This window comes from Podarcis vaucheri (genome assembly GCF_965113315.1).
Source record: "Podarcis vaucheri genome assembly, chromosome: 2".
Classification (NCBI taxonomy): Eukaryota; Metazoa; Chordata; class Lepidosauria; order Squamata; family Lacertidae; genus Podarcis; species Podarcis vaucheri.
In genome coordinates, this window is record NC_138760.1 from 80518384 (window position 1) to 81095099 (window position 576716).

At 42.1% G+C, this 576716-nt stretch overlaps 14 protein-coding genes and 3 long non-coding RNA genes across 42 annotated transcripts; 7 read left to right on the forward strand and 10 right to left on the reverse strand.

Moving 5' to 3' along the window:
- Positions 1 to 1627: 1627 nt before the first annotated feature.
- On the forward strand, positions 1628 to 102765 carry STAB1 (stabilin 1). Of its 3 annotated transcripts, none has more exons than XM_082214467.1 (69): positions 1628 to 1767; positions 4575 to 4711; positions 5034 to 5149; positions 5945 to 6030; positions 9311 to 9380; positions 9733 to 9828; positions 12373 to 12489; positions 13764 to 13960; positions 17235 to 17362; positions 18588 to 18715; positions 20462 to 20550; positions 22715 to 22831; positions 23902 to 24051; positions 24544 to 24606; positions 26772 to 26885; positions 28492 to 28545; positions 29718 to 29798; positions 30430 to 30588; positions 32111 to 32173; positions 32593 to 32694; positions 34777 to 34863; positions 35582 to 35693; positions 37497 to 37683; positions 38611 to 38704; positions 40453 to 40611; positions 42335 to 42430; positions 43709 to 43804; positions 44924 to 44971; positions 46066 to 46196; positions 47570 to 47681; positions 50181 to 50258; positions 50801 to 50902; positions 51748 to 51855; positions 52915 to 53046; positions 53499 to 53627; positions 55877 to 55933; positions 57287 to 57382; positions 58382 to 58577; positions 59362 to 59457; positions 60410 to 60455; positions 61394 to 61473; positions 64267 to 64392; positions 65151 to 65224; positions 66094 to 66168; positions 66688 to 66801; positions 67751 to 67798; positions 68406 to 68489; positions 69132 to 69278; positions 70689 to 70826; positions 71406 to 71465; positions 72088 to 72264; positions 72366 to 72452; positions 73931 to 74080; positions 82817 to 82876; positions 83020 to 83236; positions 85032 to 85181; positions 86064 to 86168; positions 88705 to 88812; positions 90576 to 90769; positions 91390 to 91534; positions 95992 to 96125; positions 96660 to 96825; positions 97049 to 97155; positions 97419 to 97538; positions 98832 to 98978; positions 99142 to 99261; positions 100056 to 100199; positions 100987 to 101097; positions 102053 to 102765. In XM_082214467.1, the coding sequence occupies exons 1-69, from the start codon at positions 1687 to 1689 to the stop codon at positions 102107 to 102109; spliced, it is 7755 nt and encodes a 2584-aa protein (XP_082070593.1). In that variant the 5' UTR covers positions 1628 to 1686; the 3' UTR covers positions 102110 to 102765. The 3 variants fall into 3 exon arrangements, with proteins under 3 accessions (XP_082070593.1, XP_082070594.1, XP_082070595.1); XM_082214468.1 differs by having other exon boundaries at positions 99145 to 99261; XM_082214469.1 differs by lacking the exons at positions 1628 to 1767; positions 4575 to 4711; positions 5034 to 5149 and having other exon boundaries at positions 5667 to 6030.
- A 1867-nt stretch (positions 102766 to 104632) lies between these two features.
- NT5DC2 (5'-nucleotidase domain containing 2) lies at positions 104633 to 138919 on the reverse strand. The gene is made up of 14 exons (XM_082214649.1): positions 138288 to 138919; positions 126523 to 126707; positions 124909 to 124983; positions 122328 to 122383; positions 120340 to 120433; positions 115542 to 115670; positions 114707 to 114767; positions 114421 to 114523; positions 111934 to 112035; positions 111046 to 111127; positions 109008 to 109094; positions 108163 to 108303; positions 107859 to 107923; positions 104633 to 106535 (listed from the first exon to the last, which is right to left on the reverse strand). The coding sequence occupies exons 1-14, from the start codon at positions 138613 to 138615 to the stop codon at positions 106274 to 106276; spliced, it is 1770 nt and encodes a 589-aa protein (XP_082070775.1). The 5' UTR covers positions 138616 to 138919; the 3' UTR covers positions 104633 to 106273.
- A 1797-nt stretch (positions 138920 to 140716) lies between these two features.
- On the forward strand, positions 140717 to 145489 carry UQCC5 (ubiquinol-cytochrome c reductase complex assembly factor 5). Its single transcript, XM_082214654.1, has 3 exons — positions 140717 to 140911; positions 143462 to 143654; positions 145106 to 145489. Exons 2-3 carry the CDS (start codon positions 143504 to 143506, stop codon positions 145165 to 145167), a joined length of 213 nt encoding a protein of 70 aa, XP_082070780.1. The 5' UTR covers positions 140717 to 140911; positions 143462 to 143503; the 3' UTR covers positions 145168 to 145489.
- Positions 145106 to 203920, reverse strand: PBRM1 (polybromo 1). Of its 18 annotated transcripts, none has more exons than XM_082214645.1 (32): positions 203827 to 203920; positions 200487 to 200608; positions 195562 to 195711; positions 194985 to 195082; positions 193499 to 193646; positions 193066 to 193209; positions 192218 to 192334; positions 190848 to 190916; positions 189937 to 190035; positions 187978 to 188063; positions 186016 to 186111; positions 183660 to 183751; positions 181870 to 182086; positions 180458 to 180599; positions 179765 to 179862; positions 177155 to 177431; positions 176156 to 176261; positions 173196 to 173838; positions 170827 to 171038; positions 169379 to 169564; positions 168324 to 168481; positions 167619 to 167885; positions 166967 to 167112; positions 166639 to 166796; positions 165431 to 165614; positions 164274 to 164484; positions 163127 to 163328; positions 158375 to 158539; positions 154285 to 154431; positions 152467 to 152534; positions 151442 to 151658; positions 145106 to 150161 (listed from the first exon to the last, which is right to left on the reverse strand). In XM_082214645.1, exons 2-32 carry the CDS (start codon positions 200523 to 200525, stop codon positions 149989 to 149991), a joined length of 5115 nt encoding a protein of 1704 aa, XP_082070771.1. In that variant the 5' UTR covers positions 200526 to 200608; positions 203827 to 203920; the 3' UTR covers positions 145106 to 149988. The 18 variants fall into 18 exon arrangements, with proteins under 18 accessions (XP_082070771.1, XP_082070767.1, XP_082070770.1 ...); XM_082214641.1 differs by having other exon boundaries at positions 173196 to 173859; XM_082214644.1 differs by having other exon boundaries at positions 195562 to 195714.
- Positions 203921 to 204035: 115 nt separating this feature from the next.
- GNL3 (G protein nucleolar 3) lies at positions 204036 to 216271 on the forward strand. Its single transcript, XM_082214650.1, has 15 exons — positions 204036 to 204163; positions 206517 to 206575; positions 206955 to 207092; positions 207818 to 207928; positions 208839 to 208922; positions 209260 to 209395; positions 210271 to 210374; positions 211177 to 211318; positions 212422 to 212509; positions 213001 to 213175; positions 213965 to 214107; positions 214515 to 214651; positions 215157 to 215347; positions 215838 to 215919; positions 216011 to 216271. The coding sequence occupies exons 1-15, from the start codon at positions 204151 to 204153 to the stop codon at positions 216079 to 216081; spliced, it is 1674 nt and encodes a 557-aa protein (XP_082070776.1). The 5' UTR covers positions 204036 to 204150; the 3' UTR covers positions 216082 to 216271.
- Positions 211344 to 212407, reverse strand: LOC309527761. Its single transcript, XR_014217339.1, has 2 exons — positions 212202 to 212407; positions 211344 to 211558 (listed from the first exon to the last, which is right to left on the reverse strand). It is a non-coding gene; the product is annotated as an uncharacterized lncRNA (long non-coding RNA).
- Positions 216272 to 216817: 546 nt separating the features above from the next.
- Positions 216818 to 230413, reverse strand: GLT8D1 (glycosyltransferase 8 domain containing 1). 2 transcript variants are annotated; one of them, XM_082214651.1, is made up of 10 exons: positions 230223 to 230413; positions 226657 to 226716; positions 226458 to 226556; positions 225062 to 225278; positions 223955 to 224072; positions 223502 to 223586; positions 221807 to 221919; positions 220449 to 220615; positions 219443 to 219555; positions 216818 to 218770 (listed from the first exon to the last, which is right to left on the reverse strand). In XM_082214651.1, the coding sequence occupies exons 2-10, from the start codon at positions 226670 to 226672 to the stop codon at positions 218580 to 218582; spliced, it is 1119 nt and encodes a 372-aa protein (XP_082070777.1). In that variant the 5' UTR covers positions 226673 to 226716; positions 230223 to 230413; the 3' UTR covers positions 216818 to 218579. The 2 variants fall into 2 exon arrangements, with proteins under 2 accessions (XP_082070777.1, XP_082070778.1); XM_082214652.1 differs by lacking the exon at positions 230223 to 230413 and adding an exon at positions 229998 to 230021.
- A 201-nt stretch (positions 230414 to 230614) lies between these two features.
- Positions 230615 to 233515, forward strand: SPCS1 (signal peptidase complex subunit 1). The gene is made up of 4 exons (XM_082214653.1): positions 230615 to 231120; positions 232041 to 232100; positions 232664 to 232750; positions 233338 to 233515. Exons 1-4 carry the CDS (start codon positions 230764 to 230766, stop codon positions 233458 to 233460), a joined length of 627 nt encoding a protein of 208 aa, XP_082070779.1. The 5' UTR covers positions 230615 to 230763; the 3' UTR covers positions 233461 to 233515.
- A 1520-nt stretch (positions 233516 to 235035) lies between these two features.
- NEK4 (NIMA related kinase 4) lies at positions 235036 to 253735 on the reverse strand. Of its 3 annotated transcripts, XM_082214646.1 has the most exons (18): positions 253400 to 253734; positions 251716 to 251982; positions 250008 to 250205; positions 249278 to 249385; positions 249040 to 249078; positions 246975 to 247129; positions 246276 to 246405; positions 245545 to 245970; positions 244216 to 244269; positions 243582 to 243722; positions 243042 to 243176; positions 242623 to 242689; positions 241672 to 241778; positions 241001 to 241089; positions 237874 to 238073; positions 237277 to 237410; positions 235458 to 236507; positions 235036 to 235117 (listed from the first exon to the last, which is right to left on the reverse strand). In XM_082214646.1, exons 1-17 carry the CDS (start codon positions 253490 to 253492, stop codon positions 236415 to 236417), a joined length of 2436 nt encoding a protein of 811 aa, XP_082070772.1. In that variant the 5' UTR covers positions 253493 to 253734; the 3' UTR covers positions 235036 to 235117; positions 235458 to 236414. The 3 variants fall into 3 exon arrangements, with proteins under 3 accessions (XP_082070772.1, XP_082070774.1, XP_082070773.1); XM_082214648.1 differs by lacking the exon at positions 244216 to 244269 and having other exon boundaries at positions 253400 to 253735; XM_082214647.1 differs by lacking the exon at positions 249040 to 249078 and having other exon boundaries at positions 253400 to 253733.
- A 1935-nt stretch (positions 253736 to 255670) lies between these two features.
- Positions 255671 to 318376, reverse strand: LOC309526165 (inter-alpha-trypsin inhibitor heavy chain H3-like). Its single transcript, XM_082212080.1, has 38 exons — positions 318287 to 318376; positions 317436 to 317596; positions 316953 to 317057; positions 315162 to 315324; positions 314950 to 315060; positions 314710 to 314838; positions 312147 to 312263; positions 310795 to 310963; positions 308191 to 308316; positions 307190 to 307371; positions 306278 to 306460; positions 305059 to 305198; positions 302957 to 303102; positions 301334 to 301372; positions 301175 to 301237; positions 300718 to 300795; positions 298263 to 298403; positions 297038 to 297090; positions 289303 to 289515; positions 288321 to 288341; positions 285519 to 285685; positions 282744 to 282848; positions 281947 to 282109; positions 281613 to 281723; positions 281224 to 281349; positions 281024 to 281140; positions 278242 to 278410; positions 275320 to 275445; positions 272583 to 272764; positions 269804 to 269989; positions 269047 to 269186; positions 267555 to 267752; positions 261153 to 261238; positions 259874 to 259987; positions 258449 to 258656; positions 257759 to 257931; positions 256321 to 256432; positions 255671 to 256224 (listed from the first exon to the last, which is right to left on the reverse strand). The coding sequence occupies exons 1-38, from the start codon at positions 318359 to 318361 to the stop codon at positions 256095 to 256097; spliced, it is 5028 nt and encodes a 1675-aa protein (XP_082068206.1). The 5' UTR covers positions 318362 to 318376; the 3' UTR covers positions 255671 to 256094.
- LOC309526065 (inter-alpha-trypsin inhibitor heavy chain H4-like) lies at positions 293020 to 299241 on the reverse strand. Its single transcript, XM_082212010.1, has 6 exons — positions 299080 to 299241; positions 298263 to 298403; positions 296919 to 297090; positions 295522 to 295676; positions 294602 to 294689; positions 293020 to 293419 (listed from the first exon to the last, which is right to left on the reverse strand). Exons 3-6 carry the CDS (start codon positions 296996 to 296998, stop codon positions 293341 to 293343), a joined length of 402 nt encoding a protein of 133 aa, XP_082068136.1. The 5' UTR covers positions 296999 to 297090; positions 298263 to 298403; positions 299080 to 299241; the 3' UTR covers positions 293020 to 293340.
- Positions 318377 to 323450: 5074 nt separating the features above from the next.
- On the forward strand, positions 323451 to 356511 carry LOC309526097. The gene is made up of 2 exons (XR_014216662.1): positions 323451 to 323503; positions 354825 to 356511. It is a non-coding gene; the product is annotated as an uncharacterized lncRNA (long non-coding RNA).
- LOC309527493 (inter-alpha-trypsin inhibitor heavy chain H4-like) lies at positions 325089 to 354766 on the forward strand. Its single transcript, XM_082214321.1, has 22 exons — positions 325089 to 325178; positions 325885 to 326045; positions 326424 to 326528; positions 328167 to 328329; positions 328431 to 328541; positions 328652 to 328780; positions 330926 to 331042; positions 332372 to 332540; positions 333552 to 333677; positions 334500 to 334681; positions 335416 to 335598; positions 336957 to 337096; positions 338688 to 338833; positions 340045 to 340083; positions 340189 to 340251; positions 340631 to 340734; positions 342028 to 342115; positions 342755 to 342895; positions 350916 to 351087; positions 352270 to 352424; positions 353259 to 353346; positions 354599 to 354766. Exons 1-22 carry the CDS (start codon positions 325104 to 325106, stop codon positions 354669 to 354671), a joined length of 2730 nt encoding a protein of 909 aa, XP_082070447.1. The 5' UTR covers positions 325089 to 325103; the 3' UTR covers positions 354672 to 354766.
- Positions 356297 to 362170, reverse strand: MUSTN1 (musculoskeletal, embryonic nuclear protein 1). Its single transcript, XM_082212012.1, has 3 exons — positions 361887 to 362170; positions 357762 to 357882; positions 356297 to 356776 (listed from the first exon to the last, which is right to left on the reverse strand). Exons 1-3 carry the CDS (start codon positions 361893 to 361895, stop codon positions 356670 to 356672), a joined length of 237 nt encoding a protein of 78 aa, XP_082068138.1. The 5' UTR covers positions 361896 to 362170; the 3' UTR covers positions 356297 to 356669.
- Positions 362171 to 363004: 834 nt separating this feature from the next.
- Positions 363005 to 397042, reverse strand: LOC309526055 (store-operated calcium entry regulator STIMATE-like). Of its 2 annotated transcripts, XM_082211990.1 has the most exons (8): positions 396726 to 397040; positions 382879 to 382927; positions 380834 to 380929; positions 379705 to 379826; positions 371139 to 371251; positions 369902 to 369979; positions 367708 to 367857; positions 363005 to 367394 (listed from the first exon to the last, which is right to left on the reverse strand). In XM_082211990.1, exons 1-8 carry the CDS (start codon positions 396943 to 396945, stop codon positions 367278 to 367280), a joined length of 945 nt encoding a protein of 314 aa, XP_082068116.1. In that variant the 5' UTR covers positions 396946 to 397040; the 3' UTR covers positions 363005 to 367277. The 2 variants fall into 2 exon arrangements, with proteins under 2 accessions (XP_082068116.1, XP_082068117.1); XM_082211991.1 differs by lacking the exon at positions 369902 to 369979 and having other exon boundaries at positions 396726 to 397042.
- Positions 397043 to 397106: 64 nt separating this feature from the next.
- On the forward strand, positions 397107 to 426193 carry LOC309526076. Its single transcript, XR_014216636.1, has 4 exons — positions 397107 to 397529; positions 412833 to 412984; positions 424923 to 425024; positions 425450 to 426193. It is a non-coding gene; the product is annotated as an uncharacterized lncRNA (long non-coding RNA).
- SFMBT1 (Scm like with four mbt domains 1) lies at positions 401789 to 479723 on the reverse strand. 3 transcript variants are annotated; one of them, XM_082211900.1, is made up of 21 exons: positions 479594 to 479723; positions 441512 to 441664; positions 437932 to 438026; positions 429306 to 429546; positions 428740 to 428828; positions 426760 to 427006; positions 425393 to 425490; positions 423905 to 424006; positions 421822 to 421972; positions 421232 to 421314; positions 420071 to 420197; positions 419576 to 419689; positions 418919 to 418961; positions 417430 to 417494; positions 414802 to 414941; positions 412334 to 412443; positions 411713 to 411888; positions 410668 to 410846; positions 410284 to 410529; positions 406939 to 407067; positions 401789 to 406708 (listed from the first exon to the last, which is right to left on the reverse strand). In XM_082211900.1, the coding sequence occupies exons 2-21, from the start codon at positions 441537 to 441539 to the stop codon at positions 406568 to 406570; spliced, it is 2604 nt and encodes an 867-aa protein (XP_082068026.1). In that variant the 5' UTR covers positions 441540 to 441664; positions 479594 to 479723; the 3' UTR covers positions 401789 to 406567. The 3 variants fall into 3 exon arrangements, with proteins under 3 accessions (XP_082068026.1, XP_082068025.1, XP_082068027.1); XM_082211899.1 differs by lacking the exon at positions 479594 to 479723 and adding an exon at positions 448215 to 448359; XM_082211901.1 differs by lacking the exon at positions 479594 to 479723 and adding an exon at positions 447596 to 447691.
- Positions 479724 to 576716: the final 96993 nt, after the last annotated feature.

Below are 576716 nucleotides of genomic sequence, written 5' to 3' on the forward strand. Positions count from 1 at the left end.
GCACTATACATTTTTGTGGATATACAGTAGGCAGTTTAGGTCTGTTAATTATTTAAATTCAGGGATCACACTAGAAGATTCACTACAACAAATATGGCTTTATCGGTTGACGTACTGCCCTATGCAAGTTTGTGTATATGTGAAGCTGGGGTGGGAATGTGTGATCCAGATGTTATCTCCTTCCTTCCATCAGCCCCATCCAGCATGGTCAGGGATGATGAAAGTTGTGGAGGGCCATAGGTTTCCATCCATGCTGTTGAATTGGATTAAGTATTAAATAGGCTGTTGAAGTGAATATACTAACATATAAAATGAAGGCTGAAATCTAAAGCAGTGGCAAGGAACTTGTGACCTCTCAGATGTTGGTTTTCCAACTCTGGTCATCTCTGACCATTGACCATGCTGGTTGGGGTTGGAGTTGGACTCCATTATCTGGAGGGCCACAGGTATACCACTAATGATCTAACACTAATGGTCCCAGAGCATGGTTGAAATGTACATGATGATGCTTGGAAACTAGTCTGGTCAGTGTCCAAATGGCAGATCTTCTGAGAACTCTAGGCATGTATCATACCTAGAGATCCATGCTGGAGAAAAGGTGGGGAACCAATTAAATACATTTTAAAAACCTATTTGCTTTTCTTTTGTAGACTCCCACAGTATTCCATAAACTGCTTCTAAAATTCATTCACAGAGGAGCTACTGTTCAATTAACACATCTGTAGCCCCCTTGGGTGTTCAGAACTAGCTGTGAGGCTTTTTAGACCCTGGTTCATGAGGTGTACATTCTAACTGTATAATTTAAAAACATAATTCAGCCATTTTGCTTTGCAATTGTTCTCTCCAATGTTATAATTGTGATGGGATAGGACTATTCTATGTAGAAATCAACTAAAAAGAGGTTCAGATATATTAGGTCAGTTGAATGTCGGGGAAGCCTGTATCTGTAGTGTCTTTGGCAGAAAGGTCAATTTCAAAACTGGCCCAAGACAACATATATTTTATTACTCCATATATTTGGGGAAAACACTATAGGGATTAATCTAGCTGTCACTAACATGTCTTAGAAATAGTTTCCCTTTAAAGTGCCTCAACTATCTTAATAAGATTTTTGTGAAGATGATCCCAGACATTTTTTAAATTACCCCCCCCCCCAATATTTCTCCAATAAGGCACGTAGTTTATTTTTTGAACAGTGGAAGCCTATTAAATGGCAGTAAAAACACAAAAACCCTAAAACAATTTGATCATACTATATTAATTTCCCATCTGATTCAACATCCAATCTAGTTCAGCCTTCAGCTTTACTTCACAAGAATATGATTAGCATACTCCTTTCCATACCGCTGAAAACGAAGGATTTCCTTCCTTCTGTTTTGAACTGATATGTGAGAGGAAATCCATAGACGTTTCTGTTTTGAGCAAACTTTCCCCCCCTCAGGATCATTTTTGTACCTCTGCTTTCTCCCCACTTTAAAATATCTGCTGACTGACAATTCATGCTCAGTCAAAGCAATGCTGCTTTTGTATACTTTGGAATAAGAGACTCGCAGCATGCGAAAGCCTTTTCTCTGTTTACGTTTAACTTCTGGTTTTCTTGGATCTGATTCTTAGTAGGCGGTGTTATCTTGAAGAAACAGCATCTTCCACATCTCCCTTTAAGCACTGGGGCTTTTCAATCAAGGCATGGCCATGAAAACTTCTGGCTTCTTCTTTTTATTCTATGCAGCATGCTTGATTTCTACAACTGAAGAGAAAAGTCAGCAGGTAAGTTTGCTGCTGCAGCAGCCTTGGGTATTAGAAGGTGCTATTATATAGGCACTTACTTGGAAGCAAGAGCCGTTGAACTCCCTGGGATCAGCCTGTAGTGAAATAGACAACAGCATGTCTAGTATATTGCTGTGAAGTTTTATATTTGAAACCATTAAATCACCTCTGTAATAAGGCTTTGTGGCTGATATGGCCGATTACTCAGTTTAAAAAGTGCCTGGCCCACTTTTAAGAGTTGGCTCTTAAAATAAGTTGGTTATTTTTAATTTGTATTAATCACAGCCACAGATAGAAAGAGTCTTCTCTGCGACAGTGCTTGCTTTCTCACACATGTGAGAATGCCTCTTCTAAGACGGTAAATGCTTTCCTTAAAAACTATATTAAATTTGCATGTACACTTCTGACTATGTAATTTATTACAACGTGATAGATGGTAGATTAAGATTTATTTAACTTGGTGTCAACTGCTTGAGTGTTTGTGTGTGTCTGCATTCTTGTGTATGAAAAAACAGTTTGATAAGTAGGGTTAGATCCAGACTAGCCATGAGCACGGTTAAGTTCATGGGATGCTCCCTGGGATGGAAGGGAGGAGAAGGCAATTTTTGCAGATTGCTCCCCATGTCTACCTGCAACCTCCTAAAAGCTGCTGTAGATGGTTGGGGAGCTCTCTGTAACCATATGGGAAATGGCATGAATGGGGATTTGCAAGGGGAATTGATGGAAACTGTCTACACAAATGCACCTCGTCTTCTAGCAGGACCCTGTTAGGTTGGAGTCCCTTCTACAAACACAAGGAGCCCATCGATTCATGGAAGGGACTTCTGGATGCAATTGAGGGGCACATAGATATGAATGAGAGACATATTCAGGAAGGCATTTGCCTCAGCACCGATAGTGGAGAGAAAAATAAATTGAGTACATAGAACAAGAAGAATCGGAATTGATAATGATTTGGTCTTTTCTGTAAGTAGGAAAAACTAATCAAGGACCTTTGCATGCTTATCTGTACGCAGAATAGACTTTAGCTTGTCCATTGTGAAGTGAAAACCTCACAAACTTCCATTTATTTTTTTCATATCACACACTTCTGGAAATTGATTTTATACATGCAACTCAAAATAAACCATAGCTCATTCAAAAAATAAAAAAGAATCACCACGAGGTGGCTGATAATTATAACAAATCAATAACTCCATCCTCTCTATATCCCTGAACAATAATCACCCCAAGAACTGAAGCTGCCGTGCTACGGATCAGCAAACGATGAGAGAAAGAGAAGGCTAGCCATTTCCAGTGAATCAAAAGAAGCGGCTTCCCTGTGTACACTAACATTTCAATCTGTGGGATTTTGTAAATATCCGTATTCAGTCCTGAGGCTTCTCTCGCAATCTGAATATTGGGTTTTAAGTTCATGAGGGGTAGATAGGCACGTCACTGACTTTTGGTGAATATTGTGAAGTATTGCAGTCGGTTTATATCAGCCAATGCTGAGGTATTACCTGAAGTTATGAATCAATGACACATTGTGTATTTCTGAAATAGGCTACTGCCAGAATCAGAAAACTTACTTAATAAGGTGAACAGTTTGGTCTCCCTGGCTGGTATGTGTATTTTGCTTAGGCGTACATACTTCCTTTGATTTCACTTGAATTATACACTTGCACATATCTGCAGTGTATTGTACAAAAAAAAAAAAAAGAATATGAAGGTTTGCCTGGACTTTGCACTTGTTGAAAAGTGAGGTATAATATTCTGGCTGGTCACTGTAGGAAACAGATGGCTGAGCTAGATAGAAAACTGAACTGCTTGGTCGTAACGAGTAAGATGGTTTGCATGTGCTAAAGGATTACGTTCCTTAGCACAGTTACATTTTGTCACGAAGGAGAGCCCCTGGGAATAAGCTATATGGGCAAACATGTATGAGAGACCCCTGGCATGTTTTTCTTGAAAGAAGTACAGCCATGGGAGTGGGTAATCTGGACAGGAAAAACTGCTGGCACAGGTGGGTGGGTGTCTGAAAGTTTTATGCAAGAGGTAACCTGAATTTTAAATGCCACTTTGGGTGGGGGGGGGTAATTGAAAGTGGAGAAACATCAGGCAGGGAAAAGGATAAATCTTCATCTTCAGCAGATTTCTCTACTCCAAATACCCCCACCCCAAAGTGCTTTAATTGCGCTGGAGCTCTGCTGCCTGCCCTTGGACAGCACGTAGTTAGCATCCCCAGCTGCAGTGTAACTATCTGTCAGTGCAAACCTGTACATGCCACTCCAAAGTAGGCCCCACTGAGCTCAATGGAACTACTGACACAAAAGTGATAACTGTATAGGATTGCAGGCTGAATGAAAGCACCTGCATGTGGATAATCGGGGGGGGGGGCTGCTATTGCCAGTGGACTTTTAGTGATCTCAGGACAGAGATATAATAGCTGCTGCCTGATCACATTGACAAGCAAGCACCATATAAAGTGTCACAGTGCAGGGACAAGCAGTCTGTGTGTTCCACCACATTTTTTTTTCGGTGAAATGTTGCAGAGATAGGTAAGTGTGCCTGCATCTGCCTAACTGCTTCTATTCACGTGTGCAAAAAAAGGGAGGAAATTGTGCCTCATAAATGGTTCATTTGCATAGCTTTTGTATGGCTCAATCAGCGTTGATCCCACAAGTCTATCAGGTGGCTCTTTTTCTAGACTGGGGATGAGAAATCTGAAAGACAAGTGCTTGAAAATCGGTTTCATTTAATGGCTACCATATTGCAGTGCTGTTACGCGCTTAAGAATAATGGTGAATGCTCTTCCCACTTTCCAGTTAAAGTCTAAGCGATGTGACCAGAAGTTTACATATACACGCGAAACACCTTGTACCTCTTGTACCGTGGCTTCCAGGCTGCCATGCCCAAAAAGGTGGTCAAAATTACTTGGAAAGGATGGGCAGAAGAACTGCAGGTGAGGCCTTTGCTGCTTCTTTCTTTCTTTCTTTTTTATTTTATTTTCAGGGTAACATGATGTCGAACCATTGCTTGCTGTTCTCCTGAAGCTTTGTGCTCACTGACACTGAAAGAGCCAATCCACAACATTTTTTTCAAGCTCTAGTTTGACAAAGAAGCATAATGCAGGGTTGGGCTACATGCAAATAGGAGGGGGAGATTTGATGCTGACTGTCTGGGTTCATCAGGGGCAGGGGACAAATTTAGATGCTGCTCCAGTGGTGTTTTTGAGTGCACCCCTTGTTTTCTTCTCTGCCAGACTGCTGTCGTTGCTCTTTCAGGTATACACTCAAGCTAGGCGAGACTACTCTTTTCCTCCCTGGTTGTGCTCAAATATGTAAGCAGGAATTTGAGGAGAAGCGCTGCTGTCCTGGTTTTTGGGGTCCTGCTTGCTACGGTAAGGCTTTAAATTAAGTGCATCAGATTCCAGTCAGGGATCCTGGAGCTTGAAACATGGTTAGGGCAGGCACCTGGCTCTGTATGCTCAAGCTTTGCAGCCCTCTTGAAACACAGAAGGGAACAGGAGTGTAAAATACTGGCCCCTGTGGGTAGACTGAAAACTCTGGATTGGTCCAACCTACTACAAAAACGGGGAGCCAGACAGACAGACCTTCTACCCTGGCAGGTTGGCAGAACAGAGCAGGGCAGGCTGCACTTCAGGCTCCACTGCGGCCTACTTTTCTGCTCCTATCCAGACACAGCTTTAAGAACAGTTGCTCACTGCCCAGAATGGTCCTGGGTAGACCCTTGTACTTGTAGGAGTGGAAGCTTCCCCTCCATTCCAGTTCACTATGAAGAGCTTGGCCTACATTGTTTGAATAAGCTTAAGAACTCAGTTGCTTTAATAGAAGTGGGGTGCGGGCCACAGTATACCATAAGTAATAGGCTCCATAATAATGTAAATAATAGGGCTGCCATACATCCGGATGTTTCTGGGATTTCAAAGGCAGAATTGACATCCAGGGGAAATTTCTGAACCGCCCCCCCCCCCCCGAATTGTCAACCGAAAAATCATGTTTTTTGGGCGTTTTTATAAAAGCTCAACAACTTTAGGGGTCTTTTTTGGGGGGGTGACCTGGTTTTCACTTTTTGAAGTATGACAACTCTAGATAATAAAGGGGTGGGTGTGAGGAGAAACCAACACTGATTTTAGTAACTGAAACTGGTCTGCAACTGTGTTTTTGTTTTCCAGAATGCCCTGTTGGATTTGGAAACGTATGCAGTGGTCGGGGGACTTGTATGGAAGGTTCAGCACAGAACGGAACTTGCATCTGTGAGGTAAAAGCGGGGCTGTTTGCAATTAGCAGTGGTTGTTGCGTATTTCCTGGGGCTACGGTTGTACATCCAGTCAGGATAAACCAGAGAACGATGGTCCTCTGGGAAAAGATGTTTGCAAGGTGAAAAACACTGCAAAGGAACAAAGCTAGGGCAACTACAAAGAAAGCAGCTTCATCTACAAAGGCTAATAAGCAAGGGCTTCAGATGGGGCAGGTAAGCGACATTTTGACAAAGAAGTAGCAATAGCACAGTCATATGGTTAGGGAACCAAGGGACTCCTTAAATTTGCCAGGCTTTCTGGGGTTTTTCAGTTTTGTGTTTATTCCACTTCAATATGGCTGGTTCTCTTGAAAATAATGTCTCAGTCAGATCCTCAGAATCCCTTTAGAGCTCAGTCGCTCCACAATGCCTCTTACTGAAAATCTTGCCCCAGCCCGCCGAGATTTCCTTCCTGTTATTCAGCTAAGAAAAACCCCATTGCTTTTGGCTGAGGCAATGCCTGTATATTAACGGTGGCTTTTTTCACTGGTAAGACATTCTTCACATTTTAAGCAGGCTTTGAAAAGGGTACTACAAAAGAGCTCAAAATGCACCTAACCAGATCTAATAGGTTGTTGTATGCTATTGAGAGAAAATTTCAAATACCGTATTTTTTGCACCATAACACTCACTTTTTTCCTCCTAAAAAGTAAGGGGAAATGTCTGTGCGTGTTATGGAGGGAATGCCTACGGGTGGCATGCCTACAGATTTTCCTCCTCTAAAAACTATGTGCGTGTTATGGTCAGGTGCGTGTTATAGAGCGAAAAATACGGTATATTGGAAGTTTCTTACACAGAGGAAATAATTTTTGTTGGGCAGAAGGGTTTTATTTTTTAAGATGAGGTTTCAAAGAATGGACTATCATACATTCACAATCTGTGTGTCTCTAGGTATTTATACTTCCCCCTTTAAAAAGACCACATTTATGTAACAGTAGCACAGTAGTTATTTCTCCATTTGGATTAAATACACCTGCAGTAGGAATGAAGAACATGTGGCCCTCCAGATGTTGGTGGACTTCTATTCCAGTCACCCCTTACTGTTTGGCCTGCTGGCTGGGGGCTGATTTGACATAGAGTTCAACAACATATGGAGGGTTATAGGTTCCCCCATCCCTGAGCTTCAGACCACATATCACATTTTCTTCAGACCACATATCACATATTATGAGCATTGAATTAGGGAAGGATCTGCTTCCTTTCATATGGTCTAGGCTATATTGGTGATGCAGAAAGCTCAGATCATGATTGTGTTCAGTTCATTCATGATAAGTCATTAGAATTGGAGCAGATGATCAGCGTAGTCTTGTTTCTAACCACTGAAGCATGGCAACATTCATTACAATGAAATAACCCCTGAAATATGCATAGTCTCTCTTAAAATTTCCTTTAAAAACAGTGATTCCATTCTACAACTTCTCAGGTTTCCTTACTGCATTGTATGTACATTCTTTAAGTAAGAAAATGTCACCCTAGCACAGATACTGCTAATGAAATGAATTGTCATTTGCTGCTTCCTCATCGGCAAAGGGGGATGGTTTGCCTCTTGTTTGTGACATAGCATTTTAACAATATTTGAAAAATACTGGCTCTTAATTTCAGGATAGCAATTTCCCTCAATTTATCATTTTCCCAGTCTTGAATTCTGTTCTCCACATTTCGGCACATTTCTGTGATTTTAAAAAAAATGCTTATGGTAATCCCTCAGCTTTTTAGTGTGAGTTTCTCCTCATGAATATATTTTTGTACGCAGCTTTGACTTATGTACACATTTGTGCAAGAAATTTTATCTAACACAATGCCTTTTTTGTTATTGTCACTAATAAATTCATTTATGTGAATGCTTTCTCCTAATATCTGCATTTTTGCATTGCGAAAATTAGGTAAGTGCAGATTTTGAACAATTCTCATATTGGTTCAGAAAGTGTGTCTCTGATAGATTTGCCTTTAAAGGTGAACTTAATTGAATTTCCCCTCTACCCTAATCTTTACACACTGGCACACACGTGTATTAATTTTAATGTTTGCAGCCCAAAGAGAAATGGCTATGAATCAACATCCACACCCTGTATATTTGGAATTCCCTTCCAAATATGGTTTTCATTTCTGTATGGCAAACTTATTCTCTGATCAGGCACACTGTCAATGGCTGCCAAATTCCACAGCAGCAATGCTTCTGAATCCCAGTTGCTGGAAACCACAGGAAGGGAGAGTGCTCTTGTGACTGGGTCCTGCTTGCATGTTTCCCACAGGCATCTGGGTGGCCACTGTGAGAAGAGGATGCTAGACTAGCTGGGCCATTGGCCTGATTCAACAAGGACTTATTATGTTCTTGTTGTTGTTTAGTCATTGAGTCGTGTCCGACTCTTCGTGACCCCATGGACCAGAGCACTCCAGGCACTCCTGTCTTCCACTGCCTCCCGCAGTTTGGGCAAACTCATGCTGGTAGCCTCGAGAACACGGTCCAACCATCTCGTCCTCTGTCGTCCCCTTCTCCTTGTGCCCTCCATCTTTCCCAACATCAGGGTCTTTTCCAGGGAGTCTTCTCTTCTCATGAGGTGGCCAAAGTATTATGTTCTTACTGTGAACAAAAATTTCCAGGTTGGCCTTGATAGATTTGTGCACTTCCAAAGAATGAGCTTCAATCTGAATACAAGCCTAAAATGGGTCATTTGAATCATTCCTTATTTGTATGGCAACAAAAAAATGCACTTCCTTTTATCTGTTTCTGCTTACTTCAGGAAAAATGTTACTTTCATAGATTTGCCCCCCCCTTTTTTGTCTCATGTGCATCCTGTATTTATTCTATTTATTTTCTTTAACAAAAACATTTTCATCCTGCCTTTCCATAATTGCTCGAGTCAGCCATCCATGTCATAAAAACAACACAAAGGATAAAAACTAAGAGAACCAAGCCAAACCAATGTGTAGGTCACTGGCTTCAAGTGGCATGGCAGCCCCTTGGGGCTAACTTCCCATTCATAAAATGTTTGTCAGACACAAGAAAATTATACTAATAACAGTGCCTTCTTCTCAAGAAAAACAAACTAATTGGGCCAATTTTGGAATCACTAAGTTTGCAAACAGGTGATTGACAACATGTATAGATAGAATCTCTCATTCCCTTTGTGTATGTGACAAGTCCAAGGTGACTTTTACATCTGGATGTCAAGCAAGGCTGTTGCAATGTAAGGATCATGGAAGTGCCAATGTAAAAAGTTGTTCTTTTTAATTCATTTAGGAGAAGTATAGTGGCTATGCATGCCAAGACTGCCTAGATGAAACACGTTTTGGCCCTGATTGTCAATCCGGTAAGCTGCTTGACTTAAAAGTGAAATTATTTAACTGTAATGAGTGACCCATTTTCAGCTGTAGGATAACTGCTGGGGTAGGCAGAGGAGATCCATGTGGACAGGAAATGACTGCAGTATTTTTGGGTAGGATCATCTTAGTTGATTTGGGAGACAGGAACCACAAACTCAGTGAGTGTGGAAATCCCTCCTTTCTCTTCTCTGTGTCCTGGTAATGCCCTGGATGGGACACAAATATACTTTTAGCTATTTTCCTATGTGCAAAAGCTACTATATATATGTAATAGCTTTGGGACCCCCTATCCCATATTCTCCATACAATCTTCCTTCATCATCATTTTCTCTCGCATAGTATGTGAGTGTCAACACGGGATCTGCAACCATGGACCTTCTGGAGATGGAAGCTGTACCTGCTACGCTGGCTATACTGGCCCAAAATGTGACCAAGGTGTGTACTTTCCGCATGTCCTTTCTCACAGGATTCCTTAAAGAAAAACTCCACGCAGAACAAATGTAGGGAAAATAAACACTTTATGCCATCTTTATGCTTTTGCAAATATTGTATTACATTTATTTGTTTGTTTGTTTGTTTGTTTGAAAAATATTGTTGAATAGCTTCCAGGATTGGACTACATATATTTACATTTAATAGTGTGGATCATAATGTTGGAGTCTCACAACTGTGGTCTTAACTGGGAATTCTACACAATTGGGGTGTGTACAAAAGAACCAATTTAAGCTAAATGCTTAGAATGGTAGTTCTTCTCAGTTGGGATTTTTCTTGTGTTTGTTTTCAAATAATATGTCCCGAGAATATATAATATAGTTGTTACACTTAGGGATGTTCAAGGATTTCATTTGGTCTGTGTTTTAAGTGAGGTGGCTTTGTTAGCATTTTGTGAACCAATACTGTCGTAAATTTTGTGATGCAAATTTTGTCACTGCAAAAAAGGTATCAAAATGCATACAAAAATATGCATTTTGGGATAAAACGTGTGCAAAAATAATGTGAATGTTTGTGACATATTTAAATCATAGATTGTTATGGAAATGGGTCAGTACAGACTTATGAATGAATGCATGTGAAACTGACATAGACCAGAACTAGACCTCTAGCTGTATCTGGGGTGAGGTCCATAAATTATGGATCTATGTCTGGTTCTCTCTCTCTCGATGATGATGAGTATCTCGTCGAAGATTGACTTTCTCTACAATAATTCTGGACAGGCTTTGTGAGGTATGTTCGCCTTTGCAAACTTGCTGAAATGGCAGGATGATGCAGGGGGCAGTTGTTTTGCCCCCTCTTTAATCAGATCTGCTTAACAAAGAATTTGCCAGAACTTGCCATTTGAAACTTAAAACGTTGGGGTGCCTGCTTGCAAGTAAACCTACTATCCACAATGAAGCACACCGTGCTGGAGTGCTTCTTGACCAGTAATTTCTGGGCTGTTCTTGTTAAGGTGTGAGGAGTTTGTGGATGCAGTGGAAAGGGACAAGAAAGGGTTACGTTAGGCTAATTTTTGGGTGTGTTTGTTCTGCACCTGCAACTAGTTAAGCATGTGAGAGGGACTCGGGACAATCTAAATACACTTCAGTTTGAAGCAAGCTTGCTCTTGGCCTCTGCCCTTGGCCAGAGCCTGGGTCGGAACACTGCAAGGAGACTGTATGTTGCCAGAAAGATTGTAGACCAGGCATAGGCAAACTCTGGCCCTCCAGATGTTTGGGACTACAATTCCCATCATCCCTAGCTAACAGGACCAGTGGTCAGGGATATTGGGAATTGTAGTCCCAAACATCTGGAGGGCCGGAGTTTGCCTATTCCTGCCGTAGACTGTATGTAGCTTCTAAGCTTTGGAGAACTTCATTATGCTGCCAGTAAAAGAACTCACACTACCTAGAACTGTCTGGTGTTTTTTTCTATTCCATTGGCACGCTCCTTTGCTTGTGAGAACTGCAGAAACACCCACCCACCCCAATAACTGGGTAAGAAAGGGCAACTAAGCAGGTCCTGACATAGTCGTCGCATGTATTCAGGGCAGGAACTTATTTATGCTTGGAAATGTCACAAATGTGGCTGATGCGTCCACATTTATTGCATGACCTGGCTTGACTGTCACGGACATTTCCTTAGTAATCAAGTACTGTACTAACTGCCATGTGAATTTATGCCTAGACAAACATCTTACAATGTCGTGTCCTGCCTATGCCATCATTTTATTTATTTATTTAGAAGAATATGTATATACCACTGTTCAGTAAAAAAATAATTATGTTATATTTACGATTTCTTATTAAAAAATACTGTACTGCTAATGTTGTACACTTAATCCCTCTCCCCCCCCGATACTTTATAATTTCCCTTTGGCCATGGGGCCCAAGCTCAGGTCCTTCACATCCCAGGCAAGAGCTGTGTATTTTTGTTTGTTGTTGTTTCATTTGACTTTCATTGAGTACTCTGCCTAATAGAACTGAACTGTCTCAGGGCCCATCCCTCCCTTTTCAGACCCAATAAAAATTGTGTCTGTTCTACTGATTGTGTAAATAGCTAGTGTTCTTTTTTTAAAAAAACACAGCTCAAGCATGAGAAATTAAGAATGAACAAGCTGGAAAAAAGATACTGAGGTGCAATCATAACATAGCATAGCATAGCATAGCATAGCATAGCATAGCATAGCATAGCATAACAACATAACATAACATAACATAACATAACATAACATAACATAACATAACATAACATAACATAACATAACATAACATAACATAACATAACAACATGACATGACATGACATGACATGACATGACGCTGTGGATCTTGGGCCTAGATGTGTCCTTAGATATGCTAGATACTCATGCAGACCAGAATCCTGTGAGCCCTTAGTTGTGAGTGAACACACTGAGGCTTACTTACACACGTGTACCCAAGGGGCTGAAAGCCACATATTTTCCTTGGATGCCCAGTTTAAAATATCTCTGTTTTAAACATTTCAGAACTTCTCAACTGCGGAGGTGTAATCTGCGAAGCCAATTCCATTTGTGTGGTGAAGGGTGGGCAGTCGAGGTGTGAATGTCTGCCAGGGTACAAGAAAAATGGAATTTACTGTCAAGGTGAGAGGCAATGTGTGGTATGTGAGTAGCACTTTACAGTGTTCAAAGCCCTTCACATGCATTTATAGCAAATGTATACTAATTAAACCTATGACAGCTTCAGTAAAATGATAATGCAATTGAATAATAATAATAAAAAAAACAAGCCAACCACCTGTTCTGTAGGCCTACTGAAATAACAATGTCTAAACAGCTTTCAGGAAGCTGAGTATCGAATTACCTCCCCAAATTTCCTTGAGGAAAGTTCTAAAGTGTGAATGCTACTGCTGAAAAAGTCCTTCCTCCTCATTCCCACCAATCTAACTTGAGGCAAGGAAGGACCTCAGGGCAGAAACTTATTCAAAAGATCCCGAAAGAAGGGGAGCTAGTAAGAGAGAAGTGTTGCTGTATGGAATCAAGGCTCAGGCCATTTAGGGCTGTAAACTTAACAAAATCACTACGAATTGTGCTTGGAAAAATACCTTTGAAACCAATGCAGTTGTTAAAACACGAGTGCTGATGTGTTTCCTTTGGCTCATCCATGAAAATTAACCCAGTCTCCACATCTTGAACTAACTGAAGTTGAACAATTTTCTCATTTAGAGGATATCATTGTAGTCCAGTCTGGCATGTATCAAGGAATGACCAGGATAAACAGTTGCCTCAAATACTACCTGTGGATCAGCAAGGCCTGGAACAGCACTCCAAAGCAATGCACCCAATCTTTATTTAGGCTTCTGTTAGGTAACCTCCCCTTTGGGATTGAGCTTTAGCTTATTCACCCTCATTCACTCCCTCATTGACTCCAGTCACTTATTCAGAACTTCCACTCACCCAGCCTCGTTAAAAGGAAGCAGAACTGGGTGTCATCCCAAAACAGCTAAACAGCTGCTCTCTACATTTATGTAGATGTTGAAAGGCATGGGGTCAAGTTCAAAGCTTTCTGAAGATCATTGTATAAATCCCTTGGGACCAAGGCATCAGTTCCCTAGCACTGCCGCTGAGGCCTGATAGAACCACCAGAAAGTGATGTCATTGGCCAAATCAGTGACTGCAGTGCCAAGATCTTGACCTGGTTGATATTAGCTTTGGTGAGGTACATGTTGCACAGATGAAGGGGATGCTTTCAAATTAGATCACGTCTACTGAATTTCATAAAAAAAAAATTATCCAAGTAGATGCTACCCCTTCCATTGGTTGACTGTGTACTGCACAGCCTTTAAGTTCTGGGGGCTAGGCATCTTTATCCAGTCTATCATTTACCCATAATATCCCTCATTTACCTTTTTTTCCAGACCAGGATCCTTGCAGCTCCTACCCATGCTCCTCGTTTGCAACTTGCAAGACTCTTGGGCCAAACAAGTATGAGTGTACTTGCAAAGCTGGGTACCTTGGAAATGGGAAGATTTGCCAACCCATAAATCCTTGTCTCACTGATAATGGAGGCTGCCCTAGAAATACTTCCTTGTGTAGCTATATAAGACCAGGAGAGGTAAGATGATTAATTGCAGTTAGGTTTGCTAATAATGTACAGTAATAACAATAACAATAACAACAACAACAACAACAATAATTTTTATTTATACCCCGCCCTCCCCAGCCAAGGCTGGGCTCAGGGCGGCTAACGAGCAATAATAAAAACAAGTTGAATGAATACAATTTAAAAACAAGATTAAAATACAACATTAAAATATTGAAACATTAAAATATTAAAATGCAGCCTCATCACAGGAGGAGAAAGGAAAAAGGAAAAAGAAAGAGGGGGAGGGAATCAAATTGGCTCCAAGCCAAAGGCCAGGCGGAACAACTCTGTCTTACAGGCCCTGTGGAAAGAAATCAGATCCTGCAGGGCCCTGGTCTCATGAGGCAGAGCGTTCCACCAGGCCGGAGCCAGAGTTGAAAAGGCCCTGGCTCTGGTTGAAGCCAATCTAACTTCCTTAGGGCCCGGGACCACTAGGTTGTTGCTGTTTATGGACCTTGAGGCTCTCCATGGGGCATACCGGGAGAGGCAGTTCCGTAGGTACGAGGGTCCTAGGCCGTGAAGGGCGTCAAAGGTCAAAACCAGCACCTTAAATTGGACCCTGTATTCCACCGGGAGCCAGTGCAGCTGGAAAAGCACTGGGTGAATATGCTCCCATGGCAGAGACCCCATACAGTCAGATATATTGGCTACCACAAGACCACACAGGTTCAGCTGTTACTGTTCTGCCCTAAAAGCAAATGACACTGTGTGCAGTTTTCTAGATAGTTTTCAAAATGCCTGTAGATGATACTTCCTAGAAATGGAAGGGATAAAACTTATAAAACCACTTGAAAGCTGAATAATTTATCAGCGGAGAATAAGTCATTGTGGATTACTTCAGTGGTCACACTCTACAGTACAGATTACTAGAGAGTCACACTCTGTGCAACAAAGAGTAGTCAGCTTGCAATAAGGATCTTTAAGTTTACATGTTCCAAAGTGCAGAAAGTTTCCAGAGAAAGGTGGGAGTGAAACTAGACCCAGCCAAGACCATCTCTTGGCGCCATTGTTGGGAAAGCTGCAGGTAGCCCACTCTACGTGTCTTTGGTGTAATTTCTTATGGTATGTTCTCAAGGATAGGTTTGTCTGCAAAAAATAAAAAAAGGGGGAAGCATCATAAGCACTTGTTTGAAACACTTGCATCGACATGGAGATAGCCTGGAGAAGAGGAGGTTAAGGGGTGATATGATAGCCATGTTCAAATATATAAAAGGATGTCACATAGAGGAGGGAGACAGGTTGTTTTCTGCTGCTCCAGAGAAGCGGACACGGAGCAATGGATCCAAACTACAAGAAAGAAGATTCCACCTAAACATTAGGAAGAACTTCCTGACAGTAAGAGCTGTTCGACAGTGGAATTTGCTGCCAAGGAGTGTGGTGGAGTCTCCTTCTTTGGAGGTCTTTAAGCAGAGGCTTGACAACCATATGTCAGGAGTGCTCTGATGGTGTTTCCTGCTTGGCAGGGGGTTGGACTTGATGGCCCTTGTGGTCTCTTCCAACTCTATGATTCTATGATTCTATGACATATATGTTTATTTCATACTGAAGTGCATGTTGGTTTGGAAGTTAGTCCCACTGTGTTTATTGGCGCTTCATCCCTAGTAAGTATGTTTTCAGATGGCAGTCAGAATGGTCTTTTGAGGTTCAAAATCGTTACTCAGGACCACTAGCTGCTGCCATGTGCCCCATTACACAATGGACTATTAGCTTGTACTTTTAATAATAGTATCCCAAAGTTGAAATACATTCATGGAGTATCAGTGATATTTTATGGATGCTTTTATTGATATTGGCCACTTACCATCTTGCTGGTGAGTGGCGGTTGTGGCTCGGACGTGCGACGCCATTTTAGGATGTTCTTTCTGTCCTCTCCAGCTGCCACGAAGGCTCACGGGTTCCCGCCAAACTCATCCTTCAAACGAGCCAATCTGCAGTGGGGTGGGGCACGGCCATTTACTTAGCCTGGCAGCTGGGAGCGTCACTCACCCTTCCCCTCCCTTCATTAATAGTTGATTACTGCTCTCACCATTTCTTTTCAGCTAGGAGCACTTTGCTGTGGTCTTTTGGCAGTTGCTGTATTTGGAGCCAGAAAGGAATTTCCCCTGCTCTGGAGGTTTCATCTTTCCCATAGTACTAGTCACAACTTTGACGGTTTAGGCCTTGGGCAGAATCCTAGAGTCTTCCATCCAATTGGGGTGTGGTGAAGTGGTGAATCACCCACCCCTTGTTCCCTGTGATGGTGATAACAGGCTACCCCGTTAGAAGGGTCCGAAGGGAAGTCTCTGTCCAAAGAGCCAACTGTGTAGGGCTAGTTCCTTGTGAACTGCAAGGAAGAGATGCTGAAGGAGCCTTGTGCAAATGCTCCCTCAAAGATATCATGTGTTGTTGTTTAGTCGTTTAGTCGTGTCCGACTCTTCGTGACCCCATGGACCAGAGCACGCCAGGCACTTCTGTCTTCCACTGCCTCCCGCAGTTTGGTCAAACTCATGCTGGTAGCTTCGAGAACACTGTCCAACCATCTCGTCCTCTGTCGTCCCCTTCTCCTTGTGCCCTCCATCTTTCCCAGCATCAGGGTCTTTTCCAGGGAGTCTTCTCTTCTCATGAGGTGGCCAAAGTATTGGAGCCTCAGTTTCAGGATCTGTCCTTCCAGTGGCTGGTTTCCTTCAGAATGGATAGGTTTGATCTTCTTGCAGTCCACGGGACTCTCAAGAGTCTCCTCCAGCACCATAATTCAAAAGCATCAGCCTTCTTTATGGTCAGCCTTCTTTATGGTCCAGCTTTCACTTCCATACATCACTACTGGGAAAACCATAGCTTTTACTATATGGACCTTTGTTGGCAAGGTGATGTCTCTACTTTTTAAGATGCTGTCTAGGTTTGTCATTGCTTTTCTCCCAAGAAGCAGGCGTCTTTTAATTTCGTGGCTGCTGTCACCATCTGCAGTGATCATGGAACCCAAGAAAGTAAAATCTCTTACTGCCTCCATTTCTTCCCCTTCTATTTGCCAGGAGGTGATGGGACCAGTGGCCATGATCTTCTTTTTTTGATGTTGAGCTTCAGACCATATTTTACGCTCTCCTCTTTCACCCTCAATAAAAGGTTCTTTAATTCCTCCTCACTTTCTGCCATCAAGGTTGTGTCATCTGCGTATCTGAGGTTGTTGATATTTCTTCCGGCAATCTTAATTCCGGCTAGGGATTCATCCAGCCCAACAGAATTGCTCCTCTGGTGTCTCTCTCCTTAGGCACGTTGTCTGTGTAAGCCAGGATTCATCAGGCATGGTGATAAAGATTGCTTCAGCACCCTTTCATGTCAGCCACATAACTGTGACAGATCTGCTACGTGTGAGATTGACCCAGATGCTTCAATAAGGTAAGCTTTTCAGGAACACATTATGAAGGTTGAGGTGGGGAAAACTGTTCTGTAGCTATAGTGTTCCTTTGCTCAATTTTAACTGCTGGAGAAAAGGCATGCATATAGGATAAAAGGAAGAATAGAGGTTAAAGGCTAATGATCAGGAGGGGAGGAAGGTGGGGGAAAGTTTTCCCAAAAGGTTCTGCAGGTTCAAAGCCATTCCCACCAATAACAATAATTCACAGAAATCAACAATACAAGGACAATGCAATAAGAACAACGAAAAGCAACCATTATCTAAAGAGTCTTGAAAAATTCCAGAATAAAATAAAGGGAAAAGGAACAAAGTAACTACAGTTTTGCTGATGTGCTGTGTGATTTATAAGCAAGCAAGAAGCAACAAAAGAACATTAATGTGAATTGAACCCTAGGATTATCTTGATTTTACTGCAGCTTTTAATTGACACTGGCTATATTTATTGCATCTGTTATCATATTATTGTTGCGTAGTAAGTTAAATGATGTCACAAGCTACTGTGAACATTTAAAGATTGATAAGCAATGTTTAATTTAATTATTTCTGTTAAGTGTTGAATGCTACCCCTATCTCTGAGCTATGTGAAATTCCAGGGGTTCCTGCTGCATACCCAGCATTCAGCTTTCTCAGAATGAGGGACAGTGGAGACGGTAGTGTCTTTAGGATATTTGGTTTATTTAAACGTTTATGCAATCTGAGCCTGAGATGGAGGAGTTCTCCAACATTCACACTCAAAGGGGGTCTTGCCTCTCCCATGGCCATGGTCTTGGATTCAAGTAGAAATCAAACATGGCTCTGACCTTCTGCCTTCCTAGCATGCTGTCTTGCTTCCAGCTTCTACGTAACATAAAACTCTACTCTGAACTCTGGCCTTTGTCCTTCTCACCCACAACCAGGTGAGGGGGGCACCCATTTGTAATCTGGCGCAGAACCACTTCCTTTGTTACCTTAGCGACCCAAACTTAGGCCTGGCTAGTCCAGCAATTTAAACCTTGCTGGATCCAGGAATTGGAAGGGACTCAGGCATACAGCTTAATCCCCCCCCAAAAACTCACAACACTATTAAAATGTCCATTGTCCGTCCCATGATGCATGTGGCTCCGGCATTGCTATAAATCTGTGTGACTTAGTTACAACCAGGCTTGGTAACTGAGCAGCTTACAGGGGTGGGGGGGACCATTCTCATTCTTCTCTTATATTGATCAGATGTACCTGCAAAGATGGAGAAATTGCAGATGGCAGGAAGTGTTACAAAACCTTCCTGGGGGAGATCTCTTCTCTGAATGTGGTAGGGAGAAACGCCAGGGCAATGAGCCATGCAATCAAAATGTTTGGTAAGTTTCTTCAGTGTTTGTTTGATTATGCATCTGGAAGTATTTTAATTATGTATTTCAGAACATAATTAAAATATTTTTTGGTGACCATTTCAGGTTCATTTCACCAAACAGGTCCTGTCAGCAGCAATGATGGGGAACCAAGACAGTTGTGTGGGTGACTCTTGGGTAGATGGGCCAAATTATGATCAACTGCTATTATCGGAGTTATTATTTATCTTATTTACAATATTATATTTTAATTATTTATAATAAGCATTATAGTATTATAATATTTGTTGATTATGATACCGCTTTACAGATTTATTTTTTTATTATGTATGCAGCTGTAGGTGCTTTAGACAGAGAAGTGGGGTAGAAATGTATAAAATAAGCTCAAATAAAGAAAACTGGGAAAATGGCACAGGTGAAAACATTCTCCATTGTTCTTCAGGGTAGTGATGGGGGTGGCTGCTTTTAAGAAAACAAAAAGGAATGTGAGGCAATCTATAATGGGATCTCTCTTTAGTACTAAAAAAAGTGAAAGTTGTTCACCTCTGCCTGAAGATACAGTTTAGCATAAATACCGTATTTTTCGCTCTATAACACGCAGATTTTTTCTCCTAAAAAGGAAGGGGAAATGTCTGTGCGTGTTATGGAGCGAATGTGTGGTCCCTGGAGCCGAAAAATGAGGCAAAAATCAAACCGTGCTTCAGGGAGAAGGGAAGCCTGAAGAGAGGAAGTGGCAGCTTTCCTGCATTCTGCCTCAGGGTCTTACTGCCCGCCCTCTCTGTTTCGTTGCTGTGTTTGCTCAAACGGAACAAAGAGCAGGGAAAGCCCCTCCCCTCCAGGCAAGTAGAGAGGAAAGCAGAGCGTCGCTCTATCCTCTCCCTGCTCCGGAGGAACAATGTTTGTGAAGGGAAGAGAGATTACAGGTTCGGCTTAAAATTCTGATTTGACTTCCTGCTTTTTGTTTTTGGAGACACACAGCATTCAAATATGCTTTCTTCCATTTAAAGAGGGAGAGAGAGAGAGAGAGAGCACACGCTGGCTGGCTTGTGTGGGTGGGCGGGGGGAAACTTTTGCCTTCCTTTCCTCACGTTATAGCCCTCTCCTGCATTCTTAGCCTTCTGTGTTTTTCCTTCCCTCCCCACTTAAAATGTGGTTACAAAGCATGGATCCACATGGATCCTCAGGATCTTTGCATTGGGTCAGCCAAAATTCACCATCAGAGCACATAGCATATCCATGGCTACAGCCTGTCCCCCCCCAAAAAAATCACGCACCCACTGTTGCCTGGGGCTGCAATGGTGCAAAAACGTGGTTAAAAAGTATGGGTCCACATGGATCCTCAGGATCTTTGCATTGGGTCAGCCAAAATTCACCATCAGAGCACATAGCATGTCCATGGCTACAGCCTGCCCCCCCCAAAAAATCACGCACCCACTGTTGCCTGGGGCTGCAATGGTGCAAAAACGTGGTTACAAAGCATGGATCCACAGGGATTCTCAGGATTTTTGCATTGGGTCACCCCAAATTCACCATCAGATCACATGTCTGTGGCCACAGCATGAAGCACAAAAATGATACGTCCACTGTTTCATTCAGAATATTTTTTCCCTTGTTTTCCTCCTCTAAAAACGATGTGCGTGTTATGGTCAGGTGCGTGTTATAGAGCGAAAAATACGGTATTCTGCCAAATCTAATCAGGTCTGTCACAATCTATTATACTAATTGTTTTTCATGGGGGGGGGTTGTCTTTTACAGAGATGGGTTGTTCGTTTCTCCTGGAAAACCATGGCCCTTTAACTGTGCTTGTGCCAGCCAATCTTTACTATGACAGAATGGAGTTAAATGTAAGCGCTGGTGTCTGTTGGTAAATATTGCTACTTCTGAAATTGGTCTTTATGGAAAAGGGAGACGGTCATCCACACTTTTTCCTTGCTTTGGTTCAGTCCAATATCATGCCTAACCCAGCAGTCTGTTCTCAGAGTGGCCAGCCAGAGGCCCATGGGAAGCCTGAAAGCTGCACCCATGGGCAAAGCACTCTCCCCGCTTGGGATGCCAGTAACTGGTGTCCAGAGGTGTTCTGCCCCTGACAGTGGAGGCAAAACATAGCCATCATGGCGAGTAGCCACTGAGAGCCTTATCCTCCATGAACTCATCTAATCCTATTTTAAAGCCATGAAAGTTGTTGGGCCATCTGAAGATGTACTTTATTTTTTCTGTCCTGGATTGTCCAACATTCAGCTTCTTTGGATGCCCCCAAGTTCCAATACTATGGGAGAGGTTTCTCCAAACCATGCATAATCTTCAACACTTTTATCAGGTCTCCTGTTACTCACCTTTCTTTTAAACTTAAAAGGGCCCTTTCCTCATAGGGGACTTGGTCAACTCCCTCGATCATTTTAGATGCCTTTTTTCTGAAGCTTTTCCAACCTTACAAATCCTTTTTGCCTTGTGAAGACTAGAACTCTACGCAGTATTCCAAGTGCGGTCACACCATAGATTTGTTTAAGCGCGTTATGGTATTGGCAGTTTTATTTTCAATCTTGTCCTTAAGGTCCTCCAGCCCTCAGTGACATCTTCATCAACCTACTAACCCCAAGTTTGTGTTCCTAGTTGGACACTGCCAGTTCAGACAGTTAATTGAATTTGCCATTTCACTTCTCATTTGCTTTGTTTGTAGAGATTCTTTTGGAGCTCCTCACAATCTCTTTTTGCTTCAACCACCCTGAACAATTTGGTATCATCAGCAAACTTGGCTACTTTACTATATATCATCAAGTTGAAAAGCACAGCCCTCAGTGCTAGTCCTTTGAGGACTCTGCTTTTTACCACCCTTCATCAGGAGCACTACCTATTTATTCCAACTCTGCTTCCAGTTTCTAAACCACTTAACTGATCCACAAGAGGACATCTCCTTTTACAGTCCATGACAATTTCACGCGAGGGTTCCATTTCTTGCCCAACCACCACCATGCCCTGGTGGAGCGCGTGTAAGTTTGCCCCGCCCTGTTATACCTGCCACCGTTATGCCCTGTTCATGATGTGTTGTTGAGTGACATTTTTGCTCACTTCTGGGTTCGGTGTGTGCACAAATGTTTGTCTTTTGTACGCACGTTTATTGGTCTTTACCTGTATTCCACGACTGCTAAGCTTACTCAAAAGACTTTGGTGAGGGACTTTACCTAAAGCTTTTTCAAATTCTAAATACAACCCATTCAACAAACATACCCAGTGATATTAAAAGTTCCTCCTTCTACATTTGGCTTGTTTGTTTGCTTTTTGCCATCCTGAAGAGGAATAAAATTATGGTGAATATAGCCTATTTTAGCTACTTAAAACATAAAAATTAATCATTCCTTCTTATTTGTTTTTTAACCCTCCAAGCCCAGAAATGTAAATGGATATTAGGGCAAATAAGAGAGGCTGTTCAAGAGGTGATAAAAATACCCCCTCCCTCATCAGACAGCAATAAAATGTGCTGAATCTGCAAAGAGGAAGATAGAACCCTTAAAATCCTCAGCACCTCAGTAGAACTCTGCCCACATTAGTAGTGATGCTGCAATTAGGAACATATGAAGAGTCTGCTAGATCAGACTCTAGTCCAGCAACCTGGGCTGCAACCCTAACCCCACTTATCTGGGAGTAAATTCCATTGAACTCAGTGGGACCTCTGAGTAGACGTTAGGATTGCACTGTGAATTAGTCAGTCAAATGTTTATTATTTGTAGCCAATAAGTATTACAATATAAATCTCAAGAAAACAGGACAAGCTAAGAGTAAGTTAAAACCTGTCATGTCAATTTTCAGAACTCCAAATTATCAGAACTTAAAACTGCAACATTCACCAAATCATTTTGATTGAAGAAAAGAAGTCAACGCTTGGCAGTCAACGCTGTTTTGGTCCAAACAAAACACTTTTTGTACTGTGGAATTGGAAAGGCTATTATAAAAAACAGCATGAGTAAACATAAACACTTCTGTTTTTTTATATCCTATTTTGTCTCCTCAAAGGAAACCCTTGCAAATAATTTATGCAAACTGCACATAATCCCTGGGCTGCATTTAATAGATCATACCGAAAAGGACCTGTGGACATTAGCTGGTCCGAAAGTGACATTCTCCAGTCAGGTAAAATAAGATAATGGGAAGGTTATTTCTAATCCTGGTTTGAAATTCTAAAAACTGGACTGTAGGTCTATCCTGACATTGCTTCATTCCACCCCCCTCCACCCAGTTATTTCTGTCATGCTTCAGGTCTTACACTCTGTTTTAAATGCCTTCAGATGCATTCCTCTGGAATTGTCCAAGTGTAGCTTCCTATTTTGCTCAGTATATTTGCCACTTCACATGTGTTTAGTGCAAAGTATTGTATTACCTTGGCTTTTGGATTGTTTTCAGATGCAGTATTTTCCCCTGTGTAAATCAACAATTCCTGGATGTTCTTTTTGCTTTTCTTCAGTCTTTCCATCTGTGGCTGGCACAAGGCATTGAGATGCCTGAGGCAGGCAGGCCTTCTTCCCCCCCTACTTCTTCTTGGGCTGCAAAAAGACTCATGGGAATAGGGATGGTTTGTGTGCAAAGGGAGAGTTGCGGAAAAGGAAGGAGGAAGAGGGAGGGGAAAGGGAGAAACTGGGGGCTGGAAATGAAACATTTCAAAAAAAGGAGGGAGTAGGATGCATGAGAATGAGGGTAAAGCGGAGAATGCAAAAGGGGCTGCAGAATAGGAGGGGATGGTGGCTTCATAATTGGGCAGAAGGTGGAAAAGGTGCATAGTAGTTGCAATGTGTGGGGAGAGGAAGATGCAGGAGGTTTCCAAGGGCTGGTCGCTATACAAGGGGAGTTGCACAAAAGGGAGCTGCATGGGCGTGTGGGTAACGGTGAAAATGGGTGGAAAGTTGTGTAGCAGAAACAAAGAGAGAAGTGGTTTCAGAAATGGGGTTGGGAAGGTGAAGCTCCAGTGTTGGGGGAATGGCGAGTAGAATGAGCAGGGTTGCAGCCGTGTGTGTGTGCGTGTGTGTGCCTATATAGTAATAAACTTTTCCCCCCCCCCTGAGCTTGCATTCAGTCTTGCACTGTCCTGGAATGTAAGGAACAAATCAGTCCTGCCTGCTAATAAAGTACAGATATCCGAATCTATTAGCTGAATTCATACTGTATTGAAATGTTCACCATAGAATGATCCTGTATTACTTTCCCAGGGGTCACCCACACAGAACTACAGGTACTCAGATGAACCAGCACAACAATATTTTATTAGAGAACGAAACTTGCCAGCTGCTAATGGGATCATACATATCGTCAGCATGTTAAGGAAAAAACCCCTCTTGGACAACCTTAGCAATTCTCAGGCATGTTAAATGCTTCTTTTCCTAATAGAAAGGGCAGGAGGGTAAGATATGAGAACTCTGAGTAAATATTCTTGGGATTGTGTTGATAGCAGTGGGCACTGGTGGAGGAAGAGGAGCGAGGTGGGAGCGCACCACACCCGGCAGCGTGATCCTAGTGGGGTGCCATTGTGGCTGTTCCCCCACCCATACTGGGTGCCACGCCCCCACAGGCATCATGCGACGCCCCCCGGACGTGTGTCACACCCCTGCGGGTGGCATGCCACGCCCCCGGAACATGCGCCAGGCCCACCCCACCTGCTCTCCGCCACTGGCAGTGGGTGAAGTTTGGAGTACTACTGTACAAAATAACATTTGTCCTAGCAATGAGTGAAAGGGGGAGGTAAATGCTATTATCTGTTAGCTTGTGCATATTTTCATAGCATGTTGTCTGTTTCTCTGTCTCATTCTGCCATCTCTCTCTCTCTCTCTCTCTCTCTCTCTCTCTTTTTGCAGAAAACAATTGGAGAAATTCTTGTTTCAATGGAGATTGCCAGCCGATTTGAAACCATATTGGAAGTAAGACACTTCCCACCCAGGACTTGAAGTTGACCTGGGCACATGTTTGTTTCGACAGTGCAGCTTTTGTTTTTCATATATTTTATATATGAGTGGCATTAGGGTGCTAGTGAAGTGTGAATGTGCCGGAAACTGTAGAACATATTATTTTCTACTATCCATTGTACAACCAGTTACGCAAATGTGTGCTATCCCCATTTTTGGGTAGTCTAGCATCAAGTCAGGGACATGGGTGGCGCTGTGGTCTGAACCACAGAGCCTAGGACTTGCCGATCAGAATGTTGGCGGTTCGAATCCCTGCGATGGGATGAGCTCCCGTTGCTCGGTCCCAGCTCCTGCCAACCTAGCAGTTTGAAAGCACGTCAAAGTGCAAGTAGATAAATAGGTACCACTCTGGTGGGATGGTAAACAGCATTTCCGTGTGCTGCTCTGGTTCGCCAGAAGCGGCTTAGTCATGCTGGCCACATGACCCAGAAGCTGTACGCTGGCTCCCTTGGCCAGTAAAGCGAGATGAGCACCGTAACCCCAGAGTCGTCTGCGACTGGACCTTTAACATCACGGCACAATGAAAATATCAGATTCTATCTGTTTGACATTAACCCAGAAGTAACTGCAAGGGTGGCTGAGTTTTTGTCAGTAGTATCTTGTAGAGTGGTGAATGGTACTATTTAGCGGTAAGAAACTCCAATGAAAATCCTCATTATTACATATTTTACATGACTTTTTGTTTATATTTTAGAATTTTAAATATGGATGTTTTATGATGGCCTATATTTCTAATGCCTAATAAAGGTTTGGGGAAGGAAGGAAGGAAGCTAGAGAAGTCAACTGAGAGGCTCAAGGCTGGAGTTTATTTTCCATTAAGAAAACAAAAATGCAGAGGGAGCTTTAGGGGGAAACGGAAGTCACAAGAAGAAAAAGGGCTAGTCGCAATTAGAATTATTAATGCAAAAGATAAACAAAACAAGCATTTTGATTAAATCTTTGTTGTGGAAAATGAGAGCCCTAGAATAATCCCACTCTCTTAAGTCAGGGGTAGCCATCACAGTGCTTTCTAGATGTTGGAATTCAACTGCTAGCATTGCTGGGTGGGGCTGCTGGGAGTTGGAGCACAACAGCTTCTGGAGGGCACCACATACAGCAACTATCCCTGATCTTAGGAGCTTTTCCTTCTAGGAAAAGGTTGTCTATTGAAAAATAAATAAAATACTGGAGCTCTTCTCTGCCTTCTTACAAGACATTGAATGCAAAACTTGAAAATCCAACCAACATTTAGATTGCATTCATGAAAAGGAAAATACTTTCATTTCCAAAATGATTTTTTCTTTTTTATCCTTTACGGCGGTTAATGTAGGGAAATTCTCCAAAATGACAAATCTGTGAATTTAAAATATATATTTTTTATCCCACAGATTATATGTTATGTATTTTTAATTATACTGTGAGGTTGATTTTAGATCTTGCTTTCTCTCAACTGGAGTTTTCCCACACACAGTTGTTTTTATGACTTTTAAATATATATATATTGCATTTTAACTTTGTGAGCCATCTAGATAATATGTCAATGTGTAGCCAACATAAATAAATAATATTGTTGTTGGTTTGCACCTGGTTTATGCCTAGCTATGATACAGGCGCATATAAAAAAATAAACAGGTATCAGATGATAATAATACCTCTTGAATTACTCATCCCCGTTCAGTGATTTTCATTGCAACCAGGAGAGAGATATCTTAATGCTATCCTATTCTTCCTTATGATCGCTCTTGAAATAGTTCCAGAAGAGTTTCTTCTCTTCAGAGGGCCAGTTGTTTATAAAACCTATTAACTGCTTTTCTTGACCCCCCCCCCATACATTGGGCCTGATCCTGCTATAGTTAACCACACCAAGTCATATTAAAATAAACAAGCCTTTAAGTTAGTTACAAACAATTCAGTGGGACTTAAGTGATACTTGAACTTTACTAGGATTAAGACCAATATATAAAATGTGAGCTGCGTGTGTATTTTAGCACCAAATGCAGAGGGGAAACCATCTTCACCAGTCGTTAGCCTCTATGATTCAGTGGTTCCTGGTAGGGTACATTCAATATAGTCTATATTTCTATGCCATGACTGTTTTAGACTAGACTGATATATTGTGGTGGTGCTTAATATTTCTGCAGAACTGTGGTCTGCCTTCATTTCTGGATGGCCCAGGACCTTTCACTGTGTTTGTACCAAGCAATGAAGCAGTGGACAAATTAAGAGATGGAAGGCTAATTTATCTCTTCACGGAGGTGAGGCCATCTCCACTAATTATGCGGGGGTGGGGAGGTGCTGCAGCTTTAGAACTATCCTAAGGATATTTCCATCACCTCATGGAGATCCATGTGGTTCTGCTTTAACCAGTATTAGATGCTTTAGAGGAAATGGGAGTGTCATCACATCAGGTATCTTGTGACTGGTTTTCGTGAGAGAGAGACTGGTTTCATCTCAAAAGAAGGCACTTCCTTATAGGAATCGGCAGGCAAATTCCACAAAGAAGATGTTCCGGTGAATCATGGTTTTGCAGAAAGGGGAAGATTCAACTAAACTGTTTTGCCAGTGGCAGCCGGTGCAAAAATTCCTGCTAGTGCAACAAGATTTCAACACCCCCACCCCCATTTCCCAGAGCATGCACCACACCATCTCCATATCTGCTCTGCAGAGTTGGGGGAACCCCCAAGAATAGATTTAGGGAGCACATGGTAGGAGCAGGGGACACAAGGTCCTGCTGAGAATACAAAAGTCGTTCCACTCATGCAGAGTGTTGCTTAGCACTGTGGTAACTCATTGCCACATCTGCATCCTGCCTTGCTGCTATAGGGCAGACCCACACAGTCTCTTTAAATAGCATTCAATGCACATTTAAAGCACATGGGGAGGAATTCAGCATAGAACTAAAAGAGATTGCTTGGTCAGCGTAAGCATCTCTGCTTGCCTAGTGGAAAAATTCCCCTCTCCTCTTCCCCCGTGTGCTGTTTTAAGGGTTCTCTCAATTCCCTGGGCCAACTTGGGGCAGGGGGTGCAGGAAGAGGGGATGGGAAAAGCCTCTTTGCTCTAGGGGAAGTCCTTGCGTAGCTTCCACTAGCAGAGCCGGTTAGTTGAATCTGGTCCATAAGGTCTCCCAAAGGACCCTGGGAACTGTAGTTTCCCACTCAGACCTACAATTCCCAGTACTCATAAACAAACTACAGTTTCCATGATTTTGTGGGCAAGTTATGTGTTGGGTGTGCTTTAAAATGTATGGTGTGATTCTGCCCTTCATCTCAAGTGCAGCTGTTCTTAAGTCGTTCAACCCAGAATCTGAAGTCTGTTTCAAAATATAACCTTCTGGCTTTAAAAAATGTGGAAGGTGGGGAAAGCCAGATTCTGTTTTGCATTGTTGCGGAGGAATGCTTGATAGTACACAGACCAGAGATCAAGGAGTAAACTTTTTGTGTCCAACAGACTTCCTTCCTATCATCCTTTAGTCCTTGTTAGTCAGCATCTTCCGTCCTTGCTATTTGGCCCCTTAGTCTTGCTTGAATGTTCTGAATTTGCAAAAAGTGCAAGCATGCTATTAAAAGGAAGTCTGCTTGAAGCATCCGTAGAAAACTGTCTACTGTGCAAAATGTCAGCCTCCTAGTCTGTGAAATTTTAACTTTTTAGGGTACAAAGTTCCCCTTGACATATTTGTAGTGAAAACTCTGTTGTCCATCCTTTTGTAATGCAGTAAGAAACTGATTTTTTTCAAAGACGCACAGCATTAAGTATAATCTGCAGGCACAAGCATTTGGCATTTACATTAGCAATCAGGTGCCCATTATTGTAGTTCTGCAAAATGTCTAGGGAAAGTGTGTAATTGCTTTCTTCCTGCTTTAGGGAATAAACAAGCTCCAGGAACTTGTGAAGCATCATATCTACACAAAAGCAGCGGTAAGGCAAATTGGTTTCCAGCTTGTGTGTGTGTTTTCCTCACTACATCTGTGAGGTAGAATGATATTAAGGCAGCCTTCTATATTACTAGCTCTTAAAACAAAATGCTTAGTTATTTGGCTTTCATTTCTGCATTGTCAAACTAGGGAGAAGTGAAACTCAATTCTGTTAAAACTTTTGCTATTTAGCAACATGGATGCTTTTGCTAATGCTTGACTTCTTCCTTCAATGACACAAACTATTTTTTATTAAATACGCTGGGGCTGGTGATAGTTCCAGCAACATCTGGATGACCACAGGTTCCCCATCCCTGTTGTAAAGAGATCCTGTAGGCCTAGTTCACACACAAACGGCATGCGAGAGGATTAAGCTGGTAAATCTTAAGATTTATCTGGACTGTACCATGTCCTACTGGAGGAGGCAAGGAAAAGGCTGCATAGGTGAATTTACTTCTCTTGAATTTTCTTGCATGCCAAAAACTTAATGTCATGGACAGGCCCGTGCAGAGCTTATTTGAGGCCTGGGGAGGGTGTCCTCTGTCAGCTAGGTGGCACAAGGTGTTCTTGGCCTGAGAGCATTAAGTCTTGCAGGTCCTTGGCACGGACCCCATCCAGAGTAGCCCTCCAAGGCCTAGGGCAAGGGTACCCGGCTGCCCCCACCCCCCTGCATGAGCCTGGTCAATGAGATATGAGTGGGAACATTCAGCCATGCAATTGCATTCTTGCTATCTTAAGTGGTACAGTCCAGGAACAGTTTTACCATCACAAGTGCCGCAGGTGTGAACTAGGCATTAGTTTACCATAGCTGAACATTAGCTTGGCTTTTCATGCTGCTTTTTACATGAAGCTCTTTTAAGTACTGATGTCATTTTAATAACAGGAAGTCCTGTATATTGATTTTGAAATATTCAAAATATGCTCCCTCACTCTGTCTCCTGCAAGGTTAAAATGCAGCAAGGTTATTCCCGCCCCCCCTGCATTCCAAGTCGCATTTGCATGCTGTTGTACATGCTAAAATGGGAGTGGGGGTGTCTTCAGCCAACATGCACTGCATTACCTGTTTGGTTTTTGTGCCCCTGTGTTTTGGTTGCACATGGAAGTAGTTAATGAGCAGAAAGTTTTGGTTCAGAAAGCTCCTGATGGTGTAAATAAAATATACACAATATTTTCCAGGTAGATGTGGAAACGCTGATTACCTTGCCACAAATTTTGACCATGGCAAATCAGGTTCTGACAATCCATTTCAGTGAGGAGGTAAGTGTTTCACAACAGTTGGAATTAACTGCTTAGGAACTGCAGGGAACTGCTTAGATAAATGCATAGGATTTTGACTTGGTTTTAGCTTCAGTCCAGAGACATTAAAACAGGTTTGTGTAAAACGGTTAATTTTCAAAATCCTTCCTCTATCAAACTAGTTTATTAAGAGTGCTATGAATTGTAGCTCTTTAAGGGGTGTACTAGGGGACGCGGGTGGCGCTGTGGGTTAAACCACAGAGCCTAGGACTTGCTGATCGGAAGGTCGGCGGTTTGAATCCCCGTGATGGGGTGAGTGCAAGTAGATAAATAGGTACCGCTCCAGCGGGAAGGTAAATGGCGTTTCCGTGCGCTGCTCTGGTTCGCCAGAAGCGGCTTAGTCATGCTGGCCACATGACCCAGAAGCTGTACCCCGGCTCCCTTGGCCAATAAAGCGAGATGAGCGCCGCAACCCCAGAGTCAGTCAGGACTGGACCTAATGGTCCCTTTACCTTTAAGGGGTGTACTGCAGTTCCTGGGATCCTTTGGAGGTTAAATGTGTGGAGTGTAAGCAGAGGCCAGTTTACTGACCTGTCTGCTTTGCACAGCTCTGTTTTGGCCATTAACTTCCAAATTGTTTCTTTTTACACAGGGAAGAATTCTATTAGGTGACTCTGAGGTTGCCTTAAACACAAGGAATATTTTGGCATCAAATGGTATCATTCATACCTTAGATGGCATCTTCATTCCTCCATCAATCATCCCTATTCTGCCGCATAGATGCAACGAAAAGGATTATAAAGTTGTAGCGGTAAGTAGTCAAGTCTATCTAGACTTTGTCTTTATTCTGGGCTGATGGGGAAAGACTTCGCATTTTTGCAATGTGAATTTCATTTTCCATCATGGCCCCCCCAGTGCAAGATGCTTACTTGTGGCCAGTACAACCCCTACAATCATCTCAGCACAGCTTTCCTGCAAAGTTCAGCGGTTTTCCTTAGCGTGTTCCTCATTTTAACTTGAGAGTCAAATTTTTGGTTGTGTCTGTGGTTTTAATCTTCCACATTATAACCCACAATATTTCTGACTCAGAAAGCAGTTTGGCTTTTCAGAGGCCATCCCCTTGCGATTCCTTTGAGAGCTGGCCCTTCCTGTTGACACAGCCTCTGCCAACGGGTCTGATGATGATGTTTCATCATGCGCTCGGAACATCTGCTTCCTGTTGCCTAGATGGAGAAGCAGACAGGGCTTCCAGGCACGGACTTTACATTGCTCCTTACTGTAGTTGCGGCAGCTGCAGAAGCAGATACTTTAAGAGGGGCTTCAAGCTGCATTTTATTTGTTTGTTTTAAAATTAAGTCCATTGGAAAAGCTCTCCCCTGGCTTTGTAAATGACTTCCACAGGGAGAGGAGACTTTTTGAGATGTTTGCTACCAAGCAGCACAGAGAAAATGTGTATCACACATGGGGTATATGCTTAGTAGGTGACTGGTCTGCCTTTGTTGCTGCTGTTGTTACTGCACAATCAATATACTGGGTACAATCTGTTAGTAAATACATCTTTTGCTTAAAACATATTGGTATTAGCAGTGTGCGCACACACCAGGCAAAAGCATACTTCTCCTCCCAGACCTTTGGCTAATTAAACAATGTATGCCCTTTTAAACTGTTTATGTGGTTTTCTTTTTTATCATTTTTGTTTGTTACTATGTCACACATGTGTGTATTTTCAAATTGTAAACCTCCAAATTGTAAACCAAATTGTAAACAATAGTAATAATAATATTATATCTCCTCCTTCCTCTATCTGTGGTGACATTTATTTATATTAAATTTGTATACCGCCCTTCATCCAAAAATCCAAGGGCAGTTCACACAGGTTTATTCAAGATAAAAATGCAAAGTACATAATAAAAACAAGAACAATACCACCCCCATCCCACAAAGCAATAACCATCACCCCCACCACCCCCACCCCGACCCCACAAACATTTAAAAGGATATGGGATGCTAATCAGCCGAAAGCCTGGTTGAAGAGGAACGTTTTGGCCTGGCACTTAAAGGTGTATAATGAAGGTGTTGGGGAACCACCCTGGGGAGAGCGTTCCACAAACAGGGACACACTGCAGAAAAGGCCCGTCCTCGTGTTGCCACCCTCTGGACCTCTCGTGAAGGAGACACATGAAGAAGGGCTTCCAATTATAATTGCAGGGTCCGGGTAGGTCCATATGGGGAGAGGCTATCCTTGAAATATTGTCCTGAGGCGTTTATGAACTCAGGTGTGTGTTTGACTTTTTTCATGCAGTAAAGATTCCTCCTCTTGATTTCTGTTTCAGGGATCTTGTGTGGACTGTAGTGCCCTTAATACCAGTGTCTGCCCACCTGAAAGCACAGTTATGGTAAACAATTCTTAGTTTTGTTTATGGTTATGGTAGGTATTGGTCCTCACGAAACAAAACTTATTAAAAGCTGCTTACAGAATTGTGTTTTACTTCCTTTCTCTTTCTAAAGTAGGAAAATACCATGTGATGTTCTGGCTTTTAACCAAAGAAACTTGTTTGTGACACGGTTTCTGCTGTATCTTCATTGTTCTTCCTTATCATGAGGTGAACCAGAGAGCTATCTCGGAGGGCATGATCTGTATTGACTGTCAAGAGAGGAAGTGGTTTTCCTGCCTTTTCCTGACAGACATGCTGACGGTCCAGTTCACCTTGACTTCCCCCCAGTGAACTTCCTCTGGCTAGCACGACATGATGGATATACATCAAACATGTGCGAAAAGTGCTCTTTGTACTCACAATCTGTTTCATTTCCAAAGGCCGAGGGGATCTTTCCAGGGGAGTGTGTGTACATTCATGACCCATTAGGCTTGAACATTATGAAGAAGGGTTGCAAAAGAAACTGCAACCAAACTGTGGTGGTAAGTATAAGGCACAGAACTAATTGTTTCAGTGTGATTTGCTCCTGTTCATGATTTTGTGAGCCAGCCATGCTCTCATCTAGGATATTCCCAGTTTTCCTTTTCCCACAGCAACAGTCAACCAGCATTCTGTGTTTGCTGGGTATGCTCGTCCTCACTGGATTGTTTTGGGTTTTCCTGCCTCTGGGGTTGTTTCCCCTGCTAAATATTTCTTTTGTGGTTCTGCGAAACCTGGGCGCACCCCAAGCCACTTCCTTGTGCATGGCTGGTTCCATTTTGGAGAATGGGTTTGTTGTTAGAAGGTAAGCTGCTGTTGTGCAGCACATTTCTAGCAGGCCTATTGGAGAGTGCTGAGTTCATAGCAGAAAAGCCGTAGGAAAAGAGAGTTGTCTGAGGAAGGCCTCCTCTTTTCTATGAAATATTTTCAAAAAGTTGCCAGGGATGTTGTTATGCCTGTCAGCCCACAGAGTTCCAGAGGCTGGTTTTGTGGGCATTGGAGGCAAAGTTTTCTTGCTTGCTTGTGCTCCCAGTGGCAAACGGCATCAGTTCCCTGGTGAGGCCTGGACAAAGAATCCCCTTCATCATTTATACGGCCATTTGGCAGGGAACACAGGCCTCTTTATTAAGACAATAAATAAACAAATGAACAAAGACCAATCTCTCTCTGTCTTTCTCATGAGGAGAGTCAGTTCTTTTATGGAATATATGGCGAAGATCTTCCTTAGGAAGGGGTGAAGAATAGGGGGAAGGGCACTGGACAGTCCAAGCTTGTGCACGTCCCTTTTCACAATTGCTGGGTGATTCCAAATGGTTGCTATTTTTGAGTGGGATTCACTGGCAAATTCATGTTGTGCAGTTACAGTTGGCTGGGAAGTGTTACACAGGAAGCCCTCTTCACCAAAAGCTTGCAATAAGGAAAGTAATGGGGAAGTTGACTGGAAAGTCTGGGGTATTATTAAGTATTATGATTTATGAAATTTCTATACCACCCTTTGTCCAAAGATCACAGGGCAGTTTACAAAATAAAAACACAAAAATACATACCATAATAACAAACAATAACCCCCACACAACAGTTTAAAAGGCCACATAGATTGTTCATTTAGCCAAAGGCCTGGGAGAAGAGGAATGTTTTTTGCCCAGCACCTAAAGATACATAACAAAGGTGCCAAGCGAACCTCCCTGGGGAAGGGATTCCACATCACACTTGCTTTAATGCCATTTTTTAAAATCTTTATTTTTAGATGTGCAAATTGTTCAAATTTGGTTGTGTTTTTGATATGTTTTATTTATTGTTTAGGATTACTTTTGTTACATTTGTAATTATGTAAATCAGGCTTCCTCAAACTCGGCCTTCCAGATGTTTTGAGACTACAATTCCCATCATCCCTGACCACTGGTCCTGCTAGCTAGGGATCATGGGAGTTGTAGGCCAAAAACATCTGGAGGGCCGAGGTTGAGGAAGCCTGGTATAATTCTTTTCATGCTGTAAGGTGCCTTGAGCATGGTTTTAACTATGGGAAGGTGGCATACAAATAAAATGGTGGTGGTGGTGGTGATCAACATCAACTAACTTTCCCACAAACAAATCGGAATGAATGTTCATTAAATTGCCAACTCCGTCCAACCTCCCTGCAAATAAATCAAGATAAGTACTCGCTGAACTAATTGTCTGGAAGCAGCCAGCAAAGCAGCGCCCTGTAGTTCCCTGGAATTAAAATAAATCAAGGGGTTAGAACAGGGGTCAGCAACCTTTTTCAGCTGTGGGCTGGTCCACCGTCCCTCAGACCATGTGGTGGGCCGGACTATATTTTGAAAAAAAATATGAACGAATTCCTATGCCCCACAAATAACCCAGAGATGCATTTTAAATAAAAGGACACATTCTACTCATGTAAAAACACGCTGATTCCCAGACTGTCAGTGGGCTGGATTGAGAAGGCGATTGGGCCACCTTCAGCCCATGGACCTTAGGTTGCCTACCCCTGGGTTGGAAGTTGAAACTGCTATCAAATGTGGGCAGTCTGTTTAATCATCAGGGCTGATGAAGTCGTTCAAGTGATGTAATTAATGTCTTGCTAGATACCTGGATGCTGCAAAGGGTTCTTTGGTTCTTCCTGCACCCCATGTCCTAGTGGATTTACCAATCCGTGCTATGGCAAAGGAACTGTAAGTAGCAAAGAATCTCCTGGGTTGTTGGGAAGATTGGTTATTAACTTGTCATCTCTTACTACTGTATAGTCTTCAGCTAATTTATCTGAAGGGACATGTGTTTGAGCCATGCCCCTTTGTAATCCATTTTGATCCAGGTGTTCACCTAGTAGCATCAGGAAATTCCAAAAGAAACCAAAGCTATAAATATAGTGTGAACAAGAATGTTTTCAAATGCTTCCTGAAAGTTAGTGACAGAAACAGGCCCATCTCACTCAGGAGGACATTCCACCAACATTGAAAAGACTTCAACTAAACAATCAGAGCCTCCTGCAAAGAGTCCTGGGAGCTGTAGTTTGTTAAGTGTGCTGTTAGGAGACCCCTATTCCCCTCATAGAGCTATGATTCTCAGAGCTCCCTGGGAAGAGGTATTGATTATTAAATGACTTTGGTTTGTTTTTTTTCTGTATTAGGGGATTAGGGATCTCCCAACAACTCACAGTACCCTTATCAGATCACAGTTCCTAGGATCCTTTGGGGAAAGCTGCAACTGCTTAAAGTGTTATGACACAGCTGCAAATGTATTGTGCAGATGAGGCTGACGTGCCTATAGTTTCCAAGAGGATTTCCCAGCTCCTAAACCATTGCATAGTACCTTACAGTTACAATGTTCTGTGTTTTGTCTTGCGACATCATATCCCATTTAGCACACTGAAATCCATTTTTTTCTCTCCAGTGCAACGATGGGATTCGTGGGAATGGCCAGTGCCACTGCCATGAGAATTTCAGAGGAATTGCCTGCCACATTTGTTCAAACCCAAACAAGCACGGAGAGAACTGTGATGAAGGTCTGTGACTCTGAATCTGCAGGAAAGCAACCCTGATGGGTGTCAGGAAACCTCAGGCAGGGTAAATCAAGGCTGGGAATATTTGAGACCGTGATCAGGACTTTTCCCCTTGAGAACAGCACTAGGATAGTGGCAAAAGGACAGTTTTTAGATACGCTGATCTTAGAGTTCTGTAATAAATGTTTACATAGGGATGCAAAGGGGTGGGGTGTTTTCTTTTTTTTGGGGGGGGTTTGCAACATTCTGAGAGCAGCCAGATATCTTCAGGGCTCTCTTGGACATGGAGATCTGAAGGTGCCAGTGACAGGAGGAATCCTGTTTCTTGCTGGCATGTTCTGATACAGCCAGTGCTAAACTGAGAGTTATGAGGCCTCTCTCGCCTACCTAGAAGCCATAACCTTTAACTTGGGAGTCTTTAACTTTCTTGCAATGAGTGACCTCATGAAACTTGAGAGCGGATAGCAGAGAGTGTGGACCAATGGTGTGACTCTGCATAAGGCAATTTCCGGTATTCTGTACTTGGGTGCCCAGCTGCAGAGTCCCCCCACCTAACGCGCCTGACTACTGCGTGGTAAATGAATGTACACAGCTGTCCAGGATTTAAAAACGGCCACCATTTTATTGATTTCAGATGTAGGAAGCCTTGTCATAGGCATTGGGTGTGTATCAGCTTCCCTGCTGGGGACTGAGGCATCACAGGGTCTATTTGGGGGTGGATCCGTTGCAAAACAGATGGCTCCCAAATGCTGAGGGAAGCTCTGTGACCCTGCTAGTGGTACGCAACTGGCTCTTTGGACACAGACTTCCCTCCAGACCCCTCTAACGGGGTACCCTGTTATTGATGCTGCAGCAAATGGGGTGGGTGAGTCACCACTTCGCCACGCCCTGATGGGATGAAAGACTATAGGATTCCACCCAAGGCCTAAAACGCCAAACTTGTGACTACTGCTATGGGGAAGGCGAAACCTGTATTCGGCCTTGAATACAGCTACCATCAAAAGACGACAGCAAAGCCCTCCTAGCTGAAAAGAAAATGGTTAGAGCAGTAATAGACTATTAATGCAGGGAGGGAAAGGGTGGGTGATGCTCCTGGCCGATTTGTCAGCTGGGCTAAGTAGATGGTGGGCGGACCTAAGGGAAGCCTGCCTCCCTCAGGTCCGCTCACCACACCACACCCCCTGGGGCCGCCATGGATTGGCCCGTTTGAATAAACGAGTTTTGGTAGGAACCCCGTGACTCTCTGTGGTGGCTGGGGTGGGGGAGGCAACCAAAGATGGTTTGGCACACTTGGAAGGAGAGGAGGCACTGTGTCAGGCAGCAACCGCCGCTCACTGTGAAGGGTGGTAAGCGGCCATTGTAGACATTCTACATTTTGGAAAGTTCTAATATAGAACTGGTTAGCTTCTGTTCTGTGTGTACCAACACTGTGTGGTAAGCTGCCAGAACTTCACTTGCAACACCTTCCTGTCAGTCAAGTATTTTCAGACTCCCAACTGGCCATAGAATCATAGAATTGTGCCCACTTGGACTGTGCCAGTAAGCCATTCTGGATAGGGAAAGCTATAAAAGACTTCCTGTTCGGGATAGATTTGCACCTGAGCAGCAAACTCTTCCTTGGTGTGTTCCCATATGTTCCTTGACTCCAGTGGCTCAGCCTTGATACTGTGGTATCTAGGCATCTCCTTGTGACCAAAGTGTCTTAACAGAATTTACAGTTATTTAAGAAAGTATGTGGTGGAAATACAAAAGTAAAAGTTGTCGTAGTGGTTTAGCAGCTGAGCTTATTCTCTCTCTGTCTGGCAGATTGTGGCTGTGTCCATGGAATTTGTGATAACAGACCTGGAAGCAAGGGCGTTTGCCAGCCTGGCTCATGTAAAGCTGGCTACAGCGGGGAATTTTGTGACAGGAGCTCTGAGAAGTGTGCTTCTTCCGATGATGCCCCTCTGAATTGCCATTTGAATGCAGTCTGCATCCGGAACGATACTGTAAGGTATGCCTCTTCACTGATGTAGCCTGTTTCTTTGGGCATTATTATTATTATTACCATTTATTAATTTTATAATAACAAAAACCCAATAACACACACATCACAATCAAAATCATACATCTTAATTGACTTTCCTCCAACTCCCCCTCCTGGATCCATTATTTTATACTTACTTATACATGTCCACAAAATCTTATACTCTTAACTATCCAATTTTAAAACCTTATGCATGTTATTACAAGTCACCTTTAAAAGTCCAACTAATGTAAAAGCCAATACACAAAGCTTGCTAATTATGCCTTGAACATTTCCTCTTTTTAAAAAAGAAAAGAAAGAAAAACAATGTCCTTTTTCTTTCTAGGTTTTCAAATTGTCTAATATGTCCAGCACAGTTCATTAGTTTGTTTTGCCAATCTCCTTCATCTTCTTTGGCGGTGGCTTCTTCCTTCTATAGGGATGGGCAGCAAGACTAGGGATCAGAACCCTTCCCCAATTTGAATTGTGGGAGATGTGTATCCCTTTTCTTCCACCACCACCCCTTCCTTGCCAGCCATGTGCTCTCTCCTGAACACTTATTGAGCAAGTCTAGATAAAATATCATCAGTTATATTTTCTTTTGCCCTTTGAAAAGCAATTTTCCAAAGAGAGAAGAGAGTTTCAAAGTGATGCAAACTGATATATTATTTGCCCTCGCCCTCCCCATGCCTGAGAAAAGCACCCAAGTTTTTTAATGACTTTAAGGATAGGGGAAAAGGAGAATAGAGGTATTTTTAAACAATCAGGATTTAGAGTTTGTTTCCTAAGTACGGTACACAGGAATGTAAATGTTTGCAACCATTCCTCTGAACAGGATTTGCTTAAACTGAATGGCAAGATGTCAATAGACATTCCTGCTTTGTGATTTAACAGTTGCCTTTGCTTATTTCCAAGGTGTGTCTGCCTTGATGGCTATGAAGGGGATGGGTTTTCATGTGAGCCTATTGATGTCTGCAGCAAGCCAGAACAGGGAGGATGTTCAAAAAACGTATGTTGGTAAAGCTTTTGGTACTGATTGACTAATTTTTGTTCATCTTTAGCCTGCTTCTTCCGAAGAGTGTGCCCTGAGAAAGATAATTTAGAATAAACCACTACCGCCTAGAGCCAAGGATCAGGGTTTTTCCTGGCTTTCACTCAAACTGGCTATCAATGAAGTCGTAGGATTGAAATGATGCTATCCTTAGAGTCATGGCATGAACATTAATGATTTGTTCATAATTTTTTGAAAACCTTATGTGCGTTGAATAGCTTCGTCTTATTTTTAAATGTACAAGTGATCGGAAACGGAGTAAAAAACATATGTTTCAATGTTTTTTAGTGTGGGCCAAAGGGGCAAACAATATTTCATACCCATTTGCTTTGACTTATTATTTTAACAGAAAACCTGAACAAAATACTGGTAGTGGTTGGTTGGGTAGGTGAGGAGAGAAGCCTAACCATTTCTCATTCGGTTATTTTCCTGTTTGAAATTGCACCCCCATCATATTTTTGCCCTGCAATTGAAAATATCCAAGGAGCAATTTTGGGAAGAAAAACAGCCCAAGAAAGGGTTAAGCAGCAGCCTGTTCTAACAGCCTCCTGTGGCTGCTTTTTGTAGAAATAAAAATGGAAGGAAAAAGTTAAATATAACTGATCTTTATGGGTAGTTTGGTCCTATATCTGTTACTTCTAGAGCATTTTTGCATACTACAGTGGTACCTCGGGTTACATACGCTTCAGGTTACAGACTCCGCTAACCCAAAAATATTACTTCAGGTTAAGAACTTTGCTTCAGGATGAGAACAGAAATCGCGCAGCAGTGGTGCAGCGGCAGTGGGAGGCCCCATTAGCTAAAGTGGTGCTTCAGGTTAAGAACAGTTTCAGGTTAAGAACAGACCTCCAGAACTAATTAAATTCTTAACCCGAGGTACCACTGTACTGCCAAAGGATGCATACAGAAGGACGCTATGTTGTTTTTAATAATCTCTAGTGTGGGTGAGGTCTGCAAGAAGAGACTAGATGTGAATTTAGTGTGACAGCTTTGAAGTGAAACAAAAGCAGTTACCACAAACCTTGGACAAGCTGAAGACAATATTTTCAAGAAAGTTCTGTGCTGTCCTATTTCAGTTTTTGGCTATACCCCCCCCCCAAAAAAAACCCTTCAATTTTGATAGTCAAAGGAAAATTGAAATTTCTCTGAAAGCATAAACAGGGATTGCATATCTCATGATGCAGAGTTTTCTTTTTCCACATCTTAAAGTTGATGAGTTTCTTGACAACGGCGAAGAATGGAGACAGAATAGGGCACTCTCATATTTTGCCTGTATATTTTCTGCTCCACAGCTAATAGCAGCTTTAGGAAGTCAATTTGGATCAAGGCTTGTCACACAGGGGGGAATGTCGGAACCTCTTCCCCCAGCACCACAGCACAGTTCAATCCAAATCTAACCCCCAGCCTTTCTTGCTGCTCTGTTAGCAGCAAAAGGGGGTTGAAGAAATGTCCAACACCTCATGTAGTTTGGAGCTAAGTTGGGCAGCTAATTGCTAACATGATGGCATTTTCTCAACACTTCAAAGCCATTTCTCTCTGTAAGCTGAAGCAGTAGTTTGCAACAAAGCAATTCTATTTCTATCAAGACTTTCTAAGCAATTTGGAAAATTAAAAAAATTATTCGGGGAAATGTCCTTCCTTTGTTCTGTTTTGCTAGGCATGGTTGTAATCCCTTCTTTATTTGCTCTTTTCCTATTTCTGATCAGGCCATGTGTACCAGTACAGGCCCTGGAACAGCAACCTGCCAGTGTAACAAGGGCTGGACTGGGGATGGAAAGGACTGTATTGCTATAGACAACTGTGCAATGGAAACCAGAGGAGGCTGCCACGTCAATGCTGACTGCATCTATATTGGGCCTGGACAGGTATAGTTGGCATCCTTTGCTGTCTTGCTGAAAAATATTGGTGGATACCTGGTACATTTTACTGTGAAGATGACATAAGTGCCCTTCATACCCAGCTCAGACTCCTGCCCAGTGCCGAATACAGTACTGCATTGCATTCAGAAGACTTGCAGGACAAGGCATCGGACTTCCCATACCCCAACCCATATAAATAAGAGACCAATAAGACTGGGTTTGGGGTAAAAACAGGCCACAACTTTATTGAATACAGATGAAAGAGGTTTGGGCATGGGGCAGTTGAAATACTTCCGGCCCGCCCACTGGAACTGATGTGTGGTCAATCCAGGTGGGGGTTTCTAAGACTTACATCCAATAGGGTGACCCCCGCAGGGACCGTGGTCTGGGGGAGTGCCTTCGGCCTTGGCCCCCCTGGGTACACGGATATGGCCACTCCCCCCGGATCCGTTTAACGAGATACCCCAGTGTTTGGAGGGGTAGGTGGGGACTACAACCTCCCCTCTGTCCAAAACAAGGGATTGTCCCAATGCCCAACTGCCAGGGGCGGATCTGAGAGAGGCCCACCATCGGCTCCACCCCCCTAGCATAGCCCACATCCCAGCCTGCATCCCCACTCGCCAATGCAAAGTGCTGGCTAAGATCTGGCTCCTGATAGGCAGCGGGGGCTTATGCCTCCTCCGCCTATCAGGAAGGGCACTGCCATATGAATTCCACCTTTGGGGCCCCAGTGAAGCCTCTTCCGTCCAGCAATGCTGCCGCACCAAGAGAGGTGAGCGGACTTGTGTTCCATTGATTTATGTGTAGTCACATTGCACGTTTAACCTTTTAAAATCTCAAAGAGAAAAATACACAGGAAGCAAGACCTGACTTAGAACAAATTGATTTCGCTGCTACCGTTATCCTTTATTTCCCTTTTGGTATCCAATATGCTGCAGCCTACTCACAGCTATGCTAAAATCCTTTTTCTGTGGGCGGTTATCACTTTTGCCCTAGGACAACCATTATATGGTGTCCAGTCAACCTGGAAGCTGGGCATTTTGTGTGATTCTAGATAACATAGGTTTGATTGTATGTAAACTAGTCTACAAACTTTGCAGCTGTGGACCCAGCCTCTGACAGTTATCTGCTGTAACTGTTTTTAATTTCTCAAATTTATATTATTGTAACCTGCCCTGGCACCTGATGGTGAAGGGAGGGTAATAAAAGTTATGATAACAGTAATAACAATAATAACCAAAGCCTGCAATATTTGGGTCCCATCTCTCACTTTGTATCTTGTAGTCTGTTTAAATATTTTCTTTCCTCTCTGTCTTTCCCATTGTCTTTGTTGCTCTCTTTCTCCAAAAGATGGTTGTTTGATACTAGTGCAATCCAGTCCTTGTGCAAGGCTTTCACTGGCAGGATTCAGTCATCCTGAAATTCCAGGATGTTTCTGGTTCTGTGTATCTAGCAGTATTTGTACTACAATCACCCAATGAAGAACAATTGTACGCAAGTGCACTGGACTTAACAACCTCAGTGTACCTTTGTTATGTTCAACATTGTTTTGTTCAGTGTAGTGCTAGCCAAATATTCACATAGAAGCATTCAATTTTTGTTTCTATATTTCAAGGAGCTGTTGAGGAGACTTTTAAAAAGGGACATTTTTTAATAAAAAAAATAGTGTTCTGGAGAAGAAATTTTAGTAACAATTGATAACCATAGTTCTTGTTGTTTCTACTTTCAGAGCAGTTGTATATGCAAGAGAAACTACAATGGCGATGGTTACAGCTGTGACCCTGTTGCTCCTTGCTCTGTGGACAATGGTGGCTGCCATGAACTGGTAAGAAACTAGAAATGTCCAAGAAATGCTGCTTTGTGAAAACTGCTTTTTGAGGATGGGTACTAGATGGGAGCAAACAGTAGCTTTTGAGAGGTGATGGTAGTTTGAGAACGGCTTCTGATTTTTATGCACACACTTCTACTTTGTCCCAGAGCTGCTTCTGGCCAAATCAGGTTTTAAAGTTTTTAAAATCAATTATTATTATTATTATTATTATTATTATTATTATTATTATTATTATTTATTACCTCTGGGCAGCTTCCAACAGAACATTAAAAACAAAATAAAACACCAAATATTAAAAACTTCCCTAAACAGAGTTGCCTTCAGATGTCTTCTAAAAGTCAGATAGTTGTTAATTTCTTTGACATCTGATGGGAGGGCATTCTACAGGGTGGGCACCACTACCGAGAAGGCCCTCTGCCTGGTTCCCTGTAACCTCTCATCTCGCAGTGAGGGAACCGCCAGAAGGCCCTCGGTGCTGGACCTTAGTGTCCGGGCTGAACAATGGGGATAGAGATGCTCCTTCGGGTATAATAATTTTTTATTATTATTATTATTATTATTATTATTATTATTATTATTATTATTATTTATTAATTAACTGGGGGGAGTGAACTGTGGGCAATTACAAAACTGTCACTATTTTCCAGTGGGATTCAGCCACATACTGGCAAATTAAGGTTGCATAACTAAAATTGATTTGGTGCTTTCAAACAGCAGACAGTTTCCACCTCCCCCAAATGTGACTTTTTGCAATAACAAAAGTAATGGAGAAAAGCACTGAGGTTGTACTCCCATATGTAAGGTGAATGCCTGTTTGTGCGGAGTGGAATCCAGATTCTGAAGCAACTTAACACTTTCATGATATTTTGGTCCTTCATCTAAATGAATGGCCTGCCCTTAGTTTTTAATTGATGGAACTACGAGAGCTGCTCATAAAACTGTTTCAGGTGTATCATCATCACGTGAATATGTGGGGGTTCATGGATTGTGCTAAGTATGCAATATCTGCTGGGAATAGGTGCTTTGCACGTCGTATATATTTTTATTGTCAGGCTTGTGTACAGAGAAAATAAGCTTCTCCAACACATGATCACTGAAGATGGAAAATGTTTATTGTAGCAAAAGCCCTAGCCTGTGTCACAGGAGACCAGGGTTTATGTCATTGCTTAACCACAAGCTTCCTGTGTGGACAACACTGAACCATGTTTCTTTTATTAGAGAATTATCCTGCTGAGAGTTGTTTTGCTTTGTTGCTTTTTAAAAATCCAATAGGCTACATGCCAGTCTCTTAGTACTGGAGAGAAGGCTTGCCGTTGCTCTGATGGATACATGGGAGATGGAGTTCTGTGTTATGGAAATATAATGCAGGTAAAAACACACATTCTATTCTATCCTAAGAGGTGAGAAAGCAAAGTGAATTCATACATGGTAAGGGCCATCTAGCTCAGTGACAGTGGACGTGCTTTGCAAACAGAAGGTCCCAGATTCAATTCCTATCCTCTCCAGGTTGGGTTGGGAATAACCCTCTCTGAAATCCTGGAGTACTGCTTCATAGAGACATGAACAGCTGAGTACTTCTGTTCTTAAATCTTCTGTTCTGGTTTTGTTGTAATACCCACAAGTAAAAGATGAAAAGTAGACAATATATCAAGTGTTGCTGTGCGGAAGAATAACATTCTTGTCAAAGACAATCTACTAACTGCTCTCGCCACATTTCCCACTGTAATCCAGGAACTGTAGCAAATATGTTTTTGTGAGGGAGCTTAAAATGGCCTTCGTGGGCATGATAGAGTTGAAACAGGGGAGAAGGAGGACATTGAGAGGAGGGAAGAAGAGGAGGAGGAGGGCAATTCCCAAACTCATCATTTTTATTTCTGCAGCTTTTAAATTCTGGATGGCTTTAATTCTTGTTGGACTTTACCTCCAGAATTAATCTTTCCTCTTTGCTTCTACTTACAGCCAGTTTAGTTTTCTTCCTACATTCCTTGCCTTGTTTTCTAGCCTCTTCCAGAGTCTGTTCCCTTCCATTCATAAATTTCTGCGCACCCTTCCTCCAATGCTCCTACACCTTGCCTTTTATGTAACCACTCTGGGCATCTGATTATTAATGCTCTACTCCTGCTTCTGTTCCTCTCCCAGCTCACCTGTGCTTACATTCAAGGGAGACAGGAGAAGAAAGTGATAGGAGGAAACTTGAACTGCGGCTCCTGTGTCCTCCTCACGTCTAGCTTGTAAGCTTTTCAGAGGCACCTGGCTGGTTCCTATTTACATCAGGCTATTGGACCCTTGACTTGAGGGACTAGTATTCTAAATTCAAAAGGCAAAATTCATCTGTATTCATTTTTGACCTATCACTTAATCAAGGTTCACGCCTGAATTTAACATCCACCTTTTATCTGTATACCTTTTCATGTGCCTACTCGGTGCTGCACTTGTTTATTTATTTGTTTCCCCCCAAAAAAAACCTGTTGTCTTCTCTTTTTGAAGGAGTTAGTAAGGAATTACCACTTTTCTGACTTCTATGGGTGGATTAAGGTAAGACATTTACTGTTCAAAGTAATTAAGTTTGTTTGCTGGTGGGAGAGAAATTGTATAACAACCTAAAACTACTGAGGGGTTAAGCATACTGTCCAACTGGTAGAAGTATTCTATTTGCATTTTACAACAAGGTGCAAAACAAATAAACTGGGTGTTTATTTCTGGCTAAGACTCAGTCAGTGCATGTGCCATATAATTAGGAAAGATGCTTGGGGCATCCAAACATTTTGATACTTGAAAACGATCTGGGCATCATCTGTGTTTCATTTAACATACTTTTCTGATGAGTAGTCAATCAGCCAACATACATTAATGAGGATGGGATAGCCTTATGGATAGGCACTGCCCTGGACTCCTGTGTTCATACTTTTCTGTCCATACTGTTACAAAACTGATTTCCGTAAAGAAGAGGATAGAGCTTCATAGTTTTGCCCTCCTCTGCTGATGAATATAAGGATCATGTTGTCAGTCAGACAAGATACTACTACCGCTTTGAGACCTGCTTATTGGAATATGCGGGACGCGGGTGGCGCTGTGGTCTAAACCACAGAGCCTAGGGCTTGCCGATCAGAAGGTCGGTGGTTCGAATCCCCGTGATGGGGTCAGCTCCCGTTGCTTGGTCTCTGCTCCTGTCAACCTAGCAGTTCGAAAGCACGTCAAAGTGCAAGTAGATAAATAGGTACCACTCTGGCAGGAAGGTAAACAGCATTTCTGTTTGTTGCTCTGGTTCACCAGAAGCTGCTTAGTCATACTGGCCACATGACCCAGAAGCTGTACACCAGCTCCCTCGGCCAATAAAGCAAGATGAGTGCCGCAACCCCAGAGTTATCCACGACTGGACCTAACGATCAGAGGTCCCTTTACCTTTACCTTTTATTGGAATATGCACAGTTTCATTAAAATAGCTAAAGATGTTGCATTAAATATAGCTTTAGTGGCTCTGGGAAGTGTCCACCCTTGGTTAAGTTGAATCAATTTGTTGGGAGATGGCAATATGGATAATAAATAATCTCTTCCCTATCTTTTCATTCAAATTGGCAAAGGAGGCTAATAATACATGTTTCTGTTTTGTTTTTTGCTTTGGACAAAAGAAATCCCTCTTCAGCATCCCTGAAGGAACCAACTTGACTGTTTTGGTACCAGTGAAAGAAGCCATCCAAAACCTGAGCAAAGATGAAAAAGATTTCTGGCTACAGCCAGACATGCTATTATTACTTGTCAGGTACCATTGACCCTTTGGGCTTACTTACTTACCTAAATTGGTTTGGTGTGACTATATATGAGTATTCTCTTGATCTAAGATGGTCAGAAAATACCGCAGGCAAGGGCACAGAGTTGCAATATAGTTACGATTGCTCCAAGAGCTACAGAACCGGAGCCTCCAACAGGCAGGTAGAAAGGGTTGGATTTGGGGTGGGGGATCAAAGTCAGACTTTTAGTTTCTTTTTTTTTAAAGTGAGTTTCTGTGTGCTCTACATCAAAAGATATAAGTCAAAATGTGAACTCTGCACCTCACCAACAATTTTTGTGAAATGAGCTAGCCTGGTTGGTAGTCCCCAACCTGCAGGGGTTTAGGTAATGGAGAAAATCAGAGCTGTGATTCACAAGTGATCTTTTTGGACATCACCAGGCAGAGCTAAAAAATGTATTGAGCTGCCTTTTCCTGCTTTCTGTCTCATTGCTGCCCAGGCACTGCATATAATGGTGTGTGCGTGTGCACATTTCATAAGTGAGTTGAGTGAGTGTATGGCATTCAGCAGCAGCAGTGTGTGTGCCTGCCCACCCACTGTTCTATCTCTGTGCACATCCAGCATGAGGTCCAGAAAATCAAAGAAGCAAAGACAGGCAGCACAGCTGTAGCCGGTCCTTGGTAGGCATACACGTTGAACAATTTCTGTGATGGTGATAATAAAAGTGTACATGCAGCTTTAAACAAAACAAAACACACCCCATATTTGCAAAGAATAGCATATCCAACCTTGGTGGGACAAATTTGACGGGCAAGTGTGGTTTAGGGGAAATAGCCTTGTGGAACAAATTGGGATCCCTGATGGATCAGGTTTGGCCCATTGTTCAAAGGATCTTGACCCCTGCATATAGCAAACAATTACTGTATAGTGTACAGTGCTCTTCATACAAGAATAGCCAGAGCCTCACTTACCATTAAGGACGCTCTCAGTGCTCAGCTGAGAAGCTGTTTGTTCACTTGTTTGTTTATAAGCTTTCTTAATGCACCCTTGGCATCGTCCCATAAGGATGGGTTACAACACTACAGTATACAGTTATAAAAACAGATAAAACCATTACCATTATAAAGCAAGTAAAACTGTTCCAAATTGGACAATAGATTATAGAATCAGGAAAGGAGATATGAGTCACTGGGGACAGTTTGGCCTTTCATGTCCTGGATTAAGATGGAAAGAAAAGACCTCAAACATAACTCTTGAAATATTTAGAGGAGGCGAAGCTTGTTTGCTGGTAGAAAATAACTGGGAAATATAGGGAAATGCAACCTAGTTGAACTGAAAGGTTTCTTCTGGCCATTAACTCCCTAGGAAATAATATTCTGAATGCTCTTTCCTTACTCAATTGCAGGGGCCACTTCCTTCTGGGTTCTTTCACAACTGAGCAAATCAAGAAATACGTGGGCCAGGAGCTGCCCACCCTTAGCCCACGGATCAGGTGGAAAATTAACAACAGCAGTGGGGTAAGAGATTCCTAAAAATAATTTTAATATTTTTAACGTATTTATATAACACACCTTACGGATTGGCCCTCAGATAATTTTACATGAGGCTTAGATGAGGAAGAGACTGAGCAAGAGTAAGGAGTAAAAGTGCCACACTCCTCCTATTATCTCTCTCTTTCTCAGTAAAGGCCATCAGTCAGAGACACCTAGGCCACTTCATTGCCAAAGTCCAGTTGGAATTAAGACTGGAATGGTTGTACTGAATTTAGACCTGCGGTCTAAATCATGGTTAGTCATGTGGGTGACCATCAAAAGTTAAAACTGTAGGTTTAGTTCTATGAAGTGTGGAAATTGCAGTCAAATATAATTAGCAAGCGTAGGGCTAGTTAATGCATGAAGGGGTTAAGACCACAGAACTGTACAGTATTCCTTGACTCAGTTAGGTCACCCCCATCACCTCCAGTGAAGAAGGAAATGAAGCTTCCTTTGTTCACTCTCTCCCACCATGTGAAACTGACCAGGCAACACGTTTGGGCTTGACTGTTTCAAGCCCAGACTGCATGCTCAAAAGTACTTTTCTGTATTTTGTAACCCAATAATTTTCTACCTGTGTTCTTCTTGCTGCTGCATGGAGTAATGCATGAATCTGACCTTTGGCGTTTGTAAGTAAAGCATTTAAGCTCACTAAACGCTGTGGCTTGTTCATTGTGAGGGGATAGAAATGGAGAAGTACTGTAAGTGGACTAAACTCATTATTAAAAAAGGTCTGACAGCCTATATTCCTAACACTTTACCGAGGTTACACATTTTGTGACTTTTAACTCTGCTGGGACTCCCTAACTGGATAGTGTATTTGGATCTAGGTAGTGCTATTTTTCTAGTGTTAACGGAAAAATCCGAGGGCTCCCTTGGACAAAAACAAAGACACCAACCAGGATTACTTGGAGCAAAACAGCAGCCTGTAGGTTTGGCCTTTATTGAACTGTTGCAACAGGGTGCTCCCCTCACTTGCAGGAGAGAGGAAGGACCCAGAAAAATGGTGTGCAAGGCCTTATAAAGACTTTTGAAATTGCCACCCTGTAGATCAAGACCACCCCTAGAAACATCATGCATACATCACAGAAAGGAGGGGTTGAGGGAGGAGTTGTGGTGGTAACCTGAGTGTCCTGTCACCTGGCTGGTCCCTCCTTTCCCCCTCCCCATGAGTACTTTCCAGGTGTCAGAGGGGAGTTTGCAGTTTCCTGCCCCCAGAGGGAAGAGCTATTATTGTCCTTTGTTCCAGCCTGTGCTGAATCCACTCCCATATGCAAGTTCTTTGTGATCTTGATGGTCTTCTGTCTAGGACCATCAGGGTTGGCATAGCAACTGGGCAGGGCTCCTGTGTATGTGTTGATATGCTCAAGGGATTATGGCTACCCTATATCAAACCTTCCCCAATTTGTAGTCCATCCTTCATGGAGTAAAATAAAAGTGGAACAGTACAAATCTGATGTATGGTTGATTTTCTATGAATTTATAACAGAAGCGTAGCATATGTAGTGTGTGAGTGTGAGTGTGTGTGAAGTTTGTACAAACTGAATGATGGGGGGGGGGTTTCCTGTGACACTAGAAAAAGGTATCAGAACTCATGATGAATGCCTCCCTTGTTAGCTTATAATGGTGCCCACCTGAGAGGTGCCGGAACTGAGTTCTGGCGAGTTCTAGCTGAAAAAAAGCCCTGGATCTGGGATCCATCCAAGTCTATTATTAATTACCCCACATGGGTGAAATATCTATATCTATTTTCTACCCCACATGAAGTTCATTTTAAGTTGAGACCCACTTCCAATGGCACAGCTCCATCGAATCCCACACTGTAGTGGTTGTGAGGCCATCCTTTGTTCATGCTTTTGAGCAGATAAAATATCTGATGACAGGGTTTGATGAAGTCATCAAGGTATGGCTAATCCACTCACTGAGGTCTCGAGGAGGACTGGCTAAACTGTAGCCAACCGTGGGCTTGAGACCGCTGGTAAAGTTCTACATATGGACATATTTCATGACTCTGGCTGGAGACACACCATGCACTGAAAGCACATTACTTTCTTGGAATTGTAGTGTGTTTAGGCTGGTGGGACATGTTGTTCAGTTCCCAGGATTACACGGATTATAATGTGCTTTCAGTGTACTTTAAATGTATAGTGTGTATGCAGCTGGGTTATTGATAAGCAGAATAAGTGAGCCTCTGCTACTGGGAGAGTGACTGTGATGTGTGTGTGTGGAGGGGGCGAGTTCTCTGTGTATTTTTAAAAAGGCGATAGGAGGTCCCACAGAAACTAAGAATAAAATCCCATGGTTAGAGAACATCAGTACTGCTAGTGAGTAGATTTTGTGGAACAGAACTAGAGTGTTCCAAGACAAATAGTACGCAATTTAAGGTGTATTTCTGATGCAGCACTTTTGTGTAAATATGCATTATCTATTAATTCTTGGCAGCCTAATGCAAATTTATGAAGTTTGATTCTGTTTGCTTTCCAGGCCATAACGATTCAGAATGCAAGTATTGTTTTGGGTGACATCCCTGCTATTAACAGCACTATTTATATCATCAACAAGGTACATTGACAGATTGCATTGGACATGTTTCTTTCTGTTTCTGGTTAAGAGGATTTATAAGGTCTGAACAGGAATGTATCAGCCCCAAAGCCATAGTGATACTGAGATTATCTAGAGCTGTTTTACCAGGTAGAGAGCAACCAAGCTGTAGAGTTTATTTATTGACTTCTAAAGGTTGATCTTTCTCCTTAGATTGATCCACATACTTAGCAAACATTTCCAACCAGCATGTAATACCTATTAAAGAGGTGGCAGAAGACTGCTGTGGCAATTAACACATTTGATTTTGACTGGGGACAGCTGATCTCACATCGCTGATCAGCCATGAAGTTAACTGGGTGACCTGGAGCTAGTAATCTCTTAGCCTAGCCTACCCAACAATGGGATCGTGTCCCAGGGAAACCCCCCCCCCACACACACACAAAAGAGAGGTATACTACAGTTTTTGCTGTGGAAAAATTTCCAGAGCTGCACTCTTCCTATGCTTTGTGCTGCACTACACCACTGAGTCTCATTTTGTTTTCACGTCTTCCTCTGCTCAGGTTTTGTTGCCCACCTTGGATGACATCCCTCCAAGAGCCCCAGGTCTGCAGCAGCAACTTAATGCGACACCCTCCTTCAGTAGGTTCAAGGAGCTGCTAGAGGTGAGTATGTCAGCTGTGTTGCATTTAAACGCATCATTTGAACCCATTAATTGTTGTACTAGTCTGCCTAGATACAGGAAGTGTCTTCTGTTGGTGTATGGAGGAAGACCAATTCTAAAACAATTCCGCGTTGTCTTGGTGTGGGGAAATGAAAGGAAACGAAGGGAGTACATTTTGATAAACCCAGAAAGTGATGACTAATATTGTTGTAATCCTGTCACTGCCAAGGGCATCTGATGAAACACTAGAAAAATGTTTCCTTTTCCCCCTGCTCATCATCAAAACACAAATGTTTATAATGGGGGAGCTGACATGGGGACCTACAGATGTTATGGTCTACAACTCCCAGCAGCCCCAATCAGCATGGCCAGTGGTCAGGGATGATGGGAATTGTAGTCCACAACTTTAGGAGAGCATCAGTTTAACTACTGATATATAATCTATGTAAGGGAACAGTGGAAAACTGTTGTGAAATGCAGAGCTCATTGTACCAATGGGATTTTTTCCCTAACTCATAGCCATGCAGCAGCCCCAAAATTTATCCAGAGACTGATGGGGAAAGGGATAAACCTCCTCTCATTGTTTGCCACAGTACTAAGACTGACACCCCATGCCTGGAGTTAATTAAAGAAAATCTAGGATTTACTTGTACGTTTGGCCCTATTAAAAACAGAGAGCACGCCTTTCTTTCTCTAAATCATCTTACCTTGAAACTCTGTATCTAAATGTATCTGAACATATAATTGGCAGAGTTGTTTGGTTTTCCCCCTAAGTTTTCTTTTGCTTACTCTATAATCTTTGCTGACCACATTTGCTTGTTAATTGTATTCTTCTGAAACTTTCAGCAATACCATCTGATTGCAAAGATTGAGTCATCTGAAAAATACACTATTTTTGTCCCAGGAAATAGTTCAATTGAGAAGTATTGCCAAGATGCTAATATTACACAGCTGGTAAGAACTATGTATGTATGTCTGCATGTATGTACGTACGTATGCATGCATGCATGCATGCATTTACTTATTTTTACAAGCCTCTGTACTTATTCTTTGGGGGTAATGCCACATCATCACTGAATCATATTTTGTATACTACCTTGTGAAGCCATGCTTTGAATGAATGAGTAAAGGCTGATTCATGCATTGCAAAATTTCTAAATGGAAGGCATATTGTATCTCATGTTCTTTACACATGAACTTCCTACTGCATGCATGGTAAATGGCTCCACTTCAATAACACTTTCCAGAGCAGGTGAAAAATTCACATGTAAAGCCATTCATACACAGGTTAGCATAACTCTTGTCTTCCATTTAGAAATTCCATACCCTTCTACCTCATTCAAACATCTAAGGCAAGATATATTTATATTATTATTATTATTATTATTATTATTATTATTATTATTATTATTATTAATTATATAGCAAGATAGAAGTAATGATGCAATTCATCAAGCAGAAGGTTGAAATTCTTCAGAGTTATTTTAATAATCATCTAAATATCACACTAATAACCAGTCACTTGTAAAATATTGCCCATTCATTTATTGGTTGAGAATAGCTTTAGCATTCTCCTTCAGTATACAAGTATTGTATGAACCTCGATATGCTCCATTGTTGGTAAGGAATCTGGCTTTAAATCCCGCCAAATTCACAGAATGGATTTGGCAAAGGGCTGTGTTTCTGCCAGTGTTATTACCTATGTAATAAGAATAATAACTACTTACTTCTCAGGTTGTGAAGAGGGTGACTGAGCTGAGGAATGTAGATTCCTCTACATTAACATTTTAATTAAATAATGGTAATAAAGGTGCCTAGGTAAAATATTTGATGGAGCAAAGCAACAGTGAAAGATTCATTACTAGATACAGGCCTGGTTATCAAACAGAATCACTGATTACCACAATGGCATGTGCTTCTTATCTTTACCTATCTCCAGCTGTTATCTCTCTGCTTTTGATCGTTTATTTAAAAAGACCAAATATTTTGTTTCCTGTACACCTTGGTTTCTAGGACATGGACACTGTACAATACCATGTTGTTCTTGGAGTTAAACTGTTGGCCACTGACCTGAAAAGTGGAGTTCACAAAACATCAATGCTAGGATTCTCGTACTGGCTGATGTTTTACAAAAACACTACTCAGGTGAGAATGAGAGGTGAATTATGCTTCCATTCTACAATGTATGGTTTTATAGGAAGCCACTAATTCAGTCACATGTTTCAAATGATGGGGTTGCTCGTGGACTGTGGCTGCATCCCTAAAACCACTTGGTCACAAGCAGCACAGTTTACCTGCTAAAGTTTTCTCAGTGACATTTGTGAAAGAATTGCAGACCAGTGATTAATACATTGGTCTCTGCTCATCAGTGCATCTGACTGACTGCTTTGTTAGCTGTGTACCTGCAGTGAGATCACATGGGCTACTGAATTGTACTTTTGCCTCTGGAATGATGTTTTCTTCTAAGACTTAATAATGCTGGCAGGACAACATGATAAACTATTCATTCTATGCTCTCTTAGAAATTAATATTGGAGCCATTGTGCTTTTCTGGAGCATACCTAGATTTCATTACTTGCCATCCTTTCTTACTGCAGGCATATGTAAACAAAGTCCTCCTGAATGGTCAGTTTGTTGAAACAACAAATGGGATGTTGATTGGGGTTTCTGAAGTCCTGCGAGTTCAAAAGAACCGTTGTAGTATCAACAGCACAACAGTGCAAAAGGTAAAGCGTTAGAGACCTGTAATTTCTTGTTTTGTACGAAATTTACATGTTTGGTGATGGTTACTTTAGAACTAATTAATTGGGCATGATAGGTTTCTTGGTCAATTGGTTTGAGTCATTCATTGAGAACATCTGCTCACTTGGGGCTCTGGGAGGGGGGTGGGCATTTGCTGCACAGCTGCGCACTGCCTCTGCAGGCCGTCCTCTTTTACTGAGAATTGGCTGTTCCTTTTGAGCTCTGATATATTGCACCTTTCAAGACTGAATGTGTTTAATGCTTGCCTGATAAGGTATCCTCCAGGGAATTCTCATAGCCATGCCACCATGAATATGCCTAAAGTCACTCCTTGTGTTTAGCCAGTGTGGTGTAGTGGTTATGAGTGGTGGTCTCGTAATCTGGGGAACCGGGTTCGCGTCTCCACTCCTCCACATGCAGCTGCTGGGTGACCTTGGGCCAGTCACACTTCTCTGAAGTCTCTCGGCCCCACTAACCTCACAGAGTGTTTGTTGTGGGGGAGGAAGGGAAAGGAGAACGTTAGCCGCTTTGAGACTCCTGAAGGGGAGTGAAAGGCGGGATATCAAATCCAAACTCTTCTTCTTATGGAAAACTAAATTTGATACAGGTGACAAGGCTAAAATGATTGATTTGGTTTTATACCTATAAGAACAGTCTGCTGGGCCAGTCCAATGGCCCACCTAGTCTAGCATGCGGGTCTCACAGTGGCCAACCAAATGCCTCTGGGAAACCAATAAGCAGGACCTGAGCACAAGAGCATTCTCTCCTCCTGTCGTTTCTAGCAGCTGGTATTCAGAAACATTTCTGCCTCTAAAACCCCAGCTGCATCCACTTCTTCACTTGTAATAATGATTGCCTGACAATATTTTACATAAGCTCCAGCGTCTTGGAATTCAGGCAGCAATGCTATACTCACTTACCCTAGGAGTAAGCCTTCTGAATAGACATGTATGACCCAAGCTTTTTACATCAGGAGACACAAATTCTTTTCTGACACATCTTATTGGACATCTGTTTACTGAGTGGCTCACATTCCTTTCAGTTGGTACTCTCGACTTTCTGTACTGATGAGCAATGTTTGCAGTCCCTGGAAGTGCTCACCATTTTTTAAAAAACTTTTGTTGCCACAAGACACTCAAAAGAGCCCATGGACATTATCAGACATGCTCGGCGTCTCCTGTATGGTCCCTAGTGCCCCTTTCACTTTCCATAAAATCACTGCTTAGTGGACTAGGACCAGAAGCCAGCGGCCCTACAGCTCACTTCCTGTTACCTTTAAATTAGAAGTTGTGTGTCAAATATCAATGAGAGTAAAGTGCAGCATGGTGCACTGAGGTGCTGGTGGGACTGAATTCAGTTGGAGCAGGTTGTCGAAGTACACTGCCTCCAACTGTGGACCTGAGGAGGTATTTGACCTTCTAACCCATTTGAGATGGGGGGACACCACTAACCGTAAAGTCCCTTCCCCAAGAATCTTAAACGCATGCTGCTACATTGCTTTGCCTGGTCTTGAGCTGCAGGAACCCACACTGAGAAGCAACTTAATTTGCCAAAGAAAATGAATGAATGAATGAATGAATGAGGGTATATCTGCCTAAAGCCAATTCTTTCTGCCATATGAATTCATATAAAAGGAGAACAGCAAAAACACAGATCCTAATGTCTGGGAACTAAATATCTGATGGCTGCTGGTCAATAATCTTCATGAAATGAGGTGTTATATTTTGGCATTGCTGCTCAATGAGCAGACCCAAGAGTGCCAAAACCATTGCTTTTATTTATTTTAGAGGTATTGTTTTGCCACATTGCCAAAAGTCTATGGGTTAGGTTCCAGAGAATCATGTAGTTATAATATAAATTGAAGAGTTAGATTTCAGTTACCAAAGGTCTCATAGTCTAGGGAGCCATAGGTTGTTAAAACAAATTAGAAAGTCACACAAAAAAGTTGCTATTTGAAGGGATTGACATTTCACAATGGAAGAGTCCTGTGACCACAACACTGGATATTAGGAGGAATAATGGGGCTTCACATAATTTTTTACAATTTCACCAAAGCCATTAAGAACGTACTCTGCCATCTTAGCTTTTGGGAAATGGCAGTTAATTGACTGTGTACTTCATCTTCTACCTTGTATGCTCTGCATTCCTGTAGCCGAGACTGATAATTGTTAATGTGCTGTGAACATGAAACTGACTTCTCTCCTTTTTTTAAAAAAAATCCTCTGTACCCTAGACAAGATGTGCGAAGTGTGACAAAAAAATCAGGTGCCCAAACGGATCAGTGCTTGCTGTAAGTCATGATTTTTATTTTGAATATTTTTCCTCACAGAATTTATGTATTTTCTTACTTACCCTGCTGCTAGGGATGGAAAGATATGTTAGTATCAGTCCTCTCCGTTTCTAATTTAGCCAAACGTAAATTCATTCCTCCACATTTCTTTAGCAATTTTTTGTAAAACAATCCTTGTGAAAATTATTCAACATTTTAGTGCAAATTTCTCCCAATAAGCATATTTTTATATTCATTTTTACAAGCAGTTTCACTTTATACAGTGTATTTTTGTATACTGCTTTCATAAATGTTATACACACATTAGTTGGTTAGAGAACTGTGTGACAAACTTTGCGTGTCAACTATGAAGGATAGCTGTGTGGCAGTTCTTGACTTGTTTCAGAAAGTTCAAGTTTGAAAGGTTTGTCTTTAAATGCAAACTGAATTGAAATTCTCCCAGTTCCTATTTGCATCATTTTTCACCTAAACTTCATTGATAGGGTTGTATCTAACTAAGTCCTACTCAGAGTAGACCCATTGAAATGAATATGACTAACATGGCCCATTAATTTTAATGGGTGTACTCTGACTAGCACTTAGTTGGATATTTTATTGTATTTTTGGTTTTTATGGAAGCCGCCCAGAGTGGCTGGGGAGGCCCAGCCAGATGGGCGGGGTATAAATAATAAATTATTATTATTATTATTATTATTATTATTATTATTATTATTATTATTATTATTACACACACACACACAGAGAGAGAGAGAGAGAGAGAGAGAATTGGAACAAGTTGCTTTGTCATCCAGTATTTGTTTTTGTCTTTTTAAAATGCCTTAAGAGTCAAAATAATCCCTCCTCCTTACCCTCAATATTTGATCTGGGCACCAGTCATCTGCCTAACGGATTTCTCTAAGCCAGGGGTCAGCAACCTAAGGCCCATGGGCCAAAGCGGCCCACGGGGGTGGTTTAACCGGCCCACATGCCGCCCCTGAACTGAGCCGCCCGCTCAGTGAGTCCCCGTGCACTGCGCTAAACCGACGCAGCACGGCACGGGGACTCGCTTCTGTGGCACTGGAAATCACGTCTGCGCAGACGCAGATGTCGGAAATCACGAGCACGCGTGATCCATCCCACAGAAACATCTCCGCGGCCCAGGTGTGGGAAACATTGCCAACCCCTGCTCTAAGCTTTCTACATAACTTAACCCTTGATTCTCTGCATGAGCAAAGCCCTTTGGCCAATAATACTTTTATATTGAGGCAGCTGAATGAGAGTTAAATACATTTGTTGGTTAAAGCTGAGTGTTGTCTGCTTGGAATAAATATCTGTTTATGATGTGATTGGTAATGACTTTTTTATAATTGACAGGGAGCATCAGCAAATGGGAGTTTTCCTCACTGTGTATTAAGGTCTCAAGGCCGCAGATCAGTTGGCTGTCATTTCACCTGCATCAAAGTTTCCTTAGTAAGCAAGCTTTACTGTATACAAATGCATGAGGACCACATAGAAAATTGTTTATTTTCCCCACACATGGAATTCATACTCATTTCATTATGGCTGGCACAAAAGTGTTTGCATGAGAGCTGCAAAAGCCAGCTTCTATAGATCTACTTCCCATTCAATACATGCAGTTGGCTAATGATGATTTAGAGCCCTTGGATGAAATAACATCACTTCCATCATAAAATGGAAAGATGCTTCAGAGACCTTTGTGCCATCACTCAGAAAGTTGTGTTGCCCAGAAGGATGTAAGAGCTCATCTAGCCCAGAATTCTGTTCTTCTGCTAGTTGATTATATGCCTTGGGAAAGCCCACAAGCTGGCCTTGGGTTCTATAGCACCCTCCCCACAGATGACTAATTTCTCTGTAAGCATCAAATTTTTATTTCCTGACCTGTCAACCCCCAATACCATCCAAAATATTTGAAGGGGAGGTCTCTGTCCCATGATATGACTGTAATGCTGCTGTCCATGCTGAACACAATCTCCATCCTCTTATCTACATAAAAACATGTCACAATGTCAGCACCACTTAAGAAATGTTAAGCGGCGTATTGTATTTACAAGAATTTATTAGTTACATTATTATTTAGGAAATTATAAAACGATGTACAAGAATTTAAAACATCAGTATACAATAAAACAATATTTTTTAAAGTTATACAGTTCACACATAAATTAATAGTATGATTGGCTGGGATCAATCCTTCAGCCAGGTTCCTGTTTGGAATTAACGTGGTGTGGACATCGGGAACAAGAGGCAGCGCTAGTAAAGCCTTGCTTGATGACCACGGAATAATGCTATTATGGCACCATCTCAAGCACTAAATAAATATATAAGCCACCCAAAAAAACCAACAACTAACAACCGAAAAGCAGTTTTAAAAATAATATTTGGACTACATGATGTTTCACATTTTGTCCAGTATAATGGGTCTGACTGTTATTTGTTTTGTTTCCTGAGGTCTCTGTCTGCTGTTCAGGTTACTATGGCCATATGTGTGAGATGTGCCCGGGAAAACCAGACCGTTGGTGTTCTGGAAACGGAGTGTGCCAAGATGGCATTGATGGCAATGGCGAGTGCCAATGCCATGAAGGTTACCATGGAACGGCCTGTGAAATGTGTCAGCCAGGAAGATATGGAGCCAACTGTAAATCAGGTGATTCATGGCTAGAGTGATGTGCGGAACTTCTGTGATATTGACAGGGAGGGAATATTATTCTACAATGTTATTCGACATACTCTTTGTGAATTACTCATATGTTTTGTTCCACATTTGGTTCCTAGGGTCCAATGCGGTCATTAGCTATAACAAATTCATAGGTGCGGTCCCATTTAACTTTTGTCTATTGTCTGAGAGAGCATCCAGTGGGTATATCAAAAGATTAAACCTTTGCTACTAAAATTGTGGTGTTAGAACTTTTCCATGTGTATATTAAAAAACCTCAACCAATGATCTTCCAAGTGAATCATAGCAAAGTGCAGGGGAGATGCAAAAATAATAAAATCGAGGGAGTGGATGAAAAAGTTTTGCTAATTAATACAATTATTTAAGAATAAAAGTAAGATTAATAGATGAATTAGTAAGATCAATAGATTGTAGACAGCAGAATCCCAAATTTGCTGTGGGCTGGAGTCCCTTGATCGGCTATTGGCATAAAAAAAATTGGTGTTGAACTTTAATACACACTCAGTTTTACAACTTCAAAATCTACCATTTGATAATGTATGTACTTTGTATATTTTTTTAAAAAAATGGTTTATGAAGGATTTGTATTTATATTCTATATAACTTGCTTTGTACTCATATTTCATGATGATTCATAATTTATTTTAAAATGCTACAGTCACATACATCTGATTATGAATTTGTGGAAAACTCAGCATGCCTTAATGTGGGCTTCTGTATGTATCCTTGATAGAAGTTTAATATTTATCCTCAGAATGCAACTGCGCTCATGGGATATGCAACGATGGACTGCTGGGGGATGGAAGCTGCACCTGTGCGGCAGGCTTTAAAGGGGTTAGCTGCGACATAGGTAAGTGCATGAAAGCCACTGTCTTTGTGGATATGCAGTCATGATGTTGCTGAACTCAGTGAATTAAAAAATGAAATCTTAAAAGTGAGACCGATTTAAGAAAAAGCAGTTATGTAAGGATGAGTAACAGCAAAAATTAATGTCGTACTGGCAGTGATAGAAATGGAATGATAGACAGTCATAGGATTATGCACACATAGAGATACTCTGGGGGATAAACTTAATAAACAGGATAAACATAAAAGTATATCTGGAGTGCCACAGGTGCCGAACATGAATACAATACATAAATTAAGTATTTGCTGAAGCATCAAGTATGAACGCTGCACAGTTGTTGAAACATGGTGAAGCACTTCTTCTTGGGTCAATAATTAATCTTGGGTCCCCAAAACTATGGACTGCCCAAGATTTGGGATAGCCCAGTTTAGACCTAACAGGAACCTTGGTATTACTGCTGTGATAACTTAGATTATTTTCCTTTTCTTTTACCCCTGCAATGGGATCTGCTTGTATCTCAGCATTCCACCACAGGAGGATTTGGGGAAAAGTCAGAACTCTGATTTAGTGAGGCCATTATTAATATCTGTGTGCAGGCAGCCGTGTGCGTGCGTGCATGCAGGCAGGCAGCCGTGTGCGTGCGTGCATGCATGCATGCAGTAATGCTTTTTAACATTGTTTCCACAGCAGCAACTCTGCTTCTTCTGTCACATTGCAGAAGCAGCTTCTGATGCAGTACAGAGAAGCTGCTGACTTGAGATCACAACAGAAAAAGTATCGCTGAAAAGACTGATCTGGTTCGAGGTCCTGCTGTCATTGTTCTTAGACAGATTTCAGTTACTTGATGAGTTATAGAATCATAGAATTGTAGAGTTGGAAGGGGTCCCATGAGTCATCTAATCCAACCCCCTGCAATGCAGGAATAATGTAAAAACTTTTTCTTTCTTTCTCTCAGAAGTTAAAAAGGATTTCTGTAATGGCACTTGCGATGAACATGCGAAGTGAGTACAATTGGAGGGCACAGTTTAAAACATGTGATGCTATGCATGTATTTGGACATGAGTATTTGAAATATGGAACCATGACAGTACATTTTGTAGTGGATTGGGGTTGAGCTGGATTTGCTCTTTTATGCATATTATTGTATTTTAGGTTGTTTTTTCTCTTTATATCTGCTTTCAATGTTTATAAGTCACTGTGAGTTCATTTTTTTAAAGTGACTAATGAATATAATTATTATTAATAATAATGGAAGCTGATGCTTTAATTCAACATTTTGCATTTTCAATTGTTCCATCCTTTAATGTCACCCTGCGCAGTGGGGAATTAGTTTGTGCATGAGAGAAAGCCCTTCATACGCAAAGATTGTAAAAGGATGGCTTCTGCTCATCAATATATTGTTTTAATTTAAACAATATATTGTTTAATTTAAAATGCAAATTCAAAATGCATATTCCTCTTCTGAAAATGAAGTGTGAATAGGTAAGGCATTTACCCATTCTGTTGCTATGTATTGGGTATTATCAACAGCTGTAGAGCTAAAGATGTACCTATCAAGGAGAAGTAATTTTGATATAGATGGAAATTGGTCTGCTAATTTCGAGACCACCTAAATCTTTTGTCAGCAATAGCCTTTTGGCAGTGGCTTTCACTTATGATCAACTGGGGTCCTGTGATGCACATGTCACTGAGATGCAAAACTTCCATTTATTTTGCACAAGGAAAAGCAAAAATGCATTGCTTGAGCTTTTTTGAACCCTAATGTCACTCTCATAGTTCTTAATTGCATTCACCTGGGCAAAGGAAACCAGGATCAACTGTTTATAGAGATCCAAGAATGCTGGAGTTTTAGACTGGTCATTACCACAGAATAGCATCCTTGAACATGGTGAATTTGGGTACATACATACCTTCTCAGTGCTTCCTTCTTCCATTTCAGTTGCGTCAATGACTCTACCACTTCCCAGCCCACTTGCTTGTGTTCTGCTGGATACAATGGGAACGGAACCTCTTGCACAGGTACTTCTGGCAAATGTCTGCAATCATGTTGCGTACATGGTAAAATCATAACCCATCCTGCACAGAAAAGTCTGGATAATGAACTGAGTAATCAACAGAATATGGATATTTGATTTAAACAATAGTTATCATTTATCAAGTGATGAACATGCATATATGAGTGATGAACATGCATACCTTTTCAAAAATGAAAATTCTGTGGGTAGAAGAGAACATATGACCTTTTCTGAACATTGCTGTCCAGCTCTGTGAACTGCAGCTTCAGAAAGATATTGACAAACTGGAATGTGTCCAGAAGAGGGTGGCAAAGTTGGTGAGAAGCCTGCATACAAAGTCCTGTAAGGAAAAGTTGAATGAGTTGGGTGTGTTTTGCCAGGAAAAAAATATGAGTGAGTTGCGATGGAGTGTTGTTGTTGTTGTTTAGTCATTTAGTCGTATCCGACTCTTCGTGACCCCATGGACCAGAGCACGCCAGGCACTCCTGTCTTCCACTGCCTCCCGCAGTTTGGGCAAACTCATGTTGGTAGCTTCAAGAGCACTGTCCAACCATCTCTGTTGTCCCCTTCTCCTTGTGCCCTCAATCTTTCCCAACATCAGGGTCTTTTCCAGGGAGTCTTCTCTTCTCATGAGGTGGCCAAAGTATTGGAGCCTCAGCTTCAGGATCTGTCCTTCCAGTGAGCACTCAGGGCTGATTTCCTTCAGAATGGATAGGTTTGATCTTCTTGCAGTCCATGGGACTCTCAAGAGTCTCCTCCAGCACCATAATTCAAAAGCATCAATTCTTCGGCGATGAGCCTTCTTTATGGCTTCTTTAGGGAGTAGCCATCTTCAAATACTTGAAATGCTGTCACCTAGATAATGGAGCAGATCTGTTTTTATTCCTCTGGAGTGCCTACATTAAAAGAAAAAGGGTTTAAACTTCTCCTGTGGTAGAAGTTGTCTGACAGTGGAAAGGACTGCTGCAGAAGCTGGTGTATGCACCACCAGCAGTGGTTTTTAAGCAGAGGTTGGATGGCCATCAGTTGAGGGGCAATTGACTGCATTGGACTATATGACCTTTGAGATTCCCTCCATCTCTGTGATTCTGCTTTTTGTTTCTTGAGAATCCTATGGGACAGGTTTTCAAAGGGTCATTTCCTATGGCCCTTTAAGATACCTTTTGGCCAGTCATTTAATATTGACTCTTCATTTAGGCACATTTGGTTGCAATTTAACTAGAAACAGAAATGTTCACGTTATTGCAGAGGATAAGGCAAATCTATAAGAACTAAAGTACAAAAATTAAAAGTAAAGCTACAGCAAAATAACTTTGCTCTCCTAACCCCTCCCTGTTTTGTCCCCCATTCTGTCACGATTATGAAAACAGCTAGCACTTCAAGTGCTTAGTACCAGGCTAATCAAATTATTATGCCACCTTGATGTATAACAGCTTAAATAGCTCCTCTACAGTAATCTCTACAGTAATCATTTTGAAATCTGCAATCAGGAACAAAACCACTTTCATTTAATCAAGCATCCTTATTTTTATGGATTAACATGGAACTTCTTACAAGACAGGTATTTCAAAGCAATCAGCCAGAAACTGATCAGATGCAGGCTATGAATCCTGCATTTTACCTCAACAAGAATTTTGTTAAGCATCAGCATGCCCCCCCCCCCATGTATATAGTGATTTAATCAAAATTGGCAATGCAATTGATCATATTGGTCATATTAATCAAACCATGAAGCCAGAACCAGATGAAACCATGATGATATCCATTTTATAGCAGCAGCTTAGAGCAGACTGGCTCTGGCCCCACTCACCTCATGTTACCAGCGAGAGTCCAGTTCCATGGCATGCACCACACTAGGTTCTTACATGCTGGTCAAGTCCCAAAGTGTTCCCTGTGCTTGGATGGTGTATTGGGCTTCAGACTGGCAGTCTTGTGAGATAATGGATCTTGACCCCATGCCATGCCAACCCCACTTACCTCAACAAGCCAGTTGTGGCTTGTTATCAGCTGTGCCTGTATCCTGATAGTTATTCCCTCCCTGACTTGCTGGGTTATGTGTGTGTGTGTGCGCACGCGCCTGCCACAAAATCAGAGAGGCAGAAAAGAAGCAGGCATGTTCTCCCTTCTTTGAAGGAGGAGGCAAAGCCTTACATCCCCTGCAGTTAAACTCTATAAATGATCCCCAATGTCTTAACTGCCACCGGAGCCGGAACTGGGGTATCCCATTAAAGGGATCCCGGGGTAGTGCTTTGTCCATAAGCCCAGATGGGGCTAAGGACCATAGCACTCCCCAAGGCAGCAATTCTGATGGGCTGTTCCTATTTGTTGTAAGTCACAGGGCAATCCTTTCTCAGATTCAACCCTTTGGGAAGCAGTCAGCAGGTGGGCTGACTGAGCGAGAAATCACCCGATGCCTGAGCCAGATTGCATACATCTGTAATCAATAAAGTTGTGGCCTGCTTTGATCCAATAACTGCACAATGAATCTGTCTGCGGGGGGAGGCAGCAGGCTTGATGTGCCTGATCACGCAAATAGTACACCTCTCTGAGTGATTCTGATGTTCCTTTGGCAGTTTGGCTAAGAAGCATGAGCAAAATAGACTTGCAATTCTGCCTTGATCATCTGTTCACATAAGGGGAAAATTTCTGTTAACTCCCCTCCCCATCTGACCTCCGCCCCCCCACAATATATTCCATACTGATCACAAGGGTCACTCTTGCAGGTTTTCAGGAGGCTGCAGAGGGAAGTGAGAGAAAGGACAACCCTGTTCCTAATTTCTTTTCTTTTGTAACACAGAAATTGATCCCTGTGCGGTGGGCAATGGTGGCTGCTCCCCACATGCCAGCTGTACAAAAGTTGGGCCTGGTCAAAGAACTTGCTCTTGTAACGAAGGCTATGCTGGAGATGGGACTCTATGCCGGGGTGAGCACCCATGCTGTTTGAAGCACATGAACTGCTGAGCAATTCTGCTTTTGAAAATAGATGCTAACTGCAAAGGCCAGTATATATGTAGATGCCTGAGTAAGCATACTGGTGACATTTAAAGCTCAAGTAAATATTTATGGTATCATTAAAATGAGTTTGAGAACTTACAGTAACCCTGTCTCCCTTGCAGACCTGGCGTCTCACACCGCCTTAATTATTTCATGCATGGTTCAACCACCACTTCTCTACAGCAGATATCCTACTGTTCCGTGCCTAGACAGAGTAATAAAGTTGTGGTTGTTAGGAAATGGGGACTGTGCCCATCTACCTGCTACTAGGACAATAGGGCTTCTTGCAATTTGAACAAATCCCAATTTTTGCCCAAGACATGGTTGGGGCCTATTTAAATATTGTGTAACAGGTATGTGTATTGCCTACTGTGGCCATGGTCTTTCCTATGGGGTTCTGTCTTTCCTTCACAGAGCTGTGTTTAATTTTTAGCATGGAAAGGGCTTTATTTGGGGGTTGAGAGTGCGTGGGTCAAAAATGTTGTCCTTAAGACCAAAAATGTAACCTTTTTTTCTACTGGTTCACTCTTGCTCACTTCTCCTCTTGGCAGACAGCTTCATATATAACAGCGCTGTTCATGCCTCCTAGCATGCTAGGAACTTGTTTTGTTAGGCAGGTGCAGTTTTACAGTGGAAACAAAATTTTGGTGCATACAATCCTCTCTCCTACATCTCTCCTACATACAGAAATTGATCTATGCTTAGACAAGAATGGAGGATGTCACAAGTTTGCCGAGTGTGTTAAAACAGGACCACGCCTCGTAAGCAACTCCTTTTCACTTTATTTTTGGGGCTCTCTAACAGTACATTTCTCCCTGGGGGGGGGGGGAAGAGTACCACTCTAAGGGTAGTATCCAATGAAATCATTGAGCTTGTGTAGCAACATCCACGCGTGCAACAGATTTCTCCTCCCCATGACCCCCACCCAGATCCACCCTGAGGGTTCCACAAAACCCACCTTCTGGAGCAGATTTTGTGGGAGCTCCATTGCACAAGTCACTCCATGAGCACATATCTATATTATCTAAGACTGAAATCTCATCACAATGAGGGAACAGTGCTAATGCGCTGCAATGCATCTCCAGCTGCTGAGTTTGGTGGCCGTAAGGGATTGGGTCTCACTAGCTCAGAAGACTATTTAAAATTCTTGCAGCTGATTGCACTGTTTCTCACTGGGAAAACACAGTGGCACACTCTGGTGGCTATGCATGTGCTCTCTCTTTCTGTTATGTTCTCCTCTGTTAGATCATCATTTGAATCCTGCAAGGTTATGGTGTGTAGGGAACACTTTCCACTTGTTCAATGGGACTTCCCCCTTTTTATCCTCCAGCCCCCCTATAATTAGCAGGGTTGGGGGAGAAGCCCAAAGCAGATACAGGGTGCACATAGAAGGAGAAGACAGAGGAGAAGTTCCATTGCTCAGGTAGAAGTGATTTGTTGCATGCTTACACACAACAGCAGAAATAAGATGATAAAGACAGCTGCAGGTTTCTAGACTGAGGAAGGTCCTGTGATTTTAATTTTCATTGTAGAAAATCAATCTATTGCTACTGTTGTCTGCAGTTTTGTTTGTAGGTCCGAATTATATAATGTTGACTATACATTGTTGCTTTTGTTTTATTTTACATAGGTTGCCTGTAACTGTCTTCCTGGGTTCACTGGTGATGGTGTTAACAAGTGTGAGCGCACTGATCCTTGCAAGGAGGTTTGTTGGCACTCATCTGATTCTCTCGTCAAAAGATTAACAAATGATTTACATTGATCTCCTTTCTGTCCATTATCAGACAAATTATGGGTAGAATCTTGAAATGTTTTTTTAAAAAGTGTGTGTTTGGGGAAACCAATCGTGAATATCCTGTGTAGTGTGTAATTTGGCATAAAATGGTCCATTCAGATAAGAAGCATTCAAAATCTAGAGCCCACTTTGATTATAGAGGTTTGTTCAAGAAGTTAGGTGAGTTTTATAACATGCAGAAAATAGTATGTGCAGAGAAATCCGAGAGAGGAGCTGAGGGAAGTCCTAGGGGGGAAGGGAGGGAGGAAAGGGGGGAATTATGTCTGTGATTATATGGTTTGACAATTTGTTATGTTGAAATTGCTTAATAAAAACATTTTTAAAAAGAAGAATTTATGTGAGTTCCAAGCACTGTGTGTTTTACGCATTTCCAAGTAGGCAGTATTTCAGCTTTCTTACTGACTAATATGTTTCAACTTTTCTTCCCAGGATAATGGAGGCTGCAGTCCACGTGCTCTCTGTCTCTCTACAAGTGGGGATCGAATCTGCATTTGTTTATCTGGTACCGGCGATGGATTTATATGCACAGGCACTGTGTGGCAGGTACAAGACATTCTGTTGGAAAGGGGCTGCCACGATTTCTTTTATCTCAGCCTGCTCTTAATTTCCCACCTGGCAGCATTATACCAGCAATAATATATTATTACATCAGGCTGTATACAGAACTGTTCCTTACACCATCACTCCTCTTTCTGAAGAAGAAGCAAGCTAAGATTTTTTTTAAATGCCAAGTGGATATTTCAGAGGAGGTGAGAAAGTTACAAAAGGTCCCATAAATTAAATATAGCAGTACAGTAACAGTTCTGGCCATAGATTAGTTGGGGATTAATTTAAAAGAAAGTGAAGAAAAAGATTGCTGGTTGAGGAGCTTGCAGTTAAAATACAGATATTACCTAGAATTGTTCAAATGCTACTATTAGAAATACTATCCTGAAATATACTCGGAGTCATGCTCTTTATTGCAGCTTGTAAAACAGTGATTTAATTGTCCCCCAAACCTCAGGCTTCTATATACATTATTTACACAATGTGTCCCGTCTGATTGGCTGATTCTGACTCCGTCCTGGAGCCTGATTGGTCTTCTTCTGCAAGCCAATCAGTTCCAAATACCTCTTTGGACTAGTAGAGCCTTTGGAGGACTTGGAGTTGAGAGTAAGTTCACTCTGAAGGCAGAGGACACTGCAGTTCATTTTTGCTTGTCAGATGTCAGTGGGACCGGTTCCTTAATCAATTCTCTGGCCAAACAATTCAAGGCAACTGGAAAATTCAAGCCCAGAATGTATGTCACAAGTCTTATAATGGGATTATTTTCACAAACCATTCCCATTTCATTATTCATTATTGTACTCCCGTTATTGTGTGAAGTAGGGTATAAACGTTCTTTCTTCATTTGGATATGAAGGATAAGGTTGGTTTTTTTTTAAAAAAAAGAAAAAAAGCAGAGCCTTGTCGTTAATATTAGATGGTTTTTAATTTCTTTCATTTTTTTTAGGAGCTCAGCACAAGACAAGCTGCATCTAAATTCGTTAATCATTTCAAAGTAAGCATCAACATCCTCTAAAAGAGAGTTAGCCTTGAATTTAGAGAGTCCCTTGTGTCACTTCCACTCATGCAGGTTTAGGTTGTGTGTGTGTGTGTGTGTGTGTGTGTGTGTATTGCTTCCCACTAAAAAAAAAAAGTCTCAAAGCAACTTACAGCCAAATTAACAAAATATAATGATGAACATAATCACATAATGACATAAATGTGATTAAAAACAGATTCATCAGTGTAATAACATGTCGCTGGTGGCGTCCAAATGCTTAGGTAGACCAAAATGTGTTTGCTGGCACCAAACGAATGACAAGATTGCAGGTGGGCAGGACTCCCTGGGGAGAGCAATCCATATACAGGGGGCTATTCGAAGTTACCTTAGATTTCTGCCAATTCTCACTCCCACCCTACTCCATTCTAGAGAGTCTCCTTCACTTCAGGAGTGGACTTTGGGGTGGGTAGTGGTAAAAGGAGCTGCATCAGGATGAAGAACATTGGAAATGTCCAGTGACATGAGCAGAGCCCTGCTTCATCTTTTCTGAGCAGTGTTTTCTTGCATAAATCATGTTGTGCTGCTGTGTGTGTTAATCTCTGGACCTGTTTTTGTGCCATAGCGCTTTAGCACTGTTGAATTGACGGGATCTGGACCGTTCACTGTTTTTGTCCCACATGCTGATTACATAAAGAACAGCACCACGGTAAGAAACACTTTTCTGGTTGCATTTGAAAGCCTATAGTTCTGTTTATCAGTCTGTGCAAGTCTTCTCTGGGTTTCTTTAGAGCTAGTTTCATACAGGGATAGGCACGGTGGCCCTCAGGCACTGCATGCCAACAGTGCTCAAAGCCCAACCACCTTCCTTCCTTCCTTCCTTCCTTCCTTCCTTCCTTCCTTCCTTCCTCCCTCCCTCCCTCCCTCCCTCCCTCCCTCCCCCCCCCCGACATTAAAATCACCCCTTCTAACTAGAAAAGGTTAAATCCTTAGAAAGGGCCCCGCTTCAGTTAAACCTGAGTGTTTGCTATCTAATCTAAGCAACTTTCAACTCATTTGTATGAATCTGAATTTCTGCTGCATCTGTAGGTTTGATTCAGTTCTCTTCAATGTATTAGAGATTATATTGTGATTGGCTGTCTTCCCTAATTTTTTAATTAACTATAATATATAATGGGGAATAGTTCCATAATTCTTCATTCTTCTGTTCTTGAATGAGAACAAGTTTTCTCAGTAGGTGAAGTGTCAAGTTAATATTTGACTCTGGGGCATCCCATTTTCCTCAGCTAGTTTCAGTGCTTTGGAAAGGTGCTGAGCCCGTGCCTGACTTGTATGACCCCAGTTTCTTCAGTTTTCAGAATGGGAAGAGAAGGGTTTCATCAAGGATTTGCTTAACTATCACGTAGTCATCTGCCACAAGTTACAGTCAGAAGACTTGCAGTTGAAAAATTCCATCACAGCTCTATCTGGACTCAAAATAAAGGTTTCCATGAAAGAGGTATGTGCCATGTTATTCAGTACGTGGGCAGAGCAATGGGTGTGCCTCTTACGCTTTGTACAACGGGCTACCTTCCCGCCATGTAAGTGCTTCCTATACACGTTCTCACATCCAGCCAGGCAAGAGGCATTCGTGTAGATCAAGGACACATCCCAGGCAGGCAAGACACAACGTGAGTGTGGAGCAGGGTTTAAGTAGAATCCCAAGGGTTGGATAGAAAGGTCTGAAGGGTCGGTCTCATTTGATGCCCCTGGTCCCTATTCTTTTCATAAAGGTGCCTCTTGGTAAGAAACCTAACAAACTTCAGAAAGATGGGTGCAGGGTTATTTTGTTTTGGGGCACTGTTGAAGTTGATCCTTGTGTGTTTTGTTTTGTTTACAATTATATTAGTATGAAAATGGCATGCATTGAAGAAGGGTCCCTAGGGAAGTAACATGTAACATTTCAGAAGGATGGAGGCCAGGGACTAGGGAGTTATGGACATTTTCCAACCAGGCAAAAACACTTTAGGGTGCAAAGTGGGACCAGTATGGCCTGGGAAGAGTCCTGGGAGCCTGATAAGAGAGGCCTGGAAGGTCATATTTGGCCCCTAGACCTGCAATTGTAAGAACATACGAAGAACCTGCTAGATCAGGCCAATGGTCCATGTAGTCCATCATCCTATTGTGGCCAAGCAGATGCCTTGGGGAAACCTATAGCCTTCTCCTCCATGAATTCGATCCTCTTTTAAAACCCTCCATCCCATGGGAGGACTACTGCTTCGCAATGTTGCCCATAAATTTCTGAAAAGGTTTTAGCTATACAGTGGTACCTCGGATTACAGACGCTTCAGGCTACATACGCTTCAGGTTACAGACTCCGCTAACCCAGAAATAGTACCTCGGGTTAAGAACTTTGCTTCAGGATGAGAGCAGAAATCGTGCTCCAGCAGCGCAGCGGCAGCAGGAGGCCCCATTAGCTAAAGTGCTGCTTCAGGTTAAGAACAGATTCAGGTTAAGAACGGACCTCCAGAACAAATTAAGTTCTTAACCCAAGGTACCACTGTACCCAGCTTGAGTAGTCGAAGGAGGGGACTGTGAGAACACGGTTGCATATATTCAATGGAAGGTCCATAGCCCAGTGGTTAGAGCATCTGCTTTGCATGCTGAAGGTCCCTGGTGTGTCCAGGTAGGGTTGGGAAAGACTCCGTCTGAAACCCTGAAGAGCTGCTGCCAGTCAGTGTAGACAATGCTGGGTTAAATGGACCAATAGTCATGATAAGGCATCAAGCCAAGACAAACCTACAATAACTTACTCCATCTTGCTACTGTAGCCCATCCCTCACTGATGATCATCACTCAAGAACAAAAAGGCTTTGTACATGAGAAGGTGTTTCTTACTGGGAATGTGTATTATGTCCCCTTTTCTCAGAACAGCGTGTATTTAAATGATGAAGCAAAGATAATTGAGAGTGACATTATGGCAAACAATGGTGTCCTACATTTCATTGACAAGATCTTAATCCCATATGACCTGCAGAATATAAACATTTCATCCAATGTAGCACAGGTATGTCTAAAATTATAAAGGGTTGAAATGACTCATTAATTTTTATACCCAACTTTGTACTTTTTTAAAAAGCAAACAAACACAACACTATGGTTTTTATGGTTAAACATAAAACCTTGCACTTGCTTTAATATAAAAAAATAAAATAAATACCAGCAGTGACGTAAATCTGCCAAAGGCACACCCAAGGTAATTTGTATGCATTGGCAATGTATGTGAGCCCATCTTGCCCCTTGGTTTGGTTTGCATTCCTATGTAGTACAGAAGCATTTCTAGCTTTGCATATGAAATCTCTTACCTGGTGGAAGAAAGTTTTATAAATCCTGGAATGAGGCATTTCACAACTAGTATGTCTGGCCAGAATAGTAGTATATTGATTAACTGCATTGATGATTGGCAGAAATCATGACTTGCTGCTGTATTAAGGAGTATGAATGTCTGTGTATTGGGTGATTTCTCTTCAGTCTTCATTATAATGGACACAAAGCGATCCCCTGGGAGTGGCAATGCATTTGGGTTTCCTCTTCCATGATACAGAGACTTGGTTTCTAATAACTGCATCTTTTTGTTGCTTTCCAGGAAACCATCACAGAGGTTGCAGATGCTTATGGATACAAAATCTACAGCAAGCTTCTAGTGGTAATTTTTTAAAAAATCTGTAGTCCTTAAAATGAAACATTAATCTCTAATAAAAATACCCCCCCCCAAAAAAAAAACCCAACACCTTTCTGATTCAGTTCAGAATTCATTTCAGAGTATACTCCCTCCAATCAAGGCTTGGTGTTACATTCAAAGGATTGTGCAGTAAATTTCTTACTTTTAAATATGGAACATGCTATGTATTCAGTGGTCTGTGTTTGCCTGAGTTTGAGTCCGGACTAAGGATTCTGAGCCCCTGTGTTCTGATTTGATATATGATATCCAATCACAGAACATTTCAGGAATTGGGCCTCTGCCATTGGCCCTTAAAATCTGAGTCGTGATTCGCAGTTTGGAAGTTTAGACAGCCAATCACGTTGGAAGTGGGCATGGCCCAGGTCTTCAGAAATGCATATAAGCAGTTGCTTTGCCCCGCTTTCCCAGTTACGTAGTTCAGTAAAGGTTCTTGCTGTTATCACTGTGTCTTGCCTTGTGGGAACCCGCCTACGCTTCAAAACATTCTTTTGTTTCTGATGGCTAGTTGCATACAAGTAATTTATGATTGATACTGCGTGTTCGGCATTTTGATGTGCATACACTTTGCTGTATTGTCTCTGTGTAGGAGGCGGGACTTCTTAATCTGGTGAACAGTACCTTGCACCAGCCCTTCACAATGTTGTGGCCTACAGATGCAGCATTTAATTCTCTCCCTGAGGATATGCAAAAATGGTTGTATCATAGAGAACACCGGAACAAGTTGGCTGCTTATCTCAAAGGACACATGATCAGGGACACGCTGGTAAGTTGATAGTGTTGTTGTTGTTGTTTTTTTTAAAAAAAACACCCTTCTGAATTTATTTTTGAAGTTGTCTCAGAATAATTACTTTTGTGTATGTCTAGTTATCGGGTTCCAGCCTGATGAATAATCATGGTTTAAGAACGATGCATGGATCACTCATCTCATTTGGCTGCAGCAAGACAAGTGCCGTAAGTCAATGTTTATCTGAACTAAATGTTGTGTATGTAGGGGTGGAGTGATTATTGTACTGCTTGAGTGGGTCAGCTAGGGATTGAATTGGTGACTATTTAATAATAATAATAATATAATAATAGTAATAATAATTTTTTATTTATATCCCTCCCTCACCGGCCAGAGCAGGGCTCAAGGCCGCTAACACCAGTAAAATTACAATAAAAACATAATGGGGGGGGGCAATTTAAAATACAGGTTAAAAATACAATTTAAAATGCAGCCTCATTTTAATAGTAGTCCATAGATCAAAACCATAAGGGGAGGGAAACATGAGGGTCAGACTGAGTCCAAACCAAAGGCCAGGCAGAACAGCTCTGTCTTGCAGGCCCTGTGGAAAGATGTCAAGTTCCGCAAGGCCATAGTCTCTTGTGACAGAGCATTCCACCAAGTCGGGGCCAGTACTGAAAAGGCCCTGGCCCTAGTTGAGACCAATCTAACCACCTTGTGACTTGGGACCTCCAAAGTGTTGTCATTTGTGGACCTTAAGGTCATCCGCGGGGCATACCAGGAGAGGAGGTCCTGTAGGTACATGGGTCCTAGGCCGTATAGGGCTTTAAAGGTCAAAACCAGCCCCTTAAACCTGACCCTGTACTCCACCGGGAGCCAGTGCAGTTGGTAAAGCACTGGATGAATGTGATCCCGCGGCAAGGACCCCGTAAGGAGCCTCGCACCCGCTGGAGTTTCTGGGTCAGCTTCAAGGGCAGTCCCGCATAGAGCAAGTTACAATAATCAAGTCTGCAGGTGACCATCACATGGATCACTGTGGCCAGATCAGGGCAAGAAAGGTAATACGGCGGAAATGGAAAAATGCCACCTTTGCTGTGGCTGCAACCTGCGCCTCCATGGAAAGGCAGGCATCGAAGGTTACACCCAAGCTCTTGACAGAAGGCGCTGGTACTACTTGAGCCCCCGCAAGAGATTTAGTCTTTCAGGTCTCCCCACTAAGTGCTTTCCTGTCAACAAGCAGTGTGTGTGTGTGTGTGTGTGTGTGTGTGTGTGTGTGTGTGGCAATTCTGAGTAGGTAAAACATCAGGAAGAGAATGAGTTGGAGAGGTCCTCTTCTCCTGTCTCCCCTCTTCTACTCCCATTGGCAGCTTTCAAGCTGTTGTTACACTCCAACTGTCATCAGTGCCAGACCAGCATAGCCGATAGTCAGGGGTGATGGGAATTGCAGTCCTCAAATATCTGGAGGGCCAAAGGTTAGCTGCCCCGGTCTAGATCTTGATATGGCTACTGTACCTTTTTTTTTTTTTTTTTTTTTTGCTTAGAAGGGGAATTTTTCAGTTAATTTTTTTGCCCTGGCATGTGATCAGGCAAGCAAGCCTAAGGTGCCAGTAAGATTCAAGAAGTGGATGGAGGCAGGGATGGCTTTCACGTACAGTGGTTTGAACCGAGCACCTCCTGATATGCTTCTTGTTTTCCTTCCTTACAGGGGGAAATTCTGGTGAACAATGGCAATGCAAGGATTGTACAGCAGTTAATGAAATTTAATGGTGGGATTGCTTATGGTATTGACCAGGTGCTGGAACCTCCAGACTTGGGATCCCGCTGTGATGAGTTTCGCGATGTTGAGCGGCCATCGGTGAGTGTCTTAATATGCACATGCTTGTTGATTTCTATAACCTTCCTCCTTTACAAATCCCCAAAGAAGTTAAGAGTCTCTCCTGGGAAAGTACCAACTCTTAAAAAAAATTTACAGTGGAACCTCAGTTGTCGAATGTAATCCATTCTTGAAGACCGTTCAACTCCCAAAACATTTGACCTCTGAGGCACAATTGCCGGTCGGCCAAATCCATTGAAAAATTGGAGAAATGTGTCTCAGAAGCCTTTCGAAAACAAAAGCACTCACTTCCGGGTTGTTGGCGTTCAGGTTCTGAATTGTTCAGCTTTCGAAGCGTTCGACAACTGAGGTTCCACTGTTTTTTAATATTTTATTTGGTTTTAAGATTCAAAATTACATTTTAACACTCAGTAATTATAATCCTACTCTTATGATCAGCTAAATGTACCACGAAATAGCAAAAGAGATAATTAATCTGTGGAGACCCCAATGAGCAGAACAGAACAGAACAGAACAATACAAGTAGGATCCTATATTCCTCCTCCCCCACCCCACTGTTTTAGCACAAATGAAAATAAAATGAAAACAATATTGCATAAATGCTAACTATAACATCTCCCTGTAAAGTATGCTCTTTGCACAAAGGTTCGTGACCAAAATACTTTAGAACAGACTCAAACACATGATAAAAGCCCACCAGAAATCAGCTGCCTATGGCCTGGTCCCTAGAGCTGCTGAGCTTTGGGTAAAACCTGGAATGGAACAGCTCCAGACGATGAACTGGAACACAAAAACACAGATTGGATTCCCTAACATTACACACCCAATCCTCAGGGAGGAGCTACAAGGCAAAGAAGGACTGCGTTCACATGGCAGTTTATTCCATCTTTATGATAACTGTTAATTTCCACATTATATTTAGAGTTGCCATGTTTTGAAGAGCAAAAAAGAGGACATACTTCCCGACTTCTACTTTTAACTATGGATCGCCATGATGACTCTCATTTTTAAAGGAGGACATGTCCTAGAAAAATAGGATATATGGCAAGTTTCACGCAATGTAAAAGCCACTTCCAGAACTATTGTGACATACAGTGCATGTTTAGCAGCCTTTTCCATATTGTTTGGAAATGGATTTTTTCTGGAAGCAAATAACATGGAAATCTGCCCTATATTCCACAGCAATTCTATTTTTTTTTTTATAATGATTTTTATTGCATTTTTTTCCAAATTACAGATAGAACAGAAAAAAGAAATAGCATTAAGAATAGAAAGAAAGAAAAAAAACAGAAAATCACAACCATTTCAACAACTTATTTCAGATTTCCATCGGACTTCCCCACATCTCCCACATAGTACATTCTTGACAATAAAGTTATCAGCAAATTATAACCTTATTTCGTGTGTTTCTTTGTATTTTCAATTGCAGTTTAAGTTTAAATCTCATTATTTTCCATTTACTCTAAAAATATAACATATTATCATTTTTACCCATTTAAACTTTGATTCTTTCATAAATATTATCCAATTTCATAAGTAATTAAACTTTCGTTGCTGGGGCTAACATTCCAAGTCATACGGCATCTTAAGATTCATATAACTTATAATACTTTTGCAAATAGTCTTTGAATTTTTTCCAGTCCTCCTCCATTGCCTCTTCTCCCAAATCTCGGATCCTTGCAGTCATCTCGGCTAGTTCCATGTAGTTCATCAATTGCGTCTGCCAGTCCTCCAGTGTGGGCAAATCTTGGGTCTTCCAATGCTTAGCGATAAGGATTCTTGCTGCTGTTGTAGCGTACATAAAAAAGATTCTATCCTTTTTTAACACCTTCTGGCCGACAATGCCCAGAAGGAAGGCCTCCGGTTTCTTGGGGAAGGTGTACTTAAACACCTTTTTTAACTCGTTATAGATCATTTCCCAGAAGGCCTTCAATCTTGGACAAGTCCACCAAAGGTGAAAAAATGTCCCCTCAGCTTCCTTACATTTCCAACATTTATTATCGGACAAATGGTATATCTTAGCCAGCTTGACCGGGGTCATGTACCACCTGTATACCATTTTCATAATATTTTCTTTCAGAGCATTACATGCAGTAAACTTCATACCGGTGGTCCATACCCTCTCCCAATCCTCAGACATAATATTATAACCAATGTCCTGAGCCCATTTTATCATCGCTGATTTAACTGTCTCATCCTGAGTGTTCCATTTAAGCAGCAAGTTATACATTCTCGATAATAACTTGGTCTTTGGTTCTAACAACTCTGTCTCAAGTTTCGATTTTTCCACCTGGAATCCTGTTTTTTTGTCTAGCTTAAAGACCTCATTAATTTGGGCATAGTGTAACCAATTTTGCACCTTATCCTTTAATTTTTCAAAGCTCTGCAACCTCCAATTACCTCCAATGTTTTCTATTATTTCCCAATATTTCGGCCAGTAGGCCTCCATATTGGGTTTTTTCCGAGCCTTGGCCTCTATTGGTGATATCCACCTCGGAGTTTTGCTTTCCAATAAGTCTTTGTATTTTTTCCAGACCATATATATTGCTTTTCTGACAATATGATTTTTAAACATTCCATGTGTTTTTCCCTTGTCATACCACAGATACGCATGCCAACCTAACGAATTATTAAAGCCCTCCAGATCTAGGACATCAGTGTTTTCTAATAGAATCCAATCTTTCATCCAGCAGAAGGCCGCAGCTTCATAATATAACCTTAAGTCTGGCAGGGCAAACCCCCCTCTCTCCTTTGCATCAGTTAGTATTTTAAATTTTATTCGGGGCTTTTTGCCCTGCCAGACAAACTTAGAAATGTCCTTCTGCCACTTTCCAAAACATTCCACTCTGTCCACAATCTGCAGGGCTTGAAACCAAAACAACATTTTTGGCAAAACGTTCATTTTTATAGCTGCAATTCGGCCTAACAAGGATAGTTTCAATCTTGACCAGATTTCTAGGTCTTTTTTAACTTCTGACCAACATTTCTCATAATTATCTTTAAATAAGTTCAAGTTCTTAGAAGACAGATTGACCCCCAGGTACTTCACTTTTTTGACAATGTTTAGTTCTGTTTCCTTCTGAAACCCCTCTGTTTCAGTAACTGTCAAATTTTTCCCTAACACCTTAGTTTTTTGTTTGTTCAACTTAAAACCCGCCACCCGACCAAATTTCTGAATCAATTCCAAAACTCTTTTTGTACTAGATTCTGGCTCCTGTAATGTTAGAACCAAGTCATCTGCGAATGCTTTCAGTTTATATTGTTTCGCTCCGACCCATATTCCTTGTACCTGCCGATCCTTCCTTATCATGTTCAGCAAAACCTCCAGGACTGAAATAAACAATAAAGGGGAAAGGGGGCACCCCTGACGTGTTCCTTTTTCAATATGAAGTTCTTCTGTCACCACATTATTCACTATCAACTTAGCTTTTTGTTCTGAATAGATTGCTTCTATTCCATTCTCAAACCCCCTTCCCACTCCCATCCCTTCCAAATTTTTCTTCATAAATTTCCAAGAAATGTTGTCAAAGGCCTTCTCCGCATCAATAAAAATTAACACTGCTTTAGTGTTAATATTTGTTTGTAAGAGTTCCAGAATATCGATAATATTCCTAGTGTTATCAAACAAATGTCTACCTGGGAGAAAGCCAGCTTGGTCCTTATGGATTACTTCATTTAATACTTTTTTAAATCTATTTGCCAAAATGTCTGCAAATATTTTGTAATCCACGTTTAGGAGTGAGATGGGACGGTAGTTCTTAAGTTGAGTCTTTTCAGTTTCCACTTTAGGTATCAGTGTGATGAATGCTTCTTTCCACGTATCTGGTGCCCTCCCTCCCCCCATAATCTGGTTGCAAACCTCCATTAATGGTTGTGTCAAGTAGTCTTTTAACATCCTGTAGTACTTGGAGGTAAGTCCATCAGGGCCTGGAGATTTGCCTAGTTGCATGTTCTGAATGGCATCCTCGATTTCCTGTTGTGTTATTTTACAGTCCAAGATTGATCTCTTCTCTTGAGATAGTTCTGGTAGGCCATTGTCTTTCAGAAATTGTTCTATCTCAGTTGCTTCCTCGGACCCTTGTGTATACAATCTTTGGAAGTATTTCTGGAAACACTTTCTAATTTCTCCCGGTTTCTGAATATTTTTCCCTTCAACTTCTAGATTGGTAACATAGTTTAATTTTTGTCTCTTTTTCAACTGCCAAGCTAGCAGTTTCCCACATTTGTTCGCAGATTCAAAAGATCTTTGTTTCATTTGTTTAATTTTCCATTCCACTTCTTGGTTAATCAATTTCGAATATTGTGATTGATGAAATTTGATTTCTCTTAAAGTCTCTTTTGATTTTGTATTCAATCTTAATTTTTTCTCTCCTTCTCTTATCTTCTCCAATATCTTATCCTTTTTCCCATTCCAGAATTTTTTCTTGATCGTATTCTGTTGTATCAGAAACCCTCTCATAACAGCTTTGCTTGCGTCCCAGATTATTCTTTTTTCCACCGAGGTATTCAAGTTAATTTCAAAATAGTCCTTTAAAGCTTTTTGGGCCTTCTTTACAATCTCTTGATCTCTTAACAGGTTGTCATTCATTTTCCATCTGAAGGAATCGGCAGTAGTAAATCTCATTTCCATTTTCAGAGCGTTATGGTCGGAGCAAGTCTTTGGGCAGATTTCTATTTTTGTAGTCTTAGGTGCCAGCCCTCTAGTTGTCCAAATTTGGTCGATTCTTGTCCATGACAGGTGGGCCTCAGAAAAGAAAGTTCCTTCTTTACCTAGGGGGTTTCTCGTCCTCCATAAATCAATTAAATCCATATTGTCAGTTAGTTCAAAGAAAGTTTTTGGTAGTCTTCCATCTTTAGTCAAATTCTGGTTCTGTGACTTATCCATAAGGGTAGAGACAACCCCATTCATGTCTCCCATCATAATGATGTTAGAATAGTCCAGATAGTCCAGTAGTGTCTCATGTAGCTTCTTGTAGAATTCTGATTTCCCCTCATTTGGTGCATAAATTCCTAATATCAAAACTTTCTCTCCTTGAGTCTGTATTTCAATAGCCAGGCTTCTTCCTTGTTCATCTTTGAACAAAAATTTTGGTGATAAATTCTCCTTAGCGTAGATCACCACGCCTCTCTTTTTAACTCTATCTGATGAAATAAATTCTTGACCTAGTCTTTTGTTTATTAAGACCTTCCTGTGAAGCCTGGTCACGTGGGTTTCTTGCAAACAAATTATGTCCAAATTTTCTTTCTTTAAAATATGAAAGATCCTTTTGCGTTTTTCCGGGGAATTTGCGCCATTAATGTTCCAACTGTACAGCTGCAGAGACATCCTGTATCAATCTGTTGTTGCTCTTTATGGGGCGTCTTCTTTTTTGTCCAAATCCGAAGGTGGTAGCTCTTTTCCAGACTCTGGTGGTGGCCAAATGGCTGCCGCTCCTTTCTGCAAGTCTTCTCCGTGGTCGTGTAGAAACTTCTGGCTGTCCTCTTTCGTTTTGATTTTAATCTTCTTTCCTTTGTATTTGAATGAAAGGCCTTGTGGAAACTCCCACCTATATGGTAATCCGTTACCTCTCAAAAGTCCGGCTAGGTCAGTATAGTTAGATCTGAGATCCAATAGTTGTTTAGGAATATCCTTGTAAATTTGTGCTCTTCTGTCCTGGATCTCGAGTGCTTTGTTAAAATGTAGGTCAAGTAGCTTGTCTCTCTCCTGCTTAGTCCTTAAAATAATCAAACAGTCTCTAGGCCTGTCCTTCCCGGTAACTCTTCCCAGTCTAAATGCAGTTGTTATTTTAAAATCTGTATCTTCTTCTATACCCCAGAATTTAGAAAATTCTGCTGTCAAGAAGCCAGTCAAGTCCTCTTTCTCAATCTCTGGGATAAAGCGTAATCTTAAATTATTTTCCCTATTTCTCAATTCCACCAAAGACAGGTAGGCCTGCTGGTCAGTGATATGTTTATGGAGCGGCCTTACCTCTCCTTTCAATTCGTCCACTTTCTGAATTGCTTCACCTGCTTTTTCGTTCGCAGCCTCGGCCAATTTCCGATTTTCAGATGTGGCGTCCTTTAGATTTCCAATATCTTGTGCGTGCTTAGCCACCTGTTCAGAAAGTTTGGTAATTGAAGATGTGGCTAAGTCAATTTTTGCAGTTTGATCATCCACTTTTTTATTCAAAATTGCAAATTGTTGTAACATTTCCTGTAAAAGAGTGCTAGAACCCCCAGCTGCCATATCCTCAGTTGTTGACTGTTCAGCTTCCTTAGATGGGGGTGTTGGTGATGGTACAGCCTGTAGGACAGCAGGGACTGAAGATCTACGAGCCTGGGAAATCAGGGTTGTTTGTACCAATTGGCCTTTCCCTGCTTTCGACGCAGCTCTTGTTTTTACTCGGTCACTCATTCCACACCTGTCTTTGGATTCAAGGTCAAGCTGTCAAAAATTCCATGGGAAAGACAGGCCTCAGAGTAAATAACCAAACCACAGAGAGTCAAAACAAAGTTAGTTCTCAGGAAATTGTAAGTCCCAAACTCCACTAGAGGGAGTATTGTTACAGTTCAGGAAAGAAGAAACAAAGTTTCAGTCGCCATTAAAGTTCCTGCAGTTAAATAAATTAACAATAGTCTTTAGAGAAAACCTTTTCCCTCTGGCAGAGCCCTCTCAATGTTGCCACAGTAGTTTCTCTGGAGGTGCAAGATACAGTTATTTAATTGTATCCACCAGTAATGCCTCTAAGTATCCATTTCAACTTTGTATGTGTGTCCGCAAAACAGCTTTTTGCTCCGCTGCAAGCCCGAGACTGGGGTTTTTAAAGTTTTAAGAGTCCAGCAGAGGAGAAGGTCCCCAAGTAAAATAAACACAATAGCGAAGAAGATAAAGATAACTTGCCTTTCCCTTCAGTTTCTAACTTCTCCAGACGTATGATGTTTCCCGTTTTAAAACTCTTATGTACTGCGTCCAGCTTGTCAGTTCCTTTGCCTTTGATCACTAAGCACCACCGGGAGACGGACTTCCTTTTTCTCGTCTCCCGTTTTCAGCCAAATTCATGAATTTGTAATCCAATTTTAAATAACTCTTACTCACGAGTAGTTGATTTGTAATTCAATATTAAGGAAGAAAGGTCGGCGCTCATCCGTAACAGCCGCGCGGCTTCACTCCCGCAGAAAGAGCGATGAATCCACAGCACCGCTTCCCCTCCGCGCTTCCGGAGCCCCTTACGGGGTTCCTTCTTCGTTTCGGGGGTCGCTCTAGGTGCCCGCCGGATCCCACGGCCACGAGCTCGCTCTGCTCGTGGTTTATCTTAGTGGGTCGTCGCTTTGCCGCAGCGAACGACCCTTTTCTGCGGAGCCCCTCTTCGCAGCGCAAAGAGGACCGCCATTACTCGTTTCGCGCCGCCTCCGGAAGTTCCTATTCCACAGCAATTCTAGAAATGGCATTTTATGTTATGTGAAAGCTCAGTTATAATGCAGAACGAAACAGGGGGAAGTCATGAAAATGGAATAAACTGCCATATGAATGGCAGTATTCATTCATAGGCCAAAGTGTTCTCAGCCCAACAAGTGTGTGTGTGTGTGTGTGTGGCAGGGAGGAAGAGAAATTTGCAGCTGAGAATTTATTAGAAAGTGCTTAACTCACCCCCTGTTTGCAAAGGCCGCCCTGCTAGCCATTTTAAGCTTGGTCCCCACCCCCTCAGCTGAGCTTGGAAGCCAGAAGCCTATAAGACTGGGGGGAAAGGTCTCTGAGGAGAGAATTGCCAGATGTGTGGTGGATTAAACACATCAGGTGAAATTCACCTAACCAGCTCTCTCAGTGGAAGTACTGCATACGGACTTCTGCTTGCTCAACAGCCCCCCCCCATGGTTCCAGAGGAGTCAGGAGAATCCCCAGAACAGTGCCCAGGGGGAGGAGAGGAGGTTCCATCTGGGAAGCTGCAATGTTTGTGCAGATGGAATGACTGGAAGGGCATAATGTTGAATTCCACCTCCGTTCTGCCCACTGATTACTTCATCAGACCTATTCAATTGAAAACAAGCTATTTTGAGCCTTCTGCTTTCCTTCCTTTGAGGATTTTGGGCATCCCTCCATGGGAAGAACCTGGCATAGATTTATGCAACAAAGGAATGTATAGCTGCACTTTTACCCCAATTTTGAATTGGATATTTTTATCCAAATTAGGGTAAATTGCACCAGAAAATTTCCAGATGCCCTAGAGCAGGCACGTCCAACTCCAAAGAGGCTGGGATCTACCCATTGTCATTGCCAGGAGTTGTTGAGCTTTTTTTAGGGGAGGGTTCACCAGAGTTATTGAGCTTATTTTGGGGACTGATAATGACCACCCGGGTTATCACTTTATTTTATACTGCGATCGACCATAGACACCAAGGCGATCAACCTGTTGTACATGTCTTCCCTAGAGTGATATAATTTGGCATGTTTGTTTTACTTGTATTAAGTAAACACAACTCAAAGCTTCCGGTCTTGTCTAATATTGTGTTTGCAATTGGCCTTCATTTCTTAATATATATATTTATTATCATTATATTTCTTACCTGCCCTTCACCATGAGGCCCCATAATGACCTGATGAAATGGAAAGATTTTCTATGAAAAAATAAACCACTGGTGAACTTGAAAAAGGGCCATACTGGCTGTTACGCCTGCGGTCATTGCTGGTGAGACGAGCTCTGCTTAATAGAATCGGACTGGCGACTTTTAATTACAGCCTTTGTGGACCTTTTCTCCTCTTCCTGCTTCTCTTCTTCTCAGGCTGCAGCTTGCGGTTCCTGTGGTAATCCGCCTCGTTGTTCCGGTGTCGCAAAAGACGGGGTAAGTTGAACATGAAGGTTCCATCTAAATAAAAATGTACTAAGCCTGTGATACATATTACAGTAAATATTTGGCATGCATTTCTACCCTAAGGAATAGATTCCAATCAAGGGCAAATAAAAGTTTGTTGTTTTTCCTTACAGGGGGAGACCCAATCCTGTTACTATTATGAAGATGGATTGTCCACCCGTCCATGGTACTCCCTTTCTGAAAGAAGGTCTCCCTGGTTATATCGTTCACATGGGCTGAACAGATGGCGTCCACTTTCAAGGTCCTTGATGAAGGGGTGCAGGAGAACATGCTTTGTCGTTGAGTGGGTGCCTCAGTGCTGTCCAAACCACTATGGGAAAGATTGTCAGGGTAAGAGATCTTCGTTGTGTGTCCGCAGGGGAACTGTATACTTGTGTGTGTTTTTCTCTTTCCTGGTGATCATAGTGATTATTTCAGCCAATAAAAACAACACCAGACTGTTCATCATAGTTTTCCTTTTTATGTGGGGAAGATTCCCCATAGTGTCCTGTTGAGCTCTTTTTAGATTTATATGTCTTAGGAAGTAGCCCTCATAACTGCAAGCAGGAGCCACTTCAGATACTCCTTTGCAACCTGTTTGTGTAGTATGATAGATTCACTTGCTTTGTCCCGCTTACAAAGGTTGAAAAAATTCCTTTATTCCAACAACCCTTCCAACATACTTCTTTGCCTTGAATGGTCTGTGTCCCCCACCATCCCTTTCAAAATGATAGACTTCCTTTTTAAGTGACTTAGTGTACGTTCCACTTGGCTATAACACGTATACCTGAAGGAGAGTCTCCACCCCCATTGTTCAGCCCGGACACTGAGGTCTAGCACCAGGGGCCTTCTGGCAGATCCCTCACTGCGAGAAGTGAGGTTACAGGGAACCAGGCAGAGGGCCTTCTTGGTAGTGGCGTCTGCCCTCCCGTCAGATGTCAAAGAAATAAACAACTATGTGACTTTTAGAAGACATCTGAAGGCAGCCCTGTTTAAGGAAGTTTTTAATGACTGGTGTTTTAATGTATTTTTAACCTTCTGTTGGAAGCCGCCCAGAGTGGCTGGGGAAACCCAGCCAGATGGGCGGGGTAGAAATAAATTATCATCATCATCATCATCATTATTCAGGAATTTCTTCTAATCAGCCACCTGGCAATGAATAAATGTTGGAGCGCCACGGGCCATGTTTGATTTAAATGAGTGAATGAGTGACTCTTACTTGCAGCAAAATCTTAAGCCTGTATATTCAGAAGCAAGTCCCAATGAGTTAAATGGGACTTATTCCCTAATTAGTGTGCTTCAGATATGATAGCCCCGAACATACCTTTAGCTTATTAAACATTTTTTTCTGATGACAGAAAGTTGACCCAGCTGGAGAAGACTTGAAAACCTAAGATCGCTGCTTGTTCCACTATATGTAGAAAAAAAGGCATAGTTAGATTTCTTTCATTTCTTTTCTAGCTTCATCATGTAACAGTATGATACAAATTATTTTGAGGAACATAAAGCTGTGTACACACTCCTGTTTATTCCACTGCTGGTTTGGGAAGCAGTGTACAGATGTCATTAGTTACAATTTGTATCTATCCTGTCATTTATTATGAAATACTGCATTTTGATGTGTTTCCTCCCCCATTCCAACTTTGAGCAGAATTGAGAAAAAGAACAACCTAGCTGCATTTTAAGCCAATGATGTGTATGCATCCATAGTAATCCATAGTGATCATATTATACAGTACATTCACTGGCAAATGATAGGCTGATTAGATCTTGATCATTATTATTTAATTGCCCAAAATAATTGTTTAGCACTGCACAAAATGTTAAAACCATACAGATCATGCCTTTAGACTTACAGTCCAAAGGTAAAGACCAAGAAATGCTAAGGAGGAAAAGAAAGGGGAGTAAAATGCAAGGAAGGTGAGTCCCACTACTTTCACCTTGCAGTTTGATTGCATATGGATGTGCTTCTACTGTTCTAAGACATTAGAGAAAAGTTAATGATTTGCTAATTAGGCTGGTGTCTTTTTAAGGAGGCTGCTAACAAGCAATAAGGCTTCGGTTCAAGAGTGATTGCCAAAATAGTTATGGCTGCTTAATAAAAACGCCTTCTGTTGGATAACATTCAATGCGTCCTGCCTTTCAGTGTGTCCTGGAGGGCTTAAGGAACCATGCAGCAATCATGGTACCTGTAACGATGGGCAGCAAGGCTCGGGATGGTGCTCCTGCGACAAGGCCTTCATTGGGACAGCTTGCGAGAACTGTGCCCCAGGCCACTATGGACCAGAGTGCAAAGGTACATCTTTGTTTTCAAAGACAGCAAGAGCCAGTAGCTTGAGTCTCCCTGCTCTAGTTTGATCTTAGCAAGTTCACTGGTAATATGCTATGAGTCGGGTTGCCATATCTGGTACCTGAGGACTGCTTTATAGATGTTTTCCTACACCAGGCGGGCATGGAGAGCGCTAAAACAATGCATGGCCAGCTTTGTTCAGTACCACATTTGAAGATAGGTGGCTGTCTCCACCCCCACCCTGCTCCATCTTGTGTAGATGTCAGAAAGGCGCTGCCTGGGTGCAGCCTTACAATGCTTTTAGCTGGAAAGGAGTGTTTTCTTTCCTTACAGTACTGTTTGTGACGTGTGTTAGTACTTGAGTAATAAGTACTTTAAAAGCAAGGAAGTGAGATACCTACTCAAAATCAGCTGGCACATAACCTAAGCCTGTGCACATACCACTGTGTACAAAAATAGCCTGGATCCACATGTCCTTCCACAGTGGGGACATAGGTTTCCGGGCGGGAGTTGATCAGGGTGAGGGTTTGCCAAGCGTGCCTTCCTCTTGGCATATTTCTCCCTTTTGTCCTGAGTTCGAGTGTCTTCAAAGCCCATGACACCTTTGGTAAAGGCTGTCCTCCCATTGGAGCACTCACAGGCCAGTGCTTCCCAGTTGTTGGTGTTTATATTGCATTTTTTTTAAGATCTGCCTTGAGAGAGTCTTTAAACCTCTTTTGTTGACCACCAGCATTACGCTTTCCATTTTTAAGTTCGGAATAGAGTAGTTGCTTTGGAAGACAATAATCAGGCATTTGCACCACATGACCAGTCCAACAAAGTTGATGTGGAACAATCATTGCTTGGCACTAGCCCAAGACAGTGACTATTACTTTTTTCCCTTTGCAGAGTGCAATTGTACCAGTAATGGGATCTGTGATGAGGGGCTGCACGGAGATGGCTTCTGCTTTTGCAGTGCAGGGTGGACAGGAGAGCGCTGCGAGACTGAACTCGGTAAAGTAGATCCCAGCTAAATCCCTAAGCAGCATTCCTCCCACTGTCTTGATAGACATTCTAGGGAAAGGATCTTGTTACACAGTTCCTGGGTGCTTCCCTGATTTTTGTCTTGTTCTTATCCCATTATTGTGCAAAAACTTTTGGAAGTTTTTGGAGTGCTTCAAAAGCTTTAAAAGTCTGTAGCAGCAAGGTGGAGATGAAAAATCACCAAGTGCAGACGCCATAGGCATGTATAGGGATGGCACGCCTTCCAAATCCATAGCTTGCCCTTCCCCCACTCTGTGGATCATGTGCCCCCAGCCCAGCCCAGGAAATCTAAATAAAAAAATTCCTTCCTATAGCACCTTAAAGACCAACTAAGTTAGTTCTTGGTATAAGCTTTCGTGTGCATGCAGGAAATCTAGTTAGCAAAGTGTTTTTGGCAAGTATAGGGAGCGTTAGAGGGATAAACAAATACAGAGATTCTCAAATAATTGGATCAGTTCAGGAATGTGAGACTTGAATGACAAGATAATGAAATGCTAAATACTGGTATGACCTGTAATAAACAAATCCAGAGAACTGGAGACAATGGCAGTGTCATCAAGTAACCTCTTCCTTCCCTCTGTCTGCTCAACTTATGTCACAGGCAATTCTGCTCTCCTGCTTCTTTTTTCACAAGCACAAGGGATTTATATTGCTCTCTGAATCGGTTTTCTCAGCATAATGGAAAATTGCTAAAGAAAGTGAGCCTGGAAGGCAAATGACCCATTATGCTGTGATTACATCTTTTTGCACATTCATAAGAATAATGATCATATACACTGTGGGGGGCAGGGATAAACAACAACATGTAGAGGGGGTTTCTTTCCATGCTGCAGCCCTGACCACAACCTCCCTCACCGCTATTTGTCCTGGGAAGGACGTTGCTCTTGGTGAGATTTTTTTGTCAGGATTTAGAGGTGGAGGTTACATTTGCGTGGACAGGCGGAGCCCCCCCCCAACCCCAGGCGACCCCCGAGTGGAATAATGACTCAAGACAATGTGCTGTGGGATTAAAATTGGAAACAACTTTATTAAGTTTCAGATGTAGGGAGACCTTGGCCCAGGCATTGGGCTTTTATCCTTCCCAGTCCCCAGCCGGAGATCTGGGAGACAGCAGGGTTATCCAGAATGTGTGTGGAGACTGGGCTGGCTCTGGAGAACATATGTTCTCCAGAGAGGGCCCCCCCCCCCTGTTTCGCCATGAGAGAGCAATGACAGCCTCTTGGAGTATGGCCAATGTCTCCCCTCAAGCTCCCTTTAATGGGGAACCCTGGCATCACCGCCACAGGGGAGGCGTGGGTCACCGCTTCAAACCCCTCCCCCCCCCATTTAGGAAGCTAGACTAAAGGATTCTGCCCAAGGCCTGAAACCGCCAAAGTTGTGATGTTTTGTTATGGAGGAGGCAAAACCTGCCAATGCAGGAAAATTCCTTTCCGGCCCTTTAACAGCGACTATGACGTAGCAGCGCCTGCGTAGCTGTGGAGAAGAAGTTAACTTGCAAAAGAAGGTTTAACTGAGGGAGGGCAGGGTGGGAGAAGTTCTGGAGCCAACTGATGCTTGGCAAGTAAGATTCACCTGTTGTGCGGGCAGGGCGGTCCCTCCCCCTACCTGGCCGATCCCCTGGCAACACCTCCCCAGGCGGGATTGGGCGATTGGCTGAGGTAGGTGGAGACCTCCAGGTATCCAGCCTGGGGAGGGCGAAGCCAGCCTGTACTACCAGGAGCCGCACTGGGATCGGCGGGGGGGGGGGGCTGCACGCAACCACACAAAAGTGCCCCCCAGTGGCGTAGCGTGGGGGTTGCAGGGGGGGTCGGCCGCACCGGGCACAACATCTGGGGGTTAGGGTTAGGGGGCGCAAATCCACGGGTTAGGGGGTGCAAATTACTTGCCTTGCCCCGGGTGCTGACAACCCACGCTACGCCACTGGTGCCCCCCATTTGATGTGGGAAGCTGTCATTGCCTTTCTGCATGCCATGGTTCTGATACTGAAGAGCACCCTAGTCATTTACATTTAATGTAATGTTTACTTTCTCCCTGAGAAGCAAATGACCTGCCCAAGGAAGCTTTGACGCTGAATGAGAAATTGCAGCTACCCCTGTGCAAGCTCAACACACACAGTCCACTGTACACTAGCCCAGAGTGCCTTTGATGTCTATAAACTGACCAAAAGAAGATTAGGTTTGACCAGCCTCACTGTACACAATAATGGCATGGTTTTTTTTTGGGGGGGGGTTGTGGGAGAAGAGAGGTGCAATCTCTTGAAATAAACTGATTTGAGATGTGTTATATGTGTTTTGGTCACTTGCATTTTTGTTCCTATGAGAAATTTTGGCAGATGAAATGGTTTTTCAAATAAAACTTTCCCCCTGGACATGAGGAAATTTTCCATTGTTTGTGGACTTCCCACATCATCTCTAGCTGGAAGAGCAGTGTGCTGTGAAATAAGCCCTGAAATGTGTCTGAAAATGGAATGGAATTAACTAATGAGCCTGACTTCTTTTATATCTAGCTGTGGTGCCTGTGTGTTCCCCAGCCTGCCATCGTAATGCTGTGTGCCGGTCCAATAATACATGCGAATGTAGCCTACATTATGAGGGAGACGGGTGGACATGCAAAGGTATTGAATGAATCTAGCATTTAAGAACCATGTTTAAGGAGTCACTAAGACTCTTGTCATGTTGGGGTAGTATCAGAAAAGCTTTCAGTAATACAATGGTATTGCAAATAGCAACAAATTTAGTTTGTGAACCATCCTAACACCACTTATGCTGCATCCTTGAATGTAAGGTTGCATTCTCCAAATGACTATATCGAGTCTGCATGGGTTTTGGTTTTTCCCCAGTAATGTTGCAAGATACTGTGACCATGGTCTTACAGAGGGCTTATCCATGCTTACCTTTTGCCCTGCTGTTTCCAGGCACAGGTCGGCACTTAAAAGCTCCATGTCCAAGTGTTTTTGTTGGGTTTTTTTGCCCCAGGGATTTCCTCCTGAAAACCCTGCTCTTTAGTGCTCGATCGGAACAAACATCAATTTGGGTTTCCCACGGATTATCATTTGCTCTGATTGAGCTTTAAAAAGCAGGTTTTGGAAAGGAAGGATTTGGACCAAAAAAGAAGAAGAAGGGGTGTTTAGACATGGAGTTATAAAGTGCAGACCGTGCCTGGAAAGAGAGGAGAAAGGTTAGTGTGGATAAATTTAGAGACTGGTTTATTTGTCACTGCTTCCCTCCCAGAGATGCTGGGAGGGAACTGAGGATCACCACCATAGAACTCTTAAGAATCCTCTCAGATATTCCTTTGGGGAAGGTTTGTAATGAGGTGTGGATTTTGGAAAGCTCAAAGGCCATATCTCATTACAAACAAACCCTTCCCAAAGGAATATTTGGGAGGATTCTTAGCCTCTGAAGATAATTGTTACTCTAGATTTACAGATGGAGAACTGCTAAGGAGAATTGTTTCTGAGAGGGTTACTTTAAAGCATGCTTCCCTGAATTGAAATCCGTCCCAAACTACTCTAGTTATTGAAACATAGAGACAGAACGCTGGTCATGATTCTAAAAAGTTTATAACAATCAAATGCTTGGATTCTCAAGTTATTTTTTATTATTTGTTTTCAAACATTGCAGAACCCTGACAATGCAGTATACTTGCAGTATACATAAAATAAAATGTAATTTACCTGCTGGGTCAATTCAGAAGGTCCTTGGACATTAGGGTGATCTGGAACTGCTCTTCTAAAGTACTTTCTGAATAGAGATGTTTATATAATCACTTCTGTCAGATTCCAAGCTGGATGATTGGTTTCCTCTATACTAGAATGCATTGTTGAGGAGGTACCGGTACATTTTTTGAATTTTCCAAGCTGCCTCCTTTTTTGCACTCTTTGTATTAGAAACTCGTCAAAGGTAAATCTTAAAAATAAGTTCTCTTTCCATCATAATACGGGCAGTTGCATAGTAGTGTAAAAGTACAATTGTACAAGTATGTTTTTAAAAACTAAAAAGAATGAATGATGAGTTGATGTTGCTTTTAATTTCCCCCACCAATTCTGAGTACATGTACAAAACTTGTTTCCACATTCCAAAACCAGGCAATCCTGCTAGAATTCAATGTCAGTGGGATGGTGGCATCTCTCAGAACAGTTGTGGAACTGAAGGACTCTGCTCATCCCTACTTCCCTGTGTTTTTATATTTTGTTGGAAGCCACCTATAGTGACCGGGGCAACCCAATCAGATGGGCAGTGTACAAGTAATAAATTAATAGTCTTAGTCTTATTAAATGGCAAAAGAAGTACCAGGTGAGTCTTGTTCCCCAATTGGTAGCAGGAGGATTAGAGAGCCAGAAGTGAGGCTTTACTGAAAATTCTCTTTTTCATACAGTGATTGACCGGTGTGCGAAAGACAACGGTGACTGCAGTGACTATGCCAACTGCACACAGATTGGGATTGATGTTTCCTGTAGCTGTTTCCCAGACTACGAAGGTGATGGCTACATCTGCAGCCCTATTGACAGGTGTGCAGATGGCATGAATGGAGATTGCAGTGAGCATGCCACTTGCATCACCACAGGTCCTGTAAGTATGACCCTCTGTAGAGCACAGCAGTCCTAGGAAAATTTTGGGATGAAAATGGACAGTGGCTATAGAAACTCTGAGGTTCTTCACATTACCACTTGCATTCTTGTTGTCCGCTTGCAAACCCAAGCTTCAGTAAAGGAATGTGGAATTTTCTGTGCTATACAACTTTAGCTAAGAGCTGGGGAAGGAGATCTCATATTTAGTTTGCTTGTCAGAGTGCTGCATTTCACTTTTAGCAAAATCAAGGCAAAGCACTGCCTAGCTGGATGACTTGAAACCACATTTGTGAGAGCAGGGAAACTCACACATTTCTTCAGCCTCCTGAAAAAAATCACCACCATTTTCAGCTCATGAGAATGCATGCAAAATACAAAGCACAGTGATGCAGGCGAAAGGTTTCTGTTTGGATTTGGAAATGCAATTCAGTGAAAAGTGTCACCTAAGAATTAACCCCTCTTTGACCCTTCCAACATGTAAAGTTATCAGGAGACTTAGCATGACATTTCCCCTTTGGCTTGGTGTTCAATTGTCTTTCCCCCCAGTGGTCCTTGCCTTCTGCATCGTCCTGTGTTTTGCCATAAGATTGCTGTGATAATGTGGGTTCCTTTGCCCTGCAGAATTCCCGGCGGTGTGAGTGCCATGCCGGTTACGTTGGAAATGGAATCCAGTGCTTGGAGGAAGCTATCCCACCCATAGACCGTTGCTTGGAAAATAATGGGCAGTGCCACTCTGAGGCTCTCTGTAGTGACCTGCATTTCGAAGGTATAGGTCCCTGTTACCATCCTATAATTTCCATGGAACAATCCTTGTTTTATAAGATGTATGCTTTGTACCTGTAAGATTTTAAATAGTTTTTAGTGTTGTATTATACACAGTTGTAACCTGCCCCAGGACCTTAGAGTGAAGGGCGGGAAATAAACCCTCCTCCGCCTCATTGTCTCCCTTGTAATGTGTGTGTGCAACAGAGGGGAAACCCCAGACCCCATCTTGGCAAAACTAGATACATACCCATTCAGGTCCATCTTCCTCTTTCCCATTAACACTCATCCAGTTTGATGAGCTTTCCTCTATTGCCTCTCTTGAAATTTATTGGTGGCCTCTTTTGCCAGCAGACATCTACCACCTCTTTCCTTGACTATTTTGATACATTATCTATTAGGTCAGAGGATATCAGCCCCCAGGGGTACACTTGTTTCCTTGGCACTACCATGGAAAGCCTACCCAAAAGCTATCACTCAGCTTTCTTTTCCATGACCTCCCCTGTCTCTGAGACAACACTTTCCTGTTGAGGTTGGAACTTAACGGGTTAAGTTCTTCCCATGATGCCACACCATTCTGACGTCAATTTTGGAAGCTTGGGAGGAGCTTGGGAAGAGTATGCCAGTCCCACTCGGTACTTTGTGGGGAAAGGATGCAGTTTTGTCATGGCTGCAAATAGTCCTGGAAATTCCTGAGAAATGTTGGAATAAAAGCTGTAAATAGACAAACCTGGACTGTGTGTGTTTGTCTGGAAGCCAAGCTACATGACAGTTTTACACCGCTGTGTAATCTCTGCTACGGCGTGACTGAGAGATCGGAGCAGAGCGTGCGGCAGGAGAAGTGTGCCGGGCAGTAAAGAGCTAATTGAGGATCGTAAATCAATTAGCGGGGGTCGCGCCAGATCAAACAAATTGCACAGGTTATGGATACCCTAAATCACCTATCGTAAAACTGTCACGGAAGAGCTGCCGGGAGCTGAGAAATCTGCGGTGTCTAGCAGAGGAGCTCGGGAGCAAGCAAGCAAGCAAGCTGAAAGACGCTGTTGCTGAATGCTGTGGAGCTGTGAGCTGAGAGCAGCAAGGAAACGTTTCTCCACGCCAGAAGAGCTGGTGCTTTTGTAAGTACAGCTTGGGGCCCCTGGGGAGAACAGGAGAACATGGCAGATGGCCAGGAGGTGATTCAAGCTCCGTTTGAACAGCTTGAGGAACTCACCGCCCAAGCGTGGAATACCTGGGCAAGATGGGTGAGAGCGTGGTTTATAGCCACGGAGGTTTGGGACATTTCCCAGAGGGAACCAGTGCAACTGGTGGACAGAGATGCAGGAAAGCTGGAGTCTGTTTCTCTGGAGGAGAAAATGCAGAGGGAGAAAGCTATGAGAGCTGAGGTCTGCATGTTGAGAGCAGGTGTTCATGCAAATTTGCAACATCACCTGGATGGCGTTGAATCTGCGTGTGAGGCCTGGAGTGTGCTGAAACGTCTGTGTGAAGGCTCAGCAGGAGGCCTAGGGCAGATGGAAGCTGAAAGCCTAGAGATGGCTGGAGCCCCTGTTCCTGATGATTTAGCCTCAAGGAGTGCTAGTGAGCAAGTCGGGGGGGCGGAAAGTTCCAAAGGCAAGTTTGAAAAGTTTTCCACTGAATCTGCTGGAATGGAGCGGCAGTTCAGGGGGGGCGGATCTGGCAAGGAGTGCTTTTCCGGAAGAAGGAGAAGGAGGGCCAGGCCAGCTGGGAGGCGCACCAAGCAGTGTTTTTCCACTGGGTTTCGTCGATGCTACGTGTGTGGATCTCACAGTCATTTCAAAAGAGGCTGCCCACAGAAAGAGAGAGCAGCTGCACAGGAAGGCTTCAAGGACACCTTCCATGGAAATCAGTCGGGTTTCCATGGGAACCAGTCTGGAAGGGGAGGTCAGCGTGGGAACGCAAGAGAAGGACGAGGAAAACAACGTCAGGAGACTTATCAAATCACGGCTAGTCTGGCGTTGGCTGGAGACAGCCGTGGGACAAGCCAAGAGCTAAGTTTTGTTATTGACTCTGCAGCTAATCGCAATTTGATTCCAGAGACACCTGCTGTCGAGAGGTGGAACTGCACGGCAATTCCTGCCGGGAAAACTGTACTGTTTGCAAATGGACAGAAAAGAAATATGACTAATGCTGTAAATTTGCATTTTTGTATTTTACAGGAAACGTTGGAGTGTTGTACTGTTCCTGGGATGCAACACTGTCTTTTATCTGTGCCTTATTTACTGAAAAAGGGATTTACGGTTTGTTTTCAGGGTGATGTGTGCACAATCTCCAAAGGAGGGAGGATGCTTGCCAAGGTTAAAAAGGGGCAGAATGATCTCTTCATTCTTAAAACGTCTCTGGAGGGTGGTGGGAAGGTTGAGAAAGCACAAGCACTGCGTGCTACAATTCCCAATCATGATTCATGCGTACATGCTTGGCATACACGAACAGCTCATAGTTCTCTTGAAGAACTACAGGTGCTGCCAGAAGTTTCCAATGGTTGTAAGATCTCAGAATGTGGACATGCTGTAAATTGTGAAACTTGCAAACTGGCAAAGGTAAAAGGATGCAGTTATCCAAAGGTTGAAAGGATAACAACAAGGCCTTTTGAACTGATTCACATAGATTTGTGGGGTCCTGTAAAGGAACCAAGTCTGGGAGGGTCAAGGTTTCTGCTCTCGATGCAGGAGGATTTTACTCAGAATTCCTGGATACATGGCCTCAAATCCAAGGATGATGCAGCACAGCTGATCAAAGGGTGGATTGAGGGGGTGGAACAAAGGTTTTCCACCAAAGTGCACGCTGTCACAAGTGACAGAGGAGCTGAGTTTACAGGTTCTGCTTTGCAGAAGTACTTTCACAAGAAAGGGATACGTCACACAGTGACTTCACCCAATCAGTGGGGGGCGGCAGAGCAGAAGTGTCAGGCTCTGGTTAAAACTGCACAGGTGTTGCTGGAAGATTCTGGGTTACCTCCAAGGTTTTGGCTGGAGGCAATCAAGTATGTAAGCTTCACCTGGAATCGCACCTACAATTCCATGGTAGGGGACACACCGTTTGGGTTGTTGCATGGCAGGAAACCCCAGATTCATTTTTTGCGTATGTTCGGGTCACGTGCGTCTGTGCCGGTACCTGCTGCTTTGCAGGGGCCAGACGGATCCAAGTTCCGAAAAATGATCTTCTGTGGGTATGAGCCAACAGCGAGTGCATGGAGATTTGCATTTCCATCAGGTGATCAGAGTAAGTTACTGATCAGTAAACACGCTGAGTTCTATGAGCAGGATAAAAAGACACAAGCTGCTGTCAAGCGTGATGTTCTTTCAGAGTGTCTCTCTGATTCAGAACAGGAAGATTATGAGGGGGAGGAAGAAGAAGCTGAGTCTGATGATGACGATCAGGTAACTGACCAAAGTCAGGAACAGGAGGAGGTATCGGTAGTTTCTCCACAAGATGTAAGGAGAACACCCAAAAGCGAGCCTAGTTCCCCTGTGAGTGTAATGGAGAGGATTCGAAAACGTTTTAAGTCAGAGGGGGAATCCCGTGATGCTGAGGACACATTTCCTGGTGGCAGTGAGTCAGAGGTAACATCTGAGTTTATGCCCAGAAGGTCTAGTCGCACAACAAAGGGCATTCCACCTGAAAGATACCAGGCAACATGTGCGTGGGCGAGATTCGCACAGTGTGATTCTGGGAGTGTTGAAAGGGTTCAACAGGTGCCTGGGAAAGATGCTGGGAAGGAGCACAAGGCAAAGGGTAAGGTGTTGAGCTCAAAAAGGTCTTGTCAGAAGGTGCAGCAAGGGGGGGTGTTGAGGTTGGAACTTAACGGGTTAAGTTCTTCCCATGATGCCACACCATTCTGACGTCAATTTTGGAAGCTTGGGAGGAGCTTGGGAAGAGTATGCCAGTCCCACTCGGTACTTTGTGGGGAAAGGATGCAGTTTTGTCATGGCTGCAAATAGTCCTGGAAATTCCTGAGAAATGTTGGAATAAAAGCTGTAAATAGACAAACCTGGACTGTGTGTGTTTGTCTGGAAGCCAAGCTACATGACAGTTTTACACCGCTGTGTAATCTCTGCTACGGCGTGACTGAGAGATCGGAGCAGAGCGTGCGGCAGGAGAAGTGTGCCGGGCAGTAAAGAGCTAATTGAGGATCGTAAATCAATTAGCGGGGGTCGCGCCAGATCAAACAAATTGCACAAACAATTGAAAATGAAAAAGGCCTCACAATCAGAAAATACAATTGCAGCTCAATCTTTTGCAGGTCACCTATTGCGTTTGGGTTGCAGGCTGCGAGTCTGCAGAAGAAAATGGGGGATGGGAAGCGTTAGCCCTGAGTTGCAAACCGTTTCCCTCAGAGATGGGCCCACAGTCATTTGTGCTGGGCACACCAAAGGGCACTTTTTCCAGATCTGACCCACAGCAATGTCTAAAGGGGCGCAATATTGTATGCTTGTTTTCCAGAAAAAACAGTCGGGGTCTTCCACCTGCAGTCTCCCCAGGGAAAGTACAGATTTACTTATCAAGAGGCTGAAGCGGCTTGTGCTGCTGAGGGAGCGACGGTGGCCACTCTTAAGCAGCTGTCTGCCGCACAACAGGTAACAGTGCAGCCATTGCCTCGCTCATTTCCCTTGACAGTTGGTCTGAGGAGTTCAGCTCTTCTCCCACCAAGTTCCTAAGAATGTGCGTGCGCACGCATGTTTGTGCACGCATGTGCCTCAAGAAGCCCTTGACATTCCTATTGGCTGTTGTTTCCCTGCCACAGCGGTTGCCTAACACACTCAAACTATTTCAGAAGGTGGGTGTTGACCTGCTCTTTCTGTGATGAAATAGGCTGTGAATGAACAAGCATGGAAGGTAAATGCTCCCAGGTGGGTTCCTCCCCTCCCCCCCCCCCACACTCCCGCACTCCACCCAATAACCATGGTTTGGTAAATGAGCATCTTGCCTATGACACGTGAATGAAATGAAATACTGCCCCCTGCAGCCCAGGCATGGCTTCGCAGTCTGAGTGAGACAAGTACATGGTGAATAAGAGCAAGTTGGCTCTGGGTGAGAGAACCTGTTCAAGGTCATGGTCTGACTGAAATACAGGATGTTAAGAGAAGTCTGTGTTTCTTTTCTTTCTCCAGATGGGTTTCCACCTGTGCACAGTAGGTTGGCTTTATAATAGGTCAGCAGGCTACCCAACTGTGTACCCGAGTTTGAAGTGTGGCAGTCACCATGTTGGAATTGTGGACTACGGCTTTCGAAGTAACGCCAGTGAGAAGTGGGATGCTTACTGCTACAGAGTTCAGGGTGAGAAAATACGGCTTGATCAGTAGGAGTTCAAACTAGGGATACCTCAAGTTTGGCTAGATGGGGATATTGAAGCTAGCGAGTGCCCCAAGCTGAATCGGGGATGGAATAGAGAAGTGAAGCTAAGTGGGATGGAAGCTCTATTGCCTGAAACTGATTTGCATGCCAAATCATGGCATACGAAAGTTTACACCATCTCTTCCTCCTTTCCCCCCTCTTTCAGATGTGCAGTGTGTCTGTAGGGATGGGTTTGTGGGAGATGGCTACACATGCACAGGGAGTCTTGTGGCAGTGCTGGCCCAGAAGGCAAATTTCTCAGTCTACTATTCTGTAAGTACATTCATGCTTCTTTTGGCTGGTATGGAGCAGGGAGGCCTCGGGAGGTGACTTTCTCTATGTATTCTTGCTGCTCTGTGTACCTGAGAGCAGGGGCTCCCAGTTTAGGGGGCCATGGACTTATCCCAAAAGGTTCATGAAGAAGGTATTCTACCCATCTGCTCACTCAGTGTTTAAAGGAGAAGGGGGGTGGCTGCTGCTTCCAAGAGCAGAGCTATTCTTTTAGGCTGACCACCACATTCCTTTCTATGTTTCAGATGGTACTGGATTATGCCAATGCCACCCAAGAAGGATGGGAATTTTTTAATTTCCTCTCCACAGACATGACTTACAAAACTCTTTTTGTACCCCTGAACTCCGGCTTTCAGAAAAATGCAGTAAGAAATGCAAAACAGGATTTTGCGATATTATTATTTTGTACTTGCACCGCAGCCTTAAAGTGGTTTAGTTTTGGTTGAATGAACGCATGAATAATTGTATGGCTTAATTAACCAATGGTCATCACTGTCTACAAGAACTGGTCAAATATAAGATCACTGAAGTAAACCGTTGTATCAAAATACATTCAAATCAGATTCCCTTAAAGCAAATGACCTCCAAAAGAAAAGACTAGATTAAATGTTTATTCCCTTTTCCCATGGAGTCCTGGGAATTTCTGCGGTCTCAGGGAATAGAAGTTTGTAGCACCTTGGCCAAATTATGTTAGAATTATTTTGGGAAAGCCATGGCAGCTAAACCATAAATCTAATTTGTTGTATTGATAATGGCCTCAAAGTAGTTCTGAAACAAGGTTTCTATTTTAGAGGAGACCTGCATTCCATACCCAAATAAAGCCAGTGACATCAACTAGCCACAGAGTCCCTGTTCTTGTGTCATTTAAATGTAAATGAAAGCTTTGCAGCAGAATAGCTTTGAAGAATGTCCTCAGAGCTGAGCTCCAAATTTATTTACTGAAGTTTAAAAATAAACTCTTGGATCTGATGGCGGAAGGTATTTTCAAGGAGGCGTTGAAAAAAGAATGAGTTTCTTTTCATGTTTTAAGTTTCAGAATGTGAAACATCCTCACAGCAGAGGAGACTGGCAACCCAGTCCGTGAAGCGTGGTAGGACAAAGAGACCCTAACTTTACACTGGGGCTGTCCAAACAATGAAGATAACATAGCTAGTTTTATATCACTAAACTGACTTCACTTGAACAGAAAGCAACATATTCAGCTTGTGAAGGAATGCAGAATTTGCTGTAACTGCATGGCCAAGCACCAGGAGTTATATAACGGATGGCTCTTTGCTCCAGTGAAGGCTTCCATGAATAGAAGGACACCATTTTAAAAAATCCTTCTCAATCCTAGGAAACAAACTGGAGGGGGGCAGGCTCAGGGGCAGCAAAAGGGGGAATTAGTGAAAATTGCTTTCCCCCTTCATTCTGCTCACAGAGGCTTCCAAATAATAGATAAACCTTCTATAAGAGGAGAGATACAATTCAATATCTCTGTTCAATCCTTTCCATTGGCTCTGCCCCAGCTGTGCTTGTGTTGTGTGTATATATTGTGTTGTCACACAGAGAGGTTGAACTGAAGGTTGCAATGAAGCTGACTATGGTTTTGTCTCTCCTCTTTTTCTCACCAATATCATAACTTTGAATGGAACTGAAACTCTTCTTTGTCTTACCAGTCTCTAACACTGAATGATCTGAAGCTTCATTCATCTGCGAGAGACGTGGCCCTGATGAGCTTCAATCTCACGTCTGGTGCCGTTATACCTTCGCAAGCCGGATTCAACCTTTCCATTGCAGATTCCACGAATAACACCCGCTTTCCTGTAAGTATCTCATATGGATAACGACAGAATCAGCTTTACCTTTATGGATTTGACTGTGTAAAATGCTTTGCACCTCATGTAGCAAATTTTATTTGCAATCCTTAAAGTCTTTAAATTGTAATTCACTGGTTTAGTAATTTGGTTTTCTTCACTTTTATTGCACCAGGGTTGTAAGATGATTAATAATTCAGTGATAGTTGAATGGGATATTCTGGCCTCCAATGGGATCATTCATGCTATTGAAGCACCTCTGATGGTACCTCAACTTGGGCAACTTGACCAGGTTGGTTATTAGTTGGTTTGTATTAATCTTTCAGAATTATCCTGCTGCAGAATAATCCAGTTGGCATCCCATTCATCTCTGCTTTACTACATAAGTAGGATTTAAATTCAGTCTTTTAAGAAGTGATGTGCTTTGCAAATAATGATCAGCGGATTTGACTCTGTGTGTTCCCAAGTTTATATATGGAGGCCATGTTGTTTAACTAACATAGATCTGATTGTAATTCATTTTTTCCATAAAATTTCAACTTTTTAAGATTGTGCAGTTACTCATTTTACAGACAAAGATCCTGAACAACAAAATAAACCATATCCAATTTCACAGAACCTTTTAAAAAAAATTCACCCCAAAACTAAGCCATAAAAATTACCCAGTTTCTTATGTTCAAGGCCAAAATGATACTATAAATGATACTATAACTATCCGATTAGCTACCCAGCAGTAACAAGATAACCAAAATTATGACCAAGATGCAACATTGTATTGATTGGAAGAGAAGGAAAGCTGCAGGGCTACTTGGGGGTTGGTCAGAAGTACTTCTCCTTTATTGGTTGCTGCTTCCTGTCCAACTTCTCCGGCAGTTTTCTACAGCTTCACAGCAGGAAGCATGCCAAATCACCTCTTGCTCTGGTGGCTGTTTTCGGGGGCAGAGATCCACCAAACATAATCATAATGATAGAGTTTTCGGATTTGCTGTAGAACAGCGTGGCACTTTCAGAAAACACTAGCTGCCTTTAACTAAGGCAGGACTCTAATCCAACATTTTGAAATACGAACAAAACTGCTTTTCACAGGTTGTTGGTGCTGTGAAATCACCTGCTGCTGTGACCATCGGTGTATCCATTGCAGTCTCCCTAGTATTGTGTGCAATGGTGGCTGGCGTGTCCTACATCTACCTCAAAAGGAAGAACCAAGGATTCCAGTTTCGCTATTTCAAGGTATCTTCGTCATGCATTTTGTTTATTTAAACCATTAATATACCACCTATCATAGTCTCTAAACGGTTTACAAGTCCTGCAAAGTGTCAGCTCTTCATTCATTACTCCCACAGACTTTCCACCATCAATTATATGGATTAAGTGGGGAAATAACTTTTAATTTCTTGCATTCTCATTTCTGGTCACAGGCACCTGTAACATTGTATCCATGCCAAGTATTGGGAGGAATTCAAGAGTGTACTAATTGTGCTAGTGGAATGGCTTGCACAGGAAGCCAGTACAGTTGGATGCACAACAGATTTTATCTAGCCCTGATACTTCCTGTTGCTCAACCAGTTGCACAACCAGCTTTTGTTTTTTATTTTTACGAGATTTATATCCCGCCCTTCATCATAAGATCTCAGGGCAGTTTACAGAATAAAATACAGGATAAAAACAAGTAAATAATTTATTATTTTTTATAGCAACTACTCATTTTTCTGAGGAAAATAGTTAGTTTGCTTAAAAGTTTCATAATTCCTCACGTCCCCCTCACATTGTAGCTTCAGTTATGCATCACAATAGGCAGGACAACTCTAGCTATCGGCTCATTTGGCCAGCCATGCTGCAGGTGTATACGGGATGAGAGAATCCCTTTGAGCACTAATGAAAGAGCACTATATCAATACTAATTATTAAAGTTATAGACCAAATTGATGCCAGTGTTTTGTGCCTTTTTAAATTAATTAATCAGCTTTGCAGTTAGCAGGGCAGAGACATGCTTAGCCTATTTCTACTTTGCCTGTAGGCTGAGCTGGAAGATGACGAGCCTTCTTCCTGGGAGGAAAGGAGCCCACACTTGGTGTCCATTCCAAATCCCATTTATGGAGCAGACATCTCAATCTATGAGCCATTTGAGGTAAGACAACTGATCTTTATATTTTGTTGATACATTTATACAAAGTGTAGTGAAGTTTTTCCTAATTTCAACCCTTTCTACATTTACTGTCCATATATAATCAAAATTAATTAAGAAAGCATTTCTCATTAGTCTCTTAATTGAATCATTTAGAAGCCGCCTTGATTTTCAGGCAATCTGAAGAGGCATTGCTCCCCCAGTCTAGTGGCTGTAACTGAGTATCACAATAAACCAACATTTATAATGATAGGAAAATTTTACCCTCCTTCTGGACTTGACCACTCCCTTGCAGCACAGCTGCAACTTTGGAAGCTTTCCATTCCCTTTTCAATAAACTGCAGTTAAACTTTTTGCAAGAGCCCCCCAAAACTGTGGCAAACCTTAACAACGCTGTGTTTGAAGGAAACCAACTTAACTATGGTTTGTAGAACTAAGCCAGCTTCTTCAAGATTAGCTATAGTTTAGGGTTCAGATTAATGTTAAAATATGATTAATTCAAACCGGAAACAAACACTTCCACTCTCCTTGCAGTCTCAGCAGAAGAGAGAGGGGAGCATGCAAGTTTGTGGGAAAGCTAGGTTGATTCCTGTGATCACAAACCATAGCCTATCATGGCATCTGAATACAAGCAAAGTTTTGCTTTTCCATTCATCTTTCAGAAGGCGATCACCAAACTGGGATTGGCAGTACTTAGTATCTTGGCATAGTGCCGTTGAATAATCTTCAATAAAAGATCTAAAATGGTGAATTTAAGGCTGCCCAAAATGATTGCTTCCTTTGCTCTTGCAATGTGCACCAAGCCACAGATGGTCCACATGGCATACTTGTAGTGGACAATTGATATTGTAGTGACCGGTTTGCTTGTACTACAGTAAGTTTGCAAAAGTCAAGCTTGTTCTCTATAGAACTCTTGTCAGATTAACTGACCTAATATGTATTTGAATGTTTGTTTCAGGATTCTCTAACTGGAGAAGATTTTTCAGATGCCTTTGGAATTCGAGGCGACCAGTAAGCTGGAAACAACACTTTTCCAGAAGCTATGTAATTCAGAATGAACAGAATATGGCTGTTATGGACTGCTAAGAAGCCTTGCCTGCCCTTTCAATGGTGAAAAATTAACAAGCGGCTTGAATTGTAAATGTTTAACATACCTCAGTTCCATTCCTCTTCTCACATGGGCAAGAAATTGGGGCCCATAGAGCTGCTTGCCCTTGCATGCACACAGGGACTTTGGCAATTTTCTGTTTGAATGTAGCCCCCTTGTGCTGTTTTGGGTGTCAGGAATGAGTTTCTGGATGTCATAAGGAGTGGCAGTAGGAAGGTGAGGGATGGAAAGTCATGTTGCGTTCTTTGGCTTCTGCTCCTAAATCTTCAGGCTGAAACTTAGGGAATATGATGACTCTTGAATGTGTTTGGATCGGTGGATGCTGTGGAGAATCTTCAGTGGGCCAATAAAATCTGAGTTCAGTTAGATAACTTTACTCTGAAACTGCACTATGGAGCCTTCTGCCGATCCCTTTTTTTAAACGTTACTTAAAAGGCAGTTTGAAATAATACTGCCTGAAAATTGTAGGCCCATCTTCGTTTATAATCCTGCTGAATTTATGTACTGTTCTGAGAATGACAGATGTTTGTAAATGAATGGGAACAAGCAAATGTCAACCTTCATTAAGCGTTTGGTTATTTTGAACCTGAAGATAGTTATTCAACACTTAGTAAGGATACATAATGGTGAGAAGGTATGTTCTGCCTTATGATTGAGAGCCATTATTTAGTAATCCCCACACTGCCATAAGAAAAGACAATGTCAAGAGAAAGTCATTATCCCATGATGCAATACTTTATTTTTGTAAAAATAGTAAATAACCAACAAAAGAAACATTCTACACTTGCAAGGTCACTTAGAACAAACCACAAATTCTGTGTAGTGTGGGAAGGAAGAATGAATGTTTGTGCAGATTGTTGTGAAGTAGGCACGCAGCTGACAACAGGATGTTTTGTGAGCAGACCTGTGAGCCAAAACTATTTTACCTAGCGCAGACAAAATTTGACCAAATCATTATTTCAGTTCTTCAAGTTCTGAGCCATTTGGCATTATACAAAGTAGCCTACTTGTAGTAGAATGAGGATAATGCTAACTTGAGCACCTTATGACACAGAACCTTAGGTTGGGTTTCAAAAATGCTTACAGCTTTTTATTCAAATGCTCATTTCCTTCACCTAAACGTCTAGCCAAACTGATATTATATCACTTAGGAAAACTAGCTGTTTAATATATTTCATGTTCAAAAGCTAGGTCACAGATGGCTTTATGATGCAGGAATCGTTATGTTAGTTATTCATGTTATCTCTTCTGTGCAGTATAAAGTTAATTGGCACATTTAAAGCAGGCAACATTAATAAGGAAATGAAGTGACATCAAGTTTTATACCTTCACTTTGAATGGGAATGCCCAGCCTTTCCAGAAATTCTATGTTGGGCAGGGCTCCCCCCCCCCCCCAATTTTATTCTGGTTGACACCCCTGTAGGCATTCCACAGTGTTATGTGTTTGCCTACACAGTCCTTATCTGTTTTTAAAAGTCATTGTGTTTGAAGAGACTTGACATAGTTGAGAACGTGTCAAAAGAGAAGAAATAACAATAAATAAATAACAGCCCTACATAATATATTAGCTTGCAGGACACATGCAGACTATATAACTGTAGTTCTCATTAAATACAGTGGTACCTCGGGTTAAGTACTTAAGAACAGACCTCTAGAACAAATTAACCTGAGACTGTTCTTAACCTGAAGCACCACTTTAGCTAGTGAGGCCTCCCACTGCCGCTGGGCCGCCGCTGGGCGATTTCTGTTCTCACCCTGAAACAAAGTTCTTAACCCGAGGTACTATTTCTGGGTTAGCGGAGTCTGTAACCTGAAGCGTATGTAACCTGAAGCGTATGTAACCCGAGGCACCACTGTAGTAGAAAACTTCAGAGAAGCCATTTTAAGGTATGTTTGTTTCCTTACTTAAGATGTGAATGATAAAGTGATTTATTTTTTTTGCACAACTAAACTTAAGCCTATTATAGCTACAGAATAATTTATCAAACCACATTTTATAAACCAGCTCAGTGTGTTTGACTAATACGTAGAATTCTAATATAATTCCCTAAAAGAGTAAAATATAAGATACAGTACACAAAGGCCAGTATCCTAGTCTTAAACGACATCACTTTGGTACCATATACATGAGAAACAGCAACAAAACATCTCCTAAAGCATCAACTACAGTGACAACAATTTCTATAGCTTGACAGTAAGGTTGCTTTGGCATCGTTAGAATGCAATTTACCATGTCAATGCACAGTTCAGCTTAATTCCAGTTTTGAACTGCCATTTGTAAGACAAAATAGTTCTTGATAGATTTTTTTTTAAACTGTGCTGGAATCATTTGGAGCAGCTTTATTTATTTATAGCCATACCTAAATTAGCCAGCACAAAACCCATTATAGAATTCAATCAGATTGCAATATTTTAAAAAATATTGAGCCAGCCCAAATGGACTTTGGTGAGTCTTCCAGGGAAAGATGTTCTATTAAATGGCATGTTTCTGATCTGCAGTAGCTGGGTACAAAAACAGGTATTAAGTTGAGGGTCAGGGGGCTCCATTATGATGAAATATAGAAAAGATGTGTCGCCAAACTAGCTTCGGCCCAAAATGTTTGCCTTTACCAATATATAGGAAACGGCCTTCTATCAAGTCAGACCAGTTGCAGGATTTTAGATGGGACATTCCTAAACATACAGAGAGCTTGAACATGAGGCTTTTTATATGCAGAACAAGTGCAAACACTGTAACACTTCAGTTAACATGGTCTTGATAACTCACCCCTTGTCTTAGCTGATGCTTCTTCTGAGTAGTCTTTCAATGGCAGCTCCACCTATTGCACAGTGAAAGAGACCCAGGTTTACATCTCACACAAAGGAGAAAGCACCCATGGCTTCAGCCATTGAACCCTAGGCTCACCTTTTGCAGCACGCTGGTGATAGATTGCGTCCTTCATTTGTGTCAGGCTAAAAAGTAGCAGACGCTTAAATAAAACACCATTTGTTTCCATATTTTGATCTCAAGTTAAGAAATAGGTTTGAAATTCAAGCTACACTTATACAATGGTGAAAAGTAGTTTTTAGAAATATATGGGATTGTATATTTAATAGGGCTGATTGAAACATGCATGCACATCATGTTACGAGTGCAGCAACGACATTCATTGTTGAGCCATTACAAAGCTACCACATCAGCTGATGTTACCACAAACACAGTGCTTTCCAATGGTCAGGTCACACATTGTGCTACAAGTCAGTGTAATCAAGTGGTACATGTGGACCAGTCCACGCTCTAGCAGAAATGCACACTACCTATTGTGAAATCTCACTGTGCTCTCAGCAGCAGTCATTGATCTACCAGGTGAGATACTTTGCTTGTTTAGCCCTTCTGGGCCATGCTCACAAGCTCTGTTGATCACTACATTTGTACATAAAACTGAATTGGCTATATGTTGTTTATTATACTGTGCTCAGTTGTGCAAAGATACACAAGCTAGCACCTTTGAATTTATAACCTAATCAAGTCTTAATCTAGCACATTCTGAGCTGCTGGCAGTTATTAAAGTTTAAAATTCTTTTGCCAAGGATTTAGAGTGCTAGTGAACCAAAAGTAATTCTGGCTTAGGTCTTAAGAATATAAATGTGTCCACATTTTAGTAGGAATACATCCAGAGCTATTTGCCAATATAATCACAGCTAAGTCACATCTAAAGTCTGGGTAGAGACATGGACAAATAGGGCTTTATAGTATCAACAAGTTCTGAGAATATCATCGGATCATGGCTACACAGTGCACAAACTCTGGATCTACACAAACGTTTTTGGTAGAATCTATGTAGAAGGAACTACTTTATGGAGACAGTGCACAGGAACCTAATTCACCTTTGGACTTCTTATCAGTGAAGCATTTCTAAGACATAATTTGCACAGCCTTTTCACTCGTTCATCTTGAGTATCTATTAGGAAGTGCTGGGAGGCAAAGGACAGCAATAGGCACACACTGTAACCAGGTTGCAATCTAAGGCTAAGCTGCTGGGCCCTTCCTATACAACAGCTGTATTGCAGCAGTGGGACATACACATCCTTTCACCGGATGTGCACCATTTCCTCCAAGAATGGAGTCTTCATGCAACCAGTGCAGAGCTGGTCCATCCAGAGGGGAGCTTCATGCTGCAGCGGAGTGCGCCGGGGGTAGAAGGTGAAGTTGACATCATAGTTCAGCAGGCAACTGATGGATGCCATGTAGATGTCAGAGAAACGGATCAGTCTTCGAGAAAAGTAGGTCGGGTTGTGGAAGGTTCGAAAGATGCTTCCAAATTGGGGGTTAAAAAGATTCTTCGAAAGTGACCTGGAAGGAAATAATTTGCTATTAAGCCATGAGAACAAACCCTTGAAAACGTCTGGGGTTGTGCACGGACAGGCGGAGAACCCCCACAGCCCTGGGTGACAGCCGAGTGGAATAATGACTCAAGACAACGTGTTATGGGAGTAAAATTTTGGCCACAACTTTATTAAAGCTCCAGATGTAGGGAGACCTTGGCTTAGGCATTGGGCGTTTATCCCTCCCAGTCCCCAGCCGGGGATCTGGGGAACAGCAGGGTTATCCAGAATGTGTGGGGATTGGGCTGGCTCTGGAGAATGTCTGTTCAAGCAGAGAGCCCGTCCCCCATTTCACCGCCGTCGCAGGGGAGAGCAATGACAACCTATTGGCGTATGGCCAATGCCTCCCATCAAAACAACCCCTTTAACGGGGAACCCTGGGATCGCCGCCGCAGGAGGGGCGTGGGTCACCGCTTCACGCCCCCCCCCCCCATTTAGGGAAGATAGACTAAAGGATTCTGCCCAATGCCTGAAACCGCCAAAGTTGTGATGTTTTGTTACGGGGGAGGCAAAACCTGCCAATGCAAGAAAATTCCTTTCTGGCCCTTCAACAGCGACCATAATGTAGCAGCGCCAGTGTAAAGAAGAGGCTAACCTGCAAAAGAAGGCTTAACTGAGGGAGGGCACGGTGGGAGCTCTGAAGCCGACTGAGAACTCCCAGGTAAGTTCTGCCCACTATTGTGTGGGCAGGGCGATCCCTCCCCTTACCTGCCAACTCTCTCCTGGCAACGCCTCCCCAGCTGGGATTGGGTAACTGGCAGAGGTAGGCGGCTACCTCCAGGTGTCCAGCCTGGGGGGGGGCGAATTCAGGCTGTACTGCCGGGAGCCACATGGGATTGGGGCGGGCGGGCTGCGCACGACCACGCAAAAGGGCCCCCCCCCTTTGATGTGGAGAGCGGTCACTGGGTTACCATAGCTACTCAGAATTCCTCTGCTGTGTATGACTGGTAGATTAGTCTGTTTAAGGGAGCACCCAGCATCCTCTTTAGAGCTTGCTAAAAGCTTTTCCTGCACCTCTTAAGTTCTGAGAGACAGATGAGGAGTGCCTGACATGTTTGTCTTGCTACTTCACCTGCCCTTAAGTAGGCCACCTGCACCCCTGAACTGTGTTCAGTATTGAAGCAAAGCAATATTGGGGAATAGCATACTATGAAAATGCCTTTTTAGTCACAACCAGTTCCTAATTAAGTGTGAGATTTGTGTTTGGAATTTATGTAATAATGCAATGACACTTTTCTCTTTTTTTGAGGCGGGGAGGAACAGACAACAATAAAAAAATATCAAGACCCACCTAATTTCCTGTCGTTCTTTCATCCATTCCAGTAGCACCTGCCTAGATTCTGCATCTTGATACATCTAAAAGTAAAAAAAAAACCCAAGATGTTTGAATATTGAACATATCTGAATATCATGATAAATACATGATTTAATACTTATGAAGGTTGCAGTTTTACATCTCCTTTCTTCAGAGAAAAGAAATACAAACAAGGAAATATAGCCAGGAGGTTGGCTTAGCTACGGTTAGGGTGATGGCAAGCCTAACCATAATCATGCTAGGCAACTACCTAATAAAATCACCATTTGGTCTATTTTACCTGCATTCTCTCCAAAAGTCCTGTAAGAGCTTGCTGCCAAGTCAAAGAGTGCATATATTGTTCTGTATTAATGATTCGGATTTCCGTCTCAAGTTCTGGAACAATGGCACCTGTCCTCCAACCATGCCGCAGCATGAGATCCTAAGAAAGAGGGAGGGAGGGAAGGGCATAGCATACGATACTGCGATGCAGCCTTGTAAATAAGCCCACAATACACATTTTAATAGCCCTGCCATACTGATAAATCAGTTCATAGCCTGAAGGAAAGAGTTTTTCATCCAGTTCTTACTCGCCAACAACAAGCAGGAAAGCCACTATTCGTTGTTAGCTTTTCGCTTTATCCTATAGTCTACTCTTTTCTTTCTTACGCCATTTAATTTTTAAATAAACTTTAATCTTCTTTTAGCTTTATTAGTCCTTGAGGATTGGCAGTCCGTAGGAGTGGAGAAGAGGGGGTGGCGATCTCTGGGTTGAACAGAGTGTGGGGGGAGAGGGGGGAGATCCAACAGTTACTTTTTAAACTGTTATTCTTAAAAATGGTTATATATGGACTGTGGTTTGGAAATGTGCCTTAAAATGGCAGACTAGAAGAAGAAAGTATTTGACCTTTTGCAATAAACTTGATGCTGGTATGGGTTTCAAATCAGGACTGGCTAAAAAGGAACCACCTATGCAATGGGAGTTGATCATGCTGAACAAGAATCAAAGCCAGAGTGTGGGTGTCTTCCACAAATATATCCCAGAGCAACAATACTGAAGAACGAAGCTGTCCTTGGATTTTGGTAGCAAGCAGAGGCCACTAAGTAGCACTGAGATAAAATTCCAAGTGGGACTGGAGTACTTACTGCAAGGTCGCTGTACAAATGGTCACCAAAATAAAGGACCTTGGACCCACGCCAGCCTGTTAGCCGCAGAAAATCAAACAGATTGCCCTTGAAACATAAGATGAACAAAAGAATGTGAGAATAAACTTAAATATCTGGTTTCTTCTTGCAAAGAAAAACAGTGTGTGCCAGTCTTGAAAAGGTCAAAAAAATAAGTCTCTCACTACTTTGATTTTTCTACAGAGCCAAGGAAACAAAGAGAAAATATTTGTTCAGAATAAGCCGCTTATTAAAAAAAACATCCATGGGTAACAGCTTAAGGAGTTCTCACGGGAACTTTGTCAAATTAGGGGAAATGGGGACTTTGGAACGCTAGATTTATAATCCCATCATTCCTACAAATTCATATCTTGCACGTTGTTTGTATTCAAGGAACCATTCCTAAATTTATAGACTAACTGATCCCTAAGTGTGCGGTGAGTTAAGTTCTTATCTGATTCAGCCTCACTGTAGCTTTGTACGACAATCCACTGCTACTCCAATACTACAGTTGAAAAACTACAAACAAAAAGGGGTTGTATCCCGAAAGCAATGGGACTGATGTTAGTAATGATTAATTTCGGTCCCATTACTTTAAATGGGTCTGCTTTAAAGCATAGCTAAGTCATGATTCGTGTTAGTGATTTGCTACATGCTGAACATTAATTTCAAGATAGTCTAGGCACAATTTCAATATGCTACTCCCAGGGCCCTCAAAGTGGGGCACAGGCTATCTTATAAAGGTACACTTACTTTTTTGCAGTGACCATTATCTGTTCCTAAGCTTCTCCCCATTGACCCAACTTCTGCATGTTTTGACTGGGCTGTAAGGCAGATCTGTCCTCAGATATCCTAGCAGCAAAACACAGGCTGCTGGGTTCCCTCCACTATTACTCATGCTTCCTAATGAATCCTGGCATGACCAGAACTAGACTTCCATCATCACCGACGTCAATCCCAACCCATCACATTCAAATTCACGCAGGATGAATGAATGACATTTTTTGCTGTTTAACAGATCAATCCAATTCCAACTTTAGGAAACTTTCCCAACATTGGCATGCCTAGTAAGAATGGAGAAATGTGTTAATTTCAGTGGGAATTTGTTGTCAACTACATACGCACACACCAATAATCATCTCCCTAACTATGACAACCATTCAAATGTTTGTGCTGGGAAGGTTTTAACATATTGGATTCTAAGACAAGAGTCTGGTAATAAAGACATCTGGGAAAAACACAACTAGGAAACTGCGGGTCAAAATGATTTCCCTGCTGGGACACTTTTACCCATGTACTAGGTCACATATGGTATGAATATACAGAGCCTTCCTCATCTTCCTAGTCTCATCCAGACAGCATTCTATTAACAAATCCTGAAGATATTTAGCCATATTATGTTTTTTTGGATGATGCTACAGCCATTGTCCAATTGGCACCATATTGTTATGTCTGAAATACTTTGACATTATAATTCTGAAGGCCTGATTTGATCACAGCACTGCCTCAGAACCATTTCTGAATTTTAGAGAGCTCAACTGCGAATCACATAAAGTGGGTTACTAACAATTTTTCGTGGTATCTTCTACTGCTCAATAATCTTCTAGCCTTCCTCAAAAGATTTTTCAAAGCCCTGCTAACTCCTAGTCTACCTGCGAACAAGACTACCTTGCCTACATATTAAAATAGGAAAACAAAATCTTGCTCAACTGTTTTCCTTCAGAAACAATGGGATGAAATCATTTCAAAAGAACAGGACAAATATGTTTATGACTTCAGAAGGGTAATTATCCACCTCAGCTTTTATCTTATGACATATTTGCACCACAGTTCTAAGAATGGGAGATTCTAAGAAAATGGAAATAGAGACGCTATGAAAAAAAGTATAAAATTACAGCTTTTGAAGAAGAGTAGCAAATACCTTTTTCATGCTTGCTCACATACTTCAAAGTGACTCAAAAAAATTCTAGTATCCTTAAGCTAAGCCATGAAGTGATAAGATACTGTTAAGTAGTCTTACCTGTTTGTAAATTTTCCCCTTTTCCAGTTTGCTTATTTTATCCCAGTGAAGTGAACCTTTTTCATCCATTTTCCTGAAGGGTCTACAAAAGTCAAATAACTGCTGTTACAGGCCTGCAAACGAGTGAGTCTTGCTATGGAAACTTGAAGTAACATGACAAATGAGAAGTGATTCCTTAAGTCACTTTGTGTTAAATCATCATTAGTTTTATTATGTGAACTGTTCAAAAGTTTGTTAATGAAAGCAGCAGGAGGAAAGAAATTGGCCAATTTATTCACAACAGTTTGCATAATGAAAGTGTATGGTCTATTTTAAGAGAAAAAACAGCCACTGCATGCTTTCTAGGATGTTAGGGACTCAATATATATAACCACTTCAACACACATGGCAGCTGGGGCAGAGGAAAAGGTGTCCTAAAAATAGTTATTTGACTTATTGTACATGGATGCTTGACGTCAATGGCTTGCATTACACATAGTATTAAAGACTTCAAATACTCTGCAAAAGGCAGGAAATTAACATAATACATTTCTGTACAATTTGACAAACAAGCAGTTTTAGAAGGAGGAGCTTGGGTTGATCTTGCCAGAATTTGAAAATGCAAAAAAGTAATTTGGCATCTTGAAAGGAAACCCACTACTGCTAATGAACAGCTGCTGTCAAAACATGGCAACTGCATACTTAATTCCTCTCTTCCCTCACCCCACCAGTCAGGATTCCTGCCCATAGCCTGACTCCAGGATGTTCCACATTCCTGGCTCTGCCCCCCTTTATCATCAACTAATGATGTGGGGCAGAGAAGCACCGAATCTGCAGTTGCCATTTTGTGTAACAGCTGCAAAGTTAAATGTAACATATAGTTCTGGTATACTCCAACCCAAAACATACTTGCGTCTATCAGTGAAGAAATTTGGCTTATCTGCTTGCACAATGACCATGTCGAAAAGGTCTCGCCAGTTCTTGCCAACCATGTGCTTCATTCCTTTATCACTGCAGACAAAAACAGGGAAAGGTTATTTCATTTAATTCAGTGTATGGTACTCTAGAGAAAGATTTCATTTTGATCTGATGAAAGACATGGATTATCTGCCAAGATTTTTTCTTTTTAAAAAAATTCTAACATGCCTTCCTAACAGCACAGCAGGAGCCGAGTTTTGTTAGGGCTTACTGTTCATCTACACAAAGATGTGGTCTACAAAATGATTTTTCCTCCCTTTACTCTGAATTCCAGAAGCAGTCAAGGCAATAACATAAAATTAATGTCATTAGTGCAAGGATTTTTTTGTGTGCAATGAAACTCTGCTCGGCTGTCCTTCTCTGTGCCCTCTAAAATTGTTCTGGTGGTTCTTCCCAACGGTCTAGAACGTTTTTGGGAGGGCATAATTCCATTGTGCAAGTGCAAATCCTTGAATTAATGGAACAAATGTACTGGATACTGCCCCAAGCCTTCTTACTTCTACTCTGGGTACCTCCAAAATGCAAACCAATTCCAGAAGGGAGCCTTTCTCCATGCTCAGGAAAGGGTTGGGGTTTTGTCCTCAGTACTGTGCTAGGCTTCAGAAGCAGTCAAAAAGTAAGAAAGCTTCAGTCCGTTTACATGTGTTCATTAGGCTATCTTCAATACATACACTGTTCTTCATGTTCTGCAACTTTATTTATTTATTTAAGTAATTTATGTAGCAGTGTACAATGAGGTTACAAAAGAGAAAAATATTAACTATGAAAATCAGTAAAGTTTTCTTTAAATGTTTTTAAAACTGTTCACCAAGCACCTCAAGTTTGACAGGGTAGACCCCTGTCAGATCTCAAAGGCATTCCAGAGAACTGGGCCCACAAAACTGAACACACAACTTCTGGCGCATGCAAGCCAAGAGCAGAATTCAACTAAGTTGTCGTGTGCCCAGAACAAGGTCTGCTAGCACAATGGGTCGTATTCTCCCTCTTCCCTGCCCTGCATCCCCCAAATATGTCCTGGAGGAAAACCCAGAACAGACTTAGGGAGTGTGGGAGGGCCCCACAGGAGAAAAGTCTTGTTGTCCCTATGTTGAATTCCACTCCATGTGTCAGAGCCACAAGGGTCAACTAACAGCAGCTCCCCTGAAGACCTGGGTGATCAGACAGGCTAGTTAAGGAATCAGGTGGTCCCCAAGTTGTTTAAGGCCCTGTGAATTAAATTATTCTCCAAACCTTCCCTGCCTGAAGTTCCCCATGGCTTCTGAGTTCAGCTTGACAAGACCTCAACCATGCCTTTAGGCTAAAAGGTTCATACTGGCTAGTCCATTTGTGAACAAGGCTAGGAAGCCAGGATGGGTGTCACTTGCTGCATAACACATGCAGCGGCAAACATGCATTTGCCACCATATTACATGTGAAGAAGGCTTCAGCATTTTGAGGGCTCCTGCGGAGGTTTCTTAGAGAGGCACTTGGTAGTTAATTTGTGAGATAAATGGCTCCAAGTCATTTCCAGCCTAGATCAACAACAACAGAATAGCACCTTCAGTTCTGCGAAGGCATGGATGAAGAACATGTTCCATTACCAAAGTCTACAAAAAACACCTATTATGGGAGAGTTGATTTTCTTAAAAAGGAGTTTACTATAGAGTCTGAAGGCTTTGGCCCATTACCATCTATTCGTTAGGTTTCCTATAATGCATACAATGTTCTATTTTATTGCACAATCCTGCATGAAGATGGGGTGCATCCAGAGATCTAATCAGAGCCAAGTTACTTTTCACTTTGGCACGTGTGGAAGCACCACACACCACCAGAACATTACAGAAAACAGGATGCTTGTTCTCTATCCCCTTCTCTATCCCCAGCCAGCCCTTTCCTTTGGGCTGTTCCAGTAATTCAGATCCATAGCATGAGTCACTCATAGCAGGCAAACAGGGAGGGTGAGTTGGAAATATCAGAGGCACACAGACCATAGAGTTGAGTCCACATGCACCTATGCATACCAAGGTGGGACAACGTAACAGACCTGTGCATGTACCAGGACAGAACTGTGCCCTTAGGAATGATTACAATCACTTCTCAAATTTAACTTTGCAACCACAGAACTAGCAATGCAGTTTCTCCAGTTTCACAGTCGTGTACAATTCTTTGCTAAAACTTGCTGTACTTGTTAGTAATGGTATGATTATGTTGTTAACTGAACGCCACCATCACCTGATGGTGAAAGCAGGGTAACAAATCAAATACACAAATAGATCCTCATGTTATTATAACAATAATAAAATCTTATCTTCCCACAATTAAAAATGTTTACATAAGAAAGCTGCTATCCAGATGGTCTACACTGAACAATTACTACTGTCATTTAACATTTGCACATAAGCAACCATTTCATCAAGATGCATAAGAGATGATACTCACACAAAGCTAAAAGGACTGTTTGTGATAAGAAATAGTTTTTTGTTATGGTTAACCAGTCGATTTAGGACAGCATAAGTTTCATCTCCATGAAGAATATATTTTTCTGCAAGAAACAGATTAAGCTAAGCATAATGTAGAAGTACACAACACTATGACAAAAAAGAAGAAAACATTTAGGCAAATTTCAGTTTGGTGGTTCAAAACCATTAATCTAAAGCCATTAGATGCCAGACAGTGTTCATTACTATTCAAAAAAACCTTAATCAAAGTTTAGAACTTAACTGACCCATGTCCTTCTCAATCCATTTGTACATCATTCCTTTCACATGGACATCTTTAATGGCATCCTAAAACAGCAATGAGTAGTTATGCATAAGTCTTAAACCTTGTATTGTATTATACAGCACCATCAATGTAAATGCCGCTTTATAAAGTAATCATCAAAAGAGAAAACTGTCAGGAACTTGACATATGATGTAGGAAATCTGCACCCAAAGCACTAACACAGTCTGTGTATCAGTGGACTTTGAAGGCGCTGTGTGTGTGTGTGTGTGTGTGTGTGTGTGTGTGTGTGTGTAACACAGAGAAACCAAATGATAAGTAATTTCCATGAATCCACTGAAGTCATTGATACATGGGTATATTTAAATTTATAGTCCAAAGCAACTGTGATGCTAAAGATGTATAAGCAGAATACTGCTTGTGTGGTCAGGTTCCTATAGGTGTTGAAAAAAAGCAGCTTAGGAGTATTACTGAAGATGACAAATGACAGAAGCAATGTACAAAGCAGAGTCATGACACCTTAAAGATGAAGTGGAATCTAGTCCACCAAAGCATATGCCGCAATAAAACATGTTAAGTCTTTAAGGTACCACAAGACTGGTGCTTTCGCTGCAACAGAATAACATGGCTGCCCCTCTGGAAAATGCAATATAGATATTCTCTATACTTCATGCTAATTAAAATAATAATTAATGGTTGCTTGATTTTTTTTGGTCTCCTTTATTTATTTATTACTATTTGACAATGATACATTATGCTTGTGCAACACAACCCTCATATAAGACACGGGACTGCCAAAGGCAGAGTTTTCACCTATACCCTAAAACAGCTGTACTCACACTTATATCCTTGTAAAGATGAACTTGGTCATACTCAATATTGTGAGTCATGAAATAGTCAGTCACGGATGAAAGCAGAGTCATTTCAGGAAGGGAGAAGATGTCCATAAACTGCTTAATTGATGGACCCTGTCCAAAAGAGGAAACGCAATATAAAAACTGCTGTTTAACATAATGTACTTCTATAGGAAGTGGGAGTGTCTCACATTTCAGCTGAACACAGCGTACCCTCTGCAAATGCAATAATAGAGAGTTACTGAAGTTTTTGAATCAGCAGCTGTGGTTTTCCTCTCCAAAGCAATGAATCAAACGTGGCATGCATGTACAGGAGTCAGAGACTTATTGTAACTAGGCAAGTATGAGATGATTTTAGAGACTCTGGTAAACAACACTGGGAACATGGATACTTAACTGGCATGCATCTAATTCTCTCAGGATTTGTGAAAGATTAGCAAGCCCCCTCTTTTTCCATCAGCTTTGGGACTGACGTAAAGAAACACCTATCTGCTGATGTCTGCTTTTTTAAGCTACTATTAGGTTGTTGAGGTTGTTTTACTGCTGTCTTGAGCTGCCTTTCGCTCACCTAATGGTCTCAAAAGATGGGATATAACACACACACACACACACACGAAAAAACTGCTTCAGCGGCAACTTCATATGGCCAAGGAATACAAAAACAAATAACATTACCAAATTTACCAAAGTAAATTAATTAAAAATCCCACTCAGGAAACAAAATCATTCACGTTATTAAAAACTGTAATGTTGTAAATAATTATGTATTCATTCCTTGGTATTAATATACCTCTTTAAAGGAACTTCGCTGATCCATTAATCTTTGTTCTACAAATTATATTCAAAATTGGATTGGGTTTGGATTGCTATATATTTTTAACTGTATAATCAGTTTATATAGTCACTTCTGTATAGAAAGGTGACTGCACTCACGTGTTCACCATTTCACTATAGCAACTGAACAGAGGCTTGGTTTACAGAGAGATTGCACACACATAGGTACAGCAAATCTTTGTCATGATGCAAGGGGATAAACCTATTGCATAGTATTCACATGCTATCAGGCATGGAAAAAACATAGTAGATAGAGGGATAAATCATTGATTAGCTTTTGATTTGCATGGGACCATTGTGGGGACAGATTAGTAATGGTCAGGAATGTATATGTATTATTGTATAGAACAAAAAAAAGTCTTTCCCCCAATCTTTTGAGGCAATACAGCCCAAGTCTATTTGAAGCATTTGGATTTAGCTGTATTAAAACAAGCTAAATGAAATAAAAAGAAAATAAAGATAAGTACCCTAGATTGAACTGCACTGACATGCAGGATATGAGAAAGTATCAGTGATCTCAATTGAACTGCACTGACATGCAGGATATGAGAAAGTATCAGTGATCTCAAACTCTGTGCTATCATGAACCTCCAGTGCCTAGTCTGGTCACTAAATTTTCTGGTCACTAAAAGGGTATAGTAAATAGTAGGATACTACTGTACTCGGTGATTTGTTTATTTCAAGAAGTAGTTCCCAATTTCTCAGGTCTTTAAAGAAATGGGAGTCTCTAGAAGTGGCAACAATGACAGAGACAAAAATCTGTTCTCTTTTAGCAGCTGAACAGTACAAAACAAAAAAACAACAACACAAAAAGCCAAGACTGAACTACAAACTAAAGCCATATGTGGCAGTCTGTTAACAACTGAAAATTATTGAAATATGACCTTTCCTTTCATCTGACTAAAGGAATAATCTGCTTTATAATACAGATTATGCTAAGAAACACTTTTATTAAACAGAAATCAGATACTAACTGCCATATGGCCAGGGGGCTGGTATTGTTGCTGATTGAGCAAAACAGCTACACCATAATGACCTTAACTAGACAAGACCTAATTCAACAGAATTCACCTTCCAACTATAATGACATCAACAAATTATTTCTGGTTTGTCAGTTGGAAGGGACTTATGTACACTGTCAATGCACACACTAGAGCAATAAACTAATCAATACCACGTTATCAGACCATTCAAGCCCTACCTTCCTTCTTTTTAGGCTTCTGACTTGCTAAGCTAACATTATTCTACCAATATCTTGTGTTTTTTTAATGCATGTATCATCTCCAATGCTTCCCATATTTTAATCAGATACTTTTGATTTCTTGATGAAACCCTTAAAACAATGTAATAAGCAGCCTTAAATGTGTTCGAAGGACCCCAGGAGGGGAGATAATTATTTTAAATAAGAAAGGCCAATGTATAGTTTGCACTAGTGGGAGCCAGAACTGCAGACCTAGAGGTTACTTTAAAGTATAGCAGAACATGGAATATCTGCTATAAGGTAACTGCATATTATCTTAATGGAGGAAGAGGTCAGGGAAAGAAAAAAGTATTGGGAGAAGCCAAGGAAGCTAGAATGACCTCATGGGTCAGAATTTCCCTTTTTTGTCATCACATCATATATCCATGGTGTATGAGACAACTGTGTTTGCTTTAGATATGGTTAATCTACCATTGAGCAAACAATTTTCTCTCAAAACTTTCCTAACTCACAGAGCTGTCATGAAGGACAAATAAGTCATGTTTAACCATGGTATGTAATGGGTTTTGGTTTTTTTTGTTTTGCAAAAAGCTATTTAAAGCACCAAAAATCTGTCTACTGCAACTATGCTCTCTATCTTTTAAGATTTCACTGAACATCACTCCCATTAAAGCATATCTCCACAGCTATTTTTTTATGACATTACAATTTACAGGATGGTGAATATCGTACATCTTTTGATTGTACAGTATGATCATGTAAAACACATATTAGGCCCTGCTCCCACGAAGATAGAAATAAAACTGAATTATTCCTAGTATGCAGGAATAATTTGTACCAACCTTTAGGAAATTGTTAATGGATGAATACACACACCATTTACTGGCCTTTCCCACAGACCTGTACTCAATGAGGGCAAGGAAACATGAAGACATGACTGCACTGTTGAAGGAACCTCACAGAAACAGAAAAACTTCTCTAGAAAAGGCAGCTGTTCTGCAGATCAATTGGCAGCAAACAACAGCTTACACATCTCTACCGACGGGTAGGCTATGAATGTAATGCCCTTTAGGCACACATCCCCCCTCCCAAAATCCATGAGAGATTACATACTCTCATGAAGTGAGGAACAGAGTACTAGTCCAGCTCAGGTCAGGAAAAGGGATTTTTGATCCTCTAATATATAGACCGACCCACTCTGAAATGTATCAGGGCTTTCTTGCCAGTCATCTCTCTCAGTTGTCAGATCTCCCTCATCCTTTCAGAATCCTAGTATTTGAGAGGGTGGGAGTCTGGTTAGACTGGAAGAACAAGGAGGGCATGTTCTTTCCCATTCAATGCATCCTCAGCATACTGCCTTGCACCAGGGAAGTGATCAGAATAGCAGAAGTCAGTTGCTTAAAGACAGGTTTCTGGCATTTCACAATCTTCTACAAATGAGAAGGAATCCAGCTGAGGAGCGTACACAAATGTTTTACTGTCACAAAACTACTTCTGGACTCCACTGAAATGTAACATATTGTATCCAACCAAGTCACCCCATTAATGGAAAAACTTCTGCCTACGCAAAGGAACTTCCTCTACACCCCTTGAGCCCCTTTACCCAAAATCTTGTTCTGGGGTCCTTCCAACCTTCTGGATCAACTGTGGAGAGGGGGACATGGGAAGACAGGAGGAGTCCTTCTTGGATGAATTTGCTGAGTACAACCCAATGTGTTACATACAAGTATTACTTCTGTTCTAAAGGTGTGTATTGCACGTCTCCCTGCCCAGTGGGAGAAGGACAATGTATTTCAAAAATTGGAACTAGGGAATTGTTCAAATGTTACTTTATCTGTGAACCTTAATGCATAAAAAATGACGAGAAGGAGAGTAAGGCAACACTTGCACCAGAAAAGCCTATGTTTATCTGAATGCACTATCTCATTGACCTTGAGGAATGAGTACACAAGTCTGAGATTTGCTCATGATTTAGCTGTGCACAGAGATTCAGAGAGTGACGTAGTGTCTGAACTGTCTCCGAGAGTAACACTATTTCTGAATAAATGCAGAGCGTCAAATTACAAGTCTAGAGAAAAATATTTTCTTTTAATAAGTTGCTGTTAAGTCCTTTGAAAAGGAACACTATACAGTGAGTTGGGGTGGCTATCTGGTAGCTTACAGATCCTATCTGGCCATTGAACAACTTCATCTAGTCCTCTGCAGTGCTACTAAATTGCAATAGTGTCGAAAAACAACAACAAACTTAGATTTGAAGGGTTGAAATGGTTGTAAAAACATGCAAGAGATCTAATCTCCATATTAACACCATGGCTGTTGGGGCTTTGTATAAATATGCTGACAGATACCCAGACTTCTGGAATACTCATTGGAACAGCAGAGCCCCAGAGATGACCACTCCCAAGAAAGATGAACAGATGCATAAGTACTATGCAAAAATATGAATAATTATTCAGCATTGCTAGTAATAATACTTAAAGTGCTCCCTAGGTGGTCATATCTGGAGTTATCCAGTCAGCCAACAAATTTAAGATTATTTTACAAAAGTCAACCAGACTCACTGTCTCCCTGACAAATTGTTCATATGCTCCTGAAGAAACAGTATGTTTAAACTGGCAAGCGCTGCCTTTTCACACTTGGAAGAAATCACTGGCATTTTCACTTAATTCCTGCATATTGGATTTCTCAGTTATTAAGAAGAGCCAAAGCCCCATTTTATTAAATGGTCAATAACGAAGCTTATGGTACCTTGCCGTAAAAGTCACTCATCTGGTATAATGGAATATGCTGGGTCCCGCCATACATTTCAATGACCTCTTCATCAGGCACTGGTTTCAGCCCTCTATAAGCAAGTTAAAAGACTGAATGTCAACCTCAAGTGAGATAAATGCCAGAAAGGAGAAAAAGGACAGACTGGAATGAAAGTCTATTTCTATCACAGCATGGGCCTTTCAGCTACCCCAGAATCAAAGAAAGCAGAGATTAAACTTTTCACAGGTCATTTATAAATTGGTAGCCAGCTGTGTTCACTTCACTGAGAATCATTTCTGATTGGTTATTCTGTGCAACATTTTTTAAAAACTTATATAATAGGTATGTGCTTTGGAAGTGCAAATCAACCAACATAGCTCCTCTTGGTTTTATCACCATGTTAATAAAGGTTCACTGTATTCTTTTATGAGGAGTGTTAAATTTCAGGTGCTTCAGCACTGACCCAAGATCCTTCAATGATTCAACTCACTGCATAAAACAGTAGTGTCTGAATATTATCAAGCATCTTTTGAAGTAGCTTCTGAATCATGCAGGACAGCTTCATATAATGTATAGACAACAAACTAAATAATATTTCTCTGAAGGAAATTAAGGAAACAAAATATAATAATATGATACTGTGTAAAAAATAACAAATGAGGCTTAGTTTTTTTGAGAACAATCAGAAGTTTATTTTATCCTTCTTACTGTCATTTTTTTATTTCCTTTTCCTTTTTATTTATTTTTTGTTGTATTTTTCTTTTTCTTGTGTAGTGTTCATGCATAAACCGTAATATGGCAAATTGTTTTCTAAATATGTGTTGAATGTTTAATAAAGATTTATAAAAATTTTAAAACAAAAAACAAAAAAGTAGCTTCAGAATCATGCAAGACAGCTTCATGTTTCATTGTTTTTCAGCTGGAATGCTTTTATTACAATTGTATCAAAAGTGACATTGAAAAGGACAAGGTATATGAAGCTAATAGAAGGAACCAGAGAATCTACACACACCAAAGTTATTAACAAAACGAAAGTTGGCTAAACGAAGAATTGAATCCAAACCCATGTGAGTCTATAGGATAAAAAAGGAATTTAAGCTCTCCTCGGCTAAGCCAGTGTTCTTGGTATTGTATCTTAAGAAGTTATTCAGCTGGATTGGACGGTTATGTGGTTGAGACAGCTGGGCAAAGTAATGGGATACCACGACAGTTGCAAGAGAAAGGAGAATAAGTGTCAGTGGAGCCCGGGCACAATGGCAATAATTGCTTCTCCAGGGGAGAATTTCCACTAGACTCTGGTTCAAAGATGGCATAGCTCGTACCTGCTGCCTGCCCCCTCTCCCTGCATTACTCACAAAATTAAAACCTATTCAATCTAACTGGCAGATATGCATGCACAACAGGACATCATTTTTGTGCATTTTGCAAGGCAATAACTACAATCAGTTACTTTTGATAAATAAATAAATGATTAAACATTCACTTCGAACATCATGTTCTGAACTTTTGACTCAGCTCTTAATTGACTGCTACTGGGTTTTGTTTTTTTATGCTCAGAAAGGATCTTTCCACACAACTTCACTAATGAATGTGGCAGTTAAGCATATTTATCAAGGCGGGATGCCAGCTTCCTTTTTTAAACCGTTGATGCAACTTGTGCACGTTTCAATTTCTTAGTGAGGGACAGTGAGATAAGGAGAACATCCGACTTCAGTAAGTCTTGCCAGCGTGTTCCGCCTGCACTGACTTAAGTCACAGACCTGGAATTCAATTGTGTAAACAAGAGTTTAATCTCTGCCAATAAAATATAATTAGGCTTTCACTCCTACTACATGTGGCCATTAAAATGCTGCATCAAAGCAACAAGCTTTAATAAGAGCAAACAAAAGGCAACAGATCCAGAAAGAGAATGTACATGTACAGAGTTTGCATTTTAATTTGCCTTATATTCACATATATTTTAAAAGAGATGGTATTCAACTCACTGATATGCAGTACCCAACTGAACATAGTGGAAAGCATCAATCTTCATCAGAAGGCTCTGAAAGATAAGCAGACCTTTACTGAGAAGATCCTCTGTATATTTTACTCATTCTGCAGAACCTAACATTAAAAGAAGTCAGTCCTACCTAAACTGATCCTCCTATTGTAACGCATTCTTAAATTCCACTCACAGATTGCTAGTCATGCGTTAAGGTGCTACTAAACCCCTCTGTCCCTGCAGAACAAAACCACCACTACACCAAGCACATATAGCAAAATATAAAGCAAGAGCCTTCTACTGGTTACCATTGGGCATGGAGGGAAATTTGGAGGTATTGTAGAAGTTATTCAGAAGAATCCTATGGTTGTTTGGTGACAACCCTGGTCCTGATGGTAAAATGTAACATTTGCAAAAGAGACTGCGCAAGTAAACACACTTTCAACAGAGTGTCTTGAATGGCAGCCTAGCTGTGCTCCGCCTCCAAAGTCACAACAGCCAATAGGATTCCAACTAATTCAAGGACCAATCTGAGCCCCAGCCAGGGAACAGACAGCTCACATAAGACATGCAGCATGAAGCCACACTGTCTGGACTCATGGCTAGAGAGCAAAGAGCACACATATGGGAATTTGGTTATGGAGAACTCGGCATACACTCCTACCCAGCAGCTTAAGGGCAGGGAGGAGACAGGTAGGTGAGGATCACTTGTCTTCTCATCCCCCTTAAGGTGGAACTTTGCTTCAGAATTACACACAGCTACTGGGAACTTTAATTCCACTTCTGCAGTTATGAGTGAAAGGGCAAGGCACTCCACACATGTAAGCAAGGGAAGGGGAAACCGAGGAGGAAACCATGTCTCAAAGCATAACTCTAAAGGCACCATCCATTCCTCCCCACTGAACACAACATAGAAATAAATGGGCATGCAGAACATTCAAAACACTTATGTGCTTCAGGTTCCCCCTGTTTGAACAGTGTACTTGCTAAATAAACTTTTCGTACTCAGCAGATTGGCACATAACTGCACGTTTGCCAAGAGGGCTCCTGTTGGCAACAACTCCCTCAATACTCAAACATATACTATGCAATTATCAGTGAAGGACACTGGGAGCACAGGGATCTCTGTTGGTGAACTCTGGGCACTTTATTCTGTCTTTTCTCACTGAGGACCAGACATGCATGACTTATTTTTCCTTGCTGGATGGAGGGGTAGGAGGAGGAGGGAATGTGATATAAGCAGAAAAGTGTTCTATGGCAATTCCTTACAATACTGAACTTCAAGTTTTTAAAAAAGAAGTATGTTCAGTGTTAAATCTCTCACCTTGGTAGTTTGGAAGCTATAAAATACTTTCCAAATCCTTTTTAAAAAGTCATCTTCTCTAGCCCCAAGACTCCTCAGCTGAGGGTGATTGATAGTTCTGTGCAAATATCATATCGGTTTCATATATTATTGTGTTCTATGTATTTGACAAGCTAGCTGTCTGGCCCCAGTCCAATGCTTGTTAAGTTGAAACTAATGCCTTGTATGCAGAAGCCAAAAGGATGAAGGAAGGAAATTACACCTGAATAATCCTGGCCCCATAGGAACACCATACTGTTATATTAACCAGGCTTTATGATATGTTTATTTTTTAATCTTGCTGTCCCATTAAGAACACAGTTGAGCACAACACACATATATCACTTTTTTAGGGTGCATATGAGGAACTTCCATGGGAAACTAGAACAGCACTGTAGAATTGTAGGAGCAATTGTAAATTTGCATGCTATATAATGGGGCTGCCCTGTTTATCTTGTTTTCATCTATGCAGACACTCATGCTTCACATACCACTGGATTAAAGACTAAAACTCCCAACCTCATAAAATTGCCCAAGTTTCTCTTCTGTTATGTATGTGTGGAAAGACACCCTCCCCCTTTAAAACACACACACACATATTTATATATGCCAAGTGCATGAAGCAATAATGTGCGCAAGTTAAATGCACACAAGTTGCAAATTACCTGTAGCTACAAGACAAAGTCTGAGGAGCCTTGATAGCTCAGTTGGTTAGAGTGTGGTGCTAACACACCAAGGTTGCAGGATTGATCCCCTTATGGGACAGCTGCATATCCCTGCATGTCAGGGGGTTTGGACTAGATGATCCTCAGGGTCCCTCCCATCTTTACAATTATATGATTTCTAGCATCACTACAACATAACAGTGTATTACATACTATTAACAGTGTTGCCCAGCAAACAAAACAAATCCCTTAATCTTCCCTAGGTATTTTGCTGACAAAGATGTGAAAGAGCCTGTACCAACACCCAGCTTCACCTCTTTGACAATGCAGTGCACTCTGGCAATGCTCCCAAGTCAATGTGTGATTGGTCAAGTCACCCAAAGGGCTGCCTGCCCAAACACTCAAAGTCATTGATAATTACACTTCTTATTCTAAGGGTAGCCATGATTTTTCAGCAGTCATTAGCTCACCATGCACACAGATATTTCCAGTGGGCATACAACTCACAAGCTCCCTTGTTCGTCTCTATGAATACAGCAAGCTAACACATGAACAAAGACTGAAGTTGTATATCTTACCTTGTGGACATCATAGTGAAGCCCTCTTATGGCAAATCCAGGAATGTATTCATATTTTCTGAGTCCTTCTGGGTACTACAAAACATTCCACTAGAAAGCATCAGTATGTTTTGTCTCACAGGGGTGTGTACTACATTATATTCAGGTTGTTTTGTTTATCCAAAGACCAGTAGAAACCCAGAAGACCCAGAATGTTGGACTACAACCTGGGAGACTAAGGTTCAAATTCAAGCTCAGTTACAAAATTCAAAGAATGATCTTGAAACAGTTATTGCCTCTCATTTTCCATCACTCACAGCATTGTTGTGATGATCACATGAAAATTGGGGAACTATGTACATCATTTTTAGCACCTTGCAGAAAGGGAGGATGCAAATAACACAATATAAAATTAAAATAAAACAGGAGACAATGGCTTGGTTTGAATAAAATACTAACATATGGTTAAATTAGCATTACAAAAATTATTCTCAGTGAGCCTGGACTTGTGCCCTCTGCCCTCTAGTGTGACTGTGTGGATGACTTTGGAAGTTTCTGCTTTAGATTACCCACAGTTTAATGTGCCAACCATACACTATACTGTAATTTAACCTAACTACAGTTAGCTGAAATAAGAGAGATTATTATTTATTATACCGTCCTTCATCTGAGGATCACAGGGAGGTTTACGATATGAAAACACAAAAATACATAACAAAAACAAAACCCCTTACAGTTTAAAAGTCCACAGATTGCTCACTTAGCCAAAGACAAACATAACACAGGTGCCAGGCAAGCCTCCCTGGGGAGAGCACTCCACAAACTATGGTTTGGAGTTGGCTTTAACTAACCGTAGTAAGATTAACCACAGTGTGTCTGGATTCAGACAACATGGCAAGTGGCAATTAATTTAAAATGGAAGTGAAAGCTTTTAAACACCTAGTTGTGACTGTAGGGTGGGGGAGCTTAGTATGTATACACCTTTGACACCTGAGCTTTTTTTGACTGCATGTTCTGTAATTGTTAAGCTTTAAAACTGTTTTTAATGTAATACTTTTTAATTATTGTAACATGATTTGGGCCAAAGTGTGGGCAATAAATTAAAATCATAATCCATTTTTGGAAATGGCTACAAGGGGAAGAGTGGAAGCATTTATTTACCTGTTCAGCTAACTACATTTGCTCTTATGAATTAATCTGGATAAACTGTGGTTAGGGTTAACAAACAATCTTCAAACCATGGTTAATGATCCTTAATCATAGTCAACACTAGCTACAGTTTGTCCAGGTGTGGTCTAAACAAATACCAGTTAGTTTAAAAAAACAGTAAATGTATCCAGTCTCCTTGTGGCTGTATCAGAGGACATGGGGGGAGTGCAGGGACTCAAGGCTTGTGAATCTAATACTAAACACTTGTTTATTATTATTTGTGAACTAAGCTATTATCATACAAAAGGTGTGGAAGGATCTGTTCTTGCTATTTATTTTATAAGCCCCAAACAATCAGTAGAGAATTATGTACACGCTGGTCTAAGGATCGTTTCCATACTGTCCCGTCATGCTCTGCTACAAATCAAGTGGATAACATCAGCATTTGGTAACTAGGCAATAAACAGCAAGAATAAGGTACATTACCTTAAACTGTTCAATTAAGATGTCTCTGGCAGTGTTGAATATCATAGAATGTAACAAATTTGAATATTGCGCTAATGTGTAATCATAATCAAAGCCATAGATCTCCACATCTCCCAGACTGATCTCATTATTTGCATAAATAGCCGCTGGGTTAAGAAGACTGCAGACCCCTGGTGGGAGGAGATCTGGAATAAAATAAAGGGGGGGGGGTTAAGAAAAAATAGCCTTTAAGCTTTTGATCTGATACCATGTAGAGTGAGGGTGCTGCCCTGAACTATGAAGTTCCTGTTACTACAGTTTTTAGAGATGCTCCTGTATTTTAATATTCAGCAGACTATATAACTAGAGAATTGTGTTCTTCTCTTTCTTGAGATAGCGCTAGCACCTATTTGGCATCACAGTGGAGCGTAACCTGGAAAAATAAGAGTACTCTACAATAATTGTTTCAGGACAGATATGACACATGGCCGCATTGTTCCCAGGGACAATAGGAGGCTCCACAGACAAATGTTTGAACCAGCCCCAAGTTAGAGAAACTCACAACACTTAGGAGTTGGAAATGTAATGCATAGTCGAAAGATGTTTAACACATTTGGTGGAGATGCCTTTTGATAGAAACGAATGGTTGATGACAAGAATTAACATTGATTTTGAACTCTTAAAGACTATGGGCATATGAAGATTCTCTAAGCAGCACCAAGTCTAGAAATTCATGTCATTGTTTATGGTATGAAATGGCTTTACTGGTTTTTGCTGAAGAACAGTAAGGTTGCTTGCTGAATTATCTTGAGAAATTGCTTATTTCACCTCATATTTGAATACATATTACAATGCTCTAAGATAGAATGAATAGAATTCACATAACAACTGTAGTAGGCTTCATAAAACTTTTTTTAAAAAAACAAAACAAAACTGTAGTAGACTGCTTGATGAATTTCCAAATTGTTTTAAGCTTGTGGAAGAAATCACATTCACATTTTTTATGTTTAATGTTTCCGTGGTGAAATGTGGAATATCTCTCTGAATTTGAAGGGAAAATCTGGATTTCCAAGAGCCCTAAAGTTGTGTGTAGTACTTATAAAATCATCCAATTAGGATCACTAATTTCAGTGTGAAAAATTAAATATTGTTTGGAATAACAAATTATTAGAAACAATAAAAAAGAATTCTATAAGAAATTCAAAGAACCCTTGATGCCCTACATGACCCGCCTATTCAACGACATCATAAAAGGGGGCCCCATCCCCAAAACCTGGACCCACTCCAAAATAGTCTCCATCCCAAAACCACTAAAAGACAGCCTCAAAGTAGAATCATACCGCCCAATCTCATTAATAAACCAAGACTACAAGATATTCACATCAATCTTGGCCAACCGCCTAAAAATCTTCCTACACAAGTTAATAGCCCCAGACCAGACTGGCTTTGTCCCTGGCCGCAATATAACAGACCCCATCAGGAAACTACTGAACCTGATCGAACACAGCAAGGCAACCAAACTCCCATTGACAATTATGTCCCTAGACATCCTCAAAGCCTTTGATTGCTTGGAGTGGAAATACATACTAGCAGTACTAACTAACATGAAATTTGGCCCCAACTTCCTACAAATCCTCAAACAAATATACTCCCAAGCCTCAGCAAAATGCAGAACTAACAATATGGATTCTAACACTATAGCTATCCAAAGAGGCACGAAACAAGGATGCCCACTGTCTCCCTTCTTATTTATCCTGGCTCTGGAACCCCTAGCAATCCGCATCCGAGCAGCCACAGACATCAAGGGAGTGGAAATAAAAGGCAGGACCTATAAATTAGGGCTCTTTGCAGATGACCTAATGGTCACAACACCAGACCCCGTAAGCACAGCAACCTCCCTAATCAGAGAACTCAACGCATTTGCAATGGTGTCGGGCCTACAGGTAAATTTCACAAAGTCAGAAGCTATGTGCTTCAATACCCCTCCTCACACCCAAAAAGAACTCACGAAGGTCACCAAAATAAAACTTTGCCACACCAAGTTCAGATACCTAGGGGTACAAATAACCAGAAACCTCAATAAATTGTACCTCCACAACTACAAGCCCCTGTGGCGACAAATTAACAAAGACCTAAAGAGATGGAATAACATGAACCTCACTCTCTCAGACAAAATAGCCATGATCAAAATGATCACACTCCCAAAACTAACCTACCTATTCCAAACCCTCCCAATCTGGATCCCCTCAACCCAACTTCACAGTTGGCAGAGAAAACTACACTCTTTCATCTTCTCACATAAAAAACCAAGAATAAGCCCCAAATACCTGCACCTCCCCACCTCAGAAGGAGGATGGGGAATCCCCAACATAGAAGCATATTACAATGCCAACCAAATACGCCATATAATCCCATATATACTAGAAGATGAGACAAAACAATGGGTACACCTAGAGAAGGACACAATTGAAAACACCTGCACCACAACATACCCACTCCTCCCAAACAAACTAAAGAAAATTCCCACAACACTTAACAGGTACACACAGACCATGCTCAAAGCATGGAAAACACAAATAGGCAAACTACCCCCAACCCCATCCCCACTAATCCCCCTGGCATACCACCCATTATTCCACCATGCAGCACAAAACCTCAAGATAAAAACCTGGCGAACCAAAGGCTTGTATCGCCTAATAGACTTTTATAAAAATAACAAACCCTTGTCAACACAAGAAATACAAGACAAACTAGAAGACACCCAAATGCCCTGGTTAACACAACACCAACTACATGCCCTCTTAAACAACCCAACAGTAAAATCAGCAGCAACTAGGCCCCTGACAACCTTCGAAAACCTCCTTCTAACAACAAAGGGAAACGGTAAAGGGATGGTATCCGCAATATACAAAATACTACTCCAAAATCTCGCAAATCCCCTAGACGCAATCAAAAATCAATGGGAGAATGACATAGGCTATGAGATAAACCCCACTCAATGGACCAGAATGTGGTCTAAACCCCCCTTTAAATCCATATCAACGAAAAGAAAAGAACTCACACTGAAACTCACCTACAGGTGGTACCTAACACCAAGGAAACTAGCACTAATACACCCAGGAACCTCACCAAAATGCTGGAGAGGGTGCACCTCCACAGGCACATACTTCCACATGTGGTGGGAGTGTCCCAAAATCCAACTGTTCTGGACAACAGCCATACAAGAAATTTGTAAAATAACTAAGCAAGTAATAGACACCACCCCAGAATTGGCCCTACTAAACATCTTCCAAGACAACAATGCCCATTTACACCACAAAGAACTCATAACCCACCTGCTCTCAGCAGCCAGAAACACCATAACCAGACACTGGAGAGACCTGTCAGGAGTAAGCATGGACCAATGGTATCAAATAGTATGGGAAACAGCCCTACTAGAAAAATTAACTAATAAACTGAAACTGACACGGGGACAAACGGAAGAAGATGCCTTCACCCCGGTATGGCTCCCCTTTATCACACACACAGCCCAACAGGACAATGACAATAATCCACCAACAGCATACAAATCAATATGGCTAACCTGATCCAAAACACCCACCCACCTCACTCACACACGAAAACAAAGATCACCACAGCCAATCACAAGCAAACAATCACACCCTAGGCCAACCCCAACCTCTCTCACCACCAAAGGAACACAAGTGAACAACAAAAGCACGCTGACACCAAACTCTACATACATTAAACATAATAGAAACACCGCCACCCAATCCCACCCTTATCCATCTTCCCTCTCTCCACCCCCCTTTCTTTTTTTCTCTCCTTTTTTATTTTTATTTTTATTTTCTTCTCCCCGTAATGCCTCAGCAAATGAAACGGATTTGTAAAAATGTTACATGGGGAAAAAATATATATGAGGCACTACACTTCTGTAAAACAAGAAAATCCTTAATAAAATATTAAAAAAAAAAGAAACAATAAAAATTATCTTCTCTCAATCACATATTATTCTGAAAATTTTGACCATCACCAGCCCAAAGCCATTTAATATGTGCTTTCCTACAGAGCCTTAGCTAGGTGATCTTGCGCCCCTGGCAGAACCGTTCAGATTGCGCCCCCTAGCCATGGACAAATTAGCTCTTCTTTCCACCTCTCCTCCATCCCCCCCTCCACCCATTCAATTCACCCTCTATTTAAAACCATTTCTTATGAGGCAATAATTTATATTTATGAACATATTTTTAGCCAATTTTGCGGGGGGGGGGGATCGCCTGTGCCCCTGCGGGGGCCCACCTCACCCCCCTCTAGCTATGGCCCTGCTTTCCTATTCTATATACCTCTCTCATGGATTGATACAATGCTCTATTGATTTGGATAGAATTATGCAAGTTTTTGAATACTAACAGAACCACTTCAATTACTACTGAAGCTAAAAGTATGCCAATGTCCAAATAAATATAGGTTGCCTGATACAAATAAGCTACTTCCTCAAAACACCATGCAGCATTTAGCTTCCCAAAGTAGGGAAAACAAAATGCTGTGAAAGCAGCTAAGCTTAAGCAACACTGAGGACTGAAGGCAGCTGACCAGGGAGAAGAGTCGGTGGAAGAAGATTGGAAGAAATTGAAAGACTATTTACAGAAATATTGCAAAATTAATGAATGTTAGAATGATGCCAGAATGAAGTTAAGTGGTTTAAGCAGCAATGTTATAAAGGTGTATGTAAAAATGGATTGTTAACAGGTGAGAATCCAAAGTTATAATATATTATGTTAAAGGACTAAGATAAAAACAAAGAGGGAAAGAAATTGCTGAATTAACTAACTGAATTGGAATACAAAAAAGGGAGGTGTGAGGAGGTCAGGGAAACAAGGAAATGAATGTAAGGTATGGAAAGACTGATGTATTTTTAAAGTGTTTTTTATCTTTTTTGTATTTTGTATTTTTTCTTTTATCTTTCTTTTTTTCTTTCTTTTTTAATTCATGTAACTCTTTTCTTTGAAACCTTAATAAATATCATTAAAAAAAAAGGACTGAAGGAAGCAAACACTTCATCACACAAGATTTAACACAACACATCAGCTTCACATTCCTAGTGCCCTAAAAAAATATTTGCTCTCCAGCAATTTATTCTAAGTGGCCCTGCTTGATTCCTCAGGACTACTGCTATCTAATGAGAAAACACTGCTACCATTAATATGCAAATGGAAACACCACAAGACAACTAACTTCCCAAACTCATCACTACAGATTTGCAGTTGATCCTTAAGTCACACAGCACCCAGGTTAAAAAGGATTAAGACCAAGCTTGTTTTGTTAACTGATGTTTTAGCATACTGTTTTAGCATACTGTCTTACGTTTTTAATATAAGAAGCCAAGTCCATTGTGGGAAAAACAAAGGTTCCAGCAAATCAGACTTATCATAAGCCACGGAAGGCTCAGCAGGAGCACTGGGAGCTTTTCGTTTTCTTCTCCCCTTAGTCACGTTTATGCCTTTCACTACCCTCCTTCCCATAGCTCATGCTTGGTACCATGTCCATTTCCTCCCTTTCTTTCTCTTTTCCTCCCTCCAGTTTGAACCTTAAAGGCTCCTTCCCACCTACCTCGCTCTCTAACCAACTCCCACAGGTGCCTCTGAACTATGCATGTGGAGAACTGTTAGCGTCTATTCAACTAAAATGCTGTTGGGGGGCAGAGCAAGCTGAAGTGCTGAGGGCCACTGGTGGCCTTTGGCCCACTACCTTAAAATGCTGCCTAGTCTGCTTAGAGCAAGAAAGGTAAATGCTTTTAACAGCTCTCAGAAACCACCCAGGAACCAGGGGAGCTGTTTCAAAATAGATGCTATCTGCTCCCTGAAACTGATACTTGTCAATAATCTGGCTGTCACATTCTGAATTCCCTCAGCTGAAGTTTGCAAAAGCACTTCAGGAGCAGCCTGAAGCAGAAACCTAATCTAGAAGTTACAAGCATGCATAACAATCAGGGACGCGGACTTATAAAAAATATTGGGGGGGCCCGGGAAAGCTCGTGAAATGTAAATAAGCTCATGAATATGCAAATAAGCTCATGAATATGCAAATAAAGTGGCGCCGCCCCCTCGTGAGCGTATAGGGGAGAGCGTGCTGCTGCCTATCAATCAGCTCCGGAACAGCTGATATGCGGGAAACCTGGGGCTAGAGGCAGGAGCCCCCGCCCCCGGGGATTCCCTAATCTCGCGGGGGACGGCCGGGGCTCTCCGGCTAGGGCGCTTGGCTGGCTGGCTGGCTGGCGAGGGAGCAGGTGGGGAGGAGGCGGGGGACGGCGGCGGCGCTCTGCTGAAGGGCGCCCGAGATTATTGGGGGGGCTGAGCCCCCCCAAAATTTTTTTTGAGGGGGCTCGAGCCCCCTCAAGCCCCATGGAGTCGGCGCCTATGATAACAATGGTCAGGGAACTATTCCCCATGAGGTCCCAAAGTTTGGAAATCAGCCAAAGCTGGTTTAAAAAAAAAGTCTCCACTGCTCCCAATCCACCATACCAACACCTTCAGTCAGACTTCAGGCTTAGGGAACTAGCTTGTTCTTACTAGCTCTACTAACTGGAGCCAGATGTAAAGAATTCTCAGTTCAGCAGTTTGTTTTGGATACCAGAATTGAATGGAACTCAGTTCTTCTACAGTTTGGGGATAGTCTACCCGCATCATTTGAGGAGCATAATTTAGGGTCATTCTTAGTTAAACAACTATGAGTGAGAAATCCTTGATAACCTACTTCAGATCACCCAGAGAGTTATCCTTGATAACCTACTTCAGATCACCCAGAGAGTTGTCCAACTCTGTCTTAAGGAGGTATGTAACCCCATTTACAAAGTCTCTCCAAAAGGGATCAGAACATCTGACCCAAGTTTCAGCTTGTTTTGCGCTTATCCAGCTCACCACCAAACTGAATGAAACTATTATCTTGAACCTTTTCATTCCAGGTTCTGGTCTGGTTTCAGTACAGAATTGGCTTTGGTCACCCTGACAGGCAGGGCCAACCCACTACATGATTTTGACACCTTTGGTGACTCACAAAAAGGTGCCCTCTCCTCACCAGGGAAAAAAGGGGTGAAGATTTCCACCAGGAACAAGGGAGGAAATAAATATATACATTGGGATTTGCTGCTCCTGTGGATCCTGCCACCTGAGGTAGTTGGCTCACCTTGCTTTATGGGTGGGCCAGCCCTCCTGATAGTTGACCTTTATTGGAAGAGGGAGAGGGGGAATTGCAGCTCTGTTACTTTTGCTTGATCCCTCAACTTTCAGCTGATGAACATGGGGTGGTAGTTGAAGGCACTGTACTGTATTCGTTCTCTTCCAACCTGTGGGGTAGGTTTCTGAGAACGGTACTCGGTTATTGCCAGGTGACAGAGATACAATTATGCTGCAGGGTGCAACAAGTATCAAACATACAAATAAACTCAACAGCTTACTTGGATTTTTAAGATTAGAACTTTTGTAAATATTTTAATTCATGACAACTCAACAACATAGACTTCCGTTGTTTAAATTTTATGGGGGGAAATGAAGGTATTGAAAATATCTTAACATACCGCACCACTTTTAGCAATCTGAAGAGCTGCATGCCCATTATTTAATAGATGGTGATAGTCTATTAATTACAAATTTGAAACTGCCCAACATGACTGATATTGTATCAGCTCATCACGTTGTTATTTATTTTTATGAATGTGCATTTTTAGACTGCAGATTTTCTATGGAAAGATATTGTTGTTGTTTCGTCGTTTAGTCGTGTCCGACTCTTCGTGACCCCATGGACCAGAGCACGCCAGGCACTTCTGTCCTCCACTGCCTCCCGCAGTTTGATCAAACTCATGCTATTAGCTTCAAGAACACCATCCAACCATCTCATTCTCTGTCGTCCCCTTCTCCTTGTGCCCTCCATCTTTCCCAACATCAGGGTCTTTTCCAGGGAGTCCTCTCTTCTCATGAGGTGGCCAAAGTATTGGAGCCTCAGCTTCACGATCTGTCCTTCCAGTGAGCACTCAGGGCTGATTTCCTTCAGAATGGAGAGGTTTGATCTTCTTGCAGTCCATGGGACTCTCAAGAGTCTCCTCCAGCACCATAATTCAAAAGCATCAATTCTTCGGCGATCAGCCTTCTTTATGGTCCAGCTCTCACTTCCATACATCACTACTGGGAAAACCATGGCTTTTACTATACGGACCTTTGTTGGCAAGGTGATGTCTCTGCTTTTTAAGATGTTGTCTAGGTTTGCCATCGCCTTTCTCCCAAGGAGCAGGCGTCTTTTAATTTCGTGACTGCTGTCACCATCTGCACTGATCATGGAGCCCAAGAAAGTAAAATCTCTCACTGCCTCCATTTCTTCCCCATCTATTTGCCAGGAGGTGATGGGCCCAGTGGCCATGATCTTCGTTTTTTTGATGTTGAGCTTCAGACCATATTTTGCGCTCTCCTCTTTCACCCTCATTAAAAGGTTCTTTAATTCCTCTTCACTTTCTGCCATCAAGGTTGTGTCATCTGCATATCTGAGGTTGTTGATATTTCTTCCGGCAATCTTAATTCCGGCTTGGGATTCATCCAGCCCAGCCTTTCGCATGATGAATTCTGCATATAAGTTAAATAAGCAGGGAGACAATATACAGCCTTGCCGTACTCCTTTCCCAATTTGGAACCAATCAGTTGTTCCATATCCAGTTCTAACTGTAGCTTCTTGTCCCACATAGAGATTTCGCAGGAGACAGATGAGGTGATCAGGCACTCCCATTTCTTTAAGAACTTGCCATAGTTTGCTGTGGTCAACACAGTCAAAGGCTTTTGCATAGTCAATGAAGCAGAAGTAGATGTCTTTCTGGAACTCTCTGGCTTTCTCCATAATCCAGCGCATGTTTGCAATTTGGTCTCTGGTTCCTCTGCCTCTTCTAAATCCAGCTTGCACTTCTGGGAGTTCTCGGTCCACATACTGCTTGAGCCTTCCTTGTAGAATTTTAAGCATAACCTTGCTAGCATGTGAAATGAGTGAAATTGTGCGGTAGTTGGAGCATTCTTTGGCACTGCCTTTCTTTGGGATTGGAATGTAGACTGATCTTCTCCAATCCTCTGGCCACTGCTGAGTTTTCCAAACTTGCTGGCATATTGAGTGTAGCACCTTAACAGCATCATCTTTTAAAATTTTAAACAGTTCAGCTGGAATACCATCACTTCCACTGGCCTTGTTATTTGCAGTGCTTTCTAAGGCCCATTTGACTTCACTCTCCAGGATGTCTGGCTCAAGGTCAGCAACCACACTACCTGGGGTGTATGAGACATCCACATCTTTCTGGTATAATTCCTCTGTGTATTCTTGCCACCTCTTCTTGATGTCTTCTGCTTCAGTTAGATCTTTACCACTTTTGTCCTTTATTATGGTAATCTTTGTACGAAATGTTCCTTTCATATTTCCAATTTTCTTGAACAGATCTCTGGTTCTTCCCATTCTGTTGCTTTCCTCTATTTCTTTGCATTGCTCGTTTAAGAAGGCCTTCTTGTCTCTCCTTGCTGTTCTTTGGAAATCTGCATTCAATTTCCTGTATCTTTCACTATCTCCCTCGCATTTTGCTTGCCTTCTCTCCTCCGCTATTTGTAAGGCCTCGTTGGACAGCCACTTTGCTTTCTTGCATTTCTTTTTCATTGGGATGGTTTTAGTTGCTGCCTCCTGTATAATGTTGCGAGCCTCCATCCATAGTTCTTCAGGCACTCTGTCCAGCAAATCTAAATCCTTAAACCTGTTCCTCACTTCCACTGTGTATTCATAAGGGATTTGGTTTAGATTGTATCTTACCTGTCCAGTGGTTTTTCCTACTTTCTTCAGTTTAAGCTTGAATTTTGCTATAAGGAGCTGATGATCTGAGCCACAGTCAGCTCCAGGTCTTGTTTTTGCTGACTGTATAGAGCTTCTCCATCTTTGGCTGCAGAGAATATAATCAATCTGATTTCGATGTTGCCCATCTGGGGATGTCCATGTGTAGAGTCGTCTCTTGTGTTGTTGGAAAAGCGTGTTTGTGATGACCAGCTTGTTCTCTTGACAGAACTCTATTAGCCTTTGCCCTGCTTCGTTTTGATCTCCAAGGCCAAACTTGCCAGTTGTTCCTTTTATCTCTTGATTCCCTACTTTAGCATTCCAATCCCCTATAATGAGCAGAACATCCTTCTTTGGTGTCACTTCGATAAGGTTTTGTAAGTCTTCATAGAACTGGTCAATTTCAGTTTCTTCAGCACCAGTAGTTGGTGCATAAACTTGGATTACTGTGATGTTAAAAGGTCTGCCTTGGATTCGTATCGAGATCATTCTATCATTTTTGAGACTGCATCCCAGTACAGCTTTCGCCACTCTTTTGTTGACTATGAGGGCCACTCCATTTCTCTTACGGGTTTCTTGCCCACAGTAGTAGATATGGTAGTCATCCGAACTGAATTCGCCCATTCCCGTCCATTTTAGCTCACTGATGCCCAGGATGTCAATATTTATTCTTGCCATCTCATTTTTGACCACATCCAACTTACCCAGGTTCATGGTTCTTACATTCCAGGTTCCTATGCAATATTTTTCTTTACAGCATTGGACTTTCCTTTCGCTTCCATGCATATCCACAACTGAGCGTCCTTTCGGCTTTGGCCCAGCCGCTTCATCAGCTCTGGATCTACTTGTACTTGTCCTCCGCTCTTCCCCAGTAGCATGTTGGACACCTTCCGACCTGAGGGGCTCATCTTCCAGTGTCATAACTTTTATATGCCTGTTGTCTTTGTCCATGGAGTTTTCTTGGCAGGGATACTGGAGTGGCTTGCCGATTCCTACTCCAGGTGGATCACGTTTGGTCAAAACTCTCCACTATGACCTGTTCATCTTGTGTGCCCTGCTCGGCGTAGTTCATAGCTTCCCTGAGTTCTTCAAGCCCCTTCGCCACGGCAAGGCAGTGATCCATGAAGGGGATGGAAAGATATAGCACTGTAAAATTTTCCACCTCATATCACTGGGTTTTAGAGTAAATGAATCCGGTATTTTTTTACATCTGTTATCTTGAAATTGTTGTCCCAGCTAGTTTCTTCCACTAGCATTTAACATACTTGGCAATGGTAAACTACTGATTATGACTTTGCCAAGGGGACACTGAGCACATACCAGAAATACAAAATGGTTTCAGATGTAGATGTTAACAATGCATCATATAGGATATGAAAGGCCCTAAAGTGGGCAGATGAGAACTTAATAATAATCTAATCTATCTATCTATCTATTACAAGAATACAGTAGACTAGATGCTGATATCTAAGTGATTGAAGGAACTCAGCTGTATACTAACATGTGTCCCATATGATCCAACTTGCTTTATGCCCTTCTCATCTGAGCAGACATCTATTCTCAAAAGAGTATTTGAAGCCATTCTAACTTTGGAAGGCTGCGGGTCTAGAAAGTCCTGCTTGCTCTCTACAGTGACAAATGAGTATCTGATGAAACATGTTGGACAAACCAACAAAAGCAATCAGATGGGATTCTGGCCACACAGCTCCCTGGCGAAATTAGAACACAGCTACGGTACTGCACTCCTTTTCATATAAAACCAGGCTGCGAACAGCTTAATCTGAGGGCTTCCAACGGGGCTAACGATTTGCAGTGGGGCAGCTGGGGGAGGAAGCATTGCAATTCATCACCATCAGGTTCCACTTCCACAAATGCATCAGGCACACAGTCAAATCTCCCACCCCGCGTGGGAAGGCTAATAATAATAATAATAATAATAATTTGGTTACCGTAAACCAGCTTTTTCATCTCGTGGTACCTGGCCCAGAGATAGGACTTGGTGTCGACCCCTTCGACGGGGCTGCCCAAAGGGGCAGTGGCTGCATGGCTGGAGTCCCCGGCTCTCTTGACTTTGCCGTTCAAGGAGGGCGGCGGCGGCGGCGAGTGTCCCGCCGACTGGTGCTGGTGGGCCCTCGGCTGGCTGCAGCCAGCGCGCCTGTCTCCGCTGCCTTTGGAGGCGCAGCTGTGAGTGGAAGCGGCAGCGGCCACCAGCTGGAGACCGACTCCGCCGCTCTTCCACACGCTGCCGCCTGCAGCCTTGAGTCCCGCGGCAGCCATGGAGCCTCTCCGGGGCGGCAGGACGCCTCTTCCGTGAGGGGTTAAAAGGGCATAACCTCAGAGAAGCACGAAAAGGCCACCTCAGCCCCTCACAGTCCCCTGCTCTCTGCTCCGGCCACTGGCCGCGCGACGCGACTTCTACCGCCGCCGCCGCGCAACAGCCAGCCAGCCAATGGAAGCGCAGCCAAGCTGGCCAATCCCTGGCGCCCCATCAGGAGAGACCCCTTGCGAGGAGGAGCAGGCGGCGGGGTCTCCGAACCCAGGCGCTGCGCGGCGACTTGGGATTTGTAGGCTGAGCGAATCTTTTCCTCGCGGCCTCTCTCCGAGTATTCGAGGAGCCAAGGACTACCACACCCGTGAGCCCTTTCGCCCGCCCCGCTGGAAGGCATTTAAATCATTCAGTGCGGCGATGTTTTCCAAAAGACTGCGCGCTTGACGATTGTGTTGCGCTGCGCTTCTTGCCGTGGGGAAGAGGGAGGTTTGGGCTACGGTTTCTATTCTGCTTTTCCTCGCTTAGTTGTTTCTGCCTGTCTGGAGAAAGAGGGGACGTCTATTCGTTAGAGGAGCTCTTAGTGAAATAAATGGATGGCGGGGGGGGGGGGGAGAGAAGAGAGAAGGGAATTACTCCTCCACGCTAAGCCTATTTATTCAGAAATAAGTTCCATTGCTTTCAGCGGGGCTTACTCCTTTATATTCTTACCAAGGAATAAGCGCCACAGGGCTTCTATGAGCCCAGTGAGATTTGGCGTGAGGGGTCAGTATGCTGATGACACTCGGTTCTCTTTGTCTCTGTCTAGTGTAAGGGTGGTCCTGCAGGTATGAGACCGGTGTTTGCATTCTGTAATGGGCTGGACAAGGCCAAGAAACTGAACTGGTATTCTGAGGTGCTTTGCGTAAGTGGTGCGCGGTCTGTTCTTTGGGAAGGTTGCACTCCCTTTGAAAGAGCAGGCGTGTAGTGGTGGAGCGTGGAGGCAGGTATTCTTGGATCCAGCATTGTCACCTCAGGCCCAGGTGCTTCCAGTGGCACGGAAGGCCTTTTCCCAGCTTTGACTGGTTGGCAAACTACAACTGTCACTGAACGGATTACTGTAATGGGCTGTTCGTGGTGCTGACTTTGAAGACAAGCTGAAAGCTTTAATGAGTGCTGATGCAACTGCTAGAATTTTAACCGGTAGAGCTGGATGAAATCGTATCAAACCGATTCTGAAAAAGTTACATTGGCTGCCTATTTACTCTCGAGGTGCTGGTCTTTAAAGCCCCTAAACAGCTTGGGATGCTGTTTTACAATACCACCCCATACGTGTTTTGTGCATGCATCTCATAAAATGGAATCTGGTCCACGAACGCTTATGCTGTGAGCCGCCCTGTGATCTTCGGCGGTTAATAAATTATTATTAATAATATATATGCCATAATAAATGTTGGCCTTTAAGATGCCACATGGCAGTTCTTTCCCCCGCCACGCAGACTAATAGTTCCACTGTCAGGAAATGACGCATTGGAATTATTTTGAAGGGAAGTAACAACCAGTCGAATATGGATCCAAGTTGCACAACGCAGCGCTAATATAGCCAACATCTACAACACGGCTTTTTTCTGGATCCTGTATCTTCAGCACGAGTCTTGTCCCCGCCCCTACGAGCATTCCCTGCAACACTAGACCTTCCTGTTTTGTAGTTTAGAGAAAAGTAACACGGGGACACCTGGAAGCTTATGGCGGAGAACTGCAATACTGTGCCCCTTACTCGGGAGTACTCCCACTGAAGCGTGCCTTTAATATCGCTAGGAGCTGGCTGCCCCCTTGCTCCCTTGTGCTCTCGGGCCCGCCATTAGCGCTCGAGTTCCTCAGCTAGAGCAAAAAAACCATCTCCTCCCGCCTATTCCTCATCTGTTCCACAAGCCACGCCCTCTAGCACAGCGAGCCAATGGGATCCGGCTATTTCCCTTAGCGCGTCAGGAGGAGGCGGAGCGAATTTTCCTCTTCCGTCGTCTCTTGCCCACAAGGGGTAAGTCTGCCGCCTCGCACAGGTCTGCTCTTTAAGCTCCAAGGTGAGGGTCTGCTGCGCCTGTCCGCGCGCGCGGCAGAGAGACTTCAGGGCGGCTCAAATGATTGGGTGAATTCGAAAACGCAGAGTGGGGGTATTTGTCGTTATGACCGTTGAACCTGCGAGGGGTGGGGTGGAGGAGCTGCTGCTGCAGTAAGCGCTCCAAACTCGGGCCCACAAGAGACTGGAAGGTGTCAATGGAGTGGCGAATAAAAGACGCGGGTGATGGTGGTGGAACATAGGGCTAAGAGGTGAATAAAATGATGCACCTTGCGGAGAAAGTCGCCCGCCCATTCTCATAGTGCGGAAACTAAGGGTCACCTAAGGAAGCTTAATAGTTAAGCTGTGGAGTTTTGTACTGCAATATGAAACAGTGGGCGGCTTCAAAAGGGGCTTGGACAGGGTCCGCTCAAGACATTTTGCTGCCTGAGGCAAACCACTGAATGGCGGCCCCCTTCCTCCCCGCCAGGGAAGGAGGAGTGGGTGAAGAGCTACATCAGGAAAGGGGGTGGGCATAAAGATAACAAGGAGTCTGCTGCCCCTATGGATCTTTCCACCTGAGGCAGTCACCTCGCCTTGTCTCATGCATGGGCTGGTCCTGATTTAGACAAAATTCATGGAGGGTAAGGCTGCTAGTCACAATGGTTATTGGAAATTGATAGCTTCTGAATACTAGTTACTGGGAATTACAAAAGGAGGAAATGCTGCTGTGCTTCTGCCCAGCTTCCATCCTGTCCTGAAAACAAGACTAAAACGAGTCATGACTAAGGTATTAATTTAGCCCCTTTTTCCTCCAGGAACAGGGCCACCTGATAAACAAGCATCTAGTTGCATGTTTGTTGAGAATAGGTAGCTATTTGTCTTAAATACAAAGAGAAAGCAGCTGTAAATAGTAGGCTGAAGTAGTGATCAAGTTTTGTGAAGGGTCTACTGGGCCTATTGACTGATACACACTGTAAAATTCTGCAGGTACCTCAAATATACAATCTGTATTATAAAACAGGGATGGGTAGCCTGTTCCAACAGCCAATAGGGCAGTGATTTACAACAGAAGCATAATTATGTTCTACTGTTGGAAAAGTGGTTTCCAGGGTTTTTTGGTGAGTAATTCAGGAGAACCCTCATATTAGTGCATGGGGGAGGAGAGGGGGATCATTTCATCTGGAAGCTGAAAAGCTTGTGTGGATTAAAATACTGTCATAGCGCTATTTATGAGTCATTCTATAAATGAATGTGAAAATGATAGAATGCATATACCGTATTTTTCGTCCTATAAGGCGCACCGGCCCATAAGACGCACCTCATTTTTTTTGGGGGGGGGGAAATGAATTTAAAAAAATTATTCCCCCCCCCCAGCCCTGGCTGCCGCCCCAAGCCTTGCGCTCACCTGCCCGAAGCAGGGGAAGCCCTCCGGAGGGCTCCCCGTGCTTCGGGGTGACAGGCTGCCGCCCCAAGCCTCGCGCACCCGGTGGGACCTCCTGCCGGGTGCGCGAGGCTTGCAGACTTTCGCCCAAAGCAAGGGGAGCTCTCCGAAGGGCTTCCCGTGCTTCGGGCGACAGGCTGCTGCCCCAAGCCTCGCGCACCCGGTGGGACCTCCTGCCGGGTGCGCGAGGCTTGCAGACACTCGCCCGAAGCAAGGGGAGCTCTCTGAAGGGCTCCCCGTGCTTCAGGTGACAGGCTGCCACCCCAGGCCTCGCGCACCCGGTGGGACCTCCTGCCGGGCGCGCGAGGCTTGCAGACACTCGCCTGAAGCAGGGGGAGCCCTCCGAAGGGCTCCCCGTGCTTCGGGCGACAGGCTGCCGCCCCAAGCCTTGTGCACCCGGTGGGACCTCCTGCCGGGCGCGCGAGGCTTGCAGACACTCGCCGGAAGCAGGGGGAGCTCTCCGGAGGGCTCACCGTGCTTCGGGCGACAGGCTGCCGCCCCAAGCCTCGCGCACCCGGTGCTTGAGGAGAGATCCGCGAAGCCTGGACGCGCTGAGATCAGCGCGCGCAGGCTTCGGGATGCAGGCAACTCTCCCCAAGCAGCGGAAGCGTTCCCGCTGCTTGCCGAGAGGTCCGCGAAGCCTGGAGAGCGAGAGGGGTCGGTGCGCACCTACCGCTCTCGCTCTCCAGGCTTCAGCGAAAGCCTGCATTCGCCCCATAAGACGCACCCACATTTCCCCTTCATTTTTGGAGGGGAAAAAGTGCGTCTTATAGGGCGAAAAATACGGTAATTTCAAGAATACATTCATACGCGCACTGTCCTAGGAATAATTGCCAATTAAGTGGAATTTACTAATGAGAAGTGTGGGTTAAACCACAGAGCCTAGGACTTGCCGATCAGAAGGTCGGTGGTTCGAATCCCCGTGACGGGGTGAGCTCCCATTGCTCAGTGCTGGCTCCTGCCAACCTAGCAGTTCAAAAGCATGTCAAAGTGCAAGTAGATAAATAGGTACCACTTTGGTGGGAAGGTAAACGGTGTTTCCGTACGCTGCTCTGGCTCGCCAGAAGCGGCTTAGTCATGCTGGCCACATGACCCGGAAGCTGTATGCCGGCTCCCTCGGCCAATAAAGCGAGATGAGTGCCGCAACCCCAGAGTCGGTCACGATTGGACTTAAATGGTCAGGGGTCCCTTTACCTTTACCTTACTAATGAGAAAGCGTGCATAGATCGGTCTGCATAGCTCTTTATCATTTGAGTTTTGAATGTTTATTGCACAGGGTCAAGTTGTGTACAAGAAAGATATGAAACCCAGTTGGTTTCATTAGCTACTCTCCATATAGGTTGATTAATCAATCTTATCAATTTTTTACATTTTCTAGGATCAACCACTCCTTTGCAAGGATTATAGGTTCCTATGTAAAATGCTTGTCAAACATAAAATAAAACTACTCTTGAACATGGTGCCTGGAAAGCAACGCTTTGGAGTATATCGATTTCTCCCTTTCTTTTTTATCCTTGGAGGTGCTATGGAATGGTTTATGATCAGAGTCCGAATTGGGCAAGAGACTTTTTGTAAGTATTTTCATAAAGTTTTCTGGTATTTATCTCTTAGCAGATATATCTACAGTCATTGTTAAAAGCCTAGACTTAACAGATATTTCCTAGTTTGTGTAACCCATTACCTCTAAAATAAGCTCATAATTGCTTAATCATACCTGAAGATTTGCTTTGCTTTATGTTCAGCTTTTATTAAATGGAGAAATAGCCCAATAAGATCTCAAACAGGTAACCACAATATGGATAACTTAAGACTTTATGGCTAATGGTATTAAAGGTCTCAGAACTCTTTAATGGGATGCAGTTGCCCTTGTTGCTCTTCTAAGAGACAAGTGACATATTTCACAAAGTGCATTTTCAGTGCTATGCCCAATTCAATACCTAGACTGGTCATTTAAGAAGTTGATGGTTTAGTCAGCTACTGTATATGCTCAGTGATCTTCCCCCTCCCTTGAAAAAGTTAGAATGAATGATTCTCAGCCACAGCCACCAAGGAAGCCTGTTTTTCTCAAAATGGTTTTACCTGCTGTCAACCATTGGCTGTCATCTTACATGCATGAAAAGCAACCCTTCACGGGTAAGTACCAGCAGTATCATCTCATGAAATAGGTAGCAGACTTAAGTCAGCAATAACCTGGCTAGTTTCTCCCATGAGGCTATTTTGGTTAAACCATATTCACCTGTTTTATGATGCCTGGTTATATAATTCCTGGTATTCTGAATTGGAACATGGCTGGATCTGTTATCTTTGATCTAACCTTGGAGATGAGGGATCTCTTCTCTCTAGTCTTTGAAGGTTAGTGCTAAGATCAGATAAGCCTCTGCCTGCTCTTTGACAGTAAACTGCCAGAGCAGACAGCCGTTCTCTGATCATAGTGCTGTGGAATTACAGCACAAGATCAGAGATAAATAAGACTCTACTGTTTTCTACCATAAGAGAACAAGTAGAGGCTTGTCTCTTCTCTTGGTTCTCGTCCTACTGCACTAGGAGATGTGCCTCTACTTGCTGCTTGATAGTGAAAGGCAGTGGGAGAGGCTTATCTCCAATTTTAGTGCTGTGGGACAAAAAGTATTAAGATCGGAGATAAGCCTAACACTTCTGCCACAGCTTAAACTTTGATTCACCATATATGCATCAGGTGATTGATAAGTGGATCGTCCCACTCGCCTATTAAAAAGGGTCTACTCGTGGGTCAGTTCTAGATCCAGTGCTTTGGTCAGATCACATTCCCCATCCTTGCTCTAACAAGCTTTGCTTCTATAAATCATTCACTCATTGCCATGGTATATTCTTCAAAATATGGTATTTGGTGCTGTGATCTGGTTTGGCATGAATCAGCCCATTCAGCTGATTGTTTACATTGCGGGAGGCGGGGGATAGCTGTCTAACGAAGTGACATAATAAATGTAAGATGCATTTAAAGGATGTTTCCACCACAGTATTTTGAGAAATAAATATTTTACAGATGACGTTTACCGTAGAAAAAGGTCTGAGAGACAGCATGAGCAAAATTTGGAAGGAAGATGACTTTGACGCTGAATAATTTAGATGAAGTGAAATCTGAACTTCTAAATCCTACTTGCCTTTCACATCTAAATTAAGAAAATTACAAGTGTTCAGACTGAACGATGACTGTTTTGAGTCCCATGAAGTTTTTGCTACCCAGGTTGCTGGAAGAAGATGCTGTAGTTGTCTTATTGTAGTCACAGCTACCCGGGAACTGAACAGTAAAGACCGGTTACAATACTTATATTTATTTCAGAAGCTGTAATTAATTGTACACCTAAAACATTTCATCATTGGTTTATTGATTAATCACCTGTTTTTATAAACCCTTCCACAAATACAACTTGTAGTACTGCTTCTCTTTTCATTTTTGGGAACCTGTTTGGCATGACACTGGGCTGGTTCAGATGTAGCAAGCAATCATGAGCCTTGTCCATGCATGGCCGCAGAGAATTCTGGAAGCTTTGCTCTGGAAAACTTTAGTACATTTCCCCTTGTTCCAGTCGCTCTAAACAGCTGCTGAATCAAGGGAAGCAGTGAGTGGTTCATCTCTTATTAGCCTTTGCAGGGTTGGCTAATGTTTCTTGAGCCAACGACCACATTGATCCAGGGTCAGTCTTCAGAGGGCCGCATGTCATGGCCAAGTATAGAAGTGGCTTTATTATTTAAATAATAAAATGTGTGTGTGTGTGTCATTGTCATGCACCCCCCCCCCCATATCTTGGAACTGGACGCAGCCTGCACATTAGCCACACCTGCTTTAATGGCTTGAAATTGTACTGTATAGTCTTTGGTATTTAGTACAAATTACTTTTGGGGGTAATTTAACCTAAGTTAACCACAATATGCCCCAAGAAATAGACCTCAAGCCTGTATAAACTTACGCGTTACTCACATCAGAGTCCTAATGCATGAACACACAGGTGCATATAATTCAGCTTCAGAGGAGTTACACTCCTCAAAATGGGGAGAAAACTGAAAAACGTTCCTGTTGCTTATATAGCTGTATGATGCCAGGTGTGCTCTATCCTATAATTTGTAAAAATAATGTTTTGAGATGTAGAGTGCACTTTGCTGGTATTGATTATGGTACAGGTAGATCTAATGAAATTAAGGACGTTTAACATTCCTTCTATAGGTCACATACTATATAAGCCATACATGTATGTAGGAATTAAGTGTTAAGTGAATTCAACAGTGATTTTCCAGACAGGCAAAATGTGTGACCACCATCATACACCTAAGATTCAGTGGATCTGTGTATTGATTTGATACAGCTCTATATTAGGACAGTTCAGATTGTTTCATATTATCCTAGGATTGCTTTTGGGGGGAACTGTGACAGTATGTATAGCTTGCTTATCCCTGTGGTTTTTTATAGGAAACGTCTAGATTTCCAGGAAAACTAAGAATAAGACATCAAACCTGGCTAATCCAAACTGCAAGCTATTTTTATTCAAATTAAAAAGCCTCAGACAAACTGATAGTACATGCACATTGACTAGTTATCACTTTACTCAATGGAGTATACAACCAGGAGTAAAAAATGAGGCATGGATTAACCAGGTCCAAAAAGCATATATGCTGAAAAGTATATTATAAAACATCAACTTGAATTATTACATAAACACATTTGCTCTAAGGGAAGAGTGGGGAATATGGAATAGGAGATGAACTGCTGATCACTTCCAAACTGGTTCACTGAAACATGTTTTCCACTCAAGCCAACCATTTCCCAGACTCTTATTTGAATAGTCAATGTCCTTTTATTCTAATACAGTGCATGGCTGTAGAAAAAAAACAAATAATGGGTCCAAATGGTCAAAAAAAGACATGGTTTGCTCTTCTTCTCAACAATTTATAGTTAGAAAAGTTTAGTTAGCTGGTTGTGCAATACTGGATTGTAGCCATCAAACTTTAATCCTACATGTTACTGAAATGCCCCCAGTAAACAGAGACATGATTTTGGAATAAATTAAATTTAGAATAATTAGGGCCAGCCTAATGGTCTAGGAGGAGTGCTCTGCACTGCCATAGAAAAGGCAAAGGTCTCATTTACAGTTCTAATTGTTTACTCCTGGATTATTAGAAATAGTGAAGCTGCCCTCTTCTTAAATGTATGGGAAAAACAATGCTGCGTATTATTCAACACTGATCCTCCTGAATTATACAGCATTCAAAGGGTGTCTCATCCTGTTTATTTTTTAAATAAATAAAAATAAATAAATTCCAGGTTCTTTGGTGTAGTTTTTGCAATACCTAAAACAAAAAGTGATTGTATTAGTAAAAGTCTATGGTGTTTCCAAGTACTAAAGATCTAGGACTTGCTGCCTCCTTTTGACATTGAAACTGAAATGTGAGAGGTAATTTCAAACACACTGGCCACGATCCAGAAGAGCACCCATGCACTCGCCTCAGTAGCTCCCAGTGCTGAGCTGATTTGGCATTGGCAGCTTCTGCTAGGTCACCCAAGGAAAACTCCTGGGTGCATGCAGAGATCTGTGAGGTTTTTAAAAATTGCAAAGGCCATATACTAAGATGTGTGCCACATATGATATAATGATAAGGATACAAAAATCTCTGTAATATTAATATTGTATTTTGCATTAGTACCTCATCTGAAGAACCAAAACTTTAATAGTAAATTTTTCATAGGCTACTTGCTGTCATCTTCATAATGCATTGTATCACTGAAACAGATCCAGAAACATCAACTAAATATACATTTTTCTGGATGTGTGTTAAAATAGGTAATGGAATGTAATTTTCATTGGGTGAACTAAAGTTGGTCCAATAAGACAGTTACTTATCCTGATGAACCACTCATTCTCTGAAGCCCGCATGGCAACAATTCTTTGTTAAAATCAACCTCGTAATTAAACATGACTTCTAACGTGCCTCCTAACTGATATTTGTGCAAGCTTTGTCAGGTCGTGGCCTCCTGAATTATTTCTTTGAATCCATGCTTGATAAGCATTCCCTTACTTGTCAACATTCAAAGCTGTTTTTTCTAAACTTATAAATCTAACTTTAAAGATGAAGAGGGAGATCTAATTGTGGCAGCCCATCTTTGCAACAGGGCTCCATCCTTCCCCTCCAGTCCCCCAACCCTCTGGAGCATATTTTGGGGGTGCACATGAAGGAGGTGCTCCTCTTTCTACAAGTGGATGCCCCCTTGTGCTATGATGGATGTCACCCAAAGAAGGAAGGCTGCTGAACTAGAAAATCCTAGTATCAGGGCTATACTATTACACATGATGTTTATCAGAGTTTATGTGCAAACCTCTCTGAAAAATGACTAGTATCGGGGACAGGGTTCTACCCTTGATTTGAGGGGCCCATGCCTACAATTTGCACTGGAGAAAAAGCTCTTGAATTTGCTACCCCTGCCCCCCCCCCCCTGTTTTATGGAAGAAAAAGTGTGCAGTGAAAAGCAGGCTATGCAATTAATGCCATTGGTAGTCTGGCCCTCAGGCAACAAAACAGAACTACACAACAACTCCAACTGGTTTCACCTAGGACTTTTTACATGCCTTAAGGAACTCTGCTTTGTGACTACTGTTACTAGTAAAGACGAATGCTGTATTGTCCTATAACTGTGGGAACAAAAATTAGATTAACTTTCTAAATAAATTTATGTAGGTTCAGGACACCAATTCCTACATATGATGATCTGCTGTGTTAGGCTTATAAGCAGTGCTGTACAGCTAGGACTATGCGTATAAAAATTATCAACAGTAGGACTGCAGTGCTTTCATCAGAGCAACCTTTTAAAGAAAAAGTGTCAAAATACCAAGTCCTGAATACAGCACTTATTTTAAGCTGTTAAAATACATATGCTCCTTTTGCATGCTCTGTTACTTACCTTCCAATATCAGTTATAAACTGCATCAAATTTACAGTGGGAACCTTAAACTACAAGAAACAAAACATCCAATTCTGATTTCGAAGTGAAGGTCTTGGAAACTAAAGCTTTGCACCTTTAAAAATACACATGTATAAATGTTCTGATCTGAGAATTCAAAGATATTATGCATCCTTCATATTAGGACAGCAAAGTAGAAATCCCTCCCCCTTTATACTTAAGCTTACTCAAGTATTTCCCAAGGAGGTGGTGCTGGTGGTGATGAGCACAGGTCTCATCCTGGAGAAATAAATTAGGTAGCACACTATCATCAGGCCAATGTCTACTGGCATCACATGCAAGCCTTCATGTCTGCAGATCTCTTAAAGCAGACTCATCAATACAAGCCCCACTTTGAACTTATATGTGCCAACAAAAGGTGGTCAAATCAAAAGATACAGTCTTGCTTATTTCCTTTTATCAAGTTCTGGGAACAAATAAAAAAGGCCTTACATTTACCAAGTTGATTCCATCTTCTCCCTACCCTAGTAGCTTTATTTAAAGGAAGGCTTTAAGTTCTTGTGATGTATCTGCCAAAAGTCACTACCACACAAGCACATGGATGCTCATGCTGCTAAGATGCAAACTGGGATTAACTTCACATTTCTCTTCGCTACACACTCTTGCTGCTTTAAAAAAAAAAAGAAGGCATGAGAACCTCTGTGTAAGGCCAAATGATGTAACCTTATTTTGCATTTATAACAAAAGTGTGAGATCATCTTCCAAGTTAAAGAACCATATGCACAAGTCTGTATATTTTTTAAAAAAGTCAACATAATATAACAAAAAGTGAAATATGCTTATTAAAAGTGTCCTTATATAAAAAAACAATCTTGCAATGTACAGTAAGATGCAATAAAACCAGTTTGCCCTCCCCCACCAATAACTAAAACAGCTATTGTTCCACAAAAATTTTATATGTTGGTATCGAAAGAGGATTAAACATTTTCTATGTTGTATGCTTGACGGATATTAAGAGTATCTCTCAGCATCAAGTCTCGAAGGCGCCATAAGGCATCTGCCATTGTGGTGTGGGCCCCTTTGCTTTTCAACCAGTGTGTAGGAAGACGGCTCTCTTGTTCTTTTGAGAGATGGACATCACGTCTTCGTGCTGAAGAAGGAAAAGGGCATTCAGTTACATTTCTGTACAGCTTGACAATATGAATGGAATAAAATCCACACCATGGACTTCAGCGGGAGAACGCACTCAATTATGAACACGAAATCACAGAAATCAAAAGGATTTGACAGAGCTAGCTGATAGAAACTTTTAAAAACTTTCTGCTGAAAAAAACATGCATACTTCTGATCAGTTTTTTAAATAATCACTTAACAGCCCAACTACATGAAATTTCAGATAAATCCATAAACTGAAATAAAAACTAATACAGTGGACCCTCTAGTTATGTCCCGCTCTGGATATGTATCTTTCGGGTTACGAACATGGCAGACCTGGAAGTGTATACTTCTGGGTTTCGCCACACAGGCGTGCACAGAAGCGCTCAATCGCACTGCATGCATGTGCAGAAGCAGCGCCTTTGCCTACGGACTTTTCGGCTTGCGGACGGACCCCTGGAATGAATTTAATTCGTATCTGGAGGGTCCACTGTATTCAAATATTCATACAAAGGGTTAAAAGCAATGGGTGGAATTCAACACTGCACTGAATTCAACACTGCCCCCCTTGCAATATTCTGGGATTCTCCTGCCCCACTGTAAGTTAATTTCAGGGAGCGTGTGGTAAGAGGAGAGTGGGGAGAAGCTCCATTTTATAAGCTGAAGCCCTTGTGCAGGGTAATAGTGAACCGCTCCTTAGTGATTTCAACAGATTGCTAAAAGGCACTGTGAATAACTTATCTGCATTAGTGACTACCAACAGGGGTGAAGGAGCTGTCTTCCCGCTCCCTGTGGACTTACTATACAGCATTTGCTGAAACAGGCTTACAATAGACGCTCCACAATTATAGAACTCCCATCTCATGGAGGAGTGCAGATTTCTGAATGCATAAAACATTCTCATTTCAGCTGTTTTAAAAGCTGGAGAAAGGAGAGTTGGCGATATCAGTCAACATGACCAATGGTTGGGAATGATGGATGAAGAGCTTTATACACAGATATGCTACTTCCACTTTAAGGGATGGGGAGGCACAAGCACAGGTTGGGGCTGCACAGCACACCAGCAAAGACAATCCAGCACCCCCACTTGTGTAACCCAATCTTATAGCTACTTTGCCCCTCCTCCCAGTAAATGGCAGCTACAGCTCTGCCACACTGGGCAAACTACTCATACAGTATAGTACTGTACTGTACAGTAAGGGTAGAATTAAAAGGCCAGCCTCAATTTTTTTTAAAAAAATTCTAGGTCTCTGTGTTTACTGCAAGTAGACTTACCTGAAAGGGTCTGGTCCCACTTGCTAATACTACTCGAATCAGCACTTAGACCCTCAATGTATTTCAGATAAGCCTCAGAATGAAGAAGCCTTTGCGTCTTTGGTGGAGGGGAGACAAACATAGGAGTTGTTGGCTGCTGCATAACTTGCTGGGCTGCTGGATTTTGTCCAGGATAGGGAGGTGGGGCCTGCTGACCTGGGGGACCAAGGATACCCATCTGGAATAGTAAAGAACAATACCTTAAAAGGTCAAACATAGCCTGACGATTGTAGTATCTCACTGAACCAAAGATAAGTGGCGAACACTGTGTTTCTATAGATGGTTCCGTGAAGAATAGGAAAGGGTATAACAGCAAAAGCATCTGAAACATCCTTAAGGGAATAACGGTTACCCTCAGGTGTGGTGAGAAATGTGCCCGTGCCAAAAAAATAAATCTAAACAAAACCTGTTTCACGTTGTTATATCAAGACAGTCTGAAATCTCCACAAAACAAATGGCTTTCACTTCCATGCACAACACATTCATACATATCACATTTTTAACTGTTTGGCTATCTGGAATCTTACTTATTGATTTCTGGCGAAGATTACAGGGAATGGTATTGAGAGCAAAAGGAAGAAAGCAGGGCAAGAAATCAATAGTCATGAAAAAAAGAACAAGGGATTGTTTGGAGCAGCTTTCCCCAATGTGGTGTCTTCCATATGCTTTGAACCAAAACTCCTATAATCCCTTAACATTGGTTGTAGTGCAAAGTATTTGGAGGGCTGGAGAAGGATGCGGTCTTCCCACCTGTTCTCCCTCACCAGCACCTGTTGCCTTACTTAGCTTTTCTTATAGCTGAGGGGATAGTTTATATCCTCTAACTCCTACATCATTAAATCACATGCCAGATGTAGTAAGGAAGCAATATCAGAATATAAGAGGAACAATAAACTCACTAGGTTGTGGGAGGTCAATTTATTAAAAAACAAAGCCTTTGAGAGTATGATTTATAGGATTTTCCTATCCCTATCTAAGTCACTTACCTGCTGTCCAAAAGGACTTCCTGCTGAGGGGGCTCCCACCATGGAGGAAACGCTTTGACCTATAACACCTGTATTTCAAAATGTAAAAGAAAAAGAAAAAAAGGAGTATTACAGGTATTAAAATATGATCCCCTAAGTATTCTTATTAGAAGTAGTAAATTGTGTTGACTGACAGTTAGCTGTGTTTGGGGGGCTTACATCCGAAATTATTTCATCTAGTAATAATCTCTTCTATAGTCTCTGAGAATAACCTCACAAAGACTGCTGCTACATCACAAATGAACTCGTGAAGTTGTACAGGCCTGCTAGCTTATTGTGATGGTGGCTGTTTCTTCATGTTTACAATTTATTCAGCGCTAGCCTTCCTGGGGATTATAAGGATACAGTTTGGAATTTTGATCAGATATGCAGTCATTTCTATCCAACAATGACAGGCTTTCCTTGTTGAATAAATGGGTCTACTTTGTTGGGGTTTTAGTATTGCTTTTAAATGGATCTCGTTTTGTGCTTTTAACTATTTTTAAAATCTTTTACATGCAAATAGCCTTGAGATGGTTGCTTAGAAGGCGATTAATACATCCATGATAATCATAGTAACACTGTTTCTGCAGCTAAGGAGACAAGGTGTTTTTAAAATAGAGAAACCTGGCAATGATAGTGAACATCCACAAGCACTTTATGGCTGTTCAAAATTCAACAGCACAACAAGCCATAAAGAAACTATAGTTCATTTCTCACTGCAAATCCTCAAATTCTTGATTGCTGGATGTTAACTGTATACCCTAGCAGGCTTGAAGAAAAAAAGGGATCTTAAAGGCAATTATTCATGTTCACAGATTTTAGGGGAACACTACTGTGAAATACATACTTAGAAATAAAGAAGGCAAATCACATTAGTTTTTGCCCACAGATTAACAGCTGAGCTTATCCACTGCATGCAGAAAAGGAGTATGATATACCATGTAAAAGTGAAAGAAAAATTAGCAGGAGCAAAAAGGAGAAGGGGGCAATGAACAAGGGTTCCATAACAGCCCCTGTCTCCCTATAAATAGAAGTTTAATAATTGGAAAGAAAATATCTGCTTCTCTTAGTTAATGTTTCATTCATGGTTTTGGATAAATATTGATCCACATCACAAGGGAGCATTTACTTTTAAGTATTTATCAAACCGGGATGAACTGTATGTTAAAGAACAAGCCTGTACCCACATTTCAACCTCTCCAGACACTAATATTCCCCTTGGCCGAAGCTTCAGTTTGGTTTGTTTAAAAATCAGGCTGTAGGGTTTCATTTTTTTAAATGTTAAATGAAGTTGTTTGAAATCAGAATGTGTATATTTGAACTAATGGTGCACAAAGAAATAAAAAACTAACAGTGTACTGGTTTAAGATCCATGCCTGGTAGTGAAATTGTCCAGTTCAACAAACAACATCACCTTCAACAGTTTCAGAAGGACTAGGAATTATGTGTCTTCAATACTTCAATATGTAACCGTTCAAGCCAGATCTATTTGACACTTTTAAAAAAACTCATGCTAAAAATACAAGGGTATTTCCATGGTCAACTCCTTTGCTGCTGGATCAGTCACATTTGTTGCTCTGCCAACATGTATCATACATGCCAAGATGTTTGGCAAATATACTTTGTATATTTCTCAATGCACCTTGCACATCTAGAGAGCTAGACATACCTGGAGCATTCGACAGAAGTCAAGCAGTTAAGCTACAAATGCACAAGCTGCAAACATTTCCCACGGCAATTGGTTGAATGGGGTGAGAACAGAGAGGCAAGATAATGAGTGAATGAGGTCATTCTTACCCGGTGGTGGGATGCCTGGCATGCCTGGTGGAAGTTGGTGGGGTGGAGGCACCCCAGGGTGAAGTGGCGGCATGCTGCCCATGCTAATAATGCCATCAACTGGGCCCTGTAAAGTTGGCAGCCCTGGTGGATAGCCACCTAGCATGCCTTGAAGGACACAACAAATTTCAAACATGCATCAATGACATGCAAAATGACCAAAATAATAATTACATGCACTACCCACATATATGCACCTTCGGTACTGCCATACAACACTACAATTAGTACCTTGCAAAAATGAACATTGTTACAATGCCAGATACCGTATTCGGAACAGATTAGTATTTAGCCTTTTGGCATATTCTTCAGGAGGAAACCAGCTGAGCATTTAGAATCATTAAGTGGTTATTATTACAAGCAAATGCAAAACGTTTTGTCAGTCATACAAAAGTATATCACATTGCGACATGCACATTCAAAAATTCATGGGACAGCAATGTAGCTTAACAGAAGATGTATGTATACCAGGCATTCAGGTTGTTTATGGATTTTTCACTTACACAGGATGTTAACCACTTACACATATGGGAAATTAATTTAACAATACTGCATAGATTGAGCTGCTTCCCATCTCTCACCTTCATTAAGGCCAAAAGACTACTAAAACAGAAGGTATATTAAAGAGAGAGAGACCTTATCTTTCATGTGCCATGACAGAAAAAACTTCATGGACATTTTCATCAGAGAATATTCACTGCACAATCATCTTAAGTGCTCACATAGTTTATATATTGCTGCAAGTTACACTACTGGTAACTATAAAAAGCAATGTATTGCACAGTACAATTCTTCACCTTCAAGGCATGTTAATTTTAGCATACTATAGCAATGTAAACAAGAAATCATGTATTGTACTGAACAGAAGGCAAAATGGACAAGTCTCTTGACAGAAGAGAATCAAGGGCACCGGAAAAGAAAGTAAGGATTGCTGTGTTTGGGTGTCTTGAGAATAATCATGGAGAGTTAAGCGCGCGCGGGGGGGGGTATATATGTAGGGTCTTCAACATAGAAAATTGGGAAAGGGAAGAGATAGGAGGTAATCTTAGAGGTAGAATAAGAGGCAATATGAGAGATAAATGTTGGTGGGTGGTTAATGAGGGAAATGTGGGGGTTGTCTTTGACTGGAAAAAATGGGGATTGTCTTTGACTGGAAAAAATGGGGATTGTTGGGCGAGGGGGACAATGAAGGTGACTGAGAGAAGTATTCTGAGATATTATGGAGAGAGAAGAAAATAAGGATTGGTGGAGAGGAGTTCCGAGAGATATAGGTCAGTGCCCTGTGTGGGTGGGTTGGTGGGTTTTGGGGGAGAATAATGGAAAATCACTGAAAGTATTCTGAGAAAAATATGGCAGTTATGTCTGTGAGTTGCTTTGGGGGCTCTATATGAGCTCAAAGGTGGTGAAGAAATACTTTTTCAAGCATCACTTAATTATTTGCAAGGCTGGAACCAATATTGTGGATAATTTCAGGTAATGATTTATACATATTCAGACCTACCTACTGGAGGAAAGTTAAGTTTGGAAGTAATAGCTCTAATTTTATGCCTGTGTAACCTCATTTAAGAAAATTTAAAATAAAACTAGTAAAATGAACAAGAATAATATCAACCCAAGTGGAGGTATGTCACAAATACAGGTTTATGCTGTAAAAGCTCCAGATCTAGGAATGCTGCTGCCCTGTTATAGGAAAGAATGGGCATCTCCTTGAACCAACACCAGAGAGACAGATTTTCTTCTACAATGGTGCTGGCAATCCACCTGACAGCAAAGCGGAGGTCTGGCTTCTAAGGGAACCATTAAAAAATACAGATTGCTTTCTGAAAACTTTGAAATGGCTTAATATTCAATCTCTACACAACATATGCAACAAAAACTGAACTGAAAAGGATTTTTTTTTTTTTTTTTTTTTTTTTACAAATGGAGCTGAGATAAAATGCAACATTTTTGGGCTAGATTTTCAGCAGCCCTGACGAATCCAATTCACAGCAACAAATTAAAAACTAAGAACCAAGCTGTGTAAAATTTATTTATCTGGAAACATTCTACTGTAAATTGAGATTTCGTGTTGAACGATCAGGTGAAAACAACACTGGCTGCCATTCAATCACAATGATACTAGTGACTATATTAGCATTTATATCACTTCAAGCGTTCAAAGCATGTTGCAAACATTGTGCCAGTAATGTTTATAGCAGCCAAGTAAGTAGGATAGTATATGCAGAATGGGGCTGTGAGCAGAGGATGAGAGGGAGTGGTTTCCTTCTCCCATCCTTCCATGGTTGACGGGAGATTTGAAATGGGGACTTTGGCTCACAGCCAAAAGCTCACTAGACAAAATGCTGCTCCAGCTCTTTAACTGATATACTTCACTCAAGAAAACAAGAGGTGCAGTGAAACATGTTTAGCAAACTATTCATCATATCATGTAAATCAGTGGGACAACTTTCTATTAAAGACGAATAGTTCCCTGCCACTTATTCTCCTTTCCTTTGCAGTCTCCTTACCACTTCTCAGTCTGTTTCAGGGGGTCCTTCAATCATCTGGAACAGGTTTTTGGGGAGTGCAAGGGAAAGTGGAACCAAAATCTTATAGATCCCTGTTTCATGAGCAGAATGAACCTCTGAGTGCGTCCCAAAGCTGCCCCCCCCCTTTTTGCTGTGCTTACATTACATTGCCCTGCAGAAATGTTGCAACTAATTACATTAGTTGCTGATATCTGAAGATCTTCTTCAGACAAAATAAGTGTTTCAAGAAAAGCTGTTTATAAACAGATCTGGATCAAAGTGAGGTGTAAGTTAAGATCTCGTGATGAGAAAAACTGGATATAAAACGGCATATTGGGTTTTTTAATGAGATGGGGATACTAAAAGAAAAATAAATTATATGCTAGGTCCTATTAACAGACAATTCTGCCACATTAAATATCATCAGAATAAAATGCCTTGCAATTTGTTTGCTTAGAATGAAATACAGGGTGCCTCAGAAAACACCTATTTAGATCCTGGTAAAGTTAATGTATTTATTTTCAAATACAGATTCAGAACATAAGGAGACCTAAACTAAACCAAATCTACATACACCCTAACGCAAAATATTTATTCCTGTTCTTGTATCTGTTTTGCTCAGTTACAGAACTAGATAAGCCTGGATGCTTAATACAGGTAGAGCCTTGACAAATTTGAATACCCAAAACCAGGTTACATGGTTTGATAATCAAGTCCTATATGTAAAATTATCTACAGCTAGAGTTTAAGATGGAAATGAAAGCTTCCCAGCTCCTCCTCAAAGCTACGCCTTAGGAAGAGGAGGGGAGACAGCATAAGCTTGACACTTGTGCACAAAATACTAAACTGTGTGGTTCAGCATTATGCCTGAACAATATAATTGCTTTTGAAACATCACAGTTATGAAACTGGATTGCAGTGTGGCATGGGAGGGCTTGCTGCTCAATTCACACAAACCCAAAATCCTGCAAAAGAAAAGAAAACCGCTTTGAGGTTTTCTACAATCAAGCGGTATATGCATTTTATGAAATAAATAAATGTTTTCCGATTCTCACTAAACGCTGCTGCCAAGAACCCTAGCCAGTTCAACTGAGGGATGAAATCAGTCCTCAGGTTTACCCTCACGTTAAGGCATCATATTACATTTTCTCACAGTCGGAACGTGTCTAATGTTACTGATGAGGTGCCACCTGAGAAAACCATCCACTCTTTCCCAAGGGTCCAGATTCTGCAGCGTTCAGAGGAAACAAAATAGAATTAACAGTACAAACCAGGAGCAAGTTTGCTGACCAGGGAATGAGCTGGCAGAGACTTCATCGGGATAAGACGGCATGCTTAGGATTAAGGGGTGCTATTTCTACCAGTGAGGGAAACATCTGTGTTTGTTTTGAACTTAAGGTTTTATGAGGTAAAGTTTAAGAGTTATTTTTTCTTTCTTTTTCACTACAAATAAAGTGACCCAAGAATAGCGTTCAGAGTTATGAAGGAGTTTGGTAAAGTGGATGAAGGGAAAAAAATGGTCAGAGCCCCTATTTGTTTTTTACCTGCAACAGGTGTCAACTGCGGATTGAGCATCCCCATTGGTGTTGGTGGCGGCACCACCCCCATTAGAGCCCCGACAGGAGTGCCTGCCCGGGGGGAGGAATTCTGCTGCTGTTGCTGTGCTGCGCGTTCTCTCTCCTGCTGCTCAGCAACCTTAGCTGCCCGCTCTGCAAAAGTTTTAGATTTTAGACTTTCAGTTCTGTTTCGTAACCCAGAATTTCAAAAAAAAATATTCTCTAATCACTGAAAAAGGACTAGTCAACATTGGCAACAAGTTTAGGCTTCAGTTGTGGATGGGTGGGTGGGGGGAAATACAGGCTATTTTTGAAAATGCAATACATAATTTTGTCTTAGTTTGGCTGCCAACAAAAAGACAGTTAAAGAATCTATGATGAAAGGGCCTCAGAAGAGTCAACAAAATGTGGGCCTGGATCCCGAGAACCAAGGCTTCCTCCAGCCTGCAGTCCTCTGTGCCCCCTAAAAGCTTCTGCTGAGGGTCGGGGGACCCTCTGATCGGAACAGAATGTGATGCAGGGAGCTACAGGAGGAAGTTGCCCCCAAAGAGGTGAAGGTTTTCGAGGAGGACGCAAAGGAGGGGAGGGTGGAATGGGAAAGTCTCCTTCCATTGGTGGTTCTCAGAATCCAAGCTATGTGGTTTTAGAGCTGATGACCTTTTTAAAGTCCCACCATCAATGGTACCATCAGATAGTAGCAGCTCAGAAGTAAGAAATACGCATGCCAGGACAGCTTGGCATAAGATACTACGCACCACATTTGCAATTCACAGCCTGTTAGGTCTAGATTCATTCTGTACATGCCAGTGGGCCTGTTCCAGAGTAGGTGAGCTACAGAGTACAGTACATGTCAACGGATTTGCTCTGATCCAAAACAAGTATCTAGTTAGACTTTACTAGGGCCAGTGTTGTCCCAATTTTTACCTCCGTATTTAACATAAAGCCCAGTGATTAGGAGGAGGGAAATTCTATTTTCCACCCATCTGGGTTCTTCCAAACAAGTGTCTTCAGCTACCATGAGAACAATACATTTGCTAAACATAAGAAAATCTGTTTGAAAGGCATTTTTTCCATCTATAAAGGAATTGTTCTAAATGTACACTCAAGGGGCTTGGCAAGCATAATGGTTTATCCTGAACTCCTGGGGGAAACTATCGAACAAATACAGCATCCCTTTCCAAGTTATTTCCCAGATCAAAAATGTAAATTTTGTTAGAAAACATGAAGAATGAGACAATTGCACAATTTGTCCCATCAAAAAACTAGTTTCCTAGCACAGCATTTCATATATCCCAGTTGCCCAACAGACTGTTAATATTTTATGTAGACAAACAAGAAAAGCATGATTCTTTTTGCACCTTCTTTGATTTAGGAACAGAAATAATGCATCCAAACTTATATTTGAGGGACATGAAATTACAGGCATGATCAAAGAGCACAAGAGAAAATACACACAGATATGCAACTGCAGTAGACACAAATTATGTCTACTGTAGTATGTCTACTAGTAAGGAACAATCTAGATTACAAATGAAGGGTATGTGACAGATTCCTGTGTGTGTGCATATGTATAAAGTTTTAAGCATACAATATATGATTAATTTCATAACACAAATTCCTTAAAAGAGATCAAAAGGCAAGGAGTTACTATATCATCTTCTGTTTTAACTATGAAAAAGACATTTTGATTATCAAAATGAATTTTGATTATTCATAGTAAATTCAAAAAGAAAACTTCACACTGAACTGGTTCTTAATATATACTCATTGGATTAATGTTTCTTTTATCACGTAAATTCTAGAGACTTGAATTAGGACTACGTTCAGCAAAACAGCAGCCAATCTTTCAGCAATGGTTTTATTCTAAATGTTTTGTGTCAGATGCTAGCAGACAAGAGAACAAAAACTTGTGATATTGACAGAGCAATTCAACAGTACCAAGCAGACACAGGAGCTGAGCTTTGGAATTTCACTGTCAAATCTAGCAAACCCAGCCCCCAAACCTTCAAACCTCACCTTGCAATCACTGGGTACAGTGAAATGTTAAGACACGAACCTTAATTTCTCATGTCAAAAAATTCTTGATTGTGCATATTTATTAATTACTTTGCTTATCAGGGAAGTTTGTCATGCACAGCTTTTGACTGTTTAGTGCTTAAACATTCTGTTTTGAATTTGTGGTGGTTTAAAGCTCAAAGTTCCATTAAAATCCATTTTCATTGCTTACTGAATGGCACTTATTCAGTACATAAACCCTGTATGAGTCTATTCTAAGATGCTCATTAAAAGCACTTAAGGAAAGAAAATTCCTTCTAATTTTTAATGCAGCTTCATACCAGATACTTTCCCTTATGTCCATAAATCTATTTAAACAAAACATACAAAACAAAATAAACAACTTTGCTTTGCCTGCTATCTCCATCCATGCCCTCATCAACAAAGAAAGAAAAATCTGCCTTTTGACAAAAATGGCTGATAACATGTCAGTCTGAGAACAGAAATTTGTAATCAAATTATAAAGAACCAAAGTAGAAATACTTAAGAAAACTTTAGCACGGATGTCAATACCAAGGTGTAGTCCCAAGCAAAATAAAAAGGGATATAATCATAATGGATAGGAGTGAACTTCAAAACGGCATGGTTTAAAGGGAAACTCAACATTATTGCTTTGAAAAATGTCAGAGACATTGCATTGGCTCAAAAAAATTGTATCTCAGCTTAATAAACTGAGGTATGAACAAGCTCATGGGTGCATAATCAGCTCCTTTGCAGTTTGAATGAACAAAGAATTATTCCCTTCACTGTAGGTTACATGGGAAACAATGGTTAATAGCTTCAAAATGAACCATGGCTTTATCTTCTAGCTTGTTCTGAACCCATTAAACATAGTTTTCCAATACAAGCATGCTGTGAAACTTCAGTCAAGGAGACTTTCTGGCTTGCACATTCGTGGAAAGGGACTGCAGGAACAGCCAAGCAACTTGTTCATATCTTGGCTTATTAAACTAACATATGATTGCCTGAACGTGTCCACATTTCTATGTGTCAGTACATGTAGGAAGGAATGAGAGTTTGAAAAAAAGGAAATGAAATGGAACCATCTATCATTCTAGCTCTGCAAAGAAATGATAAAGCAAGTCCAAAGTAAAGGAAAGTGAGATCCAATGACCAACAGCATTTAGTCTGAATATCAAACTTGCTTAAAAATGACTTCGTATCATCTTCAGAGCTTAATAATTATTCCTAAATTTTCTTTTCTAATGCTGCAATAAATACCTGAAAAACATTCTAGCCTACGAGTTTAGGATGATAAACATTTGGAAACATGCATCCTACAAAAGACATGCAGGCTTTAATGAAAACCTACCTGTGAGTACATGAAAGAGCTTGATTATTATACGCTGACTATATTATTATGCTGCTCAGGGAGCAGAATAACAATTTGAGGTAGGGAAACAAAAGCACATCTGTTTGGGTTAAGTAGCTGAAGACATTCTAATAAATGTATTTTAGTTGATTTATTAAGGACAAAGTACACGTTTCTCTGCTCTGCTTTAAACTTCTTTAATTGCTTTGAACTCTCTGTGGTCCTTCCATTTCGCTTCTATGTATCTTCACTATGCAGCATGTACTAGTGCCCTGATGTTAAAAACCAGTATTTGAACTTCACTCTTGCAGCTCCTGGCTACAGGAATCATAGAACTGGAAGGGCCCTTGGCGGTCATCTAGTGCAACTCCTTGGCTCAATCCAGGATGAAACTACAACTTTCCTGGCAGATGCCTGTCCAGCCTCTGCTTAAATACCTCCAGAAAAGGGGAGAGCTGGTCACCCCTCCAGCAATCTGTTCCACTGTTGAGCAGCTTGCACTGGTAATATTAGTCAAAACCTGCTTCTCTACAATTCCCATCCACTGCTCAACTTTTCACTCTGCTACTTCTCCTTTCCAGTTTTTCTCCTTCTCCCTATTCCTCTCTCCTCTTTAAGCCCACTTGCTTCCTTTAGATCACTGGTCTTCAACTGGTGGGTTGGGACCCACTGGTGGGTCGCAGTCTGGTCCAAGTTAGGTTGCAAACAGGAGCACTACTATCATTGAAACATATGGTAAAGATTAAGAAGTGGGTCTCCAAATACATGTTTGGGTTAGATGTGGGTCCTGGGTCTGAACAGGTTGAAGATACCTACCTTAGATGACTTTCTTCTTGGGCCCCTGGCTCCTCTCTAGCAGGCAGCTCAGCCGGTCTGTTTCAGAGGCATCATCACCACTACCAATGCCCTCAAGTACAGTGGTTCTCAAACCCCAACCCCCCAATAACCACTTGAAAATTGTTGATGGCCCACTTAATGATTTTACTGCCTCTTGCGGTAATTTCAATGTGGTGTGCTAAATGCCACAATGTAGCGCATCTTTATGCTGTATTTTACTGCCTTATAATTTGCATTCCATAGAACTTCAATGCAATGAAATAAAAGAAAAGAAAAAGAAAAGAAGCAATAAAATACCATTAAAAATCAGTAGGAATATTTAGCGTCAACATGCCATGGGCCACCTGTATGGAACTTGCAGCCCACAGTTTGGGAACCCCTGTCTTATTGTATTATAAGTTTCTATGGGGTGAGCGCTTATATATTTAAAGACAGAAATATATAAAGACAGAAATATAAGTTGCCTGCCCTCAAAAGGACACGGAGTCTTTTCTGAAAGGGCAAAAAGGTTTCACATCATTACACCTTTAATTTACCTTCATATTCTGCTTTCTTGGTTGCTTCCAAGTTTCTCCACTCTGTTCCAACAAGTCTACTGAGCTCTCCAAATGAATAATCTGGGTGCTGAGCTTTAATAACTGCTCTCATCTCACTACTAAATAGAATGTAACCACTCATGTTGATCTTCCTCTTCGATCCTTCCTTCTTTACACTGCCCTTGGCAGACTTGGGAGTGGACTATGGAGAAAAAAACACACCTATGGTCATAAATGCGTAACAGAAAATTCTCAAGTTAGAAAGTGAAGGCTAGAGAATCTAATCCTCAATTTCTGACCTTTTTGTCTTCATGATCATATTTTTAAGCTGATAATGGTACAGTCGTACCTTGGTTTTCGAACAGAATGCGTTCCGGAAGTCCATTCGACTTCCGAAACGTTCGGAAACCAAGGCGCAGCTTCCTATTGGCTGCAAGAGAATCCTGCAGCCAATCGGAAGCCACAGAAGCTGTGCCGGATGTTTGGCTTCTGAGGCAAAGTTTGCAAACTGGAACACCTACTTCCGGGTATGCGACGTTCGAGTTCTAAGTTGTTCGTGAACTAAGCTGTTCGAAAACCAAGGTATGACTGTATTGGATCACTGTCAATGAGGCAAGAGTATCTGGGTGGGCAAATCTGGGAAGATGGCTGCCATACCTAGGAATTGGTGGTTGCCTCTAGGGTTTACAAAACCTGGGCAGCACTGCAGTATATCTGCCATTAATTAATATTCTTTCAAATTACTTTTAGAACTTTCTAGAAACTGCAAACAATCCAAAAGTGACTTATTTCTTATTTGGTTACCCAAAAATTTTCATTTATATGAGTTGCTGCACCACAAATCACAATTTCCCCAGCATTAAATGGCATTAAATGAAAGACATAACTTGAAATCACATGAGTCACAAAATTATTTATTCTCAGTATATTTTAATTCATTTTACAAAAGTATATAATAAAATGCATTTGATAGAAGATCTCCAAGCATTTTGTTTTAAAAAGAAAATAAATTGTATATTGGCAAAGTAACACTGAAAATTGCATTTCTGGTATATAGCTCACTACAGCCAAAGCACACATCTTTTCAGCAGAGGAGGAAGAGGAGGAGGGAAAGGTCTCAACTATGTGATTTTGTAAAAGACGTTACCTGTGGAGGAGTGTATGGCATTATATCCAACTCATTAGAAAGAGGACTCTGAAGTTGAGGCATCGTTGGCGCTTCTGTAACTTCACCTTCCTCTTCTGCAATCTCTTCAATCTCTTCATCACCTCCTTCCAGCTCAGCAAATTTGGCTTCTAGCTGCTGAATCTTCTTTTCCAGAAGGGGAGATGGCTCCTTCTGAGGAATTATGGGTTTCCTAAGAAAGTATTCCATATGAATAAAACCCCTCTCTGTACAACATAGGATAGAATTCAACGCCACACTAAGGGGGATCCATTTGTATGCCAAGCAAAAACACTTATGCTGTTGGAACAAGCTCTCCTCTCCCCCCACTGTACCCTGTTCTGGGAGGGGGGGGTCTCCTGACCCTGCTAAGATTTGGGGAGAGTGGTGGAGAGGAGAGGAAAGAATATCCTGTTGCACTAGTGGGACTCATGCTGGTTTCCGTTAGGGTGACAGCTTAGTTGAATCTGGCCCATAATTCCTAAATTCTGCTTTACAGTAAGTGTTGCATCAGGAAGAAGTAGGAACATATTAAAAAAATAAGTGGCATGTTTGAAAAAGGTAAGCAACTGTTGTTTGAACCCAATTTTGAAACTGCACAGAATAATTATTTAGAAATCTTCCATGCAGTAGGTGCACACCACAAAGAACAGAATGGCTTTGGTAGCCAACTCTAAAATGTTTGCTAATGTTAAACTTTTCGAGCAATGAAATCAATTTTTCTAATTGCAAATCCTTCAATGAAAAGGATGTCGTTCTCTACAGCCCTTATCTAAAATGATAATATGCCTATTTTTGTGCAGTGATATTTTAAGTAAGAAATACATATTGGCAGAAAATAAATGACTATATTCAAGTTCACCATTGCCTATTTAAAATACTGTTGTGAGCTGTTGCTTTGGCCGGAGGGAGGGGGATGGCAGGATGTACACCTGAAACCCTTCTAATTCCTGGACCCAATACAAATTGGATTTCTGGAATAGCCAAGCTAGCTTCCTGGTAAGGTAATGGCCCTCTATGTTCAATGGATCTGAAGATGCTTCAGTTTTTATAAAGGACATTTTTTCCTACAGTCAAATCAACTTAAAGATCTCTACCCCATTATCTCTGATAATACTTTAAAAGCAAAAACATCGTACCTAAAGTAGTAAATTTCATCATCTACTACTTTTGCTGAAAGAGAAAACCTTTTCAATCCCTTAAATTTCTTCATCTGTTTGTCACTTTCATTATAGCGGCTTTCACAGAGGAGAACATCATTTTCAGAAATCTCAGTTGGCCTACAGGAGAGGAAGTCCTTGAAAGACAACACAGCACACTTTCCTGAAAGAGAGAAAAATAAAGTAGCAGCGTTTTCCACACTAACAGTTTGAAAGCGAATTTTTGTTAACAGGCCTGCATATTTTAAACCACCAAAAAGTTCATGATAATATACTGACTCATCACACATAGCCTACAGTGGAACACCTAAGCCTCATTCCAGTTCACATGTTGCATGTGACTCCTGCAGGGAATGCATCTCCTATGGCACATTGACACATCCATGAAGTTAAATGGATGTGATGACAGCATTCATACATGGATCTCCTTTGCTGGACTGGGACAGTGCTTCCTTGCTGGATCTCTTCATGACAAATACAACCGTACCTTGGTTTTCGAACAGCCTAGTTCTCCCGAATGATCGAAACCCAGAAGTGACTGTTCCAGTTTTCGAACGTTCTTTTGGAAGCCGAATGTCCCACAGCTTCCAATTGGCTGCAGGAGCTTCCTGCAGCCAATAAGAAGCCGTGATTTGATTTTCAAACGTTTTGGAAGTCGAACGGATTCTCCTCCACTTAACAGAGCCAATTTAATTTCACATGAACAAGAAAACCATTCACTTAAGAAAATTTAAAATAACTGTATGCATCATTCAAGACTAGTTAATTATTTTGTTCAAAGCCTTTATACTTCTAGTAAAGTAGGCAATAATGTGATACAGGTAGATTGAGTCAGTAGCAGCAGCTGCTGTTTAGGATGACCATAGTACTGCCAAGGGCCATACACAACACAATGAGAATGCCCTTATCCAGTAAACAACCTACTGGATTTCAAAGCACATTTATTTTCCTCTGTTACTAGTTCTAGAAGAATGAAAAGGGCTTAAAAAACCCCAAATAAATTTATCACACAGAATTTATTATGTACTAGATACTCAGGTTTTATACCATAGCCCAACATGAAACATAGCGAAAACATGAAAAAGAAATGGAAATGATAGAATTGGAGTGATTCCCCCAGCCCCCAACTGTACTGTTCATTCAAAACACAAAAGTTATAGCAAAAAACATCAATACTATTTGGTTACCTAGAATGCATGTCATGGGGCAGGTCTCTTCTAAGTTACTCAAAAACACTTCCTTCTTGTAGAACATTTTAGTTGGCTCATGTTCAGTTTCCTCTGGGTGTATAAAGATCGGACCAAAGAAATAGGCAGCTCCATCTCTTACCCACATTTTTTCTATTCTGAAAAACAGAAAAAGATTTGCTTCGGAGTATCCCAAGATAATCGCCAAGTCAAAAAGTGAGCCATTTCCCCCAATTACTTTACGGTTTTATTCATCTTTTGCTTTTGTACATGAAAGACCTGAATCAGTTTTCAATGATGCAACTATATTTATAGAGAAAAAGGGTACCTGCCAACTCGCGGTCGGACTAGACCGTGTGATTTTATGAAGACACAATCCCCAACCTTCAGCCACATGTCATTGTAACAAAGCTGTTCATAGTAGTGACACCCAGGTTCTCCATTTGCCATTTCTACTGGAACATCTTCTTTGTCCTGTAAAATAAAGGCAGGCTTAAGAAATGGGGAAAGTTGTGCAACTCTTCTTAAATAAAATGGTACGTTAGGTACTCAGCCTCATCCAGAAGCTACTTGCATAAGCAGGGACTGTGACATCCAGACCCCCGGATCTCCTTTAATATGCCATTCAGCATAGCAATATGGCCACTGTTTGATCAGTGGGTGCAAACTTTTCAGCTTGCCAGACAGAACAATCCTGACTCCTTTCCCTCCCTCACAGTTCTGGGGATTCTCCTGAATGTGAGAGGTAGAGCTGAGTGTCATCCACATACCGGTGATGCTTTCGTCCAAACCTCCAAATGACCTCCTCATGTAATTTCATGTGGCTGTTAGATGTGTATATGGGAGACCCATGTACAAATCAGAACTGAAGCAGGTAAAAGCATCAGCTATTCATTCCTAAACTGATAAACCATTTAAAATACCTACAGACAAGCACAAAAATCAAAGCATTTAATGGCCAGCTCTTCAAACATGCATACCTTTTCAAGGCTAAGGGTGTGGTCTCCCACTTTGATATCCTCAGACATTTCAGTGTGCTTTTCCTCATCAATTTTGTCTGTATTCGCAAATACCGAGGCAACACGAACCACAGGCAAGGGCACGTCTCGAGGAACAAATCGTACAGAGCTAATTGGCATGGTCCATAATTTAATCTTCTTAAAGGACTTGGTCTTTGCAGAATAACGTGATTCGCAAACGTAAACGTCTTCATCTCTAAAGTTTTCTGGGCATAGCTTAAAATACTCCTAGTCAATGGGGAAAAATAATCATTCAGAAAAAAATAGCTCATCTTGCAGAAACACGTAAGTTCAAAAGCCATTGTTTGTGGTGTTTTCTGGAGCAGTGTCCAGGCTCAAATGGCCACCAATGTCCTGTAAATCTGGAAGCCCACAAGTTCCTACCAGGTTGCTCTGAGGTTCTTAAACAAATGCCTTTCCTCTCTACTTTACATGCTCTATAGACCTGCAGACCTAGGTAGTCACCCAAGGGTACAGAAATCATTCCCTTATCTTTCAGTGGCCTCATTTTATTTCCCAACTGATAAGCATTTGACTACTTGAAGAGGGCATGATGGGGAGAAATTTAACAAAACAGAAAAACGATCTCTACCACAACAAAACGCTAATATTTGATCAGCATAGTGTTCATCCAGATACATAACAGAACATCTAGCCTATTCTCACCTTAACAAACATGACCACACATTTGCCAAGAATTTTGTTCACGGGGACTTTGTTGTAATAATCACTTTTAAATACTTCTTTCTCCAAAAACTTTCGGGTTGCAAGATGGAATGTTTCATTTGGTCGATAAAACCAGCAGCCATACAACCATTTTTCTCCTAAAAACAAGAAAGTTTTGTGATACAAAACAACTATAACAAGTTATAAACTGATCCGCGGATCTTCTGTGGCGATAAAATGGCTGAGATAGTACTAGTTTGTGTCTGAATCTTTGTTCAGGGAAAGTGCATTTCAAAGTCTAGACCTGCAAAACTGTGGGACAGTTTCTCTTTGCATATTGTGACTGCGCAAATCAAAGACAGACCGCAACCCTTAATTTTTTGAAAACTGAAGTTCACAAAATAAGACATTTGAGAAAGGATGAGATGCTGGTTGTCATTCATGCTGCACAGAACAGAATGGTGACTGTGCCACCAGTTAACATGGCAATCACAACAGCAGTGCTGTGGGGGGAGAGAAACGTGACTCTTTGTTCTTAGTGAGAGGTGTCGCACTATGCTTGAGGTGCAGATGTGGCCTTGAGGCATTTGGGCATAGCATGGCTCTGCGCTTGTAGCTCAGCCACAACCACCACCTGTGTTCCTCCCTCAGGTTTCCACTAGTTGTCCTGGGGGCGAAGCTAGTCAGAATGAAGCAGAGCTGTCTCCTCTCTAGTCCACTCGTACTGCTGTATCAGGCAGGGAAAAAACCTCAGGGAAATGGACCCGCTTCCTAAAAGTTTTACTCCCACCTGTGTCAGCTGACGACACGTGACCCATGTCATTGGCTACAGTGTCCCACGAAATGAATTGTTAGGGATCACCCTACAATCAGCCAGTGCTGTCCTTGCATTGAATTATTTCAATAATCTATCAGTTTGTTAGGGAAATCTCACGGTAGTGGTTCTATTACCAGTTATTGAAATATGTACTGTGTTTACAGGAGCTGGTATCTGGATATAAGACAGGGCATAGGGCAGCTGCAACCACCGGCATTAAGAAGACAGTCTTTCTTACCAGCCGAATCCTCCCACAGTCGTTCAATGCAGACTATGTGAGGTTGCAAATTGGCTTCTGCAGGTTCAACATACACATAATCCCCAACATGATACATGCTGTTCTTAAAGCTGCAATCCTGGCTGTATGTCCTGTGTAAACTAGACAGTCCTGTTCCTCCAGAAGAATCTTCACTCTTTTCAGCTTCTTATTCAACATAAAAGAAAACAGTGGGAATGACTTACAGTCAGTTTAAAAACACAGGACTGCTCGCCTTGTAACACTTTACACACCAAGAATCTTTCCTGTAAAGAGTGACCATTTCCTTTTAGAAAGAATTCCTGGCACCAGCCATATCAAGCAATATCCCCGATCATCATGCAATGCAAGGGAAAGGTGCTATTCTTGCCACACAAGGAGTAAGACAGATTCCACCCCCCCCCTAATAATAATAATAATAATAATAAATTTGTATTCTGTCCATCTGTAGCTCTCAGGGAAGTTCACATCACAAAAATACAAGATAGAAAACATAATAAAACAAAACAAAAACAAAAACCAACCAATAAACAACTCTCCCACAATGCATTTTAAAGGGTATTGGGTGTTAATTAGCCAAAGGCCTGGTTAAAGAGGAATGTTTTTGCAAGACACATGCCCTGATCACTGAAATGGGCCTCCAAAGAGGGGTGAGGAGGGGAGAATGAGCAGGAAGAAAGCATTTCAAACTTGGCAGTGTATTCAAAATGGTGTGGCAAGGTGGGAAGGGGGCCTGTGGCCAGTTGTACCATCAGGACTTTGGGCAGAAGTCTAGGGCCCCACATAGCAACATGAGCGTAAAGGTCCCCAAGTGCAGCAGGTCTGGCTTACCACATTTTGAAATGAAGTAATGCATATTACTGTTTAAAAAGCTCCCAGCTCACATGCATATAATATCAAGAGTATATAAGTTACTAGTGCTTGTGACACTCCCCTATTACAGTGATCACTGTTGCCGGTGATACTAATACAATCACTACACTGACAATATATTTACCATGTGCAAGACTTGCAATTTACCAGCTGAGTTGGCAGCTTTGAGCTCTGCTGAACAGTACTTCCCTCATGAATGAATTACACGTAGGGGCAAGCACATCTGAATAGTTCTGTGTAGGAAATACACATGCTGGCAACCATCTGACCAATTACTTTTCTACATTTGATGGTATCTTACTGGGGAAGATGACCTAGAAGGGTAGATTGTAAATTTGGTATTTTCCTTGTCTTCCATCAGAGAGTGTCAAGGCGAACAAGAGAGCTGAATGACACAAATGTACAAATCAGCTCATTCACGAATTCATCCTTATACTGCCCATCCTCTCTCAAGCAATGCTGATAATGCTGGAGAAGAGTCACCTATGTCTCCTTTCAGTGAGTATCTGCTAAATGAAGAGTGACAATGTGCAGCCATTTAAATTAAGTACAATTACCTCTCTTCTCTTCTTCTCTTTTGAGTTTGTCTTCTTCCATTTCCTTAGGAAGCTTTTCCTTCTTCTCTTTTTCGACATCATTATGAAGATGCTTGGTAGTGTAGCTGAGGGCTGGTGACAACAGGATCTCGCCATTTTTGCAGAGTTCGTCACGGATTTTGATAAAGAACTGTTGAAGTTCCACTGCATCCTCATAAATCTCCGAATCCGTCCTTTAAAGAAAAGAGAAACTGCATGAAATGACAACATACACAACTTAACTGTAGAAGAAGCATGAATGTGTCAGAAAAAAAAGAAATTTCATTGTTTGCAACTGATTCCCCCCCCCCCCCGACCCTGGTTTGGATGTCATGGAAAAGTGTGATTTAGTAAGCCAGGGTAGAAGTGCAGAAGGGGAGGAGGTAAAGGCAAGCTGAAAGTGCAGGGGCACACGGCTCATTCTTAGGACAATAAACAATGGTTTAATTGGCTAGAGATTGTGACAATTCCACTTGCTATATCACAGGCAAACTCGGCCCTCCAGATGTTTTGGGACTACAACTCCCATCATCCCTAGCTAACAGGACAAGTCAGGGATGATGGGAGTTGTAGTCCCAAAAACATCTGGAGGGCCGAGTTTGCCTATGCCTGCCATATCATCTCAAAACTGCAGTTCTCATATCATGCAGTAATATAAGTTACTTTTTTACACTTCTCTACAACTTGTAGTGCTATTTAGTATATATATGTTACATAATCATCTGGCTTTTAACTAACTAAAAACATACTTACATATTGCAAAATCAATGAAGGTACCTTTCTGAAGAAATATCTTTCTGAGACATTAAAGGTATTAAACATTGAAGGTAGCAAACAAAAGTTATTTATGAGGCTGTTAATGGAAAGTGGTTTCATGCCCCTAGAATAAGAGTCCAATCCCACACTAGTAACTCACAGACTCTTGTATTAGTATCACTGGCAACAGTGATCACTGTAATAGGGGTGTGTCACAAGCACTAGTAATAATAATAATAATAATAATAATAATAATAATAATAATAAGAATAAGAATAATAAGTCCAGTAGCACCTTAGAGACCAACTAAGTTTGCTCTGGTACAAACTTTCGTGTGCATGGACACTTATCAGTTGGTCTCTAAGGTGCTACTGGACAATTTAAAAAATAAAATAAAAAATTCCCCCAACTGCGTGAGACCAGCACGGCTACCTACCTGAATCCAGCACTAGTAACTTAAGTTACTAGTATATGGAACAGAGGAAATGGAAGAAGGAAATGGAAGAAGACAAACTCAAAAGAGAAGAAGAGAAGAGAGGTAATTGTACTTAATTTAAATGGCTGCACATTGTCACTCTTCATTTAGCAGATACTTAAGTTACTGGATATGGAACAACTGATTGGTTCCAAATTGGGAAAGGAGTACGGCAAGGCTGTATATTGTCTCCCTGCTTATTTAACTTATATGCAGAATTCATCATGCGAAAGGCTGGGCTGGATGAATCCCAAGCCGGAATTAAGATTGCCGGAAGAAATATCAACAACCTCAGATATGCAGATGACACAACCTTGATGGCAGAAAGTGAAGAGGAATTAAAGAACCTTTTAATGAGGGTGAAAGAGGACAGTGCAAAATATGGTCTGAAGCTCAACATCAAAAAAACGAAGATCATGGCCACTGGGCCCATCACCTCCTGGCAAATAGAAGGGGAAGAAATGGAGGCAGTGAGAGATTTTACTTTCTTGGGCTCCATGATCAGTGCAGATGGTGACAGCAGTCACGAAATTAAAAGACGCCTGCTCCTTGGGAGAAAGGCGATGGCAAACCTGGACAACATCTTAAAAAGCAGAGACATCACCTTGCCAACAAAGGTCCGTATAGTAAAAGCCATGGTTTTCCCAGTAGTGATGTATGGAAGTGAGAGCTGGACCATAAAGAAGGCTGATCGCCGAAGAATTGATGCTTTTGAATTATGGTGCTGGAGGAGACTCTTGAGAGTCCCATGGACTGCAAAAAGATCAAACCTCTCCGTTCTGAAGGAAATCAGCCCTGAGCGCTCACTGGAAGGACAGATCGTGAAGCTGAGGCTCCAATACTTTGGCCACCTCATGAGAAGAGAAGACTCCCTGGAAAAGACCCTGATGTTGGGAAAGATGGAGGGCACAAGGAGAAGGGGATGACAGAGAATGAGATGGTTGGATGGTGTTCTTGAAGCTACCAGCATGAGTTTGATCAAACTGCGGGAGGCAGTGGAAGACAGAAGTGCCTGGTGTGCTCTGGTCCATGGGGTCACAAAGAGTCGGGCACGACTAAACGACTAAACAACAACAACTTAAGTTACTAGAGAGGTTGATAAAGGTAAAGTTTTACTCACCGGTTCATTCTCCTTGCCCGCTCCAGCACTTCAAACATATGCTCTTGGAACAAATCCAATCTCCGGTAGCGGTTATTTTCCACATTCTTTCGTATGATATCAAAAGTCAGGGGTGGCTTGTTTGGGAAATTAGGATCAACACCAGGAATTTCAGCTAAGGAGTCACTGTAGCACCTGCCTTCATCATCCTGATGACTCATTACAGAGACAAAAAGGTTATGTATAAGTTCCTGGATCAGCAGTGTTACATTTGGGACATGAGAATCTTCATCTCCTTCTATGTCTCTTCTAGTTTCTAGCAAAACTTTGTGCAGCACCAGAGCATCTTTGTAAATCAAGGATTCTGGCTCGTTATAAGTGCAGGCATTATTGAACATCATTACAAAATCTTCAACCATGGCATCAATGTCCTGATACTTGTTGGCCATCATGTGACTTCTGATCTTCTCCATATCAACCGGCTTTTTAATTGTCAGGTAGTAGTCAGGAAGCTCCGATCGCGATGGAAGCCGCAGGAAAATTGCACTAAGCCTTCTCCCTCGCTTATCTGTATAGTTCTTCACCGCTTCGTATACTTCATTAAGTTTCTGTTGCATTGGAGTCATATATTTTGATTTTTTAGGGGAGATGCCAGTCTTTCTACCTAGAGGAACAACATTTAAAGCTAGACAAAAAAAGCCAACATTCTTGTGACTTCAGTTACTCAAATACTAATCCGAGTATCTCATGTAACATTAGACACATGCAATTTGGTGTCTATCACATCATAGCTCCTTCTCAAGACTTTTGTGCTTTTTATTTTCTCTCGTAACAATATGAGAGCATCAGAATTTCTCTGTCTGCTCCTCTCTCTCTCTCTCTCTCTCTCTCTCTCACGCGCACACACACCATGGAGAAGTGTTCTGCAGAAGGAATCTGGAGAGCAACAGTGGACTCAGAGCATTTGGAGCAGCCTTTCTCAACCTGTGGGTCCCCAGATGTTGTTGGACTACAACTCCCATCACCCCTAGCTAGCAAGGCCAGAGCTCAGGGATGATGGGAGTTGTAATCCAACAACATCTGGGGACCCACAGGTTGAGAACTACTGATGGAGAGTCACGTGAAATAAGGCTAGGCTACAGGTTCTCCCAAGCAGCACGTAACATATTCATATTGCTTATGTCAAAATCAAAAGGCACACTCTCAAAACTTTGTTAGAACAGGGCTTTAATGAAGAGAACTGTTGTGTGTGCACCTGGAGATTCCGTATAACAACCTTACACAGAGCACCACACAGAAAATGGATCCAAACTACAAGAAAGAAGATTCCACCTAAACATTAGGAAGAACTTCCTGACAGTAAGAGCTGTTCGACAGTGGAATTTGCTGCCAAGGAGTGTGGTGGAGTCTCCTTCTTTGGAGGTCTTTAAGCAGAGGCTTGACAACCATATGTCAGGAGTGCTCTGATGGTGTTTCCTGCTTGGCAGGGGGTTGGACTCGATGGCCCTTGTGGTCTCTTCCAACTCTATGATTCTATGAAAAGAATGCTGAGGTCTCTTTTCCTCACTGCCCTGTAGATACACTGGAAACCCTGGATCATGGCCAGGAACTGCTAGTCCCAGCACAAAAAACTTCCCTGCATATAAAACATTCTTCATTTATTCAAAGTAGTTTTCAAATCCCAGGATAAACATCTTGCACAGCAAAACCATTAAAGTTTTTAGCAAAACAGCCCCAGAAGCTAACAGGGCTACCAATTGCAAGAGGTTACGGTAATAGTGGTTTACAGTACACGTGCAGTGTTCGAAACTCCCATTGTTTTAGGTGCATTTTGTGACAGGGAATTTCATTAGCGCAAGCAGTTTCTGAGCTCTGAGTGCAGTACTGCGCTTAAGATTTCATATTAAAACTGCAGAGTGGAAGGAAAGGAAGGCCTTTTTCTGCCTCCCCACTTTCAGGTACTCTGAAGACTGGTGAAGAAACCCTCTTAAGAATTTTAGGGGGTGGGCAAGGGAAGAATATGTGGAAAATGAACATAATATTTAAGCTGCAGTTCATTCATTTTCAGCTTTGCGTTCTTGTTATTAAAAAAGCGTGCCTAGACATTACGTTTTTGCACCCATAACCTAGGTTTAAGGTACCATTCAGCTCCTAGCTTTCATATCTCAGTTTCAAACACTGTATATGTGCTGGTCTTAGATGCTTCTATACTTCTTACTATTCTTACAACCCATAGTCAACAATACATAGTATGCCAAGCATTCTCGGTTCTTTTTTCTTTGATATACAGTTTGTCTCTTAAAACAAGCACACAAAAAATCTGCAAAAAATAACCCCACCGACCATATGATCTCCAGCAGTGGAGTAATAAAACAGAATGATTTGGGCCTTGCACTGTGCAAAAATACAAAATGAAAACCTTCCTGTATAAAATCAGTGCTCCTTTAGTGGTAATGGTAAGGGCCATTGATCTATTGCTAGTTCTGTGTTGTTGTTGTTTTTAGAAAACAACATGATATTTCTGCAGCAACTTTTGCTGAGGATCACAAAGTACTTTACATCTATTAATATCACATGGCTCAGTACCAATCTAGAAACGGGGGAGAAAAAGAAGAAAGGTATGTTGCAAGAGGCATATGTGGGAAATATATATTAACTTCTCATGCTGTTCCCCAAATCTAACAACATTTCAGCTTTTAGTGTTTCTCATGTTACAAAAGCTTAGAACAGTGCTTTAACACTTCTACCCTATTCAGGGCAGACTGTCTCTTTCTTGGCATAAATGCTCTGAGACAGTTCAGTTTAGGACACCTTTGCTCAGGACTCAATTATATTTAAAAATCAAAAAACTTTTTTGGCAAATTCAGTCTGTATTTCAGAAGCAGATGAAATGTTGCAAACTACTCAGCTTAATAAGACTGCAATCTGTTAACATTTTATATTTCATTTATCAGGCTTGGGAATTTACAACAGTTCCTTACTTAATTTCAATTTAGGGGAAGCAACCTCATCATCTTCAAGCAGAGGTCCCAGCTCTTTCCTCTTTTCTTTAAGAATCTTCTCCAAGATATGAGCATCATTGTAAACCTATTCATCATGAAAATATTTATAAATAACAAACAGCAAATGGCTATTAGGATTTTACTTTTTGTTCTAATTAAGAATGAGGAAGTGCATTTGGTAATCTTGTTAACATGACCCAAAACGCCTACCTAGAATGAGCTACAGCATTCACATAGCAGCAGGGAAAGCTCTATCCCTGCACAAACAAGATGTAGGAACAGGGCCATCTTTGCCATTAGGCAGAAGGTCATCCATAAATGCACTGGATTCCGGAATATGTAATGAGCCACCTAAGTGGGGCACAACCCTCTCTTCCACACGCCTCTCTTCAAGGCAGGGGAAGCTCCATGGATTAACTATAAGGTTATATATGCAAAGGCAGGGAAGAGTTTATCTCTGGCATGCAGATCCCAGTATTGCTGGTTCATCAGTATAAGAAGTTATTTTATTAGCTCCTGGTGCTCCACTTTCTCAATATTGTTTAGCATCCTGGCAAAACTACACACAAAATATCTCCAACCCACAATATGGAAACCACTAACTGATAGTTCGCAAATTATGCAAAGGCATTTCTCTGGACTCATAATCCACTCCATCTCAAGGTCTCATGTTGATCATGATATGTTTTCTACGATTTCCTTTGCCACCCAAAGGTGAGTCTGAATAATATTTGGAGGCTGCTTCACCCAAAGGCTAAGGACAGATATTCATTTTTGCTCTTTTGTATGTGGAGATGGACATATTCTACAAGGTAAGCAAGGAGCATGCATATAAACTGCTATAAAGAAATTGCACAGCTCATACTTTTAGAAAACCAAAACATACTGTGAAATTCATTTAATGAAATATCAGCATAAGCAGAGGAACGCATGAGTGACAGCTATACAAATCTGGTTTGAACTTTCTTGAGAACGTACCTGTGAGCCTTCTTCATTATAATGCCTTGCGTTTCGAAACATTAACCTCATATCTTCTATCATAGACTCTTCCCCAACATACTTGTCACTGCGGATATTGTGCTCTATTGTTTTTAAATCCATTGGCTCCAAGATGATTTTGTAATAATCTGGATAGTCTTTTTTGGAAGGTTTCACCATGAACAGCTCACAAAGTCTTCGGCCAGTGCCAGGCTCTCGTGCCTCAAGAACAACATTGTACAAAATTTTCATTCGCTGCTTCTTTATGTTCTTTTTGCTGTTAGATTTGAAAGGGGGGGGGGGAGGGAATACTTATTTATTAATTTTACCACCAATGTTCTCTAGGGGTTCACAGCCTCTTAAATTCAAAACTGAATGAAGTTTACTACTACTACTACTACTACTACTACTACTACTAATAAAATAAATAAATCCAATAATACCAACAACAATCCATTACAAAACATTTAAAACTGTATAGAACAGGCACATCCAACTCCCAAGAGACTGCGATCTACTCCCAGTATAAAAAAAAACTGGCAGTGATCTACCCTTTGTCATTGGAGGGAGGAGGAGCATGCATGAGGTGGGTGGATTGCCCAGAGTTGTTGAGCTTTTTTGAGATAGGATTGCACAGAGCTCTTCAGCTTTTATTTGGTAGCTTTTGGTAAACTTTATTTAATCCCACGATCGATAAGGGTCCCATGATCTACCAGGATCAGCTGAGGATCTACTGATAGAATGTGATCTACTGGTTGGACATGCCTGGTATAGAACAACAGCTTAAACTTTACACCAGCACAAAGCCCGAAGGGGCAACTTGACTGAGAGAGCTAAATTACCACCAAAACTACCATTAAAAGGCTATTATAAAGGTATTGGTGGGAGGAACGGACAGGAAGCTTTTCACCTGGTGCACAGCCACCAGGCAAGTGTCTTTGGGGAGGGCATGTAATATATGAAGTGCCACCACTGAAAAGGCCCTCTCCCCGGCAGACACCTGCATTACCACATTAAGCAGGGGAACCTGGAGAAAGGTATCGGATGAAGATCTTAAAAGCCTTGGTGGGAATACCTGGGGAAAGGTGTTCCTTCAAGCAGCCTGGCTCCAAGCCATTACGCAGAGGCAGCTGGTGGCACTCACATGACCTCCTATTCACTGGGAGGTAGAGGGGAAAGTGCAAGGTCAGCGCAGCGCAAACAGGAGCACGGGATTGGTTGCACAGGAGCACTTGCACAACGTCAACATCACCCTTCCACCTCGCAGTAAGCAGCAGTGACACAGGCGACAGGAGGTCAGATGAGTGCCACTGCCTTCTCGTTGATCACTGCTGCTGTGAAACAGACCACTGCTCTGTTAAATAGAGTGGCAGCAAGATGTAACATGGGGGAGAGGCACTTCACGGAGAGGTTTCCTAAATCACTCTGTGAAGTGCCTGCCTCCCCCCTGGTTATAGATGACTGCAGTGAGGTTTCGCAGAGCAATCTCTGAAGCTCTCCTCTCCTTTAAAAGGGGTTATGGCAAGCGGGGAGGGCACAAGTGATGAGGTGGGTGAGTTACAATTTCTCTGCTTCATGACCACCCAGGTACCAGGCTGGTTGGTGCTACAAATAGAAAAACTGTTAATACTGCAAAGATTAATATTGAAGACTTTTAAAAATCATGCTCTGAAAGATTTAATACAGGCTTCCTCAGCCCTCCAGATGTTTTGAGACTACAGTTCCCCTCATCCCTGACCACTGGTCCTGCTAGCTAGGGATCATGGAAGTTGTAGGCCAAAAACAGCTGGAGAGCAGAGGTTGAGCAAGCCTGATTTAATATAATGAATTTCCTCTCCCTTCCTCAAGCACAATGATCTGGTATAAGCAGTGCTTTTTTTCTAAAGAAAATGTTCAGGGGCACTCTCATTTTCCTACTCATATTGAAATACTGCCCTTCAATGTGGCCAAACTTAGATTCACAAAATGTTTAGGGTTATGCGTCCCCCCAGAAAAAAAAGCACTGGGTATAAGGAACTGCTAAGCTAACGAAGTCAAAGCAATGGTGGTGAAACTAATCTCAAAAGTGAACTGTGATGTTGCATTCACAGTCATATTATTTAGAGAACCTTTCCCAGTATTATCTGAAAAGAGAGTAAAATGGAAATATGAAGCCTCCCGTCCCACCTCCTGGGGTCTTCAAAGGATCCCAACATTTAGAGGTTTCCTGAACAATCAAGTAAAGCATTTTCCAACCACACCTTAACCCCTTAATAGGTACACCTTTCTTTCTGATTTAACAGTTTACTTGAAGGTAAGAACTGTGTTCAATGGGGCATATTCCCAGCTAAGTGCATATGATTGATTGCAGCCTTATCCATCTATATGGTATTGTACCTTTTAACAGAAAATAGGAATATTTAGATAAAATACCTATGTCAAATATCACATTTAAAATTTCTTATCACCTCAGCATATGGACCAGGGTATAATATTATTATTTTTTGGCAAACTGTATATTTACATATTTGATAGATCACCTTGTCAATAAAGACACAGCTCATAACTGGCTTTAAATAACTGAAGATTAAATCAAATAATTACTAATTATTATTAACAGCAAATGCATACCTTTTTCTTTTTGAACTTCCAGCATCAGATGTTGCAGAAGAGATCATACTGTCTCCATCCTCGATATCATCTCTTCTGGCTAGCTCCTTCTTCTTTGCCTGGAAGAAAACAAATCCCTAGAGTTAAATTCAATCCACTGAATGTCCCCTGAATGCATGAATATTTAACAGCTCCAGAGATAATGTTCATTCTGAAATGCAGTAATATAGTAGTAGCATCAATAGAAAGCAATAAGATTTTTTCCAGCCATTCAAGTTACATGTATAAAGCAAAATATTAAATACTGTACACAGAATATCTAAATAATCAAGCTTATTCCAGAACAGCAAGCCTTCCATCTAAGCTTCTACTGCAAAATGTCTTACTAGCTATCAGTTACTCTTAATACATATATCTTGAAAGCTGTATACAATGTCTTCTTCAAAAACCTGATTTCAGATTACCAGTGCAGAAAATTAGTTTAGCATGATTCATTTCTCATCCAGAATATTCATTTGTATTTCCAGCCATATGGCTATCAGTTAAAAACTCTCATTCGGAAACACATAGAATAATGCTTAGAGTTTAAACACAGAAATAGCACCAAGAAGAATTACTATCACAGCGGTGTGCCAATGCAGATATAAATGCACCAAATGCTAGCTCCTACAAAAATAACCCCAGAGACGTAGCTATTTGAGTGTGAAGTTTTACCTGCATAACCTGCTGCATTTTCAGTACTCTCTTGTAAATGGCAGAATTGGGGACATTATAACGTTTGGCATTTTCAAACATCAAGTTTAAATCGCATTCCAAATGGTCCAGAGTTTCATATTCATGGTTCTTTAGTTTTGTTCTGTAGAAGAGATAATCAGTCCCATTTCACTGGTGCAACAATTCCTGTTACTTTTTTAATAAAACATAATCTACTAACTTAAAAGTGCTGAATTAATATCCTCCCCAGTCCCCCCCCCCCATCCCTCCTCAGCTAGTGCCGGAGGAGTTAGAAAAGAAAAAGAAATAATTCTAATGTTTCCCAAGCACATGACAAAATCAAGATACAGGAACATCTCTCATGACACTAGAAGGCTTCAAATGTGATTTTAAATGCCCTGCATGGGGGTGAGGAAACAACCTGTCATGAGGATGTACACACTGCCCTGCCTCTCATGCTCCCATCCTGGATGTTTAGCCCCAGTCTTCCCAAGTATATTTTGGAGGCGTATGCTTAGAAAACTTAGGGTGATCAGGAACCGGACAGTGCAGGGTTTCAGATCACACTGAGACTTCTAGCTGAGATCACTTGACCATGGTTCACAACTAGGCCTGGGCAATCTATCAATACATCACCCTGGACTGGTTTGAGGTCGAAAGCATGATGGCGCCTTCCCCCAATGGTATATCATGGGTGAAACCACCGCTGCCCCTGAGTGAGCGGCGCTGGTTTCACCCCGGCACCTCATGGGACAGGGCCTGATGCAGCTTGTTCCTCCCTCCACTTTTCAACATTGCAATGTTTCACTCTATCCCAATGTTTGGTTGGTGATACACTGCGATGTTGAAAAGCTGGTATCGTCCAGCCCTATTCACAACCCCACTGCCCTCTTCACATGCTTGCTCTGAACGTCTCATGAAAGCTAAAGAATGGGCATGTTAACCATATGTGAACACTAGAGCTTTACTTGAAAATAAACAGTCAGATCATTACTGTGATCAAACATGAACAAATGTATTAGAAAAAGAATCAGGTGAATTGTACTTCTAGAGATATTTCAGTTTATCAAATCTCAATCGTTCATATGTAGATTAAAGCATAATTAAGGCTAAAGTGAAAGAAGGGTAATGTGATTACTTATGAATTAATCATCTACCTTTATTTGGATCACCTTAAAGCTTATATATGATATTATGCTGGCATTCCAAGGGTTTAATATGTAAAGAGACTCTTCACTCTCAACTGCTAAAACAAGGAGCTTAAAATCTTGTACATACACACATATAGGATTTAGGTAAAATCATACAATCTATCAAATACAGTACAGTCATTAGAAGAGCTGGCTCATGGTTTAAGATTGGTAAATAAGCTGTATTTGAAACCATCAAACATTATGCCGCACCAGTTTTACCTGATTTGCTGCAATGAAATAGGCATTTTGATTTGTTGGTAATAGTCAGGATACTTTTTCTTCGAAGGCAAATGAAAAAAGGGTTCTGATATGAGCTGACCCTGGTTGTTCCTGCAGTTCCTAACTATATCATAAAGCTGATAGAGAGGGTTGGAAGTATCCATAAATGAAGTTATGCTCTCGGCTTCAGACTCCCCTTCTTCATAACGGGCAGCAGCTAGAAACGGGGAGAAACAATTACACAATTTCAGCATCATTTTATCTGTTTTAAATAGTAAATGAGGTAATACTGGATCGTTCAAAGAAGAATGCAACTACTTTCTGCTACCTGGCGGGTTTCATAGTTCTAATAAGAGACTGAGACCTTACAAGTTTTCTATGATATCTGCTGCTGATTCTCCAGCTTCAAAACAGTTTTATCTGCAGTTGGCTGGAAGGATCAGGTAGTTACTTATTCATTCACTATCTACAGGTAGGATTGGACATTAAAGGACCAATACAGGCAAATCCAGGAAATGTGGAAACAACCTTAAATCTACGAATGTGGCAGCTTCAAGAAACCAGGCAGGAAACCATGATGAAAGAAAAGCAAAAAGCACCTGCCACATTACCCACATTTGTCCTTGCTGGCCCTAATCAAAATTAAAAAACATAAACTCATGTGGAAGAAAAGGCTATGGCCATAAGAGAAGCAAAATAGAAATAGCCACTGACCATCGATACGGGAATATCAATAATATAAGCAAATTAGGGAGGAGTTATTTTTGTGCTACGTTCTGTGAAAATTATATACCTCAGCTCCATAAAGCTGAAATACAGGAACCAAAATTATGAAACTGACAAAGAAGAATGAAAAGAGTCAGTACAGAGCAGTGCTGGATTTACGTATAAGCTAAACAAGCTATAGTTTAGGGCCCCACTCTCTTGAGGGGACCAAAAATATGTAAAGAAAAAAACCTGGATGTACATTTCCAATATATAAGATAAAAAACAAATAAAATAAAATCCACATACAGCAACAGTGTATTGTGTTGTGTAAGCTCCTATGATGTAAGTAATGGGCCCTGCCTGCTAGCCTGCTCCCTAAACTATCACTGGTTTGCTCATTTCTATATACAGGGTGTCTACATTCTGCATGGACTTTTCAACAATTACTTTGATAAAATACATACTTTGTTATGTGCAAATGGCTTTAGATACCTATTAGGTCCATAAATTACCGTATATTCAACACATCTATTCAACACAAAAGACAGCGACAATTTGTTGTTGACAAAGGACAGCTGGACCTATAAAGGGCCCCATTACCTTCAGTAGCTTAGGGCCTCATCAAACCTAAATCCGGCCCTGGCACAGAGACACTAGCAGAACAATTGGGTGAGAGGGGATAGTTTAGCATATTTACTCTAAAGAGAACAAGAGGCATGGTTAAATAAGTGCTCTCTCATTCCTGAGATGAGAAAGTCTAAATGTAGGTATTTCCTGCAAAGCAATGTAAGATTTAAATTTAATATGCACTAGATTGTTCAAAATAGACCTGGGATTAATGTAGTTTAGGGACAGCCAATGTAGTGTCCTCCACGTGTTACTGAACTACATCTCCCATCAGCCCCAGTCAGCATGACTAATGGTCAGGGATTATGGGAGTTCTAGCTCAACAACATGTGGAGGGCTGTCCAACATGCACTTTTATTAGATACTAACCTAAAAGGTTGTCACTCATTTTAATCTGAAAGGACAGGAGGGCTAGGAACTCCACAAATGACCTTTTCCTAAAGATATTGACCTACCAGCCAAAACAGCATCTTCATCGCTTTCAGATCCATATTGCAGTGCCATGGTTATTGCTGATAAACGATCTCCTTGGACAGCTCTTTTGTTACTGTGAATTTAAAACAAAACGGCTATTGAATGAAAAATTCCCTAGGGAGAGGAAGAATAAATCTACATTTAAAACAGGAGCTTTTATCTAAGTGATACAATAAAAATAAGCATATAGAAGAAGGTGTGTGTGTGTGTGTGTGTGTGTGTGTGTGTTTTACATTATATGAATTTGGTGACAGAATTTAAATTTATGAACCAGCTTTCTTCCAGCTAATGTTTCAGATTTATCGCCCATGAGTTCTTCTGATAATAAACTCAAGCTAATTTTAATTGTGATTAAAAGTGCAGTTGATAATTAAACTAGTAAAGCAGTTTTAATTATCATGCATTCGTGCTCAGCAGTAGGCAGATTACAAGACTGCAGCTTTGTAAGATGTCAACTTAATGAAACGCTTTATATGGGAAGAACTGTCTTGCTGATACACTGTTTTCTCAAAGCAGTGATATTTTAAGCTTATTATACATTCCATACGCTGTGACTTATGAATTATTTAATGTAAGAAAATATTCTGAAACTCAAATGTTTGAGATGTGCAATGCTGCTGTCTTACAACAATACTACAGTGGTACCTCGGGTTACATACGCTTCAGGTTACAGACTCTGCTAACGCAGAAATAGTACCTCAGGTTAAGTACTTTGCTTCAGGATGAGAACAGAAATCGTGCTCTGGCGGCGCGGCAGCAGCAGGAGGCCCCATTAGCTAAAGTGGTGCTTCAGGTTAAGAACAATTTCAGGTTAAGAATGGACCTCCAGAACAAATTAAGTACTTAACCCGAGGTACCACTGTATTGGCATTAAATGCCCAGGACAGCAGTACCTCAAGGAGTGCCTCTCCCCATATAAGCCAACCTGGACTGAGGCCCTTCTTCATATGCCTCCTCCCAGAGAGGTCTGGAGGGGGGCAGCAGGAGAACAGGCCTTTTCTGCAGCTGCTCCCCGTTTGTGGAATGCTCTCCCCGGGGAGGCTCACCTGGCACCTTCATTATATATTTTTAGGCACCAGGCGAAAACATTCGTCTCCAACCAGGCCTTTGGCCAATTCATGTTCTACAGGCTTTGAAATGCGTTTGGGGGTGTTCTTGTTTTGTTGCTTCTGTTTTGACTATTTATTTGTGCCTTTATCTTGTGAACCATCCCCACATCTTTTGACAAAGGGTGGTATATAAATCTAATAAAATAAATAAAATGAAATTATGTAAAGGAAACCCCCTCTCCCCCCGCTCAAAATCATTCGAAAACACACACACACACACACAGAGAGAGAGAGAGAGAGAGAGAGAGAGAGAGAGAGAAATTGAAACTATTAGGCTCTGCTGAGTTGCCAAGGTTCTCTACTAGGAGTTTTACCCAAATAATGAAATCTTGTTTAATTGAAGAAAGAAATTTGCTTAACGTTGCATACAAATAAAACAATAATTCCTTAAGAATAAATCAGGAAAGGGCTCTTTGCCCCAAGTCCTGCTTATGGGTTAGTCATTGTGGGAGACAGAATGCTGGAATAGAAAGGTCTCTGGTCTGATAAAACAAAGCTCTTATGCACTTGGGTAATCAAATATTACTGCCTGTTGAGAAGGGTCATTGTACTTATTTTACAAACATTTTGCTTCTAATTCAGGGATGGGGAACCTTTGGCTCTCTGGGTGTTGTTGGCCTCTAACTCCCATCAGCTTCAGTCAGCATGGTCTATGGTCAGGCATGATGGGAGTTGTAGTTCAGAAACATCTGGAGAGAAACAGGTTCCCCATCCTTGCTTTAAATGAATTTGTCACTGAGAGTTCTTTTTGCATTTCACTGTTCTCTCCTTCGCTGCTTACAACCACTACCACCAGTGTGTGTGTGTGTGTGTGTGCGCACGCACACACACACACACACACACACACACACACACACACCTGAGGATTACACTATATATATTTGATGAATTGGGTGCTAGTCCATGAAAATTTATGGCACAGTATATTTTGCTACTCTTTTAAGGAGTCACAAAACTCTTTCTTGTTTTGACTTGTGGAAGTATATTTTGGCAACTGAGTATTTTCATCTACAGAACTATTCTACGTAATTCCATTTTAGGAAAACAAAGAGGCTGCTGTAATGTTTCCAGGAACCAAACAAGCTCATTACTTATTTTTAATTTTTTAAATTTTCTTCCCCATATAAGTGAAATGGACCGTTCTGATTTAGAGATTGGAGGAAAACAACCAACATAATCTGTTATAAAAAGTGGATGAACTGAATAACATCCAAAGATAATTACTCACCGATAATATTTATTAGCAGCATTTCTGTCATCGACAACACTGCCTTTACCCTGTGAGGAAGGACCTGTCAGCTTGGAAGCAGCCAAATTTGCAGTCCTTTATGAAGCATGAACAAGCCAGAGAAAGTGAAAAAAAGAAATCCACCAGACAGCCAAGATGATATACAGTTAGGATGAAGTTTTTTTACAGAATAAGTATTGAAATATAAGTTAAAAAGGGTTGTGCCATTACATTTTAGTGAAAAGGGTTATGCTAAATGTTACTGAGCTTCATATCAAGGTGAGAGTAATGCATTTTAGGAGCCACTGTCTAATGCTAAAAGTGTTTCTTCATCTGTACTATGAGGTTATTCCCATTAATTTCGCACAAAGCAGATACAATGAAAACTGCAGCCTCCATTTTTAGTCCAACATACAGTAGAAGCAAAGTCGTCTAAAACTGTGCTATTTTCAAACTGGAAGGAATAACACATCCAAGTGCAATGTATTACCAAATAAAAGCACCTGTGTTAGAGGCAAAAGGCCATGTCAAGGTCAATTCTCAAGCAAACCGTGTTGCAGAAAAGCAACAAGAGAAGGTTTCTAGGTTCATAAACACAATAAGTAGTTAAAAAGTACAGTATTTTAAGCTCTGAAATATATGCAGGAGACACAAAGAAGAAAAATATACAAGAAAAACTGAAGAAAATTCCTGTCATTACCATATAATCAAAAACCAAGCAACTGCACAGCATTAATAAAGAGGGATGTTAAAGAATTTGAATGACAAGTTCTACTCTTGAGGTACATGAGCTTTGGGGCCTTCCTTCATGCTCTCACTTCAAAATTTTGCAACAAAAAGAAATTCATATTAAAAATTTCAAATGGACAGTTTTGAAGCAGAAGGGAATTACAAAAGTGAGCTATGTCAGAAATTTCTGCACCAGCAGCTTTGTAGCCCAATATTCTGTATGTTTTCTTGGAAGTCTTACCACTATCAATTGGATTTTCTACCAAGTGTTTACAGGACATCACACTGTATTTGTGGAAACATGGGAATAAGTCCTCTACTGTAATGCACCATGAAGATTTTGTCATGGTGGTCACCAAACTTCTGACTGAGATTAACTGAACTGACTTATCGTCACAAAGATGGGGGTCAGGCTAAACTGGCTCTAGATAGCACAGGCTGAATTTCTATGGTTGTGGAAAGTCTAGGCCTAGGCGAAAATATAATCCTTTGGAAAGAAGAGGCACAGCTGTTCCCCAGTAGCATCAACTGCAAACAAGGTTGAGATAAGATTCAGGTGGGTAGCTCTGTTGGTCTGACACAGTCTAAATAAATAAATAAACTGTCCAGTAGCACCTTAGAGACCAGCTTGTTTGTTCTGGGTATAAGCTTTTGTGTGCAGTATGAGCTCTTTCTCAGAAGGGTAGTAGGAGATGGGTGATTGACTCAATGGGTATGGTAAACCTGTTGAGGACTGTTAACGACTACAATTAGTCCTACAGGAAAAAGAATGAGATAGTATGCAGATGACCAAAACACCACCCCACCCTCCCACTATATATAAGGGTCTGGTGACTTCTGTTTCAGTGTATCTGAAGAAGTGTGTATGCACACGAAAGCTTGTACCCAGAACAAACTTAGCTGGTCTATAAGGTGCTACTGGACAATTTTTTTTATTTATAAGGTCAAGATAAGTTGATTATGGGGCATTTGGTGTCTGGCCTGTTCAGCAGAGTCCCAATGCAAACCTTTCCAATGGCTCAGACTGTTGTGAAAATCTATGTTCATTAACAAATGAAGAAACTGGCTGTATGATTTCCAGATCCAGCTGTTTCTCCACAAGTTAGGGTCAGAGATATTTGAAACCAAATAGAATAATATATAACATGAGTTAATTTGAGCTAATATTTCTCTGTAGATTGTTTTTCTAAAGTAAAGAGAAAACTTGAGTAACTTTCATTCTGCCCACGGTACCTGATTCGGAGACTTGATTTGGTCAGTTCAGAATGCTCAATTTCTGCTTTCTTCATATTAAATATTTTCTTTATTGCATTTGCATCCTGTTAATAAATTGAAAATGTATTTTATTTATTTTTAAAGGCTAAAGATGACATCATCAGTATTTACGGACGAATGCTCCTTGAAACTGTATTTAAACAATATGTAAGATAAATTCATTTAGCTAAAAACTTTTCATAAAGAAAGGAAAGGAAAAATATCAATATTTATGTTGTATTAAACAGAGTACAAGACATAATGCAGTTGCACCTTGGAAGTCAAACGGAATCCGTTCCAGAAGTCCGTTCAACTTCCAAAATGTTCAAAAACCAAAGCACGGCTTCTGATTGGCTGCAAGAAGCTCCTGCAGCCAATCAGAAGCCACAGAAGCCCTGTCAGACATTCGGCTTCCAAAAATAGTTTGCAAACCGGAACAGTTTGTGACGTTCAGGAGCCAAAACGTTCGGGAACTAAGCTGTTTTACTTCCAAGGTACGATTGTATACAAAACAATCTAAGCCCTAGGTGCATGAAGGCGCTTCTCTGTTGTGGGAAAGGCCACACCTACAGTACAGGCTCCTTTTTTTTTTAACGATATTTATAGAAAAAAGAATTATTTTTTTAAATTACAAGAAAAAAAGAGAAAAAGAGAGAAAAAAAGAAAAAATAAAACCATCATTTTCAAATTCTCCACTTTCATTACCTTCTTTCCATGACCTCCTCCCATCTCTTGTATCTTAATTAATAATTATCACAGCAAATCCTTTCCATAATTCATAATATTCTGTCATTACATTACCTTACTCTATTTTCATCTTATCTTATAAAAAACCTTAAAATTTAAGACTTAAATCTTATTTTTGCCAACTTCTCATAACCATTACCTTTTTACCTAATTCTTTAAACATTTTTACAAGAGCCAAGTAATTTCATTTCAACATTTTTCCAATGTTCATCAATTTTATAAAAAAAATTCCTAATGATAGAAAAAGGAAATAAAAACAATCCAATCTTCTTCCAGCGTCCCTCCCCCCGGTCCCGGAATTGTCAGTCCTTTTTATCCTATTAGTCTGGCACATTAACCTGGTGATCTTATATCCGAGGCCTTCAAATCTCTTCCATGTCCCTTCCGCGGCTCTTCTTCATATTTTCCTTTCACTCATGGGAACTCCAGCTTGGTAGTGTTTTTGACCCTTTTCAACAAATCAGCCCCTTTCCCATAGTCCAGACTAGACTCCATGTGGTATTTTTTCAAATTCCCTCCAAAATTGGAAGCCCCAACAACTCCAAATCTCTGACAGCCCATTGCCAGACTCGGAAAGTCCAAACATCCCTGCATAGGGGGGTCAGTCCAACCCCCCATTTCCAAATCAATCCAAACTTTGTCTTTCCAAATCTGGTTTTTTCCAAGTTCATTTGTCAAATCCAAAAGCTCATTTTCCTGCTGGGCCATACAGTACAGGCTCCTGTTAGGTCAACAGAAAATTCCACAGCATGATTCTTCCACGGCATGAATCTTCCACTGGCAGTATCCTTGCCAGCTATAGGTGACATTAACCCCCCTAAAATGGGGCAAGCCTTGGATCTGTCGGGCGCAACCCCTTCAATCTCCAGAGAACCCCCAGAAATGTCTCCCACATCCCTACAGACTTGAAATTGGCATTCAAAAATTTTCCCCTTTGGAACTAAGTTTTGGAGAGTGGAATGAGATAAAAAATTAAGTGGGGGCAAAAACAGAGGTAAAAATCCACCCCCTGCATTTCAGCCTGGCTGATGCATGGCACCATGATTTTGGAAATGGCAGCGAATCCACCATTTCGTATCCTCCCCTGTCCCTAACTCAGAACTGCACTGATCATTACAGATCTTACTGTTCCAAAACCTGATAAATGCATTTGAATAAAACACTTCATATTAAAATGCTAAGTTACTTTACCTTGAATACTTGAGACCCAGGTTCGTTGTAAGTTTTGGCATTCTTAACTAACAGGTCTATGTCCTTGGCCATTGCATGAATGCTTTTATAACTTCCATTCTAAGAACAAAAAATGGAACATATTATGTATGCATTAATTTTATTTATTATAGTAAAAGGTTGCAGTTCAACCTCTTCGTAGTTCTGTCAAGTTTGTCATCATTTTCACGTGGGAGCAACTACTGTGTGGGAAATCATGGTACAGAAAGCAGCGCATAGATTAGGTCCAATAAATCACATGAAATGACTACTGTCTGAAGCAGCCATAAATGAACTGTTGTACCAAAACCAGTTCAGATGTAATGACCTTGGCTTAATAAGTAATGGTTAATTTAATGAGAAAATGAGTGTCATGCTCGCAAACCTCATTCCGCTTGTGTACAATTTTCAGGGTGTCTACTGCAGCTTGTTTAAACCATAGTTTCCTACTCTGTGCGATGCCAAATACTGGGAAACTGTGGTTTAACACCAGCTATCCTGGTTAGTAAATAAAGATTAAATGAGTTAAAAAGGAATGCAAAACAGTGGTGTAAAAAAAAAAAAGCTATGATAGAAGCACCAACTGCATAAGATGAGTAAAGGACAATGATCACGTTGACAAAACATTCCTTCTCAGCTTAAATAAACAACGGTCTATTAAACCTATACTGCTTAGTCTAAACCAGTCTACTTGTTCAGTGATTGTCACTACTGTAGTGACATAAATGAATAATTTCAGTTAAGTCCCAAAATGCACAAGTAATATCATTAACCTAAACATACTTTTGCCCCCAGAAAACCAAAATATTGCTTTAACATTCATTTCCATATATATTTACTTTTAAATTTGCTAAATCGCTTTTATAAAAGTGACTCCAAAAGTTGTACGGCACCTGTATTCGCTGGGCAATAGTCTTCAGATCTATGGGCTCTTTAATTATTGCATAATAGTCAGGATATTGCTGAAAAACAAAATTAATTCCATCTGAAATAAGCATAAACAGTGATCTATCAACCATCCTATCACTAGTTTCAACAGAACCTTCCCAACTAGGGCTACTGTCAGGGAGTTGCTATCGGAACAGGGGAGTGAGGCATGGGAAAACAGAGAGCCGCCCACGCTTCTGAGAAGCATGGGGAAAGCCACACCTCCAGTGGAGCAGAGGCAGAATGGGAAAGCCAAGCAAGGGGAGGGCTCAAAGATGCTACTGAGAGCCCAAGCGCCTCACCTAGCCCAGCCGGCCACTGTTATGCCGAGGGGTGAAACACAAGGAGGGAAGGCGGAGATTTAGGGTGTCTAAGTTCTTATGCTGGAGGGGAAACTGGAAGGGGCCACTCCCGGAATCTGCAAGTGATTGAGACGGACATGAACTTTCTGGTCCTGCACTGTAAATAGTTTGTACCAATAAAAACTTGCCAGAGACAGGTCGGAGTCCTGCCTGGTTACTCGTCAGCAACCACTACACCGCCTGACAGCTACAATCCTAATGACATTTACTAGAAAGTAAATCACACTTAAACAGATTTTTAAAAAGCAAAATACTTAGCATTATATTGTAAGAAAGGGGTTTCCTAAAAACAGTGTAGGCACACAATCTGAACTACTATATGCGTGGGTAATAGTTCTTGTACAGCATAGTGTATCATTTAAACAGTTTGTGTGTGCGATATGATTAGCCATCTTCACATATCCCATGGAAGAGGGAGCAAGCTTGTTTTCTCCTGCCCTTGAGGGTAGGACTTGAATCAAGGGCTTCAAGTTACAAGAAAGGAGATTCCGACTAAACATTTGAAAAAACTTTATGACTGTAAGAGCTGTCCGGCAGTGGAATAGTCTCCTACGAGAGGTGGTGGACTCTCCTGGATTCCTCCATTGCAGGGGATTGGACAAGATTACCTTTGGGTCCCTTCCAACTCTAAGATTCTATGAATCTAAGATTATATATGTGTGTATGCACATATACACAGTTTCTCATCTCTGATCCCAACACTTTTACTCGGCAGTCCCAGTGAAACCTCCTTGCAAGATCCTGTACCTGGGATACACAGCCTCTGTACAGTAATGATTTCTTGAACTGGTATTATGAGTTGACAGTGTGTTATTCTGGTTTTGCTGGCATAGACTGCTTTACGACTAGTCTGTATCATTAAGTATATAAGACTCATGAGCTTGATGGTGCAGCCCAAACAGAACTACTGTCCATCTTTAATTTGAATGGGGAAAGCCTTCGGTTTACATTAAAAGTTCAGCATTATTACTCACCACTTTAGAGGGAAGCTTCTGAAAAAGCTCACTGATGAGATGGCCTGATGGGTTTGTGGCTACAACTACGGCTCCAAGAAGCTGTTCCAGAATTTCTTTTAAATAACCTGGAGAAGACTGGCACAAAAATGATATTGTAAAATGATTTAAAATGCTTAGGACCGGGTATTTGCTGCTGGCTTCTACTGGTACTGGTTGAAGAAATACAGGTTTTTTCTTTTACAAATTAAGGAAAAGCAGTAAAGACATAAACAGTTACTAATCTGCTGTTAGCTAGTCTGGCAGGGGCATACATTTTAGAATAAATAAAACAAGATCGCAATGTGTTTTCAACCAGGTTTAATAATGTATTAATACTTAAATGTTTACAAAAAAGTACCTTAATGTTTTAACTTATACTGTGCGTGTAAAAGGAAACTATCTGGCAGCATGCTTTAATGTATGATTACATTTACAGCTGGTCACTGAAGAGCAGAATATAAACGGAAGAGATTAATAAAAATAAATATATAAACATATACTGTATAACATAATCCTTTTGGTAGACAATTTAGTAACTAAGGAAAAAACAATATGCTACTTATAGCATGGCTCTCTTATTACTGATGCAGTGCCACCAGTGTTCATAACAGATTACTGAATACCCAGTCAGGGAGTTTACAAACTAAAATACTGGCAGATACAGGGGAATGGCAGGGGCAAACAGGGAAATAAGGGAAGCAATTTGTTACCATTTCAGTTATGCTACATTTAGGTATTGTTACAGGTTTAATTGCAATAGGGCAGGTGCACTTTGTACCCTTTTGCATTTGAAATGCTTATACGTAGCTGGTAAAGCTCACACTTACTATTTCAGAAATTGTCCCTTGATTGTCATGGCCCTCGTCGTCGTCATCGTCATCGTCAGGATCTCCCTTCTGAACAAACTCGTTTTTTGTGCGTATATATAAATCCCACAATTTACAGGCAGCCTTATATTCAGGGGAGTCTGGCTGTGTTAAAAAAACCCAAAAGAACCTGTTTGTTAATCAATAATTTTTATGTCACTTTTAACATTTATCAAATGAAATAACAATTCCATCAGTTAAAACTATGCTACAAATGAGAACAAAGGCAGAACTTAAAAATAATTTCCGTAAAGTATATATGGTATACACTATGAGGAAACTTCACAGAATCAGCAGTACAGTAGAGAAGGTAAATGAGTTTTGGACTCCATTAAAACACAACTGAGCGACACAATGGGCAAATGATGACTTTCAAAACAAAAGATTTTGTCACCTTATAATATGATTTTGCATTATTAAATAACAGCTGGAAGTCAGCAGTTAGCACGTTCACATCATCATATTCCTCCATTTTTAGCTTCTGTTGGATTTTCATTAAATCAATAGGCTGAGAAACCACTTCATAGTAATCTGGCTGGTTTCTATTGTAAGAACAGAGTTATTGAAAATGCAGTTAATTTAAGCAAATGTGCAGCATCTAGCAATACCCAAACTTTCATACACGCTACTGCAAATGGATAGTTAAATACACTATGAACACAATTTGAAAAACATTAAAATACAGTGGTGCCTCGCAAGACGAAAAGAATCCGTTCTGTGATTCTCTTCGTCTAGCGGTTTTTTCGTCTTGTGAAGCAAGCCCATTGACGGATTAGCGCTATTAGCGGCTTATCGGATCAGCTGATAAGCGGCTTAGCGGCTTAGAAAAAGGGGGGAGGGGAAAAAACCCGAAGGAACTCGCAAGACATTTTCATCTTGCGAAGCAAGCCCATAGGAGATTCGTTTTGCAAAGCACCTCCAAAACGGAAAACTCTTTCGTCTTGCGAGTTTTCCGTCTTGCGAGGCATTCGTCTTGCGGGGCACCACAGTACAGTTAAACAAACAACACTTCACTCCAAGGTGGCTAACTTGTGGCTCTCCGGATGTTGTTGGTCTATAAACCCTGACCACTGGCCATGCATCCTGGGGCTGATAAGAGCTTTATTCTAAGCATATCTGGCCATTACCCTATATTTTTCACAGCAATGCAACTCTGTCATAATACACCTTAAGGTTTTATGCAAAAATTCAAAGTTAACACAGTCACAAAAGCCAACTTTTTCTCCAATGCAAGTATGGCTAATCTGAAGCCCTCCGCACATTGTTGGACCACAACTCCTATCACCTCCAACCACTGACTATGCAGGCTGGGGAGTCCAACAGCATCTGGAGAGCCAGAGGTTAGCTGCCCATCATCCAATGAATTCTTGCGGGTAACAGCTATGTCGTTAATTTTTTGCTCCCCTAAAAAAAATTGCACTGTCAAAAAAGCTGAAACCACAAAAGAAACAAAATCTAAATTCAGCTGTACATCAGAAGCTTTGAAGCACATAGTACAAAGAGTTAAACGTATTACTATACAGTATGCTAGAGGATGACACAACACATAAAACTTTCCAATCTTTAAAGTGAGTAGTAAACTGAAAAGGAAAGGATATTTGCAAAAGGAAGTCCTCTGCTCTTTTCCGCATTGCAGACCCTGATACAGTACAACAAAACATGTTCCGGGAGCTAAGTTACACTCAGAAATGGCCTGGGATGTGGAGTGGAGGCAGCTAGTGTAAAAGGTCTTCTGGGGAGCAGGGGGCGCACTGGGGAGGATGGGGTAGGCATTTCCACACTTCTAAGCATGTTATTGTACTTGCACAGATTGAAACTCAATAGCTCTTGCAATGGCAGCCTTACCTTAGTTTTCTTATCTACAAATCTTACACGCTTACCTTCGTTTGGGGGCCCTAATGAAAAGCTCACATAGAAGCCTCCCTTGTTCATCTTTGTAATCTCTGATTGTGTTGTATAATTCATGGCATACAGCGATCTAAAACACAAAGCCAAGGAATAATAATAGTAATAGTAATAAATTTATATGCTGCCCAATTGACTGGGTTGCCACAGCCACTCTGGGCAGCTCTCAACAAGTAAGACCCAAATTGCGGTAAAACTAAATATTGATACAATGCTTTTTCCGAAGTGGTAAAAATGTTTAATACGCATTCTTGGTCTCCTTACAAGAACCCTATACAGACTGCATTAGAGTCTCCATATTATAGATGAGAGGCTGAGGATGAAGGGCAACAACTTGGATTAAACTACCTGGTGAATTCAAAACTGAGCTAAGATTTTAAGTGGTAACACTAGTCTTACAGCACATGTTCTTAGCCACTCTACTTGCTTTGGGCTATGGAAGCATTGAGAAAAATCTAGGAGATAAGTTATATTTCAACTTCTTTGTTAAAAGAATAGCAGTCGTGTATTCAGTCTATTTCCATGGTAGCATGACATTTAAAAAATACTTACAGGATCGACGGTAGGGAGGTTGGAGAGTCTTCTCCTCTTCCTGCTTGGGCCTGGTGTAGTTGTGGAGTGGTGGCCATCATCAAAATCTCCACTGGCACTGCTGGAAGGAGAGGTAGCCCTTCGCCTCTTGGAACCCATGGAATCCAACTTCTTCTATAATTAAAAAAAGCGCTCTTAAACATGAGGCTTTCTATCCCGTCACTCACAGGGTGACAAGAAGTGGAACCTAAAGTTCCTCTGAATTCTACATAATTGAGATAGTGACACTTTTTGATGCTACACAGCTAAACTCTTGACCAACATTTTGCAAGCTTGCCCAACAAAGCAATCCATTTAGTGTGGTTTTACTTAAGCCAAGTCATCACTGTAATATCAAGGTGTATGGATGACAAAAACATAATGAAGTAATGAGCATTAACGTCAAGACATATGTGAGAGTACCAATGCTGATACAGCGTTCCTATATGTAATACAGATTTTATTGCATGTATCGCTGATACTCTACGCAGAAGCAGAGATAACCATGAAAATCTATTTTTGTTTGCTTTTTTGCTTAACAGTTCAGACAAGGCTGCAAAGTAAATTACAAATTTTACTGTGGCCTGCAGCCTTTGAGAATGCTAGAGAAGATGTGAAGGCCCAGAAAAAGTACAGAACACAGAGGGAAATCCAGCTCCCCTATTTCCCCCTGCCCCAACCGCTGGGCTTTCATATCTCTATACTAGAGAATGGTCCCAAGCAGCAGCAGGCAGTGTGCTGGGGCAAAGGCAGAGGCACTTACCTAACCTCCTGGCAAGTGAGTCACTACTGCTTATCTGGAGGGAGAGGGGCAAGGCAGCAAAATGATTGATTCACTTTGAATCATGCCATCTACTACTGGTCCCAAGACCAAATAGCTCATAGGGTAGCCACAACAAAACCTCTCTCTTCTTGGTTACTGATCCAATGACAGCATCAATTCTGAATGAAAAATGTCACACACACACCCAACTTAAAAAGAATGTAAGAAAAAGGTGTAAAACCTATACAGTCGTACCTTGGTTCCTGAACGCCTTGATACGCATATGTTTTGGCTCCCGAACGCCGAAAACCCAGAAGTGTTCTGGTTTTCGAACGTTCTTTGGAACCCAAACGTCCAATGCAGCTTCTGATTGAGTGCAGGAAGCTCCTGCAGTCAATTGGAAGCCGCTCCTTGGTTTTTTAACGTTTCCGGAATCGAACAGACTTCCAAAATGGATTATGTTCGAGAACCAAAGTACAACGATACTACCACAATTTTTAGTTCAAACATTTTTTTTCTAAACAACTACATTATGGCCCAATTCTGTTTAGACATTTTTTAATATTAATAATAATAATAATAATAGTAAAGTGAATATACACAGTTTGTGGGTCACTAGACATCATCTCAATCTGGAAAGAGCAATTAATCTATTTTTGCAGGTCCAGGCGGGTGTCTCTGACCACAGTACATGATGGTGACTTCAAGGACCACAACTTTTACAGCTAAAAGTGTTAAAAAATCAGAAAATTTACAATGAATTTAAAAAATACTGAGTGGCATCCAACAATGTCGCCCTCCTCTCCACCCTCCTGCACACACACCCCGGCCTAAATCTGTTCTGGAGGGTTGGACAGAATAATCCATTATCTAAACCTGGAATGTCCAACAGGTCAATCATGATGTGCTGTTCAATTGGGGGGGGGGATGTTCTAGGTCAATCACGGGATCCATTGATGCGGTTTCTGTGGTTCTCCTGATTCCCCCCAAAATCTCAACAACTCTGACCTCCCTCCGCAAAAAAGTTCAACAGCTCTTGGCAATGACAACGGGTAGATCACTGCCAGTTTTTTTATAGTGGGAGTAGATCGCAGTCTCTTTGGAGTTGGATGTGCCTGATCTAAACTAATCTAGTACTTACAAAAAGCTCTCTCAAGGTCTTGAAAAGAAAATATTATTCAAAATCACCAGTATTGTTACCTTAGTTAGTGATAGTGGAATAACGCAGAATAAGATGACATACTACACCCAAACTGCATCCCCATGGCCTTTCCCATCCTTTCAGTAATATCTAAAGCGCTTACCACACGAAACCACATCAAACGGCACGTTTACCTCACCCACCAGATATAGTCAGCTATATGGACTTGGGGTAGAGAAACGTGAGAATGTGTCACATAGTAAGAACTTCTAAATGTTACTGCAGGAAGAAGGAGGTCTTACCAAGGTAAGCCCAAACAACATGTAACCCATCCCTCAGGACTATTTCTCACATAAGTCCTGATCTAGAAAAAGCACTTAAGATCCTATAAAATCAACAGAGGACAAGTGAGTCATAATTATCTCACACTATTGATTTCAACAAGATTTAGACTGCAATTCTAATCCTGTTTACCTGGGATTAAGACCAGTGTTAGAAACTCAGATATATCAGCTAATTCCTAAATGGCACCTTAAACCTGGGTTACAGCCACTACAACAGAATAGCTAGGCACCTTTTTTGCGGTGGGATTTGTTGTTGTCATTGTTGCTGCTGCTGTTGTTATTAATTTCATTTCTATACTACTTTCTATTTTAAAGAAAGAATCTCAAAGTGTTTTACAACACCTCAAAACATCCAATAAAACAATCCAGGGAAAAACCCAATCCAGAATAAAACAAATTCAAGCTTCAAAGAAAATATTTCAGATCCTTCTCTAAGTGACATTTTGCTTTCCCTATACAGTGGTGCCTCGCAAGACGAAATTAATTCGTTCCGCGAGTCTCTTCCTCTTGCGGTTTTTCGTCTTGTGAAGCACGGCTATTAACAGCTTAGCAGCTATTAACGGCTTAACGGCTTCAAGAAAAAGGAAACAAACTCGCAAGAACTCGCAAGACTTGCAAAGCAAGCCCATAGGGAAATTCGTCTTGCGGAATGACTCAAAAAATGGAAAACTCTTTCGTCTTGCGCGTTTTTCGTCTTGCGAGGCATTCGTCTTGCGAGGTACCGCTGTACTTATTTACCTACTTAATTTATATAGCTGTCCCTTAGCAAAAGTAGAAGCCAGTGTGGTGTAGTGGTTAGTGTGTTGGACCTGGGAGATCAGGGTTCAAATCCCCACTCAGTCATGAAGCTCACTGGATAACCTTGGGCCATTCACAGCCTCTTAACCTACCTCACAGGGTCACTGTAGAGATTAACTGAGGAGGGAGGTGAACCATGTACTCCTTGGAGAAAAGGGTGGGATATAAATGCCGTAAATAATCTCTTATGCTTACCTGCTTAAGAAAGCTGGAGAAGCTAGCCAGATGGAGATGTCAGTCACCAACCTGGTATCCAGAGATCTCCATGTGGTTGGAACTGGACCCAGGCCTAGGGGATTTCGAACACTGATGAAGACCCACTGCATTCAACAGAACATACAGTACTTCTAACAAGACATGGTTATGATTGTGCTGACAAGTATTACTAACTTTCTCTGGATTGGAATAATTATGTCAGACATGCCACAGACAGCCACGTCAAATGGAAGTTTCCTGGAGAGTGCACCAGTCAGGAGAACCCTGCCTATTTAGTGCAGGATTTTGTTCTCACAGTGGCCAACCAGACAAAGCGGGACATGAGCACAGTAACACTATCCCACTTCTGATCACCAGCAACAGAAATTCAAAGGCCTATTTACTGCCTCCAATACTTAAAATAATATGCCTTCAAGACTTGTGGGCATGGCTAGCCTTATCCTCCACAAATTTGCCTAACAGACAAGGTTTTTAAAAATAGAAGCACTGTGGCTTTATGTTGAAAACAATGTTGGAAGGGTCTGTCTATACATATTTCCTTCTTAACTTCCTCCAAATGCTAAAACAACTAATTTTTCAAAGAGTATTAATGGTTAACATGAAGAATGCACAGTTGAAACAGAAGGAACAACCTCCACGTTTAAAGAAAGCAAAATCTATTCAACTATTCTTTTGTAGTCTTTTGATCAAACTGCGGACACAATACATATAGAACTAATTTCCCTGAACTGTTCAAAGAGTCTGAAGAACAGATAACATGAAAATCATTCAGACTACAATGAACTTAACCCAATGTTTTTACTTCTGCAACGTATAAATGCTATTTTGATGCTCCATAAAATACCAAATCCAGCCTTAAACAAGCAATCAACAAAGGAGCCAGAAGCATTATTCCATATCCATTCGTTAAAAAACAAATAGCAGCACTCTCAATGCACAGTGCTATTCTAACTCTAATCACTAATTTTGGAAATGAAAAATAAAATAAAATAAAATAAAATCTAATTGGTTTCCAAAGTGGTAACTAACACAAAATAAACTGCACATTCAGACCTACAACATCCCCCTAACTACATTATCCATTCCTTTTAAAAAAGAAAAGAAAAAAAAGATTGGGCTCTAGTCACGGTTAGTCCTACTCATAGTAGATCCATTGAAATTGATAGGCATGACTAACTTGTGTCCACTAGTTTCAATGGACATGATTCAACTAACAAGTGCCACTAGCAAAAGCCCACACCAGGACTTCCATTAGCACACTGGGCCTCTGTCTCTTCTGCCAGAAATTTGTTTTGTGGTAGTTGGGAGAACCCCCAGAAAAGTGTGCAGGGAAAGGGCGACTGTTCTATCTGACAACTAGAAAGACTTGCATTGAGAGAACTATTGCTGCAGCACAATGCTGAATTTCTCCCAATGAGTCTACTCTAATTAGAACTTAGTTGGATACCGCTCATGATCACTACTCTAGAGTAATTTTGTAAAACATTTGCATTCCCCCCCCCCCCGAGAGCAAGGTTAATTAAAAACTCATGAACAAGGTAAATGAACAAGTATGATCTGTCATGCCAAATATGAAACAAAAATGCCTGAGATGTGTGAAAGAGACAAAATGGCACACACATTAGCAGTAAATTACCAGATTTACCAGAGTACAACCAGCACCACGAAAAGCCAGTCTCCTCATTATGTCTGATAGGCAAGTAAAGAAACTGAGAAAAGGCAAATCCTTAAAGCACCAATTCAGCAGTTGTATTAGTACAGGCAAAACTGAAAGAGAAGACAACAAAAGGAAAGAAAAACAAAGGGAAAACAAAGGGAAGAATAGGTAAATTAAGGAATCAAGAAGAATGGTTAAGGAAAGATATACCACAAAACAGAGAAAATGCAGTAGCTATATTAGGCCACTGCCATTTCACAAGGACCCCATTTACATAACATACCAGGGCTGGGGAAACTGTGACCCTCTAGATATTGTTGCACTACAAATCCCACCATACCTACAAATTCAAGTTCAACATGGGTTCCTGAGCCCTATTTTAAGCTCAGAACTAAAAGTGCATTCTTTTAACAAGTAAACAAAGGGTGCGGTCCTATTCCGACGAAAACTGGAAGGGTCATATTCAATGCCACTGTTCCAATATCGCAACAGACTTCCACTAGCACCATGGAACTTCCCCCTCCTCTCCCCTGCAGCCCACCCTTCAAAATTTGAGCAAGAGGGTTGGGAGGTCCTCCAGAGAAAATTTGGATGGCACTCAAATGAGAGGAGAAAGGAGAACTCCTGTTGAGCAAGTGAAACTCCCCATGCGCAGTACAGTATTAGATTACGATCTTAAAACTCCTATTGTTTTTCATAGGGCAGAACTGCAATAATCAATTCACATAATTCCAAGAATGAGGCTATAATTGTATGGGATTCACTGCCTATATAGCATTAGCAGTTCACAAATCATAATATTTTAAATATTTTTAAATACTTCATTATAAAGAATATGTTGATTGGTATCCACAGCACAGTGTGATCAAAAATAGCAAAGTCTAGTACTGTCCGCAGCATCAGAAACATGCACCTGTGTTTTATTACAAGGTCAATAATTGTATTTATTTTGAAAATGCAAAAACTATACAAACACGCCTACATATCAACCACTTAGCATCTATATGGAGTACTGAGACATATCACTCATAGTTTTGAATCATTACTATATTGGCAACACCCAACTTTGTTTTTATTGCACATCCAAGACAGGTGTGGATTCCATGAGCCAATGCTCAGATGAAGTTATAAGCTGATACTGAAAAATGAAATGAACCCAGAGGAACTGATGCTTGAAGATTCAAATGATCTGGGATTTACCTGTTGTATCACACCTCCTGAGAGAGCAGGTATGCAGTATAGAGGTACTCCAGGACCTGTTTTGTTCCTGGTTTTCTGAAGGGCAGCAGTAGTCAGGAATGCTATTTACCATCACGCAGCATAATCCTATCTATGTTTTTTCAGAAGTTCATCACACAAACTTAATGGGACTTTCAGTTTAATCCTATACCTGCTTATTCAGAAGTAGCTATCAATGAGTAGAGAGAACTGAAACCTGATTCTCTAAGTAGAGTTCAAGATTGGAAATTTAGGGCAGTATTAATTGGGGTTTCACCCACTCCACTTCTCCATCTATCCCACTCCAAATTATGTTCTAGAGTGTTGGTGAAACCTCCAGAACAGATTTAAAGGGCCTCTGGGGAGAAGAGCAAGACAATGTTCTGTCACACAAGGAGAAATCCAAGCACTGATGAAACGTTTCCCTTAGTGTTGCTTTGAATGCTACCTTTAATTCTGTAAATCATCTACAATGTTTTCCCGGTATTACATATCTTCCTATTGTCAGTCATGAATTGGTAAACTGAATATAGAATTATTATAAGACAGTATATGTGCAACTTGCTCTGTATCCCTTCAGGTTAACTAGATGTTACCTTTATATCAATGAACCCCTTTTTTAGAATTCCCCACATTTTTTTAACCCAAAGCACATGTGCCCACTTCCCTAACCCAAATCAGAATGACCCGACCCAGATCAGGCTGGGAGAAATTCTTTCCTTTGTGTCATTTTCTTGCTTAACTTTCACACCTACCTGTGGATAGTTAAGGGATGAAAATTTTCAGCAGAAAAAAAAGTGTTAGGGAAACAAAACAAAAACAAAAAAACCCTCATAGTGATTTTAAAAAAGCTAAAATAATAAAATTATACAACAATAGTTTAAACCATATCAAAAGTTAAAATACTAAAACAGATTAAAATTTATATCAGCTTTCTAATCATCTGGGTAGGCTTGTCCAATTAAGAATGTTTTCAGCAGCCTGCCAGCCCAGCCTGTCAACAAGAGATGCAGCCCATTTCAGATTTTGTCAATAAGTTAGATATGGAAATGCCACCTGATAGTAGCATCTCAAGGCTTTTACAGTTTGTTTCAAACAAATGCACCAAAGAATGCTTCCCTAGCAATGAGAAACACAGCACTTCTCGTGTAGGAAACACTGTATTGGATATCTTTCTAAAATACTGTATATGTTCCACCTAAATGTAAGCCTTTCTGAAATTTAAACACAGAAAACCAGCCCTTAGAAATGCAATAGCCTTTACATCAGATAGTAGCACTATCTATATTTGCTGAAGTACCATGTGCACAATTCCTACATTTTTCATTCATCCTGTTTGTCACTTTCTCAACAGTGTAACTCTTTGGAAAGGAGAACTCCACTTTACGCTTTAAGTCATGGTCTTAAAGGACATGCAGTGACCACCCTAAGTACTAACTTTATTTTTCTAGATGGTATTAATATGGGAAATGGGGGGCCAGCCACCTCCATATGCTTAAAATTCAAGGCGGGGTAGATCTCTCAGAGAAGAGACCGTGTCGCTTTTGACAAGTGCAGTGCGTCCTGCTCCCGTACCACTGTGAAAACTTCAGATCATTTTCTCACATGCGGAAGTTCATGCTTGCAATTTCGAGAGGGAAAAGTTAAAAAGTTTTCCAAAATCGCAGTTGAAAGAAAATAAAACAAATCAAGCCAATATATAAATGGGGGGGGGGGGGTTAAGGTTTAAGAGGAGAAGGAAAACCAGCTGCGAACAAGAAACAAGCAAAGTGATGTCGCGTGTGAGAGAGGCGTGTGAATTCAGAGTGGGGGGAAAGGGGGTTAGGAAGCCAAGAGGAGTTCATTCAGGGTCTCCCGAGGGCCAAGCTCTTGTTCCATTTGGGGGGCGAATGGGGATGCGCGTGGGGAGCGGGTGGGTGGGTGGGTGGGCGAAGGGGGATATGGGGAGGCGGTGAGGCAGGGCGGGCAGGGGGTCAGGGGCGAAAGCGACCCGCCGGCAGCTCCGCAGCCACACAAAGGGAAACCCGCCGCGGCCTCCTGCCTGCCCTGCCCTCCCCGCGAGCGCCCTGCTCAGCCCCGCCTCGCTCGCCCGCCCGCCGCCTCGCCTTACCCAGCCGCCGCTGCCGCTGCTCCCCCGCCTCCTGCAGCCGCGGCCGCGCTCAGCCCCCGTCGCCGCCACGGCCCCCCGCGCTGTCGGCGTCGCCGCCACTGTTGCCGCTCAGCCTCGCTCGCTCGCTCAAAGGGGAGCCCGCCGCTGTCGCAAAAGCAGCCAGCCTCGGCCGCCAAGCGCAGGCCGGGAGCGCGACAGGGAGGGGGGGAGAGAGCGGGCGGCGCTTTACGGCCGAGCCTCGGGTTTTCCTCCTTTCCACGTGGAGCGCCGGGCAGACGAGGCGGAGGAAGGAGACGAGCGAGGAGTAGCTCCTGCGAGGCAGCCATGAGGCGACCCAGTAAGCGCTGCTGGGGAGAGGGCGGGGGGAGAGGGTCGGCTGCTGCTTCTGCCGCTGCTCAAGGGCTTCGGGCTGGAGGCAGAAAGGTCGCCTCGCAGCCTCTCCCGTGGGCGGCCAGGCCAACGTGCGCCTTGGCGGGCCACTTCTTTGCGAATCGCGGCCTCCATGGAGGCGGGAAAGTGGCCTGGGCTCTTCGGCCGCGGCTTCGGGGGTCTCATGCCTCGAGGTGCTTCCTGCATTGGAGAGGCGCTTCTGGGTCTAACTCAGGAACTTAGGTTTCCTAACTCAGAAAAGGCCTGCCTGGATCAGGCCAAAGGTCCATCCAGCCCCCCGCGATCTCCGCCTACAGTGACAGGCCCCGTGCCCGCGCGGCGAAACTCGCCAGCGGGATTTGAGAACTGCGCCCAGTGGGGGACGCAGACCCCTGAACATTTTGTGAATCTAAGTTTGGCCTCATTGAGGGGCAGTATTTCAATATGAGTAGGAGAATAAGAGTGCCCCTAAACATTTATTTTTAAAGCACTGATGCGCCCATCCTCTTGCTCGGGGCTCTGAAAACCCCAAACCCGCTTTTGGCCTTACATCAAAAGGTCAAGCAACGTGAAGAGGAGCCCCTTTGCTGTTCTCTTGCTTCTCCTTCGTGTGCTTCCCACCTCGCTCCTCGGGCCGTTTTTCCACCTTTCTCCAGTCCACGGGCCCGTTTCTCTTGTAATGTTTTGGTCTCCCGGTGTTTTCTCCTTTTGCTCCCAATCTTTCCGTGTCCTTTTCGCCGTCTGAAACCTCACTCACTGCTAAGTTTTGCCCTCTCAAAACGGACTGTTGATGCTCCCCTATATAGAGCACCGAAACCCTCCCAGGTGTTTGGGAAAGACTGGGCAGAACTGATATCTCAGATAATTTTTGGCCTACTTACACTGGCTGGAGCCAATGGGAGTTGAAGGCCGCAACATTTGGAGGCTATGGGGCTCCCTTCTAACAACCCTAACGACATGGCAAATTGTGGCTGCTACTGAAGATGAACTTGTCTGTCTGTCTTTGCTCTTAATCTGTAAGAGAGGGAGGGGTTAGCTGTCTTTCCACTTTTGGCGAAGACTTCCGGCTGTTTAAAATGTATGCTTGTAAACCCGGAAAGGTTCTCAACAGCAAGAAGCTGAACAGTGAAGGACAAAACCTTCCCATGCAAGGATTTCAAAATCTTGGGCATGTGCCATCCAAACACCTTTCCTGCTTTTACTTCAGCGTATGTTTAGCCTGCAGTCCTTTGCACACTTTAACTCCCAATGAAATCAACCAAACTTAGCATCTGAGTAAACATGCGCAGCAAAGGCTGTAGCCATAAATACAGCTTCCAGGAGGTAAGTTCTAGAGATGGAGGACCCTTTCATTGGCCTGCAGGTGGTTTAATTCTACCTAGGTATATCAGCCTTTCCCAGGCTGGGGTCTACAGATGTTGTTAGATTATAATCTCCCTCATCTCTAGCCAGCATGGCAGTCGGTCAGGGATGTTGGCATTTGTAGTCCAACAATATCTAGGGACCCAAGGTTGAGGAAGGCTGACGCTATTAGGCAGATGTCTCTGCTCTTCTGCATATGTACTGACTCATTTCATTGTATGATTATATTATATTCTTTTTCCATTAGTAGAAGGCCCCCGGGCCTCCCCCCCCCCCCGGCCTGGCACACCTGATTGTACACTATTTCTTTGGAAGCTTCCTATGCCCTTAGAACATGCACAGACAAACTCCGGCCCTCCAGATGTTTGGGACTGCAATTTCCATGATCCCTGACCACTGGTCCTGTTAGGTAGGGATGGTGGGAATTGTAGTCCCAAACATCTGGAGGGCCGGAGTTTGCCTATGCCTGCCTTAGAAAGCATGTCTCATTGAACACTATAGAGATTGGCATAGGGTTGAATCATGACAAAGCAGTTTCTGAGGATGCGATGGATATGGCAATGGAGGTTGAAGTCTTTAATTTCTGCTCCTGTAGTGCAATCTAAGGCTGTGCTACACATGCAGCACAGAACACTGAGTATATACTTAAGGCTGCAGGTGGAGATGCCACTTCTGAATGCACTTCCACCTTAAAAACAAAACTTGTGGATAGAATTGCATACCGGGAAGGAACAGCCCTTTGCCTCGTATGCTGGTTTCATATTCGGAATGATTTTTTGGAGGGTGGTGTTAGAAATGTAATGATGTCTATATGTGGTATGATTTTATACTGTATTATGTATGTTGTATAGTGTTTCGGATTATATTTGTGGATGAGAAGGTTGCGGCATGCATTTAACCCGTTATTGTTGGCTTGGATCTGCAGACATTTATTTACCTTTGGACTTTTTATATTTCAGAGTTGAAGAAAGCTAGTAAGCGTATGACCTGCCACAAACGGTTTAAAATACAGAAAAAGGTGAGTTACTCAGCAGTGTGCAATCTACTACAGTCGTACCTTGTATCTCGAACGCCTTGCGAGTCGAACGTTTTGGTTCCTGAACGCCACAGCCCCGGAAGTGAGTGTTCCGGTTTGCGAAGGTTCTTTGGAACCTGAATGTCCGACGCAGCTTCTGGTTGGCTGTAGGAGTCTTTTTCCTGAACGCCTTCCCTTATTATTATTATTATTATTATTATTATTATTAACCAAGCGTATAAAGCTAAATGCATGCAAGTTGTGAATTACCTGTATACAAAACACAGATCACAGTGTAATGAAGCATCTATATGGGTGAACAGCTACAATGAACAAATGTTAGCATCTTTTAATAGCAAAATCTGCCCATTGTTGGTTACAGGTGCGAGAACACAACAGAAAAGTCCGGAAGGAAGCCAAGAAACGTGGGCACAAAAAGCCAAAGAAAGATCTCGGAGTTCCCAATGCAGCACCTTTCAAGGAGCAGGTTCTTCGGGAAGCAGAACAAAGGAAACAAAGGGTAAAACAACTTGCATATTCATGGCATATTGTCATGGAACTCTGTGGTGAATCACTGTCTACTTTCAGCAGTCAGTGGTTTGCCTGTAACAGGATGAAGAGCCTTGGGCCCAGGGAACAAATACTGGCCTCCAGGCCTCTCTGTCCAGTTCTTGGAAAACTTCCCATGCCACTTCCCTGACAAGCCCTGTTTCATACCCCTAGTGTTTTTGCCTGGCTGGGATGTGTCCTCTCTTTTCTGGGCAGAGGATAAAGAGAGGTATCCGTATGAACTATCCTACTGTACAAAGACACCGTGCAGAGGTTGAGCTAAAATAGGTTCCCCACTTCTGACCTACCTAGTACTTGCTAGCTTTGATTTCTTACTGTGTTTAATTAGTCCAGCAACATTTGTGGTTAATATTCTAATTTGAGTAATTAACCTGGGCTGCAGCACTGGCATTTCTGCTGCACTTTCAGCACAAAGTGTTGAAACGCTTCGGCATTTGCTTCTGTGTGACTTCACAAGCTCTCAAACAGAGGGGAAAGTGGAACTTAGCAACTGGTTCAGCACTGACATGGCGTTCTCCCGCTGTCCTTTATTAATATGCTTCATTTGCAAGATTGTAAGGTGGTGTTTGCAACACAAAACACAGTCGAATTCTGGGTAGCTGTGGTGCTTTTCTGAATACAGTAGGAGATCCTGCATATAACTTGGTGCCTTTGTGTGTTTGTGCATGTGAGCAGCGTGAAGAACTAAAGAAACAACAGAAGCTTGATCGGCAAAAGGGGCTAGAAAAGAAACGCAAACAAGAAGCTAATAAAAAGGATGCTGCTAAAGTAAAGCTTTCTGAAAAGGTATGCATTTCACTTAAATCAGAAATACTCCACAAAACATGAAAAAAATCATTTGTGACATTTGGAATAATGGCATCCCAATACTGTGCCAAACATCTGTGCCAGTTGAGGCTTTTGCAGTTCCCTTGCTTTCCAGTTTGGCAACATTCCCCTCCATTTGCCTAAAATGGCCAGACGCCAAATACATCCAGAGCCTTCCAATTGTGGGCCACCCCCCACCACAAGCACACCCTACATGGTATGCTTTGATACAGAGTAGATGGGGGAGGCCTCAGGAGGAGGGAAGGAAAGAGAAGTCCCACTGCATGAGCAGAAGTTTGTTTTATTCAGACAGATCCAACTGAACGTTTCCCCAAAATGTAGGCTAATACTTGGGAATTTATTTATTTATATATAAATTTTAATTTTTTCCCATTCCAATTGTGACGTTTTGTAGGGCTGAAAGGAGTCTCTTCCAAATACTTGCACAGAGCACTTACCATATTGGCCTGAATAAAAGCCGCACCTCCCCCCCCCCCAAGAAAAAAATATGACTGTGAAAAGTAAAGTGTGGCTTATATTCGTGACCTTACACTGCCAGCAAACGGTGGGCTCCGCCCCCACCAGGAAACAGCCTGGGAGTGCAGGGCAATGGCGTGCTGCCCACCCGCTGCCAGCAAAGTGGTGTGGCTCCTCCCCCCCCCCAGAGCAGCCCAGGTATTGTCTTTTTTTCTCTCCCCCCCCCTTTAAATTTTAAAGGTGTGGCTTATTTGCGGGTGCGGCTTATATTTGGGCCAGTGCGGTAATTGTCATGTCATTTTGTGTTCTTTTTGCTTTAAAAGATTGAAGTCCTGATGATCAGTTTTTCGGTTCTAAGTGATGTTAGGTTCCTGTATACTAAATTTTCATATCTGTATCTACTTTATCTTAGAAATCAGCAGCTAAACAAAAAGCAAAGGAAAGCCGGCAGGCAGAGAAAAAGTCACCGAAATTCTTTTGCAAGGAGCTTAGAAAGGTAATTTTTTTACAGTCATGTGAAAAACTCTTTCACTGTGGCCATTTACCATCCAGGGAACCTAATGCCTTCATTTCAGCTGTGTGACATCTCTTTTACTGGGGACTCCAGCACTGCCCTGTTTTCCAAGTGATCCCAACTGGTTTTGAAAATGGTTGTCATTGGTTTTGTACGGTTCTAAAAATAATGAGATGGTTGCTTTCAAACAGATGTTAAGATTCAGTTATATTAGAGAAAGTGCCCTTATCTTAACTACTCCTTACAAATGCACATGGTGACAACATTTCTGTGCAGATTTTGACTCTGGAATGTGCACCTTTCCCCTGTTGCTGTTTAGGTGATTGAAGCTTCTGACGTAGTGCTGGAAGTCTTAGATGCTAGAGACCCTCTAGGCAGCAGGTGCCCACAGGTGGAGCGACTTGTTAGTCAGATGGAAGGAGATAAAAAAATACTGCTGGTTTTAAATAAAATTGGTAAGTGGAAATAATATTTTTTTAAATTCTACAAATACATATTAGTTTAGTTAAGCCCAAATGATTAGTGGTTTCATTATAACGTGTGATGCCTAGGAATGGAAGTAGATGTTTGTGTTTACTTAGAAGTATGTCCTCCTGTGTTTAATAATAAGCTATATTACAAGTAATGGCTTTTGTTTGGTATCAAGATACTTTTCATCTGGCATCAGTAGGGTGAAATTGACTTAAATCCAAGCATCCAAGTTTCACTACCTAGCGGACTTGTACAGTCAGCCAGTTAAATAACATTCCAGTGGGATGTGAGCTATGAGGAAGATACAAAATGATACTGATGTACCTCTGATGACTGTCAGATCCAACTCTGAGCTCACTGTTCCGGTTGCAATAGGGTAGTTTTAGCAACAGCCACAGCAGCCACTTTCCCACATGTCAGCTGTTCGCCGGGAGCCTCAGCAAAGCTCCGCTGCGGTTTTCAAAGAAACCTTCCTTGCAGCCCAAAGAGGGCCTTTGCTGAGGCTCTTCAGGACTATCCCCCAACTTCTAGGTTTCACAGTCGCATGTGAATTAAACGTGCGTAAATGGGGGGTGACTGTATTGGGGTTTTTTTAGCATTTGGATTTTCCTCTAAACCAAGGAAAATAAAGCAGTTCCTCACATCTAAAGGGGATGGGATACAGTCATCTTTGAATTTGCCAAGTAACTTGTGGCATGTTTTCATGGGTTGGAATATGCTTCATCCATTGCATCAGTACCTAACAAATCCACTGAACAGACTTAATGCAGCTGCCTTTCCTTGAAACCATTTTATCACCAGCAATATGATCACTGCCTAATTTTTGCACATTGGCGTTTGTGGTGATGTTATCTTTCAGACCTAATACCGAAAGAGAACTTGGAGAAATGGCTGGATTATTTAAACCAGGAACTGCCAACCATTGCTTTTAAGTCTGCGATGCAGCAAAAAGACAAAACTGTGGTAAGAACAGCCCACCCTCTTTTCAACAGTGCTGAACTATGTGTTGCTTGCATGGAATGTTATGGGAGAGAGAGAGAGAAAATCCTAATACAAAACTGCATTCCCTCCATTCTAACAGGTTGCAACAGTATATTTACCTGTATATGTATGCTTGGCCGAGACCCTTTAGCCAATCGGTGTTCTTGACGTGAGTGGGGGAATTCTGTGTGGGTGCAGATTTACATGCGCTGGGGCTATTCTTTTCCCGCAACAAACATGCTCCCATTAATACATCAGTGTGGGAACGGTGCTCCCACTGCCCTGTTTTTTTATTAGTTGTGGATAGCTTAACTCCATTGTTTTTGGTGGGTCTTTTGTCTTTTGTTTTATTATTATTATTGTTATTTTAAAAATTTGTGTTTTCCCCTCAATGAGAAGTCTGGTGGGCAGCAACTCGAGAAAGCGACTTTTCTGCAGTGGCTCCCTGATTGTGGAATGCTGTCTTCAAAGGAGGCTCGCCTGGCGCCTTCATTACATATCTTTAGGTGCCAGCCAAAAACATTCCTCTTCTTCCAGGCCTTTACAAAATTCTGTGGCCTTTTAAACTTAGAGGGGTATTGCTCTTGTTTGTTACTGCGGTATGTGCTAATGTGTTTTTATATTGTAAAGTGATCCTCGGATGAAGGGTGGTATGAAAAATGTGTTTTCCCCCATTTGGTGCACAGGATCTGTGTTTTTTAAATGTGTTCCTGTTTTAAACACATTGCCTTATGAAATCATTTCCTCTGATGCTGACGTACCCGGTCTTAATTTAAATCTACAGCAACAGAAGAAGCACACAAAAAGACGTAGTGCATATATTGATTTATCGAGATCCAGCTTATGTTTTGGGAGTGAGTGCCTGCTAAAACTCCTTCGGGAGCACAGTGTAACTAAAGAGAGAGTTATTCAGGTTGGTGTGGTGGGTAAGTGCCCCATTTTTTGTCTACATGGAGTTCCTTGGGTTGCAATAATAATAATCTGTTTGAGCACTGCAGCAGTTTTAGTGGCTATGTGGTATCACATGGTGGCAATTCAAAAAAGGCCCCCTACCTTTAGCTGTAGCCTTTCAGGGACGTGCTGTGGGAATGATGTGCTTGAAAAGCCCCAGTATGAGCTCGAAATACCATGTGCATGCCCAGGAGATTATACTGTTGTTGTTGTCACTGGAGTGAGAAATGAGGATATATGCTTTTGTCTTACATTATTGTGAAGACTTCAGATCCAACTCTGATCTCGCTCCGCAGGCAGCTTTAAAATGGGTGTATCTCACACGCCTATAGGTGAAATATTTTTAGAGAACAAATCAAGGCCAAAAATCAGAAGGTGGCTGTGCCACCTACAGACATTTCTCTTGCGGTCTGCATGCCACAGCCCTCGTGGCTCCCTCAGCAATATTGCAAGGGATGGGCAAAGAAAATGAAGTGGAGATTAAATATATACCACAATATTCCTCCCAAGTAAGCAGTCTTCCTGGAGGATAATTTAACTTGAAGATGACGTTTCTACTCCTGGGTGTGTTTTGAACTTGGGATAGAATCCCACCTAAATAAACATCTCATTTGGGGGTGGGGGTGGGGGTGGGAGAGATCTATTGACACTCACTCTACCAAGAAGGGGAAGGAGCCCATCTTTACATGTAGTCTTCCCAACTGCACTTTTTTGTGGGGGTGGAGATTGTCTGTGAAATGTTCTGGCTCATACTTGCTCTGGCCATTTCTTCTGGGGTCGATGAATGGAAAGGAAGGTTGCTCTTAGAATTATTTGTACTAACAGCATGAACAATCAATCTCTTCCCAAGATACTTACAATCCAAAATTGGGTGGAGAGAGAACTGATAGAGGAGAGGGCAAGGGATTCATGCGAGGAACTGCAGCTGAACCCACTTAGACTTCACTGGGAACAAAGAGCTTAAGAAATGTCTTCAGCAGATTTCTTTCCCAAGAAAATGAAAACTTTCCTCTTCAGATAGTACCTAGCATGCCAAATTTGGTTACTAATGCACCTTTGTTTTTATTTTGGCCTTCAGGTTTTCCTAACACAGGGAAAAGCAGCATAATCAATAGTCTGAAAGAGGTGCGTGCCTGCGACGTGGGACCAGTCAGAGGCCTCACTAAGTTAGTTTGCTTTCGTGGTACAATGTTTTGCAAGCATTGCCAACCAACTTCACTAAGATCCGTCCTGTGGTTTGACTTCTTCTCTCTATTTACACAAAAGAGATCCCATTAGGGAGATGTATTGCAGGACAGAGTGGGGAACCATTCTAACAATGACATATTTCATTTTCAGCTTTCCCATTGCATAGCCATTTTCAAATTGGCGATCAGATGGATATAATCTTCCATATTGCTAAGCAGAGTGCTATAAAATGTTTAATTAAATTGTGTCAGAATTGCTAGTTGTGAAACTAGACCAGGTGTTTTGACTTCATTGGACCAGGGCTGTCAGAAGAGATGGGAATTGAATCAAGAGTAAAAGGGCACATAGTGGAGAATGATAGGAGTTTGGGAGTGCCACACCTTTTCCACTCCTGCTTTATGATTTGCTTATTTGTCAAATATTTTCCAAACAAAACCCTAATGCTCATTATGTGTGTGTTCTTTTAAAGGTGTCTACAAATAGTTCACATCAACAAACAGATCAAGATGTTAGATAGTCCATGTATCATTGCAGCGCCTTCCAACTCTGCTCTTGCTTTGGCACTGAGAAGTACTGCAGACATTGATGCTGAAAACTTAGTAGGTTCAGTAGGTGCTATTCTGAAGCATTGCAGCAAGCAGCAGGTAAAGCTATTGTATAGTTTCCCAGTAATTTATTGGCCTCGGGTGTGTTTAGCTTGCACACTTGTTGCACTTATGGGGAACCAGTGGCCCTCCTGGTGTAGTTGGACTAAAACTACCACCATCCCTGTTCACTGGCCATGCTAGCTGGAACTAATGGGAGTTGACATTCACTAGCACCCAAAGTGCCACAGGTTCTCCATCTGTTGTGTTGATAAAATAGCTGTTGGTTTGCTTTCTGGCAAGGTTCAGTAGCAGTTGTGTAGCATCAAGTTCACACAGATAGAATCATCTATGTTTGCCCATCACGTCAGACTCTTTAGATTAAATCAGATAAGATTCAACAAGTTAATGCTCTTGTTTACTTTATTCCTTACCTGCTCTTCACTATGAGGTCCCAGCACATACTGTAATTATTGAAAAGTGCAATCTTTAAAAAGTTTAAACAGATCACAACTGAGAATTTGGTTGGGTTATAAAATATGAATTTCAAGTTTTATATGCCCCATCATTGAACAGATTCATGCTTATTACTGTATTAGCCAAGTGAGAAATGAGGATATTTGTTATGTCTTACTGTTACAGTGAAGACATCAGATCCAACTCTGATCTTGCTTTGTGCTTAACGGTGCTTCCTAAGGAGTTCTGACCCACTTCTGCTTTCTGCCATGGTCTAGATATGTAAACTGGAGCAAGAAAATGCTGCTCTTGCCATTAAAAGGCTTGGGCTTACGAGTGATGTTGGAGAATCTGGTGTACACATATGAGGCTCTCTTTTTTTTATTATTTCAGATTATGCTGCACTACAACGTCCCAGACTACAGAACCTCTCTGGAGTTCTTAACTCTGCTTGCTCAGAAGAGAGGAATGCTGAAGAAAGGAGGTCTTGCTGATACAGAAAGTGCGGCCAAACTATTTCTGTACGATTGGACAGGGTAAATATGTTCTCATTTGTCTGCATGAAAGATTTGCTGCTGAGAAATAGGTGCTGTGCTTAAAAGAACATGGTGTGGTGAAGGAGAACCTCTCTCTCACCCCTCCTTGTCAAACTTCTGCACTTCCTTGAAATGCTGCTACTTGAGTTTTTCTCTCTGCTAGTTGCACCCCCCCCCCTTTTTGGGGGTCAGCTACAGCCCCAGAAACAAGGTGGAAAATTGGGGGTGTACAATTAAATGCTAACTCCTGGGAGGCAGGACCAGAGTGCCTTGTCTGCTAGCCAGCCCCTTGCAATTTACACAGTGTAAAGCCAGCTGTACAGCCCTCTGCTTCTCCTGAATAAATAGGGCAAATTCCTGGTTTTTAGATCCTTTGTAAACAATTTTCTTCCCCACCCCCCTCTTAGGGCCAAAGTGAGTTACTATTCACGGCCTCCTCCAGCATGGACTCTGTCGCCACACCTTTCCCGTGAAATTGTAGCAGCAGCACAACAGGCTTTTAATCTTCAGGATCTGGAAGAAGATAACAAAAGTACCATAAAAGGTGATGCTGGTGTACCAAATTATCTTGGGTCTTTAGGATGGGTTTCAGAGCAGTTGGGTAATTGTTGTTTTGCTAGGTTATACCACTTAGTTTGTTAGTGGGCAGCATTACTTTATACATCTAAGAGCCATCTCCTGAAGCTTATTAAGCTTCTAGCATGAGTGGCCAGACAGAGCTATGCAGTTGGGAGGTGGTTCAGTTTTCAGGGGCTGCTACTGAGTTCTGTGGGTCCAAACAAGCAGTGGCATCACTGTGTTAGGTGCCATGGAATCTTGATTATAGCGAGAGATGTAAACTTAACGCTCCCGAGTGTGCTGTGCTGACAAATACATACAACTAAAACTAGAAAATGAATTGAGCATCTTGCACCTTTGATGTTTTCTGCTGCACAGTTCACTTAAAATGTAAAACCGTTTTGGTAGAAATCGGACCAGAGTATTTGTCCTTTGGGAAAGCACTTTCAAGAGTTCTGCCCATATAGCATTAATGGACATTTCTTTTACAGGTAGCAAATATCCTAATGAGGCAAGCAGCATTGCCTTTCAATCTCTTGGCTTCACCGAGGGCATAATAGAAGAGAGTGAACTGCCAGAGGAAGTAGTGGACTTGGAGAAGACAGAAGCGAGTGAAGATGAGGAGGAATTAACCGAAGGAGAAGATGAAGAGGAGGATGAAATAGAAAGTGATATTGAAGAGGTACATCTGTGAGCACCAAGATTAATATATTGAGAGTCATCAGCAGAGCGGAGAGGGTGGAGTTCTTGGCCTCAGTCCTTATCCATGAATAAAAGGGTACACTGTCGAGACAGTACAACCTACACTTGTAGGTTATTTTTGAATTTGCATGTGTTGCCTAAACAGGCAAATAGCTTCCTGTTTGAAATACAGTGGTACCTCTGCTTATGAACTTAATTTGTTCCAGCGGTCCGTTCTTAAGCTGAAACTGTTCTTATCCTGAGGCGCACTTTCGCTAATGGGGCCTCCTGCTGCTGCCGCGCCGCCGGAGCATGATTTCTGTTCTCATCCTGGGGCAAAGTTTGCAACCAGGAGCAGCAACTTCTGGGTTAGCAGCGTTCGAAACCAGAGGTACCGCTGTAATATGCAGTGCCTTTGGCTTTTAGAAAAATGTTTAATTACCATCAGTGCTGTCGTGTTGACATTTTGCATTCCTGTCACCTTGTTTCAGGAAAGCAACAGAACAGCAAGCGGCAAAACAACCTCTGAAGAGCTAAAAGCAAATAATGCAGACTTGGGGAAGTTACCTACAGGTACATTTATTATGATTAATGAATTTCAAAAGACTAATGTCACCTTGAGCAAGCAGATGATTTCAGACTGACATTTCCCCCCCTTCTGCAGGTAAGCAACTCAACACAGAGAAGACTGGTGACCTGGATGATGCATATGACTTCAATACAGATTATATGTGAAGAGAATATCAAAAGGACTTGAGTGCTTCTTTGATTTCTGGGACCAATACCAGGACTTTTGGAGCCCCTCAAGTTCAGGCCATGTGAATACTGTACAGGACTATTAAATAATTTAGTAAAAATAGTAAAGAAAAGAATTTGTTTTCAACTGAGTAAATCACATTGAATAATGATGATAATTTATTACTTATACCCTGTCCATTTTTCTTACTTACTTGGTCCCACTTGTCAGCTGAAAAGGCCCTTCCTTGCCTCTGTTATATATAAATGAACTAAAGCAGAGCACTGCAAGTGGCATGCTGAGGATAAAGGGTTATTTGCTGATTTACAATAATAGAATAATATGTTCCTTTTTTGATGGAGCAGCAGTGGGCTACGTAGGAAGGGTGGTATTGAGAAAGATGTGCTGCTCTCACTTCAGTGCAGTGACCGCTAGGCTCACACAAAGCACCCCTTTAAGGAGAGATGCGATACATGAATATGTCTCCTGCTTAAGATTATGAATACCACCATTTCTCCAACCCTGATGTTAGGGGGGAAAGCATACACATCATATAATTTTTACTGGTATTTGGACAACTGGGTAAAAGAGAGCACAGGCAGGCTCAAAACACAGCTTATTAAATCTCCCCTTCTTCTGAGTTTCCGGAGAATACCTTCCCTGGCCAGCAAAATAGTCCAGAAGAAGGTGGAAGGGCATACAGAGAAAGGATTAGTATCAAGAAAACTACAGACACACAGAAAACTTCACGTTTTAATATGCTTTTAACTGAAATGTGTGTTTCTTCAATTAGATACAAAAGCAGCAAGGGTTTTTTATTCAACTTGTCCGCCAGGAAGGCATTATACAATTAGCAATGCTGTTCATAAACCTCCATGTTCTTTTTCATTCAGCGAAGCAAGCAGTATCTTGCCATAACTTGTAATTGCACATACAACTGAACCAATGACAGAGGAACGATGATCATTTAGTCTCAGGCTCATGACCACCAAGCTCATGGGCTTCCAAGCTTAGAATGTGCACATACAGACCATAGGTTCGAAAAATAAGAAAATTTAAAAGGTCCAAGGACAAAGAAGGGATGCAGGTCCCGTAATACTTGCAGCCTTTTACTCCAATGGGCCCTCGCTCAGTTTTCAAGAAGTTGAAACACTATGTTTGGGCTGTTCTCACCTGCTAAAGTTAGCAGCAAAATGACACAAGTTCCTATTGTTTAGTACAGTGGTACCTCGGGTTAAGTACTTAATTTGTTAGGGAGGTCTGTTCTTAACCTGAAGCACCACTTTAGCTAATGGGGCCTCCTGCGCTGCCGGAGCACAATTTCTGTTCTCATCCTGAAGCAAAGTTCTTAACCTGAGGTACTATTTCTGGGTTAGCAGAGTCTGTAACCTGAGGTACCATTGTATTTAATATGAATGTGTTAAGATTTTTTTGTATCTGTTGGCTCACTATCAACCTCAAGTCCTGGAAACTCACAGATCCTTAGCTTGGTGGCAGTGGGCATTTCCCCCCCTTTTAGATGTACAATGTTTATGGATCAGCATATGCGAGGAACTCATTGAACACATAAAAACCACTAACTTTTGCAGGGTGGGATTTTGCTTCCAAATTGATAGGAACTCAAGCACAATTAATTTATTAAAAGGTAAAGGGGCCCCTGACCATTAGGTCCAGTCGTGACCGACTCTGGGGTTGTGGCGCTCATCTCGCTTTATTGGCCGAGGGAGCTGGCATACAGCTTCCGGGTCATGTGGCCAACATGACTAAGCCACTTCTGGCGAACCAGAGCAGCGCACGGAAACGCCGTTTACCTTCCCGCCGGAAGGGTACCTATTTATCTACTTGCACTTTGACATGCTTTCGAACTGCTAGGTGGGCACCGAGGGAGTGATATATTGTGAAGCACAAGTTACCATTCACATTTCAGTTGCCTGCACACAATCCATAAATCTGAATATAAATCAAATCATAAATTTCATTTTTTAAGAAATAAGGGCTGCTTTACTGTTGATGGGTAGTTTTATTAAAAGAAACTTTACTATAAAAATAGTGTTTGGAACGCAGATATTTTTTTTTAAATCCACAAACTTCAAATTAGCTGTAAGAATCTGAATGGATCTTCAAGCAATAGGAGGGATCCACCAAAAAGCTTATATTCACAGGTTAAGTAACAGTAAAAAGTGGTAGCAGCTTTTTAGTACATCAAGTTGCTGTGCAACACGAGACACTCCCCCAGCACGAGCTGTGATAAAGTTTGGGTGCAGTGTCTACTGAAACATTTTATCCCTAGAAGGTCATTCTTTAATATCCCATCTGGTTGAAAATGCTAGTTTCGTGGAGGTTCCTCTGCTTAAAGAGGCTTCCTCTCTTAAGCATGCATTTCAAGTACTTAAGTGTGTCTCCATTTTAAAACAATCTGAATGGACGTAGCATTACCAACTTCACTCTATGGTCTTGTCTGGTTCCTGAGAAGAATATGGGGTGTATCACTTCCATCTTATTTTGCCTCGTAAGTGTCAGTGTGCCTCCGAATCAAGTTGAATTTGCCACTAGGGTCAGGAATGTACCATTTTTCCCAAACATCTGCGTATGATGCGGTCCTTCCCCAGGGTTTGAAGTGTCCATTCCAATGGAGTAGTTTGGCAGCTTTCACAAACTGTGGAGAGTATCTTTTGCCAGCACTCGAACCTTTGAATTGAATAAAGAAACGTGAGTGGATTTAGATTCCTATTCTGTCTTCTCTCAAAAGACTCTAGCTGGGTTCTATTAAAGGCTAGCAAGTCACATAATCAAAGTTCGCAGCTGACTCTTAATTTTCAACCATTGTTAAAACACTGATTTATCTTTCAAATATCCTTTCTTACCCCCATTGCAACTGGGATGGGTGGGAGAATGCAGCAAGGATACCTGAATAGCCACCACCAAAGTATACAGTCATACCTTGTGTTGCGTTAGGTTCATGTTGCGTCTTTTCAGTTTGCGAACGCGGGAAACCTGGAAGTGTATACTTGCGGGTTTCACCGTGTGCGCAGAAGCACCGCTCGGAACAGGTTGTGTCCACAACTAGAGGTACCACTCTATCTAGAAATCTTCCTGTGTCCACATTTAACTGACCACTGAATTCATATTCAAACACCATGTTTCCAGAGCCATTTCACATCATGGTCAAACTTTTCAAAATGTAGTAAAGAGTTCAGAGACAGGAAAAGGAAGAAATTAAAGAATTTTGGGCAGACAAATCCACATCTTCATTACCACACTTCAAAGGTCCTGTGAAGAAGAAAATGAGGCCTACAGAAGCAACCACTTCAACCAGCTTAAGTCTGGCAAAGGTATCACATCCTCTTCCATTATACTTACCAAGATGGCGCACATTCCACATAGGATCAAGGTTTGAATGTCTCTTGTAAAATGCAATGAGCAGAGGGGGTGTAGTGATACTGCCTGCAAGAGTCCGACTGTATATTTCCTCTCTAGTCAGGGATAAGAAAGAAAATTTAACCAGCTAAAGGCAGAAGTGCAATTCTTAAATAGGGTAAATATTCATTAATCCAATTGAGTGTTTCTCTTTTCAAATCGTTAATCATCCTATTAAAGAACAGAACGCTTCTGTTTTTGTGCAATGTCTTATAAAACATTTTGTTTACAACCTTCTGTTAGGCACTATACAGCAACTGACATACTTTGCAATGAGCCAGAAAAATAAATGGAGAAATCATCTGAGTGCAGGTGTAGCCCAGCTAAGAAACACAGCTGCAAATGAGTATGTACCTTCTCTCAGTCATTGTCCACCACTTGCAATATGAGGAAAACATTTGCAAGGCAATAGGAACAAGGATTTCAGAAAGCGTGTGACATGCTTTGGCTATTCAAAAAGCTCAGTAGCGAGAGTACTGAATAGTATTTCCTACGCAAAAGCCTCAAAAAGTAACAGGCAGAATAGGAGCAGAAGGAAGAGCCTGAGAAAGAAATGTGGGTGGACCACCTAATAGCAGATGGTTACGGTGATTGTTCAGGACAACCTTTGTAACAGTGTTGGTAGAAAGAAATAAAGGTGGTTTCATGGTCTGAAATTGGGGCAGCGGCGTGTTAAAGAACAAGGCAGCTGAAGGGATTTTAATTGAAAGATGACAGACCTGAAAACAATATATATTCAGGGCTAGTAGGCTGAAGTAGATGCAGAAAGTAACCTGGTGTCAGTGCAAAGATGATCCATGCATAGAGAAAGATTATCATCAACATGGTAGAAAGACCCGAGAAATACTTCTGGCAGTTCATCACTCTCCATCCCCACCGGCACACACAATGCTGTATGAGGCTCAGTCCCCCAGGGGGCAGTGTTAAGCAGAAATATGGGCACACTCACACCACATTAAGCGCCATCCATTTCTCCAGTTGCTGAGTGATGTTTTGTCGTTTCCATTCAGTTAGATTTGCAACAAAGACGCCCGGATTGAAAGAGCAGGTACTTGCTTTCATGGACAGCTTCCGAATTGCTTCTTTTTTATAATCGAGAAATCCAATGTAATTGTACTGAAAATTAATAGAAACCGGGTCTCTGTTTCAGTTACAAGAATCCCCGGAAATCTTTACTGGTTACACACATCTCTCTCTACAGAAAGTTTCACTGCCCAACCCCTCTATTTGCAGAGGAAAAGATACCCCATATGGAGATGCTAGCTTCACCAAAATGTGATGATATTTAGCAGTTTTATTCGTTTTTGTTTACTAGCTATTACATTTCAAATACCTTAAAATAACTATACTGAGGCAAGTTGAGTTAAATACAAAAAGCCATCTGCGCCTTTCTGAATCAGCCACATTTTGCTTATGGCCATTATGTTCCATTGCCCATTGGGGGCGGGGCGGGGAATGGAGGCTCCCTACGCAGCATACAGATTCTGAGAAGTAAGGAACCATCTACATTTACTCAAAGATAGCCTCCTCTCCCTGGCTGTTCAGCATACAGTGGTGCCCCGCAAGACAAATGCCTCGCAAGACGGAAAACTCGCTAGACGAAAGAGTTTTCCGTTTTGGAGGTGCTTCGCAAAACGAATTTCCTATGGGCTTGCTTCACAAGACGAAAATGTCTTGCGATTTCCTGCGGGGATTTTTTCCTCCCCCCCCCTTTTTCTAAGCCGCTAAGCCGCTTATCAGCTGATCCGATCAGCAGATAAGCCGCTAATAGCGCTAATCCGCTAATCCGTCAATGGGCTTGCTTCGCAAGATGAAAAAACCGCTAGACGAAGAGAATCACAGAACGGATTCTTTTCGTCTTGAAAGGCACCACTGTACCAGAGAGGACAACCTGCTCCTCCTCGGTGCTTAGAACAGGAAGTTGAAAGCATTGCTTTGGATTACGATAAGGGAGAAGCAGGGCTCCTCAGGACATGAGGAAGAAGACCACAGTCCCTGGTATCCTTAGACCACTCCACCACATTCTGTAGCCTTCCCATGCAGACAGGTACAGGCATTTACCATTCCCTGAAAATTATACAGGCTACTGACTGATATGGGCCAGGAATATATAGCATGCCCAGGAAGAAGCTAAGGTTCCCAGTCCTATAATACAGGTAAAAAGGGGGCACCTGGCTTCATTCAATGCTTTGGAAAACCCAAAGGCATAAAGCACTCCTGCAAAACAAACACAACCACAAGGGTAGAGGCCACCTCTAAGAACTGGGGCCTGTAACATTCGCTTTCTTCTTTTAGAATTATTTGCACCTGGTTTCCTGCTCCACGAACTCCAAACTTATTTGATGTAGAGTCGCAGTCATCTGAGAATGCAGCTGCGTGACCCTGTTGCAGTGGAGTGTTGTAAAGTTCAAAGATATCATCTGAAAAAGCAATCCAAGCAAAAAAGAAATAGCGGTTCAAAACAAATTTTAAAACCCCGCCTGCCATCCCGCCCCTGCCCCCCACAATCATTTTCAATAGCTGCAAATACTGGAAACAAGTGTTATCTTTCTGTTTATGATGGTTATATGGACATACGCCACACAAAATAATCTCATTTGATAAGAAAACCCCGAAACCTGCCTAAAGCAGCTCTTTAGATCCCAGACACAGTCTTGCCTCTGAGAACTTCATTTCATTAAAAACAGGGCTTTATTCTCATGTATGCACAGAAGTGAAGAGCAGTGTGGAGCTTAAATACATATTTTGCAAATATAAACCATTTCATCTACAAATAAGTTACTACTTAAAATGCCAAATTCATTCCAACATGCTCTAGAGAAGCCTTACTTCAGTCTCTAAAGCTGGGAAGAGTACAGATGTAATTTTTAATTTTTAAATGATATTTATTAAAATTTCAGAAACAAAAAAATTACATAGTTAAAAGTAAAAAAGACAAGAAAAAATATTAAAAAGGAGAAAAAACATACAAAATACAAAGTAGAAAAAGAAAAAGGGAAAAAATTGAAAAAACACTTAAAAACAAATTATTCCTTCCGTATCTTACATTTCATTTCCATGCTTTCCTGACCTCCTCACACCTCCCTTTTTTGTATTCCAATTCAGCTAGTTAATTCAGCAATTTCTTTCCCTCTTTGTTTTTATCTTAATCCTTTAACTTAATATATTATAACTTTGAATTCTCACCTGTTAACAATCCATTTTTACATACACCTTTAAAACATTGCTGCTTAAACCATTTAACTTCATTCTGACGTCATTCTAACATTCATTAATTTTGCAATATTTCTGTAAATAATCTTTACATTTCTTCCAATCTTCTTCCACCGAGGAAGAGTACAGATTTCATGGAAAGCTCAAATCAGGGTGCAGAGTTCATAAGTCAATTTCATATTTCAAGTTAAAACAGCAGTTTTAATTGCACTAAGGAGATACTGCACTAATTAATTTTGCGATACTGTATCCCGCCTCCCCTAAAACCAGTATAACTTCCTTGGAATTCTAACGTACAGTGGTGCCTCGCAAGACGAAAAGAATCCGTTCTGTGATTCTCTTCGTCTAGTGGTTTTTTTGTCTTACGAAGCAAGCCCATTGACAGATTAGCGCTATTAGCGGCTTATCGGATCAGCTGATAAGCGGCTTAGCGGCTTAGGAAAAGGGGGGGAGGGGGAAAAACCCGCAGGAACTCACAAGACATTGTCGTCTTGCGAAGCAAGCCCATAGGAGATTTGTTTTGCGAAGCACCTCCAAAATGGAAAACTCTTTCGTCTAGCGAGTTTTCCGTCTTGCGAGGCATTCGTCTTGTGGGGCACCACTGTAATGTGTTTCCTGCATTACAGGGAGGTTGGACTAGATGGTCCTTGGAGGTGCCTTCCAACTCTAGAATTCTATGACTTCATCCCATTTCTTTAGGTGGGCTAAAATCTGTCCCTCGCCCTGAGACAGGATAGGTCTACAGAAAGACGCTTCCATCTCTGAAAGTATTTGCAGGAAGAAAAGTACCTTGAACAACCACATCATCATCCAAGTAAATGACCTTTTCTGCATTAGGGACCCAAGTAGGCAGATAGAATCTTGCAAAGGTTAGCTAGGTAGAAACAAAAGGGAAGAAGAAGATGAATGAATGAATGAATGAATGAACAAAAGAAAGAAAATCTGACATGCCAGACACTGGTTTCAAATAACCATAATCTCTCTTAACAATATATTTTGGTTGCTAACAAAGCTTATAGTAAATAAACAATTTATTGAAACTTAAGATGCTGGTAGAATTTTCAACCGTCCCAACTTAATTTGATGAATACAATCAAGTTCTTCTCAAGTTCTTCTATTTGAGTTCTTCTCTAATAGCATCAGTAGCTACAAGTCAGATTTTTCAAGACTGCCATATCTAAGTATATATTATCAGCAACCTAAAAGGAAGTTAAAATAATATAAATCAGTGCAAGTACTCACAGGTTTAATCGAGTCTGGCATTTCAGACTTAACCTGCACTTTTCCATCCAGCATACGAGGGTCAAAATCCAGTATTTGGTATTTCACATTTTTCAGACTAGTTTTACTAAGCCATGATCTGTACAGGGAAGAGAGCAGTAAAAATGTCACAGGTGGCTGCAGTGCCTATTTCCAGCTCAGGTTGGTTTGCCAGCTACAGACTGGGATAGCCTTTCCAGTGATTGTAATCTCACATCTAGACTGCTGTAATTTGTTTCACGCGAGGCCACCGTTGAAGACAGTACAGAAGCTTTAACTGGTACAAAATGCTACTGCCAGATTACAGTGGTACCTCGGGTTACATACGCTTCAGGTTACACACTCCGCTAACCCAGAAATAGTGCTTCAGGTTAAGAACTTTGCTTCAGGATAAGAACAGAAATCGTGCTCCGGCGGCGTGGCAGCAGCGGGAGGCCCCATTAGCTAAAGTGGTGCTTCAGGTTAAGAACAGTTTCAGGTTAAGAACGGACCTCCGGAGTGAATTAAGTACTTAACCTGAGGTACCACTGTACTGTGTGGCATATCAAGTTGGAGTCACATTACACCTATGGTCCATTATCTCCACAGGCTGCCCGTAAGCTTACAGCTCAGTTCAAACCATTGATGTTAAATTACAATTCCAAAAATGATTTGGGGCCCAAATACTTGAAGGCAGTGCTTTTTTCTGGGGGTACGCAGGGGTATGCATACCCCTAAACATTTAAGAAAAAAGCACTGTTTGAACGACCACTTCTATTTTTCAGAGGAGCTAGATGAGGATCGTGAAAGAGGAATATTTAGTTTTCAATACCCTGCAAATCAGTTCTGAAACTGGTAATAGTGAGCAGCATCTGCAAGAGTAATTCTCTGAGATATCTCTTCTTGGTCAATTCTATTTCAGTTTGGCTATATGAACGTTCTGCTTGGCTATACATAAGCAGTACTTTATTATCTATAGCTTCTTGCAGAGAATACAGGATTACAAAACAGAGGACGGAGTATGTTTGCTTCTTCAAAGTAATCATTACTAAGCCTAGAAACCTTTTGCAAACGAAAACCAAGGAAGAAAATTTCTCAAACATACTTTACCTCAGATGGTCCACTGTGTCATTCAAGGTGACAATATGGAAGGCCACATTGGACTTGGTGTTCTGCTGAATACTGTTCACAGCTGCAATTACCCCACCAAGCCTATCATCAGATGCTGTAATCACCACAGGAATCTCCTTGTCATTCCAGTCCTCTGTTAACCTTTGAGGTGCCTCAGGTATAAAATCTATCGGTTGGAGGCCTAATGGACTTGAATCTGCAGAATAAGGGCATGGTGTGCACAGGTTTATTATATAAACATCATTCTGGGCATGCTCAATCTAATGTCACTCACTCTTAAGTCCTGTTAAATATCAAGGACAAAGTCAATTGCACTCTTTGAAGAATTTAATTTTGGCTAGATACGCCTTATATAATTTTTACACATTTCTTTAATTCCTCCAGTTACTTCCATTAGCAGGGTATTTTATCAGACTTTAAATTGGGTGGCTAATCTGTGGCACTCCAGATGCAGCTGAATGTCAACTGTCATTAGCCCTAGTTACCATGGCTAAAGGTCAGGGATAATGTGAGCTGTAGTCTAATATCTCCAGGTGATCACTGGCGAGCTATCCCTTCAAATCAAACTTTTTATCTCTTCCTAATGATTGACCATGATATTGCAATGAGATTAAAGTTACTTTCAAGTAAGATGACCCTTAAATTCTATGGCTCGATTAGTTTATTTGGGATATGCAGCTATGTTTTGATTTTAATCTACCTACAGGTATATTTTGAGTTATCGAATGTTGTTCTATTTATTGTTTTTATGTAAATCACTTAGAGGTTTTTTTATTATATTAAGCAGTAAAGGTAAAGGTACCCCTGCCCATACGGGCCAGTCTTGACAGACTCTGGGGTTGTGCACTCATCTCACTCTAGAGGCCGGGAGCCAGCGCTGTCAGCAGACACTTCCGGGTCACGTGGCCAGCGTGACGAAGCTGCTCTGGCGAACCGGCACCAGAGCAGCACACAGAAACGCCGTTTACCTTCCAGCTATAAAGCGGTACCTATTTATCTATTTGCACTTAAAGGTGCTTTTGAACTGCTAGGTGGGCAGGAGCTGGGACCGAACGACGGGAGCTCACCCCGCCACGGGGATTCAAACTGCTGACCATGCGATCGGCAAGTCCAAGGCGCTGAGGTTTTACCCACAGCGCCACCCGCGTCCCCTATATTAAGCAGTATACCTTTATAAAGAAATAAAATTACTCTTGACATGATAGCCGCACTTCAAATGGTTTGATATTTCTGTGAAATAACTGAGATGCAAGTGTATATTACAAAAACAACCTATGTGAAGGACATAATTTCACCAACGCAATGATTTGTTACCTCCCAAATAAACATTATTACTGAAGCCCAGACTCATAGAAATAAGAGAAAGACACCATACCTGATAATTCCCTTTTCAAGAGATCGCTGAGACCCAATATGTTGTGATGCAACACTAGCAAAAATATAACAACAGCAAGTACCAAAATGAAAATGTTTACTGAAAGGGAACAAAGAAAAACATGATTAGAATAGTAATAATGGCCAAGTATGACTCAAGTATACTGATTTTTAAAATGTGCCATTTGGGGAAATAATACCTTTTCTGAACGTCATTTCTTCCTTTCACTCTGGATGAAGTGTTGAGCCTCTTCAAATGTCTACAAGAAAAACACACAACAGAGAATCATTCTGCAAACTTACAAAAAGGCATAACTGAGAGTACCACATTCAAATATAAAAAGTATTGTTCTGAGTCGTGAATAAAGATTTCAAGTAAATATCCACCTAGGATTCCACCATGCACACAAGAAGGAGCATATTCAGATATAATTTCCCATACATCTTTGTCATGGCATTTTGCCACCTCATACCTTTTACCCAATATGCTGAAAGCTATTTATGGGGAGAGTAAAAGAGTAGACTTGCATGTGTTTTCCTTAGAAGAGTACCACACAATAAGCTAACATCTATACACAAGCTAACAGAATGCGGCAGCTAGACTGGTGACTGGAAGTGGCCGCTGAGACCATATAACACCAGTCCTGAAAGACCTACATTGGCTCCCAGTACGTTTCCGAGCACAATTCAAAGTGTTGGTGTTGACCTTTAAAGCCCTAAACGGCCTCGGTCCAGTATATCTGAAGGAGCGTCCACCCCCATCGTTCTACCTGGAAACTAAGGTCCAACACCGAGGGCCTTCTAGCGGTTCCCTCACTGCGAGAAGCGAAGTTACAGGGAACCAGGCAGAGAGCCTTCTCAGTGGTGGCGTCCGCCCTGTTGAATGCCCTCCTGTCAGATGTCAAGGAAATAAACAACTATTTGACTTTTAGAAGACATCTGAAGGCAGTCCTCTTTAGGGAAGTTTTTAATAACCTATATTTTAATGTATTTTTAATCTTTTGTTGGAAGCCACCCAGAGTGGCTGGGGAAACCCAGCCAGATGGGCAGGGTAGAAATAAATTATTATTATTATTATTATTATTATTATTATTATTATTATTAGAATTTTAGCAATTCAAAAACTGAAGTGACAGGGATAGGTTTGCTCACAGGGGCAAAACCAATGGCAGTGCTGAAAGCCACATCTCTCCCAGGTCTTAGACCCTCACTAAACCACCCATTTGCAAAGTGAGACAAATACAAAGCATTTTTGTCTACAAAGCAGGCTGCAATCCAGTTAAGGACAGATGACTTGGCATTCAGACAGTCCAGGTTTACTAAACCCATTCACCTCCTAGAATATTTTCACTGTGTGGTTTGTTCCACAGTCAGAAATTTTCATTGCTTGTCGCTACACTGTCTTCTTTAAAACATAAGCAACAATCTGTCAGTTTTCATGTGAGCTGAGCTCCACCTGCCTTCTAGTCATCTATACTCCTGCTTCTCCTACTCTTGGAAAAAGCAAAGAGATGCAAGCTGCTTAAGGTGTCAAAGAAGATTCCCGTAAACAGACTTCTTGATAATCAGAATCAATCTGTTGTTCCACAGTAAAACTAGTAATTTAAAATCTAGTAATAATAAAAAAAAGTTTTTAGCTATTCCTATTCTATCTGTTGTCTTTGTCCATGGAGTTTGACAACAGATAGAAGCTACCAGCATGAGTTTGACCAAACTGCGGTAGGAAGTGGAAGACAGGATTGCCTGGCATGCTCTGGTCCATGGGGTCACGAAGAGTCGAACACGACTAAAAGACTAAACAACAAAATTCTATCTGTAATCCATCTTAAGTCCCTGTCAGGGAAAAAGGTGGGGTTCAAATAAATAAATAAATTCATTTCATACTTCATCAATTATTGATATGTGTCCAGCAGACTTGAACATTTTTATACAACTTAACCATCCCTCAAATAATTGGTCCCCTTTTTGGATTTATCATCCAAGGATATCAAGACCAGGGCTGGGGAACTGCCAGTCCATGAGGCTTCCTCTCCCTTGTTCCTCATCCCTTCAATTCACAGCAACTAGGCTTGAAAAAACTTCACAATGGAGTCAACAGGAGGATGTTTTCAAGCATAAAAAATCCACACAGAGAGTGCAATCATTCTTGAAACCCCATACAGGGTTGTTTGCAAGCCTAACTGCCGGGGAGATGGGTTGCCAGGGTCCAGGCGTCCACATTTTCCCCAGGTGATGAAGCAGAGGTCTCTGAAACAAAAAGGGGAAGTCACACAGGGCTTGCCCCACAAGCCTTGCCACCCAATAAGCCTTCAAGGGCTATGAAGTGGAGCTACCATATTTGGACTCCGTGGAAGGCTCAGCACGGCCAGAGCTTTCCATCACAGGAAGATGAAAGAGGAGCTGGGTCCCTGTAAGAAAAACCCTGTACTCGGGTTGCGGACGTAATCCATGACGGAGGCATGTCCGCAACCTGCAGCGTTCGCATCCTGAAGCGCCGCATCTGCGCAGCCGCTGGTGCAATTTAGCACTTCTGTGCATGTGGCGAAGTAACCTGTTCCGGTACTTCTGGATTTCCCGTGGTCCACAACCCGAAAACACGTAACCTGAAGCATCCGTGACATGAGGTATGACTGTAATAGAGAATGCTGGGTCCCTGTAAGAAAAGCAGCACCTTCCAGTACAGCTCACAAGTAGGAGACAGCAGTGTAGACTTTGCGTTCACAGAGCACTGCCTGAGTGCTTGTATTCAGGGTAGACCCTTCTCTACCTACCTCCACTCTGCCCAGTTTGTAGCCAGAACTTCATAATACACATATGGAGGATCACAGCTGGCGAAGGAAGGGTTAACTCTCCCCTCCCTGTGTACTGCAACCACCACCACCCTGCAGCAATTAGCCTTGAAACCACCTTCTATTGGTGCCAATCTTTGTTAGCCCTTTCCCTACACAGCTGCAAGTTCACCCCCTCCTCCATACGTCAAGTGAATGGGTGTGCATTAGGCAGCAAAACAGACAAGTACAAATGCGTAGGGTGTGCAAATGAGAATGAGTTTGCATGGGCTAGCAGTAGCCACATCCACCTCTAACATATGCCCTCAACATATGCTCCATGTAATGCACGGCTCTGTCAATAACGCAGGAGACCCTGAATCTCAGGGTTGTGGATTCGAGCCCCACGTTGGGCAAAAGACCTCTGCATTGCAGGGGGTTGGACTAGATGACCCCCGTGGTCCCTTGCAACTCTGTAATTCTATGGACCCTGGAAGATCAGCCATGAGGAGAGAATGTAGCCCTTGGCTTGAAAAGAGATTTTATTCTGAAGAATTAAAGGCAGGCAACTTCTTTTGCAGCGCTCCGTTGGCTGTTCGCTGTTCTCTGTCACCTACGTGCGTGGCCTGCAGCCTTTCCAGACCTTTTAAAGAAACTGACATTTAATTCGTTTTGTCTCGCTCGTTATTTCTAACCTTCGATCTGCTTGGTTCTGCCCATTGGCAATAATAATAATAATAATAATAATAATAATAATAATAATAATATTCTGCCCATTCGCTTTCTCACGGTGCAGTCCAGTGATGCCCCCCCCGGCTCACACACCAGTTATTTTGCACCCTCCCAAACGGGAGCAGCCTGAATCCTCAGACACCAGCGGAAAAGCGGCGCATCCGAGAGGATCTGCACCTCCATGAAAGTGGACGGCCAGAAAGGATGGCGCGTGCGGGATTGCGCGGACGGGTTGATCGACGCAGCCGAGACTGTTGTTACCGTACCTCTTTCCCTGCTTCTTCTCCAGAAAGCGAGCGACCCTCCCGCTCCTGCTTCCCTCCGCGCAGTCTGGCACCCGCGAGAGAAATGCCAACTCAACAGCGCAAAGTTGTCAGCGGCTCAAGTAGCTGCCCCACGCGGTGCCTGATCGGAAAACAAACAAATGCGCAAAATAGGCGCAGCCGCGCAGGGCAGCCTTATTCACCCGATGCGCTGAAACGACAAGTTCTGCCCTCGGTCGGGGGGAAAAAAAGCGCGGCAGGCAGTCGGTTAAGACCCTTCGGAGCGCTCGAGGTCCCCTCCTCCGCGCGCGGGTGGGGAATGTTGGGGTCCTCGCGCGTCTGTTGCCATGGAGACGCGGCGTCGGCGGAGCGCTCTGTAGGCCGCGGAAAGCCTGCCGCTGTCATAAAGAGGTTGTCGCCGGACCAAGAGGCGGGTGGTTCGGGGCGCGGGGCGCGTTTATGTTGTGGTTGTTGGGTTTTTTAAGCGCGTTTGAGGGACCGGTCAACTGCGCGACGCGGTTCCCGCCCCGGAAGTCCGAGCAGGATGAGGCGGGGCAAGAAAGCGGCAATTCCGGTGAGCTCTGTGGCCCCCGCCTTACGGCGCAGAGCCTCCTCGTCTGAGGATCCGGAAGCGCCTTTTGCCGCCGCCCCCTGCTCGCTGGGCTCTTCCGCTTCGCAGGGCGACCCTCTTCTGCTGCCCGAGAGCAAGGGGACCCCCGGCTTGGCGAAGGAACCCCGCCTGCCCGGCGCGGACTCGGCCTCCTCGCCTGTGGTGCAGCCCGAAACCAGCGAGCCTCCTTTGCCCCGGGAGAGAGTCTGCGACGGCTGCGGAGCGCAAGACGTGGCCTTGCAGGCAGACGACATCATGTTCGGCGTATTCCGATCCATCCCGACACAGATGGTGGGTCAGGCGGGGAGGGAGGGGGCTTTGGGGGAGACTCTCCTGCGGACACCCCCCCCCGCCCCATTAGTGAGAGCTTTCCTCTCCGCTTCCAAGCCGGGCAGGAAGTGGGGATGGGGGAGCTGCTTGGCCGCCTGCCACAATAAAGCAGACGTGTCCTAAGCGGAGCGCGGGTGACTTTGATGCCCAGCGATAGGATGTGGGGGGGGGCCGGCACTCTTTTCTTCTTCGTCCCTGGGGGCTTGGAGAAAAAGAGAAGAGCCAGAACGCCTGAAAACACTTGGGGCTATTGAACCGAGATCTCGTGTTTACTTAAAAGCCTAGCCCCTTAGATTTCCGTGCGCCTTGACTTCCAAGTAAGCTAAAGCGTGCTGAGAATTGTAGTCTTGAGGTTGAAGTCGGAGCTTAATACAGTGGTACCTCGGGTTAAGTACTTAATTCGTTCCGGAGGTCCGTGTATTAGGCATGTTTAGTCAAAGCATATATTGAGTTTAGGGGATCAGTAGGGCCTCATATTTGACATAAGTATAATAAAACGCTAACAGCAGCCATGTGGAAGCTGCCCCATGAATGATTTTGCCTTGATTGCTGTGACGTGGATAATTGCTTCCCGCACGACTCTTCTGCACCTATTTAATGCAGAATCTCAGTGCCAGCACAACACGTTCACCCAACTGTGTGGAAACATTTTCTGATGCTTCCACGTTGTTAGGACATTTTTTCTAGAATATTCACAAAAGTGAAGCCATGGAAATATGACAGCAAACAAGACAATGAATATTCCTACAAAGCTGCTATGGCAGTGATGGCACAGGAAACTAAATCAGGATCTTCTTATATCTATATGCCATCATTACAGAAACTGTAAGCAGCATGGGGGGAAATACTGGTGCTCACAAATCTTTTTTCCATCCCCACAGGACTATAAAGGTCAAAAACTAGCAGAGCAGATTTTTCAGGGAATCATTCTTTTCTCTGCTGTAAGTATAAGTAAACAAAAATGCCATATATTTTAGTCTTATTTTTTAAAGTATTTGTTTTTTGTGCTTTTAACAGTTAGAAGGTGATAAATACATGATACCTGAAATTAAAGCATACATATAGCAATAGTGCAACAATTGTGTTCATTTGGATTGCAGCCTGTATGTAGCACACTGAGGCTAAGTTAATGATTGTTCCTACAGAACTAAGTTCTACTGCGGTTAGTTGCCTTAGTATGTTTAGGGCTGCAGCCTTTTGTCTTAAGTACTGTAAAAAATAGCTCTTGAGTAACTAGGTCAGTATGTCACAGTAACATTAATCTTGTTAAGTTATTGATTTATCTTGTATATGTTTATAGTATGTAAGTTGAATTAATAATAATATTGCAGTGGGCCAAGTCCAAATGAATGACAGCTAAGTGCCCAATGTTCTGCTGCTATCAATTCCCTATATTAACCCCCTAAATGAGTTAAAATGTTTGCTAAAATGCTCATTTAAAATTCTCTCCATTCTGGGTTTGGAGAGTGACGTGGATTTCTCATTGACCTATTGTTTCTTGCAGGTAATTGGCTTTATTTATGGGTACATCACTGAACAGTTTGGCTGGACAGTTTACATTGTAATGGCTGGATTTGCTTTATCATGCTTGGTAAGAATATTACTTATTTTTGTGTGTGTAGCAAAACAGTGAATTCTGCAAAGCTTGTGATAGAATGGAGCTGTAAGGAAAGCTCATACCATGCAAAATAAGTAAAATATGTGTTTCTTTAGGACAATGTGTTAACATGATTCAAATCTTCAACAGTACCATTAGCTTGATACTCTTGTTTTATTTTGTGCTCTTTATGCTGCTCTCCCCCCCCCCCCTTATGTTTGAAATAACTGCACTAGAATAGGACTGCTATATGCCCTGATTTTCTAGGACATGTCCTGGAATGTGCCTTCGAAAATGGCGCCCTGGATTATTTTTTGGAAATTGTGCAGATGTCCTGGAAAACTGGAAACTGGGGTTAAATCATACCAAAAATGCCTTAAAAAGCTCCAAAACCCAAAACTTCTTGTAGTTTTTGGGGTCTTCCTAAAAAAACACCCTGGTTTTTACTTTTTGAAATATGGCGCCCCTACTAGAAACAGAAACACTGCTCTTTTGCTTTGTATATACTCTAAAAGTTAATATAGGCAAAGCTCAAACTTTTACAAAAACATTGTCAAGGAAGTTTGTATTTTTCGTTTCAGCTCACACTTCCTCCATGGCCCATTTACCGTCGCAATCCTCTGAAGTGGCTACCTGTCCAGGAATCAGCAATAGATGATAAGAAGCCAGCAGACAGAAAAGTTAAAAGGCACACTAAAAATTGAAAAAATACATATCTTGTATCATTTTCTGTCATTAAATTTGATTTAAAATCTCTTATTCCTCTTCCTTTACTTGGTTTGCTGTTTGAGAATACCTTGACAGTATTCTAAAATTGGCCTTGCACAGTTTGAGTTTTAACAATGTGATAGTGATTCACAGCAGCCTGGAAAAAAGATGTTTAAAACGGAGTTATTACTATTAAAATGCTAGAGTGGCCTATCTTTGATAGAGATGTTGATTAGATCATAAGATTCTAATCCAGCATTTTATTTTATCCATTGCCAGCCTGATGCTTTAGGAAGATCACAGCAGGGTGTGGCATAATTGTTTTTGCTTCCGGACCTAGTAATTTACAGACACTGCTTTTAAACATGGAAAACTTCAGGTTTTTATCTATTTTCACTGTGGCCCAAGATAAGTAGATTTAGAGACAATGTAACATCCTGTAGTGTAATTCTGAGCCTGAAGTGGTGGTGGTATTGGAAATGTTAAACATTGAAACATGTCTTTATTTTTTTTCTTTCTATTTAACCCTTTAGCCATTGTACATACCTACAGCTCCCGAGGGTTAAAAGTACCATGGTTTCCAAATAGGTCTGAGGTACCTTATTGTTTAAAATATCCAAAAGCAAAGGTTTTTTGTCTTTGAATGACTCTTTAACTGCTTGAGAAAACTCTTCCATCCTTTTTCCACATGGAGACTTTTTATTGTCGTTTCCTAACCCCAATTTATTCCAGGTTTTGCAAACTCTATATTGAGTATACAAGTCAGTCATGTGAAAGGTTATTAAAAACTTTAGAAATGAAAATTAAAAAGTAGACTATAGCACAAGCATGTACTGTGAATAGTGTGTGTATACTTAACTCCAGGGAAGAGGAGAAAAATGGAGCCAAAAGAAAAGCAAGCAACTGATTCGACTGTGTACAAAACAGCTATGTAATGTACTCAAGGTACATCTATCTTCCATGTCATACTAAGGTACTAAACTTGTAGCCGAATTATTAGCCCATGGCTTTATCTAGCCAGGAGTCCTTCAAGACACATTTGCTGTGTAATTATAGCTGAAGGAAAGTACCATATGAACCATTCTTTTTTTAATTGATAGCAGGATGAAAACCAGCTGGGTTTTTCCTAAGCAAGGAAAATATTTTGATAAAAGTACTTTATTTTACCAAAAGTTAGCCTCACTTTTTTAAAGTTAAACATTCACACATAAAGCAACAATACAGTAGCAGGAAAGGGTTATTTTCTGTCTTGTTGGTCCCAAGGGAGATTATCATTTTGTAAGACCCAATTTATGCTGTTGCAGCAAAAAGCAAGCGGGGCAGTGGATCAACCAGAGATAGCTTCCTAGACTTCATCAGAATTCCTGGGTTTCATCAGTTGTAGGACATTTTATGGCAATTCATTCTACTTGAGTTCTCTGCAACTTAGATGCTTGCTTATACCAGTCTAAATGGGGTTGTATCCAGAAATCTGCCCACATAAAATGAAGGGCAGGGCCGGTCCCTAAAGAAAGTTTGAATGGGGTGGGGAAGGGGCAGATCACAGAAAATTGGGCAAAGTCATCTTTTGTCAGGAAATTCTTTTGTGACCTACCAGGGAAAGGAGGTGGTGGAGAAGTCTTCTTATGCCTATCCCCCTTGGTGGGCAAATCTCTTGAGTATAGCCCAGGGGTCTGCAACCTTTAAGACAAAAAGAGCCACTTTGACCCGTTTCCGAAGAAAAAAACACCTGGGAGCCGCAAAACCATTGCGACATTTAAAACAAATATATCTCCGGAGCCGCGATCTAACAGCGGGCGGGAAGGTGACGTCAGGACGGTGTGTGACTAATGCACGCACCGCCCCCATGCGACGTCACAGCCAGTACAGCGCCCGCCACAGTGGGGAGTGTCAGGGCGCACAATGTGCCTCCTCCCCTCGCTAGTATCCGCCCCGGAGCCGCAGCAAAGGTGTAAAAGAGCCACATGCAGCTCCGGAGCCGCGGGTTGCAGACCCCTGGTATAGCCCATCATACAACATCCTTGAGGAAGGCCTGGAGCTCAGTGGTAGCACTTGTCTTTCAAGCAGAAGGTCCTAGGTTCATTCCCTAGCATCTCCAGATAGGGCTGGGTGAGACTTCCTGCCTGAAATGCTGGAGAGCCACTGCCAGCCAGTGTAGCCAATACTGAGCTAGATGGACCAATGGTCCGACTCTGTATAAAGCAGCTTCCTATGTTCCTCTCATAGATAAAAATGTGAAAAGCAGCAAGAGTCTTCTCTTTCTTGGCCCTATTCTTTCAAATGAAAATCCTAACTCACTGCAGTTGAGCACTAAAAACGAGCAAAGAGGCCATTTTTAAGGACATTTTGCTTAAGAGTGCATAGAAAATATTGTAGCTACAAAAGCTGGGTGTTTGTTTTTAATCTGAATTTTAATCATTACGGTTGCAACAATAGTAAATGCTTCCAGTATCTACATATAAAGAACCTGTTCCTTAGATGGCTTATTCAAAGTATGGGATACAACAGGCTTACTCTGGTGTTGACTAAACATTTTTGGCATTTTCCTAATCTTACTACACTAGCATCGAAAGCCGGGATTAGCGACATGCAAGACCTGGTCAAATCAGTGGGGATGGCTATTTGTGATTCGGCAGGATTGCAACCTTAAAAAACATCATTGATGATGTTTGATATTTATAGTAATAATTTAATATGTAAAAAACTGAAAATATTAAGATGTACTACCTGTATAAAAAAATCCCTAAACGCTGTTACTCACTTACCTGGAAGAAACATGTTGCTATTTGTAAAGCTAAGCAAGCTCTACAGCAGGTAACAAATCAGTAAAGTAAAAATTGTACCCCACAAATGAGTTGTGTACAGGAAAATAAAAATCCACTGGGGTAAAAATTGTTGAATAAAGTCTTGCTCTTTTCTTCATAAAGAAATAGCTGAATTGAGGTTTCTGTCAAAGCTTCACATTTTCTTCCAAGAATTTTAAATGGCGGGCCTTTATGCTGTAAGAAGTATACTTTTCTCCCATGAGCTTCCGCAAATGCAGCTGTTCAGGGTAGGAAAAAAAAAAAGGCTTTTCTGTGTTGTAATTCAAAACACAAATGATTCTAGTGTGAAATATTCAGGCTACAGTCTTATGTAAAGTTAAATAACTTCCTAAACATTGATATCCATAGGTTCAGGAATTCCTAACACTGAAACAGGATCAGATAGTTAGGCAGAACATCCCAAAGTGAACTTTTGGAAATTGCACAAATTTAGAGTAACAGTCAATTCATGTTTGACATTCAGTTAGCTATGGGTACTTTAGTCCATCAGTTACAGTGAAGTTAAACATGTTTAATTACATTGGTTTATGTATAGCATCTAATTTCAAGTAGTGGCACTTCTCTGAAGTGCACGTAGATGGAAAGTATTCAAACTTTAAAATGGTGGCAGAGAGTGAAGCCTGTTCCAGAGGTTATCTGCAAAAGCCCCTTTGCAATAAATAGCACTCTGTCGCTATTAATTTGCAGTTTATTCAGAAGGAAGCTCCATTGAGTTACCGTAAATGGTAAGAGGAAATAAGATTACACTGTGTCCATTAATTTCAATCACTGGAATTTAATAATGACTAATGTTATCTGGATTAGGAGTTGATCTGCATAAGAATTGTAGGACAAACAGGCTTGTTTTCAAAATAGTACATTATTTGGAGTTGTGCAAGGAAATATATGGTGGTTATTGGGAAATACCTGGACTAGCTGTTTTAAATGCTAGACGAGAAAAAAACAGTGTTGAAGAGAGTTGCCAAGTGTGCAATATGAAAGACATACTTCTCTTTTCTGTTCATCTTCCTCATCCATGACATCATACACCTTCTCTAGAAGCTTCACTCCAAGTCCTTGAACCACATCTGCTCTTAAGATCTCTACCAATCTCCTAACCTTTTCATGACCAGAGAGAACATCTAAAATAATAAGCAGAAACATATTAGATATCCTTAATTCTCTGTTTATTATTTTGTTTTAGTTGCCAGAAATCTAAATTGTAATTGTAGGAGTCCTGGTGAAACACTTTTCCTTTTATTCTGGTGCAAACAAATATCCATCTGAAGGACTTCCCAGACTTCAAATCTCAAATTTCCTGCTTCACTATACAAACAACTTTTCCCAGTCCAGCATCAGTACCCTATTCTCACATGAGGCTTGGAGTTTATAGTCTTGCTAAAGAGGGCATAGCTTTTTGCCATTTAAAATAAGGGGATGGATTAGAGGGCTCAATTGTGCACTTCTAGACAGAAGAGGTGGAGCAAACAGCCCTATTTCCCCTCTTTATAAGCAAACATTTTTAATTGAAATAATGTTCCTGCAATTCAATGGTACAGCAGAATACCTAATCTGGGAATGATTCCTTTCAAACATGATACAGACCTGAAGGAAACTCCTGCAACTGGAATTCATCTGGTTCTTCTGATGCTTTTCCATGTAATTTAAGGGTGTCTTTGTATTTCCTATTAAGCCGGAACTGCGATTCGGGAGCTAGTATTGCAGATTGTGAACAATTTTCTTTATTATCCATTTTTAGCGTTTGGGTCATTAGCTGCACCAAGTCATGCATCTCATTTGTTTTTCTGCAAAAGGTATACAAATCTTAAGTTTTTAATGCACAATTTATGGGAACTTACAGTGGGTTTAAGGCTACACAAAGAACTCTTTAATACTGATGGGGTATTAGGTTATTGTAATGGACAATTCTTATAGGTTGCTTGTTTCCTTGATCTGTTTCTATTCTGGTCGTCCTCCTTTTTCCTTAATTTGTCCTTATTTCTTCTTCTCCCCACCTTAGAAAGCCCCTCCTTTAAGAAGCCCACATCAAACTTTGAGGATACCAGTCCCTCACCCCACCCCCAGTGAGCAGGAACAACACACCCTGATCATTGGCTTAGCATTACATCTGAAGTGGAATCTGTCATTGAAATTCTACTCAGTATTGATCCAGAGCAGAACTCCAACGTATAGATAGCAGAGTAAAAACTTAAACATGTTGCAGAATTTCCAGAAAACAGACCAAAGGCAATTACATTTCATCCAGCAGAGCTTTACTGCTACTGAAAGGAAATGAGCATAATGATCACTAATCCAATACATTCTGGATTGGCACTGTCCATAAGAAATCCAGTTGCAGCAGACTTAACTTAAACTTACAATAACTTATAAGTCTAAACCTTAACACTAAACATACTATGTACAGAACACCACACAAGAAGAAAATGAGATAGAGAGAGAAAGTGAGATAGAGAAAGGCTCCTTCTGGCCTCTTATTATAGTCAGCATGACCTTAAAGAAGAGATAACAGAACCAGTTTAAGCCAGCTGTACTCAGCTGCTCTGAAGGAATAACCCAAACATCATGAAGTTTCTTTCACACAGGGCAGCTGTTAATTAGAATAGGAAAGATCTCTACACATCAGAGCAAAACTTTCTGCACTAAGAAATGCAAACGGGCAGAATCATGGGTTATTTAACTCAACCAAACAACAGTTGGGAAGCCATGTGCAAGCCTTGGCTCCAGTTTAGACATAACGCTAAGTCATACTTTGTTGCTCATATAAGGAGGAGCGAAATGGGAGCTATCTTCCCTCTGGCTTGCTACACACTTGCTGCTCTGCACACTTTTCCCTCAGGTCCCAGCCACCAATGGCATATGGCCCTCAAGCCGCAAAGTGTTCCCACCCCTGGTTTTACTGTGGCATGTAAATGGGGCCAGTATCTTAAAGAGAGGATATCTGCGGAAATGCAGAGTGTGTCAAACCCATGGGAAATTATTTGCTCAGTAAGCCTAGATGCAGAGAGAGTGTAACAGTTAAGTAGGACATGGAAAGAAAAAGGATACTGAATAAATGGAATGTACCAGAACATTATTTCTGTGAAAATAGATTTGGCTTGCATGAACTATGATAGCCTTTGTGAAAGGCTGTTTTTTTCTGACTGAGGAAGTACTACTTAACATTTCTCTAATGCTTTTTTAAAGTTCAAAGCACTTCACATACACTGCTAGTAATGCTTGCAACCTTATTTAAAGGTCAAACAATATAGCAGATGTAGGGAAAAGCAGATAAGGGGATAGGGAGTGTGAGCAGCAAAGAGGAAAGAATGACTTGCTTAAGGCTGCCTAATGACTTTATAGGGAAGATGAGATTTAAATCAGGAAATTCACAACTGCTTTAATAACACCAGTTTGAGCTGTCTAATCCTTAGATCCCAGCGATGCGTTTGATGGAGTGTCATACTGGGGAAAGGGTTTTCCCAGGATTAAGAGGGTTGTGTTTAAGGCAAATATTACCAAGGCAGATTGAGTTAATAAAAATAATAATCTCAAAAACATTTTAATACCAATTTTTTAAAATTAATCAGCAGAAGAAAGTACATTGGCAAGAAGGGTCTTAATTCGACTAGCAATATGCAAAATTAAGCTATTAAATCAGGGCATGTATTTTCTTAAATGTATGTATCTCACTTATATTGTACAACTTTTTTGTCTTTTTGTTTAAAAAAACAACACTTGAAATGTGTTCAAAAGCATTTTTTGAGAAGTAGGTGAATGGCTTCAAGAAGTGGGTCAGTCCTTGTAAAACACTGACGTGCATGATCAGGAGCTGTGTGATAAGCATTGGAATTCTTATTTAAAGAACAGCAAAAAGAATGATCTAAAAATCTTTTTTAAAAACCATTTTATATCGAAGAATCTTTAATGCTTTCTGAAGCTAATTCAGAGAAACATTTCCCTGAGTCTTGAAGGGCAGGATGATCTGCCATCTGTGTGGCTGTGGTACGCAGATGCACAAATTGCCGTGAAATTCTACTCAATATTGATCCAGAGTAGCTTCCAATGTATAGTTAGCAGAGCAACAACTTTACAAGATTCCCAAAAAATAGACCAGAGGCAATTGTATTTCATCCAGCAGAGCTTTACTGCTATTGAAGGCAAATGTGCATAATCCAATACATTCAGTATTTGCACTGTCCATAAGAAATCTAGTTTCAGCAGACTTAATTTAAACTTACAATAACTTATAATAAGTCTAAACCAGGCTTCCTCAACTTCGGCCCTCCAGATGTTTTGAGACCACAGTTCCCATCATCCCTGACCACTTGTCCTGCTAGCTAGGGATCATGGGAGTTGTAGGCCAAAAACATCTGGAGGGCCGAGGATGAGGATGCCTGGTCTAAACCTTAACACTAAGCATACTATGGCCACATCAGAAGGAAAAGAGATAGAGAAAGTGAAAATCCAGGCTCTTTCTGGCCTATTATGATAGTCAGCATGACCCTGACAGAAAGAGATAACAACTAGTTTAAGCCAGCTGTACTCAGTTTCTCGGAAGGTATAACCCAAACATGAACCTTCTGCTTGTTTCTTTCACACAGAAGTTTTCAGAACCCTCTTGAATTAATTAGAATAGGAAAGATCTCTACACATCAGATCAATATTTTCGGCACTGAGAAATACAAACTGGCACAAATACACTGAATGCCTACAGTTAAGGGAGAAGCCTTACCCTTCTTTACTGTCTCCATCTGATCTCTCTGTGGAGCTGGTGGAAGAGCTTAGTTCATCTTCAGTAGAGCAACCAATTAAGCTCTTTGTCTGTTGAAAGCAAAACATGTATTTCAAGCACAAGAAACTATAGACAAAACAGTAGCACAGTCCCCCAATATCTCTTCTTGCAAAAGGGCATTGATTTCAGGGGGTGTGTATACAATTCTTGCCATATTCCGTAAAGTAACACTGGCTTGGAACCTATTTAGATGCTAATAACAATATACATTTGTTGAAAGCTTTTCAAAGCAGGTGCACAAAATCATTGTGATAATGGAAAAGGCTTCTCATTTTTGTAGATGCTACTGCTACAAGAGCAAGGTTTCTTCTTTGAGTTGCATTGACTTTTCCAAAACCGATTGGGCCCAAACTGTGTCACAAGTCGCATGTGCCAAATCATCTAGTGTATTTTTCAGGATAAGGTTGTTTTGCACAGGTTTTTAAAAGTGAGTTTGACAGCAGTCAATGGCAATAGAATTCAACATTCCTAGCATGAAATGCTTTCTAATGCAATCCAGTCTGTTTGGAAATACCTCCGTGTGGAAGGACATTATAGTGCTGTGAAGCATGTGAGTGACAACTTTGAAAGCCAGCAACTTTGAATGTTGCAAATGCATGATTTCTGCTTACCTCACAGATTGCAAGATCTGATGAAAAGTGAGCAATTTGGACATGATCATCTTCTGGAACTTTTGTTTCTGTGGCTGCGCTGTGAGAAGCTCTTCTTGCAGCAGGCCCTGAAAAGGGGTAAATTAAAAGCATTTAGAATCTCCTCTTATTTTGATTGTTCACATTCATTCACATGCTATCTCTGCCAACACACTCAAAGTGGTTTATAACAAAAATGGAAAATAAAAAGTTAAAATAAGACAGCAGCATACTTGGAAAGCAAAATACACAGCACAAAGATGTTAACTTATGAAAACTGGGAGGCTTTAAAGCAAATCAGCCCATTTCTTTAAAAAGAGGCAAGCAAGGTAGACCGCTGGACTTCAAAAGGTAGGGAATTCCATACCTGAGTAGTTATGGCCAGTTATGTTAAATTCTGAGCTTGAACCTGCTTAATTATTACAGTCCCAGATCTTCACAGACATGTGCCTGGATTTCATATTGATGATATGCAACAGAGCCTAGTTCAGAGTCTTTCAAAATCACCACCATTCACTGATTTAAGAAGCTAAACTCTTGGATACACTTCCTGTATCTGACAAAGTGGTTCTAGTCCACCATGCCACAACAAATTTGCTAGTCTTTAAAAAATGCCACCAGACTCTTTTCTTCCTTCCTTTTCTGCTGCAAACAGACTAACATGGCTGCACCTCTGTCATTTATCCTTTGACCAAGTGCAAATTTGGATGTTTGATCCCCATCCCTGCCAGTTATGACCTGACCTCTCTACCTTTAAAAACATACCGTACTTATAACTTTGAGCAGCCATGAAAATTTGGTGGGTGAGTGTTCTGTCTCAGTTACAGCCATTTGTTATTTGTGAAGATACATTTTGGGCAGTGATTGCAATGAAAATGTGTTATAGCTAAGAAATTGCACCATATGCTTAAAAGGGGCAAAGAAGTTAGTTACCAAAAGGAAGCATGTCTTCCTGAGATTGCTTTAGTCTCCTCCTCTCTCGTGCCGACAATGGTCGATCCTTTAAAATAAGTAACAGTGATATCAGAACCAGGATATGTGGCTTTGTAGTCTGTCATAATTGACCCGTCGATATGTAAAGCATAACTGAAAACTGAAGTTTCCAAGACAGTCAATAGTTCACTACCTTTTCTCCACTGACTTATTCTACAAAGTTGATAAAGCCTTTCAGGAAAAGAATCCCCCACCTTCTTTACTATAAAAGAAGTTTGCCAACCCTGTACTAAGCAGGTTTATAGATCTATGATGGCAAAGTAAGTACACTTTAGTCTATGCATTGAAACAATGCTGAATCTGAGGCTTCAAAGAAAAACAGATAGCATTAATATGCTAGAAATGTGTCTGCAGCAAACCTTAGAAACAGCCACTTCGGTGCTTCCAGATCTGTTTATAGCCCTTGTAACTGCAGCATCCTGCTTGTCTGTGTTGTCTCTTCCTGTCTTTGCATTCATGTCAGGAGCAGCAGGCAATGGTCGAGGACCTGTATCCTTAAAGGGAGAAAAAGCAGCTATGTAAAAACATTTTTTCTGCTAAGAGGTTAGCTATAAAAGCACTCATCCTTCAATACTACCTCAATACAATCCTTGTATACTACAAACACCAAGTCAGTACAAATAATCAGGCAGGTAGTTCAGCTCCACTTTTTGTACACCAAAAATCTAATTCTGTACATTGCAGAAAGCATAATATTATTTACTGTATATTATCAGCATGGGTATTCTGTTACCCAGTTGTCCATAGCAACACTTCTAAAAAAGTTGAGACACCTCTTTGCCCTTTGAAAAAGCATACTCTTTTAAAACATAATGAATCTAGAGGTGCCAATAGAAAATAAAAAGATGCTGCATTTTAATTAAGGAGTGTTTTCTCTTTTTCACCCTCTCTGAACATACCTCAAATTGCTCTCTTTTCTTCTGCCGTTGCTGTCGTGACAGGGAAGGCTCGTGAACAGATCCCTGGGGCTGAAAACGGGGGGCGCTTTCGTTTTGAACTGCACTGTTAGCTCCTCCCAAACTTCTGAAGGAGGCTTCAGCCTAAGAATAAACCCAAAATTCTTTGTATATGCTTTCCAGATTCAAAGTGAGGACACAGCTATCAAGGACTACTAACTATGACAAGTATACTCTGGCTCCACTGCCAAATACAGCATGTATCTCTGAATACCAGTTGCTAGGAATTGCAAGAAGGGAGAGCACTGTTGCACTCCTGTCCTGCTTGCAGGCTTCCCAGAGGCATTCAGTTGCCTACTGTGAGAACAGGATGCTCGACCAGATGGGCAACTGACCTGACCCGGAAGGGTTCTTCTTACAATCCAAAGTATACACACGTTTGAAAAGTGCTATCAGGGACCCATAACTATCACCTTTTTCTCATCCTCATCACCAAACCTACACAATTCATTTATGTAGTCAACAGCATTTATGTAGCCACCCAGACATTTTACATTCATTTGTAGAACAATTTTCCAAAAGAAGCCACCAGTTTAACTCCACATGCCTTGCAGAACCAAAAAAATTGACTACTTACCAGAACTTCTACAGGCACAAATGGTGCTAGAAGTTTGTCAGTAGAATCCAGACTCTGGAAAGAGAATTTACTGCATTTTCATTGACTTTTACCAATCATGATACTAGCTAAAAGTGTGGTGTAAACATTAGCAAAACAAATGAGCAAATTATTTGAAATGTCCCATTACTGTAAAATAGAAAGAGGAGGAGGAGTGGCTGGCTACATGGTATCCAAGTGTCACTTCTGTGAGCCCAGGAAAAACACTGATATCACTCCTCTGTCTTCTTCCCCACCTGGGCTAGATAGGGACCTGGCTTGTTCTGTTCTAACACTGCTTCCAATTAGCGCCAGTGAGTCTCATGAGACAGGGACACCCTGTATACAGACAGGGAAATAGGTGCGCAAAAACATCCTCAAACAACATAAACCATTTCACTTCATTGTTTTCCAATGGCCCAAGACAAGTCACTCTGGATCTCCAGTTCCAGGGGAAGTGTCTCCTCCCTCCTCCCTCCATACATGCTTGAACCCCAGAAAGTGGGGATGAGCTGATGTTCAAGGGAGGAGGACAAAGAGTAAAAAAAAAGACCATATGAGGTATGTCCAAGCCCTTATGGTCACCTAATAGAGCTGTTTATAGCTTGGGTCATGTTGATTAGTTGTATCTGATGCTGTTTCATCACAACGTGGGACTTCCTCCTCTCCCCATGCACCTTCAAAATCTGCCCTGGAGAGTTCCCCAACACTCTGGAGCACATTTTGGAATAGTGGCACTGGATACATCCCTACATGACTAAAAGAATAACAAACTAAACATAGCAACCTCTTTTCTGCTAGTTCTGTATGTAAGGCTTTGGATAGGCCCAATATAAAGGTCATTCAGCCCTTGGATCTGAACCCTCAAGTCTGATGACACAGCCGGTTTGTATATCTGACGGCTTCAATCATTTTCAAAATAATGCCTAAGTATGTGTGTAACAATGGCAATGAAATGTCAATAAACAGAACAGTGCACTGTATTGTGGGGGGGCTGTCTTGAAAAAAGCAATCGCCTTTTCAAAAGGGGGCGGGCATCAGATTAGTGAGAAAGAGTATATAAAATGATGATAATAAATGGTAGCAGAAATGTAAAGTCATTCATGGTCACTAAAACATTTTGTCCTCAGTTCCACCCTTCCTCCAACCACCCTTGTGCTGTGCAAGAGCTCTGCAGCTGCTTTATCTGAAACAAAGAGCTAGTGTAGATCAATTACCAACAAAAACCCAGTGCCATTAGTTGTTGGTCCTATTTCCAAAAACTTTGCAGCTTCTATTACATTCTTCTGTATTATAAGATAAAATAATTACTTTATCACTCGTGTCTGGAATCTCTGAAACAGGTTGCAGAAGTTTCATGGTATCATCACCATCAGTTGTGGTATCAATAACACCCTTTTTAATAGCTACAGTTTCCAGACATGGGTTTGTAATGCTCTGCAACCTTTCTTCCTTACACTGTGGTGCGTTTATTCCTATTTCAGACTCTGCTTCACTGGGAATACTTGAGCTACAGGGCTTTTTATCCCCTGTGAGCGTTCCTGCAAGCGTCTGTTTGCTTTCAGAGTTCCTCTTTTCCAACGGAACAATAACTATGTCCACTTTGCTCATTGTTGCCACTGACATGTCCGCGCTGTTCAACCCATTTGTGTTTGTGCTTTTTTCAGGCTCAGGTGCCAGTTTGTTCGAGGAAGAAACCTGAAAGGTTTTATTATGGATTAAACATTTCTCTTCATTCTGTAATTAAAATGAAGGGGGGGGGGGAATAGAATTAATATACCAATCCCATTAAACATTTTACTCAAATGGAATTTCAAGAGCCCATTTTTTTTTATCCCATGCAAAATGGCTGGATTCAGAAATGCCTGAAGACGACAGGAGAGCCTGCTCCAGCTGCTGAAAGATGCCTTTGTCCAATTTTCAAGCTGCAGCCCCCCCCCATATTCAGCCCCCTGCACCATAACTCATCCCATCCAGCAGTGTCTCCATTTAACTCTGGATCCAGCCCTCCAAGTCGAGTTAAGAACTAAAACCTAACTCACCCTTTTAGATTTCCTGGAATGTTCATTAGGAAGCTTCTGGGGTGTTACATTTCCATTTTTCAATTCAGCATCTCCTGAGGAGCTCTGGGGTTTGACTTCAGACATTTTCTTATGATTTTTGGCTGTTTTCCTTCAAGGCAAAGGTAGGAAATGCAAACATTAAGGAAACTACAGAATTAAAAGATTTGAGGAAGTATTGTCTTGCAACAAATCAAGGTTGCCTCTGGTCCCTATGTATGCTTTTAGAGTACTTTCTGAAAGAACGACACATGCAACAAACGCCTATACTTCTTGCTGTATATCCATATCAATATATGGGTGTAGATAAGCTTTAGGTAGCCCACTGATAAGAATGAAAGAATTGCCTTGCTGGATCAAGACTGCAACCAGCCTAACACCCCAACAGTGGCCAACTAGATGCCATGCATCAAAGGACATGGCTTGTTTGTTCCTGACATCCAGGTATCAGAAGCAATCAGAACCAGTCACAAATACATTTGGCCTGTCATTTCTAATATCCTTTGACGCATCTATCACCTGTGAATATTTCTGTTCATTTCAGCCACATTGCTACATATTACAGATTACACATTACCCTGTGCTACACATTACAGAAACCCAGTAATCAACAAAACAGCTATTCCAACAACTGCACTGAACTCCTTGCACAACGTAATTTGTCATTTAAACATTTCTTACGCCTTTGTAGCTTCCAAAAACAGAGAGATTTGGTGCTTGATGTAAGGTTGCCTTAGGATGCTTCTCACACTGGGCCTCTCCTCTGGCTTTTTACTAAGCATCGTTCTTATTAGCTCTTTCAAGTGCATGCTGTAATCTTTTGGCATGGGTGGCAGCTGTTAAGAGAAGCAAAACTAACTTTATGGGACTTCTTTGGCTGGTTATAAAGTCATGATGGGAAAACCCTCATGATGAACGTCCATTCATGCCATTACATCAGTCATTCAGCTATAACTCAAGCCTTGGATATGCTTTTCTAAAAGGCAGCGTTTCTTCAGAAAATGCACGTCACATGCATCAGGCAGCCTGCAAAGCAGGGCTGGAACGCTCCAGCTGGCTGTAGCAACCATTCAACTTGTTTCTTAGGGTAGGAAACTTCAAAGTTCACTCTCACATGCACGTGGATTACTGCTGCTTCTGTCACTGCCTGTAGGCTGCTCTTTCGTACTTTTCTGTCTCCTGGGGCACAATGTGTACTGTATTATTGTGCTCATGTGGCACTTATCCTTTGCATGGTGTGGGCCACACCTTTTAGTGTGTCACATTACAAAAATATTGGAGCAGGGAGGAGCACATGCATTTGAAATATGCACTGCCAAGATGCAAGATCTGGGGAGCTGCATGGCAAAAGACCAGAGTAGCTCAAGGCAGCCGTTCAGCCTTCCAAAGCAGATCTGGCTGGCTATTCTCCATTATTCCTCAATGATATTTGATGGCCAGAGTATGTATGAGAGAGAAAACAGCCTGTCTAGGAGAAAACTGTGTTGTTGGTCTCCTACCACAAAACTACAGGTAAGCAAGCTTCTGGGTGGTTGTGCCTAGTGGAGATCAAGTTTTGAACACTTAGGATAGTATGCAGAGCATGAAGGAGAGGTCTAGAGTGTAAATGGGAGTTTTTACAATGGTTCCAGTGAATATTCACCATGAAAACCAGAGTTGCTACACTCCTCTCTTGGTGCTGCTATGCTACCCAGGCTAAGCCATGATTTGCATCATGTGCAAACCCATGCTCTTGGCTTGTCACATTTGATGCTTGTAGTTTGTTTGAGGGAGACAAACCAGGAACCTGGGTATGCACCTAATGATAAGCCAAATCATGGCTTAGCTCAGAGTAGCACAGCAGGACCAGGACCAGGAGACAAGTGAAGCAGCTACAATTTTTGTTCTGGGGACCTATGCACTTGCTTCTTCTCACTAAGCCACAATTTGACATGACACACATTTTAATGCACAGACTATTGCTTCTATTACTATTTCTCATTAAAATCTTAAAAATTATGTTCTTATGCTTATCACTTTCACGCTAGCAAGGTAACTTTGGTATATGTGGGTTGCCTCAGGTGACTGGCATCACTTAAGAAAACCATCTGTGTTCTAAAAGGTTCAATCTTTCCTGCTTATTCACATGATCTGTGTCACACATGAATAGTTAGGCGAGTCACTGAAAAAGAATTATTACTGAATGTGGCTTAATAACAAGAGCTAGACTCCTTGTACAGATTCCCTGAGAAGATTCCTGCTCTTAGCAGACATTCTCATGGTACCACAGGCAGTGAGGGTGAGCAGAATCATTACTGTGCTGGCTGGACTCCTCAGTTACAGTCAAAGGCAGCTGGTATTGCAACAGAAGCAATAGTGCCTTTGCTCCTCTTTCTCTGCACTGCAGCCTGATAGAATGACTACCACTAAATTAATGTTTTAAAGCAGGGATGGGGAACCTGTGGCCCTCTAGATGCTCAACCCCAGCCAGCATGGCCAACAGTCAAGCATGATGGGAGCTGCAGGCTAACAATATCTAGAGAGCCACAGCTTCCACCCGCAGCATGTCTTAGAATAAGTTTAATAGACCCGTTAACATAACACTACTGGTGTATTTAAAAAGACGTTAATTTTCAGGTTTCCCTAACAACAGCATGCATTCATATCACACACCAAACAACAAGAAAACACAGACACTCTATCCTTACACTTAAGACTGGGTTTTTAAATCAAAAGGGGTTTTTTGTTAAACATGCTGAGAACTTACTGCACATGTGGTGCTTGAGGATATCCCAGGGATTCTACACTGAAAAGGAAATCATTTTCCTTTCTTCAGCAGTACAGTTTATATCCATTATGTCCTTAGATAATAGCCTATTACCTAGTCTACACGCAGTTTTTTGCAACATACAAGGCGACAGGGAAATTCTTGCACATATGGATACTTCAGCAAGTATGAATAATGGCCCACAATTAGCGTAACAAAAATGATAAAGGAATGTTACCTTTCCTTCAATAATTCGATATACTAAGGAATTCATATCTTTAGCATTGAAGGCATGCTTCAGTGTGGCCATTTCATAGGCACAACAGCCCAAAGCCCAAACATCAGACTGAAAGCAAAAGCAGAGAAAACATGTGTTCTAAAGGTCCTTTAAAACAGAATCAGACAACACATTAGCAGGCCATTTCACAACTTGGAAAGGGAGCCACAAGCACATGTAGGCTTCTGGATTGTGGTCAATTTGTTTCACTCAGCTATCTTCTAACAGAGAGGTACAGCTTATGGAGAAATCGAATCTTTGTTTTATCAAAGAAAATAGATAGTGGAGGAAGGAATTGCTTTTGCTTAGCTGGGAAAGGACACTGGATTCTTGTGAACACATGACGCATACATCAGCAATTTTTTAAATGGCATGTAAAAGTTTTAGACAGCTAAACGCTTTGCCTGAACTGTACAGTATTTCTCATACAAATATAAATGGCAATTAGTGTACTACCTTGAACATTAATTCAAGCTCACATTCATCAATTTAGATATGAGGACTTAGAATTCCTGTGGTTTTAATAGCCACTCAATAAAAGAACTAAGTTGGTTTTCAATTACATCTCTTAGCTTGCTGTCAATTCCAAAAGTAGAAGCAAGCATCATTGAATTCATTGGTCTACTTCTGAGCAAACTTAAAATCATGTTGCAGCTTGGAAAAGGAGTTCACAACACATAATATACTTTACCTTATAATTGTAAGGCTTGTTAGAGAACAGCTCAGGGCTCATGTAGTAAGGTGTGCCAATGAGAGTACTAGCCATGTCATACTGATTTTCCAACACTCTAGCTATTCCCAGATCTCCCACTTTGATGATATTTGAACGTGTCAGGAATACATTCTGAGTTTTGAGATCTCTGTGCAGAATGTGCCTTTCATGCAAATACTGAAAAATAACATAACAGTATTTACAAATCTCTAACTCACAACCTAGGTTACCTCACAGAGTTACTGCATGCATAAAAAGAAATTCTCTTGTGCGCACCACTCTTGAGTTCTTCAGGGGGGAAGAGCAGCCTTCCCCAACTGGATGCCTCCAGATGCTTTAAACCACAACTCTTTCTTCAGCTGACCCCTGCAGGTCTGATAAGGAAGGAGTTATTGCCCCATTCTTTCTCATCCCCATCAGTGAGTGTGGCTCTCACCCCCTTCAGTAATGTGTCTACTAAAAAAAAGAGAAAAGGGGATGGTCTAGATCAGTGTTCCCCAACCTTGGGCCTCCAGCTGTTTTTGGACTACAATTCCCATCATCCTTGACCACTGGTCTTGCTAGCGAGGGATGATGTGACTTGTAGTCCAAAAACAGCTGGAGGCCCAAGGTTGGGGAACACTGGTCTAGATGACTGACCATGCTGGCTGAGGTTAATGGGAGTCCAACATCTGAAAAATAATTTAAAGTAGACGCAGCACTGAAGTGGGTGGAGAGGTTTCAACACCTTTGCACAACTCAGCTCCCTAATGTAGAGGCAAAATGCTTCCCCACTGGTCATCAGGCCCATCATTTGATGAGTGGGGAGGGAACAATAAGCTCCTTCCTCAGCTAATCTGCATGGATCAACTGAGAAGAGACTATGTGCATGTGACTGGGGGTGGCTCAACCTAATGATGGCTTGTGGCCCTCAGATGGTTGACAAAGGCTGAATGTGGACCTCAAGTAAAAAAAAAAGAGTTAGCTACATCTGGTCTAACAGGATCAAGACTATCCAAGAATATTTGAAAGACTCCACACTTTTCTGTTCTACACACATACTACTAAAACAGCCCAGATGTTAGAATAGATAGATTCTAGATTGATTAGAAGCATGCATAGGTGGCAATAATACATTTACCTACTACGTTGCTATAGCTTATTAAAGGATTACAGTCTAAAAGAGGTTCAAGTCATGCCAAAATTCTAGGAAAGGTTTATTTAAATTTAAGAGAGAAAGTAAGAATCAACTGTTTCATTGCAAAGTTACGTTACCTCTGAGGGTCTTCTGCTGGTTCCCTCACTGTGAGAAGCAAAGTTACAGGGAACCAGGCAGAGGGCCTTCTCGGTAGTGACACCCTTCTTCAGATGCCAAGGAGATGAAGAATTACACAACTTTTTGAAGACATCTGAAGCATAGCTGTCAACTTTCAGATTTGAAAATAAGGGATCAGCAGCCTCACTTGTCTATGGGATATCTAACAATCCAGGATAGCAGCGGGAAGCAGCGGGAAATGGCGCTGGAATAAGGGAATTTCCCGCAAAAAAGGGAAGGTTGACAGCTATGATCTGAAGGCAGTCCTGTATCGAGAGACTTTTAACGCTTGATGTTTTTATTAAGTTTTTAGATATGCTGTAAGCCACCCACAGTGCCTGGGGAAACCCAGCCAGAAGGGCGAGGTATAAATAATAAAATTATTATTATTACCTGCAAAGCCATAGCAATCTGAACAAACCATTCCACCACCTGACTTTCAGGCAAAAGCTTTCCTTTCTGTTCTTTCAGCTTATGATATAGGTCCCCTCCTTCACAGAAGCCCATGACAATGTATAGGAGGCCATCTTCCCCTTCCCAGGACTCCCTATAGGTGACTATATTAGGATGCTTTAGCTGAGACAGCAGCTGGGCCTCTTGTTCTGCTGATTTTCTCTCACGACTTGAGGCATGTTTAAGGTTCAGCCTTTTGATAACATACTGCAGAAATGAAAAAAAAGTTTCGAAGTTAAAAACAATCACAAGTATATTTAGTAGGTTTAAAAATCCAGCATGTAAGCCTACTCTGTAGAAGTCCAACTAATTTTAATTGAACCTTTATCCTCATACTGGCCTCAGTCCAGAAAATCTAATTACTTTTACTATTACAATCAATGGAGTTTAAGCTAACTGCAACTAAGTTGTCCAACTAACGTCAACATAACTTGAAGCACTGTTAACATTTTCTGGATTGAGGCCAAAGTGTTTTGGATCAGAATGTTTAAAAATATGTTTGTACCCTTTGATCCCAAAGTTATACTTGAAGGCAGTGGTCCCAATCCAGTTGCACTGACTCTAACATAGGCTGAAATCTCATACCCTTGTGATGAAGCCCCACTGAATACAGTCAGACTTGCCTCTGAATAGACATGCATAGGATCGCACTGTTAGAATCCGTGCAATTATTCCATAGGCTAGGCATTTCAGGAAAAAAATATATTTTTGTAACTGACTTAGAATATGTTTCCTGCTTGGCAGGGGGTTGGACTCGATGGCCCTTGTGGTCTATTCCAATTCTATGATTCTATGATTCTGTGATTCTATAAATGAATGCTACATTCATTTAATAAAGCCCTGTGGTATCATCAGATCCAAGAAGGTCCCCAAAAGCAGCTTATGCTGAGGAGACGTTTTTGCAACTTAACCAACAAGGTGCAAGATGGAAATGAAAGTATAAAAGAATGTCAACGCAGCACCCTCAAAATGCAACTGTCAGATTTTCAGCTGCTTAACTCCTGCGAAATAATGAATCGCAAACGCTCAATATCACCCTAACACAACAACCCTCTTCACTGGGGTTTCCCCTCCCTTACTGCCCCTCTTGTTCACCAACTATCTATTGCCTGATTGAGGAGTGAGGTTATTACCCCTCTACCAGGTCGCTCAACCATTGCTACCGTGTTCTTTCTTTTAGCAGATCAAGATGACAGCAAAAACTGCAAGGTGTTTTTGTTTGTTTTTTAGCAGGGGCAATTAGAATAAGATCTAATGTATTTTCTGTAGTTAAGCTTTTACCACTATCTTCACTGTACGTTTTGTTTAATTTAATTTAATTTAATTTAATTTAATTTTATCTTATCTTATTGCTATGGCTAGTGGCTGATGCAAATAAAGACTCTTTTTCCATCAGTGCCTGACGGGTGGGAAACCTGCGGCCCTTCAGGTGTGTTGGGCTCCCAACTCCCCTCAGTCCAGCCAGCATGGAGAGCGGGCACGGAGGGCAAGAGAGTGGCAGCCCGACACGTCCTGTTTGTTCACCTGCGCTGCTTTCGCAAAGTCATAGCAAAGGCTCGTCAATGCTGCCCTGCTGCCCGACCCCATTTCAGACCCCCTCCTCCCGCGCCGCTGCCCTCCGTACCTGTTTGCTGTCCTGCCGGTGCCTCACCAGGCTCACTTCCCCGTAGCTGCCCTTCCCCACGGCCCTCACGAAAGCGTACTCGCCGACGGGCATCCTCGCAGGGCCCCGCGGCCGACACGGGGGGGGGGGCGCCTACGGAAGCCGCCCCCCGCCCGCCAACCGCAAGGACGCGGCAGCCGATGCCATAGAGATAGAGCTACAAAACCTCCGGAGACCATAGAGAGCACCCTCGTTCGGTGGGGAAGGGTAAGGAAAAGACACAAAAGAGCGCCTTGCTGTCTATGGTAGTGATCCTGGTCGCTGCAGCGGCCATCTTGGACCCGGGCAATCTTCCTTGACTGGCGCATGTGCCCATGCTATGTACGGGTCTCTCGCTGCTCTTTTCAATTCGTTGGCGCCTGTCTCGCGCGGGTGGGTTGAACCCGCTTTCGTCCCGCCGAAAGTCTGACGTGCCGCTGCTGTCTCTGATTCGGGCAGATCAGGGGTTCCCAAGCTTTTGTTTCTCACGGATCACTTGAAAGTAGCCGAGAGTCTTGGCTTGAGTTCTACTGAACTAATTTGTTTGACGTTGCTTTTTGTAGCGATGGAGTGTAACGATTTCTTCGATTGCAACGATTCTCAATTGTTTTCATTGCTGCTTTTGCTGCTTATGTTATTTTATTGCATTACAACTTTAATTCCATAGATTTCAAATTGTAATGCAGTAAAAAGAAGCAATAAAAGTGTAGCTTTAAAAATCAATATGGATATATAACGTGGACGTGTCACAGACCACCACAATGAAATTTGAATATTAGTGCAGACCAGTTTGGGAACCACTGCCTTAACCTGAACCTTGGTAAGGGGGATGGGATTAATTTGGAGCATGGTTTTTTTTTAAAGTTCAGGGCACATGTCTCCTTTGCTTTGAAAGGGTTGCTCCCTTGTTCTTTGACATCCTGTGTGCCTTTAGATTCTTGTGTCCATTGGATTACACTCCAATCCTGCATAATGTTTACTTCAAAGTAAATTTTGCTGCATTCAGTAGGACGTGCGTCCAAATACTTAGTAAATTTATTTGGGATTAACCCACAATTACATCAAAATTCTATGTCTTTACTAGGTGGGACTTGTAAGCAATAGTGTAAATTGGATTTATGACAAAATCCAGATGAGTTCACTGTTAGTATATCACAAGTACAAACCCAAGTGCTCTTGTTTGGAATGCTAGCTAGCCATTGGTGCCATTTTCTAGAATACTCCACTGTACAGGCACGTTCGGTTTTAACTTACTGTTCCATGAGGAAGGGAATGTGATGCAGACATTGAGTCACTACTTTAATATGGATTTCTTTTAAATGATTTTTTAAAAGTATACCCAGGAACTTTGCTCCCCATGTGTTCTTGGGGAGTCACCTAGTTTACCTCAGCATAAACCTTAGGTTCATAAATACTTTGAAAAAGGAATCATAATTCTCTGAGAGGAGATACAGAGGTCCAAACCAGTCAGAGCTAGAACTGTACTAAAATATTAAATAATTTCTTTAGTTTAATTCTGTGTACAGTGACACTTATCCCTGGCTGTATTCTCAGGTACTTCCTTAACTCATCAATGCCTCCAATAGGTTCCCTATAATGTGAATATCCAAATGGGGTATATTATACAAAAAACAGTATGACTCATGTTCGGTAAGTATGCCTGAAAATGAGAGCTTCTTAACATGCTTTTGCACATACCTGTGAGAGTACTATATGATGTAGTATATGTATGTAGTATATGATGCCAAAGGCACCATTGGGCATGCAAAAAAACAGCACTGAGGGTTGGTTAGGCCACTACAAGCTGAAAATCCAGCATCTTTTGACCTGGTGTCTGCTGAAAGAGATAAATGTGGAATCTGCTTCAGCTATTTGGTACATATATATTTTTACATGACGTACCAATCGCCTGACCAATAAACATACAACATGTTCAGCAGATAGAACATGCAGGAGTGCAACCTTCCATTTGTACCAAAGAAAACAAAAGTTTATGGGTTGTATCCAACACTGCCATCCCACTTGTGCAACAGATTTCCGTTTGTACAACAGATCTTTCCCCCTTCTCTCCAGCACCCTGTGCGCCTTCAGAGTCTGTTCCAGAGGGTTGGGGAACCCCCTGGAGCAATTTTTGGCAGAGGGGATTGCAAGCATGCTGTTATACTAGCTAGAGGCTAGAGAAAACACACATTCATTCATTCATAGCTTTAATGGTTTGCCACTTTTCCACAAAAAGAATCATGGCCTTGAAACTGAAATTTTAATCACAGTTTTAATCACAGTTGGAATGATTATACAAAATGAAGTGCTTTGATACCTTTGCTTTGAACTTCTTCCTATCAACACTACATTTAAATGATGAAAATCATGGATGCATTTAATATGAAGAGAAGAAATCAGAATGAGTGCTCATAAAAGAAATGATTGTACTACCCACCAAAGCAGTCTCTGCTAATAAGAGAAAACAGCAGCCCCTAGCTTTGTAGAGTACACATCCTACTTCTGATAATATTTTGTAGAAATTTAGGGTGCCTGTGTTGTATGCAAGCAGGAATCACAAAAAACCTTGATCTGTGGTGACATTTTTGGGGTGTGGTTGGGGGTGGTAATTAGTGGTATAATATTGAAATATTCTGTCACTTCAAAGTGCTGCAGCCAAAGATGAATATATCTTGTTCTAAAACAAGCTAGGAACAATGTAGTCTGTGTATATGCCATCAAGTAGACCTTCTCCATTGTTGTGAATAAACCAACAAGGGACATTTGTACCATGCTTTACATCTTCTGTGTAATCTTTCTGCCATCCCCTAAAAATAAAATAAAAAATACATAGTATTAAAATTAAAAGCCAGAGCTTCATGCAGGCAAAATACTATTTCTCAGATACCCGAATTGCTGTTTACCTGGTTACTGTCAGCTGGTTATTTTTCACAATCATTGTAGCATCTGGTTTCTGAGGATCAGACCCAGGGTGGACTTCAAGTATATTAAAGTCAATTGGGTGGAAAAACTGCCCTAAAGGGTAAAAAAAGCAATAGCAATTATCACTATGGGTTTGAGTTGCTTCCACACTAAGATCTTTCAGCGGTGCTGAGGCAATTGTTCTTTCACAATCATCTAGAACTGGAATTAAAATAGTAGTTCCTCATGGCACTTAATGTAATACTAGATTCTGCACCAAAAATGTATTTAAATATGTGTTTTTAAATGCATTTTCTCTCAAAATATGCATTGTATATCTAGTGCATAGACAGATCTATCTATAGTGCAGTCCTATAAATCTATTCAGACATCCCACTGAGTACAGTGCAGCTTGATTCATCCAAAATATGTGTGAATAGCATTGCTGCCTAAATACATTTTCTCTTAAAACATGGACTTTTAAACTCATTTTGTTAAAATAAAAATGCAGAATTGAGAACCATGTCAGGGACATTCAGAAAGCAGGAAAGCTGATGCATAACTAAATTCCAGTCTCCATTAGAGCTGGAGCTACAGATCAGGTCAATTTATATCAGAATCTACAAATAACAAATTTCTCAAACATCCCTAGTTAGGAACACGGTCTCTTTCTTAGTTTTATTTAGTTTGTAGACTGGTCAAATACAATTGCTCTAGTGGTAGCTGTAACATTATGGACTGTTAAGAGATATAGGTATCCACTGGGATATTTTTCATGGAATGAGGCCAAATATATGGATGTCCAGTGGTGCTGTTAGGGCAGGACCGGGAAGCAGAAGGCCAGGGTCCCGCTCTTTAGAATGAGTAGGAAGCCCCTAGCCATGGCGGAACTGAGTTACTACATTACATCTTAAAGAGTTTCTTCCAGACCATTATGTCCAACATCTAAAATTGTGTAAATATCACTATGAATGGCATAATGATAGGAAAACCTGGTCATTATGCACATTTAAGCTCTTGTTTCCTAGCCTGCAAAATGATGGCAAGGCAAAAAAATCCAATCCTTATAAGACACTTGAGAGGGGGGAAATTAAGGAAAAACACTGCACTGTTTACATTTTTAACGTTCAGAAGCTGCATCCACATAAGAGGCCACAAACTTAAAAACAAACAAATATACAGCCTAATCTTATTAGGTTTACTGAAAAGGGTGCTTTATTTTGCTCAGCAGAACTTACTAAGAAGCAAATATCTTATTTCCCCCATCCTTCTCCCCCTCCCATCTATCAAACTTGTTACTTTCCTCCTTTGTTTAAATATTTGCACATTGTGGTTTACTCCTTGCCCCAAAGGTTTTCAACTCAAATAAGGTTTCCATACTTCTGGAAAACAAATATTGCTTTTCATGTTCAGCATATCAGTCATTTCACAAATTCATACCTAATAAACCATGGGTATTCCCAGACAACCTGTGACTATCCAACGTGTAAAATCCTAGAAAATTCGGATGTACTGCATGTTTGCTCCATGACTGATGCAAAACCACTATAAATGTCGCTCCTTCTCCCATTGAAAATTCCAGGCTCTTTTTGCGAATGATTTTCAAAGTCAAACTAGTTTGGATAAAGAAATAGAGTATGAACAGGTGCATTCAATGGTTAACACCACAAATCGCTACAGCAACTCGAATAAAAGACTTTGGGGAAGTGTATTTAAGAATAGGAAGCTGCCTTGTGTTGAGTCAGGCCTGTGGTCCATATAGCTCAGTATTGTCTACATCAGCCTTTCTTAACATTGGGTCCCCAGATGTTGTTGGACTACAACTCCCATCATCCTTCACCACTGGTCTTGCTAGCAAGGAATGGTGGGAGTTGTAGTCCAACAACATCTTGGGACCTGAGGTTGAAAAAGGCTGGTCAACACTGACTGGCAGCATTTCTCCAGGATTTTAGGCAAGGATATTCTCTGCCCTACCCATACATACTGGGGCTTGAACCTGAGACTGCATGCCAAGCAGATGCTTTGCCACTGAGCTACAGTCCTTCCTTATATTTTACATCTTCTGTTATCTGTGTTTCTTTGCTTAATATATATATATATATTAAAACATGCTTGGTGTGTGAATTTTACCTAGGATGTAGTAAGGTGACTTCATCAAGCCATGTGAACATCATTTGCTTTGTGCCATTGTGAAGAGTGATACTCTCAGGAGTTATTTCAAGCTTTACATTCAACTGTGTATTTCGAATCCCAAGTCTTCCAATATAGGTATTGTGTATTGACCCTACATCATTACTGCTCTTCTTTTCACCAATAAGTTGCCCATTGACAGTAATACCTAAAAAGAGAAGGAGGGGCATAAGTTAATAAAAATTCTTCAGAAAAATAAGCCTTGGTAGCTAAAAGAGCAGTTTTCTATGGACAACTAAATATACAATATAAAAAATTGCCAGAGGACTACCTCTCTAAGGAACTCCACCAGAAGGGGATAGGATAAAAGGCCTTAGCTGAACCCCAGATTGCTGTTGGAGAAAACTCTCAGTTTGAAACTATCGAAGATCCTTTTATTCTAGCCTGGCCTTACTGACTTCCCACCCAAGCCACCTTTAGGCATTTGTCAGATCCTGCAGGTTCCCTCTTGTAGTGAAAACAGAGATAACAGGCTCCAAGTGCATCTAGCTATTGGAAAGTAGAAGAAGAAGAGTCTGGATTTGATATCCCGCTTTATCACTACCCTTTATCAGAAGGCTGATCGCCGAAGAATTGATGCTTTTGAATTATGGTGCTGGAGGAGACTCTTGAGAGTCCCATGGACTGCAAGAAGATCAAACCTCTCCATTCTGAAGGAAATCAGCCCTGAGTGCTCACTGGAAGGACAGATCGTGAAGCTGAGGCTCCAATACTTTGGCCACCTCATGAGAAGAGAGGACTCCCTGGAAAAGACCCTGATGTTGGGAAAGATGGAGGGCACAAGGAGAAGGGGACGACAGAGAATGAGATGGTTGGATGGTGTTCTTGAAGCTACTAGCATGAGTTTGATCAAACTGCGGGAGGCAGTGGAGGACAGAAGTGCCTGGCGTGCTCTGGTCCATGGGGTCACGAAGAGTCGGACACGACTAAACGACTAAACAACAACAATTATCACTACCCTAAGGAGTCTCTTTTCCCTTCCTCTCCCACAACAAACACTCTGTGAGGTGAGTGAGGCCGAGAGACTTCAAGAAGTGTGACTGGCCCAAGGTCCCCCAGCAGCTGCATGTGGAGGAGCGGAGATGTGAACCCGGTTCACCAGATTACGAGTCCACCGCTCTTAACCACTACACCACACTGGCTGAAAACAATGCTGGTGCATGTGTGTGTGTATGTGAGGGTGGGTGGGTAGCTGTAGGTACCAGCTGGATGGGACTGCACAGCAACCAAGAGGTGAGGAGGAGCAGCCCATGTCCTTATGCAAGGGTGTTACTGAGGACTTTCATAGCTACATGGGGCTCAAGGCTGCAGGCTGTGCACTCAGAGAGTGGCGAGTGGTGCTCAGCATGTGTGATAAAAGCTTACCTGTAGTTGGGTCTCTGATTAGGTTTAACACAACACCTGGCTCTTCATTAATGTTAAAGCAAAGTGCATCTTCTTTTTGGGGCACATCAATAATGAAGTGTGGATCTGCATCGACTGCAAATGGATATTTACAATTAGATCACTGATCATTTTCTGAAAGCACGAGTTCATTTCACATTTAAAGAATACAGAAGGAGTCCAGAAATGCGGAAAGAAATTATCTCTGCCTGTAATGCCCTTACTGTGCTCCAGAAAAAGTTCACAATCCATTACAAAGTTTGGATGGAACTACATGTTACTGCAGCAAATGTGGGTCCTCAACATGAACACTGGTGGGGCTGGGGTAGAATCTTTGTCGGGCAGAAATGAACTGATATTCAGGTGCCTAACCTGAATAAATTCTCCTCCTAGGCTGTTTTCCTCTCAACTAGTCTTACTTCCAACCTTAGAACCTTGCAGAAGGGAAATAGTAGGAGTATGGAGTGGATTGTTGAGATTTGCAGGGATAAAGTAGTTCTGAAAGGGTTAGGTGCCACCCTCTCCCGCCTGCCAATTCTCCCTGACAAATGCTCCTCCCCAATTAGAGTTAGGAGGCAAACAGAGAGTAAGGAACCACTTGCTTGTTTCATAGTACAGTATGTAATTCTGCCTTAAGCATGCTAGAACCACCTATGCTCACAAAAAATAGCTTTACTAATTGGGATCAAACACATTCACCCCCCCAACATAGTCATAGCTTAAGAAAGAGAGTTGCATTTGACAATGATTTTAATGTGATGTAATAATGATGTAAGCGTTATTGATTTAATTATTACATGAATTATGAACTATTGTGTATGACACCTGAGTGTACAGGGTATGCAGGGATGATATCGGATGCCTATAACGACCCAAGCGTTAATGCCTATGGGGGTCTAACAGGGCTGATTATTTATTTATTTATTAAATTTCTATCCTGCCCTTTATCCAAACTATGGCTTTATGGCAATGCTGTCCAATTTGAATGTCATGGCATACCAAGGTTAGAGAAAACCATAAAGTAAAGAAGGAAACTTGAAGACGAGAGGAGAAGAGGGAGAGCAGGAGCCTTCCAGCACATTCCTAACTCTTCAAACCCTGGCTCATCATGAAATCTGAACTGGGAACTACTGATATGTCTCTGTGTTATGATGGAAATTGGTCGCAATATGGAATGCTGTCGCGGAGACTGTAGAACTTAAGTGTTTTAGACCACAGATCTCACTATCCATTATCTGTAACAATTCAAAACAAAACTCACCGCTGGTATATCTGTGATAGTGTTGTGGTGCACTATATGCTGGAATAACAGGACGTGATGCTATGTAGAAATAAGAAAATGTTACACTAGAGGCAAAACAGAATGCATATATATAGAGAGAGAGAGTCAGAGAGAGAGATGAATTTTCATACCAATTTTAAATTAACGTAACTTGATTATATACTGTTCCTGATCAGAACAGACAAAAGTAAAGGTTCAATGAATCTTATGCTACTTCACAGTTTCATTGAAAAAATGTTGCTGTTATTACGGAATAAACAAAAGAGGTGAAATAACCATGAAACAGGCAATAAAATAAACACAGATTATTATGGATTGTATTTTAGCACAATGGTAAATATTCCATTTCATCCAGTGAGGGGTCATCCCCCTCTCAGCACCCATGTGTTGTGGGAGTTTCTCCAATCCTCCAGAGCAAATCTGGGTGGTACTCTACTAAGCTTTACTCAGAGTAGACCTATTGAAATCAATGGACCTAGCTTAATAGTGTTCATTAATTTCAGCAGGTTTACTCTCAGTAAAACTTAGTGGCATACCACCCAGGAGAGCTGGTGCCAGCAAATGTTGTTGACAAGACTGAATTAGAAGGCCTGATGTTGTATAAAGCCAAATCTATGTTCCTATGTACCACAGATGTCAGTCTTTGTAATGTGCAGTTGGTTAGATACAGGTCTTACTAGATTTCTGAATGGTAGCTGGAGTTCTTGGGGTCTATGGGGTCTATTAGGGGAAGGGTAGCACCTCTGGTGGGAGACATTTCCTACTCCTTCTGGGGTAGCTTGCCAACCTTTGGTCCCCACCCTGCACACTGCTCTCTTGCTGGGCTCATGTTCTGGGGCTCTGAAACATTGCACCCTATTTTCCCTATGGTATCTTCTCTAATTGTCTTCTAAATGGTTATCAGAACATAGGGATGTTTACGTGACTTCCTATACTGAAATGACATTTTGGATCAATGTGCAGATCAAAAGATAGCTACCCTTGTTTTGCAATTCTTTAAATGTTGTGACACAGTTTTTGCAGTTTAAACTTGTCGATTGTGCAATAGAATATGTATCCTGAATGAAAATAAATGCTTAAATGTGTGTTGTGAGAGAAAACATGCATTTAGATACATATTTTGAGCAAAATAAGTATTTTATATGTGTTTTTAGAGAAATGCACATTTAAAAATGTATTTCAACAAGCATTTAAATATGTATTTAAGAAGAATTCTTTCAAAAATTCTCATGGAAATGAAACATAAATATGGGGGAAATTGTGTCAGAGTGGCATGGACCATAATAGATATGTACTGCTGTCCAGTTAAAGCTATACCTATGAAAAAATGTTATTAGATTCATTCTGTTCTTAGGGTGGACAGATACAAAGGAGTGCATAGCTCCTGTACCTTTAACAGTTTTGTAGCAGCGTGATTTAAGCAAGTACACCTTATATTCGTCTGTTCAGCGCCTATATAGTAGCCCAGTTATCATTTTATCATTTGGCTATTGTATTTGCACATTATTATTATTATTATTATTATTATTATTATTATTATTATTATTATTTCTGAGTTCTAGATCTGACATCACAAACATAACTAACATATAAAATTGCAGTAGCAATATTAACCATATGTGTGCTCAGTTTAGACTACTAATTCCAAAAACTTTCCTTAAAATCCTTACAGAGAAATCGGGGCACTTTTCTTTCCATCACCAAAGCATCCAAAGCAACGAACAGCATGATACACAAATGACTTGGTACACTGTGTGAAATCTGTCCCTGCCAGGGACAAAGGTCCCCACATGATATCTATTTAGTATACACTTGCTCAATAATTAAAGTAAAATAATAATTAACAGTAAAACGATCAATGCAATAAAACTTACCATCAGCTGTTTTCAACATGAAAAGAAAAAAAAAGAAGAAGAAAAGGGAGAGTTAAACATTTAGAAACATTCATTCTGACATAGATTACTTCAGCCTAGGACATTTTGCCACTTGAGGCAAAACGGAAAATACCACATGCACTCTCCTCACCTGCCTCTTCCTCCTTCTTTTGCTCAGTGCCCCCTACCACTGCTGCCGCCACCACCTCTTCTGCAGCCGCTGTCCAAGGTGATTGGAGGCAGCCTGAGGAAGCCCTGGCACAGCAAGGGAGTAAAAGGAGGCCATAGAGGAGCAGGAGCTGAGCAGGCAGCGGAGAAGAAGGTGGCGGCAGAGGCTGCCAAGCGCATGAGGCACCGAGTAGCGCACAAAGAGGCCAGATCTGCCACCTGAGGCAACTGCCTCACTCCACCTCATGGGTGGGCTCGCCGTGAAGTACTTTGAAAGCTAACGAACAGTAGAACATTCTCAACAGAATCTGGATACATCCAAAATATCAGATATATAAAGGATTGTCCCAGGCGTTGTGCTCCCTAGCCCCCAATCCCAAGAAATCAAAGACTGATATTGGATCAAAACAGGCCACAATATATTGAATACAGATGAAAGAGGATTGGCTTGGGCATGGGGCAATTAAATACTTCCAGCCCGCCTGCTGGAAGTCACACTATGGTCAATCCAAGCAGGGGTTCCTAACAGGGTCATAGCTAAGGGGTGATGAGGAAGGCCCGTGCCAGGGGCACAGGCGAGGGGGGGCGGCAAAACCAGCTAAAAATGTTTCCATAAATGTGTTCATAAATAAAAATATTGATTATTGCCTCATAAGAAAAGGTTTTAAATAAAGGGTCTTTGTATGATATGTGGGGGAATTGAATGGGTGGAGGGGGTGGGTTGGAAGAGAGCTCTGTCCCCCGCCCCAGCCCACATTCGAGCTTGCACCCCCATTCGCCAATCCTGGGTGCAGGCTAGGATCCGTCTCCCAATAGGTGGTGTGGGCTTAGACCCACACCACCCATCGGAACAGGAGGCCGATCCTGGGATTCCTTGCTGGGGCCTGGAAAGAGTCTCTGCCATCCACCAACGCCGCCACACCACAAGGGTGAGCAGACTTCTACTGCTACAGACTGAATCAAGCATGGTAATGACACCTGAGGTGTACATATGTATCAGCCGCCATATTCTTTTAACACTGTGTTGTTTTCACTGATTTTAATATTGCATTTTGCTAATGTCATGTAACTCACCCTGGAGCTTTATGCTGAAGGGTGGGTAAGAAATCTAATAAATCAAGAGGAGAGCGCAAAATATGGTCTGAAGCTCAACATAAAAAAAAAAATAAGATCATGGCCACTGGTCCCATCGCCTCCTAGCAAATAAAAGGGGAAGAAATGGAGGCAGTGAGAGATTTTACTTTCTTGGGCTTCATGATCACTGCAGATGGTGACAGCAGTCACGGAATTAAAAGACACCTGTTTGGGAGAAAAGCGATGACAAACCTAGACAGCATCTTAAAAAGCAGAGACATCACCTTGCCAACAAAGGTCCGTATAGTTAAAGCTATGGTTTTCCCAGTAGTGATGTATGGAAGTGAGAGCTGGACCATGAAGAAGGCTGATCCCCAAAGAATGGATGTTTTTGAATTATGGTGCTGGAGGAGACTCTTGGTCCGAGAGACTGCAAGAAGATCAAACCTATCCATTCTTAAGGAAATCAGCCCTGAGTGCTCCCTGGAAGGACAGATCGTGAAGCTGAGGCTCCAATACAGTGGTGCCCCGCAAGACGAATGCCTCGCAAGACGAAATACTCGCTAGACGAAAGGGTTTTGCGTTTTTTGAGCTGCTTCGCAAGACGAATTTCCCTATGGGTTTGCTTCGCAAGACGAAAACGTCTTGCAAGTTTGTTTCCTTTTTCTTAAAACCGTTAATACTGAGGGTGCATTGCTTGAAGAGGTGCAGTTGCGACTTGACTTCGAGGAGCAACTCATAGCACGCGGTGTGGTAGCCTTTTTTGAGGTTTTTAAAGACTTTGGTGATTTTTGAAGCTTTTCCAAAACTTCTTTTGCAGCCATTTGGTAAGTTAAACTTTTAAAACTTTTTGGGGGGTTTTTGGATTTTGGGTTGGGGTGTTTGGAATTCAAGGACTTGGTGTTGGGGAGGGGTTTGCAAGAATCTGGAAGCTTGTGTGTTTTTTCCCTGCATTTTTATGATTTTCTGTGACCATTGGGCCACTCTGCTGTTTTGTTTTTTTAAAAAAAATCTGGGTTTGAATTTCTGTGTGGTGGGTGGCTGGTGCTTTTGAATTTTTTGGATGTGAAGCACTGGTTTTTTTTGGGGGGGGGGTTGCGAAGGTAGGAGCTGTGCTGCCATGGGACCCAAGAAGACTGCTGCTGCAGAGGCCGGTGAGGGGAAGAAGGCGAAGGTTACGCTGGAAATGAAGAAGGAGATCATCCGGAAGCACGACGGTGGAATGCGTGTGACAGACCTCGCCAGGGAGTACGGGAGGAATCCATCGACGATCGGGACCATCCTGAAGATGAGGGAGAAGATCCTTGCGACTGATGCAGCCAAGGGAGTCACCAGGATCGTGAAGAACCGCCCAGCTGTTCTGGAGGAGGTGGAGAAGTTGCTGCTCATCTGGTTAGAAGAGAAGCAGCGTGCAGGGGACACAGTGACTGAGGCCGTCATTTGTGAGAAGGCCAAGGCCTTGCACGCAGACCTCGTCCGGGAACAGCCAGGAACCTCAGGCGAGCCAGAAGTCTTCAAGGCAAGCAGAGGCTGATTTGACTGGTTCAAGACAAGATCTGGAATCCACAGCGTGGTCAGGCATGGAGAGGCTGTCAGTTCTGATGTTCCTGTGGCTGAAGATTTTGCAGCGGAGTTCCTGGAGGTTGTGACAACGGAGGGCTACGTTCCACAGCAGGTCTCCAAAGAACTGAGGCACATTTGCCAGAAGTGGAAAGATGTGCAGGCTTTTGCACAGCGGCACCACCCTGACAAGGACCTGACACGTGATCTTGCGAACACTTTTGATACGAGGGTCATGTCGTCTTTCAGGGAGGTGCTGAAAAGGCGGATGAAGCAGCAGACCATGGACAGGTTCTTCAGCAAGAAGCAAAGAGTGGAAGAGGAACCTTCTTCGAGTTGTCCCCCAGAGTCTTAGAAAATGTACTGTACACTTTGTTGATTTTTAAATGTTTTTCTGTCATGTTTAGAAACTTAATTTATTGTTCCTTCAGTTTTTGAAATGCTCTTTACAGCATGTGTGACTTTAAAGAGCACTTAATAAACTCTTGTTGTACCAAATTTGGCTTTGTTTGGACTTTTTTTGACCATAGGAACGCATTAATTGAATTTCAATGCATTCCTATGGGATTACGTGCTTCGCAAGACGAAAAATTCACTAGACGAAAAAACACGCGGAACGAATTAATTTCATCTTGCGAGGCACCACTGTACTTTGGCCACCTCATGAGAAGAGAAGACTCCCTGGAAAAGACCCTGATGTTGGAAAAGACCCTGATGTTGGGAAAGATGGAGGGCACAATGAGAAGGGGACGACAGAGGACAAGATGGTAGCTTCTTGAAGCTACCAACTTGAGTTTGACCAGACTGTGGGAGGCAGTGGAAGACAGGAGTGCCTGGCATGCTCTGGTCCATGGGGTCACGAAGAGTCGGACGCGACTAAACGACAATAACAATAAATCATTATCCTAATCTAATGGCCTTTGCTCTGAGGTATATTTATTTCTTATTCAATGCTCTCTCCTTATTCCACTTAAGATACCCAATTGTGTTCTTCTGCAGATGGAGGCTACTTTGATCCAGCAGAAGATTCTGTAAGTAGAAAGTGGAGGTGCAATTTTTGCTGACCCCCCCCCCATCTGCATCTCTTCTGCACACACACAGAACCTGTGGTAGGGAATAGGGAGTGTAAAAGCACTTCCTTCCCCTCTGCACTTATGGAAATCTCTGCTCTGGATCAAAGAGCCTTCTGCCAGCAGGAGTGGATTCAACTCTGCTCTGGATCAAAGAGCCTTCTGCCAGCAGGATGGATGCAACCCAATATTTTATAGTTATTCACCTAGGATGGATATGTTCTATACAAACAGCTGTTCTGAATATGAGGAGTCATGTCACCCAATCACCAGCTACTTAATGCAACCAGATGTAATCTCAGATTGTTGCCACAGGTTCTTTGTCACTCCTACTACTCTGCTTTCAAACAAGGTGTGAAGACAGACCTTCCACATCAGAACCTAGTCAAATACCAACACCAGTCTTAACTTTCCTTTTCTGGGTATCAGCAGAAATACTGCTGATATTCTTTCCACTGCCAGTTATTGGCCAGGAAACTTTAATTTGTGTGTGTGTGGACTTACAAATCTCTTTCCTTTGGAAAAACAAGTCAATTTGCTGTTTTTGTAGTGAATAAAATCTACACTGCAGTGCCATGTACTTTTCAAACTTGATCTTTACCTTCAACAATGAAATTGGGAGTCAGGATCACAACCCCCCGGGTAAAATAAAATGAATATGGTATAATATATCTCTACCTTCCAGAGGCTTGTCAGCAATTGCAGTCTCATTCACGGTGTCTTCTGGCTTTGTAACTACCATCGATGTTAAAGGAGTCACAAACTTGTATTTCAGAGACATGTCCAAGATTTCAGCAGTCAGATTAGTCTTTTCGTCTCCCGTTACTACATTGCTGGATGAAAGGACAGCATCAAGTAAATTGGTTGCCCCCATATGTTGTATTACATCAGAAGTGGCTCGCCTGCGGCCCTCCAGATGTCACTGGGACTCCAACTCCCATCAGCCCCGTCTAGCACAGCCAGGGATTTTGGGAGCTGTGGTCCAAAACATTAGGAGGGCCACACTTGAGCCACCTCAGTGTTGCAGTCAATGGCACAGATGGTTAAAAAAGAATTAGACTACTCCATGTAGGATAGGTCTGTCTATGGCTATTGACCATCATAATAGCTAAAAACAGAACCTCTGTGTTTTAAATGCAACATAACTGCATAGAAGTATTTGTTCCTTGATGGGAAATAAGATATAATTCTAGAAATGATGTCGGCATTCACACTGCTTCTGCAATAAATCTCTGCTAGAGACAGAGGGCCTTTCTTATGCGCAGCAGCTGAAAGTGCAAATCCTGCACCCAAGTCTGGCAACAATTTTGAAAAATTTGGTGGGCCAAAAAAGGGGAATATATTTGACAACATCAGCTGAGGTTGGAGAACAGAGAAGGCAGAATTGTTTGTTTGTTTGTTTGTTTGTTTGTTTGTTTGTATTTTAGGGAACTGCCATGTAAGATGATTACATGGCATTAATTAGGGCAAACCATTCTGAAACATGCACAGTAGTGCGGCTGAAAGAGAACACAATTCCAATGGCTTCAAGAGAACATTGGATATATAGGGTAGATTACAATCTTTACTCAGATGCCTCTTTGGTAGCTTGTTGGTCAAGACACTATTTCCTCCCACCTCGGAAAAGGAAGACTTTTAATCAAGTGAGGAGACCTCTCTGTGTCACAAGCATTTAAGTTTTCGGCTACAGGAAATGGCTGAAACTGAAGAGCTAGATTTAGGGTTTAAGGTTCATTGTACTTGAAATGCCTTCACAAAGCAGAAGACCAGTGCTATTTTTATAGAAAAAATAGGTGTCGGAACTCACCCTTGTTTGCTTATAATGGCAATGGTGCCCACCTGAGAGGTGCCAGAACTGAGGTCTGGCTGAAAAAAAGCCCTGCATAAGATTGATCCATTAGAAGGGTACTTTTATTGCACTTAAGACAAATGCCCTTCTTGAAAAATTGCCCCTTCTAAAAAAATGGGGGCAATTCCAGAACAATCCTATGTATGTACAGTCCTACTATGTTCAGTTGTCCATACTCTAGGAATTTTGCATTGGATTTCAGCCTTATTCAGTTAGATGTGGGTTATTTCTCCAAATTTTTGATCTTACTCGTGACATCAGAAAGCACCGCCCAATACCGTTTTTCCAGAAGCTGTTGAATGGTGAGATAAGCCCAAAGTCTCTCAATAAAATCCCCAAATATGTATTTCTGTTCTTCAGTAGCTTTAGCTGTTTCTTCAACATCTGCTTGTTCAGCGTAAGTCACGTCTTGTTCTGCCTGTTAGGCATTTTAAAGAAATACTTCATTTTATTCATTAGCTCGCTTGCAACATCTATATACTACCTTTTCCCAAAGCAACCAAGGTAAATTACAGTTTAAAATAATAGCTTGCAAATAAAAGGCAAAAGACAAAAGTCAGCAAGAAGGGAAGCAAAAAATAAGCAAGGTTGGGTTCAAAATATTTCATACCTCTGCATAATATCTATGGGAAATGGCTGTTCATGAAGGCAGCTATGGGAGCTGGTTAGCCAAGTGGCCTTTGGCTCTCGTTTTGGTAAGTTTTCAGACAGAAAGCTGAAGAATATGGATCTAAACGGCAGTGACTCACAGAGTGAAAATTCTGGACAAGTTCCATGTTGGTCAGGAATGAGTTAGGGGCAGGCATAATGGGAATCATAGGCAGCTACATGATCAGAAGCAATCATCTTTCTCACACACCCAAGGAAGCATGAACTCACACACAACAAGAAGCTCCTAACTTTATCTCCAGAGCTATAGTCCTACCTCTTAAAAATGGCAAGCGCTGGCAGGAAAGAAAGTTTAACCACACACACACACACACACACACACACACACACACACACTATAATTGCCAGACCTAACAAGGCACTTACCCCATGAGCTTTAACCTCTGCAGTAATACTGTTTAGGTCATTGTCTGTAATACGTCCAGCCACAACAATTTCAGAACCAGCATAATAGTGCTTAAAATTATTTTGAGTCAAGTCAGAGATGGCATTTTCAGGGTACTTAAACTCTACTTCTGTAAGTAAGGGATTGGCCACCTCATTATAAAAGTCCTAGAAAATAAAAATAAATAAGCCAACACTTAAACACAGCCTAGTTTCAGTGCATATTTTTGTAAAGAAAAAGAATGCATATATACATATACAAACATGTAGATAATAAAATTATCTCCTGGTGATCTTGGTCCATCAAATGTTTTGTGCCTGCTTCAGAATAGTATCTGCTTTGTTTATTGTGCCCCACTTTGAGATTACTTATTGATGAAGGAAATGTTTAAAATGCACTTATATAAAAATAAACAAATTAACTGTAGGCTTAATCTGACTCATAGACTTGTGAGGGTTTTGATATAAGGCCAAAATGCTGCTTTAATTTCCTTGGAGGAAAAGCAAAATGATAAAGAAATCCAAACACAGAACAAGGCAAGCTCTCCAGTACAATATTGCTACTGATCAATCTCTGCACATTAGAAGTAGGAGAATTTCACCTCTGCATGCTGAACAAAGGCCATAAAACCATAAAATGTGGAGTCAGCTGGAATCTCAATGGTCATCTAGCTCAATCCACTATAGAAGGTCTGAGTAGCCTTTGGCCCTCCAGATGTTACTGGCCTACAATTCCCATCAGCCTCAACCAGCATAGCCAAAGACCAGGGATGAAGGAAACTGTAGTTCAGCAACATCTGGAGGGCCAAAGGTTCTTCATACAGGCACTAGAGCATCCCTCTTAGGCAACCACCCTCTCTCTGCTTAAAAATCTCTACTGAATCGAAGGAAATGCACAACATTATATTCTTGGTATTCCAAAGCACATGTTGTTCCTAACATTCTAGCTGAATTTTGCTTTTGTCCTTATGAACAGGAAGAGTTGAGGAGAGGTGGCCTTGCCAGGGCAGATTAGGGACAGTTATTCTCCTGTTTGGCCCCTTTCTATAAGGCTGAGCAAAGCAGAGCAGGGTTGTTGTTGTTTTAGCAATACTGTTATGAATTTGCCGGTGGGCGGTGCAGACTCCTCATAATTTCTGGATTTAGTAAAAGTTTGAATTAATCAAGGTTTGATTAAATTTTGCCAAACACAGAACCCCCCTGGTAATGAGTAATGAGCCTAGCCAGCTGGGAATAATAATAATAAATAATAATAATAATAATAATAATAATAATAATAATAATAATAATATCTTATTTATACCCCACCCGTCTGGCTGGGTTTCCCCAACCACTCTGGGCTGCTTCCAACAGAATATTAAACAGAATAAAACTTCAAACATTAAAAACTTCCCTAAACAGGGCTGCCTTCAGATGTATTCTAAAAGTCAGATAGTTGTTTATTTCCTTGACATCTGGTGGGAGGGCGCTCCACAGGGTGGGCGCCAACACCAAGAAGGCCCTCTGCCTGGTTCCCTGCAACCTCACTTCTTGCAGTGAGGGAACCGCCAGAAGGCCCTCGGCGCTGGACCTCAGTGTCCGGGCTGAATGATGGGGATGGAGACGCTTCTTCAGGTATACTGAGCCGAGGCCATTTAGGGCTTTAAAGGTCAGCACCAACACTTTGAATTGTGCCCGGAAACGTACTGGGAGCCAATGTAGATCTTTCAGGACCAGTGTTATGTGGTCTCAGTGGCCACTCCCAATCATCATCTAGCTGGATGGTCCAGTAGCAGTCGACAAAGGCCAGGGATCACCCATCAAGGAAACCATCAGAGGGCAAGACTGCCAGGTAAAGAGAAGTGGGGGCCCTTATTTGCTGGGGTGCTAGTGGGCAGAGGCAAAGACCAGGTTTAGGGTTTCAACTTTGAATGACGTAGGCTGTGGGGTGGTCCTGGGAGTCAGTTAGCTGTGAGAGGGAGGAGGAAGGGCAGAACTCCATGTGAGATGGGGATGGCAGGATGGAACTAAGGGACACAGTGAGTGGTTTTTTTGCTGTCCTTTAAATCTAGGGGAAGCTAGACCCTCATAGGTTGCTCTGAATGCTCTGCCATCTTTCATTCTAAATGCAGGAATCCAGCCTCCAGCTCGACAACACAGGAAGCATACTTAAGTAGAGAGAATGATTTATTGATCAAGTACACAGATAATGCCGGACGGCATTAACCCAGCTGCCGCCCTCATGAATTACGATGACTCTTCTGCCGAGTCCCTCCCCTTCCTCCAGCTTAAATGTGATTTCTGCCCCTTACGTTTCTGCTTCCGCCTCCTATCACACACCTTCCCCCAGCGGCGACTCTGTGGGCTCATTGGATCCCCTCCAACTTCTTCCTGAGAAGACAGACTTGGCAACCTGCATTCCTGAGGGCGGGGAAGTTGGCCCTTGACTAGGCACCTCTCTACTGTTAGTTAATCCTATTTCTCCCTGCCTACTTCCTCCACTGAAAGCTGGCTGGGCTGGCTCAGTCGTGACACAGGTTGTACACATGTCTAAATCAGTATCTGCTGTGCCTCATTGTCCCAAAAGGAAACACAGACCCTGGTTAAATATTCCTGCAACCCCTGGAATCTTGTACCATTTGTGGAGATTGGGATGGTGTGTAACAATACCATGCTGAGGTACTAAAGTGGATGAGTCTTCATTCTGAAAATAACAGTAGCTTATCTGTTTTAACCTTTTTTTAAAAAAAATCAATTGTCACCTAATGTTATCATATTTTACCTGTAACTGTAGGGCTGAATCGGAATCTTCATAGATACGACGAGCCACTCCATTGTTCTCCGTGGCCAACTTTTCTAAAAAGCCATAGTCAAGGTCGTAACCAAACCCAAGATTATATATGGGGAATTTCCCTTGAGTTGCACTTTTGGTTCTGAGTAAAATTTCATCGATGCTACTCACTCCTGTATGAAAACACAGACAATAATTAATGTTGAATAGGTTTCTCATGGTTACACACATTTATAGAAAAAAGCAACAAAAATCCTGTTATACTTGTTTCTGTGATACCAGTATTAATGTTTTTCTCTTCCCAAATAGGAAAAATGTTTAGAACACATTCAGCAGGATCATTCATCTTGTAGATAGGAATTCAAGGTGACCACTTATAGAAACCATGTGACTATGTTTAATAAACGCACTTCTTGCCAACTCACATGATCTATACACTGAATTACTATTTTTATAATACATCACAGAACTTGTATAGATAACAACGAGCAACTAAATGTGCCCATACACCAGGGATACCCTGAAGCAGTGGTTCCCAATTAGGGGTCTGAAGACCCCTGGGGGTCCGCGGCCCCATCCCTTGCCTAATTTTTTTGTCATTTTTGCATGCTAATATCACAGATATATGGACTGTTTCAGCACTGTGAGGTTTTTCGATATATTGGCCAAGATCAGTTTTGAAATCACACTGCAATAACGATTTTGACCCAGCAATACGCAGCAATATATTGCTCCTCACATAAGGGAGAGCAGGGCAACCAATTTCAAGGTACTGCTGATATCGCACGATGACTTCAGCCAATAACACTGCTGATCTGAGCTGCCTTCCCCTCATGCTGATGCGGAACAGGGCAGTCAATTGCCCTCACTTCAAGGCACCGTGGCATTACCTTGCCTGGGCACTGAGGCAGAGCAGCTTTTCCCAGTCAGCAAGAAAGCAGCACCAGCCACAGTGGACGTGGATCTTCACTGGTTGCTCTGCTGATGCACCCCCCCACCCCCATCCCCTCCCACTCAAACCATGCAGAGGAGGTGACTCCACTTCCTCCCCCCCCACCCAATCTCTGTGACTGCTCTTTCCCTCATCCCCACGCCTGATCTCCAATTTAAGACATTGTGATATATCAGAATATTGCAATGTTTAGCTGCTGATATATCACAATGTTGAAAACCAGATATCGCTCAGCCCTAGTCTGGTTTTTTTTTAGTATACTTAAAATCTTTTGCTTATTATGGGCTACCCCACATTTAGTTCAAAAAATTGCTTTCCAGAGGTAACTAGTGCAGAGTTGTCAAAATGTTCAAAAGTAGGGGGTCCATGGCTTTGCCTTTTTTATATAAATGCTTTTTATTAACTTATTATTACAGCAGATACACATACAACACTTAAAAAATAAACTACAAAAGAAAACACAAAATAAATTATAAACTGGATCAAAATAAATGATCCATAAATCCGCAAGTTTGTGCACACGGACTTATGTTATCCAAGCTTTAGTTCTTATTCTATTCTAATCCTTCCTTCCTCCGGGTCTGATTTTAAACTTGATAAACTGTTTCTTTCTCATTTCATTTTTTCTTCCCTTCTCCATATGTTGTATTTGTGAACCATACTTTGTTTTGAAAAAATTATTTGAAGCAAGGCCAGGTTTTAATTTGAGGGCACTGGGTTTTTTTAGCCGTCATTTTTGCCAATTCAAGGTAACCAAATAATCTCTCTTGCCACTCTTTTTTTGTCGGTACTGTTTCACTTCTCCAGTTTTTGCGTGTCAGTCACTTCTTCCTGCCCGCCTCAGAGATGTCTCCAACAGATTCCAATTTTCTGTACTTCAATATCCTTGATTCGCAAATTAGGAATTAAGTCCTTAAGTTCTTCTTTTCGCGATATTTTAGAGCACAATGTCTTTCTAAACCATGTTTGAGGGTGACCTCCTTCCTCCCCCTCGTAACATTAGACTCCTTTTTTGCTATCAAATTGCCTGCCGATCATTGTACGTACCTTTTCTTTGTTTGCCAGCCAGCAGTCTTATTATTTTAGTCTCAGATTATGGAGAGATCTGTCGCTGAATCACTCAGGCTTTCGAGGCATCTCATAGAAAGGGAAGGCACTGTATTTAGTGCTGGAGTTCTCCCTCTCTCCCTGCCACTTTACTAAGTGCAGGAGCTGTTGGGAAACCCCTTTTTGTGCAGCTTGGCTGGGTCAGAGCTCAGAACCCTTTTCTGAGCCTTTTTATGGGTATTGCATTGCCTTCGCTCCCCTTTTACCCTTTTCTATGATTGAGTCGTCCCAACAAGCTCGCTGGATGAACCCATGACCTGAACGTGATTGCGACCGATCCCATGGCTTTGCTTTTGAAAAATAGGGGGTCCTCAGTAATTAGCTAATTGGGAACCACTGCCCTAGAGAAAATCCCTTCAATGAAGAAAGGCTTACTTTTGGACTCACACTAATAATATTGACATAGTTTCAACAAAGTATCAGACAGAAAATAACCATTAAAAATCATTTTGAAATACACAGGTTTTCACAATGCAGTATTGAATGTATCAAAGAGCAGGCCTTTGAATGTTGTGAATCTTGACCTTTCTACTGAAAATTCCTTACTTCTCTGATCCGCAGCAATTGAAATTTGAAATAACACCTCTGCTATAAATTTCTGTGAAGATTTATCATTTTCCATAGCAATCTTATCACATGTCAAAGTTATTTGCTTGTCAGGAAACATACCTTGATTGGGTTGGCCATCGGATAATATCATAATTAAAGAAGCACTTCTTTTGGGCAAAGTTCCAGCTTCCTGAGCTTTCTTCAGCATTTCAATTCCGGTTATTAATCCACCAAAAAGATTTGTCACTGGAACATAGAGGAGCAAATTGTAAAAACAGAGTGTGACTAGAAAGCTCTTTTGATCACTAACTCTGGATTTTCTTCTGTAGGATGAAAGAGAAGCCACAGTAATATGCCAGAGCCAAATAGACTTTTAGAATGAATATTACATTAGCTGAAGGATTGCATTTCCTCTACCTGTCTACCTCTTCAGATAATCTGAATAGTGTAACATCTGAAATACACTTCTTTGGGAATATGGAGAGGACTTTTTCTGTGGCAGGCTGTGAAGCTCCACCCCAATGAGGCACAGCTCACTTCTTCTTGCCTTCCAGACATTATGCAAAACCTCACGTTTGGGTTGCAGGCAACTGTTTTATTAAATGGATTTCAAACTGCAGAATGGTTCTTTTTAATGTATTTTTTATTAAAGATTTCTTGTGCAACGTCTCTTTTTTCTTGTTACATTTTCTACAGGTCAGTTTCATTTGTTGAGACATTACATTGAGATTTGTTGAGTATTACATTAGAAAGAAAAGGGGGGAAGAGGTGGAGAGGGCCATGGGAGTGTGGTGGGGTCAGGGAGCGATGTTTCTATTTTACTTAATGTATGTGTGGGGTTTTGTGTCAATGTCGCTTGTGCAGGTTCTCTTTGCTATTCGCTTGTGTTCCTTGTGCTTGTTTGTGATTGGCTGTGGTGAACTTTGTTTTCATGTTTGAGTGGGGTGGGTGAGTGTTTTTGAATCAGGTTAGCCATATTGATTCGTATGCTGTTGTTGGGTTCTTGTCGTTGTCTTGTTGAGCTGTGTATGTGATAAAGGGGAGCCATAGCGGGGTGAAGGCATCTTCTATTTGTCCCTGTGTCAATGTCAGTTTATTGGTTAATTTTTCTAGTGAGGCTGTTTCCCATACTATTTGATACCGCTGGTCCATGCTTACTCCTGACAGGTCTCTCCAGTGTCTGGTTATGATGTTTCTGGCTGCTGAGAGTAGGTAATGGTAATAATAATAATAATAATAATAATAATAATAATAATAATAATAATAATTTATTATTTATACCCCGCCCATCTGGCTGGGTTTCCCCAGCCACTCTGGGCGGCTTCCAACAAGACACTAAAATAGAATGACCTATTAAACATTAAAAGCTTCCCTAAACAGGGCTGCCTTCAGATGTCTTCTAAAAGCTTGGTAGTTATTTATCTCTTTGACATCTGGTGGGAGGGCGTTCCACAGGGCGGCTGCTACTACCAAGAAGGCCCTCTGCCTGGCTCCCTGTAACTTGGCTTCTTGCATCGAGGGAACCACCAGAAGGCCCTCAGTGCTGGACCTCAGTGTCCGGGCAGAACGATGGAGGTGGAGACACTCCTTCAGGTATACTGGACAAAGGCCGGTTAGGGCTTTAAAGGTCAGCACCAACACTTTGAATTGTGCTCGGAAACGTACTGGGAGTTCTTTGTGGGGTAAGTGGGCATTGTTGTCTTGGAAGATGCTTATGGGGCCAGTATTTTATTTAGCCATTTGTTCCTTGCCTTTCTACAGTGAAAATCAAACTCAGTACTCCAATAACTGCCTGAAATGTGGCATGTGTGTCACGTGCCAAGACCCCGTTACCCAGTTGCTCCCTATGTAATGAAATAACCAGACGCTATAGAGTTTTGGGGTTCAAATAGGCCACAACTTTATTGGTTACAGTTATGAAAGGTTTGGCATAGGCACTTGGTGAAGCCATTTATTTATGGCTCTAGCCCCTGTCTGGGGGTTGGGCAGAAGCAACATGGATACCATTAACCAAGGAGGGGCAGGCAGAAGCTACAACCTTCCCTCCAATCAAGACTAAGGCTTACTCAGTGCCCAACCTCAGAAAGTTGTGGTGATTGTTATGAGGTAGGTGAAAATCAAGTGGCCAGTGCCAATTTGCCAAGTGGAAAAATTCCTGCCTGACCCCCAAATATGGAGGCCAACAATGTTCATAGCAAGGTCTCAGCATAAAAGAAGCAGCATTTGAAAAAAAAGGGTGGGAGACCCAATGGAGAAACAGAGGAGTGTTGGGCAGCCTCAATTTATTTTCCCCAGGGAAGGACCCAATGCCCATTGGCCGGTTGGGCCCACCCTGTGGGGAATCCCCAGACCTAGGCCTGCCTGCTGTTGGCAAATCTGCAGGCAGGCCTACAGTCCTCCCCAGCTGGCTGCCAAATCTCTCTGATGTGGGGCTAAGGCCAGGCCACAAAGCTGCCTGACTGTTTAATGTAAGCAGACATCTCACAGGGATGGGTAGCAGAATACCTGAAAACGTTATGTAAATTGCAAGGAAAATGCATACATTACAGGCAGGGGAAGAGCAGCAGGGCCATTCACTGAAACAAATGGGAATAAAAACTTAAGAAAAGCCTACCCATCACTATTGTGTCAGTGACCTGCTTTTCAGCAGAGGGTGTGTTTTTTTAAGCAGTTCAGAACCTCCATAACCCTTCTCTGTGCTGGCATAGATTAGGCAACTATAGAATTTTTGTTGTGGCAACCTATCTCTGGAATATTGTCAGCATGGAGGTTGATCTTACACCAAATATTACAACCTTTTAAACCATGTAATGATATTTTCATTTACTTAGGCTTTTTAAAAATGTTATATTTTTTATTATAATACAGCTAATAGAACTGCTGATAGAAATATTGTCCTGCTGTAGAATAATTATTTTAGTGTTTTATTTCCGAATGTTGTTTTTTTTTTATTAACTACAAGCTGCTCTGAAGTTCTTCAAAGGGAAGGGCGGAATATTACATTTGTTAAATAAATAAAACCCCATTCCTCCTGCAACTTACTTCCACGAGTATCAATACTCTGAACATAGCGTCTTGCTTCAGCCAGGTTTTCAGGAGTAGCTTGTATTAAGGTATCCTTCCATTTCTCTACATCACTCCCAAACAACACAATATTGAAGTGGTCTACTTCCTTTATGTCTTCTAATATTTTTAACAATGCCTCCTTTGTCTAAAGTACAAATAATGAAGGGCAAACAATTAAAGCCAGAGCACTGATGAAGAAACAGAACCTAAAGGGGCTCAGAGTCAAAAGCCCTTGTAGGAATGTAACTGGGACATACAGATGGATGACGAGCAGAAGAAAGGTCTGTAGGCCAAGTCTCCATTCAGCTCAAACTTGAGAGCTTTCTCAAAAGTTAGTACATGACAGGTACCCTACTTTGTGACTGCTCTGTTTTCTCTAGCCTGATACATCTTCACTGTGTTGGAGGGACTGTCATGTAGTTGGTACATATAAGCACATATGAAGGGACTGTTCAAAGGTGGCTGGATTTTGGAGTAAGCTGGTTGCTGAGATCTCTTTGGTATCTAAACAAACTATTACTCCCTCGTCCCACCTGGCACTTTTGAACCTGTGTACAGATATAGAATGGGACTCCCTCAACTGGAGGACTCAGGCTTGCCTCCCTCCTCTGAATCAGAAGAGGAGTCTCTCATGTTTCCCCAGCCCCCAAAGGCTGCATAACAAGCTAAGATCAGTTAGCTCTTTTGGAGAGGTGGCACTTATGGAACTCCAGGTCTAGAAAACATATAAGGCTTCATTTGGAGCTCAGTGCTTGCAGAGACAACAGCTTGCAAGGCATGACCCTGGGAGCTCTCAAGGGTTCTGTGGGAGCTCTGGATACCCTGGACTCTTATATAGAGTCCTTGATGGGAAACTGCTGGGCATCTTCTGTGAGCATTGAGCTCTTGTAGAATAGGAGGATATCATCAATCAACTGTTTCATGGGCAAGGGAGAGTTGCAGTGGGGAACTCCCTTCTTTCCACCTCTACTGGGCAATCAGTGATTTTTAAAAAATAAAAAAAATGCTTATCACATCTTTAACAATAAGAACAACAAATATTTTTCCACAATAAGAGTTATAAAACACCAAGATTGGAATTTCCATAAGAGTAGCATGCTCAATAACTGATTTGGTGTTACACCAGTATAACATACAAAAAAGAAGAAGAATGCAACAAACTAATCAAACTACAACTAATATATAGTAAATCATGATTCATCAAACTACAACTAATATATAGTAAATCATGATTCACATAAAATGAAAAAAATCAACCCAAAATATAGTGCAAAATCTTAAAATAAATAATACTTTGAGATTAATGGAAGTAATAGAAATGATTAAACCTTAATTCAAAATAGTAATACAGCTAGAGCACCAGTAGTATAAGTGATGTTATGATAAAGAGGTTTTATAAAAGAAATTTTTCCCTTTCCCCCAGTTCACCAAAGGAAGGGGAGGTTATACAATATGAAAAGCTGCTGCCATAAAATTACCAATTGTGGCTGTGCTCATAAAATCTATAAAGTCAACTCAAGTTGCAGTAAAATTGTCTTTTTAAATTTGTCCCCGTGGAAGTCTCAATCTATTTGTCAATTTTTTCTAATAGTGCAGTCTGCCATACCTTTCTATACCAATTTATAACATTTACTCCTTCTAGGTTCTTCCAGTGTCTTACTATAATAGTACTCGCTGCTTGCATAAGCAATCATATCAGGTCATTATTAATGTGGACAAAGTGTTAAAGTAATTTTGCCAATTTCCACAAAGATGAAGAACCAAAATTGCTGTATTAAGGGGTAGTCTCCCTCCTAAAATGATAATAGGTACCAGTTAACTGACACCCTCTCCAACTTATTAGTGAGGGGTGTTAGGATTCATTCACTGTGTTGCAGTCATGGGATTGTTTATATCACATGATGGTGTAGGTTTTCATTCCACATTGTGGGAAGTGACAGAGACAGGATGTTTTTATTACTGTGTTTCCATGATGTAGGATTTTTGTCCTCTGTTCTTTCTCTTTGCTGTCTGATGCTGAAGAGGAAGGAGCTGAGTTATAATGCTCTGAGTGTATATATGTAAATAAACGTAGATTAGCCAAATTGCTGCGCTACTGAGTCTGAACACTGACTGCCTATACTCTGCTGATCCTGAAGTGTGCGGATGCCTCTTGGTATTAGTCGCTGTGATGTTCGGACTGGAGAAAGCTTTTGAATCTCCCGGAAGACCAACCAGGAAGGAGAGAACATGCCAGTTGCCTCTGCCGGACTCCTACTCATGTGTAGGACCTCCTGACAATTAGGTGCATCATCAGCAGTCTTCTGGGCGTTAAATAAAATCTATGTAATTTTTAAAGAATATCTCCCAATTCCTTGCCAAAGTTGAATGGAAAGGAGGTTTTGTCCAAAGACTGTTCATCTTTCATAATGTTGTCCCACTGCTATTTCACAGTGTCTATAGGGGACAGTTAAAAGGGGACAGTAATAGTTTACAAATTAGTAATAGAATACCTTGTCTACAGTTTCTCCAGAAAACAATGGTTTCTCAAATAAGGTGAGTTGTCTGCTAGCAATTTCCCTAATTGCCCTAATCACAAAACCTTAAATAATCGTGCAGCCAGGCTCTAAATGACTTAAGTATATACTCAGCAAAAGCACCCACAAAACTCTGCAGGCATTCTGTCTAAACTGCTTGGAATAAATGATTATGAGACACCCTCTCTCCATTAACTTAAGTGTTGGTTACATTTCAAGTTGATTTTAGAGTATTTGGTTACCTGATCTAGTTTCCGTCCGGACATTGAGCCACTGATATCTATAATGAAAACAACATTCTTGGGCAAATGTGAAACATTTTGTGGTGCAAAGAAATGTACAAAGTACCCATTGACCATCTGCAAAACAAAAACAAAAACAAGTGTTGGATGACATTACAATCACACCCACTGGCACATCAGTTCACATCAGTTCTGTTTACCTGTAAATTGCCTGGGGTTTCTCTGTTCACATCGTATTTTATGACAAAATCTCCACTCAACAGTGTTGTTTGACAATCTACACAAGTTCGCTGTTGGTCCATAGTAGGCTTGAAAGAAACATGGCCCTGAAAGCACAAGCATCCATCCATGTGAAATTTTAACAAACAGTTATGAAAGGTTTTTTGTTCTTCACCTGGCGTTACTGTTGAAAACATGAACAATAACATTGCAAGAGAGCAAGTACCTTGAAGATTAAATACTCTGAAATAAACATCTAGCCCACAAATAAACATCTAGCCCAGACCTCCCAATTAATTATTGCTGTCTCAAGTTTAGTGAACATTTTTAGTGCTGTGGAACTGTCCTTATGTATCATTGTAAAACATACCTTTTTCCCTGAGAAAGACTTATGTATGACTGGTAGCAAGTCATTGGTGATGAAAGATCCTTCTGCGTCCAGAAAGCTGATGCCCTGGGGCTCAAATATGTTTGCCTCAATCTGAAATGTTAATTTGAATAATGCTGTAAGTCACAGATACTACAGTTCGGATGGAGTTAAGCATCTTAACTCCAAACACCCTTGCAGCAAAGAGAAGTAACTCAGAACCAATCACCTATCTTCTTTAACAAGACGCATCCAGTTCTTTGAGCTTTCGTCACTCATTTAATACAATTTTGGCAAACCTTTACAGCAGTTCCATTTGATATAATAGGTACATTACCTCAAATTTATTGACAAGCTGCTTCGGGTTTACTTTTAGAAACAATTCATATTTTCCAAAGCTTCTCTTCAATAGCTCCTCATATTGCAGCTGAAAAGTGACTTTGCTGGCTGCTGCAATGTTGACTGAAACACTGAATTTTTCAGTTTTTCTTCCAGAAGCCCTTCACAGGTTAAAAAGAAGTTTGTTACAAGATTAACAGCATTAATGTTACAAAAGTAACAATCCCATTGAAACCCTTAGATCTGTAAACTTTTTTAAAAAAATCCAAATCTCCAGGGCCTGATGAGCTTCACTGAAGGAGCTTGTGGGTGTTAACACAGAGGCTCTGTCTATAATCTTCTTGGATAATTCTTGGAGCACAGGTGAGATCCCTGCAGACTGGAGATGGACAAATGTACCTATCTTCAGAAAGTTGCGGGGCGAGGGAGAAGGGAAAAGACCCAGGTAACTATCAATCAGTCAGTTTGACATTAATATCAGGAAAGGTCCTGATAATTAAACAGTCAGTCTGTGATCACTTAGAAAAGGATGCAGTGATCGCTAAAGCCCAGCATGGGTTTCTCAAAAACAACTTGTGCCAGACAAATCCAATTTCTTTTTTTGAGTCGAGTTACAAGCTTGGTGGATTAGGAGAATGCTGTGGACATAGACCTCAAGGAGGTTCACAAAATAAGAATGAAAAATATAAACACAAAAACCACATAGATGACCCTCAGGGTCCTTCCCCACTCTATAATACTATGATTCTATGAGTGTAAATAAACTATCAGGATATGGAAGGGTCTCACTCTCACTTTACAAGACCTGCAGTCTGTCCTCTTGAAACTGCCTTTTGATACTGTTGCTGGGCAGCCTCTTTTTCCTTTATTGTTCCAGGGTAGGTGACACCATCAATAGTCCTAGAGAAGAAACAGCAGGTAAATATCTGACCTTCTATGCAGATATCTGAAAATAATTTCATTGGCCTTCTTCATGACTTATCAAGTAAATCACATTGCCTCCCTCCACATTACAGTTTACAGGACTTCGTCTTTTTCTGGGTACATTGTACATTTGTTTAAACGATGAATGTTTTCAACTGTCTTAAGCCAGGGGCGTCCAGTGTGGTGACTTTTCAATGTTGTTGGATGCCAGCTGTCATCATCCCTGACCTTTGGTCATGTTGTTGAAGTCTGATTGGAAGCTGAGACCAACAACAATGCTGTTAATACACCCAACACCCCTGGGTTAGGTGTATTAAATACCATGTAGTAGAATATCAATTGTTTTGCAGTCAAAGAGGAAGGGTCTGAGCTCAGAGTACTTGCTTTCCATGCTTAAACCCCAGGCTCAATCCCTGCACTGAGACAGAGTTCTGTCTGAAACCCTAGAAAGCTCCTACCAGTTAGTAGACAACAGTGGGCTAGATGGAAAGAAGCTTCCTGGGTTCCTCTGAGAAGGAAGGGACGGCTATTACCCCAAAGAAGACTTTTGATAAACTCATGTGCCAATGCAGCTGAGCAGTAGCAGCTGGTGTGATGGGACAAACCCACAGATCCACCCTCCTAACACTGGCACTGGCACAGCTCTCCTGAACAGTGCAAGGCAGTACAGTGGCAGAGTTTTGCAGCTGAAACAATAAAATGTGTTGTTCTGTTATTGTGCATAAGTGTCTTTGTTCACAGGAAGCTTGAGGTAGAGCAGCCTTCCCTTCAGGGGTTTTTTTGACTACAACTTCCATCATATTGGATCATTGTCCGTGCTGGCTGGAGCTCATGAGAATTGCAGCCCAAAACCTCTGGAAGGCACCGGGCTGGTAAATGTTAGGCTAAGTATTGTATGAGGAAACTCTAGTTTTTACAAAATATGCAGTCCTGAGGAAAACTCACTCCACAAAGAGGGCTCGTTGTTAAAACAGTGTTGGGTCAAGTATTGTTTTTTTTATTTTATTAAAATGATATTTATTGAAAAAAGAATTTTTAAAATCACAAAGAAAAGAAAAAGACAAAATTACAGAAAAAAAGACAAAAACAAGAATAAAAAAAATAAAACCATCATTTTCAAATTCTCCACTTTCTTTACCTTCTTTCCATGACCTCCTCCTCCTCCCATCTCCTGTATCTTAATTAATAATTGTCACAGCAAATCCTTTCCATAATTCATAATATTCTGTCATTACATTACCTTGCTCTATTTTCATCTTATCTTATAAAAAACCTTAAAACTTAAAACTTATTTTTACCAGCATCTCATAACCATTACCTTTTTACCTAATTCTTTAAACATTCGTACAAGAGCCAAGTAATTTCATTTCAACATTTTTGCAACTTTCATAAAAACATTTCTGACGATAAAAAAAAGAGAATAAAATCAGTCCAATCTTCTTCCAGCGTCCCCTCCCCCCGGTCCCGGGATTATCAGTCCTTTTTGTCCCATTAGTCTGGCCCATTTAACCTGGTGATCTTATATCCGAGGCCATCAAATCTCTTCCATGTCCCTTCCGCAGTTCTTCTTCATATCTTCCTTTCACTTGTGGGAACTCCAGCTTAGTAGTGTTTTTGACCCTTTTCGACAAATCAGCCCCTTTCTCATAGTCCAGACTAAACTCCGTGCGATCTTTTAAAACATGTTTCAAGCAGTAAACACATTTCAAATTCCCTCCAAGCCCAACAGCTCCAAACCTCTGACGGCCCATTTCCAGATTCTGAAGGTCCACACATCCCTGCATAGGGGGGTCAGTCCAACCCCCCATTTCCAGCCAAACTTTGTCTTTCCAAATCTGGTTTTTTCCAAGTTCATTTATCAAATCCAAAGACTCATTTTCTTGCTGGGCCAAAAGTCCCTCCATCCCTGGCACCCAAGATTCAGCAAGGTCCTCTTCTTTCAGTTGTTCTGTCATGGCACGCTCCTGTTTTGGTTCCTGGGTGGGCTCCATATAATTTCCCACTACCTGTTCAAAGGTTCTGGCCGCCTTAGTCATAAAATCCATCTTCTGACTTAACTGATCCAATAGGGCACTTATTTTACAGAAAGCACCCAACAGTGCTTCTGAAGGCATTGTCCTACAAGGTCACAAATCCTTTCCCACAGTTGTAATCAGTAACAGCTGCAAGTTCCCAGGATTTAGTTACAATCTCACAGTTCCCCTCTAGGGGGAAGACTTCTGGTAGTTCTTTTCCTTAGAAACAATAACAACAAAGTTTCTTTTTAAATATATTTTGTCCATATTGGGTCAAGTGTTGGGTCAAGTATTGGACAAGTTGAAAGAAAAGTGCAGAGGAGGAAAATTTAACCCACCAGCTGAGCAACTGCAGACATTCACTCAACACATTTACTGCAACAATTTTCCTATCACATGTGAAATCCAAGTTGCAACGTGCCTTGACCAGTCATTGTGAGGGGAGAAACATCACAGATATATTTTCAGGGTCACGGAGCCTATTTGTAAACTAACCATCACCCTTTAACTAAAGAAATCAGATGGAAAGCAAAGAAAATAATGAAACACCAAGTATTTTAAGTCTCCGAAGACTGAGTTGTATTGTGCTCAATTCCTCAAGACAGTTGTTTAGAAAGTAAGTTGTACTCACATGGTGAAGTTGGTGATGAAAGACGTCTTTGGAAGCTCCACATCAAATAAGGCTTCCTTGGACACATTGGCACGATTGACAGCTCGACTAGTGATGACATTGTGGGAAAATCGGGAGGTAACGAAGCACTCAATTTTCAGGCTGTAAATATCTATTCCATCAGTGATCTGGAGAGACAGAGAAACTAAAAATCACCACCATTTGTTTGATGCAATAGTGAAACAATAACCAATCGGAATTTGAATGAGCAAGATATGTATAAATCAAATATTTATTTCAGTACACCGTTTTAATCCCTCAACGTGGAACAGAAATGAAACAGTAGATAGAATTACCACTCATTTTCTTGATATTTTTGCTACAAAAGATGGAATAACATTATCCTCACTACTATATTGGCAAAGTGCTACTGTTATATTTTATTTATTTATTTATTAAATTTGTATACCACTCTATACCCCTAGATCTCAGGGAGTCTTTAAACCTCCTTTGTTGACCACTAGCATTATGCCTTCTATTTTTATGTTCAGAATAGAGTAGTTGCTTTGGAAGATGATAACCAGGCAACCAAACAACATGACCAGTCCAACAAAGTTGATGCTGAAGAATCCTTGCTTCAAAACTAGTGATCTTTGCTTCTTCCAGTACACTGGCATTAGTTCATCTGTCTTCCCAAGCCAGTCTAGCCCCTCCCCCTTTTCAGGGTGAACAGAGTGGATCCTGCTGAGGTACTCAACTGCCTCATGCCTTGAATCAGAACAACTGAATCTGTATCCACTGACCATGTGCTGGTTCATGACTAGGGGCTTCCAGATCTCATGGATTGGGGTTTAGGATGGGTTTTTGGAAGACACCTGTGCATGAATTTGTTTTATGTGTGTAGATCAGTTGACCAACACACAGTCTTTGCAGTGTCACAATGACTGGTAGATTCTTATCTGCTGCAGCCTTTATCCACCTTCACAGCCATTGTAACATACCACCTGCTATCTTTCGCCTTTCTGCCATTGAGGACTTCTTGGATCATTCTTTGTCTAGCTCTTTCCCTTTGACTTTACTGCCTTGGGTGACCCTGCTGGGAGTCCAAGACTCTTGACAGCTTCACTCACAAGGGTCGTAGGAATGGGCAATCCCACTCACCACAACAAGTTGATGATCCAGTGAGTGAGTCATTATTGGTGCCTGTTATTGGACCCACCCAGAAACATTACAGTGTGAAGTAGCTCTGAGAAGGAGAGGTATTTATTGATTGTCAATATTGCTAACTATTACTTCAGAGAGGAATTGTAGAGGCTACCAGGAGTCAAGTGACAAGCTTAACCTTGCTCTTGAGTGCTTATTCTATCTAAGGAGAAAAACTCTCCTAGTATAGCAGATCCTTCATTTGATTCCCCCCACTCCACTCCATTTTATTTTAATTTTTGTTACTTCAAAACCATTGTAGTGGCTCAGATTTTGATAAGAAAGGGGGTTGTTGTTGACCTTTCATCACTTCCCAGTTGCCCAATAGGCATAATACACATGTCTACTTTGGATCCTGTACATGCAGCAAACCCCCAACCTATCCCCAAAAGAAAAAGGAACTTAGTGCTGATTTTTTGTTTGTTATTCCTGCTTGTTTATTTAACCCCTTATTTCTACATACCCTTTCCCCTGTCCTTGATTTATTAAGCAACTTAGGCAAATATGCTGAACAAAGTTTGATTGCAGCATTACATTTCAAAAACATGCATTCTTTCTACAATTCAGGGAAACCCAAATTGACTGAAGGCATTGATTCCCAATCTTTAGATACTGTTGGACTACAGCTGTCATCATCCTTGACCACTGACCACGAAACTTTCCTATCTTGCATTGCAAATTCCATATCTTGAAATAATTTGCAGGGCTAAGAGCATTAATATTTTAAACAGAACCAATGTAATAATAAAAGGTTTCGTCATTAATGGGATGTACCTATAACTAAGGGGTTAACTAGCCTTTCTTTGTTCAAGGGCCGCAATGCCAGCAGTGGGAGTATCTCCACATACATGCACGACACATGCCACATACATGCAGACCACAGACACTCAGCACACATACAACACACAAACTCAAGAGGCATGCAGGCATAGAGCACTCCACTCTCTCACAAGACACACTTATACATATACTTTGCACACAAACATACATGCACATACAAACAACCAGCATTTTCTGCCGTCCCTACTGGGGTGGAGATGGCTGAAAAATGCTGCCAAGGGCAAGCAGAGGGCTTGTCTCCAATATGAGTGCTGTGCTGCTTAGCACTGAGATCAGGAGACAAAATCCCACTGCTTGCTCTTTAAGAGTAAAAGGCAGCACCTCCCCCACTCTCAATAGGGTGGTGGTAAAGATCAAGCAGAGGGCTTCTCTCTGATCTAAGCGCTGTGGTGCTTAGTGCTGAGCTGGGAACCCTTTTGCTTGCTCTTTACAGAGGATTTCTAAGGAGTGTGCAGATGAATATTTTTATTTTTATTTTTAAAAAAACCTTTTATTGATTTTCAGACTTGCATCCTAGGACATATCATTATTGACAAGCAGTACAAAATACAAGAAAAGGGGACATCATATTAAACATATTATCTTCACACCAGATACTGAAGGTGGTGGGGTCACAACCAAATGGTCTGTGGAAAGGCAGAGATATTTTGTGTCCTGATTTCAGTGCTGAGATTGGGAAATTAAACACTAAAAACCAGGCAGAGCACGTTATCTCCCCTCAGGCTATCCTCCCCTATACGCCAAGAAAAACCTAAGTTTAAAAATAAGATGAGTACTTACAGTATTTGCAACATTTCTTTTCTGTAAAGAAAAAACAAAACAATAGCTTTCATTATTACCATATTCATTTGGAAATGCTCACGCTAATAGGCGCATTTCAGTTTATTAGCCCATCACTGACTCCAAGCATTTGTCCACTTTATTCTGAGGATTCGTTCTGGTCATTCTGGAGACTAGGTGCAGAAGAGATGGGGAAAATAGGAAGCTGTCTTATACCAAGCCAGACCATTGGTCCATTTAACTCAGTATCGTCTAACCTTACTGGGAACAGGTCTGCAGGGGTTCAGACAGCAGTGTCTCCCAACCTTTCACCACTCAACATGGAACATGGGCATTACAAGACAAGCAGCGGGGCCTCTACTGATCTGACTTACCCATTATCTGAATTGTAACCTACAGTGCAACCCTATCTTCTCAGAGGTAAGTCCCATTGAATTCAATGGGCTTTACTCGCACAGAAGTGTGTACAGTGGTACCTCGGGTTACATACGCTTCAGGTTACAGACTCTGCTAACCCAGAAATAGTTCCTCGGGTTAAGAACTTTGCTTCAGGATGAGAAAAGAAATCGTGCAGCGATGGTGCAGCAGCAGTGGGAGGCCCCATTAGCAAAAGTGGTGCTTCAGGTTAAGAACAGTTTCAGGTTAAGAACGGACCTCCAGAACGAATTAAGTACTTAACCCGAGGTACCACTGTATAGCATTTCAGTCCTAGATGCTTATAATGCCAATGGACACACCTGGCATCTAGGGATCCTTTGAGTACAAGAGATAATATCTAGGATATCTAGGAGTCTACTTTGATACAAGGAGAAATAATCCATACATCACTCTGTTTTTGTCCTAGGGATATTCATGCACTGGAAGAAATACATTTACACTTGCAGAGCCCTGCCCCTGAAGCTTTTTGATAGCATTTCAATGCCAACACTGGATTGTTTGTATCAATCCTATGATTTCAATCGCTGCTTCTTTGTATTCTTACCTTGATGTTTCTGATATTAGAGATTAAAAAATCGGATGTTCCAAGTGCAGGAATCAGTGCCAGCAGAGTTAAAAACAGGAGCTGGTTCCCCATGGTCAAAGAATGAATAAGAAAGCAGTAAGGATGAGCAGCCTTATAATCCATTTTGCAACAAGTTAATAGGTAACCAAAGCCGCAAATATTTATATATGGTTTTGTCAAGGATTGCTGGGTCTCCAGCATCGCAAGGTCAGAGGTTCATGTCCTGAAGGCAAAAATTTGAGTTGGTGTTGAGACAAAATTTAAGTGTAGAATCTTGAGGTGTCTTTTCAGTGCAAATTTTTGGGCTGTGCCCACACGTCTCAAAATTTGGCTGTCTTTCCAGCTCAACCCCACAGCCTCCTCATCTTCAAAAATGAAGCAGGGAAAATGAAGAAAGGCCAAAGGGGAGGCAAGTGCCTGTACCTTTGGTATTCTTGTTTGCTCCCAGGCTGAGGGAGGTAGTTGAACCTAGCTGCAGAGTGAGCTGTGGAGAGGACAGTGGGGCTCACTGGTTGATGACTTGGGCTGCATACACGATGCGCTCTTTGCCACAGCCCCACTGGACAAGGCTGTTTGACACATTTTCAACAGCTACCCTGGGATCTCACCTAGAAGTTCCCTTCCATAAGCAGCTACCTTACCACAGGGAGCTGAGGGCCACGTGGCTGTGTTTTTGGGTGTCCCTGGTTTACATTATTTACAACTCTGGAAGCAGGAGAGAAAGAAAGAGAAAAAAAGAGAAAGAGAGAGACTTACAGCAGCTCTGCAACCACTTTGAATATGACAGGTCAGAGGGGTGGCTGAGACTAGCTTAGATTTCCCACCCTCACTAGTATCAGAAGGTCTCATACGCCACTGATTTGCATTCAAATAGGTTCTGCTTTTCAGAATCTCCCCCCACATTGCCCCCATGTTTTGTTCATTAAGTAGACCAGTGGAACCTAGGAAGAGCAGAGGTCCCTCTCTCTGCTGCCATTGTGGGGTGTGTGTGTTTTTAGGGGGGGAATCTGTTGCCAAATCACAAAGTAAGAGAAATTTTAGATTTGTCCCTTGATTTCTATGGACAGCTTTTAAAAGGTCTATGGACAATGGACATTAAAGTGTGTGTGTGTGTGTGTGTGTGTGTGTGTGTGTGTGTGTGTGTTCTCTGGAAAAGAAAGGGGACAATGGGGAAGAAAGTTTGTGTGATAAAGAACACAAGATTGCTAGAGAGAAGAAAAAGAAAAGCCAGGAGGGGAAACCGTAGAGGCAGAACATAACCATTTTGGCTAGGTAAAGGTAAAGGGACCCTGACCATTAGGTCCAATCGTGGCTGACTCTGGGGTTGTGGCGCTCATCTCGCTTTATTGGCCGAGGGAGCCGGCGTACAGCTTCTGGGTCATGTGGCCAGCATGACTAAGCCGCTTCTGGCGAACCAGAGCAGCGCACGGAAACACGGTTTACCTTCCCGCCAGAAGGTATCTACTTGCACTTTGACATGCTTTTGAACTGCTAGGTTGGTAGGAGCAGGGACCGAGAAATGGGAGCTCACCCCGTCGCGGGGATTCGAACTGCCGACCTTCTGATCGGCTAGTCCTAGGCTCTGTGGTTTAACCCACAGTGCCACCTGTGTCCCTACCATTTTGGCTAGTAGCCATTTATTGCTTTATCCTCCATGGGAGGATTGAATTATTATTATTATTTGCCTGCAACAATGGGTTGACTTTATTTCATGGGGGGGGGGGGTAAAGTTGTTGAGCTTTTGCAGAGCCAACTAGCCAACCTTTCTTCGCGCGGGGGGGGGGGGACACATTACGTGCCTTGTGGCGAGGAGCCTGCCGGCTGCCATACACCTAAGGGAGAGCCGCTGGGCAGACCGTTTTGGCAGCGGGAAGCCTGCGCGCTCCAAAGCAACAGCGTCTCTCACAACTGTTGACTGCCGCACAGCATTTTGTCACCCCCTCAGAGGTGGCACCCGGGGCACACCGCGCCCACCTTGCGATGACTCTGCTCCTGCAACCTAGCAGTTTGAAAGCACGCCAGTGCAAGTAGATAAATAGTTACTGCTGCAGCGGAAAGTAAACTGCATTTCTGTGCGGTCTGGCTTCTGTCACGGTGTTCCGTTGCACCAGAAGCAGTTTAGTCATGATGGCCGCATGACCCGGAAAGCTGTCTGTGTCCATCCATGTTTATAGCCATCACTGCTTCCTGTGGAAGTGAGTCCATATGACTTTCAGCTGCATGAAGAAGTACTTTAAAAAATATCTGTCCTGAAGCTTTAAACATTCTGCTTCATTGGATATCCACAAGATTTAGTGTTATGAGGGAGAAAAACTTTTCTCTAGCCGCTTTCTCCAGGCCATGCATAATTATATAAAGGTCTACCATGTCACCTCTTACCTTTTCTATAGTCAAGTAAGTCCCAAATGTTGCAGACTTTCCTCATAGGGGACTCACTCCATCCCCACAATCTTTTTGGTTGCCCTTTTCTGAACCTTTTCCAACTGCTTTGAGGTGAAATAACCAGAAGTGCACACAACATTTGGCAGGCAAACATCTTGCAAATGTACTATCTATTGGCTTTAGATAAACAGACATTTGACCTCCTCAATGTTCCTTTAAGAGAAGCACAAAGGTCTTCACGTGTAGCTTTTCAGAAATACCATTCATCAGAAGTGTGCTTCGGAAGAGGAGGTGTGTGGGGATTGTTTGGAACTCTATGTGAGTACAGTCTGGGATGAGGACGACTCTTTTGTATATGTAGTTTTGCAAGCCTAATTCTTTGAAGCTGTTCCAATGGGTTAGGGCAAAATCTTTCTTAAATGTTGATTTAATGGCTCCTTTGGCACCCATGAATGACTGTAGCTTGGTGGCAGTGCCTGCTTTGTAGAATGTCCCAAGTCCAATCTCTGATACCTGCAACTAAAGGGATCAGACCTTCTTCCAGAGACCCTTGAAAGACATTGCTAGCTGGAGTAGCCATTACAGAACTAGATGGATGATTATTATTATGACCTAATCTAAAAAACAGATTTCCATATTTCTACGTCTATACTTTTGGAAATGAATGGACAATACTGGTAATGTGAATTTGAAGGCCCTTTGGGGTGACATGGTATGGTAAAAATGAAGTTTAAGTCAACTGTTTCTTATCCTCTTTAAATACAGGGTGCATGAAACTGGAACTTAGAAAGACTGTTGGGGCATTTTTGAGAGGAATGTTGCAATACTGTTATTGAAGTGAGCTAGGCACCCTAATCACAAATTGGACTGTGAGTGTATTTGAGTTAATGGAGCAATGTTAACCCCTCATAATGGAATAGGAATACAGGATTTCCTGGGACTGTCTCTAGTCCCCTTTTCATGTTACACTGGTGGTATGGGAGCTGATAGGACATGGCATCATCAGGATAGCATGGCCCATGCTAGTGAAAAGGCCCATTTCCCCCAGTGGTAGCAGGGTGACCCTCCTGCTGGAAACCTAAGGATTCTTGAAATGTTGTTTAAAAATAGCATTAATCATATATACTTGGCAGGTGTTTACACTGTGATTTGTTTGTTCCAAAATCCATCTAGAATCTCTGTACCACCATAACTGTATTTAATACATGATATAATAGCACATTAAGGTGAAGGGGACTTTCTACAGCACTTTCTTCCTTAGGAGATAGTGTTTTTTGTGTGAAATAAAGGTGAAAACAAGAGCCTGAACAGCAGTAGATTTCAGAATATTTTTAGTAAGTGTATTATAGATCGTGTACAACCCCACCCCACACAGTGTCTTTGTCAAACTGGTTCCCTCCCTTTTAGTAACCATAAATGATAATTTTTTTGTTCCTTGTCTGTGTTGCCAAATTAGCAAAAAACAAAACAAAAGCCTGCCCTGAAATTTGTCCAATTAGATGATTAGATTTAATGGCTCCACATTTAAAATCCTGCATTAAACATTTACAATTTTAACAGTTATCACTGAAATGAAATGTAATAGTTACACTTAATACAAAAGATGGACACTTTTACTGCTTTAAATGCTGTTCTTCAAAGAGTTATATCCAGTGACCAGCAGGTAAAATTGACATTGGCTCCCTGTTCAATCCTGTAATCTTTCTTGTTTTGCCTTAAAAATGAAAGAGAAAAGAACAATAAGTGCCGATTGAAAGTAAAAGCCCCATTGAAAGTCACATGGACTTCTCAGTTATCCCCCTGCAAAAAGATTTTTGTTTTAACATGACTGCATTTATAGCCATTCCCCTGATTTTTGCTAGCAAACCCCTGCCAATTTCACTTATCTCCATTTCTCATTTTTCCCATCTTAAATTCAGCCTTCCACATTTATGTAGCAATTCACAGTATAAAAACGAAAAATCCTCATGAAGATTCATCAACATTCAATGCAAATTTCTCCTAATAAACACATTTTGGGATGTGTTTTTTTACTAATGAACGCATTTTTGAAAGCAATTTCCTCTAATATAATGCATTCTGTATGTCATTTTCACTAACATTTGTATGCACATTTCCCCCTAATATATGTATTTTTGTAAACATTGGTTGGTTGGAGAACTGTATAGCAAAATTCATTTGCCCAGGCAGGCGCCTTATGTGACCCATGAGAGCAGCAAAACAACAAGACTGTACAATGGTGATGGGATAAAACCAGGCCAAATCTTTCTTGACAGCAGCAGGCAGGGTAAGGGTTGGCATGACATTGGGTCCAAGGACCCAATAAGCCCTCCCCACTGATGTTAACCCCCCGCTCCTTCGCAAAGGGTAATTCTTTTTCGTTGGCAAAGACTGGGGGAACTGGCCGAGGAAAGGTAGTATCAAGGGAGAGGTTAATGAATATGCTGAAGACATGAAAGGCATGGGGATGACTCAAAATTTTTGAGTGGGGGGAAAGTTGCATTTCAAGCATAAAATACCCTATATATTTTTATGTGCATAGAAAAGGTGTGGGTTGTTCCTTGAGGTTCCTAAAGGGCCACAAATACTTTGCTGATATGAACATTCATGACAACACTGTTTTGAGCTGCATTTGCAGAACAACACTTCCATTTTTCTGTATTTTATTATCACTTTCAACATTCTTCTTCATGTAAAATACCGCCCCCTCCCAAATTGCAGAGCAGTGTAAGGTATGTGGTGAAAGAGAAGCTCAGGGTACCTGGGCATTTTTAGCTAGAGAAAAGAAGACAAAGTACGGATATCTTAACAAGTCTCTCTCTCTCTCTCTCTCTCACACACACACACACACACACATTCATATAGTCTACAACAAGTGTTTTTCTGTGGCTTTTACCTTGTGAAACTATACGATTGTCCTCGTACAGTCAACATCTTCTTTCTATTGCTGTGTCTTTGAAGACGTTTATTAGAGTAAAACTGACCTGGGGAGCACAAAGAAAAACACAGGAAAATAACTGCAGTTCTCAAAGCTATGCTGGAGCAGCTGCAACACATGTCCCCCCCACTGCCGAAAAAGGCTAATTCCTGCTTCATTTTAGGATACATTTGACTACTGTCTAGTCTAGTATTTATCTTGATGGAAGTATTGGGGGGGGGCAGCTCACCATGGCCTTTGACAGGCCTATAGCAAACAAAATGGATAGACTGCAGTACACTTGCACCTACTATGAATAATAATCAATAATTAAACATGAGAAGGCAGTTTTACTCATAAAACAACAAGCTCAGTGTTTATCCGAGTTTTCTCTAGACATTTATTCAACACGTGTCCATTTTTCTGAGGTGGAGCTGCCTTGTACGTGAGGAACGGTGAGCCCCAGGGAGGAGGCAGCCATGGCCAAGAGCCTGACATGGGCTCCCTCTCCAAATATAGGAGTAAGAACATCAGGTTGGGCCTGGAAACTGAGGAAGATCTTTGGTGGCTCTCCTGACAATCATGTCAGCCGCACCACCCCAATTCTCACAAGTATTGGTGTAGTGATGGAGAGATTGGGCTGTGAACCAGACAGTTGCCAGTTAAACATAACTTAAGGTGTCATGAACTGACTAGGTGACTTAGGGAAGCCACTAAATCAGGGCTCCCCTTCTCATCCCCACCCCATCTGAAATGTAGAGACAATCATGCTCATTTCTTTTTAGTGTTGTTCCAAGGATATAAGGTATACAGTGTTAAGTTATAGTGCTATATCAAAACCAAGCTTACTGGTAAATAGCATGAGGATTGCTACTTCATTGCAAAATCTGAATACATACCAAAAAGTCCAGCAATGTTGTTAGAAAAAAGTTCACTATTCTTGAAGTGCAATCCAAGGAAATTAAGAGGGTTCTTCCTATAGTAAACTTGTATTGTGATACCGTCTGGTCCTGATAGTGAAAGACTCCTTTCCTTTTCAATAAGAAAGCTCAACCTAGGAAGGAAGTGATGCTGTTATTTCTAAATATATACATGTTGAAATAAATCAATAAATATTAATATATAGAAATATATACATTATTACTATAGTATGTCAAATGTTTGTAGAGTTGTGGCACTATATGTATTGTAACAATTCAATATTCCCTGAATTACCTCTTGATCTGCAATCCCAATTTCAAGGTGGCATGATTTAATAGGTATTTCTGCATTTGGTTCTTGTTGCATTTCTTATTTTTTTAAAATATTTACACTCCTCTTATGACACAATAGTTACCAGCAACAGGTAAAAATTATTACAATCAGAATAGAAAATGAACACCAAGGAAAAAGCAATAGAAGCCTGTATTAGAGTGAGAGGCTAAAACATTGAAATACAAAGTCATCATTAGGGAAAGCTTAGAAAACTAAAAGAAAATTAAGAGACCATGTAAAAACAACCAAAAAAGGTGTCTTACAAAGATCTTTGAGGAGGAAATTCCATTGATGTGGGGCCACTACTGAAAAGATTCTGTCTCAGGTGGCTACCATCATGCTTTAGCAGGTTTATAGGGTTCCTGCAAATAACTTGACCCTAAACTATTTAGGGCTTTACATTTAAAGGTAAAATCAGCTCCTGAAATTGAAATCATTTGATTTTGATTAGGACACTCTCCAGACACCAATTCAGGGTTCCACTGTCTTCCTAAGATTAGCTTCAGTTGTTTTGCATTGGTGTTAAAAAGTATGGGGGGCAAGATATAATCTCATGATCGGTGTCACTGTGACTCTATGCCCCCAACACCCCCTCCAGTAAGGCTGTCCAAAATGGCACCACTGCCATTTGTATCAAAAGCTGCTGTGACATCCAAGCCACAAAATAAATCAGAACAAAGCTCAGTGGGCACAATTCACTGAAACATTTCAGCTTGAGCTACTGAGTCAATTTCATTATTTTCCAGCCAATTAACTGCTAATCGCCAGTCTAAGCTAACATATATTATGAAGCACCTACCTCAGTTCATAGGAAATTAAAATGCTTTGTTCAAAGAGAAAACCAATATTTTTTAAAGTCCCAAAATGAGGGATTCCACTGAATTTCACATGAAAGCTGTTGTTTGGATGCATGAACAACAAAGGCTTGTGCTTTGAAAAATTATGTAAGTTTAGGAGTTCAAGAATGTAAAAGTAGCATTAAGTATAGCCTTAAAGTCAGACCAACCAACACTGAAAAGAAACTGAAAATATCAAATTTTACCCTCTAGTTGTTAAAGATGCATTCTTTGTCCATGGGAAAGAGTTCACATTGCCCTGATCATTCAGTATAATTTCTCCCATTGACACGTTGATTTGCACATTGGGTGTCTGATAGATTACATTGAACTCCACAAACTTTCTGTTTTCTCCAAGCTTACCAGTCACTTGGATCCCTGAAAATATAATAGTCAAAATAAATATGAGGATCATACGCAAGTGTCAGGGAACTGCCATCAGAGGGAAGAGGAGAGGAAAGTCACTCCAGTGATACAGGGGAGGGAACTAGCAAGGAGAGAGAGAGGGTTCCCACAGGGGAAAGAAATCCAGGGGATACCAGGGAGAAAGCGGAAACCGGGAGCAAGGCGGAGGGGAGGCTCAGAGACTCTTCCAGTGAAATCAGCGGAGAGAGCACAGGACCTCCGCTTGGCACGCCCACGCTGCGCAGAAGGCTTCCACGCAGGGAATCGAGGCGGAGACTTGGAGTCAAACAACTCCTATGTTGGCGCAAATTTAGGTCCCGCCCACTGACGGATTCTGCCAGTGACTAAGACAGTCGCGTTTCAAAGGCTGTCAACCGGGGAAAGTTTTAGCTACACGGCTAGCTTGGAGCAGTTTGCAGTTTACGCACAAGCAACCCCAATTCCCATTACAGCAAGAAACATATTGCTGTTTACTAAGCAACAATTTAATATAAATAAAACTGTGATATAAGCTCAAAAGCAACAAATTCCATGTGTTGCTACCACTTCTTGTCACCTTTTTTGAATGCCTCCTGGAATCACACAATTGGCCAGAACTGCAAGGGCTACAGCGAGAACCAGATGACGCAACTAGCTTGTATTTGTTGGTTAGTATTGACAAATGTACATAACTTACCAAAGTAAGCCATGTGATGACAGATAGAGAGAATATACAGGCAGGTATAAAAGAAGTAAACTCTGAAATTGGACCCTCAACCTTTAAAACAAATAGTACTGATTAAGTACTATGTTGGCCTATGGACCATGAAATAATAACAATAAATAACAATATTAAAAAGTGAGACATGTGATTCAATGTTGCAGGAAGGATTTCTACAATAAATATGTGAAACACTTTGAACACCTGGAATGAGACATATAAAACCACGTATTCTGACAAATGCATGATATTAGCAACAGAAAACCATGTCACAACATTTTTTAGTGTAAGCTCTACAAGACCAATAGTGTTGAGATTTTCCGGGTCAGCGGTTTTAATATATTTCATTGTCAAATAAAATGCACTCACACAGATTTCTGGAAACAACCAAAATGCTTGACATGAAAGTTGGGAAGTTGACAGCAGCTTACATTAGAAGGCTTACCTTTGGCTGTATCAGTTAGCAGGATTATGGGTGTTTGCAGCTGTCCATTGATATTTAAACAAATGGGATTTTTTTCATGAGTCAGTTGAAGAATGAAACTTGGATACTCATTAACAGTGTCTGGGAGAGACTGAACGTTGCCTAGGAATCAGTAGAAACCAAAAAATATTGTCATTTTTAATAGTGCAATTTGTGAGTTTGGACCTGCCTTGCCAAACCTGCAGTGAAGTCATGTCAAAGCTATATTTGGGTCTTCCATATTGATTCCAAATGGTGGCTGGTGGCCCAAAGTCATCCTGCTCACATATGACAAAGCCCTCATAGAGTGGACTTAAAATTAAGCGATAGAGACAGGACAAGCACTAAGGAAGGTGACACCTTGAGTTTTCTCAATTCCCAAATCACACATGCTGCATATTACACACACACTCTTAACAAACCTGAAAAGGTTGTGTGTGGGGTTTTTTTTATATAAAAAAGAACAGCAACTTCAGAAGGCTGCGAATTTAGGAAGAGAGGAGCTGCTTTATACTGAGTCAGGCCATTGATCTATCTGTCTCAGGACTGTCTACACTGACTGCAGGGTTCCAGCCAGAAGTCCTTCCAAGTCCCACCTGGGGATGTTGGGGGATTGAATTTGTTCTGAGGAGTGGCCTGGGTGCTGCTTAACCTGTTCCTCACCAAACATTTCCCCACTTAGTCTTGAATGTTGCTCCCCTTCACCTTACCAATGGGATTCCAAATACATGTACCCATATCTGAAACACCTCATGGAGGGGAAAATATATTAATAGAGAATAAAGTGTGAATTACTCACCAGGGTGACTCCCCAGCAACGTGTATGAATAATCCGCATCATCTAAATAACCCAAAAATATATAAATTGTTAATTTTCTGCTGTTATACTACATAGGTATATACATAGGTAGATCAACCTTCCATAACCTGGTGTCCTCCAGAGATTTTGGACTATGATTCCCATCATGTCTCATCGCTGGTCATATGGACTGGGGTTCTGTTTTTTTTCTTATTTTTTATTTAACAGGAGTCATATTTTTTTATTTAGCAGGATTCTTATTTTTTATTTAACATGTCCCATCTAAGGTATAGGGACACATTGCTACCCCAAAAAATTTGTCCTAATATATTTTCTAAATCACAATCACTATGCAGCAAACAATATTGCCAAGTGTCTTTTAAATACTGTGTATCAATTGCCAACTACATTTGGCTGAAAGATTCATCTAGGAGAAATGCCACTTGATGTCCCTGAAACAGGGCAAAATCTGCTAGGCAAAAACACTCAGAAAGTGAACACTGGCAGCTTCATGCATATTTATTCTCAAGGGAAAAAAATAAGCATTCCTCCTTTCCCAAGAACACTGAACTTAACATTTTGTGGGTGTCATGCAATTTCACACTGACAAATTCAGGTTGCACAACTAAAGCATATTTGATGCTCTTGCACACAGAGAGAGACTTTTTGCAGTAAAGAATGTGGCATGAAAAAGCACTGGAAATTGTGAGATAACAAATGTTTGATGCAGCACTGTACAACCTCCCTGCAAACAAATCAGAGTAAATCTTCAATAAACCAGAGCCATTATATAACCTCCCTGAAAACATTCTGCAAAAAAATGAGGATGAACGCTCAATAACTTATCACCTGGAAGCAACGCTAAGCCAATTATAAAGCAGCTAATCCCAATCCCTTACCCATGAAGGGAAAGCAAAAACCTGGAAGCTCTAGTTGGGAGCAAGGACCTCAGGACCCCATATAGAGACCCTCCCCACTTGCAATCCTTCCCAAGGCTATTTCTACCTCAAGTTGCAACTAAGAAAATTACACAAAAACCAAAGTCTCACAAAACTGATTAATCATAGAATCATAGAGTTGGAAGGGACCCCAAGGGTCATCTAGTCCAACTCTCTGCAAAGCAGGAATCTTTTGCCCAACACAGGGCTCAAACCCATGACCATGAGATTAAGAAAGAGAAAAGGGATTATTGAATTAGTGGTAGTTTTCCTCTGCCTCGCATACCCACCTGTGGGGAGCAGGGAGAGGAAAATGGTGAGTGTAGCACTCCTCCAAGAAAACAAAAAAAACAAATAATCTTTAATTCTTAAATATTGTGCATTGAGTGTGCTAAGAGTGTTTACTCCATTGGTTTGAGAGGAAAGGTCCAATTCTTTGCAATCACCAAATTACAAGAACACTAATGTTGTCCTGTCTGCATACTTGGGGCCAAACCCATAGCACTGGCACAGAGAGTGCTGTACTTAAAAGTAGGAGGCAGGCCCAACCATCTCTGGAAACAGAAAGCTGTGATTTTTACGTCCATTATAATATGCCACCAATGGCTCCCAGGGACCAACTGTTTTACAATGGCTGCAGAAGAAGGAACACATAGTGCAAGATAAGCCTAAACCATACAAGAATGTGATGGAGCATTACCGGTATCTTGAAAATCGGTTAGAAATCGTGGATGGAAATCGAAACTGGTATCTATTGGTGCTGACCAAGATGTTCTTACTGAAAAAGAAGGAAGTGTTTCAAGATGCGTAAGTATGGAAGCAAAGCACATTGTACCCTAATACAATTTGTGTCTATACTATCCCTGACATAAATATAATCCTTCTAGTTCCCTCCCCTCCTTTTTCCACCTGCACACATTGTGTTTCCAACTTCACATGGCTGTGTCCAATGGCACACGAAGAGAAACCCTCCTTCTGGCTCCGCATCTCCAGAGAGAAACAGAGCCACTCTAACCCCATATGACTTCAGCATTGCTGTTGGTGGATTATTAGTGACTCTGCAACTTCTGTACAGGAGAGAGATAAGTGCCTCAATTCTCAACACTCCAGAAAACAGACTGTGGAGCTGTAGCAGTAAATTCATGAAGATTTCATACCATAACTCCCGGAGTTGTCAAGAGGATCGCTACCTCCTACGATTCTAGAAGCTTTCTTCATGCCTATGAGAGAATCTCGTGGTTAGATCATTTTTCTCACAGTATAGAAATTCTTAGGAATAAGTTACTGGTATTTAATTGTTGAATCAGATTACATACCAAACGTTCGATCTGCAGCAGTGTTTACATTCTCATTATCTGGTCAAAGAAACAAAGACAGCTTCAATGGACTGTAAGCTCCATCTCAATTTTTATTTCTCCTGTGTTTGCCCCTACTGAATTATGCCATAGCCTTTTGGTGCTATTGGGAAGTAATGTGTGCTAATCTGTCACCTTTCTCGATTGACCTTTTTGAGAAAACTATTTCACAACAATAGTACGATTTCACAGTTTTGGCGTACCTAAATTGCTCAGTGGAAACCAGAAAAGATATGTCACCAACATTCTTCATACTCATTGTAGATCCATAAAAATCAATAGACTTAAGTTACTTATTACTGAAGTTATTGGATTTTAATGGGTCTCAGTATGACTTAACAGACAATCACTCACCAAATTCTATTGCTGAAAACCACAAACCAGATCAGGAATAATGCCAAAGAGTCTGCCTATTATATCATTCTAAGCATTTCACACTATTTTCTATTGTCAGACCAAGGGAAGTAATAAAGGTAAAGGGACCCCTGACCATTAGGTCCAGTTGTGACCTACTTTGGGGTTGCAGCGCTCATCTCGCTTTATTGGCCAAGGGAGCTGGCGTACAGCTTCAGGGTCATGTGGCCAGCATGACTAAGCTGCTTCTGGCGAACCAGAGCAGTGCACAGAAAAGCCCTTCACCTTCCCACCGGAGCGGTACCTATTTATCTACTTGCACTTTCACGTGCTTTTTGATCTGCTAGGTTGGCAAGAGCAGGGACTGAGTAACTAGAGCTCACCCTGTCGTGGGGATTCGAACCGCCGACTTTCTGATCGGCAAGTCCTAGGCTCTGTGGTTTAACCTACAGCACCACCCATGTCCCCAAGGGGAAGTAATAGTCTTACTCTATTCTGCCTTGGTCAGACCACACCTGGAGTCCTGTGTCCAGTTCTGGGCATCACAGTTTAAGAAGGATATTGGCAAGCTGGAACATGTGCAGAGGAGGGTAACCAAGATGATCAAGGGTCTGGCCACCAAGCCTTATGAGAAATGATTGAGGGTATTGGGTGTTAAGACGGGAGAAGAGAAGACTAAGAGGTGATTTGACAGCCATTTTCAACTATCTGAAGGGCTGTCACGTGGAAGATGGAGCAAGCTTGTTTTCTGCAGCTCCAGAAACCAATGAACCAGTGGATTCAAATGACAGTAAAGGAGATTCCAAATAAACATCAGCAAGAACTTCCGACAGCACTGGAATGGACTCTCTTGGAAAGTGGTTGACTTTCCTTCATTGGAAGTTTTTAAACATAGGTTAGATGTTTTGCTTTCTTTGTGCTTTCTGGCATCCCTTCCAACTCTACAGTTCTATGATGCTATGAAAGGTATATTCAGCACCAGTAACATACCAGTGCTATCACATCAGTGACTTCACCTTTCTTCACATAATTATAAGCCACATTTATCATTATCCTTGTCTCAATAGTTATCCTTCTATCTGACTGTTTTATCACTCTCCCAACACACCCGCATAGCCAGAGCTCTCAACTCATTCCTCTAGCACTGAACTCAAGATTCAAAAGATAAATGCATGTGCAAACTGTTTTAATCACTTCAGTTTGACATGGGAGCAATTTGTTCTGATTTACCTGCCTCTGTAGGCTTGTTTGCCACCTCTTGAGCATCAGGTTTGGTGACCACCATGGAAGTGAGGGGTGTAACAAATCCAAACTTCAAGGAGATGTTCAAAACTTGAGCTTCCAGGTTTTCCTGCTGTTTTCCATCAGCTGAAGCACTAGGATACAGAGGCAAAATCTGCACTGTCTGATTGCTACACATGATGCAGTGAAACAAAATACAGAGACTTACGTATACGCATTGGGTTTTATGTTAGGAATGCTGGCTTGTATCCAACTAGATAACTGCACACACAGAACAACACCCACATTTATACAGTCATGGCTTCTCCCAAAGAATTCTGTGAATGTAATTTTCCTCACAATTCCCAGAAGCTATAACAAACTATATTCCTGGGATTCTGTTGAGGAACTTATGTGCTTTAAATATATATTTACATTAGTATCAGGATAACAATATCAAATATTTAAAAAAATGTATGGGTTAGAGTATTTTTGTAAATATTTGTATAATTTCCCCCCTCCTTTACACAGTTGTGTGTTCTTTGTTCTTTTTTCCCTTTTTGCACCACTTTATTGTTTTGTGGTTGAAAAAATTTCAATAAAATATCAATTTTTAATATATGGTGTGGATGTGACTACAATAATGAAAGCCAAGGGATTATCAGCATGAGCCTAGATCTTGCAGAAGGAAGTGTTTCTCAAGTCACTAAGCAACTATTACTCACTTTGTGTTATGAGTTGCGATGGAGTAGGCTGTATGCCGAGCCCCTTCTAATCCCTAGATCCAGCAAGTGTTAAAAACAAATCAAGGATTCAAATTCCTGGAATAGCCAGGCTAGCTTCCTGGTGAGGTCATGAACTGTTAAGGTAACAAAAGAAGTGGATACGTGCCAGATAGCAAATGGGTGCCCCCCCCCAACTTGCTGGTAGTTAGAAAGATAAAGGCCAGGGTTGGGAGTTATGGGAGCTAGAATCTGGAAGCAAAGCTGTGGGCTGGGAAGGCAGAGAGAGAGAGAGTCATGCCTGATTTCTGTTGGGATCCAAGGTTGTGGCTATAGGAGAAGAATAATCCTCTTGAGGAGTTAATGCTGTGAACCTCTCCAAAAGAGGCTGTGTTTGTAGGTACGTGTAAATAAACCATATACAGTCATTCCTTGGATCCTGAAAGCTTCTGTAGCCGAATGTTTTGGCTTCTGAATGCTGCAAACCTGGAAGTGAGTGTTCCAGTTTGTGAACGTTCTTTGGACACCGAACATCTGACGCGGCTTTTGATTGAGTGCAGGACGCTCCTGCAGCCAACTGGAAGCTGAACTTTGGTTGTTGAACGTTTTCAGAAGTCGAACAGATTTCTGGAACTGATTCCATTTGACAACTAAGGTATGACTGTATCATAAAGACACCACAGCCTCATTCCAAGGGAAGCATGAACCCTAGATAGGCACATAGAACCCCTGTAATCTCACACTGCTTAGATATTGGGGTAGCTTGCCACCAGGGGCGCCGACTTATAAAAAATATTGGGGGAGCCCGCGAAAGCTCATGAATAATAAATAAGCTCATGAATATGCAGATAAAGTGGCGCCGCCTCCTCGTGAGCGAATAGGGGAGAGCGTGCTGCGCCTATTAATCAGCTCCGAAGGAAATTGGGTGGAGCTTTTGAAGAAGAAGAAGAAGAAGAGTTTGGATTTGATATCCCGCCTTTCACTCCCCTTCAGGAGTCTCAAAGCGGCTAACATTCTCCTTTCCCTTCCTCCCCCACAACAAACACTCTGTGAGGTGAGTGGGGCTGAGAGACTTCACAGAAGTGTGACTGGCCCAAGGTCACCCAGCAGCTGCATGTGGAGGAGCAGAGACGCGAACCCGGTTTCCCAGATTACGTTACTACCGCTCTTAACCACTACACCACACTGGCTCTCGGGAGGGAGGGCAGGAGGCATGCAGCCCGACCCTGTGCATTTTGGGCTGGGGGAGGGGCGGCGGTGGCGCTCTGCTGGAGGGGCGCCTGAGATTATTGGGGGGCAGAGCCCCCCAAACGAATTTTTGAGGGGGCTTGGGCCCCCTTAGGCCCCATGGAGTCGGCGCCTATGCTTGCCACACTATTATTAGCTTACGATTTTTCTAGTAGCTGTTGAATTGTCAAGTAGGCCCATAATCTCTCAATGAAATTTCCGAAGATGTATTTCTGATGCTGAAATACTTGCTCCTTTTCTCTTATATTTGCCTCTTCTTTAAGAGTAATTTCACTGGCATGCTGGAAAGCAAGCGGGGAGTGCAAGTTATTCAAAGTAACACTCAATCTGAATACAGTGGTACCTCGGGTTACATACACTTCAGGTTACATATGCTTCGGGTTACAGACTCTGCTAACCCAGAAATGGTACCTTGGGTTAAGAACTTTGCTTCAGGATGAGAACAGAAATCGTGCTCCGGCGGCGCAGCAGCAGCAGGAGGCCCCATTAGCTAAAGTGGTGCTTTAGGTTAAGAACAGTTTCAGGTTAAGAACGGACCTCTGGAACAAATTAGGTACTTAACCCGAGGTACCACTGTATAAGCAACACATACTGTTTTCTACACAAACTGATGTTAGAGGGGGAAACCGATGTACGGTAAGCAAACTTTTAAAATTGGAGGGGAGAGAGAAGAGTAGGCATCCATTGCATTCATAAAATGAACAAATGATGAATAAAACAATAGAAACAAGACAATTGTGAGCTCATGTTTTTGTGGAGAGGCTGGGATTCAAGGGTGCATGACTGCAGTGTCCCCCTCATGCTGCCCTCCCTGAGGGGTCTTGCAAAGCAGTTCAGGGCTGGATCAGGGAAGGGAGCTGGAGCAGCCCCCCCCCAATGTGCCTGGAGTGATTGCCATATCAGCCCCCTCCCTGCTACGCTCCTGGTTGCATATCTTTAGGCGCCAGGCAAAAACGTTTCTTTTCAACAGGCATTCGGCTGATTAACCTTCTATGGCTTCTTAAATGTGTTTGTGGGACGGAGCGTCAATGGTTTGTTTTTATATCTGTTTTATTATGTATTTTGTATTCTCATTTCGTATTTTTCTATTGTGAGCTTCCCTGGGATATTTGGATGAAGGATTTTTTCCCTTTAAAGAATTTCAAATACTTTAAAAAAACATAAAAGGAAAAGAATAGAGCAGGGGTAGCCAACTCCTAAGACACTCAGGTTCAGGTCAAAGTTGTTGAGCTTTTTTTTATGGTAGCCAAAATTTCAAAGTTTCAAAGCAGGATATACCACAGAATGTTGGTGACCCAGCATTGTATGCAGCCCAAAGTTGTTCATTCAAAAAAAGCCATTCTCCCCCCTCAGTACTTACTCCTTTAGCCTTAATTTCCACAGGAAGATCGTCAACGTCATTGCTAAGCTTTCCAGCTACAACAATTTCAGAGCCATCAAAGAGCAACTTGAAATTATTCTGAGTTATTTCCAGTACGGCATTGTCTGGGTACTTCATTTCAATCTCTTTCAGGATAGGCATAGCTACCTCATGATAAAAGCCCTTGAATGAGAGAGACAGAAAATGTAACCATAGGAACAAATCCCATTGTCAGAAGCCTGCACATATACTTCTGTTAATGCAATGAGACTCTCCCCCACTCTCCTTCCTCCGTGTGCCCCCACACCCTCCAAAATTGGCTCTGGGGTGCTCAGGAGAACCCCCAGAACATCATGGAAGCAGAGAAGGGAAGGCTCCGTGTTGATGGAACGTTTTCCATAGCACAACAAGGGACACAGGTGGTGCCATGGTCTAAACCACTGAGCCTCTTGGGCTTGCCAATTAGAAGGTTGGCAGTTTGTATCCCTGCAACAGGGTGAGCTCCTGTTGCTCTGTTCGAGCTCCTGCCAACCTAGCAGTTCAAAAGCACGCCAGTGCAAGTAGATAAATAGGTACCGCTGCAGTGGGGAGGTAAACAGTGTTTTCGTGTGCTCTGGTTTCCGTCAGGGTGCTCTGTTGTGCCAGAAGCGGTTTAGTCATGCTGGCCACATGACCTGGAAATCTGTCTGTGGACAAACGCCAGCTCCCTTGGCCTGAAAGTGAGATGAGCGCTGTTCCCCATAGTCGCCTCTGACTGGACTTAACTATCCAGGGGTCCTTTAACTACCTTTTAACTTATAGTACAACACTGAATTCCTTTCCATAGAGAAATATTTTGGCCTACCTGAAGACAATTTTGAGATTCTTCATTTAAAACATATGTATATGTTTTGATTGTTGTTTCTCCCCTACCTGGAGCTGCAAGGCTGCATCTGAGTCCTCGTATATACGTCGAGCCACTCCCCCATTTTCTAAAGCCATCTTCTCCAAAAATGTGTAGCTGACGTCAAATCCAAAGCCAAGGCAGTAGAGGAAGTACTTCCCCTTATTAGCTTCCCGTATGTTTCTTTGAATCCTATCAATGCTTGTTTCACCTGTCATATATGGGTATAAAATGTGAACACACCGCAGCCACTGATAAAATAATTAAATATGCTGCATTTTGAAAGAAACAAGCAGATGTTGGGAGTATAAAAAATATTAATGAGTTTACAAACACCCACTGACTTTTCAATTAAAGAAAAAACTTAGAAGCAAATATTGGATATTTGTGTTCAACTATAATACATATTTCTTCTGTACCAAGAAAAATGTTTTGTATTTAGGATTTCCCGTTTCTTACTGAGAAACTGCAAGAATACTATATTGTAGCCAGATAAAGGCTATATTTTCCCCCATCTCACACTCAGGAGTAGAACTTCAAACAATCTAGTGAGTCCGAAGTAAATAAAGTTATGAAAGAGAGTTATAAAACATGAGGAAAATTTGTAGACGTATACGGCAAGCTGATGTCTGGAGGATATTCTGTGTTTCCACTTAGGCTGTAACTGCTTAAAAAAAGTTCTGCTGAGGATCAGTCTGTGTGTGATTCTTCAGCTCTTCTCTGTTTAGCATCCTCCTCCCTCTGTTTAGCCTTTTTTGTTTATTTGATTATCTCTTTGTCAGTTGTATGGATATGTTGGATGTTTAAGAGGCTCGTAAAAACCAAATCCAAAGATACTGGGAGAATCTTTACTGCAAGGTTTGAAATGGCCAATTGTTGAAGAGAAAGGGAAGTAGGAGCTTGAAAAGGGGGTCACACACACACACAGAAAATGTCTGATTAAAGTAATTGTTGATAACTATGCATTAAAAATAAAAATAAATAAATGAAAATAATAGCAGAATGTGTGGCTTTGCTGTTTCTGACTCACCAGTAGTAGGTTGACCGTCTGTCAGCAAAATTATCATGGAAATGCTTTGGTCTGGTAATAGCTCAGCTGTGGTGTCTTTGTCCAGTGAATGTATTGCCTTCTGAAGAGCACCATTAATATTTGTTGCTGTAACGGGAAAGAAAACAGGTCAGTGGATTTGACCAGAGATTTATATTGTTCTTCAGAGATCTAGTGAGGAGGCTTCAAAGGTATGGAGGGAGAGAGACAGCCATGGCCATCACAACAGTTAGACAGTCTTGAAAAGGCAGCCAGTTACTAGTTATTTCATTTCTTATTTGCAATATTGTGAAATCCAGTCCATGAGTTTTGAACATACAAAGAAGACAAACACAAAAGAAATAAATGCAAAGTTACTGAAATCACTGGGTACAGTCAATAGTTTCACAACTGAATTAAGAGAAATAGGCAAATTAATTTCATTCAATCTTAATGTTGCTGTTATATTGTGTGTGTGTGTGTGTGTGTGTGTGTGTGTGTGTATATATATATGTTAATCGCCAATGGATACCAGAAAAACAGGGTTACGAAGCTAATCCAAAAAGAAACACCCCCCAAAAACCAAGACACAGAAGAAAACAATGGCATGGCCCTCCTTCCTTATATCAAGGGCACTACAGACAAAATCAGCAAAATCCTCCATAAACACAATATCAAAACAGCCTTCTGCACCAACCAAAAAATAGCCAATATCCTCAGAAACCCAAAAGACAAAATCCAGCTGGAAAACCAAGGGGTCTATGAAATACCCTGCAAAGTCTGCCCAGCCACGTACATTGGACAAACAAACAGACGAATAAATGCACGTATCGCAGAACACAAGAATGCCGTCAAAAAAGAAGAAAAAACTTCCTCTCTTTTCCAACACATGAAAGAAACAGGACACGAAATTAATTTTGCAGATTCCAAATTGCTCTTTAACATGGAACATCACCACAAGAGAATAATCATGGAAGCCATCGAGATAGAGAAACACCCTCACAACATGAACAAGCGTGACGACACGTCCCGCCTGCCAGACATCTGGAAATTAGCCCTCCCCACAAAAACCGACACCAGAACCAGAGGCACACAGAACGCCGTCACCAATCAACCACACCAGACCCAAACCCAGACCCTCTCCACAGATAAATTACAAACTCCATCCAGTAGCCAAACTATAGTGGCACCTCCGGATGCTGCACCCCCCTGCAATCCCTACACAGATCTGGCTGGCACAGGGCACAAAACCACAGCTCGCCCCTATACACGAAGCCAAGCCAGAGCACAACTAAATGCAGCACAGCCATCTTCGAAAAACTCTTCACAAGCTCAAGAGGTCAAGACACGAAAGCTTTAGCAACTAATCCACACTTAATGACCCACCTAAGTGGTATTCAGAATATCACTCATGAAATCACTCAAGATATCCCTCAAGTAATTAAGGAACAAAAGAAGAAAAGACACACTAATCTAGGAACTTCCTCTCTGCCCAGAACGTTGGAGGCTATACACCACACCCCCTCAACAGTATTTATAGGAACTCAAACACTAAGACCCTGCTCTGTTCCAGTAACAAGAAGCCGAAAGCACCAGCCTGAAGATGACGAGTGAGACCTCGTCGAAACGTCGCCCAGACACCCCAACTCTTACACGGGAAGACACCCGAAGACACCAAAACCTGCATTCCTGTACCCGTGAAAATCTACGAAAGCAAATATATATATATATATATATATATATTTGCTTTCGTAGATTTTCACGGGTACAGGAATGCAGGTTTTGGTGTCTTCGGGTGTCTTCCCGTGTAAGAGTCGGGGTGTCTGGGCGACGAGTGAGACCTCGTCGAAACGTCGCCCAGACACCCCGACTCTTACACGGGAAGACACCCGAAGACACCAAAACCTGCATATATATATATATATATATATATATATATATATATATATATATATATAGGCTTTATTTTCACCCAGCCCATGTTTTATGTGTGTTCCAGTTTGCCAAGGTCTGGCAGAGTTTTAACCCAGGCCTTAGAAAAATACTCTAGAAACTAGGCACTAGGGTGGATAATGCTATAGATTTCTAATGGGCCTTTTCTCATGCCTAAGGGTTGTTTGAGTTCTTAATAAAGTGCTTTGGCATGCCTTGCATTATTACTGCAATGTTTAATTGCTGGGGTGGAAGGAGAGGCCCTTGTGGGATAGTCTATTTCTTGTGCCAAAATATCTTGACTTGGCACCTTGGTGGGCATTTGCTCCTGCATCGAAGGCAAGATGTTGCCCTGGGGATATGGGGAAAGAAAGCAAAAAGACCTAGACTAGTAGAAATCTATGGCTTAAAGAAAATAAAATAGCACTAAGTCCACAAAGAAAAATCAAGAGACAAGCAAGTTTAGACATACAGTATGCAAATGGGAGTTAATACACTGAACAATTATAGAGGAGGAATATGGCCATATTTCTGAGCATAAAAAATAAGAAGCTGTTGAATGAAAAACCGAACACCTGAGAATTAGGTATGGACTTTAAAAATATACCGCAGTGAGCATTTCTGATTAAAACTCTGCTGAAAAACTTGACAAGTCTGTTCAGCTGACAAACTTACTTCCTCCAGCAGAAATGGTCTCAACATGTCGTTTAGCCCGTTCCACGTTGTCCTCTGTAGCTTGCAACAAAGATGAAGTCCATAACCTCACAGTTCCACTAAAGAGAACTAAACTAAAGTAATCTTCAGGATTAAGGTCTTCCAAAATCTTTTTCATTGCCTCTTTTGTCTATAAAAAGTAATAAAGCAATGTAATTTCCAGTCACAGAATCAGAAACTTAACATTAGACTTATATTTAAATAAATATTTCTGCAGAGTATGGGTCTAGCAGCCTAATCCTTGGCATGTCTGCTCATATAGAAGTCCCCCTGTATTTAATGGAACTTATTCCCCAGTAAGTGGACACAGAACTGCAGCCAAACAACTATGTATTTTTCTCCCCCCCCCAATATGGAGGTGGTTTTGTGCAGAAAAAAATTTAGCCCATGAAGCCGGTTGAAGGACCCTGCATGTAGAAGTTGCTGTGGGCAAGGTGTGTCCCAGAACAACTGCTTTGGTCTGTGTTATAACTGATTTGGTTCCCATTTTAAATTTCATTCTAGGCCATTAACATCCCTCTTTAATATCATTTGCAAAGGTCTAGAAAAAAAAAGACAAGACAAGGGACTATGTCCTCTTTAAACAGCATGCTTGTAGCCTTCTCTTAAGTAAACTGACATGACAGAAAGCAATTTATCTGGGAAATTTACTTGATGAGGTGGTACTGTGCGGCTGGTTTCAGACTGTAGTAGAATTTACATGCTCTGCTGCTGGTCTTCTAAAGTAAATTCAGTCAAGAGAAGGTGTGGCAATGTGTCGTTACACATCATGCACCTCTCTTGCCCCTTGAGATTCCTCCCAGAAAGGCAATTCTAGGGTTGTAGCAATAGGGGTGATGCATCTCCAGTGCTTTATGCACACACAGACCCAACTGATTTCCAGAATGTGGCCTAGCTTTTCCTGGGAGTTGCTTGAGGTGCTACAAAAGCCAGCAAAACCTATTGTACCAGTGAGAGAACAACGGAATGTGTGGACCCTGGGAATTGGCAGTCCTACAATACTGCTTTCCTTACTTTAAAGGCTATCTTGCAATAAACAGCCAAGGAGGCAGTGGGCTTGAAAAATAGGACAGGGACTAAGTCCAAACTACTGTAAATGAGCAAGGCTCTAAGGAGCTAAAACACTTGTTCTTATGTGTCTCAGTTCTCAAATCTCAAAGAGAGGAGGAGTTTGGTCCTGCTGTGGGATAGCAGACTCCATAAAGATTCATTGTGACTGTCAAAGAGATACTGCTATTGTCACTGGGAATTAACATACCGTTGGCGTAGCATGGCACAAACACTAGAACGTTTTCTATTTGGAAAAACATTACCTGCTGTATTTTCTTCCCCCCCATAGATCCACTTGTGTCTATGACAAAGACCACATTTTTGGGAAATGCTGGCATTTGACTGGGTGCAAAATAATGCACAAAATATCCATTAACAATCTGAAAACAAAACAAGTGGTATTAAGGTATTACACATTCATATCACAACACAGCAGTGTATAAAATAACTCAAACTATGGAACTTGCTGACACCGGTAGCCGTGATGGCCACCACCTTGGATGCTTTTAAAAGAGGATTTAAATTCATAGACAAACTCATAGAGGATAAGGCTATTGATGGCCACAATGGCTATTTTTTGCCTCCACAGCTTCTGAATGCCAGAAACCACAGGAGGGAAGTGTGTTCTTCTGCTCGAATCCTGCCTCCTGGTTTCCCACAGGCAACTGTTCAGCCACTGTGAGAAGAGAAAGCGAGGCTACATGGGCCATTGGCTTGCTCCACCAGGTTTTTCTTATGCTCTTGCTTTCTTATGACCACGTGTCAATTCAACTATATCATGCGCACAAAAACCCACTGTATGAGCAGTACAACCAACCCTTTAAATGTAGGCTTATCCAGCCTCATATAACCAGCATGCTTGAATCTAATTACCGTATTTTTCGCCCTATAGGACACAATTTTTCCCCTCCAAAAATGAAGGGGAAATGTGTGTGCGTCCTATGGGGCGAATGCAGGCTTTCGCTGAAGTCTGGAGAGGGAGGGGGGTCGGTGCGCACCAACCCCTCTCGCTCTCCAGGCTTCAGGAAGCTATCCGTGGGATTGCCGGCACCCAGAGGCTTGGGGCGCCCTGAGCTCAGCACGCCCCAGGCTTCAGGCTTCACGCAGCTCTTCACTAGCCATGGGAGAGCTGCGTGACTTCGTGACTGCGCAAAGTTGCGCAGCTCTCCCACGCTTGCGGATAGCAGCCTGTTCTGGGGTCTGGGGTTGGGGGAAGCTCGGGCTTCCCCGCCCCAGCCCCGCACCTGGGGGGGGGAAAATAATTTTTTTTCTTTATTTCCCCCCCAAAAACCTAGGTGCACCCTATGGGGTGAAAAATACAGTAATGCATGAAGGGGTTAAGGTCATACAGTAACCTGTCTCAGCAGGTTTAGCCTATGTAACTTCCCCTCACCCTGGTAGGAAATAGGTAACCAAGCTTTCATTCCTTCAGTCTACATGTGAACATGGGTGTGTGAGGAGGTTTGAGCTGCAGCCTCTTTTGTTTGAGACAAGTTTGGAGTCTGAAACAAACGTTTTCCTATACCAATAGTTTAGGACAGGCATAGGCAAACTCGGCCCTCCAGATGTTTTTGGCCTACAACTCCCATGATCCCCAGCTAACAGGACCAGTGGTCAGGGATGATGGGAAATGTAGTCCCAAAACATTTGGAGGGCCAAGTATGCCTATGCCTGGTTTAGGAGCTTTTAGCATTTTGTAAACAAGCTACATTTTGCTGCCCTGCAACTTTTCTGAATGCTTTATAGTAGGCACATTATTTGACCCAAGGAGAGTTTGTAAGTACAGTGGTACCTTGGGTTAAGAACTTAATTCGTTCTGGAGGTTCGTTCTTAACCTGAAACTGTTCATAACCTGAGGTACCACTAGCTAATGGGGCCTCCCGTTGCCGCCGTGCCGCCACCGCACGATTTTTGTTCTCATTCTGAAGCAAAGTTCTTAACCCGCGGTACTATTTCTGGGTTCGCGGAGTCTGTAACTTGAAGCATCTGTAACCTGAAGCGTATGTAACCTGAAGCATCTGTAACCCGAGGTACCACTGTAAACCATTTTTATAATTTACCAGATGTGGTCTTTTTCTATGCCAGGGGAAGTGGAAAAATTTGGAAGGACATTTTAAAGGGAGACATTTCGGAATTCGCGGAAAAGGGCACATTTTAAGGATTTACATCCTATATTTTTACACTTTGCTTTGCTGCATGTTTTGCCATGTTAAATCTCTGCTGGAGTTCTCCCTTGCCCCAAACTTGGATCTTGACTTCTAGAAATTTTTGAGCAGATGAACTGAAGACAAAGCATAGGTCTACTGAAACCTACATAGGTCTACTGAAAAGTAAGTCCCATTGAGTTCAACAGGACTTTCTCCCAGGTAAGTGAGCATAGGATTGCAGCTTAAACCAGCCTTTTAGATAAACACATCCACTTTACTGGTATGTCAACAGGGTTTGTGTTCCTAGAGATACAATATTTGTCTTTTAAACTGAGATTAGAGACCCTTTGCCTTTGCAGTTAGCTTTCTGTGGTGAAATTACTGTAGGGATGTCCTTAGACTACATGAAGACTAGGAAAATGAGAAGCCAACAACTGTTCATCTAAAGGAAGGTGCTGTTCTCTTTCTTACTGAAGAACCTGGAAAACTGACTGGAATACCTAAATCTCAGGAAGAAGATTATGCTACAATTCGGTTCTGGTTCTTTTTCAAACAAAAGTTTAGGGGTTGCTGCCTGAAACTAAGATTATACAATTTCTAAATAGGCCTTTTCCTATGCCCTCCCCCTTGAATTTAGCTAAGTGATGCCTATTACTCTGAATTCTCAGTAATTTTTTACCTGTATATCACCTGCAGTCTCACTCCTTTTAACATCATAACGTATGAGAAAATCTCCATCGAGCAGTGTGTCATCCACTCCAGGGGTTTTTCTTTGTTGATCTATGGTTGGTTTAAATGAAATGTGGGCCTAAATACAAGCCACAAAAACAAACAATCAGTCAAGCTAGAATAGGAGGGCCAGTGATTTTTCTTTTTTTAAAAAAAGCATGCTAAGTCTTGTAGTCCCTATAATGCATACCTTTGTCTCATTCTGCACCTTTGTTAGAGCATTGTTCAGTTCATTGGTGATGAAAGTGCTCTCAGTTTCCAATGCACTTATACCTTGTGGTTCAAATATGTGGGTGTCAATCTGAAGAAAATAAAAAGATGCTTCAGAGTCATAACCTTCAGCTACAACATGGGGCCAGCAATTGGTGTCATTTATAGAAAGAGCCTCTTCCAAGAATTTACCTGAAAGTGTTTAACAAGTTGTTTGGGCTTGACCTTGATCAGCAGTTCGTACTTTCCCAGCTTTCGCTTTAGAAGTTCCTCGTATGTGAGTTCAAAGTTAACTTTGGCAGCTGCTGCAACATTGACTGAAACACGAAACTGTTCTAGTTTTCTTCCAGTTGATCTGAAGGGAAATGAGGAATTTAGGCTTTATGCAAGAATTTGGCAGCTCATCCTCAGGTTTGTCTGGGAAATGAACTCTTGAGTGATATTAAGTTGTGCCCGTCCACTAGCAGAATGGACCTCTGTGTGCCATGAGATGTTTCCTTTATCTCCTTCCCCTGCAGATGCTGTTTGTGTCCCACAAATCTTTTCCAGAGGATATGGGGACACTCAAGAACAGATTTGGAAGGCAAAGGGGCCTGCAAGGGGAGAAGAAGAATGAGATGTCCCACTACATGAGTAGAAGTCAACTCATGTGATACTGGATTTCGAAGTAGTGTAGTATACTTGCACTGATACTGGAGTGGAGATGTTGAAGGCAGGCCTCTTATACTTTTTAATAGTTGTGTGCAAGAGGGAATTCTGACAGGTGTGGTTTGTCGTGTAGAGGAAAATGGCATCAATGGTGTCCTTCATTCATCCATGGAGTGCTGAAATAGCAGCAGCCAAAGCACCACGGTTTCATGGAAATTCAACTGTTCTAGAGCACCTAAATAGGGATGTTAAGAGCTCTGCAAGCTACCTGTCCCTGGTCTTCTTGTGGATAGGATGCTGCTGGACTTCCAAAAACTTGGGACATGACATTTCTAGAACATCTGATGTCTTTTCTGAATGCTAAGAGCCTCTCAGAAGTGACAGTCTCCAAGAATACTTGCTGGGGGGAAACGTCTCAGGGAAACAACAGTCAATTCACGATGCAGCTGAACATTATCCTTTGTAAAGTTCATATTTGAAATACTTGAACTTCAGTAACATCACTATGCAATACCAGTGAGTGTTTGATATGGTGTCTATAACCCTTAGCGGGTTTACTTTATGAAAGCCACCAATAGCTCTTTTAGATCGATTATAATCTAGTCAAATCTACACTCTTTAGAATGTTATAATTTGGGCATATTGCTAGGACTGTAAAATGGAGATAGAGTGAATTGAGACTTAGGTTCTTAGAATATTGGGTTGGATCTGCAACTGTGTGAGCAAAATGCCACTTGCAGGATGGAATCTTTCACCTCCTTTGCTCTGCAGCCCCTGAAAGCCCTTTCTGGGATGTGAGGAGACAGTTGTAAACAGTACAGCTGTTACACAGTAAACTGCAGTGGGAAATGGAGCCCTGTGCTCGCAAGGTCCCTTCACTTCATTTCCATTGCTGCATTCTCAAGCCACAGCTTACACTGAGGGCACCTGACATTTAGGAGAGGCTTCTGAGCAGGTGCAAGGCAAGAGAGACAGAGGCAGAAGAGACCTAGTAAATCAGCAGAACTTTGGCTCCAACCCATCTTGTCCTTAATGTTTTGCTTAATGGCCTGCATTTAGGGGCAATTTTTGCTCACAACATCAGGTTTGGTGACTATTTCTTTTCGCCTTTCCCTTTGGTATTGTTGTGTGATTTTTTGATCAACCCATTTGGTCTAGTGTGCATTTTCTTGACCTGCTTCAGCCTTGGGGAATGATGTCAGTGGTGCTAAGAAGTAGGGGCAATGTCTAGTAAAGTACTTGGTGTAAACCACTTTCCAAATATTCCTATACACTTCTATCCTCTCTATGGCTTTACCCATGACTGCAATGGCAGCAGCGGGGGGAGTTGCTTACTTGACCAGTCCAGCACTCTGTCCTTGTGAAACCGCAGCGTCATACTGATCTTGTGCAGATTTCTTCTCCTTGATTATTCCGGGATATGTTTTTCCATCTATTGTCCTTATAAAACAGTGTTTTGAACAGTTAAAGTCATTAGAAAAAAGTAATGTCCTCTTATGCCCCTGCCCTCTTCAGTAGCCCACCTATTCCTCAAAAAAAAATTGCTCTGGAGTTGGGGGGACCCTTCAGAACCATGTGGGAGGTGATGTTGGGGGAAGGTGAATTCAGTTTCAGTAAGATTCTGCTTTTATAAATTAAAAAGTGAAAATTGCCTCCTCCCCCAACTCATTGGGACGTTCGGTTGATGGCACTGGAACAGCTTACTGGTTGCAACTCACTTCCTCAGCTGGAAGAAGCCCTTCCATTCACAGAATAGCTGGGCTGGAGTAAGTCCTCTATCTTTTAAGAGGCCCCAGACATGAGCTTACAAAGCCTTACATGCTAAAGTTTGTGATGAAAGCTGACTTGGGTAACTCCACTTCAAAAAGAGCTTCCTTGGATTCATTCGCTCTGTTGACAACTCTGCTGGTGATTACTGTGTGGGCATATCGTGAGGTAACTTTGCAGTCCACATGCAGGCTGTAGATTTCGATGGCATTCTGGAGAAGAAGTGGAAAAGATTCTCTGAATTCAGACAGAATGTATTATTATAAAGCAAGATTTCATCAGCTCATTTAGTTGTCAGAGCAAGGAGTGAGTGCATTCATTAGGCTTCCACTCTGGCAGATGATGTTCATGCTTCTGCCCCCAAAATTTGCCCCCTCCACTACGCCACTGGTCAGATCATAAGTCCACCTAGCTCACTGTTGTCCTACACTGACTGGCAGGCTCTAGAAAACCTGGAACCCCTGGCATGCAAAGCAGATACTCTTATCACAGAGTTATGCATCCTCCCAGATTATAAATTAAATTAGTGGTTTATATACTCCCATCAGTATTTAAGACAACCAGTTCAATTGTACTATTAACTAAATTAAGGTTAAAATCATACATGAATTAGATTCCCTCCCCCTCTTTTTTCATGTTTCTGAACTGCATTCAGTAACGTGATAAAAAGAGGGGGATGGGAATCTAATTCATGAGTAGTCTACTGATGTGAATAGTGTAAGGTCAGGGAAAGCAGTCATGAAAATCTGCTGCCCAAGAATAAGGACTTCCCATTACATGCCATCACCCTAAACCCCACATGAAAATAAGTTTTTAAAAATTGGATATTGCAAATTCATGTACATTTCCCCGATATTCTAAAGACAAATGAGACATGTCTATTTCAAAAAAGGGACAATTACCTCAGGTGCCGCAGGTTCCACAAATACTTGTAGTGAAGAAAAAAACAGCCAAGCGACAAAAAAATGCCTGTCCATTTTGGATGTGACAAATCCACAGAAGTGAAGTCTTTTATACGAAAGAGTTAATGAACAACTAACGTCTGAGGGACTTTGTGGACTGATGAAGCCTAATATTTACCCACTGAATCAGAACAATATTCTTGAAACAGAACATCCCCCATCTTGCCGATGACACCAATCTTGTCAAGCAAGTGAATGGAAAATCTGTGTTCTACCCAATATTTACCCACTGAATCAGAACAATATTCTTGCAACAGAACATCCCCCATCCTGCCAATGTCACCAATCTTGTCAAGCAAGTGAATGGTAAATCTGTGTTCTACCCAATATGTTTGCAATACCAAAAATATATGAGTGGCTTCCCCCTTTCCTGTGGTTTTAAGAAAGTCCTGTACTATAAAAAATTGCAAAAGGTAAGTGACAGTATATAATAATGTTTTTTTTTTTTAAAAAAAAACAATTCCATAAAGAAAATTTGATAACACATGTACACTATACAGTCAAAGCTCGGTTCTCAAATGGCTCCATTTTTGAATATTTTAGCTCCCGAACGTCAAAAACCCAGAAGTAAATGCTCCGGTTTTTAAATGTTTTTTGGAACACAAACATCCAACGCGGCTTCCGCTTGAATGTAAGAAGCTCTTGCAACCAATTGGAAGCTGCGCCTTGCTTGTCGAATGTTTTGGAAGTCAAACGGTCTTCCGGAACGGATTGCGTTCGACAACCGAGGTTTGACTATACAGGAAATTTGTTCCTTGGATCCTGGATCCTGTGTGGGCTTAGTCAGTCTCCTATCCCAGACAACAATAGCACTCAAATTAACAAGTGCGTCCAAATGTCCACATTAAATGAATATCTGCTCACCATCTGTAGAACATTCACCCAGCAGACTAACAAGGAAGTAAACGAAGCACTAGGCAGCATGTGACCAACCGCATCATGATTGCATCAGTCACAGTCCAATTGTATACTTGTCTACTCAGAAGTAAGCCCTGTTGAGCTCATGTGACATATTCCCAGGTAAATGTGTATAGCAGGGGTGGAGAACCTTTTGCAGGCCACGGGCCACATTCCCTCAAAGGCAACGTTCCAACCACATCTTTCCATCTAGGCAAGCAAGAGGCATGGTACACAGGTCAAGGACATCTCCTACCAAAAATACTCAAGAACAGCAGGAGGGGAGGTTGTGGCCATCACCTACCCATCCCTTGAAGGGTATTCCGTTAAAGGAATCCGGTGGTCGTGGTTCCTGTCCGATTCCCAGGTAGTGGCTAGGGCCATGGAACAACCCTCTGGTGACTCTAGGGGAAAGCTTCCACTTGATTTGCATCAACAAGCTCCCCCTACAGGTTTTTAACCCTTGTGTGACTCCCTGCAGGGTGGACAGGAGTCAAGTACAGTCTGTTCGGACCCAGTGCCTAAGCCAATACCAGTCACATTCTGTAACCAATAAAGTTGTGGCCTTTTTTAGCCCATTAACCTAAAATACTTATCCCATGTGTCGTCTTCTTCTTCTTCTTCTTCTTCTTCTTCTTCTTCTTCTTCTTCTTGTTGTTGTTTAGTCACTTAGTCGTGTCCAACTCTTCATGACCTCATGAACCAGAGCATGCCAGGCACTCCTGTCTTCCACTGCCTCCCGCAGTTTGGTCAGACTCATGTTAGTCGCTTCGAGAATACTGTCCAACCATCTCATCCTCTGTTGTCCCCTTCTCCTTGTGCCCTCCATCTTTCCCAACATCAGGGTCTTTTCCAGGGAGTCTTCTCTTCTCATGAGGTGGCCAAAGTATTGGAGCCTCAGCTTCACGATCTGTCCTTCCAGTGAGCACTCAGGGCTGATTTCCTTAAGAATGGATAGGTTTGATCTTCTTGCAGTCCATGGGACTCTCAAGAGTCTCCTCCAGCACCATAATTCAAAAGCATCAATTCAGACTTCTTTATGATCCAGCTCTCACTTCCATACATCACTACTGGGAAAACCATGGCTTTAACTATGACCTTTGTTGGCAAGGTGATGTCTCTGCTTTTTAAGATGCTGTCTAGGTTTGTCATTGCTTTTCTCCCAAGAAGCAGGCGTCTTTTAATTTTGTGACTGCTGTCACCATCTGCAGTGATCATGGAGCCCAAGAAAGTAAAATCTCTCACTGCCTCCATTTCTTCCCCTTCTATTTGCCAGGAGGTGATGGGGCCAGTGGCCATGGTCTTTTTTTTTTTGATGTTGAGCTTCAGACCATACTTTGCGCTCTCCTCTTTCACCCTCATTAAAAGGTTCTTTAATTCCTCCTCACTTTCTGCCATCAAGGTTGTGTCATCTGCATATCTGAGGTTGTTGATATTTCTTCCGGCAATCTTAATTCCGGCTTGGGATTCATCCAGTCCAGCCTTTCGCATGATGAATTCTGTATATAAATTAAATAAGCAGGGAGACAATATACAGCCTTGTCGTACTCCTTTCCCAATTTTGAACCAATCAGTTGTTCCATATCCATAGCTTCTTGTCCCACATAGAGATTTCTCAGGAGACAGATGAGGTGATCAGGCACTCCCTTTTCTTTAAGAACTTGCCATAGTTTGCTGTGGTCAATGCAGTGAAATGCATTTCCGTAGTCAATGAAAGAGAAGAAGATGTGTTTCTGGAACTCTCTAGCTTTCTCCATAATCCAGCACATGTTTGCAATTTGATCTCTGGTTCCTCTGCCCCTTCGAAATCCAGCTTGCACTTTTGGGAGTTCTCAGTCCACTTACTGCTTAAGCTTCATTGTAGAATTTCAAGCATAACCTTGCTAGTGTGTGAAATGAGTGCAATTGTGGGGTGGTTGGAGGATTCTTTGGCACTGCCCTTCTTTGGGATTGGGATGTAGACTGATCTTCTCCAATCCTCTGGCCACTGCTGAGTTTTCCAAATTTGCTGGCATATTGAGTGTAGCACCTTAACAACATCATCTTTTAAAATTTTAAATAGTTCAGCTGGAATATCATCACTTCCACTGGCCTTGTTATTAGCAATGATTTCTAAGGCCCATTTGACTTCACTCTCCAGGATTTCTGGCTCAAGGTCAGCAACCACACTACCTGGGGTGTACGAGACATCCATATCTTTCTGGTATAATTCCTCTGTGTATACTTGCCACCTCTTCTTGATGTCTTCTGCTTCTGTTAGGTCCTTACCACTTTTGTCCTTTATTATGGTAATCTTTCATATCTCCAATTTTCTTGAACAGATCTCTGGTTTTTCCCCTTCTATTGTTTTCCTCTATTTCTTTGCATTGCTCGTTTAAGAAGGCCTTCTTGTCTCTCCTTGCTCTTTTTTGGAAATCTGCACTCAATTCCCTGTATCTTTCACTATCTCCCTTGCATTTTGCTTGTCTTCTCTTCCCCCGCTATTTGTAAGGCCTCGTTGGACAGCCACTTTGCTTTCTGGCATTTCCTTTTCATTGGGATGGTTTTTGTTGCTGCCTCCTGTATAATGTTACGAGCCTCCATCCATAGTTCTTCAGGCACTTTGTCCACCAAATCTAAATCCTTAAACCTGTTCCTCACTTCCACTGTGTATTCATAAGTTCATATCCCTGGAAATGAAAGGAAAGTCCAATGCTGTAAAAGAAAAATATTGCATAGGAACCTGGAATGTAAGAACCATGAACCTTGGTAAGTTGGAGGTGGTCAAAAATGAGATGGCAAGAATAAATATTGACATCCTGGGCATCAGTGAACTAAAATGGACAGGAATGGGTGAATTTGGTTCAGATGACCATCATATCTACTACTGTGGGCAAGAAACCCATAAAAGAAATGGAGTGGCCCTCATAGTCAACAAAAGAGTGGCGAAAGCTGTACTGGGATGCAATCTCAAAAATGATAGAATGATCTCAATACGAATCCAAGGCAGACCTTTTAACATCACAGTAATCCAAGTTTATGCACCAAACACTGGTGCTGAAGAAACTGAAATTGACCAATTCTATGAAGACTTACAACACCTTGTAGAAATGACACCAAAGAAGGATGTTCTTCTCATAATATGGGAAATTGGAATGATAAAGTAGGGAGTCAAGAGAGAAAAGGAACTACTGGCAAGTTTGGCCTTGGAGTTCAAAAAGAAGCAGGGCAAAGGCTAATAGAGTTCTGCCAAGAGAACAAGCTGGTCATCACAAACACTCTTTTCCAACAACACAAGAGACGACTCTACACATGGACATCACCAGATTGATTATATTCTCTGCAGCCAAAGATGGAGAAGCTCTATACAGTCAGCAAAAACAAGACCTGGAGCTGACTGTGGCTCAGATCATCAGCTTCTTATAGCAAAATTCAAGCTTAAACTGAAGAAAGTAGGAAAAACCACTGGGTTGGTAACATACAATCTAAATCAAATCCCATGTGTCTTATTTCATCACAAATCAGGGAGCGGGGCCTCAACTCATAACCAACATTTCAGGACAGTGAACAACTGACATCTACACCATGTACAAGTTTATTCTGTAATAGAAAAATGTAAGGGCATATGTTGTTCTCAGAACATCACCAGCTTCAAAATAGAATCCCTAGCATATTTCTGGGCACATTTGAAAGTGCTAGTTTCATCCTTGAAAGACATTGCATCACAAGGACCACTTGCTTACATAAAGACCCACCAGGTAATTGAAGTCATAGGGCAAGTCTCTTCTTCTGTTGTCTTGCTGGCAGTGACTAAATGCTTGTTACTAGTGGCTTGCTTTTGGAATGCCCACTCCAGGGCAGTTTACCAGGTGCATCCTTCCTATGAGATTTAGGTGCCATGTCAAAACCATTTTTATTTGGGGTGTGTGCATCCCATCCTTTTAAGGAACCCTAACTTTCACTGTTTCATTTCTGCTAACACTTTGCTTGTTTTCTAAGCAACTCCAAAAAATGTTCCATTGAAAGGTAGGATAGAAATATATCTGCTAAATAAAGTTGCAGGAGATGTCTGGGTACACATAGTGGCTGGCAAGTCTAACATCCTCTAGGACTGATGCCATCCTTTGCCCAAGACACTGAACATGGTCACTGATAGAACTTCTGCCTGCACTGATAAAAAAATGATTTTGGGGGAAAGGTTGACTTTTACTGACTACAAGGGATGTTTGTCCTCTGTTTCATCATATTTCAAAATGTAATGACCCTTGACAAGCGTGGGAGGTTGTAGCAGCATGCAGGACTTTCTTAAATGTGTCTGTGTAACTTACTCAATTTCCGATTATGTAAGCCCCAGAATTACCTAACTCTGGAGTTCAGTAACATGCCAAGTTCAGTAACATTGCTGAGTTCAGTAACATGACAAGTCAATAACATGACAGCATCATCCCTTTGTGGCCCCATGCTCTTTTTTCACCCATTGCATTTGAAAGCAGCGAATTATATACAGTTAGCGTTCCTCTACTGATGGAAGACTGTTTGAGCCTTCTGAGAGTGGAACACCCTCCAATACGCAGTCTCTCCTGCAGCTCCCCCCACTCCCCTGGTCTGTGCTGGAGGGTCAGGAGATCCTTCAAAATAGCTTGGGAGGTGGGGTTGGGTTGCAAGGAGGCAAGGGAAATCATAAAAAAGCCACAGGAAGATCAAGTGCTCAACAAACAGTAATGTTAGGATAATTGTTCTGAATTGCTTTACAGAGCACAATATTCTGAACTGTATGTTCCACTATGTAGTTAATCAAATACCCTTATATTGTTATAGAACTGAGGGGTTCATTGTGCCTGGGAGTCTCAACCGTCTACAAAACTGGGGCCTATACAAGAGGAAACCAGTCCCCTTGTAATATGATGGCCCTAGCTGGCCCAGGCAATCTGCTGTTTAAAGGTCAAGCACCCATTCTCTCAGCTCTCAGCTCAAGGATACATTATATCACTGAAAGGATAGCCGTAGACACTCACTACATTGCTTCATGACTTGGTAGGTTTTGGATTTGATTTCCTGGTAGCCAGTGCTATTGTTGTCTGGGATAGGAGACTGACTTAGCTCACACAGCAGCACAGTGAAAGACATCTTGCCAAGATCCAAGGATCAAATTTCCTGTATAGTCAAACCTCGGTGGTCGAACGCAATCCGTTCCGGAAGACCGTTCGACTTCCAAAACATTCGACAAGCAAGGCGCAGCTTCCGATTGGTAGCAAGGGCTTCTTACATTCAAGCGGAAGCCGCGTTGGATGTTTGTGTTCCAAAAAACATTTAAAAACCGGAGCATTTACTTCTGGGTTTTTGACGTTCGGGAGCTAAAATATTCAAAAATGGAGCCATTTGAGAACCGAGCTTTGACTGTATAGTGTACATGTGTTATCAAATTTTCTTTATGGAATTGTTTTTTTTTTTAAAAAAAAACATTATTATATACTGTCACTTACCTTTTGCAATTTTTTATAGTACAGGACTTTCTTAAAACCACAGGAAAGGGGGAAGCCACTCATATATTTTTGGTATTGCAAACATATTGGGTAGAACACAGATTTACCATTCACTTGCTTGACAAGATTGGTGACATTGGCAGGATGGGGGATGTTCTGTTGCAAGAATATTGTTCTGATTCAGTGGGTAAATATTGGGTAGAACACAGATTTTCCATTCACTTGCTTGACAAGATTGGTGTCATCGGCAAGATGGGGGATGTTCTGTTTCAAGAATATTGTTCTGATTCAGTGGGTAAATATTAGGCTTCATCAGTCCACAAAGTCCCTCAGACGTTAGTTGTTCATTAACTCTTTCGTATAAAAGACTTCACTTCTGTGGATTTGTCACATCCAAAATGGACAGGCATTTTTTTGTCGCTTGGCTGTTTTTTTCTTCACTACAAGTATTTGTGGAACCTGCGGCACCTGAGGTAATTGTCCCTTTTTTGAAATAGACATGTCTCATTTGTCTTTAGAATATCGGGGAAATGTACATGAATTTGCAATATCCAATTTTTTAAAACTTATTTTCATGTGGGGTTTAGGGTGATGGCATGTAATGGGAAGTCCTTATTCTTGGGCAGCAGATTTTCATGACTGCTTTCCCTGACCTTACACTATTCACATCAGTAGACTACTCATGAATTAGATTCCCATCCCCCTCTTTTTATCACGTTACTGAATGCAGTTCAGAAACATGAAAAAAGAGGGGGAGGGGAATCTAATTCATGTATGATTTTAACCTTAATTTAGTTAATAGTACAATTGAACTGGTTGTCTTAAATACTGATGGGAGTATATAAACCACTAATTTAATTTATAATCTGGGAGGATGCATAACTCTGTGATAAGAGTATCTGCTTTGCATGCCAGGGGTTCCAGGTTTTCTAGAGCCTGCCAGTCAGTGTAGGACAACAGTGAGCTAGGTGGACTTATGATCTGACCAGTGGCGTAGTGGAGGGGGCAAATTTTTAGGGCAGAAGCATGAACATCATCTGCCAGAGTGGAAGCCTAATGAATGCACTCTCTCCTTGCTCTGACAACTAAATGAGCTGATGAAATCTTGCTTTATAATAATACATTTGGTGTGGAAGAAGTTTGTCTGAATTCAGAGAATTTTTTCCTCTTCTTCTCCAGAATGCCATCGAAATCTACAGCCTGCATGTGGACTGCAAAGTTACCTCACGATATGCCCACACAGTAATCACCAGCAGAGTTGTCAACAGAGCGAATGAATCCAAGGAGGCTCTTTTTGAAGTGGAGTTACCCAAGTCAGCTTTCATCACAAACTTTAGCATGTAAGGCTTTGTAAGCTCATGTCTGGGGCCTCTTAAAAGATAGAGGACTTACTCCAGCCCAGCTATTCTGTGAATGGAAGGGCTTCTTCCAGCTGAGGAAGTGAGTTGCAACCAGTAAGCTGTTCCAGTGCCATCAACCGAACGTCCCAATGAGTTGGGGGAGGAGGCAATTTTCACCTTTTAATTTATAAAAGCAGAATCTTACGGAAACTGAATTCACCTTCCCCCAACATCACCTCCCACATGGTTCTGAAGGGTCCCCCCAACTCCAGAGCAATTTTTTTTTGAGGAATAGGTGGGCTACTGAAGAGGGCAGGGGCATAAGAGGACATTACTTTTTTCTAATGACTTTAACTGTTCAAAACACTGTTTCTTAAGGACAATAGATGGAAAAACATATCCTGGAATAATCAAGGAGAAGAAATCTGCACAAGATCAGTATGACGCTGCGGTTTCACAAGGACAGAGTGCTGGACTGGTCAAGTAAGCAACTCCCCCCGCTGCTGCCATTGCAGTCATGGGTAAAGCCATAGAGAGGATAGAAGTGTATAGGAATATTTGGAAAGTGGTTTACACCAAGTACTTTACTAGACATTGCCCCTACTTCTTAGCACCACTGACATCATTCCCCAAGGCTGAAGCAGGTCAAGAAAATGCACACTAGACCAAATGGGTTGATCAAATAATCACACAAGAATACCAAAGGGAAAGGCGAAAAGAAATAGTCACCAAACCTGATGTTGTGAGCAAAAATTGCCCCTAAATGCAGGCCAACTGTGATCATTAAGCAAAACATTAAGGACAAGATGGGTTGGAGCCAAAGTTCTGCTGATTTACTAGGTCTCTTCTGCCTCTGTCTCTCTTGCCTTGCACCTGCTCAGAAGCCTCTCCTAAATGTCAGGTGCCCTCAGTGTAAGCTGTGGCTTGAGAATGCAGCAATGGAAATGAAGTGAAGGGACCTTGCGATCACAGGGCTCCATTTCCCACTGCAGTTTACTGTGTAGCAGCTGTACTGTTTACAACTGTCTCCTCACATCCCAGAAAGGGCTTTCAGGGGCTGCAGAGCAAAGGAGGTGAAAGATTCCATCCTGCAAGTGGCATTTTGCTCACACAGTTGCAGATCCAACCCAATATTCTAAGAACCTAAGTCTCAATTCACTCTATCTCCATTTTACAGTCCTAGCAATATGCCCAAATTATAACATTCTAAAGAGTGTAGATTTGACTAGATTATAATCAATCTAAAAGAGCTATAGGTGGCTTTCATAAAGTAAACCCGCTAAGGGTTATAGACACCATATCAAACACTCACTGGTATTGCATAGTGATGTCACTGAAGTTCAAGTATTTCAAATATGAACTTTACAAAGGATAATGTTCAGCTGCATCATGAATTGACTGTTGTTTCCCTGAGACGTTTCCCCCCAGCAAGTATTCTTGGAGACTGTCACTTCTGAGAGGCTCTTAGCATTCAGAAAAGACACCAGATGTTCTAGAAATGTCATGTCCCAAGTTTTTGGAAGTCCAGCAGCATCCTATCCACAAGAAGACCAGGGACAGGTAGCTTGCAGAGCTCTTAACATCCCTATTTAGGTGCTCTAGAACAGTTGAATTTCCATGAAACCGTGGTGCTTTGGCTGCTGCTATTTCAGCACTCCATGGATGAATGAAGGACACCATTGATGCCATTTTCCTCTACACGACAAACCACACCTGTCAGAATTCCCTCTTGCACACAACTATTAAAAAGTATAAGAGGCCTGCCTTCAACATCTCCACTCCAGTATCAGTGCAAGTATACTACACTACTTCGAAATCCAGTATCACATGAGTTGACTTCTACTCATGTAGTGGGACATCTCATTCTTCTTCTCCCCTTGCAGGCCCCTTTGCCTTCCAAATCTGTTCTTGAGTGTCCGCATATCCTCTGGAAAAGATTTGTGGGACACAAACAGCATCTGCAGGGGAAGGAGATAAAGGAAACATCTCATGGCACACGGAAGTCCATTCTGCTAGTGGATGGGCACAACTTAATATCACTCAAGAGTTCATTTCCCAGACAAACTTGAGGATGAGCTGCCAAATTCTTGCATAAAGCCTAAATTCCTCATTTCCCTTCAGATCAACTGGAAGAAAACTAGAACAGTTTCGTGTTTCAGTCAATGTTGCAGCAGCTGCCAAAGTTAACTTTGAACTCACATACGAGGAACTTCTAAAGCGAAAGCTGGGAAAGTACGAACTGCTGATCAAGGTCAAGCCCAAACAACTTGTGAAACACTTTCAGGTAAATTCTTGGAAGAGGCTCTTTCTATAAATGACACCAATTGCTGGCCCCATGTTGTAGCTGAAGGTTATGACTCTGAAGCATCTTTTTATTTTCTTCAGATTGACACCCACATATTTGAACCACAAGGTATAAGTGCATTGGAAACTGAGAGCACTTTCATCACCAATGAACTGAACAATGCTCTAAGAAAGGTGCAGAATGAGACAAAGGTATGCATTATAGGGACTACAAGACTTAGCATGCTTTTTTTAAAAAAGAAAAATCACGGGCCCTCCTATTCTAGCTTGACTGATTGTTTGCTTTTGTGGCTTGTATTTAGGCCCACATTTCATTTAAACCAACCATAGATCAACAAAGAAAAACCCCTGGACTGCATGACACACTGCTTGATGGAGATTTTCTCATACGTTATGATGTTAAAAGGAGTGAGACTGCAGGTGATATACAGGTAAAAAATTACTGAGAATTCAGAGTAATAGGCATCACTTAGCTAAATTCAAATTCAAATTGTATAATCTTAGTTTCAGGCAGCAACCCCTAAACTTTTGTTTGAAAAAGAACCAGAACTGAATTGTAGCATAATCTTCTCCCTGAGATTTAGACATTCCAGTCAGTTTTCTAGGTTCTTCAGTAAGAAAGAGAACAGGAACTTCCTTTTGATGAACAGTTGTTGGCTTCTCATTTTCCTAGTCTTCATGTAGTCTAAGGACATCCCTACAGTAATTTCACCACAGAAAACTAAAAGCAAAGGCAAAGAGTCTCTAATCTCAGTTTAAAAGACAAATATTGTATCTCTAGGAACACAAACCCTGTTGACATACCAGTAAAGTGGATGTGTTTATCTAAAAGGCTGGTTTAAGCTGCAATCCTATGCTCACTTACCTGGGAGAAAGTCCTGTTGAACTCAATGGGACTTACTTTTCAGTAGACCTATGTAGGTTTCAGTAGACCTATGCTTTGTCTTCAGTTCATCTGCTCAAAAATTTCTAGAAGTCAAGATCCAAGTTTGGGGCAAGGGAGAACTCCAGCAGAGATTTAACATGGCAAAACATGCAGCAAAGCAAAGTGTAAAAATATAGGATGTAAATCCTTAAAATGTGCCCTTTTCCGCGAATTCCGAAATGTCTCCCTTTAAAATGTCCTTCCAAATTTTTCCACTTCCCCTGGCATAGAAAAAGACCACATCTGGTAAATTATAAAAATGGTTTACAGTGGTACCTCGGGTTACAGATGCTTCAGGTTACAGATGCTTCAAGTTACAGACTCCGCGAACCCAGAAATAGTACCTCGGGTTAAGAACTTTGCTTCAGAATGAGAACAGAAATCGTGCGGCGGCGGCACGGCGGCAACGGGAGGCCCCATTAGCTAAAGTGGTACCTCAGGTTATGAACAGTTTCAGGTTAAAACGAACCTCCAGAATGAATTAAGTTATTAACCCAAGGTACCACTGTACTTACAAACTCTCCTTGGGTCAGATAAATGTGCCTACTATAAAGCATTCAGAAAAGTTGCAGGGCAGCAAAATGTAGCTTGTTTACAAAATGCTAAAAGTTCCTAAACCAGGCATAGGCATACTTGGCCCTCCAAATGTTTTGGGACTACATGAGGAGGTCCGGGAAATAAGCAAATGAAAATATGTGATGGAAAGACTGAATTGTTTTTAACTATTTTTATTTTGTATTTTTTTTGTATGTTTTCTTATTATTTTTTCTTTTTTATTTGGTAACTTTTTTGAAAATCTCAATAAATATCTTTGGGGGAAAAACACAAATGTTTTGGACTACATTTCCCATCATCCCTGACCACTGGTCCTGTTAGCTGGGGATCATGGGAGTTGTAGGCCAAAAACATCTGGAGGGCCGAGTTTGCCTATGCCTGTCCTAAACTATTGGTATAGGAAAACGTTTGTTTCACACTCCATACTTGTCTCAAACAAAAGAGGCTGCAGCTCAAAGTTCCTCACACACCCATGTTCACATGTAGACTGAAGGAACGAAAGCTTGGTTACCTATTTCCTACCAGGGTGAGGGGAAGTTACGTAGGCTAAACCTGCTGGGACAGGTTACTCTATGACCTTACCCCCTTCATGCATTAATTAGATTCAAGCATGCTGGTTATATGAGGCTGGATTAGAAGCTGTGAAGGCAGAAAATAGCCATTGTGGCCATCAATAGCCTTATCCTCTATGAATTTGTCTAATCCTCTTTTAAAAGCATCCAAACTGGTGGCCATCACAGCTACCTGTGGGAGAAGTTCCATAGTTGGACTTATTTTATACACTGCCGTGTTGAGATATGAATGTGTATATCTGAAGCTCAGGCTCCAATACTTTGGCCACCTCATGAGAAGAGAGGACTCCCTGGAAAAGACCCTGGTGTTGGGAAAGATTGAGGGCACAAGGAGAAGGGGACGACAGAGGACGAGATGGTTGGACAGTGTTCTCAAAGCTACCAGCATGAGTTTGACCAAACTGCGGGAGGCTGTGGAAGACAGGAGTGCCTGGCGTGCTCTGGTCCATGAGGTCACAAAGAGTCGGACACGACTAAACGACTAAACAACAGCAATATATGAATACCACTTGTTTTGTTTTCAGATTGTTAATGGATATTTTGTGCATTATTTTGCACCCAGTCAAATGCCGGCATTTCCCAAAAACGTGGTCTTTGTCATAGACACGAGTGGATCTATGAGTGGGAAGAAAATACAGCAGGTAATGTTTTTCCAAATAGAAAATGTTCTAGTGTTTGTGCCATGCTACGCCAACGGTATGTTAATTACCAGTGAAAATAGCAGTATCTCTTTGACACAGTGGCGTAGCGTGGTGGGTGCAGGGGGGGCCGGCCGCACCGGGCGCAATACTGTATCTGGGGGTTAGGGTTAGGGGGCGCAAATCCATGGGTTAGGGGGCACAAATTACTTGCCTTGCCCCGGGTGCTGACAACCCACGCTACGCCACTGCTTTGACAGTCACAATGAATCTTTATGGAGTCAGCAGGACCAAACAGCTCCTCTCATTGAGATTTGAGAGCTGAGACACATAAGAACAAGTGTTTTAGCTCCTTAGAGCCTTGCTCATTTACAGTAGTTTGGACTTAATCCCTGTCCTATTTTTCAAGCCCACTGCCTCCTTGGCTGTTTATGCAAGATAGCCTTTAAAGTAAGGAAAGCAGTATTGTAGGACTGCCAATTCCCAGGGTCCACACATTCCGTTGTTCTCTCACTGGTACAATAGGTTTTGCTGGCTTTTGTAGCACCTCAAGCAACTCCCAGGAAAAGCTAGGCCACATTCTGGAAATCAGTTGGGTCTGCGTGTGCATAAAGCACTGGAGATGCATCACACCTATTGCTACAACCCTAGAATTGCCTTTCTGGGAGGAATCTCAAGGGGCAAGAGAGGTGCATGATGTGTAACGACACATTGCCACACCTTCTCTTGACTGAATTTACTTTAGAAGACCAGCAGCAGAGCATGTAAATTCTACTACAGTCTGAAACCAGCCACACAGTACCACCTCATCAAGTAAATTTCCCAGATAAATTGCTTTCTGTCATCTCAGTTTACTTAAGAGAAGGCTACAAGCATGCTGTTTAAAGAGGACATAGTCCCTTGTCTTGTCTTTTTTTTTTTTTTGACCTTAGCAAATGATATTAAAGAGGGATGTTAATGGCCTAGAATGACATTTAAAATGGGAACCAAATGAGTTACAACACAGACCAAAGCAGTTGTTCTGGGACACACCTTGCCCACAGCAACTTCTACATGCAGGGTCCTTCAACCGGCTTCATGGGCTAAATTTTTTTCTGCACAAAACCACTTCCATATTGGGGGGGGGGGAGAAAAATACATAGTTGTTTGGCTGCAGTTCTGTGTCCACTTACTGGGGAATAAGTTCCATTAAATACAGGGGGACTTCTATATGAGCAGACATGCCAAGGATTAGGCTGCTAGACCCATACTCTGCAGAAATATTTATTTAAATATAAGTCTAATGTTAAGTTTCTGTGACTGGAAATTACATTGCTTTATTACTTTTTATAGACAAAAGAGGCAATGAAAAAGATTTTGGAAGACCTTAATCCTGAAGATTACTTTAGCTTAGTTCTCTTTAGTGGAACTGTGAGGTTATGGACTTCATCTTTGTTGCAAGCTACAGAGGACAATGTGGAACGGGCTAAACGACATGTTGAGACCATTTCTGCTGGAGGAAGTAAGTTTGTCAACTGAACAGACTTGTCAAGTTTTTCAGCAGAGTTTTAATCAGAAATGCTCACTGCAGTATATTTTAAAAGTCCATACCTAATTCTCAGGTGTTCGGGTTTTCATTCAACAGCTTCTTATTTTTTATGCTCAGAAATATGACCACATTCCTCCTCTATAATTGTTCAGTGTATTAACTCCCATTTGCATACTGTATGTCTAAACTTGCTCGTCTCTTGATTTTTCTTTATGGACTTAGTGCTATTTTATTTTCTTTAAGCCATAGATTTCTACTAGTCTAGGTCTTTTTGCTTTCTTTCCCCATATCCCCAGGGCAACATCTCGCCTTCGATGCAGGAGCAAATGCCCACCAAGGTGCCAAGTCAAGATATTTTGGCACAAGAAATAGACTATCCCACAAGGGCCTCTCCTCCCACCCCAGCAATTAAACATTGCAGTAATAATGTATGACATACCAAAGCACTTTATTAAGAACTCAAACAACCCTTAGGCATGAGAAAAGGCCCATCAGAAATCTATAGCATTATCCACTCTAGCGCCTAGTTTCTAGAGCATTTTTCTAAGGCCTGGGTTAAAACTCCGCCAGACCTTGGCAAACTGGAACACACATAAAACATGCGCTGGGTGAAAATAAAGCCTTTATTTATTTATTTATTTATTTATTTAACAGCAACATTAAGATTGAATGAAATTAATTTGCCTGTTTCTCTTAATTCAGTTGTGAAACTATTGACTGTACCCAGTGATTTCAGTAATTTTGCATTTATTTCTTTTGTCTTTGTCTTCTTTGTATGTTCAAAACTCATGGACTGGATTTCACAATATTGCAAACAAGAAATGAAATAACCAGTAACTGGCTGCCTTTTCAAGACTGTCTAACTGTTGGGATGGCCATGGCTGTCTCTCTCCCTCCATACCTTTGAAGCCTCCTCACTAGATCTCTGACGAACAATATAAATCTCTGGTCAAATCCAATGATCTGTTTTCTTTCCCATTACAGCAACAGATATTAATGGTGCTCTTCAGAAGGCAATACACTCACTGGACAAAGACACCACAGCTGAGCTATTACCAGACCAAAGCATTTCCATGATAATTTTGCTGACAGACGGTCAACCTACTACTGGTGAGTCAGAAACAGTAAAGCCACACATTCTGCTATTATTTTCATTTATATTTTTTATTTTTAATGAATACTTATCAACAATTACTTTAATTAGACATTTTCTTTGTGTGTGTGTGTGTGTGTGTGTGACCCCCTTTTCAAGCTCCTACTTCTCGTTCTCTTCAACAATTGGCCGTTTCAAACCTTCCAGTAAAGATTCTCCCAATATCTTTGGATTTGGTTTTTACAAGCCCCTTAAACATTCAACATATTCATACAATTGACAAAGAGATAAGCAAATAAGCAAAAAAGTCTAAACAGAGGGAGGAGGATGCTAAACAGAGAGGAGTTGAAGAATCACACACAGAGTGATCCTCAGCAGAACTTTTTTCAAGCAGTTACAGCCTAAGTGGGAACACAGAATATCCTCCAGACATCAGCTTGCCGTATAAGTCTACAAAATTTCCTCATGTTTTATAACTCTCTTTCACAACTTCATTTACTTCGGACTCACTAGATTGTATGAGTGCCAGATGGGGGGAAAACAATATAGCCTTTATCTGGCCACAATATAGTACTCCTGCTGTTTCTCAATAAGAAACAGGAAATCCTAAATACAAAACATTTTTCTTGGTACAGAAGAAATATGTATTATAGTTGAACACAGATATCCAATATTTGCTTCTGAAAGTTTTTTCTTTAACTGAAAAGTCAGTGGGTGTTTGTAAACTCATTAATATTTTTTATACTCCCAACATCTGCTTGTTTCTTTCAAAATGCAGCATATTTAATTATTTTGTCGGTGGCTGGGGTGTGTTCACATTTTATACCCATATATGACAGGTGAAACAAGCATTGATAGGATTCAAAGAAACATACGGGAAGCTAATGAGGGGAAGTACTTCCTCTACTGCCTTGGCTTTGGATTTGACGTCAGCTACACATTTTTGGAGAAGATGGCTTTAGAAAATGGGGGAGTGGCTCGCCGAATATACGAGGACTCAGATGCAGCCTTGCAGCTCCAGGTAGGGGAGAAACAACAATCAAAACATATACATATGTTTTAAACGAAGAATCTCAAAACTGTCTTCAGGTAGGCCAAAATATTTCTCTATGGAAAGGAATTCAGTGTTGTACTATAAGTTAAAAGGTAGGTAAAGGACCCCTGGATAGTTAAGTCCAGTCAGAGGCGACTATGGGGAACAGCGCTCATCTCACTTTCAGGCCGAGGGAGCTGGCGTTTGTTCACAGACAGCTTTCCAGGTCATGTGGCCAGCATGACTAAACCGCTTCTGGCACAACAGAGCACCATGACAGAAACCAGAGCGCACGAAAACACTGTTTACCTTCCCACTGCAGCGATACCTATTTATCTACTTGCACTGGCATGCTTTTGAACTGCTAGGTTGGCAGGAGCTCGAATAGAGCAACAGGAGCTCACCCTGTTGCAGGGATTCAAACTGCCAACCTTCTGATTGGCAAGCCCAAGAGGCTCAGTGGTTTAGACCATGGCGCCACCTGTGTCCCTTGTTGTGCTATGGAAAACGTTCCGTCAACACGGAGCCTTCGCCTTTCTGCTTCCTATGCATGCTGTTCTGGGGGTTCTCCTGAGCACCCCAGAGCCAATTTTGGAGGGTGTGGGGGCACATGGAGGAAGGAGAGTGGGGGAGAGTCTCATTGCATTAACAGAAGCATTTGTGCAGGCTTCTGCCAATGGGATTTGTTCCTGTGGTTACCTTTTCTGTCTGTATCATTCAAGGGCTTTTATCATGAGGTAGCTACGCCTATCCTGAAAGAGATTGAAATGAAGTACCCAGACAATGCCGTACTGGAAATAACTCAGAATAATTTCAAGCTGCTCTTTGATGGCTCTGAAATTGTTGTAGCTGGAAAGCTCGGCAATGACGTAGATGATCTTCCTGTGGAAATTAAGGCTAAAGGAGTAAGTAAATTGCTTCTTTTGTATGAACAACTTTGGGCTGCGTTGTCATTTTTCTTTCCCCAATATTCTGTGGTACATCCTGCTTTGAAACTAAAAACTCTGCCTTTCCTTTTATGATTTTTTTAAAGTATTTGAAATTTAAGGGGGGGAAATCCTTCATCCAAATATCCCAGGGAGGTTCACAATAGAAAAATACGAAATGAGAATACAAAATACATAATAAAACAGATATAAACAACAACAACAACAGCAACAAAAGCAACAACAACAACAACAACAACAACAACAACAACAACAACAACAACAATTTATTATTTATACCTCGCCCATCTGGCTGGGCTTCCCCAACCACTCTGGGCGGCTTCCCAAAAAAATATTAAAATACTGTACTACATCAAACATTAAAAGCCTCCCTAAACAGGGCCGCCTTCAGATGTCTTCTAAAAGTCAGGTAGTTGTTGTTCTCTTTGGCATCTGTTGGGAGGGCATTCCACATGGAGGGCGCCACTACCGAGAAGGCCCTCTGCCTGGTTCCCTGTAACTTGGCTTCTCGCAGTGAGGGAACTGCCAGAAGGCCCTCGGTGCTGGACCTCAGTGTCCGGGTAGAACGATGGGGGTGGAGACGCTCCTTCAGGTATACTGGACCGAGGCCGTTTAGGGCTTTAAAGGTCAGCACCAACACTTTGAATTGTGCTCGGAAACGTATTGGGAGCCAATGTATGTCTTTCAAGACCCGTGTTATGTGGTCTCGGCGGCCGCTCCCAGTCACCAGTCTAGCTGCCGCATTCTGAATTAGTTGTAGTTTCCGGGTCACCTTCAAAGGTGGCCCCACGTAGAGCGCATTGCTACCAAAACAAACCAATGACGCTCCCTCCCACAAACACATTTAAGAAGCCATAGAAGGTTAATCTGCCATATGTATGTTGAAAAGAAACATTTTTGCCTGGAGCCTAAATATATGCAACCAGGGGCGTAGCAGGGAGGGGGCTGACGGGGCGCACCAGGCACATTGGGGGGCGGGCTGCTCCAGCCACCCTCCCTGAGCCAGCCCTGAACTGCTTTGCAAGACCCCTCGGGGAGGGCAGCATGAGGGGGACATGGCAGCCAGGCACTCTTTGATCTCAGCATCTCCAACAAAAACATGAGCTCACAATTGTCTTGTTTTTATTGTTATATTCATAATTTGTTGTTTTCATGAATGCAGTAGATGCCTGCTCTTCTCTCTTCCCTCCAATCTTAAAAGTTTGCTTAAATAGGTTTTCCCCTCTAACATCAGTTTGTGCAGAAAACAGTATGTGTTGCTTATATTCAGATTGAGTGTTACTTTGAATAACTCGCACTCCCCGCTCGTTTTCCAGCATGCCAGTGAACTTACTCTTAAAGAAGAGGCAAATATAAGAGAAAAGGAGCAAGTATTTCAGAATCAGAAATACATCTTTGGAAATTTCATTGAGAGATTATGGGCCTATTTGACAATTCAGCAGCTGCTAGAAAAATCGTAAGCTAATAATAGTGTTGCAAGCTTTGAAGCATGTGAGATTCCAGGGGTTCTATGTGCCTATCTAGGGTGCATGTTCCCCTTGGAATGAGGCTGTGGTGTCTTTATGATACAGTCATACCTTGGTTGTCAAATGGAATCAGTTCCAGAAATCTGTTCGACTTCTGAAAACGTTCAACAACCAAAGTACAGCTTCCAGTTGGCTGCAGGAGCATCCTGAACTCAATCGAACAGATGTTCAGGTTCCAAAGAACGTCGCAAACCAGAACACTCACTTCTGGGCTTGCAGCATTTGGGAGCCAAAACATTCGGCTACAGAAGCGTTCAGGATCCAAGGTATGACTGTATATGGTTTATTTACACATACATACAAACACAACCTCTGATGGAGGGGTTCACAGCATTAACTCCTCAAGAGGATTATTCTTCTCCTATAGCCACAATCTTGGATCCCAACAGAAATCAGGCATGACTCTCTCTCTCTCTGCCTTCCCAGCCCACAGCTTTGCTTCCAGATTCTAGCTCCCATAACTCCCAACCCTGGCCTTTATCTTTCTAACTACCAGCAAGTTGGGGGGGGGGCACCCATTTGCTGTCTGGCACATATCCACTTCTTTTGTTACCTTAACAGTCCATGACCTCACCAGGAAGCTAGCCTGGCTATTCCAGGAATTTGAATCCTTGATTTGTTTTTAACACTTGCTGGATCTAGGGATTAGAAGGGGCTCGGCATACAGCCTACTCCATCGCAACTCATAACACAAAGTGAGTAATAGTTGCTTAGTGACTTGAGAAACACTTCCTTCTGCAAGATCTTGGCTCATGCTGATAATCCCTTGGCTTTCATTATTGCAGTCACATCCATACCATACATTTAAAATTGATATTTTATTGAATTTTTTTCAATTACAAAGCAATAAAGTGATGCAAAAAAGGGGGAAAAGAACAAAGAACACACAACTGTGTGAAGGAGAGAAAAAACATTATATGAATACATACAAAAATACCCTAACCCATACATTCTTTTATATATTTGATATTGTTATCCTAATACAAATGTAAATATATATTTAAATGACATAAGTTCCTCCACAGAATACCAGGAATATAGTTTGTTATAGGTTCTGGGAATTGTGAGGAAAATTACATTCACAGAATTCTTTGGGAGAAGCCATGACTGTATAAATGTGCTTTAAATATATTGTGTGGCTATGTCTGTTTCAGTGAGAGGGTGTAAATTATAGCAGGTTGTATCAAACTCAATTACTGTGCACATGAAACAATGTCTGCAAGCACAGCACAACTCCTCCCCATCTTCTCCCCTTGCTTGTCCCCCAAATCTATTCTGGGTTCCTCCACCCCAAACCCTTCAGAGCAGGTTAGAGGCTGGTGTAGGGGGCCCATGGGGGTAGGAGAAGGAGGGGAAGTCCTGTTACACTTGTGGGTGTTGCTCTGTGTGTGCTGTTATCTAGTTGGATACAAGCCAGCATTCCTAACATAAAACCCAATGCGTATACGTAAGTCTCTGTATTTTGTTTCACTGGATCATGTGTAGAAAGCAGACAGTGCAGATTTTGCCTCTGTATCCTAGTGCTTCAGCTGATGGAGAACAGCAGGAAAACCTGGAAGCTCAAGTTTTGAACATCTCCTTGAAGTTTGGATTTGTTACACCCCTCACTTCCATGGTGGTCACCAAACCTGATGCTCAAGAGGTGGCAAACAAGCCTACAGAGGCAGGTAAATCAGAACAAATTGCTCCCATCTCAAACTGAAGTGATACATGCATTTCTCTTTTGAATCTCATCCAAGTTCAGTGCTAGAAGAATGAGTTGAGAGCTCTGGCTATGTGGGCGTGCTGGGAGAGTGGTAAAACAGTCCGATAGAAGTATAACTATTGAGACAAGGATAATGATAAATGTGAAGAAAGGTGAAGTCACTGATGTGATAGCACTGGTATGTTACTGGTGCTGAATATACCTTTCATAGAATCATAAAACTGTAGAGTTTGAAGGGATGCCAGAAAACACAACTAAAGAATCCCTGGCAGATGGCCATCTAACCTATATTTAAAAACTTCCAATGAAGGAAAGTCAACCACTTTCCAAGAGAGTCTATTCCAGTGCTGTCAGAAATTCTTCCTGATGTTTATTTGGAATCTCCTTTACTGTCATTTGAATCCATTGGTTCATGGGTTTCTGGAGCTGCAGAAAACAAGCTTGCTCCATCTTCCACGTGACAGCCCTTCAGATAGTTGAAAATGGTTGTCAAATCACCTCTTAGTCTTCTCTTCTCCCGTCTTAACACCCAATATCCTCAATCATTTCTCATAAGGCTTGCTGGCCAGACCCTTGATCATCTTGGTTACCCTCCTCTGCACATGTTCCAGCTTGCCAATATCCTTCTTAAACTGTGATGCCCAGAACTGGACACAGGACTCCAGGTGTGGTCTGACCAAGGCAGAATAGAGTAAGACTATTACTTCCCCTTGGGGACGCGGGTGGGTTAAACCACAGAGCCTAGGACTTGCCGATCAGAAGGTCGACGGTTCGAATCCCCGCAACGGGGTGAGCTCCCGTTGCTCAGTCCCTGCTCCTGCCAACCTAGCAGATCAAAAGCATGTCAAAGTGCAAGTAGATAAATAGGTACCGCTCCGGTGGGAAGGTAAAGGGCATTTCCGTGGGCTGCTCTGGTTCGCCAGAAGTGGCTTAGTCATGCTGGCCACATGACCCGGAAGCTGTACACCGGCTCCCTCCGCCAATAAAGCGAGATGAGTGCTGCAACCCCAGAGTTGGTCACGACTGGACCTCGAGAAAGGTGACAGATTAGCACACATTACTTCCCAATAGCACCAAAAGGCTATGGCATAATTCGAGGGGGCAAACACAGGAGAAATAAAAATTGAGATGGAGCTTACAGTCCATTGAAGCTGTCTTTGTTTCTTTGAGCAGATAATGAGAATGTAAACACTGCTGCAGTTCGAATGTTTGGTATGTTTGGTATGTAATCTAATTCAACAATTAAATACCAGTAACTTATTCCTAAGAATTTCTATACTGTGAGAAAAATTATCTAACCATGAGACTCTCTCATAGGCATGACGAAATCTTCTAGAATTGTAGGAGGTAGCGATCCTCTTGACAACTCCGGGAGTTATGGTATGATATCTTCATGAATTTACTGCTACAGCTCCACAGTCTGTTTTCTGGAGTGTTGAGAATTGAGACACTTATCTCTCTCCTGTGCAGAAGTTGCAGAGTCACTAAAAATCCGCCAATAGCAATGCTGAAGTCATAGGGGGTTAGAGTGGCTCTGTTTCTCTCTGGAGATGCGGAGCCAGAAGGAGGGTTTCTCTTCGTGTGCCATTGGACACAGCCATGTGAAGTTGGAAACACAATGTGTGCAGGTGGAAAAAGGAGGGGAGGGAACTAGAAGGATTATATTTATGTCAGGGATAGTATGGACACAAATTGTATTAGGGTACAATGTGCTTTGCTTCCATACTTACGCATCTTGAAACACTTCCTTCTTTTTCAGTAAGAACATCTTGGTCAGCACCAATAGATACCAGTTTCGATTTCCATCCACGATTTCTAACCGATTTTCAAGATACCGGTAATGCTCCATCACATTCTTGTATGGTTTAGACTTATCTTGCACTCTGCGTTCCTTCTTCTGCAGCCATTGTAAAACAGTTGGTCCCTGGGAGCCATTGGTGGCATATTATAATGGACGTAAAAATCACAGCTTTCTGTTTCCAGAGATGGTTGGGCCCGCCTCCCACTTGCATGTATGAGCCTCTCTGTGCCAGTGCTATGGGTTTGGCCCCAAGTATGCAGACAGGACAACATTAGTGTTCTTGTAATTTGGTGATTGCAAAGAATTGGACCTTTCCTCTCAAACCAATGGAGTAAACACTCTTAGCACACTCAATGCACAATATTTAAGAATTAAAGATTATTTGCTTTTTTGTTTTCTTGCTACACTCACCATTTTCCTCTCCCTGCTCCCCGCAGGTGGGTATGCGAGGCAGAGGAAAACTACCACTAATTCAATAATCCTTTTTGTCTTTCTTAATCTCATGGTCATGGGTTTGAGCCCTGTGTTGGGCAAAAGATTCCTGCTTTGCAGAGAGTTGGACTAGGTGACCCTTGGGGTCCCTTCCAACTGTATGATTCTATGATTAATCAGTTTTGTGAGACTTTGGTTTTTGTGTAATTTTCTTAGTCGCAACTTGAGGCAGAGATAGCCTTGGGAAAGATTGAAAGTGGGGAGGGTCTCTATATGGGGTCCTGAGGTCCTTGCTCCCAACTAGAGCTTCCAGGTTTTTGCTTTCCCTTCATGGGTAAGGGATTGTGAATAGCTGCTTTATAATTGGCTTAGCGTTGCTTCCAGGTGATAAGTTATTGAGCGTTCATCCTCATTTTTTTGCAGAATGTTTTCAGGGAGGTTATATAATGGCTCCGGTTTATTGAAGATTTACTCTGATTTGTTTGCAGGGAGGTTGTACAGTGCTGCATCAAACATTTGTTATCTCACAATTTCCAGTGTTTTTTCCTGCCACATTCTTTACTGCAAAAACTCTCTCTCTGTGTGCAAGAGCATCAAATATGCTTTAGTTGTGCAACCTGAATTTGTCAGTGTGAAATTGCATGACACCCATAGTGATTGTGATTTAAAAAATATATTAGGACAAATTTTTAGGGGTAGCAATGTGTCCCTATACCTTAAATGGGACATGTTAAATAAAAAATAAGAATCCTGCTAAATAAAAAATATGACTCCTGTTAAATAAAAAATAAGAAAAACAAAAACAAAAAACAGAACCCCAGTCCATATGACCAGCGATGAGACATGATGGGAATCATAGTCCAAAATCTCTGGAGGACACCAGGTTATGGAAGGTTGATCTACCTATGTATATACCTATGTAGTATAACAGCAGAAAACTAACAATTTATATATTTTTGGGTTATTTAGATGATGCGGATTATTCATACAGGTTGCTGGGGAGTCACCCTGGTGAGTAATGAGGTGTTTCAGATATGGGTACATGTATTTGGAATCCCATTGGTAAGGAGGAGGGGAGCAACATTCAAGACTAAGTGGGGAAATGTTTGGTGAGGAACAGGTTAAGCACCACCCAGGCTACTCCTCAGAACAAATTCAATCCCCCAACATCCCCAGGTGGGACTTGGAAGGACTTCTGGCTGGAACCCTGCAGTCAGTGTAGACAGTCCTGAGACAGATAGGTCAGTGGTCTGACTCAGTGTAAAGCAGCTCCTCTCTTCCTAAATCCGCAGCCTTCTGAGGTTGCTGTTCTTTTTTATATCAAAAAACCCCCACAGACAACCTTTTCAGGTTTGTTAAGAGTGTGTGTGTAATACGCAGCATGTGTGATTTGGGAATTGAGAAAACTCAAGGTGTCACCTTCCTTAGTGCTTGTCCTGTCTCTTATCGCTTAATTTTAAGTCCACTCTATGAGGGCTTTGTCATATGTGAGCAGGATGACTTTGGGCCACCAGCCACCATTTGGAATCAATATGGAAGACCCAAATGCAGTTTTGGCATGACTTCACTGAAGGTTTGGCAAGGCAGGTCCAAACTCACAAATTGCACTATTAAAAATGACAATATTTTTTGGTTTCTACTGATTCCTAGGCAACGTTCAGTCTCCCCCAGACACTGTTAATGAGTATCCAAGTTTCATTCTTCAACTGACTCATGAAAAAAATCCCATTTGTTTAAATATCAATGGACAGCTGCAAACACCCATAACCTTGCTAACTGATGCAGACAAAGGTAAGGCTTCTAATGTAAGCTGCTGTCAACTCCCTAACTTTCATGTCAAGCATTTTGGTTGCTTCCAGAAATCTGTGTGACTGTATTTTATTTGACAATGAAATACATCAAAACTACTAACCAGGGAATTCTCAACACTATTGGTCTTGTAGAGCTTACACTGAAAAATGTTGTGACATGGTTTTCTGTTGCTAATATCATGCATTAGTCAGAATACGTGGTTTTACATGTCTCATTCCAATTGTTCAAAGTGTTTCACATATTTCATTGTAGGAATCCTTCCTGCACCTTGACTCAAATGTCTCACTTTTTAATATTTTTATTTATTCCTATTTATTATGATTTCGTGGTCCATAGGTCAAAATAGCACTATTTGTTTTAAAAGTTGAAGGTCCAACTTCATAATTTACTTGCATGCCAAGGTACCCAAACCACAAAGTTCCCAGGAGATCAATAAATCACTCTGACACAGAATATTTGGTTTATGGGTTCAAATAGGCCACAACTTTATTGGTTACAGATGTGAGTGGTTTGGCTTATGCATTGAGGTGAAGCCAGGCTACATCTTGACTCCTGCCCATCTGCAGGGAGTCCACGAAAGGATAAACCACCGACAGGAGGTGCCCTATAACTTATGTCAGATAGCGGCACCCCGAGGGGTCCCAGTTGGCTGTGACATGGCCCTAGTCCATGCCTAGGCTTCAGACAGTATTCACACCCCGGATCACTTTAACAGGTGACCCTTACTGAGGAGGGGCAGGTGAAGCAACAACCTCCCCTCCAACCAAACAAAGGCTTACCCAGTGCCTAACCTCAAAAAGGTTGTGACAATAGCTACTAGGTAGGCGAAAACCAAATGGCCATGCCAATTTGCCACACAATTTGCAACTCTGGAGTTGTGGTGCTCATCTCGCTTTATTGGCCGAGGGAGCCGGCGTACAGTTTCCGGGTCATGTGGCCAGCATGACTAAGCCGCTTCTGGTGAACCAGAGCAGCGCATGGAAATGCTGTGTACCTTCCCGCCTGAGTGGTACCTATTTATCTACTTGCACTTTGACGTGCTTTTGAACTGCTAGGTTGGCAGGAGCAGGGACCGAGCAACGGGAGCTCACCCCGTTGCGGGGATTTGAACCGCCGACCTTCTGATCAGCAAGTTCTAGGCTCTGTGGTTTAACCCACAGCGCCCCCCGCGTCCCTTGGAGAGATGAATAGATAGTTATAAATGCAGGCTAGTTGCGTCATCTGGTTCTCGCTGTAGCCCTTGCAATTCTGGTCAGTTGTGTGATTTCAGTAGGCATTTGAAAAAGGGGACTAGAAATGGTGGTAACACATGGATTTTGTTGCTCTTGAGCTTATATCACAGTTTTATTTATATTAAATTGTTGCTTAGTAAACAACAATATGTTTCTTGTTGTCAGGGTTACTTCCAGATCCTAGCTCACAGAGGATCACGCTAGCCAGCGATCGTTAAATAAAAGTCTTTATTGAGTTACAGTCTCCATTCTCGAGCTGCTGCGTGCAACCCTACGTCTTATGCTTAGATCGGCGAAGCTCCGTCTGAGTCTCCGCCCCTTGCGCACCAACTTAATATCCTAGCCCTGCTCCACCTTTTCCGCCTGACAGTTCTCCTCTGGGTCCCTCTGCCCCCCTGGGTCTCTTCCTTCCGGGATTCTTCTGACGCTGACCCCCCTGACTCTCCTGTCTCCTTGCGCCGGGCTTTAGGACCTGGCTCCCTTTCCGGGCTGCCTACTGCGCCACCTTCCTGTGCATTTGAACTTGGCGCACGCGCCCAACCTTCCACTTTCCGTCTAACCGTCACTTCGCTCCCCGATGAAGGTGTGGCCACTCCTGACTCGTGCCCTCCCTCCTGTTGCGAGCTGCCAGCGCTTGATCCCTGGCGCTCTTCCTCTTTCCTACTTTCTGGCGGTGACGCTGGTCCCGATTTCCAACTGCTCCCCTCTGAGTCCCCTCTGGCTCTATCTTCCTGGGGTGTCCCCCTAGTCTCCCCCCTTGCCCTGGCCACTGGTGCTCCTTTTTGTGAATCTTCTGATTCACTGGAAAGACTCGGAGATCTCGGGTCGTCGTCATCACTCATCCTTTCTTCTGCCTCCTCCCCCTCGCTCTTTGTTTCCTCCCTTGCCCTCGCCTCTGCTCCTGAACCCCTGACATCCATCCCCCCCTCGAAGCCCCCTCTTCCCCCCTCCCCTCCTTCCGGTGCGGGAGCTGGGTGCTGCAGTGTCAAGGGGACGAATGTCGGGTACAGTTAGCTTCCCGTGGCGGGCCTCCATCCGAAGTCTTCCGGTTCTTCCTCCCTGCTCTCGTCGACGACGGTCACCTCTGCTTCCATCTCTGTGCCGCCGTGCTCGAAACCCTGGTCGTCCCCGAAAACTTCCATGTCCGTCTCTCCCTCGCTTCCTTCTGGAGGCGTTGCTCGTCCTGGACCCTCCAGCCACTTTCTGCGCCACTGCTCCTCTGGTCGATCATCCCACCAATACGAGGGTTCTGAAGCAGATCCCGAGGGTGACCCCTCCGGGGAACGGGCGTCTCGTGTCGGTTCCTCATCCGAGTCGAACCCCCGGAACGTGCTGGCTGAAAGCGTGGGCGTGAAAAGCCAGTCGTCGAAAAAGTCCGCTGGCATTGGCCTATGGGGGAAGAGGGCATGAAACTCTTCCTTGAGCAGGGGTTCATCTAAAGCGTAGCCCGGCACCCAGCTGTTGGCACTGGCCGGGGTGCCCTCCTTAGCGAGAAGGTATTCTACCCCCTCTTCCCCCCATCTGGAGTCCAAAATCTCCGTGACTTCGTTGAGGCGCACCTCCTGTGCCACTCCCCGTTGCCTGGTTCCCTCTCGGAGCGGACTCGGCGCCGTTCCGGGTTCCTGAAACCTGTGCGGTGCCTTGTAGGGAGTGAGCACCGATCTGTGGAACACCGGATGCATTCTGGAACCCTCCGGAAGCGCCAGCCTGAAAGCCACCGGGTTGACCTGCTCTTCGACTTGGTAGGGCCCCAGTTGCTTATGCCCTAATTTCTTCTTGGCCAACGACCTGGCTGGCACTGCGTGGGCTGCTAACCAGACCCAGTCTCCCACATGGATCTCTTCGCCAACCCTTCTGTGTTTGTCTGCCTGCACCTTGTATGCGTGTTTGGCCAGCTCCAGGTGCCGCCGCAGCTGATCGTGGACCTCCTGCAACTCCGACGCGAACGCATCTGCTGTCTGCGGCTCCCCCTCCACCAGTCTTTCCAGTCCCGGGAAGGTTCTGGGGTGCCTCCCGTTGTTGGCGAAGAACGGCGTGACCCCCGTGGACACGTGCTTCGTGTTGTTGTAGGCGAACTCGGCGAGCGGCAGGTAATCCACCCACGTCGCCGGCTGTTGATTCGCATAGCATCTCAGGTACTGCTGCATGATGGCATTGACCCGCTCCGCTTGCCCGTTGGTCTGCGGGTGTCTCGCCGACGCCAGGTTGATCTTGACGTTCAGGAAGCCCATCAGCTTCTGCCAGAAATTCGAGATGAACTGCCGCCCGCGGTCGGACAGAATAGACCGTGGCAGCCCGTGAACCTTGAACACGTGGTCTATGAACAGTTTGGCGGTTTGTTCCGCCGTGGCCACCTTCGCACACGGGATGAAATGTGCCATCTTGGAGAACAAGTCCACCACCACCAGCACGGCCGTCTTGCCCCTCGAGCTGGGCAGATCCGTGACGAAGTCCAGGGCGACTCTCTCCCATGGCTCGACCGGAGTTTGCAGCGGTTCCAACAGTCCGGCCGGCGGTCTGTGCACTGGTTTGGCCCTCTGGCAGGTGTCGCACCTCGCCACGTAGTCCGCGACCTCCCCTCTCATTCCGGGCCACCAGAAATCCCTGGCGACTAATTCCACCGTCTTCTCCTTGCCAAAGTGCCCGGCAGTGGGCGCGTCGTGCAGCTGATGCAGTACCTTGGCGCGAAGTTCGTCTCCTGGCACGTAGATGGCCCCTTTGCGGATGAGCAATCCATCTCTCAGCTGGAACCCGTCGGTCGCTGCCGTGCCCCTTTGCATCTCTGCCATCTTTGCTTGCGCGAAGGAGTCATTCTGCAACGCTCGTCGCACCGCCTCCAGGTCCACTGTCGCCGCAGCGCACGCCCACACTGTTGGTGCGAAGATGTGCATGGCGGCCGCTGGCGTGGCGTCCTCCAGATACTGTGGCTTACGGGAGAGCGCGTCCGCCATGATGTTGGTGTCCCCCGGGACATACTCTATTCGGAAATCGAAGTTCGCAAAGAACTCAGCCCAACGTATCTGCCTCTGGTTCAGGAACTGTGCCGTGCGCCAGTGCTCCAGATTCTTGTGGTCCGTGCAGACCTGCACCGTGTGCTTGGCTCCAATCAGGAAGTGCCTCCATGCTTTGAACGCTGCATGAATAGCCAGCAACTCCCTGTCCCAGATGGTGTAGTTCTGTTCGGACTTGCTGAGCTTCCTGGAGTAAAACGCTCCCGGCCTCCAAACCCCCTGCGGGTCCTTCTGCAGCAGGACTGCTCCGACGGCCCTGTCCGAGGCGTCTGTTTCAACTCTCATCGGCCTGCTGGGGTCGACATGAAGTAGCTGTTCTTCCGACGCAAAAAGACGCTTGAGTGCCTGAAAGGACTGCTCCGCCTGTGCTGTCCAGATGAACTTCTTTTTCTTGGAACTGAGCGTGTCCGTGATGGCTGCTGTCTGCATAGCGAAGCCTTTGATGAACTTGCGATAGAAGTTCGCGAAGCCGACAAACCGTTGGACCTCCTTCCGGTTGCGTGGGCTTTTCCAATCCAACACCGCTCGAACCTTGGCGCTGTCCATGGCGAGCCCCTTGTCAGACAACTTGTAGCCCAGGAAATCCACCTCCGGCACGTCGAATTGGCACTTCTCCAGCTTGGCGTAAAGCCTATGTTGCTGTAGCCTGCTCAGCACTTCCCTGACGTGTCTGTCATGCTCCTGCTGCGATTCCGAAAAGATCAGGATGTCATCCAAGAAACAGACGCACGTTTTGTAGAGGAGCCCCGCCAGCACGTGATGCATGAAAGCTTGAAAAACGTGGGAGCCATTTTGCAATCCAAAAGGCATAACCCTATATTCGTAGGTGCCCAGGGGCGTGAACATGGCTGTCTTCCACTCATCTCCTTCCCGCATGCGAATGAGGTTGTACGCCCCTCGCAGGTCCAACTTGGTGAACACGCTGCCTTTGCGTACTTTTGCGAGGAGGTCGTCGATTCGGGGCATGGGGAAGTCCGATGGCTTGGTCACACTGTTCAAAATGCGGTAGTCCACTACGAGTCTTTTTTGGGGCGTGTCTCGCTTCTTCACAAAGAATACAGGACTGCCCCCCGCTGCCTGGGACTCTCGGATGAAACCGCGCTCCAAATTATGATCTATGAACTCTTTGAGTTCCTGCAGTTCGTCTTCAGACATGGAATACAGCTTCCCTTTGGGCAGCGCCGCCCCCGGCAGCAGGTCAATTTTGCAGTCATATGGTCTGTGGGGGGGGTAGCTTGTCTGCCTCCTTCTCGCAGAAAACCTCCAAAAATTCTGCGTACTTGTGGGGAATCGCTTGCAGCGTGCCTAGCAGCAGCTGTGACTCCTCTTGCTCCCCTTCCTGCTGGGGCATGATGCAGTGGTCAGCACAAAAGGAAGAGCCGAAGGTCAGCTGCCTCTGGTACCAAGCCAGCGTCGGGCTGTGCTTGTCCAGCCAACTCATGCCCAATACAATAGGCGTGTCCGACAGTTGAGTGACGTTGAAGCTGATGATTTCCCTGTGATTTCCAAGCCGCAGCACCATAGGTGGCGTCTGCTTCACCACTTGCCCCCCTAACAGCTCCCTGCCATCCACCGTGACAACCTGCAGGGGCAGCGTGGCAGGCAGCAACTGTATAGCGTGCCGGTCGACAAAGTCCTGCCCTATGAAGTCTGCATTGCTTCCCGAGTCGACGGTGATTGACACGTCCATGGTGATTCCATTGGGTAGCTGGAGCGATGCGGTGAGCCTCACTACTGGCTTGGGCGGGAGGGGGTCCATGGGCGGTAAAATCTCTGGGGACTGCTTCACTGACACGTCTGGCTGGGCCCCAGTGCCTCTTCCTCCAGCCAGACATCGTCGTTTCCCTGCTGTGGTTCTCCGTGCTGCGTTGCTGCAGTCACCATTGCTGAGGCTGCAGTGTGCTTGTGGAGCCTCCGGGGACACTCTTTCGCCATATGCGCTGGATCCTCGCAGATATAACACTTCCTGTTCCCTCTAGGAGGCTTCGCTTTCACTGCTGCCGGTGCTAGGGCTCTGGCTGCTGACTGAGCCCTTGCACTCCCAACCTCCATCGGTTCCACCCCTCCCCCTGTTGGAGGCGTGGATTGCGCACGCGCTGCTTCTCTGGGAAGGAAGGAGGAGCCCCTGGCTGGTTCGCGCCCGCTGCGCCCTTCGTCCCTGCTCCACGGACGTTCTTCCAGCCACACCCCCACCGCCAGCGCCCTCTGAACGATCTCCTGCGTGGTCCGGGGTCTCTCCCCCCTCGCAATCTCATCTTTAACCGAGTTGTGCAAGCCCTCCCAAAAAAGGTCTCTGACAGGAGCCGAATCTCTGTCCCATTCCAGGGCACTGACCAAAGCGAAAAAGCGGGCATGATACTGCCTTACGCTGGCCCTCCCTTGCCTTAGTCCATGCACCTCCTTTCGGGCAAGATCCACGTCAATGCTTGATAAAAAACAGCCATCCATCGCTTTAATAAAGGCGTCCGCATTTTGGAGCGCAGGATCCTTATCTCTCCACAAATTGCGCAGCCATGCTTTTGCGTCTCCATGCAAATGGGACATGATGAACCCCACTTTCTCTTGTTCATCTCTAAAGTCTTTGTGCAGTAGTTGCAGTGCACACATTACGTCTGCTCTAAAGTTGGGGTACTGTTGCAAATTCCCATCGAAGTGAGAGACCAGACCGCCTGTGCGTCTCCCCAACCCAATCCCCTCTGATTTGGGTGTCTGTTGCCCTTGCTTCGTAAGCACGTCCAACCTGACCTGGAGATCCCTGTAGGCGGCAGCTGCTTCCTCCTCTCTCTTCCTGGACGCCAGCGCCTCGGCATTCAGTCGTGAAACTGCTTCTCTGAGTTCCGTTATTTGCTGTTCGGCCGTCATATTGTCTGCCGTTCGTGAGCTCTCTTGTAGGCACCCGCTTTCTCTCCTCTCCGCGAGGCCGTGGATGCCCACAATTTGATGTGACGGAGCTTACTGTCAGGGTTACTTCCAGATCCTAGCCCACAGAGGATCACGCTAGCCAGCGATCGTTAAATAAAAGTCTTTATTGAGTTACAGTCTCCATTCTCGAGCTGCTGCGTGCAACCCTACGTCTTATGCTTAGATCGGCGAAGCTCCGTCTGAGTCTCCGCCCCTTGCGCACCAACTTAATATCCTAGCCCTGCTCCACCTTTTCCGCCTGACAGTTCTCCTCTGGGTCCCTCTGCCCCCCTGGGTCTCTTCCTTCCGGGATTCTTCTGACGCTGACCCCCCTGACTCTCCTGTCTCCTTGCGCCGGGCTTTAGGACCTGGCTCCCTTTCCGGGCTGCCTACTGCGCCACCTTCCTGTGCATTTGAACTTGGCGCGCGCGCCCAACCTTCCACTTTCCGTCTAACCGTCACTTCGCTCCCCGATGAAGGTGTGGCCACTCCTGACTCGTGCCCTCCCTCCTGTTGCGAGCTGCCAGCGCTTGATCCCTGGCGCTCTTCCTCTTTCCTACTTTCTGGCGGTGACGCTGGTCCCGATTTCCAACTGCTCCCCTCTGAGTCCCCTCTGGCTCTATCTTCCTGGGGTGTCCCCCTAGTCTCCCCCCTTGCCCTGGCCACTGGTGCTCCTTTTTGTGAATCTTCTGATTCACTGGAAAGACTCAGAGATCTCGGGTCGTCGTCATCACTCATCCTTTCTTCTGTCTCCTCCCCCTCGCTCTCTGTTTCCTCCCTTGCCCTCGCCTCTGCTCCTGAACCCCTGACACTTGTATATGATCCTCATATTTATTTTGACTATTATATTTTCAGGGATCCAAGTGACTGGTAAGCTTGGAGAAAACAGAAAGTTTGTGGAGTTCAATGTAGTCTATCAGACACCCAATGTACAAATCAACGTGTCAATGGGAGAAATTATACTGAATGATCAGGGCAATGTGAACTCTTTCCCATGGACAAAGAATGCATCTTTAACAACTAGAGGGTAAAATTTGATATTTTCAGTTTCTTTTCAGTGTTGGTTGGTTTGACTTTGAGGCTATACCTAATGCTACTTTTACATTCTTGAACTCCTAAGCTTACATAATTTTTCAAAGCACAAGCCGAACTGTTCATGCATCCAAATAACAGCATTAATGTGAAATTCAGTAGATTCCCTTACCTTGGGACTTTAAAAAATATTGGTTTTCTCTTTCAACAAAGCATTTTAATTTCCTATGAATTGAGGTAGAAGCTTCATAATATATTTTAGCTCAGACTGGCGAGAAGCAGTTAGTTGGCCAGAAAATAATGAAATTAACTCAGCAGGTCCAGGAGGACTCCCCTGCTGTGAGCACCTAAGGGCCCTGTTCCTGACACTCACCATCTGCCCTAGGGCAGGGCCTGACAGGCCTCATAAGGACTGTTGCTGCTGCTACTGCCTGGGACAGGGTCCTCAAACTTTTTAAACAGGGGGCCAGTTCACTGTCCCTTAGACACTGTTGGGGGCCAGTCTATAGTTTGAAAAAAATATGAACAAATTCCTATGCACACTGCACATATTTTATTTGTGGTGCTCAAAAAAAGGAAAAACAATACAATATTTAAAAGGAAAAATGATTTTAATCAACATAAACTTGTAAGTATTTCAGTGGGAAGTATGGGCCTGCTTTTGGCTAATGAGATGGTCAATATCCGGCTCCATATTCTTCACTGCTCGTTGTAGCAAGTGATGCAAGATTACCAAAGAGTCTTCCCCTGGTCTTTTCAGCTTCATGAAGAAGGGGGAAATACCTCACAATGTGGAGAAAATTGTCTATGTTGAGTATAACCTTGTTTGATTTCTTGTGATGTTCAGTTTTCTTGTTTGCTACTTCACAAAATACTAATAAACTGCCGCACTGGGGGGGGGAGGGGGGAGAGATAAATGAGAACGGCGCCTCGGATGAGGTAAAAGTAAAAGCCGCCGTCCCTCCCAGCGCAGGCTAGGCTTGGCCCACCCCAGTCTCCCTCACCTCGGATTTCGGCCACCACAAGCCCAGCCAAGCTTGTGGTAACACTGTAGTGATACAACTCTACAAACATTTGACATACTATAGTAATAATGTATATATTTCTATATATTAATATTTATTGATTTATTTCAACATGTATATATTTAGAAATAACAGCATCACTTCCTTCCTAGGTTGAGCTTTCTTATTGAAAAGGAAAGGAGTCTTTCACTATCAGGACCAGACGGTATCACAATACAAGTTTACTATATGAACAACCCTCTTAATTTCCTTGGATTGCACTTCAAGAATAGTGAACTTTTTTCTAACAACATTGCTGGACTTTTTGGTATGTATTCAGATTTTGCAATGAAGTAGCAATCCTCATGCTATTTACCAGTAAGCTTGGTTTTGATATAGCACTATAACTTAACACTGTATACCTTATATCCTTGGAACAACACTAAAAAGAAATGAGCATGATTGTCTCTACATTTCAGATGGGGTGGGGATGAGAAGGGGAGCCCTGATTTAGTGGCTTTCCTAAGTCACCTAGTCAGTTCATGACACCTTAAGTTATGTTTAACTGGCAACTGTCTGGTTCACAGCCCAATCTCTCCATCACTACACCAATACTTGTGAGAATTGGGGTGGTGCGGCTGACATGATTGTCAGGAGAGCCACCAAAGATCTTCCTCAGTTTCCAGGCCCAACCTGATGTTCTTACTCCTATCTTTGGAGAGGGAGCCCATGTCAGGCTCTTGGCCATGGCTGCCTCCTCCCTGGGGCTCACCGTTCCTCACGTACAAGGCAGCTCCACCTCAGAAAAATGGACACGTGTTGAATAAATGTCTAGAGAAAACTCGGATAAACACTGAGCTTGTTGTTTTATGAGTAAAACTGCCTTCTCATGTTTAATTATTGATTATTATTCATAGTAGGCGCAAGTGTACTGCTGTCTATCCATTTTGTTTGCTATAGGCCTGTCAAAGGCCATGGTGAGCTGCCCCCCCCCCAAATACTTCCATCAAGATAAATACTAGACTAGACAGTAGTCAAATGTATCCTAAAATGAAGCAGGAATTAGCCTTTTTCGGCAGTGGGGGGGACATGTGTTGCAGCTGCTCCAGCATAGCTTTGAAAACTGCAGTTATTTTCCTGTGTTTTTCTTTGTGTTCCCCAGGTCAGTTTTACTCTAATGAAAGTCTTCAGATACACAGCAATAGAAAGAAGACACTGACTGTACGAGGACAATCATATAGTTTCACAAGGTAAAAGGCACAGAAAAACACTCATTGTAGACCTTGTTTTGGGCAGTGCTTTGAAAGTTATTTTGGAGATATATCTGCAAACACACTTTCAGCTGAGCCAGATTTTATATAACATCATGGGTCGGGAAGGTAGGTATGGCTTGCCTAAAATGGCCTGGCAGGTCAAATAAGGAGGCCTGACGTCCATAGACCGGGCATTTCTCACTACATACCCTACACTGTTCTTCAGTTTGGGAGGGCCCAGTATTTTACATGAAGAATGATTAAAGTGGTAATAAAATATAGTAAATTGGAAGTGTTTCTCTGCAAACGCAGCTCAGAACAGTGTTGCTATGAATTTTCATATCAGCAAAGTATTTGTGGCCCTTTAGGACCCTCAAGGAATAATCCACATCTTTTCTATGAACGTTAAAAAATATATTTTATGCTTGAAATGCAATTTTCCCCCCACTCAAAAATTTTGAGACATCGCCATGCCTTTCAGGTCTTCAGCACATTCATTAACCTCTCCCTTGATACTAGCTTTCCTCGGCCAGTTCCCCCAGTCTTTGCCAACAAAAAAAAGTTACACTTTGTGAAGGAGCGGGGGGTTAACATCAATGGGGAGGGCTTATTGAGTCCTTGGACCCAATGTCATGCCAACCCTTACCCTGCCTGCTGCTGTCAAGAAAGATTTGGCCTGATTTTATCCCATCACCATTGTGCAGTCTTCTTGTTTTGCTGCTCTCATGGGTCACATAATGCGCCTGCCTGGGCAAATGAATTTTGCTATACAGTTCTCCAAGCAACCAATATTTACAAAAATGCATATATTAGGGGGGAATGTGCATACAAATGTTAGTGAAAATGACATACAGAATGCATTATATTAGAGGAAATTGCTTTCAAAAATGTGTAAGAAACACATCCCAAAATGTGTTTATTAGGAGAAATTTGCATTGAATGTTGATGAATCTTCATGAGGATTTTTCATTTTTATACTGTGAATTGCTGCACAAATGTGGAGGGCTGAATTTAAGATGGAAAAAAATGAGAAACGGAGATAAGTGAAACTGGCAGATCCTTTCATTCCTAGCTCTTCCCATTTGCAAAGGAAAGGTTTTTGCTAGCAAAAATTGGGGGGAAATCTGTAAATACAGTTACATTAAAACAAAAATCATTTGCAGGGGAGTAACTGAGAAGACCATATGACTTTCAAGGGGGCTTTTACTTTCAATGGGAACTCATTGATCTTTTTTCTTTCATTTTAAAGGCAAAACAAGAAAGATTACAGGATTGAACAGGGAGCCAATGTCAACTGCTGGTCACTGGATATAACTCCTTGAAGAACAGCATTTAAAGCAGTAAAAATGTCCATCTTTTGTATTAAGTGTAACTATTACATTTCATTTCAGTGATAACTATTAAAATTGTAAAGGGATGTTTGTCCTCTGTTTCATCATATTTCAAACTGTAGCGACCCTTGACAAGCGTGGGAGGTTGTAGCAGCATGCAATACTTTCTTAAATGTTGATTTAAAGGCCAATATCTATTGGAAGCCACAATCTCTTGATTGGGAAATATTAATTTTTGGAGGGAGGCTTAGGTGGCCACTGGAGTGCCTGTGTAACTTACTCAATTTCTGATTATAGCATTACCTAACTCCGGAGTTCAGCAACATGACAAGTTCAGTAATATTGCTGAGTTCAGTAACATGACAAGTCAATAACATGACAGCATCATACCTTTGTGGTCCCATGCTCTTTTTTCACCCCTTGCATTTTAAAGCAGTGGATTATATGCAGTTAGCGTCCCTCTACTGATGGAAGACTCTCCAATACACCCTCCAATACACAGTTTCTCCTGCAGCCCCCACCCCACCCTGGTCTGCAATGGAGGGTCAGGAGATCCTTCAAAATGGCTTAGGAGTTGGTGTTGAATTGCAAGGAGGCAAGGGAAATCATAAAAAAGCCACAGGAAGGTTAAGTGCTCAACAAACAGTAATGTTAGGATAATTGTTCAACTGAATTGCTTTGCAGCATACAACATTCTGAATTGTAAGTGCCACTATGTAGTTCATCAAATATTCTTCTATTGTTATAGAACTGACGGGTTCATTGTGCCTGGGAGTCTCAACCGTCTACAAAATTGGGGCCTATACAAGAGGAAACCAGCCTCCTTGTACTATGATGGCCCTGGCTGGCCCAGCTAAGTAGCTGGCCAATTTGCATTACCAGGCTCCATGGAGAGGTGACCATGTTCCATGGAGACAACTGAGGGATTATGTCCTTCAGGAAAAGGGAGGCATTATCCCTACCTCCTCACCTCACTGGAAGTGACACCATCTTGAAAGGAAGAGAACAACAGCCAGGAGTAGTCTGCCTGTTAGTGTTAACTGGGAATGGCTGCTTACCCTGCTGGGGGAGGACAGTGGTTGCGGCCCATCACAGTCTTTCCCTCCACCCCTGAGGAGAGGGGTAAGAGTCGCCTCTTCACAGCTGACCATTGGGACCTCTTCCAGCTGCCTGCTTTGGATGGCAGGATAGCTTTCCAACACACACACAAATTGAACTGCCCAACCAGGAGCAGGCAAGGAGCTGGAGTCTAGATGATGGAGCAGAGTCAGGAAGTCTTCATTCCGGTCCACTGCCTGGGAATAAAAGTTGGCTGTGCTCTTGCCACTTGGTGCAGTCGGATAAAGCATTGGGTGGGATGGTAACCCATTAAAGGGTTTGGGGTGAATTGGTACATCATCCCAACCTAAAGCAGGTGCGATATCAGGGTACTGTGTTAGAGGGGTCTAAGTGGAAGTCTCTGTCCAAAAGCCAAGTCTGGGGCAGATAGACTATAGAGCTTCCACCTAGAATTAAGGTAATTTTCATGCTGGGCACCAATGGGTGAAAACACAAATTCCTCCAGTTATTTGTGGGAGGAAGTTGTTTTTCTGTAAGGGAAAAAAGGTACTTAGCCAAAACCAGAAACGCCATGCTTTATTGGTTTTACAGCTCAGAATTATAACCACATTTGGAACTGAGACACTGTTCTGGAACATAAAATAGAAGAGATCCATGTATGTTTGTAACAAAATTGGTCATTATAATACCAGCCTGTGCCCAATAACTACTGCTCTACTCGAATCATCCACTATGCAGCTAAGAAAGGTCAAAAAGCAAACAAGCCCCCCCCCATATAAAAATAAGTGCCTTTCTTTCAAGACAAGTTCTCTTCTTGTTAATTAGGAATTAAAGGAATTAACAGCGCAAGAAATAAGACTGGTGCATGTGAAAGCAAAATAAGGGGTTTAGTATTCCATTTATATTTGCTGCAGATCTTGAAACTGGCAGTCAGCCAAAGACACTCTTCGGAGGCTCTTCTTTGGGTTTATCAAATGCCGTTTCCCCCCCTGTGCGGTCTCGGCTGAATATGGATGGCGCTGCAGAGCCAGCTTGCTCTGGAAAAAGAACCGGAGACAATTAATACCACAGCAAGAATGCTTCACACTCAACAGCAGCTGTGAAAAGGTTCCCTGAAATATACATAATGTCACACACCCAGGGGGTCAGTGTGCACAGAAATGCTGGATACTTGGACCTCATTGGCAGATGCACTTTTTAAAAAATGCAATACATTTATCTACAGAAGGACCTATCCTCTCCATCTTGAAAAGCTTCCCCTGAGAAGATAAGGCTGGAATATTTACCATTTAGTATTTAATGCAGATGGCCAGCTGTATTTTTTTGGGGGTGTGTGTGCCCTGGGAGCATAGTGTTATGGCAAAAGTAGCGTGATCCTGCAAACAGCATTATGATCACAGTATAAAACCTATCAGGGAGGGGAGAATCTTGCTGTCATGGCTGTATCTGCTAGGAAAGAAAGACCTTGTGTGGGGTAGGGGATGTTTCTTTTAATGGGGAAAGAGAAGGCCTATACTCAGTTGGCACATGTTCTGGAGAAAACGGAGAGAGAGAGAAAAATGCTTTTGTAACCGCAAGACACTGTTGCATAAAAGGGGCAGCTGTTCATGGTTTATGTTTCATTACCAATGGGATACAGCCTAGGTTTCCAAACTGTGTGTTGTGACACGTGAGTGTGTCAGCTGCAGTGTGTAGGTGTGTCGTGCGAACGCTCCCCGCTCTCCTCCCAGGGCTGGAAAGGGGTTAGCTTAACCTCCTGTTTGCTAGTAAAACTGAATTACTGTATTGCAAAATGATGCATGTTTAAAAGGTGCGTCACCAACATGAAAACATTTGTATTGCAGCAACGGCCTTGTAAGCAGAACTTTGATTCACATGCAGTTGGAAACATGTGCCCCTAGTATCTACTTAGCGTTGGATGTTGAGTAATCTGCTGTTTAAAGGACTATTCAAGCATCCATTCTTCCAGCTCTCAGCTCAAGGTTACATTATATCGCAGAAAGGATTGCAGTAGACACTCACCACATTGCTTCATGACTTGGTAGGTTTTGGATTTGATTTCCTGGTTGCCAGAGAGCTTCCCTCTAGCCCCTTTGAGATCTTCTTCCTTTACTGGAGGGCGCTTCTTCTTCACAGGAGCTGGCTAAAAAGGAATACATTTGTATAAAAAGATGGAGCAGCATAACTGCTACAGAGGTAACTTGCTGCCTTATTCATTTTAAGCTACTCCATCCTATCGCCTGGCCACATTCCTTCAGGTAACCACATGAAATGCTTAACTTTTTTTTTTTTTGCATTAAATGTGCATTAAATGTACATTCTGTAGTTGACCACCTTTGTAATGTTTTATTTAGAAATCTTTAAGATAACATTTTAGTTTCCTGTTAGTTATGTTGCTTTGGATGTATACCGTATACATTATTCAGTAATGTTTTATTCTTGATTTATTTGATGTTTTAATGTAGGTTGTAAACCACTTTGAGATTCCCTCCCCCATATAAAGTGGTATAGAAATGAAATGAATACTAGCACTAATAATAATAATAATAGATTTAAGCTCATTGGGCAAGGAACTTTATGTAAATTTGGGGGACTATGTCAATTGATAGTGTTGTGTAATGAGGAGAAGGTGATGTCAATGCACAAGAGTAGCTGTTGCCCATGTCCTGTCCTTAAGGATTCGTGTCCAGATTAGACACTGTGTTCTACACACTGGGAAGCACCTAATATAAAAATAAACTTGATGCATTTTAACTTGCCCCAGTTCAGCTTTCTAGTGTAATTGCTTTGGAAACAGAAGAAAGATGCCACCACTTTGTGTGCACATTTTTGGGAAGTAAATTCTATTTTTGGTTTTGCTTAACTTGGTAGTCCTGAACATATCCACTTTGAGATTTTCTCGAATGCAAAATCATTTCTCTTTGCCCATGATAAGTGGGAGGTACTCTTTTTGCTAAATCAACAATAAGGATGGCAGGTTCATCTTGGTACAGAGTAGACATAAATTGGTATGGGCACAAAAACCCTCAAATTAATTGGCTTACACAATAATGCCATTTAAATACAGCAAAGCAAAAGATTTGTAACAATGGAGATGTCTGCATATTTAAAGAATGCGTGGGAATAGCTTGCTTCCAGTTTACTGTGGGAACCAAATAAAAAAAAAATAGAACTCAGACCCCTAGGGAAGCAAAGAACAGTGCCAGGCAAAGAACAAATTAAAGGCTGACTTTTAAAAGCTTGCTTTTCAAAAACTGTCCAGCAGCAATGGGCAGACAGTGACGGCATTCAAATATTTTGTGTTCCCCTGAACCAGGAGGACCTATTGAAGGCCTGAACACTTGGGGAGGAATATGTTGTCACGCTAGTAGGATAGTTCCATCTGGCAAGCAGAAATGCTTAGGCTAAGAGAATTATTTCCCCTTTCCTCTCCCACATGCTGTTCTAGGGGATCTCCTGACCCACATGCAAGCCAATTGGTGGGGGCTCATAGGGGGAGGAGAAGAAGAAGCCTTGTTGCACTAGCAAGACCCAGTTCATGGATTCTGCAAGTGTGTCTGTTTAGTTGAATCTGGCCCAGAATGGGGAGCAGCCTATTTCACATTATGGCTGTAGCTCAATGGTAGAGCATTTGCTTTGCATGCAGAAGGTCCCAGGTTCAAGTCCCAGTATCTGCAGGTGGGGCTGGGAATTTTCATTGCCAGACAACCACTGCTGGCCAGTGTAGAAAGTGTACTGAGCTCGATGAACCAGTGCTCTGACTCAGGTCTAGTCTGCCCTTTAAAGTTGCCAAATGGTGTCTATTTTCAAAGCACTCGGTGTGACCGACCATTACTGTAGAGTCTTGTGGCACCTTAAAGATGAATAAATCATTGTATAAGCTTCTGTGGACTAGGGGTGCTTTCAGATGGTCAGTTTACTGAGTATTCATCCTGATCTGTTTGCAGAAAGGTTAGACAATGTTGGCTGTTTAACGAGCAGTTATTCTGATGTGGTTGTGGGGAGGTTAGACAATGCTGTATCAAAACAAGTGTTTTCTCACAGTTCTCTGGGCATTTTCCAACTACCTTTCTTATTGCAAAAGCTTGCTCTTTCAGGGAAGTGAGATTGTGGCAGAAGACCTACCAATAATTGCGGAAAGTGAATTTGCCAGTATGTGGCTGAACCCCCAAAATAGTGACAGCCTGGAATTGCCCTAGAGTCCACTTCACCAGGCGCATGAAGTGGGATCCTCGATAGTTAACAAATGCATGCATCCAATAGTGTGCAATCAATGAACTAGGGGGGTTGGCTAGTCTCCTAAATGTTCCTGGTAAATCAGAATATTAAAGTCTGGCTCCTCCTTTCCAAAGCCCAGGAAGCTTCTGCCTGGATTAGGGAAGGAGGTGCGATGCCCACACGCAGGACAACGCCACTGCATGCATAATAATAAAAAGTGTGTATTTTATAGAGGCCATGAAACTCTTTGCTGTTTTCGCTACCACATATTTATAAAAGGTAAAGGTAAAAGTAAATGACCCATGGCGTTGTGGCGCTCATCTCGCTTTCAGGCAGAGGGAGCCGGCGTTTGTCCACAGACAGCTTTCCGGGTCATGTGGCCAGCATGACTAAAGCACTTCTGGCACAACAGAACACCATGATGGAAACCAGAGTGCACAGAAACGCAGTTTACCTTCCCACTGCAGCGATACCTATTTATCTACTTGCACTGGTGTGCTTTCAAACTGCTAGGTTGGCAGGAGTTGGGACACAGCAATGGGAGCTCACCCTGTTGCGGGGATTCAAACTGCCAACCTTCCGATCGGCAAGCCCAAGAGGCTCAGTGGTTTAGACCACAGCGCCACCACATCCCCACAGATTTATAATGCCTATAACTGAAGTACTTTTCTGCAGATCAGCCAACACCTGGTTGTGTCATGCTGGAACAACCATTCCACAGGAGCAACTCACCAAGTTATAAACAACCAAATGGGTTAAAAGCAGCCCCCATGAGATCAGGGAACTTGCAGACCTAGCCCTACCTCTTCTCCCCCATGATAGAAAAGCATTCAACAAGCACTACAGACCAGAGTGATCAGCAGCTCTGCTGGCATCAAGACCATAATACAATTCCTGCCAGTGAACACATTATTTCCAGTGTTAATGAAGTGACAAATTTAGTCATGGGCAAAGCTTTCAGCCTGTAACCATTCCTGTGCTTGCCATACCAACAATCTATCCTACCATTTATCTGAAACTGTGGCAGGGAAATGAGTGCTTGTTTAGAACATCTCTAGTATTCCTTCAGTGAATATTTACTTTGAACAGACACTAAGCAGAACAAAATTCCTAGGCACAGCCTCCTAAAACAGCTTCTGAATAGTTGCTGCCTGTGTGCCTAATCTGCTCCAAAATTCCCTTTTGTCCTAGCCCTGACATAATTGGTTCCATTAGGAAAGCATGGTTTGCATGATGAAAACGCCCTATCTTGCCATATTTTGAAGAGCAAAAAAGAGGATGCTATGACTGCCAATCAAAGCAAGTAAGTGCAATTAGTCTCAAATTCTACTCTTGAAAAAGGGGATGCGTCCTGGAAAAATAGAACACATGGCAATCCGACATACAAGGCAGCTCTACACTCTGAGCCCTTGTTAGCATAATGTTCCCCTGCAAAAAATCGCCCACCTCATCTTGAAAGGTGGACAGGAAGAAAAGTTCAGCTTTACAAATTGTCCAACCAACGGTTAACTCAAGTATTGTAAAACATTTGCCTCAACAGCAAACTTTATTCTGTTGTCAGAAGTTAGCAGAATGTTATTTCATAAAGATTGAGCTATCATTGCTCAAGCAAAGCTGAACACGCACATAACCCTAAGATTCAAGAATTCTATAAAAACATTAGCATGTATTAAAACACTAGACCTTAAATGTATTCACTGATACTGGAAGGGGGAAAGCAGGATAGCAGGAGAAAGCTAAAAACACATTTTTCTTAGTCCCCAAAACTTGCTAGAATAGTTAATTGCTGAACCCCAGATCCCAAAGCTGTGCAGCACCACCTTTGCCAATTCAGTTTGCAGCTATAGCATTGACAGAGCTGCAGATAAGCACAATGCTAACCAATATTAATGCTAGAAAAACAAAGGAAAAAATAAAAGCTATTTATACCTGTGACATCGCTGCAGCACTCGCACTAAGAGTACCAGTAGTCTCCTTGTTTAAAATCCAAAGGCTGAAGTAGTCGGCTTTCTCTAACTTTTATAGACTCTTGTGTGAGGTCAGTCTACTGGGTCATCTTCCCAATCTAGTTCCTGGAGTGTTTGAGGTTGACACAGCCTTGATGTTGAGAGGTTTATTCTTAGCGGTGACTGAGGTTCACAGCATTTACTGAGCTGCGTGGCTGAAGCGAGAAGAACCACACAAGTGACAAGAAAAGACAGCTGGGCCAGCAGAACTATGTGGAAGTCTTGTCCTTTCTGCTTGAACAAGTAGTTGCTCTAAGGGAACCCTCTGAGCCTCTATTTATAGCCTTAAAGGGCAGTGCTTTGTGTTGCAGATGCTTAATTTAGGCTGCAGTATTAGGCATACATACATAAATCTCATGGAAAGCTAGTAGGGCAGAACTAGTTGTAATGAGGGTTAAAAGGAGTCTTTCCTCCACTGTTGGGGTAGGGACACTCACTGTGGAGAAAATTTAAGTGGGGAAAATGAGGTGCTTGAACTTCCCAGTTGCTAATTCTCCTCAGCAAAAAGTCAATCTTCTCGGTCATTTTAATATCAATTTCCACTACTCTCTCCAGCTAAATTCCAAAACAAAGAAGTAGGCCTTACAGCTGAGGGGAAGGGGATATGGATGAAGGCAAACAAGACAAGCTGTTGATTAGGAACTCTAATTCTGGATGGAGATATTCAACCTGTCTTAGATGATGTTATACCTTTCCTGAAGTACCAAGTACAGCTTTGGGGGTTATCCTACAACTGGCTCCATCTCTGTGTACACCCATGGTCTCAGTGGCTGGAAACGCCTTTGCCAGATTCAACTGCTTTGCTGACTGCAGCAACCCTACCTGGAGAAAGGGAACCAGGTCTCAGGCATAACTCATGCACTGAGTCAATTTAAATTGGACTCCCTCGGTGCTCTTCATGTGGGGCCATCTTCAATAAAATAGTTAAGAAATGACCATTGGGTAACCAGATCCAACCCCTTTGCAGTATCTGCTACCGCCAGTTAACTGTATATTAAATAAATCCAATATGCAGGTAATGAAGTGAAGAAAGCTGGGACATTTTTTTATTAAGTCAAAACTTTATTGTAAACCATGATTTAGGTACATAACATTCTTTCCATTTTAATGAAACACCATAAGTTAAACATGATCCGGAGGACATCTTGACTTGCATTTTTAACTTCAAGGGACCTACTTTTTATTTCGAATCCCAGATGCACCCAAAAATCCTAATTGCAAAGAGTATCCCTTAAAAAAACAAAAACACATTTGCTTTGTAAAACCATAGTAATTTCCTGTCATTTAACCGGAAACTTTTACAAAAGTTTTGATGTATTGCAAGTTTCCTATTGGCCGATGTGGCTGGTTTTGTTGTGTTCACCACCACACTGCTTTTGTACGGATGCTGCAAACTGCAATTAGCCATGCACAGGGGCGAAGATGCCCAGATTTCAAAATAGGAAATGTTAAGGCTGAACAGCCCTCCTCCCACCGCTTTCCTTCCAGCAAGGCATAGCTGGAAACCAAGCACATGCTTGTGAGGGGAATGCCTTTGGAACACTTTGCATTGCTGTAGTTCGGTTCACAAATCAACGAGTATGAGGTCTTTTCCCTGAAGAGAAGCTTGTAACACATTTTTTTTCCAGCAACATTAACACACAGCATTTCATTTAAAGATCGTATGGGAGACACTAATATGTTTAAAAACAGAAAATGATGACTACATAACCACCACAGGATGTCCCAAATAATTATGTCGGGCACATGATATCATGCACAGTCAATGAGGCAAATCACGGTCTGTTTCATTTTTGGATCTCATCCATTTGGCAAGGGGAAACTGATAGTCTCTCCATTGAATTCAGCACACGGTACTATTTTTGTTTTAAGAGTAGAAAGAACTGGACCACATTAGTCACATTAGAATCAGGTTTCTCAAGCACAGACTGAAGTACACTTTTTTGTGACAAGATCTTTACAAATTGACCTTCAGAGTTCCACTTAGGTTTTGCCTACTTCCTCTGCCCTCTTCAAACTGCCACAACTCACTGAAGAGCAAGCCAATACACCCAAAATCAATTTAAGGGCAAGCAAAAATGCAGCACTGTAAAGAACAAAACATAGCCAATTTCAGCTAGGCTGTATCCTGCCCCTGCCCCTGCCCCCATTCAAAATTATTGTTCCTTTATTCTATTGCACCTTTCCAAAAGTAATTAGTTTGTTTTACAGAAGAGCTTAGAGCAAAATTCAAGCCATTCTCCAACTTCTTCACATGTTAACTCTGATGTGATGTCGCAATGACCACTAGCTTTGACAGCTTTATGGATGTTTACAGACAACTGATCTAACAGCTGTGACAACCATGCGGGACCTCTGTATAGAAGCAGTGTGTACCTCTAAATACCAGCTACTGGGGACTTGACAGCAGAAGGCCATTAATTTGATGTCCCGCGTAACAGCTAGAGCAGCCTTTCTCAACCTTGGGTCCTCAGACATTGTTGGACTACAACTCCCAGCATCCCTAGCCAGCAGGGCCTGTGGTGAGGGATTATGGGAGTTGTAGTCCAACAAGAAATGGGGAGCCAAAGTTGAGAAAGGCTGGCCTAGAGGAATCTGACTGCTGTGGGAAACATAGATCTAGATGCGACCCACAAAGGCAATTTTTATTGTTCTTAAATGTGGTCCATGCACACATATTGACATCTGAGCATTTTAAACCCATCTTTGGCCAGTACTGCTTCAGCATGTCAAGCTGCAAGACACAAAAAGCACCATGAAATACAACAATGCAGCAAAAAAGCTGAACAGAGTACCCTTTATTCTTTAGGTTTTTGAATTAAGCTGCTCTCCAATGCCTCATGCTATTCAATAAAATGGTAAATCTGAGGTCTCCTCCAAGTTGGAATATTTAACACAATTAAGGCTTTGGGTTCATTTTTTACAATTCCCCATCCCAACACTGTTTAAAACAGACATTTCACGTAACTGAAGCCACAGGAAGAAATGAATAAAGTTAAGCTTTTGGATTTAGTCAGCTAGGTATTATTAAACTGAAAAATAAATAAATGGCCTACGGTTTCATCTCGGTTTGTTTCACTACCTCAGGTAAAGTAAGTTAAATTGACAATTCATATCCGTATCTGCCATTCTGCAGAAATGAGATGCCATCCACACAATTTTGAGTCCCTGAATGAACTTTTAAAAATAGATTACAGGTATGGACTACCCCATCGGCACGGGGACCCAAGCATGAGGGAGAGGAGAGGTGCTTTAATCCTTTCCCCTCTGCTGTGGCCCCAATCCAGAGGAAGCCCATACATGTTATTTGCATATAAATCTTACTGAGGATAAGGATGTGGATGTATTGGGGAGAAGGCCTCCCATAAACATCTAATTTGTCCCCAAGAATCTCACAAAGGTGTGATGGAACCTGCCTTCAGGTGTGATTCTTGACAGAACAGGCATTTCCCCGCCTCCTAATAGAGGCTTCGCTTAACTTTATATTGAGATAAGCATCATTTCCCTTTGTTTTCAGCCTGAACACCAACATGTAACAAAGTATTGCAGATATGATGCTGTGCAAAAGAAACAACCCCCACCATTCATTATGTCCTTCCGAAACGCATCGCCCATTAAGATGCTTCTTATGGGCAGCATGGCAAGTGAGGCAAATGTCACTCCCCTCAGAACTACCGCCGTTAAGCTAGCAAAAAGCAACAATGGAGCCTTGCATTGTACCCCCCAAAGTCCAGTGATATCCCCCAACACCAGCTGCCTGTGTAGCCGACCGCATTTAAGACAGACTACACATATAAAAACTGTAAAAATATATATCTGAAAAGTCCGAGCTCCTGTCGTTGAAAGTGTTGTAAGGCTTGAAATATAGTCTGATATTCAGATACCATAAATTACAGATTTGCACCCCCCCCTTCTTATTCTGAAAACACTTTTGCTGTTTTGTTGTATCAAAGATTTAAATGAGCATGGAAAACTGCCAAATAGTAACTAGCATCAAAATAAGTTGTGGGCACCAAATCAGGTAGGCAAGTATTCCATTGACAAGAGAGATATTCTGAGTTACCATAGGATAGCAGAACAACAAAAGCAGCAACTACCATGATGTTAATGGGTGAGTATATGCATTAGGTGCTGTTACCTCTGGCTTTATTTTGTTCTTAGGAAATTGAGGAATGAGTTACTGCTAAAAGTGATCAGCACTCTTTGTAGCAGTAAGAAATGCTCTAAGGAAGAACAGAATTACAAATCCTGTTACATCACTATTCATAGCTGTCGATCACACGAAGGCCCAACTGTTATCGTTTCAAGGAAAGATTGTAATATCATATATATAGAAAAGGAATGTTGCTTCAGATTTGGAATAGTTGAGATATGGGCTCAGAAGACTTGCAAGCACTTAAGAAACCAACATTACTGAAGTCTCTAAAATGTTCAGTGACAAATAGAATTGCCAATTATTGTTGCTTTTATGCTAAAGTGCACAGGACCATGTATACACCAAATGGTCTTCAGGTCACAGAAGTGACTAGGGATTTAATCTGCCAACTACTTGCTGCCTTTCACTGTGTTTTGGTTTAGCCAGGCTTGCGCAGAGCTCCCATTCGAGGCCATGTGTAACTAGTAGCCACTTGGCCACCATTTCCCTTTGTCACATGACTCTCCTTGATTTGACAGACACAATGAAAAACATTTTTTTGCTGCAAGTTTTTGACCTTTTCACCACACACAGAAAGTAACAACATAATATTCTTTGACAAACACAATCCTTAAATATCCCAGTATGAAAATATAACTTAAATATAAAAGTTCAAATAGGTTAGAGGAGCTTTGGGGTAGGGGGGTGGGGCAACTTTTACAGCCAAAAGTACCCTTAAGAAGTAAAGTTACATAAGAATATTAAGTTACGATTTGTAACTGCAAAACTATTCTGTCCTAGGAATATGTTGCAAAAGCCTTTTTTTTTTTTTTTAGTAATAAAACATACTGATTCAAATGTTGTTAATCCGACGTCTCTCTCATAATATCGTTCAGGAACCATAGCAGAAACAATGGTGCTCTATGGCGCCTTTTTCCAAAGGGTCGCGTACAAATTGCCTTGGTAACAAGAATTTTTCCACCCATGATGAAAAGGTACTCTTGCATATTTGGTCAGTGTTTCCATAGTGCAACTGAACAGGTAGCTTTCCCCACTATCCATGTTCTGTTTCTTCTGAGTCAGTTTCCAGGCAATAAGCATAGTGTTGCCAAGTGAAAAATCCACTGTCCATAGAAGCATCTGTCACAAAACCTGCAAATGTGCAGGCCACAGAATCTGTCATACAGGCAGACCAAATCGATGCTTCTTTTTCTTTACAGACTTTAAGTTAGTCAGTCTCCGAAGATCCTCTTCAACATCTGATTCTTCCATTTCATCATCTGCTGAAATTAGGATCTATAGGCAAAATTTTGACATGCAATTAGACACAACTTGTATTTGTTTTCCCTCACACCCAAAAGTATCTTCAAATGCAAACACACTTTTAAAAGGGGGAGAGGGAAGTGTTGTAAGCTAAACAAGTAGTATGTATGACTCACTTGGGTCTTTAAGTAACTGTTAACCTTGCCCTTTATCAACACAGCAAAAAGGAGTAGATACAGTACCATTATTGGAATAAAAGCAAAAACTAAAGTTACATAAGGTTGCGCCATCACTCCCTTCCCATTTGTTTATTGCAATCTATAGTAATAGCAAATGCAGAACTTGCCTCTGACTCAGACTCTTCGTGTGAGGCTGCTCTCCTGTATCGAACTTTGCTTCCATTCCTTGAATCCTGCCCAGCTTCTTTTTCTTCAAGTTTAGCTTTTGTTTTCCCTTTCTTCATAAGGAAGTTATCGACTACCCAGAACATGAATGCCTGTTATGATGGAGAAGTCAATGTTAAGTGCCATCTGTCATTCAATCTATAAGACAGCAGTCATATTTAAGGGACTTACAGTAAAGACTGTATCTTTCATCTATCTATATCTATCTATCTATCATCTATCTATATCTATCTATCTATCATCTATCTATCATCTATCTATCTATCTATCTATCTATCTATCTATCTATCTATCTATCATCTACACACACACACACACACACACACACACACACACACAAACATAAAGTTAAATGGGCCACTAAGAATGCTGAGCACCTTAAACTTGTGTTCAGCAGCTTCAATTATAAGCAAAACATGAAGGAGATGTTTCAAACAGAAGTAGTCAACTTGGTGCCCTCTCAGATGTCGTTGGATTCCAAATCCCATCAACCTCAGCTTTCCTGGTAGATGGCTAGGGATGATGGGAGTTATAGTCCAGCAACATCGGGAAGCACATTTCACAACATGCTTAGAAAATAAAAAATTGGTTTTAGTGGATTAGAATATTGAACAAAAACTCATTTCTATATGAGAATTATTATACCCACAGTGAATGTTCACATTTCTCCTGTACTCAGCAGGTAAGATAATCCAAAGAAAAAACCCAGAGTGCTACCAAGACAACAGAAGGACTAAAAAACTATCCACTTTTACATTTAGCAAACATTTATTTAAATTGTGTGCCCTCTGATGTGGCTCATGATTGGCAAACAGATTGACTGGAAATATGTGCCAGCTTCAGATTTGGTATTCACTGAAGACTCTGAGTTAGGACTTTGCTGCACTTTGAAGTGTCTTGCTGAATATTGATTAGATTATCCTTTAAATGTTTCAGTCACACATGTTATCAGATGTGAGATACATGAGATAGTGACCCATCTATTATAAATGCTGCTTCTGAAAAGATCAGCTGCACAAGGCTGCACATATTTCATTTATGAAAGTTATTTATGTGAGTACAGCAATGGGAGCACAATGGTGTGTAAAAGCATCCTGTTGTCTTCCTGACTTGAGGTAAGATCTTAATTTTGACATACGAAACCTTATTCAATTTGTGCCTGGTGCAAAACTGCTTCCTCTTTGAAAATATTTCAAGAGCGAAAAGCCCCATGTCCAACTACATTGTACACAGTTGTTCCCTTGGGCCACTTGAAAAATCAAATGATGGTCAAGTATTTTAAAACTGTGATTGTAATGGAGAAGCACATGAAATACAAAATACAGCTGATTAACTTATGAAATATCAGCATTAAATAACAAAGTATAATAATTATTCATAGCTCCCAATGTTGTGTAAATATAAGTGCATATTTGCAGTATAGCAGTAATATTTAATGCTGTATTGTTTTTAACACTCGATTGGGAGCTGCCCAGAGAGGCTGGGGAAACTCAGCCAGATGGGCAGGGTATTATTATTATTATTATTATTAATAATAATAATAATAATAATAATGTCTCGACTATGGACAGAAACATATTGTTTGGCACAAAAAGCAAATAGTGCTACACTTAGCAATGTGATCATTGTTTAGTGTGCATCTGCACGTACTTCCAATGGAACGTGTGCAGATCTTCAGGAGCCTTTACTTGTGTAAGAAAAATGCCCCTTTAAAATCAGCACGCTTAGCTTCACGGAGTAGTTGAACACAGTCAAAGAACAGACAAGCAGCTCAATTTATGTGCCTCAATCTGAATGGGATTAAAACCAATTTTAAAAATGATTTCTGATTATTCCCTACTTTTGAAAGCAAAGTGTGTGTGTGCATGTGGGGCGGTTCCCACTTATCCATTAATGTTCTTACAATCACCATCATGGAAGAGAAATCACTATTTCTTTGAAGAGGATTTAGAAATGGTGAAAGAATTGATACCTGTCCTACAACTAAATGCTATGTTCAAGAGCCAATTAACCTTTTACAGTTTTATGGCATCAGCTTTTTATGTTCCGTCATGTGCCACTGCAATGTATTTGCACTCCCAAGTATAAATATTTTTAAACACACTAAATATCCAGAAAACGTTTGTTTATACCAACATTTACAAAGAAGGGGACTATTAGCATGACAATAGCCAGCTCCAACTGAGGATTCTTTATAGGATTCAATACAGCTACCTGCAAAGAGAGAAAGAAGCACATTAATATTATGGAATTACATGCATGTACAACTGAGTTTTCAGGTGATCTTTTTTCACTGTATGTGGCATCAAGTTAAAGGGACGTGGGGTTGGGAAGAGCTGAGGGGACAGAAATGAAATAGTTTTTACTGAGTGAAATCCAACATTATGTGATTGAACTTTTTCAGAGCATTAGAGGGCTGCAAGGAAGGCAAAGATGGTGAAGTCCTCTTGCAGGAGTGGAAGTCTGTTCTGCTCATACACAGATACCATTGGATACAACCTATAGCATAATGACGATATTAGGTTTGTTCTTAAACGATGTTAAGATGTGTACCTATTTCACTAGGGCCTGAAATAATAAAATGAACATTAAACATATCCGGACACTTTATTGCTTTAATCAGCAATGATTAAAAAGCACTGTGGGTCAGCAACAAGTGTATTTTGAAATAAATGGCCTAGGAAATACTATTCAAAGCCCTGAATAGTGTTAGCTCCAAGAACCAGAGACCTCTGCATCTGGAACTTCTTTATATGAGGCAGACTGATAGTTGCAGGACTTGCAATTTTCTAGTCAGCTTCATGAAAGCAGAATTCAGAAAAAGGATAAAACTGGAGAAAGAGGGATGGTGGAAACTGTATGTAGTTGCAGAACACATAGGCATGTCACCTGCTTCTAGATTACCATGTGATCTATTAATTTTTCAGCACTTTAATATTTAGATGCTTGGCACTGCCCTAGAGTCTATGATAAGATCCTACTCATTATTTGGGAGTCTACCACTGCAGATACAGATTTTAGCCGACAATGTCATACCCAGAGAAGTCCCATTGACGTCAATGGACTTAAGCTTGCCATTGATTTCAGGTAGTCTCCTCAGAATATGACTTAGTTGAAAGAACCTGAGAGAATAAATTGTAACTGAAGCATCTACTCAACAGGACAGAAGGAAGGTTTTTGAATAAATGGTTATTCATACCCTACAGATGCAATATGGTATTTTACTATTAAGGCTTAGCCACCACAAATATTTTCATTAGGTCAGTTGTTAGCACAGGACTAGTCTCATTGAATTAAATTAAAGCACTGGTTACTATATGGTCTGTCTATCTATCTCTCTATCTAGTAAATATATGTATATCAAGACTCAAACCTCTTTCCACTGAGGTATTAGGAGAACTATGATGATGATGGTTTTCTCAAACATCATGATGACTATGTACAATGCACACTGGCCCACCCAAGCACTGCACTGAAGGGGGTCACCTACAAAACAAAACACAAATGGTTAGCAAGCAAGCAAGCAAGCAAGCTTAAATCGCATCTGAGTAGCTAGGAAGACACTATGAAATCTTTAGCAAACTAGATTCTTGGTTGTCCCTTATTTGGAAACAAAACTATTTAATCTCATTCTAAGACAGATTTACACGATAACAGAAGTTGAAACTGAACACACACAAAGGTGGAATCATTCATTTCTCATGTGCCCTGAGGGCTCCTCTAACATTCTGTGTTTGCAAAATGAACCTACCCCTAAACAAAAACTTCCACCACCTTTCATGTTGTGTCGTGTGGCAAATGGCTGCATCTTCTAATCAAAACTTAAAATGTAATACACACACTGTCTCTGGACTGAGCAAACGAAAAACAAAAACTAACCCCCTGTAATAGTGACTAACCAGTGACTGTTACAAAACACCAAACAGCTAACTGCAATAGCACTTATAACATTTTTTTGAAAAAGGGCTCTTCACGTTATCTGTGCCTTCACGTGCGTGTTCAGCCTTTTCCTGAAACCTTTCATCAAATCATCAAGGGTGCTGCCCATTCCTTCAAAGTTGTTAACAAAAATACTGAAAGGTAATGGACACTTCACTAAACTTCTGCAAAATGTCACTGGGTAGCTTTTCACAGTTTAGTGCCCATACAAATGAGTCACTATTCTTCCTCTATGGAGGTCAAATCCGGGATTCGCAGCCATGGCTTCAAAAGAGAAGGCTTATAAGAAATGAGGGGACCAGTAAAATGAAAGTTCAAAAGAGACAAAGCTCTCCAGAATATTTGAAGGTTATTCAAATCCATAATAACATAGCTGTCAACTCCCCCCCCCTTTTTAAGGGAAATTCCATTATTCCAATAAGATTCCTTGCAAGAAAAGGGAAGAATTGACAGCTATGCATAATAATTGCAGCTCAGCTGCAATGTATGCCCTAGATGTGGAAAGTGCCATCAAGCTGAGGAAGACACCAGCATAGTGAATGAGCAGCGTCAAATATACCAGAGGGCATTCCCCCAGAAATATGGAAGCCTTGACAAAATGAGAAGAAAAACGAACACAAGAAGAAATGCTATCAAACAAAAAATGGGAAAGAAGGAAAAAATGGAAAGAAGAGATACCCACCAAGGAAATTTGACAGAACAAATTGAAATAATACATAGAATTTGTAACTATGACTGATAAACTAAGGAATAAGGATGAGTTAAAGGTCAGTATAGTTAAAGCTATGGTTTTCCCAGGAGTGATGTATGGAAGTAAGAGCTGGACCATAAAGAAAGCTGATTGCCGAAGAATTGATGCTTTTGAATTATGGTGCTGGAGGAGACTCTTGAGAGTCCCATGGACTGCAAGAAGATCAAACCTCTCCATTCTGAAGGAAATCAGCCCTGAGTGCTCACTGGAAGGACAGACCCTGAAGCTGAGACTCCAATACTTTGGCCACCCCATGAGAAGACTCCCTGGAAAAGACCCTGATGTTGGGAAAGATGGAGGGCACAAGGAGAAGGAGACGACAGAGAACAAGATGGTTGGACAGTGTTCTCAAAGCTACTAACATGAGTCTGACCAAACTGCAGGAGGCAGTGGAAGACAGGAGTGCCTGGCGTGCTCTGCTCCATGGGGGTCAGGAAGAGTCGGACTCGATGAAATGACTAAACAACAACAAAAGTAAGAGAAGAGTGGAGGTGTTTTGAGATTATCTTAGAGGGTACAATATACAATTTAACCTACAAGTAGGAGTTAACATATGAGCAGCAGATAACATCAGAAAGGAAGACCTGAAATGGTAACGGGTGAAACATCAGGCTATGCAGCAGATCAAGATTTCCCTAGAATGCCACAGAGTTGGGAAGTCTTAGGAAAAGAGATAAGTGATGGATGCTGTATGATGTGTATATAAAAGCTGTTAAAATTGCATAAATAAAAGGGTTTTTTAAAAGAAAAGGAAAATAAAACTGTGTTTTTTAGAAGCATATTACTAAAAAGCATTAAGAGCGATAATACTTTATCTAAATATATACCAGAAGCAGGAAATAATCTAGGATGGCAGCTGGACCACCAAACGGTGAAGGTATGCTAAAGGTGTCATGGCCCTGATGTTCAAACTTCTGGGGACGAGGCCAAGGATTCAGAATGGCAGAGGACATTTACCTCAGGGCCAGCCCCAGCTTCCCCCACTACTTCTCTGGCATGAGAAGGCAATGCTGTCCTCTTCTGACTTTAGTTCAGAAGCCTAGTGGAACCACAGTTGAGAAGGGTATATGAAGTTCTAAGCTTCGTATATTAATTTAAATTAACAAATCAGGACTGAACTGAGATGGTATCCACCCAAGAATTCTTCTTTTTTATGTGGAATGGCTCATCTTCTAACAAAAAATATTTTAACTTTTCTCCACAAGCGACTGCTATACCTGAAGACTTGAAGGTGGGCCAGGGGAGGGGAGATCTTGGTATTTATAGGCCATACAGCAAATTGAACAAAATATTGCTGAATAAGAGTCAATATGGTTTTTACACAGGTTAGGTCCTGTGTCACTACATGTACTGTGGTACCTCAGGTTAAGTACTTAATTCGATCCGGAGGTCCGTACTTAACCTGAAACAGAAGCACGATTTCTGGGTTAGCGCAGTGTGTAACCTGAAGCGTATGCAACCTGAGGTACCACTCTGTAGAGTTTTTTGAAAGTGTTGACAAGCATGTGGGTGGGGCTAAGGAACTCCATGCTGATCCAGTGGCTGATGTCACTCTGCAGGTAGAGGCCAGAGGGACTCGGCCGAGAAAAACCTCTGCCCAATCCAACTCCCCCAGCCCAGCGCCAAGGAGGTTCAGGGGTGGGGCTAAGCAGCCTGAGCCACTGGATCGCAAACAGGCCCCCTTGTTGCCACACGTCTACAGTGGGCCCAGTTGTTGCACCAACTCCAGGTTGCCATGGCGATCTGACTGTTCCCCCTTACTGCTCCAGCTGACATGCTTGGCAGGACTGTGATTGTAACAGTGATCCTGCGGCTCCATTACGCTCCATCGGACTGCACCTGAATCAAATGCCTTGTCTAAGTCCTTTCCATATCAACTAGGAGTTTTGGCAAAATAAGTGAACTAGACTATGATATATTCAGTTTTAATTAACCCATATTAACTGCGACAAATTTTGCTCTGGGCATGCCCAAGTAGCTTCCTTATTTGCGTGGCTGTTTTCCCACATACAGAAGACAAGCTTGTTAAGATTGACACTATTCACTCCTCTCTAGTCTACTAGGATCATATCAATTTCTCAGATATAGCTGCTGTGCAACCCATCACATTCTCAATACTATTTACAATTATTTAGCTGAAGCCGCAATTGGATTCTTTGGAGTTTTTAATTACCTTACTGCTCTGGAGGGAAATGGACTACCTAAAACAGGCTAGTACAAATGTGGGTTTTTTTAAAAAAGCAAACAAACCCAGTGGAGTTGAGTCTTCCTTTTTACTCACATATGAGACCTGGATAAGAGGACGAAGCACCAGCAAAAATACGAGTTTTAAAAAGCTTCTGCATGTGATCTGATTTGCTGTAATGGTTCTCAATAAGCAGTGTCAGCACAACTAGAATGCAGCTATTTTTTATGATATTTCCCTCTCTGCTTTCAAGTCAGTTTCATGGTATCTTCAAATACAGACTAACAGCTGAGCCTGAGAACGCTGCAATGGAAACTCGAATACCTTCAAACAGCTGTAATGTGGAATGGGCCTTGGTCATTTCCTTTTCTGGCATGGCTTTGAAAGACATGCACCAGATATTTTACTTGCTGGTCTTGATGTTTATAATCTTTTTTTATGTCAGTGCTATATAACACTTGAGCACTTAACGCTTCGAAGTCTGGAAATTTCTAATAAAGAGTGTTACTGAAGTATATCCCATGCACCGCCAAATAAATATATAACTCTATCTAGAGTTAATTACAGATTATTAATAAACATTTCAGCAATAAAAATTCAAGCCTCTTTCTCCAGTCCAGATTTTGAATTGGTATATTGGGAACCATTTCTCTTTGTTCAGTGGAATTTGAAATATACCAAGCTCTCTATTTGCAGGTTAGCACCCAGGAACACATGCATTTTTAATATATCATAATGCTTTAATAGTAACATTTAAAATATACAATCTTTGTATAGGATTTCTCTCATCCCTCCCCCCAAATGCAGCATAGTTCCCCTTTTCTATTGCTGTTCCCCACAGAGACACCGGAAGAGACAAACATTTCTATGTGGCTCCAAATACTCTCCTGCTCAAGATCCTTCAGGTCCCTTTTTGGAGCATCTTGCCAGAAAAGATGTCAGTCAGAAGGATATACAAGACACAGACCAACTCACTCCCAAACCCAATTTTCTTTTCCCATTGACACTCAATATTCTTAGTGGCTACCGGATGCAACTGAGCATGCTCATTTCTCATGGGGCAGTGAGGAATTCTGTGTATTCCTGCAAACCTTGAAATTCTCCCACACAAAGACAGCAATCCGTCGTATATTTTCCTGGAGTCAACAAGGCTCATGTTAAATTACATGCATGTACTGTCATGTATAAATTTATGGGTGCCTCCTGTCACCAATGTAGCAAATCTCATTATTCCACAGTACCTTCAGATGCACACATCTCACAATTCCTATACAGTGGTCCCTCCGGATACAAACTTAATCCGTTCCGGGGGTCCTTAAGTACCCCGAAAAGTCCGCAACGTGAGGTGCCGCTTCTGCGCATGGCACGATAGAGCGCTTCTGCGCATGCAGTGAAACCAGGAAGTATACACTTCCAGGTTTGCTGTGTTTGCAATCCGAAAGTTACGTTACCTGAGGGTCCACTGTATAGAACTGAGCAAAGTGTGAAGCAAGAAGAAGGGGCACACTTAAAGAACACACTAAGCTGCCTTTCCTTAGCCTTTCCCTTCTTTTTCTTCACATGTACTAAAGACACATTCTGGCAACTTGCAAGTTACAAGGGATTCCAGCTTCCATTAAAAAAGAAGAAGCAAGTTTATGTATTTTGCTTTGGCAGAGCTCAGGCTTTCAAATGGTACTACAAACCCAAAATTGTGTTTCGTGGCCCCTTCCCTTCTGTTTACTCACACTACAAGCCTGGTGGGGAGCAGGTTGTGTTTTATCTGTTTTATATTGTATAGAGATCTTAGGATTTATCCAGGTGCTTGTGAAGTAAAATTATTATTAATCAGTCACGAGAAACTCATTATCTGTATATCAAATACTGGTTGAAAGCTATTCCACCATTTTCAGAGGAAATAAACAGCTTTACTTAAATATCATGGGAAGGGAACCAAAACTCGAGGGCTGTTTCTCTTTCTACACTACATTCTACACTGCATGTCTCCCTTACCGCAGGAATTCCCCCACCAGATAAGTGTCCTGATAAACAGGTAGGGAAGCCAAAGCAGGAATTAGTTTCTCGAGGCTGGCATCAGTATAGAAAACCCTCACTTATATGCCCAACTTCCTCATTACAGATACATACAAGTATGAATGGACCTGTGTACAAAAGATAAATGCAAAAGTCATTGTTGCACTGCTTATTCTCAGGTTAAAGTAGGAATAGTAGTAAGACTTTCCAACAAATAAAAGTATTTCCCTCCCCCAATAAACGTTTGAAGACTGGAACAGAAACTTAGTAGCCTCTGTTTTAGAATAGCTTAGCAGTTGGTGTACAAAATCCATTCTGCACAGCCCAAGTTTACCTTAATCGAATGACAGGAGGCCAAGAAGAGAAGACAACAGCCGATAATCCGGCGGATGCTGGCTTTCCATTCAAAGTATTGCTCAATTGCAAGCATTGCAAGGACTGACCTGCTGGGAGCCTGAAGGGCCCTGCCTGCCCTGCTTCTCTCCCCCTGACAGGCTCCACAAAGGACTACTGCTGCTGGTGGTCAGAGAGGGCTCCGTTTCTGTTTTTTAAAATTGCTTTTTTTATCTATGCCATTTTAAATTGTGATTTATATTAATGCTGTATTCTTAGTTTTAGATTTTATGATTTATGTGGAAATTGTTTCCCATTTGGTTGTGTACTTTTGGTTGTGTTTTATTTACTGCTTGTGACTTCTGTTATGTAAATCTTGTCACCTTGAGCAATGGTTTAACTATGGAAAGGATACAAATAAAATGGTGATGATGAAGAATGCTGACATAATGCTGTCACTCTTTTAAATAAGGCTAAGAGATTGGAAGAGGATTGCACACTTCCACCTCTTATGCTTATTACATGTAGATATAAATCTCGTGTGATGGTGTTAACCATTGTATAAGCATTACATCTGCACCAACCCCTAGAGTACTGGAGAATCAACTTCAAGTGTTAAGCTGCTTGAAAGCTGACTGATCAGCACCTGTATAGACGCAATGCTGCGCCGTAACTAACGCTGACAAAATAAAGGAGAGCTGAATTTACATGGAAGATAGTAGGAAGCTTGCAAGGCTACAGCCCAAGGGTGGACAATGTGATGCAAACTACATTTGCCATCATTCCTGACCACAGGTCAGAAAATGCACACATGCATTTTAGCAGTTTCTTGGTTCTCACCTATTATGTTACTTTTGTTTTCTGTTGAAATAGTAGCGTCCATATGTAATATAACTATCAATCAAATGAGGCTGTGAAAGAAATACAAGTGCCAGCGTTTAGACTCAGACTTCCCTCACTCTCCCCGTGCAACTCAACCTGCCATATCACCAGCAGCTCCTCCTGCATATGTTGAGGTATCAATTCTCTTCCCAAGACACTATCAAATTAAATCCATAAAAAGACAGGCTTTTAATATGAGAACAGAGTTGTTGTCTGTCCTACTGAAGTAATATCAAGCTATCGCTAGGGATCAAATGATACATCTAGGAAAGTGAATGAGCTCATAGGAGGCAATCTGAAAATGCAAGAAAGGTCAGGAGTGTTTCATTAGTTAATTCAGGGGGGGGGGAAAGAATGCTCATTTTGCTAATCCTAAGCATGAATTAAAATACTCTCTTCCTTTAGTCTACTTCCCACCTGGCACTTTTGAAACAGAGGAAGCTGCTTTGCAGAGCAGTTTGTGATATTGCAAGAGATTTTGCGCAGAGTCAGAAATCCCACTGGGCATGCCTAAAGTTCATCTTTGGAACTTGGCCAAAACTGCACTGCTGAACCTCAGTAATTCTGACTTATGATCTCCAAGGCATCCTAAACACTTTCAGGACTTAAGTGCAAAGATGTTTATTTCTCAATCTAATATGAGCGGGGAGCAAATCTCTTTGCAAGGAGGAAGAGTTATCCAATTTGGCATAATAGTGGAATTTTTTTTGCATCTGGAGTCTCCCTGAATCCACTACCCAACTGAATGTAGTGGGGGAAGAAATGAATACTGGGCTCAGGAAAATCTGAGACAAAGATAAACCCAATAACTGTACAAAGCCATTTCACCTGAGGAGACAAGCACATCCATGAGCTCAAGAATCCCTATTGGGTTAAGAATAGAAGGACTTGCCAGGATCCTCCTAGATGCAGGATGCTTTGAGGGTGGCTAGTAAGAAATTCAATTTAGACATGATTCAGCACTGAAATATTTCCACCAAGGCAGGGAGAGGCTTCACATGAGCCTGTGAAAGTCTTCTCTTTTTCTTTATCCAATACAGGAAAGAATGGGGATGTGCTGGGTAGTTCTTCCCTACCTGCAGCAGGGAGCCTGGCTTGTGTTTTTGGACACTGCCTGTAGAATTTAGATTCTTGTACATTTAGAGTTTTAAATTGTACAGAATGCTTTATCAGATACAGCAAGTCTCCTACTGGATGGGTATGGAGATGAGACAGAGGGGGAGAACCCGTGAATAGGGCTTTACTATGTATTATTCCAGGTCCAAATTATTATATATTTCATGCTTGTAACGTGAGTGGTGTTTTACAAAAACACAAGAGGATAGGTCTTTCAATCTAAAATTTGACGTAGGAGACAGAGGAAGGGAAATGGATGCAGGGAAGAACAGAAGAAAAATATTTACTATTTCAATTATATGGTATTAATGACACTAGGGCTGGGGACTAGGGGGTGAAGGCTTCACACAGCAGGAGGGTTGTGAGCTGGTATCTGAAGGAAGTAAGAGAAGGGGGCACTAATGTTTATCTGATTCTAGGAGGCAGTTCCAATCGTAAGGGACAAAAGGTGGAGTCATCTGAGAGAGCAGAAGACTAAAGTCCTTATGTCTCAAAGCTGGAAAAAAACCCAGATCTGTTGCAGACCACAGCCATCATTCTCAGCCAGCTGATATGCTGCTTTCTGATTGTGAAACATTACTGCTTTGTTAGGAGATTCACTCCAGCTTGCATCTTGGCAATGTGTAGCGATCAAATATCTGCACCTTTGGAAAAGAAACATGTTATACAGTTGCAGCTCAGCCCCAAAAGAATTCCTTTCTAAGGCATCAAAATCTTTACCATATTCACCAAAGCGAAGGGACTCCCACTGCTGCCATTCAACAATGCTGTTTACTGCCCGCACACCAGCGTAAATTAGCAGCATTCCCAAGGTGGCATCCAGCAGAAAGTTGATAAGGTACCTAAAGGGATAAGAAAAATACACAAGAGAAATAGGACAGATCTGAGGCCTATGCAGGTGCCATAATCAAAATTCAAATCCATATGACTCTCAGCCATCATCACCACCTAGATCTTTGCCTTTGACAGTGCTGTCACCTATTCAAGATGCCTAGCAACTTAATCACACAGTAATTTTAAGATATGCTACTCTTCATTCTTCATTTTTAGTGGTCAAGTAGTGAGCACAGGTATGCAGGGACACACTCAAGGGCTAGTGCAGTCCAGTGGTTACCATGTTGGACAATCCAGGGCAATCCAGATTCAAATTTCTGCTTAGTCATTAGGCATGCTAGATATGCTTGGTCCAGTCACTCATTTTGAGCTTTAGTCTTCCTCATAGAGCAGTTGCTAAGATAAAAATCTATGTGCATGTAGATGCTCAAATGCAAAAGCGCAAGCAAAAAGTCAATAGAAGTTCTGTTTGAAGTGGATTTTTTTGGGTTTTTTTTTTTAAAAAATATTACATGAATACATTACTGTAGAATGAGAAGCTAGATGGATTAAGACATTTATTTGGATCGATCAACCTGGATGCATAAATTTGAGCTATTATTATACTAGAGCCCACCAGAGGTCACTATTGTCCTGGAAAACAATCAAGCTGTGACTGATTATCTCTGTTTTCCAGCTTTTTTGACAGAATTGCTCCATCTGGAGGAATATTAGCGTTTCAAAGTTAGGGTTTATCATTTGAAGGGACTTGTGCATTGCAGGAAAGAAGTAGCTTGATGCTGTTCTGCACTACAAGGATGTTTATGAAGCATCTGACTTGCTGGCCTGACCAAGCAGGAGCCGACTTCATTGATTTCTAACTTAGTTTGTTGGGCAGGGATCTAAATTTAAACTCTGTTGGACCAATATTTCTAAACCTTGTTGGCTATTATTCTAAAACAGCATGCAGGATGGTTCTATAAAGCATTGTGTGTACACACACACACACACACACACACACACACACACTACTTACAGTGAACAAGGGTCCTCTTCGGTAAGGTCTGATAAATACACATTGGCAAAGTGGATGAACAACATCCCTATGGCTTGTTTGGAAGTATCCAAAAACCTACAGGAAGTTAAAAAAGTGGTCATCATATGAAACACAGACCATATAGATCTCCTCATCTAAAATTGCAAGTTCTTAGAAAGGAAAGATACCAAGGGTGCAGAAGCAGTTTTAAACTTTTTATCCTGGAGGCGAGAGACCCTTTTCAGCCCAAATACTGCATTTCTTCATGGGGAACCTTCCAAGGGGTGGCATGCTAATAAGGTGGGGTGGTGGCAAAAGTGGAGACTGGCAAGTTTGAGAACTACGTCCCAGAAACACAAAAAGTCACAGGTTTCTCTAGAAATCCCCCCCTTCCATCCTCCATCAAAGTGAAATAGTTACATATTCCAACAGGGGAAAGCTCTGGAGAGTATTAGAGTAGAGCCAGTGAGGGCCGGAAAGAGTCCTGGGGGGCTGCCTCAGCTATGAGAACCCTCATCACTTTTTTAATTTCCTGCATCCCTGGCAAAGTCCAGTCTATCAAATTCACAAGTATAACTTGACTGGGTGAGAGGGAATGAAGTGCAAGTGCTCTTCATTCATAAGGGTCATTAGCAGGCAAGTTTCATTTTTTATTAGACATTCCAATATATTTCTCTGTTTTCTAGACCCGTGTGTCAAACTTAAATGAGCTGGAGAGCGAAATTTCCTATCAAACAGATGCCCGGGTTCACTCAAAATTATGGAGCTGATGGGCTTATCCAGCCCCAATTTTGCCTCCTTTCCACTTCTTGTTTTCTCCAAACCCCTCATGAACACCACCACTGCCTCAAGCTGTCAGCTCTGCTCTTCTCTGCCAGTAAGCCTCGTTTCCATATACTGCACCTTTCCCCCCATTCCTGCCAGCTGAACTTCCCTTGTCACTTAAGTCTCTGCAGGCCAGCACCCATCCCATACCTCTCTGGATTGGCCACCAATACAGGATAACTGTACTCTGCACTTCTGTTTCCACACACCTTGACCCCGGCACTGCTAATTATGTGGCAAAATTTATATACCACTTGACTGTAAATCGAACCTCTCTAAGTGATTTGCAAAAATGAAAAAAAATAATGAAAAACTGTCAATAAAGGGTCAAGTTTAAAACACACTATTTAAGACAAATAAAAAGATAATTAAAATCAACTGTAAGCTAAAAAAAACAGATCAAAGCACCTGCCAACTCTTGCCTGTCTGGATAGGACGGCCCGAGCAAAAATGTTTCTAGCAGGCACTGAAAAGTGTACACTCAGGAATCTGATGTCAATAGGCACTGAGTTCCTAATCTGGGAGAGGCAGGAAGAAACAGCCAATGCTAAATAAATCCTACTAAGGGCATTAACTTTCAAATTCAGAAGATTTGTCTGCAGTATGAGAAAGATGTCACGGGCAATTAAAATTGATGGGAGTATGCAGAAATGGTGGAATATACCGGAAGAATAAGAAACCAAGAAGAGAGACTTCTTAAAAACAGAATGGGGAAAATTTATTGACTATCTGAAGATGTAAACAACTTAAAACGTTAGCAGAATAAACACCTGCAGTAAGAAATAAAGGAAAGGGAATTCAAAGGGGAAATCAGTGAATAGGCTTGAGCTGGATATACAGTAACAAAAAGATATAAGCTAAGTAACCACAGAAAGGAGGGGGGAAGATGAGGGAAATGCAGATTGATTATGTACTTTGCTCTAGCGAACAGGTTTTAAATTTAAATTGATTTAAATTTCACAATGACCTGCTGCTCCTGCAGCTTGATATTATTTGCCTCAGGTTTGCCTGGCACAGGAAGACCCTGTAATGCAACTACAATCTTCTTTAAAAAGGACACAGAACTGAGTGCAACATTCTCAGAAATCCCTGCCTTGGTGTTCCTATAGACTGGGAAAAAACAATTGCAACTGCCTGCCCTTTGTAATGCATCGCCCAAGGTCCATGAGCTGAACATCTAGGAAAGGTAAGGCACTCTAGGAACAATACAAAGCACTTACCAAATTCTCCAAGGACGCCTTTCATGCTTTGGTTCTCTGAAGCGTTTCACTGAAAAGAGAATTGAAGATAATCAGTGGACTGGCAAAGCTGTACCAACTAAAGTCCTCCACCCTGTTCAGCTGGATCTGCATGCAAAGTTGCTCATGAATAGTACGGCAGATTTCATACTCTCACATCTTATTAAATCTAGACCAGTATTCAAGAGCAAACTGCAATCGACCACTTTGAACACTCTTCATAGATTGGCATCTACGTTCAGTTCCAAGGTTTCATTGGTACTTATCCACTATATATTTTAGCGTCTGGTAACATGCACCCCTTTCTTCTGCCCTCCCCTTTACGTTAAGGACTTGACTCAAGCAACCCAGTAAATATGATAGCCTTCAAATCCAGAGTTGCATAGCTCATTTAGGGGAGTGCAAAATTGCTGAACTAAGTCATTCTTGTTAAAAAAACAACAAGGAAATACTTAGGTAATTTAAAGCGACTGAACAATTTAAGGCCATTTGCTGAGAGAGAAATGGAAAGGTCACAATAAAAGCCAAAACAAAGGCAGTGTACTTATTGCTTGAAGTGGTTTGTTCGTTTTATTGGGGACATGCGACCATTATGGTTATAGCTTGAAATAGTAGCATGAAAATGAGAGCAATAAACTCAACTTGCTTTGCAAGTGAAAGCTTAGGGAGAAGGAAGATTTGCCTTAATGCTATTTTCCACCAGCTTAGAAATACTGTCAGTTTACGTAAGCTTACCAAAATACAAGCTACAATTAGGCAACTATAACTCATGCTACAGTATTAACTTTTACAGTTAAAAAAGGTAATCTAGGTAATTCAGAGTCCTCATGCTCCTTACAACAGAAGGGAATTAAGGAAAGGATGAGGAATTTGTGCAGCCAGCTCTTTAAAACAAAAAAAAGAGAATTGCAGGGGTGAATGGTTTCCTTGAGCTATATATGGAGATAAATACTGCAATTAAAAGCGGAAAGCGCCAGTAAACAATGATGAAAAGCCAACATGCAAGGAATTGAACAGCTTGACAGAATGCAAGGTTACACAGAAACAAAGGCAACACATCCCACTGCATAATTATACTTTGCCTCTTGTAACAGGCCAAAGGTGGGTATGGAAGCTGTATACCAGGGGCAACCAAAGAGGTGACTTCCAGAAATTGTTTGGACTACAACTCCTAGTATCCCTGATTATTGGCTAGCTTGCCTGGAGCTGATGGGAATTAGGGTCCAACATCACGCGGAGGGCAGCAGGCCATAAAGGAAAACAACAAGTCGCACGCCCTTATGAAACAACCATTTTTGTGGCAGCATTTATTAAGATGCCATAATAAAAGATGGGTCAAAATTCTATGGTGGAAGAACCAGCACGAACATGTTATTCTGTGATGAGGATAGAGGAAAAGCAGGCAGTAGAATATTAATTGAGGTGCTGAAGTCATAGCTGTAATGTTTTATCTGGTTCGTTGGCTTTATATGACTGTTTTAGAGACAATTTAAGGTAGTGCTACCTTTCAGAGCTCTTGGGGGTTCAATTATTGAAAAAAGAAAACGTAAGGAACTTCATGATCTGATGAAGTTGGATCTAATGTTCAAGAAGCCTGTGCCACAACAAATCTATTAGCCTTTAAGGTGGCATGGGACTTCCTTTTCTTGCCTCCCTCTGAAGCCCACCCTATCACTTGCCCCCAGCATCTGCTCTGGATGGTTGGAGGACCCTCCAGAGCCGCTCTGGGCAGCGGCGGGGGGGGGGGAGTGTGAAGGCCTCATGAGGAGAAGAGGAAGGGAAGCCCTGCTGGATGAGTGCAGCTCTGCTGGCAGCAGCTGCTTACATCTCACAGAAGGATCTGGAAGGTCTTCCGACTTTGGGGACAGATTGCCAAAGGATGCACTGGAAGGGGGAGGCTGAAAAAAAGACACACAGAGGCAGTGCAAATGGCCCTTTGGATTCTGACTGCGATATATCACTGCCTAGGAAGCGATTAAATGTAAAATGCTACATCATGTGTAACACTTAGGCCCCCTCCAATTTATCTGTTTATTGATTATTCGTCCTGATTTGTTTGCACACAACTTGCACAGAGGGGTTATGTGAGCCCAGACTTTATTGAGAGTATATTCAGATTTGTCTGCAGGGAGGCTACACGACAATGAGGATTCTTTCAGGTTTGTTAGCAGAGAGGGCATATGATTGTTATCCAACTCTTTTCAGCACATGTCCCTGTTACTTTCCTAACTGCAAAAGTCTCTGTTTTAGACAAACAACAACAACAACAACGTGGATTTGTTGTGCCAGAGTGCTTTAATCCACTTTAATTGCGCAAACCGAAACCTACAGTATGCAGTTGGATTCTTCCTGCAAAATACTGGTAGTGACCAGACATTATTTTCACAATGGGTTTTTAAAACGGCTAATTTTGAAGCACGGTATCAATTCACTGGCAGACACTAAAAAATGTTGTTTGCATACAGAGCACCAGAATTCTTCAAAGTAGTAAGAGGAAATTGAAGTTGAGATTTGCCAACTGGCAAACTGTAGGCTGTCAACTGGAAAGGAATTAGAAAATATAATCTGCAAGTTGGAATAGATTCTCCCCCCCCCCCCCGGAGAGAACAAACATTGAGTCTATTCCAGTTCTCTAACGCAGCTTCATTTGGAGAAAAGAATCCAAGAAAATTGCAGAAAGCTGTTTAAAGAGACAGCAGCTTGCAATACATCTAGCAGGAAACTGATAGCATAAAGTCCTGGAAGTGCGGGGTGGGGGGGAGATTACACTTTTCACTATCATGCACTTAAGCCATTTCTTTAATTGGCATGTGTTTTCTATAATTTGAACAAGGCAAACCTTTTTATTACTCATTAAGCCCTAAATGGCTTGGGAGCAGATGATCTAAATGACTGCCCTCCCTCCTTGCACCAACCTGCTCATGCTCTACTGTCAACATCTAAGGTCTTGCTCTGTTTCTCACCACCTTGGGAGGTGTGCTTGGCAGGGTCAAGAGAGCAAGACTTCTCAGAAGAGCAGCCAGATTGTGAGAAACACCTTCCCCAAAGAGGCTCCCCCCCCCACCCTCTTGAAATTTAGGAAGGCAGCAAAAACGTATTCCACTGTGCCTTTGATACATTTTTAAATGTCACTGTTGCTTTATGGTCCTCTTATGCTGCATTTTATTTCTTAAACTGATATGATTTATTTAACCACACTCCTCTGGCACACCCTAAGTACTGAGGTCTTTAAAAAATGAAGCACAATTGAAAGTGGAGACAACAGATGTACTGCTCCTTGTTTATCTGTTTGCTATGTAACACAAAAAAACCTTATTTTTTAAAAAAAAATGAGGCACAAATGGGTTGCAGCTTCCTGTAATGGGTACACCATCACCTTTTTAGTTTAGAGAAATTACTTCAGAGTGAAGGGAAACAGGTCTTATAATATTAAGAAGGGTACGCAGAAGGGATTTTTCTCTTTCTTTTAGAACCCTGGATCCCCCCCCCCCCAATGAAGTGACTGGCGCCTAAATTCAGGGAAAAAACCCCTTTTCAGGGAAAAAAACCCTAAGGGAATTATTCCTCACAACACATAGTCAACTTATGAAAAATGACTGCCATAGGCTACAGTGATGGCAAATGGTTTTATGATAGTCAGATCTCCCCTATACATATTTGATCATCAATGCTATTAAACAGTGATAGCTACAACACAGTTCTGTGCCAAAAGGCAGTAAGCCTCTGAACACTAGAAATGGAGGGACAAGAAATGGAGGAAGTTTTTTGCCTTGAAATTCTGCTTATATGCCCTTGGCTTACCACTGTGAAAAACATGATGCAGGATCTCTTGGACTGATCTAGCATAGCTCTTACAGTCAGCCCTAAAGATAAATATAAAACATGTGAATTTACTTTTACTGGTAATGTCAACGATGTAGATGTGTATAGGTTGTCTGTTTAAAGCAGCCTTCCTCAATCTGGTGTTCTCTCCCCCCATGTTTGAACTACAATTCCCATCATTCCTGATCTTTGGTCATGTCGGCTAGAGCCAATAAGAGGTAGAGTCCAAAACATCTCCAGACTGGATACCAGACCGAGCAAGGACAATTCAAAGGTTTCCAGGATTTGCTATGGTTTTGAAACATCTAGAAGACAGTAGGAATGGTAAGGTCAACACAAGAAAAAAGCAACAAATTTGAGGCCATAAATACTAGTTACTGGATTTTATTTTGCCCACTTTGATATAATTACTATGAAGTGCTTTAAAACATTACTAGCTATAGGCACAGAACAGAGTCACCAGATCTTGGTAACCAGGCAGATTTTGGTTCTCCCATCCCCTCCCGTGAGAGACAGGATCTCTTCGCAGCCCAGCTGTGTGGGATAAGCTCCTGTTGTGAGTCGAGGACACGCCACCCGCATAGGAGTATAATACGACACAAAGACACAATATTTTAGGTTAATGGGCAAAATTAGGCCACAACTTTTATTGGTTACAGCATGTGAGTAGCATTGGCTTAGGCATTGGATGAAACAGCAATACAAGACTCCATGGAAGTCATATCAGATCCGAAGAAAGCAGGAACAGGCTGGGAGCTGAGCGCTGCCACGGCTGTTTAAATGCGGCTAGCCCCGCCCACCAGCCAGCCCTATTGGTCAGCTGGAAGGCTTGGCCACGGCAGCAGAAGCAATCAGAAGCAGGGAGCTGAGTATGCCTCCCTGCCACAGTGGGAAGCTTCTCCAGCTCACAACCCCTGCCCTCTGGGAGGAGGAGAGGCCTTCTCTTGCACAGCCAAAAAGAGGGATGTGCAAGAAGCCTCACTGCTTTCTAAGCATCTAGGTTCATTGCAGAATCAGGTAGAGGCCTCTCCCATTCTCTTCTCTTTCTGAAATCAGTGTTGCATCAGGAATAATTCCCCTTCTCCCCCATCTCTCCAGGTAAGGAAGAATGGGGGCCTCTCTTACTCTGAAATGAGTAATAATAAAAAAGTACTCCACACTTTTAAAGATATGCACACAATGCGCTACAAAGAACATTTTAATCTGTTACAAGCAGCTGATTAAGAGTTCGAGTTCAATATTCTTAGATGATTTCTAAAAATCTGCTCATGATAGACTAAACAGCCCTTTAAGCATTAAGTTCAAAGCCTAAAGAGATTCTGTCTAATTTATGTAATTGTGGCAAGAAGCATCAACACTGCTGATCCCATTTCAGAAAAAACTGAAAGGTATTTCCAGCAATCTGCTAGATTTGTTTCAGAATTTATCAGCAGCTACCTTGCAACTGAAAAGCAGCTAGAGGCAGAAATAAAATTTCCCCACATCTATTATTGTATTTCACCCCACTTTGCTATTTAAATACAATAGCACTTTGTAGTTGGGAGACAAAAGATAAATTTAATTCTTGCCCTTTCTACACCATAAAAGACTCCTGGAGATGCCTCTCCATCTAATAGGATCAAGCATGGTTCCACAGCAGGGGACTTCACAACTGTATTGTGCAGGTACTTTTAAGTGAGACTGTTAAATGATACTGTGATTAATTGGTTTTTGACACACTAAACCGTATTATCATATAGGGCCCCAAGAAAAACTTAAGAGTCTAGCAGTTACTCCAATAAGAAGTTTTTAGACTAGTGCTCCAAGTGCTGAATTTGAGATTCAAAGACAAAACTAATTTCCTGTAAGTTTTTGCTAGGGACAAAACAACCAAGCTTACTTCAATTAAATTATCCAACTTGTTTGCTCATTTTGTCACTTTTCTCTTTGAAACTGAAAGGAGCCCCAAATTGTTGGTTGATGGGACCCATCCTAACAGTAAAACCAACTACTCAGGCTTTCCTAAGCAACAAAAAATAGCTACAGAAATGATAAACAAGTACAGTTAGTATATTTTGTGGTCACTTCCATGTTGGGTGGACTACAATTGTCGGTCATATCCAAAGCTACCTCTGAGGTAAGATCACACTGCCTATAAAGGATGGAGATATTGGGGAAAGGGGACCACTTTAGAGGGGACCAGTTTGGAGAATTTCACACGTAAATGACCTTTAAAACCTCCTATAATTATTAAGATCCTCCAGTATGAATGGTATTCTATCCTCCTTTGATTTCAGTGTTCTGCTGCTCCACAGGCATGGAAAAAGAAAAGGAATAAGCTTGAAAAATCCACAGCCCAATGTATCTTATTTCCTAGCATATCAATCTGAATCTATAAAATTAATCAATATCCCTTATAAAAACTACTTGAAAAAAAATCTATAGCATTTTTTTTATAAGATGGCAAAACTCCAACAAATTTTACCACATACCACACATTTAAGCATTAAATCTTTTCAAACCTGTCAGAGTTCTGGGGCCTGCTCCAAGCTTTGGATAACAGAACTACGCACATGAGCAAGGTCCCGCATCTACTCCACCTGTCACTCATTCTAAAATTAAAAATAATGGCAGTTACATACACCAGCCATTTTTATTGGCCCAATAAAAGAATATTTATCTTAACAGTAACTGTTTTCAGGCAACTACAGGTTTTTGAGAAAAAGTAGTGTCTTTCCGTGACATATCACTATAGTTTTTGTTTAAGGGGGTTGTCTCTTAGTGCAGACCCAGATCATTGAGCCTGGGCTTCCACAGCCTCTGCCCACCATGAGCCACCATTGGCAGGACTGGCAGAAACAGCAGCAGATACATTCTATGCTTATGACAATATTTTACTCTCTTGTTAATTACAGTATGTGGTTTTAAACTGTGTTTTGCATTTGACTTCCTTTCCTTTTGAAATGTTTCAGATAATTTTTTTGTTCACTTTGCTGCGTTAAGGGTGCATTACGTAGTTGGCCTCGTTTGTAATGTTTTATTTAGAAATTTTTGAGAACATTTTAGTTTCCTGTTAATTATGTTGCTATGAATGCAAACTTTTTATTTGACTTTCTTCAGTAACCTTTTATTCTCAATGGTTTTATTTGATGTTTTAATACAGGCTGTAAACCACAGTGAGATGTTTTTCTTAAAAAAAAAAAAGTGGCATAGAAATGGATTAAATAAATAAATAAATAAACAAACTTTCAAACTTTCGCAGTTTGTCTCAGTACCTGGCTCCCGCTTCGGCATGGAATGTGGGAGGCACTAAATGTAAAAGTGCTTTGCCTGGCAAACCCCCCCCCTACACTGCCATTAACTGGATCTTTAATTGGCTTTAAAGTACCGGTGTGTGATGGGAAAGGGTTGCAACAACATACTGCGGAATATACTAGCTACATGGATCAAAGGTTTGAATTGAGATAAGATTTTCTTCGGCGTGAGAGTTGGTTGGGGAGAGAAGCCCATGGTTTGTTTATTCTAAGCTTCTTTTATATATTTATGATTCAGCAACCCTGTCCGGAATATAAGATAAAAAGATATTTACAAGTGAGGAAGAGATGTTAACAAGCAAAAATGAAAACTGTGTATGATCTGAAATGAAGAAAGGAGGGGGAGGGGAAGCTCAAGTATCACTATGTCGGAAAGACAGAGTACAGTGGTACCTTGGTTCTCGAACTTAATCCGTTCTGGGAGTCTGTTCAACAACCAAGGTGCAGCTTCCAATTGGCTGCAGGAGCTTCCTGCACTCAATCAGAAGCCATGGAACACATTTGGCTTCCGAAAAATGTTCGCAAACCAGATCACTTACTTCCGGGTTTACGGAGTTCGGGAGCCGATTTGTTCGACAACTAAGCCGTTCAGGAACCAAGGTACCACTGTAATTCCCCTCACCTCCATTTAAAAACAATAGGCAAGGATGTGCCTGAAATCTGTTGCATAACTTGATCACGTAATAGGTTCCAAAATATCTATATAGCAATAAGGATGTCTGAGATGCTACAAAGATGCCTTCCTATGGCATCTGATGTAAGTCAGATATGATCTCAAATGAAAGAATGTTAGATTTAAATTTGCAGACTAATAGTTTCTCCAATTACATCTAACCCAGTGTTTCCCAACCTTTTTTGGGCAAAGGCACACTTGTTTCATGAAAAAAATCTCGAGGCACACCACCATGCCAGATGGGGAAAGGTCACTTTTTACTTATGTAAAAAAAAATAAAAAAATAGTAACAGCATAGAAGGTAATGGTTAGGCTAGCATCCCTCTTCCAAATATGCTAGGTTTTTATTTGCAGGGACTGTTCTACATGGGAAGGGGAAAGGAAAGTTAATAGAAGGAAAGGCGGGTGGGAGAGAAAGAGAAAGAAAGAGGGAAGGAAGGGGGGAAGAGAAGTGGAAAGGAGGGAGACCGAGGCGGGGGAGAAGCGTCTGGAGAGTTGCTCCGAAGTTTGGGGGGCCGCGGGGGTGGGCGCGCGTCCCAGGAGGCGGAGGCCAGCCCGGGCTGGGAGCCGCGCCGCGGCCCGGGGGCGGAAGGCGGACCGCGGCTCCTAGGATGTGGAAAGGGGACGGCGGCGCAGGGGGAGGAGACCCGCACGGCTAGGGCAGCGCGCAGGGGGGGGAGCGGGCCGGAGGCGGGCGAGGGGGGCCGCGATCCCGCGCGCCGCGAACATGGCCTCCTTCCCCGCGGGCCACGCCGAGCCCCCCGGCCGGGGAGGGTGGCGCGCCCCCACCGCCGGAGGAGAGCAGAGGCAGGAGGAGGAGGACGAAGGCGCTGCCGAGGAGGCGCGCCAACTTCTGCCAACTTCGGCGCCCACCCCGTCGCCGCAGGCTCCTCCCGGCCGAGAGCCAGAGGACGGTGGCGGAGCAGGAGGAGGAGGATCGGGTTTGGCGACGGCTGCTGCGTCCTCTCCAAGCGCGGGGTTGGCCTCCGCCGCGCCCGATCCTCCGCGCTCGCCGCGCTTCTCGGCGGAGCAGGTCTCGGCGTGTGCGAGGCGCTGCTGCAGGCGGGCGACCCCGGCCGGCTGGGCCGCTTCCTGGGCTCGCTGCCGCCCGACGCCGAGGCGCCGTGCCTGGAGGCACAGGCGGGTGAGAGCCTGGCCAAGGCGCGCGCGCTGCTGGCCTTCCAGCGCGGCGACTTCGCTGAGCTCTACCGCCTGGTGCAGAGCCGGCGATGGGATGTGGGAGCTCGCTCGCTCGCCGCCCCGTGTGTGCTTGCCGCCGCCGCCCCGCCTCTCGCCGCCCGACTCGCCTGCCTCCCTCCCACGGAACACAAGGAAACTTTCCACGGCACACTAGTGTGCCGCGGAACACCGGTTGGGAAACACTGATCTAACCAACTCTAAAAAGAAAGAAAACACAAACTTGGCTTCAGGTATACTGGTAGGGTGTCTTCCCAAGTTAATAGCTGAACCAGCCCCTGCACCAGTCTATTTTCCTTCTCTCCATGGAGAGGAACAGCTGGAGGAAAACAACAAACAAGCTAGAGCTGAAAAGAATCGTTTGCTTCCCACTGGAACAAATAAGGGAAGCAAGATGAGCAAAGGCCCACAATTGCCCCAATCAGTCTTGAAAGAAGCAGCGCCGACATAGAAAAGGATGGTTGCTGTAATAAGGGTATATCAGCTTCCATCCCAGGATTGCTTTGTTATAATGAATGACTCAGTTCCCAATGGGAAGGTAACGGCACACCTGGAATCAAAGAGCAGCCCCCAATCTCAGCATCAAATAAAAGCCTGCACTATCCAATCTCACTGCAAGTTGTCCCAGAATCTGACAGTCACACTCCAGGGTGGGCTCACTTAAAGGTATCTGCTACACCTGAATGCATGAGTGTCCATTTAAATCTATGGGCTGGTGGAGATGAAGGGAAAGTGAAGGAGAAAAAATATTACATATAATACACATCTAAACAGCTTTCAGGTGACTGGAAACACAGGAACTGTTATGGTGGAAAGAGTCCTGTTCTGATGGAAAATTGATTGTGGAACCACATGGTTTTTTAGTGATTCCCCTCCCCAAAGCACCCTGGCACCTTGTTCAGGAAGTGATTTGTAGTCCAACAACATATGGAGGGCACACATTCACTACCTTTGCCTTAATGCATTCTAACTGTATCACAACAGAAAGGATAAGAGTTCTGAAAGCTACAGCAAGTTTGGATATTTTCAAACAATGGAAAATGAGCTGTACTCATTTATTTTTAAACGGGAAGAGAAAAAATGTCTACTATTTTCCAGACTATGCTTACTGCACACTCATAAAAGATAACACTTAAGAACGTGAGTTAGCCTATTCAGTCTTCCTCCCAAGCTATTTCAGGTGCGCAGCATAGGTATGACTGTACCTTTCTAAACACACACAGAATTATAGAATTGTTCATTTGGAAGGGACACCGAGGGGTATCCAGTCCAACTTCCTGCAATGCAGGAATATCTATTAAAGCATCCAAGACAGATGGCCACCCAACCTCTACTTAAAAACTTCCAGTGGAGGAGAGCTCACCACCTTCTGAGGGAGTGTGCTCCACTGTCGAACAGCTCTTGCTGACAGAAACATCTTCCTGATGTTCAGTTGGAATCTCCTTTTTTTGAACATGAAGCCACTGCATCACACTTGTTGATTCATGTTAAGCTTGTGGTCTACTAAGACCCCTAGATCCTTTTCACATGTACTGCTGGCAATCTTATATTTGTGCAGCTGGTTATTCTTGCCTAAGTGTAGAACCTTAAATGTGTCCCTATTGAATTTCATCCTGTTAGTTTGGGCCCACTTCTCCAATTTGTTACGGTCATCTTGAATTCTGATTCTGTCTTCAGCGGCATCCTCCCAGTTCGGTGGCATCTCCAAATATGATTAGCATCCCCCCAGTTCTTTCACCAATGCATTTATAAATATGTTGAACAACCAGCCCAGGGCAGAACCCTACAGCAAAAACTTGCCACATTTTTACAGGATAACGATGAACCATAAATGAGTACTCTTTCGGTTTGGTCAGTCAACCCAGTGGCGTAGCGTGGGTTGTCAGCACCCGGGGCAAGGCAAGTAATTTGCGCCCCCTAGCCCGTGGATTTGCGTCCCCTAGCCCGTGGATTTGCGCACCCTAACCCCCAGATGTTGCGCCCGGTGCGGCCAGCCCCCCCTGCACCCCCCACGCTACGCCACTGAGTCAACCATCTATAAATCCACCTAACTGTTACCTCACCCAGTCCACATTTTTCCAGCTTCTCCACAAGAATATATTGGGGGACTTCGTCAAAAGTCTTACTGACCCACCAACCCTGTAACTCTGTAACTATCAAAAAAAAAGTAATAAGATTTGTCTGGTATGACTTGGTTTTGAGAAACCCATGCTGGGTGTTAGTAATCACAGCATCCTTTCCTAAGTGCTGCAGACTGACTGTTCATCCATTCTAGGACCTTTCCTGGTATTAATATCAAGCTCACTGGTTGGCATTTACCTGGGTCTTCTCTCCCTCCCACTTTTGAAGATGGAGACATTTGCCCAATCTGCAGGGACCTTATCTATTCTCCAATAATTCTCAAAGATTATAGACAGAGGCTCTGAGATTACATCTGCAAACTCCTTTAGTACCCTTGGGTGTAGCTCATCAGGCCCTGGATATGTGAATTCATTGAAAGTAGCTAGGTGTTCCATTACCACCTCTTTTCCTATCTTGGGCTGCAGCTCCCTCCTTGCATAGTTTACTCTGTTATCATCAGGTTGGGCACTGCTTTCCTTTTGGGTGAAGACAAAGGCAAAGTAAGTGTTGAGCAGTTCCCACCTCTCTGTCACTCAACAGCATTTCTCCATCTTCTCCAAGAAGGGACCTACTACTGTCTTGTTCTTCCTCTTGCTTCAAACATAGCAGAAGAAACCTTTAAATTTATTTTTAACCTCTCTTGCATGTCTGAGTTCAGTCTGAGCTTTGGCTCAGAATGACCTTCTCCCTGCAACTGTTTACTACTCGTGTATATTCTTTCGTGATTTCCCCTTTCTTCCATTTCTTATACATGTTAAATCTCAGCTCATCTGTAAGGTCCTTATGCAGCCACACTTGAGGATCCCAAACAGCAGACCTGGGAAAGGTTTGAAGTCTTTAGGTGTTCAGAGTAGACACTCTGGTCTTCAACTGGAGAGTTGGGACCTGAAGTCGAGCATTAGTCTGACATAAGGTGGATCATAAAAGGGGCATCCAATATCCAAATGTATGGCAAAACCACACACACCAAGAAGTCACCAAATATATGTTTGGGCTAAAGATGAGTGCCAGAAAATTTGTAAACCTACTTTGCTAAAGAGAGCAGAAGTTTACATAATGCTTCTTCCAATGGTGAACAGCCAGCTCATGGGTCTCTAAGCAATACTGTGCAAAGGATTAACACAACACTTTGCAAAACAGATCAGAGTGATAATAAGAGTAGCACTTGAATAGGGAAGATGACTGTCAATGGCATAAAGAATACACATATTGAGAATCAAATATGGGAGGGTTCCAAAATCTGCAACAGAACACCACCTTTATTAAGCCAACCAAAATATGACAAAATAGCATGCAAGTTCTGAAGCTTTTTTCACCAGGGTAAACACAGGAGGAAGGGAACCTGATTGACGTTGGAGGGTGCAACTCTTCTCTGAAGAGCTAAACACAGGCAATAGTGCATAAGCCATTAAAAAAACACCATGATCTAGTTGGTAAACATGAGCCACTCTGTGAGATTCACAGCATTTGGAATCTCAAAACAAATTAACATGTTTCCTGCACACAGCAGCTGCAGAAGGCAGACAGCTATTGCAACCACACTTCTCAGAAAGCCAATTCATAAGACAAGTTGCTATATTTATTCTTGCAGAATAAGCGCTAGAACACACTAGAGCTTTCATTTTTTAAACATACTTTCCCAAGGATTTTAAGCAGCTAAAGTTTAGAGCAACATGCTCCCCAAACTCATGCTTGATAGGCAGGAAGCTGAAAATGAAAAGAAACAGAAGGTCCACTTGTCTCCATTCCCACTAACAAAATGAACATGCAGCCTCAAATAAAACATAGTAACAGAAGTAATTTACTCCAAAAGATGACAAAAGCACTTAGTAAAGAAACCTTGAACAGCATCCATCTACAAATGCGACAAACTTAAAGAATGACGACCATAATGTCAATACAGTGGGCATGGGGTCACATCATGGGAAGGTGAATCATGGCAAGCCATAACTCCATTTTGGAGGGTCAGTGAACCGGGGATTAAGCAAACTTGTCAGGAGTCGTCATACAGCAGATACAAGGGAAGTTAAAAGGGCCCTTGAGCAGAGCGATTTTGGCAACTTAGTGAAGGGCCCACACCCATCTATCTACCTGGACACCAGTAAGAAAAGCGCCCATGCTCCGAGGCAATCTTTATTACAGTACTTCATATTCTAATACCGAGTTGAATCAGTGTTGAAAACACATCTGAGGATGCAAGGAGTGGGAGGCAGAAGGGGACTCCGCTATCAAGTCGGGGAGATGCAGCTGGAGGCAGAACAAAGCCACAGAGGCGGCGGCGGGTTTTCCTGAGCACATTGTTGGAGGGAAACCAAGGAGGAGAAGGCGGGAGACCAGGAGCAAGGGGGGTTGTAGGGGGCGGGAGGGAAGAGCACAGCTGAGCACGAGAGAGACCCGCTCGGCCACAAGCGCAGCAAGGAGAGCCGGTCCCAGAGAGAGAGGCAGTCATGCTACATCTCGAAGACGACGGGCTACGGCAAGCGAAACTCGCAGGAAGTTGCAGGGAAGGAGAGCAAGGAAAGGGAAGGAAGGAGGGGCGCGGAGGTGGGGCTGGGGCGCCCCAGGGAAGCAGGATGGAGAGGCTGCCTGGGGCCGGGTTGCCGCCTGGCGAGGCAGGGAAGGCGGCGGGGGCGGGGGTCTCTCTCTCTCTCTCTCTCTGGCCCCGGGGCTCCCCGGGGAGAAGGGCGCAGGCGGGCGGGGAGGAGCGCCGGCCAGGGACTCACGCATGAGGAGGCTGAAGGCCACGACCCCGAGCAGCCCCTGCAGGAAGATGCCGAAGCTGTCCATCAGGGCCCCGTTCTCGCAGCCACGGTAGCCCGGCCCATCCCCGGACGGGGAGGAAGCAGCGCCGGGCCCGCCAGCAGCGCCGCCGCCGCCGCCCTGCGGAGAGCCCGGCCTGGGCGTGGCGAGGAAGGAGCTGTTGGGGGCCAGGGAGCCCCCCATGGCGGACGGAGAGCGCCGCGGAGCAGGTGCGCCGGCCAGAGGGAAGGAGAGGGAGGGTCGCTCGCAGGCTCCGCGGCGCTTCCTGGGGACGGGGGAGGAACCCCACGCGCCGCGTCACCGGCAGCGCGTGACGTCAGGCGCCGTGAGCCTCGGGGGAGGGCGGGGCCAAGGGGGCGTCGGGGCCGCGGCCGCCGCTCTCCGTCTGTCAGGTGAGGTGGGATGCGGGTCTGGGAAGATGTTCTCTTCGTCGTCTGAGGAGGGAACAGGAGGCTGGGCGAGCCCTCGTCCTCCTCTCCGCGCCCCGGAGCTAAGGGCTGGGCCCGGTCTGTTTCTGCGCCGAGGACGGAGGTTGGGCTTTCTTCCGAGGAGGAGCTTCGTTTTGCCCGCGGGTGAAGGAGGAAGCCTTCGCCCTCCCAGCTCCTGCCGCCACAGCCAAAGCCACCGAGGAGGCAGCTTTACTTGCCAGGGTCGCCCGTGGTTATTCGGCAACCCGACGCCGGCCGCTGTGGAGAATGGCAGGACCTCGAGTGGGAAACGGCTACCACTTCCCGTCTCCCAGCCTAATGGACCTGGTGCTGTGAAAAGTAAGCGCCTGCAGGAAGCTAGCTATTGCTGTGTCTTATAAAAAAGCTCTAATGCTGTTTTTGGCCTGTTTAAAAACCATTTAATCCACGGGCTCATTTATTATTTTCTGTTTCGTAAGATTTATATACCGCTAGATTGTAAAAACGACCTCGAAGCGGATTACAGAACGGAAAAAAAGACAAAACAGTAAAGTCAAGAACGATTTTGGGGACAATAAATCCAGCCTTGTACCAAACCTGAGATCGCCTTTTTACAGCTGCATAAGTGCAACACATGCCATTGGTTTGAGAAACTATGTCTAGGTTGGGGTTTAGAAGTGGCAGCTTTCAGGATACTTTGGAGATGGCTAATGGGGAATTCAGTTTAGACTTTTTAAAACTTTGGCACAGGGACTTGAGCTCAAGACTTGTGTCTCAATTCGGAGCTGGTCTCGAGGCTCAAAGCTAGATACTGTACTGTGCAAATAGCACTGAGAAACACGGGTGCCTGCTAATTACTGTACAGTATTAGACTCTGAGGACTAGTTTGACACCCCCAATGGTGGAAACTATCCTCACAGCACAGGACTCTTACTGTTACCGTTTTGTACTTGCTGCAAAGTTATGGATTTTTTAATCTCGTATTTAGGATGCAATCCTAATCCTACCTACCTACCTGGGGGCAAACCCCTACAGAACACAGTAATTTTCTTGAGTAGGAATGGTTAAGACTGCAGAAAGACATTCCAATTTTTGGTGACTTGTGTACTTCAGTTTTATATAATACATTTAGTAATAAATGGATGCCAGCAAAAATATATTCATGCCATGAGTCAAGTATACTTAGAATGTGTTGAATTTTCTTTTGATAGAGGATATGTCACAAAACTAGTTTGTGTCTTGTGTCTGTAACAAACTGTTTTCTCATGATGATTTATAGCTGTAATTGTGAACAGGGATATTTATTAACATCACACTGATCTCAGTACTGTATGTAATAAAATATCTGCTGTATTGATTTGTACAATGAAGGTTTATCAATACCTGAGAGCAAATATTTATCTTGTTGCATACTGGAAGATAAACTTCTACCAGGCCATTGGATATAAACCCATGTGACATGTCTGAGCCATGACTGATTATTTTTCTCTACCCAAGAAGGAAATAAAATGTTTTAAATATATAATGAGAATGGTTTGAGTGCACAATCACTACATTCAGTTGCATGTGCTTTCAAGCTGGAGAATGTGGATTGAAGTGTTTTTTATTTCATTGTTTTCAACTAAAGAATGCGTAATTGTATGCAGCACAATATTTACTTGTGAGTTTGTACTGAGCTATTTTTCTGTTTTAGGCTGCAATCCTATATTCATTTACCCCCAAGTGAAGTCCTGCTGAACTCAAACTAGGTTTACATCTGAGTAGATTTGTATAGGATTGTAATGTAAACGGCAGAACTTTAACACTACAAGTCAATCTATGCTTAAAACATGCAAGGTTCTACAACTCTTCTTAAAAGGCTTTACTGTACATGTAATTGACACTGAGTAGACTTGTCTTCAGGGATACAGTAGTAACACTCTTGAGCAAAGAACAGTTTTATATTATTACATTTTTATGTTTCTTGTAGCTCAAATGCAGGACAAGAGTTTAACTCTAGCAGGAGGCAATCTAGAAAAAACAAACATTTTAAATTCCAAATCTTGAAGTTGTCTTCCTTGTATATTTAAATTATGAAGATTCCTCTGGTGCTGGAACAAATGCTGAACCACATATAACACAATAATTATGATGATAATTATTAAGATTAGGGTGTGCATCAAATATTTGCTTTGAGTACTACTGTGGTAAGTGAATTGATGTAGCCTGGCAACTTTTGAGGATACTCATTTTGACTTGTGTCCAAAGCAGAACTTCCCCTATGGAAAAATCTGAAGTTTCATATGTCTTCCCATTGACTTAACCTCCCACCCCCACCTCCCGTAGAGGATGTCTGTCACATTTTAAATATACAGTGGTACCTCTGGTTACTTACTTAATTCGTTCTGGAGGTCCGTTCTTAACCTGAAACTGTTCTTAACCTGAAGCACCACTTTAGCTAATGGATCCTCCCGCTGCTGTCACACCGCCACCACATGATTTCTGTTCTCATCCTGAAGCAAAGTTCTTAACCCGAGGTACTATTTCTGGGTTAGCGGAGTCTGTAACCTGAAGCGTATGTAACCCAAGGTACCACTGTATAGGCAGCTTTGTGTATGCAAGGGAATCCATTCAAGTTTGGGTGGAAAGAATTTGCTTACCACATTCTGGAGTGGGGGGTATTTATGGAAATAGTTTACATTGTAGAGATGCCCTTAATTTAAGTAACCTGTATCAGATGGATAGGTACATAGGTTAGGGAAATAAATTTAATGAAAAACTGTTTTCTGTCAATTTGACAGCAAAGTGAGCTGTCAGTCAGAAAAACTAGACTCCTGCCTGCCTTTCTTATATGAAGTGGCTAGGGGAGAAATGTATAGATTTTCCAAGGCACACTGTGTGTGCAACACAATCATAAAGCTTCAGGAAGAATAAGATCTCTTCAGTATGGTGTACTGAAGAGCACCCTTCTCTTTTCCTAGCAGCTCACTTTATCAGAACCAGATCAAACCTAATTAAAATAGGTGTCATCTTGAGCTTTCATCACCTTACACTAGCAGTTCTCAGCATGCAATACTGTTGGGAGGGCGATAAGGTGATTGCTGGTAATTATTTTTACATATTTAAACATTAATGCAATAAACGTATTATTTCTAAGATCACTACAAAGTATGGAGTTTGGCCGGAGAAAAAATTGCTTGTAGGTTAATTCTATCTATTCAAGCCTGTCCAGAAATAAGATTCACCTATTGTGTTCAACAGATAAAAGTGTCTAAGAGAACAATGTTAGTTTTGCAGGCCAGAATACAAATTGATTCATATGCCAGCAACACTACCTAATTTGGTTCTGGTGTTACTTTAATGAACTCTTCTCTAGGAACCACCAGGAAAAGAAAAATCAAGTAAGGAGGTTCTGAAATCTACTTCAATATCCCTTTACAAACCGAAGTGGACATGGGAAATGGGTTTTTTTTGCAAGAAGGAGGTCCAAATATAAATGTAACTTAAGATTTCCAACGATTATTCACTTTGTTTAAACTGAAAATATATATGTCTCTGTATTTGTTTTGATAAACCAATAAAACAGTAAAAAAAACATTATTGATATATTGCCTCCACTGACAGAGCCTATATGCTGTTGAACACATGAGAGTTACTACTGGACTCAGTTCCTGTTCATTTCTTAACCGAGGCACTGTTTTGGCCATTGTGGACAACAGGATATTAGACAAGAAAAGCTTTTGTTCTATCCAGCAGCATTCTTACCAGCAGATTTTTCTAGGGAAAACTGTTTGCAAAAGTTCTTTCCTAAGAGGGTCACAGGCAAATAAGCCCAGCGCTAAGAGCATATGATAATGTTTCTTGAACCATAATTGTAGGACACTTGGAAATTCACCTTTGTGCCTATGAACTCTCAAGTGCTTGTTTATGTATCAGTAATGTAATCCAGTTTCCCCTCAATGACACATGTAACATGGAATTCTGAGCACTCAAGCAATACTCAGCTTATTGACACAAAAGTAGACCAGCAGCAATTTAAGTATTTTTTAAAATTTACTTACAATCACTTTAAACGGTCATGAAGTACCACAAAATTATGTACATTCATTTACAGGAAAAAAACAAGCAAAATAATCCATTTAAAATATTTTAACCCTTTAACTGATACATCTATCCAGTAAAGGAGGATCTTCAATAGGCATATTTTATGTGCATATTTCTCCATTTTTGAATTTTACCCTCAGTTCACACATATAATTTATATATATTAAATCAAAGAAAAATACAGCAAGCAGAAGGAACAACACAATATACATCTTTAATTTTTTTTTTAAAAAAAGAAAGAACAAAGCAGGGAAAGTGCATGTTCAATGATTTATTACAACAAAACAGATCTACATACTGTATATGCTGGCAGTACCTGCCCTAGAAGGCTCTTTCAAGAGATTTCTGATTGTCTATAAACACTAACAGAACTGGTTCAGAGGTCAATGGAAAAATCTGTGTGCAGTCCTGTATGAGAGTGGACTGGGTGATTAGGTAACAGCAGCAGAAGCTGACAAACATGAAGCCTCTGTGATATACAGATAGTACTTAAGGTTTCTTAGGAGTTGCAGTTAAAGGAGTATTTTTTTTAAAAAAAATCACTTCAACTCATTACTTGAAGTTCCAAAGTTCTGGTAAATCCAGTTTCCACACTCCTGAAATTTAAGACAACAAGCCAGTGGAACATTTCATTTCATTCTAGAGTCTGGAGGAAGTAATGTGCTGCATTCCATAGTTCAATCTTGATTTTATTCTTTTAAGTAATTTAATCTGGTCAGCAGCAGTGCAATAATTAGGTCGAACTTCTAACAAGCAAGTAACTAATATAAATAACTGCTGTACTTCTAGTGTCTCCAATTTTGATCCTTTTCAAAAAGGAATTCACACTAGCAAGGTTCACTACAGATCTCATCAGCTACTAATCCAGCCTGCAGTGGGTTAGCTTACTGCATACACAGGGATCCAGAGATCTACCCATGAAAGGTGCAGGGCAGAAGACTTCCTTTCTTTCTGCGAAAAAAATGGGCAGACACACCTGTAATGGTAGCATCTGCTTGGAGCATCTTTTTTTCTATTATTCTATTACTTCCCCCTTCAGCACATCATACCCCAATTCTGCAGCATTCCTAGTACCTTTTCAATGGGGCTCCTCTGGAGAGAAGAGGGGTGGGAAAGTTACTCCCACCTACCCGCTTTTGGGTTTGGATCTATGGTTTATATAATGGATTATATAACAAGCTTTTAAAATTGCATGCTCAAACCCCATTCTAGCCTCATGGTTAAAAGGCTACCTTTGACAACAAAGTTCATATATGAATGATTTAGGGAAAGTTAATACCAGCGTGAGTTCTCAGCACACAGTCAAATTTACACTCATGAGGTTTTCAGGCAAGTCCCTTTGTGCTTAGCAAATCTTGGTGTTTCAGATACTACTTTCACAGTAGACAAAATCTTAGGCAAAACTGAAAATCACAACAAAAGCCTTATTTAAAACATTGTTTTACTTTTGGCAACACTCCGGTATGAATTCATAAAGCTTCACAATGTGTGCAGAAAGAAAGCGGCTGATGTGAAGATGTGCACTGCCTAGGTAATCTGGCATGCAAAATTCTCCAACAAGACAAATTTTTGAGCTGATTAGGCTTTGGCTAGTAATACGTAAAAAGTATCTGCAAATCAGACAAAAAGTGTGTGCTCATTTCACTCAAGGGTAGAGTCATCCAATGAGAATGGAGGAGGGGGAAGAGAAGGGTCTCTGGCAGCAGCACTGCCAGATGCCAAGCCCTGCTGGTCACACTAGAATCAGATGCTCCAGGACCATACTGCATCCAAGGGGTGTGTTGGGAGAACAGGAGAACCTTGGATCCTGATCCATCCCGTTTCCCCCTGATGCTGAAGCACCAACGGTAGAGGGGCAAAGATGCCAGTCCTACTTGTGGCAGCTGGTAGAGGGGTTCCGAATGCTGACTTCCTTCTTAGCCTGTAGATAGGGAGGCCTGCAAAATCCTTAGCTCCTGGTATTGTACCCTAATTGACACACTGCTATAGATTTAGTATTCAACTTATTCTACCTTACTGTAAAGCATTCGTGGCTAACCTCTGTGTCCAGGTGTCTCACCAGCTCCATCAAGGCAATTTTATGGCAGTGGCAGAAAAAAGGGAAACATTTATAAATTAGACACATTGATGGAATGGCTGTAGAGGTTTGAGAGTTTGCCCTTTGTGCTTGCATGCAGATTTGTGCAAGACAGCATGGGGTGGCCACACCCAGCATAGGCATGCTAGCTAGATCAAGGGTAGCTAAAAACCCACCTCTGGTTAGTCCTTTCAGAGGTGGGTTTGTGAAAGGACTAACAAGGTTTCCATTATCTTAACAGGATTGGCAGTTGCATGGCAGGTACATAAATTTTAAAGCACTGTCATTCCCCACCCTAACCCTTGTCTCTTTCAGAGTCTGGAATAAGCCCTTCATGGCACAGGCTTCCCACCTCCTTTCAAGTTTCTAGCATTATAGAAGTGGTAGCTATGCCAAGTAAAATTAGACCAGAACTTTCTCAACTATCTCATGTTTTATTAGATAGCTGTGCCAGTTAACAGGATGCACCTTAGAACCTTTGAGTGTAAACCAAAATTATGTACTGAATTTCTTTTGACAATAGATTTATAAGCTGCTGTTTCCCACCCCCAAAAGCCAATCAAGTGGAAAACCTATGTTGTTTAATAAGAGTACCTATAATAAATTTATTTTCATGTAGTCATTGTAAAGCAACTAGCCCCCAGAGATCTAACAATTATGTTTATCTTTTCTCACTGTCTGCTTTGGACACATGTACTTTATCCTAGTAAGAATGTCATTAGCATAGTTAAAATACACAATGTTATCTAACTTTTCAGACTCTCTCCCACTCTACTACAGTAGCACAAGAAGCTTTTGAAGTTTTAACAGCATTAAGTCAGATAAGCTTCCAATTGAACTGATTTGGGCAGTAAATGGAAAGAAATGAAGGATTTGTAGATGAGGTTACATTTCCCTGAAGTTGGAAAATATTCCAGGGCTACTTATGGGGTGAATGCTTTACAGACGGCTTCAAATTCAGCCCACAAGATATGCTTGAATTGGCTCAAGAAATGAAGTATACAACTACTCATGTGTTGCATAGAAATGACTTAAAGTAACAAACAATGGAAAGCATCTCTCTTTCTGACAGCCCCTAAATGGATCCCACTGGGATCAAACACCTAAAGTAGGGCAGAAATATTAGCTTATAAATATATCACAGATAGCCAGCACCTACTCCATTGGCTTCTGAAACGTAAGTTGGCTTATTTACAGCAATGCATGGAGTATGAAAGTTTTACTTTAAAAACTCTGAAAATCTCAAGACATACAAGATTTGTACATATGCCATTCTTTTGATTTTTGATTCCCCCCCCAGAAGGTACTCAATAGTTACCTTTTTAATAAAGCAAAAGATGCACTGAAGCTGGATAATGAAAAAACCTGGATCCACCCCACCCGCCCAGTGCCAGAGAGAGGCATTCAAACCAACACATACAAGTGCATTTCTCATAAATAAATGGACCAGTTGAATAGCACTCATTTCAATATATAAATGTAATTGCAAACTTGGTCCGTATGCTCATTTACACAGCATTTAATGTACTAAACCTACTTTGGTTGAAACCTGAAGTATGAAAGCTCTGAGTAATCATTCACTGCATCCATACTCTTATCTAGGGTCTCATAAAGCTAGGAAGGTTATTCGTTTCTTTTAAGACACCATACAACCCTCTTCCTAAACAGCACTCATATATATCCTGGAACGTGACTCTGCAGGAAGACAATGTTTCAAACTGTGAAGATCAAAAAGATCCAGTGACGCGGATATACTTCAAATTTAACAGATACATATAATGGGTGCAGAAGCCCATTTGGTGCATGGCTGGATCTCAACGAAGCTGGATTCACTCTGCAGAAATCAAAACCTGTAATTGTTCAGCAATGTGCACCAACAGTTAGTTGTTGCAGTTGTGGGAAGTTGCTGTATAGATAAGCATTAGCTAGCACACTATTAAGTTGACCATAGTTGAATTGCCTCTACATAAACCCACAAAGTTATTTAGAGAACTATGGACCCCATCTCTTAAGGTGTACACACAGTACAGGCTGCATGAACTGTCCAACAAAAAGGACATCACAAATCATTTCTGTTATATACTTAAGATAGAAGAGGGAAGACGACATTTCACCCATGCATTTACAAAACCACTACAATTTTCTGGAGAAACCCTTTAAACATTGGAGAATTGATAGGAGCTCAACATTTCTGTCCGTTCTTCCTCTACAGATACAAGGTCAATTTCCAAAAACAAATGAGAATACGAGAAGACTTAATCCCAATCTCATACCATGCAATATTCTAGTAAATATTTTCAAAAAGAGAAATTATACTAAAGTGTCAATATTTCTGTGCAGCTTTCAGTAAAAAATAAAAAGTAATAAAAAATTAGGTTGCAGCTTATCTGTAAAGCAGAGCCATATGTTAACATTCAAACTTCCTGTTCTACAATTCCTAAAACTTGTCCTCTCTGTGCCTTGACCAGCAGCATGGCAGGCAGAAATTCTGTCAGGCACAAACTTCACCACCACTCCCTTCCATGACAAACAGCTCTAACTTTTTAAATCTGTGACTTTCAGATAACTTTTGGAGGCCCAGGACCTATGTCAGGTGAAAAAATGTTGGCATTCCTATTTTGACTGCAGAAAAGCACATGTTGCATAGCCATATATGACCTTCCCCGAAAAATGTAATTCCCTCATAGCTTTTTTCCCCAGGCTGCAGAGGTAGAAAGCAAGTTCCAAAATAAAAATCACAAACAAAAAACGTCTGGCTGCACTTCAGTTTTCAAGCTTTTGGCCACACCACTTATCTTGGCAATCAGCGATATTAATGTTTAAAAAATTATGTTTAAGACAAAGAAAATGAAGTAGTTCTGCAAATGGCAAGGAGATTTCCATCAATCGGCATTCCCTTCCATGTGCTGCCAAGTCTGTCCATTTCAGACCAGAACTACAGGAAATTTTTCTCCCCTTAGAGGAGAGATTACAACCACCTTTATTCATCAAAAAAGTCCTGATGTACAGAACAAGCGACTACTACATTCTTAAGCCAATAGACAGCTGTGAAAATAGCTGGGATTGCATTAATGTTTTGCTCCAAGTATTTTTCCCCCTCCCCTCAAAGTGCAAGACTGCAAATGCCAGTTTATAAGCAGTTTCCGTCTGACCTTCCTTGCCTCACCCTGTTGAAGGAAGAGTAGGATGCTGCAGTTGTGCTTTAAAAATTCATTTTCCAACTTATCACCCCCTCCCTTTAGTTAGCAAACTGTTGGTAGAAGGCAAATTTAACCCTTTCAATGTGATGGCAAAGTTTAATGGCTGGGCCAAGTTTCAAGTCCATACACTCCTGAACAGTGGGAAGAGTTAGCAGGAGAAGCGCCTGTCCATCTATTTCCTGTTGAGAGACAGAGAGAGAACAGGGTTCAGAACCGATGCAAAAAATGCCATTAAGGTGCATTAAATGGTCTGATTGAAAGCTAACAAATCAAATGGGAATACATTCCTCGACAAAGTATAAGGATGCAAAAAAGCCAAACTATTTGCAATGCTAGAAAGTTATTGAGACAAAGACTAGAGATTTCATGTGCTCAGTTAACAATTGCCAACAGTAAAACAATAGAATACCTGATCCAGAAATATTCTAGCTAATGGGGCACAGTCTGTAGATTTGAGGAACCGCACAACATCAGCTACACTCCACTCCAGAGGGTTGCTGTCCAGCTGCAGCTTTTCTCCAACGTCTATCTTTATTTCCTGTCCCAAAACAAAGCAAAAATATTACATTTGCCCTGATCAAGCATATTTACTCTTTTCGTATATTCCCACCAATTCCTCCCGAGTTATCTCCTGAAAAGAGCCACAGATCATGACATTTTGGATTCTCGGTTTTAGGGATTTTCTGTGTGTGCTGATCAAATTTAATTCATAAGGTGTGAACCATGTACGCATGAACAGAATCCACAAACCATTCTCTCTCTCTGCCCCACCCCCAAGTTGTACATTCTTGATACTGTAGCAAAAAAATGTTGACAGGGCAGCACTTGGAGGGGAAATCCCCAAATGCCAGCAACTAGATGAGATCTATACATGGAGCTTCTAGCAAGAACAGGTGGGATGTGTATACAGTCATACCTCAGAAGTCGAATGCCTTGTGACTCGAATGTTTTGGCTCTCAAATGCCGCAAACCTGGAAGTATGTTCCAGTTTGCAAACATTCTTTGGAACCCGAACATCTGATGCGGCTTCCGACTTGCTGCAGGAGTGCCTTGGTTTCCAAACGTTTTGGAAGTCAAACGGACTTCCGGAACGGATTCCGTTCAACTTCCGAGGTACAACTGTCTATTTTTAATAATAATAATAATATGATAATAATAATTTATTACCCCACCCATCTGGCTGGATTTCCTCACCCTAATCACTGCAGTGTTCGGGAAGAAGTAGACTCCACCGTGGGAGCAGGGCCGGGGCGGGAGAGTGCAAGAGTTCTGTCTGGTCAAGTTGAGTGGGATCAATTCCAATCTTGTTACCTCCGAGGATGTGGACAGGCTGCTTGGACGAGTGAAACCAACCACCTGTCTCCTGGATCCTTGCCCATCCTGGCTAATAAAAGCAAGCCGGGAAGGGCTGGGCGATGGGCTTCGTGGGGTGGTGAATGCTTCCCTCTCTGAGGGAGCCTTCCCAGACCCGCTGAAAGAGGCGATTATTAAACCGCTTCTTAAAAAACCATCTTTAGATGCGGCCACGATGGCCAACTATCGCCCAGTCTCAAATCTTCCATTCCTGGGCAAGGTGATTGAGCGAGCGGTTGCCGAACAACTCCAGGCACGCCTGGAAGAAGCGGACCATTTGGATCCCTTTCAGTCGGGATTCAGGCCTCATCATGGGACTGAAACTGCCTTGGTCGCACTGGTTGATGATCTCCGGCGGGCTAGGGACAAAGGTGAGATCTGTTTCCTAGTTCTGCTGGATCTCTCAGCGGCGTTCGATACCATCGACCATAGCATCCTTCTGGACCGTCTTGAGGGGCTGGGAGCTGGGGGCACTGTTATACAGTGGTTCCGCTCCTTCCTCCTGGGCCGTGTTCAGAAAGTGGTGGTGGGGGATGAGTGTTCAGACCCCTGGGCTCTCACTTGTGGGGTGCCTCAGGGTTCTGTCCTCTCCCCCATGCTTTTCAACATCTACATGCGGCCGCTGGGAGAGATCATCAGGAGGTTTGGGCTGGGTGTTCATCAGTATGCGGATGATACCCAGCTCTACCTCTCTTTTAAATCAGAACCAGTGAAGGCGGTGAAGGTCCTGTGTGAGTGTCTGGAGGCGGTTGGAGGATGGATGGCAGCTAACAGATTGAGGTTGAATCCTGACAAGACAGAAGTACTGTTTTTGGGGGACAGGAGGCGGGCAGGTGTGGAGGATTCCCTGGTCCTGAATGGGGTAACTGTGCCCCTGAAGGACCAGGTGCGCAGCCTGGGAGTCATTTTGGACTCACAGCTGTCCATGGAGGCACAGGTCAAATCTGTGTCCAGGGCAGCTGTTTACCAGCTCCATCTGGTACGTAGGCTGAGACCCTATCTGCCTGCGGACTGTCTCGCCAGAGTGGTGCATGCTCTGGTTATCTCCCGCTTGGACTACTGCAATGCACTCTACGTGGGGCTACCTTTGAAGGTGACTCGGAAACTACAACTAATCCAGAATGCGGCAGCTAGACTGGTGACTGGGAGCGGCCGCCGAGACCATATAACACCGGTCTTGAAAGACCTGCATTGGCTCCCAGTACGTTTCCGAGCACAATTCAAAGTGTTGGTGACCTTTAAAGTGTTGCTGACCTTTAAAGCCCTAAACGGCCTCGGTCCAGTATACCTGAAGGAGCGTCTCCACCCCCATCATTCTGCCCGGACGCTGAGGTCCAGCGCCGAGGGCCTTCTGGCGGTTCCCTCATTGCGAGAAGCAAAGCTACAGGGAACCAGGCAGAGGGCCTTCTCGGTAGTGGCGCCCGCCCTGTGGAACACCCTTCCAGCAGATGTCAAGGCGATAAACAACTACCTGACATTCAGGAGACATCTTAAGGCAGCCCTGTTCAGGGAAGTTTTTAACGTGTGATATTTTATTGTATTTTTGGTTTTTATGGAAGCTGCCCAGAGTGGCTGGGGAGGCCCAGCCAGATGGGCGGGGTATAAATAATAAATTATTATTATTATTATTGTGGTGAGTTAGGTATGCAATAGGTTGCAATAAGTGCAAATTATATGCAAGTTTATATGCTAAATTATACAATAGGTTAAATTGTGTATATGCATTTAACTGATTGTTGCTATTTCAGTAGAGAGTTCATGCTCTGGATGTGTGATATACCAGTAAGGAGATTTTGAGTCTTCCCTAGTGTCCTGGGACGGAAATTTCTACTGATGCAACTTCCTTCCCCAGGGCAGCAAGAGAAGGGGTAAACCTATCATCCCTGCACTCTCCCAATCTATATTCTGGAATTGTTATTTAAATAACAAGTATCAGAAATGTATATCATTAGAATGCAGGGAAATGGATTATTTTGCTTCTAAAGAAAACCTCAAAACTGCTCTTAATAATCCTTCCTTAACAGGGTCTGTTTCTTCTTTGCTAGGTCACAAGTTAGTACAAATATTTCCTCACCTGCTTATTGGAGCAATTATTTTGCCCCTTTTGATTTTAGTACTAGGTAGACCTGACAAATACGAGCATTTATTTCCATTTAATAACAAACGGGGGGGGGGGGGGGAAGGCCTCAGCCTTCAAGGCTCATCATTAGATGGCTTAATGACCTTGGGTTGCATCCAGCTCAACCTTCCCTTCCTCTCCTCCCTCTGTGCACATCCCATATCTGCTCTGGGGATTCCCAGGGATTTAGTTAGAGACAACCCCCGATAAACAAAATCTCTCTTTCTGAACGCTAGATGCTCGCTGCTAAGGTATTCTCTAAGAATTTTTTCCAAGACCTACCTTTGGTGAAGGAGGTTTATTTTCATCATCTGAGAAAGAAAAGGCGCGTAGTTTCCTTTTCCGTTTGTCCCGGTCCTGAGCTCCAAAATGGGATCGCTCGCTCTGTGTGGGGGAGGATGACCGCGATTTCTTTTCTGACACTTCAGACTCTTCAAGCAGTTCCTCCTGGTGCTCAGAGGTGCTGTCTTCCGTAAGGGACTCTTCATCTATGTCATCCTGATCATCATCCTCTTCACCTCCACTGCCCTGAAATGGTATGGAAAGGAGACGGGGAGACTCAGAGGTAAACAGTGAAGACTGTGTGTAGCAAAATACCAAAAAAGCCATTTATCTAATACCTATGGAACACAGAGTGCATTAAATAAATTGTATGCGTTATCATACCTGGGGTGAGCCAGCAGGTGTGTTATCTACAGAGGTAGAAGAGCGTTTCTTCTTATGAACAAAGAAGTTTTTCCGTTTCTTTCTTTTCCTGCTTGCCTTCTTCATGCTTGTCTCTGTGTTGCTGTGGATACCTGGTGGACGGCCAATCCTTTTGTTTCTTCGCTTCCCATAATAATGGGCTATGAGAAATTAATAGAAAAAGGATTCTTACTGTGAAATGTCAGGATGATTCATCTTTTGCTAGCCCTACATGTATCAAGAGTGCCTCTAAAATCTCCTTTTATCACCATGTTTTATTTATGATATTTATGCACCACCAACAGGGGATAAATGATGTCCATCCATATGACCTATTGTTGCTGTTTGATACCTATGGGTATGTGCCTTAGAAGAAAGATGACATATTCTGCGGTACATAAATTAAACTTGTACTGGCTACTGGAATCTAGTAACCCAACAAACAGCCCAGTGATTCAAAGGGTTGGAGTGGCAACAATTTTGCACATCAAACTGCTCTACAACCATCAAGGGTCTAGTTTCTCAACATATTAAGTGGTGACCAACCTGCAAATGAATCCCGCCCAACACACACATAAAAATATATCAGCATTGCTTCCCATGGGGCTGTCAATAGCTTCCCAGAGGGTAGCTTAGTTTTAATTTCAAATCCCACATGGCTCCTCCAAATAAAGATAGAAAGGTCAGGAAAGGGGATGTAATAGGTAGGTTTGTCCTGAGACCAATAGGAACCCCAGTACAATCACAGGTTGGGTTTACTAATACAGCATGAGTTTTCTGCACTGCTAAACTATCTGTAGAAGGACTCAATGGACACTTTTTGACCCAGGGCAAGATGAAATGTTGATGATATGGTCACAGTACAGTGGTGCTTTGAGCATATATAACTGAGATGAGCATGAACAGCAGCTTTAAGGAAATTGCATTTACTGGAAGTTGTGCTTTGCAGCCACTGACCTACACTGTAGAATAGCGCAGTAGTGAATCAGAAAATTCCCTTGTAGGGCCAACCACCACAATTACTCACTGTATTTGGTTTTTGTCAGAACAGAGCAGTTCTCTGAACACTTGTCTAGCACCATTTGGGGGCCAAAGAGATTTGGACAACATTCAAGTTTGATACAGGTCTGCCTGCAGAACTCTGCGACTCGATCAGCTGTTCTTACAACTTCCACTGTGGCACGGTAGCTCTTTCCTTTATACCTGAAGCAAGGAGGAAAACAACAACAACATGTGATTTGATCGTCATTTTTACAAAGACAATATTCTGGATGCCATGGAATTTTTTATGTTTACAGACAACATTTTAGGGTGAGGAAATGTTGTGCATCACCATTCTCAAACCAAGACACATTCCTACTGTACTGGTTATGGTGCCTGGGCCAAATGCTACTATAGGAGCATCTCAAACACCAAAGGGTCCTAGAACACGGCTGCATGTATTCCACCAGGGAGAAAAGACAAACTTCCTCCTTTACAGAGCAGTGGTCACATTCATTAGAGTCATGACAGCCAGGTAAGGGTGTTTGGGAATGTAAGGCAGCTCATGGTGTTAGCATTACAAAGGCCGAGAAATCCTTCCTTGGCAATGTCTAATTTGGCCTAAGAGCAAAGGACCAACCCACACTACAGAACAGAGTCCATTTACTTTGCTTTCAGGGTCTCTCCGTATCCATGCCATGCAGCTTCCTCATCCAGCTGTATTTCTCTAAGGACACGGCTAGGTTTATAGGCAGCATTGATCAGCAAAGAAAGAACCTGAAAATGGAAATGAGGAGAGAGTGTTATGGAAGCAGTAGGCAAGTAAATTTCTTTTAACGTGTTAATATGACTTAGTAGATTAGTTCTATTCATCTTAGCAACTTGAGAGACTGAGCATTAAACTAAAATGTATCAGCATAATACGTTTAGAAAGGACAGTACCTGTGAACCAAAAACAGACAAGTAAGGATTTATCTGACTGCCTAGGATCCCCAATTCAATGTTCAGTATAGCCTATCTTTCCACATTTCCTTCAATGTTGTTCAGGGTAAAGTACTGTTATCTAACAAATGTTGCTACTTTATTTTGTAAAGGTATGCCAAAAATTTGGAGAATACTCCCCCCCTCCGACTTCATTTCTGAGATTATTCATTTTCTCCCTCCAGCTTCCTCCACCTCCCAGTCAAGAAAGAGGATTCTTAAGGAAGGATAGATGGAGAATGGCAGAAGAGACACCACTAACATACCAATCAAAGGGAGCTTGGAATAAGGTTTCATAGCATTCCATTCAGGAGGGGATATTTACTACAGGAAAGAGGTAAAGAGGAGTGCTAGGAAGGTTTATCACAATGCTAAACAAAGTGGAACAATGAGCTAAAAAGCAGGCACTGGAGGAAACAAAAATGGCAGTATCAAGTTTAACACGTTTACGGGGTGGTCTCATTTGAAATAAATGCCCAAGGATACATTAAAAATGAGCCAGATTTTGATCAAATACAAGAGGTTTGATAACGAGCTTTGAGCCAACTTGCTTTCAAAGTAAATATTTATCCTTGCATTCAAATATCTGGAAAAATTATTGAGTGATAATTGCTCCATTCAATTTATTCCGAGAAGACAGCCATGTAAGAAACATGCATCAATTTAATGAGCAAATAACCCAGAATAGTGAAGCACCCTTATTAAAAAGAAACTCATACAAAAAGGATTTTGCATTCTTAGACCATGGATACTGCACAGTATCTGACAAAGCTGCCGCTACTAAGAATAACCCATGGCGTTTAACATGCAGCAGAGACCCCCAGAGGCAACTCCTATAATCTAGAATGTTCTCAAAGGACTATAGATTTGTCACAGCAGATCAAATGACTGACTCATCAACTCTAATATTCTGTCGTGGACAGTTTCTACTGCTGCTTAGTGACAGGTGTATATTCTCTTCTCCATAATGCCACTTAGGCATTTCTGTAATACAACAAAAAATACAGAGCCCTACAGATATCTAACTTGCCCTAAAGCCTTTTCATTTGTCACCGGATGTCCATTCTTGCCTTTCCACTTCAAAAATGCACTCAAGGCAGGGAACATAATACATTAAAAACAAATAGCTTAAAAAAAGTAAAACACAATGAATTAGACCAGGGGTAGTCAACCTTTTTATACCCACCGCCCACTAATGCATCTTTCTTGATGGTCAAATTTCCTTACCGCCCACCAGTGCTCAATGGAAGGAGGATTCAGCTTGTGCCATAGAACCTGCTACCGCCCACCTAGGATCCTGAAACGCCCACTAGTGGGCTGTAGGGACCAGGTTGATAACACCTGAATTAGACTGTGAAGAACCATGAGTAAAAAACGAACTCTACACCCTACAAGAATGGCTTATATTTCTGTTGTTCTATCAGGTACTGCCTTCCAATCAGAAGGAGAAGTTAGTATGTATCTGTCTTTTTGCAGAGGTTTATACCATTATGAGTTTCACCTGTCTTGCTAATGTGAATGGGCCCCTTACAAAAGAACTATAGCATTCTTTGATAGCTGAAAATATCAGAGTGACGCCCTCCAGCTAGCTGGAAGGGACAGAAACTTCTTTGCAGCCAGTTTTTTATGGTGAGTATGGGCTTCTCCTTGCACAACTGGACTCTTGATTCACTAGAATATACCACCATGCCCCATGGGTTCCAGATTACCTTAGACAAAACTGTGCTTTCCAAACTTACCAGGAAGCCTCTGGCATACCATGCAACAACACAAGCTGATCACACCACCATCCCTATGACACAGAAGAAACCATCTTGCTACTCTATAGCTGAATTTGTTTCATGAAATGCAGATTGAGAAATCTGGTTCAGACAAGCCTTCCCCACAGCATGGGTCATTATTTCATGTTTTAATGATTGAGAATTATGAGAACTATGCTGTGCGACTTAATGCTGCCAAACCCACCAATATCTTGATTATGATTTCAACTTTCCAACCTAATACATTATTTTATAGGTCTACACTTTTCCATGCTTACGTTGAATGCTGCATTAAAGTATTCCTAGTCTGCAATGATACAAAGGGTGTGCTTTGACAGAGAAAGGGAATGAATTGTGCCACAAGTATATAGCCATGTTTTCCAGATGCCCTTACCTCTTTAAGAACAAGGACACAGTTTCCTGGTCCCACAGACTGTGGCAGTTCTGCAATTCTACCTTTGTTAAGATATGGCCCTGAGAAGCAGCGATGATTAAAGTAGATCTTTGGACAGCAGTATTTACCATTGGTTACAACTAGAAAAAATAAGAATAATAATCAGAACACTCTGTGCAAACATGTGCTCTAAATACAGTGAAACCTTGGTTCCTGGACGGCTTGGTTGCCGAACAAATCTGCTCCCGAACTCCGCAAACCCAGAAGTGTTCTGGTTTACAAACCTTTTTCGGAAACCGAACATCCGATGTGGCTTCTGTTTGAGTGCAGGAAGCTCCTGCAGCTAATCAGAAGCCGTGCTTTGGTTTTCAAATGGTTTCGGGAGTTGAATGGACTCCCGGAATGAATTAAGTTTGAGAACCAAGGTACCACTGTACTAGCATTTAGAAAGAATTTAAACTATAGAAATTAAACCAATAAATACAGGGCCCCATCCAACACTGCAGCTCCTTTGGTGCAACACACTTCCATGCATACAACTGCTCTCCCTCTCCTGTCCCCTCTGATCTCTGTGTGCCTGTAAAATCAACTCAGGGGAGGGGGCTTGAAGGACCCTCTGTGTAGATGTTTTCTGGAAGAGCCTGGGCAGAGGAGAGGGAAAGAGAAGTCCCAATGCACCAGTGGAACTACACACACAAAACTCTGGATACAATCCAGAGTTTCACATATATGCACATTTATTTTTGACAGCCTCCTGCAACTCACCCAAAGCTGGACCCGAGGGATGAGGGAACTTGCTCAAAATTCAGGGAGCTCATTTGCACAAGGGCTTTTTCGCTAGCACAAAACCCCTTTGAACAGTACACACAGGTTTGGATCTAATTCACTAAAAAGTGGGCCAGAATCAGCTATGTCACAGTGCCACAAAGCCCAATCAAACAGAAAGCAAGGGCTTGTGGCCACTGCCAATACCTGATTTTCTGGGCTCCTCCCTGCCCCAACTCTGTTCTAGTTTATCCCATTCTGCAGTGACTGGGTGCCCTCAGAGGACCCCTTTGAGAAGCTGCTGGGGGAGCAGAGAGAGGGAAAGTCAACTTCTGCCATCCTGTTATGCAGACTTTTTTTGGATACAATTTATTATGTGTTAACGCTGAAGCAAAGTTTATGGTTATTTGCTTTAGCGTGCAAAATAAGTTAGCATCCTCCGTGATGAAAGACAGTTAAAGATATCAATATGCCAATAATCATTTCATTCCAGCTATGCTTGGACTAAGAGCCGCTTTCTCTTAAAGCCCTAATTCCAGGGGTTTATAATTGGCACATATAGAGATTGTATTGTATTGACATAACATCTCTCCATTTAAAAACCAATTAAATCCCAGAATGAGCAGCAGCCACTTCTGCAAAGCTGACATTAGGTAGTACCTCAAACACACATTTTGCTGCATTGCAAGTCATGCAGTAAGATTTTAGAGAGTATTAACTGATTTGTTCAGCAGCAGATGCACTTATTCAACATTCATCCATTCAATAGTTTAACAAATGATTAGATTTCACCATCTGGCACATATGGAATTCTACTGTCAAATGGCCTTTTGTCTATAGAGTTGCCTGAGTTCCCTGCAAAGCAGAACATGGAAACTCACCACAGAACGGATAAAAGTTCAAAGGAAAAGTAGGAAGTGTTTGTGAGGAAGAGCCTCACCCCAGCAGGATAGGTCTATTTTTTTTTTTTATGATAATTTTTATTACATTTTTCCAAGTTACAGAAAAAACAGAAGAGAAAGCAGAATAGAAGAAAAAAAGAAAAAAGAACAGAAAATCACATCCATTTCAACAACTTATTTCAAATTTCCATTGGACTTCCCCACATCTCCCGCATAATGCATTCTTGATAATAAAGTCATCAGCAAATTATACCCTTGTTTCGTGTGTTTCTTTATATTTTCAGTTGCAATTTAAGTTTAAATCTCTTATTCTCCATTTACTCTAGAAATATAACATGATATCATTTTTACCCATTTAAACTTTGATTCTTTCACAAATGTTAGCAATTTCATAGATAATTAAATTTCATTGCTGGGGCTAACGTTCCAAATCATACGACGTCTTATGTTTCATACAACTTATAATACTTTTGCAAATAGTCTTTAAATTTTTTCCAGTCCTCCTCCAATGCCTCTTCTCCCAGGTCTCGGATTCTTGCAGTCATCTCGGCCAGTTCCATGTAGTTCATCAATTGCGTCTGCCACTCCTCCAGTGTGGGCAAATCTTGGGTCTTCCAATGCTTGGCGATGAGAATTCTTGCTGCAGTTGTAGCATACAGAAAAAAAGTTCTATCCTTTTTTAACACCTTCTGGCCGACAATGCCCAGAAGGAAGGCCTCTGGTTTCTTGGGAAAGGTGTACTTAAACACCTTTTTTAACTCGTTATAGATCATTTCCCAAAAGGCCTTCAATCTTGGACAAGTCCACCAGAGGTGAAAGAATGTCCCTTCAGCCTCCTTACATTTACCCCAGCAGGATAGGTCTAGAAAGCTAAGCCCGTGAGGGAAACATGACATGTACACACCACAGCATTTAGCCTCATTCTCCAACTACTACACACACAAAGACACTTCTTTCTTACCGGTATCAGCCGAGTTCAGTTCCTGGCTCTTTAGTCCCTCATGGACAGTTCTTGAGGATAATATTCTGACCAAGGAAGAGAGCAAAGCAAGAGAGAGAGAGAGAGAGAGAGAGAGAGAGAGAGAGAGAGAGAGATGGCATTATTCATTATTTGGGCTCTTGAGCTCCTCATCCAGTTTGGGCTTTTGTTTTTGTTTCTACAGTAGAAGGGACTTGTGCCTCAAGCAAAGGTTTCATATTCATTGTCTCCCTTCCCCCGCTTCTCTTCTCTTGCCCCCTCTGGAATTACCGTTCCCTCATTCCCTCCTTAGTGCCCAAGCCCTATTATAATTAAATCAAAGCACACACAATTGGAAAAAAATAACATATTCTTTCCCTGCCCAGCCCTGCACCCATTGTTTCCCTCTGTCTATTTTAGACTGTAAACCTCCCAGGGCAGGTCATATCTGTTCTTTATAAAGCGGTATACACATAGGTGGCATAACAAACGACATGGGATCCGCCAAGTGAGTTAAAGAACAGGAGTTTTTAAATTAATGTATTAACTGTGTGTAAAACGGGTGGGGATTCTCAGGCCTTTGATCCTCAGGATTTTCTATAACCCGTGACTCCTCCTAGGCACCCTCATCACACACCCTGCTGCACACGCTCTGCTGGTTGGAATGTATCCTTGAACTGGAATAGTGTCCCTTTCTTGCCCAGATAGGGAAATAAATGTGCAGAGACCTCTGATTTTTGTGCAGCTGTACAGAAATAAGAGTCACATTCATGGCCTTACCCACCACTGGCATAAGGTACTCGGAAGGTTGCCCACTAGTGAATGTGGCCCCCAGGCTGCTGAAAAAGGTCCCCCAACTCTATAAAACCAACAGGGTGGCCAGAGATGTAAGCACTGCTAAAGAACAGCAGCAACATGCCAGGTGAAATAATGCCAAGTGAAAAGGGAGCAATATCCCTCCTACCCTGTCCGACATGTGGCATGCGTGTGAGAAAAATGCACCAGAAGATGGAAAGCAAAGCTGGCAATGGCTTCCAAGAACTGGAGGACAGAGAACTTGCTTAAGGGACTACCCCAGAGTGTGTTTGTGCTATAGACTCTAGAGCATACATCTATAGCATCTGCTGTGTCTATAGTTTAGATCAGGTGTTGTCAACCTGGTCCCTACCGCCCACTAGTGGGCATTTCAGGATCCTAGGTGGGCGGTAGGGGGTTCTATGGCACAAGCTGAATCCTCCTTCCATCGAGCACTGGTGGGTGGTATGGAAATTTTACCATCAAGAAAGATGCATTAGTGGGTGCTAGGTATAAAAAGGTTGACTACCCCTGGGATAGATATGGTTATGGTATATCCAGAGAGTATAGTAGCATGACAGAGCCACAAACATGCAAAATATTTCCAACTACTAAGTAACTGAGCTCTAGTTAACTGCATTCAAGCTTCTCAAAAAACAGTCCCTTGCTAGCAATGTGAAATAAGTTCAATGCTTACGGTTTCTCTGGTTGGACCACTGCAATTTTCTTTTCCTTGTTCACTGTAAGCCAAGGTGAAAGTCAATGAATAACCAGTGTATCATTTAAAAAGTTTTCCAATGATAACACACACTTTTTATTTTATAATCTTCTGCAAGCAGAATTTCAACATTTACATAGTCAGGCTACAGATAATAGTCATGTTTCATCACCGCCTGGGGAATTGAGACCCAACTTTCTTGTGAAACTTGAAGAGATGAGCAAAGAACCAAACACGGGAAAATCCCTGAACTTTCAAGTGCAAACACACAGGCTTTTCAGTTTCCTAAGCTTACAAACAGGCCTTTCTCCAACTTCAAGGGTACTCTAAATCTACATGCAACGGCTTGCACATTGCCCATCTACTGCTGCTCCAAGTATCCCCAAAAAGGCTGCCTTGCTACTAAGCTCTTGTGAGTTCTAGATTCTCAAAGTATTAATCAAAAATGTCTTAAAACCTTCCACAGTCCTTCCTCTCTAGGGACTTGCTCTTGTGCTGTTTGATAGAGCTACAGAGCGATTGTTTTACCATTGTTATGTAAGAAATGCATATATACCATAGTACTCTGAAGTACAACAATCAATTCTGCAATACATTCCACTCCATCTTGTAGTATAGTAATTGTATTAGTCATACCTACTGCCCTGCGAGGAGGTCTAAGCTGATATCCATTTGTTTCGCACCAGCCTACTGGAAATATATTCATAGATTCCACACTCACTATGCATTCAGGGACTGGCATTTTAGAACCTGTTAAGAGACAAATGGAACACATAGCCCAAATCAATGGTTGCTGCAACTGGACTCGCAACAGAACAGAACACAACACTTGCTATAATACATATCTGTGTACCTGCACATTTGAATCAGACATAAGAAGCATGACAGGCCCTCAAAAACGGAATCTGTCAGGAAACAAGCCTTTGATTGTTGCCTATAAGGGTTTTATCACAAGTTGCAAAAAATAAAACAAAACCATGGGCTGGAACAGCTGTTTTCAGAGCCATTTTTAGGAGTAAGACTGTGTGCTGGTAAAGATTTATAATGTTCAGATAAGGCAGTGGCATTAAAAATGCTACATGGGGAAAGCGAACAAAATTCAAAACATCTACCTTTCAAAATATAACTTACTTTCCAGCTGTAGCCAGAGATAGGAATCCTTCACCTTTGTAACAGTAGCTACACAAATTTCTTCAGGATCTTGTGAGTTTACTGCCTCAAGTTTCATGTTCTCCTTAAAGCCATGGTCAGAAGTCAGCTAAAAAAGAAGAAAAAAGAAGAAAAAAACACTTAGGTGGAACATGCAATTTTAAGGGCACCCAATTCATATACCAAACAGGAAAAACATTCAGAACAAATTAAACACAGACCATTGAAGGGAATCACCAGGGATTTAAATGGTAAGTTCAAAACAATAATCAGCAAGCGGCTTCTTATAGATTACCAAGGGAATTTCAACCTGGCATTCAAAAAAAGTATTAAAAGAAGAAAAAATAATTGAATTTACAGTAGAACATGCAAGAGACTCTGCTTCAAGCCCACATCTTGTTATACTCAAGATCAAAATTAAACTGCAATAGTGGAGATACGCATACACAAAATAAGAAACCTACTTCCGGCAGAAAGGATAAATTAATTCTCACAAAGAGCCAACAAGGTGGTAAACTTGTGTCTGGGCTGTCCCACTTCAAACTAAAGTGGGTACCTACATGGTTTCCTCTTGAGGGAGGATCCAAAAGGCTGCATGAAATGTTCCATGCATGCACCAGGCTTCCTTCTCCCATCTGTGTCCCTTACCAAAAAAATCCTCTGACAGGCTGATGACTCTCTAGAACAAAATACCACATGGCTTGAAGGGCTTGCTGTTGAAAAGCAAAATTCACTTACCCTCCCCGCCAAAGTGCTTCCCATGTGTGCAATAAAAAAATCAGTAAGAATCCCGGAACCTCAAAGACTAGATTTCGGGGAGAAGGATACTAGTTGAGCCATCTTCCCGATATTCTAGGTGCTGAATTCAGCCCGCCTCCCAGAAACATTTCATCAGGTGAACCCTCACCTACACTTCAAACATTTCATATCCTGTTTGTGGCCCAAGATGCATAATGCCATTGTTTGACTCCCAAGCCAGGAGATACCATCAATTCTTGCAGAATAAGTTGAATATTAAACATCTCTTTAGACTATTTTGGGACGCTTTAATTCTTTTTTCCACTATGTGGTGTGGTTAACAAGCTTTACAAACTAGGTAAAATATTCACCGTTGAATAAACACATTATATTGTGAATGCTTACCGAGGGAAAACAGCTTTGGGGAGCAGCCTCTGCTCCACACTGCTTGAGATAATCTGCCCAGTCAAAGTCTTGCCCAGGATAACCTATGAATGAGCGAACAAATGACTCTTATTTATTAATGCATTTTTATCTTATCCTTCCTACAAAGAGGTCAGCGTAGTAGCCATGATCCTCTCCTCCATTTTATCCTCACAGCCACCCTCTTAGGTAAGTTAAACTGAGAGACAGCCTGCCAAAAGACTCCCACTGAGCATCATAGTTGTGTGGGATCTATGCTAGGATCTCTCTACTCCTTGTTCAACATTTGTCTATCCCATACTGGCTTAAGTAAGTTTGAGAATGATATGAGTAGTTCCTGAGGATACACAAATGCCTTCACATTCTCAAACTAGGCTTTTCACACTACTTGAAAAGCCTAGGCCCAATGTCTTTCCCACACCACTTTTATAGTCATTATAAGAAATCTTGCTGTTAAATTGTCCCAGTCTCTGCAATACGCAGAATAGAAGTGTTTTCAGAGATAAAAGTATAATGCTTCCAGTTCAACTGCTCGTATGAGAGCAGGCAAATAGACCGCATAGGCTACACACCTGGTGGAGGGCTGAGATGCAAGCCATTTTTTAGACTCCATTGCACAGGGAAAATACCAGGACTGTTGACATGACAGACGTAAGACCGGCTTGTGGTATATTCTGGTCGCAAATCATCTATTTCTACCAAAAAGTATTTATCATTAAACACCTGCAAAAAGACAAAGGAATGACTTTGAAACAAAGTTCACTTTACTAACATATAAAACTTTCTCAGTCACTGTCCTACTGCTAATAGTGGGTTGTATCAAATGTTAGTCTTATTAAGAGCAGACACATTGAAATGAATGACCATGACTAAGGTTCATTAATTAATTTCAGCAGGTCTACGCTGAGGAAGACCTAGTTGGATACAAGTCTTTGTTATTTATTGGCTAGGATACAGAGCCGTGTTCAATGTGCCCAAGGACTGAGCATGCTCAATGGGGAGTTAACTAGTTTTCTTTGAACAGCCCGCCCGCCCACATGAAATACTACACATGTCAATTTGAAAAGTAATCTGTCATGAGGAATGGGAGAAATACAACCCTCAAAAGCTCTTTGAGCATGTGGAACCTCATGCTTGTAAAGTACCTCAAACATGATCAGAACCTTGAAGCGTTTAAAAAGGAGGATATAGCGAAGTGGGAACATGCTCAGGACAAACATTCCACATTTATACAGGAAGAAGCAAGACAAAAAGGGCAACAGGAGATCTTAGGCTTCTCAAAAAATAAAGTCAGAAAAATCAAGAATTTGAACTGGATTATGTATGGAAAGGGATGCAGGTGGCGCTGTGGGTAAAAGCCTCTGCGCCTAGGGCTTGCCGATCGAAAGGTCGGCGGTTCGAATCCCTGCGGCGGGGTGCGCTCCCGTCGTTCGGTCCCAGCGCCTGCCAACCTAGCAGTTCGAAAGCACCCCCGGGTGCAAGTAGATAAATAGGGACCGCTTACAAGCGGGAAGGTAAACGGCGTTTCCGTGTGCGGCTCTGGTTCGCCAGAGCAGCGATGTCACGCTGGCCACGTGACCCGGAAGTGTCTTCGGACAGCGCTGGCCCCCGGCCTCTTGAGTGAGATGGGCGCACAACCCTAGAGTCTGGCAAGACTGGCCCGTACGGGCAGGGGTACCTTTACCTTTACCTTTTATGTATGGAAAAGTCAAATCACTAAGACACCAAGAAAGTTTAATAAACAGAAATTAACACCGTCTTATAGAAATAGTATAAATAAATAAATAAATAAAAACGGGCTGATTAAAACAAGGAATTCCCCCTGCTCTAGCCATATAAAGTAAAATTAAGAAGGTGGAAAAGTACACTTGATCCTATAATTCCAAGGACTCATCCCATGACAAGGATGACTCATATGAACTGTAATTAAACAAGATAAACACAATAATGAGCTGCTGAAGTTGATTAGATTGTGGGCAGCAGAGGGACTGTGTTAAATGTGTAGTTGATTAGAAGGTGGAGAAAAATGTACCTCAGCAGGAATGGGACTGTGAGAATGCCATCTGAATTTCTCAAACAGATAAGCTATTTTATGTGAAAATTCTGATGAGCCATCTTAGAAGGAATAAGATATAGAAACGTAAAGGATGTAAGATAAAGGGAATGTTGGGTAGGCAGAAAAAGAAAGGTTGATACTGTTGACAGAACTTATAGCTGCTCTGACAGTTTACTGCTGAGAAAATGACAAGAATTGTGCATCTAATCCAGACATTGTCATGACACCTAGACTTGTAAGAGTTCTGAACTGAAAAGAAAGTTACTTTTACAACAAAAAAAACTGAGGGGGATTGCCTATGGACATATTTAATTTATAGCTAGTACTGCATTTGGGTCAATCATTGCAATAAAATGAAATGAAAAATAAAAATGAAAAATAAAAATGAAAGAATAGAAGACCCAAAAGTGGGGACCTCATTAAGGAACTCGAGGAATCATGTCTTTATTTCCTAAGAGCACTGAGTGTACACAAAATTATATTAAAGCGAACAGGACCAGAAAGTTACCTTGCTGATGCCAAATGGGAAGATGAAAAAATAGAATATGTTTAAAATGTTACATCTTGGAGCCAGAGAACTTCAGAATATAATTGGGTACCTTTGTAACTGTGGCTGGCGAGATGACGAAAGGAGCTTTGGGATCAACAGCTTCTAACTTCATGTTGACAGAGAATGAATGAATTCCAACAACAGGTTTGTCCTAAAAATGACAACACAAAAATTTTAAATTATCATTGAGGTTCTTTGTATCATTGAAACAGAAAATTATTCAAAGTAGAAGAGATGCCTAGTATCTTCCACTAGCACAAGAGATGACATAACCTTATCCTTTAATATTTCAACAAGAATCACACTAGTTCATCCTGGCATTTCGAAAGTTATTTCACTTACAGGAAGCCAGCAAATGAAAGTTGGCAGCAATTGCTCTCTTACTAAAATGGACATTACATTTTCAGTTCAGCGAGACTGGGATTTGACATAATACTTTTCACCCAGGAATGTCTAATCTGCAGCATAATGAAGGCATTTAGAAAACTCTCCTGGTTCGCAGAGAGGCCATTTAATGTAAAAACAAAAAACCAGTCCAGGAAACTCTTGTCACTTGAAATTGAACAAAATGAACTAATCTTTAGCACAGAATAAAATAAGTATAATGTCACAGGCAATCAACCGTAACTTTGCTTGGTTGGGTTAATCTTATTTCTGAGAGGCCTGCAATTGATGATGTTTTCGAAAATGTGGGAGGTCACTTAAGGCAAACGTAGGTTAATGGGAAAATATACCACAGAATCAGCATTAGCTCTATATACTGCCTTCTAGCCGAAGGACCGAATCATAGACTTCCTTTTCCCCTTTGACCTAGTAAACTAAGACCAACCTAGAGTGTCATCTGTACTGTGCCACCTAGAAACCAAGTTAAGACATAAAGAGCATGCAGTGGTACTACCTCTCTCCACAGTTATGGAGTGTGGTGCCTCTGAAAAACATGACAAAGTCAAAACACCTTTAAGAAAGTGTTGCAAAACTCTTATTTGGTTTGGAGTTTTGTGTCTGTAGCTGAAAGAGTCAACACTGTGCCCATTTTATTTGATTTTAATATGTCATGTATATTTCAGGTGCTCGTTTACCTCAGCCTATAAGACCCAATGTGCAGAATTTCATGCAACTTGCGCAACAGAAGGAACCGAAACCCAGTGGAGCCTACTGATGGAGGAGAGGTGATGATTTTCACTGATTCCCACTTCCCTTGCCCCCTCCCATGCTATTCCAAAGGGGACCCCAACCCATAGCTGTCAACGTTTCCCTTTTTAAAAGCGAAATTCCCTTATTTCGAATAGGATTCCTCGCAAGAAACGGGAAAAGTTGACAGCTATGCCCCAACCACCCAGAACAGCTTCTCGGCGGGCACACAACAAATGACTCTGAAAATCTCCATCTTTCCCTGCTTTCCTCCAGCAGGAGCGTTTTGTGGGTGGAGTTCAACTGATGTGAACTCTGCATCTAGGTCTTTATATTTAACCATACCATTTGTTAAAAGCACTCAGGCCGGGTGTAGTGATCCGATAGCAAATTCCAGCTCTTGTACCTTAAATAGATCAGTGGGAACCAAAGATTCTTCTTCCTCCTCTTTTATTTTTTCTAGGATATCCTGCCATTCTGCTTCAGTCTTCAAATGCCTAACAGCTTCAATAAAAGAATGGTAGTCTGAGTAAAGTGCCACACTTTTAAAATGAGTCCATTACACTACGAGACTAAGTCAACGATCTGAAAATCAACTCAAAAGTTACAGAGAGGGTGCCATTTCCCCTCCCCCACTGAACGCTCCCTATGAGCCCTACATTGGATGGTTTTTAAATTGTCCGCAATGCATGCTTGCATTTTCCACTGAGACTTCCTTTTAATAGTTCTTATGCAAAATCTTTTAATTGCTTTTTTACATAAGCAGTTTGGAGATGGAGTTGGAGGGGAGGGCAAATTGCTGATAAGGAATCCTTAAACTTATCTCCAGTTGCACTATTTGTGTGTGCCCTTGGGTTACGGGCCTAAAAGTGCATCTCCATGCCCAGAGTGTGAGCAGAACAGAGCAGAGCACAGCATGTGTATTGCTCCAAGTTTACTCACAGACAACAAAAGAACTACCAGACTCTATGTATCTAGAGCAATTTGCCTGTTTTCATGGCAATTGTGTCTGCAGCTCAGATAAAATTTAAGAAGAAAATGCAAAGCCTCCAGGTTTGGAACAGTCCCATGCTATTCATGTGATGTCGGCAAAGACACAGTATGATTTCTGACTAGACTGAAAGTTCCTTAAATTGAGACCACAGAATACTGTTCGAGGCTAATGAAAACAAGCCCAAGGGAAGACAAAGACAAATTCATGTATGCATGCATTCTCTCTTTTTCCTGTCCCTGCTATTTTTCCTTATTGTATAGCTCTGTGTAGCATAGCATACTAGCAAATGTCAAAACCCAGAGATTCTCTGTTTGGTCTTGTCAATATACCCCAAACAAGAGACAGGGGTATAATATAGGGAAATTTACGTGTTTTTCTATTCTTTTAAAATAGCTGCTCTGAGCAGATGAGTCTTGTCGGCAATTCCAAAAGCAAGTACAAGTGTGTGTGTGTGTGTGTGTGTGTGTGCACACGCCTCAGTTTTTGAGCGTCTTGGAGGCCGAATGTTTTGGTTTTCGAACACCGAAAATCTGGAAGTAAATGCTTCCATTTCTGAATGCACCTCAGAAGTTGAACTTCTGAGGCGGCTTCCTGTTTGAGTTTTCCATACTTTTGAGGCTTCCGTATTGAGTTTTCAAACGGTCTTCCAGAATGGATTCCGTTCGAAAACCGAGAAACCACTATGTGTGTGTGTGTGTGTGTGTGTGTGTGTGTGTCAAAACACCAAAAGCTTTTCTTCTTCAGACCTTGCACTCCAAATTGAAAATGCAGTTTTATACCTAGTGGAGGTTCAAGGGTGTATCCTTGTTGAGTTGCCCAGCCCACTGGATGGAGAAAGGGATCCAAATAGAACATCCATAGGTCATACTGATCTAAATCTTCGAGTCCTTCATAACGTAGTTTGAGCCTTCCACCAACATTGTCCAAAACATTGACTATCCAAGCTCCTAGAGAATCATTCAAGTGCTGACATTCTAGTCTTGAACCGGGAGCAATGAGATCCAAGGGATTATTCCCTCGATGGAGCTGTGGAGGAAAGTGGAAAAAGGAAGATAAACGGTAAGCTCAGTGGCGTAGCGTGGGTTGTCAGCACCCGGGGCAAGGCAAGTAATTTGCGCCCCCTAACCCGTGGATTCGCGCCCCCTAACCCTAACCCCCAGATGTTGCACCCGGTGCGGCCGGCCCCCCCTGCACCCCCCATGCTACGCCACTGGGTAAGCTGTCCTGTCACCTGCCTTGAAAAGCTATCAAGACAAAATATCCATCTTCATTGCTTATGCTGAGTTATACGCAGACATCAACTATGAATACTGTTGGGTCAGCTAACGAGTTTTCAGGAATTCTGGCAAGATGTGGAAATGTAGTCCTATTTCCTATTCACGGCACTGAAGCTTCCACTTAAAAGCTTGATAGGCACACAGTTAAGATCATGGTAATTTGTAATTCATATAGGGAGCAGGAACCAGCATTTGTCTTCATGCTTTCTTAACAAGCGATTTCAAAAACAATTTGGGGCTGGAAAAAATGACCTACTGTTTTCTTTAAAAATGCTTACGCATCTTTATAAGGGAAAGATTAGCAAATACTATTGGTTGCACTTGTTTTAGGAAGCCCACCTCTGCCATATTGACTCTCTATAAATATATTGTTATGCACTCTATCCATACAGTCAGATCTACTTTCTCAGCCTTCTGTCTTTGTGATGCTAGTGCCTATGACACAGGTGTACCCTCTGCCAGGTTTGTGATTACTGTGGAAGGACAAGGAATCTGCCATTTCCTACCATCCTTCCCATTGAGACCTTGAAATCATGTCGGTGGTTACAGGTAGAATGGTTGGTTACCTGGGTTATCAACCTTCTCTTTAAGCGTGTACCCTTTTGAACTGGAACTCATTGGTGTTTCAGCAGTTTCCTCTCTTCCAGGGGGTAGCTGAGTGTCTTGTGTTTTAAACTAATTATTATGTTTTAATACTTGTATTATTTCACTAGATACCACTGCTAGGCTGTTTTGCTGAAAGATTAGCTTCCCAAAACAGCAAAAAAAGTATAAGAAAACCTAGCAATGGAATCTGAATTCACTAATTAGCCCACATAATCACAAATAAATAAATAATAATAATAATTTATTTATACCCCGCCCATCTGGTTGGGTTTCCCCAGCCACTCTGGGTGGCTCCCAACAGAATATTAAAAACACGATAAAACATCAAACATTAAAAACCTCCCTAAACAGGACTGCCTTCAGATGTCTTCTAAAAGTCAGATAGTTGTTTCCTTGACATCTGATCTCTGGCTATCTTTGGAAGCATGGGGGGGAAACTTTTCCAGTTTCTACCAGAACAAAATGTTTTTCTTTTACATAAAAGCAAGAAAGCAAAATAAGTCGGCTACATAAAAAGACCTTCACCAGAGGAAAATTACCATTTTGAAAGTGTGTAGTTTTGTTTTTTTTAAAAAAAATAAAAAATCATTAAAGTATATTCTAAGAAGGGCCATGTCCCATTGAATTTAACTGAATTTAGTTCTGAGAAGACATGGTTAGGATTGCTGCTTAAATTATATGTTTACATTTTATTGTGCCCTTTTAAACGTGAATCCTCAGCTGTCAGAACATTCACTTTGGTAAAGGGAAAAATGAAGTTATACCAGAAGACTATTGTAGCCGCAAAGTCTAACACAATGGGCTTTAATAGGTATTGGTTTAAGACGTAATAAGGGCGAAGTATTTTTATTGCTGCCGATCCATGTGCACACTTACACCTTCTAGAAGAGTGGCAGGAGCACTGCATGCTCCTTTCAGAGTCTGCTGAAGGAATTCCTCCTGGTTAGAAATTTTATCTTTGATGCCTAAAAGGGAAAAAAAATTGTTCAGTATTTACTCTTCCTATCTTATAATAACATAGCATAGAGTTATATTTATGCTGGGGAAAGTCAACAGCTGGCCCCATGTCCAATCCTAAGAAGATTTGCAACTTTTGCATTGCTCAGCAGCAGAACTTGAAGTTAGTAACATTTTTGTGTGTGATCTCAACCATCATTTTCCTAGAGGTCAAGCAGATAGTCATTACAAATATGAATGGGTCCAAAAGGTACATTAACAAATAGCCAAGTGAAAAACAGATTCATCTACAGCTGTTTCAGCCAAGTCATGATAGTGTTTGCAGGTGTAATCGACACAAAGCGATTCTTAGTAGAGGTTTATGGACAGATGAGCACAGAAGATTATGCAAAAAGCTTAAAACAGGGCTTTGTCTCCTGCAATATATATCACCTGTAGGAGGTTTACTTTATTGAAACATTCTTCTCCCCATGGTGGACTGTTACCTTCAGGCACTTTGAGAGTCTTCTTGTTCTGCTCACACCACCCAATTGGATGCAAGTCAGCTGTCATGATGTCAAACCAAAAGTCTGCCTTCCTGTCCTCTCCATACCCATCATATCGTAGTAGCAGTAATGGCCCACAAGTGGTAATGATTGTAGCAATCCAGTATGTATCAGGGCCAGGTTTGACAGCAACCTCTAGTTTCATGCCTGGTGCAAAGCCATTTTGCAGACTAGTGTCCACCTAAAAAGAGAGAGCAAGCAACACATCAATGCATGGCTCCATGGTTGCAATTTGATCACTTAATTTTAAAAACATTTTGCATGGATTTTTAAAAAAACACAATGCTGTAGAAACCAAGGAACAAACTTTTTTGGGATTTGCTTTTGGTCAATGAAGAACCAACTGACAATGGGGTACCTTGGGAAAAATTGGCCACAAGATCCGGACACAATGTTAAATGGCAAAGCAGAAGTAACATTAACTTATTTCAGAAGATTTTATCTCAACACCCAAAGGTAAGCTAACACAGCTAGAAAACACCAATGACATGAGTGGGCAATTAAAAATAATAATTCTAAAATATCCATCGTGTGCTATCCAAACTCAGGAGAACAGATTAAATTTAACAGACCAATAAGGATGCAGAAAAAGCTTTTTAGTAATCTGGTGACCAAGTGAAAATTGTATAAAATGGATAGAAAGGTGTTACTAAGGATTGGTAACAAAGGAATCCGATTCTCAAGACAAAACCAAACAAATGTGGATTAGGAAGGAACATCAGAAATGCGATTAAGGTTATATGACAAACATAACTGGTGACTTAGAAGGCAACTGTGATGCGGAAAATTGTGAGAGTAGGAAGAAAAGAGAAGCTTTCCCATGCATTTCGGTGTCAAGCATTCAAACCTCTCTCTTTGCATACAATATGTGTAATAAGGAACCCAATATTAACTAAATTTGATTCCATTACTGGGTTAAATAACAGAAGAGTAATAGAATATAAAATTATGACACTTTTAAGTTTGGCATAAAAACTTCAATGCTTTCTCAGCACAAAATATAACCTCCCTTTCCTTACCAGACAACCCCTTTTCGAGATCCTATTTTTATTTCTCTTTGTGCCACAGTACAACACACCACCACATAATCGCCCACAACTTGAATTAAAATTGTACACTTGTAAATCCTACTTCTGTATAGGAAAGAAAAATTGCTATGCACTGATCCTTAACAGGCTAGCACGTTCAATAAAATAACTATTTGCACCAGGAGTAAAAACAGCATGTAATCCTCTCCCCAAAACAGAACCGAAGCTGGTGTCCCTTTCCATTAGATAAGCAAATGAAATTACTTTGCAGCATGTCGTACGTATCAGGTTAGCTTCAAACACATTCTACTGTTGTATTTTACACTGTGTTAAAGGAGAAGTGTGCCTGCTAACATATATTGCCCTCCCCTTCTTTCCTGCAAGCATGGCATAAGATGCATCAAGCAGTTGAGGCAGAATCTGTTTCCTAATATGTCACCCACGACAATGCAAGAAAGGAAAGAGAGAATGAATCCCTTTCTTCTGAGGACATCTATGTGGCAAACATGGTAGGAACAACCAACAGCAAGAGAAAGAAATACAAACAATTACAAGCACACTCAAAACAGGATTCACATCTTATTTGGTACAAATATTTGCGGCTGGAATATTTGTGGATTAGAAACAAGATACAGTACTTATTATAAACTTGTCACTCATGCTCAAACAGCACCCTCGTATGGCAGTCTGGTAGGATTGCAGTGGGATGAAGAGTGAAGGGAACTAATTTCGTTCTTTTTATTTGTGAGGGCATTCACTATGAAAAAAATAGTTGCAGGTGACCAGCTGTCTAGGAATGCAGGCATCCAAAATAGAATCTGTAGATGTGACTGCAGCAATTATAATACTGATAGATTAATTAATTGGTAGATTTATAACTATTTAACTATTTATAACTATTTAAAAATAGTTAATTAAGCACACCTCTTTCCCCTGGCTTCTAATGGTTGCAAACTTCAGACCAGAAGACATATGTGAATAAGACTAAAAATAACTTCCTGATTTAAAGTGTGGCGATTTAGACAATTGTGTGTGTAGCTATTTATCTATCTGCATATTACTTTATAGTGACCATGTTCACATGTAATTGTAAATGAAGAAATGTGCTTAATAAACCATATTGTGCCTAGTTACTCCCATTTCACTCCTCCCCTAGAGGGAAGAGGCTTAATTCTGCACCAGGAAGCTTAATTTTGCACCTGAGCTTAGGATCGTGGTGTCTTTCTCAACAAGCCATGACTGTTAATCCGACTTGTTGTTGCCTTGCACATCAAGGCTTGCTAACTACAAACTACAATCCCAGGTTCAGATATTACACTAAGCACACCCCCTCTCAGTTTGTTTGTCTGTTCATGCCAGGGGGGAGCAAAGCAGAAGCAATCAAGCTACATGCACCAGCACACAGCACATGCACAGTGGCTTATTAAACTAAACTTATTGGCTTACTGTTAAGCAAGTGGAAAAGCAAATTGATTAAGGGAAAAAAATATCTTCAGAATACAGCCCTAATAGAATTGCAACCCCAGTTGCATAGAAGACTGCAAAGGTATTACGTTAAGCCTGCCACAGGTTAATTACAGGGCAAGTATAGTTTGCACAGGTTCACAAAAGGCATTGATTTAGCCACAAGAGGGCAACCTTAGTTCTGTAAGGATGAAGCAGAAAGGTGCCGGTATAGATACTGAATAATTTGTGAACATGGAGAAACAGTGTTCCAATTTGGCTTAAATCCTTGAAGCAGCAAAGGCTTTAAATCTGTAAAGCAACAGTTTAGCTGAGTAAAATTGCAAGTGATATCCCAGCTTGAACTCTGCCAACTTTAATTTTTTTTTAAAGACTCCCTTGGATAGTCTGCAGTTGTGATGGACTTTTAAACAACAAAACAAAAGAGCAACCCAGCCAGAAACTGAAGTCAGAAGCTACTTCAGCATACTTCCCAAGTGAAATATATTTAAATATTTACTACGAAAAGTTAAAAAAAAGGGGGGAGGAGCCATGCCAAGAACAAAGTTCTATATTGCTGGACAACCACAGCATACTTGCCTCTAGCTTTCTGCCCATTCTTCAACTCCCATCTTCCACAAGACTAAAGCCCTTTATTTATTAGTCTCTTCTGCAGGCCCTTCGTTCAGGGATGACATGGGGCCACACCCATTTCTAAAACTTCTTTGAGTTTCAACAGCTTCTTTAAAAAAGCCTTGTCCCTGGTACATGCTATGTCTGCTGAGCCACACATGGATGTCTCAGCAACTCTACTGGGCTTACTGCAGACTATGATGAGGAATTCATAAGGTATATGATAAACGTGCAGTGGTAACTTGGTTGTCGAACATAATCTGTTCCGGGAGTCTATTCAACTCCCGGAACAAAAACCAAGGTGCAGCTTCTGATTGGCTGCAGGAGCTTCCTGCACTCAATTGGAAGCTGCATCAGATGCTCGGCTTCCGAAAAACTTCTGGGTTTGCAGTGCTTGGGAACCGATTTGTTTGGGAGCCAAGCTGTAAGACAACCAAGGTACCATTGTATGTGCCAACCAATATGGGGACTCATTCGTCCCAACAAGCTGCTTCCTTCTTCCACTACCCATTTTGAAACTGTCCAATCAAGAGCACCTAGAGAAGTAGGAACAAACCAAGCGCTGTCCCAAAATCCAGCACTTTGCTCAAACACTTTTGCTGCCTATAATTTCCAAAAGCTACAATAAAAAACATCTGATAAATTTTATAGCAGCCAAACCAACTTAGGTGGGTTGAAACGACTGCGGACAATGAAGCTTTGCAAGTTCACTAAAGGAAAACAGTGGCATACTAGATGAGGATGGACTAAAGTCACAAAGGCGTGAACTAGCTTTTAAAAATTTTATTTGAGAATACAATCCATTAGAACAATAATAAAATTACTAAGTAACAGTTAATAACAGCAGCAATCAGGTTTCTTCTCCAAATACCTCCTTACAGGTAAAGGGACCCCTGACCATTAGGTGCAGTCATGGCCGACTCTGGGGTTGCGGCGCTCATCTCGCTTTATTGGCCGAGGGAGCTGGCGTACAGCTTCCAGGTCATGTGGACAGCATGACTAAGCCGCTTCTGGCGAACCAGAGCAGCACACAGAAACGCTGTTTATCTTCCCGCCGGAGCGGTACCAATTTATCTATTTGCCCTTTGACGTGCTTTTGAACTGCTAGGTTGGCAGGAGCAGGGACCGAGAAACGGGAGCTCACGCAGTTGCGGGGATTCGAACCACCAACCTTCTGATCGGCAAGTCCTAGGCTTTGTGGTTTAACCCACAGTGCCACCTGCGTCCCAAATACTCCCTTAGAAAACGTTTAATTAAAAAAAATACATTTTTATGTTATAAAATCAAAGTAGCAGCAAGAATATTTTACTAGGGAATACAGAAAACAGAGGAGAAACGAAGGAATATATATATAAAGATATATTTTAAATGAAAGAAATATATATATATAGTTTTTACAATTATTCTTGGAAGGGGGTCCTTTAAGAGTATCTGACCAGTTTCTTCAGTATTATTTCTAAAGAGAAAGTATTATTTCTAAAGAGAAAGTATTTCATTATCTACTTTCCTCAGCGCACCTGGATCAAGTGGATGTTAACAAATTTCCTTGAATCAAGAGCTACCCGATTCACATGTCACAGATACAGGCTGCTGGTGGAACCTGCCCGATTTTTGTACATTTGTAGGGAAAAATAAAACCATGCTGTTTGACCATAAATGCCTCATGCCTACTTCATTTATAAGCCTTAGTTTATGAGTTAGCTTTTCCAATATTGCTATACAGTATGTCACACTTGATAATAATACAAAGGTAAAGGGACTCCTGACCATTAGGTCCAGTCGTGGCCAACTCTGGGGTTGTGGCACTCATCTCACTTTATTGGCCGAGGGAGCTAGCGTACAGCTTCCAGGTCATGTGGCCAGCATGACTAAGCCGCTTCTGGCGAACCAGAGCAGCGCAAGGAAACGCCGTTTACCTTCCCGCCGGAGCGGTACCTATTTATCTACTTGCACTTTGATGTGCTTTCGAACTGCTAGGTTGGCAGAAGCACAGAACCGAGAAACGGGAGCTCACGCAGTTGCGGGGATTCGAACCGCCGACTTTCTGATTGGCAAGTCCTAGGCTCTGTGGTTTAACCCACAGCGCCACCCGCATCCCACACTTTATAATACCATGTGTCCAATGTGGCTCCCAATAACTCTTTCTAAGTCCTGGCTATAATTGCCCAGCTGAAGTGAGCAAATTGCTTATTAGGTCCTTATTAATTAAACCCAAGTTATGTTCCATACAGATGTTTAGGAAGGCGAACTGAGGTGTTATTCGAAGATTAGTATCCCTACCCCCCAGAAAACTACGTTCCAGAAATCCTTAATTTTCTTACAGTCCCACCACATATGGAAATAAGTTCCAGTTCAGGTGCAGTCCCTCCAGCATTTTATTTTCCATTTATTCTGTGCTAATACTGATTTGAAGGGTGATTTTATCCAGATGTCTCTCCAAGCCTAATTATTTGTTTGTATTTTAAAATCCTGTTCTCAGGCATCCTTTAAATCCTGTGTTATACATGTATCAATATTTATTAGAAGATATCCGGCACCTTCCTTAATAACTGTTCCCAAGCAGTTACCTGTCTGGTTGCAGCTGCTTTCACAGCTGCTTTCGCTATGAATGATGAAATTTCATTCAAAATAACCATTTGTGATTTCTTGCAGAATGGTCACTACCAATTTCTTTGGTCAATGGAGTATTATTTTTTATAAAAATTGCACATTCCACAAAACTTTTCCACTTCCCAATCATTAATATACAGTGGTGCCTTGCAAGACGAAATTAATTCATTCCGCAAGTTTTTTATTCTTGCAAGTTTTTCGTCTTGCGAAGCACGGTTTCCCATAGCAATGCATTGAAAATCAATCAATGCGTTCCTATGGAGACCGTCCGGGGACAGAGGGGAATGGCCGCGCGCCTTCCCCTCTGTCCCCTCTTTTGAAGCAAGGGGCGGAGGGGAGAAGATCGCTTCTCCCCGTTGCCGCCCCTTGGTTCAAAAGGGGTCCGGGGAGAGAGGGGAATGGCCGTGCGCCTTCCCCTCTGTCCCTGGAGATTGCGGGGCAAGCTTCGTTTTGTGAAGCAAGCCCATAGGGAAATTCGTCTTGCGAAGCAACGTGAAAACGAAAAAACCTTTCGTCTTGCGAGTTTTTCGTCTCGCGAGGCGTTCGTCTTGCGGGGCACCACTGTACCATAAATATATCTTTATTATTAAAAGGAAGTGGTAAATCATGGGGATCATAGGGGAATATGCTGGCATTAATACTGTCACCTTTCTCTACTAGATTTTAAAAACTGTTGATATAAATCTGCTTTTAATACACTGTATGTTCCTAAGTTTAGTTTTTGAAAATGGATGAACCTTTAAGGGAATTATGTCTATCTCATACTGTTCTCAGTACACCCACTGTTTAGTGTTATCATCACTGATGTACAGGACCAGATGTTTAAACTGATGTGTCTCATAATACAGGGGAATATTCGGGATTATACATTCACCATGCAAGGACTGCTTATATAACAATGGTCTTTTAAGCCAGGGTTTCTTATATTGAAATATATAGTATTTTAATTTTCTCTGCCATAGGCAGAGCTGTTCCAGAATGATCCAAATGAGTAGGTATTGAATCAGATATGTCACCATCATTTCATAGCTTTTAGCTATGAGTCTATCCATCAATAAAAGTTTCTTCTGGCTAACACTCTATTTTGTAATTTTATACCAAACAGGGCCAAAATTTTGAAAAAAGAGGTTTATTAATATTTGTTATTAATTCTTAATATTTATTATTTTATTTTATTTATTTATTTATTAGTGTATTTTGGATGTCAACATTTCTAAAATTATGATGGCATATGGGGATATTTAATTATTTAAAAACAAATGTTTTGGTGCTTCAGCTCAATGAAAACTCAAACTCTGATTTCTTAGAATTTACTCAAGTCCTGCCACCATTTTAAATGCTTCTAATTCAGTGAGCAATGGTTATATGGCTTCTAGCGGTATCGCTGTGGTTATATCAATGTAATCAGTGTATAGTAAAATATATATATCAATGTCCCTTACCCTGCACTGTATTTAAATGTTTGGATGACCTTGTACTTTTATTTTCACAGATCACTTCCTGGTGGCGAGCAAAATCCTTCTCCAGCCAAAGAGGGCCCACAAAGCAGAAAGGGTGGCCTCAAATAAACACTGCCAGAACAGCCATACCTAAACTTTGTGAATAGTTCTCTGATTCCGTTGAACACGCTCTACTGAACTGCCCCAGTGTCGAAGCAAGGTGGAACCACATCAAAGAGGCAAGCTATAACATGGCTATGCCTTCTTTTGACAAAAGAGAGCAGCAGATCGCCAACTGGTTTGAAGCCAGCATTAAGGATTTAGAATAGAACCATGTCTCCGGCAACAAGTCACTGTTCAGGGTGTCATTGAAAAAGTGATGCAGGTGGGGAACTAAAATACCTTTAAACTTTTTGTAAAATAACCCTGTACCTGGAGACTTGTTGAGCTGCCTAATATAGCTTCTACAGTCAAACCTCGGATCCCGAACGCTTCCGTTTTGGAACGTTTCAGCTCCCGAACGCCAAAAACCCGGAAGTAAATGCTCCAGTTTTCGAATGTTTTTCAGAAGCTGAATGTCCGACGCAGCTTCCGCTTGGGTGCCGGAAACTCCTGAAACCAATCGGAAGCTGTGCCTCGGTTGTCGAACGTTTCAGAAGCCGAACGAGCTTCCGGAACGGATTACGTTCCACAACTGAGGTTTGACTGTACGACCTCAACCACTGTTATTTGCACATATAAGGAGCTACCAGTTATTCCAGCAGAGAAAGTGGCACAGAATGACTAACGCTGGATACAACCTGTTGCCCGTATAGGGCACTTGTAGCAACTGCAAGAGATCTTATTCCGCACCAAATCACAGAAGGACAAAGAATCAATGGCCACTCTCTTGGAAAGTACAGTGGTACCTCGGGTTAAGTACTTAATTTGTTCCGGAGGTCCGTTCTTAACCTGAAACTGTTCTTAACCTGAAGCACCACTTTAGCTAATGGGGCCTCCTGCTGCCCCTGCGCCGCCAAAGCACGATTTCTGTTCTCATCCTGAAGCAAAGTTCTTAATCTGAAGCACTATTTCTGGGTTAGGGGAGTCTGGAACCTGAAGCGTATGTAACCCGAGATACCACTGTATGAACCTTAGCCATTATTTGGATTGATCTCTAGCACCAACTGAAACACAAGGGCTGTCTTGTAAGGCATAGGACAGAATCTCCCCACTAATGCCATATCCCCCTAAAGGGACTTGTGAAGACATTTCAGAAGGCCAAATATAGGAGCAAAAAACCTAAACAGCTGCATTTTGATTCCTCAAGCATACGAAACCAAAAGAGCTTCTTCACATTATGGCTCTCTGGGGATTAGAGCTCAAACAATGCATAAAAAAGAGAGAGGAGAGGCTGACCAGATGCTCACTTACGTGTTTAAATGAGCCATGAGGTGCTGCTGTCGCCCCTGTATCTTCCAAATACTCCTCCCAATTGAATTCTGCTTCTTCCACACCTGATCCTGCATCTGTATTAAGCCAGAAAAAACACACAGTAGCTTTTAGGAGAAACACCGGTTTGCTACTTTAAATTCCTTACTTGTGAAGGGGTTGCTTCGGAAATACACTAAATGAGTGTATTAAGAAGCCAGATGGACACCTTATTTGTTAATACAGGTTTAGGGAACCTAATAAAACCATGCAAATATTCTGATGTATAATGCAACCAGCGATAAGGATTGTCAACAAATTCCAGAATACTGGGAGTGGGAGACTACTTAAGATTGTACAAAGTACAGTGAGAAATTTGACGCTATAGGTGCCACCTGTCCTGATCCAAGCCACTTATGTTAGCAGCTGGTGTGAATTACTGAAGTCCCCATGTTGATTCGGTGTCCTTGACACCCAAGATGTACTGTGGGTACTTCGGTAAGAAAAACCACTTGAAGAGGTACAACACGTATCAAAAGTAATTGGAATTCTGTGAAAAATAGGAACTATCTGCATGTTAAATTGGCTGAAAGCTCAGCCAAAAACACGGAACAGCAATCAAGAAAATGGCAGGGGGGGAAAAAGAACATTACAGTAAAAGCTTAGGTGGTGGTCACTAAGCAACTTGCAAATACATGAGGAGAGGGCAGCGGCTCCTTCACAAACACATTTGATTTGTGACTTATGTCTGTAAGTAGTACACCCTTGATTTAATATGTGACAGGATCAATCCTTAAACAGATATATAGCTCATGAGGCCTGGCTGGGCTCTCTTTCCTTAACAGCTATATGTAACACTCTCCACTCCAAAAGTAATGCCTCACGGATGAGTAGATGGGCTTCATCAGCTAAGCTCAGACTGACTATACAGTTGGTGTCAGATTTTGCAGTTACCATTTCAATTTGTGTAGCTAGTTTGCTCTCACCAAAGAAGAACTTCTGTCATGATTTTAAATGCACATAGACACCTTATATACAGCAGGTCAGGTGTGTGCTGAGGTGTCTATATGGGAAAGATGGGTGGTACCAGTATTTTACAGCACAATCTTACAGCCCCACCAGTAACAGAACTCAATAAAAAAAAAATACATTTAGTTATATGAAATCAGATCTGAATTTGAGAGATCATAAATTCCTGCTTTTGCTTATTCCTTTTGTTTTTGAGCCAACACACTAGTCCCCAATCAGTATTACACTAACATTCTGGACACCTGAATTGATTTCTATGGGGCGCCAATCACTTCCCCATTAGGGAAGACCAACATAAAAGGCTTAAAAACAAGCCAAGAAGCTCCTTCTCTAAACAGAGGGAGTTTCACTCTAGACTTCTTTTGCATAACTGGCTAGAGCTGCTTTCCTAAATATCAATCACTGCTATGACTTCATTCATTGGTTATCAACACTGAGAAGACAGAGAAGGCCAGCTTTTCACAAACAAATGAGACTGTATGTTTTGCTTCACCTCCATAAATGCTAGAAACATTTTGTTTAATGGAATCTGAGAGTCGTGGCTCATGTGGGTGGCAACTGCTCCCCCACAGACACCTATAGGGACCAGGTGGGCCTATGAGCATTCTCTAACATTACCCTGCACTGTGTGACTTCTCCTGCCCCTTTGAGCAACTTGTGCTCATAAAACAGTGACTATTTTATGTATAAGTGGGTCCTGCCTGGAGGTGTGCCTGAAGATTGGCAGGAGAGGTGTTGTAGCTGTGCCACTGAGGTGGATGGAAGGGGGGGCCTTGGGAGTCATATTGTATGTCGCGTATGAGCATGCAGAGGGTGTACCCCCATTGTTGAGAGTTCATGCTCTGCTTCTGGATGGGTAGCATGTGGGCATCATTGCCAGCATAGGCACTGATGGGTGGGCTATGGCGGCATTTCTCGCTTTTATGCTTTTTTGTACTTTCTCATTGTGCGTCTCCCCCCTCTCCTCCTGGGCTGAGCATACACTGGAAACTGCACAGCTGATGTAGCAGTAGCATATCTCCTGTCCTGACATAATGAGAGTATAGGATTGCTCTGTTAGTACATAACCAGCTTCACATATAATTCCTTTGTGTAGCCTGAAGTCTCCTTAATTGCATCTTATGTAACTGAAAAATATGCATACTTGTCAGAGAAGAATTTCAGGAAACTCTCTGTCAAGTTTGCAAATTTAAAGGCATGTTGTAGTAAGAAATTAAGCTGCATGTTATTATTTATAATACCTGGGCAGTAAACACTGGGTTGGGCTGGTTATGAAATGCAGAACAGCAATAGTACTGCCAATGCCGTACTCAATTCTTTAAGGACTAACTCTTCCTCTCACAGGAAGTGAAGTGGGTAGGGAAAAAGCCAAATTTGAACATTAATGAAAGATTCTAACACTTCCAAGTCTCTATTTATGGCAGATTGCATCACCCACATTCAATATACTGCATGCAATGTTACTCGCTTTGTCAGCATATTTATTCCTTGAAAGAGAAAAGGCCACACACTCTCAAAATGTACAGCTCACAGCATTTGAGGCCACAGAATATGAAACCACAATAAGCATTAGCAAAGTTCCACATTCTGTACTTACGTGTGGTTTGTGATTATATCAAGAAGAACCACACAATTCAAGCTCTTATGTGAGAGAGCTCATCACCTATGCTCCATCTAAACAAGTTCTGTGAAGTGGGCATAAACTCTAAGAATAATTTCTGCAAATTCAAAGAAGCGATAGCTGTAAACCCTATACTTGTTTAAAATGCGGCAGCAGGAGGACAGAAATGAAAACGAAAACACATTGGCTGGGTTTAGACATGATAGAACAATGAGTTGTGGTTTATGCACAAGCCTTGGGCTTGTGTGCCCATCCCCTCCCTGTTCCGCTCTAGCGTGAGGAGATAAGCTTTTGCTTCCACCTGCAGAAACACAAATTATCTCTAAACCTGGTTTATCACAACTATGGTTAGTTGAGACAAGCCAGCTTTGCAACCCATGGTTAGAAGATGGCTTGTTTCAAATACCTATAATTAAGATGAACCACAATTGTTTGGCTTCTGACTCAATGATAAACTGGCTAGTCTACATCAGAATCAAAGCTTCCAAACTCACCCTCCAAGTCATCGTGGAGGAAAAGAGGTGAAGGAAGAAGTATGTGAGCCCAGAGGGAGGCTGGGCTCATTCTTTTAATGATAAGCCTTTATTATGCTTGTACCAAAATGTGGCCATATAGTCACAGCAAGCCAGAGGTGAGGCACAAGGAAACTCTGCATGAGAGGAGAAGCTGTTTAGATCAGCTGCTGCTGAAAGATGCTTTTGAGAGCTACAGGCACACTGCAATGTTAACACAAGTGCAGAACACACATAACTGAAGAGGAACTTCAGCAATGGTCTTCATAGCCCCTGCCTTTGAACTTTAAAGCAACTTTACCCATGGCTTATCTTTTTAATCATCTGTGTCGCAAGTATGCAAAACAAGGTTAATTTGTCCAGAATAGATTTACAACTGAGAAGATACCTGTTGGAACCCCAGGTGCCATAATTGCAGTACCTGTCTCATGCTGCTGTTCTCCATTCATCTCCACAGCAATCTGGCAATAATCCTTGGGAGCAGGAAGTAGAGAAAGCCAACCAGTCACTGCCTTGATCTCATCTGCTCTCAGTGTCTTCGCTTCTACAGGCTTCCAGGATGATCAGACAAACACTGCAGAGGAAAAAATGTAAACGTGTTTTTGTTTGTTTATAACTCCGGAACAACTAAACGTCTCCTCCTTACATTTGTGGAATAAGAACACATTTTAGGGGAAAAACAGAGGCCACATCTATTCCACTTCCAAAAGGCCTCCAATTTTAAATACAATGTAGAATTATCTTTATAGACATGCTGTGATATATTGCCCATGCCTGAAAATGGCAAAAAAGCAGGGTTAAAACAAGTTGATTATTGCTGTGTACAGGAATCATTTCCCTTACATACATCTTTCTCTTGCCTACTGTACATAAATAACATCTCACATCTATTCTGAATTTTCATGTGCCACTAGAGTTCTGACTAGATTGTATAAAGCAGTTTTATTATAGACAGAACTCAAGTGGTGGTACAAATAAAGTGCTTTTTACGTGAGCAACATCCACTGTATCTTTAATATCTGTCAAATGTTTGTATGAGGAAATCCGAAAATAATTCTAATGCCTTTGGTATAGAGAAATGGCTTTAATTTGCTCTGTAAAACAGCATGTATATTTTCAGCAATATACAAGTAGTGTGGTTATTAGCAATAAAGAATACTTTGCCAATGATACTTTCCTGGCAATAAGGCCTTTTGCAAAACTGTGTGCATTTCTCTTAGCAGAGATATGCCAGAACTGCTCAGTTAGCCCTTTTCAGAGAGAGAGAGCCCTCTCTTTTTAGACAGGTCTTCTGAGTTGTAGAATCCTGCAAATTATTTTTTGTTGCTGAATTCTTCATGAAATTCATATTGTGCTAATAGCTAAGCTTGAAAAGCATACAACAAACCCATAAAAGTAATACATATTTAAAGAGCCAAAATATCTTAACCCAATGAAATTATAGTTTCAACACCTGGAACAGAAATACTCAACTTGCTTTTATTCTGCTCTTTTAATTATGCATTCAATCCCCATCATAACAAAAATATAAGATATAGAAATCTGGAATGCTATGACAGGTACAACATCATATTAATCTCTGCTACTCTCAAATTATCCTTCAAGATCCTATTAAGCGGGATTGCCTCCAAACGACTCTTAAGCACCACCTGCTTTTGGAGTTCCCTGATAACATCAAGGAACACTGGACCAAGCTAAAATAAAATAATTCCTTCCAGTAGCACCTTAAAGACCAACTAAGTTAGTTCTTGGTATGAGCTTTCGTGTGCATGCACACGAAAGCTCATACCAAGAACTAACTTAGTTGGTCTTTAAGGTGCTACTGGAAGGAATTATTTTATTTTGACTATGGCAGACCAACACGGCTACCTATCTGTAACTGGACCAAGCTAAAACATCCATTACTGCAGCCTGTGAACAAACTATTGGATACCAAACCAAAAAACACCAGGACTGGTTTGATGAGAATGACAGTGAGATTGAACGCATTATTGACAAGAAAAGGAAGGCCTTTCAGATCTGGCAAAGAGACAGAAACTGTGCCACTAAGAAAAAAACAAACCATGCCTACACTAAGGCTGAGGTTCAAAGAAGAACCAGAGGACTAAAGAACTCCCAGTGGATAAAAAAGTTTGAGAGAACCAGCACTTAGCCGACACTCATGATGCAGAGTTTCTTTAAAGCCACAAAGACCATCTATGGGCCAATAAATCATAGCATATGCCCCCTACGCTCAACAGACGGTACCGCACTTCAAAAAGATAAAGGAGCTATTGCACTGCGTTGGAAAGAACATTACCAGCATCTCCTTAACTGCAACTCCCCCATAGCTGCCGAGGTCTTCTCACAAATCCCACAAAAACAAATTAGAGATGAGCTTGCAGTATCTTCAAATTTGGGAGAGTTGTGTACAGCTATTAACCAAATGAAAAACAACAAAGCCTGTAGACCTGATGGGATACCTGCTGAAGTCTTCAAAGTGGGCAGAATTGAACTTACACAACAACCACACAATCTCATCAAAAAAATCTGGGAGAGACAGGAGATCCCAGCAGACTTTAGGGATGCCAAGATTATCAATCTCTTTTTAAATACGTGATAGAATGGATTGTAGAAACTATTGAGGCATCTCTTTATTAGCTGCAGCCGGCAAAATTCTTGCAAGGATCTTAGCAAACCATCTCCTAACTATATCTGAGGCTACCCTTCCTGAATCCCAAAATGATTTTTGAACTTCTAGGGGACAGTGGACATGATTTTCACTTCTCAACAGCTTCAGGAAAAATGCAGAGAGCAAAACCAACACCTGTATATGGCGCTTATTGACCTAAGGCCTTCAAAACTGTAAATTGTACTGCTCTGTGGACTGTCCTTCTGAAAATTGGCTGCCCAGATAAATTAGTGAACACCCTTCGGTTCCTCCACGATAATATGATAGCAACAATCGCGGATAACAGTGGCTCCCGATGTGAACCATTCACAGTAGAATCAGGTGTTAAACAGGGATGTCTTATCACCCCAACTCTATTTATTATTTTCATTGCCATGATCCTACACATTGTCAAAGGAAATCATATATCAAACAGATGGAAAGCTCTTTAACTTGAGTAGGTTGAAAGCAAAGAGTAAGGGTACCACAACTTTCGTCACAGAGCTTCAATATGCTGATGACAACATAGTGTGTGCACACTCAAGAGGATAACCTCCAAACCATCCTAAATATCTTCGCAGAAGCTTATGGAAGGCTCGACATCCAAAAGACTAAAGCACTGCACCAACAAGCATGTCATTTTAAAGCAGGGGATCTCCAGATGTGGCAGATAGGTGTGTGAGTCCTACAATCTATGGAGAGTCACAAGTTCCTTGCACCCAGGTTCTAAAATGCATTATATAAGGGATTTTATTTTATTTTATTTATTTGTTGAAACAGACTCCTTTGGGAGGTTGTGGACTCTCCTTCACTGAAGGTTTTTAAGCAGAGATTGGACAGCCATCTGTCATGGATGCTTTAGCTGAGATTCCTGCATCACAGGGAGTTGGACTAGATGACCCTCGGGTCCCTTCCAACCTAAGTTCCTCTGATTTATAATCCATACTTTCATAAAAGCTACTGCTTTCAGTTTTGGTTTCCATTAAGTAGTTTTTCTGCTGCTGGATTCTTTCTACTGCTCTTTGTATTGTTTGCTAATTTGGTTTTATATTGCTTTATTGCAATTCATTTTCTGACTGTTGTTAGCTGCCTACAGATTCCAGAAGAGCAGAATACAAATTTGGATATGGTATTCAGAACCCTGAAGCAAGTAAGGCCCGGAAGCACTGGCTAAAGAAAAGGCATGGCACAAGAAGTGGTTTCTGTTTTCATATCAATAGAGCCAACATTAAAAATTGTTTATACAGTATAGAGCAGGCATAAGCAAACTCCGGCCCTCCAGATGTTTTGAGACTACAATTTCCATCATCCCTGACCACTGGTCCTGTTAGCTAGGGATGATGGGAGTTGTAGTCCCAAAACAGCTGGAGGGCTGGAGTTTGCCTATGCTTGATATAGACTTACCAAAATTTACTTCCTAATTGTGCCTAATTTGGTCTCAACTCAGCCAAAGATGGAAATATCTAGGGTGATATTCACCATAGAGTTAAGTAGTGCTATGGGTTCTGCTGCACAATGGAACTTTCCCTCCCTTCCCCATGTGCCCCCTGTATCTGTTCTGGGCTCCCCACAGCCTTCCGGGAGGCAGATTTGGGGATAGAGCAGGCCATGCAAGGGGGAGGAGGAGGGGGAAAGTCACATTGCACAAGCAGAAGTTGTTCTGCTCACACTTTTTAAAAAGTTGACTACTGCCTCTAGTCTAGCGTTTTCTTATTTTCTGATTCACAACTTTGGTACAGCAAAAGGGCAACTGAGTATGTGGCTAAAGGCTAAATCTTATAAGCAAAGCAACATGCAGGACTGGATGTAGGACCTACTGCAGCAATGCAACATTCGCAACGATGCCTTCATTGCCCTGAGAACAACAGCTTTGATTATCACTGAACAGACACGGGTGCAGGTATTTTGCAGCCCTGCACACAACACCCAATACAGCAAAGGAAAAGGTATGGAAAGCATCCCCAGAAGCATCGCTTACAACTAAAAATACAATGTCAGTGCCTAGAATTCGAAATATGTTTCCAACCACACAAGGTACTCTTTCATCTTTGCAGCTATCTATGTACCTGGAAAACCAGGTTGCTTTGATTTTTTCCCTCTTCTGCTTGAACTTAACTACCTAATTGTCAGCCCAACTGAATAAATGAATTCAAGTTTCCCGAGACAGTTCTGTGTTAGGCTGATCATAGAGCAAACATGGGAAGTAATTACAGTGGCAATAATAAAAAGTAACCTCTCTCTTTTCAAGAGTGAACTTCAAGAAAGCAGAACGGATTTAAAAGTACTTAAAAGCAAGACTTGACCAAATGTGTTTTTAAGTTCTAAATTTTAACACCGACAATAATGTCACTTTGATATTTACATGCCACTATAAGTATGAATGAAATTATAGGTTTTTCATGGCAAAGCGTCGTGCTGTGAGCCTCTGACTAGAGTGCATTGAAAAGTTAACCCCGATAAAACTGACTACACATGCTAGTCTAGGTAAAAAAGAAAAGAAAAATCTTTATTTGGAATGTATATTATTGTGCACATTCTTGTTGCGTAGCAAAATAATCATTAATTACCATGAACGACAACAAGGCTAAAAAACTTAACCTAGAGGTATTACATGGAAACAGGTCTATGTTCCAAAAGACATAGCCAAAGATTCTAGGAATGGGTTTTTTCCCCACCAAGGCAAAAAGCAAAATTGATCTGTTTTCCTGTTACTCACAATACATATCTTGTAGATTCATCTCCTACGTACATCAGCAGATAATATGATTATTTTATAGTGTTTGCACCTAAATGTAGGACATTAATACAGCAGCAACAACTTCCCATTACACTGTTCTGCATACTCCAACCCATATAATTTTACACCAGGTGTCTCCATATACAAGTTGCTGGATGATCGCTTGATGGGAAAGTTAAAACACATTTTGAGTGTTCCACTGGGAGTCTCAACTAGAGTTTACATTAGCTTCATAATCTTTCAAAAGAAAGAAAGAAAAATATGAGACTGGTTATATGGTATATTTGTGAACAAAACATTAATAGAAGGGTTCTGGGTTTTCTACTATTAAAATTAAAATTGGCCATTTAAACAGTTGGGCCTCAACGAATCTGGAAAGATTCCTGCATTTTATAATGGCAATAGTTTGTGTTGAGTCCTCTTTTCCCATACAGTTTGAAAGAGTTCTAGTTTATCATTTGTATTTGAAATACATTTTTAAAATGAGATTTGTAAAGCCATGTAAAATGCATTAATAAAAAGAACTTTTTTTAAAAGTGCTATTCAAGAATTAGGTTATCATTTGAGAGCTGTCTCTCTCTCTCTCTTTAAACAGAAGTTGAGTCCTGAAAAGAACAGAGGAAGGAGAGCAATGAGACTGGGAGAGTAGCATGGGGGCAAGGGGGCTTTAACCCTTGGCGCATGCCAAGGTCCCAAGCCAAATCCCTGATTCAGATTAGGGGCACAGAAGGGGCATATAGTTAAAGACCCTCCTCACCTATGATCCCAATGTGCCTCTCCCCACACGAATGATTAAAAACACACACAATATACTAGCTGACAAGGCCAAATGACATGAACACCACATCATCATGTTTGGTCGTCAGAAATGTTACACAGAAGAAATAGTGGGTGGTTGTTACGTTTTTTCGCCACAATAAGGAAGCAGACATAATCCTAAAAGCAGAGAGGTATCTCAAAAAGCACACAGAATGCTTTATATTAGCTACTCTTACTTATTTCATAAAATCTATATCCCACTTGTCAAAAAAGCTCATGGTTACAAAAATAATAAAAATAAAAATTAGTAGAAACAAAGCATTCAAACAATTAAAACCAGCAATAAACTAAAAACACACCTGCATTCTAGATACCTGCATAATACTGTCTAAACACAAACAGAATATAGTGACGCCACCTGCCTGATATCACTGGGCAGGGAAACAAGTATTATGTGGCACCTGTAACAGTTCCAGTTCCGCAGATCAAAGCAGTTGATATATTGGGCATATATTACCGTATTTTTCGCTCTATAAGACGCACCAGACCACAAGACGCACTTAAATTTTTGGAGGAGGGAAACAAGAAAAAAAATATTCTGAATCCCAGAAGCCAGAACAGCAAGAGGAATCGCTGTGCAGGGAAAGCAGCAATCCCTCTTGCTGTTCTGGCTTCTGGGATAGCTGCGCAGCCTGCATTTGCTCCATAAGACGCACACACATTTCCCCTTACTTTTTGGGAAGGAAAAAGTGAGTCTTATAGAGCAAAAAAATAGGGTAATTGGGTAAAGAGAGCTTACACGTAAACTGGCCCCAAGTTGTAAAGGGCTTTGTATATTAATATTTATTTTTTAAAAATATTAGCAGGCGGTAGAGAGAAGTCCAGTTAATCAGTAGGGAAAGCAGGGTGGAATCTGAAATATGGACTCTTAAGAGGTGGAGATAAAAGGACAGCAGTATGTATAATGTGGAAAGATACCATGAGAAGCATCTTTCTATCTCTGAAGTCCTCCAGATGTTCGCCAAAGGCAAAGGACTCTTCATACAATGCAAATCCAGTCTCTCCCCTTGCAAATGATTCAACAGATCAGGGCGAAGGCAAGTCAAAGGCTTAAGAGTAGTGCATTTACTTGGGATGCTGGAATTCCCCAGAAAGGAAGAGCTAGAATGTTCCGTGACAGTTGACGGAGGCCAGGAATGGGGGAGGGGCATCTGGCGGATGCGGCTAAAATCCAGCTTATTTTCAGTGCCCTAGTAATCAGGCCCTGGTACAAATAAACCCAGCCTTGCCTGAACAAATCAAACCCCTTTGGTTGTAATTTAAGCCTTGATCAATTTAAGTTTTTAAAAACACAGTCAGTATAGTCTAAAACGTGGGCACCTCATGTTTACTAACCAGCTCAGATGCCGTTTCAGTTGTCCACATTTCATAAGGTAGAGATGGGGAGACTCGTTTAGTTTTTATATAGAGAAATGTTTTAGCTGCTTTTCTATGTGCGATTGTTCTGTGTATGTTTTTATTGTAAATTGCTTAGGGATAGCTTATGGGAAGTAATTAAAAAATGAAATAAGTATTAAAAAGAAGAAGATTCTTGTGCAGAAGACTCCCCTTAGCATTAAGCCCAGCAATTTGTGTTGACCATGACTACTAAATAGAGCTCAAAGTTCTCCCAGAGAAAAATCTTTAATTTCAGCAGCATAATTCAGGGTGGGGTAGGAGAGTAATTCTGCTGCTGCTATTGTTAAATAATCAAGTTCTATAGCTAGAAATCCTTGTTTATCTCCTGCATATCACCCAGACATCTACCAGTAGATCTGTATCCACCCCTCTCACCATCCCTGATTGAATTATGCTTACTTTAAGCAATTTGACATTGCTTTTTCTGTACAACTCTGAGGAATAAAATGCCTGAGTGTTGCTAACTTACTCAAAGATGTCCTGGTATGCTATTGTGATTTTAATACTATGCCTAAGGTTTCTATGCAATTTTCAGCTCTTAGACTCATAAGTCCTGATTTGCAGTTACTCTGAGCAGGAACGCAGCCCAAATTCCTTATTTAGGATTTTTTTAATGCAATGAATATAAAATAAAAGGAGGAAAAGGAGGAGAATCAAGATTAAAAACCGAGGCAGTATTTTATTCCTTAGTATGTATAGCTTTTATTTATACTGCAAGTTGGAGGAAGCTTATCCCATGGAAAAAAACCATTGTACTGTCCATGGACTGCAATGCATTCTTGGTTTACTGTTTGCAAGATTCAACTTCCCCATCCCTTAATTTAAACATAAGAGGAATGGATAAATTGAAGCACTTCTTTAAAAAGACTTAAAATGAATGACTAGATTTTCAAAACTTTCAAATAATTTAAGCAGCTTCTGCTGAGTGCTTTACAGTCAAATATCTGAACATTCATTTAGCCAGCTAAATGCTGGCTTTAGATTTTAAATGCCAGGCTCCCTGTTTTTGAACACATGTTCCTCAACAATGAAGGGGAAAAAATACTGAGTACATTTATGGTCCATTTCTGCAGTTTTAGTGTTTATTTCAAATTGATGTTCCTGAACAGGAAATGTTCTTCAAATTATATCCTCATCTCATTCTGCTATTTATTCCTACAGCACTAAGGCACCACTCAGGTGTAACCCTGCTGCTATGAAAATGCTGCAACACTGCAAAAATAATTTAGGGAAGGAAATCGCCAAAGAACTTGTTAGGCAAGCAATTCCATTACTCATAGCTAAAATGGAATCGGGAAGAACAAATGTTAGATAAAACCCTTGCAAAACAAGGTGCTCTTTGAAGGTTTTTAATGGGGCTGGCAACTCTGTAGTTGCCGCATTTACTACCAGACACATATTTTGTATAAAAGATAGGTTCCAGCAAACACAACAGTAAGCACTTTAGAAATCAAAATGGCAAAGATTGCAGTCAGTTTTATCACAGCAAATTATAAGCAGATATACAAGTGGGAGGAGGTAGCGACTGCGTGGAAACACCGTAACAGACAGGCCTTCTAAAAATGTGAAAGGTTATGCTGATTTGAATGGAAAACATAAGCAGCAGCAGAAATGAGGAAAAGGACCAAATACTTGAAAGGGATTCAGGTCTGTTGTATTGGGGGGAGGGGGGAGTTACAGTTCCAGGGAACTTGAACTCAATTTGATGTCATTTGGTTCTGTAACTGTGCAGAGTATCTGGAACCAAAGATTAAATGGCTTCACATTTTCCCTGCAGCTGATGAAATTCTGTGGGCAATCCATTCTGACTGCAGTATTCGATCACTCCCTCTACCCTGCATTTTTAACTTTAGATATGATATAAATTTTTCATTGCTTCTTACAACTGAAGCTAGACTTTCGCCTATCAAGTTAGTCCCCCTGAAGACAAGCTCTGTTACTCATGTAAATAATTACTGGGTAAACTTGGAAATCGGGGGCTGAGTAGATTTTAACTGATACAATGTCATAGGAAAATAGGTGAGGAGAGAAGAAACAGTGAGATCTGTACTACTGGAAATCCCCTTTAAAAAGGCCAGAGCATTTTTAAATGACTGCATGGTGACTGTTAAATTTAACCATGAGCTGGGCTGGAGACAACAGAGTGTGACCTTCTTGTGGGCCCTAGACCTAGTCATTCAGAAAGTTGGCAAGGCATGCACAGAACCTTCTACTCAAAAGATTATGTCACATCTCTGTAGAAAGCAGTGGACATGCATTTTTATCATCACAAGTTAGAAGTAAGGCAGACAATAAAGAATTCCTTTTCCAACTTGTTCAGGACACCTTGATTTACTTTCAAACTGACCTAACATGGGAATCCCCCTCGTCATTATATTTGGCTTGCCTACTTCCATTCCCTAGTTCTGTTTAGCTTCAGGGTCTATTTACATCACCACTTATCACAAGATTGCAAGCACTTCGGTTAAAAAAAGATCTCCTCCCCCAAATTAACAAGTTGGATGGTAACTGATGTTAGTCATACTCAGAGTAGACACACTGAAATCAATAAACTTCTTCCAAGCTGCTGGAAAACAGCTGGCACCATATAAGGGGCATTCAAAAATACCCATTCGCCACACAAAAACAGATACATTACAGTCATCTGATAGTGACATGACCATGTTGAAAGCAAACATGTGAAACGTGTACTCAAATGTTCTAAATTTACTGAAAGAAAGTTGAAAAGACATAAAACTATTTTTGTTAGCTGCCTTAGTGGTTCTGAAAAGCTCCAAGTAAGTAACAGGAATTCCACCCCGCCCCCAGCGCGATCATTTCTGTCATTTGATTTACAAAGCTCTGCCCTTTATTTATAGATGTGGTATTTGCTCCATAATAACTGATTAGTAAAGGCTGCAAATGAGCATCACTGTGTGCACGTGTGAGAGATGCACAATGAGACAGCAGTATCAAAAGCTGGATTTAAATAATATTCAAATAAGGCAATCTGCACACCCTCCCCCACCCTCATTCTTCACCTGAATTTTAATTCTGCAGCACTTGCAATTTTATGCATTGTGTCAGTACAAGAGAAAGTGAATGCAAACTACTTCTGGGCACATTCATTTTTTATCAGCCATACAACATGTCAACAAACTAAGAAAGGTCAAAATGATCAGTGTTATCCTTACCATTTTTTAAATAAATAAATAAAATTATATCCTGCCCTTTCTTCCAAGGGAGCCTAGAGCAACAAACAATTCTTTGATAATAAAAAAGCCCAAGCAAACAATTAAAAAGTATAAAAATGTATTTAAAACATTTAAAAGTGGTTAAGGCTACACCTAAAAACAATTAAGCACTTAAAACAAATTTAAAAACAAGTGTAACTCAATCATGTGTCAGGATAGGACAGCTGAAACAGAAATGTTTTCAGCAAGCTGTTCAAAGAGTAGTTTGGCCATCAACTATTCTGTAATATGGAAGGAAGAAAAATTAAAGGTGCAACAAAATGACATATAGCTTACTGGTCAGTACTATAGTAACAGGGAGAAGTGCATTCTGGGTCATTGAGCTTGTTGGCGGAGTGTGCAAAAGCCCAGCAGGCCCGGCCCCCATTCCACCACCTTCCAGGTCCAAAATGACCCACCTCAACTGAACACACACGAAATGGTCTCCGCCTGCATACATAGGCCCATGCAATCAGTACCGTGTTGCTAGCCAGTTGCTATAGGTTGAGGTTCTTTAAAAATTATGCACAGCAATGCAACTGCTAGTGCAATTGCTGTTTCATGACAACATGTAAGCTGTCATACACCAAGTCAGATCGCTGGCCATCTAGCTCACTATTATCCCCAGAGGTCACCAGCATCTCTCCAGGGTTTCAGACATGATACTAAACCTGGGACCTGACATAGCATGTGCCCTACCACTAAAATAAGCCTTTCACCCAATAAAGCTACATTAGAACCGCAACAGCCCCATGTCATACCCATACCACCACATCTTGTTGCTCATGAATTGTTTTTGTCCATGTTCCTCTCTAGCTTCTTTGTGGCTCACCTTCATACATTGGATGAAAATATATACACATACAAAGATACAGTTGCAACAAGGGAAGAAGCTAGGCTGTGGGCCTTATCCATAAGCAAACCTATTCATGAATGACACCTTGCTCCAAAACTCCTCATGACCACTCTGAAGAGCTTCACTCACCCATGACTACTTTCTGAACATGACGCTAAAGATAAGAGTAAGTGTCTCCTCCCACAGAGTTGGTCCAGGAGGATACCACGGTCAATGATGTTAAAAGCCACTTGAGGGGTCAAGCAGAAATAATACGGTTGCACTCTCTGGCTCTCTCTTTCTCAAGAAAGCTCATCCATCTGGTGGACCAATGCCGGGTCTGTTCCCATATTGTAGTGGACCTAGGTAATTAGTCTCATCCAAGAATACTTGCTGTTGCTTCATAACCATCCTTTCACCAAGAAAGGGGTTTTGGTGACCACCCTATAGTAATTACACTCCACTGGGTCTAGAGCAGGTTTCCTCAACCTCGGCCCTCCAGATGTTCTGAGACTACAATTCCCAGCATCCCTGACCACTGGTCCTGCTAGCTAGGGATCATGGGAGTTGTAGGCCAAAAACATCTGGAGGGCCAAGGTTAAGGAAACCTGGTCTAGAGTGAGCTTTTAAAGAAGTGAACACTACACAGCCTCTTTAAGGACAAAGGCAACACTCCCATCATGCAGGGCTGTGTTTATCACCCATTCCGTCACCCCACTCCGGCTAGCTTTCATAAGGCAAGATGGACAAGCGTCTAACTTGCAGGTGGTCAAGTACATCACTGCAAGTATCCCGTCCACATTATCAGGGCACGTTAACTGGAACTGATCCCACAATGCTGGCCTCGACATTGCATTGGACCTTGGCTGGCACTGCCACAACACCAGCATCTAAATCACTGCAGAGTCGAGTGACTGTATCCTGAAAGAGTTTAGCCATTTGGTCACCATGTGCTCCAGAGTTTGCCCCCTGGGTCAAGGTAAGTAAGCAATCTCCCAGCCACACAATGCAACTCCACCAAGCAGTTCCTTGAGAATGCTATGGAGACACAGCCTCCCACAGCCACTTAGTAGGCTTGATTATGAGCCTGAAGATGTACTCAGTTGGCTCTGCAGCAAGATCCACTTCACTTATACTCCAGCCTGGCAAGTATTGCAACTTTTGAGGCACTTTCACACTCATGCTGTTGGGAGCGTTTCAATCCGAACCACTCGCATCGACATCAGATGAGCATTATTCCTTTCTATGACATGCTTCTGACACTTTTATGAACACTCTTAAGAGCTGTTGTCATTAAATTGTCAGGCAAGTGTTAGGAAGAGTGCAATGTTCACATGACCACCTCAACCCAGGCTGCAGGCTTTCAAGTGCCATTCATGTCAACATCTTAATGCCTACACTTGCAATTCCCCCCACCCCCACCCTGCAAATATACAATGGCAGAGAGGAACACCAAATACTGGAAGAGAAATGAAAGCCTACCTAAAGCCTGAAAATAATTCATTGTGAAGTCATGATTACTAGACTTGCCAATATAAATTTCTGAGGTTAAACACAGTTCCTCCAAAAGGTGGCAAAGTAAGAGATAACTTTGGAAAAGATGGGATGAGGTAAGGCTTGAGCCCCATATATGAAACTTTCCTGGGTGAAGGCTATGAAACAGGAGCACAAGTACTGGCTTGATGCAGTATTTTTTCCACTTAAGACAAAAGACAAGACTAGTAGCAACAGGGTTGGTAAGATTTTCCTTTCCCTAGCGTAGGTGGGGTCAAGTGGGGTGCACAATGTTGTGGCATCTTTTTGAGTGTGGGTCCCAAACCTTAATGCTTTGTATTTAATATATTATTTTACCAGTACATTGCTTCCTCTATGATGCTGTCCCTCTTTAGGCTCCTAGAAAGCCAATCGATAGGTGTGTTTTCATTTATTTGTATTTACTTCAACAGTTTATATATTGCTTAATTACCACAGTCTCTAAGCAATTCACAAGAAAGGCTTAATTAGATTGCAACCGGGCAGATAGTAGAGGGTGTACATATTCCAGAGACCCCAAACCTGCTAAATAGGAAACACTCTCGTGGTCTATGTTTAATAGAGAACAGCCAGTGGAAGCTTGCTGCTTTCCAGACCTTTCTGACTACGTAGTCCAGTACTAGCTTTCCTTTCCAGACAAACTGGAGACATTTGGAAGCAAGGTGCTGGGGGAGACACTTGAATGGCAGGGGGTTGTGCTTCCTTGGCCACAGTGCACCTTGTTCTATCAAAGAGGTATTTTAAGAGTGAATGTTCTATACTCAGTGTTAGGGTTGATATAGAGTGCATTCCTCTGTCAGGTACAGCAAACCTGAAAATGTCATGCAGACATTTACTAACGGAGCTAGCTGGGCAGACACTAATTTATACCGGTGCAAAGTATAGACTGATTTTCAGTGTTTTGCACTGTGCCCCACTAGATCCAGATTAGCAGCACTCACTTCTTTTTATTACAGTTTGGTAACTGCAATGCTCAGAATAACAAGAATTTTAAATGTCCTTTATCAATGTTATGTTGAGATGGGTCAGTCCTCAAAGCTCAAGAAGAGCTTCATCTCCTCTCTAGTTAGTTGTTGTTGTTTAGTTGTGTCCGACTCTTCGTGACCCCATGGACCAGAGCACGCCAGGCACTTCTGTCTTCCACTGCCTCCCACAGTTTGGTCAAACTCATGCTGGTAGCTTCGAAGACTCTACCCAACCATCTCGTCCCCTGTCGTCCCCTTCTTCTTGTGCCCTCAATCTTTCCCAACATCAGAGTCTTTTCCAGGGAGTCTTCTGATGTTGGGATAGAAATCTACAATGAACAGAAAATGCAATTCATCCAGAGATCTCTTTTCATCATTCTCAATGGAGTGGGGAAAGAAAGATACTGAGGGAAGGGTTCCATACAGTCTATAAACAGCTCTGATCCCTTACACAACATGTGCATGTGCTGCCTATCAGTTGTCCATTTGCCTGATCAGGCACCGCATGAGTGATTAAGCATTACAGCAGGCAAGCTTAACCTTTCTCAGGCCAAGGGCCACATGGAGGGAATGTCAAGGTGCTGAATGTCAAAATAGGCATAAATAAATAAATAAAAAGACAAATGGGGGCAAGGCTGGGAGACACACACAATACAGTGGTACCTCGGGTTACAAACGCTTCAGATTACATACGCTTCAGGTTACAGACTCTGCTAACCCAGAAATAGTGCTTCAGGTTAAGAACTTTGCTTCAGGATGAGAACAGAAATCGTGCTCTGGTGGCGTGGCAGCAGTGGGAGGTCCCATTAGCTAAAGTGGTGCTTCAGGTTAAGAACAGTTTCAGGTTAAGTACAGACCTCCGGAACGAATTAAGTACTTAACCCGAGGTACCACTGTATTTTGGTTTCACAGTGGAGTATCCATGGAACCAGTCAGTTAAAAAACCAAACCCCTAGGTTTTTTTTTAAAGAAAACAAGCCTGAAGACTATACTTTTTTCTATAGCTTACAAACTCTACTACCCATCCAGAGACTAGAATAACTATTTGCATGTTGTTAGAGATTTTTAAAAATGTTTTATTTATAAATTTACCAAATTACAGAAAAAAAGAAAAAGAACATTTTAAAAATTCTTTGGCAAGTTGTTAGTGATATATTGTGCAGTTGTTCTGACAATAATAAATGCCAGAAATAGCAGCTCCTGTTAAATGAAGCTATTACTATTTTTTGAAAAAGAAGAAAAAAGCAGCAGCAGCACAATGGATATTTCCCCATCGTTCCTGCTATACGCTTGTACAAAAATGGCACTGGTTAACACGGTCAATTCCTCACAAAACTTTAAAAAATGAAGTTGCTTGTGTTTTTTAACACACACACACAGACAAGGCTTTATGTATGGCTCTCTGTACAGCCTGTGCATTAAGTCTAGGAAGCATAATTGAGAAATGAAGTACTGCCTAAGCATTAAATGGCTTTGAGTGACACGCTGTAGTTTGTTTAAAGTTGTGTGACTAAAATAAGTCTTCTGATCTGTAAACTGCAACAGCCATAGAGCTGCTTTAAAATTGGAATCTTTAAGATGTGCAAGAGCCAAGAAATAAAGTCTCGGCTCAATATGACAAAGCTGGAGTTGCTCCCAATCGCACCAATTAATAAAGTAGAGTACTTTAGATAGAAGGCAGCAGAATTTGTATCCTTTGCCTCCTGCCTTTCAGCAGCCAACAAGCCATCCACCAGCAGCTCTGCAATTTTCTTTCAGCTGTATGGGGTCCTCTGTGGGGACTTGCTTTATCAAAACTAGAAATACATTGGAACTGCCCTCCGTTTACTGTTCCATCAAGGAATGAGGAGGTAAAAAAAGAGATGGGGATATAGGATGGGAGATGCAGCAAGTGGTTTCCGTACGTGCAGGGCATGGAAAGAGTGTAGTTGATTTTGGTGGAACTCTGCACACAACTTTGCATTGACTCCTCAAAATGAGCTTCCAGCTTTAGTAGCTTCCAACCAAGGAGTTATGGATTATCTATAATGCACCATTGTCCTAGAGCAAGCATGTCCAACAGGTAGATCGTGATCTACCGGTAGATCACTGGACATCTGCGGTAGATCACTGGTAGATCACTGGCTCCCCCCAAAGAAGCTGAACAACTGTGGCTCCCCTAAAGAAAGCTCAACATTTTACCTCCTCCTCCCTGAAAAAACTCAACAACTTTGACCCGAACCCCAAAAAAGGGAGAAGATCACTGCCAGTTTTTAACTCTGTGAGTAGATCACAGTCTCTTGGGAGTTGGCCACCCCTGTCCTAGAGTAACAATCCCTTTACAGCACTTTAGCTGCTGGTTTGTTTAATTAAAGGAGGGAAGTTGCAAGTTAGCGAGGGCCTCAAGTCAACTCTTCCTCCTCTTGAGATAAGCAAAGTTTTAGCTTTGTCCCAACAACAGAAACCATTAGCCTGATGAGCACAGCCTAGTGCTTCTAGCAGCCTCACCAGTAAAACAGGTTATTGTAGAATCCCTTAATTAATTCATTTCATCCCACCAGCAACAGCCATGTACAATGATGAGATCCAGCATAAGGGCACAGTGAACTGTGAATGCCTCATGAGAGCAACCATGCCTATGCAACCAACACCCTAGGATTCTCCACCACTGTAAAAACATGGGCTGCTTGTTCACAAGGCAATTCTGAACTACAGTGGTACCCTGGTTCTCGAACTTAATCCGTTCTGGGAGTCCATTCAACTCCTGAAACCGTTCGAAAACCAAGGCACGGCTTCCGATTGGCTGCAGGAGCATTGGACGTTTGGCTTCCGAAAACTGTTCACAAACCGGAAAACTTACTTCCAGGTTTGCAGCGTTCGGGAGCTGATATGTTCAACAACTAAGCCGTTTGGGAACCAAGGTGCCACTGTACTAGTTTAATTAACAATTGCTTAAACAGATCCTTACATGCAAACCCTACAATGAAGAGGACAGGAGCCCTCCTGCAATTGTCAGCTATTGGCGTGAAAGAACAAAAGTCCCTAACCATCATACTATAAAAGGAGTTTCAGATGTTTAGCATTAATATATTGGAAGTATATTCCTCTGGTTTGGGAAAATATAGCTATAAAATGAAAGAAGGAACTAGAGTTATATTATAAATGAAACTAAATTAGACTAGCAAAGAGCTATTCTCAAAGCACTTTTGCTGTATAAACACCTCCATCTTATTCAATGGCCTGGTTTACACACCACACTAAGCCAAGTCATGCATGAAGAACACCTGTCCCTAAAGTATATTTTTGGTCTACAATTTTCTTGCCATGGCAAGTACTTAGTCTTAGGCTTCTTCCCAACTCTAGCCGGGGGGGGGGGGGTTCAATTTGTCTCTGGCCCCAAAGTTGTGGTAAGGAAGCCTAGGATTTGCTTATGGGTTCTGCCAAACCCAGAACCAAAGCAAGTCTCTACACTCCTTCCAGCTTTAAGATGGAGGGGAATTGGGACTTTTTTCAGATTGCATCAAATCTACCACTTCCCATCTTATCAGGCTAGAGCAGGGAGCAGGGGTTAGTCTTTGATCTCATGCTGAGTTTTGGAGATGAAGGACAAAGTCAGAGACAAGACCCACATATGGGTAGGCATATTTTTTTGGGTTAGCCACCAAGGGTAGGCAACATATGTGTACCTCCATATTTGTTACTTAGAAATGACAATCTAATTAATCATTAGATAGCCATTAAAAAGGTAGCCAGTCTCTACTGCAAGTGACAACAGACCAGTATTTTCACCTTTCTTAAGTGTTATGACTATTGACACATGTGTATAAAGATGTTAGTGGTGCCACAATCGTCCAAATTTGTACAGGAAGCCAATACCACAGTATGTCCTTTCATGTTCTTCCTCCCAAGTTCTTTGTGTACTCTTTCCATGAGTGCAGACAGATTTCTGGTAGTAATGCCGACAATGCTATGTTCAAATAATCACTACTTATCAATACGTACATGTGTGTGTTTGTCTTCACAACTTGAGAAGACTTACAATTCAACACCTAAAATTACATGATAAAAAAGGAAACCCAAACTGCAAGAAAATATAAGACCGACAGCTACAATTTAAAAATCCCAATATTTCAACTCAGCAAATTTGACACATCTTCCTTCATGCTCACCCATGTGACAGGGAGAGAGGCTCATATCCATACCCAAGTAACAGAGTGAAAACAGTGCATCAAAAGATGCAATTTTTACAGATGAAGAGAGATCAAATGGAAACAGCAGTGTTATAAGCTCCTCTACCAACAATGGCACAATGACAGGCGAGGCTTCCTCATCCGCCAGAATTTAACATCACATACAAAGCCAGTGATTAAAAAGTAACACAGCTTACATTTGAACTTCGATCATTTGCAGCTACACTTACTGCTGACATCTGTTCTCACAAGCAATGTGCTTTTCTTTTCTTTTTTACTGTGGAAGTCCAAACCACCAGCAGCTATTTAAAATACCCATATATTTTTAAGCAAGTTAAAATAGGAATCCCTGGTATATTAATGAATTAGCAATTTCAGGTGGGACCGCAGGGCTCTATGCTACCTTTAGCCTTCAAAATTGTTACCTAGGCTTATTCATATTCCTACCCTGCAGGGGTTGAACTAGGTGACCCATTGCGTCCCTTCCAACTCAATTCTGATAGAGGTAACTGATTTAAAAGAATTACAGGAAACACAAAGCTACTTCTGCGGTAATCGCAGAACATGTTTTTCCACAATTATCCTAATTCTGCTTTCTTTGGAGCGTGAACACACATAGATTTCTAGAATTGGAAAGGACTATCTAGTCCAAAAACCTGCAATGCAGGAATCTTTTTGCCCAATGTGGGGCTTGAACCCACAACCCTGAGATTAAAAATCTCATGCTTTACTGACTGAGCTATCCAGTATTGGTAACTCACCATCACAGCAAATACAGTATAGTGAAGGCAGTCACTGTTAACATCCTGCTACAAATGCCAAGATGACCAGGTATGAAGGTGTGCTAAAATTCTCCTTACAGGTAAACCAACTTACCTACTATTTACATACTCGTGGTGCTAAATTATCACTTTGTTAATTGACTGTCTGTACTCTTGAAACTGTAAAATCAAGAACACAAGACAGCAAGCTCTCTCTTTTTAAAAAAAAGCAAAAATGGAAGAGTGAAGATTTGTAATTGAAAAAATATGCTTGCATACACTTTCAATGAAATTAGGGAGGACAGAAAAAAGTTATTGCCACCCTCACCCAAGACTTCCCTTGAGGATTTAGAGACTCTATGAAGAAAAAAAGGAGACGCCCCCTTCACCAAGATAAAAGCTGTTAAGCATACTGTGCCCCTTTCGAAGAGGTGGCCCTCGTGAGTGCCCTCCGCTTCTCCTGCCCTTCCCCACCATCAGCCTCTCTTTGTCTTTCTCTCTTACATGCGCTGGTGCCAAAAGAATCATCTCCAAATAATTATTCTTTGGAGCTCTAATTTTAGCAGCATGTTCATCATTCTCAGTAAACACAATTAAAGGAAATTGAAACAGAAAGAGGACATTTTTAGATGGCTGGAAAAAATGTGTTTCTAGGTCTACAGTGGTACCTCTGGTTACGAACTTAATTCATTGCGGAGGTCTGTTCTTAAGCTGAAACTGTTTTTCTCCTGAGGCGCGCTTTCGCTAATGGGGCTTCCGGCACACGACTTCCGCTCGCATCCTGGGGCAAAGTTTGCAACCAGGAGCAACTACTTCCGGGTTAGCGGAGCTCGTAACCAGAAGCGTGCGTAACCAGAGGTACCACTGTACATGCTTCCCATTCTGAAAGAAGGGCACAAACTAGGATCCCAAGTTCTGTCTTGGCCATTTCCAGTCCTGCGAAGTTACTCAGAATAAAACTAGTCTGACTCTCACATTCATCCTCACATAAGGCTGCCAGTTTCAATGTGGGATTGGGCAGTTCTTGTGCATCATGTTACCCTTCCAGATGTTGTTGTATTATAATTCCCATCACCCTCAACCACTGGCCCTGCTGACTGTGGCCGATGAGAGCTGGAGCCCCAGAACATATGGAGGATGCCATGTTAACTACCCCTGGCTTATCAGCTGTAAAATAACAAGAGCTGTGGCAGCCACCAGTGCAGTGGTGGTAGGGACAAGCATACCTAAATAAGTTTGACCTCTGCGGTATCTGCCACTTTCTGCAAACTTTGTGGTTTCCCCAGGCACACTGATACCTCTTCTCTTCCTTATCAGCCCCATTTTGGCTACACGGACACTGTAATTCAGCACCTGAGTTTGCTACTAATGTATATATGATGGTCATGTTGCTCATTAGAACATGCTGCTCCTCTTATTTTCCCCAATTAACTAAATACCTTTAAAAAAAATGAGAAAAGAAAACAAGTTTGAAACCTCTCAAGAGACTAGAAAATATTGTAGGTGGCTTTCCCGAACAGAAACAATTTATTATATCTTTCATGCCCATCAACTCTACTTGTGTAGGTAAGCATTTATTGTATCAGTAACTGTTATGGAAAACATTTAATCACTTGTTTATAAGATACTTACCTCAAGTAAATTTAGGACACATCCCTAGACAAGAATATAAGACATTTTTTCTCTTCAGACCTCCCCTCTTCAGTGCTGGGTTTTTAAGTATGTGTATCCACTCTTCTGGCGCATCATAATATGCCAGGCAATTTATGGAGAACAGAACATCTCATCTCACCTTAAGAGCATCCAGTGTCCTGCTATTCCTTGGCAATCCTATACAACTAGAGACAAGGACTTAGTGGGACATATTTCTCAATAGATATGTGTAAAATCAGTTAGAAACCTGGCTTTGTGACGGTATTACGTGATACACAAGGGTTATATTATAGGCCTATGTGTAGAAAGAGGAAGTAATTGAACAATACCTGAGACTGTGGTTTGTGAAATGAAAGCAGGTTAATGCCAAGGACTGTTCCTTATAAACAGACACAGGCTTGCTTTAAATGGAACACTAAGCCATGGTTTGTTTAGCATAACCATGGTTTGTTTCACCACGCAAACTGAGCCCAGTAGCTTAACCATGCTTTGCTTATTCCCAATAAACCACAATCTTAAGCCTTTTATTGTTGTTAATTTATGAAACTTGGCTTTCTCAAACTATGGCATCCCATTACATTGGAACCCAGCACTGTTTGCTAAGTATGGTTTGTATGGCTGTTCCAGACACTGGGCAGATTGCAGAGTCATGCATCAAGAGTGGAACAAAAAGGAATCTTCTCCCAAGGATAAGTGGCTCTTGCTGGCTTATTGCCCAAAGAACTAGGCCCTAACTTTGCCTGGTAACAAGCTTCTTTTCTCACCCTACTCTTCCACTACTACAACTCCTCCCCTCAAAGGCAGACAGCTTTGCCGCTGCTACAAATAAAGGAGAATTTAAAGTGACCACAGCCTAGTGAGTCCATAGTAACATCTAGAATCGGATGAAGAAGGAAGCAGAGGAGTTAAAGGAACTGGGTACCATGATACTCTAATTTAACTTATATGAATTCACATACAATTGAATTCACATACAATTGAATTCACATACAATTTAATTCACAAGATTCTTAACTGTTGTGAAAAAAACCTTGAAAGCATTCATAGGTAAAAGTAGCAAGGTTTAATAACTTGGTACTAACAGTGCCAAAATACTTTTAAGGGGGTGAAAAACTCAAATGAGTTTTCAATCAGCACTCAACACGGCCCATAAAACCTTTGCCTGCAATTTCCAACTTGCAGCTTCCATTTAACTCGAAACCCCCGGTGCAAACACCTAATGTACAATCCACATGTGCCCTGAAGTCTCAGTTTGACTGTTATAAACCCAGAAACAATCCTTGATCTTAGTGACCTGGTGTTTCTAGGATGTGTAGGCTAGAAGCTGCACACCTCAACTCTAGATGGGAATATAGTTACTTAACTGAAGGGGGTACGAATAATGGAGATAAAGAGTTATGCAAAACACCAGGGAGAAGGTAGCTTATGGTTAGGCAAGGGAACGTTCCCCAAGAGTGAGCGGTGGTACCTGTCGTAATGGCCTGCATGGAGAGGACACAGAAATCAATGAGGGAGAATTGGTGAAGCTGGAGAAATTAAAGATGATTTTGTGGAATGAATAAAGATACCACTCCAGTCCTGGAAAGGCTGGACACCAAGCAGTGCTGGGGAAGAAGAGACAGGTGCTGACATTCTACAAACTGGTCTTTAATGTGGGTTACGTGCTTCTCAGCTTTACCTTCTGGATTTATCTCTGTATCCTGAAGAAACTGTCCCCCACAAATGTGGGGAATGAAGAACAGCAACAAAAATCACCTTATCCTTCCATGAGCTTGGCTTCACGGGAAGGGCATCGGTGGGGTGGAGGCGGCCTTGGATTCATCCCACTTTAGCATTTTGGCCTGGGAAGTGTGTGTGGAATACTACAAATGCAAGTACTTCTATAGCATGGTCCTGCAGGCAATGCTGGACAGCAAATGATAATTCATGGATACATACTTTAGTGTTTCTGGGAGAAACCACAACACTGACATTTCTTGGACATTCTCCACCCTTGCAGATAAGCTTGAGATAGGCATCATCTTCTCTAGGTTGGTGGGATTACACAATAAAGTTCCTGTGTGTTCTCTTATCCATGTAGACCAGGCATTTGCTTTGTAATCGTGGCTGTTGCCTCCCTAAAAGTCTCCAAGAACTGGCATTGAAGGGAACTTCAAAGACCACCATAGAGTAGAGCAGGGCTATTCTGGAGGAGTGGAGATCCATTTACAACTTGCTAGTCATAGAGCAAGTTGCTGATGTCCTTGTTGCTGATGTCATTTTTGGTTTGGTGTACCCTCCACAACATCTGCCAGATGACATCCAACTGGAGCAGTATCCAGACCTACCTAGATGAGGGGAGGGATGCAGGGTCCATAGACTGGAAAGCAGTGTAATCCTCCTCCTCAGTCATTCAGTTGCCAGCAAGTGTGAACAGCAGAGCCATCTTCAGGCTGCGGTAATTAGGAACATGAGATCCCAGTTCATTTGGGACCATCACCTCCACTTTCCCAGAAGTTCTAGCTGCTACTGACATGTCTTTGCTCATACCATCGGGAGGCACCACAAGATTCACTCCCCATTCTGACTCTACTGGAGTCCCACAGCACTCCTTCCTTTTGTAATTCAATCACATGGATTGCTGCTTGCTTTCTCCTAAAATTCTTCTCATTTTGTAAATCAGTAAAATTTGATCATTAAATCAAAGCATGCGATTTCGGAGGCAGCGTGTACAGTTTAGCTGGGAAGAGGAGGGGCAATGCGACTATCTGGTTGGGCTTTCTGAAGATGCTTACTGATTATTAGAATTGTGTACAGGTGGAGTTGTTTCCTTGGTAATTTCCTGTGGTATGTTTTTCATTGGAAGCTGAAAGGGAACGTTTGGTAGCTTTGAGTATTTTGGTGATTAGCAGTGTGGGGGATCTTTCTTGCCACAGTTTCTCAAGTTAAGTCTTTTTAGGACTGAATAGAAGTTAGCATCCTCGCAACTCCACAAAACACAATGTTCTATCTCTTCTGAATAGGGATGTCAAACGTAAGGCCCTGAGGCCTCACTGGGTCCTTTAGGGTTCCCAAATAAAGTCCACAGTACCCCTACCATTCCTCAAAAATTGACAAACCTTCAGGCCAATGAAAACAGTGCCTTTGTTAGAACAAAAAGGAGCAGGAACATTAATGACTACTACTGCATGCTACAGAATCCCATCTCCACCTTCAGTGGTAAAAGAGTCCAGCCATGTGGCAAGTGGAATAATGGTGTAAAAGTGATTTTTTTTTTCCATTTGGAAGCATCATGGGTCTCAACCCCTAAGCATCCACGATCTGAGGAATTTTGTTCTCAAACATATTTGCCTTTGGCATACCTTGTTTATCCCATTCCCACTATAGAATCAGAGTTGGAAGGGACCCTGAGGACCATCTAGTCCAACCCATGCAAGGCAGGAATCTCAACTAGATAATGCATGACAGATAGCCATCCAACCTCTGCTTAAAAACCTCCAAGGAAGGACAGTCCACCACCTCTCATGGGAATCTGTTCCACTGTTAAACAGCTCTTACTGTCAGAAAGTTATTCCAGGTATTTAGTGGGAATCTCCTTTCTCGTATTACCAAACTACTTATTTAAACCATCTTCTCAAAATTACCGTAAGTGGTTATGGTGGTACCTCTAGTTGCGGACTTAATCCATTTAGGGGTGCCATTCGCACCCTGAAAAGTCTGAAACTAGAGTGCCTCTTTTCCGCATGTGCGCGGTGCGATCGAGCGCTTCTGCGCATACACCGAACCCAAAAGTAAACACTCCCAGGTTTGCCGCTTTCATAAGCTGAAAGTCCGTAACAAGAGCGGAACGCAACACGGGGTATGACTGTATTACTATTCAAACAAGTATAAGAGGGCAGGTTTCATAATAAGCATACTGTAATTAATTTAATCTGTAGCCTGTTAATGATTTATACACCTCACAAAATATTCTACACCTTCACTGTTGCACAGAAGCCAATACATTTGTGTTTCATCTTTACCCCAAATGTTTGGGGTGTGGGCAAAAATGATTCCTTGCTCCCAGGTTGCCAATTAGCCTGAAAAACAAGTGATTGACTTTCCTGCAGTCTTATCTATAAAATATAGCATATGTTGGTGTTGACACTTTAGATCACCTCAATAAATAAATAAATAAATAAATAAATAAATAAATAAATAAATGCTCATTATTTTTTACATGGCAACTACCAGATGACTTCTCTCTCCTCATGGAGAGTTTGTATTTACAGCTATTTTGGGCATGGTCAAAAATCCAAAAAGATTTTGGAGAACAGCAAGATGAACTGTGTGGGAAAAGCAGTAATTTGCAATCATCTATTTAGTTCTACCTGTCTTTTTAATTTGGCTGATTAATTATGTCTAGTGATTAAATCACTGTTTTTTATGATGATTAAGCTAATAAACCAGGGTGTGTGTGACTACATTTTTTGAGTGTCCCAGCTTTCTGAACCTAAAAGGTGCTCTAATATCTAATCAGCGACATTTACCTTTAATAACCAATGCTGCACGGCAAACCCATCAAAGCCCTTAATTTAAGCAGAGTTTAAGCACTGTATTTTCATCCAATGCAATCACTGTGTATGTGTAACAAGATGTAATGCACCCCAGCATGCATTCATATGTACCCAATTTAAGGTACAACAGCAGCCTAAAGCTGTATTTATGTTAGCAACTGCTGGACTTCCTGTGGCATTTACTAGAGGACACACCCCTACTTTGGGTCTGCTCACATGAGTCCTGCAGTAAAAATTACTCACTGGAGCATTTTAAACACCGTAGCTTAAAAATACTTCCCATTTCATTGCTAGTGCAAAAGCACCCATAAATGCATCTGCCGGTCTACCCATAAATTTTATGGTAATAGGATATTATGTGGATTTGTAGGTCCCTTTTTTACCTTATGAAAATAGCACAATGCTACAATACCTAAAATATGGACAGAATCAAAAGTTTCCTCTGTAAAAGTGATTAATTGTATGGTATAAGTGAATGAATTTCTTCCATTAGAATAGTTATTTAAAATAACAATTTTTTTTAGAGCACTCAGAGATTACAATACCGACAAATCAACCACATAAAAATAAGCAACCAGAAAAAAATGCCTTAAAACCTGCCACCTCTATTCTGGATAGGGCTAATCTACCCCATAAGGATCAGTCATACAGCCTAGAGGTGATCCTAAATCCAGCTGCAACAAGCTCAATGCATGAACTTTTTCACTTGTCCAGCGTACATACTGCATATTTACAGCATACATGCCTGGGCCCTGTGAGAAGAAGGTTCCCTATTCCATCCCACATGCATACTTTTCTATACAATTAGACCATCAGCATGGCTCATCTCACTCAAAGTACATTAAACCTGCTGCCAAAAATAACCATGAGACACAAATTAGTACTCTCCATCACTGTTATACTGAATAGAATGTATGTGTCTATTTAGTCCAAAGCTACTATACCCCAACGCTATCGTAAATATGAAAAAATGTAGTTTGCATTCCACAAATATGTCCTTGCCCTCCTCTATTTGAATCTTTCAGGCAGCTATGGAGCTAAAATGCTAAAATGTTTACAAAGACTGAAAACAAGAGCAAAATAGGTGGCAAAACAAAAGCAAAGAAGAAAGCAAAACAAATCCTAATTGTCACAAAATTTACTCCAATGCAAGCCGATTGGTAGAAGCATCCGGGTATCAAATATATATAGTTTATATAAGGGTTTAAAAAGCAATCAGTGCAGTACCTAATCTGAACTGCTTAGATAAGTGTATTCAAATATGTAATTCAGACAACACCACATCTCTGCTTGAGTGGCAATAAAAAGCACCTGTGAGTAACAACACAACTTTGCCAACCCCACTGCCTTCCTGCAGCAGGCAATGTTGCCCATTTTCACTGTTTAATTTTTAACAGATTATTCAACAGTGGGTGTCAGTAACTGGTTAACTGTGTTGAATTCTGAGGAGTCCCAGTTTAACACCTTAGTCACTACCACAAACAGCCGCCTAGTGCATTATTAAGTCGAGGTACATGAGACATGGACTACTACCGAAGTGCCCTTTGGGCAGATAGTGACAACCTTTTTTTTTTACCAGCAGCTATGCTACTCAGGGAATTACATAAACACAATGGGATTAGACTGCATGGTTGACACATCCAAGCTCCGCAGTCACAACTGAGTGGCATCAAGTCCTGCGTGGCTCGCACTCTAAAACCTATGAGTATTAACTTAAAAGGTGGTACACTTTGGCCCAGTCCAAGTATCAATGAAGTCAAAGCAAAGTTGGGAATGTGCTTAAAAACTCCCTCCTCTCCTTGTGGATACCTACTGTGGTTACCATTCAATACAATTATTTAAAGTGAACTTCTTCCGATTCTGGTTTGCCCAATTCAGATGCCAGACGGAGCAGGCTGTGGTTAGTGTGAACCAGGATGTGGAGGAAGGAATCTGTACACAAATGGGGAGGAGGAAGAAAAACAGGCAACACATCAGCTTATGGCACATTCCCTTTTCTGAAAGGTCTAGGCACAGAGTGTACTCTGCTTGTGCTGATATAGATGCATACACTAGCATCCAGATAAGCGTGTATGCATATTAGGAAACTGCTGTTTTTTTCTAGCCCCTATACACACACACACAAAACACGGAGAAGGGGACAGGATAAAGGGAGCAGCTGAAAATTCATTATGTGCACACACTGCTTTAGATCCCAGACATTTTTTTTCTTCCAAGATAACCCAAATCCTAAGCCATTTATATAATTTTAAAAGTCATTATATTAATCTTTAAAAATGCTTTACAATTAAATTTGAATTTAACGTATCTCAGAATGAAACTATGAATTTATCAAAACTACATTAAGTTTTAGCCTACTTTCTATATAAGACAACATAACCAACTATTGAAGTCAAACATTAAAGGTATAACCCAATGTATTTATTGTTGTTGAGAAGTATGGATACTTATGACTAAACCAAGAAGATTGTACATTAACTTTCCATCTCAGAGAAACATTGCACTGCCCTGTAATTCCTAGCCCCTACACCTGCAAGTTCTGAACAACAAGTAGGCCTGGATCCAAGAGCTGTACTTACAGCACCATCTTTTTACATGTATACACTTGAGTTCCATGGTGTTTACTGTCAGGAAAGTGAAATTGCAGTCCTAGGCTAACATAATTGCCATCCATTAGCCCAGTGGATTTTTCTTCTCCTCTCAGCAGAATGCCATGTCATAGCACAACCTGCTCTGAGAATTCCCCTCAGAGTTTAAGAGATAAGTTTTTGATGTGGTATGAGAGCTACTAATAAAAACAGCAACACCCTAACCCAGTACCCTTCAGTTCTCAGAACTAGTTTCATAATTCTCTGAATCCTAGTTTTACATCTTTAGAGAGCTTGTTGGTGTCATGGCATCTGCAAAAAAAAGACCCTCAAAAATGTCTAATCTGTTTTGCGATTGCCTTTCATATCTATGCAGATAAAAACTCTGCAATGCAACAGGCATGTGGGATACACGGTCCAAGGTTTTAGATTGTCTCCAAGGTAGCAAAACTGCAGAAGGCCCTGTTTAGTTGCAAACAAGGGCATGTTCCATCTGTGCATGGACCAGATACCCTCACACAAAAGGCTCGCAGTAGGGATTAACAAAGCCCACTTCTCCTTCTGGGTGCTGACAGACATGCAGAACACCTCACTGTTCCAAGGGATCAGGAAGCCTGTGTGGGTTTACTATGTCCCAACCCAGCTCCCTCTCCCCACTTTAGTACAAATTACTCATTGTGAGATCAGGACAGCATATAGTAACAGCATTTAGTGACACCCCACTCCCCTTGTCCAATTGGACAGTGAATGCCAAGCAAGAAGTTATTTATTCACTATCACTTGCTCCATTATTTGCTAGGCAATTATATTTAACCTTCTTGGTAATGTATTATTATATACCAAACTCTAAAGGGAATGCTTCTACGATGATTTTTTTTTCTACTGAGATTTATGTGATGTTGCCATGCAGTAACAGCTGAAGCTCAGCAAAGTAAACCCTAGTAAACACTTAGATGGCCACTCATTTATATATACTTAAGGGTTATATTAAGCTTTTATGTCTTTATACTACACTATGACGCAGAGTTTTCGTGCAAATTTATTGAAATACAATATGTAATAAATATTTCAGTTTAAAAGTACTATTAACTGCAGAACCACTTCTTCAGTTAAACACTGAGTGATCTGTAGACAGTTTGTGTAGTTCATTTCTATTCTTCTAAATGCCTACCAAGGCTGTACTCCTCAAACAAGCTAAATTGGAGTACTGTACTTTGAATACAATACTCTAAATCTTCGTTATTTTCCTACTGCGGTAGAAATCCAAATGTAGCAGCTGGTCTGTGTATCAAGTTGTGCTACTGACCTCCGCAGGAGTTGTTTGCATGATGTGATAAGTCTACACATAAACATTCAGTTTTGTTGCTGCTTTTTGCAGTAACCATAATTTCCTATCAGGCAACAAGAACATATCCTCTTTGATGTCCGTATTTAAAACACTGTTAGTTGCACAACAATGAATGAGCTCGTAGAGATGACCAGTGCACTGAAAGTACTCGGTCGTCTTATAAGTTTGAACATAAAGTAGGCCTCATAGGATGTGGTGTGTTTTTTAAAAAAGACAACAACATGTCCCAACAGCTTAACATGAAATGGAGATGCTAAAGAAAGTGTGTGCATCACCACTTATGAAAGGAATTGTAAGGGTTAAATTGCATGCTGGTCTCAAGGTATGGTCTGAGGGAGGCACAGGAGACCACAGCCTTGCTGAAGGTAAGTGAGTCTGGTCAGTGTGTGGATGAGTGATCAGTGGAAAACCACATGTTCACTGCCTTGGGTTCTATGATGGAAGAAAGCCAAGATATAAATATAAGAAAATAAATAGTACTGGGCATGTTCTTCCTTGATAAAAACAATAGCTACAAGGGGGCAGGGGAGCAATATGCATCAGCACAGGAAATGGAGCTAAAATTTTAGGAACAAACACAGGAAGTTTCCTTATACCGAGTCAGACTATTGGTCAATCCAGATTTGAATTGTCCACGCGGGCAATGAACCACTAAACTATGGCCCTTCCCATGCCCTTTTCTCCACTGAAGATCACTTCCCCCACAAAGCTGCTATAGCCAGTCTTCAAAACTAGCCAGGTGCCAGGTGCCTTTTGCTATTATCGCGGGTCCAACTGTGACTACGCAGAGATTTCTGGGGACCAGACTGGCGACCAGAGTTTAAAAATCACTGCCTTAGTCCAAGGTTAATACCACTTCCATTTCCTCTGTGTGTTTTTCTCCTTCTTGCATACTGGGATAAGGGAACTCTTGTAAGAGGAAGCTGCAGTCAGGCAATGTAGTTGAGATCACAGAATCGTAGTGTTGGAAGGGACCCCGAGGGCCATCTAGTCCAACCCCCTGGCAAACAGACATTCTGTTGTGGCGACCATAATCTAGGTTTAAGGCGCCTCTTGGCGCCTAGCTTATATACCTGAGTTTCTAAGACTGGCTATAGATCCCAATGCTACAGGTCCCAATACAAACCATACCACTACAGTGGTGCCTCGGGTTACATATGCTTCAGGTTACAGACTCCGCTAACCCAGAAATAGTGCTTCAGGATGAGAACAGAAATCGTGCTTTGGCAGAGCAGCAGCAGCAAGAGGCCCCATTAGCTAAAGTGGTGCTTCAGATTAAGAACAGTTTCAGGTTAAGAACGGACCTCTGGAACGAATTAAATACTTAACCTGAGGTACCACTGTACATGCAGTTGCTGACTTCTGTCAGAAAAAAAACATTCCCAGTATGAAGCACACAACAGGGAACTGAGAGGAACTTGAGCCCAAAGCATCTTGGGGGCGGGGGGGGGGGGAAACTAGGCTAACTAACATGTAGTTTGGGCCCTAAGTGCTCAATTCACTGCACGTACCCAGATCAGACAACCTCATTATCTGCCTTGGGGATACATGCAGGGAGATGAAGCAAAGGATTATAAAAAAACCTAAATTCAACTATTCAGGAACAGCTGTATTATTTGCTATAAATTTTCTGGATCGTGAAAGATCCATCCTGGAAGGATCTGAGCAGCATCACTTCAAATTTACCAAAATACTCGTTAAGGCTTGCCCAGCACTGCATATACTGTTTCATTAGATCATCAAGAATTCATCTCCTCTATCTTTCATCACCAAAACACAAAGAAAATATCAAAGCATTTTTAATAGCCACATCATTTTGAGATACTATCAGTTTCAGCTATTTGCTATAATGGGAATTCCTTATAACCGATTTCGCTAATGAAAAATGGTTTATTCAGCTCCATAAAGGAAAAGGAGTGTCCTAAAGAATAAACAGCAAATAAATGAAAACAGATTAAGTGAACAAGGACAAACTATTAATCTTCTAAACCAGCAAGATCTTATCAAGGGTGGCCCAGAATGCAAAGGAATAGCAGTGATCCATTTCACCACAATAAACTGCCAAGATTAATTCAGGACTCTAGTGCCAACCATTAACAATCAGGGAATCAATCCACCAGATACTGCAGCCGTTCAGCCTCCATTCAGTTCAATGGGGGGTAAACTCCATTGAAACTAACAGAAGTTAAGCAGCAGTGTGTAGTAAATTTAATATGGTACCCAGTAGTAGGCCTACAAATCCACTGAAATGAGAGATTTCTACAAAAATAAGTGGGTGCAGAACTATAGTTTAACAGTCTAATCAGAATGAAGTGCCAATCGCCCAGCAGGGATTACTTGCATTGACTATTGCCAATTCTATTGAACAGTTTAGTTAACAGAGGAAAAGGAACCCTAGTACTGTATTAAAATCATATTCTCTTAACATTCTCTGTGTGTGCATGGTTTATATGTCTCTTCTGACTTTGAAAAATAACAAGTTATGTACTTATAAAGTACAAATCCACTCTTAATTTGAGCCAAGTTTAATTCCGACTAAGCCCTGCATCCCATTCCTGGACCTATCTAATTAAGCTCCTACAGCACTACTTTTCTCCTAGAAGTACAGGGTTGCAGCTAATATTTTTCATTCTTACAACAAAAATATATGAGCTTTTTTATGCTTAACAAATTGAGGCTGAAAGATGGGTGACTTGTTCAAACTCACCTAGCATGCCCATAGCTCCACAGGTAGAGCATAAAACACTTAATCTCAGGGTTGTTGTGCGTTTGAGCCCCATTTTGGGCAAAATATTCCTGCATTGCAGGGGGTTGGACAATATGACTTTTGGGACCCCTTCCAAGTCAACAATTCTATGATTTTATTATTCTTCCCATTCACTACATAAGCACATCTTGCAGAGATCTAAATGCGTACAGCCAGGTCCAATTTAAAAAGCCATCTAAAGGACAATGCTGGTTCTTATCAGACACTTGCTTTCATTTATTGGGCAACCTGAGCCATCATTTCTCATCTGCACAATACCTGAACACCTCCAATGCTTTTAGGGCTGGCACAAAATATTCTCTTTAATTGTTCACATAATTTAATTTCATGGAAGACAACACTAAACTTCCCCCTACAATTTATCATCCATAAAGAAAGATCAGCTTGCTCCTACACTGCGAGTCAGAAGTGTGGAATGCACATATTACAGAAGCTACCGTGTGTTCTTCTAGCCATTGATCTTTGTCAAAACTTTAGGTACAGAATACTGAAGTAGAAACATATTTCTGAAAGAAATGGCAGAGCCGCTAAAAACCTCCAGTTCTCTCTCAAGTTAGAAAAAGACACCCTTAAGCCAATGATAACTGCTTTAATGATGAAGCTGCACACTATTCAACAAGTCGGTATACATAAGATTATGTACGGCTATCTTCACTGAATGCCTTTTGACCTGTTCTTGCACAGGTGAGGTTTCTATTGTAAAGGGGGAAAAACTCCCTCGAGGCAAAGTGAAAAAACGAAGAGAGCTTGGGCAAAGAAACAGTTACATTCAGACAAGGGACTTTGCGCTAGTGTAATTGCCTGAAAGACCCCAGGGAGTCGGTACATGCTGTAGTAAACATTATTCAAGGACCCTGCAGACTTTTATGCTATCACAATACATCCCCTTTCTCCTCTGACAGGGGAAAAAACACATGAAGCAGCTTCAACTTTCTCCTATGGAAGTACTGGTAAATGCACTGACAATACCCAAGGATTGGAATAACAGCATTTTTATATTGACTAGAAGACTGAATAATCATGAAGATTTCTATCTTTTATGTCCATTCTGTAGCAAGGTCATAGCATACGGGAGCTTCCTAGCATTCAAGTACATACAATGAAAGTACAGTTTCCTGAAATTTATTTTTCTTTGTCCTTTATGAGCTGGAGTTCTACTCTAAGGCAATGCAAATTATTCATTACAGTGGATTATCATAGTAGATATTTGTAATAAATAATCATCACTGTGCGCCTCTCAAGCCACCTGGAAGAAATAGATCTGTTTAGCTCAATTCATTTTAAAAGTCTTATTTGAGGATTAAAATAAAGAGTTTCGTTTTTATTCCCAGGTCTGCCATGAAGCTGCTGAATAATAGCCAGCAACAGCACTACTTTTTCTGATGCAGACAAGTATTATGATAGTCTAAAGAGCTGCAATTTCAAACTGAACAAGCTATGAAAATGCAAGGAATTAACAATAGCAACAGTTTAGCACATGTTTATTTTTAAACCAATGGAGAAATCAATTTCAGAATAAAACTAAACTCTTTCCATGTCATCATTCCTGAAGCCAAAACATGACGTAGTACAAATAAGCAAATGTGCGGTCTCCAGGAGAGATTATGGCTGCTTTCTTCCTCTCCCTGATTGTTTCACAGCTGCACTGAGCCACAGTTTTGCTCTAGTGGCCTAGTGTGTCATCCACAGCTCCAGACAAACCACAAGCTGCAAACCTAGACGATGGTTTGCCTGGAGCGCAGCAGACAACACACTAAGTTTAACCATTGCTTAGTGCAGTGCAGCACTGCAAAGTGGCTGCAATCTCCTCTATGAGGACCTGCGAGTTTGCTCATTCGCACTACGCCATGTGAACTGGGCCTATATCTGGCATAAAGCTTTCCCGTTCAAAACTTGGTAAGGTTCTACCTTTTGATTAACAAAACTTGTTTCCCCCCTAATGTTGAATAAAACTGGTACCTTCCTATGGAAAATAGATTAATTTTCTTGTAAAAATACGTTCTACATCCTCTCTTCAGCATGTCCGCCACATGTAGTAGAACTATTCAAACAATTTTTTGCTAAGGATTATTAATAATAATAATAATAATAATAATAGAAGATAATTCCACACTGCAACTTGAAAGGAAGTATTATGGATCAGTTACTAAGTTAGGTGCCCTTGTTTACCTAGCTCATCTCATTTTTAAGCAAGGTTTGCCCTGTAGGGAAATCCAGTGTAAGCTTCAGAGTCATTCCCACTCCTGAAGCTGTTCTGTCACATAAACATAGTGTCACCCAACACACAAATACACAGAATCAATGAGAATAAATTCAATTCCTTTTCACCTTTTAGTACACTAATTAATCCATCAGGAAAGCCTGAAATTGAAATGAACTGCCCTCTCCGTTTCACTTCAGGCTGAAGCAGGAGCTGCTTTCTATCCACTGAACAGCATCCCTCTGTTGTTCTCTAAGGCCTGGTTCACACATAATGTGAAACAGCACTGCTGAAATCACAGGCTCTTCACTCCTCTCCCATCCATGCCAGGACACAAGCCATGGTTTGGCTTGCTTTAAAACCCAGACTCATAGTTTGTTTTCCCCCAAACAAACTACTGCTCATTCACCATAAACCATAGCTTATTTTAACTGTGGCTTAAAGTGATGTCTGTGAACCAGGTCACAGAAGTACTGAGAAATAAGATTATATGCCTATTGTTCAATCTGAATTACAAGAAGTCTCAGGGTAAAGCATGAACACTACCCTGAAAGTGGATTAATTCCATAAATAGAAGAAACTGAGTCTGAACTCTTATTTTTATTCTAAACTCTCTTCATAAAATTCACACATACTTGGCATAGGTGCAATAGTTAAACCTGTTCCCTATCTAAAGGCATATTTTCACCCCAGTTAGATACAACCCAGGATGTGGGTGGTGCTGTGGCCTAAACCACAGAGCCTTGGGCTTGCCGATCGGAAGGTTGGCGGTTCGAATCCCTGTGATGGGGTGAGTTCCCGTTGCTCGGTCCCAGCTCCTGCCCGCCTAGCAGTTCAAAAGCACATCAAAGTGCAAGTAGATAAATAGGTACCACTCCAGAGAGAAGGTAAATGGCATTTCTGTGCGCTGCTCTGGTTCGCCAGAAGTGTCTTAGTCATGCTGGCCACATGACCCAGAAGCTGTATGAGAACAAACACCAGCTCCCTCGGTCTATAGAGTGAGATGAGCGCCGCAACCCCAGAGTCGTCCATGACTGGACCAAACGGTCAGCGGTACCTTTACCTTTTAAGTGACAACCCAAATGTGCACAGATTACAGATAGTGCAGCCCTTCCTGAAGGTGAAGGAGTTGACAGCTTTCTAGCATTCAAGCTAAGATTTCAACAATGCTGTCACCTCACTTCTTAACTGCCTCATATGCCTCTGCTGTCCATGGGTCCTAATTGAGACATGAGCATACAGGAATAACACTATTCTGCAGGGATAATATTTAATCCAGCCCTTCCTGTGCTACAAGTCTTTTCACCAAATGGGAGAGGGAAGAGCACAGCATACCCACAACCAAAATAAAACACATTCCTGGACTTGCTGTGGAAAGGCAAAGTTTAAAGTCATTCTCAACATTAAAATGTTTTGTTTTGGCTTTGGGGGAAAAACACAAGAGGAAACATGCAATTCCTACACTTCCAGTCTGAAATGACACAATCCAGGAAGAGCTGTACCACACACGTGGAATGACTTTTATGTATGATCCCATGATGTATATAGATGCATTTAGGAATGAGGCCTACACAGAGCGCTACACCTGACTTGATTGAACTATCATGGTATAAGACAACAGTTTTGCAGGAATCCTAGTCTGGTTACTGCCTCTACTATAGTCAATCCTGAAAATATAAACTACTCATGGATGAGTCATTGCTGCCCAAAGAGTTCAAGAACCAATCTAAACTTTTCTTGTTAAGCCCCAGACTAAACACAGTATCCAGAGACAAATTCCCTTTAAAGACATTTGGACAATTTCCATGAACTGTAATGTGGTTTGAAGTTTTACAGTCTCTTTGTGTGTATCACAAATTAATGTTAACACAAAGCTACAGGTGTCTACAGCACTGTGTGTGAATATAACAGGGAACTGAGTGCCCTGCTTTTTGTGGCCAGTGTACATCTGTGTTTAGTGAAACAAAGTTTATTTACTGGTTACATTTCTATACCACCTATTCCTCCAAGGAGCTCAATGTGCTGTACATGACCTCCCCTTCTCATTTTATCCTCACAACAGCCCTGTCAGGTAGCTTAGACTGAGAGACAGTGACTGGCCCAAAGTCACCCCAGTGAGCTTCACTGCTGAATGGGGATTAGAACCCTGGTTTGCCACATCCAGTCAGACACTAACTACTACACCACACTACACATTTGGTGTGCTGTCAGTAACATGTGACATTACTCTAAGATGCCAAGCCTAAACCAACTTGGGTGATGTCCATATTCTGTAACTGCATGTTGCTCAGATATTACCGGTAAATGTGTATTTTTGTTACAGGAAAATGGGATTTTTAAAAGCTTCCATCTATGAGAGGTACTGTGTTGAACTAAGATATACTGTATTTCTAAAAAGGCTTAGCGTTGTTCTCACCAGCATGTGCGGTACAAATAGCTTAGCCTGATGCATAACAGTAACAGCTATTACTATAAGTCAGTGGACAGAACGTATCAGTTCTTACATGAATGTTAGAGTTGTGCACCTTACATTCTATTTTACTGAAATGTTTGCCATGGTAACCTCTGCCTCCCTCCCAGCAGTAGTAAGTCCAGAGAAAGAGGCAAAAGTAACAGGACCAACCTAGCACCACAGTCTTATCAGTAAAGAGTTTTATATCACAGTTTTACTTCCAAGTGGATAAAGGTAGAGGCAAAGCTATGAATCCTAAATGTTACAGACTCTTACACACTTTTTATGACAGCAAATTTCTCTCCAAAGCAGATATAATCATTCCACGAAACCCACGTGAGACCATTAAATTAGACATCACTCTGGCCTAGGAGAGGCCTAGTAATAGAGCTGCTTTTTAAGAGCGGATTAACTGCCTGTCCCTGCAAGAGAGAAACTGTAAAAGTCTAAGTTCTGGACTCCTCTTTCTTTTTCATTAAGTAAGATGATTCCACAGTTTCATGCACAGAAATGCATCTAAATGGAGTCAATTCCCAAACTGTCTTTCCTGCACAAGCCCCTCTTTGACTGTAAGAGCATTTCCCCAACTTGACGCAAATTTGTTAAGGCCGCCTTCTCCTTTCCACTGCAGCCATCTGTAGTGTGCATCCCTCATTTAGGATATATGGGTTCAGGTGCATCCTCAGTTACAGGGCAATGAAGAGGGCAGGGCAGAAGAGCAGAGAATGGAAACTAAGAAAGCAAAGGGGACAGGAGTAGAGTTGTTTTTCAACTGAAAGTAGAGTCCCACAGGAGGAGGCATCAGTAGCACTGGCAAAGGGGCTCCGCGGAGTGTAATTTGGTGGCACTGTAATCACGCGCAATCAAAACAACGGCGGACACCAGCTGCCGATCCGACCCACCTTCCTCCCCCACCCACAAAAAAAGTCGCGATTTATGGGGCCAGGTTGATGCGAGGAGCTCGCAATTGCCATCAACGTCGCAGATGGGTAGCAAACCGCGTAGCGGTCTTCGGAGAAAGTGTGCGCTCCCGACGGAGTTCCCCTGCGCTTGGGTTGAAAGATCACTTCGCCGCTAAGGGGAGGGGGGAGGATGGGGGAGAACCACAGCCCAATTGTTTAAGAAGGCCTCATCTTTTCCAAATGAAGCCATTTTAGAGAAGGTTAATAATCATAATAATGCTTTTATCATCATCACCATCACCATGTCAAACGCCACTTCGGCAAAGAGAAAACACATGGCCTCAAAAGTTCAGAAGTTCCCTTGAAATGACTTTTCCTCTAACCCACCCAAGTTAGAAAAAGAAAGTGCATCCACAACGTTCAGTCGCCCAGCCAGAGATTCCAGAAACCAAGGCGAGGGAAGGAGAGGCTTGGCTTTCCATGGGCACACAATAAGGGGCAAACACACACACACACACCCCAAAAAAAGAGGGAGAAGGAGCACCTTCCAGTGCTCTGCGCCTAGGAACTTTTTACAAGTACAGTAGGAAAACAAATGCGAAGGGAAACGGCAGGCGGGCAGGCGCCCCCTTTCGGGCCCGGAGGTGCGCGGGCGCAGAGCGCCTTTCTCCCGCGTCGCGGGAACTTGCGCGGAGCGCGAGAAGCGCGCGCGGAGTTGGTGCTCGTACTGCTGCTGCTGCGGCGGCGGCGGCGTCTCCCGGCTGCACATCCGAGCGAAGCGCTCGCCACTCGCTCGCTCCCCCTCCCGCTCGCCTGGCTGCTGCTGCTGCTGCTACCGCCCTCCCTCGCCGTCTCCCGCATCAAACTTCAGGAGCCGGAAAAAAGCCTTTCCGGCGGCCGCGCACGCAGCAAAACGCGCCCAGCAGCTGCAGCGGGCGCCCCCCGACCCGCGAGGCCCCGCATCCCGCGCCCGCCTTACCTGCGGGGAGTTTTTCCAGCCCCGCGCCGCTGCCGGGGCTCGGGCAAGGCTCGCCGGCGCTCCGCTCACCGCCTCATATCCAATATGGCTCGATCGGCCCAGGCGCATGCGCCCGCCGTCTCCCTCCCCGCTCCCCTCCCCTCGCTCCGGAGGCTTTTTGGGCGCTCGCAACGCACTCCCGCGCCCCTCGCGCTCGGGCGCGCCGAGCCCTGGCGCCGGCCGACGGCTGGGGACGGACGGGCGTACGCGCAAGGGCTCAGTCTGAACCCCCCCTGCCCGACCCGAGCCGCTGCCGCCGCCGCCCCAGAACCAAACTTGCTCCTCCAGCACTTCGGGGCGCCGGGAGAGGCGGCGCGAGCCCCCGCCTCCGCCCGTCGCAGCGCCGCCCCGTCCCCGAGGATTTCCCGCGGGGCGCGCACCTGCCTCAAGTTGTTGGGCGCGCAATTGGGGAGGCTGCGCGGCGGCTCGAGCTCGAGGGGGGGCGGGAGCGAGCGAGCGAGCGAAAAAGAGCCCCAGCCTCCCGTGTGCTGGAATGAAGCGGGAGAGGCAGCTGGAGGGGCTTTGCGCGAGACAGGCAGGCGCTGTCAGCTTAGCTCTCCATCCAGCGCGCTGGCCTGGCGAGCTAGCAACTACTTGAGCCTGCTCCCTCGCACTCAAGCTGCAGCGCCCGGCTGCTTTCAAGTGCCATAAATACACCGGCGGAGTCATGCCTTCTCCTTGGAGAGCCAAGTTCATTTTTTTCGTATATTTTTTTCTCGAGAACTCGCGACTTCCTTTCTTCCACCCGCCCCCCTCCCCGTTTTTTGTGTGCGTTTGGCCCAGAAAGGCCGGCGCCGTGGGTTTCCTGACACTATCGTAACCCCTGCCTTGCTTTTTCTCTCGATCCTGGCTCCGCTGCCTTTTGCTGGGGATCCTGCGCCCCTTTGGCCTCCCTCCCTCCACGCCATCCCCCCCCCGCTCCGCCGCTCCCCTCCCCCTGCCGAAGATGTAGGACGGAAGCGCGGCCCAAGTGCGTGCACGCTGGAGGAGAGGATGGCGGCAAAGGAGGCGGCTGGGTGGCTGCAGCTGTTGAGACATTTAAAGGCGGGATAAATTAAAACACAACCGAAATTAAAATCTGAAGACGGGGAGGGAGGTGGAGTTGTGGCGGGGGGGGGATAAATGGGGAAAGAAAGGAGCAGGATTGTGCAACACCGAGAACCTCATGACCACGCGTCGGTGCAATCAGAGAAGAGTAATAAAAGCGAGCGAGTTTCACGCAGCTTAAAGGCGACAGGAGGCGAAAGAGCGATACCGATTGAGCCAACTGGATCCTTGCAAGAACCTCGCTTTGGAGGAGGGGGTGGGGACAGAGATCTAGTTTCCAGGATCCTCCGCGTTCGCGCCTTCCTCAGCCAGCAAACCATCGCCGCCGCCGCCCGCCCCCCTCCGATTTTCGCATAGGCTCAAAACGCTTTTTTACTGTAGATCTCTGGCTTGTATCTACTCCACTTCCCCCTCCTTTAACCCGTTCCATCCACACGCACGCGTCCCTTGGCGTGCCGGGATTTAATGGCTCATGCTGTACACGCCGCCTGCTCGGTGCGTCGCAGACACCAGTTGACAGCATACGGGGATAAGCGATCAGCGTGCGAAAAAGTCATCTGGAACTCGAGGAGCGATCGGCGTCGCCGGGCTCGGGTGGAAGCGAAAGGAATGCGCCGAGAAAGATATAGAAACGCCAAACACTGCGAGATTTCCAGACAGGAAGAAGGCATGTCGAACGCGGAGGCGAATAATAAAACCCAGCGCAGGGAAATCCTCGCGCTACAGCTCAGCTCTGACCAGCTGCCTGCACCTTCCCTTGGCATAATTTCTCCCGCTTCCTCGAAAATGCTGGGCGATGCAACTGCGGGCAAGCGGGGGGGGGGGGCTCTGCAAATAATTAAAAGGATTAAAAGATATCGCGACTTGGGTCGTGAAGATGTGGCATCTACCGTGTTTTGAAGAAATGATCGTGTCGGATTTATTGGTAATTTTCAATCGTGCAAAACCTATGTAAAATCCGTTCGAGAAAGAGAGAGACGTATATATGGTGGCTTCTTCTTCCGCTTGGGGCTTCTCGTATTTTTGCACCGACCGAACTTAAGACGAAGTCGACCTGAGGAACGAAGACTCGCTTGCCTTACAAGGACTGACAGCGAACGAGCTAGATCATCTTCCGAGTCTGCCTCCTCCTAAGCCAAAAGTGCGCTACAGTCTGCATGAAATTCTCTGCCTAAAGAAAAAAGAAGAGGCGAGCAACTTTAGGAAGGGAAATGCCTCGTCGGACCGCTAGAGGGTGGTCCCTTCATATGCGTTGTAAGGAAAACGAATGAACGGAGCATCCCGCAGTATAGTATTTAAGGCTGCAATCCCATGCTCGCTTCCTTGAGAGAAAGCCCCTTTGAACTCAGCGGGTCTTTCTAGGAAACATGTATAGGCTGAGGCTGCAAGAATATCTTAAACTGAACTTCCAGTCTCTCCTGGGTTGTTTTCTTTTAAGGCATTCTGAACAACACAACCCCCACCCCCACCAAAAAAATAAACAAATCACAAATCCAAAAAAGGAGGCTCTCTTTACTGGAAAAGTACCATTGTACTCTAGTAGATGTAACACTCCCGTGGTCACTGGTTCCAATTTAAAATTATTAAGGAACAATTGCGTTTTACATAATCACTGCAGTCAAGCTTTTAATGCAAATCTATGAATTGGCAGTCAGCTGGAGAACAGCACTTCAAATCACCATAAGCAGTACACTGTGAACAAGCTTCACTACTTCAAAGTGAAATGTTCTTACCTAATTCTCACTCTTATTATTCTTGACTTTTAATTTCTCCCAACCTCCTCCCTTTCCAGTTAAGGCTACAATCCTCCAACAAACCTCAAAGTAAAGCCCATTGAACTCAGGACAAATTTCTGAGTAGACATGCACAGAAGTGTGTTGTAGTGTAGCCCTTTGAATAAAAGCCCTATTGAGTAGCTCTTAAATTGTGTCAATAATAATAATAATAATAATAATAATAATAATAATAATAATAATTATTTTATATGCCATCCATCTGACTGGGTTGCCTCAGCCACTCTGGGTGGCTTCCAACAAATTAAACACATTAAACACAGTAAATTAAGTCAAACAGCAAACATTAAAAACTTCCCTATACAGGGCTGCCTTCAGATGGAGCAGTGTGTGCTGGTTCAACTTCCCTGCATTCCAAATCTTCATTTGAGGGTTGAGGTCTGAAAAAACGATTGTAAGCTTATTCAACTGAATGTGATTACAATCCTCCCACAATCAGGAAATCCTGCCCAAGTGTATTCAATCAAAACACACTTAGAAGCTACCTTCAGATTTTCCCAGTCATCATGGGAAGGTCAAGAGTGTGGAGGAGTGGGGCCAGCGCATGTACCTCCTCCATGGATACAATTTAAATTCGCCTGAATTATCAAAATAAGGCATGCCCTTTCTGTGCAAACTCCCCCACCCACCCCCACTTTTTTGAAAATACTGCAGATGCTCACTTGGCAATTTTCATTCCCTTTTCTCTTCATTAATGCTAACAAGTTGTGATCTCTTCAATAAAACTGAACACAAAGACTTCTCTGGAAATACACCAAATGTTCTTTTTTCAAGGCTGTGAAGAACATATTTAGCAGAAGCTGATTAGCTGAGCTAATTATTTTAAGTGACTAGAAAGTATCTCATTTCTCTTAACTCTGCAGGCCTTAAGTACATTAGATAACAGAACACCCACAAAAGCTTTGGTCTTTTGCTTGTATTAATGAGGCCTTTCCTTTATAAGATAACATGCTCTTTTTTTGCTCATGGTCAGTATTTCTGGCTGAGGAGGGACAGGAAATCTTAAGTATTCTTCAACCAACTTACTGCAGTTGTACTTTCAAATTGGTCTTAAGATAACAGTGCTCATTAAAGTCAGTCTTATGATAAGAAAGCTGTCGAGACCCAAAGACCCGGTATTCATATAACCCCGGCCCTTACTCCCCTGCCAGAGGCCATCTTCAGGCTCTTTCCCTAGGCCTCATTGGGTGGGGCCAAGGAGAGAATAGCTATATTCCAGATGTACCCAGCCCCCTTCCCCCACAGGAAGCTGCAGGGCTCCTGGACTCAAGCCTATTGTGGCCAAGAGCACAGGTAGCCCAAGAGAGGGGGGCGTACAGAAGGACTGTGCTCCTGACAGTAGTGCTAGACAGTAACCTGGGAAATAATGGGAAGCAACATCCATGAAATAAATCCATCCTTCCTGAATGTCAGATGTGCATTGTTTGGCCCTCTTGGTCAGGTGTGGACCCATAGAAGATGGTGGTGTGGGAGCTTCTGGTGCAACACCAATGGGGCAACTTAAGAAACCCCACACCACATGGGAGAAGGTCAGGCTATGACACAACACTGTCAACCTTTGAGAAACTGGATGGCTGGTTATGGATCAGCCTACATGGTCTTGTACCTCTTGACTTACCTGGCAGTGAAGAAAGGATCAGTACTGGTGTAACATGGGCTGAAAGCTGCAGTCCTTCACGCTGGGTTAATGAAGCAGCCTCATACAAGAATACCATGTAGCCCCCCTTTTCCCGACTGCTTCCAGTGTGGGGTAATGGTTCTAGCATTGGACTATGACTTGGGAGATCAGGGTTTGAATCCCCACCCAGCCATGTACTTCACTGGGCGACTTTGAGCAGGGTTGTTGTGAGGATGAAATGGGAACAATGTACACCATCTTGAGCTCCTTGGAAAATAAAGGTGGTACCCAAACACACACACACACAAATGTGCACCTCTGTCACATGCAGAACATCCTCCATTTCAAGGACTGGAGGAGCAACAGCAGCAAATTGAACAGGGAATCACTGTGGTGAGCTGGCTTCTTAGGTCTGCTTGCAGAAACCAATGGAACTGACAGATGCCAGGAAAGTTCTGTCTCAAGAATGCAACAAACAACAACTTATTTAGACTGCAGTCTTAAGCCCCCGAAGCCACAGGGGGCATTACACATGACAACCTAGATTGCCGCAAAAACTACCAGAGTGCCTAGGACTGGGTGCCCAATTAAGAGCAATGCCTTAAACGCTGGAATGCCACACGGACAGAGTTGTCTCTTAGGAAGAGGAGCAGGTGGGGTCTGATATGGAGAAAAGATTCAGTTCTTCTTCAGGGGATGACTATTTCCTTGGGTAGCGCTAGAACAGTTTGATGGCTCCGGTCACTCCTTTAGCCACTGTTTTTTGCCACCACAACAAATGTTGATTTCTAGAGATGAGTTTGAGTTGGATCCTCAAAGCCCGTATAGTGATGACACAACCAAAATGATATTATTGGGATTCTTGCTGATGCAGATGCTTTGAGGTTTGGACTCTTCCTTCTGGATGTTAAAATGCATAGGTGGATAACATCCATCTGCTCCAGAATCCTTCTTTAATGCTAATAACATCCAATTGGAAAATCAACAAGTGAAATTATTGTATTTTATGAAAGTTAGATTGTATAAAATAGCATAAAGCTAGTCATGCACATACTATTGCATGGAATATATCATAAGCTTGTGTTCAGTATGTTACTCTGGAAAGTCTAATGCATCATTTAAATGTATTTATTCAATACATCCTGTCCCAAAACCTCTTGCTAAGGATTTTTAATATGCAGTTTCTCTCTGTAACTTCACGGCATTTGATTGAAAGTCTAGATCTCTCTTCATTCCTTGAAGGACTATTGTTAGACATTGCTTAAATCATCAGCTTATTTGATGTTACCCGATAAGTGTGTCTTGCCAACTAGTTTAACTCAATACATAAGAAATCTTCAAAGCTACCAAATCAGTTTTTCATCCTGTTTCTTTGTTCCCCATATCTGGAGATTGCCCCCCCCCCCATTTTCTTTTTAAGCTAAGGAAGTCGCTATAGTGATTGTTCCAATGTTCCCTTAAGTGTCCAAAACTTGTTATTCCAAAGGTAGTGAGATGAACTTCCTACTGTTCAGGTACAGGAGGCTGGAAAACATTATCAGGTCTATATGTAAATAGCAATGGGTTGTATGCAATTCAGTCATGCTTGGAGATAACCTGCTGAAATCAATGAACTAAAGTTAGCAGTTGGTTTCTGTGAGTGTATTTTGAGTATAACTTATTCTTATTATTAAATAGATTTATATACTATTGTACATAAAAAGATCTCAAGATGGTTTGCAAGATAAAAATACAAGATAAAAGCACAAATAAGTAGTTAAAACAAAACCAACAAGAGAACCCCCTTCCCACTTAGTCAGACATAACCCAATAAAATTGTTTTGGAAACAACAGAAATGACAAAATTAAATAAGTTTTTGTGTGCACCAAGCACTATAAGGATTTTTTACTCCTTTACAAGGTCATATGGAAAAAAATGAATTAAAATAGTAGGACTTCAGCATAGAAAAGTTGAGTGGAAAAGGAGACTACACTGGAATCTGCATGGCTCTGCACCTGCCTTGGATCTCAGCCTTTTATTTTCTACAATTTATTTGTTGTGTTCATATCCCACCTTTTTCTCCATGGAGGTCCAAGTGGCATATGTGGCTCTCCCTCTCCTCATTTAATCCCCACAGCAACCCTGAGAGGGAGGTTAGGCCGAGCCCAAGTTTCTAGTGGTGACTCAGGCTTTTTAAAATATGACCCCAAGAAATCCAGCCTTCTCTGTGTAAAGGAACGAGCTTGCTTTTTTTGCTATCCGTTGTTGAAAGGAGTAAAATGAAACCAGTGAATGATGTGTGCGAAAAGCCTCAGAAAACAGAAAAGGGAAGGGTGGGGTTCTTTAGTGGTCAGAAAACAGGATGTTTCTGCCCTGCAGCGCTGTCTCTCCATAACCCAGCACACCACGGTCTTCCTGGCTGCACACGAGCCCATTGTCTCCTGTACCCAATCACTTCCATTTCCCGACTAATTCTGCCAAAAAGCTGCAATAAACCATCAATATAAATTGAACACATGAAATTAAGCTAAGCAAGAGTTGCTACAAGATAGCAAATGCTCAGTTTAGATTTTTAATGTGGGAGAATTTGGCCTGTGTGGGAGGATAGTACTGGTTTAAATGTAGAACCCGAGACCATCTATTGGTTGAAATGGGCACCATCTGCTTCAGAACAGTGCATAGAAACTACATATAAGAGGCAGTGAAGGGTACTGAGGCTGCATTCGCACCACAGTTTATTCCGTTTTCCTGCCATTTCCCAAACATTTAATCCCCACATTATATTTGAGCTTTCAAACAATGCAAGAACCGCTTTCAGAAATATAGCAGAATTTTATTTATTTATATTCATTTTATTTATTCAACTTATATATCGTTCACAACAAGAACACAACATATAAAATCAAACCAAAAGCAATAACCCAATAACACCCCCCCAAAGCCACATTCTAGAACTGTGTTGGATGTCAATAAGATCAACCAAAGGCCTGGTTAAAAATGAACGTTTTTGCCTGGCACCTAAAGGTGTATAATGGAGGCGCCAGGCGATCTTTCCTGGGGAGAGCATTCCATAGACGGGGAGCCACTGCAGAGAAGGCCGTTCTCGTATTTCCACCCTCTGGACCTCTCTAGGAGGAGGCACACGAAGATGATCTCAGGGACCGGGTAGGTTCATATGGGAAGAGGCAGTCCTTGAGGTATTGTGGTCCTGCACCGTTTAATTTTCTGTGTTATCTGCTTCTGGAAAATATCCATGTGGAAATAACATGGACACGAGTGCAAAATTTGTGCTGTATTCTGCTATGTTGCCATAAATGTCTTTTATGTTGTGTGAAAGCTCAAATGTAGAAAGTAACAGTTAAGGTAGTGAAGAGGGGATGGGGGACGGACAGAATAAACGCCTAGTGAATGCAGCCTGAGGAACCCAAACGCTTCTTTATGAGAGTTTGTAATCTGACCTGGGCACCTTCAGCAGCTCATATGCATTTGCCCCACACCTTTGGAAATAACGTGTGCATGATGTCACCTGAGCACAGTTAATGCATGCACTACTTTCGGAAAACAGTTTTGGCTTTTTGACAGATATGTGCAAGTGACTTCACCCCGGGGAACACTGCCCTTTGAGAAAAGTTTGGTGTTACAAGTAAATGTTTTATTCAAAGCATATCAAGGAAAGGTTGGTCTCTCTTCAGCTGTGAAGCTAGCAGGTGTCTTCTGCCAGATGCAGAGTTCTTGGAATATGGGAATTAAGAAAGGCCTCTTCTGGACATCTCCAATGAGATCACAAACCTGCTAAAGGAAATTGCATCCCCATCTCTCTACTCACCCACAAGGAAACATCACTCAAGACTGATCTCTTGGAAAAGGGGGTTTGTTTTGCCAAATGAAATCTCCATTGCACTTAGTCCACTCTCAGGGGCTCTGATATTTGCCCTAGAAACGTAATAGTCTGAGCTGCCATGAACTGTGAGTACTCAGCTTTTAGAATGCTTTCCAGACAGAGAAAAGAATAGGGATACTAGATTCTGTGGCTGGCTGGCAATATGAAGCATCTGGATTTGCCAGGCATAATATAAATGCTTCCTGGTCTTCTGCCTTTGCCTGGTCAACAGAAAAAGCACCTTCTTGAACTTCAGACCCTTGTCCCCCTGCTCCAGTAAACAAGGTCCAGAACCACAAACTCCAGGTCCGGATCTGGGTAGCCCATCTTAGTCCGCCCTTCACATCCTCAACTTGTCTCTGATAGATACCACTTCAGTGGTCAATTCCCTCCCTGTGCAAGATGGGCCAGATCATAATGAACAGCTTGGTGGAACTTCAGTCCGAATGCTCAGCTATGGGAAATGTGTGAGTCTTCCCCACTGGTGCCTGTTTCTTGCCTCTCTGTCGCTGTAGTTGTTTAGGCATTCTGCTCGCTTGCTGGTTTATTGCTATGAGCAGCAGCATTATATAACAAAGCCATGCACAGTGTAATGTGGCATAGATAGCATCGAGCTCCAAGGATCTTTCTTTAATAGCCTGCCTAGACCGGCATCCCGAAAAGCAACAAGAGGTTTGGCTGTGGTTGAAAGAGGAGAGAAATTTGCCGCCGCCACCGCCCCTTTTGAATTTGGACTTTGTTTCTGGAAATGCCCCCAGAGGAAAGAAGTGTGTGCGGATGTCTGTAATATATATATATATATATGCCCCAAATGCTTGCTGTAGCTTGGGGTGATGTGTGCAGGCCCAGTGGCTGCACTGCCACTTGTCTAATGAGTGTGTGGAGTGGCTCAAAATGGTTACTGTGTGCAGTGGAGGAGCAGGAATGCTGTTAAGTCGTCGCTGCACGTACAGTGTGTGAGCAGCAGAGTACAGGCAGTGCCTGTGCTGCAGAATAAGCACTTCCAAGGGAGGAGCAACTGGCACAGCATAATCATTGTCTTCAGCAGCAGATATTATTCTGACCTTCCAGCAGCCACCTAAGCATTATTCCTGGCTCTATAGTACTTCCTAGAGCAGCAGCTTGACATGCAGCAATGAAGATGCTCACTTGTCGTTTGTGGGGAAGCAGCAAGGTTCTGATTATTTGTTCTTGCAGTCAGATTTTGAGCTCCAGAGCTCAGTTGATTGGTTCCATAATGATTGCAAGGCTAGAATTTTAATGGCACTTCAAAGTCTCTTTCTTTAGTTGTATCACCCAGCCAAGCAATTATTTTACCAGTCATTTGTTCTTTATTTTGAAATGAAAAAGAAAGAGAATAACAGACAGACCTAAATAAATAAGGGGTTTCCCTTTACAGGGCCACCATCCTTGGATTTTTTCCCCTTTTCCTTTTCAGGTTTGTATCTCCTTAAGTTTCTTGTGTGCACTTCTCTTCAGAATATATATAAGATGTTTCTGCTACATATTAAACACAAAACACACACACTTATGTGAAATAGGTTGTCAAGGAATCAGGACAATAACATGTCTTCGAACAAAAGGAGAAATATCCTAACATTACAAAACCCGAGTAAGAGGCTTTACACAGAGAACAGATACAAGGAAGGCGGAGAATAAACTTCTTTCAACTGCAGAAAAATAGCCACAGCAGTTTTACTGTCACAGGTGCTTCGATCCTGATGCCAAGAGTCACTCTGAAATGGACTTAGTGATGGAGAAATAATAAACTGAGCCCAATCAAAACTTATTCAATGAGATTCTCAGGTTAGTACGTATAGGATTTCCATCTTAATGTTTTTTTTTTAAAAAAACCATCAATCATCCTCATATGCTATTCCTAACTGGAATATGTCCTTGAATTCTGACAGAACCTCTTGGTTGCCTGGATAAAGAACAGAAGGAGTGTGGAAGAGAGAGAGTGTGGAAACTAAAAAGGTAAAATCTGCATTTGTTGCCCACTTTTTGCCTCTGGCCTCATCTGTCACTGGCACGTGGTCTACAGAAGATTGCTCAAATGGGAATGCATAGCCTCTGACACTTTGAAGCCAAAATCTGGAATGTCATCTTCCTGTTGTTTATTGTGTGAGCACGGGGGCCATTTTGGTTGCCGTGATTTTGTGCGATTTCGCACTGTGGTTCCCCCTCCCAAATGTTTTGGGTGGCACAGTGCGCAAAAATATATGTTCTGGAGCACTGCAGAAGATTGCAGCCCCTAAGAAGTGTTTTTTTCGAGGGGAAATTGTACCATGAAACCTCTGAGGGAGGTGGAAAGATCAAGAGAGCCCCCGCTGCGATTCTTAATACCTAAGTGGGTATGTAGAGAAGGAGGCTGTCTTTTATTTTGGGCATAAGTTATTTAGGAATTTAAACACTAATGTGAGCACCCTGAATTGGGCCTGGAAACAAACCGGCAACCAGTGTAGCTGCTTTAATCTGGATTGTGTGAGTTCGAAATGCAGTTCCACTTTAGACCAGTTCCCTTGGCCCTATAGTAGACAGTGGCATAGCGTGGGGGGTGCAGGGGGGCCCGGCCGCACCGGGCGCAACATCTGGGGGTTAGGGTTAGGGGGCGCAAATCCACGGGTTAGGGGGCGCAAATTACTTGCCTTGCCCCGGGTGCTGACAACCCACGCTACGCCACTGATAGTAGAATTGCTGTGTATAGTTCCAAGTCTCCATAGGATGCTGCTTCTTCTGGCACAACTATTCATTTGTTGAGTGTCTAAGATTTCTGCCCAATGAGTGAAGGCTACAAGAAAATAATTCATGCATCTGCTTGGAGGAAGCAGTATGCAAAATCCCCACCGCCACCATCATCTGTTATATTTTGAAATACAGTGGGAAATGTAGCTATTTAAATCCATTGTACGAAAGTCCTAAATAATCTCTTGAGTCCCACACTGATGTGAACCAAAGAGAAATTGAACATGCATTGTGTAATAATTTTGCGCATACTGGCTGCATGCTTCATTTATTTTTGTAGGGTGTTATTTTAAGTGGCATCTGACTATTTAGCCATACCAGTGCCCTTTTTAATTAAAAGAGGAAAATGAAGGTTTTGTTCGTGCCATTTAAAATGTATTTAAGAAAAACGGACAAAAGTTAAGTAATTGGATTTAGTCATCAGCTCTGAAAGGTTGACTGCAAGGAGGGAGTGAAAAGCAACAGGGAGCCAAGAAAGGTCAAATGAAGTCTCTCTATCAACAGTGCTTCTAGACTACAGGTATTCAGCAAATAATTGGTGGTGGGAGTACAGTCGTGGTTTGGGTCTGCTGGAGAAAAAAATCTGTTAGCTGAAAAAGAAAATAGAATAGGAAACATGACTTATACATGGTGCAATTCTTCTCTGCTTGACATCACATGGGCAGATTTGATCCACAACCTGCTTCAACCAAACTACCTGGATTTATGCCAGTTCAGTTGCATTGATTAAAATGCATTGAGCTCAGATATTTTGACCAAACTGGCGTACACATTGGGCTGATAGCCTCTAATGGAATGCCAGCATTCCTAAATGTGAGAGGGGAAGAACATGCCTGAGGAATGTCAGTTTGGGCAAGATATGATGGGGTACATACATAGCGTGTACTTTGCCCCTTATTGCTGCACCCATTCTGGGCCAGCTGTTGTGCAGAAGTTGCTATGTTTACGGTGTTTATGTTTACGGTGTTTATGTTTAAGGTGCTACTGGAAGGAATTCTTTTATTATGTTTACAAAGTTATCAGAGTGTACAATAAAAAAAAACAAATGTAAAAAAAACTTTCAATAAAATCACCTTAAAAACTGGATTAAAAAACAAACAAACACAACTGTGTGTCACAAATAAAACTCAGCAGAATACAAACCAAAACTGAAAATGTAATTGTCAGAGTCCAGGAAAGCTTGGGTAAACATACACATTTTAAAGAACCATTTAAAGGTCATTTTTGTGTCTGCCCGACAAATTATCCAAGAGAAGGTGTTTCAGAGGGTGAGTGCTATCGCCTAGGAGGTCGTCTTCAACATTATTGACAAGTGATAATCCACTGACAATCTCCTTTGAAGATTTTAAAGATCAGCTTGGTCAGTACCAGGGGAGGCAGTCAGAAAAGTATTCTGGCTGGACTGTCCCCAAGTTATCAACACCACCACCTTCAACTTGGCTCAGTAGCTATCTTGCAGCAGTCAATCCACCTCTGTATAATATGTGTGAAGCTGGGTGTCCTGCTTGATGTCTCACTAAACAGTCCCACTTGTGGTTAAGAAGTAATCCCAGTTCTCTTGCTGGGCAGTTTTAACTTTTGGAGAAACTGCCTGCCTTGCTTTCACATTTTGTTTCCCCCCCTAATGTCATCTCACCCGTAAAAGTTTCAGAACTGTGCACCAGAATACAGAGGTTTCTGTTATTTCTCTTACCCCCATTATACCTGCGAAAGGAGATTGAATGAACTAGGCTAACAATGCCCAGGGCTGCTGTCACCATGCATACCTTTTAACAGAGTGTTTGTTCTTCAGCCACTGCAGTATGTTCTTGTAGAATCATAGAGCTGGAAGCACCCTAAGGATCATCTAGTCCGACCTCCTGCGATGCAGGAATATGCAGCAGTCCCATACGGGGACTGAACTTACAACCTTGGCATTATCAACACCACGCTGTAACCAACTGAGCTATTCAGGCAGACATGATGCACCTTTTAGTGCTATGGCAACATGAAGATCCAAAATACTTGTCATGGAACATGAACGACACAAAGTATTTTTGGCTATGGCAGTGACTCTTTCTGCTTAGTGGCTATGAACCAATAAGTCCCTAGTTCCACTGTCACCTCTGGTTTGAACCCAACAGGTCGCCTTAGGCCACCAACTACAGTGGTACCTTGGGTTACATACGCTTCAGGTTACAGACGCTTCAGGCTATAGACCCTGCTAACCCAGAAATAGTACCTCAGGTTAAGAACTTTGCTTCAGGATGAGAACAGAAATCGTGCTCCAGCGGCGCAGCAGCAGTGGGAGGCCCCATTAGCTAACGTGGTGCTTCAGGTTAAGAACAGTTTCAGATTAAGAACAGACCTCCGGAACAAATTAAGTACTTAATCCGAGGTACCACTGTATTTTTCTGCCTCAGCCCTCATCTGCAAAACTTGGATAATAATGCTAACTTTCATCATATGATTGTGGGAAGGATTGTTGAGATAATCTATGAGATATGCTATATAAAGGCTAAGGGGGCTCCTGCTCTGTTAGCTGAGCACAGCTTTTGTTTTGAGCTCTCCTCTCCCCAGCAGACCCTGACAAGCCCCCCATGTCAGCTTTGGAGTGTTGGGGGACCATCCAAAATTGTTAAATAGTGGGTAGACATAGCAGACGACGCAGCAATTTCTCCAAAGCAGCTCTTTATTTGTAAGCTGGAACAGAACTGAACAGCAAACAGCTCAGCCGGCCTGCTTTTATAGGCAGCCGGCTGTCAACATTGTAGCAACAACAACCCAGGGTTTCCCGCCTGAAGTAACTGACGTGGACCTGAGTGAAAACTATATACACGATACTCCTGGTGGCCAGGGTGAGAACTTCAATACATAACAAAAATAGATGGGGGGGGGTCACAGGGGGAGGAGATGAAACAGAACTCCTGCCACACCAGGGGAACATCTCTGGTGCTGCTTTGGATGCAACACTAAGGATTATTATTAACTTACTGGAACCAAAGGACCACAATTTCAGCCCTGATGACCCATATGATATTTAGGAACAACCTTGTACCCATAATTCAAAAGACCCAACCCTGTCCTGTTTCAGTTGTATCAAAGTAAAATGGATGCAAGCATACCATCAACATTCTATCTGAGAAAGATTCTAAATTGTGATGTTTGAAGATTAATATTTCATTATACACTTGCATAATTCATATACTGATTGGGAATCGGATTTTGACCTTCAGAATTGGTATGAGCTCCACAATCAATGCTCTAAGTTCCATGTTTCAAAAGTATCAGTTGCACGGCAAATGCTGCAGCTGGCTTCAAATTGCCCTTGTGTTTAAAGGCAACAACAATCTCTTGTGCATTTACCTGGGAGACATCCCCCTGACCTCAACCGGACCCTTCGGAATAGGATGCTGCTCAGTCTCTCAGAAACTCTGTTTTCATTTATTCCCTGTGCGAAAGAGGCAGGAATGTGTTCTGTCAAAATGTGACCAATGGGTCTGGGTGATTAAACCCATTATGTGTGTTTTTCCCTTTCATACCTGAATTTTAGAATGTTAGCCACAGTCCCAAATCTCTGAAATAACTTATCAGCATAATGCAAAGATGCACTGAGTCACTTTAGGATACGAGCATAATTTTAAACTATGTCATAGAAGCTTGGATTTTTATTAGGATGATCAACAGCATCAGAATAAAACAATGGGTTCTATAGTGCCATTAGTGAACGTGGCATCTTACAGAGAAAAGGGGGCAGGTCTCCATCCCGAGGAGCTTACAATCTAAAAAATGATACAGGAAACAACAGGTGGAAGTGAACATGAAAACAGCAAGTACAGTGGTACCTCAGGTTACATACGCTTCAGGTTACATACGCTTCAGGTTACAGACTCCGCTAACCCAGAAATAGTGCTTCAGGTTAAGAACTTTGCTTCAGGATGAGAACAGAAATTGTGCTCTGGCGGCGCGGCGGCAGCAGGAGGCCCCATTAGCTAAAGTGGTGCTTCAGGTTAAGAACAGTTTCAGGTTAAGTACGGACCTCCGGCACGAATTAAGTACTTAACCTGAGGTACCACTGTACTGTAGTTGATTCAGTGGCACATACCTAGGCTGAAGTACAGGCTGAGCACAGCAACCAGGTGGTGGCTTTGTGGGGAAGGTGGGGCTTGAGCAGCCATTTGAAGGAAATAAGAAATAAGGTGGTCTGGGAAGCAATTCCAAGCATGCAGAGCAGCAAGAGAGGGAGGGAAGAGTATTTTGAAGGAGCAAGAGACCTTCAGATGGGAGAGCATGGGGGTGAAGGTCACAAGCAGAGATGCCTTGAGATATAAGAGTGATAAAATGGGAAAGAGCAAGGGCATGGAGGACTTTCAAGGGGCTGTACCTTACAAAGGACAATAAGCTGGTGTAGATTTAAGGAGGACATGATTGGCGTAACAAGGCAGATGGATTATTCTGGCATCAGAGTGCTGGATTGTCATGAGGGGACCAAGGCAAGGAGAGTAGAGAAGACTGAAGGAGTCCAGCTGAGAAAGGCCAAGGCATGGAGCAGAATTTTTGCCAAGGGGACAGAGAGGAAGGGCCAGATCTTTGCATTACTGAAAAGGGAGAAGTAAGAGAACTCAGCTAAAGAGAGAATTTGGATGACAAAGGAAAGAGAGGGCAGTCCTAGATAAAGTTAAGACCAGGTGCCTCTTCAGTATTGCCCATGGAAAATAGCAGCTGGCGTCTTGCTATGTATCGGGTCCCCCACTTTAATTCTCAAGAAAGCTGGTGGGAAAGAAAGAATACTATATGAAGCAATTAAGCAGGACATAATTGGCTAACATCTGGGATCCTGAAAAGAGATATGAGGTACTGCTGGTACAGAAATAAATAGGCAAATCAAATACACACTGCAAAGTAGACCTAGATTTCCTTGTACAGTAACATACTAGAAAGAGCTTGTTAGATACTTACTAATGATCTGGACTTTTTGACATGTACAGAAGTGGAAGGTTATTGTCCTTCAGAAACCTCACAGCTTCAGAGGGGAATTTTTTTATTCCATCATTATAACTGTCCATCAGAACATTTCTAAAAAAAATAAATGAGATAAAATAAAAATAAAAATGCACTTACATTGTGTAGAAACTGAAATAAGAAAGAGCAAAAAAATAATAACCCTTGTTTAAACCAAGGGTGAGACTTTGGAAATTTCTAAAAGGCAAGCCTAATTAAAACAAATCAGATTGGGTAGCTAGTCTCTTTGCTCTAATTCTCTACAGATAATCATCATCATCAACAACAACAACAACTTCATCACCACCACCATCATCATTATCATTACCCACCCTCCACACTACAAAGTCCCAGGGCAGGTTACAACATTAAAACACAATATTAAAAATGGTTCAATAACAGAAATATTGTTGGCCCTAAAAAATATACCGATACCTCAAGTGTTACAAGACCAGGTAAAGAAGTGCATCTCCAGCATTCACCACAAGCTGTATAATGAAGGCACCAAACACACCTCCATGAGGAAGGAGTTCCACAACAAGTGGAACATTAGGAAGAACTTCCTGACAGTAAGAGCTGTTCGACAGTGGAATTTGCTGCCAAGGAGTGTGGTGGAGTCTCCTTCTTTGGAGGTCTTTAAGTAGAGGCTTGACAACCATATGTCAGGAGTGCTCTGATGGTGTTTCCTGCTTGCCAGGGGGTTGGACTCGATGGCCCTTGTGGTCTATTCCAACTCTATGATTCTATGATTCTAAGTGTGACTTGAGACCAAGGTTTCAGCATCTTGAAATGTTGCTTCCCACAGAGATTCTCGCAGCAGAAGTGTCCTAAGTATTTATTTATTTTAAGAAATCTGACCTATTGATTTCTTCAGGGCAATTATTTCTTCTTCTTTAGCACGAAACCAAGCGAATGCTCTTGAGATGGGCTGCATCTCCCATCAGTCCCAGTTCTGGCAGGCATCAGATTGGTTAAGACTGCACCTGAGCATTGTCCAGTTTCTGTGTATTCACTCAGTCCTTCTAAAACTGCTCTTTTGACATTGCATCCTGGCTGACAATGTGTGGACTGAAATAATGTGGTGTTCTGAAAGCTAATGGCACTGGAGGGTCAAAAGTAAATAATCCTGTGTTAGTTAGCCCAATGCAGGTTTAGGGGACTGCATGTGAAACAACAGCAAAAAAACAACAGCAACAACCCCTAAACTTTACAACAGTTTTGAATTTCCTTCAAAAGCATCACACACTTTGTTGAACTTGCCAATCTGTACACCGGGAATGAGAAAAGAGACCACTGCACCGAGATTACTGGGGATATGGTGGTAATAATAGGGTGAAAGTGGAATTGACTTACAATGTACACTTCAGATCATGCAGAGTAATTGGCCCTTAATACCCTTTAATCATCCCGGTTTTCAATATGGCCTGTCAAAGTGATAGGCCTTTCACTAGTTTTGAATAAACACAGTCCTAGAAAGCATGGTACTTAAGCAGGGAAGTCTGTACTTTTCTGGTATTTAATGATAAGCTGGAAAAGAGATGATGTATCAGAGCTAAGAGCAAATTCATCATGAAGATTCTAGCATATGGTCCAGGACAATGTTGAAAATTTAAAAGGAAATTATGTGGAAGCCTTAAAAACGAGCACAGTGCACACTGGCTATTTGAAAAGAACAAATGCACTGCCTATTAGCCAAAACAGATTTTTGAGTCTTCTCCTTCTTAACATCCCATTCATCTTGTTGAATCTATTTCATGTTTTATTCATGACTTTCTGAATTCTTTTACAAAATTATAATGCTTAACTAAATTGGCACAGTGCTAACAGACCTTTTAAAAATCCTCATGAACTCTTTTTCATGGAGGGATAATGAAAAATGATATTGAAAAATAGCTTCTTTTTTTATAAACGCAAGAGAAGCTATTTAATAACTGCAATAACACACTCAGCTGTAATAATGCACTCCAGTGATTTGATTATCACTATATAAACATGCTGTTTGGTTGGCTGAGTGCATCAGGTATAATGCACACAGTTGCAACGAACATGGTGATTTTCGGGCAATGTATCTGCCCTCATTGTGACAACATTACTTTCAGTATCAAAGGCTGTAAGAGAACAAGCCTATTTGTTCAGTAATTACTGGTGTGTGGAATTCTTATTTCTTTCCTTGAACAGCCACCATCGGAGAATTTAAAACATTAGAATATCCCCAGTAAAGCGTTTCCTTAAAATGCCTTTGCACAAATTGTCTCAAGTTCAATGTGGTTGTTGCCAATTATTTAAATTCTACTACACAGTTTCAGTGTGTCTAAAGGCAGACATACTGAAGGGGCAAGATGTTCTGAGAGTGGAAATGTTGTGATGTCGGGGGGGGGGGAGAGGGACTTTAATAATGGAAAGATTTCCCATTTGTTGGCATCCGTCTGTCTCGAGAGAGAATGGAGTGTGCCTTCTGGGAGTGAAGTCCAACCATCAAAGAATCACAGCGCCCGTTGTGGCTGCAGAGACCAGTAACTCGTAAGTGCTGCCTCCTGTGCTGTTTTTGCTGCATTAGCAACATCAAAAGAAAACTCTCTGGGTGCAAGCCTGGTATGGAGGTACTGGGCTGCCCAGACGTCAATACCTGCCTCTTGGCAGGGCAATACAAAGAAAGCAGAGCAACCAGCTTGGCTGCAAGAGTTGCCAGAAGGAGGCATACAAGGCACCACTCAACTGTCCTAGGGACTGCACTCTGGATTTGTGCAAGGTTTACTCCTGAGCCTATTGTAAAATAGTTACAAATATATGTTACAAGATACAAAGTGGCACATTGCTCTTAAACAAGCAAGCAGTGTGGTCCCATCCTTTTTTAGTCCCTAATACAGTTCAATAAACTTTCTTTTCTTTGGTACCAGAGAAGGAGATCCTAAGCTGGTTCATCATTGGGGTGCTTAGCTTCTACTGCGACTGTCACTGTTTCCATCACTGACCGAGATGCTGCTTTTCAGGTTACATCTCCAGCTTTGAGAGATCTTCAGGATGAGTCCTCAATTAACCTAAAGGATGAAATGGAAACATTCAACCGTTTCCACTGCATTCGCCAGAGTGAAACGTCCTGTCTAGTGCAAAATTCTCTACTTTGTGAATGCAACCCTTTATATGAGGTTTTTTTTTTTTAAAGTTCAATGCATATAAACAGTACGTAAACTTATATCTCCAACACATTGTAGGTAGGGGTGCACTGAATACCACCTCTTGGTTTTTAGAATGAAAGTTGCAATAGCGAGTACATTGTGAAGAACACATTTGTTGAACTTTGCTTGCCATATATCGTTTCTTTGTAGGCTGGCCTGAACCCCTGTTTTTTTTCCATTTGTATGTTTTTATACAGCGGGTTCCTTATTTTTTGTACTTCCAGGCTATTTAGCATGCATAACTGCCTTTCCTAACTACTGTTTGAGCAACTTAATGGCAATACTTCTGGTTATCAAGATTTGGCAATGATGATCAAGCCTTGTTAATTAAACATGGCTTGCTCAACAAGCAAGGTAAGCAACAAGCAACTGATAATATTTGATTTCCTTTGGTCATATGCGCACTAGATCAAACCAGGCAGAAACTTTATTCCAGCAGTTGTAAATCTATTGTAAAGTGTGTATTTTAAAGAAACCACACTTTTGTTAAATTTGTGCTTTGTCATCTTACAACTCATCTTTTACTTGGCCCTTTTAGTGATATGCACATAGCTGTGAAGAACATGAAGCCAAGGGCAAAGTTAGGGGAAAAAAATGGCAGCTTGGTTGGCACTTTTTGGCTGGGCAGTTGTAGGAACATAGGGAGCTGCTTTAGACCAAGTTACAGCACTGGCACAGCTAGTTCAGTACTGAGCTGGCAGGATTCCTCTGAGATTTCAGACAGGAATCTTTCCCAGGCCTAACAGGAGATACCAGTGATTGAACCTGCAACCAAAGCAGATGTTCTGCAATTGAGCTATGGCTCTTCCTTAAAGGTTTAACTTTTAACAGCTGCATAATGGGAAATCAGGAGAAGAAAAGGCTCAGGAGTAAACCCGAACAAGTTTTTCTAATGTTGACATGGAGGATTGGCCTGTAAATTACTCAGGTGTCTCAAAGGGACTTTTAGCTGTGTAGACACCAAACAATGAAAGCACATTCCTTCCCAACAAAGACTCATGGGAACCATAGTGACCCCTTACAGAGCTACGGTTCCAAGCTCTTAACAAACTACAGTTCCCAGGTTTCTCTGGGAGAAGTCTTGTTCTTTAAATGTGCTTTAAATGTATGGTAGGTATGCAGACCGCAGGAACTATTTCACAGATACAGCTTTTCCCAATCACTGCCTCACCATACTGGGGGAAAAGCTATACCTGCTGAATGTACAGATGCTCAAGGCAAAGGAGCTCTGCCAGAAAAAAAAAGGCAGCAATCTTGGGTGATCTGTTGTCCGCACATGATCAAAAAGGAATTTCACCAGAAAGTTACTTTAAAATGTGACAGATAGGTAGCCGTGTTGGTCTGCCATAGTCAAAATAAAAAAATTCCTTCCAGTAGCACCTTAAAGACCAACTAAGTTAGTTCTTGGTATGAGCTTTCGTGTGCATGCACACAAAAGCTCATACCAAGAACTAACTTAGTTGGTCTTTAAGGTGCTACTGGAAGGAATTTTTTTATTTTAAAATGTGAGTGAAATATAAATGTGGCCACATGGGGGCACCTCCAACAGGGGAAATGTCACGGGAGAATGAAAGAGGATGAACTCCTTGTTCTGTTTGCCTACCAGAAAATAATTGTGCACAATCATCTTCAGATATTGTTAAAGTTCTAGTTTAAATCTTTAGCCCAAAGCTATCTTTTTGCTTAGCAGCTGAAAGCTGCAGCTGAGGAACAATGCCTCTTTAAACACGCTTACAAGTAAGTCCACTGAATTCAATGCATGTTGCAACTGGGTGCAACAATCTTCCAAATTTTAATGTTGCTTGCTAAGCACATATTTAGAATTGGCTAAATGTCATAAGGGACAAGATTATGTTTCATGTCAACAGAAGTCACTGAAATTATTTTGTGAATTTATGAGGACAGTGATTGTATTTTCATAATGCTAATATTTAATACACAAATGCGAACATTTAATGCATATTATTCATTTTATGAGTCAGAGATTACAAAGTGGATTTTATTAGGTTATTTGTGTATCCATTTTATTTTTTAAAAAAATTATTTATGATTTTCATTTATAACAAAAAGATTCAAACAGTAAAACCGCAACTCCCCTCCTCCTCTTTCTGCGGTTCCTTAAATTTACTTTCTTTTTTTCCTGCATTTCCTGATTAAATCTATTTATACTTTTTCTCATCTATTTCATTTAAGTTTTAGCAATTGCACATTTTTACAATAATTCTGTTAATGTCTTAATTTGTTTACAATTTGTTTGTAAATATTCAATAAAAGAATTCCATTCCCTATTAAAGCGTTTGTTGTCTTTATTTCTTATTTCTTATTCTTCTGGTAGGTTTTGCCATTTCTCCATAGCCATTCTTGTCTAGTCAGGACTTTTCACTCTTTCCATCTTCGGGCAAATACCTTTCTTGCAGCCGTGATTGTATACATAAATAAATTTCTATATTTAGGTCTCTCTGATCCCATAATTCCCAGAAGAAAGGCTTCTGTTTTTGTTTTTTTCTACAAATGTTATCTTAAACATCTTTTTTCAATTCATTATATATAATATCCCAGTAGGCTTTAGCTTTATTATAAGACCACCACATATGAAAAAGGTACCTTCTTTCTATTTGCATTTCCAACACTTATTCGATTTCAATTTATACATTTTTGCCAATCTGGTAGGTGTTAGATACCATCTATATAGCATTTTCATATAATTTTCTCTTAAATCATAACATGCTGTAAATTTTATATCTATAGTCCACAATCGTTCTCATGTCTCCATTTCTATATTGTTACCAATAACTATTGCCCAAATTATCATTGATTATTTCACTTGTTCGTCTTTTGTCTCCAAAGGGACACAGACCCCATGTGCTCTGGCCACTGCTTGGCAGAAAGAGTGGGCAGGCACCGGGCTTTTGTAACAACTATAATCCCCATGTTTAAATGAACCCCTGGACTAAATACCCAAACCCTGGGTTTGATCCCATGCTTTGACAAAGCTGCCTGGCCTTGCTTGCTGTGTTCCTTGGAGGTGGTATTCCTCTGACTACCAATTGCTAAGAAGCACAAGACAGGACTATTGCCCTCATGACCTGATTCTTGGCTTCTCAGAAGCATTTGCTTAGCTGCTTTGTGAAACAGGATGCTGGACCAGAGAGAGACAGAGGGAACAAATTGCCCTCAGTAGATGTGACCTAGCTGCAATAGTCACCAACAACAGGTCAACAACAACATGTAGCAACCAATGAGCCTGGCTATAGATGTGCATTCTTGCTTGTAGCAAAAGATGCATCCAGCTGGTTCTTAGAGCTCAGATGTTCATCCAGATGAACCTTCACAATGTGCAAGGAGTGCTGTTTATGCACCCAGGCCTGTTCCAAACAGGATCAAGTAAATACAAGGGTTTTAAAAACTGCATTCGGTATTTTTATTTGCTTCCCCCCTTATTTTTCCTGCTGTCTCTATACTGCTTGGGACTATTAAAGTCATCTATTTTCACTGTGAGCCTTTGAAGGGACTCAGCCCCACCTGTGCAATTAAACTTCTGGTCCCTACCCTGGACCCTTGAGGTTGGGTGGGATTTATTGATTGACTGATTTCTAGACTTTTATATCCTTCAGAAACTTTGCCGGGGCAATTCATACAACATAGTCATTGGACTAAGATAACAAAAAAGTACAGGTAGAAATAACTTACAAAAGCGAAAAGGTGTGCTTGTAAACAAGTCACAATCATAGGAAGTGACTTGAGACAGAACTACAACCTTCTACCGGACTTCCGGTTCGGCGCCAGCGCTAATGGCTGCTCTCTCTCCGAGCTCCGGAGAGAGGATGGCTCTGCGAGTTCGGGTCTGACCCGCTTCGGCAAGCGGGGGACCCCTAAAATCACAGGAACGGATCCTGTGAACAAGGAGATTCGGTGGGCACCCGAAGCGCCCCCTCTTTACCGCAGAAAGAGCCTTTTTAAAGGCTCCGGAACGACAACGGGGGAGCGCGGTGCTGAGAATCGCTACCCAGCCCGCAGAGTGAAGCCGCGTCGCCATTAGTGGAGAGCGCCGATTCCCTTCCTGAAAAATCTGGACAAAAAAGACCCGTGAGTAAGACTGAACCTCTATTCGAATTAAAACTACCTGAAATTAGGCTGAAAACGGGAAAGGCAAAAATTAAGGAAGTCTGCCTTCCCCCGACTGCATGATAATCAAAGCAACGAAAGTTACTAAGCTGCATCCGTAAGGGAAAATCGTTTTTAAATGCTTGAATCCGACATTTGGACTTTGACTATCCCCTCCAGCTTGCAGGGCAGAGGGGAGGAAAAAGTGACTTTACAAGCTGCATGACTAATTTAAAGGAAAAGGAAACTTTCTGCAGCCTCCAACCTGGTACGAACTGCTCATAAAACAAAAGGAACACTGAACTGACTTCAGATTCCTGTGAAAGCAACAAAGTGGAAGCTTTACTGTTTATTTGTTACAAAGCTTTGGGACTTTGTGGATATATTATATCAGGGAAGGCTGGGACTCTATTTACTAGGAAAGTGTTGCATTATACTTATAGAAGCCTCCTGATAAATTTGCTTTTTAACACTCTTTATTTCGGTTTGCGGACATTCTGATTTGCTCCCTCTAGAGGGTAAACTAAAAGTTGCTACGCTTTGGGACAGTGGAATTTTCTTAGGAGAAGGCTCTTGTGGGAAACGACCTTGGGATATGAGTGGCCCAGCAGACGAGATAAGCACGAGAGCCAAGACAAGGCAATATCAACAACAGCTGCAGCAACACAAGAAAAGAGGCTCGATCTCAGGAATAACTTCTACAGTGACAACAGGACAAGAAAGAGGTACAGCAGTCTCCATGGATGCAGTATCGCAAGCCCTTCTTAAGATAAATCAATCCCTGGAGAATTTAACAAAGCAAACGGCAGAGAACACTAAGAAATTGACAGAGAACTCACAGAAATTGACAGACTTGACAGCAAGACTTGATTTGAATACAGAATCTATAAATAAGCTTACGCAAGAGAACTCTGCCACACGTCAAATTGCGGAGGAAGCCAGAACTATTGCTGGAGAGACTCAGGAAAAATTAGAACCGATTGCCAGGAAGGTCTATGACCACGATGCAACTCTGGCACTGTGGGAACTACAAAGAAAAGAAAGGAATCTGAAATTACGATCAATTCCAGAGGACGAAGGAGACAACCTCACGGACTTTTTAACGAACGAGTTTGCTGATGCTTGGGAAGACTTAGAGGAAGACGAAATCAAAATCACAACGGCATTCAGACTGGGCAGAAGACAGAATAGAAAGGTACCGAGAGACTGCTTGATCACCTTGAGATCGAAGGAGGAAAGAGACAAAATATTAAGACTGCATTTTGAAAAGGCCTTACAAATCGGGAATTCACCGATACAGATCTTTAAAGATATCCCTAAACATATTCTGGACTTGAGAGCTTCTTATAAGGACCTGGTTTACCTGCTCAAGAAGAACAACATTCGTTTTAGGTGGGAATTTCCACAGGGACTGTCCTTTGACTATAGGGGGAAGAAGGTGAAAATAAAGACGACACAGGATAAAGACAGCTTCCTGCATAAAAATCAAGAAGATCTACAGAAAGGAACTGTAGACCCAATTGCTGAGCAAAGGAGTGTATTAGATATCTTGAACCTCTCATTTGGACAGAACCTTCCACCACCAACAGAGGAGGAACAACAATTGGGAGCAGTTGGAGGAATACCAGAAAAATAACAAGATGGCCCTGCAATTCCTTAGCTGGAATTGTAATGGGATGAACATGCCTTTGAAGAGACGACAAGTATTCCACATTTTGTACAGAGAACAACTGGACGTGATTTGTTTACAGGAAACTCACATAACCAGAGCCCACAGGAGACTGCTTATGAATAAAAAATTGGGACAAGAATTTATCTCGTCAGACAAAGTGAAAAAAAGAGGAGTTGTGATTTATGTAAAAGAGAAGTGGGCCCCAAAAATGATTTTTAAAGATGAAGAAGGAAGATACTTAGCGGTGGAGATTCAAGCACAAGGAGAAAAATTTTTGATAATTGGGATTTATGCACCAAATGAAGGTAAAGCAGAATTCTTCAAAAAACTTCATGAAACCCTGATGGACTATTTGGAATATAACATGATAATTATGGGAGATATGAATGGTGTAGTTTCTACAAACATGGACAAGACACAAAGACTGATACTCACTAAAGAAGGGAGACTCCCGAAGACTTTTTTTGAAATGACTGAAAATATGGACTTAATAGACATTTGGAGAACAAGGAACCCTCTTGAAAGAGAGGGAACCTTTTTCTCCCAAGCAAAGATGACCTGGACCAGAATCGACCAAATCTGGATTACTAGTGGAATGGCTCCGAAGATTAAGAAGGTAGAAATCTGCCCAAAAACCTGCTCCGACCATAACGCCGTGAAGATGGAAATGAAACTTACAACAACTGGTCAGTTTAGATGGAGAATGAATGACACCCTGTTTCGAGATAGAGAGTTCCACTTGAAGGCCCAAAAAACTTTAAAGGACTATTTTGAAATCAATCTAAGGGGCGATGTGGAAAGAAGAGTGATCTGGGACGCAAGTAAAGCTGTGATGCGAGGGTTTTTGATTCAACAAAACTCAATAAAGAAGAGAAAGCAGAAGGAGAAAAGAGAAAAAATTTTGGAAAAGATAAAAGAAGGAGAGAAAAAATTAAGGTCAAAACCAAAGTCCCAGGAGATTTTGAGGGAGATTAAATTGTATCAAACACAATATATGGAATTGATGAACCAAGAGATAGAGTGGAAAATAAAGCAAATGAGACAAAAGACATTTGAGTCGGCAGATAAATGTGGCAAACTTTTGGCATGGCAACTCAAAAAAAGACAGAAATTAAATACAGTTTCAAGTTTGGAAGTGGATGGAAGGACCATATCTAAACCAAATGAGATAAGAAACTGTTTTGTGAGTTATTTCAAAAAACTTTATTCCCAAGGATTACAAAATGAAGAAGACATAGATAAATTCCTTAATAAACATGGATTACAAAAAATCTCTCCTCAAAGTAAGGTGGATCTAAACCAGAGAATAACAGAACAAGAGATAGAGGGTGCCATTCAGGACATGCAATTGGGCAAATCTCCAGGGCCAGATGGACTGACTTCCAGATATTACAAATCGTTAAAGGAATGGTTGATACAACCGCTAAAGGATGTCTGTAATGAGATCTTAGAGGGAAAAAAGGCACCTGAATCGTGGAAAGAAGCATATATTTCACTCATACCAAAGACAGAGACTGAAAAGACTCAATTGAAGAACTACCGCCCAATCTCGTTACTCAATGTGGATTACAAAATTTTTGCAGACATTTTAGCAAAAAGATTCAAAAGAGTATTGATGGAAAGGATTCATAGAGACCAAGCAGGCTTTCTCCCAAAGAGACACCTCTCAGACAATGTTAGGAATATAATAGACATTCTGGAAAAGTTAGAGGTGAATATAAATACTAAAGCAGTTTTGATATTTGTGGATGCGGAGAAAGCCTTTGACAACATTTCTTGGAGTTTTATGAAAAAGAACCTTCATGGGATGGGGGTAGGACAAGGTTTTGAGAATGGTATAGGTGCAATATATTCCGAACAAAAAGCTAAGTTGATTGTAAACAATGTAATAACTGAGGAACTTAAGATAGAAAAAGGAACACGACAGGGGTGCCCAATTTCCCCATTGCTTTTTATTTCGGTCCTGGAGGTGTTGCTGAACATGATTAGAGAGGACCAGCAAGTTAAAGGTGTACAGGTCGGAGCAAAACATTACAAGTTAAGGGCTTTCGCAGATGACTTAGTTCTGACTTTACAAGAGCCATACACTAGCACGAAAAAGGTGTTGGAGATAATTCAACAATTTGGCCAGGTAGCTGGATTTAAATTGAATAAACAAAAAACTAAAGTCTTAGGGAAAAACCTGACAGATATAGAGAAGAATAAGTTTCAAGAAGAGACGGGTTTGATGGTGGTTAAGAAGGTGAAATACCTAGGGGTTAATTTAACATCTAAAAATTTGAATTTATATAAGGACAATTATGAAAAATGTTGGTTAGAAATTAAAAAAGACTTAGAAATATGGTCAAATTTGAGATTATCAATGTTAGGCCGAATTGCAGTAATTAAGATGAATGTATTGCCTAGAATGTTATTTTTGTTTCAAACTTTGCAGATTATTGACAAGATGGACTGTTTCAAGAGGTGGCAGAAAGATATTGCGAAATTTGTCTGGCAGGGCAAAAAGCCCAGAATAAAATATAAAATACTAACAGATGCAAGAGAAAGAGGGGGATTTGCCCTGCCGGACTTAAAATTGTACTATGAGGCAGCAGCATTCTGCTGGCTGAAAGAGTGGATGCTCCTCGAGAATACAGATATCTTGGACTTAGAAGGTTTCAATAACGCATTCGGTTGGCATGCATATCTATGGTATGACAAAATCAAAGTGCATAGTGCCTTTAAAAATCACATTGTAAGGAAAGCGTTGTTCAATGTTTGGATGAGATATAAAGACCTGTTGGAAAACAAAACCCCTAGATGGTTGTCACCCTTAGAGGCGAAGGCCCATAAGAAAGTTAATATGGAGGTCGGATGGCCAAAGTATTGTGAGATTTTAGAACAGGATGGAGAGAAACTGAAATTAAAGAGCCATGAAAAACTAAAACCCAAAGTACAAGATTGGCTCCACTATTATCAAATAATGGAGGTTTTTAAACAAGACAGGAAAATTGGCTTCCAGGTGGAAAAATCAAAACTTGAGACAGAACTGCTAGAACCCAATACTAAGAATTTGTCAAGAATGTATAACTTGCTGTTGAAATGGAATACACAAGATGAAATAGTTAAATCAGCTATGATTAAGTGGGCACAGGACATTGGTCATAATATTATGTCTGCTGACTGGGAAAGGTTGTGGAACACCGGAATTAAATTTACGGCATGTAGTGCCTTAAAGGAAAATGTGATGAAAATGGTATACAGGTGGTACATGACCCCAGTTAAGCTAGCAAAAATTTACCATTTGCCTGACAATAAATGCTGGAAATGTAAGGAAACTGAAGGTACTTTTTATCATCTTTGGTGGACATGCCCGAAGATTAAGGTCTTCTGGGAGATGATATATAATGAAATGAAAAAGGTATTTAAATATACCTTTCTTAAGAAACCAGAGGCCTTTCTCTTGGGCATTGTCGGCCAATTGGTGCAAAAAAAGGATAGAACATTCTTTATGTACGCAACAACAGCAGCAAGAATATTGATCGCAAAGTATTGGAAGACACAAGATCTACCCACCGTGGAAGAATGGCAGATGAAAGTGATTGACTATATGACATTGGCGGAAATGACGAGCAGAATTCGAGACCAGGGAAAGGAGACTGCGGAAGAAGATTGGAAGAAATTCAAGATTTATCTTAAGGACTACTATAAACTTGATGAAGCTTAGAATGTCGAGATTCTATAGAGAGAAAGGGCTGCAGTAATATAAGATTAGAATAAGAAAGGACTATGATGAATTAGAGTTGGAAAAAACATTTATAAGTTGCTATAAAATTTGGACATGAGGATGCAGAAAGGGGAGGTATGGGGAAGTCCGAGGAAAGAAGTTTATGAAATGACATTATGAAATTATACTTGTTTGTTTGTCTGTTTTCTTTTTTGTGTTTGTCTGTTATAAAAACTTTTGTAAAACTAATAAAAAATATTATAAAAAAAAAAGAACTACAACCTTCTACCAAACAGCTCTATGGTTGCATGTGTGAAGCCAGGAGCAATTTTTCAATGACAGAAAGCAACAAGGCTGTATTTATCATTTTAGTGAATAATTAAAGGAATTCAGGTTCTGCCAGTTAAATATAAATCATAAGATGGGTCAGATATGTGCTATGCCCAATGTGAGTGCTCCTCCTCTCATTAATTACCTAACACACAGCTATGATTAGTCAAATAAGTATGACATTTACATTAATTTCTACACTGAGAATCAAACTCTCCCAAGGGGTGGCAAAGGTCTGAGGGGAAATTTGCCCTTTGATATATTTTATGGCTTAATTAGTTGGTTCTGTGGTCCAGATATAAATTCAAGAGCACACATATACCTTTTAAAAGTTCTTGCTGGCCAAAGGAAGTGTGGTGTTGGTTTAACTCACACATATATCATGTTTATAATTTGATACCTCTGTTGAAAAAGACCAACAGAGTAATAAGACTTGGTACATACATTCAGAACTGAAGTCTATAGTCCATATTTGAAAGTTAGCCTGCCTACCTGTTTTTGTGAATAATGTGTTCATTGTAATCCAGAGGTTGGGTAATAATAATAATAATAATAATAATAATAATAATAATAATTTATTATTTATACCCCGCCCATCTGGCTGGGTTTCCCCAGCCACTCTGGGCGGCTTCCAAAAGAATATTAAAAGACTGTGATACATCAAACATTAAAAGCTTCCCTAAACAGGGCTGCCTTCAGATGTCTTCTAAAAGTCTGGTAGTTGTTGTTCTCTTTGACATATGGTGGGAGAGCGTTCCACAGGGTGGGCGCCACTACCGAGAAGGCCCTCTGCCTGGTTCCCTGTAACATCCCTCCAGATGTTTCTGAACTACAGCTCTCATCATCTTGACCATTGGCTATGTTGACTGGGGCTGATGGGAACTGGAGTTCAACAACATCTGGAGAGCCCAAGGTTCCTCACCCCTGCTGTAATGATTCAAAGGTTGTTCTACTTACATCGAAAAGGGCAAAAGAATAGCCCTGCTGGGCTCTCCTTTGCTCTTTATAATGAACCTGCCCAGCATTTCACCTGTACTCCTTCACAGAATGGTAGACACAGAGTTTCAAGCAATGATATTCCTGGAGACGAGGAGTTTCAAGCAATGATATTCCAGGAGATGACGAGTCTATCACAGGTTTTGCAAGAATGCTCTTGGCATTCAGGACTAGTTTCACAAGACCAAAATATGTCAACACATACAGAATGGAACCCTATAGAGAATGTGAGGCTCTCTTAGAAACAACAAACTTCAAGATTGTAAATATAATGGTATGGATAACTCCAAGCTATGTACAGTCACCACAGAAGATTTATTAGCAGTTGTCAAGGATTTGGGCTATGATCGTTACAAGTATATAGTCCAAGTATTTTTTGCAGAAAAGACTGTCAGTCAAATCAATACACATTGCCAGCAGATAGGTCTAGGATGTTGCAAGGGACACCAGGGTTCATGCTCAAATGAAATTGAAGACTCTGTGTTAGCATCTCGGATAGTTGCTTGTTGTTATGAGTACCGTATTGCAAACAACCAGCTGTCCATCCATTTCTGGACCAATTTAAATTAAAGGAAAGCTCTCAAGTGCTTGGGACTTACATGAATAATTGTGTTCAGTTGAATCACAGGTACACAGGAAGCAAACCACTTGGTCCATTTAGCTCAGTGTTGTCTACCCTGAGTGGTGGAAGTTCTTCAGGAGCTCAGACAGAGGTCTCTCCCAACTCTACCTGAAGGGACCTTCTGCATGCAAAACATATGCTCTACAACTGAGCTGTTGCCCCACCCTTAAGGACCTCAACTCTTTGTCTTCACCACCTGCAATTTGGTTGGTGGTAATGGGGGAGTGGGCTTCCTCAGTAGTGATGCCCTTTATATGGTATGTTCTCCCTAGAAAAAAAGCACTCCTGGTGTCAACCTCAGTGCCTTAACATCATCATCCGTAGCATGGCTTTCTGGGCCAAGTAAATACCTTTAAAATATCCAATGCATTAGTTGTGTGGGTTTTAGAAAAAAACAACCTTGCTGGATTTTGTAAATTTATTGATTTACCCACTACTGATTGGCTGCTGCACCTGCAATTTCTATTGATTTTATATGGTGTTGCATTACATTGGCTTTATTAATCTTATTGTACACTACCTAAGAGTCTTGCTTATCCCTGCTGTTGTCCAGCAGGGCTGTGGGTTGTTTTGTTTTGTTTGTTTTTTCTGGGGAAAAACAAACCAAATTTAACCCAAGATAGTACAGTATACCATTGTGCAGAGTCACAGGAGTGTCCTCTTATTATGGTGGTTGTTCGCAGGGACAACTTCATCTTCCATCTCTATGATTCTATTATTAGTCCCAGTTACTAACTAAGCAGCTGGATTTTGCACTTACTGAATTTTCTGGGAATTCTTTAAAGGCAGCTCCGTATGTAGCAAGTTGCAGTAGTTGGGCTATCTACTTATTGTCCTACTGGATCAGACCAGGGGTCCATCTGTTCTGGCTCCCTGTTTCCAACTGTGGCAGTTAATGCCATTCATTTTGTGTGAGTAGAATTACTTTCTTTTTATCTTTCTTTCCTGACCTTACTGGCCTGGCACATATATCGCACACAAAGCCAAACCATGTGTGAATGCGCCCGTGTGCTCCTGGAGAGGTGTCACAGGAAGTGTCACAGCTGAGGCACCATCACTAAGGTGATGAAAAAGCACTGCATGTTATGGATCCCACCTGGACCTCCAATTATAATGCTGTATGGGATCCTGAGACTGTGAGCCTGCTCCTTTCAGGGAGCACATCCTCATCCTCCTGAGCCAGACAGGCTAACTGCCATGGCCATGAGACTTCAACTTCCTGTTTCTGTGAGACTTAGACGAAGGAAAAGGAGATTTCTCTTGTTAGCTTCCTCAGTTTCATTAAAGACTTGAGAGTCTGGCAGTCCCTGTGTACTTCCCCTAATGATCTCTCCAGTAGCGGAGATCTCCCATTGATTTCTAGAACAGTGCCCTAACCACAAAGTGCAATTACCGACCAAAATATTAAGAGCAAAATAGACCTTCTAGTCTGTAATCTCAAAGTGCCTGGAGGACAACAGTGTCACGCATGCCTCAGTGCACTTGACTCCTAACAAGACAGCTAATTCAAAAGAAGCATGCCATTGAAAAGCATACATAGGTGCCCCCCTGCCCTGCCCTGGACTCCATGGTATGGCACTTGCTGAGGTAATATTTCGCAGACATAGTGCTCACACAAGAGCTTCAACATGTGGCAAGTTAGCAAGCATGCTAAACTAGTTGTGCAACTGCACTCTACAGCTGGGAAGGCAGGTTGAAAAGGAGGCAAAAAAGAGGCTTTGCTTGTAGGGTGTTTATATGTCTTCCTGTTACTCATAAGATCATCCGGCACCTTTTCAGTGCAGTTCCTGTCACTTTCTTAGCCACAAAAGAAATCCACTGCGATTTTCAAAAGTGGATTTGTTGTACCAGGGCAACAGAGGTATGTACTTCAATCACTCACACGAAACACTGACAGCCTGGAGGCAACCTTATTCAGATTTATCACAAAGGGGGGCAGTGAAGACAGAAATCACAATTCTTATAACAATGCAAAAGCTGTTCAACTTGCCCCCAAAATGTGACAGAAAATCAGTTGAAAATTAAAACACAGAAAGTAACAGTAAAAGATTCAACTCTGTTACTCTGCAGTAAGGCCTCTTGAACCATGGGATTAATTAGCAGGAAGAGTAGCTTTGCTTCTCTATCTATTCGGTCAAAGGTTTTGACCAACTATTCTTCTCCCATCTGAACCACAAGCCCTTGTCCTTTTAAAGAAATCTTTCAAAACTTATTTCAAAACAGAATAAGCAATGAGCCTCTAGGAAACTCAGCTAATCTCATGTCACATTCAGAATTCATGGCTTACTTCAGGTGCCATTCGTTGCCTTTTGTAGGATGCTATTTGATGTTATATGGAAATCTGGGAAAGAAATTCTATCTTACTCCACATTATTTTGTCTCTTTTTAAAAGCTTTTAGTACAAAGTTCCTTAGAAACTGACACACATTGGCAGAAAATGAATAAACAATATGCATTTTATTGCAAATTAATGTTCAGGAAGATTTCTTCATCACACAAGAGAAGTGCTAGGCCCTTGTTTTGCCAATTTGTTTTGATTCGAAGAGCTTTTCAATTATATTGCTGTGATGGGGGGGGGGACTAGCAGACCAACAACACAAGTGGATCCTGTGAGCTGTTATGGTTACTGTAATGGGTATGAGTTACTCGTGCGTAAGCTGGTGCCTTTCTCGGTTAATTTGCCTTGTTAAACCTTTCTGACTGCACAGCCCCTTCTCATCGTGGCTGCCTCAGTCACTGGCAGAATCCGTCAGTGGGCGTTTCTTGAACCTCTTCCAACATAAAAGTTGTTTGACACCCAGTCTCCTCCTCCTCTCACTGCGCGGGAGTCTTCTGCGCAGGGAAGGCATGGGTAGCGGAGGACCTGGGCTCTCCTCACTGATGTCCAGTGAAGAGTCCTGGAGCCCTCTCTCCACTTCCCCCGTCTGCCTCCCTTTATCCCCGGTGTTGCACTGATTGGCTTCCCCCTCTACTGAGCTACTGAGCTGTTTCTCCCCCTGCTGCTGGGTCCTTCGCCAGCATCATCTGGGAGCCTCCCCTTCGCCTCTCGCTCTGATGTCAGTTCCCTGACAGTTACAAAACGATTTGTACTTTAAATTCGGAAGGAAAAACAGCCAAAATCATCTACTATTTCTCCATTCTTTCTGCTATACTTGCAATAAAAATATATATTAAAAACTTTTGCTTTATTCAGTGATTCGGGGGGGGGGATGCAAAGTGGGTGGAGAGTAGCTTTGGGCACTGAACTATGGTTAACGCTCCACTCCACCCCCCAGTAAAAAAACAATAATTTTGACCACTACCTTGTGAATTAAAAATCAGTGTATAAGGCAATGCACATTTATTTTTACTGAGGTTGTGTATGCACTCATAGGATATTAGTCAGCATTCATGTATATTAGAGTCATGGGAAAGATTGCCACTAAGATGACAGCCAATTGAATTTTTTCAAGGAGTAAAGGTTCCAGAAAATGGAGCTTGTTTGCTCCTCTTCTGCCAGGGTGTGACATGGACCCCTACATCAGGGGTCGGCAACCTAAGGCCCATGGGCCACAAGCAGCCCATGGGGGTCCTTTAACCGGCCCATGGACCCCTGCCATCCACTTGGTCGGCTCCCGTGCGCAGAGCAGAGCAGGGAGCGCCGTCTGCGACGCTGGCCGGCTTCCCATTGGCTGAAGGAAGCTCCTGCAGCCAACGGGAAGCTGCTCACGCCTCCTCCATGCTGGAAGGAGAGCCGGAAATAGCGTTTGCGCATGCGTGTGTGCGTGCGCACATTCTGGCCCACCGCGGCGTCTGCGGGACTGTCAACCGGCCCAAGCCACAAAAACTTTGCTGACGCCTGCTCTACATTATTGGGCAAAGGATGTGAGGATGAGTGAGTCAGGTAAGCAGGTTGCTGATGCAGTAACATGGGAAGTTACCAATCGGTTACACCACTATTTGGCAGATATTTCATTTCTTATAATTTATCTGAGGGCTATGCATGCACCCAGCCTTCTCCTGTGCTTCAGCACAAATATCTCCTGTGTGTCAATGCGGTCACTTCCAAGCAATTCCCCACAACACTCCTGTGAGACAGGTTAACCATGCCACACACTGAGCTTTAGGAATGAATGAATGAATATTATAGTTACAGATAGGTAGCCGTGTTGGTCTGCCATAGTCAAAATAAAAAAATTCCTTCCAGTAGCACCTTAAAGACCAACTAAGTTAGTTCTTGGTATGAGCTTTCATGTGCATGCACACTTCTTCAGAATATTATAGGAACTTGATGAGATATGGTGGCAGACTTTCCTGGATCATGAATACAGTATAGCCACCTGGAGTCTTTGCATATCATATAATGCAAATGCTTTAAGTTTCTCTGGACAACCAGCACAGTACCTTTCAAAATAAAATCTGTTAAGACCAGTCCCTCTATAATGAACTAATATGATCATTTTCTTCATCTGTAAGAACTGTCACTCCCTCCTCGTATAGGCCGCTGAGAGAAGCAGCCAGCATGGAAATGATGACCCGCCCCTTAGATTAGCGTCTTAGTAGGCACTTGATACATTTTCTTGACTCCTCAGTCTGAGCTCCAAATCCTTTAGCCTGTCAAAACCTCTAGCACTGAACATCCTTCAGTCCGTGACACAAAGTAATGTCTAGACCATTATGTATACTGTACAGGTGAGGATGCTCACTGTAGCCTGCTAAAGAGAGCCTGATTTTGACAGCGTTTCTGTTTTCTTGCTGATTGTTGAGGTTTTCACAGGCTTTTGACTGAGTGTGAATCACTTCTTTCCACTTTGGTGTTTGTTTTGATCAAATATGCCAGATACCTGGGTTCTTCTCCCTTTGAAGGTTATTGCTTTATAATAAAAGGTACACCTGAAGCCCTTTGAGATTTCAGCATGCATTGTTTCCTATGTGGTTGTATATACGTAGTACACACATACCTACAGGTGTGTGTGTGTGTGTGTGTGTGTGTGTGTGTGTATTCCTTCTGCAAAATTCTGCCATTCATGCACTTCACACTTGATTACAGCAGGAATAATGCTGACACAGCATGCAAGACTTTCCCATTCTCTATGAATCTAAACATACAGAAAAGCAAAAATAGATTCAATTTTTCTGGAACCAATGTACAGAGTCAAACACTTAAATTTCATTTCTTTTAATGGGACTTGGCTTTCCCTGTGACTTACACCTAGCTTTCTCCAAACTGCATGCATATATATATATTTCTTGTTCCATTTTGTTCAAGCATGTAACATCTTCATCAGTTCTTGCTGTTTTTAAAAAAATGTAAATCAGTTGGTTAGAGTGCGGTGCTGAGAATGTTGAGGTTGCAGGTTCAATCCCCATTTGGGACAACTGCATATTCCTGCATTGCAGGGGGTTGGGCTGAATTGCTCACGCGCAATTTTGCCTAGAATACACATATTTGCAAAGCAATTTCCCTGATATAGTACACTCTTAGATGAAATTTTCACCAATACATGCATTTTTGTTCCCCCTTTACTCTGGTATATGCATTTTTGTACACATCACTTCGCTAGAGAGCTGCATTGTAAAATTCAGAGAAGTGCAAATTTCAGAGGATGGCTGTGCTCTAGAATTATTAGTATTATTTCAGAAAACACAATTTAAATGAGAACTGAACTGAATTCCTCCCTCATCCTTACCATAGACCTTCTGTAAGCTCTAGGCTTTGTCACCTCCTCATAACTCACAAACCAGGGATTCTCATTGGTTTTATAATGATCAGTCCCGATCAGAAGGTCGGCGGTTTGAATCCCCACGACAGAGTGAGCTCCCATTCCTCGGTCCCTGCTCCTGCCAGCCTAGCAGTTTGAAAGCATGTCAAAGTGCAAGTAGATAAATAGGTGAAGGTAAACGGGAAGGTAAACGGCGTTTCCGTGCGCTGCTCTGGTTCGCCAGAAGCGGCTTAGTCATGCTGGCCACATGACCTGGAAGCTGTACGCCGGCTCCCTTGGCCAGTAAAGTGAGATGAGCGCCCCAACCCCAGAGTCGTCCGTGACTGGACCTAATGTTCAGGGGTCCCTTTACCTTTACTTTATCCTGGCTACACAGTTTCTAATGACAAATACTCACAACAGCCAATGTGGGGGGGGGAATATTTCCTCTAAGTCCTCCATTTCAAACATGCCATGCCAATTACGAATGTTGACTTTTTTTGGTTTACCACCATACCAGAAGCTGGGCTCCTGTCGAGATACATTATTAGGCCAATTAAAATACTTAAAAGCCTTCACCTCGGATCAAAGCTCTCTGGGAGACACAAATACATTTAGAGAGATATAGGAAAATTGTGAACTTGTGTAAGGCATAAAATCATTATTAACAAACCTTTGCTGTTCCTCCTTCCCTCCACCTGCTATTTTAGTAGTAAAATACTATCATTACACTTCTGAGGAGATCTGGCAATATGCCAGAGGGGTTGTGCCAACTCCATTACATGAAAGATCAGAAATACACTCCTACCACTTATTTTTTAGTTAATTAACACTTGTACAGCTGCAGGCTAGGCTGATCACATGGCCCTGTGTATCTCAGGTTATAAAGCTTTGTGCACATACTCACCTGGAATGTATTTTTTAACAGAAGCCTTAAGATCTACTAAAGAAATACTCATGCTTCTCCACGGTGGTTTTAGCACATCACATCACCCCGATATGCTGCTTCTAGTTTTCTGCAGAAAAGCAAAAGTTCAAGGAGAGCGGCAAGTCATTTTATTCATCATGCCATTTGCTGGTCAAGCAAGTGCAGACTCCTTGTAGAAATACAGCAAAGTGTACACTGTAAACATGCATTTTCTAGAATCGTTTGTTGCACTCAGTATTTGATGCTGGGGGGCACAATTAGCACCCTATTGGCATCGGTGGTAAATTGCCCATTGATTTGAATGGACTGTACGCTAGGAATTAAATCCTAAACCTGCTCACTAGGCAGTAACCCCCAGTGAACACAGCAAAACTTACATCTGAGTAGACAGGCATATGATTGTCTATTCTGAGTAGGCATGCATAGAACTGCATTCAAGTGTTGAACATTTATCATTTTAATTACCTAGTTCTTCTGTGAGTTAGAGTTACAAAAGGGTTAGAGTAGCATTCCAAGTGCATTAAAAATAGGATGTGCAAAGATGGTGGCAACTACTACTTATTCATGCACAATGTGTAATATTACCTCATAATCAATATTGGTTTGAATTATGAGAATATTTCAGTTGGTTAAATATAGAGCAAGCCTTGATACATGTCAGGGCATTTTTGAATCTGACAGAGTTGGCTTTGGACATTAATACTAAGACCAAAGTTTAACAAATGAAGAGCATTGATAACTGAAACCATTTGTGTAACTTTATAGAGATTTATTTTTGCTACATCCTGAGCCTTCCTCAGCAATTCAGTAGCTGTTGGTAGGTTTCCTGATTTACAGTGTCAACTTGCTAAGGCAACTTTGACAGCTGCCAGGATCTTCTCCAAGAGGGATCAATCCTTGACTACAACCCCATTATTAAGTGTGTTGAACAAAATTACGGAGGAATCCAAATTCTGCCAAAGTTTAGTCATCCTATAAATTACACCAATGATTTTTATTCTGTGAAGCCTTTCTGTTTACATTTCCACCAAATAGGTATCGATTTTTCATTTGATATATTACATTTCTAACATCTAGAGCAGGGCTCAGCAAACTTTTTCCTCAGGGGGCTGGCCCACTGTCCCTCAGACCTTGTGGAGGGCCGGACTATATTTTGACAAATATAAATACCCTGCAACCCAGTCCCGCAGCTGCCTCCGGACTTGGAGGAGGAACGTACTCTGCATGCACTCAGGAGCGCATCTTAGCGCCACCTGCTCACTGGTGTTGTTGACGAGCAGCAGCTGCTCCACTGGCCCATCCCCGAAGAGGTCCCAGGTGGCGTGCACCATGCGTTGTGGCCCATCCTCCAAGGCCAGGTCAGCGTGCAGGCCATGCACGCAGAGCACTGAGCAGATGGCACGCAGCTCACCCTTCAGCTGCTCCAGCGCAGCCACTGAGCATGCCAGCAGCAGCAGCGCCGAGCTGGGCACCAGGCACGGGGCAAGCAGGAGCGCCAAGCTCCGGCTGAAGCCCCTCAACATGCCCCTCAACATGCCCATGGCGTACCCCAGATCTGCCACCCACCCACCAGCCTCTCTGTCCATGGCCATGCCGGATTTACCTCAGTGCATGCGCGGCGAGACTTTGGATTGGCTGTAGCCAATCCGAAGCTGCGCCAGCGTCACCGCCCACCCAGAGGCCTCCATGCTTCGGATTGGCTGCATGAGCTTCCTGCAGCCAATCCAAAGCCGTGCCAGTGCCGCCGCCCGCCCAGAAGCCGTGCCAGCACCACAGAAGTCAGTCCCAGTGCAGCAAAGGCATCCACAGCGTACGGGGACTGACGCAGCAGGTGGCAGGGTCCGTGCGCTGGATTTACGAGCCTGGGGGGCTGCATCCGGCCCCCAGGCCTTAGTTTGCCAACCTCTGATCCAGAGGTACCATATTTATATCTCTTGTTCTGTCTCTCAGGAGACAGTTACCATCTGAATAATATGCACTGAGCTTTCCTAAAGCTTTGAGAGAGAACATCTATACTGAATACAACATCAACAAATGATTTTCTTATTTGCTGAAATAATAGTGAATCCTAAATCCTGTCCCCATTTAGCCTTTAGGCATCCAGCTTAGATAGCAACTCCGCAATTGTACTATATATAGGCATCCTTTAGATTCATTAGCTTCTCCAATTATTTTTTCAACCACTTCTAATGTAGTGCAACAAAACATGACCTATACATTTTTGCAATGGAAAGAAGTGGATCTGAAAATTCTCAAAACAAGGCAGGTGCTGACACAGTATTTTTCTTACTACATCTCCCAGTTGTATAACCTTATTTTGTCTATTGTTTGAACTTCTATTCAATAAATTCCCCCCAACACCTAAAACTTCCCAATCTCTTATTAAGATTAAAAAGGGAGAAACCTAAGGCAGAAGGACAACATCTGGAGAATGTTCACCACTGACTGGGATCCACAGAACCACCCAAGCTACCCAAGGGATCATTGGGCTTATATTTCTTGAATAGTAATTCCTTGTGCTACATAGTAAGCTGCTTTTGAAACCCACAAGGCTTCCAAAAGGAGTTTGTGAGAAAGCAAAGGTGAACTGATATTAAAGATGCGGGGGGGGGGGGACCACTGAGCATAGTCAAGCTCTTAGTGCACCTAATGTCACAATTTGGATCCCAGCCAGGGCCGGCTCTACCATTAGGCAGAGTGTGGTGACTACATCAGGCAACAAATGCTGAGGGGCAGAGCTGTGAGTGGCGCATGACCTTCCTTGTACCTCCAAAGCTAATGTGCTGTCCTCAGGTGCAGTAAATAAAGTTGTCCTGTTGTTAATCTTGAAGTAGGTTTCAGTTGCTGGTCTGGTCAGCTTTTGTACATGGGAAGGCACCACTTTCTTTTTTTGCCTCAGGCAGCAAAATATCTTGGGCTGGCTGTGATTCCACCCCTGTATTCACTACAACTGCTACTATTACTACTGCTGCTATTATGATTTGAATTGATTAGTTGCTTTATCCTGCCAAGGGCCAGAACTTTTTTTTCCGACCGGAAATCACTAGAGCTCAGTTCTGGCACCTCTCAGGTGGGTACCATTGCCATTCTAAGAGAAGTTCAAGGTGAGCTCTGGTACCTCTTTTTCTAGAAAAATAGCACTGCCCTGGGCATTCCAAAGTGATTTACAATCAACCAAACCAACAGACACACACATAAGATACATTAAAACAAGTGGGAAAAGAATGTTATTATTATTTATTGAATTTATTCCAAAAGAATAGCATTTCCTTGTGTATCTGCGCTATATATAAACATGTTTTATTGCTCCTTTTTCAGCAGCCAAGGCGGTTCTTCCAAGGAAGTCTCTGCTGCATCTTTCTCCACAGACATTCTGGCCCTGTTTCAACTCTATCTAACCCTTTCCTGAGGTTTCTTAAGCAACATATTCTACAGTTAGTGAACAGAAGAAAATACATAGAGGGAAAGTTCCCCATCTCTTCCTCCCATCTGCAGTCACCTGTGCTCCCAGAAAAGCCTCTGCAGAGGTTTAGAGATCCTTCTGAAGAATGTGAGATGAGAGCACAGAGGGCTGCAGAGGCAGCTGACCGCCTGGCAATTTCCCCTCCCCCAACAGCCCATCTTACATTGCTCAGGAAGGGCTCCTGACCCTCCACAGAAAAGCATTGAGGGCAGGGGCCACAGATGGCTTCAGAGGGGAGAAGGGGAAACTTTCCTGTTGTATACTTGCTTCACTTATCTTCAGTTCCAAGCCAATAATATTGTTATACATGCTACCCTAGTCTCCGAGTGGTGCAAGATTCCAAGGTTCATGTTTCCTTTGGAATGTGGCACATTGAGGGGGGCCGCTAGGGGCGCATTGGAAGATGGCCAACAATAACATCTCTCTGGCTCACACGAGGTAATTAAGAGTATGCAGCCTCCCTTGTTGCCCCAAGGATATGGGGAACACTGCCTTGCCTGCTGTGGCCATTAATCACCCCCGGATTCGAAAGAAGGGGGTGAGGGCACTAGGCACAAAGCCCTTGTGTGGGTCCGGCTCTCCTGGATGCTGTGTCTGATCGCGCACTAGTTGCAGCAACTCGAAATAAACAATTAGAGAAAGAAGCAAATGCACATATTTCAAGTGAAGAATGGGAGTGAAGACTGCTAATTGAAGTGACCTCTGTGAAAGTAGAGCGACGGGTCGGATTTAGCAGGAATATATCTGAAGAAGATACATCAACGGTTTGGTATGTCGGAGCGGGACTGGATGGGGGAGAGTTTTTTCTTTTCTTCTATGTGATTAACCAATAACCCCTCCCCAAGAAAGAACCGTCGCATAACTGACCTAAGCAGGATGATTAAAAACTGTGTGGAAATGAATTACTAACCAAAAGTTTGGCTTATGGAGATCGAGAAAAGAACAAGGGCTCTTGGAATGATGCAGTAATAAAAAGGGAGTTGCCATCTTGGCAAGTTCTGTCGAAAGATTGATGATCGGGAGGAGGAAGCTATGGACTGGCACAACCTCCTCAGAGGACTGAGAAAGGGAGTGACAGATCTGTGAAGATTAACGAGCAAAAACCCACACAGGATTACAATTTGTTTCAACCCGCTTGTGGAGGCTATCAGAGGTCACAAAGAGAAGGAAAAATATATGAAAATAACAAGAAGAGATGTGGAAAATAACAAGAAAGGATTGGATAGAATGGTGAACACTATTTGGAGATTTGTGGACATTAAAGCAGCATCAACAACAAGAGGATTGGATCCCTTTCGGAACTTGAAATATGGGTACCCCCAACAAAAAATTTAAAATTTGTCTTTGTAATTTGGAATTTATGTGATTTGATTTGATTGGTCTGTTAATAAAAATTATTTTTTAAAAAAGGAATGTGGCACATTGGAGTCTGTGGTGTCTTTATGATATATGGTTTGTTTACACATATATACAACCTGATGGAGGGGCTCACAGCCTTAACACTACCGTAGCCACTCTGACCTTTGTCTTTCTCACTACCAGTGAGTTGAGGGAGGGGTTTGCTGTCTGGCACAGATCCACTTCCTTTGTTTCCCTAATGGTCCATTACCCAGGCAATCACCTCAGCGGAGAAGCTAGGCCTAGCTGTTCCAGGAATTTGAATCTTTGCTTAAATGCTACCACTTGCTGAATTAAAAACTCATAACAATATGAAGCCTAGCCTTTTTAGCACAAGTAAATCTAATAATCATCCTCTGCCATAATGCCCAGGGAGGTATGAAAAACGGCAATGGCATGAGCAGAAAGAAGCATGTTTTGAACTGAATTTCATTCCACCAAAATCTGATCCTAATTGATTTATTAACCATTCAAAGTTAAATGACTTTGCTTGGAATGTAGTATTTCTGGGCACTCTCCCTACTATGATCTTTTAGAGTTAGCTTCACCTTAGTTCTGCACATAGCCAGTGCTCTAAACTTCTAATAAAACCATTAATAGTAAATATGAGGGGGGGGGATCCTTTTGCTGTGTTTTTCCTTTTGACCCTCCCTCTCCCACCTCAGTTTTGGTTTTATGCTTAGTCTGGAGGTTTTAAAAAACAAGTTGATTATGGGAGCATTAGAGGCTCCTCCATGCTGCACTTTGAAGCTTTTTGTATGGAGGCAAGAGACTTTGAGTCAAAAGCACTTCATCTCCTTTGATGTCTAATATGCCCCCACCCTGGTTTTGCTTTATGTTTAGTTTGGAGGGTTTCTCCCTCTCTCCAAGCGGACTCTGCAGATTGCGCTTTGAAGCTTTGCAAATGAAAAGGGGGAAAGGCTAATTCAATCAGCTAAACTGTAGGCTGGCTTGCAGTTGTATCTGCATGTCCCCATCATTATTTCTGTCCAGGGGCCAGCACAAAAGCTGTGCGCAAATACACCTATATCTCATTTCCTTTCCAAAGCAATTTTCAGGAGCATGGGCAGATCACCAAAACAGATGATACTTTTAAGGGCACAAGAAGAGCTCTGCTGGATTTAGACCCAAGACGCAAGAAGTCCAGCACCCTGTTCTTACGGTGATCAACCAGATGTCTATGGGAAGTCCTCAAGGACGACCTGAATGTAACAGCCACTTGTAACTGGGATTCACAGGCATCCTGTCTCTGATAGCGGAAGTATGGAATATTCGAGTTGGAGGCCACCACTACATCTAGCGGAGGTGAATTCCATAATTTAACTGTGTGCTATGAAAAGTCATGCTTCCTTTTTTCTGCCCTGGAGCTTCCAACATTCAGCTTCATCAGATGAAGGCTCTTTTCCAGGAAAGCCATGTTTGTCACTCTCACCAGAATCTGCATGGCTGGAAAACAAAGCTTTGCTTTGATATCTTCCTATACAGAATCAGACCATCTAGCTCAGTACTACAACACTTAATTTACTCTGTTCTCCACACCATATTTGTTTAGAGGGAGTACTTTGAAATCTAATGTTTAACCAATGTTTTCTTTCAGACATGCAGATGGAAAGTGTTTACTGGAGAGAACAAAAACTGGGTTTTTTATTATTATCATGCCAACTCATGTCACTTTTGTATGAGACGTGCGATCTTGCACGTGTATAAAGAGCTGCTGAATGGAAATGATTTTGTAGTTTAAAATGATTCACATCATTCTGATTTGTTTCAAGGAACTGTTGCAAGACAATAAACCAGACAAAGGGGTTTAGAAGAAGAATGGTCTGTTTTGCAGCTTCCGGTGTCATTCTGTATGTGTATGCACTTTGTGCAATTTATTTTTTAAAGCCTAGCAAAACTGCTTAGGCATCCTTAACATACCGTATTTTTCGCTCCATAGGACGCACCTGACCAAAAGACGCACCAAGTTTTTAGAGCAGGAAAATAAGAAGAAAAAATCCAACTCAAATGTTGTACTAAACTATTTAAAACAGCAAAGTGGGTGGCTCCTGTCCACTTTGCTGCTTTAAAGTGAGCCACAATATATAATGAAGAGAATGGAAAAAGGACAGACATTCCATTATAATGTAGCTGTTTTCATCATCACTGGGAAGTCAGTATTGGCAGCAGTCACAAAAATTAAAATTTGAGCATTTTACTGTTATTAATCAAGAATATTAATAGTCAGGGAGAGAAACCAGGGCTGTGCAAATGAGAAGTGCTTGGAGTATGGAGGAACAGCAAAGAGATCCAATGATTGCGCTCCAGATCCTAAATCTCTGAAGTTTTCTCAAAACAGGCCTGGTTGTTTTGAAAGGAAGATTCAAAGAGTGGGAAATGGAGTGATTGAGCAAAGAACAGAGGAGGAAAAGAGGGCAGATAAATAGCTCCCATTCAATAACAAGAGAACACAATGTTTTTGGTTTGGTATAGGTGGACTGTACTTGTAAGAATTTGTATAATGAATTATAGATTTGGAGTGGAAAATTAGTGCCTCTTTTCAGCAATAAAGATTAGCTGCTAGGAACATGGTCCACACACAAACACACAGGATGTCTGGTTATAGTTGCAGTTACAGATAGGTAGCCGTGTTGGTCTGCCATAGTCAAAATAAAAAAATTCCTTCCAGTAGCACCTTAAAGACCAACTAAGTTAGTTCTTGGTATGAGCTTTCGTGTGCATGCACACTTCTTCAGATACAGAGCAGTGTATCTGAAGAAGTGTGCATGCACACAAAAGCTCATACCAAGAACTAACTTAGTTGGTCTTTAAGGTGCTACTGGAAGGAATTTTTTTATTTTGGTTATAGTTGTTTAGTTTAAACTGTTACTGAGCCAGATGCCTGCTCGGTTTTAGCTGAGCTCACTAATACTGAATTGTGGAAATGCTTTGCATGTATTTATGACTATTTCTGCAAAACTGCTACCTGAAGAAATCCCCAAACTTAGTATTTTTAAACTTCAAATGGAGCTCAGAATCCGGTTAGGCAATCCTTTGCAGTTGAATTAGGAGGCACTGAGAGAAAGCAATTTGCTGCTCCCCACCCCCCTCCACCCCAGGATCACACAGCCTTCCCTCTGCTTGCAAACCTTGTCGGAGCTTCACGGGGAATGCGAACGCTATAGGCAGAGCAGTGTGGCTCCCCCCCCCCCCAAAGCACCCCAGGAGCGCAGGGCAAAGACGCACAGCCTTCCCTCTGCTTGCAAACCTTGTCGGGGCTTCAGGGGGAATGCAAAAGCTATAGGCAGAGCAGTGTAGCTCCTCCCCCCCCCCCCCAGGATCACACAGCCTTCCCTCTGCTTGCAAACCTTGTCGGAGCTTCAGGGGGAATGCAAAAGCTATAGGCAGAGCAGTGTGGCTCCCCCCCCCAAAAGCACCCCAGGAGCGCAGGGCAAAGACGCACAGCCTTCCCTCTGCTTGCAAACCTTGTCGGAGCTTCAGGGGCAATGCAAAAGCTGTAAGCAGAGCAGTGTAGCTCCTCCCCCCCTCCCCCCCAGGATCACACAGCCTTCCCTCTGCTTGCAAACCTTGTCGGAGCTTCAGGGGGAATGCAAAAGCTATAGGCGGAGCAGCGTGGCTCCTCCCCCACCCCCAAAGAGCACCCCAGGAGCGCAGGGCAAAGACGCACAGCCTTCCCGCTGCTTGCAAACGTTGCCGGGGCTTCAGGGGAAAGCGGAGGCAGCCGGCAGAGCACCGTGGCTCCTCCCCCCATCCCCGAAGAGCACCCCAGCAGCGTAGGGCAACAGCGATTTGGCTCCAGGGACCACACATTCGCTCCATAAGACGCACAGACATTTTCCCTTCCTTTTTAGGAGGAAAAAAGTGCGTCCAATGGTGCGAAAAATACGGTAATCAAGAAAAACAGCAAGTTGATGGTGTGGGGAGTGGGGAGGCCATCCTTTTAAACAGAAACATGGTGGTAGTAACATGTCATGGTTTAAAATGGTTGGATATGTAATATGGTAGTTGCATAGACTGATGCTGAGAGGCTGCTGCTTTTTCTGTAGAAAGGATGGGGAACTTGAAGGTTCTGGATGCTACTGGGGTCCAACTTCCATCAGTCCAGGTTGCCATGGCCAATGGCCAGGGATGATGGGAACTGTAGTCCAGAAACATCTAGAGGGCCACAGGTTCCCCATCCCTGAAGTACAGCATTAACTACTAACCATACAGCCAAGGGTGGCGCTGTGGGTTAAACCACATAGCCTAGGGCTTGCCAATCAGAAGGTCGGCGGTTCGAATCCCCGCGATGGGGTGAGCTCCCGTTGCTCGGTCCCTGCTCCTGCCAACCTAGCAGTTCGAAAGCACGTCAAAGTGCAAGTAGATAAATAGGTACCGCTCTGGCGGGAAGGTAAACGGCGTTTCTGTGCGCTGCTCTGGTTCGCCAGAAGCGGCTTAGTCATGCTGGCCACATGACCCGGAAGCTGTACGCCGGCTCCCTCGGCCAATAAAGCGAGATGAGCGCCGCAACCCCAGAGTCGGTCACGACTGGACCTAATGGTCAGGGGTCCCTTTACCTTTACCTATACAGCCATAGTGTAAACAAATGAACGAACTGGAAGGTACTCTTCAGGAGGTATGCAGTTTGGGCCTATGAATGTTTACCTGGAAGTAATTGTCACTGAATTGGACTCATGGTGAAGTAAGTGTAATAGGATTGCAGCCTTAATAACCCTATTTAAATGGCAACAATCATAGGTAATATGCTACCCTGCACCTTGCTGAATAAGTGAAATATACACACCCTTGAACCAGCCCTAAGTGAAACAACCAGCAAATTTATATACATCTCCTGCCCGTTTTACTGTTAGTAAAGCTGGCTCCAGTGATATATGATGTGACAGTGCTAATGAGTTCTGACTCATGCTTTTATATACTGAGTGGTGCTGTTATGCTTTCAAGACAGCACGGCTGGTTGCCAGACAGATCTCTTAATTTTCGTAGTACACTTTATAAACTCAAAGGAGCAGATCAATTACTGATGCCAGATACAGAACCTTGCTGGAGCAGGTATCTCGTGCGCTGATAAATCAAAATTTCCTATCTATGGATTTGTGTCATTTCACTTATATAAATGAAAATGAAATCAAACACAAGCACATTCATTCAAGGTATTTAATACCCATATCCTGGAAAGAGGCCACATTCTGGATTTCTAACTTAACTGAGCAGTTCTAATTGGTGCCACTTACAAAATCTGATATACCCAAAAGCCTGGAATCACTTCCTAATAAACATTGGCCTGGCATGGGATTTGAAGCTGGAGCCAGATTGCAGGGCAGCATGGCTGCCACCATAGCCGGGGGAGGGACGCATCCCCCCTGGGACCTTGTGGGTCTTCTTTCTCTAGCATAGCCTGGTGAGATCTCAGGAAGGGGTGGGATGGTAATTTCCCCAAATTGTACCCCTCAGAGAGCTACAATTCCCAGAACTCTTAACGAACTTTGGAGGGAAGTTCTGTGCTTTAAATGTACAGTGTGGTTGTGACCCTAGTACTTTGGCATGTGGTACTCAAATGTAGTCAATAAATAGCAAATTGAAGCCAATAGTTATGGAAATAGATGGAAAGTTTTCGTTTTATGGCGAATATTGATTAAATGTAGTCCTTAGATTTTGTTACTGTGTATTACCAGCTCAGTCGGTAGAGCACGGGACTCTTAATTGCAAGGTCATAGGTTTGAGCCTAGATGAGCCAATTCTACAATTCTATGGTTCTATGATAAACAAAGTGGGGGAAAGCTTAGCACCAGAGCTTATCAAGGACTTCAGTGATTAATGTTTTTGTGAGATCTTTGCTCCCATCTGCTGTTCTCTTGGAGAGCCTTGGCTGAAGGCTGCAACCAAGGCCAAAGCAAATGTACAAATTAAAGATGCTGCCAGTCTGCAGAAAGCCTTTGGCTAGTGTTACATTTTTTATGTGGGACTCAACGTAATGTGCTCTTGCTGTATCTTATTCCAAACATTACTTCAGCAGAACTTGTAATCATGCAGCAGAATCCTAGCGACAGGAAAACCTCGGGGGACAGAGTATTCCAATTTACGGAACACATTTAATATTTGAGAACATCAAGCTGAACTTTTTTTTGGTTTTGTTTAAGAGTTACCCCGAGGAATTCAGATGTCACCTAGCCCTGGGAAAGTTTTGAATCGGGTCATAACCTTTTGCAGGCAGAACGAGACATGCTCCCCAGACAGTGTTTGCTGAGCATGTTGGGAAGGGGTGCTTAACCCTTTCTGTGCTTGCTGATTTTCTGCTTCAGATAATCCCTGGTTTGTCTTTCTTCTCAGCCCCCTTGCTTTTGGGGCTCAGCTGAGGGTGTGTGTGTGTGTGTGTGTGTGTGTGTGTGTGTTAAAAATAGCTTTCCTTCTTGTGCAATCAAGAATCAATATCTAGGGCTCATTAACCCTCCTTCCCTCCCTCTGATTCAATTCCTGAAAGTGTCCACAAGCTCCCTATCAGCAACATGAGAGAAACATGGGGCTGGTGGTTTTAATCTGCTTTTGGTTTTATTGTATTGTAATGGCTTCACAGAGCTTTAATTATTTTTCCTTATAAGGTGCTTACGGGCCCTTTTTCAGGCTGAAAAGTGGTACATTGATGACAATATACAGTAACAATGAAGTAAAATAACGGTTCTGCCCATAGGAGATGAGTATAATGAAATAAAGCAAAGCATGAGCCCCAGAAACCCTGGAAGTTGTAAATCTTTGGCCAAATTCTGCCAAATTGGCCAAATTTCTTCAACTTAAAGTCACAAATCTGAAACCATGTATGGTTGTGTAAATGTTGCATAATGAGCAAACAGCATATAATTAATTACAGGCATAGATAGACAAACACTGTGGGAGCAAGAATAAAAGGAGTTTTCTCTCTCCGTTTTGCTTTCTCATTTTATATTAGGTTTTGCCACATTTCAAAAAATGAAAATCTGAGCTGCTTTTTTTTTTTTGCAAAGTTGTTGAGCTTGGGGTTGTTGTTATTTTTGGGGGGCAAAATCTAAACAAGTTTTTAAGCTATGTTTAGGGAAATTTGCCAAAATCTAGACTTCTGACATGGGTTGCTATACGTCCAGATTTTCCTGCACGTTTCAGCAATTTCTGCCCAGACACTGTTTCTGACAGCTGTATTCCGACTATGTCAGGGAAATTTGGGACATGCGACAGCCCTACTTTAGGTAAGCAGGGTGTGTCTGCTGGTGAGATTCCTGTGATCTACATCTAATAATAATAATAATAATAATAATAATAATAAATTTTATTTATATCCCGCCCTCCCCAGCCGAAGCTGGGCTCAGGGCGGCTAACAACAATAAAAATAGTTCAACATTCTAAAACATTCATTATAAAATTAATTAAATCAAATTAAAATCAAATTAATGGCAACCATCAAGCAAATTTTTGTGCAGATTGCCAAAGGAGGGGGTCAGGCTGCGCCCTGACAAAAGGCCTGGTGGAACAGCTCTGTCTTGCAGGCCCGCACAAAGTCAAAATAAAACTATTTTGACTATGGCAGACCAACACGGCTACCTATCTGTAATCTACCGCACAGTCTTCCTATATCTGAGGAGTCTAGGACTGGGACATAAAAAAAGAGACTGAACCCTGAATGTGAGTGTGTGCTCTACCACTGAGCTATGGTCTCATTATTCAGGTAAAAATAATTTAGTTAGATATTTATTTCACAAACTAATTAGAATCGAGGTTCCATATAGGAATATTTCAGATAGTGGTCCCTAAAACAAATCACAGTGTAACATTTACCTTCTAGTTTTCAGCCGCATTCTTGTTGCGGTAGATGAAAACGTGTTGCAGCGTAAATGTTGTATAAGGTCTGAAACCCAAGTAGGGTAAATGGTGGTGCATACGTATTTCAATTAACAAAACAATGAGGCAGTGCTTTGTTCTTTAATTCATCTAGGTAGAATGCTGTAATCTTTTTAAAAATCCATTTACCTTCTCTTTATAATGTAACGAAATATATCCTGTGCACCTGGCCAAATTCTTGAGGAAGCAGGTGCTCTGCATCATTACAGCATCTTCTGTGCCATGAGACAAAATGAAGGAAATTCAATTTGGTTGATTTTTTTTAAAAAAACCTCCCCCGTATTATAAAAATTCAAGTAGCACTGCATTTGGATAATCCAAGCACAAAAAATGACCATATTATTTATTGCACCTATGAATCATGAAATGCTCTTTTTTACTGACTGTGGAACAATTTCAATTTCTGTTAAATATTTAAAAGGTCTACAACAGTTTGGACAAGCAATTTCACAGTTATACACTGGGTCTGATCAATGTGGCTCAAACTGCTTTGTTTTCATAGTATATGGCTCGTCATTTAATCTATTTGATGTCATTCTGGTTTCTTCATTCTTTTCAAAAACAAGTGAGCAATGAATTCCCCATCATTGCCAATCCATAGACAATCATACACAACCATAAGACCAGCCATTCTTTAAATATTCAGGTGAGGATAAACCTGTTCCTATTAAACATATTATCAAACCAAGCTTCACATTTGCAAAGTGTGGCTCCTCTGTTTAATCAGTCTTTTTTCAAGGTTCAGCACTTATTTGATTCTTAAATTCTTTTTACAATAAAGGGGGTCCTGCCACAAACTGTGAAGTAAAGTGAATGGTATGGAGTGGATTCAAGTGATTTGATTTCATTTCCCACAGTCCCCCAGTTTCCTGTGATACTATGGCCTCAGTGAGCTGTGTGTGTGTGTGTGTGTGTGTGTGTGTGTGTGTTTAGGCTCTCTCCCCTTCCCCCCCTTAAATATTTTCATACTTCTGCAAATCTGCTGACCCCCTCATTGACATAAGACATGCTGTTTTGCCTACTTAAGCAACTAGAATTAGTATGTATTGGCCTGGTTCACATGTCACATTAAACCATAGTTTAAAACAAACTACAGCTTAATGGGAATGAGCAGCATGACGTTCCTTCCACACTCCTGCAGCTGCATAGGTGAAGCAAGCCAGAATCTGGCTTGTTGTGTCATCCAAGCACAGGCTATGATTTGTTTCCACAGACCAAGAACAAACTTTGGAGGGAAGCAAACCATGAGTCTGGGTTCAGATGACACAACGGGCCAGACTCCGGCTTGTTTTCCTTGTGGTACAGAAAGATCAGGGGAACAGTACCATGGAAAATTTTGAGCAACATGCACCAGCACACTGGCCATTCACATTAAACCATAGTTTGCCTCAACATTTGAGATAGTGCCTTTAATCTTTAAACAAGACATTCTTGTTATTAATCTTTAATTCGACTGCCAACATACATACATACACACACAAGAAGCGGCTTTATATCAAGTCAGATAAAATGTCTCTCTAGCACAGAGTTGCCCTACACAGACTGGGTGCGGCTTTCCAGTGTCTCAAGAGGTGAACTTTCACATCACCTGCTACTTAGAATCATAGAATTGTAGAGCTGGAACGGACCCCAAGGGCCATCTAGCCAACCACCTGCAATGCAGGAATCTCAGCTCAAGCCTCCATGACAACCTCTGCTTAAAACCCTCCAAGGAAGGAGAGTCCAGAATCTCCCAAGGGAGACCATTCCACTGTTGAACAGCTCCTGCTGTCAGAAAATATTTCCTGATGTTTAGTTGGATTCTCCTGCTGCGCCAAGGATTCCCTGCCCGAGCTGCTTCAGGTCGTGGCGGATGTTCTCCTGGAGACACCTAGCTTGGTCGTCCTGGGGGATTTTAACATCCATGCCGACACGACCTTACAAGGGGCCGCTCGGGACTTCGTGGAAAGCATGGCCTCCATGGGGCTGTCCCTGAATAAGTCTGGCCCAACCCATAGCCGTGGACATGCCTTGGACCTGGTGTTTACCTCTATGGATGTTGGTGATCTGACACTAAGTAAAAGCGAAACGAAAGAAGTGCCATGGTCAGATCACTTCCTGGTGCAACTGGACTTCTCTGCGACCCATCCCCTCTGCAGGGAGGTGGGACCAATTCGGATGGTCCGCCCCCGCCACTTAATGGATCCAAATGGTTTCCAGAGAGTGGTAGGGGATGCTTTATCCCATGTTGATGGCCTTTCAGCTGATTCCCTGGTGGCCCGCTGGAATGTGGAGTTAACCAGGGCTATTGACTGTTTGGCTCCGAAGCGCCCTCTCCGATTGCATGGAGCCCGGACAGCCCCGTGGTTTTCCACGGATCTGAGGGCAATGAAACAATTGTTGAGACGGCTAGAGCGCCGGTGGCGGATAACTCATTCCGAATCTGACCGGACACAGGTTAGAGCTCAACGTCGAGCCTACCAAGTGGCGATAGCGACGGCGAAGAAGAATTTCTTCACCGCCTCTATTGCATCTGCAGAAAACAGCAGCAGGAGACTTTTTCAGGTGGTTCACAATTTAGCGGAACCACCTGCAACATCGGGGCCCAGTACGGGCCACATGTTCTCCTGCAATGATTTCGCAAAGTTCTTTGCAGATAAAATCGCTCAGATTCGGGAAGAAGTAGACTCCACCGTGGGAGCAGGGCCGGGGCGGGAGAGTGCAAGAGTTCTGTCTAGTCAAGTTGAGTGGAATCAATTCCAATCTGTTACCTCTGAGGATGTGGACAGGCTGCTTGGACGAGTGAAACCAACCACCTGTCTCCTGGATCCTTGCCCATCCTGGCTTATAAAAGCTAGCCGGGAAGGACTGGGCGATGGGCTTCGTGGGGTGGTGAATGCTTCCCTCCGTGAGGGAGCCTTCCCAGACCTGCTGAAAGAGGCGGTTATTAAACCGCTTCTTAAAAAACCATCTTTAGATGCGGCCACGATGGCCAATTATCGCCCAGTCTCAAATCTTCCATTCTTGGGCAAGGTGATTGAGCGAGCGGTTGCCGAACAACTCCAGGCACGCCTGGAAGAAGCGGACCATTTGGATCCCTTCCAGTCGGGATTCAGGCCTCATCATGGGACTGAAACTGCCTTGGTCGCACTGGTTGATGATCTCCGGCGGGCTAGGGACAAAGGTGAGAGCTGTTTCCTAGTTCTGCTGGATCTCTCAGCGGCGTTCGATACCATCGACCATAGCATCCTTCTGGACCGTCTTGGGGGGCTGGGAGCTGGGGGCACTGTTATACAGTGGTTCCGCTCCTTCCTCCTAGGCCGTGTTCAGAAAGTGGTGGTGGGGGATGAGTGTTCAGACCCCTGGGCTCTCACTTGTGGGGTGCCTCAGGGTTCTGTCCTCTCCCCCATGCTTTTCAACATCTACATGCGGCCGCTGGGAGAGATCATCAGGAGGTTTGGGCTGGGTGTTCATCAGTATACGGATGATACCCAGCTCTACCTCTCTTTTAAATCAGAACCAGTGAAGGCGGTGAAGGTCCTGTGTGAGTGTCTGGAGGCGGTTGGAGGATGGATGGCGGCTAACAGATTGAGGTTGAATCCTGACAAGACAGAAGTACTGTTTTTGGGGGACAGGAGGCGGGCAGGTGTGGAGGATTCCCTGGTCCTGAATGGGGTAACTGTGCCCCTGAAGGACCAGGTGCGCAGCCTGGGAGTCATTTTGGACTCACAGCTGTCCATGGAGGCACAGGTCAAATCTGTGTCCAGGGCAGCTGTTTACCAGCTCCATCTGGTACGTAGGCTGAGACCCTATCTGCCTGCGGACTGTCTCGCCAGAGTGGTGCATGCTCTGGTTATCTCCCGCTTGGACTACTGCAATGCACTCTACGTGGGGCTACCTTTGAAGGTGACTCGGAAACTACAACTAATCCAGAATGCGGCAGCTAGACTGGTGACTGGGAGCGGCCGCCGAGACCATATAACACCGGTCTTGAAAGACCTGCATTGGCTCCCAGTACGTTTCCGAGCACAATTCAAAGTGTTGGTGCTGACCTTTAAAGCCCTAAACGGCCTCGGTCCAGTATACCTGAAGGAGCGTCTCCACCCCCATCAGTCTGCCCGGACGCTGAGGTCCAGCGCCGAGGGCCTTCTGGCGGTTCCCTCACTGCGAGAAGCAAAGCTACAGGGAACCAGGCAGAGGGCCTTCTCGGTAGTGGCGCCCGCCCTGTGGAACACCCTTCCAGCAGATGTCAAGGCGATAAACAACTACCTGACATTCAGGAGACATCTTAAGGCAGCCCTGTTCAGGGAAGTTTTTAACGTGTGATATTTTATTGTATTTTTGGTTTTTATGGAAGCCGCCCAGAGTGACTGGGGAGGCCCAGCCAGATGGGCGGGGTATAAATAATAAATTATTATTATTATATTATAACTTGAATCCATTGCTCTGGGTCTTAGCCTCCAGAGCAGGAGAAAACAAGCTTGCTCCATCCTCCACGTGACGGCCCTTTAGATATTTGGATATCCCTTTTAAACTGGATTGACCCTGGAACCACTGGCATGCAAAAAGTTATGGACCCTCCCTTAACATGAGAAGGCAGTTGTAACCTGGTGCTACTTTACCAGTGAGAAAATATTTCTGTGGGCTATACATTTAAATAGCACTTCGAAACTTGTTCTAAATCAATCTTTCCTACCTCCATTATGAAACTGAAATGCTAAAAGTAATAGTAAACGCCATTGTATTATGTTTTATCTCCACCTTGTGATCAGAATACCAAAATAGGGATAGCCTGGTATTACTACTGAATTAAATTAGAACTTTAATGACATATAGGAGACTGATTCTATTAGCTGCTGTGCTGGAGCAACAACGGCTGTGCCAGTAAACTATTATCTCTGATGGCACTTTGCTGGCATTGCAATTTAGGATATCAATAATGTGCCTAAATCAGCAGTAGCCTCTGTCCCCAGATGCAGCACAGTGCAAATGTGTAGTATGGCTCAAATGTGGTGGGACCATGCCTGGCATCAAGGTTAACCTATGTGCCATCCTGTTTTAGCCATGACTGTGTCAGATGTATCCACACAATTACATGTGGCTCATCTTTAAAAGCAGGTTTTTCATGGACTTGCTGAAAGATACACTATCTTACCCAAGGTGACTAACCATTCCTATTGTGACCTAACTTTGCAATTTGCCTGAGAATAAATGGTTGATTATCCTCAGCATATTCTATACTTGTGGGCACATTAATGAATTCTACATAATCTATGGTGCATTTCATATTTCAGGTCCCTCCTTCAGGAATCTTGACTTATCACTTTACTTACCTTTTTGATTTTGGCTTAGGGAGACATTACCAGCTAAACTACCTTATATATGATTTACTTCCCAGGAAAGTTCAGTTCCCTCCATTATTTATTAAGGGAGGCTATGAAAGAAAGCATTAGGCTTTGAGGCCCAGTTTGATGTGTTCTTGTGGAAGGACGGTCCATTGTTTATCTAGGCTAAGCAATAGAAAAGGAAAGAAAACAATTATCTCCAGATGGTACTTTGAGGAAGATGTAGCTGATTGAGGTAGAAAACCACACTCTGGAGAGAAATAATGATGGGTTCTGGAATCTCTTGAAACCTGAAGAACAATCCAAGCATTCCCCAGAGACTGAACAGTAACTGGGATTGCTAAAAGCAACAGTGAAGCCTAGCCAACAACAGCAAGTTGGCTATAAAGAGATGCACAATCCCAGAGATGTATCATCTTGAGACACATACTGCTGGATAATATGCTTCTTTGTTTATCTCCTCTTTCATGGCTTTCCCCATGTGGAATGGTTTATTTTTGTGGTACAATCAAGGTGTTAATAGAGAGAAACAATTGGAAAATGGTGGCTAGGGATGGGAGAATCTGTCAATTTCAGTTTCTCATTTTTTCCAATCTTAAGTTTAGTTTTCCACATTTCCATATCTGTTTATGGTTGTGTTTTTTTTGTCCTCATGAAAATCCACCAGTGTGATTTTCTCACAATATACACATTTTTGTACTCATTTTTTCCTATTATGCACATTCTTGCACAGCAATTTCCACTAATGTAATGTATTTTTGAATGTAATTTTCACTAATACATACATTTTTGCCCTAGTATGTGCATTTTTTTATACAATACTTGGCAGGAGAACTGCATTACAAAATTCAGAGAAGTGTGAATTTTGGAGTGGTGGTTGAGTTGGAGTCTTTATTTTTCTGTGTTTCTCTCTCTGTGTGTACACTCATACATATTAAGTTTCTAGCCAGTTCCATTCTAAAAACTTGAGGAAAGAAACAGTATTTAAAACAGTAACCTAATCAAATTCTCCACCAAACTGTAGGGGAGGATATATGTCTGCGTGAATGCTTAGTGTGCTGAAAGCTAGGTGGTGTGTGTGTATATATATATATATATATATATATATATATATATATATATATGCTTTCGTAGATTTTCACGGGTACAGGAATGCAGGTTTTGGTGTCTTCGGGTGTCTTCCCGTGTAAGAGTCAGGGTGTCTGTGCGACGTTTCGACGAGGTCTCACTCGTCATCTTCAGGCTGGTGCTTTCGGCTTCTTGTTACTGGAACAGAGCAGAGTCTGGTGTTTGAGTTCCTATAAATACTGTTGAGGGGTGTGGTGTATAGCCTCCAACGTTCTGGGCAGAGAGGAAGTTCCTAGATGACCGGTGAGAGGGGTGATCCCATAGGTGCTCCTTCTATCTGTTTGTATCTTTGTCCATTGTCCTCTCACCGGTCATCGCAAATTTGTACATGGAACACTTTGAAACCAATGCTTTAGACAAGTCAGAACACAAACCCAAACTTTGGCTCAGATATGTTGACGACACCTTTGTAATTTGGCCACACGGGAAAGAAAAACTAGATAGCTTCCTCACACATCTCAACAGCCTACACCCCAAAATACAATTCACTATGGAAATAGAAGACAACAACCAACTCCCCTTTCTTGACGTCCTAATCTACAAAAAACCTGATGGCTCCCTAGGACACACTATCTACCGGAAAAAAACACACACCAACCGCTACTTACATGCACAATCACACCACCACCCTGCACAAATAAACTCCGTAGCCAAGACTCTCATCTCCAGAACCAAACGCCTGGCTGACAAAGACCACTTGACAACTGAGTTACAGAATCTCTCAAATGTGTTAATCGCCAATGGATACCAGAAAAACAGGGTTACGAAGCTAATCCAAAAAGAAACACCCCCAAAAAACCAAGACACAGAAGAAAACAATGGCATGGCCCTCCTTCCTTATATCAAGGGCACTACAGACAAAATCAGCAAAATCCTCCATAAACACAATATCAAAACAGCCTTCTGCACCAACCAAAAAATAGCCAATATCCTCAGAAACCCAAAAGACAAAATCCAGCTGGAAAACCAAGGGGTCTATGAAATACCCTGCAAAGTCTGCCCAGCCACGTACATTGGACAAACAAACAGACGAATAAATGCACGTATCGCAGAACACAAGAATGCCGTCAAAAAAGAAGAAAAAACTTCCTCTCTTTTCCAACACATGAAAGAAACAGGACACGAAATTAATTTTGCAGATTCCAAATTGCTCTTTAACATGGAACATCACCACAAGAGAATAATCATGGAAGCCATCGAGATAGAGAAACACCCTCACAACATGAACAAGCGTGACGACACGTCCCGCCTGCCAGACATCTGGAAATTAGCCCTCCCCACAAAAACCGACACCAGAACCAGAGGCACACAGAACGCCGTCACCAATCAACCACACCAGACCCAAACCCAGACCCTCTCCACAGACATATTACAGACTCCATCCAGTAGCCAAACTATAGTGGCACCTCCGGATGCTGCACCCCCCTGCAATCCCTACACAGATCTGGCTGGCACAAGGCACAAAACCACAGCTCGCCCCTATACACGAAGCCAAGCCAGAGCACAACTAAATGCAGCACAGCCATCTTCTCAGAAAAACTCTTCACAAGCTCAAGAGGTCAAGACACGAAAGCAACTAATCTACACTTAATGACCCACCCAGTGGTATTCAGAATATCACTCATGAAATCACCCAAGATATCCCTCAAGTAATTAAGGAACAAAAGAAGAAAAGGCACACTAATCTAGGAACTTCCTCTCTGCCCAGAACGTTGGAGGCTATACACCACACCCCTCAACAGTATTTATAGGAACTCAAACACCAGACTCTGCTCTGTTCCAGTAACAAGAAGCCGAAAGCACCAGCCTGAAGATGACGAGTGAGACCTCGTCGAAACGTCGCACAGACACCCCGACTCTTACACGGGAAGACACCCGAAGACACCAAAACCTGCATATATATATATATATATATATGCTTTCGTAGATTTTCACGGGTACAGGAATGCAGGTTTTGGTGTCTTCGGGTGTCTTCCCGTGTAAGAGTCGGGGTGTCTGGGCGACGTTTCGACAAGGTCTCACTCGTCATCTTCAGGCTGGTGCTTTCGGCTTCTTGTTACTGGAACAGAGCAGAATCTGGTGTTTGAGTTCCTATAAATACTGTTGAGGGGTGTGGTGTATAGCCTCCAACGTTCTGGGCAGAGAGGAAGTTCCTAGATTAGTGTGCCTTTTCTTCTTTTGTTCCTTAATTACTATAGTGGCACCTCCGGATGCTGCACCCCCCTGCAATCCCTACACAGATCTGGCGGGCACAAGGCACAAAATCACAGCTCGCCCCTATACACGAAGCCAAGCCAGAGCACAACTAAATGCAGCACAGCCATCTTCTCAGAAAAACTCTTCACAAGCTCAAGAGGTCAAGACACGAAAGCTTTAGCAACTAATCTACACTTAATGACCCACCCAGTGGTATTCTGAATATCACTCATGAAATCACTCAAGATATCCCTCAAGTAATTAAGGAACAAAAGAAGAAAAGGCACACTAATCTAGGAACTTCCTCTCTGCCCAGAACGTTGGAGGCTATACACCACACCCCTCAACAGTATTTATAGGAACTCAAACACCAGATTCTGCTCTGTTCCAGTAACAAGAAGCCGAAAGCACCAGCCTGAAGATGACGAGTGAGACCTTGTCGAAACGTCGCCCAGACACCCCGACTCTTACACGGGAAGACACCCGAAGACACCAAAACCATATATATATATATATATATAATGACAAATATCACATAAAACCTATCAACAAGCAGATAATTAAAAACAGAGGAAAACTTAGAAGGTTGCATGAGGCAAAATTGTCCTTTTAGCAGAAGGATTTCTACCTGCAGAATGGGATTTTCTCTTCCTGTGCCTCCCTGCACAAATCTGATCTGCATGTTTGTGGGGAAACCCAGAACATCACTGTACTTTTAGAACTCCGCCCCCCCTGCTCCTTTCTTCCTGAAACTACACATTTTTGTCTGCTTGCACCTTTTTAAAATCCCCGCTACCCAAAGCCTGGATAATGCCTACCACAGTGAATGTAGGCTAGCAGGAACTGTTCTCAGTGCATTGATTTACAGAGCTCCTGGATAAAGCTTTCAGTAAATGCAGACATGTATAAAACAGCACTCAACATATTCTTCTTGCTACACAGAGCTTGGATAAGGGCTGCTAATACAAGGTCAAAGAAAGTCCACCCAATTCCAGCTATGTAATTGCAATGTACTCTAGACTCTGAGAAGCACAAAGCAAGAACAAGTACATAATGCAAGCCGTTGAGCCCAGCCACAGACCATTAATGACTACATGGACAAGATTCAAAATCTACACACAAAGGTTAGATGGCTCTAGGTCGCGAAGCAAGTCAGGTCCCTGATCAAGGAAAGCTATCGTAGTCTATTCAATTACCACCCCATCTCAGTTTCTCTTGGTAAACTGACCCCTAGTCAGACATCTCAGACATGAGATACACTCACTTGCTTATTTTGAACGTGTTAAAAAGGAAAATAACTGTGAAACTGTACACAGATCTGTTCAGAAGCAACCACAAAGGAGTTCAACTGGACATGCACTCAGTGTGTGTATAGGATGGCAACTTAATTAGACCATTTACATTTGTGTGTGTATTTAACACAGGGCCTTTCACTTTCAAGACTGTTATTAGTTTTAGCATGGAAACTCTGGGAGCACATCCAAAAAGTCAGGAGGAAAAGCCATCAAAAGAAATAAAGATGGTTCACTAACTCGCTTGCACACATGTCCCTATATCCATCAGTCCCCCTTCTCCTAGTCCTCTTCCCCTTACCTGCTACATGAACGAGCAACTAGGCATGAGCACTGACAAAGAAATGTGACTTGTGAGGTGTTTGCTTTAGGCAACTTCAGCCAGCAACACTGAGGAAAGCCAAGAACGGAAAAAAAGGAATTATACTCTAAATCAGAGATGGGGAAACTGTGACTTTCCAGATGTTGGTGGATTACAACTCCCATCATCCCTGATCATTGGCTCGTGGAAGTTGTGGTCCACCAGCACCTGGAAGAATGCAGGCTAGCCATTCTTGTTAAAGCTTTCAGTTAAGTTTTCACTTAAATTCATGATAGGAACTGAACAGGAAACTGCAACTGTTTTCCAGTCAAAACCATCCATTCGGAATCTACATCCTCCCCCCCACCAGTCATCTGCCGTGGGGGACAAGAGGATTATTGTGGTTAATTGAGCTGTACAGTTATAAGGTGTGTGCAGTGCTTTTCTTCTTGGGATGCGCATACCCCTAAACATTTTGTGAATCTTTGTACTTTTGTCCATTTACTGTATTTATTTCCCCCGGTTTGAACTATAAAATGGTGGTTTTCTTGAGACAAAATGAGAGTACCCCTAAACATTTTTTTTAAAAGAAAAAAAGCACTGGGTGTGTTGTGTTTGGGGGGAAATACTCTGTAAAAGAAACAGTTATTCTGAAGCAGCTATGGGCAATCAGCCTTCAGCACATGTATCTCTAGTTGGGTGAGAAACTGTATCTCTAAACAGATATTGTGTGTGTGGTTCCTTCTTCCAATCCAGGTGCCCAGACTTTCTGTGTGAGGTAATAGCACCAACTGAGCTGCTTAGGAGAGGGCTCACCTGGGTTTTCTCTCCCATTCAACCACCAGTAGGTATGACTGCTACCTTCCTAACAAGCCTGCCTAAGCTCAGACCTGGATTGTTGAGGACAGACATGCACAGTTTCCTTCAGTCCAGTGCTTATTGGGTTCATTTTTCTAATTCAGCATCCTTTTTTGTCAGCGGTACTGAATGAACTTGGAGTCCCATCAATTTGCCAGAATCATGGGGTTGGTTGCAACCTTAACACGATCCAAGACAATGGAATTTAGTAATGGGCTTCTGTCAGTTGCACTCGTCTAGCAAAAAGGTGCGACAAAACGCTAGCAAAATGGCAAGACAGGTTTCACTGCAATACAGCATTCATTATCTGTGTATACAGAATGCTCAGAGGCCAATCTATGGAAATTGCCCCATGGCTGAGGGACTCGCTGCCTTGAGGGGCTGCCTCCTAGTCTCAGATTGCTTCAGTTGCTATGAGGTTTCCTAGGCTGTCTATCCTTTCCTATCCCTTGTGGATAGTGTTTGCCTTTGTTTATTCTTTAAGTTAAGAAATTCATGTAATATCATATGTTTGGGAATAGGTCCCTAAGCAGTGTATTCATAAGATATGCATTATTCATAGAGTTGTTTTCCTATGGTTTAAAAACCCAGAAGCTTCGACTGAGTCCCGAAACCGCTCACTCACCAGTAGTTTTATTTAATGCTGGTGGGCCCATTTTCTGCAGCATAATGCTGCATTTGATTTACTTATTTCATTTATAAAAAAATTTCCATGCCACCATATCATGAACTATCAAGGCAGTGTACAGCACTGAAACATAATTTTGGGGTGATGGTGGGGAGGGGCTGGGGGGGGAGATGGGAGGACGCCCCATTGCACAAGTGGAATTCTTTGCCCAGACTTCTGCTGATGGGACTCATTAGGTGCTTCCCACATTTATTATTACATTTAATGTTAAATTTCTGTCCTACTCTTCTTCTCAAATGAGCTCAAGACAAAAAACCAAGGCAGTAAATCAGGGGTAGACAACCTAAGGCCCAGGGGCCGGATCAGGCCCAATCGCCTTCTCAATCCGGCCCACGGACAGTCCAGGAATCAATGTGTTTTTACTTGAGTAGAATGTGTCCTTTTATTTAAAATGCATCTCTGGGTTATTTGTGGGGCCTGCCTGGTGTTTTTACATGAATAGAATGTGTGCTTTTATTTAGAGTCTCTAGGTTATTTGTGGGGCATAGGAATTTGTTCATTTCCCTCCCCCCCCCAAAAAAATATGGTCCAGCCCACCACATGGTCTGAGGGATGGTGGACTGGCCCACGGCTGAAAAAGGTTGCTGACCCCTGCAGTAAATCACATAATTAAAAAGCAAAAACATCTAAAAACACTAAGAACATCTAATCACATGTTCCCAAAGCAACTATTTTCAAGGTTGCTGAGAACAGTGGCTTTCAAAGGCCAGGCTGAGCAGGAATGTTTTCAAATTCCTCCTGGATTTTAATAATGAGGGAGGCTGATGCACCTTGCTAGGGAGGGCATTCCTCAAATGGGGAACCACTACTGAGAAGGCCCTGTCCCAGGTCAGCACCAGTCAGGCAGCACCAAGCAGCAGCAGCAGCAGCAGCACCAACAAGACTTCCCTGTAGGTAAGAGACGCTTGCTCTCTAGATTTAGAACTTATCTTAAAGCAGGAAGGTTTCCATACACAGCACGGTCAAACCAAAGTGGGAGTGTTTGCAAAAGGCCTGGGTGGTCTCTCCTTTCATAGTTAAGAGCCTGCAGGGGACAAATGCTGCTAAGGCTTCTCTGGACCACATCCACTTCAGTTCCCTTGATCTGTTCTCCTTCTCTTTGCTTTGGGCCAGAGTTGCAGCCCTGCTTGAGCCGGATGGCAGGGGAAGAGGGTAAGTAAGAGGGCTAATGGAGGAAGGAGACAGAAGAAGCCACATCTGCACCAGATTAATCCAGGCTCTTAACTTTGAAAGATGCAGCATTGTCAGGTTGAGACATGCTGGCCCTGATTTCAAGGAAGTTCTGAGACTCCTGTGCTCAAATCTCTACCCCATGTGTCATGTAAATCTGTCACATACAGAAACCACCAGCTTATAGCTGTGGGCAGAGGTGTCCCCTGTCTCTTTGCTATTGCTTTCTTACTTATTAGAAACAGCAGGGGTTTACACTAGGAGCATTCATATTGCTACGTGAGACTGAGTACAGCTGGCTCTCAGGAGACCTTCTCACAGGGTGAATTAGCTATCAGGCCTCTGACTTTCATTCTTGGAATGTCTTATTATTGCTGCAAAAGAAGAAGAAGATGTTATATGCTGATAAAGCCAAAGGCTTCTCTGTGGTTTCATTTCAGGCAGAGTGGTTGAAATAGTCAACTCTTGTAATTTACACACCTTTATTGTGTGTGACATATTTACTAATGAATGTTTTTGTGGTGTTCTTTTTGGCCAATAGGTTCTCAGATAAAATCTCTGCTGAAAGTATGTGCTTTCCCCCAACTCTTTTCCATTTATTTTTCTTCTGAAAGAAATTTCACCATTGTTGCCCTCTCTAATCAGCTTCTCCAGACTACTCTAGCCTGCCTTTTCATTCCCCAGTCATTGTCTTGGGGCTTTCACATGCAAAAGACACGTTTTCCTTCTGTATTGTAGCCTACTGTCTATTGCCTACTGTATACTATTGTTCTCTACTTCTGGCCTGTGAGTTACTGGGCCTGGTCTATTCAGCTGATAGGCTTCTTTTGATCAGAAATATCAAAAGAAAAGTGACACCCTTTTCACAAGAAACTCAGCTCAAAGAAAATCCAGGTCTTCATCTTGATTGCTCTTTGAATGTCCTCAGGAACATTTGAACATTTCATTGAACTGACTCAATTATTCCTTAACAGGAGTTCTTTCTGCAGAGGGAAAACTAAGAATGAGATTTTTTTTTTTAAAAAAAGAGAAGAATCAAGGGACTTCCCTGGTCCACACATAACAGAGAAGAACTGACTACAGGTGTTGAAAAGACTTTGACCAAAATGTGACATTTGGGGAAATGGCAAAGGTGGTTTAAAACACAAGTGAGGAGGACATCAAACCCAGGGGATAAATGAAACCCTCTAGCCTTTTCTGTCCAGTCCAAGCCACATTACCTCACTGGTGCTGCATCTTGCCTTTCTTGCGTGCTTTAGCCTGGCTGGAATATGTCCTGAGATTGTGAGAATACTTCATGCTTGCTGAATGGAAATCTCTCTCTTTCTCCCTTTCTCTCTGACTCTCACATGACCAGAATGTGGCATAGTGTACAAAGGTTAAAAGATGTCCATTGCTCCATCCACTTTTTGCCATTGGTTCTGGTATGTGGTCCCCAGAAGCCTGTTCATAGAGGAATGCAGCTCTTGGCCTTAAAAAGCCCTCCACTCACTGCTTTGAAGTTTAGGGCCTGTCCACAATGACCCAGACACACCTCCTACAGGGAACACATCCCAACATCTAAAAAGTATTTCTATGTACAAGTCCCCGTCGTATCCCCTTCCGCCTCATATACCCAGTCCTCCCACACAGGCTGCATACATGCCATACATTTAAAGCGGCCCCCAAGGAATCATGGGATCTTGTTAAGGATGCTGGGAATTGTAGGGTTTTTTGGGGACAAACAGTTCCCATGGTTCTTTGGGGATAAACAATGTACTTTAAATGTGCTTTAAACCGTGGAACCGTAGAACTGTAGAGTTGGAAGGGACCACAGGGGTCATCTAGTCCAACCCCTTGCAATGCAGGCTCAAACCCATGGGACTAAGAATCTCTTACTCTACCAACTGAGATAGCTGAATGTACGGTGTCTACCCAGCTTCCCCCGGCCATCTACCCAACTCCTCACCCATAACTGAAGTCCTATTCTCTTCCCAGCAAGGGTTGTTTTGGAGAAGAAGCACGTCTTATTTTTAAGCCATTTCAACAAAAAGTGTAGGGGAATCATCAACTGAGCACTCAGTAAAACCTGCTGGGGAATAGATATGGCAGGCTGGCTGTTGTGTCTTAATAACTCTTTGCATTTCTGTTTCAGTTGTGTTCCCTACCCAGCCAGCAATAAAGAAACATGTTTGTTTGCCTGAAGTACGAGTTTATTCTACAGTTTATTTACAGGACTGGGTGATTATTGCTAGAGGGAGAAATAAAGAGATAACTTAAAGTGATATGAAAAATATCTACCCTAGGTTACCACCTACCCTTAAAGCACTCACTATACTCACAATCATAGTGGTGACTGGAGGCTGCAGCTGTTGTAAATAATTATTTTTAGGTGCTATGGCCTTTCCCCCCCTCCATGTAAAGTTATACTGTGAACTACAGTGGTGCCCGGCAAGACGAATGCCTCGCAAGACGGAAAACTCGCTAGACCAAAGAGTTTTCCGTTTTGGAGGTGCTTCACAAAACGAATCTCCTATGGGCTTGCTTCGCAAGACGACAATGTCTTGCGAGTTCCTGCTGGCTTTTCCCCCTTCCCCCCTTTTTCTAAGCCGCTAAGCTGCTTATCAGCTGATCCGATCAGCAGATAAGCCGCTAAAAGCCTCTAAAAGCCTCTAATAGCGCTAATAGCGCTAATCCGCTAATCCTTCAATGGGCTTGCTTCGCAAGAGGAAACAAACCGCTAGACGAAGAGAATCACAGAACGGATTCTTTTCGTCTTGCGAGGCACCACTGTACTTACCATTCAGAAAGCTTCATCAAGCCTTTTTATAAGTTTACAAAAGGAAGACTATTATGCAGTAAACATTTTACAAGGTTAAGGACTCAGGTCTCATTCACTTCAACAGGAAAGTTACCCATATTGTTCTCAGCACAACTAAATGCTTGACTGTGGCTGCATTGAAATGTCCCACCTAGAAATGTACTTTCCCCATCTAACAAGGAAGGCTGGCTACAAGGCTGTGTTTCCACAAGCACTGCAGTACTAGGAAGCGTGTTTGTTTTTTAAAAACCCAAAACACCTTTCTGGCCCGGCACTGGTTTACTAGTATAACTGGCTATGATTCACTCAGATGGCAAAAACTCATATTTACCCATAATTTTATTCAGAAATAAGTACACCATTGAATTTAATGAGATTTACTTTATGCTAAGCATGCATAGGATTATAGTCACGGCTACAAAGTGGCTAAAAGTTTCTAATGAGACAACTGGATTCTATTGTTCAGCACATTTCAGTTTCTGAACATTTATTTATTTACTGCATTTAATCTTCCCACCTTTCCTCCAGGGAGTTCAAAGTGATGTCCATGGTTCTCAGTGTGGTAGGTTAGACGGAGAGATAGTGACTGCCCAAGGTTACCTGGTGAACTTCAGAAAATAATAATCTCAAATAATAATAATCTGTTCAAGTCAAACAATAATAATCGATTCAAGATGAAGTTGAAAAGTGTCACCAGTATCTGCATGTTGCATTTTTAGTCCTCCTGCACAGCAGTGACATTTTACTTAAGACAGAGAACTGTGACAATGTAGATGAAGTCATTTGGGAATGCATCCCCCTCCAACTCCTTAAACTAATGAAGGGAAATGTATTAAATGGAAGATTCTTTGTACTGAAGTTAATCCTAATATGCAATTCCAAGTAGTTGAAGTTTGCATTTAAAATCAACTGGCATTCATTCCTCTAAGGATGCAAAATATTCTTGTTTTATTGTGGAGAGACAGTGCTGGTTCTTTCAAGAACAGCACAGCATAAAGCTGTTTGCCACACCTGCAGTTTTAGTCATTTTGTCATTAGTGAAAATGTGTACAAAACGTGTACAGTGGTACCTTGTGTTAAGAACTTAATTCGTTCTGGAGGTCCATTCTTAACTTGAAACTGTTCTTGACCTGAGATACCACTTTAGCTAATGGGGCCTCCCGCTGCTGCCACACGATTTCTGTTCTCATCCTGAAGCAAAGTTCTTAACCCGGGGTACTATTTCTGGGTTAGTGGAGTCTGTAACCTGAAGCGTCTGTAACCCGAGGTACCACTGTACACATTTTTGAAGCGTTAGCTGTGTCAGAAAAGTCGCACAGAGATTATTATTTGCCTGGCAGCTCTACCAAGAGCTCATGAACTTTGACTCCAAGCAGTTTAGTCTTGTGGGAAAGGCTCAACCCTAGCAGGTGAGGCTGGGGCATGTCAGAGAAGCAAATCTGATCGGCTTGCAGCTATCATGTATGGAAGCTATAACAGGGTGGCATGACAAGTGAAGGGGGGCATCATTACTCTCCAACTGCAAACAGGAGAGGGACATGGTCTTAGCTATGGTGGTTCTCAGATTTCTCCATCACATTTTCTCCTTCCTTGTGGTAAAAAAATTAATAATAATAAATTCAGTAATTAATATTTGCTGTCCTTTCTCCAATGGCCAAGTCAGTTGCCCCACTCTGCCTAATGCTGGGACCAGCCCTCACCAAGGCATCCCTTAACAAAACCAAACAATCTGCAGCCTGTCAGTTCCCTTCTAGAATTTGCAGAAGGTAATCCCTTACCAAGAGCTTTCATGTCATCAAAATATTCATTTAATTTTTATCCAGCTCGGCTTAGCTCTTCTCACATATCTATCTGATAAAGTTTTCCTCAACAATATCTTGCACTAGTTTCATTCAACAATATTTCCAGCAACTCAGTGCTAGGGCTGCCATATTTCAAACAGTGAAAATCCGGACAGAAATGTTTGTGAGCGGCCACTACACGTGCCTGGTTGCAGTCTGAGGAGCTAAGTCAATGACTTTAGGGTAGCTCAAAAGGAGATTTGGCAGAGTAAGGACCATGTGGTTTGCGGACAAATGTTCCTGTATCCAATCCCATTATCCATATTCAGACAATCAATGAAGTTGTGTGTGCATGTGTAGTGGGGCTCAGGATCATGCCTGCTGTCCTCAATCCTGACTTCTTCACATTTGTCTGATTTTCTGTACAAAGCCTATGCATATACAATTTGTGAGAGTGTGGTCTCCATATGTACAATGTGCACATATATACACACGTACAGCCAACTTCCTCTCTCTATGCATTCATTGGTCCTCTCTCTTACAGGTCCTAGCTGTTTACTTCTTTTTCCCTATCTGCTTTGGTGTTAAAAGCTTTCTGTTTGGTATTTAAAGACCTGACCTTGCCACCCCTTGGCCCACAACACAAGTATTATGACACTTTGCTGTTGTCTTACCTCTCTGCTCTTCTCTGTGGTTATTTTGTGAGCCACCTTGAACTTTTATAAAGAAAGGTGAGGTATGCGCATTTTAAATACATTTTAACAAGCCATTATCTGCATCCTGACTAAAGGTGTTTCGTTGCATCGTTTTAGGTCCAGCATTTTACAGAATGGACCATGTCAGACAGGTAACGGAAGGGAAACAAATGGTTTTTTTTGTGCCTTGCTAGGTCCAAGGTGTGTTTTATTTAAAGGTGTGTTTCATCTGAGGTCTCTGCCTCTATGCCTTATTTAATGCATTGTTTCATATTATATTGTGATTTTGAATTGTTGTAAGCCACCCTGAGTAGTGTATAGACAATGACTTGCTAATCTGTGTATGTGTTGGACTTGACCCTATCACCCCTGCCTGTTGGCCATGCCGGCTATATCTACAAGTTAACCACCCTTGGCACAGACACTAGAAGGGCAGAATAGAAAGAAATCATCATTTTTTAATTTTTTACAGTTATACAAATATGTCTGTTTCCGGTATAACAAAGAATAAAACAATCCATCAGATCTTTAACAAGTGCCACCTAGTAAAAGATCACAATGTTCTTAAAATTAGGAAAGACACAGCATTAATACAGCTTTCAATATGATTACACGCATGGCTATTGAATCTTTTCTGGTGATTCAGAGAACAATCTCCTCCGAAGTTGAAGTAATATTTCTGTTTGGTATTTTATGGAGCATTTAAACGTGTGTTTATGAAGTGAGGGCATTAGAATAAAGGGCTAGTGGTATGTTCGCGGGCAACTCTTTTCCTTCTAGTCATTTGCAGATATATTCCTTTTAGATATACCTGCTCTCGCATCTCTGGGATTTCCCCAAGCACAAACAATATTATGAAAGATGGCAAAGGGTGTTTTCTGTGCATGCAGAAGCTCTATTGCAGTCTAAAACTTGGCTCTGCTTGTAAAAATCCATGATGTGAAATATATGAGTATGTATTACCAGCCCTTGTGATGATTCAGTAGCTACTGCAATATGTTCTGCATTTCTGAGAGAGATACAAATAACGGCTTTAAGAGCTAAAGAATCCTCTGGTGTGTGTTTAACCTCAAGGCTATTACCATTTTCCTGCTTAGCCAAATGAATGTGATAGAAAAACATTTACAGTTGCCCGAGGATTCATCTTTCGAGGGGTGTATGAGTACTATGGGGGGGGGGAATCCCTTTGATTTATGCTGATACGCTCTAGTAGGAGATACATTTTCAATTAGCAGTTGGGAATTTTTGATTTAGAAGGGGACATACTGAATGCAGCAGGCCTTGATCATTATCTGGTTTTATTAAGATATATGTTTGGTTGAACAGCACTGTATAAAATCCAGCAGTTGATATATTGGATTGAGTAACTGATGTTGCAAGGAAAGAAGCCCTGCTTGATGCATTGCCCCGGTGTCAAAGGCTGATTAATAGCTTTTTCGGATACAATGCAATTTCAGATGATAGGTCTATTTTAAAAACTGCACTTCCAAATTGAGAAAATTACAGATAATCTGGTTTAGTAATTAATCACATGCCCACTTTAGTAGCTAATGTGTCAGATCCAATGTTTTGACTCCTCTGCTCAGTGAGTCATATAAGCATTGGAGGGTCTGGAGTACTTCACGAGGCACAGTCCTTATTATTCCCATTTTACAGAGAAAGAAGGAATGGAGAAGAGAGAAGAGAGAGAATTCTGGAAGGTAAGTTAATGAGATAGGGTTGCTGGTTCTTGAGCCTTCAAGCACTGTTCACAAGCAACACAGTGCAGTTGATATTAGTGGATAGAGGTCTACAGCCCAATCAGTTATAGGCGAGGCAAATGTAGAACATAGATTGGTGGTGTACATATTGGTGCAGAGTACATATTAATTAATACTTTTAAAGGAGATGGCAAAACTTCACATTTCTTAATTACTTGACACCATATATTAATTACTTGGAAAAACAAGTACAATGAATAAACCAGCGAAGTATAGGGCAATATAGGCATTTAGGCACCTCTTAATTTGGTTTCCCCCTTCATGGATCACTGCCTTGCCGTGGCGAAGGGGCTTGAAGAACTCAGAGAAGCTATGAACTACGCCGAGCAGGGCACCCAAGATGAACAGGTCATAGTGGAGAGTTTTGACCAAACGTGATCCACCTGGAGTAGGAATCGGCAAGCCACTCCAGTATCCCTGCCAAGAAAACTCCATGGACAAAGACAACAGGCATATAAAAGTTATGACACTGGAAGATGAGCCCCTCAGGTCGGAAGGTGTCCAACATGCTACTGGGGAAGAGCGGAGGACAAGTACAAGTAGATCCAGAGCTGATGAAGCGGCTGGGCCAAAGCCGAAAGGACGCTCAGTTGTGGATATGCATGGAAGCGAAAGGAAAGTCCAATGCTGTAAAGAAAAATATTGCATAGGAACCTGGAATGTAAGAACCATGAACCTGGGTAAGTTGGATGTGGTCAAAAATGAGATGGCAAGAATAAATATTGACATCCTGGGCATCAGTGAGCTAAAATGGACGGGAATGGGCGAATTCAGTTCGGATGACTACCATATCTACTACTGTGGGCAAGAAACCCGTAAGAGAAATGGAGTGGCCCTCATAGTCAACAAAAGAGTGGCGAAAGCTGTACTGGGATGCAGTCTCAAAAATGATAGAATGATCTCGATACGAATCCAAGGCAGACCTTTTAACATCACAGTAATCCAAGTTTATGCACCAACTACTGGTGCTGAAGAAACTGAAATTGACCAGTTCTATGAAGACTTACAAAACCTTATCGAAGTGACACCAAAGAAGGATGTTCTGCTCATTATAGGGGATTGGAATGCTAAAGTAGGGAATCAAGAGATAAAAGGAACAACTGGCAAGTTTGGCCTTGGAGATCAAAACGAAGCAGGGCAAAGGCTAATAGAGTTCTGTCAAGAGAACAAGCTGGTCATCACAAACACGCTTTTCCAACAACACAAGAGACGACTCTACACATGGACATCCCCAGACGGGCAACATCGAAATCAGATTGATTATATTCTCTGCAGCCAAAGATGGAGAAGCTCTATACAGTCAGCAAAAACAAGACCTGGAGCTGACTGTGGCTCAGATCATCAGCTCCTTATAGCAAAATTCAAGCTTAAACTGAAGAAAGTAGGAAAAACCACTGGACAGGTAAGATACAATCTAAACCAAATCCCTTATGAATACACAGTGGAAGTGAGGAACAGGTTTAAGGATTTAGATTTGCTGGACAGAGTGCCTGAAGAACTATGGATGGAGGCTCGCAACATTATACAGGAGGCAGCAACTAAAACCATCCCAATGAAAAAGAAATGCAAGAAAGCAAAGTGGCTGTCCAACGAGGCCTTACAAATAGCGGAGGAGAGAAGGCAAGCAAAATGCGAGGGAGATAGTGAAAGATACAGGAAATTGAATGCAGATTTCCAAAGAACAGCAAGGAGAGACAAGAAGGCCTTCTTAAACGAGCAATGCAAAGAAATAGAGGAAAGCAACAGAATGGGAAGAACCAGAGATCTGTTCAAGAAAATCGGAAATATGAAAGGAACATTTCGTACAAAGATTACCATAATAAAGGACAAAAGTGGTAAAGATCTAACTGAAGCAGAAGACATCAAGAAGAGGTGGCAAGAATACACAGAGGAATTATACCAGAAAGATATGGATGTCTCGTACACCCCAGGTAGTGTGGTTGCTGACCTTGAGCCAGACATCCTGGAGAGTGAAGTCAAATGGGCCTTAGAAAGCACTGCAAATAACAAGGCCAGTGGAAGTGATGGTATTCCAGCTGAACTGTTTAAAATTTTAAAAGATGATGCTGTTAAGGTGCTACACTCAATATGCCAGCAAGTTTGGAAAACTCAGCAGTGGCCAGAGGATTGGAGAAGATCAGTCTACATCCCAATCCCAAAGAAAGGCAGTGCCAAAGAATGCTCCAACTACCGCACAATTTCACTCATTTCACATGCTAGCAAGGTTATGCTTAAAATTCTACAAGGAAGGCTCAAGCAGTATGTGGACCGAGAACTCCCAGAAGTGCAAGCTGGATTTAGAAGAGGCAGAGGAACCAGAGACCAAATTGCAAACATGCGCTGGATTATGGAGAAAGCCAGAGAGTTCCAGAAAGACATCTACTTCTGCTTCATTGACTATGCAAAAGCCTTTGACTGTGTTGACCACAGCAAACTATGGCAAGTTCTTAAAGAAATGGGAGTGCCTGATCACCTCATCTGTCTCCTGCGAAATCTCTATGTGGGACAAGAAGCTACAGTTAGAACTGGATATGGAACAACTGATTGGTTCCAAATTGGGAAAGGAGTACGGCAAGGCTGTATATTGTCTCCCTGCTTATTTAACTTATATGCGGAATTCATCATGCGAAAGGCTGGGCTGGATGAATCCCAAGCCGGAATTAAGATTGCCGGAAGAAATATCAACAACCTCAGATATGCAGATGACACAACCTTGATGGCAGAAAGTGAAGAGGAATTAAAGAACCTTTTAATGAGGGTGAAAGAGGAGAGCGCAAAATATGGTCTGAAGCTCAATATCAAAAAAACGAAGATCATGGCCACTGGGCCCATCACCTCCTGGCAAATAGATGGGGAAGAAATGGAGGCAGTGAGAGATTTTACTTTCTTGGGCTCCATGATCAGTGCAGATGGTGACAGCAGTCACGAAATTAAAAGACGCCTGCTCCTTGGGAGAAAGGCGATGGCAAGCCTAGACAACATCTTAAAAAGCAGAGACATCACCTTGCCAACAAAGGTCCGTATAGTAAAAGCCATGGTTTTCCCAGTAGTGATGTATGGAAGTGAGAGCTGGACCATAAAGAAGGCTGATCGCCGAAAAATTGATGCTTTTGAATTATGGTGCTGGAGGAGACTCTTGAGAGTCCCATGGACTGCAAGAAGATCAAACCTCTCCATTCTGAAGGAAATCAGCCCTGAGTGCTCACTGGAAGGACAGATCGTGAAGCTGAGGCTCCAATACTTTGGCCACCTCATGAGAAGAGAGGACTCCCTGGAAAAGACCCTGATGTTGGGAAAGATGGAGGGCACAAGGAGAAGGGGACGACAGAGAATGAGATGGTTGGATGGTGTTCTTGAAGCTACTAGCATGAGTTTGATCAAACTGCGGGAGGCAGTGGAGGACAGAAGTGCCTGGCGTGCTCTGGTCCATGGGGTCACGAAGAGTCGGACACGACTAAACGACTAAACAACAACAATTTGGTTTCCACCTGCTTGGCTACTCCACTTTCTTTTTTTGCGATGCAGGGATGTGTGTTGGGGGCATAGCTTCATCACTGTATTAATACAGTACCATTTGGATCCAGGATATCTTAAAGGCCAACTAAGTCTTTATAGCCCAGCTTGATCACTGAGAGAACCCAGAACCACTCTGTTAGTTGTGCCCTCTGTTACAAAGGCTCGACTGACTTCAACTAAGGGCTCAGCCAGACTTGAGCTTGCCTTGCCAGTTTCCTCTAGGAGAACACAATATTTACAGCTGAATTAGGGCAAACATCGATTGCATCAGACTCATGAAAGCATCAGACTCATGCTTTCCAGGCAGGGGATTTGTCCTGATCTACAGGAGCAATTTGATGCCCTAAGCTGCCATGTGCCATATTGTTGCATGAAACGCATTGCCATGTGGATCATTTTGTAGGTATGAAATGGAACACCACAACTAAACAGAAAATTGGTATAGTTTCTCTCTGTTGTCCCAGTAGTGTATATTCTGCAGGCAAGTTGAATCTTTATGGGATATCTGTTTTCATGAATAAACAACTTAGAAATGAGCCATGCACTGTCACTTTTATTACTATAAGCTCCGTGGCATATATATTGGAGGGGGGAGAGAAAGGAGCTTTGTACAACATGCTCTCACAGCTCATGACATGTGCAGGCATGTATGAGAGTGATTTGCTGCTGAATCTCATAAGAAAACTGACACTACCCTTTTGTAAACTCATAAATCCAGAGCGGGTCACTTTTCCCATTACAGCTACAGCATTGTTTTGGTGATCTAATGTACATTTTTATGATAAGAATATAAATCTCTCTCATATATATATATATATATATATATATATATATATATATATATGCTACTTCCAGCTTCTTTTTACTACTCACAAATAAACTGATACATCTTTAAGACTTTTCTGAAGTTTATTGATTGATTATGAATAATATCACCACAATATATTAAGTCACTCTTACAATCTTGGATAGTTTGATATCTTTGCTTTTATAACTTAGCAGGTCTGAACTTACCTTAAGCTATTTTGGTACCCTCAAACATCTCTTCCTCCCCGCTCCCTCTCATTTGCATTTGATTTTGATTCATGAACACAAAGGAGTGTGAAATACGGAAAGCACGTTTAATAACACACCACAGCAATACATCACTTACCGGCCCTTGCCCAAGCTCATCTCCCCAGGTTGACAAAGCAGAAAACAGCTGGTCTTGCAGCTGCATCGTGACAGGACTCATTAAGCCTTATTCAACTTGTATGGAAAGGAAAAGTTGACAATAGTGTAGGGCGAAATATCAAAGTGCATAGGTAATTGGGAAGCAGATGCAAAATGCAAAATATCAGATGTTCATGAAATGGAAACCAACTCCAAATGACTATCACACTGGAAACAATGTAAGTGTTGGGAATATGAGAAGAAATAAAAACAAGAGGTCTCAAGTTCTGTTAACAATAATCAGTTCTTTTTTCATTTTCCTCAAAAGGCAGATCCCAGAAGAGGGGATAGAAGCATCTGCTGGAATTGGCTATGTGGCAGAGTGATGATAAGCTGACCTACCCATTATCAGTTCTGGTTATAGCCAAGACTACATAATAAAGACAGAAAAATTGTTAAGTTGTGGATGAACATATCAGACGACACAGCGATTCTTCAAACAGCACTTGTTTATTCACAGGCCAGAACAGAACTGAACTGAAGGGTTCAGCCAGCCTGCTTATATAGAGCTCCACTAGAACGCAACAGTAACCATTTTCTGTAACTATCCAATCACTGAATGTCACTTTCAATCCCTTATTTGCATATGTGGACTTGAGTGAAAACTACCTACAGTATCCCCCTGCTGGCCCAGGGTGGGAACTTCAGCACATAACAAAAATGCCACCAATTTTCTAGGAAGCGGTAACCAAGTTCAGCATTTTGCTTGCTGTGCCTTCGGAGAAGAGCTTTGCTGTGTGAGGAGAAGTTGAGCTGGTTGCTAATGCATGGTGAGGGCAACAAAGTTGAGGTTGAGAATGAAGTGGATGATTCCTGAATGGTGAGCTGTGAGGGATTTTTTTTAAAAAAATAGTTGTAATAATAATTCTATACTATTAACAAATGGTGCCATTTCAGTGCAGTTGTGAACCATTTTAAAAAATGTAAAATGAACTACTACCATGCTTCACCTTTAAAACCACTCCTGGGGACTCTGCAAATTATAAAAGTGCAGATTTCCTGAATGCAGGGCTAAAATATTCAAGCAATTTCTTGACGTGGAGACACTTTCAACACTAAACTGAGATGAAAGAAAAAAGCAACCTTTACAACTTACACAGTGGTTATCTAATGAATGATATGTTCAGCCAGGTCCAAGAATGTCAAATACAAAATGTTTCCCTTTTCAACTATGGTTTTCATGAAAACCATAATTGCCTTTGTGATGCCTGCTGAGTTGTGGTTCAGTATCTGTATGTGCTTAAGCTTTATCAAAAGCAATTGACTTTTCCTTGCCTGCAAGATAACAGTGCTGGAACATTGTTTTGAGCAGGAAAATGGATATAAAATTAATTTGAAAGATTATTTGTTCGGTTCATAAATTTTCCACCATGGAAAATAAATACAGATGTAGATATCTTGCACAATATTGATTACCTACATCTCGAATATAGGAAAATGGATATAAAGTGAATTTGAAAGCTTCTTTATTGAGTTTATAAATTCTCCATCCTGGAGAAAAATGCAAATGTAGCTGCCTGGCATGATATTAATCACCTATGTCTAGAAAAGCATAATTACATGCAACCTGATGGAATGCCCTAGAACATCAACAAGGTTTGGGTTATGGTCTTCATTCCAAATTTTTCTAGAGCTGTAACTGTATGCAGATGACATGAAATATGTGGATAATCAATGTGTGGATTGGAGAATGGGAGGGCACGTGTGTGCACAATGCCTGATCAATGTGTGGAGTTGAGGGGGCAGGTAAACAAGTATGTGATCTTATTTCCTCTTCCATGCTTTGATTGTCCAGACTTTTTGTGTTATCTGCACGCAACTGTGTAACTGCTGGTATTATTTAATGGTTTGAGTTTTTTTAAAGGTTAAATGCAACCTTAATGAGCAAGATTTTTCCTTGGCACTATCACTGGAGACTAAAGCACTCAAAAAGAGAATTATACAAATTAATGGAGGATAAAGCTATTGGTGGTCATTATTATGCCTGTGTTCTGCATCTACTATTGGAAGCAGTGTGATTCTGATTGCCAGCTGGACTAAAATGTAAGTATTGGGTTGAGCCAGTGACAGGCCTTGGGGTGTTAAATTTCAGTGGTGCCCTGTGCAATGCCAAAATTCAGCTCCCCAGCCTCTTGCTCCATGCCCAGTGTGACTAAACTGGTTACAGTTCCCTGAATCTGCCTCTGGCTGGCCACTCTGAGAACAGGATGCTACCTTTGGCCTGAGCCAGTAGGATTCTTCTTATGTTTTTATGACCATGCAAATCTTGTCTGTAGTTTCTCACTCACCAATGCAGAAATGTGATGTGAAAGGTCTCAACAATTTAAATGTCATGGACTGGCTGGACACAGAGGGGAACCCACAAGGGACTGGTGGCGGGACAGCAATGAGTGGTCAGATGGAGAAGAGGCAGAGGACTGGGAGGAGCTGAAAAGGTAACAGAGTTTAGTGAGCAGGGAGAGTATGTGGCAGAGGGAAATCTAAAATCAGAAGTGGAAGAGGAAGCAAGAGAGGAGGCCAAGAGTCACAGATAAGTCATGCTGGTGAAGGAGTCACGGTGTTTTCCCCTCCTGCTGTGACAAACTCGCTTTGCCCCGAGTCTCCTGGGACAAAAAGAGGTATGAAGAGGGAGGAGCACAAGCAGGCGTGTCGGTGGAGTCTCAGATTGCTTGGGAAGGGCCTGGGGGAGGAGGAGATTTAGGCAGCTGTGAGAAGGCAGGGATCTTCAGTCTCCAGAAAAGTACAGTCTGACAGAAAAGTATAGGAGGTGTCTCTGGATTGGCTTTGTTCCGTTTGGATATCCACATGGTCTGTTCACAAGGTCTAATAATTTGCACGCTCCAGCAACAGTGGGCACAGTCCCAGCTGCGCCCTGTTCACTGGGCAGAACCCCAACTAATCCCCATGTAACATGAACAGGGTTTTCATATCCCCTTCTCTCATTACATTTTGCTTTCATAGACTGTCTTGGCCTAACCATTAACCTTGCATGCAAAAATATCTCCTCATAATATAAAGGCCTTTTCAGAACACTGCTCCAGGGAGAAACATGTAGGCTGTGCAAAAATTCCATTTTTCCAGCAGGTAACACAAAAAGAGTTTCTTTTTATCATGTTACTTCATACTTCAGGATTTTATTCCCCAGCAGGAGACATGTGGCATCAAAATGCTACTATGCAGACACTTGCAATTCAAATCCTTGTGGGATTAATTATGCTCACTCACTTTTGGCCCAGTCTGCAGCTCATTTAAGCAGATGTATCTGGAATTAAACTGGTTTGGTCTTATTTATCTAAATGAGGCTAAATTATTTAACAACCTGATCTTAAACACCTTTACTAAGTAATAAATTCCATAGACGTGAATGGAATTTACATCCAAGTAAATGTGTCTAGTATTACATTCTCAGATCCAAGTAACTTGCTTGGAACTGAAATGTGAACCAGATTATCCTTCTCCTCTTCTGTAGTCACTGTCCCCTGAATCTGTTATTTCACTTCATTAACTATTATTTATACCAACTTTCCTCCAAAGAGCTCAGTGATGCATACTGTGAGTGTACACACACACACACACACACACACACACACACACACACACACACACACTTTCCTTAGTACTAACCTTTCCAAACTTACTATCTGGACAGGACTCTAATGGTGCATGGAGGACAGAGAGGGAACTCTGAAAACCAGTGTAACATGTGGCAAATACAATCACTTAGACATAAATTTCATTACGAGCCACGCTGGATTCTTGGAAGTTAAAAGAAGTTTGCAACCATTTCCTCTTAGACTTGGCACACATTTGGCCACTTGAAGAGATCAGTTTTGCTTTTATACCACATAGTACTTCATAGTAAGCTTGGTTTCAAAGGATTGGTTTAACCACTCAGGTGGGATTCAAGACAGTATAAGCTTGGTGTTTATTAACCAAGCCATCCCTTAGTTTCATGGAACTGAGATACGATGCTCAAAGAGATGGGAATCAGATTGAAACACTTGGTGTATAATGAAGCTGATTTACCTGAAAATAATGACAGGAATGTATCATGAACCATAGAGAGTAAATGATAAAAAGAGAGAGATGCAAAAAATAAACCAGATAGCATAGTTTCCAGGGGATGCTGAAAGGTCAATAGAATTTGGCACTGTAGGGTGATTGTCAAAACAGCTACAAGAGAAGAATGAATGACTTTGCTGGAAGACTCAGACCGCTAAAGAAGGCACTGTTTTGAAACACTTCTTGGTGAGGATTAAAAAGGGATTGGTAACAAACTAGGCAACGAAAGGAATATCAGTGTATTACATTTCGCAGTGCTGAAATCTGTACATAAGTTCAAGTGAAAGCTGTGGCTGAGGGAATAACTGCAGCTGTTGAGATTGCAACGTACATCAAAGGAATTCAATAGAGCAAAGCCCAGATGGTGCCTTGAGATGTACTGAAGGTTAGAAGTGGGCATCTAGTAAAACTACAGACAAGTAGTAGAAGAAGAGAAGGACAAGTTACACACACGCACAATGGCATGACAACTACAGTCTCTTAGAAGCGATGGTTTTAATTAGTCTAACAACTAAAATGCCGATCAAACACATAGCCATTCGTAGCAAAGCATTAGCTATGGATATATTGAACAGAGTAAGGGAAACCATAGGAAATATATTACAAAACAGACTGGCCTTGTAAAAAGGAACAAAATCTATTTATAATTATATTGGTGCTACATAGTTTGCTTCAAGGTATTCCTTACCATTCAGGGAGTGCAAAAATGTATTTCTTGTAGCCCAGGAGGTGGACTGAAGCCGGCAAGCTTTGTCCGGTCCACTCAGCTTGGAGTTAGTACTGCAGCCTGCCCATAATTGACCAGTTTGCAGGCAGGCTGCAATCTAATCCCCATAGCCGGTGTGAGGACCAAACAGGGCTGTACCAGTTTGGGGAAAACCCTTCACCCATGTCCCCTGTTGGAGCAAAGTGAGTGGGGAGTCCTGCAATGCTACCCAACCTTGTGTGGTAAGCGGACTTACCGTTCAGGGAGTACAAAAGATGTTTTCTGGTAGCTTGTTTTTGCAAACCACACAAGAGAAAATGAGCCTTTCTCTTGGCCACTGGTAAGACATGGCACCACTCTATCACCACGGTAACACAGTTTTAACTTGAGCTGCTCTGTGAGGTGAGGAAAATGGTATGTTCAACACATGTGAAAGGCAGCTCTTCCAGGGTAATTTGCAAGGCATGTTACCACATGGGTTTGGCCTACATGCGTTCAGGACTGGATGCATGTACACCCAGAGAACAAGTGTTAGAACATTTAACCAAGAATCGCGGTGCATCACAGGAAAAACTGGGTTTCCTAAGAGGATAAATTAGCAATGAGGCAATGACCCAGAAGTTAGAGTAACTGAAAATGTAGTTGATTACAAAACATAAAGATTAGGCATTCAGATTGGATCAGTAGTAAGGATGAGGCAATCTATCATTTTTGGTTTCTCTCAGTTTCTCTTTTTTCAGTCATGTAAGTTCTCCACATTTCTATGTCAGTTTGAGTTCATTTGTTTTTTAATAGAAAAAAGTCCCTATCAGCATTTAAGTGTGAATTTGTCCTAATTGTAGTGCAATTACTTCTAACAGACACATTTTTGCAAAGCAAATTCCACAGTATAATGCATTTTTATATGTTGCTTTCAAAAATGTTGCATTTTCATGCACAATTTACCCTAGTATACGGATTTTTGTACACAATTCTTGGCTGTAGAACTGCATTACAAAATTTGGAGAAATGTGAATTTGAATGGATGGCTTTGTTTTGCTTCACATACTGTTTTGGAAAGTGAATTTGGTAGGCTTGCCTTTAAATGTCAACTGAATCGATATTCCTCCCCATCCCTAATCAGTCATTACCTGATTAAATTTTTAATGCAGGAACAGGACTGGATAGGATTGTGTTGGACAGAGTAGCATGTGGACAATATAGGAAAGTTGAGGAGGGGAACTTGAAGTGAATAAGGAGATAGGATGGTAATGGACCCCAAACAGATACACGGAAAGCTAAATTGAGTTAGAGAACAGAGTTGACATGCACATTTTACTTAACCTGAAGAACTTCAAAATGTGGTCCTGCTGCATATTTTTGGGGGGATTCACTCCCTCTCATTACCTTGTAGCCGTGGACGTCTGCCATGATACAGGTTTGTATGGACAAAACTTGTTATTCATAGCCAGCATCATATTTACATTTTCACCCAAGTCCTACATAAGCAGCAACAAGCAAGACACTCCGCCATTATCCAGGCCATTAATTTCTGTCGTACTGAAGCTCCACAGGTAGGAATCGCTGACCTGGTCCAAACAAGTGTGTTTCTTTTCTGTATTTGGTACCATTTCTTATGCAGGGCTTACCTGTTTCAGGCCAAGCTGCTTATGTGGGCTACACAGGTCATGACTCATGTCTAAAGATAGACAATGGGAGAGGGAAGAATGAAAGAGCAGAAGCACATGCCAACAAGTTGTTATTTCCTTACCCTGCACATTTGTCAGAGTAATGGCACATCATTATTTCCTAAGTGCCACATACCAATGTCATGTTGCTATGGAATTGCTATGGTGAGCTTTTTATGAGCATAATGGCAACAACAGTTCAATATTCAGTCATTGTTATCATAATGAATACTCGATACGTGTGTGTTTCGCAGTTAGTCGTGATAGCTATCTCACTCAGGGGATGTTGCTGTACAGGAAAGAGGAAAGTTTGTTCTCTAAGAAAATGGAGGCAACAGAAGGAAAGACCATTCTCAGAGAGAGAGAGAGAGATGGTTTCTAAATAGGATTTCCCTCCTCGCCAAAATCTAGTTCGTACAGTACATGGGGGCGGGGGGGCGGGACTTTAAGTTAATACTTCATAGCACCTACAGCTTTTTCGTAACCCTTTATTTTCTATGGTTTATTGTTTTGTTTTAATCTATTGGGATTGCTATTTTGGCAAGTTTATATCAGTCAGAGGGCCAGCTGCCTGTTGCAGTGAAAAACATCAAAGAGGCTTATGGCATCTTAAAGGCTATCAAACTTAGAAGTGGCCTTCACAAATCCACAAAGCAGTGGAGGACTCCTGGCCTTCTGGGTCTCCCCATTTGGTTTGTGAGTCCATTTTGGCCAAGCCTTGCCATACCCAGCTGCCCTATGGCTGAAGTCTTTGTGCTAATATTACATGCCATGAAAACACAGGCACACAATTCTGCCATTTGCCTATTCCGCAAATAGGCTGGCGCAATACCCGCAGAGCACAGAAAGAAACAAGAGTTATATTGGCCAGAAGTGTTCATTGACCAAAATCACACATATACATATATTCCCTTAACCAACTTAGCCCAGTCTGAGGTTTTGAAATCTCCGAACTTCAGATTCTGTTCTCCAGTGTCGCACACATCATCATAACGTGTTCCATTATTCAAGACCAAGAGATGGGCTTTCTTTCCTTCTATGTGGCTGCGTGTATGAGTTTTGGGCCGCTCTGTCAAGCAGCTATATGAATGTTTCATGTGGCAGCCATCTCGCTGTAATAGGCATCCCATGCCAGCTGCAGTAGAAGGGTAGTTTAATATAGTGTTTCCCCTTCTCTCTGACTATGAACACTGTGTGATTGCAGTGTTGATAATATGCATGTCTTGGCAGATCCAGCCTGGGGCTCTCAGCACATCAGCAGAGGTGCCTAAGGCATGGTGAGTGACCAGAAACTGAACATCATTAGGGCATATGAACCGAGCAGGTACAGCTTCAGCTCATGATTTTCTCCCATGTATCGATTCTTTTCTTGATGTGACAGGCCAATCTTCTCAGCTCACTTGCTGTCAGCCACTGCTTTCTGTCTTCTAGTAACTCTCCGATGAGCTTGATTTTTGGCTTTTTTGTTTAGCTCTTCATGTTAAGTGTATCTGTGCAAGAAAGAGCAACAGGGTTTTATTCTGCTGCCTTGCATGTAGACACACTAACTTCAATAATGCTGCAGCATTTTTATATAATTCGCTTTATAATTGGAAATGAGTGAATGGGCAAACTGTTCAGGGTTGGGTTGGTGAATGAGATCTCGGGGGTCATTCTTTTTTTAGTCCTGGGAAGGAAGGCAGTGGTGACAGGATCAGGCTCTCTCCCAGATGAGATTAGAGTCTCAGTTGCTTTGGCTACAGGGCTAGGAAAGCAGGGATGGATAAATGAACAAGCCAGCAAAACAAGAGCAAGCTATCACCAGACAGGTAGATAACATAACAGCAGGGAGAGATAACCAAGATGGAATCAAGGGCCAGGAATATAATGTTAATTCAGTTAAGAGCTAGAAAGTGACTGGGAAGAACTACTGGCAATCTCAGGTGTGTGATTTTATCATCTTTAAAGGCTCTTAATTAAGTCTCTCCCCGTCTTCTTCTTCTTCTGAAGAGTCACACAAAATTGATATCTGTCAGTCACACAGCACAGGCCTCAGAAAGCAACTTGCATCTTCTGAGGAGCAAGAGGGTGTTGCCCCAGTTTTGACTGGTTCCCTGAGCATCAGATTCTGAGCAGAGGCTATCAAGTGGCTTTCCTAGGCGGGCTCTAGACACATCAAAAAAAGCGTTTCAGGAAACATGTGTTGTAAACATCAAAGTGGGAAGTCACGTTGGTGAAAGACGGAACTCCACAGTGCCATCTAGTGTCCCGGTGTTATAATGCATTTGAAACGTTTTTTCTTTACTAATGTAGCTCGAGGCCTGGTGCTGCATTCAAGGGTTGTGATGTTGATGATAAAAGCAGGGAGCCCAAACTCTGTGCCCTAGCAACCTAACACCATTCCTTTCTCCAATGAGCCCCAGATGAGCTAGCAGAGGGCACCCAACAACAAAGAATCTGGCATCTGGCCCAGGACTTCATTTTGGGCAAAATACTGCCAAGGAATCAGTAGTCAATTGCAGGAAAAGGTCTGGAATATTTGTAAGATAAGGTCTATGAGCATATTCAGGATGCATTTCCCGCATCACTGAAAATCAGCAACCTACCCTCGCTCAATGGCACAGGTAGCTTGCACTGATATGACTGTCCTGTTGCTCAAAGTTCAGACCAGTATTCAGTACTAGATAGTATCTGCTTTACTACTGCTGATTTCATCCACAAACTTCATTATGGCTGCATACACACTATTCATTTAAGGCACACATAGCCCTCAGGAATTCTGGGAGCTGTAGTTTGTTAAGGGTGATGAGGGGGGCAAGCTACAGTTTCCAGGATTCCTTGAGAGGAAATGTCCAAATGTCTTTAAATCTGCTTTAAATGGTGTGTACACAGCCAGTGTGTGTAATTCTGGACCTTTGGAACATGCTTGTTTGTTACCATCATTAATTCCTTAGCAATGACTGGGAGCCTTTTAGGAACAAGTTCATTTCTATCTGGAAACTGAATGCCTATCTGTACATACTGAGCTTATTAAGCTTTTATCCCCAGGGAACACAATCATTATGTTTGTGAAACATTGCTCATATTCTCTCCCCCCCCCCACTTAAATCTTAAGGCAATATTGTGGATATAGAATAAGAAGCTGAAGGGGAGGAGGGAAGAGAGAGCCCTGCCTCTCACACTTTTCTTTCAAATGTCAAAGCAGATAGACGACAGGAAGCTAAAAATCTGCAGGAGCTCACTGATCCTTGATATTGCTGCTATTCCAAATGCTATTCAGATTAATTCTTTCCAACTCCAGTGTTGCCAATTATGTGCATGTTCCTTGCTCTAGTTGCCCTGAGTTAGCCCTTCGATCATTCTCCAACGAAGGACAATTGCAAGGGCTGTGCACTACATACTGCATACTGAAATGGTGCACCAGTAAGTTCTCTAATTTTTAAAGCGAATGGAATGTGCAAAGCTAGCTATTCTCATTAAATGAACTACTCACGGGATTATTCTGGAACTTGCCCGTCGCTTGTGTTACATGAGTTAACTTGGAAAAATTGCATGCTTGATAAATAACATCTTAGAAAACAGAATACTTAATACTGAAACACCAGGCTATTAACGAAAAGAAGCAGCAATAAGGAGTAAAATATTTTAACACATCATCAAAGAAAGGCATAATCTCAGTGCAGGTTTGCAGAAATGTATGTATTTGACTAGGATATGTGATTTACAGTGCAATTATAACCATAGGTTGAATCAAATCCTAGTTCTACTCTGAAATTAATGAACCTGACTTAGTTATGCCCATTACTTTCAGTGGGTCAACTTTGATTAGGACAAACATTAAATACAATCTCATGTTTACATGGCTAACTCAGGATAATTATTTTCAGTGGGTAGACATTACAGTGGTACCCCGGGTTACATACGCTTCAGGTTACACACTCCACTAAGCCAGAAGTAGTGCTTCAGGTTAAGAACTTTGCTTCAGGATAAGAACAGAAATCGGGCTCTGGCGGCGCAGCAGCAGCAGGAGGCCCCATTAGCTAAAGTAGTGCTTCAGGTTAAGAACAGTTTCAGGTTAAGAACGGACCTCCGGAACGAATTAAGTACTTAACCTGAGGTACCACTGTAGTTGGATACAACCCACCCTAGAGAGCTTTGTTGCTCCACCCCCCCGCCCCGGAGAAATTTAGGCATCAAGTTGTCTGCCTGGTACAAGGGAAGGAAGCCTCAGTCTGGGCATATAACTGAGTACAATTTAATTAATTCTTATCTGTGCTACAGGAATTCTGGTATATCAATAAATGAGGAGGAGGAGAATAATTTAAAAATAAGTGCAGTGGGAGTTGAAAGGGTAGGGAACAAAGAAACTAATGCACTCTAGTTACAGAGGACATGTCCTCCATGGGCAATGATTTAGCAACTGTTCATGCTGTCTGCATAAAGGTACCCCTGACCATTAGGTCCAGTCGCGGACGACTCTGGGGTTGCGGCACTCACCTCGCTTTATTGGCTGAGGGAGCTGGTGTACAGTTTCCGGGTCATGTGGCCAGCATGACTAAGCCGCTTCTGGCGAACCAGAGCAGCACATGGAAACGCCATTTACCTTTCCGCCGGAGAGGGGCCTATTTATCTACAGTTGCAAAGCAAAGTCAGCATCCTGTGAGCCCTGAGCATGTTTAGTCCTTGTTGGGCTGTGCTGTGCTGCTTCCTCCTCTTAGCATTGTATCCTAATATATGCATTTTCTGTGAACGATTTTGCCTTATATGCATGCAATTCCTCATAGATTATACATTTTTTGTACATTTTCACCACTATACCCATTCCTGCGCAACCTACGTATTTTGCGTGTGCATTTTCGGTTGCAGAACTGCATCACGACATTTGTAGAGGTGAGAAGGTTGAAGGATGACTTTGGTTTGTGTATTTGGTAGGTTTGCATTAAAATGCAACCTGAACCAATTTGCCCCCCATCCCTAACTGCCACGTGACTTTTAGTACTTTAAACCTAAAGGTATTAAAGATAAATAAACAAGAGCTCCTTCCTAGACAGCTTCATTTTCAAATTACTTCTGGGAAACACATTTTGTTCCTACATGATATTCTAAATACTAGTTGCAGTTACAGTTTGCTGGAAGTATATTGTTATTTCCTGGGAATAGTAAAGTCAGCAAGGCAAACCCCAGGCAATCAAAGAGATGGATATAAGTAGAGAAAGCTGCTAAAGTGTGAAATAAAAGCATCAGGTAGTTTTTTGTCAATTGAAGTACATAGCTTTCCAATGTACAGCCCTTCAACTACTGGATTTAACTTTTTTTTTTAAAGTTAACTCGAATAAACAGTTTTTCTTAGCTTTCGGAAATAGGTCTTTTTACATCAATTACCTTCCATGCCTAGCCAGATGTATTTTTAGAGTGAATCAATAGAGTAAAGATTAGGCAAATGCTGTGTTGTGCACATTAGAAAGTGTGATTTTAAAAATAAAATGAAACAAGACAGCCCTATTTGTAAAACTTGGTTCCTTCCAACCAGCTGAATAAGATACACCGGCTGATTGAGCAGTAAGGATGTACTTCACGCAGGTGGCGCTGTGGTCTAAACCACTGAGCCTCTTGGGCTTGCCATTCGGAAGGTCGGTGATTCTAACCTCTGTGTCAGAGTGAGCTCCCGTTGCTCTGTCCCAGCTTCTGCCAACCTAGCAGTTCGAAAGCAAACCAGTGGAAGCAGATCAATAGGTACCACTGCAGTGCAAAAGTAGACAGCGTTTTCTGGTTTCTGTCAGGGTATTCTGTCGTGCCAGAAGCTGTTTAGTCATGCTGGCCGCGTGACCTGGAAAGCTGTCTATGGACAAACGCCAGCTCCCTCAGCCTGAAAGCGAGATGAGTGCCGCAACCCCATAGTTGCCTTTGACTGGACTTAACTGCCCAGGGGTCCTTTAGCTTTTTGCCTTGCTTCACCTTACTGACCTTCATCTGTAACTACAGGAGTTCAGCTGATGAATTTGTGGAAGAAAATGAACTAGTTTGATCCTGATTCAGGGTGTGAGCATGGGCTTGTTTGAGCAGCACCTCTCCTGTACCTTATGGGAAGCTGCTTCTGGGGCCCATTTCATGTTACCAGAGGGACAGTGAAATGTTTTTCCGACATAATTTGCTCCCTTTTCCAGCACTGGATTTTGCTCAGGTTTCTGCTTGAGGTGCACTGCAACCACTAGAACAGAGTGACAAGACTTAATAAGTTTCAAAAGGTTTGCCCTCCTGTGTCCTTGACTGGCTTCAGCTGATGGTTAATATTTTAAATAACACAAATAGGTAGTACTTACCTCATGCTCACATAAGGTGCTTAACTGTTTATCTTGACAGTGGGGCTGAGCTGCTTTGTCAGCCAGGACTCTTCTCGTGCTCCCCTTAAAATAGGAAGATATGCATTTATGGAAGGACTGAAAAAGAATAAGTCACCACCTCCATCATCTTGACATGGTTATATGCAGGAAACAGCTGAGCATGAGAGGCTCTGGATGCTCCTAGTCTGCCCTAATCCATCACCTGTGTCCTGTTTAATGGGCAAGGGCCATTGCTTACTGGCAGAACAGCCTCAGGTTCAGCCACAAGTATCTCTAGGTAGAGGTGAGAATGACTCCTGTCTGAAATCCAGGAGACCTGCTTCCAGCCATTGTAGGCAGATGGACCAGTGGTCTGACTCATTTCAAGGCAATTTCCTACACTGATTATGCAAACTGTAGTATGATAAAGCTTTGTTTTAAGACTGGTGGCTCACACATGCATGGAGAATGGAATTACAACAGCATCGCAGCTAATGAATCACAGATTCTTAGTCTGCAGGTGTCCAGAAACAGATTGGAGTAACTGGCAACTCAACAAGGAGATCTCTATTTCAATTAAAATATATTATGAAGAGAGCTGTTTGGAATAGATGCATTGCTGGGTTCCAGAACGGATTTTTGGAGGAAATTTTGTATTTCTTTGCAGACAGCGGCATCACTCTCGATGACTTTCTGATTGTGAAAACTGCATCTACAGTTGGTGAAATAACTATATATATATATATATATATATATATATATATATATATATATGCCGGTTTTGGTATATATATATGTTATCACAGATCATAAAGAGAAGGAAATACCGTATTTTTGGCTCTATAAGACACACTTTTTTCCTCCTAAAAAGTAAGGGGAAATGTGTGTGTGTCTTATGGAGTGAATGCAGGCTGCGCAGCTATCTCTGAAGCCAGCACAGCAAGAGGGAGAGCTGCGCAGCGCCTCTTGTTGTGCTGCCTTCACAGCGATGCACAATGAGGGACAGAAGGGAGCCCTTCCGTCCCGCATCCTGCTTCGCTGGGAAGCCAGCAGACCAAGAGGCGCTGTGCAGCTCTCCCTGTTGCTCTGCTGGGTTCAGCAGAGCAGTGCAGTGCCTCTTCAGCGAAGTGGGAGGAGGAAAGCAAGGGGCTCCATAAGGGCTCCCTTCGTTTCCTCCTCCTGCATCGCTGAAGAAGTGTCACTTTGTCTTGCCTGCCTCCTCTGGTCCCCCCAGCAGGGACAACGCTGCTAGGCGGCCAGCAGATAAAGCTTCCCCAAAGGGGCTCCTTAGCCTGATCCTCCCTCCTCCTTCCTCTTCAACAACATTTGATTCAGAATATTTTTTTTCTTGTTTTCCTCCTCTAAAAACTAGGTGCGTCTTATGGTCGGGTGTGTCTTATAGAGCGAAAAATACAGTAATTATTACAGTACAATCCTATACTTTTATAATCAACAACAAGTCCCAAGTAGAGCTAAGCCTCACTGAACTCAACAGGGCTTACTTTTGGGTAAACATATGTAAGACTCTTGAGAGTCCCATGGACTGCAAGAAGATCAAACGTATCCATTCTTAAGGAAATCAGCCCTGAGGGCTCACTGGAAGGACAGGTTGTGAAGCTGAGGCTCCAATACTTTGGCCACCTCATGAGAAGAGAGGACTCCCTGGAAAAGACCCCGATGCTGGGAAAGATGGAGGGCACAAGGAGAAGGGGACGACAGAGGACGAGATGGTTGGACAGTATTCTCGAAGTTACAAACATGAGCCTGACCAAACTGCTGGAGGCAGTGGAAGACAGGAGTGCCTGGCGTGCTCTGGTCCATGGGGTCACAAAGAGTCGGACACGACTAAACGACTAAACAACAACAATGTAAGACTATGCTGTCAGTCAAGCATTAACCTGAGGCCATGAACTGATTCAAACAAGTTTCTCTGAACTGATACAGTCCTCACGTGAGAACCGTATCATCTTGTTTATTACATGGGGATTGTTTTGATTCAGTGAACAGAGGCATCTTACAGGAGGGTGGACAATGTTGCAGCCAACTATGGATTGGAAAAATGTAAGTATGTTGACAATTCACTGGGTAAATTATGAGATCAATTTCAACATAAATCCAACAAGACAGTTTACTGACACCTTAGTGCTTGTCACTTTTCGCAAAAATTATTTCAGTTGAAAACTCATTTTCTGCCCACATAAATCCTGAGGAATGAAACATTTTGCTAATATTTTTGTTTTTTTGTTTTGCTTGTTGTTGTTTTTTTAAAAAAGGATAGGGAATGTGTAATGATCTGGATGTTGTGAGTTCATCCCCAGCCAGCATGGCTAAAGGCCAGGGATGGATGGAGTTGCAATCCAGAAACATTTGGAGGGCCACAGGTCGTTATCTCTGCTGCTGCAGCCCAAGATGTACAAAGGATCATCCTATGTTTTATTACTGATATATTTTGATTTATCAGAACACAACATAAAACATGATCCTGTTGGATCAGACCAATGGCCCACCCAGTATCTTGTTCTCATGGTGGCCAGCTGGGTGGCCAGCTGGGAAGCCTACAGGCTGGACGTGAGAGCAACAGCACTCTCCCCACTCGTGATTCCTAGCAGCTGGTAATCAGAGACATAATGCCTCTGAGAGTGGCGATAGAACAGAGCCACCATGGTCAGCAGCCATTGTCCTCCATGAGTTTGTCTGATCTCTTTTAAAGTCATCCAATTTGGTCACCACCATTGCCTGCTGTAGGAGAGAATTCCACGGTTTAATTGTGTTCTTCCTTCCATTACATTGTCTCTTTCTCCCCTTCCCTCTCCTACTGCTGAAATTTGGATGGTATAAGTTCTTTAGGGCAGTGACGTGCCTCTTTGCTTATGCTATTCATTAGTAATAGTGGTAATTATAATAATCTGGTATCCGACCCAGTTTCAGCCCCACTGTGAAACCTTCAGTCTGACTGTCTAAATGCCATTCAGTTGAGATGGATTTGAAACCAATTTCCCCTTGAAATGTAATTGTGATTTACATGAAGTGTGTCATTACCTGAGGATCATGATGGAGGGCTGCCCAGTCTCACTCCAAGAAATCTCCCTCAATAATGTTACAAAAATACAGCTCTTATTGAAATAGCTATTAATGCCCAGAGCTGTGTTGAATGTCTATGAATTGCCCAATTACTAGAGATGGATGTGGTTTGCAGTGTTGCACATTGATATAAATGCATTGATCTTTTCCCCAAAGTTATTAAAGCCAGGAGGGATTGCAAACACTCCTGCTGCACAGTTCCATAATGCACCTTATTGATTCTATGAATTCACAGTAACTCAGCACTTGTTTTCACAGATGTCTGGTATCAACAGCAAACGCCGTTTTCAATGTATTTTTATTTGTTAAAATGCTTTAATGGAGAGCTGGAAGCACATAGGCATTCCTAAATTTTCCCATGACAGCATCTTCCAGGTAATAAAGGTAAACCAAAGCTTCTGCTAAGAAGAATAAAGGCAGCCCAGAGGAAAGCATGCCTTATCCACAAAAGTCAAAAGTCAGGGAAGTTTTTAATATTTAACGCTGTATTGTTTTTAATACTTGATTGGGAGCCGCCCAGAGTTATATTTATTATATAAATAATATATTATTATTATTATTATTATTATTATTATTATTATTATTATTATTAGTCCAGCAAAATGTGCTCGATTCGGCAGCGCATATACTAAAATTGGAACAATACGGAGAAGATTAGCATGGCCCCTGCACAAAAGTCCAGCAAAATGTATGGGTTGTATGTAACTTCCATTTTTCTGTTTCTCTGCTCTAGGTATTTGCAAGAAGTTGGGCTGTTTAAATGCTGCCTGAGGAGCATTGAAAAGTTCTGGATGATTTTGTTGTTCAAACAGAGAAGCAGAGGTGTTGTTGTTTTTTAAACTAACTAACTAACCATAGTTGAAGAAACCTATTTATTATTATTAACCTCTCTTGCAAGTCTGAGTTCATTCTGAGCTTTGGCCCACTGAATCTTTTCCCTGCAACTACTGGCTACTTGTGTATACTCTTCCTTTGTGATTTTACCTTTCTTCCATTTCGTTAACATGCCTTTTTTGAATCTCAGCTCATCTGTCACTCTTTATGCAGCCACACTGGTTTCTTCAGATACCTTCCAACTTTTCTTTCTTGTTGGAATTGTCTGCCTTTGTGCCTTCAGAATTTTATCTTTAAGAAAGTCCCATCCATCTTGGACTCCCTTCTCTTTGAGTATTTCTGATCATGGGATCTCACCTAGTAGTTCCTTAAGCTTTTTGAAAGCAGCTTTCTTATTGTCCAGAGTGCATGTCTGACTACACACTGACAGGAAGGAAACAGAACAAGAAATACTGAGGAAAGGGATGTCTTAGACAAAGCCTAGCTGGAAGAAGTAAATAGGTAGAGACTGTTGAATACATATCCGTGTGCTCTGAGTAGCTGCCAAATTCCACAGAGTCCAAACAATTCCGGATCGTTTCCTCTAAATCTTACTTTTTAAAAACTTGAAAGACATTGATTTTGTATTGAACTTGCATAAATATTTATATCTACTTCCTCAGACACATCTGTCATTGTACACTGGAGAGGTGAAGTCAGCATCTCCTCAGTTTGCCACATCTTTTTCAAGTGGGAAGGCATTTGGGTAAATAAGCTCAGAAGTCACCATGATTCATAAACAAAAATGCTAGCATTCAAGTTCCCTCATACAAATTCCTGCTACGTGGAACTAAGTAAAATTTACCTCATGCAGACTTCCTTATCTCAGAAACAAATTGTGGATGCAACACCAACAAATATTTAAAAAGCAACCTTTAAGGTGCATCAGCTTGTTGTCTGCCTCCATTCAGATAAGTGTTGCATCATTAGAAATTAATTCTATTTGAAGAAACATTAGCATTCTAAACCTGTTGGCAAGAAACCTTCCTTCTGAGGGGCTGTCTGCCTCCACCCTTTTGCATGTCCTCATTCAGTATTGGTTTTATATCTCACTCTTCGTGCTCTACACTGAGAAAATCCTTTAGGCATCTTGCAATTAGCATTTATTAGTCACATTGGCTCATTCAGAAAATTTACAATCCAGGGCTAATTTCACACGAGTTCATAAAGGAACAGATCAATTTCAGAGAGTCTAAAATAAAGTAGAGCTACCACATTCCATTGACAGGGTCGGGAAATAAAGGACCCTGCTTTCACTTGATGAGACTCATAACAGGTTTTAGAAGAGTGTGCCATGTCGCCTATCATGCTAATGATCATTAAGCTCTCCATTCATGAGACTTGCTAGTCCTGTAAATGAATGACTGTCAGAAGTAACAATTTATTCAAGGAAACTCAAAAGTGACCCGAAAGACACTGTGAGGTGGATCGTTGTCCTCACTCCTCAGAATGAAGACACAAGGCAGAAAAGTGGCTTACAGAAAAGTTAGCAAGTGCATTAAGTAATGAAGTCCCCCTTTCCTACATGAGGCTCATTTTCCTCAGCCAAGCCTTTCCCCAGCTATTCACCTTTAAGGTCACCTGAAGGGATACCTACTGTATATATAGTCCCCGGTTTCCTGGTGTTTGCCATGGCCCTAAGAGCTAGCCAGCAATGCAAGGTTGACTGGAGCTCTCTCTATCACCTCAAAGATGCCTCTGAGTGCTCACCATAGCAGTCTATCCTATCCTGCCCCCTGCCCCCAATATCCGTCATTTGCAAATGAGAGGACATTAAGTATGCCGATCCACCAATTTACCTGCCCCACTATTATATCAACTGTTATATGGAATGGGTGGGGGAAGGGATGTCCACGGGCCAGTTGTGGAAATGCCCCCAAAGTTCTTAGCTCAGCCCCTGAGAGGGCAGCTACCTAACCCCCCCATTGGGGTGGGTGGGCAGAACCCTGTGCTGCAGGAAAGAGCCGTGAGGTGGCAGCACTGGCATGTTTTAAAGGTGTGCTATGTTGTGTGGTGATGGGGCCACATGCCCTGTCAAACCCTTGCTCTTTAGGGAAACCTCACTGCTTCAGTCAAACAAAGGAGTAGGAAAGATACACCCCCAGCCAAAGCCAGAGGAACACTGAAGTTAAAAGTGATGAGGAGAGCAGGCAGAATTTGAGAATAAAGAGTATTACTACTTAAGAGTGCTGCTACAATCACTTGGAGCTAAGCCTAGCCACCTAGAGGCAAGAATGAGTCTATAGCAGGCATAAGCAACCTCAGCCCTCCGGATGTTTTGGGACTGCAATTCCCATCATCCCTGACCATTGGTCCTGTTAGCTAGGGCTCATGGGAGTTGTAGTCCCAAAACATCTGGAGGGCTGAGGTTGCTTATGCCTGGTCTATAGGATAGGAGGTGCCTGCCACCTACAGGAAGGAATGTGTAGGTGCATGCAATACATACACAGAAAATATGGCATCTCTGCATCCAACATTGGGCAATGTAGTTCAAATCTCCAGCTGGGATGTGGACAAACAAACAGGACAACTGTCACAATACTTGCCTCCTCACTACTTGCAGGCATCCTAGGGAAATCTGACTGCCCTGCCACCTGAGACGGAATGTTGAAGCTAGCTGAATGTTCCCATCTCATCCAGCGAAGCATTTTTTTACGCTTCAAAGGGCAACCCCTTCCTCAGATTGCATTTTGGCAATGTGTATACACTGTGTTTTTAAATCACACTCGCACACAAAGCACATTATTTCCCTCAAAGAATTATGGGCACTGTAGTTTACTCCTCACAGACTTCCTACAGCCCCCCTGAATTCTGTGAGGGGGTGTGTGCTTTGAATGTGCTTTAAAGGCAAAGTGTGGGTGCAAACCTAATCTCATGCAGAGGCTGGCAAGCTGTACTGGTCCTACTGGCATTCCTTTTTGCAGGTGAAATAGGAAAGGCCAACTTAGGGCACGAATTTGACAACACCCAGCGAAAGCCCCTGGGGCACCCCTAAAGTTAACAAGCACACATCCCTGAAAGGAGAAAGGGGGCAGGAACCTGGCAACTGTACAACAGGGAACTTGGAAACTGTTCAAAGGAAGACCCCCTCATGCTTGGGCAGCACAATTCTTTAGTGCTGAAACATGAGAGGGGGAAATAATAACACTAACTTCTGCTTACTGCAGTGTCGGGGAACAAGTGGACCTCTGGAAGTTATTGGACTACAGTTCCCATCACCCCTGACCATTGTCCATGCTGGCAGGGGCTGATGGGAGTTGCAGTTCAACACAACAGATGGACTGCAACAGGTTCTTCTTCCCTGGGACTCCTGTACCAGAGAACTGCTCTGGTAGTTCTGTCTGTAGCAACACAGGTCTCAAGGGAAGTACTTAATTTAAAGCTTTCAAACTTGATTTCTCTGGCAGAAAGAATACTTTAGTGCATGTTATATTATGGCAGCTCTAGAATGCTCACGTGTCCTGTACTGTTAACTGAAGAAAGTGGGTATGTATCTCATGACAGACTGGTTATAATAAATATAATCACACCTAATTCTTATGAGCCAAGGAAGCTTTGATCTACCACCTTCTTCTTCTTCTTCTTCTTCTTCTTCTTCTTCTTCTTCTTCTTCTAAAAAAAGATGCCTACCGAAGTAAACAACCCACCTAGAGAAGGGATCAACTCATTCTTCGCCTTCCCTTATTCTATCACACACACACACCCCCCTAAAATACATTAAGCACTTTACAAGATGCTAAGTATTTTACAAGATGCTAAGTGCTTGACAGCCCTTGCAGAGTGATTACTTGTTATCGACTTATCATATCCTCCAGAGGCAGCTGGCTCCACAAATCTCAGCTATGATCGTATGAAGCAAATTGCAAACTTTTTTCACAGCTACAAGGAGCTCTCTTGGCAGGCTAGATGATAAAGCAAAGAGCGCCAGGACTTGGATTCCTATACAGATCAGGCCTTTAAAAAGGCTGGCATCTCCTGCTAACGCCTGACAACGTTTCAGTAACAGCAGTGCTATTTTATTTGTGCCATAAGATATACAAAATCTATTTGCCAGGCGCTCAATGCTTCTTTGTTCAATTATTTGCCTACCTGTTTGTACAAACCACTAAAATGCTACTATATAAACACTTAGTATGTAGGAGGATCAAGTTCTCATCTTTGTTTTCAAAACCAGAGTTGCATTTTAAAATAAAAACCTGGAATGAAATGCAAGGTGTTATTACCTATGTAAATATTTAAACAGAATGGTTCTGTTTAATTGATCTTCACACTGGCTTTTGCTTACCGAGTAGACAAAAAGTTACATTTTCAAAAGCACCTACAATCCCATTTTCAAAACTAGCCATGTAAATTATTGAAAAGCTGAGTATAGTTACAGAATTTAGTCAGTCCCATTATACTGTCAACCAAAGATGTGGCTTCATTGCATTTTCCAGGTTCCACGTGGCACCTTCCCAGGCGACAATTGGGCAGGAGAGATTCTGCTTTAAACTCTTCTTACATTGAGGTTATTTAGCATGCAAAGTAAATCACACATTTTTACATGCATATACTAATGAGAGTGGTTTTCAGGGTCTGCCATTTCCCAAAAATAACTGGATCCATCAACTGTCAGATAAACAGAGTAGAAAAAAAGACAACAGGAAAGAGAGACATTTTCTTGGCTCCAGAGCTCTGACTTCTCATGCTATTTATTAGCTGCAATCCAAAGCACCACTAGGTTCAGCTGCATTTCCATCAAGGAACCTGTTCCAACTCTTATGTGGAGTCCCCTTAGACAAGCAACAATTGTACTGAGCAACTACCCAATAGGAAGACCGAGGATTCACCTGAAGGGCTGGCAGGTGAGATGATGACTGCAAAAGACCAGATGCCTAAAGACATTTTTATCTGAATCCTGAAGTGTCACTTATGGTACAGTTCTACAGATAATTGTGCTCACTGTGTTTGATTTGATTCGTTGGTTTTAAGGATTGTTTTATGATAGTTATGGGGTTTTGTTATTTTTGCTGTAAGCCGCCTCCATTTTGGCGGAAGGGTGGCACATAAACCTATCAAATAAATAAATTTCAGTATGCATAGGGCAACCAGTTCCACGTCTAGTGGTTGGGTATGGGGCTGGATTCGACCTCAGGCAACTCAGGACACAACATCTGTGGGAAGTGTGTGTGCGTAAGCTGAAAAAAACCTAAGGTGGTTCTGAGGTCTGGAAAGAAAACAATTCTCAGTCTCAAGGATGCCTTGACAGAGTTCTGGCTTCTAAAGGCTTACAGCAGGCTTCCTCAACCTCGGCCCTCCAGATGTTTTGAAATGACAATTCCCATCATCCCTGACCACAGGCCCTGCTAGCTAGGGATCATGTGAGTTGTAGGCCAAAAACATCTGGAGGGCTGAGGTTGAGGAAGCCTGGCTTACAGGCTTGGCAATAAATTGTGAGCCAGAGTGGTGTACTAATTAGAGTATCCGACAAGGACCTGGGTGACCAGGGTTCAAATCCCCACTCAGTCATGAAATTCACTAGTTAAACTTGGCCCAGTCTCTCGCTCTCTCAGCCTAACCAACTTCAGAGGGTTGTTGTGAAGATAAAATGGAGCCTAAGCTACCTTACAGGGTTGTGAGGATAAAATGGAGGTTAGGGAACCTTGTATACTGCTTGAGCTTCTTGGAGGAAGGGCATATATATTATTATTTTT

Coding starts and splice junctions, on each gene's coding strand:
- STAB1 (XM_082214467.1), top strand. CDS start 1,687: ATGGCCATGAAAACTTCTGGCTTCTTCTTTTTATTCTATGCAGCATGC. Junction 4,712..5,033: donor GATGGGCAGAAGAACTGCAG/GTGAGGCCTTTG, acceptor TTGCTCTTTCAG/GTATACACTCAAGCTAGGCG. Junction 42,431..43,708: donor ATGGTGGCTGCCATGAACTG/GTAAGAAACTAG, acceptor AAAATCCAATAG/GCTACATGCCAGTCTCTTAG.
- NT5DC2 (XM_082214649.1), bottom strand. CDS start 138,615: ATGGCTGCCGCGGGACTCAAGGCTGCAGGCGGCAGCGTGTGGAAGAGC. Junction 120,434..122,327: donor CAGTTGGGTACTGCATATCA/GTGAGTTGAATA, acceptor ACTTGCTTATAG/AGGGCTGAAACCAGTGCCTG. Junction 111,128..111,933: donor TTCTTCACTGATAGACGCAA/GTATGTTTTGGG, acceptor TGACTTTTGTAG/ACCCTTCAGGAAAATGGATG.
- UQCC5 (XM_082214654.1), top strand. CDS start 143,504: ATGCTTGTCAAACATAAAATAAAACTACTCTTGAACATGGTGCCTGGA. Junction 143,655..145,105: donor AATTGGGCAAGAGACTTTTT/GTAAGTATTTTC, acceptor AATATTTTACAG/ATGACGTTTACCGTAGAAAA.
- PBRM1 (XM_082214628.1), bottom strand. CDS start 200,525: ATGAGGAGACTGGCTTTTCGTGGTGCTGGTTGTACTCTGGTAAATCTG. Junction 171,039..173,195: donor CGGGCAAGGAGAATGAACCG/GTGAGTAAAACT, acceptor TTTTCTTTAAAG/GACGGATTCGGAGATTTATG. Junction 167,886..168,323: donor GTGTGGTCATGTTTGTTAAG/GTGAGAATAGGC, acceptor CCCATTGACTAG/GAGTATTTTAAGCTATGCCC.
- GNL3 (XM_082214650.1), top strand. Junction 209,396..210,270: donor GCTGGTTTTAAATAAAATTG/GTAAGTGGAAAT, acceptor GTTATCTTTCAG/ACCTAATACCGAAAGAGAAC. Junction 214,108..214,514: donor TTTCTGTACGATTGGACAGG/GTAAATATGTTC, acceptor CCCCCCTCTTAG/GGCCAAAGTGAGTTACTATT.
- GLT8D1 (XM_082214651.1), bottom strand. Junction 219,556..220,448: donor TGGATGGCGCTTAATGTGGT/GTGAGTGTGCCC, acceptor ATCCCTGACTAG/AGAGGAAATATACAGTCGGA. Junction 218,771..219,442: donor GTGGAATGTGCGCCATCTTG/GTAAGTATAATG, acceptor TTCAATTCAAAG/GTTCGAGTGCTGGCAAAAGA.
- SPCS1 (XM_082214653.1), top strand. CDS start 230,764: ATGAGGCGGGGCAAGAAAGCGGCAATTCCGGTGAGCTCTGTGGCCCCC. Junction 231,121..232,040: donor GATCCATCCCGACACAGATG/GTGGGTCAGGCG, acceptor CCATCCCCACAG/GACTATAAAGGTCAAAAACT. Junction 232,101..232,663: donor GAATCATTCTTTTCTCTGCT/GTAAGTATAAGT, acceptor TGTTTCTTGCAG/GTAATTGGCTTTATTTATGG.
- NEK4 (XM_082214646.1), bottom strand. CDS start 253,492: ATGCCCGTCGGCGAGTACGCTTTCGTGAGGGCCGTGGGGAAGGGCAGC. Junction 250,206..251,715: donor AGATTGCTATGGCTTTGCAG/GTAATAATAATA, acceptor GTTATTTTTCAG/TATTTGCATGAAAGGCACAT. Junction 249,386..250,007: donor ACAAGCCTTACAATTATAAG/GTAAAGTATATT, acceptor TTTTGCTTTCAG/TCTGATGTTTGGGCTTTGGG.
- LOC309526065 (XM_082212010.1), bottom strand. CDS start 296,998: ATGGGAGAAATTATACTGAATGATCAGGGCAATGTGAACTCTTTCCCA. Junction 295,677..296,918: donor GCATCTTTAACAACTAGAGG/GTAAAATTTGAT, acceptor CTTCCTTCCTAG/GTTGAGCTTTCTTATTGAAA. Junction 294,690..295,521: donor CAACATTGCTGGACTTTTTG/GTATGTATTCAG, acceptor TGTGCTCCCCAG/GTCAGTTTTACTCTAATAAA.
- LOC309526165 (XM_082212080.1), bottom strand. CDS start 318,361: ATGGACAGGCATTTTTTTGTCGCTTGGCTGTTTTTTTCTTCACTACAA. Junction 281,724..281,946: donor AGCTTGTCAATAAATTTGAG/GTAATGTACCTA, acceptor TTAACATTTCAG/ATTGAGGCAAACATATTTGA. Junction 258,657..259,873: donor AATCAGAGACCCAACTACAG/GTAAGCTTTTAT, acceptor TTCTCTTTTTAG/GTATTACTGTCAATGGGCAA.
- LOC309527493 (XM_082214321.1), top strand. CDS start 325,104: ATGGACAGGCATTTTTTTGTCGCTTGGCTGTTTTTTTCTTCACTACAA. Junction 332,541..333,551: donor GACCATTTCTGCTGGAGGAA/GTAAGTTTGTCA, acceptor TTCCCATTACAG/CAACAGATATTAATGGTGCT. Junction 338,834..340,044: donor AAACAAGCCTACAGAGGCAG/GTAAATCAGAAC, acceptor TTCTTTGAGCAG/ATAATGAGAATGTAAACACT.
- MUSTN1 (XM_082212012.1), bottom strand. Junction 356,777..357,761: donor CCAAGTCATGAAGCAATGTG/GTGAGTGTCTAC, acceptor TTCTTTTTCCAG/AGCAAGCTGGCTCTGCAGCG.
- LOC309526055 (XM_082211990.1), bottom strand. CDS start 396,945: ATGGGGGGCTCCCTGGCCCCCAACAGCTCCTTCCTCGCCACGCCCAGG. Junction 369,980..371,138: donor TAATACCTCAGTGGAAAGAG/GTTTGAGTCTTG, acceptor CTCTCTTTGCAG/GTAGCTGTATTGAATCCTAT. Junction 367,395..367,707: donor ACGAAGAGTCTGAGTCAGAG/GCAAGTTCTGCA, acceptor TTTTGCCTATAG/ATCCTAATTTCAGCAGATGA.
- SFMBT1 (XM_082211900.1), bottom strand. CDS start 441,539: ATGAATGGAGAACAGCAGCATGAGACAG. Junction 424,007..425,392: donor TTCCCACTGATCTATTTAAG/GTACAAGAGCTG, acceptor TGTCATTTTTAG/GACAAACCTGTTGTTGGAAT. Junction 411,889..412,333: donor GGAGAGACCCTGAAAGCAAA/GTAAATGGACTC, acceptor TCCTTGCTTCAG/GTATAAAGGAAAGAGCTACC.